We start from the raw sequence: 442,142 nt of genomic DNA on the forward strand, positions 1-442,142 counted from the left end.
CAAAGCTTGATATGTTTTTGTTTTCCATGGGAAAGAGAAAGGTTCCAAAGCGTAATTTTCCCATGTCACTTAAATAAAGCATGTGTTCTCTCTGCTTCTCTGCCTGTGGTTCCTTTTACTGGGAGGTGGAAAAAAGGCAATGGTTCTATACTGACCTTCAGTACCATCTCCCATTTCATTTACACCCATTAGGGTCATGTGGGGACATTTCTGTGGCAAAGGAAGCGGCAATCCCCCAGTGGTGAGCATCTCTTAGTGTCCTTGTCTCCGTTCCCCCACTCTGCCTGCAGTGTAAAGAAACCTTCCTAAGTCTAATGAGATTGGGGAGCCAACCTGACTCTCCAGGGATGGGAGGGGTGCCTGGAGACTCGGCGATTGTGATGCCGAGCAATGACTCAGGAAGACAGGACAGCGGAGAGAAGGAGGTGTCTCTACCAGCTGCTTAAAAAGAGAAGAGCCCCTGTATGCCTGGCCACACACTTCCCTACCAAACTGGCCGAGGCTGCCCTCCTCCCTTGAACACACCCCCTCAGCTAAACTCCTTTGGTTAACTTATGGTGCCCTCTGACTTCCCCAGTTTATTCACGTCTGGGTGTATCTCCAAAAAAAACACCTTTTGAGACTTCAGCCCAGTCTCTAAAAACTCAGGATTAACTCTTAGACCAATAGGACCTTGCTGTCCATGTCTCAGCTCCTTAGAAGCCAGGGGTGGAGGGGGGAAGAAACAAAAGGAAGGGCTAGTCACGAGTGAACTAGTCACACCTAGGCAGTTTAGACCATAAACTTAGGATTTCCAGATTAAGACAGTTTCTGCATGTTGACTGTCATTAGAAGGCTCATAGGAAGAGCCTGCCCTGCCTCGCTCCCTTTCTTCCTTCCCTCAAACCAGTTTCATTTGTCACTCCACCACCATAAAGGCCTCATTATTTGGAATTCTCTTAAAGGCCTTTTGCAGAAAACACTCCTCTCCTATCGCCTTGAATGTGAGATATTTGACCCTGAAATGCAGCAGCTGTTTAGTGACCTGACATTTTTATGGCTGGTGAGTTCTATGGCTAGAGGCACAGCTAGGAGGGCTCAGGCCGGCCCTGTCTTACTGGGTCGCTGCTAAAGGATTAATGCAACGGAGAAGAGAAGCCTGTACCACACGATCTGGAGAAACGATGCTTCGAGGGCACCTGGCGTTGACTTTCCCTCACTAGCATGGGGCGCAGGTGACCCTGATCATTCCTGCGACAGTTAAAATTTCAGCATTAAAGTACTCCCCACAGAAGGCTGCTCCCAAGCTTCCTCGCCCTGATTTCTAAGCGACAGTCTAGAACCTGATCACTCTGAGCTGTCTGTTGCCAGCGTCCATGAGCTAGGAGCCTCGTGAACCTCCTGAATGCCTTCACTTCCCTTTTTGGGAGCTAGGCAGAGCAGTTCTACAACTTCCCATAGTGGGACGCGTGGTCCTGCCTCAGAGATCCTTGTCCCTGCGTGCCGGGGATTCAATGCCACCAACTTACTAACTAGAATTAAACACACTCTCCTGATTGCACTGTCCAGCAGTCACTCAATTGTTTAGAGCAGATTATGTTTCAGTAGCAAAAAGGCTCTTTCCAGGCTTTTCTTTTGTTTTACAGGCAACCATGGTAACGCAGATCCTCAGAGCCCCATCGGGGCTACACCAAAACCACATGCATTGATTTAGTCATGAAGTCAGTGTATACCATTGACGTGGCTTTTCCCTGTACAGGTTTCGGTGACCTAGGAAGAGTGAAGTGGAAGAGGAGGAAGGAACAAATCAAACTCACTGGATGGGCCCACTGCTCTCTTCACAGGAGTGGCCACAGCTGGAGTGCTGTGTTTGCCCAGACACTGCATTTTAAATGCAACAAAAACACATCCCAGTAAGGAGGTTTAAAAACTGTCTCAGAAGCATCCACTGACAAGAACCTTTTAGCTAGCGAAACAAATTATGAAGGGGATACAACAGCTGGCCTCAGATATTTGAAGAGGGAGAAGACATTCTGTATTTCGCCAGAAGACAAGGCTGCAACCAACAGGTGAAAGTCACCCACACACTGATTTCACTTTCCCTAACCTGTAGAGAACCTCAAAGCTCCTTTAACTGACAGCAATTGGACAGGCTGCCTCATTAGATACTGAGTCCAACTATCCTTAGAGGCATTCAAATCTCTAGATGGAATGACCATTCATCCCATGAGGGGTGTTGTCAGAAGTTTAGGATTAAATGGCAGGTTAGAAAAATGATTAAAAATTTTTTTTTATTTGGAAATAATTTCAAACCTAACTGCAAAAATAAAAATACCATGGAGAACACACTTTTCCCTTTTTCCCAGATTTGCTTATCATTAACATTTCACCCCATTTTGCTTCATTTGTTCTCTTGCTCTTTGTATGTGTGGTGTGTACACATGTTTTTCCCTGAACCATTTGAGGGTAAATTGCATGTATCATGGCCCTTCATTCTTAAATACTCAAGTGTGCATTTCCTAAGAATAGGGATATATTCTTACATTACTTCACTACGTTTGTCAACTTTATAAATTTATGCTGATACTTGTATCTAATCAACCATCCATGTTCCAGTTTTGTCAGCTGACATAATAATGAATGTCCTTTATAGCATTACCCCCCTCTGGAAAAGGATCTAGTCCAAGATCCATATATTGCATGTAGTTGTCATATCTCTTTAGCCTATTACACTCTTCAGCCTTTGTCTTTTATAACATTGATGTTTTTGAACAATAGTCCTGTGGATGGCAGAATAATGGCTGCCACAAAGATGGCCATGTTCTAGTCCCCAGAACCTATGAATATGTTACCTTACATGGCAAAGAGGGCTTTGCAGAGCGATTAAGGATCTTGAGATAGGAAGTTTAGCCTGGGTCATCCAGGTGGGACCAATGTAATCACAAGGGTCATAAGAAAGATGCAGGAGGATCAGAGAAGATGTGAGGACAGAAGCAGAGGTTAGAGTTAAGTGACTTCTGTCTTCGAAGATGGAAGGAGGCCACCAGCCAAGGAATACACGTCTCCCCACCTACATTTTTTAACTATAATTTTCCCTTTTTTGTGTTTGACTGATTTTTTTTTTTTAGAATGAAGTTATACATTCTCAGCTGGAGTATATCATAGGTGGTACCAAGAAATCACATCTGGAGGCACACAATGTTTGTCCATCCCTCATAAGTTTCTTCTCTGTGTAATTACAGGGCTTTGTTCTCTCTTGCAATTAATAAGCTGTCTGCTCCTCATCAAAATAGCCCCATAGGTTTAGCATTCTTCAATGATTTTTGGCTGAACCAATCTTTACTACGATAATTGCAAAATGATTATATAGTTCAGCTCCAATACTCTTTCCACATTTACCAGTTGGCCTCAGTATTCTACTGTAAGCAAGATCCCTCCCACCTCCTCCATTGTTAATTTTCTGTGATCGATATGGACTCATAAAGTTCTATTTTGCCTGGTGGTTTATAATTTTTTATGCTCAAATTGTTCTAGATTTGACCAAGGGGAGCCCCCTCAAGCTTGCTCCTGTGTCCTTGTAATATATCCTACTTTAAAAAAAACATTTCCTAATTTTCTAACAAAACCAAAGTTTCCAGGTTTATCTTCTACCTACCCTGCCCCAACCTTGGAGTGAGACATTTCTTCAAGGAACTCTGGTGCCCTTTAGTGGGAATAGTATTAGAGACCAAGATTTATTTTGCTTCTTGACCCTTTCCACAGACAGAGTGAAGAAATGTATACATGTATATATCCATATAACGCACATATACACAAATATACATGTGCACAAAAACAAGTATATACATAAGATGTTTTAGAAATGATACCTCAAGTTCTACTCCATCCCCACAGGGTCCTCCTTGCCTCCTGTTCTGTATTTCTGTGTCCCTCCTTCCACCGTGTGAACCTTAGCTCCCAACCATACCAACACATTTACTCAATCCTATATTGAATACAAAAGAGCTTCAAAATTGCTTCTTACATAACACTACCAAGAACTAACCTACTAAAGAGTACTTCTCTCTTCTATTTCCCCTCCCCACATCCTATTCTGTTCCAGACTGAGAAAGATAATCAAAAACTGTGTTCATAAATAACTTGGACTGGCTTTTTCTCCCCCTTCAGTATAGTTACAGTAATCATTTGAAATACACTTAGATTCATTTGCTTCCATTTTCTTCCAGTTTTAGTTAGGTTTTGTCCCCTTCCCATTCTTCTTGATTTAATTTTATTTTTTGAATATGTAGTCACTCACATACTTTCAAAGTCAAAACTCTACAAAAAGGTACACTTGGAAGTGTCACTCTACCCTGTGTCCCTTTCACCTTATGCTATCTTGTAGGTACCCAACTTTAACATTTTCTTTTATAATGATAAATGTATTTTTCCTTCTTTTTTGCACAAAAGGTAGCAAACTACATATGCTCTTTTGCAGTGAGCCTTTTACACTTAATATGTGCTGGAAATTACTCCATATTGATTCATACAGATTTTCAGCCTCATTGTTTTTTTTACAGCTGCATAGCATTCATTGTGTGTACTGAATAAACATGGTTTATTCAACCAATCTCCAATACCTTCTAGTTACATATAACATTGCAATAAATAACCTTATGTATCTCTATTAATTATTGTTGGAGGTATATTTCCAGTATAAATTCCTATAAGTGGTATCACTGGGTTGAAGAGCAGACACCTAGGTCACTTTGTTAAAGACTGTTGAATTCCCCTCATAGGGGTTGTACCATTTTGCATTCTCTCCATCTGCGTGTAGGTGTGCCTAATGGATTCAATCAGTTCTCACAATCTTCACTGTTACCCACCCCTCTCCCCACCGCCCCCGCAGCAAACACCGTCATCTCTCTCCTGGATTATGGCAGTGGCCTTCTAACTTGTCTCTTTGCTTCAGCATTTTCACCCCATAATCTATTCTCAACCCAACAGCCAAAGTGATGCTTTCAAAATGTATGTAAATTTCTAGCAAGTCTACTGAAGCTCTGACTTCCTATCTCACTTAGGAATAAATGCAACAGTTCTCACAATGGCATCTTTGGCCATAAATGGTCTGGACGCCAGCCCAGCACCATCACCCCTCTGACCTCATCCGTCACCATTACTTTGCTTACTCCTCCCTTTGCTTCCTCTTCTTCCTTGATCATACCAAGCGCTGACCTACATCAGACTCTTTGCACTTCTGTTTCCTTTGCCTAAAACACTCTTTCCTAAGATATCACATCACCTTCTCTGTCATCTTCTTGAGGTCTTTCTTCTAATGTAACCTTCTTGCCACTCAATTTACGATTACAACCTATGACTGTCCCAGCACCCATCCCTATTCTCTGCTCTCCTTCATAACACTTATCATCATATATTTTATATACTATTTGTTTATTATGTCTCCTGATCCGACCCCACCCATTGGAATGAAAGCTCCATGAAGTCAGAGATGTTACTCTGTTTTGCTCACTGAGGATCCCCAGCCTCTGGAACAAGCTCTGACATACTAGAGGATCTCAGTGATGTATTTTAAATTGAATGAATGACTTCAATATATCACTCTCTTTGATAGATTGAATATGCAAAAAATAGAGATGACATGAATAATGCAATTGGTGAGGTTGATTTAATTGATATATTTTAAACAAAGATATATTTGAAAAGATAAACCCTCTTTTCAAACGACTGACAGTGTTTCTCAACAGCAACTATTACATTTTGTGCCGAATAATTCTTCGTCGTAGGGATTGCTGTGTGCATTGTAGTATGTTTAGCAGCATCCCCGGCCTCTACCTATTAGCACACCTTCCCAAGTTGTGACAACCAAAAATGTCTCCAGACATTGCTAAGGGTCCCCTGGGGAGTAAAATCTCTCGCAGTGGAGACCCACTCATCTATGGTTACGTTCCTAAAATTAAGCCATACATACACAAAAAGAGCAGAATTTAATAATAAAAGTTAAAACAAAAAATATCACAATCATTTGGGGAGAAAATCTTCCAAGAAATACTGGGTCAAAAGTTAACCAAAACTACATCTAAGATCTGTTTATAATAGGGCTGCCAGATAAAATACAGGATACCCAGTTAAATTATAATTTCAGATAATAATTTTTTAGTATAAGTATGTCCCATGCAATATTTGAGACACACACCAAAAATGTATCTGTTTATCTGAAATTGAAATTTAACTGGGGATATTAATATTTTACTAGCTAAATGTGGCAACTCTATAAAATAATGAAGATAACATTGCTACATATAAAAATATAGCTACTACACACGGAATACAGCCCAAACTGTACTCAAAGGCAAAGTTATGTCTGTTGATGCCTTCATTTCTTTTTTTTTAAGACTTTTTTTTGATGTAGACTTTTTTTTTTGTCTTTATTGAATTTGTTACAATATTGCTTCTGTTTTACATTTTGGTTTTTTGGCCGTGAGGCATGTGGGATCCTAGTTACCCCACCAGGGATCGAACCCACACCCCCTGCACTGGAAGGCAAAGTTTTAACCACTGGACCGCCAGGGAAGTCCCATGCCTTCATTTCTTAACAACAGAAATGACTAAAAATGAACTAAAAGTTTAACTTAAAAATGAGAAAACAACAAAATAAACCGAAAGAAAACAAAATTAGTAATCTCAAGGGATGCCTCACAGCTAAGTTAATTAAAGGAGGAACCCTTGCCCCCTCTAGTTACAGCCTTGCTGGTGGGACTATAATCAAGACCTTTAATTCCTGGGTAGTACTGGATATACTCTAATGACTCTACATCTACTCACCCCTTTTCTGGGTGCCCTATCTCTGGCTTCCGTTGATGTCTTTTTCCTTTAAATATACTACCACACGTCTTTGTCATGCTGTGTAACGTCCATCAGATTTTGTCTGCAGCCCCCGATGTTCTGACTAGAGGAAGCTCTTCAGTCACAAGTATAGATGTTATTGCATAAGCTGGTGACTTTACAAAGGGCCTACTTCTTGTCCATTTTGTTGATTTAGTTGGATTAACTGAGACCTAGTGATTCTCACTGTCCCTCTTATACATTCTCCATCAACTTTACAGAGGAGTCCAGTATTTTCAAGGCATTTCTCTCCTACATCCTTTTAGATGTGATTAGGGAGATGACAGCGCCTCCCTGAAGGCATCAGCACTCAAAACATGAACCTGCGAGTGACTGGGCACCCTGAAGGAAGCGATTCTATCAACTAACTTTGAGAACCAGAACAAAGAAGTAAGGCCTATTGTGTATGATCGGCTATCACCGTATTGTCATTTCCTGAGCAACGTTCTCCTTATCAGCAGTGTCTCTGTTGCCAAATTTCAATTCGAAAGAGCATTACAAGGGGAAAAAAAATCCCAACTTTTGTGTAGTATTTCCTAGGTAGTAAACACAGGATTTCCTGCATCCGAAATGACTTCAACAAATTGCCCGTTCCTTTGAGCATGGCCTGGTGACAAATTTGGACACTGTTCCGTTAGGCACAGATAAGCTTGCTGATTGAAATCTCCTCCAGCTGAGCAAGGGGTTAGGCCACGCAGGCAGCAAAGTTCACAAAGCTGTCTAGCCCCACCAGGCCTGCAAGTTGCATTTTTATTTCATACTGATTTTTTTAAAAAATAAATTTATTAATTTATTTTTGGCTGTGTTGGGTCTTCATTTCTGTGTGAGGGCTTTCTCTAGTTGCAGCAAGCAGGGGCCACTCTTCATCGCGGTGCGCGGGCCTCTCACTGTCGCGGCCTCTCCCGTTGCGGAGCACAGGCTCCAGACGCGCAGGCTCAGTAGTTGTGGTTCACGGGCCTAGTTGCTCTGTGGCATGTGGGACCTTCCCAGACCAGGGCCCGAACCCGTGTCCCCTGCATTGGCAGGCAGATTCTCAACCACTGCACCACCAGGGAAGCCTCATACTGATTTTTGCTTGGTCTTACCATTTCATGTGTTTCCATGTCTTCCCAAGGAGACTAGAAATGTTGAATCACCCTTTTCTTCTGAGCGCTCAAGTGGGCAGCAAGGTGATACATAAAAAGATAGGTAGGTACATGGCCAACAAATGTTTTTGGTTCATTGGTTTTAGAAATAATAGGATTGGGGAGTTCTGGAGGGTTGATGCTGAGCTTTCGAACACTGGCATTTGTTTCTGGGAGGGAAGGGTAAACTTTCCAACTCACACTCTCCAGAGGAAGGAAGTGTGTTCAGTGGAGGCGCAGGGATCTCTCTCTCAGACATAATTCTGGTCACACCAGGATAATTTGTAAATCTGCATTAGAAACAGTTCCTTTCCCCATTTCCCATTCCTAATAAGGTGCTTGTGATGAACTAAGTGAGTGGAATTCTCTCCCCAGACTTCAGCACCTCTTTGTTTTAAAATCCTTCTTAGAGAGCTGCCTCCGGAAGCTTGTGGTTTCATAACTCCCAGGACACATGGTTGGCTTGAAAAGCATCTGTGCTTTAGTCATCACAGTGACGTACCAAAGAGTCACAGCAACCTCTCCCATTTGCCAAAGGACAGGGGATATACAGGATTTTGATTCTATATCAAAATTCTATAGAAATGTAGTCTCCATGCCATTATGTCAAAGCCCGGAGTGAGGATTTGTAATAGTTATAATATTTATACCATGTTGCCCGAGTTGCTGTCAAATATAAATACCATCTACATACCTGGACACAATCCCTATGACATGTCTGTGTTCATGGAAAACGAATCTGTAGCTTTAGTGAATCAGTGAATTGCTACCATTCATTTCATTAGTCCCCTTGGGCTTGGTTGTTGAGAATCAAGAATATCTGTTTACCATGTCTCTAAGCTTTAATGAATTTATGAAAATGAACTCATTAAAATATGACTGTATAAATTTTCATGATTAACATTTGAGAGGAAATTCATTTTAGAATGATAATAAATACCATTTATTAAGGCTAAGCCCTGTAATAAGCATTTGTCATAAAAACAACCCGATAAAAACCCAATGACATACATTTTACAGAGGAGGAAATCTAGGCTCAGGAAAAGAAATTTACCCAAGGTTACACAAAATTCAACTATAATCTGACCAAAAAGACTGAGACCTTAACAAATATTCCATTAAAAAAAATTGCAAGACACTGCCATTATCCACCTAATTTTTTTTTCCTATGTTGGTGAGGCTATTCTCTGAGATGAGAATTTGAAATTAGAACAGAGCCTGCAGCTAGCTCCCTGGGGCCATTTTGGCTCACTGTTGCAAGTGGAATTTTCTGATAATGGAACAGTAGTCCTAGAATCCTGGGACTGGAGGAGACCTCAAAGGACTATTGTAGTGGACACACATTTTAGTTTCCTACTATCAACTCCCCTTTCTTCTGCTAACCATCCTCTTCCACCAGAAGGTCAATCAGAATGTTCCCATACCCCTAGATCAAGGGATGGTCATGTGACCCAAGCAAGGCAAATCAGAGCTGAGGAACACCAACTCTGGGTCCAGTGACAATCCCTGAAGAGACTGCCGTTAGTCCTTGCTTCCCAGAATTCAGGAGCTTCCCTGGGTCCAGTCCTTTCTGAAGCTTAGCTCTTCAGCTTTCCCAGCAATTCTGAAAACTGGCCAGAGTCAGACTCTGTTGCTTGGAACTGAAGAATCCTGATACAAATGTCTAATTGGGGGTGTTCAAAGGGCTGAGGGGCCAGGACTCTGCTTCTGCTTCAGCAAAGGGTTGTTTGAACCAAGGGTTTTGTGTTTTTAAAGTTTGAAGCATCACAAATCTCATCTAAGCTCCCTTTGTCCTTGGTAGTTCAAACTGTGACCAGCTAGTTCAGCTCTTGGAGCCTATAATTTTGATTTTTATACGCATTTATTCTGCAAATGAATTAAAACGTGAGGAGAGGGTGGCACCTTCGGAGCCTCTTTAATCTCACCACCATTTATTTGCACACAGTCAAGACAGACGCGGGAACAACTGTCGTTCTAACTCACCCCATTGCCAGCACCTTCAAACCTGTTTCCAAGTCACATCTGAACTTTCCTTTAAACGACTTATTATTACCACCAAATTGTACGACAGCACATTCCTTGTGTACACATTCAGCGTTGGCAGTTTTTATTATTTCCTACTCCTGTCTGTCAAGAGAGATTTGTTCAATAATTTATTCTTTAGAGCTATTGAATCTGAAATTTATAAAATTTTAAGGGACGATTCCAAATTCAAGACTAAATCTAACGAAGCTGATCAGAATTTTTAAGCTACATTCCTCCCTATTCCTCATAATATCTCTTTCCAAAAAGTCAAAAATCTAAGGCTCTTTGCAAAAAAGAAAAACAGAGACTCAAATCTAACTTAGTTTTTTGGCTTGAGATTGAATGTAATCTTATATTTAACAGTGAATATCTGGGGGTTTTTTGGTCAAAAATAGATTTATCCTTTTTTCTGTTTTGATAAATGAGCTAAAATCAATGTGAAAAATGGAAGGGCATCTAAAGAGTTACATCGGGGTTGGGAGGCTTATGGCAATGGTGGTTACAACAGATAGTCCTCAGGACAGGAACAAATTGAATTCCAAAAGCTCAGATGGGAGTTAGAAAACTTGAAACACATTTTCCATTAGAAATCATGTTCAAAATGATAACCGCGTCCTCAAGGTTAGCCTACAAAGGGCTTTCAGACTGTTCTAATAGCCCTGGCACTACAGTAAATAGTCCTGGTTTATATGGAACAGAAAGGAACATGTTAAAATCTGACGCCTCTTTCTTTGCCCCTCACCCTAGCTTCCCAGCATGCTTTGCTTCCCTAGACCTCCTCTGGGGTTCTCTCTCTGGCTTATTCGTCCTTCAGGTTCTACTACCCTCAAGTCACCTGCAGCAAAATGACATCAGGGGCTTATTAAAATGAAGATGACTAAGCCCCATCTCTTACACAGAAGTTTCTGTAAGTGGTGGCTTTCTAGAAGGATTATGCATTTTAACCCAGCTCTCCAGGTGATCCTTTTACACAGTGAGGTTTGAGAGCCACTGCACTAACCGTTTTGGTTTCTAATTGCCTACTTCCTCCTCTACTCCAAATCCAAGTTTCTGTTCACCCAAGCTTGCTGATCTCAGCTCAAGTGAAGATGAAGACAATAGATTAATGTGAGTTCACAGAATACTTGGGTGATGCAATCCTCAGAGTTCTGCCCTTTTAACTCCCTGTGGAAGCCCCTGACCTAAAGATAATCATTTTTAACAACTATGTATATTTCTCTTCAGATAGAAACAGAGAAATGTGTGTGTGTGTATGGCAGGGGGAGGGAGAATTGGAATTATTATATATGTAGAGAGATTTTTATCCTACTTTTTTTAACTTAATAAAATGTATTTCCCCACATGTTAGGTATCTTGTGACAACAGAATTTTAAAAGCCTACTTAATATTTTAATTTTTTGACAAGTTTTTTTGACAAGTTTCCCATCTGTTGAACATTTGTCACTATTACAAACAAGGCTCTGATCAATATTTTTGTATACAGTCCTAGAATCAGTTTGCCCTTGGGGTTCATTTCTGGAAATAGAATTCATAGTTTCTCACTACACATGGCTAAAATGCCCTCTGGAAGTGATCGTACCAGTTTACATTCCCAGGAGCTAGCTGGCTGTGATATTTCCCTTCTACTGACTGCACCACCATCAACACTGAGTCATTTCAGGATTAGGAAACTTTCAAGTACTTTTCTTTTTTAAATTAGGGACGATCCAAGCTGTGACTTCAAAGAATAAAGGGATAAGGAGGACAGAGCAATTGGAGATGTGGGCAGAGCCCTGGAGTGTGATTCAAGAGCTACGTCCTTGGTACCTGGTCATTGTGACTGTCAGTCTGTTTGAGTCTCCATGAACCACACCCATGGAAAGGCTGAGTGGGTCATGAGGCCACAGTCCAAGCAGAAACCACTCACCTGGCAGTGCCTCTCCTACATTTCCATGCAGTTAATCAGTGGTTTGCACATGTTTGGGTAAGAATAACACAGGCAAAATTAAAATTCCTTTTCCTATGTTCACCCAGAGATCCCAATTTAGTCATCATGAGGTGCAGAGGAGCTTAGTTAAGAACCCCACATGAGGGCTTCCCTGGTGGTGCAGTGGTTAAGAATCCCCCTGCCAGTGCAGGGGACACGGGTTCAATCCCTGGTCTGGGAAGATACCACATGCTGCGGAGCAACTAAGCCCACGTGCCACAACTACTGAGCCTGTGCTCTAGAGCCCGCAAGCCACAACTACTGAAGCCAGCGAGCCACAACTACTGAAGCCCACGCGCCTAGAGCCCGTGCTATGCCACAAGAGAAGCCACCACAATGAGATGCCCGCGCACAGCAACCAAGACCCAATGCAACCAAAAATAAATAAATTAATTTAAAAAGAAAAAAGGAACCCCATGTGAGTCCACCATCAGTGGCCTAGGACCTCACTTGGGGAAATAGTTAACTAAATCAGAGGAAGAGCATCTCTGGAGTGCCAACCCTATAAGCCCAAGCTTATCTTATCTCAGGAAAGTACTCCAGTATTGCTCTTTCCAAGAGGAATCCACTCTGAGCAGTTTCACTATATTCTAACGATTATTTTGCTCTATTTTGAAAGGGACACCTACACTTGAATGATGTGCTGCTCCGACCTGCCTAGCTTTCGGCCCAGCACCGGGGCTGGATGTCTTTAACTGTTCACAACTGTAGTTCGTTAGGATGGTACAGAGACCTTAGCTGGTCATCTCTCCCCCTCCAGCGTCATGCACGCGCACTAAGCTGGTTTGGTGCCGAGCAGTGCTCACCAGAAAGCAGTGAGAGAACATGCTGGCAGAGACTTGTGATGGCACGTTCTTTTGTGGCATAAAAGCAGCCTGTGAAATAAAGGCTGTAATAGAGTCGGAGACCAGGTACCTCCTGGCATCCCATGAAAGAGACCCAAGGCTAGGTCTCCCCAGCCCAGGCAGCGCTGAGAAGAATGAAAAGAAAATCTACACTAGCATCCAGCCTTCCCATTTGCCAGTTCCAATTACCATCTAAATGTGCGCTTGAAGGGTCTCTGTCAACATCGCTTAGATCTGAATTCAAGTTGAAGGGAGATAAAAAACGAGTTTGCAGTACTGATGTACAAGGCATGCCTTAACCTCAGGCAAAGTGGGTGGTTACCCACTTCTATGGGCTGAATTGCATCCCTTCAAAATTTATATGTGGAAGTCCCCACCCCTAGCACCTCAGAATGTGACTGTATTTGGAGATACGATCTTTAAGAGGTAATTAAAGTTAAATGAGGTCACTAGGGTAGGCCCTAATCCAATATAATTGGTAAGAAGAGGAGATTAGGACACAGATGCACACAGGGGAAAGGCCCTGTGAAGACGGAGAGAGAAGACAGCTGCCTAGAAGAGACCTCAGGATGAAACCGACCCTGTGGATGCTAGGATCTGAGATTCCAAGCCTCCAGAATCAGAAAAAAAACTACAGTTCTGTTGTTTGAATGACTGTAGTCTGTAGTACTTGGTTATGGCAGCCCCAACAAACTAATATGCTCACTGTAACATGATTTGAACAACTCTCTCCGCTTGACGCCTGGAATAGTCCCATGAGAGGCAGTCAGTCCCTTTGGCTTTGGCTCTTCAGTTTAATAATCTCTTAACATCACACACACACACACACACACACACACACACACACACACACTCTCTCTCTCTCTCTCTCTCTCTCACACACACACACTTGTAGCTCCTTCTGAGCCAGGCAGCTGGTTTACTCATCTCTATTCTCAGACTGCATATCAGAATCTCAATCTAGTGGAATTCAACAAACATTTATTAAGTACAAACTATATGCCAGACAAGCTAAGTGATAAAGATTTTAAAACATAGATGTAATCCTTGTATTTGAGACACTGTCTGGGGAGGGAGGATGATGCCTGGTTTAAGGGCTGTGATGGAGAGAGCTTTGGTAGGACAGAGGTGGAGATAACGAATTTTGCTTGAGGGAGCTGAGGAAAAGGTGAGTTTGAAAGGATGAGGAGGAGGTTTCCAGATGAAGAGAAGGGGAATTCTGACTAAAGGGAATGGGATGTGCCCAGATACAGCAGTATCAGACCAAGCGTGTTTGGAAATGATGAGAAACTCAGCGGAGCTGGAGTATAAGTCTCTTGGGAGAAACTCACACAGCCACAGGCACACTGGTCAGGAGCCCTCCAGATCCCCCAAACTCTTTCAGCATCTCTGAAACAAGCGCATGGTCCCTGCCAACGCAATTCTTGTGCACGGGCTCTTAAGAGCACAGGGAGCCCAGCATCAGAGCCAAAGTCCCCGATTTCACTCTCACGCATTTCATCTTCCCAGGCTCAGCTTTCACTTCTGCAGAGCTGGAAAGGAACCAAGTAAGAGATGAGGTCTGAGCCATAGCCCGTAACATCTGCTCAGGAGAACATAATATCTTTATTGCTGTCTGTATGTCCAAGTTTCATTCAGCTTGTCAGAAATCCTGATGCCTTTCCTACTCCTTTCTGTGTGGTCACACCAGAATCTGTGTGTTTTGGCGAATAGCTGATACTCTTCCTATTTATAGACTATTTCCCATGTTATTCACTTATAGGGTTTCTGGAGTCCAATGTTCTGTCAAGTTTCAGCTGGCTGGGAGTATGCAATAGTCATTAACACCACAGCTGCTTTTTTTTTTTTTAATAGTTTCCATGTATAGCTCAGTTGTTAAATGCTCTTAGATAAGTTTTAAACTGTTTGTGTTAAAATACGTATATCTAGCTGGGTAAAAATGCTCATTAGTGTTAAGTGCCTTTTAAAATTAAAATACCAAAGCTAAAAATAAAAGTTCCTCATTATCCAAATGATAAAATATTCATTTTTGCCTTTTCAAGACATAGAAGAGTAGAAAGTAGTTTTAAAAAAGTATTTCCTGACTGATCTAAACCAAAGCATACATAATCTTTGCTCCAAGTAAAATATCCCAGGGCGCTGTGCAAAGAACCAAATACCTTTTCCCTTTCATCTCTTCTGCTTCCTTATAATCTGTTTTGAGAAGAAGAAAGTTTGGTAGAGGCCTACTCAAATGCTGAATGTCTTTTTCATACAGACTTTTTAACAGCTTATGTAACAATTGACTAGCATATCTCTTCATCCCACAATAATCCTTGATATCACGTTGGCAGCTTTTTAAAATAACAGCTTTATTGAAATATAATTCACACAACATAATTCACTCACTTGAAATGTACAATTCAATGGCTTTTAGTATACTCACAAAATTGTGTAACCATCACCACAATCAATTTTAGAATATTTTCATTACTCCAGAAAGAAACTCCACGCCATTTAACAGTCACTCCCTATTTCCCCTCATTCCTCTCTCCTCCAGCCCTAGGCAACCGCTAATCAACTCTCTGTCTACGGATCTGCCTATTCTTGACATTTTCATATAAACGGTATTTTACAATATACGGTCTTTTGTGACTGGCTTCTTTTACCTAGCATGTTTTCAGAGTTCATCCATGTTGTAGTATGCATCAGGATTTCATTCCTTTTTATTCCTGAGTAATAATTGTATAGATAGTTGTATATCTATTTTGTTTATCCATTCATCAATTGATGGACATTGAGTTGTTTCCACGTTTTGGCTGTTATGTATAATGCTGCACAAGGTTTTGTGTGAACATGTGTTTTCGTACATTTTCAATGGAGCCGAATTGCTAGGTGCTATCAGTTTGAGGGCTTTTCAATGTTGAACACCCCCGATTTCATAACTGATGAACAGAGGGGAAGGTATTGGTTAATGTTGCACCCATGGACACAGAAAAGAGTCCATTTTGTTGCCAATATCACTACATAATTCTCTGGCTAAAACAAGAACTGGGTAATCACTCACCTCTGACTTATTAAAAAAAAGAGTCAGTTGATCAGCAAATATGCCCGCTAATTATCTAAGAAAGCATCGATGTTTGTTCATATGTACAAACCAAGTATTGAAGGTCAGAAGCCAACCTTTCAGTAAGGCACCCTTTCCTCCTCTGTGTCATATTTAATTGCTTAGTTGCTAGACAGAACACCATGATTTCCAGGTAAGGCACAGGGACTGTAAAGTAGGGACTTCTTGCCATTATTTTGCCAACACTAGTGTTGCATCTTCTCTGTTTATTTATAGGGCAATTCATTTCAACACTGAGCATCTGGAACACACCAGGATTTGTGTTCAGCACAGGGGTAAAAATACGACCAAGACGTGGCCACTGTCCTCACAAAGCCACCAGCCCCAGTGATGAAGATGAGAGCGGACAAGCTCACCATTCACTAACGCCAGGCATGTATCAATGTGTGGCCGCTCAGATGGAGGGCAAGCACCACTGGTTGGAGATGTCAGGACAGACCCCAAGGAAGAAGTGGCACTTGATATGTGTCTTGAAGGATGAGTAAGATTTCAAGGTAAAAATGTATGGAGAGAAGACATTACACAATTGTACATGGAGGAAATCACATGAATAAAGGCAGATGAGCAAGAAAGCATAGTGTCTATTTGGGGAGTTCAGATTTAAACTTTCTCAATGCCACTTACTAACCATAACACTTTGGGCAATTTACCTGAATTCGCCAAATCTCAATTTCCTCATTTGTAATATGGGCAAAATACTATCATCATATGCTATATGGATTAAATGAGATATTTTAAATGTTTATCATTATGTCTAAAACATAGTAAGTGATCAATAAAAATTTGGTTTCAATCGGTTTGGTTGGAATACAAGTAGATATAAGGGAGCAGAGAGTAAGTTGGACTCATAATGCAGAGAGCCTCCATGTGGGATGAGAAGTTGGATCTTAGATCCCTAAGCAGTAAGGAATTGCAAAGATGCTGGAGTAGGGGGGCATGAGCATTAGAGCTGAGCTTTGGCAAGAGCGTGCAGAGTGGGGTAATGCTGAGCTACTCTTTAGAAGGCTATTGCAATAGTCCTGGGGGGAGGTAATAAGGATCTGTGATGAAGCAGAAAGTATAAAAATTTTATGAGGAGTCCATTCGAAAGGCTTTTAATAAAAGCAGACTATATAGAACACAGAGACTGCTTAAATTTTGGAGGCAAAAGAGAAGCCAGAGCTTTTGAGCCTGTATCCCAGGGAATAGTGACGTCATTAACCAGGAAGAATGAGTTAAGAGGAAAGAGAAGTTCAGCTTTGGCGTGGAGGAGATCGAGGTACCTGGGAGACAAGAGTGTGAAGGTATCCAGCAGACAACTAGAAAAGGGGGCTAAATCATGGAAGTGTCCAGGCTAGAGATCCTGGAGGTACCTGCCAAGAACTATTGGTGGAAGTGAGGGAGTGGGTGACAGATCTTCACAGGAGAGTTGAGACTGCCATAAAAAAAAGAAACAAGAACTGAGGAAAGATCGATGAAACCTGTCTTGCGTGCCTAAGGAGGTTAACAACAGGAAAATCCTTTACAAGCTGTCAAGTTCTGCAAAGGCTCAAATTGATGAGAAACAGAAGAATGAACAGCTGCTGTTGAGAAGGTCAACCAACAGTACAACTGGGATTGATTTTTTGATGGTTCTGATAAACAATCAAATGAAATAATCACACTGCTATTCCTTGGATAGGATGTGATAGCAAAGGAGTCATTAAGCCAAGCTATTTTTGACAAGATATTTTCTCCTCTATGCCTCAAATAACCAGGTTGATCCTTCCAACTTTCTTGATTATTCCAACTGCTTTTCGAGTCTCTATTCTCAGTCATGTTTCCAAATTAAGTAATGATACTTGGGGGCTTCTATGACAAGGCATTGGTGGAGGAATCAATGGTGCCGTCCACTGTCCCTTCTTTGAAGGAGACAACTTCTAGAACAAATTTGTTTTCTTCATCACACATTTTACATTAGGTCTTCAAAGTATAAATAGTTCCACATTTTAAAGTCTGCAGTCAGTCAAAGGATGGTGGTCTGTTGGTGGCATCTGCCCTTAAAGTTCTAGCAAAATCTTACTTGATGTCTCCCCAGATGGTCATTTGGGAGGTCAGAACCTGAGGCTTGAGGAATGTAGGGTCCATAAAGGCAGGAGGCCATGGTGCCCCAAGCTTTCCAGGTGCTAGCACTCAATACGTGTAGTCACAATGGTTTCTCACAAGGACCTTGAGAGGTAATTACTTTATCTTCAATTTTCAGACGAGCAAACGGTGACTAAGAAAAGTTAATGCTGACCAAGGTCAAAAGCTAGTAAGTGGCTGAGCTATAAGTTGAACATATATTTGTCTAACTCCAGTGGTTTTTCTACTAAGTAATTTCTTTTCTGTCAGGTGTATGAAGATCCCTACAATGTTCACCACCATGGTCCCTGATGCAGTAGTACTCAGACTCTTTAGGTGATGGCGTAGCTGCACTTCATGGCATTGGATCCCCATACCACCCCTGCCCCAAACCATTTAGTGTTCCATCATTTTATACTACATTCACCTTTCCGTATATTTTTCTGGATACATTTTATTTTCAAATGCCTCTATAACTGAAATTAAAGAAAAGCACTCCTATTTCAGCTTAACTATTTTTCCTATGCCCTTCTTAGATAAATCTGTGATGAGAGAAGCAAAATAGATTTCATGTCAATGAAAGCAAAATAGATTTTCATGTCAATGAGCCTCATATATAAATTATATAAATGCCTTTTCATAATCAGGATTGCAAAAGTGAAAAAGATACATTTGAAAATATTTAGCAACATTAAAGCTCTATTCTAAAAATGTAAGAATTACTAATAGTTGTATATTTTAGTTGCTTATGGATTATGCACATATAACAGCCACTTTGTACAAAATATGTGACAAATCGGGGTAAACTAAGATTTCAAGTGTAAATTAATTTATGAATTTAATAGCTTTTGTGCTTCCCCCAAATAATACGCTAAAAAGTCTTCCTTGCCCTAGGGAAGTACTTATACAGTAAAACATGCCTAGTGAGGTCTGCAATTTGACTAAAATAAATCACTACTTGCCAACATTAAGGGGAAACAGTAATTTATAGGGCTGCAGTGAATTCAAGTTTTTTAAATTATAGTCTACCCTAGGGGGAAACTATCCCCATACAAATGCATTTACAAGAAAATAATTGGAAAAGTTCGGAAGCCTGGGCATTTAGTATATTTTGCAAGGGCATAGTATTTTATTACCGTCATTATTTGCCTAACTTAAAGTGCTTATCAGACTTGATCTCAGCCATAAGAAAGTTTAAGTAGTAAAAGAAAAAAAAAAAGTATTCATTACAACGACATCCCTACATCCCTGCTTCTTCATATTTGAGGTGTTCTAAAGTTTTCTAAGCTCTTTATTACACTGCTTCTCAAAAACAGTTCCTTTACTAAATAAATAAGGACTTTAAATATACAGATTTATAAGCTGTTTGACTTGCGTAACTTGTAAATTAGGTTGGAACTAAAAATGAACCACCATGTTTTATTAAAACTAGTGTCCCATCTCTGTGGGAGATTTTCTTCTGCCTGGCTAGAGCATACTTGAAACTTCTCCTTTTATGGCTTTAAAGAGAGTTCAACCCTATGCACACCATTGTGAGCTCACATAGAGTCGTGTGGTTTTGTACATCAGCCCCATGAGCTTCACTTCATTTTCTAGCCAAGCTTGGCCCAAGGTCCTTCATGTAATCCCTCTCTTGGTCATACCGGCATCTCTTGAGCACCTGGCAAACTCCTTCCCTTGAGTTAATCCCACTGTCAATGCCCCACAAAATGTTGCTATGTTCTAATAGTAGAAAACAAACACACACACAGACCCAGTAATTTGATTAGAGTCATGTCAATTTCCTGTTCCAGGACTGCCCCTCTGACCCTCAGCGCTGTCCCCTAAGAAACCCCTAGCAAGCCCCCAGCCAGCCCTCTCTTCCATCCTCTTCAGAGGCTATTGCAAACCTACTCTCCACATCCTGCACTCCGTCGATGACCTCCCCATCTACTCCTCACCTACCTCCATTCCTTTCCTTTCTTTTCCAGGAACAAGGCTCCACCTTCTTAGGAACATTGCCCCATTAATAATGATGTCTCTAGTCTGAATACTCTCTCTCTCCTTGGTTGGTTTTTTTCCCCTTAGACACAGAATCCTCTGGATTCTCCATCATCTTCCTGGTCCATGCCTTAAGGACTGACAGTCCTTAAACACAGGCGGCCCCCGGGTCCTTTGCAAAGCTCTCTTCTTCATTACCCTCCACACTTTCCTTGGGTGTCCCCATATTCACCCTACAAAGTCAGGGGCCAGTAAGGAGACAGAACCGCATCAGTTATTTTAACTGAGATAAATTAATATACAGAATTGTCTGTTGACTAGGCATAAAGTTGTTAACCAGGTAACTGAAAGGGTGAAAAGAGAGCTCTAAGGTATGGCAGGTAGCTCCTACTGGAAGCAATTCTACCTCTAGGACTGAAAGTACAAAAGGAAGAGGTTGGGATTATTAAAACTAGCATTTAGAGAAGAGGCCCCATGAGGTGGGACCCAGAACTTGGGGGAGGGGGCAATAGCTGGGGGCTGGAATGCCTCAAATGGGGACAAGAGGAAGCTGGCTCTTCAAGTGTTAGAAAAACTGCACACTGGCCCCAGCAGCTCCTATGAACTACAACCACTGGAGTGACGAAGGGAGCTGGAGGGGACCCGCTCCGCTGTCCCTCCTCCAGCCCTGCAGCTGCCCTCTGGTGGCAAAGCCTGGGGAAGAGGCAACTGGCAAAGCAGAAACATGGTCTGCGGAGTCCCAGCTCCAGCAACTGAAAATGACCAGAGAGTGAATTTGGATCAAGAGAGAAGAAAAACTGGCACAGCCCTATAGTCTTAAATGCCACAGGAGGACTAAAAACCTGTTTCCCTAGCCCAAGCCTCTCTCTTGAGCCGTAGGCTCATTCAGCCAAAAACCCGCCCCCCCAGAATATTTATTTGGATGCCCCATTTTTACTTCAAACTCAATTATGTTGTAAGTTGCTCTCATTACCCTTCCCATCTCCTTGCCAGACCTGCCCCTTTCCCCCCTGCTGAATGAATACCAGCATCGTGTATTACGAAATGCGTAAATGTTATTTCACCGTGAACACTCCCTGTCCTTTGCTCTTCCCACTCATTCAGTCATGAGAGTCCTTCCACTTCCCTCAATAGCTCTCAGATCCATTCCCTCCTCTCCACCTCCCCTGCCACTCTTAGTCTGTACCCTTGTTTCTTTTTTTTTTTTTTTTTTTTTTTTTTTTTGTGCAGTACGCGGGCCTCTCGCTGTTGTGGCCTCTCCCGTTGCGGAGCACAGGCTCCGGACGCGCAGGCTCAGCAGCCATGGCTCACGGGCGCAGCCACTCCGCGGCATGTGGGATCTTTCCGGACCGGGGCACGAACCTGCGTGCCCTGCATCAGCAGGCGAACTCTCAACCACTGCGCCACCAGGGAAGCCCTGTACCCTTGTTTCTTAATGGATGAAGCATTGTCTCCTAACTAGTCTTGCTGTCTCACATTTGACTCTGCTGCCACACCCTGAGCCCTCATTTCCTGCAGAGACTCCCTAAACAGTGATCTTTCTGCAATGCAAAACTTAGCACCCTGATCTCTGCTTAAAATCCTTTACTGGCTACCCTTAACCTTCAAAATTAAACTCTGTTTGGCATGAGTTAGAAACATCTCCAGTTTTAATTCTCACTTCGACTTCTGCTCCCTACCCCACCCCCTTGCTCAGTTCAACCGTAATTCAATGATCCGAGCTCACCGCACCATTTAGCTTTCCTCCCATTGCTATGTTCCCCCTCGCCTTTGAGTGTTTGTACATCCCATTCCCCCTTCTGGGTTAATCTTCACATTTCCCACCTCTTACCCCTTCTTCCCTTTCTAATTCCTTTCCATCCATCAGGACTGAGCAAGGTTCTGAGATCTGGGAGAATTCTCCCAGTCTCAGCCACCGCACTCACCCCCAGTCTGTTGGTGTCTCTCCTGTGAGCCCTCATAACCAACCCTTCATGGCAGGTCTTCTTGGTGGTGTTATTGAATGGTTAAGCATGAGCGCTCTGGAACCCAACTCCATGTTCAATTGCCAGCACTTCATCTTGCTGTCTGTGACTCTGGGAAAGTTATTCAAGCTTACCAGCCCTCGGTTTCCACGTGCGTAAACTGGAACTTGTAATAGTACCTTCCTGACAGGTAGTTATGAAGATTAAATGAGATAATATTTATAAAATCCCAATCCCAAAGTGTCTCACTTCCCTGACTGTTGATACATGTAGATTATTCTGAAGCCAGGACAGAAACTGATAGTGTACTATTTTAGAACAATGCTCTTCTGCTAAAACTCACAACCATATTTACTTTGGAAGGACCAGGACCAGAAGGACACTGTAATTGCCTTGATTCCCTAATTATTTGGAGATGGGCTCAAGTCTCACATTTTCTTAGGCGCTAGGGCCTTTACTTCCTCAAGGAAAAAGAGTGAAGGCTTTGCCAGTCCTGGACCCTCTGGCTGGTGCTAAAGTGAGTTTGGTGGGAACGCCATTAACTTATTCGTGGGAAAGAAGGAATTGGCCAGCGCCCTGTTTCCACCTTCCAGTTTTGCTGGGGTTCTGACTGGGCCCGGGCAGGGAAATCCAATGAAGCACGAGCTGAGGTTGCAGAAATTCTTCCCCAAGGTGTAGTCCGACAGCAGGCCTCTGTTCTACCTTGATGCAAACACTCCTTCTCAACATTTACTTGTGCTAGAGAACCCAAGGTCCAATGGGATCGTAAAACATTATTCCGAAAGAGATTATCCACCCCTCCCCCGCACTAATTCCTTCTACCACACACAGAGAAAAAGAAAACCACGCACAAGCCAACAGCATGGAACTTCTCCAGAGAGCCTTCTGACCACCATGTACGAAGCCCTCAAATATAGCCGTGGGGACCTCAGTATTTGGGGAAGGTACATGTGCAGAAGCAAGACGCACGAATGTGCTTTGTTTCAATTTTCTTTTCACCAGGCCTATCCTTGACTTTTCACAGATTTCCCAGCAGAAGGATCAGGGTGGATGATGACATGGGAGAAAAATGTTCCACTGTGGCCAGTTCCTGTTCCTCCAGAGCACTGTTTGTGTGCACGTGGACGGGAAGCCAAGAGACTCGGTTGCCTCCCGCAGTGGCTGGGGAGGTCATGCTGCTCCCCAGGAACTAGGATGGAGTGGCCTCTGTCTCTCAGTCCTCCGGGAGGATGTGGCTCACACTGGCTCCTGTCCAGCTGCAGCCTGTTGGCTCACATGGCCTCTCTGAGGCCATCTGAGATCCTGCCAAGTTAGCATCAGCCCGGCTACATAATGCCCTCTTGTACCTCCCTCCAAGAATGCCGACTCTGACACTCCCATCACTGGGCTGTGAAATTACTAGGGAAAGTATAGCAGGGATAGCGTTGCTGTTGTTGCATTTTTTGTTTGTTTTAACGTGACAAGTTTTTTGGCCATCCTCAAAAAGATCTCTCCCTGAGGAAGAAGCAAGAGAACCTGAATATGGGAAGAAAGGCTAAAATAAAGTGTCTCCAGAGAAACTCTCCTTACAAGATTTCAGTGAGCGTGACTCACACTCCCTGGGAATGTTTTATTTTCTAAAACCTAATCTATAGAATCACAAAATCAGATGGTATGCAAGCATTTTGCATGTATTTGCCATCAATGTTAGGTGTTATAAGTATATTATATCTAGGATATTACAACCAAATTATGAGAGCCTTCACTTTTTATTCCTCTACATTAGTGCCCTTCCTGCCTGACACATAGAAAGATAATTAATGTGCTGGTCCTGTGGGAAAGGAAACTGTCTTCCAGATTATTAATGAGAGATGTTTTAGCCTTTTTAAAATTAGTGAGACATACAGTTTTCATTTTTAAAAATTAGAGTCAGCTTGCAATCATTCACTGAAAAGTATAAAAAGAGCACATACTGTCTTAAGCAGTTGGCTTTTGAATATATTCTTATATAATATATTTGAATGCATTTATTTCTAATTCTGGATTTAATTTTTGTCAGGATAGTGGGAAATTAAGTCATTTCCTACAAAATAATCAGTAAAATAGATGAAGTAAGTTGATTTCACACTTTTTTTCTTTCTTTTTTTTTTTTTTTTAACATCTTTATTGGGGTATAATTGCTTTACAATGGTGTGTTAGTTTCTGCTTTATAACAAAGTGAATCAGCTATACATATACATATGCTCCCATGTGTCTTCCCTCTTGCGTCCCCCTCCCTCCCACTCTCCCCCTCCCACCCCTCCAGGCTGTCCCAAAGCCCCGAGCTAATATCCCTGTGCCTTGCGGCTGCTTCCCCCTAGCTATCTACCTTACTACGTTTGTTAGTGTGTATATGTCCATGACTCTCTCTCGCCCTGTCAAAACTCACCCTTCCCCCTCCCCATATCCTCAAGTCCGTTCTCCAGTAGGTCTGCGCCTCTATTCCTGTCTTATCCCTAGGTTCTTCATGACATTTTTTTCCTTTAAATTCCATATATATGTGTTAGCATACGGTATTTGTCTTTTTCTTTCTGACTTACTTCACTCTGTATGACAGACTCTAGGTCTATCCATCTCATAACAAATAACTCAATTTCATTTCTTTTTAAGGCTGAGTAATATTCCATTGTGTATATGTGCCACATCTTCTTTATCCATTCGTCCGATGATGGGTGCTTAGGTTCTTTCCATCTCCGGGCTATTGTAAATAGAGCTGCAATGAACATTTTGGTACATGACTCTTTTTGAATTTTGGTTTTCTCAGGGTTTATGCCCAGTAGTGGGATTGCTGGGTCATATGGTAATTCTATTTGTAGTTTTTTAAGGAACCTCCCTTTTTTTTCTTTAGCAAAGGAAACCTCTTTAAATGAAATCTTGGGGCTTCCCTGGTGGCACAATGGTTAGGAATCTGCCTGCCAATGCAGGGGACACGGGTTCGATCCCTGGCCCGGGAAGATGCCACATGCTACAGAGCAACTAAGCCCGTGCACCACAACTACTGAGCCTGCGCTCTAGAGCCCGCGAGCCACACCTACTGAGCCCACGTGCCACAACCACTGAAGCCCATGCGCCTAGAGCCCGCGTTCTGCAACAAGAGAAGCCATGACGATGAAAAGCCCACACACCGAAACGAAGACCCAACACAGCCAAAAATAAAAACAGATAAATAAATTTATTTAAAAAAATAAAAATTTAAAAAATAAAAGAAATCTTGCTTAAAAGCCCAATAAGTAAAACAGGTTTTTCAAAGAAATAGAGCAGCTTTGGCAGAAGCAGAGGGGGGCCCCTGGGCCTAGCTCTCTTGGCTGCCATGTCCACCTCATGGTGACACCAAGCACGCTCTGGAGACAGCAGTTGAAATAAGCAAATGAGCACATGCAAAGATGCTCACCATCACTAGCCATTAAGGAAATTCAAATGAAAACCATGAAGTCTGACTGCACACCTATCAGAACACCAAATACTGGCAAGTATAGGAAGAATCAAGATCACTCATACCCTCCTGGTGGGAATAAAAACTGGTGCAACTACTCTGGAAAATAACTTGCAGTTTCTTAACAAACTAAATACGCACCTACTATACAACCCAACAACTGCACTACTGGGCCCTTACCCCACGAAGTGACAACTTAAATTTACACACAAGCCTGTACACAAGTGTTCACATGAGCTCTATTTGTAATAGCCCCCAAATGGAAACAACCAAGGTGTCAATGAATGGCTAACAAAAGCCAAACTGTGGTACGTTCATACTACAGAATACTCCTCAGCAATCAAAAGGATCCAATTTTTAATATATGGAACAACCTGGATCAATTATGAGAATTACGCTGTGTGAAGAAAGCCAATCCCAAAAGGTTACATTCTGTATGATTCTATTTGTGTAACACTCTTAAAATGACAGACTTACAGAAATGGAGAACATATTAGTGTTTGCCAGGGATTAAGGATGTGGGAGGGAAACAGCTGTGGCAACAAAAGGGCAACAGGAAGGATTCTGAGGGTGATGAAAATGTCTCGTATCTTGTCTGTATCAGCATTAATATGCTGGTTGTAATACTGTTTTGTAAAATGTTACTATTGGGGAAAACTGGGTAAAAGGCACACAGGCTCTCTTATTTCATAGAACTGCATGGGAATCTACAGTTTTCTTAGAATAAAGAGTTTAATATTTTTAAAACTATCAAAAAGTTTGATCTCTCTAAATATTGTTATCTATGATTCTGAGTAACCCCACAGTTTTGACTTGGATGTCACTTGCCAGTGGTTTTACCCAGGTCAGAGCTCATCCACATATCACTCAGGAAGTGGTCATGATGCCTCTCAGGCAAATGCCAGGCACCAGGTTAAGCTCAATTTTCCTCCTTTCCAATTGAGTCAAAAGCACTTTACTTGAGCAGATATCATCAATCAACAGAGGATTCAGTGCTGGAAATGAACCTCCTGTTTTTTAAGTTCACATCTTCTCTTAACTGGATAAGTATTTAGGTGATAAGACAGTGAAAGTAAGCAAGAGATAAATAATATCAACAAGAGATGATTGGTTGCCCGGTTGGTTGGTGTGGCATGTACCTACCTGAGACGATATACTTTGTAAATTTGCCACACAGGTTTACAAACCATAGCATATTAGAGTAGCACCACAGAATCCTTCTACACCATCTGCTTGAACATCCCTAGGGAATGGGGACCTACTGTTTCCCTGTTCAAGCTATTTCATTAGACATTCCATTTACACAGAGCTAAATTCCACTGTTTAACATTACCTCTCTGTACATCTGTAATTAAATAAAATTCTGCCCCTATTCTAAACATTTAAAGACAACTATCAGGCCCTCCTGCCAAAACCTTCCTTTTTCCAAGTTAAACGTCCATTTTGTTCTTCACTAACCTTCACAGGACAGTTATTAGTCACCAGGGAAATGAAAATAAAAACCACACTGAGATACCACTTCATACCTACTAGGGTGGCTAATATTCAAAACAAAACAATAATCCATAAAAAGTGTAGAGGAGAATGTGGAGAAATTGGAACCCTCATACACTGCTGATAAAAATAGAAAATTGTGCAGCCACTTTGGAAAAGTTAAGCAGTTCTTCAAAATGTTAAACAGAGAGTTGCCATATAACCCTACGTTTCACTCCAAGGAATATACCCAAGAGAAACTAAAACATATGTCCATATAAAACTCATAATGTTAATAACAGCATTATTCACAGTAGGTAAAAAGTGGGAACAACCCCCAAAAACAACCCATTCATTAACTGATGAATGCACAAAATGTGGTATACCCATACAATGGAATATTATTCAGCAATAAAAGGGTAAAGCAATAAAAGGAATGAAGTACTGACATGCTACAACATGGATAAAGCTTGAAAATAAGGTTAATATGCTAAGTGAAATACAAGATTTTGTACAGCAAAGGAAACCACAAACAAAATGAAGAGACAACCTATGGACTGGGAAAAAATATTAGCAAATGATGGGACCAACAAGGGCTTAATTTCCAAAATATACAAACAGCTCACACAACTCAACAACAAAAAAACCCAATCAAAAAATGGGCAGCAGACCTAAACAGACATTTCTCCAAAGAAGACAAACAGATGGCCAACAAGCACATGAAAAGATGCTCAACATTGCTAATTATTAGAGAAATGCAAATCAAAACTACAAAGAGCTACCACCTCACACCAGTGAGAATGACCATCATTAAAAAAAATGTCTACAAATAACAAATGCTGGAGAGGGTGTAGAGAAAAGGGAACCCTCCTACACTGCTGTGGGAATGTAAATTGGTGCAGCCACTATGGAAAACAGTATGGAGGTTCCTTAAAAAACTGAAAACAGAGCTAGCTACCATATGATCCAGCAATCCCACTCCTGGGCATATATCTGGAGAAAACCATAATTCAAAAAGACACATGCACCCCAATGTTCACTGCAGCACTGTTTACAATAGTCAGGACATGGAACCAACCTAAATGTCCATCAACAGATGAATGGATAAAGAAGATGTGGTATATATACACAATGGAATATTGCTCAGCCATAAAAAAGAATGAAATAATGCCTTTTGCAGCAACATGGATGGACCTAGAGATTATCAGACTAAGTGAAGTAAGTCAGACAGAGAAAGACAAATACCATATGATACCACTTATATGTGGAATCTAAAATATGATACAAATGAACTTATCTATGAAACAGACTCACAGAGAGAACAGACTTGTGGTTGCCAAAGCAGGGGGTGGTTGGGGAGGGATGGACTGGGAGTTTGGGATTAGCAAATGCAAATTACTATATACAGAATGGATAAACAACAAGGTCCTACTGTATAGCACAGGGAACTAGATTCAATATCCTGTGATAAACCATAATGGAAAAGAATATGAAAAAGAATGTGTATATATGTATAACTGAGCCACTTTGCTATATAGAAATTAACACATTATAAATCAACTGTACTTCAATAAATTTTTAAAAGATATGCTAAGTGAAAAAATCCAGTCACCAAAAACAACAACATAACCCATGTTGTATGATTTCATTAATATGGAATGTTCACAATAGGCCAATCCATAGACAATGTAGGTTAGTGGTTGCCAGAGGCTGGAAGGAGAGAGAAATGAGGACTGACTGCTAATGGGTGTGGGCTTTCTTTTTAAGGTGATGAAAAATTTCTAAAGTCAGATAGTGATAATGGTTGCTCAAGTCTGTGAATATACCATAACCTGCTAAATTGTATATGTTAAAGGGTGAATCAAATGGTATATAAATGATATATCAAGGCTGTTAAAACAAAGGTGCTGGGCTTCCCTGGTGGCGCGGTGGTTGAGAGTCCGCCTGGCGATGCGGGGGGCGCGGGTTCGTGCCCCGGTCCGGGGGGATCCCGCGTGCCGCGGAGCGGCTGGGCCTGTGAGCCCTGGCCGCTGGGCCTGCGCGTGCGGAGCCTGTGCTCCGCGGCGGGAGAGGCCACAGCGGTGAGAGGCCCGTGTACCACAAAAAAAAAAAAAAAAAAAACAAAGGTGCTTAACAGCTTTTACGACGTTGCTTTATTATTTACTATCTCTCAGCCCTCCTTAATTTCATGTGCTTGTGAAATGAACTTTAAGACATCTAACGTAGAATCTCCCATTTAGAGAAATGAAATTTCAACAAAACAATTTTTAAGGAATTTTGAAACTCATCGTATTAGACAAATTAAACCAAACTATTGAAAGCATGAGGTTGAAAAGTAATAAACCTTAGGCCTAAAAACGTGTTTCATGACTATGAAGCTTAGTTAAAATTTTTGATAAATTGACAACATGGAAAAGTGAAAGCATTATCATATTGGTGTTTATTTTATTAGCCTCAAATGTTATGAAAAGAACTAAAGCAGTTTATTTGATTTGGCTAAACATATATTAATTACTTATTAAAACACAGCCTTAAAATAGCATGTTTAGAATGCCTGTCTAGTGATTTAGAACTAAGTACCAAATATTGTTCTTTGCTAAACCTTTACATTTGTTTTACTGAGGTTTGCTAAACTAGTTAACGAACTCAACCATAGCATATATATAGCATATTTTTGATAAAATGTGTCACAAACATACTTTTCCACGTATCTTTAAAATAGTTAATAGAATCATTGCAGCACTATTTACAATAGCCAAGGCATGAAAACAACCTAAATGTCCAGTAACAGATGAATAAAGATGTGGTACATATAGACAATGGAATATTATTCAGACATAAAAAAGAATAAAATGATACCATTTGCAGCAACATGGATGGACCTAGAGATTATCATACTAAGTGAAGTAAGCCAGGCAGAGAAAGACAAATATGATATTGCTTATATGTGGAAGCTAAAAAAATGATACAAATGAACTTATTCATAAAACAGAAATAGACCCACAGACATAGAAACAAACTTATGGTTACCAAAGGGGAAAGGAAGGGTGATAAATTAGGAGTCTGGGATTAACATATACACACTGCTATATATAAAATAGATAACCAACAAGGACCTACTGCATAGCACAGGGAACTATACTAATATTTTGTGGGCTTCCCTGGTGGCGCAGTGGTTGAGAGTTCGCCTGCCGATGCAGGGCACGCAGGTTCGTGCCCCGGTCCGGGAAGATCCCACATGCCGCAGAGCGGCTGGGCCCGTGGGCCATGGCTGCTGAGCCTGCGCGTCCGGAGCCTGTGCTCCGCAATGGGAGAGGCCACAGCAGTGAGAGGCGCGCGTACCGCACAAAAAAAAAAAAAAAAAAGATAAGAGGCCTGGATTTTTGTACCCTGACATTGACCAGTCATTGGATATGGCTACCCCTGGGAGTGGGCATATCCTTGGGTGAAGGAATTCCTTTCATCTTAGGGAGGGATTAGCTATGAGCCATCAACAGGTAATACGTCTGCCAGCTCAGAAAATGAGTGACTTGGTCCAGAAGGGGGTATCTGGACAGGGTATCACAGCATCCACCAGTGTTCACCCCTACCACTGCCTGGGTTCAGTCGCTTTGTATAAAGCATTTGTTCCATAGGGGTACAGCATCCTTGGGATTCTGGTTGGTCTCTTTCCCTTGGGAAACTTACAGGAAAAACGTTAGTGGGATGATCCCACTACAGCAGTTGATCTCAGAGCTGCAATGAAGATTCAGCATCTCCCTTCTCTACTACACATCCCAAATTCCCCTCACCCTTGGCTAGAACTTCTGCTAGTCTAGGTGGCTTACCTGCTCAGATGACCCAGACCCTCATTACTGTGTGATCCAAACTCTTGTTCACTATGCTCTCCTCAAGGCACTTGTTTACTGCCAAGTTAGGCAGGAGAATACTAAATGATACCCAGGAGACCACATGAAACAGTTTCTCTTTCCTTCCCCGTTGTGTAACAGCAGTGCTGCCTCCTGCTGGACCTGTGGTGCCTACAACGTAGTTGAAAAGCATAGCTAGGTTCGCCCATCCGGGAAGCCAGCACTTAAAAAGACTCCACCCTTTGATTCCTTTCTACACGTGTCTCACAGTATGGCTATTGATGTTTCAATGTATACTAAAGAGACATGTGCTTTCAAATTGCATCCTCTATATCTTTGCTACATAGTGTTGACAACCAGAATGCCAACATTATTTTAGAAAGGTTGAGAAGTTCTCTAAAAATGGAGAATATCTTCAGGAGAAACATCTTTTCTTTTCCCATGTCAGTTATGCTATTTGAGGACAAAGCCGGTCATAGTAGCTTTCTTCCAAAGGAGTAGCTTAATTTTTAAATGGACCAAGGAGGGAATTTCATTCCATGTGAACTACCTATCAGTTTCCCCATAATTAGGGTGGATATTCATTCCACCAGGATGCACCCAAAAGTAGATTTTAAGGTGTATAGCCAGTATCTGTGTCCATGCCATACTGGTTGTTAAATATTTGTCTATCTCACCTACAGTTTGATCATTTAAAAGGTAAGCTGTAGATACAAAGTGGATCAGTCTTTTTGGCACCAAAGCAAAGAACCAGTCTGGACGCTATATAGAACTTATAACAGCATTGAGCTCAAGTTTACCTCTGTTATTGACTTAAAGGCTGTGGTACACAAGCGTATTTGATTTCTTTTTTAAATAAATTTATTAATTTATTTTTGGCTGCATTGAGTCCTTGTTGCTGTGCACGGGCTTTCTCTCTAGTTGCTGCAGGTGCGGGCCACTCTTCGTTGCGGTGCACGGGCTTCTCATTGCAGTGGCTTCTCTTGTTGCAGAGCATGGGTTCTAGGCACGTGGGCTTCAGTAGTTGTGGTACGCGGGCTCTAGAGCGCAGGCTCAGTAGTTGTGGCGCACAGGCTTAGTTGCTCCGCGGCATGTGGGATCTTCCCTGACCAGGGATCAAACCCGTGTCCCCTGCATTGGCAGGTGGATTCTTAACCACTGTGCCACCAGGGAAGTCCCTGATTTCTTCTCTTTTTTTTGATAGACTGTTATCTACTTCAAGCTAAATCCAGCACTGTGCTTAATTTCAGATTATTTTTGTCTCACATCTATTCCAATTATTGATTTAAAACAAAATCTACTCTTGACTCTTTTTACCCCTACACATTCCTCAGGAAAATTTTGGCAAATAGGCTGATCAAGTAGACTACATGGGAATGAATATATTTTTATCAGCTCCTTTAAAATATGTAGACATGCAGTAATACAAAAACATTACCCCAATTAGGAAAGCAAAAAGAAAAAGTTAACTTGGAAAAAAATGTTAAGGCAATGCTATATTTTAATAGTCCAGAGTAGTTCATTTCTATTTACTTAGGTTTATGGATAAACTTATGGGGGATGAAAGGAAATAGGGTAAAATAGAATGAACTAAGAACTTATTAGCAACCTAATTTACTTTAATAGATTTTGTGCTTCCTTCAATCTACGTACTCTGTAAGACAAAACAACTGTCTGTTCGCCTGCTTTCAACCAGGGTCTGAGAGCCTGGCACATAGTAGATGCTCAGTAAATATTTCAAACTAATGTTTTTGTTGCTCATCTGACACCCTACAATTGCAGCCAACTTCTCTTTCCCTCTTTCCTTTTTAAAGAACTTGTTATCCCCTTCCCTCCCTCCTCAGCCTCTCTTTCTTCTCTTTATCTCTCTTTTAGGAAGAGATTTCTTCCCCTCCCTACCCTTCTTCTTCCTTCAAAGTATGTCACAGGAAAAAGTTTAGGAGACACTCAATGTTCAGTAACAACAAGAGAACAGAGCCTTTACACATGACCACATTTTCTATTCTTCCTCTCCTGTGCTACATTTTCACCAAATTCAGGAAGGCCTGAACTGACATGATTTTATTTAATGTTTTTTTTTTAATGTTTAAGGGAGGTGTTGTCCTGTTGTGGGTCTCATGTAATTAAGAGAAAGAATCCACAATCGAAAAGCATTCCCACCCAGCCCTTGTCTGATTGTGCATGATCACTAAGAGAATCTGACCGATCCCAGTTCCGAGAGGCAGTTTGTGTGGATAATCTGAGGATAATCTGTTTTAGCCGTAACATAAGACTGTAAGACTCACTTTCCATTTCCCAAGAACTAGGGGAATCTTCTCTTTCCTCTAAAGAGGTGGGTCTGCCTACAAGTTAAAAGCAATAGAAGCAAGCTTTATTGCAGCCTCCTGTCCTTCCTGTGGGGAAGACCAGAGGGTCTCCCCAGCCACAAAGGTTTATACCACTGTAGGCGGCAGGCTGGGTGGCCTGATGGCGGAGGCAAGGGGTGGAGTTAATCACGTAGCCTGAGCATCTCCAAGGAAACCAGGTTCCTCCAGGTACACAGGGGGCACCCATGAGTCTGTTAGCTCCTGAACACTTGGCTCCGGCTGCCCTGAGACATAGCCACTAGGTTCACTGTATTATCAGAGCCAGCCAGGCACAGTCCAGACCTTTAGGAAGAGGGACCTGACGTTCCGCAGTTGGTTGCCTGGGCACCCAGTCATCATTTCAGAAGTTATCACAGAAGTCAATTTTACTCTTACATTTCAAATATAATGTTGATGCTGAAATTCAAATTAAAAAAAAAAATTCAAGCTCCACCTGGCAGCAGAGAGCCGGAGGAGGACAAGGGAGGCATGCTAACCGAGATAAATCACACATTTGAGAGCACGCAGATGATTAGACTCTATGCTCATTTCACATCAACCTGCCTCCTCTGTACTCAGACTCCCAAACTGCATCCCTACCCACCCCAGACCCCTGCTGGGGTTCCAATACCAGTACCTCCAATTCTAGTTGCTGTTTAGCTGCCTATGTGATCCTGACTAAATTGTTTCTTTGAATCTCAGTCTTCTCATCTGTGGAATGGGAATAGTAACAACTGGCCCACAAATATGAAATAAGCGATGTAAGCAAAGGACCTAATGGAGGCACTCAGTAATGCTAGCTAGATCCAACACCTCCCTCTAGAGGGTAAGGTCTTAGAAGACTAAAACTCCCAAGTTATAAGCCTCATTCTATTTTCCATCTAAAGAAATTTGTCTCTCAGTTGCCCTGACATTTTATCAACACATGTTATGAAATAAATGCCTTAACCATTTATTAAATAAATGATTTGAACTTTCATAGCACTAGTCATATTTATTCTAAGTTCTTTTTTCAGAGAATTAGGAGGCAAAAGAAAGTTGCAACACTGTATGATGTTAAATCATACATTTAGTTTTAACATCATGTCGATAAAGGTCTTAATTATATAAATAACTATGTATTTAGTCTGTATTTCCTATTAAATATTTCAACTAAATTTTTGGCCATTTAGAAATGTTATTACCAATATTTTAAGACCTCACATCATCCAATAAGAAGTATTCACTGCTTCCATTTTAAAGAGTGATACTGAAATAACACTATGGACTTCCCAGGCGGCACTCCTGCCATGGATGCCTGAAGTGTGTTCAGTAATTTAGTCACATCAGAGAGGAAAACAAAGTTCAGGGATTCTAGGGCAGCCATATACCACCTCCAAGAGCATCCATGGGAAAATGAGGAGGCCTGGACAGTCCCTGCCCGGCACTCTCAGGACAGAGGCTTGAAGGAAAGCCTTGAAAGCTACAAGGAGCGTGAGATGCAGTCAGACCTGGGTTTGAAGGCTTCTGCCATGTAGCACTGTGATCTGGGTTCTCCCATCAGGCTTCCCACTATTGCCTCATAGCAGACTATGTTCTTCATAGGTGAACTCAAGCTAGAGCTAGGCAGAAACTGCCTTCTCCAATCTAAAAAGACTGGCTACTGAAGAAACTGGCAACCCAAAACGGCCAATGGGTGTAGGTAAAACGAGCCCCAACAAAAGCCTGCTTTCTTTAACCAAAGGTCTGGAAAAGGGCAGCCTAGCTAGACAAAAACATTTTAGAGGGAGGACCTTCAAGATGGCAGAGGAGTAAGATGTGGAGATCACCTTCCTCCCCACAAATACATCAAAAGTACATCTACATGTGGAACAACTCCTACAGAACACCTACCGAACGCTGGCAGAAGACCTCAGACTTCCCAAAAGCCATGTAGCTGACAGGGTCTTGGGGTTCCGGCCGAGTGTCAGGCCTGAGCCTCTGAGGTGGGAGAGCCAAGTTCAGGACATTGGATCACCAGACACCCCCTGGCCCTATGTAATATCAATCAGTGAGAGCTCTCCCAGAGATCTCCATCTCAACACTAAGACCCAGCTCCACTCAATTACCAGCAAGCTCCAGTGCTGGACACCCCATGCCAAACAACTAACAAGACAGGAACACAACTCCACCCATTAGCAGAGAGGCTGCCTAAAATCATAATATGGTCACAGACATCCCAAAACACACCACTGGACGCAGTCCTGCCCACCAGAAAGATCCAGCATCATCCACCAGAACACAGGCACCAGTCCCCTCCACCAGGAAGCCTACACAACCCACCGAACCAACCTTAGCCACTGGGGGCAGACACCAAAAACAATGGGAACCACAGACCTGCAGCCTGTGAAAAGGAGACCCCAAACACAGTAAGTTAAGCAAAATGAGAAGACAGAGAAATACGCAGCAGATGAAGGAGCAAGGTAAAAACCCAGCAGACCAAACAAATGAAGAGGAAATAGGCAGTCTACCTGAAAAAGAATTCAGAGCAATGATAGTAAAGATGATCCAAAATCTTGGAAACAGAATGGAGAAAATACAAGAAACGTTTAACAAGGACCTAGAAGAACAAAAGAGCAAACAGTGATGAACAACACAATAAATGAAATTTAAAATTCTCTAGCAGGAATCAATAGCAGACTAACTGAGGCAGAAGAACAGATAAGTGACCTGGAAGATAAAATAGTGGAAATAATTACTGCAGAGCAGAATAAAGAAAAAAGAATGAAAAGAATTGAGGACAGTCTCAGAAACCTCTGGGACAACATTAAATGCAACAACATTCTAGAATTATAGGGGTCCCAGAAGAAGAATAGAAAAAGAAAGGGACTGAGAAAATATTTGAAGCGATTATAGTTGAAAACTTCCCTAATATGGGAAAGGAAATAGTCAATCAAGTCCAGGAAGCACAGAGTCCCATACAGGATAAATCCAAGGAGAAACATGCCAAGACACATATTAATCAAACTTTCACAAATTAAATACAAAGAAAAAATATTAAAAGCAGCAAGGGAGGGCTTCCTGGTGGTGCAGTGGTTAAGAATCCGCCTGCCAATACAGGGGACACAGGTCCAAGCCCTGGTCCAGGAAGATCCCACATGCCACGGAGCAACTAAGCCCGTGCACCACAACTACTGAGCCCATGTGCCACAACTACTGAAGCCTGCATGCCTAGAGCCCGTGCTCCACAAGAAGAGAAGCCACCACAATGAGAAGCCCGCGCACCACAACGAAGAGCAGCCACCGCTCGCCACAACTAGAGAAAGCCCTCGCACAGTGACAAAGACCCAACATGGCCAAAAATTAATTAATTAATTAATTTAAAAAAAAAGCAGCAAGGGAAAAGCAACAAATAACATGCAAGGGAACCCCCATAAGGTTAACAGCTGATCTTTCAGCAGAAACTCTGCAAGCCAGAAGGGAGTGGCAGGACATATTTAAAGTGATGAAAGGGAAGAAACTACAACCAAGATTACTCTACCCAGCAAGGAACTCATTCAGATTCAACAGAGAAATTCAAACTTTTACAGACAAACAAAAGCTAAGGGAATTCAGCACCATCAAACCAGCTTAACAAGAAATGCTAAAGGAAATTCTCTAGGCAGGAAACACAAGAGAAGGAAAAGACCTACAATTACAAACCCCAAACAATTAAGAAACTGGGAATAGGAACATACATATCGATAACTACCTTAAATTCAACTGGATTAAGTGCTCTAACCAAAAGACATAGACTGGCTGAATGGATACAAAAACAAGACCTGTATATATGCTGTCTACAAGAGACCCTCTTCATACCTAGGGATACATACGGACTGAAAGTGAGGGGATGGAAAAAGATATTCCATGCAAATGGAAATCAGAAGAAAGCTGGAGTAGCAATTCTCCTATCAGACAAAATAGACTTCAAAATAAAGACTCTTACAAGAGACAAAGAAGGACACTACATAATGATCAACAGATCGATCCAAGAAGAAGATATAACAATTGTAAATATTTATGCACCCAACATAGGAGCACTTCAATACATAAGGCAAATGCTAACTGCCATAAAAGGGGAAATTGACAGTAACATAATCATAGTAGGGGACTTTAACACCCCACTTTCACCAATGGACAGATCATCCAAAATGAAAATAAATAAGGAAACACAAGCTTTAAATGATACATTAAACAAGAGGGACTTAATTGATATTTATAGGACATTCCATCCAAAAACAACAGAATACACTTTCTTCTCAAGTGCTCATGGAACATTCTTCAGGATAGATCATACCTTGGTTCACAAATCAAGCCTTGGTAATTTAAGGAAATTGAAATCATATCAAGTATCTTTTCTGACCACAATACTATGAGACTAGATATCAATTACATGAAAAACAGCCTTCATGTGTTTGTAGTTTTTACAGTATTTTTTCTTGCAAAAAATACAAAGACATGAAAGCTAAACAATATGCTACTAACTAACCAAGAGATCACTGAAGAAATCAAAGAGGAAATCAAAAAATACATAGAAACAAATGACAATGAAAACACAATGACCCACAACCTATGGGATGCAGCAAAAGCAGTTCTAAGAGGGAAGATTATAGCAATACAATCCTACCTCAAGAAAAAAGAAACATCTCAAATAAACAACCTAACCTTACATCTAAAGCAAATAGAGAAAGAACAAAAAAAACCCAAATTAGCAGAAGGAAAGAAATCATAAACATCAGATCAGAAATAAATGAAAAAGAAATGAAGGAAACAATAACAAAGATCAATAAAACTAAAAGCTGGTTCTTTGAGAAGATAAACAAAATTGATACACCATTAGCCAGACTCATCAAGAAAAAAAGGGAGAAGGCTCAAATCAACAGAATTAGAAATGCAAAAGGAGAAGTAACAACTGACACTGAAGAAATACAAAGGATCATGAGAGATTACTATAAGCAACTATATGCCAATAATATGGACAGCCTGGAAGAAATGGACAAATTCTTAGAAAAGCACAACCTTTCGAGACTGAACCAGGAAGACAGACAAAATATTAACAGACCAATCACAAGCACTGAAAATGACACTGTGATTAAAAATCTTCTGACAAACAAAAGCCCAGAACAGGATGGATTCACAGGTGAATTCTATCAAACATTTAGAGTAGAGCTAACACCTATCCTTCTCTAACTCTTCCAAAATATAGCAGAGGAAGGAACACTCCCAAACTCATCCTACAAGGCCACCATCACCCTGATACCAAAACCAGACAAAGATGTCACAAAGAAAGAAAACTACAGGCCAATATCACTGATGAACAGAGATGCAAAAATCCTCAACAATACACTAGCAAACAGAATCCAACAGCACATTAAAAGGATCATATACCATGATCAAATGGTGTTTATCCCAGGAATGCAAGGATTCTTCAATATACGTAAATCAATCAATGTGATAAACCAAGTAAACAAATTGAAGGATAAAATCCACGTGATCATCTCAACAGATGCAGAAAAAGCTTTTGATGAAATTCAACAACGGTTTATGATAAAAAACCCTCCAGAAAGTAGGCATAGAGGGAACTTACCTCAACATACTAAAGCCCATATATGACATTGTTCTCAATGGTGAAAAAATGAAACCATTTCCTCTAACATCAGGAGCAAGACAAGGTTGTCCACTCTCACTACTGTTAGTCAACATCGTTTTGGAAATTTCAGCCACAGCAATCAGAGAAGAAAATGAAATAAAAGGAATCCAAATTGGAAAAGGAGAAGTAAAGCTGTCGCTGTTTGCAGATGACATGATCCTACATATAGAGAATCCTAAAGATGTCACCAGAAGACTACTAGAGTTCATCAATGAATTTGGTAGAGTAGCAGGATACAACATTAATGCAAAGAAATCTCTTGCATTCCTATACAATAATGATGAAAAAACTGAAAGAGAAATTAAGGAAACACTTCCATTTACCACTGTAACAAAAAGAATAAAATACCTTGAAATAAAGCTACCTAAGGAGACAAAAGATCTGTATGCAGAAAACTATAAGACACTGATGAAAGAATTAAAGATGACACAAACAGATGGAGAGATATACCATGTTCTTGGATTGGAAGAATCAACATTGTGAAAATGACTATACTACACAAAGCAATCTACAGATTCAGTGTAATCCCTATCAAAATACCAATGGCATTTTTCACAGAATTAGAACAAAAAATTTCACAATTTGTATGGAAACATAAAAGACCCCTAATAGCCAAAGCAATACTGAGAAAGAAAAACAGAGCTGGAGGAATCAGGCTCCCTGACTTCAGACTATGCTACAAAGCTATAGTAATCAACTCAGTATGGTACTGGCACAAAGACAGAAATATAGATCAATGGAACAGGATAGAAAGCCCAGAGATAAACCCACACACATATGGTCACTTTATCTTTGATAAAGGAGTCAAGAATATACAATGGATAAAAGACAGCCTCTTCAATAAGCGGTGCTGGTAAAAATGGAGAGCTACATGTAAAAGAATGAAATTAGAACACTCCCTAACACCATACACAAAAATAAACTCAAAATGGATTAAAGACTTAAATATAAGGCTAGACACTGTAAAACTCTTAGAGGAAAACATAGGCAGAACACTCTATGACATAAATCACAGCAAGATCCTTTTTGATCCACCTCCTAGAGAAATGGAAATAAAAATAAACAAATGCGACCTAATGAAAGTTAAAAACTTTTGCACAGCAAAGGAAACCATAAACAAGACCAAAAGACAACCCTCAGAATGGGAGAAAATACTTGCAAATGAAGCAACTGACAAAGGATTAACCTCCAAAATTTACAAGCAGCTTATGCAGCTCAATATCCAAAAAACAAACAACCCAATCCAAAAATGGGCAGAAGACCTAAAGAGACATTTCTCCAAAGAAGATATACAGATTGCTAACAAACACATGAAAGGATGCTCAATAACACTAATCATTAGAGAAATGCAAATCAAAACTACAATGAGGTATCACCTCACACCAGTGAGAATGGCCATCATCAAAAAATCTACAAACAATAAATGCTGGAGAGGGTGTGGAGAAAAGCAAACCCTCTTGCACTGTTGGTGGGAATGTAAATTGATACAGCCACTATGGAAAACAGTATGGAGGCTCCTTAAAAAACTAAAACTAGAACTACCATATGCCCCAGCAATCCCACTACTGGGCATATACCCTGAGAAAACCAAATTCAAAAAGAGTCATGTACCACAATGTTCATTGCAGCTCTATTTACAATAGCCAGAACATGGAAGCAATCTAAGCGTCCATCGACAGATGAATGGATAAAGAAGATGTGGCACATATATACAATGGAATATTACTCAGCCATAAAAAGAAACGAAATTGAGTTACTTGTAGTGAGGTGGATGGACCTAGAGTCCGTCATACAGAGTGAAGTAAGTCAGAAAGAGAAAAACAAATACAGCATGCTAACTCATAGATGTGGAATCCAAAAAATAAAATGGTTCTGAAGAACCTAGGGGCAGGACAGGAATAAAGATGCAGACGTAGAGAATGGACTTGAGGACACAGTGAGAGGGAAGGGTAAGCTGAGACGAAGTGAGAGTGGCATTGACATATATACACTACCAAATGTAAGATAGATAGCTAGTGGGAAGCAGCTACATAGCACAGGGACATCAGCTCAGTACTTTGTGACCACCTAGAGGGGTGCGATAGGGAGGGTGGGAGGGAGACGCAAGAGGGAGGAGATATGGGGATATATATGTATACATATAGCTGATTCACTTTGTTATACAGCAGGAACTAACACAACCATGTAAAGCAATTATACTCCAATAAAGATGTTAAAAAAACAAAACCTTTTAGAAACAAATAAAAATTAACATCATGGCCCCAGGTGCTACCAAACAGGTAATATAAAGGGAAAGAATTTTAGCCAAAGGTTAATAATCTTTCTTATTTGACTTAGAAAGCGAAAGCTGAACCTTTGTGACAACTGCTGGATGAAATGTAATAACTGAAGCATGAGGAAATTGTTTTTAAATTTTTTATTATTACCACCCTTTAACTTTCTCTGTCCCACAAAAAGACTGTCTTATTCTATGCACTCACCTCAATTTAAATTATGGATCTAACACATGATACATTTGCCTTAAATCTGCATAGCACCAAGATGATACATTATTTTTATGAGAACCAAACCATGATCAACAAGAATGTTAAAGCATTTAAATGCAGTGTGATGTGCCGCTTTTAAAATGGTTGGTATTTTCCTCTTTGAAAGTTGTTGTACTTCATAATGGAGCCCCCTTGTGGTGAGTTAATAGTACTTCAGTCTTTCAAATCACAGGTAAAATGTTATTTTAATTTTTTCCTCACTTGCAGTGGAAGCATATACAGTAGTGCTCCCAAGAAAATATGTATTTGCCTGTGAACCCCTGACATGCAGAGATCTGCAGGCATTGAATGACTACTAGGGAATGGTGAACTCTGCCATCTCGCCTTTGGTTTGTCTATAGTCCTTGTAGCTAAAGGTCAAGCAGGGTTAACAGTATTTTTTTAGTTAAATTGATTGTTAGGTTCTCTGTAGAGAAAACAACAAGGTGACTGACAATTGTTGACTTTTAAAGTAGCCCACACAGTGGGATCCTTGAGAACATATTAGTCAGGTGTGTGTTTTGCCTTAATCTAGTAGAGATATTTCTCTGCTTTTGACTAGACAGCATATTCCTCTGAGAGGAAAGGCAGCCTTATTTAACAAAGCCCAATGCTTTGGGAGAGAGATGCTAGCCATCTAGATCAGCCAGCTAAACTTCCTGAATAAACATGATAACAATTGTTAGATTCTGGTGGCTTGTGCTTTCTTGACCAATGATACAGGGAGATCCAGCTGAAGGAGGAACACCCAGGGACAAGGGTGTAAAGATATATGATTATCCTCTATTCCTTTACTCATGTGGAGAGGATAAAACAGGGTATTGATATAAAAAAATTATCTGAATCCAAGTGAGTACTAACAGTATGATTAAAAGATAAGACTGGGGCTTCCCTGGTGGCACAGTGGTTGAGAGTCCGCCTGCCGATGCAGGGGACACGGGTTCGTGCCCCGGTCCGGGAAGATCCCACATGCCGCGGAGCGGCTGGGCCCGTGAGCCATGCGCGTCCGGAGCCTGCGCTCCGCAACGGGAGAGGCCACAACAGTGAGAGGCCCGCGTACCACAAAAAAAAAAAAGAAAAAGGAAAAAAAAAGATAAGACTGGCTTACAGTTTAAAAAAAAAACTGGGAAAAATTCAGTTAAACTACTCAAACACACAATTTAGAAGTACTCCTATGGTGGTATATTTTCAGGAGCCCAGGCCAGTAACCCAGGCCTCACTCAGAGGCTACTGGGCAGAGAAGACAGTACTTCCAGCCAATAGTCCCAAAAACCCGAGGGTCCACTGCAATGAAAAATAGGTAAATGATTTTACTCCGTCCAAGGCCAAGTGGAGGGACCTGCCCCCTCTCTTCACAGACCACTAACAGTGCTCTTTTGTGTTTTTTTATCATTTATTTAAAAAATACATGATAATAATTTATCCCATTATGTCTTTACCTGAAGACCACTATAATCACAGTTTGGTAAAAAATTTTAGTCGTATTTTTAATAAATATCTTTTCAGCTATCAATGCAAGTTCGTTTTCCAAAAATGAGATCACTTGAAGTATTTTTTAAAATTTATTTAGTTATTGTTTCTGGCTGCATTGGGTCTTTGTTGCTGCACGTGGGTTTTTCTCTGGTTGTGGCTAGTGGGGGCTACTCTTCATTGCGGTTCACGGGCTTCTCATTGTGGTGGCTTCTCTTGTTGCAGAGCACAGGCTCTAGGCGCATGGGCTTCAGTAGTTGTGGCACGTGGGATGCATAGTTGTGGCTCGTAGGCTCAGTAGTTGTGGCTCATGGGCTCTAGAGCACGGGATCAGTAGTTGTAGCGTATGGGCTTAGCTGCTCTGCAGCATGAGGGATCTTCCCAGATCAGGGATTGAACCTGTGGCCCCTGCACTGGCAGGCGGATTCTCAACCACTGAGCCACCAAGGAAGCCCTCGAAATATTTTAATAACAGATTTTTTCTAAAATGAAATTTGTAGCTATATTTTACTAAATATAGATTTCATAATAAAAATAGCATTTATTGACCATTTTCTCTGGGCAGGCATCATGCTTAGTGCCCTATATGCATAGGTATTATATAAAGTATTCAATCTTTCTGCCTAGGGCTATTTTTCAGACTTTAGCACTGGGACATGGAGCCCAGGTAGAGAACGGTGGTCTTCCCAAGCTGAGAATGTAGAGATCAGAGTTCAAGGCAGCTGAACAAACTGGAATTTGCAGGCCAGAGTACTAGAGAAAAAGGAGTTTATGTGATGGAGGGAGACAGAAGTCTGCCTGGGGGTTCTCCCATAGATCTTTGTTACAGAACTGGGGTGTAAATATATAGAAAAAAAATTGCCATGAGCCCTAGGAGAGGGTGACTATGGTAAAACTAGGAGATGAATGAATACAGATACCTGAAATCATACTGGACTGGGTGATGGAGTTATAGTCCAACCAGAGTGGAGAGACTTCATGGAGAACATTGGACATTCATTTAAGACAATAGAGAGACTATAACTTGGCAATGAAAATCATGCCCCCCAAACAAGAGTCATATCCTGGGACTAAGGCCAAAACTAGAGTGGCTCAAAGATTTAAAACCAAGTCTGAAAGGATCTAAAGGACCCACTGGTAATTTAAGTAAAATGTCCTTTAAAGGAAAACACAAAATCCATTGTCTACAATGCACTGTGTCAATGTAAAATATGTAATCTAAGATAACTAGACAAGGAAAAAAAAGGAAATACCAACCATAATCCAGGAGAAGCAGTAATTTGTATAGCCCAGATGTTTGAAATACCAGATAAGAACTTTAAAAACACCTGTTATAAATATGATTCAGGGCTTAAAGGAAAAGGTGGACATAGTGAATGAACATGTGGGAACTCTCAGAACTAGAAATTCTATTTCTTTCTACTATATATTTTTCCTATTTTAGAACTTCATATGGGGTCGTATAGTATGTACCCTTTTGTACCAGATTTTTCTCTTGGCAAATTGTCAAGCATTCATCTATTATTGTGTGGCAAGTAGTTTATTGCAAAGTAAACAGTGAAGTAGTTAGATGCTTAAACCTAAATGTAGAATCAGTGATTACAAGAGCTACAAGTGTAGACAGATACAAGAGTGCTTTCTTCATGACCCATTATCTCAAGAAATGTAGCAAATTGTGATGAAACTTTTTAAAATGGTGAATACTGCTTGATAAAAATCTAAAACGAATACACATTTTTTTATGTATAAAAGAGTTGTATTTAAATAAACTTTTCAGGGTATATAAAACCATGTTTAAAAACTATTTCTATGAAGAATGGATTAACGTTCTAAAATTACATAATGATTCATAGATGTCAGCTATTTCAATGTTTGGTGGGATATTTGATAATTGTATGGGATGTGGGACAACTCTGCCTCAGGCAGTATTCTCATATGTTTTGTAGGACATTTAGCACTCAATAAATGCCAGTGACATTATGACACCAAAAATCCCCCCCCCCACAATTTCTAAAATGTCCCTTAGGAGAGGGTAATATTCCTAATGATAATAGCAACTCTATCTTTTCATCATAGCCTTAAAACTGTTAGATTAATGCGTTTTTAAAATGTTGAAAAGATCAAGAGACGAACCACAACCTAGGAGAAAATATTTGCAAAGACACATCTGATTAAAGGCTGTTATCCAAAATATACAAAGAACTTTTAAAAGTCAATAAGAAAATGAACAACCCACTTCAGAAAATGGGCCAAAGACCTGGACACAAAGGAGATAACCAGATGGCAAATACGTATATGAAAAGATGCTATACATCATTGGTCATCAGGGAAAAGCAAATTAAAACAATGAGACACAAGTACATACCTATTAGAATGGCCAAAACCGCAAACACTGACGACACCAAATGCCGACGGTGATGAAGATGTGGAGCAACTGGAACTCTCATTCATTGCTGGTGGGAATACAAAATGAAACATGGTTTTTGGAAGAGAGTTTGGCAGTTTCTCACTAAACTAAATGTACTCTAAACGTACAATTCAGCAGTCTTGCTCCTTGGTATTTACCCAAATGAGTTGGAAACTTATGTGCACATTAAAAAACTGCTCATGGATGCTTATAGCAGCTTTATTCATTATTTACAAAATATAGAAGCAACCAAGATGTCTTCTAGTAGGTGAATGGAAAAATAAACCATGGTACATCCAGACAATGGAATATTATTCAGTGCAAAAAATAAATGAGCATATAAGGCCATGAAAAGACGTGGAGGAACCCTAAATGCATATTGCTAAGTGAAAGAAGTTAATCTGAAAAAGCTACATACTGTATGATTCCAACTATATGACATTCTTGAAAAGACAAAAGCACAGGGACAGTAAAAAGGCACTGCTTGCCAGAGGTTGGTGGTTGGGGGATGAATAGGTGGAGCACAGGATTTTTAGGGCAGTGAAACTACTCTGTAGGATACTATAATGATGAATACATGTCAAGATATACTTGTCCAAACCCACAGAATGTACAACACCAAGAGTGAACCCTAATATAAACTGTGGACTTTGAATGACTATGAGTTATGAATGTAGGTTCATTGATTGTAACAAATCTGGTGGAGGATACTGATAGATAATGGAGGAGGCTCCAAACATGTGGCGATAAGGGGTATACAGGAAATCTCTCTACCTGTCTCTCAATTTTACTGTGAACATAAAACTGCCTAAAATAGTTAAATCTTTTTTTTTAAGGGTGGTAAGCTTTCAGTTTAAAAAATGATAAGACAAAAAAAAAAAAAATGATAAGACAAAAATATGCCTTAAAATACTTGATACTCAAATTTTTAGATAGTATATTAAACACTTGTATTATCCAGAAGATTGACTACCTACCCCTCTCAATGCCTGACTTCAACTTTCACTGCTATTTTATCTTCATTTTTTAATCCATATATTGGGTTGGCCGCAAAGTACCTTCGGTTTTTAAGTAAAAATAAAAGACATCTTGAACTTTGTTCAATAAAGAATTCATCATTTTGTCCTACTACCTTCTGCCATTTTTTAGGCAACTTCATCATAATTCCATCTTCCCAAAACTTTTTACCTTTTTGAGAAAGGAACTGTTCCAGGTACCTTTTACAGTCTTCCAGGAAATTAAATTTTTTCCATTAAGAGAATTTTGTAAAGACTGAAATAAATGGAAATCTAAAGGTGCAATGTCTGGTGAATACAGTGGATGAATCGGAACTTCCCAGCCAAGCTGTAACAACTTTTGCCTGGTCATCAAAGAAACATGCGGTCTTGCGTTATCCTGATGGAAGATTATGCGTTTTCTGTTGGCTAATTCCAGACGCTTTTCATCAAGTGCTGCTTTCAGCTGGTCTAACTGGGAGCAGTATTTGTTGGAATTAATCGTTTGGTTTTCTGGAAGGAGCTCATAATAGAGGATTCCCTTCCAATCCCACCATATACACAAAAACACTTTCTTTGGATAAAGACTGACCTTTGGTGTGGTTGGTGGTGGTTCATTTCGCTTGCTCCACGATCTCTTCTGTTCCACATTATTGTACAGTATCCACTTTTCATCGCCCATCGCAGTTTGTTTTAAAAACGGAACATTTTCATTACGATTCAGTAGAGAATCGCATGCGGAAATACAGTCAAGGTTTTTTTTTTCACTTAACTTATGTGGAACCCAAACATCAAAGCGATGAACATAACCAAGCTGGTGCAAATGATTTTCAACGCTTGATTTGGATATTTTGAGTATGTCAGCTATCTCCTGCGTGGTATAACGTTGATTGTCCTCAATTAATGTCTCGATTTGATCACTATCAACTTCAACTGCTCTACCCGACCGTGGAGCATCGTCCAGTGAGAAGCCTCCACCACGAAATGTGGCAAACCACTTTTGACACATTCTATCAGTCAGCACCTTCTCCATACACTGCACAAATCTTTTTTTGCATTTCAGTTGCATTTTTAACCTCTCTTGAAATAATAAAGCATAATGTGCCAAAAATGTTGCTTTTCTTCCATCTTCAATATTAAAACAGCTACACAAAAATTCACCAGTGCTGGTAAGCTTTTTTTAAATGCACACTGATATGACAGCTGTCACAACACAATCTAACAAAACTGTTTCGAATGAAGTTAAAGACAACTAAGTGCTACTAGAGCCATCTACGGAAAAAAGACAAACGAACTTTTTGGCCAACCCCAATACTTCCCTTTATTTTTAAATACGTGCTACTTATCCCTAGTAATATAAAACATACTTAATTCCATTGTTTCCTCTAGTTGTCTTCCTCTGCTTTCTATAGCCCAAGTCCATAAGAGACTGGCCTCTATTTGCTACCTTCAATTTCTCAGTTCCTAATCACTAAGGTACCTGGTGTCTGTTACAGCATGGCTCCTAAAACAGCTCATTACAGCCACTAATTACCTTCTAATTGCTTCTTTTCAATCCTCATTCTATTTCTATGTAGCATTAGTCTATTATTTTTCTTTCAGCCACAATAGTAAATATTCACAGTAAGTGCCTGGCTAAGGATCAGGCACAATGTTAAATGCATCATATATCCTATCCTCTAAAGTAGGTATTATTATTCTCCTTCTTTTACACATGGGGAAATGGAAATATTGTGAGGTTAACTTGCTCACTGTCAAACACCTGTTAAGTGGTGGAGGTTCGCTTTACATCAGGTTAGTATGACCCCTAAGCTGGATCCCTTAGCCACTCCTGATAATGAGTATGTAAGTATTGCAGGAGATTTGGAAAATGTAGTACAGTACTGTTGTGGGTTGAACTGTGTCCCCCTAAAAAGATGTGTTGAAGGCCTAACCCTTGGTACCTGTAAACATCACCTTATAGAGTCTTTTCAGATGTAATCATGTTAAGATTAGGTCATTTGGATGGGCGCTAATGCAATACAATTGGTGTTCTTTTAAGAGGGTAGCTTGAGCACATAGATTAACACAGTGGGAAGATGATGTTATATCAGACATACAAGTAGAATGCCATTTGAAAACAGGATTAGACGGATGCAGCTGCAAGCCAGCGAATGCCAGAGTGCCAGCAAACCACCAGAAGCTGGGAAGAGGCAAGGGATTGTTCCCTCTACAGGCATCAGAGGGCACACAGCCCTGCCAACACCTTGGTTTCAGGCTTCTAGCTTCCAGGAACTAGGAGACAATAAGTCTCTGTTGTTTTAAGCCACCTAGCTTGTGGTACTTTGTTTAATGGCATCCCTATGAAACTAGTACAAGTATGACCACAACTATGGAACAATGATATCACCACTGTTAACACTGATATATTTACGTCTAGTCTTTTTCTACGTGTGTGCATTCATTAAAAAAGGAGGTGTTACACTGAACATTCAGTTCACAATTTTACTTAAGTTAAAATTATGAGGATTTTCCCAACTTATTAAAATGTGTACAAAGCAGTTCACAATGACAACATAAAATTTCTTTGTATAAACGTTTCATTTATTTAACCATTTATCATTGGGTGTTGATTATTCTCAATGATAACACAGTGATAATCATCCCTAAATCTCTGCCCATATTTGTGAATATTTCTATAAACTACTTTGGGAGAAGTGAAATCAACAAATGATATATTTTTTACATGTTTTTCCCTGATTCTCTCTGGTAAACTAGCTGACCTACGGTTTAGTTTGTATCTCTCAAGAAGATATCAAGGGCTTCCCTGGTGGTGCAGTGGTTGGGAGTCCGCCTGCCGATGCAGGGGACACGGGTTTGTGCCCCGGTCTGGGAAGATCCTACATGCCGCGGAGCGGCTGGGCCCGTGAGTCATGGCCGCTGAGCCTGCGCGTCCGGAGCCTGTGCTCCGCAACGGGAGAGGCCACGACAGTGAGAGGCCCGAGTACCCAAAAAAAAAAAAAAAAAAAAAAAAGATATCAGGCCCCCAAATTTTGTTTACACAAAAATGTACTGTTTCTAAAAATGCCCTTAGATTTGAAATTCCCCACACTCTGTTTCAAATATAGTTCCTTAGGGAGAACCTTCAGGACTCTCCGTTTAAAGGCCTGTCCACACCACTGATCACTGCTCTGAGGCTGGGGGAAGAGAGTGGTCTTCTTCTTTGGGGTGCCTGCCTCTTTTGGAGTAATACCCCACTTTAGGAGCAAGGCAGTGGTGGGGACAGTAGCCTCTAATCTTCTCAGCTTCTTAGTCTTTCCTAGCTTGGAGGCTGTGCCCTACAACAAGCTGGGTGGGGGCAATCACAGTCCCAGTATTCCCAGCATGCTGCACTGAGGTTAAGCACCCACCCTGTGAATGGGGACCAGGCGGAAGAAGAGAACTCCCAATCTCTATGGCCGCAATCACCTGGGATTTAGTCTCTGCAACATGTAGCTGGAAAGATGAGAAGTTCTCGGTACCTGCTCCTCCCAGGAAGCACCACAGTGCTGGACTGGGAACTGGGGAAGGAGGGATCCCTGGGTTCTTGGCTGTACTCACCTGAAGTGGAGTTTCTGTCACAAAGAGCTGAGAGAAGAAGCTGGTTATAATTCAAATTCTACCCACTCTTGCTGTTCTTACTGAGTTATCGCAGACTTTCTTGCATAACTATTTCTTCATTTGCTGTATGCTCTTGTTACTGAACCAGGTTCATCTTGCCCAACGCACAGCAAGCGGAACGCTGAGACACTGAGCTGTGTAGCAGAGGGTTTATTCTCATGGCCGTCAAGCAAGGACGTGGAAGAACAAATCTCAAACCCACCTCCCCAAAGGCAAGGACACGGGTATTTATGGGATACCAGGGCGGTCTGAGGCGTGGGGAGTGTAGGGAAAGGTGATTGGAAAAAGGTGCCGTATCTGTCCTTCTGCGCAGGTGTAACTAACTACAGGCCTCTGCAGTTCAAACGTGGAGGCGCTTAGCACCATCGGAGGGTGGAGTTTTCAGCCCTCTGACGTCAGAAGGTCACAGAGAGGACATTCATGCCTGCCCAGTTGGAGGGCTGGCAATCCTATCCAGTCTTAACCAGCCCAGCTCAAACTAGATGCAGCTGACTCCAAGTTCTTGGAAAATAACTCAGGCAGACATCTTATTGTTTAGGCCATGTGCTGCTTGGAGTCTTAAAATGACCTTGATTAGTGAAGACAGATGAAATGAATTTGACCAACCATTATGCATGGTTTTACTCTTACAATTTCCAGACGCTTCAAATGGTTGCTTTTTAAGTAATTTTCACCAGCTACACTTGTCTCACTGGGGAGCAGGTCATAGAGCTCCTCATTGCCATTCCATAAGTAGAACCCCCAACATATACTTTTATGTATTATTTTGATTTACTGACCCAACAATACTAAAAATTTTCAAGTAATCCAAAATATTAAAAACTGGGGCTTCCCTGGTGGCGCAGTGGTTGAGAGTCCGCCTGCTGATGCAGGGGACATGGGTTCGTGCCCCGGTCCGGGAAGATCCCACATGCCGTGGAGCGGCTGGGCCCGTGAGCAATGGCCGCTGAGCCTGCGTGTCCGGAGCCTGCGCTCTGCAACGGGAGAGGCCACAGCAGTGAGAGGCCTGCGAACCGCAAAAAAAAAATTAAAAACTAATTTAAAAAACAGCCTGAGGTGCCTAATTTTCTCCAGCTGTGCTCAGCCACCCTGGAGCAGGAATGGAGAAGGCCAATGACTGGGGTCATCCAGGGCTGGGATTTATATGAGAAAATAATGAGACAGCATTATAGGGGTTGCCACAGCCCTCCATTGGTGCTGAGATGGAGTAATAATCTTTCTGTGTCCAAAGAAGGGCTCTAAAGCTGTCTAAGTTAGGCCTGGGTCCTCTCAGACTGAGTGGGGATAACTCATACAGCCCGCTGTGGATGTGACCAGAGACAGATCGATGGGTACCTCAGTACAGACAGATGACCACTGAAGACTGACGCTCACCTGGGCCTTGGAGCTAAATAAGCCCATCTTAAGTTTCTGCCATCTGGCAGAATAGGGGATTGGGGGAAAATTGAGTTGCATAAGTGACTTTCTTGCACCATGAACATTATGGACCAGGATCTAGATCTGATAAAGTGTAGGCAATTCTTTTGACAAGTTTAGTGGAAGGGCGGGAGCTCAGGGAGAGAAAAGGGATGAATAAATCGGAGAGGCTTTGTTTTCTCCTTTTAAGTAAGAATGCTTAAGAGCTCATGGGAAGGACTTGGTTCAGCAGGAAAGGCTAAGGATACCACAGAAAGGAGATAATTGATAGCATGAGGGTCCTGAGGCTGGTGAGGGGACCAGCTTCTTTACTATTAGAAAGACAGAGCTGAGAACTGGTATAAATTCAGTTTAGTTTGTTACATTTGATGGCTAAAATATGAGGGTATATGTATCTGATGGCTTCTATTTTCTTTGTGAAGTAGGAGCAAAAGTGATCTTCCAAAAGGGGAGAATTGGTTGAAAGTTTGAGGGGTCACTAAAATGGGCAGAAAGAGTGAGCTGACAAGAGAAGAGGTTCAGACTGCCGGGCAGGGTGGAAGGGTAGGGCGAGGCTATGGATTCTAGGTGTAGATGGTACTAATTGATCTGACTCTAATTTTCTCCAGCTGTGCTCAGCCACCCTGGAGCAGGAATGGAGAAGGCCAATGATTGGAGTCTTCCAGGGCTGGGATTTATATGAGAAAATAACTGCTCAAAATCTCTTCATATATTTTTAAAACACACATCTTATATAGCTGTTCTCCAAATTAAACAAATCCTTTCTTTTAAGTTTTATGATATCTATTTCCCATCCCTTTGATAGTTGTTTTTATCTTCCCAGGCTCTTTTTCAGGTTTCCCATTAGCTTTCACAAATTAGAGAAGCAGTACCGTGCAGTGGTTAAGATGAGACTTCTGGCACCAGTCTGCTAGGGACAAATCTTACATCTAGAACTTACTTCCTGTGTGATCTTAGACAAATCACGTAGTCCCTATGTGCTTCAGGTTTTTTTTTTTGCGGTACGCGGGCCTCTCACTGTTGTGGCCTCTCCCGTTGCGGAGCGCAGGCTCCGGACGCGCAGGCTTAGTGGCCATGGCTCACGGGCCCAGCCACTCTGCGGCATGTGGGATCTTCCCGGACCAGGGCACGAACCCGTGTCCCCTGCATCGGCAGGCGGACTCTCAACCACTGCGCCACCAGGGAAGCCCTGCTTCAGTTTTTTCATCTGTAAAATGGGTGGTGTGATAGTAATAGCATCCCCTCACCCACCCACTACTTAGAGGGTTGCTTTGAGGATTAAATGAGCTAATGTATGTACTATGCTGAGTATGACTTGTTATTGTAATTTAAATGAAATACTCAAGCTGGGAGCAGAATGAGATATGAAGGATTACATTCTGGCCTTTATGTCTAAACAATATTTGATACATCCCAATATTGCACAGCCTCTCTTTTCCTTTTCCCACAAAGCCATGAGGAAAGGTCTAAGTCATATTTATTTGAGTCATTCTTTCACATCTTTTATTCAAGGCGCTAATTTTTGTCTTTAAGTATTTACAACTGGCCCAGATTGGTTCCCGGCCTTTATCTGCATGTCTTTTGCTTCCAAATCCATCTCTTCTTTGCTAACCGCTTCTGAAAATGCTGCACCTTTTCTTCCTTACAGGTAAACTAAAGAGTCCTGATTATGGCCCATTTTTATAAAACACAAAGTCTTCAATTAGTCTGTATGCCCTCTTAAGGCAGGTAATGTGATTTCTACCCATTAGTAGCCTTAGTGCCCAGGAAGTTGTTCTACATAAAGTACGAAATAAAACCAGTAGATGGTGATGATGTTGATGGTGGTGGTGATGATGATGATGATAGTACCACAACTTCTCATCCTTAGTTTCTCTATCTATTGATCTTTATGGGGGCAACAGAGGGTAGAGAAGGGAATATGGGGTTCTGAGGTTCAAGTCCTAGTTCTATCACTGACCAGTTGTATAGCCTCAAATTTAAAGACAAACACAACACTGTAAATTGTTCAGTAACTTACTAGCTACTTTCTCTCTCTCCCCTCACATTCTTACCCACCATTATTCTTAGAACCACTAACAGAACAATCTCCTTCCCAAGCCACCCCCTTCCTAAAACTTCCTATGCCTGCCTACCAAGAGTTAGGGTGGGGATTCATTTTTCTGCCTACAGTCCTTCATGCCACCACCTTGTCACTCCCAATCTCATGGATTTCCCCCTCACTCACGAAGCAGGTTTATTTCATGTTACGGTTTTTTTAGATGTCTTCCTTCAATTCTTCTTCTCAGACAATACCCTATCTTGCAACATGCTTGCCTCCTTCCTCTAAGATCTCTAACTCTTTTTCTGCCTCTATTCACAGTTGCTGAATTTCTGTGCTATGATACCTTTTGGAATTGGAAGACTTTATCATTTTCCCCTAAATATCAGACATGACTTCCATTTTCTCAAAATGTGAAAAATACACAACTTTTTTGCCTTTAACAGGATATCTGTTCAACGTGAGTTCAGCTGCACTGTCTGTAAATGTTTTATAATAAGTGCTAAAGAGGAGACATGATCTCATCTACTCTGTACTACACTCAGTGTAGGAAGATATATAAAGATAATTCATAAACTTCTGATTGTGTGATGTCTTGAGAAAGGGAAAAAATTAAAACATCTTTAGCTCTGACAAGAATCATATATATACAGATGGCCAAGAAGCACATGAAAAGCTGCTCAACATCACTAATTATTAGAGAAATGCAAATCAAAACTACAATGAGGTATCACCTCACACCAGTTAGAATGGGCATCATCAGAAAATCTACAAACAACAAATGCTGGAGAGGGTGTGGAGAAAAGGGAACCCTCTTGCACTGTTGGTGGGAATGTAAATTGATACAGCCACTATGGAGAACAGTATGGAGGTTCCTTAAAAAACTACAAATAGAACTACCACGTGATCCAGCAATCCCACTACTGGGCATATAGACTGAGAAAACCATAATTCAAGAAGAGTCATGTACCAACATGTTCATTGCAGCTCTATTTACAATAGCCAGGACATGGTAGCAACCTATATGCCCATCGACAGATGAATGGATAAAGAAGATGTGGTACATATATACAATGCAATATTACTCAGCCATAAAAGGGACGAAATTTGGTCATTTGTAGAGACGTGGATGGATCTAGAGACTGTCATACAGAGTGAAATAAGTCAGAAAGAGAAAAACAAATATCGTATATTAACGCATATATATGGAACCTAGAAAAATGGTAGAGATGAACCAGTTTGCAGGGCAGAAATTGAGACACAGATGTAGAGAACAAATGTATGGACACCAAGGGGGGAAAGTGGCAGGGGGTGGGGGTGGGAGTGGGACGAATTGGGAGATTGGGATTGACATGTATACACGGCTGTGGGTAAAATGGATGACTAATAAGAACTTGCTGTATAAAAAAAAATCATATATTTCCATCTTTGATTACAAAATAATGACATACACCCTTCTGTCACACACAAAAAATTAAATACTAATGAAGATCTTTAAATACTTTACAAGAAAAAAAGGTGGCCATTTCACATTAAAATCTTTATATGAGAGCAGAGGTTTCATATCTAGTTTAAAGTACTTATTCAATTAAGGCTGTGAAATACTGAAGAAAAGAGGGGCAAGATGGAAGAAAGGAAAGAGGAAGAAAACACAAAAACATCTTGTAAAATTCTGAGTAAATGATTCTATGTACAGTGGCATTTAATGTGAGAAATTTCACCCACACAAATCCCGAATTGTGCTTTCAAATATTTTTAAACAGCATCTTTGTTTTGCACCTTTCTGAAGATATTTCTGGCTTGATTAAAGTACCTCTCTGACTTTACCCCTAAGTTATGAGCACTCTATTACATATAATAATCACATAGCCATTCTCCTTTCAAATAAAGACCACATTATTTTATATGTCATGTCTATTAAGCAACTATTTTTTTATTTTTTACTTATTTATTTATTTATTTCGGTATGTGGGCCTCTCACTGTTGTGGCTTCTCCCGTTGCGGAGCACAGGCTCCGGACGCGCAGGCTCAGCGGCCATGGCTCACGGGCCCAGCCGCTCGGCGACATGTGGGATCTTCCCGGACCGGGGCACGAACCCGTGTCCCCTGCATCGGCAGGTGGACTCTCAACCACTGCGCCACCAGGGAAGCCCAAGCAACTATTTTTTTTAAACAAATGTACCCAAACTTCCAAATGTAGAGGAACTTTATGGAGAGCTTTATGCTTATTCCAAGAATGCATCCACTTCTCAAAATATTTTTTGAATTTCTCTTTGGAATCATCTTCGGTTAGATGCAAGCTACCTAGGATAGCCAAGCTTATTACTTTTATAGAGCTCTCATATATGTATATATGCATTACTCACAAAATTCAATCAACTTGACTTCAAATTACATTTTTGGCTTCATCCAAAAATCAATTTACCTCAAATGCAAAGATTTTCTACTATGAAAATTATTTTTTAAGAATGTGAAAGCTTTCTGAGAGTGGCACCCCTAAATCATTAGAAACAAAAGTAGCAGGTTAGAGTAAGGTTTAAGTCTCAAAGCTTCCAAGGCAGATAATTTTGGGGATTAGATGGGGGACATTAATTTCTAAGTATAATCTTGAAATACTTTAAAAAATAGCCACATTTCTTTATGTTCATACTTCTCTTTGCCCCTCAAATGGTTGGATTTTATAGTAATAAACCACTTTTAGTAATAAACCATTTTTTCAAAATCCTAAAATAGTTTTAAACGGGATATGAATTTAAAATTTCTCACAAAGATTATGGGGGTGGGGGTGGGGAGGGAATGCACCAATGTGTGTAAGGATAAAAATTTTCGACTCCTAACCTAAGCACCCAAGACATGTGTCAGAGGTGCAAGTTCTAGAAATCTGAAGTTCTGCTGAATGCTGGTGATTTAGAGGGGCCTTCGAACAATTCTTAAGGTCTTCATTCTTTCCTGAAAGTCTATGTATATGAACCAGTTGCGTTCAATGAATTTTTTTGTTTGTTTCCCAGTGTGATTCCTGTAATATGAGCTTTTCAGTAATTGTGAATTTTATTTTTGTCATTTTTGGCACTTACAGTTCACAATGCTTGGTTGTGTGGTTAAACATCGTTTTAAGTTTTGCACTTTACATTCCTTTCAGCGCTTCTGAAGGAAAGGACACTGTTTTGTATGTTGTTTGGGGGAAGTGGTAAGCCTCCCCCTCTGTCTCTTTTGTAAATGTTTGGCTTTATGAAACACACGATTCTCTCCGGGATCCTGTATTGTTCATCGAAGCGGGTGAAAATTTGCCTTCACAAGCTGTGCATTCCAAACCCTTCTTGGAGGCTGCTATCCCTGGCTTCGGATTTAGGCTGTTTAGCTGCTGCTGTCGCAGGATCTGGTGGCCCCTCCGGGCAGAAAAGCACAACTGGATTTTTGCGAGCCCACATGGCCACGTCCCCTCCCACCACGCTGGTCGGGCTGGAAGAGGACATCCTGCTACAGGCCCCCAGGTGGTTGCTATAGCGGTTTCGAAGGGGACTGCGGCTTCTAGCCGGCAGAGCCAGGCCCTGGTTGGGCAGGAAAACGTCCATGTTCCTAGTCCGGTAGCCCTCTTCCCGGTTGCGCCCTAGGAGCATCGAAATGTTTGGGTTGCGAATGGCATAGATGACAGGGTTGATGGCCCCATTGGCCCAGGTCAGCCATACGGCCACCACGTTAAGGAGGGAGGGAGCCTGCGTGGCTTGGGCCTGCCGGGCTGCGGTCAGCAGCACCAGGAAGCAGTAGGGCCCCCAGCAGCAAATGACGAAGACAATCATGAAGAGCACTGTGGTGGCCGTGCGCACGTCGCTGAAGAAGCGCAGCACGCGCGCGTAGGTGGTCAGGGGCCGCACGCGCAAGTCCGACAGGCGCACGGTCCTGCAGACGTGGTAGTGGTAGAAGCACATGAGCAGGAAGGGCAGCAGGTGGCAAGCCACCACCAACCCAACACTGTAGGCCTCGCCCAGTTGCGCGGGGTCCGGGGACGTCCGGTACATACAGCCGTGGAAGCTCTGCGCCGCCGGGGACTCCCAGGTAGCACGGAGCAGCTTCCAGGGCAAGGAGAAGCACAGCGCCGCCAGCCAGGGGCCGGCCAGCAGCTGCAGCGCGCGGCGGCGCCCGATCTTCTCCCGCGTCGGCCGCACGATGGCGCAGTAGCGGTCCAGCGAGATGAGGGCTACGCTGAGCGTGGACACGATGCCGAAGCACGAGCTAAGAAATGGCTGGCGGCGCCAGGGCCCCGCGGCGGCGGCGGCGGGCGCCGGGCCCTCGGGCGGCGTGAAGAGGTCCAGGAAGGCGGCTGGCAGGCAGAGCAGCGCCGTGAGCAGATCCGACAGAGACAGGGACAGGATGAACGCGTCCGTGAGGGTGAGGAGCTACCGGTGCTTCACGATCACCCCTCTCACCGCGCAGTTGCCCAGGCTAGACAGCAGGAAGATGAGGAGGAGGACGAGCGCCTGGGCCGTCCCCGCCGCCCCCTGAGATAGCAGCGGCGCCGCCGCAGGGCCCAGCGGTGGCCTCCCCGCCGCGCCGTGCCCGCCGAAGCCGCCGCCAGCCGAGGCGCCAGTGCTGTCGCCCACGTTCCCGCCGCTCTGGTTCCCTAGCGCCGCGGCCGACGCGGTGCTGATGGAGAGCACGGCCGCCGCCGTCGCCGCAGAGGAAGTCCGGCCAGGCGTGCCGGCCGTGCATGGGGCGCCGGGGTGTGGGCTGCCCTACAAGTTTGTGCTCACTGTTGGGCGCACCGGCGGCAGCGGCTGCTTCTCCATGGGGCCCGCGGCGGCCGCAGGTCTGCTCATCCCGCACCGGGGGAGGCGCCCGTAAGCCCGAGGTGGCTCGGGGCCGGGGGTTAGGGGCCTCTGCCTGGAGTTGCGCTCGGCCGGAGGGTTGACCGTAGCCCGCGACCCGCGGAGCTTTTTACGTGCGTTCCAGGCGTTGCCAAGGGAACCGCGTGTTTAGGCGAGAGCGCGGGGCGGGACGCCGGCCGAGTACCCTCAGAAAAGCCGGTCCAGGATGTCACCTCTACCCGAGGTTATGCGGCCAGGGAGGTGGGCTTCAGAGAGTGCCAGGTCGACCCCCTCAGGGACCACTGCCCAGCCAGATCAGATAAAGCGGGACTGGTCCTCACACAGATGGCCAAATTCAACAAGGGTTCACTCTCAAGCTCTCTTGGATACACATGTCCTACAGAGAGGCGGGGGGCGAGGGGGATTGCTTTGCTTCCTGTGAGTGTTTCTGGCATCTACAGGTAGGAAAGGAATCTAGAACCTGAAGTGGAAAACAATCTAAATTCGGAGATCTTAAACTTGAGGGAGCAGAAAAACTTAAACCAGGTGTTCTCAAACTTGAGCATGCAACAGAATCATCTAGGGCTTGTTAAAACACAGTTCACTGGGCCCAACCCCAGATGTCCAGATTCAGTAGATCTGGGGTTTTGTCCGAGAATTTGCATTTCTAACAAGTTGCTGGGTGGTGATGATATTGCTGGTCCAAGGACCACACTTTGAGAACCACTGATGTAGTAAGCTTATTAAAATGCACAATGGCTGGCTGACTCCCAGGAGTACTGATGGGCCCATGAATCTAAACCCCAAAGGTGATTCTGATACAGGTGCTTTGAGGAGCTAGGATATGGATCCTGGAGGCAGGATGTCACCTTGTTTTCAAGGATCTGGACCCCAGGACCATTACTCTCTCACACGTGTCAGGGAAGAGGGGAGAGTCACTGGTTCCTTGCCCTGCTGGCAGCCTTGATCAGTTCTCTGGAATGTGGTATGTTTTGAGTTTAAGGTGCTGCCAGCCAAGCAGTCGCCACAGATGCAGCTCCAGGTATCTGGTGGGAAGATACAGGAACAGGAAGGGCCTGCCTGCCCAGGGAAGCTGCATCTCAAGTTTCTGGGCATGGCCTCTAATGAGGGAAAGTGTGATAAACCCTTGGGTTCTCTAAAGCAGTGGTCTGCAAAGTGTGGACCCTGGACCAGCAGCATCAGCATGACCTGGGAACTTGTTAGAAATGCAGATTCTCAGGCCACACCCCAAATCTACTGAATCTGAAACTCTGGGGATGGAGCCCAGCCACGAGCCCTGCAAGTGATTCTGATGCTCGTTTGAGAAACACTGATCTCAAGAATGACTAGTATATTTTCAGGTCTTAGAATCAACATTAGTGTTTTGGGCACTTATTTTAGTGAGGAAAAATATCCTACTGGAAACTTACAGTATAAGTAAAGTTCATTTAAGGTGGTAAATAAGACTGGGTTTCTCGGTCTCAGCATTATTGACATTTTGAGCCAGGTAATTCTCTGTTGTGGAGGCTATCCTAGGCACTGTAGGAGGTTTAACAGTAACCCTAGCCTCTACCCACGAGATGGCAGTAGTGACAACTAAAAATGTCTTCAGACATTGCCAAATGTTCAGGGGGACGGGGCGGGGGGGCAACCTCAGCTGAAAACCACTGAACTAAGCCAAAAATATATAACAGATTAGTTTATTTAGGTTTTCAGAAACAACAAATAAGGATCCTAGCCCAAAGACCTTACAGTTTTAGGCAAACACAAATATATTACAATGTCATAAATGTTGTTTAAAAATATAAGGACTGTAGGAAGAGAATCTGGCAACTGGGAGACCAGTTAAGAAAAGGCATTGTGGGACTTCCCTGGCGGCACAGTGGTTGGGAGTCCGCCTGCCATTGCAGGGGACACGGGTTCGAGCCCTGGTCCGGGAGGATCCCACATGCTGTGGAGCAACTAAGCCCGTGCACCACAACTACTGAGCCTGTGCTCTGGAGCCCGCGTGCCACAACTGCTGAGGCCTGCACACCTAGCGCCTGTGCTCTGCAACGAGAAGCCAGCGCAATGAGAAGCCTGCGCACCACAACGAAGAGTGGCCCCCACTCCTCGCAGCTAGAGAAAGCCCGCGTGCAGTGGTGAAGACCCAACACAGCCAAAAATAGATGAATAAAAATAAATGAATAAATAGATTTGGAAAAGAAAAAAGAAAAGGCATTATAATAGCCCAGGGGAGAAATGAAAGAGTCTGAACTAAGGCATTTACAGTGAAGAAGGAGGCAGTATATGGATTAGAGTCTTTGGATCTAAACAATACATTGAGGGCACTGTCTCATTTAAGCAAAAGCAAAATTTACTGGAAGGATAGGGGGAGTTCAAAAGGATAGTCTAACAGCCAACCCCAAGAACAAGAGAAGTCAGGGCAGCTCTACAGGTAGAGATAGCAGAAAGGAACTGAGGGTGATCTCTTTAGGGCTCTATAGGAATAAGTCTGCTTCAACCATTTTTCAGACCTTATGTCATTTCTCTCAAGATCCCAGGTCTTAGAGGAGACAGTCTGATTGGAGTACCCCTTGTCTGGCAGCCCCATCAAGGCTATGTGCAGGGGATGGATGGTTTCCCAAAGGAAAAGGAGAGTGTTGTTGATAAAAGAAGGGGAAAGGAATGATGCCGGCCAAATCCACAGACATCCACCTCAGAGCATCAACAGACAGGACAAAAGAGCATGAAAAAGGAGCCAAGGATAGATCCCAAGTTCCTGGCTCGATGGATGGTGGTACCATTGGTCAAATTAGGGAATATGGGAGGAGGGGCACATTCTAGGGGCAGATGAGTCTGCTTTGTCCACCAAGTAGTGAATCTGCAGTATGGCTCTGGAGCTTAGGATTTAGAGACTTGGGAGATGTCAGCCTCTCTGCAAGAGAGAAAAACGTGGGCATGAATATGACTTAGGAACAGAGTATTGAGTGAAGAGAGAAAGGGACCATAGGTGGAATGCTAGGGAGTAGCAAAAATTAAGAAGCAGGTAAAGGGAGAGAAGCTAAGCAGGTGAGTGATGTATTTGATGAGGCATATTTGGCCAACTGAGAAATCAGCTGTCCTGTGTTTCGGGGTGCTTTGTCTTACTTTTGCTTTTCAGAAAAGAGGAGAATGTAAGTTTCCAGCCTCTTCTCAGAAAAGTTGCTGTGATGATGAGGTCAGCTCTATTCTTTACCTCCAGGTAGGGAGGTAGCAGGCTTCTTATGTAGCTCAGAGCTAAGAGGAGAAGTTTCCAGGTAGGGGAGACTCACCTGTAAAGCCTGGGCCCAAACAGGGAATTAAAATCGATTGGTTAAAACTGCAGTCCTCCTACCAGCAGTACCAGCATCAGCTGGGAACTTGTTAGAAATGCCCCACCCCATGCCTAGGAAATGAGAGTCTGCATTCTAAGATCCCTGGGTAATTCACACCTACACTGAAGTACGAGAGGCACTGTCCTAAGGAGGGATGGTATGGAAATTGTGGAATTTGAGGGACGAAGAGGAGGGTGCCCCAACTCTTACAGAGTCTAGAGGACCTGGAGCAAAGATTTGCAAGTGCATGGTGAAGAGGAGATGGACCTGGGCCCACACAACTGCAGCACCCGATGGGTACTAATGGGGCCTGAGTACTAACCTATGGTCTTGAGAACCTCAGCAGATGGCTCTGTGTCTGAGCTCTGCACCAAGGGAGTAGAGGTTGGTGCTCTAAAATGTACCACACTTGCCTGCAAGAAGCAAGGAGCAGCATCCACCATGGATTGCATAAACCCTTGGGTGACCATTAAATCTGGCCGTTAGATCAAGCATAGTTTCCAATGAGTAATGAGGTCGAAACCAGATTGCAATAGTTGAGTAGCAAATGGAAGATGAGAAAATGTACCCAATGAGAAGAGAGTAAGGAATCTAGGAGCTTGACTGCAAAGGGAAGGAAACAGGGGTGACAGACAGCAGGCTGAAGAGGGAAGGTGGACAAGGGGTGTTTGTTTCATTTTGCTTATGATGATACTCGGTAAGACCTTAGAGGAAGGAACCAATGAGGGGAAGGAGGTTGCTTGAAAGAGGTTAGTGATGAGACAAGATCCTTAGCAAGGATGGGAAGGGATAGATGTGAGCAGTATTCAGAAGGTAGAATCAATAGGACTTAGTGACTGATTAGACACTTGGAGGTGAGAGGAACAGCAGTTGATTTCCCTAGTGGTTTTGACTCCACGGGAGACACGGTGAAATACAGAAGGAATGAATATTATTGCAAGGGTTTGGCTCTGGTTTGGATTAGAATTTGGGAAGATTTAGGCAGTATCTATTTTTCAATGTTCAACAAACATAATATTTTTGTTAAAGTATTATCATAGAACAAGTTCTGGCTGTCCTGTCTTAGAGGCAGAGGAAGTGTAGCAGGAAAATACCGGACTTGGGGTCAGAAGCCCTAGACTGACAGCCTTAAATGCGACCTGAGGGAGTTAGTTGACACTTTTGGCTTGCATTCCTCTCATATTCATGAATGAGACAAAAGCAGTGGCATACCATGGGTGGGCGGAGGGAGTGCCGGCCTGGGTGCAGTTGATCAGGGGGTGCACTGTCTGTAGAGAATTTTGAAACAATAATAAAACTGACTAAATGTCAGTCCACATTTTTGTTATCACCACGTGCTAACAATTCTAAAGAATGTCAGTGATAAAATACTCCCCACCCTTGGTAGCCATAGAATAATAATCAAATTTCACAGTGTACCTCGTTAGATCAGGGGAGATGTGTGTGCACATTACAAAATTCTATGAACTTCTAAACAATCTATGTGTCTTCAAATTAATGTGACTTGTGAAATTTAGAGAGCAAATAGTGGTTCTATTTCTATTAAAATAAAGTACAGCAAATCTCCCTGATCTGTAGAAAATTTCTTGGTCATATTTAGTGTTATTTTTTGGAGGTAAGTGAATTTTTTACCACAGATTTTAAGAGATAATGAATGGAAAACATTAGTTTTTGTGTATTCAATAAGGAAATCAAGAACATTAACTTTATAGCCTTCCTTTTGGTCAGGTAATTCAATCAGAGACCTAATAACTGGGTCTACACAGACTTGCTGGATGATACAGACAGTTGAAATGAATGAATTACTTCACTGTATGCTCTAAAAAAGAAATACTATTACTTACCTCAAAAAAGAGTCTACTGATTCAAGGCTGACAGAGTTCAGAACACAAATTAAGGTCAAAACAATGAATCTAAAATAAACTGAGAAAATACCCCCCACCCACCAGGAAAAAAGTCTACTGAATATTGAGAAAATCACATGGTGAATAATTTTTAATACTTCATTTTATAATGACTGATAATGATCAAATTTTATTTTTTAACAGGTTCACAATTAACTAGCAAGAATGCCAATAGTTAACATGTCCTTCATGTTTTAAATTACCTGGCATGTAGCTGGCAGAGTATGTGACTTGCCCCACTGTAGAGATTTATTGATTGACTCCTACTGTGTACCTATACTTCAGTAATGCAGTATAAGAGCCTTAAAGATATATCAAAAGAGCCTTAAAGATGATATATCAAAAGCCTGATTCTTGATCTTCTCTCACGAGTTTACAGGTATAGGAGCTGGGCTCTGCAGCACAGAGGACATCCCTGCAGCAGCTACAACTCTCACCTAAAGAAGCTGACCACCCCATTCCTTCCCAGTTTATGACTGCTAAGTGTTGAGGACTTTATAATAAGCTGTCTCCCTTGCGTGCTGCTTAGAGAGAGGGCATTATTTTACTCAAAAACTGGAAGACTAAAATAATGAACTTGTAAGACTCATTGCTGTGAGGGCTACAATTGAAGCTATTATTCAAAGAGCATTTAAAACAGAACATTATAGTAATTACCACAGAGGAATATTTAAAAGTAGCAAGAACTAAGGTTTTAATTTTACCTGATATGTTAATTAGAAAAGTATTCTGCATTTTGTATTCTATAAGCAATATACCAATACACATGTATAAATATGAGGAATAATGACCTTATATTTAACCACAGTGTATTATTTTAAGAAGAATGTTAGTTGGCTTACATGTACCATTTGGATACAGTTTTCCTCGTAATTCAGAGAAAATTTACTTATGATAACAATTTAAAGAAAGCCCTTAAAAGTCATATAAGTCATTTGAGAAGAAATCCATCCCTCAGTGGGTCATCATCTTCTACTATAAAGCTTGCTGTACCTGTGTAATGGGCTTGTCCAGATACTTCCACTATAACAGCTTTAAAATCACCATATTTTACTTCCTGAAAAAAGAAGGTGAAAGGAGAATATCAAGATACTGCCCTCATAGTTTATCTAGCCTAAAAGTTGTATTCTCAATTTTTATCATTTTAAAGAGAACCCAAGAGTTAATCATATAGGCAATGGGAGGTTTTTAAGGTAAGTGACTGGATTTGTGTTTTTGATTTAGTTTAGCTGTAAAGTAGGGAACAAATTGGAGAGGAGAGAGACTAGAAACCCAGCAATCTGTTAAGAGGAACCTTAATTCATCAATTAAATCTAGAGACAGGAGGGCAGTTTTTAGAGAATGGAGAACAAAATATAGAGATACTTTGGAGGCAGAATTGATAGACCTGGGGACTGATGTACGTAGGAGGTGAGGAATAGAGATGAGTTAAATATGACCATAGTTTCTAGCTTGGAAGTGAAGCTGGCGCCACCATTAGCTGAGATGGGGAATGAGACAGGAAGAACACATTTAGGAAGGAAGAACTTGTAAACAAGTTGAGTTTGAGATATCTCTGGGACAATCATCTTGAGATGAGTTTAGTGGACAGTGTCAGACTCAGGAGAGAGGCACAGGTAAGCATGGTAGGGATGAAGCTTTGGGAGACATCATTAGTGCGTGGTTGAGAGTTGAGTTCACTCTCATGTGGGTGAAACTGCCCATCTGCATCAAATGTTTGCCTAAGAGCAAGAAAATATGGTGGTTAACAGTACAGGCTCTGCTCAGAGGGACCCACATGCATAGCCTGGCTCTGTTACCTGTCTGTTTGACCTCTGGCAAATTATCTAAACTCTAATTCTCCATTTTATCACTTGTGAAAAAAGGATGATAACATTACTGACCTCAGAGGACTCTTGGGACAATTAAAAGAGACGGTATATGTGAAGTGCTTAGCTTGGAAATTGACACATAGTCAAGCACCCAATAAATGTCGATTATTATTTTGTCTTGAGTCTCAGACTTGAAGATAACGTATTCCAAGTTTTTGCATATAACATAAATGGTTTCATATCCCATAAGATCAGCGTATTATATATGAATCCCTAACTTAAAGCAAATTCCATACACAGAAAAGAACAAACTTTAAAAACAGTTACATTAGGATATAAAACTCTTTATTAGGATAAGTTATCTGCTATATTAAAGGACTCTTTGTGAGTAGATTCATTTATTAGATGCAATTTAATCATACTACAGTAGATTTTACTTACTACTATGAGTAAATTCATTAATTAGCTGTTAGCTCATTTATAATTTGATTCCATTACAAAAATACTTTCCACAACCTTTCAGGACTTTCACATCTTATTATATAAAATGGAACATTCCTATAGAATAAAAACAAAAAAAAAACCAAACCCTAATTTAATGGTTCTCAAACATTTTGGTCTCAGGATCCCTTTATACCCTAAGATTTGAGGACCTCACCCACCATTACCCTGATACCAAAACCAGACAAAGACACTTAAAAAAGAAAATTACAGGCCAATATCTTTGATGAATATAGATGCAAAAATCCTCAACAAAATATTAGCAAACCAAATCCAAGAATGCATAAAAAGGATCATACACCATGATCAAACTGGATTTATACCAGGGTCACAAGGATGGTTCAACATATACAAATCGATCAATGTGATATATACTACATTAACAAAAGGAAAGACAAAAACCACATAATCATCTCAACAGATGCAGAAAAAGCATTCAACAAAATTCAACATCCATTCATGATTAAAAACTCTCATCAAAGTGGGTATAGCAAGAACATATCTTAACATAATAAGGGCCATTTATGACAAACCCACAGCTAGTATAATACTCAATGGTGAAAAGCTGAAAGCCTTCCCACTAAATTTAGGAACTAGACAAGGATGCCCACTTTCACCACTTCTATTTAACCTAGTATTGGAAATCCTAGCCATAGCAATCAGACAAGAAAAAGAAATAAAAGTTATCCATATTGGAAAAGAAGAGGTAAAACTGTCACTATTTGCAGATGGCATGATACTCTATATAGTGAACCCTAAAGTCTCCACTCTAAAACTATTAGAACTAATAAATTCACCAAGGTTGCAGGATACAAGATTAATATACAAAAATCAGTCACATTTCTATACACCAATAATGAAATATCAGAAAGTAAAAAACAATCCCATTTAAAATCAGGTCAAAAAAATAATACCTAGGAATAAACTTAACCAAGGAGGTGAAAGACCTATATGCTGAAAACTATAAAACACTGATGAAGGAAACTGAAGATGATTTAAACAAATGAAAAGATATTCCATGCTCTTGGATTGGAAGAAATAATATTATTAAAATGGCCATACTACCCAAAGCAATCTACAGATTTAATGCAACCTCTATCAAAATAGCCAGGCCATTTTTCACGGAACCAGAACAAAGAATCCTAAAATATATATGGAACCATAAAAGCCCCCAATCCTGAGAAAAAAGAATGAAGCTGGAGGTATAACCCTCCCAGACTTTGGACTATACTACAAAGCTATAGTAATCAAAACAGCATGGTATTGGCACAAAAACAGACAAATCAATGGAACATAATAAAGAGCCCAGAAACAAAGCCACACACCTATAGTCAACACACGACAAAGGAGGCAAGAATATACAATGGAGAAAAGACAGTCTCTTCAATAAGTAGCGCTGGGAAATCTGGAAGAAGAGAACATAGGCACTCTTTGACATAAGTAGTATCAATATTTTCTTGGATCTGTCTCCTAAGGCAAAAGAAATAAAAGCAAAAATAAACAAATGGGGCCTAATTAAACTTAAAGGCTTTTGCACAGCAAAGGAAACCATCAATAAAACAAATAGACAACCTATGGAATGGGAGAAAATACTTGCAAATGATGTGACCAACAAGGGCTTAATTTCCAAAATGTACAAATAGCTCATACAATTCAATATCAAAAAACCCAAACAATCCAATCAAAAAATGGGCAGAAGCGACTTCCCTGGTCATCCAGTGGTTAAGACTTTGCCTTCCAATGCAGGGGGTGTGGGTTTGATCCCTGGTTGGGGAGCTAAGATCCCACATGCCTCAGAGCCAATAAACCAAAACATAAAACAGAAGCAATATTGTAACAAACTCAATAAAGACTTAAAAAATAATCCACATCAAAAAATATTTTTAAAAAAATAGGCAGAAGACTTGAATAGACATTTTTCCAAAGAAGACATACAAATGGCTAACAGGCACATGAAATTGTTAGAGAAATGCAAATCAAAACCACAATGAGGTACCACCTCACACCAATCAACATGGCTGTCATCAAAAAGTCTACGAATTAACAAATGTTGGTGAGGGTGTGGAGAAAAGGGGACCCTCCTATACTGTTGGTAGGGATGTAAGTTGGTGCAGCCACTATGGAAGACAATATGGAGGTTCCTCAAAAAATTAAAAATAGAACTACCATATGATCCAGCAATTCTACTCCTGGGCATATATCTGAAAAAATGAAAACACTAATGCAAAAACATGCACGCACCCCAATGTTCATAGCAGCACTATTTACAAGAGCCAAGACGGGAAAGCAACCCAAGTGTCCATCAACAGATGATTGGATTAAAAAGATGTGGTACACACACACACACACACAATGGAATATTTGCCATAAAAAACAGTGAAATAATGCCATTATTATGGATGCCATTATTTTTTTTTTTTTCATTATTCTTATTAACATGGATGGAGAGAATATTGTGCTTAGTGAAAGTCAGACAGAGAAACACAAATACTATATGATATCACTTATTTGTAGAATCTAAAAAATAATACAAATAAATGTATATGCGAAACAGAAATGTACTCACAGATATAGAAAACAAACTTGTGCTTACCAAAGGGGAAAGGAAAGAGTGTAAGGACAAATTAGGGGTATGGGATTAACAGATACAAACTACTATCCATAAAACAGATAAGCAACAAGGATATACTGTATAGCACAGGGAATTATACCCAACATCTCATAATAACCTACCATGGAATATAATCTGCAAAAATACTGAATCACTATGTTGTATACCTGAAACTAACACAATATTGTAAATCAACTATATTTCAATTTTAAAAGATTTTAGGACCTCAAAGAGTTTTTGTTTATTTCAGTTATATCAATTAATATTTGCTATATTGGGAATTAAAGATATTTGTTAAGAACCTGCTATATAAAAACAGTAAATAAAATTCTAAAATTCAAAAAAAAGATATTTGTTCATTAATGCACTTAAAAATAATAAACCAATTACATTTTGTCATAAACAAATTTTTGTGAAAATAACTATATCTGCCAAAACAAAAAAAAAATGGCATTTTTTACATTTTTGCAAATCTCTTTAATGTCTGGCATAACAAAAGGCAGCTAGATTCTCATATTTGTTTCTGCATTCAATCAGTTGGGATATCACCCATCATGTAGCTCCTGGAGAACTCCACTGTACATTTGTGAGAGAATGAAAGTGAAAAGGAAGCAACGTCTCAGTATTATTATGAATATATCTTTGATTTTGTGGACCCCTGGATAGGACCCCAAGGTCCTTTCCACACTTTGAAAACCAATATCCTAGCTGAACGGAAGTTTTTTCAGGCCTGTCTTAAAATTCTCTTCTAAGAGCTAAGTGAAGAAACTTATCTAACACCCACCTTAGGTCTCCACAGTCTCAAAAGTAACATACTTACAAATGAGAAGCTAAAGGTACTACTCACCCTCACAGCCTTCCCTGTGAATACTGAGCGGGTTGCACTGCTTTTAAAGGCTCTGGTCTGGTTCAGTTCTAGAAGCCCTTTGTGATACTGTAGGGCAATTCGGGCTGTCACTCCTGAGCCGGTAGGACTTCTGTCAACCTGTTGCAGAATAAATGAAGATGAGAGTGTTCACAGTGTTCTAGTTCCATATTACCTGGCTGTGTGCCTAAAAATTCCAGTTTTAATACCTGTTCATCTGCAAACACACAGATGTTGGTGGTTGGTTCCTCACTATAAGCGTCTTTTCCATCTGTTAATATAGTTCCATATAGAAAGGCAAGGTCTTCGCTGTCAGGATGATTAATTTTAAACTGTAAATAAAATAATTATCAACCACACATAAAATAAATATTTTCATTCAAACTTATCTTTTAAATAACATATATGGGGTACTCAGACATAATTTTTTCATCTTTATCATTTAAAAAATATTTTTTGGGTCACAGCACTAAATACTAGAAATTATGTCTTTCTCTAGATGAATAAAGATAGTTTCGTTGGAAGTTATGATTTTTATACTTTGAGCCCTTTCTAAGGAAGTCGGCCTGCACATAGCCTCTACTAAAGGAACAGTCCTATTTTATACACATACCTCCCGAAACACATACTCTTTGAACCGCTGACCCCAGCATTGACCCCAGGATGGTCAATTCACAGGCCAGCCATGGCTGCTCAAGCAGGAGGAGTTAAGGCAATCCTACTCTCACCCTCAGGAACTTGAAGGGGATAATGTAGAAAAATCAAGCAGTGAGTATCTAGAGCTGAAATTAATACCACTGATAGATACAAGAACTGTCAGAGGCCATAAGCAAGCAAAAAGTATAAGGATGCAGAAGCTGTTAGGTAAGAGAAACAATTGGATGGGTCAAAAAAGACTTAGAAAGGATGAAGTCAGTATCATAAAAAGCAGCAGAGGGCTTCCCTGGTGGCGCAGTGGTTGAGAGTCCGCCTGCCGATGCAGGGGACACGGGTTCGTGCCCCGGTCTGGGAGGATCCCACATGCCGCGGAGCGGCTGGGCCCGTGAGCCATGGCCGCTGAGCCTGCGCGTCCGGAGCCTGTCCTCCGCAACGGGAGAGGCCACAACAGTGAGAGGCCCGCGTAACGCATAAAAAAAAAAAAAAAAAAAAAAAAAAAAGCAGCAGGTACACACAGAGAGAAGCAGGCACTGGCAGGGGAGCTAGGTCACGTCAGTGGTAAAGCTTGGTCAGGTCCAAATGTGCGATGCTTCCTGAACTTGGGAGGTCTGGTTGTTTAACTTCTGGATTCCTGTAATGCCTGGTAGCTTGGCTGAGATTACTATAACCTCAGTTCCATTGTATCCTTACAGTTAGTATATTCCACTACCACTTACCTGTCATTTAAAGCAGTTGAAGAGATTTGGATTCTTAAAATCCAAAGAGTCCATCTATAACCCAGTTAAAGAGGCCTGTATATTGGATCTTTGTTCTCTGACCTCTTAAAGCCCCTATGCACCACCTCCACAATAGCACCAGTACATCACACTGCCCATAGGGATGCTTCCCCCACTAGACTGAGCTCCTTGAAAGTTGTGGGGTTTGTTCTTCCTCTGGGTCTCCAGCATCTAGCATGGTGTCCGACATACAATAAGTCCTTGGTAAATGTTTGCTAAAAGGACAAAGATGAATTTATTTTATATTTACTTTAGCTCCCTCCCCCCGGCAAATGGCCTTTGCCTAAATCTGCATTAGCAGTATGAATAATCAGCAACTCACAAAGTAGTCCTACTGCCTGCTTCACCACCGACAGAACTACTCATATTTTTTTCAGAATCCTTCCTCCCTCAAAGTCCACCCCTTGCCACCTTGGTGAGAAGTTCTAGCTTTGAGAACTTCAAAAGTACTCCTTTTATTAAGAAAACAATGCCTTTTTCTCTTGATTTTATTAAAAATAAGGTCAAATTATTTTGTGTCAAACTGTTAAACTATTAGCTGTCTGCTTACTAGAACAGAAAATGGATGTAAATTCAGAGTTTCAGAAGTTACTGTGATAAAATAATTCTACCTGTTGGTATTGACAGTCCTGGAAAAATGATAATTTAGAACAGGGATATGGTATATATTCATTTTGTTATTTAAGTTATTATGTTAAAATAAAGCCTCAGATATGTTAAATAGGCCCATAAATAATTAGTAGAAGTATATTAGATTCTATCGTTCCTAAGTTATTTTTTACTTAGAATGATAAATTCTCATATGCTAAAACATTTAAATATGTATATGAGTTTTATATATAGATCCCAATTAGGTAAAATTGAGTTTTATATATAGGTCCCAATTAGGTAAAAAGGCACACTTGTGCTAGAAAGGAAAGAATATTCTAGAATTATTTATTATCTAAACTGATTTTATAACAATAGTTTTCCCAAGCCAAACTAGAGTTACTTGAGTGGTTATTTAAGTAACTTCTTAGCAATATAGGAAAAATTCACTAACTAGGAATTAATGTTCTCTGTGAAATAAGAGAAACTCTGATCAGATTTAATGAAATCTATTTTATAAGCTATATTTTACATTCATTATTTTCAAGGTTTGCAGAATGACCACATATATCAAAGCATTTCAAATTAGTGGAATATTATATAATACATTTTCTATGCTTAAGTAACCACAAATTATATTATTATTATGTATTATTAAAGTTCATAATAGTTACCATTTATTGAACATTTACTATGACTAGGCACTATTCTAAGTCCTTTATACACATTGACTTATTCTTACAACTCCCTATGAAGCAGGTATTTCATAATTTCCATTTACAGCTAGGAAAACTGAGGCACATGGAAGTTATGTAACTTGTTCAAGGTTATAAAAGCTACAAGTAGCAAAACTACAACTCCCAGGTAGTCGTGCTCTAGAGTCTAAGATTATAACCAGTACCCTATTCTTAGTACTACTGATAATTTGAACTCAGAGATATTTAATTTTCTGTATAGACATGTCATTTATATTCCCTCCATGTCACAGAGGAGGGTATCTGCTACGATAGCAGCATCTGTACTGACCTGAGCTTTCACTGCTTCTGTCACTGCACTTGCTGCATCCATGAGGTCTCTTGTCTTTGTGGAACAAACATCAAGTCCTAACTTTTCAGCACTAACAAACGCATAAAACGCGCCACCATATGCAATGTCCACCACCACCTTTCCATGACCGGGAACATCCACTAGGAGATCTAAAAAAGATGTGTTTGAAAATAAGTTTGTTTTAGTATTTCAGCAATAACATAAAATAAAATTAACAGCATTTTAAATATATGTGTATTTCTGGGGGTTGGGGTGGGGGTACTTCTTCCTATAGTAAAAAGGAATGGAGCAAAAATCCATTTTCAAAATGAGTATGCATCACGTAATTAATAATAGACCTTTAGCTCAGTACATCTTTCTATTTTTAAGTTAATGAGGTTTGTATAAGTTTTAGAACATGAATGCCATGTTTTTCCTATATCATACATACATATTTTGTTAACTATTCTGAAGATCTTTTCTAGAAAACATCATAGAGGCAGAGAGAGAGGAAATTCTGGGACATGAATGTGTGGAAACTATGAAGGAAAATGTAGGTGCCTCTCATGCAGATTATCAAAAAAGGGGCCAGCCTGTGGAAGGATGAAGCTAAGTCAACCAACAGGGCAGAGAGGGGTCTCAAATTCAGAAATTAAGTTGTGAAAAATAAAATAGTTCTTGTATTCCTGAGTTTGCACAGTGAGTCATACAAAGATACCAGGGGGCTACCAGTTAGAGTAGAACCACAGGACCCTTTTAACACATGATGTGTCAAAACAGAGCAAGTTTATAATCAAAGGAGTAAAACACACCTGTGGAACTTAAGAGCAAAAGTGAATCAAAAATGTCTTTATCTTGATGCTGATGCAACATGAAAAGCAGGTTTAATGAAAGGAGACTCAGGAAATAGACGGAAATGTGAGACTGCCAGAATGGGGAAAGCTAAGTGTGGCTTTGAAGTCCTCATGCGTAAAATGGAATTGCTGTTTCCTTCCTAAAGGGATTGTTTTGAGAATTCCATGTGATAATGTGTGGGGAATAGTGGGCACAGTTTAGGAATACAATAAATGTTAATATTAAAGCCAAAAGTTTAACTTCCAACTGGAACAGGGCTCTTAAGAGGACAGATATTTACATTTGCCAATCAGCATATTCTTCTCTGAATTTCATTTATTTACACAACAAATATTCATTGACTGTGTACTGTTCTAGCACTTAAATACAGTGAATAAAACTAAAGAGTCTTCATTTTAGCTGGGTGGAGTGGAGATGAACTCAGCAATCCTGAGGTAGGGACTGTTATCATCCTCATTTTATAGATGACGTTGAGGCATGGAATCCCTTCCACAAGGTCACAGAGATGGGGAGGGGCTGAGCCGTGATCTTGGACACTATCCATCTGCCTTTTATGCAATTTTCAAAGTAGAGAATTTAAGGATTTCATTTTCTTAATGGCTCAAAGTGACCATTAATGCCCACTGATTACAGTATGGTCACACAGTGATGCTTTCAGGAACTACTGTGCTTGTGGGGTTGGCTGCCCCTGCCCTAACCAACCCCAAGCTATGATGTACGTAGTTGGTGATCCTGCTGCCAGCTGTCATTTTCCACAAAATCTAGAGTGCTTCTAATCTGCTGCTGGGGTGGCCTAAGGGGAAATCAGGTAGCCAAGCTAGTTAACTGCTGAGCTTTTTAAAGATGCAATCCTAACATACATTCCTGTCTCCCTCAAGTTCCCTCCCAATCCGGACATGACACCATTCTTTCTGGGAAACTGGCATCAGTTTGCCCAGTGGCATTCTTTATCAACTTGTGTGTTTTGGCTGCCTGAGGTATTCTAAGACTCTCAAACACCTGGGCTATTACTGCATCATTCATAACATTTATAATCAGGCTAAACTTGAACCCAAATCCACGAAGAGGATCAAGATCAAATTAACAGAATGATTTGCACAGCTGGAAGACTTTGAAGAAAAGGAATGATAACCCTATTGCTGGGTTGACTAAATTAGCTCCCAGCTCACTTCCAGTCAGACTACTAAAGCATCTTTTTTTTTTTTTCTACTAAAGCATCTTGATAGAATTCAGCCTTTGTTGATGGAATTTGTAGCAATCTCCCTCTTTGTAAGGATGAATAGTTACAGACACTCTGTTTTACATGACATACAGGCTCTGTACTAGAGAACCCACCAAAGCCTTTTAAAGACTGCACACCTAGAGAACTATAACTAGCAACCCTATATATTCTGCAGTCTTTCTGTCTAGGAAGATGTTTTTTTTTAAATTCTAAGTACCTTGCATACTCATTAAATCCTCAAAAAAACCTCAATGAGATAACAAATGAAGATACAATGGACACGGAGGGCGTTAGTAATTTGACTAAGTTTGCATAGCTTTAAGGGTGTGTCAGGATTTGGACCCAGGCAATGTCTGTACCTGTTCTTAAAGAATTAGACCAGCAACATCTGTATCTTCTCGAAAATATTTAATTCTTCCCCCAATAAGTGGGTAAGGCAATTTTTACAGATGACTTTTAGTAACGTGTTTACTAACTTGTCAGGGTGTAATAATGTGTCTAGCAATCATATTCTAGCCAGCCTGGAGCTCCGGTTCTTTGCACTTTCCTTGACCCTAGTGGACCTTGTCTTACCCAACTGTGAAATCTCTAGGAATGCCTGACGAGTGGAGAATGAGTCGCTGAGTATGGGAAGCACGGAATTCTGTACCCCTCAAGACTCTCCCCAAACCAAAGACGGATAGATCTGCGGGGTAATCAAATTGCATGCACCACACAAATTCGCAAGGGCAAGGTGCTGACACACACTTGCAGTTATTTAGAATTACGTTTTTACTGATTGTAAAGGCTTTGTGGGGTGAGTTAGTTGCGGTGCGTGGGTTCCAGCCTAGAGAGACAGTGTAATTAGTTGGGTCCTGGGCGGCAGGGTCAGAAGGGTCCCACCGGTTACCTGTGGCCAGCGCGAAGGCCGGGACGCTGTGGAAGCGCACCGGGCCGCCACTGCGGCCGCCCTCGCACTCCACGAAGGCGGCTACCAGCCCGCACGGGCAGTGGATGTTGACCAGGGCCTCGCGGGCGCCGGCGGGGGGCGCTGGCACCAGCCCGAAGTCGAGCGCGAACCGGCCCAGAGCCAGCACCGCGTGGCCGCACATGGAACTGTAGCCCTCGTTGTGCAGGAACAGGACGCCCAGGTGCGCGTCAGGCAGCTCGCTCGGCACCAGCACAGCCCCGTACATGTCCCGGTGCCCCCGGGGCTCGAACATGAGCCGTCGCCGCACGTGGTCGAGGTGCTGGCGCATGTAGCGCTGCTTGGCCAGCAGCGTGGGGCCGACCACCTCCGGACACCCAGCCAACACGATGCGCAGAGGCTCGCCGCCCGTGTGCATGTCCACCACCGACAGAGCCGGCGTCCTCGGGTCATGAGGAGGCAGCCGGGGCACAGCACGCGGGCTCGCCATCGTCTGAGTCCAGATGGGGAATCAACCACCGCACGGCCGCTCGCGCTTCCAGCCGCCTGTCCAACCGCCTCCTCCCCGCCAGAGGGCCAGGCCGCAGCGCCACCTGAAAGGCGGGGCCTTCGAGCCGAGACCCGGAAGCCCGAGGCGGGGCGGGGCTTCGGGGCGGTCGCCCGGGTTACCAGGAGGCGGAGCCGTCGAGGCGGCTTTGGCCCGGATGTCCGGGCGCTGCGGCCGGTTCGGCTGATCCAGGAACCTCTCCAAGGAAACCTACAAGCTGCCGATGGGTGAGTGATTGCCGAGGTCCCGGGAAGCATTTATCCTAGTCTCTGCTTCTTCCCTACGCTCCCAGCTCTGGGCTTGGCCACACCGGGTGGCCTCTGGATAGCGGCGAATCCTTGTCCCTTGCTCCCAGCAGCTCTTGGCCGGGCCGAGGTGGGATAGGGGTAGTCTCTGCTCCAGACAAGCTGCAGCGAGGAGACCGACTGCAGAGGGGACGCCGGCTGCGTACTGGGGGAAAAGGACAGGCCTTTGTTGTTTGTTCAGAATGTCACCTCAGTCCCTTTGTTTCGGTCCCTTTGTTTAACATTCCTGAGAGTTGACTTGACAATTTAAAGCGCGGGCGTAAGTGCAGGAAAACAGGAAAGGAAGCAGAAGCTAATTGCTGCTTAACGGTTGTGTCCTGCTTCAGCATCAAACGTTAAGTTTGGGGGGCCTTTCACAAAGGGGCATGACGGTTGCAAAAAAGCAAAAAATCTAGACCTCCTTTACTAAAGGAAATCAAAGGGGAAAGTGAGCGTGCAGTGGGAGCTAGGGTGTTTTTGGTCGACGGTAAGCTGTTGCGTTCAGTTTATCATACCGGTTTTCAGGCCTTGGATTTTGAGAAATTTTAGAATATTTACACTCAAATGTATTTACTATGCATCTGCTAGATGCAAAACCGGTATAGAAGGTTTCCAATTCTTTACCTTCTGCCTTCTCAAAAAATCTGAAACAACTCGTTTCCGTCTATTAGTTTAGAACATTGTGATTACAACTGGTTTAAAAATAAGTGCCAAGTAAGGTAAAGAAGCCCATGGGTTTTTTAAAAAGTCAGAAATTTGATAAAAGTGAAACTATTAAACTTGAGGCATTTTAGTCAGCGCCATTTCTATTTTTCTCTTAAGCACAAGGAGAAAGAAAAAAGTCTACTTGAATTTGAAAGAAGAAAGAGTATTGTGGATCAGGCAGTCTCTAGATTGTGAATTCATGAAGAATTTGGGAAATGATTGTTCAAGAATAGCCATAGAATGCATAATTTCCCAAGTTAATTCACATTTGGCCACAGTTGTTTTGGATTTATTCCACACAAGGCTGTAGGTTCTTTGAGGGTAGGGACTCTGTCATGTTCCTCCGTGAATCTTCAGGGGCCCTTCACCAGTGGAATCAGACACTTAATGCATGTTTACTGAAGGAATGAGTCAATGATTGAAGGGAATCAGATGTCACTGATGAAAAAAACTAGTTCGATAGTTTCTCCCTGTAGATGAGGTCAAAGACAATCTGTAGGCCCTGAGTTTTTTGGTTAAAAAGAGCTGCTTTTTATGTCGTCCAAGCCTTGAGATCAGAGGGTTGATTCTAATGCAGTGGTTCCTAAGTATTGGTCAGAGGCCCAGTGACAGCCTTGATGAAATCTTCACTTGTCCTCTACAAAAATGACCAAAGTTAGGATAATTTACAAGCTTCTTGTAAGGTGAATGTATTTACTTTAAAGACCTTCCCTTTATTCTGAACTTATGTCCTCTCTGCTTTTCTGGTATTAAAGGGTGTTCTGTCATGAAAGAAGGTGATAATAGATTTTGTGTGTATGTTCGCACTTAATGTCCTGACTGGGCAAATCCTCTCTTAGTCCTCTAGTTAAAAAAAAAAAAAAAAGGAAATTCAAAAGGCTAGACCATCTAATCAAGGGGAATGGCTGGTTAGAGCCACTGGAGACGTACCAGGTTAGGCTTTGAGTTGTGGGCTTAAAGTCCGCTCTGCTGGTTGAGGACCTTAATCTTAAGGAACAGTATTAGCAATAAGGTTCCATGTAACCTTCAGTAATGTCACAGTGTAAAAGGAAACCTTTAAATAAATGTATCAAGACTTTTGTCTAATACATATTTTTTAATTGAAAGTGTGTTGAGATATTTCTGCCAAATGTTTCAGCTCTTATTACCTTATTTTTTATAATCACAAAAGATGTTACTATACTGGCATTTGTTTTTAAAAAGCTGTCGATATTCAACCAGCATGCCTTGGACTGTATTGTGGGAAGACCCTGTTATTTAAAAATGGCTCAACTGAAATATATGGAGAATGTGGGGTAAGTCTTAACATTTGTATGTTATTTCATTTGTAAAATCTTTTTGCTTCTGAAATCTTGTCACATGTAGAATAACTTCTTCAATGTATTCAACTTGTAAAAGAATATGGAGGCATTAATAAAATCCTTATTTGTGTTGTCATATTGATTATATATCTATAATACATCTTGACGGTCACAGTTACTAAGTTTTCTAATTTGATAGTTTTATAATAATTTCTAATTACTTTTTATTAATATAGAAAAGTGATTTGGACAATAATTTAGCATTACAACTCCAGAGCATTTCTCTGCAATTTTTATATGGTGTTAATAACTAGGTTTTTCGTGTAATATTAGTCAACTATTTTAGTAACTTAATAGAGTCCTTTAATAACCTTATACAGGTATAGCAAATGCAATGTAGATTGCTTTTTATTTTACTTACGCTTTATCTTTTATTTTTAAAAGATGCACATGTAAACAGATGTTTAAACTGAAATGTGACGTCTTAGTGAATGATTTTTTGGAGGTGTTAATGTTCTAGGATAATAACTGTATATAAAATACTGTTCTTATATATCATAGGTGTGTCCAAGAGGACAGAGAACAAATGCACAGAAGTATTGTCAGCCTTGCACAGAGTCTCCAGAACTTTATGATTGGCTCTATCTTGGATTTATGGCTATGCTTCCTCTTGTTTTACATTGGTTCTTCATTGAATGGTACTCAGGGAAAAAGAGGTTAGCACTTTCTATGAATGTATCTGGGTGGACTGATGTTGGAATAGCTATCATTTAGAAGACCTTATCAAGTAATTATACTTCTGTTTTTGTAAAAGTGACAAACTTGTTTTTCCTTTATCTTCTGATTACTTTTGACTGTGGCAAGGAAACTTAATGCTAGGGCATGCCTCAGTAAATATTAAGGGAAATATCCTTTGTCTGTTTCACTCTGAGTGATGCTGAGGGAGTATTTTAGTTATATTTTTATTTCTTAATTATCTTCATTGGTTTTCTACAAAGACTTGGCTATGATTACAAACTGTTTATTGTTCTAAAACAAATACTTTGCAACTTAATACTAGTAATCTAGTATAATGTAGTTAAAATGCTATAGCTGCAAGCTAATTATGAAAACTCATACTAAAACAAATCCAAAAAATTTACTGAGCATTGTGTTTTATGTTGAAAAGATCAGGGAAGGAGATACAAAAATAACTGATGTGGTTTATAGTCATACTCTTGTAGAGAAGACAAATGTATACATAACTAATTATAATACAAATCAGTCTTAAAAGTATATAACAAAAAGTATATAAAAGCTTTATAAACAAAATGCTCTGGAATCACAAAGAATGGAAGAGATAAATTGTGCCTGGTGGCATCCGAAACACTTCAAAAAAGGAACATTTTAGGCAGAGGCAACAGCATGAACACTGGCGGGGAGGTATGAAACGTCATCTCTTGTGAGTGGGAATGGAAGTAGTTGGGTGTTCAAAGTGTGGATTGCATATGAGAGAAAGGTGATAAAAAGGAAGGTGGGAAAGGGGGTTGAGGCCAGAATGTGAAAGTTTTTGGTGATGTTGTGAACCTCATCCCTCTGGGAATGAGGAACCATATTCTACTGTAGTACATTTCAGCCATCCTGGCTGTTGGTTCCTCTGACATCTCAGCATCTTTCCTGCTTTAAGTCTTGTCCCTTTCCCCAAACTCTTCTCTACCTGAAATACTCTCTTCTCCCTGCAACTTTTTACCTAGCTGCCTTTTCTTCCTTCAGATCTCAGGTTAAATTACACCTACTCGGAGAGGCCTCCCCTGACCCAATCTAATGTAGGTCTGTACCTGTTATTTTTCTTTTTTAATAGCACTCTCATTTTGTTGTTGTTTTTGCTTTGTATTTAGCAGTCAACACAATCTGTAGTTATGTTTGTCTCCTCATTTAATGTTATTTCCCACCCCTGACCATAGGCTCCATGAGGGCAGTGGCCATCGCTGTTGTTCTCTATGAAATCTCCAGAGACCAGCACAGCCGCTGGCACATGGTAGATACTCGCTTAGTATTTGCCGAGTGAATGATTTATTGGTGAAGGTTTGGGTTTAGAGAAACAGCATCTTGGATGTATGTTTTAGGAAGATAACTTCTGTGGAGGGCAGATTAGTGGTGAGACATATTAGAAAGCTGTTGTCCAAGAAATAGTGATGGCCAGTGGTAGGAACGGAAGTGAAGAGAAGGTCAGGTGGAAGTAGAATCAGTACTTTTCTGGATCTACCTAATAAGTCCGCAGTGATTATTTACGTTGGAAGAGCATTCATTACTTTTTCAGAAGACTCTATTAAAAAAATTTTTTAAAGCAGCTTTCATCCTGCTTTTAATTTCTGTTATAGAATGATGAGAGATGAGGGCTAGAAAAGAGATGTGATTAACAGAGCTAAAACAGAATAACTGCCCATTTGGAACTTCTCAGCCCAGAGTGGAGAAGAGGTGGGTTTAATGGATGTACCTCACCAAATGCATTTGAACTAAAACATCAGATATGTTTTGAGAGAGAATTTTAGAGCAGAGGGTAGAGCCTTGGTTTGGGGGTAAAGCAGAGGTGTGATCAGTGCTTAGGCAGGAAAGGAGGTGGGTTTAAAAAGGAGGTTGCATATCTATGCTTTGCCTAGGAAATTGGTAGCAAGGAAGACAAGGACTATCTCTTGCATTTTCCTGAGACATTGCACTTAAAATCAAGGAAGCAGAGGCCTAGCTGAGGCTAGATTCATGTTTCTCGACATTTTTTTCATTCTTTCCTCCTTAAAGAAGCGTTTTAGATACCTTTTCCCCCCAATTCCACCTACCCATAAAATTTTAATATTGCAGATATATTGTTTATTGGTTTATATAGTGTATGTATACATGTGCTTTATATATAAAAAGTGCCCATTGAGAATGCATGGGCTAGACACTAGTCAGAACTTCCCTTTCTGGCCTGCTTGCTTTCCCCAAAGTTTAGTATTAAATTTGTTTTTCTTTGAGGCCAGGGCAGAGATAGGCAGAACTTACATGTTTTTTTGTAATGAAGCCAGAAGCTGCGCTTCTTCTGTAATTTGTTTTTATGTAATTTATAGCTTTCCAGATGTATTCATGCAACAGTCTTTAGGGATGTTTGCAATGTGCCAGGTGCTGTGCTAGGTTGTGGGATTCAGAGATGATGAAGATGTGGGTGCTCACAGTCCAGTGGATGAGGCAGACAAACCATCACAGTGTATGTGAGGGTCTATAGGAGAGGTGTGTACAGAGGTTTAAGGCTAGCTTAAAGAGGGAAGAAGTCAGTTCTGTCCTCTCAAAATAGGGTGGTGTCACAGAAAAAACTGACTTTAAGTTGAACTTTGAAAAATGAGTAGTTTTTGAGAGAGGAATTGAGGAAAGAGTCAGACAGTAGGAAAAAGATGTGCAAAAGTCTAGAGCCAAGAAAGAGCACAGCATAACCAAGAAATGAGAGCTGAGGGTGCTATGAGAAATAGGGACTAAATGAGACCAAGATATAAAGAGGTTTGGGGCTGGGGGAGTCTTAGGAAATACTCCTAAGACCTGGGGGACAACCCCAGAGCTGATCTTGAAGGATACACCATTTGCCAGGTAGGTGACGTGTTTTCAGGTGGAGCATGAAGCATGCTGAGATGAATGGAGCAGTGAGGAAACAAAGTAATTTCGTAAGGGCAGGAGGTGTGGGAGGTAAGGCTGGTAGGAAGTATTTTTCCTGAAAGGCAGATGGGATCCACTGAGGTAGTTTAATAAGAGGAGTTTTAAAAGCAGATTCCATTTTGTAAAGATTACGTAGTTGACTGCAGATGGATTGAAAGGGAGCATGATGAGAAGAGGAAGCCAGTAAAAAGGTTGCTAAAGTCATGGCAAGAAATAATGAGGTTGGGATTTTGCCTCTAAAAATATGAATTCTGTAGGGAAGCAAAAGATTGGATTACATAATATGAAAGTGTACACGTTTACTTACATATTTTGTGTCTTCATCTGTGTAAAATGGCACAGGAGTTCTGCTTCCAACACCATGGGCTAATTAGGAGCTCCAGGTCACCCTCCTGCATGAAATAACTAAAGTCTGGAAGAGACATACTGTTTAAGACATTGCTGGCCTCACAGGAATAAGGGGGGATCTCCGAGAACTCTTTTACAGAAAACAAGCAAACCCACCCTGAGCTGGGGCCAGAGTGACAAACCAGGCAGTAGGGTTGGGAGGGTGGCCAGAGGTTAACTGCCAATAGCAACTGGGTAGTCCTTCCTGTTCCACGTGATGTTGGGTTGGGATGCACCCACCTAGAGGCTGGACTGGGCTGTGGTGTTCAAAATGAGTAACTCATATGCTGGAGTAGGTGCTGGCTGTCAGCTGTGAGCACATGGGGGCTGCTGACCAGCTGCTCTTTTATCTTTGGTATTCTTCAGCTTAATTATAATGTGAATTTCTTTTTATTTATTCTGCTTGGGATGTGTTTTGCTTCCTAGGAAGCAATTCTGTGAATTTGTTTTTCATTCTTTCAGATGAGCCCAGTCAAACCACAGAACAGTGAGAAATAATCACTGGTGGTTGTTTCAAGCCATTGAGTTTTAGGGTAGTTTGCTGTGCAGTGATAGGTAACTGAAACATTGTTCAAATCGAAAACTCAAAAGCATCTATAGAGAAGCAATCATAAATAATGAGAGTTTAGTGAAGAGGCTGGCTGTAAGCTAAGTATATAAAATCAATTACCTCCCTATATTTCATTTACAGAATCACAGTACTGTGAGGTAGCCAAGACCAAGGTAGCTAAGCTACATTGGATTTATACTGTGGAACTTGACAAGCTAATTCTCTAATTTATATGGAAGTTCAAAGGCCCAAGAATGACCAAGACCACTGAAAAAGTAAAAGAATGTATGTAATATCAAGAATTATTGTCATATTCTGTTGTCTCAGGGATAGATAAATGGACCCCAGGAACAAAATAGAGAACCTAGAAACAGGCCGGTTATATAGGAGACTTTATATGGCAGAAGTGGCATGGCAACTTAGTGGGGAGAACAGAGTAACTATTCAAGAAAATGCTGTTGCTGGGACAGTTGGATATCCAAATGGGAAAAGCTAAAGTTATATACTAACTTAGACACAGAAATCTCTTCTGAGTTAAAGATTGAAACATGAAAAGCAAAACCTTAAAACTTTTAGAAGAAAGTATAGGATAATATTTTTCTTAGTGTGAGAATCTGCTAACCAGAAATTTAAAAATTGATAAAGGCAACTATATTAAAATTTAAAACATCTATTCATAAAAAGACATCACAAAGAAAATGAAAATTCAACCCACAAACTGAGAGGAAGACATTTGCAATACATTTTACTAATGAAGCAGAACGGATAAATAATGGAAAGATCACACAATGGAATATTATACAGCAATGAAAACGACTGAACTTCAGCTATAAGCAAAACCATGAATGAATCTTGGAAATGTAATTTTGAGTGGAAAGAAAAATCTCAGAAAGCTTACCTCACTTTATCATGTTGAAAAATAAGCAAAACTAAATAGTGGTTTTGAAGTATAAATACAGTTGGAATAAAAACTGTTTAGAATAACTGATAAAGAACATTTAGTATAATGGTTATTTCTAGGGGAGAGACAGGAATGTGGAATGGGGAGGAACAGGTAGATACGAGTTGTTAATGTTTTAGTTATTGGGTTAGGTGGTGAGCTTACATTGTTTATTATATTTTATAACTAATATGTATTACATATAATCTTTTATGTACTTTTAATGTTTAAGATAATTGAAAATGATGCATAGATAACTTCAAGACATTTTTAATAATTTGGCGAGTTACTGAAGATAAAGGTAGATCTAATTTCTGCTCTTCTACACATTTAGACAATATTGGCACAGTGTTATCTGGGATGAGTATTTATCCCTTTTTAGTAAACAAGGTTAAATCCTTCTCAAGTAGTTTTCATATGTGCTTGGCTTTACTTACCTATTTAGAAGATTTTTTTGTTTCAGGATTTATCAGTTAAAACTTCTTTTTAGAATACATATTTTGAAGCATACACAGGTTTTATTAAAAGCCACTTAACATGCTGAGAATTTTCTGGTGATTGTGCTTCTTTTGTTTTACTAGTTCCAGTGCCCTTTTCCAACACATCACTGCATTATTTGAATGCACTATGGCAGCTATCATCACCTTACTTGTGAGCGATCCAGTCGGTGTGCTTTATATCCATTCATGTCGAGTATTGATGCTTTCTGATTGGTACACCATGCTTTACAACCCAAGTCCAGATTATGTTACCACAGTGCACTGTACTCATGAAGCTGTCTACCCACTGTAAGTATTTATTTAGACGTAGGATCATTTTTTTAAAAATGATGATTATAGATTTCATTCATGTAAGCAGATTGAGCCTTGCGAAATGGCTCCTAGGCACTGGGGGAGATATACAGAAATGATTTTCTTCTTTTACGTGATACATAGTCTGAGAAGAGGAAATAGAAATACATCTTAGTATAATAGAAGTGAAACTATTTTTGTGTTGATGTTGAAGTATGTCTGAGCACTTCTAAAATAAGCTATATCTGTTTCTTAAAAAGGGAATTATAAGGAAAACCTTTTTCTTATACAACAGAGAAGCAATATCTGACATACAGGAAGTAGTATAGGCTTTGGAGCTAAAAACAGGCTTGAGTTTGAATCCCAGGTCTGTCAGCTGTTAACTTGAACATGTTAAAAGCCTCTTAACCTCGGCTTTCCTGTTGGTAAAAATGGGAATAATGATACCTTGTAAGTTGACTTAAATAAATGCCTTACATACAGGAAGCACGTATAAGTAGCTGTCATTATTATTAGAGTGCTGGGCTTCATGTTCTTTTTTTTTTTTTTTTAAATATCAAATTCATAAGATTCTGTATAATATTACCCTGGCCTACGTTTTTAGAATTTCTGTGAATTAGTGTTCATTCTGATGTGTTTTTCTCAGTAAATGTATAATAGAAGAGTCTAGTATTTGTATTCTCATAGTTGTAGCAAGTTACCATTATGTAATATGCTCAACAAAATCATACTTTTTGTGCAATTCTTAATAGTACTAAGTATCAAAAACAAACATGCACGTATGTAAAAAGATACTTTGCAAAAAATGAGATCCAAAAAAAAGTAGAAAAAAAAGCAACAACAAAACAAAAAACGAGATCCAAATATAGAGCTATAAAAATCTTTTCCACTTGCCTACCTTTTAAGTCCTGCAAATTATTTATATACAGAGACAACCAGACATAGTTATATATATAAATTGTATCTAAAAGACTGATACTATCTTCTTTGTTGATTTCATAGAGCTATAACCCTCAGCTTTGATTATTCTCTTGTCACATATTGTCCTGGGGACTTGCAGAACTTAACCTGGTCCTATATAGAGAAGTTAATTACTGAATCAGATATTATATTTAAATAAGATGTATAACCATCTTATTTAAAACAAAATCAGACTGATTTACTGCTCTTCACATCTATAGTGTTTTTTATAATATCTGTAAATCCTGTAGTAGGAGAGTCAAAAAATATGAGAACAGAGATGGCAAATAGGTACTCGCAGCCCTCATTCTGCAGTCATAACAGCCACTTCTAATTTATTACAGCACTTGTCCTGCTGAGTTGGGTGTAGCCTCAGAGCCTTGTCACAGCACTCAGTCAGACTCATCACACAACTTCATTGATTAGGACATTTTCCATCTGTTCACCATCTTTGAATTAAGTAGGTATTTTTTTTTTCTTAGCAGCTTTACCAATAGTCACTGTGGAATGGACTGTCTGCCTTGTTTTACTAATTATACAAAATAGTGTTTTATTAAAAGTATGAGAAGATTTTATAATACTAGCATTTGAATTCATACATGTTACTTTACATAACCATTTAAACTTACATATGTGGCTAGACTGGGGCTAAACATTTCTGAAAGCTGTAGGACTACCAAAGTCAATGATTTTTTTCTTTTGTAAGTCAACAAAAAGTAATGGCGCAATATTAACAGAAACCTTTGGAACACTATTACATTGACTAGTGGAGGATATCTTCTCCATTGGTATATATAAATTCCTTACAAATTGAAAAATATCAGAATACTTTTACTGATAATTATAGTTTCGAGGGGAAATTAATTAGATAAGATATGGAAAAACATGCAAGCTTCTATCATTAGAAACTTACTGCAAAAGGTAATGTTTACTAAAACTCTGAGTTATTGACAATGAGCAGTAATTACTGTTGTAACAAAACTTAGCTTTAGCTTGTCAGATTTATCCTATGTGCATATGAGGGGCATGGATGGGGGCGGGGAGGTAGAGGGTGAGGTCTTCTGGTGGAGAGCAGGGGCAGGAAACAGGTATCTCCTTCCAAAAGCTAGTTTCCTCGTTCTTTAGGACAGGTAGCACATGATGGTTTCCTTCTGATTAAAATAATAGTCTTTTTGGAGCTCTTAAGGAACTACAAGCTGAAGGAATAGACAGATTTTATTTTGTTTTGATATTGGTAAGAGGTAGCCTAAGAAGACAAAACTCATCATCCAAGAAGAGAGGCTTGAAATAATGCAGTACGGTACAGTGCTGGACCTAAAAGCATCATGAGAGCACAGCGACCCGGTATCATTAAGCTGTGTGGAGAAGAGGCATGTGGTCAGTTATTTGAAACAACTCCCGTGCTTCCCTTGACTCCCCCCTGCAAGGGAGAGGGTTTGTGTATAAGATAGTAAAAAAAAATAATTTGAGGGCTTCCCTGGTGGCGCAGTGGTTGAGAGTCCGCCTGCCAATGCAGGTGACACGGGTTTGTGCCCCGGTTCAGGAGGATCCCACATGCGCGGAGCGGCTAGGTCTGTGAGCCATGGCCGCTGAGCCTGCGCGTCCGGAGCCTGTGCTCCGCAACCGGAGAGGCCACAACAGTGAGAGGCCCGCATACCACAAAAAAAAAAAAAAAAAAAAATTTGAAAATCCTCATGGAAAGGAAGTTAGAACTATGTGCATAGAAATATAAATATTCACAATAAGGAGTTAGAAACTATAGTCTGCTGATAGAGATCTTTTTGCAACTTTTTTTCTGGTTGTAAAAATTACATTATAGGATATTTGGAAAACAGAAAAGGCATACCCCAAATAAAATAATCCGTAATTCCATTTCTTAAGATGATCACTGCTAAAAATGTCTTTCCAGCTGCACTTTTTATTTTTATTTTTTTATTCTTTTTTAAAGAATATTAAGGTTATTCTATGCACATGCCGTTTTGTAGCCTGTTCTTGTCACTTAATGTATGAGGCACAGTTGCTTTTGTTGTTAACATTTCTTTCATCACTGGATTTTTAATGTCTGCATAGTATTCCAGCATAAATGTACTCTAAAATTTAACCAACTTCCTATTGTTGAATATTTATTTTCTTCCTGAGTTTTCTTTATTGTGTGATTCAATAAAAATGCTTGTTCATCAGGTTTTTGTGTATACCCGATTGTTTCCCTTTGATAAATTTCTACAAGTACAATTTTTGAATTAAAGGATATAAACATTTTAGGATTTTTGATACACATTTCCAAACTGTCTACCGGAAAGGACTCAGCATACACTTTGCAGTGGTATTATGAGAGTCTTTTTGGTGAACCCTCCACCAATCTGAATATTCGATGGATAGACTTTTTAAACCTTTTTCAGGATCTTTGATTTTAAAATGATCAATGATAAAAATACATTTTAAAACATATTTTTGATGTTATAATTTTTTATTTTATTTTCCAGATACACCATTGTATTTATCTATTATGCATTCTGCTTGGTATTAATGATGCTGCTCCGACCTCTTCTGGTAAAGAAGATTGCCTGTGGGTTAGGGAAATCTGATCGATTTAAAAGTATTTATGCTGCACTTTACTTCTTCCCAATTTTAACCGTGCTTCAGGCAGTTGGTGGAGGCCTTTTATGTAAGTTTGTTGGGTAAAGTCCATGAAATATATTTACTATATGTGATAAACAATATTTTCTCAGAGTATAATTGTGGACCTTTTTCTGTAGTTTGGTTTCTGTTTTTTATTCTTGAAAATAAACCATAGTATATATTTTTGCTAAAACATATCATCATTCTTTATCAAAACTGATTTCTGTTTAGAGAATACTTTGTATTTGAAGCTCACAACGTCAATAGGAAGATTTTTAAAACCTGAGTATAAATTAAAAAACATATAATAGATGGAAATTACTCTTGATATAATAGATGGTTTTTACATGTAATAGATGGAAATTACTCATGATAATATATACTGTTTACCATTAAGTCTTAGTTTTCTAAATTCCTTTATGAAAGACTTTTAGATATAGTAAAAAATCCTCAATATATATTTTTAATATATCCATTCATTTATTCAGCAACCATTTAGACTGATCTGTGACTCGAAAGAAGAATGAGAGAAAGTTGGTGTTAAAGAGCTCATATACTACTAGGAAAGCTATAAGTAGCTGAGAGAACATAGGGACTTTTTGAACGTGTGATGTTGAACATTGCAAGGATGTTGGATACCATCTTTATATGGAGCCTGCCTGGGTGCAGGGGGCAAGCTTCTGGCCTGAAGGAACTGGGCAAGATGGCATCACTGTGCAAGTAATGTAGCTTAGTAATGAATTTGATTCAAAGTTAGGAGGGTAGAGCTGAGGATAAGGCCACGGGAAGAAGAAATTGGAGACTAGTCAGGAGTCTGTTATCCCTCATATTCTGGTTTTACAGATGTATTGTTTCTTTTGGCCTGCAGAGTGTTTGAAAATCTAGTTTTTCCTAGCTCCTACCGTTTCCTATTTTCTTAGACTTGGCCCACTTCAGTCATTCTCCTGGACGACCTCTGTAGGCATTTGAGGTTGCTATTCTTGCTCTAGGGACTAGAGACCTGCTCTTAAAAGGATTTCAGGAGGAAGAGTGACATGACTAGATTTGCATTTTAGAAAGATAACTTGGTAGCAGTGTGGAAGATGGATTGGCAGGGAAGAGAACCTGGGGGATCAGTTAAGAGATGACAGCCATAAGCCGGGCCTGACTGTCTGACCTAAAGCAGAGAAACATTGTGAAAGAAGAACTATTTCAAAGACAGAATTAACTAAGCTAGGTAACTAATTAAATATAGGGGTTGAGGAAATGGGAGGAGAATACGATAAAGGAGCTTTCTGACTTAGTAACTAGTGAATGTATGAATAATGAATGTTAGAATAAGCAAATAGGTTGGTGAGAAGTGAATTCAGTTTTAGGTATTCATGGAATATTCAAAAGAGCACAGGTAGTCATTTATCCTAGACAAGCTTGGGAGAGCTGACTAGGCTTAAAGATTTAAGCATTGCCAGCCCTCAAATCCCTGTGTCCTAGACTGCCACTGGTACTATTGTATAGAACCTCTTGGTTATGAAATGGGGAAAAGGGAAAAGCTGTGGAAAGCAGGGAAAGGTTTGGAAAGTTAACCTAAGGAGACTGCCAGACAGTGTTACTTTCTATGTTGTAGCTGCCTATATGGAAAATGCCTTTTCCCACACTGAAAGTCTTTGGATCATTTTGTTAACAAGCCTCCACTCAAAGCACATTCATAGGAGGATCAAGGAGTTATTGTTTATTTGCACTAAGTATAAACTTGTGCAATCAGCTGAGATTAGTCACAGAGGGTATCATACCAACTCATAATTTTATGGTGTTGAAAAAAGGCACCAGCAGATTTGGAGTCTGGTGAGGACTCATTTCTTGGTTCATTGATGGCTGTCTTCTTTCGGTGTCCTCACATAGCAGAAGAGGGAAGAGGTCTTTGAGGTTTCTTTTATAAGGGCACGAATCCCATTCATGAGGGCTCCACCCTCATGACCTAATCCACCCCAAAGGCCCCTCCACCTACTAACAGCATCACTTTGAGTGTTAGGATTTCAACATAAGAATTTGGGGGGTGGGGTCACAAACATTTAGTCCATGACAAGGGAATATAGCAAGTCTGAGCAAAGTAGAGCACCAAGAGGCTTCTGGTAGCTCAAGATACCAGGGTCTAGGGAGAGAGACACTGGAGTAATTAGGAAGATGTCAGTGACAAGCTTTTACCTGCTTGGAAGTATTATTGAAGCCAGTTTTTAAGTGTGATCTTCCTCTGAACCACCAGCAGAACTAAAATGAAGATTTCCAGGCACTACCCCCAGCCAGACCTAGTTGCTCAAAATATTACATTGTTTTAGACCCTAGAGTAAGAATCACTCTAAATCCTGCTTTGAGCCCAGAACCTCCCTCTACTCCCCACAAGTTTGGGGCTTGTTGGAAATTTCCTCTTTCTCCTTTTTACTACCAGTTCTTTCTCTACCAGTTCTTACTATCATTGGCAACATTGTTTAGCTATTTATAAGTTAATTTTGATTCTTTTGAATGGCTGGTTAGGACCTAATCATTGTCAGTTATTTAGTAATTGGAATCAGACCTGCATAGATAATTCAGAGATTCGGGCTGCCATATCCTTAATTAACATTTGAAAATGTTCCAGATAGGTTCCACTGCATTGTATCGTAGAATGATTAATAGTTTTAGTAACTGAAGTTAATCGTTTTAAAATAATTGTATAAAAATAATTCAAGGTATCTTTCTCAATTTGTCCATTTGTTTTAGTGAGCTATAAATTTAGAACATTTTAAGAGGTGGTATTTTTAAGAAAAAAATTTCACTTAAAGTATTATTTTACTGTACTGTATTTGAAGTAGAACTGTCTAGAAATTTGACATTAAGAGCACTGAATGATCCATTTAGCCTTTGAGGTTTATTGGTATATGACCTTTTAATTAAAGCTGAATTACTCTTATATATAGCCTTTCTCAACTGAAGTTCCCCATCTGGACCACAAAACACAGAAAATTGAGTAATTATTTTGCCAGTTCTCCCAAGTTTGATACATAACTAGTATCATGCGAGACGCATAGGAGAGAAGTTAATTCTCTACAGCAGTGGAAGCCTTCAGGCAGGGGTCTTCAAAGCTGGGCCAATGATAGTTTTACATTTTTTAACTGTTGGGGAAAAAAATCAAAAGAAGAGTAGTATTTCTTGACATGTGACAATTATATGAAATTTGAATTTTATTGTCTGAATAACTTATAAATAAGTTATAGCTTACAAACTTATAAAGTAAGTTTTACTGGAACACAGACACATCCATTTTCTGTATGATCTGGCTGCTTTCCCACTACAACTGCGGACTTAGGTGACCAAGACATAAACTGCGTGGCCCACGAAGCCAAAAGTACTCACTATCTGGCCCTTTACAGAAAAAGTTTGCTGACCCCTGCCTTAGAGCATTAGGGCTTCACTCTCTCCCAAGACTGGTTGAGAAGGTTTTTGTCTATGGAAAGAATTATACTGTTTGAATTTTTTGATGGTTTATTCAGAAAATTTAATTTTCAGCATAATACCAATGTTTGTCTTTCAGACTATGCCTTCCCATACATTATATTAGTATTATCTTTGGTTACTCTGGCTGTGTACATGTCGGCTTCCGAAATAGAGGTAGGACATCTTTTTTCCTTTGTTAAAGACTTTTTTTTTTTATAGATTTGACAACTGAATAGGAGAATAGTGCATATGATATGTTACAGCTGACCTTGGCTAAACGATGCCAGTCAGTGGCTTTTGGCTCATGAGTTCATGAAAAGTTGTATACTAGACAATATTTGCTTGTTAGAGAAAAACTGTTAGAGAAAAAACTCATTTCACATCGTTTATCCACATAGAAAATGTATAATTATTGAAATGTTGAACCTTATTAACACTATTTTGAAGGAAACATAAAAATGCTTTATTTTATATAGAACTAATTCTAGCCTTTTTTTTTTTTTTTGCAGTAAACACTAACAGTCGTCAATAATTACAGTGTACATTCCATACCCTTCTATGTTTTGTCCCTAATTTTATTTTCTTGATTACGGATGTCTACTTTTGCCCTCTAATATCTGTAATACTTTGGTGATTTGGAAATGTTATTAACGCTCACATTAGTTCCGATGCTGTTCCTATCTTGAGATATCCTTTTTGTGCCTCTTACTTTTTAATATTTCAGTGGAAGGCCACTGTTAGAACCCTTAGAGAGTAAACTCTAAAGGAATAAAAGTGTAACATGTCTTAGTACTCTTCCATCCTATGCTTGCTAATCTAGTGCCTATGCACTGTTTTCAACCGCCCACTACAGTTGATATGTGCTCTCTTATAATTCTTAACATAAAAAAGTTCACCCCAGAGAAAGTTGTTAACTATTTTGGAGTGGTTGCTCTTGAAGCTCCTGTTTCTGTTACATGAGTGAAAGAATGAGAAAGAAATCATAGTGACTTAGGCAGACTAGCAGTAGAGGAACTAGACAGTATTTTTACGGTGATTTTTCAGATGCTTCCGTTTGTGTTCTACTCCCATTTCTCCTTGGTAATCTTTAATCAACTTTGCAGTATAATTAAAGATAAGCAAATTAGTTTTGGCACTTTTATCAACTCTAGGGAAATGTGGGGGGGGGAATGATTGGCTATTTGAATAAAATGAAGGTTTTGAATTTTTGTTTATTATCCATAGTTACTATGGAAAGTTCGATTAGCTTGAATCATATTTGTTTCTCTGCTGCTGGGAATCCCCCATATATAAAACATTCATGTACTTCAGTTAGCACTCTGTACATGAATCTGAAATAGGGATTCAAGTCAGGAAAAGACAGTCAAGCTCTAGGTGAGCCGATGAGCATTTAATGAGGGAAGGCTGCTAAGTAACCAGTTGCAAATTACATTTTAGTGTGTGTTCATTAGCACATTTAGATATTACTTTTATAATAATTTGGTCCTTCCAATTTCTGTATATTGTAGAGCAGTATTAAAGATACAAGGGAAATCAGAGTAGTCACATGTCATTTCTGCTCCCTTCTAAGTATCCAGGCAGCAGACTCTAGGAATGCTGGAGTTAAGGAAGTTGGGTGTATGTACCTCCTCCTTCGCACTGGTAGACTCAGCTGCTGTGGATCAGGGCAGGAAGAAGGCACATAAAGTGGCGTTCCCCTTCCAGTTCAGATCTTTCAGAAGAAGCAGTAGTGTTTCCAGGGTCGAATGGTAGTGTAGACCAGAACTTAGAGACGTGGGCTCCCGTCTTGGTGCTGCCGCTGAGTGCTGAATGTAGGAAGCCTCAGTTTCCTCATCTGTGAAGTGTAGTAGCAAGACTGGGTGATTTCTTAGGTCCCTGTGATTCTGAGGTTATGATTTTGTGTGACAATAATATGTTTTACAGTAAAATGTAATAACTTACCTAGCCAATTCAGCCCAATAATCTGTATTTCTCTTTTCTTTCTTTTATAAAATTATGTAGAACTGCTATGATCTTCTGGTCAGAAAGAAAAGACTCATTGTTCTCTTCAGCCACTGGTTACTTCATGCCTATGGAATAATCTCCATTTCCAGAGTGGATAAACTCGAGCAAGATCTACCCCTTTTGGCACTGGTACCCACACCAGCCCTTTTTTACTTGTTCACCGCAAAATTTACCGAACCTTCACGGATACTCTCAGAAGGAGCCAATGGACACTGAATGTAAAATGCCAAAAAACCCTAAGAAGTGTTCTTAATAAAAGGAAGTAAAGAAAGAAAAAAATGTATTAGTACTCTTCTGTCATACATGGGAATATGATTGTCAGTACACCTAATGTTATGGGAGGGGTCGTTGCTTGTTTTCTTTTTTTGACTTAACAGATTTTGTGGTTTGATGGAAAATACAAAATCCCATAATTCTCCATTATGTAGTAGAACACACCATACACTTAGAGCACACGGTTATATTACACTAGAAACCTATTAGGAAGCACTTGCCTCTTGCAACAGTTTAGCTCTTTTGTGCAAAATCATGTTTCTGTGTACCTAGCAATGTGTTGTTCCCACTTTTATTAAGAAAAACTGTAACAAGTATCATCTGGAATCCTTAGCATTGGCATACTTGTGCATGCCTGTTGTGTTTCAGTGTTTCAAGTATACTGAATTATAAAGTCAAACGTATTTGTGGGGTCTGATAGCAAACATGGAAATCAAGTGTGTTGTTTTCTGTTATCTATTTATTTTCACCAATACAGTATTTTGATCTATTACAAAACTAGAGCCTAATTTATATAAGAGGTCTTTTGTTTTAGGTAGTTTGGTTGAAGACATCTTCAGGTTATTCCTGTTCCTGTAAAGAAAAATGATAATAAAATGCTTAACTACAAAAAAAATCTCAAATATCTGGCATTTCATTGTATTTGCCACACTAACTGTGGAAATAATTCAAAATGTTAAGTAGTAAGATTAGTGTCTCTTTCCCAAATGAATAAATATACTTCCTTCCCCCATATCTCATTTTGGAAGGATATATGCACGTGCCATATTTTATGAATCCTGAGACACAATTTTTGTCACATGGTGGTATCTCAATTGCTGGCTTCCTAGACGTAACAAAATACAGAATATATACAGTACACAAAGTTTCCCTGTGGTTGGCTGGTAACACGTGTGCTGTGATTTTTATGCTCTGAAGTCTTCAGGAGGCTCATGATTGGGAGCAACATAAGATTTTTGCACTTAATAATCTGACCATGTTTATCCATTTGTATTTTTAGAAGGTTATTTCCTTTTTCTGCTCCTTGGCGAGGGTTGCGTGAGTTTGTTAAATCTCAAACTTTTAAGACTTCCATTGACAGTTGAAAAATATAAAAGAAAATGCACTCACTTTTTCTGTAGTTTCGTACCTTTGAAATTCACAGCAGTTGTATACTTTAAGTTATTTTGTTAGTTTTTCTTCGTTGATTTTTTTTCATAGTACATTCAACCACTGGGAGACGTATTCTTTTGATAGGACTCTGTTTCTTCTTATTTTCTGTAGGAATAAATAAAATGTAAAAAGTCTGTATGTATCTTATATAGGTTTATGTAGTTACAATTTTAAATTGCCCCAAGAATCCTCAATTGGACGATTGTATAATGGGCGGGGGTGGGGTAGGGGATGGTGCTGAGGGATCATGCATCTGATTACCAGGACTATCTTTTTGTCGCAGTACATTTGGAGTCATTTTAATAATTATTTTCCTCTCCAATGTCCTCTTCTAGCAGAAAAGTGTGTATGCAAAAGGAGAAATTGTGCAATATGATTACAAGTCCTCAAATGCAAAGAATTTCGGAAATAATACATATTTGCATTTTTAATTTGCTTCCTTAAGAACAAGACTAGAACAATTCATAGCAACTGTGGTTCCTAATGTTACTAAATAATTTGTTAAAATGGTCATTAAAAATACACAAAAACAACCCTTTTTCTAGCTCAGCTTTGTTTTGTTTTAGATCCTTGTACTGTATTACTACTCTGGCTGCTACAGTGTATAGTAATTACTTTGCTAACTAGCACTGGATAGGTAATATAAAAGTTAAAATATTTTCTTAATTTGGGTCAACTGATAAATATATAACAATTACATTGTTATATATTTGTCTCAAACCGATAGTTTTCAAGACTTGGCTGCCCAATGGAGCCAGCTGGAGAGAGGTCTAAAAACACACTGGGGTCTCACCCCAGAGATTCAGGGTGAATTGGTCTGGCTGAGCAGAGGGATTTTTAAAACTTCCTCCAGGTGACTCTAATGTTTGAAAACCATGGCCTAAACTCTCTTCCTAGTTCAGATCTTAATTTTTCGAAGAGATCCTTTGAAAATTTCTGAGGGAATGATTTTTTTAAGTATTTCATACTGAAATTTTGATTCTGCTTCAATAATTAGGTTCTTTTCCAGAATTAAATGATCAAAACAGATTATATCAAGTCCTTTTCATCACAATAACAAAAAGATAACTTTAACAGAGAGTTACACGAATTTTTTGATCTTTAAAAATATCTCTTGGCGGGCTTCCCTGGTGGCGCAGTGGTTGAGAGTCCGCCTGCCGATGCAGGGGACACGGGTTCTTGCCCCGGTGCAGGAAGATCCCACATGCCGCGGAGCGGCTGGGCCCGTGAGCCATGGCCGCTGAGCCTGCGCGTCCGGAGCCTGTGCTTCACAACGGGAGAGGCCACAACAGTGAGAGGCCCACGTACCGCAAAAAAAAAAAAAAAAAAAAAAATATCTCTTGGCCTAAAAATGTCTTCTGTAGAGCACATATCAAGTTAAAATATTTGATTAGCACACAAAGTGTTTATCTGTAACCTAAGTTATAGTACATGGTATAATATTCAGGGATTTTTGGAATTTTAAAACAATTATTTTTAATACTTCTTTACAAATAATCTGTACACAGTTACTATTTGGTTTAGGTATACACCAAGAATTAACTTATTTACCTTTAATTTACAAGAAAGAACGTTAAAGCAAAAAGTAACGATTTTAGTTTTCAGGATGAAGTCTGGCATTTCACATTCGGCCAAGCCTATCCCCCACTCTTGCCAACTGGTACCCCCAGCAGATCTCCACTCAGCCACGCTATTACTGTTCCTGGCCAGCTTATGTCAGCTGCTCCTTCAGGAAGACATCCCTGTATATTCCCAACGCCCCCAAAGATTGAGAGGTGCCTCTTTACCCTCCATAGCCACTCACTAGAAGGAATCCACCATATTCTAATCATCTCTTCACTTGTCTGCTTCTCACAGTGTATGACCAGTTTCAGGGACTGGTTTTGTTCGACTCAGTAACTGGGCATGTGCTCTAGTACAGGGCTCAAAGGTATTCAGTATGCTAATACAGATAGTGCAGTGACCCTGAAGGAGAGCACCAGGACCTGCAGGGCCACAGTGACACATTGTGGCCAGAAGAGGGCAGGAGAGGGCTGTTAAGCTGGAAGAGATCAAGGGCTTCTCTAGAAGTCCATCGGTGACAGAATACTTTCAACGCGAAATATCCAAGAGCTGAGAGGTGCCTCAGAGATGTTCAAGTAATTCAAGGAGCCAGGGTGACTTTTATCTCCTCAGGAGGGCAGAAGATTTCAGGGATCTCAGTGCCTAATTTGTGTCTGAGGCATTATTTATTATTCCTGTTAGTTAGCATTCATATTTAACCAGGGCAACTGAAGAGTGGAAGTTAAATAACCTGTAAGAAGCAGAGCTGAGATTTGATCCCAGGTCCACCTTCCTCCAAAGCCCATGTGGTGCCAGTGCTCCAGGAGCAGAAACAAGTGGAGTAAGGGAATCCAGAAATCCTCCTTTACGTCTCAGCTCCATTTCCAGTTCCCCAGAGACCTCTCCCGATTCCTTAACTAGGTCAAGTCTCTCTCCCTCTAAGGTTCTCTCATAGCTCTCATACCCCACCTGTAAAATTCCTATGACAAGAGGTTTTACATACATTTGCATAATACTTGGTTCTCCCACTGTGTCAGGGGTGGGCAAACTACAGGGACAATTCTGCTACAATGGCAGACCTGAGTAGTTGCTACAGAGACCTTATGGGTGACAAAGCCAAAAAATATTATGGCCTTTTAACATTTGCCGGCTTCTGTACTAGACTGTGAATTCCATTTGGGCAGGGATTATACCTGTTTTCATTCACCACTGTAACCCCAGAGCCTAACATGGTACTTGGCACAGAATAGGCATTCAGTAAATACTTGTGGAATTCAGTTTAGTGTTAATAGTGAAACATGGATGAAACCTTAAAAACAGGAGGAATTTCAAGTATCAGTATGCCCAGTTAGGAACATTTCAGTGGCTGCAAACAGTACTGACATTTTAAATTGAAATTCCTCCAATCAGTAATCTATTGACTGAAAATATTTTCAGTAGAAATATGTGTTTTTTCTTATAAAATTAAGTGATATTCTTTTCATTTCCAACAACAAAAAGAATATTTTAATTTTTTCCGGAATTGGTCACTGTGTAACAGAACATGTTCATCATTGCATGGCCTAGGATCCTTAGGGTTTGCCATGTTGCCAAAAAAATCTCACCCACTCCATGAGTGATCAAAGGAGAAGATGCAATACTCTAGCTCAGGGTTTGGCAAATCTTTTCCGTAATAGATAATTTAGGTGTGGCGAGCCACATGGTCCCTGTCAGTGTCTGCCATTGTAGCACAAAAGCAGCCATATGTAATGTGTGACTGTATGAGCATGGCTGGGGTTCAATAAAACTTTATCTACAAATATAGGAATTTGAATTTCATATAATTTTCTGGCACCAGGAAGTATTATCCTTTTGATTTTTTCCCAACTATTTGAAAATATAAAAACCATTCTTAGCTCTGAGCCCTATAAAAACAGGAGGGGGCAGCATTACAGAAAAACCCGAACGAAATTTTTGGCCAAGCCAATACTTTCCATACTTGCGATACTTCATAATAAATATTAACTGGAACTTGTTCCAGTTGTCTAGAATAAGAACGGTTTAATTAAGAGTCGTATATACGGACTGCCTATCAAATGAACTTAAATTTTAATTAAATGATTGTACCATTTGGGTGAAATAAAAATGAATGGCACATGCTGAATTGGCCTATTATTTATATTTTATTTGGGTTGGTTTTCACTCAAAGCGACTATTACTCTTTTCTGAACATGATACTTTAAGTTGAAAATGGAAGTAAAAATTAAGATCCATGCTGAGACTGAATATACAAACCAACAATGGCCACACCATACATGACAATAGACCCATGCAATGACCATGTATGTAATGAGCCCAGAACAGTCATAACTTGATCAATGACCACGAACTTCCCTCTATTATGACCCTTCTTCTAACTTGGGACCAACCAGAGAAAAGCCAAGTATGCTTACTAATCAATCACATAGGCTGTCCTCCTTCTAGTCAGCCTGTTACCAGCCTCCCCATGCAAACAACCTCCAATCGGGACACACCTGAAACCTTCCCTTTTTTCCCCACACTAAACCTCTCTCACTCCCGCACCTGCCTCTGAATCTCTGGCAAAAACAAGCGATGGTGGCTCTGACTCCCTTGTTCTACCAAGCTTTATGCCTCAGCTTGTTCTCGTTTGGGTGCCCTGCAATTTTTTCCATGCTGCAATCCTCCACATTCCATAGGTTATCAATAAGACAGTACTCAAAATAAATGAAAAAGGGAATATGGTATTAGTTATTCCATGGGTTTAGCTTTTCAATATAGTCTATTTTTTTGCTCCAATGCAAAGATTCCATCAGGTTTCAGACAAAAATGGAAGATTTGCTCGTGTGAAAACAGTGCAATTGACACCTAGAGATGACTTGGCTCTTAAAATTCTGCTTGCTCTACAGTTGCTAGGGATGGCCTGACCTAGCAAAGAAAATGCAGAGTTAAGCAAGATTCACCAGGGACCCTTATGCACTAAGACATAATAGGTATCACCAACCTGGAGCAGGACCACCAAGACAGCTTTTAGGTTGATAAGAAGGTTCACCCACAAAATTCCTTATTGGTTGCTAAAACATTATTTCTTTTGTCAAGCAATACCCTCAGAATATTGGTTTTTACCAAATATTGAGATGGTTTTAGTTGTACCACTTTCTCTCATTTTACTTTTATTTCATCTTATTTGTAAATTTTCTACAACCCACCTTTAATATTGCTTTTCTAATGATGATGCTTTTAAACCTTAATAACCTCGAACAGATCTGTACACTTGCCAGATGACACTATTTTCATTTCACCACTCCATCTCTCCCCTACGCTCTATTCTCCTTCCTTCTCACCAGCCCCTTCTACCTCCACCATCCCACCTTCCCAAGGGATTCCGGCCCTGGGACCTCTGGGCTGTACTGTGTGAGGATTCACCTTCACTTCTAACTGCAGCCCTGATCTGGAAGGAGTTCTGTAGCCCTTGTGTCTAACATGACACTAGACTAGGGATTGAGGATGATATTCCTCTGGAGAGCCCGGGTTGCTTGCTCATGAGTCAATCGTGTTGCATAGAATGTGTTATCATCTCAGAAGCCCCAGAAGGCATCACTAGAAAACAGCAACTATTGCTGTCTTTAATGCTGTTGCTGTTTTTAATGCTAAACTCAGGTCGGGAAGAAAAGGGAAAATGATGTTCAATATCTTCTGTTTAAGAAGACAAGGGGGCTTCCCTGGTGGCGCAGTGGTTGAGAGTCCGCCTGCCGATGCAGGGGACGCGGGTTCGTGCCCCGGTCCGCGAGGATCCCACATGCCGCGGAGCGGCTGGGCCCGTGGGCCATGGCCGCTGAGCCTGTGCGCCCGGAGCCTGTGCTCCGCGGCAGGAGAGGCCACAGAAGTGAGAGGCCCGCGTACCACAAAAAAAAAAAAAAAAAAAAAAAAAAAAAAAGAAGACAAGGAAGTATGTAAAAGAGTTTAAAAAGATTTGGGGAGGAAAATGTTTTTAAAAATCAGAAAGAAGTTGAGATTCAGTTATTTAGGAGATTCACTCAGATGGAAGGGAGACTTGCCCAACACTGCTGCATTACCATATTCAACCCCACAAATGAGAATCAACATGCATTGAACATATGTGACATTATTGAGAATGGATTACTGGGGATAACTAAATTATTGATAGGTATTCTTTTTTTTTTTTTTTTTTTTTGCTATTTTAGATGTCACCAGCTACAGTAGAATAGCAGAAAGGTCTTTGTTACCCAAAGCTCTTGAGGTGTTACTTACTGAGAAGGTCCGTCTGCGATTCCTGTTCCATAAGAAAACGCATCTCTTCAATGTCCTCTTGAAGCCAAATACTGATTTGCTCAATTTTTTCTTGTCTTCCATACAGCTTCTCTATCAGATTTTTTATTTCTTGCAAGGTCTCATTACCACTCTCTACCAATTCCTTTAAAAAGTAGCATTTGGGGGTATGTGAATATAAATTGCAACAAAATAAATAAAAACATATTTTGTATAAGTGAGTCATGCACAAGACAAAAATACATAGGTAAAATTGGTACTAGTCATGTAAAATAAGTGTCTGTAGACAGCAAATTCACAAGGTTCTGTAAAGGATCTCAGAAAAGTGGATTAGCAAACGAGAAGATTTAACAGAGTACTCACTGAACTCCAAATTTTAACTGGGTAGGGTAGTGGTGGTGGTATAAAAAAGCCAGCCCATCTTAAGAGCAGCACAGAATTGCAGAGGAGATTCAGCATGGCTTAAAGCTTAAGAGAAAGAACTTTGGAATCAGGCTGGATCTGAGCTTTAAATCCCCATAAGTTCATCAACTGTTTGGTCTTCGGCAAGTCACTTAAACTCTCTGAGCCTCTGTAGCTTCATCTAAAAAAGGCACTACTAACACTTCCCTTAGCCACTGTTTTAAGGGTTAAACAAGGATCACATGTAAACTTCCAATACGTAGAAAGTAGCAGAACCAGGATTTAAACTACAGCCTACCTCCCTCTAAAGGGGGGAGGGTTGGAGATGGTGAATGGCTGGTAAAACATGGAGGAGAGATGGAGTTCAGAATTGACAACTTTGTCCTAAAATGATCTGTGTTCAGTTTGTACTTGAAAAAAAAAATTGTAATTCCCCCATTCCCACTTTAACTGAAGTGGTAGAGTGGGAAGACAGCTTCCCAAAGGATTAAGATTTCATAGTGATGTTTGGTACTCTTAAAAACAAGACAACAGGCCCAAAATGGAGTCACTTACACTAAACCCCATGTCACCAAACTGCGAGACTTAATTACAGTTTCAGCTCTCTCAGAAACGGAATCTTAAACCAGTCAATCAGGAATCTACCTGATCAGTACTAGTCAGGTAATTTGCCTAGTAGACCCCTGCCATCCCTGACAGGAAAGTGACCTTGCAACAGCCAACCTGCCTTTTTTGCCTGGAATAACTTCCTTGTTCCTGATCCCTTCTGACTATAAAAGTCTTTCATTTGTACAGCTCCTCAGGGCTCCTTCCTGTCTGCTAGCTTAAATGATGCCTGATTCATGAAGTGTTGAATAAAGCCAGTAAGATCTTTAAAATTTACTCAGTTGAAATTTGTTTTTTAACAGCACAAAGGATACATTTCAGGATATGATGATCACACCAGCTCTGTCACTCCCTGCAAATCCTGACCTCTTTCCTTACACACACACTTATTAGGTAGGTGAATATCTTAGAAATATGATACTTATGGAGGCAACACAAAAAAGCTCACCTTAAGTGTAGTCCAAAATCCAGTCCACAAATCCGAATATTGTGCTAAATTAAAGATTTTTAAAATGCAAAAGTTAGTGAAATAATTTGAACATTTTTATTCAAGTAACGCTATTTGTTTTTCAAAATTATTTTTATCAAAAATTCCTACTTCCAAAATGTCAGAACAACACTTGCCCTCCCACTTAAAACAAGGAGAAAATGGGACTAAATGTATAACACAAGTATATTTGTTTCAATCTCCAGTTTTCAGATACTGGAGAGTGCGCAGTACAGAACTGTGACACCTGAAAGAAGGGGGAGAAATGTGAGCGCTATGACCACTGGGCTCTCTGCTGGGGGTGTGAGCAGAGCAAGGCAGTCTCACACAGATACAGAAATCTGCTCAAAGATTAGCAAATCAAATCCAGCAATATACGAAAACAATAATAGGTTTTGAACAAGTGGTAACGTTTTATCCCTGGAGTGGAAGATTGGTTTGACATTCCAAAATCAATCAATGCAATTTCCCATACTAACGGCGTAAAGGAGAAATACCACCTGAGCATCTCGGTAGCTGCTTGAGTCACTGAGGTCATTCACACAGGCACTGCATGTCTATGTGACTGACCCCCTCCAATAAACACCCTGGACATCCAAGCCCCTGTGAGCTCCCCTGCCTAGCACCATTTTGCATGTGTCACACGTCATTGCTGGGGGAATTAAGTGCATCTTTGCAACTCCACTGGGAGAGGATGCCTGCAAGCTTGCACCTGGTTTCCTCCAAGCCCTTTTGCCCTTTGCTGATTTTACTCAGTACCCTTCACTGTAATAGAAAATAACTATAAAATATAACAACTTCTGAGTCCTGTGAATCCTTCCAGCTAATCACCAAGAATGGTGACTGTCTTGAGGACCTCTAAAACAATATGAAGAGCTGCAAAATCTTGCTGAGAAAAATTAAAGAAGTTCTAAATAAATGGAGATATATACTGTGTTCTTGGATTGTAAATCTTCATTTTGTTAAGATGTCAATTCTCCCCAAATTGATTTACAGGTTCAACACAAACCCAATTAAGATCCCAGCAGGGGTATGTGTGTGTGGTGTGTATAGATTAATAAGCTGATTCTAAAACTTATATGGAAATCAAAAGATCTAAAATAGCCAAAATAATTCTAACAGAGAAGCACAAATGTGGAGAACTTGCATTACATGATTCCCAGACTGAATATGAAGCTACAGTAACCAGGACAGTGTGACACTGGTGTACAGTTAGATATTTAGAATAAAGGAACAGACTCATAAAACTGTTTTTTTAAAAACATCGTTTGAGTAATACAGTGCTAAAAGGAGAGTTTTTTTCAAAAATTGTGCTGGCACAATTGAATACGCATAAGAGAAAACCATGACATTTCAACCCTTACCTCATACCATATGAAAAAGTTAACTTGAAATGAATCAGGGATCTAGACATAAAAGCTAAACTAAAAACTCAGAGATAACGTAGGGAAAAATCTTTGAGAACTCGGCTTAGGCAAAAATGTATTAGACATGAGCACATGTGATTCATTATTCTATGTGCTACTTTTCAGTAAGTTTTAAATTTTTCTTAATAAAAAGTTGAAAAAAAAATGTATTCGACAGGACACAGAAAATACTAACCCTAAAAGACAAACTAGATAAAGCAGTCTTTGTTCAAAAGAAAATTTTTAACTTCTTTTCTGAGACACCATTAAGAAAATGAAAAGTCAAGCCTCAGACTGAAAAAGGACTCATTTCCAGACTATATAACGATTTTAACTCAATAAGAAACATAAAGAACACAAAGCAATATGCAAAAGATGTGGACAGACACGTGGCAGGTTGTATTTTCCAGGGACGGCTCCACAGTACATTTCATCTCAAATGCTCTTCCCCCAACATTATGCTGACACTCTTCCCATTAGTAGTGATGTCTCTGTCCCCTCCCCTTTTGCCTGGTGACTGCCTCAACCATTAGGACATTGTGGAAGTGGTACTCTGACTCCCAAGGTCAAGTCACAGCAACGCCATGAACTTCCACTTTGTTTTCTTGGGATGCTAACTTTTGGAACACAGCAGGCCAAGCAGCTACATGCATGGAGTGGCCACATGGAGGTGTTCTGGTTAACAGTCTCCCCTGAATTCATCTGAGAGCCAGCATCGACACCGGAAGTGTGAGTGAGTGGATCTTCAGATGATTCCAGTCCCCAGCTGCTGAATTACCCCCCCAGCCATCAAGTTGCCCCAACCGATGTCATGTAGAACAGACAGGAGTTGCCTCCACTAAGTTCTAACCAAACTGACAATCTGTGAGCAAAGTAATTTGTAACGTCATGCTGTAATAGATAATTTGTTCACGACACTTCACAAAAAATGATGTCTAAGTGGCCAAAAAGCATATGAAAAGGTACTTAACAACCTTAGTCAACAGGAAAACTTAATTAAGAGGAAATATCATGGGGCTTCCCTGGTGGCACAGTGGTTGAGGGTCCGCCTGCCGATACAGAGGACCAGGTTCGTGTCCCGGTCCGGGAAGATCCCACGTGCCGCAGAGCGGCTGGGCCCGTGAGCCATGGCCGCTGAGCCTGCGCGTCCGGAGCCTGTGCTCCGCAACGGGAGAGGCCACAGCAGTGAGAGGCCCACGTACCGCCAAAAAAAAAAAAAGAGGAAATATCATTACATGCCTAGTAAATGGCTAAAATGTTAACAATTTTAAGTGTTTTGACAATTTTAATTGTTGGTGAGGATGTGGAGTATCCCATTGATAGTGGGATGATAAATTTGTACAACTACTTTGGCAAACTGGCCATTTCTTATAAAGTTAAACCTGTTACACTAACGGTGTAACCCAGCGATTCCCTCCTTTGTATTTACCCAAGAGAAATGAAAACAAATACCCTCAAAAACACTTATAAACAAATAGCAACCCCAAACTGGAAGCAATCCAAATGTCCTTCATCTAGCGAATGGATAAACAAAACATGGTATATCCATTTAATGGAACACTACTATACAGCTGTAAAAAAGAGCCAATGATGATATATGCAACAACATGGATGGATCTTAAAAAACAGTTTGCTGAGCGAAAGGAGCCAGGTACAAAAGAGTGCATGCTCTATCATTCCATTTATATCTAATCCTTAGGGACAGAAGGCACCTCAATGGTTTCTAGGGATTGGAGGTAGGGTGGGAAATCAACCACAAAGGGACACGGGGGACGTTTTTCAATGATGAAAATGTTCTATATCTTTCTTGTGGTACTAGTCATTCTAGTGGTATGTACATTTGTCAAAACACATTGAACTTAAGATGGGTGCATTTTATTATATGCAAACCAGTAAAACTGATTTAAACAAAACTTTATTTTTTATATGTAAAGGTCATTCATGACACATTACTTACTCTGAAGAGCTGTCAGCTGAGACGACAGGTCACTTGAGGTGCACATGAGGTCTTCTGCTCCCTTTCTGTGTTGCTCTGTGCTGCTCTTTATGTATGCAATATACTGGAAATTAAAGGCATGTGTTTGCTTTAAGCCGTTCAGTTAATTATCCATGCAGTCACTTAGCAAACATTTATTGATTCCTCCTCTGTGCGACCTACCATTCTAGGTACAAGGGTAACAGTGGCGAACATAGCCCTTGTTAAGCTTACATTCTGGTGAGGGAGGTAAAGGACATTACTTCCTGGTAAGCATTTCAACAGCCAAGTAAACATGGTATTCTGAATTTGCCACAAAAACGAATTAAAAGGTATTCTGCCTAAACACACTGTCTTCACAGGAAAAAAAAAATGAGTTTTTTTTTTTGCAAAATGTGTGTTCAGTACATGTTACCAGGCAGCACTGACGCCTCACTGGAGGCGTTCATAAGACCTCACAGAGATCAAGTCAGGAGAGCCTATGGAATTGCTCACTCCAGTTGGATGTTTCATTGCATTGGGTGGCAGTGGTAGCAGTGGTTTGAGTGTTAAAGTCATGGCTTTCTGTTCTGACCACCCAATGCTCAGGACCTCTATAGTCTCTGGGAACTCTGAAAGTATGGGCTTTGGGATATAATGTTGGCACTGGCCCAGTTTCAAGAGAGAAATAGTCAAATACTAGAAACTACTGATAAAAATCTTAGAAATAGTGTCTGGTACCGTTGGAGAAGTAGACATGGAACTGTTCCAGAGGACTGTGTTTATAAGCATGTTTCAGAGGGTCTCTCATGCAGCCTTGATCTTGTGGCAGTCTTTGCATGGCTTGCTGGAAGGTTTTGTAGTAAACCAAAGTGCAAGTCACCTTAAGCCAAGTCCAAGTCATCATTCTCGCTCTCTTTGAACACAGATCACTATTCGTAGACTTGCCTAGTTCAGCAGGCCTCTCGTAACTCTCCAACTTTCCTCTCTCAGTCCCCCTTTTTGGTCTCCTCTTCTGTTGACTCTTTAAAAGCTGTCTTTCTCCAGAACTCTGTTCACACCTCACTGTTCTCATTCACTATCCCTGAGGAATTTCACCATCTCCCAGGTGTAAAGCCTACCTGTATGCTAATGACACCCTGTCAGACTTTTTCCTGGAGCTCCTCCCACGGTGTGATTAGGTGCTCTTGCTCTGGGTGACTCTGTATATGCACCCTGTGTAGACTGTCACACTTAACAACCAAATTGTAATTCCATTTGTATACCCATCTCCCCAGTTAGACTGCGAGCTTTCTAAGGGCTTGGGACCGTGTCTTACTCATATTTGTATTCACTGTGCCTTCCCTAGAGTTTGGGACTCACTGATGCTTAAAATGTTTGTTGAATGAAGGGATGCGATCATTAAAACAAAGAGTGGTAAGTGAATAAGATAAACGAATAGGGTCATCCAGGGGCTAGTAGGTGGACCTTGAATCCACAAACAGAACTTTTAGAATCGGTCTTTAACATAGTCAGCCATCCATTTGCTCACCCATTGCCAAAACAGCAATGCAAATTCCAGTTAGATTAATAAATAATCTACATCATCTTGATAGAAGACAGCCTGGTGGAATATTTCACAGGTGGATGAAATTTCTTACAAGGTTGTTTCAAGGGCTAGAATGAAGATGTGTCAGATGTGTGCAGGTTCTTGCTCATGGTACCTGGGCTCTGCAGAGCACATCTACCTTTTCAAAGTACATTAGTACCTCTTACGCCATTTTAATTCTACCAAAAAAACACATGACATTAGTGGGGAAATTGTTGCCATTTAATCAATGGAAAAAAAAATTGCTCAAAGAGGTAAAGAGATTATCCCCTTAGCGTCTTACCGCTGTAGGACTGTTTTTATTTTTCCGGTTATTAAAAATTCAAAAAAAACCCGAAGAGACTCAGTTCCTAATCTATAAAAGGGATATAATGTAATATCCACATATATTATCCAGGTTATTGTGAGCATCAAATGGAACTGGATTCCTTTTACATGTGATGCATTGTGCAAAACTCTTGAAATACATTGATACAGATCCTGACCTTTGAGGTCAATAAGGTTTACCAGAAAAAAATATTTTTTTAATTGCATTTCTTTTGCACTTTCAGTTTACAAAGAAGTCACCTTCACACTATGAATTTAGGAGTTATTCCCATTTTAAGGGGAGAAAAATGAAGCTCACAAGTTAAGTGATCTGCCCAAAGTCACACAGGGTTACCAGTGAGTGACAGATTCAAATAAGTAACTTATTCAAATAAGTAACTCAAGTATAAATAAGTAAAATTTAATCATTTGAGATTGAGACCTTAATTTTAGGGGTTGGATGAACCCCAATTTGTTGGATGAACAAATTCCGTTGCTTTACAAAAAGCTGCAATCAATATGAAACAGACGACCTAACTTTTTAAATGGGCACAAGACCTGGACAGGTACTTCACAAAGAGGGTATCCAAGTGGCCAACAACGTATGAATAGATGCTTCATTAATCATCAGGAAAATGCAAATTAATACCACCAAGGGACACCTCTATACACCCTCCAGAATGATTAAATTGACAAAGGCCGAGTTTCATAGAGAACGAGGAACAACTGCGCTCTCATACACTACTGCTGGCAGTGGCAGCTGTGAAACGTCTTTGGGAGACTGGCACTGAGCACTAAAGTGGACCATATGCCTCCCTATGGCTCGAGAATTACACTTGAGATGTTTACCCAAAAGAAATATGTAATTTTATTCACTAAAAAACATGTAGTAGAATGTTCATAGCAACACTCTTTGTAATAGTCCAAATTAGAAACTCTCTAAACCCCCATCAACAGTAGGCTGTATAAATAAACTGTAGTATTAGTCATACAATGGAATACAGTACATACATACAATACAGAACTAAGGAATGAATGAATCATACCTTCACTCAGTAATAAGAATGAACCTCAAAAACATAATGTTGGGCAAAAGAGTGCATATTGTATCATTTCATACATAGAATGTTCAAAAACAGGCAAAACTCGCCTATGGTATTAGAAGTCAGTATAGCATTACCCTTGTTAGGAGGTTAGTGACAGGAAGGCACAATGGAAGATATCTGGATTCTGTTGATGCTTTGTTTCTTGATCTAAGTGTTGGTTACCCAGTGTATTCATTAAGCTGTGCACTTATGATCTGGGCGCTTTTCTATGTGTACTTTAAGTTTCACTTAAAAAGTTTTAAGAGTTATTCTCTCCTTTTCTCTTCTAACTAGTGCAGATGTAGACAATCAACCAAGACCATTGTGCAAAGTGAAGTGCACTTGAACTTACCTCTTTTAATCTTTTATTTTCCAAGAGCAAATCATCTGTTTTTAGGTCATGTACGTAGATTTCATTTTCTAAGTGCTTGAGAACTTCAAAATGAGCTTTGATTTTATGGCTTTCGTGATCTCTTAATTGTTTTAATTCTTGCTTCACTTTATTCTGCTCAAACATAAAACCCACAGTTATTGTATAGAGTTCAACTAGCAGGGCCCCAGTGTATTAGTTTGCCTGGACCACATTCAGAGAGGGGTTCTAATTACAACTGACCCTTGAACAACGCAGGGGTGAGGGGCACAAACCCCCTCCACTCAAAAATCTGCGTGTAACTTTACAATTGGTCCTCTGTATCCCCAGTTTCACATCCGCTGATTGAACCAACCACAGACCGCGTAGTACTGTAGTACTCATTCACTGAAAAAAATCTGCATATAAATGGACCCACAGAATTCAAACCTATGTTGTTAAAGGGTCAACTGTAACTCCTTGACCATCAGCAGAGGTTATGGACACCTTCCCTTGAAAAACTTTATATAAACTCCAAAGCGAACGGACTCTGGGAAACGAGTCTATGGATCCCAAGTTAAGAGCCAAAGTTAAGTTGTTGAGACAATTTCACAAAACAGAATATACTTTGACATATGAACAATTACCTGGCAAAAATGGGGAAGCAGGGAGTGGAATTTATTGAGACTCTTTCAGTGAGGACTTAATATTTCTCAAAAGAAGAAGAATATTACTTTATGGATTTTTCAGAGTTCTCTACAGTTTTCTCTACTGAATTCTCTAAGCAGTTTTCTATTATTATACTGCTATAAATCACATAATCTTTGTACATTGTATAATCATCCCTAGCAGCATCCTATAAAGAATATAGAATTATATATATAGTATACTTACTTGTAATTTTCCCCTTCATATGTTTCTATTTCCATAATGCACTGAAAGTTACTTTTGAGATCAGTGACTCTCAAAGAATACATTTTATTTTTAATTAACCAACTCCACATACATATGTTTATCATTAAGTATTGATTATAAAATTTGAAAAGGTAGTAAGCATCTATTCACCTGCTCCCATCTCATTCACCCCCTCCACACCCACAACTTTGGCCCACTTATCCTTGTCTTCATAGGAGTTTACCAGAATAATAGATCTGAAAAGAACCTTAGGAAGCATACTCTAATCTCTACCTTTTAAATAAGGAAACTGAATCCTCCCCAGTGATTTTCCAGTTTTTTGTTTTGTTTTGTTTTTTGAAATTTCGGCCACGCGGCACGGCATTTGGGATCTTATTCCCTGACCAGGGATCGAACCTGTGCCCCTGGCATTGGAAGGTGGATTCTTAACCACTGGACTACTGGGGAAGTCCCAGGTTACATGTTCATTGCTTCTGAAGTTGCTCTCTCTCTACATACAAACACACACACACATATATATATGTGTGTATATGTATATACCTATATACATATGTGTATGTTGTGACTAAAACTTTCAAAACATTGATATTAACAGAGTAAGTTTAAAAAATGTGAATTTCTTGAAAACTCTAATGTGCTAGGTAAGTATCACTGTCTGTATATACCAATATTCTAATAAAAGAAAAAAGAATGAATACATTGACTCTTTACCGTGTTGTCAAGGTATCTTAAAAAGTCTCTTGACAATTGAGAAATGTGATCATTCAGTAAATTCTGCTCCTGCTTTTGTGCTATAAAAAAGAGAGAGAGGAAAAAATAACCACCTACAATGTTCTTTAATTAAAAGACAATAATCAAAACAAGACATATGCCTGGTTTTAGAAGCCATACACTATGATAAGGCTTATAACAAACACTGGAAGTCAGGCACTCCCCAATGCTGCATCCACCCCTGTGTTTGACTCTTCAGAATCAACCATTTTTAACCCATTTTAACTTTTTCCTCTTATATTTTCTTAAAAATTTTTTTCTTAAAATTTTTTCTTTAAGAAACTTTTTTATTTCTTAACTTCTTCTGCTCGCTTCCTAACATAGTAGAGGACACAGCCCACTTACCCCCATCCCTACACCTCCCGCCCACACCCGCAGCTCCATGTTCCCTCCCTCAACCTCCTCGTGAAGTTGTGGATTTTGTTTAAATGAATTTTAACTGTTTGGATCATTATGACAATGTAAATATTATTCACTGATGAGACAAACAGTGTAGTATGATTACACTTCCTTTCTTCTATAGTTTCTTATTTTTCCTGGAGGTAAAAATTACCTCACTTTTTAAAAGAATTGCTTAGTTTTCCATGTACATGTCATTAATTCATATCAAAATCTATAACAGAATTGTAAAATCTTTCTGAACATTACTTCCCACGTGGTCAAACACGTTACATAATCCATCAGTTCCCTTTCTCTACCCTCTCCCACTACCTTCTGTACATTTTTCTTTAGTCCTGCCGCAAAGCTGACCTCCTGGGACTTCCCTCTGCATCTCTCTCATGTTGGACCTCCTGCTTTCTGAATCTCATACCTTTTTTTTTCTCTTGATTTATTTCCTCTGTTTGTTGAAGCAAATTTTATGTAGCTTCCTGAGACAGAGTAAATGAGATCTTGTATATCTAATTATATCTCTATTCTAAATCTATACTTGACTGGTAGTTTGGATGGGTATCTAGCGTTGGAAATTATTTTCTCTCAAAATTTTGAGGGCGATGTCTTCTAAATTCTATTATGATATTGATGTAAAGAAGTCTGAGACCATTCTCAGACTTGTGTGAGATCTGCTTTTTCTCTCTAGAAGCTTTTTAGGATCTTCTCTTTTTTATTTTTCTCCTGAAATCCAACAGTGATGTAGCTTAATGTCTTTTCTTTCATATATTGTACTGGGGATTGACAGGCCCTTTAAGGCCCTTTAAAATAGGAAGTTCATATTCTCCAGTTCTGAGAAATATGTTTGTAATATTTCATTGATAACTTTATACTTCCCATTTTCTGACCTCTTTTTCTGGCCTTCCTGTTAGTCAGATATTTGACACCTCAGAACAGTTTTATAATTTCCTTACCATTTTATCCTGTTATCTCCTTATTTTTTGTTCTATTTTTGGAGAGATTTCCTTAACTTTTCTTATAATCCTATTGAATTCTAAAATTTTAGTTGCTATATTTTTTATTTTTAAGAGCTCTTTTTTGTTCTTTGTTCTTTCTTTTAAGCATCTTGTTCTTTTTCATAAATGCAATATCTTATTTCTCTAAGAATATACTTTAAGATATATTCTCTATACTAGAGAGAACATATATTCTAAGCAATATACAGAGAATATATATGTATTATATATAATAATATACAGAGAATATATACTCCCTGAGAATTTATCTTTAAAAGTATTCTTATGTTATTTGTGTTTATGTTTCCACCAAGTTCTGTTTTTCTATCTGCTTTAGTTTATGTCATTCATGCTGGAGTTTTTCCTGAGATGTCTGGTGATCTTTGACTATCTAATCCTACATAAGGGGGAGGGACTAAAAGGTTTGGTTCCTGGGTGGACTTCACTGTACAGTGATCAGAAGTGATCACCCATTTTGTTGGGGGGCTCTCTAATGTTAGATTCTGTGGAGCTCTTTGAAACTGTTCAGTGTCCTTAGGGAAGAATCCAACCATCTTCAGGGTGGGGAAGGGATCACAGAAGAGTTATAACACAACTGGCTGGCAGCCTTCATCAAGCTGAGCAGTGGAAGGGGGTCTCAGAACAGCACCTGTTTTCTGCGCTCAGCCATATCTGATATCCTGCAGTTTAGAACCCTCTTGCCCAATTTCTCTGCTGGCATTGTGGAGGAATAGTCAGTCAGTGGCACAGAAGAGGATATTTGACCTGGGGGTCTAACTGCTCGCCATAAAGACTTCCAGCAAATCTTCAGCCCCATGACTCATCTCGGGCTTCACAGTATCCCTGTCCTCCAATGTCCAAGACTTCCCTGGTCCTGAGGAGAGAACTTCTTGTCCTCATGCTATGCTCCTCTGTGAGCACTTGCTAGTTAAACTTCTTTTTCTGCTAATACCTCTATCCAATTACACCTTCCAACAATTTGCTGTTATTTATTATCTGTTGATGTCTTCTCTGCCAGTCTCTTTGTACTTGTGGGTTTATATCTTTAAATAAATCTTTTGCACATATTTTATGAAGTTTTATTAGGGAGCAAAGATAGATGCATGTGTTTTATCCATCATATTTAATCACAAGTCACAACATTATTCTTTATGTGTACTGAGCCTTTATATTCTACCCTCTATAAGTCTCACTCCTGGCAGGTGAAGTATACTTTCCTACTCTCTGAAGCACATTGCTCTTATGTCCCCTTTCCTTCTTTTCTCCTGCCTTCCTCTCTTTTCTCTACTTTCTTCAGTATTTTATCCCTCTTCTTTGACTTAAGAGAATCAGTTCTTGCAATATACCGCAATATATTGCCTATTTTTATACTCATTGTGTTTCTTATATCCTCCACCCAGTGCAAGAAGGGATGAAGGAAGGGTGGGGGAGTAGAAAATTGGGAATGGAGTACATATATGTTGCAAGTCTTGGTAAAAGTGGTAAAAAAAACAAGAAAACCTAACTGAGTTGACTAAATGAAAATGTGGCAAAAGTGGAAAATCAACTGAGGAATGGGAACCAGACCCAGGTACTTTTTCTTATAATATTCTTAAAAATCCACCTTCCTTGAAAATTACCACTATTCACTTTGAATATCTGTTTATTTCACACTTGACCATATTGGGTTTCCATATGACTACCCTGTTTTGACACACTGCTTTAATTCGTATCCCCATATTCATCTTTGCCAGCTGGTCAGTCCCACCACAATGCACATTTTTTACTCCCATTCCAGTAAAAAATGTGCACATTTTCTGTAATTTTGGTCCTGGCCTGATTCCAGTGGCACTTCTTCCATCATCTAGAAGATAGAAGTTCTAGAAGTTGTCCTTCTTAATAACCTAAATCCTTGGATAATGATCCTTTACTCCCCAAATTCAAAACAAGACTCACACCTCTAGGGATGGTTCTGGATCTGTGAAATTTGGGGTTCAGGGTTAGCTGACCACATCCAATTTTTGTGGAGAAAATAATTATTTTCTATATTAAACACACACATGGTGTGCCATGTAATAAAATGCAAAATATGCATACTTTCAGACACATTTCATCTTCTCTATGAAGCCCCCAGATCTGAGACAAGCTCTTATCTATCTCTGCCTTAGGGGCAGATTAGTGAAAAAAGTCTAAGGAGTACATACCTTATAAATGATTAAAGTCATAGCTAGAAAATGATTAAAGTCAAGCTGTAAATTCATGTTAAGAAACAAAAAATTTTCCACATGGCAGGAGATAAAGGAGTTGGTTCTACCTTTAGCAAGTACAGAGAGAAACCATATAATACAGTTGCTACTACTTCTTAATTTTAAACAGTTTTAAAAGAGAAAAGGAGGAATTTGACAAGAGTTAACAGTAAGATTGTGGTGCAGAGAAGAGGAAATTAATAGAAGAGGCAAAAACTAGAGAATAGAGAGTTAAAGGTGATGGGAGAAGTTGGGAGAATTTCACCACTGGCTTGTGATCCACTTTGTGTTAGCAGACAACAGTGAAATCCTTACCTGGGCTTGAGTTCAATTACTAAGTGCTTCATATGTACCTGTAAGAATATCAATGAGATTTTCAAACTGTCTGTTTTTGTCCGTGTATTCTTCTTCTGCCACCTGAAGCTGTGGAAGACACTCGACTAGTTCACCTTCCTTGTCTTTGTTAATTTGTGTTTCCTCAGCGAATCTTTGCTTTAAAGACAGTAAAGCTGATCGTGAGGTATGATTTTGGAGAATTCACACAGCATTCTAGAGTAGAAGGTAAGTTCTTTGGTGGGAAAAGTTCTGTCTGTTCTGGACTCCTCTTATCCTAAGGTGCATAGAAAGGTATCTGGCACATACTAGATATTTAATAAATATTTGTTGGCTGACTCACTGACTCTCTGGCAATCTATACTGTTAGGAGATTAAATTCACTGGGCTCTCCAAAGAGCCTGTCAGTTCTATAGCTGTACTGCTATGGTTCTATTACTGCCACCTAATGTGTACCCCAAAAACATATTTGAGAAACTTTCTCTTGATTGATATTTTATGGAAAAAAAAAAAAAACCCAGGCAGAAAAACAAAATATATACCAGCTCTAAGAAATGTGGATGTTAGTAAGAAATGGGAAGGGGGTAGAAGTAAGTGGATATGATACTACAATAAATGGGTTAAGAGTGCCGAAAGTAAAACATGAAAATGCCTGCTTATTTATTCAAACTCAGGTTTTATTTAGTTTCAAGTGGAATATAGTTGAATCTCTCTTAGAAAGTCAGGGTGGATTTAAAATAGTGACTAAGGCAAAGACAGTCAACTGACATTTACTATCCACTCTCCTGTCCTTCGATATCAGGACTCTTTGAGTTTTAGCTGAGCATATGGCTGCCAACTAGAGTGAGTTCTCAGCTTCCCTTGCAGGTGGGTGTGACCAATGAGTTTGTGAGCAGAGGTGGGGTGTGCCCCTCAACTGGAAGGGGTATGTGCCCCTTAGGTCCTTCCTCCTTCTCCTGGCTGGAAGAGGATGAGAATGGAAGCTGCCACTTGGACCCACAGATGTTAGTCTCATGCCGAGGGTGGCAGAGCTACCCTTCCAGCCCTCCACCCCTTCCCTTCAGCCTATACCGGGAAAGAGAAATAAACATCTCTCTTCTGTAATGACCATGTCAGAAGTATCTGAGTATCTGTCTTAAATAGATACTCAGACTCAAAGATTTAAACTGGCCATAACTGACCCAGTTTACTCTTAAAAACTTTTATTTTTATTTTTTATTTTTACCTAAGTTGCATACACACGTAATTTAAAGGAAACCCTGAGGGCCAGCAGAGCAATGCCAGACATGCTCCCCCAGCGGGAGATGCCCTCACAACATAGCCTACCAGAGGCTAGTTTCCATTGACCCCACCAAAGTGGTAAGTTAGTGCCAGAGAAGGAGATCCACAGGGGTAGATGTGAAGGACTCCCTGGTCTAGAAGCCCCATGTTTAAATTGGAACCAACATCTCTTAGGCATACCTTCTAGGTCTATACAAGGGACATGCCCATTTAAAAGAGGCACCAAATCCAGGAAAGCCCAATGCTCTGGTTTCCCGCTAGTTATTCTCCTGGTCAAGATGCAGCATACTAATAAAGGGTTGTTCTATATAAGCAATGTTGCCTGATAATACAACTGATAATCCACCTTTATCAGGCTACGAGGGGAAGAGCCAGAAAGTTAAGCCGAGGTCAATTTCCTAGTAAAGGATAGAGGATTGTTAACCCTTTAGTACACATCTTGCTTATGTTCACTGCATTTTGGCATCTCTTTGATAGAGCACCTTGCTCGCACCCTAATTAATACAGTGATATGCTGTCCCATTCCAAATTACCATTAGAATCCTTATGAATGATACAGAAAGACAAAAACATACATAAAACACCGTAATATAAAAATATTGCTATGCAGAATCAGGAGTAAATTCTCCAGACTGCAGTATTAAGAAACGCATATCTATACTATATTTGGTAAAAAAGAATGGCCTGGGGGGATAAGGAGGCATGTGAATGCATTAATTCATCCCCATTGCCTGCACAAGGCTGAAGCTGCCGGCAGCACCCTGACAAGAAACCACGCTCTTCTTTCATGCTAGGAGTGAGGGTTTGGGTATCAGATGCTGCCACAGCTCAGGCAAGGTGGTGTTTGCTGGCTCAGCTTCTTGGAGCTGGGTGACCTGTCAGGCCCACAGCTTCTTCCGATCATTCAAATCTTCCCTCAGCTTCCCTGAGTTCTGAGCCACGTGCATACATAGCCCAGTGATGAAAGGCTCCGGCTTCTGCTACAATTTTTGGGCGTTGAAGCCTTGGAAAGGAGAGTGGCCAATGCAGGTACCAGTCCAAGCTCATGAGTTCCGCTCATCCTGCGACTTCCAGTTTGACCTTGCTTTCTCCACTTCCGGTCCATCTTTCCTTCCGAACTGCCTGCCCTGCTGCCTTTGGGCCCCGGCTCCAGATGTAAAGCTAAAAGACTCACTAGACTACATAACGAGCTCCCACAATGGCAGAAGGTCAAATCCTCTAATAAACCCCTTTCCTGGTAGCTCTGTTTCTCTGACTGAACCTTGCCAGACACAGGGCTGAAGGACCCAGCAGATCCAACTGTGATCAATGTGTCAGTGCTAGATCAGAGTGACGCAGAAGGATTTGCAAGCTCTGACAGGAACATTGTAGTGGAGGCCCCTGGGTATCGGAGCCAAGTCTACACAAGAATTAGTCACAGCACCGCCTAGAAGAAAACACCTCTCAAGATTTGGAAGTTTACATTCTGAACCAGTGACTAATATACAGGGCTCTTTTCCTTGGGAATGCAGTGGGCCTTCTCACTATTAAACCTAATGATTTTGCTCCCCCTCCCTGTGAATTTGGCTCTGTCAGTCCAGAGATCTTACTACTGGTGAGAAGAATGATTCTATCAAGGGTACAATAATGGTTCCATAAACCAAAATCTGAGGGCGGTTCCTCTCCAATTTGGGCTCCTCATGCCACTGAACTAAAGGCAGAAATGGGATTCCAGTGTGCCCAGGGTTGTTGATGATGATTTTCAAGGGGAAAAGGGATTTATAATAATGGCGCACAGGCTGCCATCTGTCTATGACTTTGTGTAAATGAGGCACAGGTGGACAGAGTCCTGCAGGGAGCACACAGCCTGGCAAGCAGACTGTCTGCAGAAATTTTCTCATCTACAGCCTTATACTTCTAATTTACTTATTTTGCCTAATTTCATTGTATAAGCTTGAATGCAATGTTAAATGGTGTCCTTGTCTTATTCCTGACTCTAAGAGGATTGCTTTCATTTGTTTACCATTAAGTAGGACTGGTAACCTCCATCAGCTCTATTTCAAAAAACGTCTGAGATGCTGACTACTTCCAGCCACCTCCTCAGTTATCATTCTGGTTCAGGCTACTTGAACCACTTGGTGTATTGCTCTAGCTTGCTGATTGGTCTTCCTGCATCCACCAGGGCTTTCCTAAATTCTGCCCAACATAGCAGCTAGAGTGATCCTATTTAAATGAAAATCAGATTATTTCAGAATAAATCATCTTCACTCAGAACCTACTACTGGCTTCCCAGCCCATGCAGAGTGAAAGACAAAGTTCTCACAAGGTGTGGCAAGCCTGGGGATGCCCCTTTTAGATCTACCCTCAAGGAAGAATTCACTGTCCTGTGGCAAGGAGTGTGGTTAGCTGACAGCCTCCAGTGTGGTTGGCTCCTTCAGAGTGGCCTTGGCTATCTAGCCAAGACCATGCTCTTTGAGGGGTGGCTTCCAACTAACTGTGTGAGCGAAGAGATGGTACAAGGGTATAGCCATTTCTGCCCAAGGCAGGCCTCTTCTAATGGACGATCCCTGCTCTGGAGTTCCCCAGAGAGTTTGCAGTTTACATAATGGTCCCTGCCCAGTCCTTTCATTGGCATTACACCCTAATAAACCTTTGCACTCCTAATTCCATGTCAGCATCTGCTTCTGGAAGATGAGTCCCTAGAACCTCCAGCACTCTCCCCCATCTCTGCTGCTGCCACACTGCCTCCTTGTCATTCCGCAAATAGGACAGTCCTGCGTCAGAACCTGCGTGCTTAGCATGTCCTCTGCTTGCAGCCACCTTCGCCAGATATCTGCACATCACACTTCCTCATAGCCTTTGGCGCTGTACCCTTCTCTGATTCCCTGTTTAAAATGGCACACAGACCGCATTACACACACTCACCCTATCCCACTTCCCTGTTTTATTTTCTCTAGAGCATTTATCACCACTGAATATATTACATGTTCTACTGTTTATCTTGTTATTTTCAATCTCCCCCACCCCACTAGAATGTAAGCTTCATAAGGCTTCTGTTTCTTTCCCCCCTTTTAAAAAATTTCTGTTTTTCAGCATCTAGAAAAATACTGGGTACCCACACATGCTACAACCAATGGAGAAATGCTTTCCGCCTTGCTTCTTCCTTCTGTTCCTTCTAATTTTGTATAGGTTTGTGCGATGCTTTCTTTCCCTGGTTTGTTCCCTGAGTTGTGCCAGTTCCCATTTCCCCTCTTCCTATTTCTGGCCATCCCCTTCTGACGTCTCTTCCCTAAGTTCCTGTATTTCCATATTGCTAATCTTCCTTGGCACTTCTATGAAATTATTTTTTTCTGAATTCATGGAGGGATGTTGAGTCACAGTTTTCATCTGTTCCAGCACCATTTTTCTGAGCACTCTTCATTTGATGGAAAGTTTCATTGCCCCTTCACTTGTTTTTCTCATAGTATTTTTGTGTGGAAGACATATCTGCTTCTTTTTTGCTATTTACATTAGAAAGAATTGGCTTTTTCTGGGACTTGTTATCTGCAGAGGGTTTCTGCAGGATGTGGCAGGGTGTGTGTGGTGGGAGGAAGAGTGGGCTTGGACCAGGGTAAGATCTAAACTTTGAAATGTAAGGACTCCCTACTCCCTTGCCTTCAAATAAAGCTTCTCTTTGGGGTAGTCAGGCCTTCTTTTCCCTCTTCAAACTGAATCAAGTTGAGGAAGTCTTCTGCTACCTTCTCTTTTCTCCTCAGCTACTCTTCCAATGGCGGTCTCCAAGAAACATGGCCTTGTCTATCAAGGTAACACCATCACCTTGAAAAGGTTTGTTTTCTGCTGTGTTTCCAGAGACCTAGCCACTCTGGGCCCCTTGGGTCCTTGCAGTGACTTTTCTCTCCACTTCCCCCATCATCCATGCTCTATTCTACCTCAGGTCAGCCCCTGGCAGTTCCCAGGTCAGTGCCATGCCCTGTCTTTAAGGAGGACTTCTGAGATTGGCCTTCTTGGTCTCCCTCACCCTTCATTACTCTCTCCAGCCTCTCCTGTTCCAGCTCTTCATGGTTTTATCCAACACTCTACCTGTCTCCATGGATTTTGCCAGCACTCCCACAAAACTTGGAGTGTGTGATTTTTTTTTTAACTGAAAACATATTTCTTGTTGTTCTACTTCTTTTTTAGAAAAAGAAGAAAGATTCATAATTTAATTGTAGTCTTGTTTATACTAAAAGATTTACTTTACTTCTAACTGATTAAAATAGCATGAAATACACCCTCCCCTGCATATCACCATCTAAAATTATTCTTAGAAGTAAAATAAAATTTACCTCATACTTGCTCAACTCTCGAATTAACTTTTTTTCTTTGGCAACAAATTCCTCTTCCTCTTGTTTTAATTCTAATGTAAGTTGTTCGATCTGTGCCAAAAACTCATTGATCTCATTTTCTCTAAAACTGGTCTAATTAGGGGAAATAAATGAGGATTTATCATTTGTTTTGTAGCAGTCAGCATTAAATTTTCAAACAGCCAGGTAAATTAGTATTTCTGTGCATGAGACTTGGCTCTGATTTCAGGTTATATTATTTCTCAGTAACCACTGAGGAGGATCTTTTTTTCCCTCCAGAGATTAATTTCTTCACCAAACAATAGCTATAAATGACTTGAGGAAATGGGGAATGGGAATAGTAGGGGATGGAGGGTAGGCACAGGATGAATATAGGAGCTAAATAAATGATGTTTAGTCTCCTTATTTTTAGATAGTTTCCCTAAACACTATCTTCAAGTTTCAGTTACATGCTTCAAAAGCATATTCTGGACAGAATTGCTACTTTGCTAAATTCCTATAGTTAATACAGAGCAATTGTCTACATTTCTCAAGAAAGTTACATAATTCACTCTAAACATGAAATCAGCAGAAAGCAAAATACCTTTTAATAAGGTAAGGTTTAATGAAATATTGAAGAATTACTGACATGCAATATAGGGAGTAAATACTAAGTTCCTTGAGTTCCTTTACCTCTTGTAATAATTCACTGCGTCTAAGTTCAGCATCCTGAATTTTATCTATAATTTCTTGTATTTCAGCCCTTATCATGTTGGTCCAACGTGCATGATTTTTTAGCAAACAAGCTATTTTCCACTGAGTTATAATACTAGAGATTAGAACAAAAAGAATTATCATCAAACTGACATCACAGTTTACTGAAAAGATGAAGGAATTCAAAACAAAACAAATCCTACTATGATTATATAAAATTGTTCATGCTATTGATGTTGTAGACTAGACATATTAGCTGAAAAAATAAGACAAAACATTAACTGCCTCAATGCCATCTCTGCAAGTTGCTTCACATTAAGTTGTGTCAGTACATCTAACAGGACAGTGGACAAACCACAATTTACCTAGAGCTTGCCTCCTCTAGGTAAAGGATAGAAATGCGGAAGGCTCAGGGGTGTTGGAAAAAGAAGAGTCCCAGACAGAAATAGTAAAAGAATTACCTAAACTACTCAAAGTGCTAGTAAGAAATTTCAAGCTTCTAGGTTCTCAAATTTTTCTCTCCACTTTAACATAAAAAAGCTATATAACTAGAGAAGAGTAAAAATGTACAATTGGAGTCTTAAAAATACTATTATAATAATGACAACAATAATAAAATATAGCTATGTTTCTGCAAGTGCTTTCTAGGTGTCAGGCACTGAGCTACATACTGTACATCAATCATCTCATTTACCATTCACAACAACCTTACAAGGCGGGTGCTACTATCATTCCTCACTTTATAGGGATGGGAGCAGAGAGGTTATTAAATAACTTAGCCCCGGTCACAGAGCCAATAAGAGGCAGAGCAAACAAAGCAGTCCATCTGTAGAGCCTGTGTAATTAACCACTCTCCTCTGTCCCTGCACATCACCTTCCTTACTGGTGCAAAGAGGCATTGCACATCTTGGCAATTTTACTCTTTGGTGACTTGCCATGATTAGAATGAAAAACTCTGTTTCTGTTCAATGCCAAAAAAATCAAACTAACAAACACATCTAGATCCAAGAAAACTCACAATTTAATTTAGGAAAATAATTTCCTTGGACTCTAGCAAGCACTCTGATATCCTTCCAACTTTGGGGCATTGTTAATTAAGATAACATATACTGAGATTGGTTCAAGATGGCAGAGTAGAAGGACAGGCACTCACTCCCTCTTGTGAGAGCACCGGAATCACAATTAATTGCTGAACAATCATCAACAGGAAGACACTGGAACTCACCAAAAAAGATACCCCACATCAAAGACAAACGAGAAGCCACAATGAGACAGTAGGAGGGGCGCAATCAAATAAAATCAAATCCCATAACCATTGGGTGGGTGACTCACAAACTGGAGAACAATTATACTACAGAAGTCCACCCACTGGAGTGAAGGTTCTGAGCCCCACGTCAGGCTTCCCAACCTGGGGATATGGCAATGGGAGGAGGAATTCCTAGAGAATCCGACTTTGAAGGCGAGTGGGGTTTGATTACAGGACTTCAACAGGACTGGAGGAAGCAGAGACTACACTGTTGAAGGGCACACACAAACAAGTGTGCACATCAGGACTCAGGGGAAAGGAGCAGTGACCCCATAGGAGACTGAACCAGACCCACCTGCTAGTGTTGGAGGGTCTCCTCCAGAGGTGGGTGGGGGGATGTGGCTCACTGCAGGGACAAGGACAATGGCAGCAGAAGTTCTAGGAAGTACTCCTTGGTGTGAGCCCTCCCAGAGTCCACCATTAGCCCAACCAAAGAGCCTGCAGGCTCAGGTGCTGGGTCACCTCAGGCCAAACAACCAACAGGGAGGGAACTCAGCCCCACCCATCAGCAGACAAGGGGATTAAAGTTTTACTGAGCTCTGCCCGTCAGAGTAACAACCAGCTCTCCCCACCACCAGTCCCTCCCATCAGGAAGTTTGCACAAGCCTCTTAGATAGCCTCTCCACCAGATGACAGACAGCAGAAACAAGAAGAACTACAATCCTGAAGCCTGTGGAACGAAAACCACATTCACAGAAAGACAGACAAAATGAAAAGGCAGGGCTTCCCTGGTGGCGCAGTGGTTGAGAGTCCACCTGCCGATGCAGGGGACATGGGTTCGTGCCCCGGTCTGGGAGGATCCCACATGCTGCGGAACGGCTGGGCCCGTGAGCCATGGCCACTGAGCCTGCGCATCCAGAGCCTGTGCTCTGCAATGGGAGAGGCCACAACAGTGAGAGGCCCACATACCGCAAAAAAAAAAAAAAAAAAAAAGAAAAGGCAGAGGACTATGCACCAGATGAAGGAACAAGATAAAACCCCAGAAAAACAACTAAACAAAGTGGAGATAGGCAACCTTCCAAAAAAAGAATTCAGAATAATGATAGTGAAGATGATCCAGAACCTTGGAAAAAGAATGGAGGCAAAGATCAAGAAGATGCAAGAAATGTTTAACAAAGACTTAGAAGAATTAAACAAAAAACACCTAGAAGAATTAAAGAACAAACAAACAGAGATGAACAATACAATAACTGAAATGAAAAATACACTAAAAGGAATCAATAGCAGAATAACTGAGGCAGAAGAACAGACCTGGACGACAGAATGGTGGAATTCACTGCCACGGAACAGAATAGACAAAAAAGAATGAAAAGAAATAAAGACAGCCTAAGAGACCTCTGGGACAACATTAAATGCAACATTCACATTACAGGGGTCCCAGAACGAGAAGAGAGAGAGAAACGACCTGAGAAAATATTTGAAGAGATTATAGTCGAAAACTTCCCTAACATGGGAAAGGAAATAGCCACCCAAGTACAGGAAGCACAGAGTCCCAGGCAGGATAAACCCAAGTGAAACACACTGAGACACATAGTAATCAAACTGACAGAAATTAAAGACAAAGAAAAACTATTAAAAGCAACAAGGGATAAAGGACAAATAACATATAAGAGAAGTCCCATAAGGTTAACAGCTGATTTCTCAGAAGAAACTCTACAAGCCAGAAGGGAGTGGCATGATATACTTAAAGTGATGAAAGGGAAGAACGTACAACCAAGATTAATCTACCTGGCAAGTATCACATTCAGATTCAATAGAGAAATCAAAAGCTTTACAGACAAGCAAAAGCTAAGAGAATTCAGCACCACCAAACCAGCTCTACAACAAATGCTAAAGGAACTTCTCTAAGTGGGAGAAGAAAAAGACCTACAAAAATAAACCCAAAACAATTAAGAAAATGGTAATAGGAACATACATATCAATAATTACTTAAATGTGAATGGACTAAATGCTCCAACCAAAAGACACAGGCTCGCTGAATGGACACAAAAACAAGACCCATATATATGCTGTCTACAAGAGGCCCGCTGCAGACCTAGGGACACATACAGACTGAAAGTGAGGGGATAGAAAAAGATATTCCATGCAAATGGAAATCAAAAGAAAGCTGGAGAAACAATACTCATATCAGATAAAACAGACTTTAAAATAAAGAATGTTACAAGAGACAAGGAAGGACACTACATAATGATCAAGTGATCCATCCAAGAAAACATAATAATTATAAATATATATGCACCAACATAGAAGCACCTCAATACATAAGGCCATGCTAAGAGCTATAAAAGAGGAAATTGACAATAACACAGTAATAGTGGGGGACTTTAACACCTCACTTACACCAATGGACACAACATGGACACATCATCCAGACAGAAAACTAATAAGGAAACAGAAGCTTTAAATGACACAATAGACCAGAGAGATTTCATTGATATTTATAGGACATTCCATCCAAAAACAGCAGATTACACTTTCTTCTCAAGTGCACAAAGGACATTCTCCAGGATAGATCACATCTTGGATCACAAATCAAGCCTCAGTAAATATAAGAAAATTGAAATCATATCAAGCATCTTTTCTGACCACAATGTTATGAGAGTAAAATCAATTACAGGGAAAAAAACATAAAGAACACAAACACATGGAGGCTAAATAATACGTTACTAAATAACCAAGGGATCACTGAAGAAATCAAAGAGGAAATAAAAAATACCTAGAGATAAATGACAACAAAAACACAATGATCCAAAACCTATGGGATGCAGAAAAAGCAGTTCTAAGAGGGAAGTTTATAGCAACACAATCCTACCTCAAGAAACAAGAAACATCTCAAATAAACAAACTAACCTTACACCTAAAGGAACTAAAGAACGCAGAACAAACAAAACCCAAAGTTAGTAGAAGGAAAGAAATTATAAAGATCAGAGCAGAAATAAATGAAATAGAGACAAAGAAAACAATAGCAAAGATCAATAAAACTAAAAGCTGGTTCTTTGAGAAGATAAACAAAATTGATAAACCTTTAGCCAGACTCATCAAGAAAAAGAAGGAGAGGACTCAAATCAATAAAATTCGAAATGAAAAAGGAGAAGTTACAATGGACATCGCAGAAATACAAAGCATCCTAAGAGACTACTACGAGCAACTCTATGCCAATAAAATGGATGACCTGGAAGAAATTCTTATAAAGATATAACCTTCCAAGACTGAACCAGGAAGAGATAGAAAATATGAACAGACCAAGTAATGAAATTGGAACTGTGATTTTAAATCTTACAACAAACAAAAGCCCAGGACCAGATGGCTTCACAGGTGAATTCTATAAAGCATTTAGACAAGAGCTAACACCCACCTGTCTCAAACTCTTCCAAAAAACTGCAGAGGAAGGAACACTCCCAAATTAATTCTACGAGGCCATTATCACCCTGATACCAAAACCAGACAAAGATACTACAAAAAAAGAAAATTACAGACCAATATCACTGATGAATATAGATGTAAAAATCCTCAAGAAAATACTAGCAAACAGAATCCAACAACACATTAAAAGGATCATACACCATGATCAAGTGGGAATTATCCCAGGGATGCAAGGATTCTTCAATATAGGCAAATCAATCAATGTGATACACCATATTAGCAAACTGAAGAAAAACCATATGACCATCTCAAAAGATGCAGAAAAAGCTTTTGACAAAATGCATCACCCATTTGTGATAAGAACTCCCCAGAAAGTGGGCATAGAGGGAACCTACCTCAACATAATAAAGGCCATATACAACAAACCCACAGCAAACATCATTCTCAATGGTGAAAAACTGAAAGCATTTCCTCTATGATCAGGGACAAGACAAGGATGTCCACTCTCATCACTATTATTCAACATAGTTTTGGAAGTCCTAGCCACAGCAATCAGAGAAGAAAAAGAAATAAAAGGAATACAAATTGGAAAAGAAGAAGTAAAATTGTCACTGTTTGCAGATGCCATGGTACTATACATAGAGAATCCTAAAGATGTCACAAGAAAACTACTAGAGCTAATCAATGGATTTGGTAAAGTTGCAGGACACAGAATTAATGCACAGAAATCTCTTGCATTCCTATATGCTAACAACAAGGTATCAGAAAGAGAAAGTAAGGAAACAATACCATTCACCATTGCAACAAAAAGAATAAAATACTTAGGAATGAACCTACCTAAGGAAGTAAAATACCTGTACTCAGAAAACTATAAGATACTGATGAAAGAAATCAAAGATGACACAAACAGATGGAGAGATATACCATGCTCTTGGATTGGAAGAATCAATATTGTGAAAATGACTATACTACCCAAAGCAATCTACAGATTCAATGCAATCCCTAGCAAACTAGCAATGGCATTTTTTTTACAGAACTAGAACAAAAAATCTTAAAATTTGTATGGCGACACAAAAGGCCCTGAATAGCCAAAGCGATCCTGAGGGAAAAAAAACGGAGCTGGAGGAACCAGACTCCTTGTCTTCAGACTATACTACAAAGCTACAGTAATCAAGACAATATTGTACTGGCACAAAAACAGAAATACAGATCAATGGAACAGGATAGAAAACCCAGAGATAAACCCAAATACCTGGTCAGCTAATCTATGACAAAGGAGGCAAGGATATACAATGGAGAAAAGACAGTCTCTTAAATAAGTGGTGCTGGGAAAACTGGACAGCTACATGTGAAAGAATGAAATTATAACACTCCCTAACACCATACACAATAATAAACTCAAAATGGCTTAAAGACCTAAATGGAAGACCGGACACTATAAAACTCTTAGAGGAAAACAGGAAGAACACTCTTTTTTTTTTCACAGTACACGGGCCTCTCACTGTTGCCGCCATTGTAGAGCACGGGCTCCAGGCGCGCAGGCTCAGCGGCCATGGCTCACGGGCCTAGCCGCTCCGCAGCATGTGGGATCTTCCCGGACCAGGGCACGAACCCGTGTCCCCTGCATCGGCAGGCAAACTCTCAACCACTGCGCCACCAGGGAAGCCCCAGGAAGAACACTCTTTGACATAAATCACAGCAAGATCTTTTTTGATCCACCTCCTAGAGTAATGGAAATAAAACCAAAAATAAACAAATGGGACCTAATGAAACTTCAAAGCTTTTGCACAGCAAAGGAAACTATAAACAAGACAAGAAGGCAACTCTCAGAATGGGAGAAAATATTTGCAAATGAATCAATGGACAAAAGATTAATCTCCAAACTATATAAACAGCTCATGCAGCTCAATATTAAAGAAACACACAACCCAATCCAAAAATGGGCAGAAGACCTAAATAGACATTTCTCCAAAGAAGACATACAGATGGCCAAGAAGCACATGAAAAGCTGCTCAACATAACTAATTATTAGAGAAATGCAAATCAAAACTACAATGAGGTATCACCTCACACCAGTTAGAATGGGCATCATCAGAAAATCTACAAACAACAAATGCTGGAGAGGGTGTGGAGAAAAGGGAACCCTCTTGGTCTGTTGGTGGGAATGCAAATTGATACAGCCACTATGGAGAACAGTATGGAGGTTCCTTAAAAAACTGAAAACAGAATTACCATATGACCCAGCAATCCCACTACTGGGCATATACCGACAGAAAACCATAATTCAAAAAGACACATGCACCCCAATGTTCATTGAAGCACTATTTACAATAGCCAGGTCATGGAAGCAACCTAAATGCCCATCAACAGACGAATGGATAAAGAAGATGTGGTACATATGTACAATGGACAGACAAATGGATAAAGAAGATATGGAACATATACACAATGGAATATTACTTAGTCATAATAAGGAAAGAAACTGGGTCATTTGTAGAGATGTGGATGGACCTAGAGACTGTCATACAGAGTGAAGTAAGTCAGAAAGAGAAAAACAAATATTGAATATTAACATATATATGTGAAATCTAGAAAAACGGTACAGATGAACTGGTTTGCAAGGCAGAAGTGAGACACAAACGTAAAGAATAAACGTATGGACACCAAGGGGGGAAAGCTGAGGGGGCGTGCAGGGGGTGGGATGAATTAGGAGATTGGGATTGAAATAAATACAGTAATATGTATAAAATACATAACTAATAAGGACCTGCTGTATAAAAATATAAATAAATAAAATTAAATTTTAAAAAGATAACATATACTACTTATAATATAAATGAATTTTCTTTTTTTACCATCTCTGACTTTTTCTTTCCAGGTTATCGTTCAGGGCTTTTATTTGTTTCCGATATACTTCCTTTGTTGTTCTAAAAACAAGAAAAATATATTGGATTTTGCATTTGTGGGAGCTGTTAAAATGTATAGTAGACTGTATGTATAATTCACATGCACAATAAGGCTACCATCTAATTGGGAGACAAAACAAACCTTGTGAAACAACAGATTTTATTGGCAGACTAATGGAAAGACAATTACAATTTTTGCAAGTGTAAACTGATTTTGCAAGTATTGAAGCCAAGGATAGGGAAGAACGGATTTTGGCGAGGCAGTTGAGGAAAGGTTATTAGAGGATAATGTTTAATAGAGGGAGGAACATGGATTGCCAGAATGGAGGTGCAATCTCACCAAGGAAAGGACATCATCATATGCAAAGAAACAGAGGAAAGGAGCAGCAAGTCAGGACTCTTGTGACTAAGGCAAACTTGCTGCATACAGAGGACATGAAGGGAAATAACACTGTGACATAGGAAGGGTTAAGGTCAACAAATTGGTGAGGAACTCTGGGTTCTAGACTGAGTTCTGATTTGCTGCCATGTATAATTTAGAAAGCCAATAAATATTCTTGAATTAGGGATAAGTGGTAACTAAGGATGGAAGATTTGCTTGTGAATCTGGGATGGAGGGGAATGTGAAGGCTGTAACGGAGGTATTAAACACAGCTTATGTACAACTCAGTGCCTGTCTCTCCTTTCAGTGAAAGATTCGATGGTGATGACTTTTCTGGACTGTAAAAGAGAGAGAGTCAATTATGAACCTCCTTTTCTATAGTATATTAGAAATTGGCATAGATTTGTTGCTACCATTTATTAAAAAGATAAATGTAGAGGAATGAAGATTAAAATTTTCAAAGGCAACAAACATACTGATGAAGCTCATTGAGTCTGATAAGTCCTTCTTCCATATTTTTGATGTCTACTTTTCTTTTTGATAGGACGTTTTCTTTCTGAGATATAAATGCCAGTTGTTTCTGATTTCTACCATGAAAAAACAGAGTAATCATATATTTAAGGTTGAAATAATCATTTTTAACTCCTCAGCATAAGAAAATATGCAACCACAAACAAGAATTTAAAAAGTAGTTTGGAAAGTTTAGTTCATGAACTGTTTATCAAATAAATTAGTAAAAATAGAAACAAAGTCTTTTTGCTAGTGGTGGCTAAATTTATGAAAACCTCTAAGCCATGAAAGGAACATTAACTGCAATAGTAACCATAAAAGTACAAGAACAATTCTATAGTATTTTATCATGCTGAGTGGGTGTGTCTCTTTTAATGAATTTATCAGTTCTGTTATGTTATTTTGTAAAAGGTGAAGGAATCAATCAGACCGACTTTGGATAGTGGTCTACCTCTTCCTAGTAGTGTGACCTTGAAAAGAGACTTCACCTGTGGATGAGCCTCAGTTTCCCCATCCATAAAGTGGGGATCACAATACCTATCTCACTGGTTTTAAGGATTAAACGAGATGTGAAGTGACAACGCCAGTGGGTGGCACTCACGAGGCATTTGGTAAAGAGTGGTTATTTTTCATCTCTAACTTACAGAGAGAATAATGGGAAGTTTATGATTTTGTTCAAATCTCTAGACATTGATAGGAATGTGCCTGTAACAGGAAGTACTTTATCTAAGTGTCTCATCTTCTTCAAAACTGCTACGGACTGAATTGTGTCCCCCCACAAATTCATATGCTGAAGCCCTAAGCCCCAGTGAGATAGTATTTGAAGATGGGGCCTTTGGGAGGTGATTAGATTTATATGAGGTCATGAGGATGGAGTCCTCATGGTGAGATTAGTGCCCTCATAAGCAGAGACACCAGACAGCTCTCTCTCTCTCGCTCTCTCTCTCTCTCTCTCTCTCTTTCCCTTCTGTGAGGACATAGCAAGAAGGTGGTTGGCCATCTGCAAGTCAGGAAGAGAGCTCTCACCAGAACCTGACCATGCTGGCACCCTGATCTCAGATGTCCAGCCTCCAGACCTATGAGAAATCAATTTCTCTTGTTTAAGCCTCCTGGTCTATGGTAATTTGTTATGGTAGCCCAAGCTGAAGAAGACAAAAACCAACAACAGTAGTAAATGTTTTATTGTTACAATTATTTGTCATCAGCACATTTTGTGATTCAAACTGATAACTTAGTATGGATCTGAGGAAAGTTTTTGCCTGAAGAATACTATTAGTAGGCTATTCAACTGGATGATACAAAATGATTGCAATAACTCTCTGCATCCTAAATGCTGCAACAGTGACCATAAATTCAGCTTCACATAAGTGGGCCTGGACACCATAATTACACTTCCATGTGATTTAACTTTGAGCGTAGTAATGTATTACTACTTACATAACTCATACTTGCAAGATGTTATCCTGTAATACTCATTAGGAAAACACTGGTGAAAGCTCACTACCTGCTAAGCAATGGACAAGATCCTGAAGATACAGTGCTGAGTGAGACAGAGCAACTGCTCTGATCTGTTCATAGTTCAGTGGGACAAAGGGATTTGTACCCAGCTGACAACAATGCAGTGACTGATAAAAAGGAATGACCTCAGAGGGACGTTCCAGAAGGATCATTGTGGTGAGAGGGAGGTGGATAAGTTAGGAGTGGTAAAACAGAAAGTGGGAAGAACTTATGAGAGGCAAGCCAAACCAAAGAAGCTAAAAGGGGTGAAAAGAGTGGAGTTGGAGAGGTGGATAGGATATTTTTGAGAAATATTTGGGAGGTGGAATTGACAAGCCTTGGTGCTTGAATGGAGTCCTAGTAAAAGATAGGGGTTTCCTTGAATAATTTCCCAGTCTCTGGGTTAGGGGATTGTGTCAATGACAAAACCTTTTTCTGAGAAAGGAAATGTAGGTGCAAAGCCAGTTGCTGATGAAGGTAGATCTCACAGTTTCTCTAGGCAGTCTCATGGGGTAAAAGCATGATTATTCTTTCAAGAATCTGATTTAGAAGTAAAAATAATAGATTTGGCATTTATGGATTTGACCTGACCCATATGAGGAAAGCATTATTCAGTATATATAGAGGCACATTAGGAGTGTATTTACAATTGGGTAAAGAACACTTCATTGTTATCAATAGATTTTAAACTAGGATAAGCTTAAGTGGAGAAGTAAACTAAACTAAAGCATGTTGAGTCATGTATGGATTATGGATAGAAACATACTCAGAATAAATTATCTGTTTCTGCATACAAACTTTATCCTCCTCATTTAGGACAATCTTATATTGTCTCGAAACAGTATGCAGTTTCTCTTGTAGATCTTTGTTCTCGAAATGACATTTGTGTAGCTTTTCAGCCATCTAGAAAAAAAAGGAATTGAAGTAGAGGATTTGTTTCACGGCTCTTTTGGTGGGCAACTCTCTAGAGCACTGGGTATATTATTTAACATACAATTACTATGCCTTAAATGTTGAGTGATCTAATTCTATATCAAATATGTAACTGTACATTTTGGGGCCTCTTCTATAAATTATGACAAATGTGTAGAAAGGTAGTAAACACTGATGCCATAAAGTAAGGTAATAAACCATAGTAAAGTAGTAAACCATAAAGTAATAATTTATATTAAAATAAGAATTGGGATTAATAAACTGGGATCATTCAACAAGATCTGTATGTCCTTTTCCCAGAAGATAAACTACACCAGGGAAAAGAAAATGTAACATCCATAGGAACTCTTGATCAAAACCTCTTTGACTGGATATCATGTTTAACTTTTGTTAAATATTTCTATTCAAGGACAAAAGATAGTACCCATTAGTGCTCTGAATGAGGTGAGAACTTTGTGCTTGGATGTCTCTACTGAATTGCTTCAAATGAGGTAAGAAAATTAGGTTAGGTAGGAATGGTGGGCTAAGGATCACTAAAATAGACGGATGAAAAGAGTTCTTAAAAGTGTTGCAGGGGGGACCTTGAAGATGGCGGAAGAGTAAGACGCGGAGATCGCCTTCCTCCCCACGGATACACCAGAAATACATCCACACGTGGAACAACTCCTACAGAACTCCTACTGAAGGCTGGCAGAAGACCTCAGACCTCCCAAAAGGCAAGAAACTCCCCACGTAACTGGGTAGGGCAAAAGAAAAAACAGAGACAAAAGAATAAGGACGGCACCTGCACCAGTGGGAGGGAGCTGTGAAGGAGGAAAAGTTTCCACACACTAGGAAGCCCCTCCGCGGGCGGAGACTGCGGGAGGCAGAGGGGGGAGTTTCGGGACCGCGGAGTAGTGCACAGCGACGGGTGCGGAGGGCAAAGCGGGGAGATTCCTGCACAGACGATCGGTGCCGACCGGCACTCACCAACCCGAGAGGCTTGCTGCTCACCCACCGGGGCGGGCGGGGCTGCGAGCTGAGGCTCGGGTTTTGGTTTTGGACGGAGCTCAGGGAGAGGACTGGGGTTGGCGGCTTGAACATAGCCTGAAGGGGTTAGTGCACCACCACTAGCCGGGAGGGAGTTCGGGGAAAAGCCTGCACCTGCCGAAGAGGCAAGAGACTTTTTCTTCCCTCTTTGTTTCCTGGTGCGCGAGGAGAGGGGTTTAAGAGCGCTGCTTAAAGGAACTCCAGAGACGGGCGCGAGCCGCGGCTAAAAGCACGAACCCCAGAGACGGGCGCGAGCCGCGGCTGAGGGCGCGAGCCCCCGAGACGGGCGCGAGCCGCGGCTGAAAGCGCAAAACCCCAGAGACAGGCGCGAGCCGCGGCTAAAACCGCGGACCCAAGAGCCGGGCGGGAGACGCTAAGGCTGCTGCTGCCGCCACCAAGGGGCCTGTGTGCGAGCACAGGTCACTCTCCACACCCCTCTTCCGCGGAGCCTGTGCAGCCCGCCACTGCCAGGTTCCCGGGATCCAGGGACAACTTCCCCGGGAGTACGCACGGCGGGTCTCAGGCTGGTGCAACATCACGCCGGCCTCTGCCGCAACGTCACGCTGCCTCTGCAGCCGCAGGCCCGCCCCGCACGTAGTGCCCCTCCTACCCCCATCCCCCAACCCCCGGCCTGAGTGAGCCGCAGGCCCCAAATCAGCGGCTCCTTTAACCCCGTCCTGTCTGAGCGAAAAAACAGACGCCCTCCAGCGACCTACACGCAGAGGCAGGGCCAAATCCAAAGCTGAGCTCCTGTGAGCTGTGAGAACAAAGAAGAGAAAGGGAAATCTCTCCCAGCAGCCACAGAAGCAGCGGATTAAAGCTCCACAATCAACTTGATATACCCTGCATCTGTGGAATACCTGAATAGACAAGGAATGATCCCAAATTGAAGAGGTGGAATTTAGGAGCGAGATCTATGATTTTTTTCCCTTTTCCTCTTTTTGTGAATGTGTACGTGTATGCTTCTGTGTGAGATCCTGTCTGTATACTCTTGCTTCCACCATTTGTCCTAGGGCTCTATCCGTCCATGACTTTTTTTTAAAAAATTCTTTTTCTTAATAATTAAGTTTAATTGTAATAACTTTATTATACTTTACCTTCGTTCTTTCTTTCTTTCCTTCCTTCCTTCCCTCCTTTAGACAACGAATCACCCCAAATTGAGGTGGTCTCAGGGAGCAGGATTTATGATTTTTCCCCCTTTACCTCTTTTTGTGAAGGTGTATGTGTATGCTTCTGTGTAAGATTTTCTCTGTATAGCTTTGCTTCCAACATTTGTCCTAAGGTTCTATCCGTCCCTTTTTTTTTTTTCTAAATATTTTTTAATTCAATAACTATATTATACTTTATTTTATTTTTACTGTATCATCTTTCTTTCTGTCTTTTTTCCTTCTTTCCCTCCTTCCTTCCTTCCTCCCTCCCTCCCTCCCTCCCTCCTTTCTTTCCTTCTTTGCTTCTTTCTTCCTTCCTTCCTTTCCTCCTTTCCTTCTTTCTTTACTCATACTTCTACTAATTCTCCCTACTTTTTCTCCCTTTTATTCTGAGCTGTGTGGATGAAAGGCTCTTGGTGCTCCAGCCAGGAGTCAGGGCTCTGCCTCTGAGGTAGGAGAGCCAACTTCAGGACACTGGTCAACAAGAGACCTCCCAGCTCCACATAATATTAAACGGTGGAAATATCCCAGAGACCTCCATCTTAACACCAGCACCCAGCTTCACTCAACGACCAGCAAGCCACAGTGCTGGACAACCTATGCCAAACAACTAGCAAAACAGGAACACAACCCCACCCATTAGCAGAGAGGCTGCCTAAAATCATAATAAGGCCACAGACACCCCAAAACACACCACCAGACGTGAACCTGCCCACTAGAGAGACAAGATCCAGCCTCATCCAGCACAACACAGGCACTAGTCCCCTCCACCAGGAAGCCTACACAACCCACTGAAACAACCTTAGCCACTGGAGACAGACATCAAAAACAACGGGAACTACGAACCTGCAGCCTGCAAAAAGGAGACCCCAAACACAGTAAGATAAGCAAAATGAGAAGACAGAAAAACACACAGCAGATGAAGGAGCAAGATAAAAACCCACCAGACCTAACAAATGAAGAGGAAATAGGCAATCTACCTGAAAAAGAATTCAGAATAATGATAGTAAGGATGATCCGAAATCTTGGAAGTAGAATGGACAAAATGCAAGAAACAGTTAACAAGGACCTACAAGAACTAAAGATGAAACAAGCAACGATGAACAATGCAATAAATGAAATTAAAATCACTCTAGATAGGATCAATAGCAGAATAACTGAGGCAGAAGAACGGATAAGTGACCTGGAAGATAAAGTAGTGGAAATAACTACTGCAGAGCAGAATAAAGAAAAAAGAATGAAAAGAACTGAGGACAGTCTCAGAGACCTCTGGGACAACATGAAACGCACCAACATTCGAATTATAGGGGTTCCAGAAGAAGAAGAAAGAAAGAAAGGGACTGAGAAAATATTTGAAGAGATTATAGTTGAAAACTTCCCTAATATGGGAAAGGAAATAGTTAATCAAGTCCAGGAAGCACAGAGGGTCCCATACAGGATAAATACAAGGAGAAACACGCCAAGACACATATTAATCAAACTGTCAAAAATTAAATACAAAGAAAGCATATTAAAAGCAGCAAGGGAAAAACAACAAATAATACACAAGGGAATCCCCATAAGGTTAACAGCTGATCTCTCAGCAGAAACCCTACAAGCCAGAAGGGAGTGGCAGGACATACTGAAAGTGATGAAGGAGAATAGCCTGCAACCAAGACTACTCTACCCAGCAAGGATCTCATTCACATTTGATGGAGAAATTAAAACCTTTACAGACAAGCAAAAGCTGAGAGAGTTCAGCACCACCAAACCAGCTTTACAACAAATGCTAAAGGAACTTCTCTAGACACGAAACACAAGAGAAGGAAATGACCTATAGTAGCGAACCCAAAACAATATATAAAATGGAAATAGGAACATACATATCGATAATTACCTTAAATGTAAATGGACTAAATGCTCCCACCAAAAGACACAGATTGGCTGAATGGATACAAAAACAAGACCCTTATATATGCTGTCTACAAGAGACCCACTTCAGAACTAGAGACACATACAGACTGAAAGTAAGGGGATGGAAAAAGATATTCCATGCAAATGGAAACCAAAAGAAAGCTGGAGTAGAAATTCTCATATCAGACAAAATAGACTTTAAAATAAGGACTATTAAAAGGGACAAAGAAGGACACTACATAATGATCAAGGGATCGATCCAAGAAGAAGATATAACAATTGTAAATATTTATGCACCCAACATAGGAGCACCTCAATACATAAGGCAAATACTAACAACCATAAAAGGGGAGATCAACAGTAACACATTCATAGTAGGGGACTTTAACACCCCACTTTCACCCATGGACAGATCATCCAAAATGAAAATAAATAAGGAAACACAAGCTTTAAATGATACATTAAACAAGATGGACTTAATTGATATTTATAGGACACTCCATCCAAAAACAACAGAATACACATTTTTCTCAAGTGCTCATGGAACATTCTCCAGGATAGATCATATCTTGGGTCACAAATCAAGCCTTGGTAAATTTAAGAAAACTGAAATTGTATCAAGTATCTTTTCCGACCACAACGCCATGAGACTAGATATCAATTACAGGAAAAGATCTGTAAAAAATACAAACACATGGAGGCTAAACAATACACTACTTAATAATGAAGTGATCACTGAAGAAATCAAAGAGGAAATAAAAAAATACCTAGAAACAAATGACAATGGAGACACAACGACCCAAAACCTATGGGATGCAGCAAAAGCAGTTCTAAGGGGGAAGTTTATAGCAATACAAGCCCACCTTAAGAAGCAGGAAACATCTCGAATAAACAACCTAACCTTGCACCTCAAGCAATTAGAGAAAGAAGAACAAAAAAACCCCAAAGCTAGCAGAAGGAAAGAAATCATAAAAATCAGATCAGAAATAAATGAAAAAGAAATGAAGGAAACAATAGCAAAGATCAATAAAACTAAAAGCTGGTTCTTTGAGAAGATAAACAAAATAGATAAACCACTAGCCAGACTCATCAAGAAAAAAAGGGAGAAGACTCAAATCAATAGAATTAGAAATGAAAAAGGAGAAGTAACAACTGACACTGCAGAAATAAAAAAAATCATGAGAGATTACTACAAGCAACTCTATGCCAATAAAATGGACAATCTGGAAGAAATGGACAAATTCTTAGAAATGCACAACCTGCCAAGACTGAATCAGGAAGAAATAGAAAATATGAACAGACCAATCACAAGCACTGAAATTGAAACTGTGATTAAAAACCTTCCAACAAACAAAAGCCCAGGACCAGATGGCTTCACAGGTGAATTCTATCAAACGTTTAGAGAAGAGCTAACACCTATCCTTCTCAAACTCTTCCAAAATATAGCAGAGGGAGGAACACTCCCAAATTCCTTCTACGAAGCCACCATCACCTTGATACCAAAACCAGACAAGGATGTCACAAAGAAAGAAAACTACAGGCCAATATCACTGATGAACATAGATGCAAAAATCCTCAACAAAATACTAGCAAACAGAATCCAACAGCACATTAAAAGGATCATACACCATGATCAAGTGGGGTTTATTCCAGGAATGCAAGGATTCTTCAATATACGCAAATCTATCAATGTGATAAACCATATTAACAAATTGAAGGAGAAAAACCATATGATCATCTCAATAGATGCAGAGAAAGCTTTCGACAAAATTCAACACCCATTTATGATAAAAACCCTCCAGAAAGTAGGCATAGAGGGAACTTTCCTAAACATAATAAAAGCCATATATGACAAGCCCACAGCAAACATCATCCTCAATGGTGAAAAACTGAAAGCATTTCCACCAAGATCAGGAACAAGACAAGGTTGCCCACTCTCACCACTCTTATTCAACATAGTTTTGGAAGTTTTAGCCACAGCAATCAGAGAAGAAAAGGAAATAAAAGGAATCCAAATCGGAAAAGAAGAAGTAAAGCTGTCACTGTTTGCGGATGACATGATACTATACATAGAGAATCCTAAAGATGCTACCAGAAAACTACTAGAGCTAATCAATGAATTTGGTAAAGTAGCAGGATACAAAATTAATGCACAGAAATCTCTGGCATTCCTATATACTAATGATGAAAAATCTGAAAGTGAAATCAAGAAAACACTCCCATTTACCATTGCAACAAAAAGAATAAAATATCTAGGAATAAACCTACCTAAGGATACGAAAGACCTGTATGCAGAAAATTATAAGACACTGATGAAAGAAATTAAAGATGATACAAATAGATGGAGAGATATACCATGTTCTTGGATGGGAAGAATCAACATTGTGAAAATGACTCTACTACCCAAAGCAATCTACAGATTCAATGCAATCCCTATCAAACTACCACTGGCATTTTTCACAGAACTAGAACAAAAAATTTCACAATTTGTACGGAAACACAAAAGACCCCGAATAGCCAAAGCAATCTTGAGAACGAAAAAAGGAGCTGGAGGAATAAGGCTCCCTGACTTCAGACTATATTACAAAGCAACAGTAATCAAGACAGTATGGTACTGGCACAAAAACAGAAAGATAGATCAGTGGAACAGGATAGAAAGCCCAGAGATAAACCCACGCACATATGGACACCTTATCTTTGATAAAGGAGGCAGGAATGTACAGTGGAGAAAGGACAGCCTCTTCAATAAATGGTGCTGGGAAAACTGGACAGGTACATGTAAAAGTATGAGATTAGATCACTCCCTAACACCATACACAAAAATAAGCTCAAAATGGATTAAAGACCTAAATGTAAGTCCAGAAACTATCAAACTCTTAGAAGAAAACATAGGAAGAACACTCTATGACATAAATCACAGCAAGATCCTTTCTGACCCACCTCCTAGAGTAATGGAAATAAAAACAAAAATAAACAAATGGGACCTAATGAAACTTCAAAGCTTTTGCACAGCAAAGGAAACCATAACCAAGACCAAAAGACAACCCTCAGAATGGGAGAAAACATTTGCAAATGAAGCAACTGACAAAGGATTAATCTCCAAAATTTACAAGCAGCTCATGCAGCTCAATAACAAAAAAACAAACAACCCCATACAAAAATGGGCAGAAGACCTAAATAGACATTTCTTCAAAGAAGATATACAGAATGCCAACAAACACATGAAAGAATGCTCAACATCATTAATCATTAGAGAAATGCAAATCAAAACTACAATGAGAAAAAAAAAAAAAAAAAAAAAACTACAATGAGATATCATCTCACACCAGTCAGAATGGCCATCATCAAAAAATCTAGAAACAATAAATGCTGGAGAGGGTGTGGAGAAAAGGGGACACTCTTGCACTGCTGGTGGGAATGTGAATTGGTTCAGCCACTGTGGAGAACAGTATGGAGGTTCCTTAAAAAACTACAAATAGAATTACCATATGACCCAGCAATCCCACTACTGGGCATATACCCTGAGAAAACCAAAATTCAAAAAGAGTCATGTACCAAAATGTTCATTGCAGCTCTATTTACAATAGCCAGGACATGGAAACAACCTAAGCGCCCATCATCGGATGAATGGATAAAGAAGATGTGGCACATATACACAATGGAATATTACTCAGCCTTAAAAAGAAATGAAATTGAGCTATTTGTAATGAGATGGATAGACCTAGAGTCTGTCATACAGAGTGAAGTAAGTCAGAAAGAAAAAGACAAATACCGTATGCTAACACATATATATGGAATTTAAGGGAAAAAAATGTCATGAAGAACCTAGGGGTAAGATAGGAATAAAGACGCAGACCTACTGGAGAACGGACTTGAGGGTATGGGGAGGGGGAGGGGTGAGTTTTGACAGGGCGAGAGAGAGTCATGGACATATACACACTAACAAACGTAGTAAGGTAGATAGCTGCGGGGAAGCAGCCGCAAGGCACAGGGATATTAGCTCGGTGCTTTGTGACAGCCTGGAAGGGTGGGATGGGGAGAGTGGGAGGGAGGGAGACGCAAGAGGGAAGACATATGGGAACATATGTATATGTATAGCTGATTCACTTTGTTATAAAGCAGAAACTAACACACCATTGTAAAGCAATTATACCCCAATAAAGATGTTTAAAAAAAAAAAAAAAAAGTGTTGCAGAGGGGCTTCCCTGGTGGTGCAATGGTTAAGAATCCGCCTGCCAATGCAGGGAACATGGGTTTGAGCCCTGGTCCGGGAAGATCCCACACGCCGCAGAGCAACCAAGCCCTTGCGCCACAACTACTGAGCCTGCACTCTAGAGCCCACGAGCCACAACCACTGAGCCCACCTTCCACAACTACTGAAGCCCGTGTGCCTAAAGCCCGTGCTCCGCAGCAAGAGAAGCCACTGCAATGAGAAGCCTGCACACCACAATGAAGAGTAGCCCTCACTTGCCACAACTAGAGAAAGCCCGCGCATAGCAACAAAGACCCAACGTAGCCAAAAATAAATAAATAAAATAAATAAATTTATTTTTAAAAAAGTGTTGCAGAACTAACAAGATAATGAGGAATTAGTAAGCCTAATTCTACAAGAAAGCAAGAATCCAGACTGGTAAACCTAGCACTGAAAACGCCTTTTACTCTGAGGACATTTACTGATATAGAAGAAGCCACTTGGAATCTGAGATTTGGTTCTCTTACATGACAAGGGGGACAAAAGTCAACACTTAGAGCTTATCCAGCCTTATAAACCTCCTGCCACATTAGTCTGGGATTCCAGAGAGCTTCACCCTCTGAAGTAGAGTGAATTAGAAGCTAACAAGCTATGGTCCAGCCTGACTTAGATCACCAAGGAACCTAAAGGTGGATTAAGGAGGTTTGGGACTGTTAACATCCCAGGTATCTGACAGAAGTGAATGAAATCTGTTCCTGAGAAATACACTGTCATCCTAGACCTCAAATTGTTTCTACAAACACCTTTTTTGAAGTACAATGTCCAGTGTACAGTTTTCCAACAGAAGGAAGCAAGACAGCATGAACAAAAATTGGCAGAAACAATAGATGACAGAACCAGTCCTACAAAAATACCAGGTATTGGAAATAGACACTGAAATATAAAAATACTGTATTTATTATGATCAAAGAATACTAGACATGCTTGAAAAATATGGCAAGGAATTGGAAAAAATAAAGAGCAACAAAGCAGATTTGAAAATTACCAGTTGAAAAATACAACAACCAAAATTAAGAATTGAAATAAGACCATTCTGCCCAGAATGCAGCAGGGGTAGACAAAAAGTAGAAAATAGAGAAGAGCGAGTAAGATACAGACAGGATATTTTATTAGTACACATAAGTGTGTTCATATAACTGGAGTCTCAGAAAAACAGGAAAAAGCATGGGACAAAAGAAATATGTGAACAGATAATGGCTAAGAATTTTGCAGAACTTACAAAATACAGCAACTCACAGATTTAAGATGCCCAATAAATCCCAAGCAGGATAAATAAAAAGAAAAACTTGGACATATCATAGTGAAATTGAATAACTAGGTCAAAGGGAACAAAAAAGACCTAAGATAAATGAAAGACATGCTGTGTTCATGGATTGGAAACTTCAATATTGTTAAAACATAAAATCCTCCCCAAATTGATCTATAGATTTAATTCAACCCCAATCAAAATCCAAACAGGCTTTTGGGCAGGACTTGACAGACTGAAATTCAAAGGGCCAAGAATAATGGAAGCAATCTTGTAGAAGAACAAAGTTAAAGGATTTTTACTACTAACTATAAAGGCTTATTTTAAAGCTACTAATTAAGAGTGCATGGTTTTAATGTGAGAAGAGATTAAGTCCAAATGAATAAAATAGATGCCACAGATTCACACATATATTTATAATATATTTATGATCCACAGTTGATTTATGACAAAAGTGCCACTGAAATATAGTGGAGGAAAGTACTATCTTTTCATTTAACAGTGCTAGTTAATTGGACAACCTTATGTGAAAGTATGACTCTGGACTACCATTTCACAGAACACACACACACACACACACACACACACACACACACACACATTCCAGACGGCTTGCAGTACTTAACGTGAAAAAGCAAACACTAAAGCTTCTACAAGATCACGTAGGAGAATATCCTCAAGACATAGGACATGAAAAGCATAAGCCAAAAAGGAAAAGATTGGTAAACTATACTTCATTAAAATTAATAAACTACATTTATCAAAAGATAGATATGTACATGAAGACTGTACACTTAACAGTAAATATTCTGTTCTGTACATGTGTAATATTTCATAATAAAAGTTAAAGTTAGAATAGAATTTTGTGTCATTGTTGAACTTGCCTCCTATAACTCATGAGAATTAAGACTGGATGTCAGGAAGAGTTCAGTTTTTATCCAACACTTATTTGTGGTATTTTTGATGATAGCCATTCTGACAGGTGTGAGGTGATATCTCATTGTGGATTTGATTTGCATTTCCTTGATGATTGGTGATGCTGAGAATCTTTTCATGTGCTTGTTTGCCATCTGTATGTCTTTGGAAATATGTGTATTCAGATCCTCTGCTCATTGTTTAATCAGGTTGTTTTTTAGATGTTGAGTTGTATGAGTTCTTTGCATATTTTGAATATTAACCCCATGTCAGATATATTGTTTGCCAATATTTTCTCCCATTCAGTAGGCTGTCTTTTCGTTTTGTTAATACTTTTCTTTGCTGTGCAAAAGCCTTTTAGTTTGATGTAGTCCCATTTGTTTATTTTTGCTTTTGTTTCTATTGCCTGAGGAGACATACCCAATAAAAATCACTAAGACTGTTGTCAAAGAGTGTACTGCCTATGTTTTCTTCTATGAGTTTTATGATTTCAGGTTTTACATCTAAGTCTTTAACCCATTTTGAGTTGATTTTTGTATATGATGTGAGGAAGTAGTCCAATCTGATTCTTTTGCATGTAGCTATGCAGTTTTCCCAACATTATTTATTAGAAAGGCTATCTTTTCCCCATTGTATATTCTTGCCTTCTTTGTCATAGATTAATAAACTATATATGCAGATTTAGTTCTGTGCTCTCTATTCTGTTCCATGATCTATGTGTCTGTTTCTGTGCCAGTACCATACCATTTTCATTACTGTAGCTTTGTAGTATAGTTTGAAATCAGAAAGTGTAATACCTCCAGCTTTGTTCTTCTTCCTCAAGATTGTTTTGGCTATTCAGGGTATTTTGTGTTTTGGTAAAAATTTTAGAATTATTTGTTCTAATTTTGTGAAAAATGTCACTGGAATTTTAATAGGGATTGGATTGAATCTGTAGATTGTCTTGGGGAATATGGTTATTTTAACAATTTTAATTCTCCCAATGGTAAAATATATATCTTTCCATTTGTGTCATATTCAATTTTTTCATTACTGTCTTATAGTTTTCCAAGTACAGGTCTTTTACCTCCTTAGATTTATTCTTAGATATTTTATTCTTTTGAATCAATTATAAATGGAATTGTTTCCTTAATTCCTCTTTCTGATAGTTTGTCATTAGTGTATAGAAATGCAACAGATTTCTGTATATTAATTTTGTATCCTGCAACTTTAATGAATTCACTGATGACCTCTAGTGGTTTTTTGTTTTGGTGGTGGCTTTGGGATTTTCTATGTATAGTATCATGTCATCTGTAAACACTGACAGTTTTACTTCTTCCTTTTCCACTTGGATTCTTTTTCTTGTCTGAAAAAGACTGTGGCTAGGATTTCTAATACTATGTTGAATAAAAGGGGTGACAGTGGGCAGCCTTATCTTGTTCTCGATTGTAGAAGAAATACTTTCAACTTTTGACCTTTGAGTATGATTTTAGCTATAAGCTTGTTGTATATGGCCTCTATTATGTTGAGGTATGTTCCCTCTACACCCACTTTATTGAGTTTTTTTTCATAAATGGGTGCTGAATTTTGTCAAAAGCTTTTTCTGATCTATCAAAATAATCATATTTTTAAAAATTTTTATTTATTTATTGTTTATTTATTTATTTTTGGCTGCACTGGGTCTTTGTTGCTGTGTGTGGGCTCTCTCTAGTTGTGGTGAGCGGGAGCTACTCTTCATTGCAGTGCACAGGCTTCTCATTGCACTGGCTTCTCTTGTTGTGGAGCACAGGCTCTAGGCGCTCAGGCTTCAGTAGTTGTGGCACATGGCCTCAGTAGTTGTGGCTCGCAGGCTCTAGAGCGCAGGCTCAGTAATTGTGGCACACTGGCTTAGTTGCTCTGTGGCATGTGGGATTTTCCCAGACCAGGCCTTGCACCCATGTCCCCTGCACTGGCAGGCGGATTCTTAACCACTGCACCACCCGGGAAGTCCCAATCATATGATTTTTATTTTCAATTTATTAAAGTGGTATATCACATTGATTGATTTGCAGATACTGAACTATCCTTGCATCCCTGGGATAAATCTTGCTTGAGCATAGTGTATGATCCTGTTAATGTATTATTGAATTCAGTGTGCTAATATATATATATATATATTTTTGCAGTATGTGGGCCTCTCACTGTGGTGGCCTCTCCCGTTACGAAGCACAGGCTCCAGATGTGCAGGCTCAGTGGCCATGGCGCATGTGCCCAGCTGCTCCGCGGCACGTTGGATCCTCCCGGACCAGGGCACGAACCCCTGCCCCCTGCATCGGCAGGCAGACTCTCAACCACTGTGTCACCAGGGAAGCCCCAGTGTGTTAATATTTGTTGAGGATTTTTGCAACTATGCTCATCAGTAATTTTGGCCTGTAATATTCTCTTGTTTGTGGTGTCTTTGTCCGGTTTTGGTATCAGGGTGATGCTGGACTCATAAAACGGGTTCTTAAATTTTGGGGGAAGAGTTTAAGAAGGATAAGCATTAACTCTTCTTTAAATGTTTGGTAGAATTTACCTGTGAACCTGTCCAATCCTGGACTTTCTTCATTGAAAGTTTTTTTTTTTCTGATTCATTTTCATTACTGGTAATTGGTCTGTTCATATTTTATATTTCTTCCTGATTCAGTCTTGGGAAATTGTACATTTCTAGGAATTTATTCACTTCTAGGTTTTCCATTTTATTGACATATTATTGTTTGTAGTAATCTCTTATGATCCTTTGTATTCCTGTGGTGTAGGTTGGAACTTCACTTGTGATTTTATTGATTTGGGCCCTCTCTCTTTTCTTCTTGATTAGTCTAAATAAAAGTTTATCAATTTTGCTTATCTTTTCAAAGAACAATCTCTTAGTTTCATTGATCTTTTCTATTGTTTTATTTTTAAGTCTCTATTTCATTTATTTCTGCTCTGGTCCTTATTATTTTTTTCCTCTTACTTTGTTTTGTTTGTTCTTATTTTTCTAGTTCCTTTAGATGTAAGGTTAGGTTGTTTGTTTGAGATCTTCCTTCTTTCTGAAGTAGGCCTGTATCACTATAAACTTCCCTCTTAGAACTGTTTTTGCTGTGTCCCATATATTTTGAATCATTGTGTTTCCATTTTCATTTGTCTCCAGGTATTTTTAAATTTCCTCTCTGATTTCTTCAGTGACCCATTGGTTGTTTAGTAGCATATTGTTTAGCTTCCATGTGTTTGTGTTTTTTGCAGGGTTTTGTTTTGGTTTGGTTTCGGTAGTTGATTTCTAGTCTTATACACTGTGGTCAGAAAAGATGCTTGATATGATTTCAATTTCTTAAACTTGTAGACTCTTGTTTGTGTCCTAGCATATGATCTACCTTAGAGAATGTTCCATGTGCACTTGAAAATAATGTGTATTCTGCTGCTTTCGGAAGGAACGTTCTCTCTATATATATCTGTTGATTCCATTGGTCTAATGTGTCACTTAAAGCCATTGTTTCCTTATTGATATTCTGTCTGGATGATCTGTCCATTGATGTGAGGTGTTAAAATCCCCTATTATTATGTTACCATCAATTTCACCCTTTATATTTGTTAATATTTGCTTTATGTATTTAGGTGCTTCTATGTTGGGTGCATATACGTTTAAAATTGTTATTTCTTGTTGGATTGATCCATTTCTCAGTCTATAATATCCTTCTTTGTCTCTCGTTACAGTCTTTGCTCTAAAGTCTATTTGTCTGATATAAGCATTGCTATCCCAGCTTTCTTTTTGTTTCCATTTGCACTGAACACCTGTTTCATGCCCTTTCAGTCTGTGTGTGTCTTAGATCTGAAGCTAGTCCCTTATAGACAGCAAATATAGAGAGTTTTTCTTTTTTTAAATCTGTCAGCCACTCTATGTCTTTTGATTGGAGTATTTAGTCCATTTACATTTAAAGCAATTATTAATAGATATGTACTTATTAACATTTTGTTGGCTGTTTTCTGGTTGTTTTGGTAGTTTTTTTGTTCATTTCTTCTTCTTTTGTTCTCTTCCTTTGTGATTTGATTACTATCTTTACTGTTATGTTTGGATTCATTTCTCTCTTATTTGTGTGCATCTATTATAAATTTTTGGTCTGTAGTTACCATGAAGTATATATATAACAACTTTTATATATATGTGATTAAGTTGGTTATCTTAAGTTTGAACACATTCTAACAACCCTGCATTTTTATGCACCCCCACCACATTTAATGTTTTTGATATCACATTGTCCATCTTTTTGTTTTTTGTATCCCTTAACTACTTATTGTGGATATAGATGATTTTACTACTTTTGTCTTTTGACATTCCCACTAGCTTTTATAAGTGGTTGACCTTTACTCTATGTTTGCCTTTACCAATGAGATTTTTCCTTTCATAATTTTCATATTTCTAGTTGTGGTCTTTTCTTTTCCATTTAGAGAAGTCCCTTTTATGTTTCTTGTAAAGTAGGTTTAGTACTACTGAATTCTTTTAGTTTTTGCTTGTCTGTAAAACTCTTTATCTCTCATTGATATCTGAATGATAGCCTTGCCAGGTAGAGTATTGGTTGTAGGTTTTTTTCTTTTCATCACTTTAAATATATCATGCCACTTTTTTCTGACCTAAAAAGTTTCTGCTAAAAAGTCAGCTGATAGTTTTATTGGAGTTCCCTTGTACACAGCCAGTCACCTTTCCTTTGCTGCTTTTAAGATTCTTTATCTTTAATTTTTTCCATTTTAATTACAATGTGTCTTGGTGTGGTCCTCTTTGGGTTCATCTTGTTTGGGAATCTCTATGCTTCTTGGACTTAGATATCTGTTTTCTTTCTCAGGTTAGGGAAGTTTTCAGCTATTATTTCTTCAATTATGTTCTCTGCCCCTTTCTCTCTCTCTTCTTTCTGGGACCCCTATAATGTGAATATTAATACACTGATGTTGTCCCAGAGGTCTCTTAAACCATCCTCATTTTTTAAAAATTCTTTTTTCTGCTCAGCTTAGGTGATTTTCACTATTCTCTTCCAGTTTTCTGATCAAATCTTTAAATCAATTACTGTGAATGATCATGATTATTATTAGTTAATGAAAATGCTACTTTTGGAAAATTTCACATTTTTCACATATACTTAAAATGTTAACTAAAAATTAATTATAATCTTAAAGCCATCATTTCTGTCTTCCTACCTGTTTTATCTTCAGCAATAATTCATTTTTTTCAAAATTAGATGCATCATCCAGTTTTTCCTTGTTATTCCTAAAGAAAAGCCTATGAACAAAGGAAGCCAAATAAATTCCTATTAGGACATGTTTTCCAGCAAAGCCACATTTACTTATGACATCAGAAACTTCCAGTCTCCATCTCCCTATACAATATATTTATTTACAATTCATTAAAATAAACAAAATTTTTACTCTTTTGGATTGATGGATTAATATTTCATTTATTTATATATTAATGTAAGAAGCAATTTTTGAACACCTACACTCTGGGAGATACAGCACAAAGTCTCTACCCTCATGGAAATTACACTCTAGTGGAGTAGACAGAATATAAGAAAGTTATCAAAAAATATACATATATTTCAGATAGTGTTAAATGCTCCAAAGATCACAAAGTAGGGTAAAGGATAGGGAAATCCTGAGAGTGAGGATGGTACTATAGACAGGTGATTAGGGAACACCTCTTGGGATAACTTGTGAAAGACCTGATGGATGAGAAGGAGCCAGATATTTGAAGATCTTAAGGAACAGCTTTTCATATAGAAGGAACAGTAGGTGATAATATCCTGAGATAGGAACAAGCTTGGTGTATTGAATATTTGATGAAGACAGGAGTGTGAAAAGACTGGAGAGTTAGACACAGCCCAGATCATATAGGGTCTTGAGGACAAGGCAGAAGTTCAGATTTTATTTTGAAGGGAACCAGGGGAGGATTTTTTAAGGAAAGGAGTGACATGAACTGATTCACATCTTGTAAAAATGACTCTGGCTACTTAGTAGAGAAAGACAATAGTATAGGAAGATAGACTATGTAGAAGTCTATGGCAGTGGTCCAGAAGAGATAATGGTGGCTCAGATTAAGGTTGTAGTGGTGAAGCTGGTGAGAAACAGCTGGACTCAGGATATATTTTAAAGATGAAGGCAACAGGGCATGCTTTGGATTTGGCTGGAGTTAGAGTTGGGTTAGGGTTAGGTTAGTTGGTTAGCTGGGTTAGGGTTAGGTAGTAAGGAAAACAGGAATGGTGGATGACTCCTAGTTTTTTGGCTGGAGTAACTAGGTAAATAGTGATATGGAAGACTAAAGAAAGAGCTATTTCAAGGAGATGGGAAATTAAGAATTCTGTTTAGGACATGTATATTTGAGATATCCTCCAAGTGGAAAGGTCAAATAAGCTGTAGACTATATGCAGTTAGAGGTCAGGGCTGGATATATAGATATGGAAGTCACTGGGGTACAGAAAGTATGAGACTGAATGAAATCACATATGGAGAGTATGAGTAGAGAACAGAGAACAGTGAAGGGCTGAGAACTCCAAAATTTAGAGACAAAAAGAAGAACTGGAACAAGTAAAGGGTCCTGAGAAGAAGCAGTGTAGTAAATGAAATAAGAGAATGTGATGTTTGGGAAGCCAATGAAGAAAGTATATCAAGAAGATGGAAGTGAACATCTGTGTCAAATTCTATAAAGAATTTAAAAACTTTGAGGAATAGATCAAATTACTAAAATTTGGCAGGATGAAAATCTTTGGTAACCTTGACAATTTTGAAACCATGTCAGTCCTTTTTAAAAAGCATCTATAATTTTTATAGTCTCTTGCACTATAATGGCAAGTATATACTTTGGGTCACAAATTGGATGTCATTTATATACAATATTTAGCTTCCAATTCCCCACTTCCCACGTGTTGATAACCAGCTGAATGACGAAAAAAGTCATAGCAATTTAGAAAGATAGGCACTGATTTGCCTTTATTATGCAAATACATCATGCTGGATATCAATAATAGCAAAGAAGAAGGATTAAACTAGCAATGCCTCCTGTGGATCTGTGAAGAATTTGAGGTACCCTTAACTGTCCACATATAGAATTTAAACTTGGAGTTGAGTAATTTTTGCTTTCCCTCAATATTTTGACCTCAAAATAGATAATGAGCTTGCAAGTTAACGATTTCATGGTGGGTGGGATGGGGGAAATTAAGACTAATAGATTAATAGGAAGATGAGTTATATAAATTATTTAGTTTCTTGTATAATTTATTCTTAAAGAATCTTATAGAATATTATAAAACAACACTGTTTGATTCTTCAAATCCACCAAACAAGAACTGAGCTGCCTCTCCCTACCTCCAAAGATAGAGAAAAGGAACTAAGTGAGAAAATAAAAATACAGAGAATTTTCTTTTAATTTGCCAAGTTATAAAGAAGAAAAAGTAAAGTTTTATTAATAAAAGGGGGGGGAAACTTATTCCTCAATCACCAAATTAATCAAAAGAACTTTTCCTCAGTGAGATTCCACATGAAAACCCTTGAAAGGCTGGGACTGAAAAAAAAAAAGATGAGCCATTCAAAATGAAAGATCAATGAATCCCCATTTTTATCTTGAACATACATTTAAAACCAGTTAGCTAACATGAAGTCTGCTTATAAATAAAACTTTATCAGTGTTTCAAGGCTTTTAATCATAATTCCTAGAAATAAGAGCTAATCTATATTTTCCACTATGATTCTTTGCCTAGTTTTTAAGAAATAGATATCAACTAAAATTATCGAATCACTTTCAAAGAAAAAGATTTTTTATTCTAATTTTTAATTGTTGTATTACTTGAGCTTTCCAATTTTAAATCTGGTACTGAGTATAAGGATTATTGCATATTTTATGGACTGCTGATGATAGAGCAGAATTGTGCTGTGCAGTTGTTATTTTAGAAGACATAATTTTAATCCCAATACATTCAAATCTATGTAGAAATGAGCAATATTGTAACAGGATCCCACATGTGGAATTACTTGTCTTTGTGGAATCTGCTCAGACCATAATTTGTCTTTTAAACTGTCAGTAAACCCTGGGGGTAAGCCCAGAAGCCATGTTTATATTAAAAGACCCCACCTTCCTACCCAGAGCTGAGCCAAACAGCTTTTGATTGGAAATCTGGGAATTCTCCTGGGAGAGAATCTGTTGATCAATCTCTAAAGATAGATGGATCTGTGACAGGTAAACTCAGAAGGTTTGGAATGGCCATGCTTAGCCACGGACTCACCAGGAAGAGAACACAGCATGTAGATAAAGAGAGAATCGCAGAAGGAAGCAAACACTAGGCCTTGAGACAGATGGAATATTTCCTTATGTTTCTGGTTTCAGTTCCATGGTAAAAGTTTTTGCCTTGAGGCCTCCCTGTATTTTCTCAATAAGTACTGCAAGTCCCCCTTGACTAAGAACAACAACTGTAGCAGCATGGTTAGGTGAGTTGTAGCCCTATGGCAGTGCCTTCCTCCAGGCGCATATTTGTAGGGAGTAAGGAACTGAAATAAGGATAGTACACACCCCAAATTCCCTCCCTTTTCCTAAACTAACCACATCATCCTCAATTTTTTTCTCTTGATCATCTGAAAGACTGTTTAATTTCAAAATGAAGAGGTGATTCTATAAAGCTGACAATCGCACAACTTTTAGTAAAATAAGAGAATAATTTTCATCTACTATTAAATAATTTTTTTTTTAATGAAAGGAACATAACATCTAGAAGTGCTTCTGTAAAGATAAAGTATTATACTTACATTTTATCCTCCAGGATCTTACAGGATTTCTTCATGTCTTCAACCTGTTGTTCCCAATGTCTTATTGATTCTTGTAGTTGTGATATCTCTAAATTGTGATCACTAAGAACCTGTTGAAAATTCAGTAAAATTGGGGCATTCAATCATCATCAAATGATTCATGACAGAAGTCCAATTCACTAAATATTCATGTATCATCCATTCAACTTTTACGCTGGGGGTGTCCTTTAGTTAAAATAAAAAGCAATCAGGGGCTTCACTGGTGGCGCAGTGGTTGAGAATCTGCCTGCCGATGCAAGGGACATGGGTTCGAGCCCTGGTCTGGGAAGATCCCACGTGCCGCGGAGCGGATGGACCCGTGAGCCACAACTACTGAGCCTGCGCGTCTGGAGCCTGTGTTCCGCAACAAGAGGCCGCGATAGTCAGAGGCCCGCGCACCACGATGAAGAGTGGCCCCCGCTCACCGCAACTGGAGAAAGCCCTCGCACAGAAACGAGGACCCAACGCAGCCAAAAGTAAATTAATTAATTAATTTAAAAATATATATATATAAAGCAATCATTAAACTGCTTGTTTCTTTATAAAACAAACTGAGACAGAAATAATCCTGAATTCATCAGAAAAGAAAATTTGGGAGGGAGAGAAACCAATTATAGCAATGTGAAAACTATAAAAACAGTTTTCAAGACATGAATTCATCTTAACTACCATTTAAAAAAATTAAATATAGGGCTTCCCTGGTGGCGCAGTGGTTGAGAGTCCGCCTGCCGATGCAGGGGACACGGGTTCGTGCCCCGGTGTGGGAGGATCCCACATGCCGCGGAGCGGCTGGGTCCGTGAGCCATGGCCACTGAGCCTGCGCGTCCGGAGCCTGTTGCTCCGCAACGGGAGAGGCCACAACAGTGAGAGGCCCGCGTACCGCAAAAAAAAAAAAAAAAAAAAAATTAAATATACATTTTCATAATTCTTTTCAAAATGTTATTCCAGGATACTAGAATGAGTATTATAAAAAGAAAAGTCAAAACAAATTGGGTCTTCTGCCTTAGTTGATAGCTATGTCCATGTTGCAAAGATTTTTTTCTTAATATTTAATCAGTAATTTAGAAATGGAAAAATTGGGTACTATGAAAAAATGTTAGCATGATTAAAAAGGAAATACGGATGGAGAAAATTCATAGTGAACATATTTTTACAACACAGTTTTGGAATAAAGAAAAGGGAAAGCAAACTTATCAGAGCTTGGGTCTGCATTTCAGCTTGTGAGGGAAAGTGGAGCTGAGAGAAAAGCTGATCAAACAAATTCCTTTGCTCTCTGGCATAGAGCTACCATGGACAGATTATTTAGAGCCACCTAACCCTGCACATCAGTGTGGGGTCAGAAAAACACCTGTTGGGGGTACAGAGGTGCTTTCAGTCATGTCAGGTGAGACAGGTGGGTGAAAGCTCCCCAAACTATTTTTTTTCCTCTAAAGCACTCATATGACTGAACTTGTGGGCTATAAGTAGTTCCAGAGTTAACAGGAGTCTGAAATCCTAGATATGCCATAAAAAATTAGCAGAATGTCCAAAGAACTCTGACCAATAATCAGGATTAGTGACTATACACTGAAGGCCCGTCCTGCCTGACATCCATAACCTCTAGCCCTCGATCCTCCCTGCCCTGGACATGTAGGGCACCCTGAGAATCACACATCATTATTCTTTTCTGCCACCATCACACCAGTTTGACCTGACTGCAGAGTTTTCTAAACTAAAAGCACCACATGAAGATGAACCTGAAATTCCCTGTAGTCTCAAGTCCATAGCCAAAATGTTGTTTTCTAATCTCAGGCAATAACAACAACAAACTTTACCAAATACAAAACACTCAGCTAAAAGCCTTATAGGCATGACCTCATTCTATCTCCACAAAAGCCCTTTGAAATAGGCAATATTATTACCACCATATTATAGGTGAGGAAACTTCGGGTTGGTAAAGCCAAGACTTGAACCCAGGTCTCTGTGATACTGAAGTTTGTGCTTTAAACACAATTCTCCACTGGTAGGGTGGGGTGGGGCGCTGGATTGGGGGGAGGTAGAGAATGTCACTGGAGCTGAGTTTACCCCTGCCACCTCAAGCCTTGACTTATTTGTCTTTAGAGATCTTTGAAGAACAGGTTAAGGAACATATACTTCATTTTTCCAAACCAGGTGGTGTGCTTGGCATAATTTATGAGGCCCCAACTGGGAATATGAGCTTAGGCGTGCCGGTAAGATCTGTTTTATACAATCCCTGTGTTCTCCTTTGAGCCTAGCCTGACTCATGCTTCCTTACTATATTGATATATGAAGAAACAGATAATCACCTTTTTAAACGCACATATCTGGGGGAAGTTTTTGATTTTACTAATGTTTTGTAATTGGATGTCATAATAGATATATTGTAACTATAATGGTCAACATCACACTATAAATAGTATTGATATAATGGAATTAACTGAAGACTGATAAGCAATGCGATGTTTTAGTATTACTGTTGCCCCATATAGTTTTACATGTAATTCTCAACACAAATAGAATACGCTAGACTCATTAATTCAACTGTGATAGATTAACAGGTGTTTCTGTTTTAATTAACATAGAAGTAGTATTAACATTAACCTCTTCAATTATAGTCACTGCATAAGCTTCAGTTTTCTTATCTTTAAAATGAGGGTAATCCTCACAAAATATTTATCACAATACTGGCTTTCAATCGATGTTGTTAATTTTTAAAAATAGAAGTACACACATCTACACGTGGAACAACTCCTACAGAACACCTTCTGAACGCTGGCAGAAGACCTCAGACCTCCCCAAAGGCAAGAAACCCCCCACGTACCTGGGTAGGGCAAAAGAAAAAAATAAACAGAGACAAAAGAATAGGGACGGGTCCTGCACCAGCGGGAGGGAGCTGTGAGCGGGGCTGGGAGCTGAGGTTCGGGCTTCATTCGGAGCGCAGGGAGAGGACTGGGGTTGGCGGCGTGAACACAGCCTGCAGGGGGTTAGTGTGCCACAGCTGGCCAGGAGGGAGTCCGGGGAAAAGTCTGGACCTGCCGAAGAGGCAAGAGACTTTTTCTTCCCTCTATTTCCTGGTGCGCGAGGAGAGGGGATTTAAGGGCACTGCTTAAAGGAGCTCCAGAGACGGGCGGGAGCCGCGGCTAAAAGTGCGGACCCCAGAGACGGGCATGAGACGCTAAGGCCGCTACTGCCGCCACCAAGAAGCCTGTGTGCGAACACAGGTCACTATCCACACCCCCCTTCCGGGGAGCCTGTGCAGCCCGCCACTGCCGGGGTCCCGGGATCCAGGGACAGCTCTCCCGGAAGAACGCACGGCGCGCCTCAGGCTGGTGCAACGTCACTCCGGCCTCTACCGCCGCAGGCTCGCCCTGCACTCCGTGACCCTCCCTAACCCCCCCCTCCCCCCAGCCTGAGTGAGCCAGAGCCTCCGAATCAGCGGCTCCTTTAATCCCGTCCTGTCTGAGCAAAGAACAGACGCCCTCCAGCGACCTACATGCACAGGTGGGGCCAAATCCAAAGCTGAGCCCCTGGGAGCTGTGAGAACAAAGAAGAGAAAGGGAAATCTCTCCCAGCAGCCTCAGAAGCAGCAGATTAAAGCTCCACAATCAACGTGATGTACCCTGCATCTGTGGAATACATGAATAGACAACGAATCATCCCAAATTAAGGAGCCGTGTGGATGAAAAGCTCTTGGTGCTGCAGCCAGGAGTTAGTGCTGTGCCTCTGAGGTGGGAGAGCCAACTTCAGGACGCTGGTCCACAAGAGGCCTCCCAGCTGCACATAATAGCAAACGGCAAAAAGCTCCCAGAGATCTCCATCTCAACACCAGAACCCAGCTTCACTCAACGACCAGCAAGCTACAGTGCTGGACATCCTATGCCAAACAACTAGCAAGACAGGAACACAACCCCACGCATTAGCAGGGAGGCTGCCCAAAATCATAATAAGTCTACAGACACCCCAAAACACACCACCAGATGTGGACCTGCCCACCAGAAAGACAAGATCCAGCCTCATCCACCAGAACACAGGCACTAGTACCCTCCACCAGGAAGCCTACACAACCCACTGAAACAACCTTAGCCACTGGGGACAGACACTAAAAACAACAGGACCTACGAAACTTCAGCCTGCAAAAAGGAGACCCCAAACACAGTAAGAGAAGCAAAATGAAAAGACAGAAAAACACACAGCAGATGAAGGAGCAAGATAAAAACCCACCAGACCTAACAAATGAAGAGGAAATAGGCAGTCTACCTGAAAAAGAATTCAGAATAATGATAGGAAAGATGATCCAAAATCTTGGAAATAGAATAGACAAAATGCAAGAAACATTTAACAAGGATCTAGAAGAAATAAAGATGAAACAAACAATGATGAACAACACAATAAATGAAATGAAAAATACTCTAGATGGGATCAATAGCAGAATAACTGAGGCAGAAGAACAGATAAGTGACCTGGAAGATAAAATAAGGGAAATAACTAATGCAGAGCAGAATAAAGAAAAAAGAATGAAAAGAACTGAGGACAGTCTCAGAGACCTCTGGAACAACATTAAACGCACCAACATTCGAATTATAGGGGTCCCAGAAGAAGAGAAAAAGAAAGGGACTGAGAAAATATTTGAAGAGATTATAGTTGAAAACTTCCCTAATATGGGAAAGAAAATAGTTAATCAAGTCCAGGAAGCACAGAGAGTCCCATACAGGATAAATCCAAGGAGAAATACGCCAAGAAACATATTAATCAAACTGTCAAAAACTAAATACAAAGAAAGCATATTAAAAGCAGCAAGGGAAAAACAACAAATAACACACAAGGGAATCCCCATAAGGTTAACAGCTGATCTTTCAGCAGAAACTCTGCAAGCCAGAAGGGACTGGCAGGACATATTGAAAGTGATGAAGGAGAAAAACCTGCAACCAAGATTACTCTACCCAGCAAGGATCTCATTCAGATTTGATGGAGAAATTAAAACCTTTACAGAAAAACAAAAGCTGAGAGAGTTCAGCACCACCAAACCAGCTCTACAACAACTGCTAAAGGAACTTCTCTAGGCAAGAAACACAAGAGAAGGAAAAGACCTACAATAATGAATCCAAAACAATTAAGAAAATGGGAATGGGAACATATATATCAATAATTACCTTAAATGTAAATGGACTAAATGCTCCCACCAAAAGACACAGATTGGCTGAATGGATACAAAAACAAGACCCTTATATATGCTGTCTACAAGAGACCCACTTCAGAACTAGAGACACATACAGACTGAAAGTAAGGGGATGGAGAAAGGTATTTCATGTAAATGGAAACCAAAAGAAAGCTAGAGTAGCAATTCTCATATCAGACAAAATAGACTTTAAAATAAAGACTATTAGAAGAGACAAAGAAGGACACTACATAATGATCAACGGATCGATCCAAGAAGAAGATATAACAATTGTAAATATTTATGCACCCAACATAGGAGCACCTCAATACATAAGGCAATTACTAACAGCCATAAAAGGGAAAATCGACAGTAACACATTCATAGTAGGGGACTTTAACACCCCACTTTCACCAATGGACAGATCATCCAAAATGAAAATAAATAAGGAAACACAAGCTTTAAATGATACATTAAACAAGATGGACTTAATTGATATTTATAGGACATTCCATCCAAAACAACAGAATACACATTTTTCTCAAGTGCTCATAGAACATTCTCCAGGATAAACCATATCTTGGGTCACAAATCAAGCCTTGGTAAACTTAAGAAAATTGAAATTGTATCAAGTATCTTTTCCGACCACAACGCTATGAGACTAGATGTCAATTACAGGAAAAGATCTGTAAAACATACAAACACATGGAGGCTAAACAATACACTACTTAATAATGAAGTGATCACTGAAGAAATCAAAGAGGAAATCAAAAAATACCTAGAGACAAACGACAATGGAGAAACGCCAACTCAAAATCTATGGGATGCAGCAAAAGCAGTTCTAAGAGGGAAGTTTATAGCAATACAATCCTACCTTAAGAAACAGGAAACATCTCGAATAAACAAGCTAACCTTGCACCTAAAGCAATTAGAGAAAGAACAAAAAAAACCCCAAAGTTAGCAGAAGGAAAGAAATCATAAAAATCAGATCAGAAATAAATGAAAGAGAAATGAAGGAAACGATAGCAAAGATCAATAAAACTAAAAGCTGGTTCTTTGAAAGGATAAACAAAATTGATAAATCATTAGCCAGACTCATCAAGAAAAAAAGGGAGAAGACTGAAATCAATAGAATTAGAAATGAAAAAGGAGAAGTAACAACTGACACTGCAGAAATACAAAAGATCATGAGAGATTGCTACAAGCAACTTTATGCCAATAAAATGGACAACCTGGAAGAAATGGACAAATTCTTAGAAAGGCACAAACTGCCAAGACTGAATCAGGAAGAAATAGAAAATATGAACAGAACAATCACAAGCACTGAAACGGAAACTGTGATTAAAAATCTTCCAACAAGCAAAAGCCCAGGACCAGATGGCTTCACAGGTGAATTCTATCAAACATTTAGAGAAGAGCTATCACCTATCCTTCTCAAACTCTTCCAAAATATAGCAGAGGGAGGAACACTCCCCAACTCATTCTGCGAGGCCACCATCACCCTGATACCAAAACCAGACAAGGATGTCACAAAGAAAGAAAACTACAGGCCAATATCACTGATGAACATAGATGCAAAAATCCTCAACAAAATACTAGCAAACAGAATCCAACAGCACATTAAATGGATCATACACCAGGATCAAGTGGGGTTTATTCCAGGAATGGAAGGATTCTTCAATATATGTAAATCAATCAACGTGATACACCATATTAACAAACTGAAGGAGAAAAACCATATGATCATCTCAATAGACGCAGAGAAAGCTTCTGACAAAATTCAACACCCATTTATGATAAAAACCCTGCAGAAAGTAGGCATAGAGGGAACTTTCCTCAACATAATAAAGGCCATATATGACAAACCCACAGCCAACATCATCCTCAGTGGTGAAAAACTGAAACCACTTCCACTAAGATCAGGAACAAGACAAGGTTGCCCACTCTCACCACTCTTATTCAACATAGTTTTGGAAGTTTTAGCCACAGCAATCAGAGAAGAAAAGGAAATAAAAGGAATCCAAATTGGAAAAGAAGAAGTAAAGCTGTCACTATTTGCGGATGACATGATACTATACATAGAGAATCCTAAAGATGCTACCAGAAAACTACTAGAGCTAATCAATGAATTTGGTAAAGTAGCAGGATACAAAATTAATGCACAGAAATCTCTGGCATTCCTATACACTACGGATGAAAAATCTGAAAGTGAAATCAAGAAAACACTCCCATTTACCGTTACAACAAAAAGAACAAAATATCTAGGAATAAACCTACCTAAGGAGACAAAAGACCTGTTTGCAGCAAATTATAAGACACTGATGAAAGAAATTAAAGATGATACAAATAGATGGAGAAATATACCATGTTCTTGGATTGGGAGAATCAGCATTGTGAAAATGACTCTACTACCTAAAGCAATCTACAGATTCAGTGCAATCCCTATCAAACTACCACTGGCATTTTTCACAGAACTAGAACAAAAAATTTCACAATTTTTATGGAAACACAAAAGACCCCGAATAGCCAAAGCAGTCTTGAGAAAGAAAAACGGAGCTGGAGGAATCAGGCTTCCTGACTTCAGACTATACTACAAAGCTACAGTAATGAAGACAGTATGGTACTGTCACAAAAACAGAAAGATAGATCAATGGAACAGGATAGAAAGCCCAGAGATAAACCCACACACATATGGTCACCTTATCTTTGATAAAGGAGGCAGGAATGTACAGTGGAGAAAGGACAGCCTCTTCAATAAGTGGTGCTGGGAAAACTGGACAGCTACATGTAAAAGTATGAGATTAGATCACTCCCTAACACCATACACAAAAATAAGCTCAAAATGGATTAAAGACCTAAATGTAAGGCCAGAAACTATCAAATTCTTAGAGGAAAACATAGGCAGAACACTCTATGACATAAATCACAGCAAGGTCCTTTTTGACCCACCTCCTCGAGAAATGGAAATAAAAACAAACATAAACAAATGGGACCTAATGAAACTTAAAAGCTTTTGCGCAGCAAAGGAAACCATAAATAAGACCAAAAGACAACCCTCAGAATGGGAGAAAATATTTGCAAATGAAGCAACTGACAAAGGATTAATCTCCAAAATTTATAAGCAGCTCATGCAGCTTAATAACAAAAAAACAAACAACCCAATCCAAAAATGGGCAGAAGACCTAAATAGACATTTCTCCAAAGAAGATATACAGACTGCCAACAAACACATGAAAGGATGCTCAACTTCATTAATCATTAGAGAAATGCAAATCAAAACTACATTATGGTATCATCTCACACCAGTCAGAATGGCCATCATCAAAAAATCTAGAAACAATAAATGCTGGAGAGGATGTGGAGAAAAGGGAATCCTCTTACACTGTTGGTGGGAATGTAAATTGATACAGCCACTGTGGAGAACAGTATGGAGGTTCCTTAAAAAACTACAAATAGAACTACCATGTGTCCCAGCAATCCCACTACTTGGCATATACCCTGAGAAAACCATAATTCAGAAAGAGTCATGTACCAAAATGTTCATTGCAGCTCTATTTACAATAGCCCGGAGATGGAAACAACCTAAGTGTCCATCATCGGAGGAATGGATAAAGAAGATGTGGCACATATATACAATGGAATATTACTCAGCCATAAAAAGAAACGAAATTGAGCTATTTGTAATGAGGTGGATAGACCTAGAGTCTGTCATACAGAGTGAAGTAAGTCAGAAAGAGAGAGACAAATACCGTATGCTAACACGTATATATATGGAATTTAAGAAAAAAAAATGTCATGAAAAACCTAGGGGTGAAACAGGAATAAAGACACAGACTTACTAGAGAATGGACTTCAGGATATGGGGAGGGGGAAGGGTAAACTGTGACAAAGCGAGAGAGAGGCATGGACATATATACACTACCAAACGTAAGGTAGATAGCTAGTGGGAAGCAGCCGCATAGCACAGGGAGATCAGCTCGGTGCTTTGTGACCGCCTGGAGGGGTGCGATAGGGAGGGTGGGAGGGAGGGAGAAAAAGAAAAAATATATAAAATTTTTAAAAAATTAGCAACAACAACAACAAAAGAAAAATAGAAGTACAGAGCTCTGAAGTATTTTCTAACTCGAAGAGACAAATAGTCTCCTTTCCATATTAATGTACTCAATATAAATGGAGAGCCTAAATTCTGTTTTATTATCACACATTCAGAATTAAGGAATCTGCCCATGTTTATTCACTTTGTTATGTAAAATAAAGCAATCTCACACAAACATTACATAGGATTCTATATCCATTTGGTCAGTTCTGTATGTATTTTTTAAAAAACATTTTTACAGTATTTTGGCCCATTAAATGCAATGTGTACGTAAGCATTCCAAACTTCCTTTATTCCATCATATTCCTAAAGAAGAAAACACAATTGCCCTGTGACACTTTAAATGTCAGAAAAGATTAACATGCCAAAAACATTCTCCCCCGAATGGCATGAAGATTAATTAATATCAGCTCCTTTTTTAAACCACCTGCTATTAGTTGTATTCAAGGCAGTGTATATTGAGGTGCTTGGGGTCGGGCTTGAAGAAACAGTTTATTCTTTCTTACCACTGTGCTGGTAGTAAGGGTTTCTCTCATTTTTGTCATTTTAAGCCTTAATCTATCCAATTCTTTCTTCTTTTTGTAAGTCTCCTTTCTCTTTAGTTCACAGAGTTTTTTATATTCATCAATCTGTAGTGACAAACATAATAAACAAATCAAGAAGCTTAAGAGGACAACACAGTTTAGGAAATCTTTTTTTAAATTTTGTCAACCTAATTCATATTTAAGTATACCATATTCAATCTAAGTATATTATCAAATTAAAAAAAAACAGGTTTGCTTAGTTTGAAGCATCAGAGGAAAAATAATAAATCACAAGGATCAAACTGTAATTATAAAATGTTGAACTAGTAAATTTAGAGGAACAATGAAACAATGATCATTAACAGCAAATTATAAAAGCAACTGCCATTGTAAAATTTACTAGTAAAACATCATAGCAATTGTTACCAGATTTACTGTGCGCTAAGCACATCAGAAGAGTCAAAGGAAGGAATTAAGAATTGTTTGGAAATCTAAATTCACGTTATTTCATGAGAAGTAAAACAGACCAAAAACAAAATCACTGAAGATAGGGCAGCTCACAATCCTAAACAACTTACCATTTTGTCACCCATACCAGCCCCTGAGAGCTAAAGGATCCTTATCTCCATTTACCTGGGCTTGTTTCAAAAGCGCCCAGTGTTTGGTAGAAATGTTTTGCAGCTGTGTCTTAAGAGATATTCAGTGGTCAAATGCCCTGAACTGACTGTGACTTGACCACAGGAGTGTTCTGCCTGTGCAGATGAGGCCTAGAGGTGTCAGAAAGTTACCTTTGCTTCATTACCATGTTAAGATCTCTGCCCAAAGGGGGCATTTATACTCTGCTAGGCACAATTCATGCCCTGTGCAAGGAATCATGGAAGACTGTGCATGCCCTAGCTGCTCTGGCTGCCTCTGTAAATCTCTGCCCCCTTCCTAGAGCCCTGATGACCACCGCCTCCTAATCCTTAAAATTCCCTTATTCCCCTCCCTTCAGGGAGATGGTGCTTTTAGAGCACAAGCTCTCCCTTCTCCACTCCTTGATCAATGACTCGAGTTTCTGATTTTGAACCCAGTTTCGTTTGATTGGCATTTGCAACACTGGGCAAAGGACCCATTGAGGGGGTCACTGACCTGTTGGGGATTGATAAAAGAAATTTTCACATATTGAGATATAGGAACGTGGAGCGGCTAGGCCCATGAGCCATGGCCGCTGAGCCTGCGTGTCCAGAGCCTGTGCTCCGCAACGGGAGAGGCCACAACAGTGAGAGGCCCGTGTACCGCAAAAAAAAAAAAAAAAACTATACTGAAAACCATGCTTCTCTGGAGCAGCTTCTCAGAGTAATCTGGGAAGATGGCTTCTGAGCTAGTCCTTAGTTTGGCTCAAATAAAAAACTTTTCTATTCTTGTTACAGATTGATTATTGATTATTTTCACTGACAGGATAAATAACAGTTTTCCTATGATTAAACATATTGTGATTACCTGTCAGATCCTATTGAAATGAGTCACCTTATCAAAATCAGACACATCATGGATTTGTCTGGCAAAATGAATTATGAAGAAAAAGGTAACTGAATAGTAAGGCCAGAGAAAGTATATTTAACACTGTATTAAAGAGTTGTGAAAACATGTTTGTGTGGCTTTCCATCAAAGCCACCAGCCAATTCACCCAAAGTGGTTACTCTGAATGAATGTGATCATTATCAGTTATCTCTGCACTAGGGCACAGGTGCATTAAAATGAAACTTGGTGATAATAAATTTTGTTGAAAATTGAAATTCTGTGCTCATACTTTGGCCTAAGCCTTCTCCCAAGGTCTTGGGTCTTGCAATTATAGAAATAATATTAGCAAAAACTCTTTTGTGTTAGAAGGGAACTTACGGTTTGAAGACTCTGACAGCTGTAAACAGCTTTTCCTTTCTCATTGGAAACAAAGGGAATTAACCGGCTGTTACTATGGCATATGATGTGCATTTAGTGAGCATTGGTGGTTGAGTCCTTAATATCCACTCCCAGTTGGTCTAGCCCACTAGTACACATTTTCCCTTAGGATCCACTATTGTTCTGCGGTAGGCACTGTCTTAACCTGGCCGGATCAGACATAGCAAGAAACTTATGTCCTTGGTTGGGAAAGGTTTTCTTCTTTCTACTTGAGAAAGGAAACATAGTCCAGTTGTCACTGGCAGCCATCTTGTGATGAAGAGGGAAACCAGCCTTAAGATGAAAGATGGAGGACGGATGAGCTACTGAATTAGCTAGTCCTGCAGTCTGCCCTACCTTGGGAATTCCTACTGTGTAAGATAATAAATGTCCTTACTATTTAAGTCAGTTTGAGTCAGGGCTTCTGCTATTTGCATCTGAAAGTATCCTAACCCTTTTCCAGGGAGATAGACCAGGGGTAGGCAAACTACTACCTGTAGGCCAAATCCAGCCTGCACCTGTTTTTGTGAAGCCACGTTCATTTATTTAGGTAGTGCTCTTGGCTTCTCTGTGCTAAAACAGCAGAGTTGAGTAGTTGTGACAGGGACTGTATATGGTCCACAAAGCCCTATTACTCTCTGGCCCCTTTCAGAAAAAGTTTGTGGATCCCTGAGAAACACTATTCACAGAAGGAAGGAGAACCTATCATGTTCTCAAATTCTCAATTTGAAGCCCCTCTGGGCTTCCTTCCTTTTAACATTTATATTAAAGAATAGGAAGGGGTTGGGGAGGGTAGAAACTTCCCTTTAGCTTAAAATGAAGTTAGAAACTCAATCATTCAATACAGTAATATTATAGAGTGCCTACAACATGCGAGAGGCACTGATCCTGATGCTAGAATTTAGCAATGAAAAAAGCCAGACAAAATCCCTGCCTGGTGGAGCCTTCCTTTTGGTGGGGAAAGCTCAGATCCCATGCCACTACTGACCATTGTTTCAGCTCCTGGGGAAGTAAAGAAAAGGGACAAGGCTCTCCCCACTCCTAACCTACACTGCCCTGCACATCGTCCCTCCCCTGTGTCCATGCAGACACATCCCACTTTCTGCCCCTATAACTTCAGTGAACCCCTCCAGTGTGGGGCTTCCAGACTGCTCATAGAGAAAGTCCAGCAGAGGGCTGGAAACAGTGGGTGAAATGAAGTCCTCTCATCATTGTTGTGGGTAGAGAATGAAAACAGGAAAACCCCTTTAGGTCCTTGTTGTCCTGTCTCTATTTCATTGCAATAACAAAAAATCCAAGCAAGGTCTAGTCCACCGATAAGAGTCAGGAATTTCAGTTGACTCCACTACTGCAATGCAGGCTAACAGCTGCCTTCATCCCTGGAAAAGGTCCAGGGAACTCAGCTTTTACAAATTCTGTTTAGTGGCTGCAGACTTCCCAAGGGACTCTTTGCCAGCGACTTCACAAAGTGACTGTTCTGAGGATGACTAGGGCTGAACTGTCTATACTTAAGAAAAATAATCCATGGTATTAGTGTAAAACTGTTTCTGAAGACAGGGGCACTTTAAAGGATAGAGACTCTCAGACATGACTGGAACTTATGAATAGTCTTATCATGAAACCAATCATCCCAAGAACCAAATTGAGACGAAGGGAGAGGGCAGGGCAAAACCATTAAAAGAATGAGGAAGGGGACAAAGCCATTGGAGAAAAACAGGATACTCTAAAAACTGGTTAGGGGCTTCCCCTGCCAACGCAGGGGACACCGGTTCGAGCCCTGGTCCGGGAAGATCCCACGTGCCGCGGAGCAACTAAATCCGTGCACCACAACTACTGAGCCCACATGCCACAACTACTGAAACCCGAGCCCTTAGAGCCTGTGCTCCACAACAAGAGAAACCACGGCAATGAGAAGCACACGCACTGCAATGAAGAGTAGCCCCTGCTCACCACAACTAGAGAAAGCCCCGAGCGTAGCAACAAAGACCCAATGCAGCCAAAAAACAAAAACAAAAACAAAAAAAACTTGTTAGAATCAATAGGCCCAGGATGGTGGAAGACTTCCAGTAGACCTTAAGCCTCATTATACACTCATTGTAATACATTAGCATATGCTAAATGACATACCCACAGGCACCGTGACAGTTCCCAGGCTGACCATAAAAGACCAGAAAGAGGGAAGTGGCCCAATTCCTGGAAATCCTCACCCCCTTCCCCAAAATATTGCAATAGAATATTCCTCCCACTTGTTATCGTATAAAATTACGCAGCCCATAAAAACTAACCACCCGCACACCCTGAGGCCACTCTAGCTTTCTGAGACAGGTCGGCATTCTGCCTAAGGAATGTGTATCTCGCTAAATAAACTTGCTTTCCCTTTACTTTGTCTCACTCTTGAATTCTTTTCTTTGTGAAGCCAAGCACCCTCACTTGGCAGTCTGTCCCAGGGGCCTGCACTTCCCAGGGAGTGATATTTCTCTCTCTTGCATCAAAATGTTGATCACTGCCAGATTGTATTCTACTAAATTTTAATTAAGACTCAAGAAGCGCAATTTAATAAATGTTCTTTTCTTTCTTTCTTTCTACATATATATATCTTTATGCATATTTAATATAGCAGGGTTGCAAGCCCAGGTCCAATTTCCTGCATTATAGTTATGCCAGTTCCCATGATGCAGAGGGCAGCACCAGGAGCTCAACAGCAATTTCCATCCTGGGCTAGGCCCTCACTGCATGGAGGAAAAGAAAGCTGCTGCTAGGAACACCTAGCACGGAGATAGCCCTGCTTCCCCTGGGGCAACCGGAAGCAGAACAAAGAGGAATCAATCAGAAGCCATTCTGAGGGTGAATTATTTAGAATTCAGGATGTAGTAGCTATCTCCACTGACCCTCACAAAATTGCTGGTCTCAAAATACCCTTCTCTGTTGGGGCTGTGGACAAAAAAATGTGGCCTGCCATTTCAGTAAACAACGAATGTTACTCACCATCAAGCCATCAGCCACTGTGCAGCCTCAGCCTGATGGTGTGCCCTGAGGGGCTTCAGGATGGAGAAAAACAGGATACTGACCCTAGGTAGTTAAAATGCTATCAAAGGAATGATTTCAATGAGCCCAGACTCTTGCATCTTCCCATACACAGAAAAGCACTAAAATCATTACCTTGAGATGCCTGTCTTTTTGTGATTAGCAATAATCTTTTGATGTTGGACTGTTTTTTCCCCCGGCAAAAACTTCTACATATCCTGGCTCCTCCATTACCTCTTTGGAACACTTCCTCAGAACTATCTGAGAGGCTGCCTTCCCAGGCTACAGTCCTCAGTAAGGTCCTCAAATACAACATAATTCACAACTTCTAGGTTGCACTTTTTTTTTTTTTTTTTTTCAGTCGACAGGGCCCTTGGCTCTGCCTAGACCCTCTGCAGGCCTCTCCTCTTGGATTCATTCAGTAAGAGGCACAAGTTCTGAAACCAAGCAGTACACTCTGGGGCTCCTGGGCACAAAAGTCTTTCCCTGTCCCCTGTTTCTTGTTTGTAGGAAATACGCTTTAGTCAGCCTCCATGACCTTCCCTGAGTTCCAAAGAGCAGGTTTAAACAGTTGCTAATCAGGGAAGGGAGGGGATCCAGAGACAAGGGAGGAGCAGTGAGGAAACGATAGTGTAGCCTTGGGGCAGGGTCCTGGCTCCTCCTCAAGGGACACACATAACAATATCTCTGAGCTCTTCTACAGCATTAAAACCCACACCAAATGGAAGAAGCTAACTACCTGTTGAAGCGCTCTTCATTCCAGAGAGAAGGTCACAGTTCGATAACCTTGACAACTGCAGAAGCCATCACCAGACCACCAGACTTCAGATGATCTCTGGGTTGAAGGGATGCAGGCCCCACACGCGCCCTGATCCTTATCAGCAACCCTTCCCCTCACAACCCACCCACCCACCCACCCAGGCTGGGGACACACAGTTTTGAGGGCATTAACCCGCTGTGGCCCCCCTTTCTCGGCAAAGCTATCCTTTTCTACTTCACCCAAAACTCTCTCTGAGACTCAATGTGGTGACGGTGCACAGAGTTCGGGTTTCGGCATCAGTTCCGGCAGATCTGAACTCACTCATCCTGTCTGCAGAGACAACCAAGTGACACAGAAGCAAATTCCTAGTACCTACAGTGCTGCATAGAAGCAAGGGGCCACCCCAGTGTTACCACTCCTGTCATTCATATTCTTTCCCATGAACTCAGATGCCGCTACACAATCAGACATCTTCCCCACAGGCTCCAGTGTCCTTGAGCCTCTGCTCTATTCCTGCAGAAGATACCACGGGCATGCTTGCTAGCATCAAGGACAAATAAGTTATTTTTCATTTCCTGCCCTCAATTCTGTATTTTTTAAAAAAATAAATCATGCCACTTACCTCTTGACTCAACTTTTGTTTTTTTCCCAAATATTCTGCTTTTTCTTTTTCCATTTGCTCCTCTACTTCTTGAATATATTGTTTTTGCAATTCTAGTTCTTTCTTCTCTGAGTTAATTTTGGTATAAGTCTCATTGATGTAAACAGTAGTAGTGGCTTTTTCTTTCATCACATGGTTGAGTGACAGGACAACATTTTCATAATGCCTCGCTAGTTTCTCTTGCTGTTCACTAGGAGAAAAAGAATCGTTCTTGGCATGAAAAGGATGGCTTTCCAGGAAGAAATTTAAAGTCAGCTTGATGAGATGAACCACCATAAAGAGGGAAATTTAACGAATACTTATTTTAGAGTTGAATTTGTGATTGTCTAAAGTTGGTTGCGATGAAGGACAGAAGGAAACACAAGTGTCAACCTTGCAACTCTTTATCACTGCAAAAGTGTCTTGTGGTCCTGCCTCACCCCACCCACTCTCACACACCAGGTAGTAACTATGGGATATTTTGGGTTAAAACATACAATGATTCAAAACCAGTTTTGAACAGGTGAATGGAATCTGGCTGGACAAATGGTTTGATATGTAGCATTGCCATAGCTACCTTATCATCCTGAGATATGTAGTTTAAGCCAAGGAAAGATAAACATCCCACCACTCTTCCAGCTACCTTCTGATGCCATTGCCCTGCAGAGAAGGCCCAGGAGAAGAAAGCTAATCCTCCTCTGATGGAAAGGAGTTGGGGAGGAGGGATCTGAGTCTGTCTTCACTGCTCAGAGGGCGTTTGAAATCTAATTTGAACCCACTTATCTTCTCACAGCTGTAGCCAAATCTGAGTTCAAGAGGAGACATTAACCTCACATATCCATTGCTGGCCACACCCACCTTAAGACAGTGAGAAACATCTACCCCAGGGCTAACAATAAAAGATTTGGAGGAAGGACAATTGGTGACATTTCTCTATTTTCCTTTTTTCAAAGCTCCTGCAATGTAATGACTTTTTTCTTTTTCTAATCTCCAAGGCTAAACACTCCAGCTCAGGCGGACTGTGTGAAAGGCTCAGGAAGGTGGAAACAGGTTGTTGGTAAGTTTATTTTCCAGAAGTCAACTCTACCACAGAAAAGGCAATTAAGAGAAGCTCAGGCTAGATGGGGCCAGATAATGGGTGCTTTGTAGGTTTAATAGAGGAAGCCTTCTAAGAATGAAGCAAACTAAGGATTGAGTGGCCTTAAGGAAGCAAAGCAAAACAAAACAAGTCAAATCAATACACCTGACTAGGTGTATTGTGCTGGGTTGGGAAAGCACTCAGAAACAGAATGTAGGACCCAAGGAAATCCCCATCCCCAGTTTCTGAGGACTGTGTCCAGTTTTTGAGGAGTGTCCAGGAGAGGATCACTTGTCAGAGAGTGTGGGCACCTTGATATACATCTTTCTTTGAAAAATGGATGCAACAAGTGATTGTAGCTTGATGACGCTAGCTCATCAGGCAACCCACGTTATGTTCATTTGTAATTTGACTTTCCATAAAGATTTCTCTAGAGCAGTGATTCTCAAAGTGTGGTCAGGACCAGCAGCATCAGCAGCAACTAGGAACTTGTTAGAAATTCAAATTCTTACCCCCGTTGCCCAGATCTACTAAATCAGAAATCTGGGGTGGAGGTCCCAGTAATTTAACAAGCGTTCCAGGTGATTCTGATGTACACTCAAGTTTAAGAATCACTGGTCTATAGGGGTGTGATGGTGCTGGTCAGTTGATATGAGTATTCCAGCCTGGATATTATCTTCCCTTGTTATTAGTTTAGAAATTGATAGTCTAGTTTTGATTGTGGCTAGCATGCCCCATGCACAAATCTGCACTGTGAATCCCTAAGAGGAGTTAGAGTATGCAGTCTTTCTCAAACTTACATGGTCATGAACTTTCTTTTTCATGGAGCATCTCCCAGAATAGGTGTTCTGAGGGCCTACTTTGGGAACCTGTCCCTGGGCCTTGAGGTCCCCACCTAATTCCTGATGCTTTGATATCTTGTGCACCAAGCAACCTTCTGATTCTTTTAGCTTCCCAAGAAGATTTTTTCACTATAATGAGGGCTCTTTGAGTATTTCTTACTCCAACAAACTGAAAGTTTGAGAATTACTTTTGAGAATTTACTTGTAGCACTGAGTTATTCTTCAGGGTTTTATTGTTTTTTTTTCTTTCAGAATATCTCTTCTTCAGTGGGCTAAGTCAAGGTTTGTAATCTCCATTTTATAGATGGAGAAAAGCACTTCTTCCACAGAGGGGGAAGTGCTAACAACACAGCTGAGGAATAAAGAAAAGAAACTAACAGGTGTCAGCTCTCATTTAAGTGAAGATAAAAATCTAGAGCCAATCCCATTTTCAACCCTCCAGTAGATTATAACTGAATGTCTTTAAGGAACTAAGCTAGCTACAATATATCAGGTTTGATATTATATTTGCAACACAATACCCAGAAAATTTTCTTGCTTTGGTGGTTGAGGTTTGTAAACTTAATTTTACTAAAGATGAAATGAAAACCACTGTGTGTTTCTACCTTTGGAGGTGGGGAGCGAGGCACTGTGTGATTGACACACAGTAGTTGCTGCTGGGAAGCTGAATTCCCTCTGAAATTTTACAGGTCTCCTGGCTGCGGTGGTAGAAGAGTTTCTGCTCTCTTCCCAGCTCTCTGCAGCCATCACACACCCCTCATCAGCCCAGTCATCTTCTATAAGTGATCTCCACCTCTTAACTTGCCCTGCACCAGTTCGGACCAGAGGACAATCCCTTAGGAAAGATTTCCCACTTTAGCCCCAGCCCCTGACTCCCTCAAATACTAAAAAAAAAAAAAAACAAAACCAACAAAAAAACCCCTGAAAAAACCTACCCCAGATCTTTATTAATTTTTTTCAGATCAAGTATTTTCTTCTTCAGAAACTCTATTTCATCATTTATCCTCGTAATTTTCATGTGTAATTGATTTATCTCAACAAGATTTAATCTTCGGGCATCCCTGACACATTCTTAAAAGTAAGTGGAAGAAACGTTATTCAGTTATTTGAGAACTGCACAATTGTAGATACTGACTTTTCAAATAATAAATTGTCTTTCTTTGAAATATTCTTCTAATTATGTTCCTGGATCAGACACCTCTTAATCACCCCCTTTGGACCCTCTCAATCTTACCTATCAATTATTTCCCTTATTTCAGCCGCTGCTATGGTCGGTGACCAGCTTTCTATGAGCTCTGCACAATTTCAGGCGGTGCAGTCTGATAGCACCTGATTCCCGCCTGTCCTATCCACTTCTCACCTGTCTAGGACTTCCTTGTTACCTCTACCATGGGACTTCTTTAGACACTCACACCCCCCATGCATGTGTAACTGAAAGTTTGGGAGGTGTGGCAAGCATCGGACCAATGGTAGACAGGAGCCACTGCTTAGGTGTTCCTGAGAAGAGGTAACACTGTCTTGAGGGTGTATTCTCACACTCAACTACCTGCCGTCAGCAGCAGTCAACATCATATTGCACGCCATATTAGCTCTCCATTCTCCCTGCTTTGGTTCCTTATCCCACCCTCCTCCTCTTTGGATTGTATGTCCTAATAAAATAATAGTGCAAAAGCCATTGCTTCTGGCTGTGCTTTCAAGGGAACCCAGTGTGTTAAAGAACTAATTACTCATTAATAAATAACAAATCAGTGTAATCACATAAGACTTCAAAGGATTACCTCAGCGCTTGATAGATACATGGTTAAAATGCATGAATTTTTGAACACTGCTGTTTAGAAATGGATACTGGGCCGTCCATTTCTATGCAACAAATTCCCTAGAAACTGGCTGGTAGCTCCCCTGAGAGAGTTGGATTCTTTTTTTGTAGGCTGCAAGTTAAATTGCTCATTGTAGCAGGGCTTTTCAAACTTTGTCTTGAATATGCATATGTATCACCTGGGGATATTGTTGAAATACAGATTTTGATGTAGTAGGTCAGAGGTGGACCTAGAGATTCTGCATTTTGTAACAAGCTCCCAGGTGATGCTGACGCTACTGACCCAAGGACCATACTTCAAGCTGAAAAGCTTTAAAACACAAGGTCAATTAAATTTACTTGGCTAAGTACTCAGTGTGTATCAAGGACCTTACAAGCTAGCATGGTATTTCTTTTTCCTTCTAAAATATTTTTCCTGCTTATAAAAGTAACCCAATCTGGACAGTAAAAAAAAAAAAAAAAAAGGCAACCAAAGAAAATAAAACAAAAACATTCTTAATTCTGCCTTGAGCACAGATTAAGTCTTATTTTTTATCTGCATGTAGGAGTCTGTTGTATTTTCCCTGCCAAACTAGACTGACACTGTGCAAATTCTTTTATAACTAACTATGTCACTCAGGGTCTAGTCGGGAGATAGAAATCTTATATTGAATAGGGAAATTTTAATATAAAGAATTATTAACTGTAGCAGAGAAGTAGAGTAATGAGGGGACGAATACTAAGAAAGTAAAGAGAACTCTGAAGACTTTAGGAATACTAGGTACAAGGAGCAGCCCTACAGGGGCTGTAGGAAGCAGCACCTCCAGACCTGAGATCTAGACCTCATTGAAGAGGTCTGTGGCTCATTGGATGGCAAAGAAGTTCGTGAAATGTTCCGCTGGCAGAACTTACTAGAAATATGGCTTCTGGGGGCACTGGGGGGACTGGTCCACAGGGAACTGCTGTACTTCAGAACTCACTGCAAAACCACCTAAACGGTGCCAGGGTACCTGCCTCACAGGGAGCAATCTACCATGAAGCCACTCAGGGGATACTGGAGGGAGCTTCTGGACACCAAGGACTGTTGCACACTGCTGGCAGAAGCTATCTGCACTGCAAGAGTCGGCCAAGCTGAGCACACTAAAACAGGAACACAACCCCTTTTTCCTCCCGTAACCCTTCAGTGCTCTGTACTGACAAAGCTTAACATTGCACCAGCTGGCAAAAGGGGAAACTTACAGCACCCCAGCACCCTTATGACAGAGCAGACAATGAACGTAGACTTGGAGCTGCAAGGGAACATCTACTTTAAAAATGTTTTGTTTTTTTTTAAATTTAGACAACTGTTTTAGGTTGAGCTCCCTGGGAAACAAATCTTAAAATTTGTGTGTAAAGCTCTGAGGAACATCTCCTCTGAGGACATAAGGGTTGGGCAAGGGTGGAGCATTTAAATAATGATGAGCTGGAGCTGTGATGACACTTCAGAGTTATTCCACATGGAGCGAGGGAGGCAGACCTTTGTACTCTCTTGGTGACCAATCACTGAATGTGGGCAGCAGTTGGGGAGGGAGTCTAACTTCAAGTGAAGCTTTTCTCTTTTGCCTAGGGCAATTCCTGTAGAGGAACTGAGCTGTGAGCCTCAGCCAACACTCCTGGCAGCTGGAAAAATAAAGTTGGAGCCTGACCTTACACCAAATACAAAATTTAACTCAAAATGGATCAAAGACCTAAATGTCAGAGCTAAAACTATAAAACTCTTAGGAGAAACCTTCATAATGTTGGATTTAGCCATAATTTATTGGATATGACACAAAAAGCACAGACAACAAATGAAAATATAGATAAACTGGGCTATGTCAAAATTAAAAACTTCTGTGCAACAAAAGTCATTATTAACAAGAGTGATAAGGTAACCCATGGAATGGGAAAAAATACTTGCAAATCATATATCTGATAAGGGGTTAACATCCAGAATATATAAAGAATTCCCACAATGAAACAAACAACCTGATTAAAAGATGGGCAAAGGGTCTGAACAGACATTCCTCCAAAGAAGATATACCAATGGCCAATAAGCACATGAAAAATGCTTAACTAATTATGCTCAACTAAAAATGCTCATCACTAATTATTAGGGAAGTGCAAACCACAATGAGATACCAATTCTTATCCATTAGGATGGCTGTTATTTAAAACAAAACAAAAACAGAAAATATCAAGTGCTGGCAAGAATGCAGAGAAATTGGAATGCTTGTGCATTGTGCAAGGGGTGGTAAAATGGTGAAGCCACTGTGGAAAACAGTATGGGAGCTTCTCAAAAAATTAAACATAAAATTACTATATTACCATACAATCCAGCAATTCCCTTCTGCATTTATACCCAAAAGAATTGGAAGCAGAGCCTTGAATAGCTATTTCCACACCCATGTTTGTAATAGCATTATTATTTACTATTTCATTGTTATTATTATTATTTTGTAACAGCATTATTTACAACAGCCAAAAGGTGGAAACAATGCAAGGGTCCATTGATGGATGAATGGATAAACAAAACATGGTATATACACACAATGGAATATTGTTCAGCCTTAAAAGGAAAGGAAATTCTGGCACATGCTACAACATGGATTAACCCCAAAGACATGCCAGGTGAAATAAGCCAGTCACAAAAGGACCAATATTGTCTTTAGTCTATTTACAATAATTATATAAATTCAAGTCATATATATTATTTCCACTTAAAAAGTAAGGGAAACTTATTATGGATCTCACTATATTTGTGTTGTATACTCTTTCTGGCTATTTTTTGATATGAAATAACTATTAAACTCATCTTGTTACAAGTACTAGGCTCTATTTTCTTATAAGATAAACTAAATTTCTACAGTTGATAACCTCACAGTACCTTCGAATTCTCTGCTAACACTAGTGGGAAGAGTTTCCAGTAGAAAATATAGTCTGCTGAGTTCCATGCTTTCAATTTCCAGAAGATCAATTGTGGATTTTCTCATTTCTTCCTGAAAATGTAAATTACATAGTTAAAAAGTTAAGACATTAAAATAATAAGATTGATTTCCTAAACAAGGCCCTGTAAATGTTTTCAGAGATCAAAATTTGCTTTTCAGTAAGTACCTTTTGCCATTATTTTTATTTGGAATAGCAAGTGGGAAAAATAATTGTTCTTCAATGAGTTTTTAATGTGTCATTGTTAATTTATCTTTTAATTTCTGCTGATTTTCTTCTACTCAGAAATTATCTTTCGCTATGTGTGCGTGTCCCTTGTATGCAGTTTCAATAAATTTAAAAGGAAAGACTCCAACAAAAGGGTGACATTGAGAAAGGAAGCTTCTTGGGACTTCCCTGGTGATCCAGTGGTTAAGATACTGTGCTTCCACTGCAGGGGTGCGGGTTTGATCCCCGGTCAGGGAACTAAGATCCCACATGCCAAGAGGCAAAAAAAAAAAAAAAAAAAAAGAGAAGGAAAGGAAGCTACTTAATTTAAAAATGGAAAATGCCTATAAAACTATGCTTAGGTATAAAAAGAACAGTGGTTTTCTTATACCTACCTAAAAATATCTCCCTGCCTATTTGTTTGGAGATATATATATATATATGGGGCTAGTTTCAAAAAGGAAAACACATTGAAAAATCTGCTAGTGGAAAGAACAGATAAATCACCTCTAAAATAAACGGTCATAATGGCTATAGTTACTTTATGACCTGAGAAACTGCCATTGTATTTTATGAATAGTAAAAAAGCAGGTTGCATAATTGTATATTTAGTAAGACCACTTTTCTGTAAAAAATAAAATTCAATACAGGAATCATCTATATCCTGAAAGTAGTCAAGACATTCAACAAAGAGTCAATCGTGATTGTTTTAGGGTGGGATCATGTTGGTTTTTACATTCTTCCTTTTGCTTGTCTATTTTTTTCTAAATTTTCCAGAATAAACAAACACGCAATGCTTCTATAATAGTGAAAATCTGTTACTTTAAAAAATGGGAGGATTTATCTCTATTTAAGAGATTTCACAGCTCAGATATTAAATGGAGACATACTAGATACTTTAATAAGCCACAATAATTATTTTGAACACTTCAAATCCTGGAGAAAGACATAACTAAAAGAACGAAACAGAGGAAAGGGTTTCCACAGGACCACAGTGCAGTACAACACACACAAACTCTCAGTGTTTACATATATGTACTTAACTGGGATTATAAACTATAATTCTGTAGTATACCTACAGAACTATATATAATTACATAAAAATATAATTATAAAGTAATAAGATTAACTTTTCTCAGCAGTCTGTAGACTCAAGCTCATTAACTTTATAGCCATATTTCTACATTTTTAGATATTTGATAGGTAGTAGATTCTTATTCAATATTTTTAAATCAAATGAGGAGACATTGCCATTCTGAAACATCACTCAGGACCAGGGCCAAACAGAGACACTTCTGTGACACTTCAAGAGGAAATTATTTAAGTATTTCTTTGATGGGGCCAAGTTAGTATAACTGAAAGAGAACCCATTTCTTTTCACTGAAAAGCACTGTGTGTCAGTGGAGTAGGTGCCAAGTAATCTTTCACCAGTTTTGTGAGGAATTGCTTATGGAGACCTGAGGAAATTGGCACTATGCATGCAGTTTATCCCAGAGGCTGTTTGCTGGTTTTAAGCAATGCTCACATATTGATGTCACAAGCATTTGCCCATGTGGCCCACCCCTTAACTGAGCCCTGTTATCAGCAGGGTCTCTTCTCTTGAGCTGTCTTGCCCTCATCCATAGCACAGGTCCTTAATTCAGTGCTCTGCATGGGAAGTCGGGCACCAATCCACTACTGATCCATACTGGTGCAAATGCTTAGGAAACTGAGAGAAATTTTCATTCAGGGCAAATATTTTCCCTATTCATCTACTGAAGTATGTTGAACAGAGCTGGTGCTAAATTAAAGTTTGATGAAGAAATAAGTGAAAGATTGAAAAAGTAGCTCTTATAGATAATACAATACCAATTTCTTAACAGCAATAGCAATGTCCTTAAGAAAGGTCTTAGCTTCTTCATTGCATTTAAAGTAGTCACTTTGCAGTGATTGTTCTAAAAAAAAAATTAGAAAATTAAGATCTCTTATTTATCTACCCAAATCCTGTTTAACCTTTAACATCCAACTCAAATCTTACTCAGCTGAAAATTACATCTTCTATCTTTGAATTTCTATAGTACATCATATGAATCTCTTTTGTACTTGTTATTTCTTATTTTACAGTGTACTAATTTAGGTATATACTTTATGTTTCTTGAGGACAAACTCCTCTTAAGATTCTATTTTTGTAACACTTATGGTAGAAAGAAGGAATCTGTATAGGACAAGACAAAAAAATTCCATATATATTTATAAAAGGGATAAATATAACACGCCCATAGTGTAGGTTTAAGAATGTCTTCATATAAATTTGTATACGTATATCCTAAACGTAATCTTTTACAAAACAACACTTATTTAATTCTTTAAAAATTCATTATGTCATTTTCACTTCCATGCCAATATTTTAATCATGGGATGAGAGTAAGTATTTGTAAAACTGGTAGGTGTGAGGTAGATAGAGTTTCTAACCCTTTTCATTCATTGACATATGAAAGATAGCGCCTTTTCTCTCACACACTGTAAGTTGAAATCACATGGGAAAAGAGGCTTGGAAAATGTTGGTAGGCAAAGGAAGACAAGATACATGCAGAATGGGAAGAAGGAAGGAAAAATAAAATATAAAAGGAAGAGGAGAGAGAACAGAGGAAGCTCTACTCACCTTGGCTCTGTCACCATTCCATTATACAGATTCTGTCTAAATGGATTCCAGGCCTGTATCCACATGTGTGGGATGAGTTTGATGTGTTTAATGTTTCACATGTATGTATAATCTAAGTTGATTCTTATAACTTCATGATGATTCCCATCTCAGAGGTGAGAAATCTAAGACTTTTGAGGTCATGTCATGTGCGCAAGGTCACAGAGCCCATCACTTATAAGAGGTCTGGATTCAGACGCAAACGGTGTGACTCCAGAGTCCATGCCCTGAGTGGCCATCCTCAACTCTCAGAAGAGTAAATAGCAATTTCTGCCCTCAGTTCCTGAAAACTTGGATTCTCTTAATGAACTAAGCTCTCAAACCAAGTGAAAAATCAGTTACTGAGTTTCCAAGCAAGTGTGTGCTAGGGAGGGACAGGGATTGCCTGCTGTCTCTTTTCCTTTTTTCTATGGAATGAATAAGCACAAGCGTAGTCCCACTTGCAAATGGGCTGGAGAGCTACACACTTTACGACTCACACTCAGGGCAAGAAAGCATAATGAATTTTTTTCCTATGACAAACTTTCTGAGCGTCAAGAAATTATTAGCAGAAAAAGTATTTGTGCCTAATGCACAATTCCTTGCCTAATGCAACAGGTGTTTCTTCCTTTCTTATTTACCTGTTAAATCCTCCAGTTTGCCATGCCAAAGTGTTGGAGGAAATTAACTTGCAAAGAAAAGGCAAGAAGGGACAAGATGAAATTAAATACATACTCTAAATGCAGGTGGGCACTCCAATCACAGGCAAACAGCAGTGGCCTGGGAGTCCAGGGATTTGTCCGCAATTTGTCACCAGCTACTAGTGTGAGTTGGGCCAAGCCACAGAGCTGAGCCCTGGGTCCCACTCTTTCGCCCCCCTCTCCCCCAAGGAGCTGGAGAAGGTTCTGCCCTACCAGGGATGCCCTGAGTTCTGGGAGGAGGGTCCCCACGAAGGTTCCCGCTTAATGCCGCCTAGGCGCCACCTCCGAGATGACGTCCCTCCGGGAGCCCACGGGCCTCTCACCGACAACAAAGAGCTGCTTCAGGGCGACAGCCGCGACCGAGGAGCCCAGGGTGGAGGGGAAGGTGCATAATTCCAGGGAGGGGCCCGTGGAGACAGCGGCAGCCTGCAGCGCCTTCTCGCTGCCGAACCCCAGCTCTGAGGACCAGGAGCTCACAGCCATCTTGCTGCCCCTGCGCAGGGCCTACCGGGCCAGAGCGATGGACTGCCGGTTGCCACGGGCAACGAGGACGCCGAGGCAGAGCGCCAGCGCGCCACCTGGGGTGGGTGCCTCGCCAGTTTCTCTAACTTTATACACAATAATCACGCGATCCTATAAGGATGAGTCCCTCTTTAGACGCCCTTTCCTCCTTCCATTTCCATTTCTTTAGTTCAGGACTTGTGCCTGAACCCTTGTACACTTCTCGTGGACCGTGGGAATCATAATAATGATCACTTTTGAACGCATTTCTGTGCTAGGTACTACAGCTGTATGTACAGCTCCCTTAATGTTCACAATGGCTTAGTGAGGGAAGTTCTTTCATTATCTCCACTTTTACAGACAAGGAAACTGAGGCAGGGATGACTAAGTGAATTGCCCAGCGTCACAAGAGAATAATTTTGGGTTTAAAGTGGAGTCTGTATAAATCTTTCCATTATGCTACAATACCCATCTCTGTACTCTTCTAGACCTTTCCCTGTACACATTCTACCACTGTGCACATTTTAACTTGAATCAGTGATTTTCTTCTGCCTTCTCATCAAACCGTGAGCTCTTTGAAGGCAGGGATATTATTTTTCTCTGCGTCTCCAAACTCCAGCCCTGCATCAGGATCAGATTGAGTGTAACTATTAGTTCCCCTTTCCTCCGGTTGGTTAGAGAGCAGCGAAGATGATTTAACCCCCTCCTTCTTAAGTTTTCTTTACAGATGGCAAAATTGAAATCAGAGTGAAAGTAACATGACAATAGCTATCCTTTATTGAATGGAACTATACTCCAGGCACTGTCCTAAATACTTTACCTACAGTGACCTATTTAACCCTCATAACAATCCTTTGAGGTAGGTGTTATTTCCCACTTTGCATATGAGGACACAAAGTTTATGCCCTGAATCACTATGCTAGACTGCCTTGGAGAGGACACAGTACAACAGCAGCCTCCTTCCTCCAGGGAGAACCATATCCCGGCTTTTAACACTCTCCCGGGTCCCCTCTTTTGCAAGATTTGGCATTCAGATCCGTCCGTGTCCTCCGTGCTTTTCTCTGTGAGGCAGGGGGAGGATGCCTAGAAACCACATTCCTCAAACACGCTTGTCAGCTGGCTGGAGACACTGGTGGGAGATTAGCTGGCAAAGGAGCCATTCTGTTCGTCTCCTGGAATGGCAGTTTCAGGCCACCACAGTTGACTGCGTCCCAGCAGTTTGGGTGGCTCCAGAGGCGACAGGAGTGGGAATTGGTGTCTCCAGCTGTCTCCAATCAGTGAGTGCAGGCATGTGGGCACTGTACAGGCTTGTGGCAGCTTCCTGGTGTCTGGGATCTTCTTTACGTAACTTCCCTCTGGTTTCTATAGCCCTTGTAGCATACTTCCTCTGATAAATTCCTCTCTTCTTGAACTACCTAGACTGGACTGCCCTAAGCCAACCCTTATGCTGCCACCAGAATATTATTCCTACTCATCACCTCATCTGGATCACGTTGCTCTCCACTGTCTATGAGTGAGGCCAGTCCCTGAGGGGACATTGCATGTATACCTTTGTAATTAGAAAAGAAAGTAAAGCTTTTTTTTTTTAATTATAAAAAACTTTAAAAAGATACAGAAGATAAACAAAATAGTTGAGAGTATAAAAAAAGCTTTCTGATCCTTCAGTAGCCATAGATGGTGTTCAGTGAGCCAAAAGTCATGTCCTACTTCTCTCATGTTTCCTTTTTACTCTGGTAACATAAGAGATACTTTTCTCTTCCAGTCAATATTTTTCAGGCAGACTTTTGCTCAGCAACAGAACAGCATATTAGAATACGCCAGTCCCACGCCGACACTGATTTTTAAGTTATGGTAAGCAAGTTTGCTTCTGTTTCCCCTGCTGCTGACAGGGCCAGGAGAACCCAAGTGCTGCATGAGTCTGACCCCTACTTGCAAAGGAACGTATACAACACTGTATTCAGGCGTATCTGCAGTTTCTACAGTATTCGAGGTGTATATGGTACTTGACGATGACATTGCTCTTGTTCCTGCCTCTGCATAAATCTAGTACCTCTAGAGAAAGCCTCAACTTCTTGGTTGTGTTTCTAGACCCTGGGTTAGACCAAGCCAAGGTCCCAGTCTCTGTGATGTGTTAAACATCTCACATATAGGAAGTAGTTGCACGCTTCAGTGCTTTGTGCTCAGCATTTCAGCATCTCTGATGGTTCAGTATTGGACCACGCTCAAATCCTCCTGAGAAGTAAGAATTCAAGAAAATAGAGTCTCTGTCTTCCTCACTCTGATCCTACCAGTACCAAGCATAGGGCCTGATATGGGCACATGGCCCTGCCTCCCCATCATGGCTGGTCAGTAGGATTTTCTTATCTTAATGCCTTGCCATCTTTTGCATGTTGTGTTTCATCTTCAGGCTTGTTGCTCCATGGTCACAAATGGCGACTGTAGCCCCAGACCTCATGCCCTTGTACAAAGTGGAAAGGAGTAGAAAGGGTCCACCTGTGGAAGCCCTTCTTCCCTTTCATCAGGGAAGGAAATCTGTCTACTTCCTTTTATGTCTCAGTGGCTAGTACTAGATCACAAGGTCACCCATGAAAGGGAGGTTAGGCCAAGGGGTATCGGCATTTCCAGGTTCTGTGGAGGTGGCAGGAGAGAAGAGGCTTCAGAACAGTTGGACAGTTAGCCATGGAATGTCAGACACACATTCATTCTCTGAACTAATACTTGTCAGCCCCAACATTAGGTCTAAACCAGCTGGCTGGGTGGGCCTTTCCTAGGTAAAGGAATCAGTGACGCTTTGAGCATTGAATAGAAAGGCATTCTTGATCCTTGCCCACTGGGTACCTTTTAAGCCTTCATATTGGCTTTATGCCTATGTCTGCAAGATGGTTATACATTAGACAAAGATTCCATACCCCTTGGGCTTCTCACAGCTTCTAAAGTACCCGTCCTGTGATTAGTCTGCGATTCTTAGTTCCTGCGACTCCATCACACAGTCATTTGTGGTAAAATGGCAAGAAAAGCATGTCCCCTAGGTAATGCCAGATGGTTAGAGAAGCAAACAGATGGATTAGTGTCCCTGATGGAGCTACGCCAAACAAGGATAGGGCAGTGTCTCCAAGAAAGGGCAGACCATATCATTGTTTGTAACAACACCTGATAAGGAGCCTCCTTTTCAACTTTGTCTCTTGACTAGTTTTTATCTGTAATCAGCAATTGCTCGGGGCTAAACAGATTTGAGTCAAATGCCCGTTGCATCATTTGCTGGTAGTTTTTGATTGGCTCAGGTAGTTAACCTCAATCTCCATTCTTCATCTGTAAAATTGGATTTTACATCCTGGGATTATGAAGCTTATGCAGAATAATGATGTACTTACCACAGAGTACATGCTATTTCCCATCTTTTATTTCTACTAAATGGAAAACAAGAAACGTTTCTTCTGAAATACAGATGTTAACGTCCTTTCTGCATCCCTTGCCTTCCTTAAACCTCTTGGTCATTCAACCCTTAGTGACAATTACTGCAATTAAATCAGTTGCTGTCCCAGAGATGGGAAATTGGTTTTATTTCCATGTTATTTCTGCTGGACAGCAGTGACTGCCTGGAGTGCTCAGTTAGGGAGGTTCTGAGGGCCGAGTCTCTGCAGAGAAAGATGCCTGCCAGGTTACCAGAGAAAGGCACGGCCTCACGTGTGTTGGCATTGGACTCATTGGTTTACGTGTTTGGGTTGTGCCTTCTGTGTGCTGGGCATTGTGCTGGGCACTGAGCTTATAAAAATGAGACCCATAGGTGGCACCAGTGAAGGCCTCTCTGAGGAAGGGGGACATAGTGGTGAGGAGTCAGCCTTCTTTTATTATTCTCTTAGTGGAGGAGAGAAAGAGGTCAGAGAGACAAGGCAAAAAGAGGAAAGAGAAATAAGAGGAGGAAGGGGAGACAGAAGGGGTAAGAATCTGGAGAAGTCAGCTGTCTACTCTCATGAGAGCCTCCTTTCCTCTTGTTTCCCCTAAAAGTTCACTTTCTCTGATGAATCCACTCAGCACGTATTGAGCTTTATTACATACCAGACACTCTTATCAGTGCTTTGACTAAACACATGGACAAGATTTGGCCCCCTGTTTTCAAGAAAGTGGCCTTGAAGGTGAAAAAGAAGGGTCGGTTTTGAAGCACACCTGCAAAGCAGTTTGTGGTTTTAGAAAATGTACGTTTTGTGACTGTTTCCATGCCTTACTTAATCTTTATCATAACTCTCTGGGGTGAATTATGATGATTACCCTATTTTTCAGAAAATCACCCCAAGATGAGAGCTTCAATGACCTTGGGGATAACCTCAGGTCAGGCCCTTAAAGTTGGACAATGGCAGAGCAGTCCTTCTGACTTCAGGACTGGGGCACTGTCTGCTATGCTAGAGCTGCATTGTGGCTTTGTGACCCGGGCAGGGGATTGGGGCTCGGGTAAGGAGTGCTCTGGACTACACAGGACGTCGGCACAGCCATGGAGGTGTGCCAATGGGCATGGGGTGAATGGAGAGGAAAAGCAGGAGCCCAATCAGAAATTTAGGTTGTGATTTCACTACAAAGATCCTTGAATTCCAAGCTCAGGAGTTTGGGTTTTATGCTGCGGGCAATGCTGCTGAGAGCAGAGATTAAGCTGTCCCTGCTGGCAGCTGCATGGTAATTCAGTTTATTTTTGCCTAAGGTAACATTTTATCACAGGACAGAATATCATTATCAATAACGGCATTCTGATTTTTTCAAGTGAGCATCTGCAGAGTAATCAGAAATTAAATTGGGCCTGAAACAACCCATGCCATATTTAGCAAGAATGTCTTATTATTTTACTATTATTAACTTAAGTCACTGAAGTTTCAAAGGGTATCCTCTTTTAGAAAGGTAGCTGGGGATAATTGTTAATGCTGACTTAGCATTTTTAGACTTTTCTAACATTCACGATCTTTCAGGAGCAGTATTCTTATTTTCCTTATTTTTTCTCATTTTAGTTAACTCTTATTATTGAAGAATAGATAAGGTAATTCATATGAAGACGGTTTGGTAAAGATAATTGGAGTAAGTACTCTCCATTTGATTTAAAAATCTCTTTTTTTTTTTCCTTTAACAAATTTAGAAAATGTCAGATTATCACTGGCTGACCATTCCCTGCATATATGATTGCAGTTGAGAATTTCCAGAGCTTATTTGGGAAAGTGAAAATACAAGCCATGGCAATTCTGAATCCCATTCCTTCCCACCTCCTCAAGGACCTTCCTCAATTAGTTCCTCCCTCACCTGTGTCTTCCTCCGACCTCATGCCCAGTCATCGCTTCCTTAATTCATGCCTTTCCTCAACCCTTCGGCCACCCTACCTCTCAATTACCAAACTTCTTGAAAGTGTGGTCTACATCTTGGCTATAATGCATCCCTTCACCCGGAATTCTAAATTACCTCTTCCTCATCTTCTAATGGCCTTTTCTCAAGCCCCGATCCCACACATCCCCTTTCCTGCAGTATCTGACACAATTACCCAGCTCTCACCAACCCTTCTTTAGAAACTCACCTCCTAATTGGTTCTTGCTTTTCCTTCTTCACTTCTTTCGCTGCCTTCCTTGGGCATGCTGCCTGGGCTCCATCCTTGGTCTTCTCTTCAGGCTCTCTCAACCCTTCCCTTGAATAGAGTTGAATCTATACAAATAACTCTTAGGTTGTATCTCCTGCCCGACCTCTCCTCTAAGAATTAATCTTGTAGACGAGACTAAACATTCTCATCAGCTATGCTGCCAGCATGTCAAATTCAACCAGTTCAGAATCAAAATCTGCATCGCAGGTGCTTTTTCTGCCTATTGAAAACATACTTGTATTGTCAGCCCATCTGAAAAGCTGTATCATGCACAAGTTTTTTTCTGGATCCCAATAATTTCAGTGCTTCCAGAGCACTTTATTCAAATTTTTTTATGGTTAGTCATTGTAGGCTGAGTGGTCTAAGAGTTTTCTGTGTGATAGTCTTATTACTAAATAGCTATGTAGCATTTACACCTCAGTTTTCTCATCTGTAAATGAGGCCTTAATTTAGGGTAGTCTTGAGAATTAAATAAATTAATAAACACTTCAAAGTGTTTAAAACAATGCCTGGAACAAAACAAACAACTCCATATATTTATTGTTTTCATCGCTATACTATGAACTCCTTAAAAGTGGGAACTGTGTTTTACTCATTTTTTAATCTCCTGTAGCACTTAGCATAGCAATTTTCACACAATAGATGCTTAAGATATTGTTGAAGTGGATAACAGGAGAGATTCATGTGCTCAGAAGTTTTTTAAAATATGGAGCTCAAAATCTCCTGCAGTTTAGGTTTTAGTAGAAAAAAGAATAATACTGGAGAAAAAGGCAACTTCCTCAGGGTCTAACACCCCTTTTACATGTAGGCTGGTACAGCAAGAACTGACATTCATAAAAGTCTTACTGATCATTACTATTACAAGACCCTGAAGAACATTGTGAACCACCAGATTAAGCTGCACTTAACACTTGCTTCTAAGTGAATTTTATTACATCAGAATTATTCCTTAATAATTAGTTTTATGATAACTCTTATTTAACCATGATTTCAGTTAATGAGAACTTTGGATTCCCAGCTCTGCAAGATCAATGAGCTTCTGGAGTTGAGAAATGAATTGTCACCGTGGCTCCAACATAACAGTTGTTTTTCTTGTTCCATTGTCAATTCATTCTGGTTCAGGATGAATTTGTGTATAAAATTAAGCCATGATATCCTGAAGATTTGTGCACTCTTCTTTACTGCCTCTATTCACGGCGGGGTTGTTAGGTAATACCTGGATTTAAGCACTTTTGTCTTTAACTACAAAGGTCAAAGCAGCAAAATTGTATGTTTGGAAAAAATACTCAACCTCCTGTACTCAAGTCCTTGGACTCCCTTGTGTTATGCCTGTTTATAATTAATATACTTTAGTTGAGTTTTTATTACTAGCAATCAAATAGTCTTGCTGAGGCAGCATTGCTCCTGAGTTAGAGATTGTAGGGAGGGGGCAGAGAAACACAGGAAAGGCGATGTTCTCAGTGGAAAGAGCCCAGGCCTCAAAATCAGACAAATAGTGATCCAAGTCCTTGTTTCACCACTTACTAGTTATGTAAACTTGTGCCAGTTATTTAAACATCTTGACATTCAGTTTCCTCATTTGGACAATAAAAATAAAAATATTAATCATGCAGGATTTTGAAATTCTGAGGATTAGAAGTAATGTTTGTAAAAAGCGCACCAGGCACAGTGTCTGGTTCAATGGTGCTATATTATTGTTAACAAGTTTCATTTTAATAGCTTCAAAGTAACCTTATTGACTAATAAATCATGCAGCTAAATTATAAAATAGTTAATTGGCTAAATACATTTAATATAATAACCAATTTATGAATTAAGGAATAAAATTTTAAATAGGATAAATTTTTATAAAAAAGAAAATAAATAAATGCACTTTACTTGTTAAGAAGAAACTCTATAAAGGCCAGGAAAAAATTGCTCTTGGTTTAGTACTATTCTTCCCAATGGAGATTAAAAATTCTGCCATGAACTGGGCACCCAAATGAGTTAATGTGGATAACCTACAATATAATAGAGTGAAGAAAGTTCCACTTACTCTGTTGGAAATACATTTTTTGGTAGCGAACATCTGGCTTTTCTCTCCCACTTAGAGGAAGCAAAGACATGAGCTAAATTCTACTGTTGAAAATTGGTTGACCAAATATGCATGGATTTACTTCTGGGCTCTCTATTCTGTTCCATTGGTCTATATGTCTGTTTTTATGCCAGTATCATACTGTTTTAATTACCATAGCTTTCTAGTATAGTTTGAAATCAGGGAGCATGATACCTCCAACTCTGTTCTTCTTTCTCAAGATTGCTTAAGCTATTCAGGGTTTGTGATTCCATTGCATTTTCTATTTCTATGAAAAATGCCACTGGAATTTTGATAGGGATTGCACTAAATCTGTATATCACTTTGGGTATTATGTACATTTTAACAATATCAATTCTTCTAATCCATGAACACGAGTATCCATTTATTTGGGTCTTCATCAATTTCTTTCATCAATGTCTTATAGTATTCTGTACACAGACCTTTCAACTCCTTAGTTAAATTTATTCCTAGGTATTTTATTCTTTTTGATGCTGTTGTAAATGGGATTGTTTTCTTGACTTCCTTTTTGGATAGATCAATGTTGATGTAAAGAAATGCAACTAATTTTTGGATGTTGACTTTGTATCCTGCAACTTTACTGTATTTGTTTTTTAGTTCTAACAATGTGTGTGTGTGTGTGTGTGTGTGTGTGTGTAATCTTTAGGGTTTTCTACATACAGGATCATGTCATCTGCAAATAGAGATAATTTTATTTCTTCTATTTTGCTTTGGATGCCTTTTATTTCATTTCCTTGTGTGACTGCTCTTGCTAGTACTTCCAGTACTATGTTAAATAGAAGTGGTGAGAGTGGGCATCAGATCTTAGAGGAAGAGGTTTCAGTTTTTGCCATTGATTATGATGTTAGCAGTGGGCCTTTATTATGTTGAAGAAATCTCCTTTTATACCTATTTTGTTGAGAATTTTTATCATGAATGGATGTTGGTCTTTGTCAAATGCTTTCTCTGCATCTGAGAAGCTCATGTGATTTTTATCTTTTATTCTGTTAATGTGGGGTATCACATTGATTGATTTGAGTATGTTAAACTAAACTCGTATCCCAGGGATAAATCCTACTTGGTCATGGTGTATAATCTTTTTGATGATGCTGTTGAATTCAGTTTGCTAGTATTTTATAGAGGATTTCTACACCTATGTTAATCAGAGATATTAGCTTGTAGTTTTCTTTTTGTGTTTTTGGCTTTTGTATCAGGGCAATGCTGACCTCATAAAATGAGTCTGAAACTATTCTCTCTACCTCTATTTTTTGGAAGAGTTTAACAAGGATTGGTATTCATTCTTTGGATGTTTAGTAGAATTCAGCTATGAAGCCATCTGGTCCTGTGCTTTTTTTATTAGGGGGTTTTTGATTACTACGTCAATCTCCTTATTTGTTATTGGTCTGTTTAGGCATTCTATTTCTTTTTGATAAAGTCTTGGTAGGTTGTGTGTTTCTAGAAATTTATCCATTTCTCCTTTGTTATCCAATTGGTGTGCATATAATTGTTCATAATAGTCTCTTATGATCCTTTTTATTTCTGAAGCTTCTATTGTAATGTCTCTTTCATTTCTGATTTCATGTCTTTTCTCTTTTCTTTTTTATCTAGCTAAGTATTTGTCAGTTTTATTTTTTGAAAAACTTTTAGTTTTGTTGATTTTTTTTAATAACTTTATTCAGTTGCTTATGTGATGCCCTTTATTTTGTTCCCCTACTGATAATGATTTTTTTTTTTTTTTTTTTTTGCGATACACGGGCCTCTCACTGTTGTAGTCTCTCCCGTTGCAGAGCACAGGCTCCGGACGCGCAGGCCCAGCGGCCATGGCTCATGGGCCTAGCCGCTCCGCGGCATGTGGGATCCTCCCGGACTGGGGCACAAACCCGTGTCCCCTGCATCAGCAGGCGGACTCTCAACCACTGTGCCACCAGGGAAGCCCAGTTTTGTTGATTTTTAAAAATTGTTTTTCTATTCTCTATTTGACTTATTTCTGCTCCAATCTTTATTATTTCCTTCCTTCTTCTAACTTTAGATTTAGTTTGTTCTTTTTTAGTTCCTTGGGGTGTAAAGTTACATTGTTTATTTGACATCTTCTTTTTTAATGTAGGTGTTTATCACCATAAACTTTCCTTAGTACTGCCTTTGCTGCATCCCATAAGTTTTGGTAATTTGTGTTTTTGTTTTCATATTTCATGAGAAATTTTTAAAATTCCCTTTTGATCCAGTGGTTGTTCAAGACTGTATTATTTAATTTCCATGTGTTTATGAATTTTCCACATTTTCTTTCTGTTACTGATTTCTAGCTTCATTCCATTGTGGTCCAAAAGGTACATGATATAATTTCTATTTCATTAAATTTTTTAAGAGTTGTTTTGTGACCTAACATGTGATCTATCATGGAGAATATTCTATGTGCACTTGAGAAGAATGTGTATTCCTCTGCTGTTGGGTAAAAGTTGCATATGTCTGTTAGGTCCAGTTGATTTCTAGTGTTGTTCAAGTCCACTGTTTCTTTATCAATCTTTCTGTCTGGATGTCTACCCATTATTGAATGTGAGGTGTTGAAGTCTCCTCCTATTATTGTATTGCTGTAAATTCCTTCATTCAGATTTGTCAATATTTGTTTTATATAGTTAGGTGTTCTAAAGTTGGAAGCGTATATATTTACAATCATTATATCTTCCTGTTGAATTGACCCTTATAACATTATGTAATACCTTCTTTGTCTCCAAACACAGTTTTTTAAAAAAATCAATTTATTTATTTATTTTATTTTTATTTTTGGCTGTGTTCGGTCTTTGTTGCTGCACATGGGCTTTCTCTACTTGTGGCAAGCGGGGGCTACTCTTCATTGTGGTGCGCAGGCTTCTCATTGCAGAGGCTTCTCGTGTTGTGGAGTGCAGGCTCTAGGCATGCGGGCTTCAGTAGTTGTGGCACGCAGGCTCAGCAGTTGTAGCTCATGGGCTCTAGAGTGCAGGCTCAGTAGTTGTGGCACATGGGCTTAGTTGCTCCGTGGCATGTGGGATCTTCCTGGACCAGGGATCAAACCTGTATCCCCTGCATTGGCAGGCGGATTCTTAACCACTGCACCACCAGGGAAGTCCCCCAAACACAGTTTTGACTTAAAGTCTACTTTACCAACAAACTTCATACTTTAAATTCTCATGTTGCCATTTAGTGTCCTTTCACTTCTACTTGCAAAACTCCCTTTAGCCTATTGGGGAGCAACCAGAGAGAACTAATTCCAGCAGGATTCTTTTAAAAGGCAACTGGGACACAGGATACAAAATAATTCATTTCAATTTACTCATCAAAGAAAATGTGGCCAGCTAAATTAATTCTGTAATATTGAAATGTATTGAACTAAAGAAAAAATTTAAAGAAAAATATCATAGTGTGGAGCTTGAGATTGGTGCCAATATAAAGCACTAGAGAAGAAAGTTGGAGTGTGAAGAGAAAATGACCCTTTGCCTAGATCTACAGAGTTTGTTTATTGCTCCTTAGCCACAACCACACTGGCTGATGCCAAACTGCAGTGGGGTCTCCTGTGTGCCCCACCCACTCCCTACACTCAGAAGAGAGTGCTGAAGTTTGGACGCCTGAAGCTGCCCTATACAATGACAAAGTGGCAGTTGCTGAAACCCCATAATAGTGAAGCAAGGCCCAACACTCGGCTACACTCAAGTACACTTCGGTAAAGAAGGAGCTGTCCCACTACTCAGCAGTAATTCCTTACAGTGAGAAACAACTGGGGAAACAGAGCTGGGCTCTGCACGGAAGGAAAAATCTTCACAGTGGTGTAAGGGCCAGCATGAGGCTCAGGGGGTTCTATGAGTTGAACTGTGTCCCCAGTAAGAGATATGTTTAAGTCCCAAACCCCAGAATGTGAGCTTATTTGGAAATAGGATCTTTACAGACTAATCAAGTTAAAATGAGGTCATTGGGGGCCCTAATCCATATGACTGGTGTCCTTACGAAAAGGGAAAATTTGTACACAGAGGGAAGATGATGTGAAGACACACAGTGAGAAGATGGCTTTGTGCCTGGAGTGATGCATCTACAAGCCAAGGAATGCCATGGACTGCTGGCAACCACCAGAAGCTAGAAGAGGCAAGGAAGAATCCTCCCCTAGAACTACCAGAGAGAGCACGGCCCTGCCAACACCTTGGTTTTGGACTTTTAACCACCAGAACTGTGCCAGAATAAATTTCTGTCATTTTTTTAAAACTTTTTTTTAATATATATATTTTCAACATCTTTATTGGAGTATAATTGCTTTACAATGTTGTGTTAGTTTCTGCTGTTTAACAAAGTGAATCAGCTATACGTATACATATATCCCCATATCCCCTCCCTCTTGCGTCTCTCTCCCACCCTCACTATCTGTCATTTTAAGTCATCCAGTTTTTGGTACTTTGTTAGGGCAATACAAGGAAACTGATATAGGTGGGGAAAGAGCAGAGAATATACAACTGTCCTACTCCCTTTTTCCTGAAATCATCCATAAAATATACCACAGCTTCTTCACCTACTCACCCCCTGCTTGCTTAACTCATGTGTAGGCTATAAGAATCTTCTACTGTTCACTAGTTTCAGGATAACCTCACTCACTCTGTGTCCCTGAGGGCTCTATCCTTGGTCTGCTTCTTACCTGGGCATTGGGTCCTCACATTATTTCCATCATCTCAAATATCACTCTGACTGATGCTTCCTGTAAAAGCAGGATCATATGTGCCCTGTGTTCCATCTGTTAAAATTCTGCATCCATACCTATCATTTTGTCAGGCTGGAGTTTCCTCAGGAAACTTCCTTCACCACTGCTAGCAAACAGAATTCCTCATTAGATCCTCTGAATGAGCAGCTGCTTATGAAAGGAATTCTGGGCTCTCCGGAGGGAGGCAAATGCTGCACATGCAGACCTTGTAGAAGGTTAATTTGACACAATAAAGCCATTTAGAAGAAACTTTATCTCAAAGGTCGTACACTGAAACACACACACACACACACACACACACACACACACACACACACACACACACACTTCTCTTCTAACCTAGTAACCATAAAAAATAGCAAGCACCAAACAAAGCTTATTATCTTCCTTCCCCAGACAAGCTCTTCTGGGCTTTCTAACCTGAAAAATGGTATTGCACTCTCCTGATCAGCTAGTCTTCGACAGAGCTGGGGCTAGGGTGAGGTGAGCAAGCTGCCTAGGGTGCAGAATTTAAGGAGGCACTCACTCTCAGGGTCAGCCTTGGTCTTGAACTCCCACATGTAGTCAATCACCAACTCCAGTCCCATCCCCCTCCATGTCATCTCTCTTAGTGGCTCCTCTGTGCACAGTGGGTGCTAGGCATGTTGGGTTGATACAGAGGATCAGGGACAGATGAATATATCCTTTGTATTCTCAGCTGCCTTAGTAGAAGCCTTGTCGTTCATTTGTCACCTGTCTGCTGTTAGTTATGTCACAATTATCTCCTATATTCTTCTAATCTCCAGTAACATACATCCTCATTGTGTCTATGCGTCTCTCTGAGATCTAAAAAATAGAGCACAAAATCCTTAACATTCAAGTTTCTTTTTAGTGTGGTTCAACCCACCCTTTCAGCCTTGCCTGGCACTACATTCCCACCCAAGCACTTTACAGCACAATTCAGCGTATTACTCACTGTTCTCTGCATATGCCATGCGCCTCCATGTCTTAGCACCTTAGTCCATGTTCTTTCTTCATACTGGGATGAACCTTCTCCCTCTGGAAAAAGCCAAATCAGAACCCAGCCCCAAAGTCCACCTCTGAGAATCCTTCTCTGTTGCTCTAGTCTTACACTGCAGCTCTTATTTCATGCTGCCTTTTACTTAGTGAGCATTTCCACATAGCCATCTCCCATCACCCCCAGTCTTGGCTGTTGGCACAGTGTCCAGTTAGTTAGCTATGTTGTCATCACAATACTTTGCACAGAAGGGTAACTCCATGAGTACTTATTGAATCCAAGTCTAAAACTAGTCAAAGGCAGCTTTTTTTAAGTAACTATCCTTCTTTCTCTAATTTTTATTTCTCCTATTGCTATTACTTTCATCCACTTCTACCTCATCATCTTTGACTTTTGACTTTGACAGTGAAATAACATAGGCAATTGGACTTCTGCAAAAAGTAGTGAACAATCCTTAGAAGACTTAGCTTGGTGAGGGCAGGAATGACTATCTCTCTTATTCACAGCCCTGTTCTGAGTGCTTGGCACACAGAAGGTGCTCCATAAATAACTACCAAAACAGTGAGTTCATAGCAATTATAATTGTTGTATGACAATATTGTGTTGCATATTATTATAAGAAGTTTATGAAAGGATTTATATAACTTTCAAGTTTTTAAAAAACTATTTAAATTATCTGCATAAACCCCACAGAGTACAATATTAAGGGTGTTTTCCAGTTTTACCAGTCTCCAGTGATTTCTATTAATAACCCAAAGGAGCCATATACTACTTTGGAGTTGGACTATGTGGTCCTGGACACAGTAGTAAAGTGAGCACTTGGCCTCAGCCTTCTCAGCACGTTCACAGGAGATTTATTTCTTAGAGCTTTTGCATTTTCTGGTGAGATCATGAGAAGAGAGGGAGAAGTTTCTACATTTAGTAACATTTATTTATGCATTCAGTATCAAGTACATAAGTGCAAATATCCAGAGTCCATAATTAAGTCCATTAGGAACTACAGAGAAAGTAATACAAATTGTAATAAAGTTAACATGCTGGTACTTTTTAGTTACCATACATGTAAATCAGCCCGTCAGTCTCACACAACAAAAGTACTGCATGTTTGTTTTGGGTTTATTTGTTTATTTAATTATTTTAATTTATACAAAACTGATTATCCTAAGTACGGTCGACTTGTTTTTATTTTTATGTTGTGTGTGTTGGAAAAACACTTAAACATCGATCTACAAGTCTATATATTGTTATTAAAGATTAATCCAAGCAACAACCCAAGGACATATAAGCGATTTCCACTATTGCATCAGTGCACTGGGCAGGAAAGGCCTAGCCACAGGGAACATGAGAAGCTACAGAAGCATTGCAGAGAGAAGAACACCGACGAAGGAAAGATAAGTTGGGTTCTCACCATCATGCACTTTTTTTTAGCAACACAAAATTAAAAACCACATCTAATACACTTTTCTCTATGCTTTAGTGCTTGACACAAGTGACTCAAATACCCTAAGAGTACAGAAACAGCCTAAAAACAGCTGTTTTAAAGTTTGTCTCTAAGATTATGATACTGGGGGGGAGAAACAATCAATTTATAGTAACATATAAGACAGAGCTGTTACCACTTCAGACATTCCTCTTGGTGTCCAGTCCCTGGTGGGGTACTGATTTACTCAGTGTGCCTTTTAGCGCCTGGGATTTTAGCCTGAATCCTAAAAAAACAATATCAGAAGATGGTAAATCACAAGTGTTATTAATGAAATCATTTAATGACATCATTATGTGTTGTTGCTTTAATTAACTAAGTGACCAAATCGCTTAATATTCCAAAAGATATTATAATTTTTATGTATGAGTGTCTATAAACACATTTCTATGCAGCAATAAGAAGAAAGTATAAATTAGATAATGAATGACCCACGGAAGCCATATTCCTTTATTAAATTATAACTTTTTAGGTAGACAAAGTGGTCAATTTATTTCAGAATTATAGAAACTGTGATATAGTTAGGTGACCATTTATCACTCAATCTGGGACACTTCTGAGAGAGAAAGAGGGTGCTGTTACTAACTACACTAGGACAACAAGCATAAACATGGCTGATTCCAGGTAAAGAAACATATGGTCACCCTCAGCATAAACTGCCCAGAGCTAGAGTTAAGAAATCTGAATCCTAGTGTCAGCTCTCTACTAATTAGCTGTGTGACATAGGCCAGCTAATGAGCTTTCCCGGTCCTAGAGTATTTATTAGGTACAAATTAGACATCTCCAATGCCCCTAAAATTCTGCGATTCTCACAGTATTATTTTAGGGTAGGTTTATACTGGAAGCATTTTGTTTCATTAAATCAAAGCTTTATGAGCTCCCCATGCAGAGTCTGACTGAGACCTTCCTCTGTCCTAGTACCCTTCTACATGCTGGAATTCAGTGAACAGAAGGGAGAAGGTCCTGCTCTCATGGAGCTTTCATTCTCCTAGGGGTTGAGGAGACATAAACAAACAAGTAGACAAACAAGAGAAGTACATATGGTGAAAAATGCTTTAAAAAAAAACCAAACAAGATGGAATGACAGGCAGTGAGGGGGCAGCAGTGATAAGGTGGGAGATGCCTACTTTAAATCCACTTATGTAAGAAACAGATGCCCAAAGGGGCCACCAGGCAAACATCTGGGTGTGAAGTGTTTCAGGAAGAGGAAGCAGGGAGTGCAGAGGCCACAAAGTGAGGACAAGCTTAGGAGGCAAGGTGAGTAGAGAACAGTGTGCTTGGGGAGCGAGCAGGGGAGGCCTGAGAGGCAGGTGGTAACCCAACGGTGTTGGAACTTGTGGGCAGTGGTAAGGAATTTAGATTCTATTCTGTGGATGGGAAGCCATTGATGAATTGTAGGCAGAGGAATGATGTGACCAAAGAAGATCATGATGGTGGTTATGTGAAAAAACTGGGGAAACAGAGGTGAGAGAAATAACGGATGGGGGGAAACTGTAGCAGTCCAGGTGCCAGATGGCAATGGCCTGGGTGTTATAGAACTGGAGCATTGGAAATGGAGTGAAGTGAACACTCTGGGGATCTAGCGTGGAGATGGAGCTGACAGAGCCCACCTGTCATGTTGATGGATTGCATGTGCAGGCAAGGGAAAGACAAGAGAATAATCAAGGAAGATTCTTTGATTTTTGGCCTGAGCAACCAGGTGAATGATAATGCCATTTACCAAGATGGTGACGACTGAAGGAAAAATAAATTCTGGGCTGAAATTGCAAGATCTGTTCGGCCACGTTGAATCTGAAACGTCTTTGGGACATTCAAGAGAAAACATCAGATAAGCAGATGAATAGACCTGGCTCTCAGTAAACCTTTCTTTTTTAGATTTACTTTTATTATTTATTTATTTATTTTTATTTATTTTTGGCTGCATCAGGCCTTAGTTGCAGCACGCGGGATCTTCGTTAAGGCATGCAGGATCTTTTCTTGCACCACGCACGCTTCTCTCTAGTTTTGGCATGTAGGCTCCAGGGCGCGTGGAGCTCTGTAGTTTGTGGCACACAGGCTCTCCAGTTGAGGGGTGTGGACTTAGTTGCCCTGTGGCATGTGGGATCTTAGTTCACTGACCAGGGATCGAACCTGCATCCCCTGCATTGTAAGGCGGATTCTTTACCACTGGACCACCAGGGAAGTCCCTCAGTAAATTTAGACTTTATTAAGACTTTATACATCTATTCATAACATCTAGACTTGCATTGATTTTTTAAAAAATGTCCCAAGCACATCACTGACTCATATTTAGCTATGAACAGTTAACCAATTAAAACCCTCCAGGTATTTCTTTTATACATAGTACTGTTATACCCTATATCATCCTCACCTCCCTCTCCTCCCATTCTATATTTGTAAAGCTGACTTTTTTTTTTTTTCTTTTTTATGCGTTACGCGGGCCTCTCACTGTTGTGGCCTCTCCCGTTGCGGAGGACAGGCTCCGGACGCGCAGGCTCAGCGGCCATGGCCCACGGGCCCAGCCGCTCCGCGGCATGTGGGATCCTCCCAGACCGGGGCACGAACCCGCGTCCCCTGCATCGGCAGGCGGACTCTCAACCACTGCGCCACCAGGGAAGCCCTGTAAAGCTGACTTTTAAGAAACCTAAACTTGTGGAGATACACGTTCTGGAGTCCTTGACATAGAGATAACCTTTGAGGCCACAGGACTGGATGAAAGGTGAACCAGAGAAGGAGGAGCCAAGAGAAGACACTGGGAGAAAGCAGCTGAGGCTCGAGCAGTGTCACTAGTCAAGACTAGTGTTTAACAAAGATAGCAGTAGTGATGAAGAGTATCTGAGAGATTGAGAGGGATGAGGATGGAGTGATGACTGCAAGATATGGCAATATGGAAGTCACTGCGTCCCTAACAAAGAGCAACTTCGGTGCTCAGGGTGAAGGCCTGATAGAAGTGAGGTGGGGAGAGATGAAAGAGATATCAAGGACAGAAGACTGGAGAAATTATGGTTGTGGAAATAAGCACGTACAGGCAGAAACTGATAATGCAGCAGAGAGTGTGAAACATTCCAACAGAGACATCTTAGGTCTGTCTTCTCAAAAGTTTAAGATATAGAGCTCTACCCACCACCAGTGCCTCCCATCAGGAAGCTTGCACAAGCCTCTTAGATAGCCTCATCCACCAGAGGGCGGACAGCAGAAGCAAGAAGAACTACAATTCTGCAGCCTGTGGAAGGAAAACCACATTCACAGAAAGACAGACAAAAATGAAAAGGTAGAGGAGTTTTTACCAGATGAACAAACAAGATAAAACCCCAGAAAAACAACTAAATGAAATGGAGATAGGCAACCTTCCAGAAAAAGAATTCAGAATAATGATAGTGAAGATGATACAGGACCTCAGAAAAAGAATGGAGGCAAAGATCGAGAGGATGCAAGAAATGTTTAATAAAGACCTAGAAGAATTAAAGAACAAACAAACAGAGATGAACAATACAATAACTGAAATGAAAAATACACTAGAAGGAATCAATAGTAGAATAACTGGGGCAGAAGAACGGATAAGTGACCTGGACGACAGAATGGTGAAATTCACTGCCATGCAACAGAATAAAGAAAAAAGAATGAAAAGAAATAAAGACAACCTAAGAGACCTCTGGGACAACATTAAATGCAACAACATTCGCATTATAGGGGTCCCAGAAGAAGAGAGAGAGAAAGGACCAGAGAAAATATTTGAAGAGATTATAGTCAAAAACTTCCCTAACATGGGAAAGGAAATAGCCACCCAAGTCCAGGAAGCACAGAGAGTCCCATACAGGATAAACCCAAGGAGAAACACGGCAAGACACATAGTAATCAAATTGACAAAAATGAAAGACAAAGAAAAATTATTAAAAGCAACAAGGGAAAAATGACAAATAACATACAGGGAAACTCCCATAAGGTTAACAGCTGATTTCTCAGCAGAAACTCTACAAGCCAGAAAGGAGTGGCACAATATATTTAAGGTGATGAAAGGGAAGAACCTATAACCAAGATTACCTGGCAAGGATCACATTCACATTCAGTAGAGAAATCAAAAGCTTTACAGACAAGCAAAAGCTAAGAGAATTCAGCACCACCAAACCAGCTCTACAACAAACACTAAAGGAACTTCTCTAAGTGGTAAACACAAGAGAAGAAAAGGAGCTATAAAAACAAACCCAAGGGGCCTCCCTGGTGGCACAGTGGTTGAGAATCTGCCTGCCAATCTGCCTGCCAATACAGACATGAGTTCGAGCCCTGGTCTGGGAGGATCCCACATGCCGCGGAGCACCTGGGCCCGTAAGCCACAACTACTGAGCCTGCGTGTCTGGAGCCTGTGCTCCCCAACAAGAGAGGCTGCGATGGTGAGAGGCCCGCGCACAGCAATGAAGAGTGGCCCCCGCTTGCCACAACTAGAGAAAGCCCTCACACAGAAACGAAAGACGCAACACAGCAAAAATAAATAAATTAATTAATAAACTCTTACCCCCAACATTAAAAAAAAAAAACCCAAACCCAAAACAATTAAGAAAATGGTCATAGGCACATACATATCGATAATTACCTTAAAGCTGAATGGATTAAATGCTCCAACCAAAAGACACAGACTCACTGAATAGATACAAAAACAAGACCCATATATATGCTGTCTACAAGAGACCTACTTGAGACCTGGGGAAACATACAGACTGAAAGTGAGGGGATAGAAAAAGATATTCCATGCAAATGGAAATCAAAAGAAAGCTGGACAAACACGACTCATATCAGATAAAATAGACTTTAAAATAAAGAATGTTACAAGAGACAAGGAGGACACTACATAATGATCAAGGAATCAATCCAAGAAGAAGATGTAACAATTATAAATATATATGCACCCAACAAAGGAGCACCTCAATACATAAGGGAACTGCTAACAGCTATAAATGAGTAAATCAACAGTAACACAATACTAGTGGGGGACTTTAACACCTCAGTTACACCAATGGAGAGATCATCCAGACAGAAAATTAAAAAGGAAACACAAGCTTTAAATGATACAACAGACCAGAGAGATTTAATTGACATTTATAGGACATTCCATCCGAAAACAGCAGATTACACTTTCTTCTCAAGTGCACAAAGGACATTCTCCAGGATAGATCACATCTTGGGTCACAAATCAAGCCTCGGTAAATTTAAGAAAAATGGAATCATATCAAGCATCTTTTCTGACCACAACGCTATGAGATTAAAAATCAATTACAAGGAAAAAAACGTAAAAAACACAAACACATGGAGGCTAAACAATACATTACTAAATAACCAAGAGATCACTGAAGAAATCAAAGAGGAAATCAAAAAATACCTAGAGACAAATGACAACGAAAACACAATGATCCAAAACCTACGGGATGCAGAAAAAGCAGTTCTAAGAGGGAAGTTTATAGCAATACAATCTTACCTCAAGAAACAAGAAACATCTCAAATAAATAAACAAACCTTACACCTAAAGGAACTAGAGAACGCAGAACAAACAAAACCCAAAGTTAGTAGAAGGAAAGAAATCGTAAAGATCAGAGCAGAAATAAATGAAATAGAAACAAAGAAAACAATAGCAAAGATCAATAGAACTAAAAGCTGGTTCTTTGAGAAGATAAACAAAATTGATAAACCATTAGCCAGATTCACCAAGAAAAAGAGGGAGAGGACTCAAGTCAATAAAATTAGAAACAAAAAGAAGTTACAATGGACACCACAGAAATACAAACCAGCCTAAGAGACTACTACAAGCAACTCTAGGCCAATAAAATGGACAACCTGGAAGAAGTGGACAAATTCTTAGAAAGGTATAACCTTCCAAGACTGAACCAGGAATAAATAAAAAATATGAACAGACCAATCACAAGGAATGAAATTGAAACTATGATTAAAAATCTTACAACAAACAGACATCCAGGACCAGATGGCTTCACAGGTGATTCCATCAAACTTTTAGAGAAGAGCTAACACCCATCCTTCTCAAACTCTCCAAAAAAATTGCAGAGGAAGGAACACTCCCAAATTCATTCTATGAGGCTACCATCACCCTGATACCAAAACCAGACAAAGATACTACAAAAAAAAAGAAAATTACAGAGCAATATTACTGATGAATATAGATGCAAAAATCCTCAACAAAATACTAGCAAACAGAATCCAATACACATTAAAAGGATCACACACCATGATCAAGTGGGATTTATCCCAGGGATGCAAGGATTCTTCAGTATATGCAAATCAATCAATGTGATACACCATATTAACAAATTGAAGAATAAAAACCATATGATCATCTCAACAGATGCAGAAAAAGCTTTTGACAAAATTCAACACCCATTTATGATAAAAACTCTCCAGAAAGTGGGCATAGAGGGAACCTACCTCAACATAATAAAGGCCATATGACAAACCCACAGCAAACATCATTCTCAATGGTGAAAAACTGAAAGCATTTCCTCTAAGATCAGGAACAAGACAAGGATGTGCATTCCTGCCACTATTATTCAACATGGTTTTGGAAGTCCTAGCCACGGCAATCAGAGAGGAAAAAGAAATAAAAGGAATACCAATTGGAAAGAAGAAGTAAAACTGTCACTGTTTGCAGATGACACGATACTATACATAGAGAATCCTAAAGATGCCACGAGAAAACTACTAGAGCTAATCAATGAATTTGGTAACGCTGCAGGATACAAAATTAATGCACAGAAATCTCTTGCATCCCTATACACTACCAACAAAAGATCTGAAAGAGAAATTAAGGAAACAATCCCATTCACCATTGCAACGAAAAGATAAAATACCTAGGGATAAACTTACCAAAGGAGGTAAAAGACCTGTACTCAGAAAACTATAAGACACTGATGAAAGAAATCAAAGATGACACAAACAGATGGAGAGATATACCATGTTCTTGGATTGGAAGAATCAATATTGTGAAAATGACTATACTACCCAAAGCAATCTACAGATTCAGTGCAATCCCTATGAAATTACCAGTGGCATTTTTTTTACAGAACTAGAACAAAAAATCTTAAAATTTATATGGAGACACAAAAGACCCCAAATAGCCAAAGCAGTCTTGAGGGAAAAAAACGGAGCAGGAGGAATCAGACTCCCTGACTTCAGACTGTACTAGAAAGCTACAGTAATTGAGACAATATTGTACTGGCACAAAAACAGAAACATAGATCAATTGAACAGGATAGAAAGCCCAGAGATAAACCCACGCACCTATGGTCAACTAATCTATGACAAAGGAAGCAAGGATATATAATGGAGAAAAGACAGTCTATTCAATAAGTGGTGCTGGGAAAACTGGACAGCTACATGTAAAAGAATGAAATTAGAACACTCCCTAACACCATACACAAAAATAAACTCAAAATGGATTCGAGACCTAAATGTGAGACTGGACACTATAGAACTCTCAGAGGAAAACATAGGAAGAACACTCTTTGACATAAATCACAGCAAGATCTTTTTTTGATCCATCTCCTAGAGTAATGGAAATAAAAACAAAAATAAACAAATGGGACCTAATGAAACTTCAAAGCTTTTGCACAGCAAAGGAAACCATAAACAAGATGAAAAGACAACCCTCAGAATGGGAGAAAATATTTGCAAGTAAATCAACAGACAAATGATTTATCTTCAAAATATATATAAACAGCTCTTGTAGCTCAATATTAAAAAAACAAACAACTGAATCCAAAAATGGGCAGAAGACCTAAACAGACGTTTCTCCAAAGAAGAAATATAGATGGCCAAGAAGCACATGAAAAGCTGCTCAACATCACTAATTATTAGAGAAATGAAAATCAAAACTCAATGAGGTATCACCTCACACCAATTAGAATGGGCATCATCAGAAAATCTGCAAACAACAAATGCTGGAGAGGGTGTGGAGAAATGGGAACCCTCTTGCTCTGTTGGTGAGAATGTAAATTGATACAGCCACTATGGAGAACAGTATGGAGGTTCCCTTAAAACCTAAAAATAGAACTACCATATGACCCAGTAATCCCACTACTGGGCATATACCCAGAGAAAACCATAATTCAAAAAGACACATGCACCCCAATGTTCACTGCAGCACTGTTCACAATGGCCAGGTCATGGAAGCAACCTAAAGCCCATCGACAGACAAATGGATAAAGAAGATGTGGTACATATATACAGTGGAATATTACTCAGCCATAAAAAGGAACGAAATTGGGTCATTTGTAGAGACGTGGATGGATCTAGAGACTGTCATACAAAGTAAGTCAGAAAGAGAAAAACAAATATCGTACACTAATGCATATATGTGGAACCTAGAAAAATGGTTCAGATGAGCCAGTTTACAGGGCAGAAATAGAGACACAGATGTAGAGAACAAATGTATGGACACCAAGGGGGGAAAGTGGCAGGGGTGGTGGTGGTAGTGGGATGAATTGGGAGATTGGGATTGACATGTATACACTAATATGTATAAAATAGATAACTAATAAGAACCTGCTGTATAAAAATAAAATAAAATTCAAAAATTAGAAAAAAATCGTTCAAGATATATGTTTTAGTTTTGAAATGCTTTGGAATACCACAGTAGACTAGGTGTTAACTAATTCTACTCTTCTCCCATTGTGGAAGTCCTTTTTACCACATTTGTAACAATGGTCAACTAACTTTTATGTGAATACCTGAATGAGTGTCAGTGAGCTCACTGTTTCATGGGGCGAATGGTTTCATTGTTGAACAACTCTAATTGGTACGGTTTTCCCTCACGTTTCATTCAAATCTCAGACCTTCTGGACTTTCCATTCACAGTTCGTTAGAGAAAAAAAGGAAGACTACTTCTTTCACAATGTTAGACCTCCAAATATTTGAGGATAGCTATTGTGTTCTTTTAAAGTTATCTCTTGGGTTTCCCTGGTGGCGCAGTGGCTGAGCGTCCACCTGCCTACACAGGGGACATGGGTTCGTGCCCCAGTCCGGGAAGATCCCACATGCCGCGGAGCGGCTAGGCCCGTGAGCCATGGCCGCTGAGCCTGCGCATCCGGGGCCTGTGCTCCGTAACGGGAGAGGCCACAACAGTGAGAGGCCCGCGTACCGCAAAAAAAAAGAGGTTAAAGTTATCTCTTTTCCAGAGTAATCATCCCCTGTGAAGCTGGGCTGTCACTTGCCATTACTGTCAGATTTCCAATAGTTCAATACCCGGTCATCTTTCTGACATTACTCCAGTATATAACTGCAGCTCTTAATATGTCAGACTCTGAAATTTAACACAGATATGGAATGACAATATGGAATATGAAACAACTATGGCCTCTTTTGATTTTGATTTATACTTCTATTAATAACATCTAAACTTGCATAGATTTTTAAAAATATGCCTCAGTACATTATTGACTCATATTTGGCTGTGATCAATTCATCAATTAAACCCCCTCGGGTATTTTTTACACAGCTACTGTTGTACCCTATCTCATCTTCCCTTCTTCCCATTCTATATTTGCAAAGTTGACTTTCCTAAATATAGAACTTTGCTTTCCCTGTCAGTTTCATTTTATTAATTTCAGTTCACAATTCTACATTACTCAAGATCACTTGATTCATTTTGAATATTGAGTTTTGCGGTCTTCTGAATGTGATTTTGCTCTAAGCTATGTGTCACCTAGAACTCTGATGAGTATATTTGATTTGTCTTCACATAGTCATGTGAAATACGGAGATGGAAAGTCGTGGAGTCAAGGGCAGAGCCCTCTGTCACATTACTACACGTTGCCCAGACGGGTATTTGATGGATTAATGAACATCCCTAGGGTCTACTATTTCAACCTTCTAGAACTCTACCAGTTGTGCTATCACCTGGACCGTACATCTCCATTTTCTCCTCAAGGACACCAGGAAGACTTTTCTAGTACTCCTACTGAAATCCAAATTCTTGCTGGCTAGAGCAGGCTGTATGATCCCTCAGTTTAGTGATCACAGAAAGATCTGAGTATTTACCTACATTTTTACTAATTCATTCTGGAACTTTGCTTGAAAGTAGGCATTCGATTCATCAAAAGGTAATTTCTAGAATCTGTTTTTCTCATTTGAAAATCAGGACAGCTCCTGCCCAATTTTAGACTATTCTACCATCCTAGAATATAACTCACCTGGACATGGAGAGTTGTATTCACTTGAGGCAGATTTCTTATTAAGTTTTCAGTTATTTAAAGCTTTAATTTCCTCTAAAATGTTTATTTTACCTTTTAAATTTGTCAGCCTTCAGAGCTGGAAAACTGAGACACAGGAAGGTTAAATGACCTGGACAGGTTCATCATCCACTCAGTATAGAGAAGGGAGGGGCACCAAGGTCTCCTGACCCAGTCTGGGACTGTCCTGCACACCTCTCGGGAACTGATCTCTAAGCGGTAGGAGGAGGAGGATCATGATCATGATCATTGAATATTTATTGAGTGCTTCCTATGTCCAAGTAAGAGTAGTTTATAGATGTTATCTTTTCAATGTATAGATAAGGAAACAAGCTCAGGGAGTCAAATAACATGCATAATGAACTTATATAGCTGAAAAATGCCAGAAATGGACTCAGACTAGTCTGATTCCAGAGATCATGTTCTTAACCGTTTCACTAAAAGGGTGTGAGTTCTTTTGGTGGAGTTATTCTAGCATGGAATCAGAATTTCAGAGGTTGAAGGAGCCTTAGATGTAAGATCCCACCAAGAAATCTCCTTCAAAATTTAGTGTCAGGCAAAATAGATTCTTTTGAAGAACTGCTGTTTCCTCATTTCTGATAACAAGAACTACGTAACTTCCCCAGTTTCTCTTTTTGTTCTTAGCTTCCTTCCACTTCTGCCATGTGAGGACCCAGAGAGAAGTCTGCAGCAGAACCTGACCATGCTGGCAAGGGCCCTCATTTTAGTAGCTCTCCGTTATCCCCTCCAGGTAAGACCAGTAGTTTCCTTATCTCCCTCATTTTAATATTTTATGCAACTCTATTGTCATCCTTATACTGTCTTATAGTTATTTCTTTACAGTTTTGTCTGCACCTAAAGGCTGAGAGCTCTGCTAGGATAGGATCATCTCATTCCTCTTTATACTCTGTGCCTGTTACATGTAGTTCCAATAAAATAATAAGTATGTATTTTTTTGGAAGCAACCAATCAGTCAAATAAAAAATTAAGAGATGTGATTTGTTCAAGATCCTCAAACTAAGTATTGGATGACTGAGCAGTGAAGCTTCTATCTTCCAGTTTCCAAGCTCCTATTCTGGTGTTCTTTGCTGTAGTTCCTAAACACAGTTCTAACTGCCAAAAAGGCACCTACGGAGTTCATTAAAACATAGATTACAGGACCCTTATTCTAGGAGTTCTATTTCCATAAGTCTGTTGTACAGTTTGGGAATTCATATTTTTAACAGGCTCCCCAGGTTTAGTAAACACCAAGTTTCACATTATACCATGCTGCCATTTCTTAGTACAAAGTAACGAATATCCTCAATTTGTTGACTTTCATTAGGTATTAGTTGCATTTGTGTCCAAGTTGATAATTTCAGGCATTTTGAAATGTGCTACAGATCTGATACAGATCCAAATTCACCATGAATTTAAGAGGAAGAATATAAACAATACACAGTAAAAAACAAAAATCTTTATATACTTCAGGAGAGAACTGTAACTGTAACTGATGATATGCAAATCAAATAGCAGAGGAACTTTAAATTGCTTGTTTTTTCTTATTTGTTTTATACAGCTTTTACTATGTAAAATACTTTCCTTGAATTCTGACCATCACCTAGGTCTAGCCACATGATTCTAAGATTACTAGAGAGAAAGTCTAGTTTTTTGAGACATGTATTTGTAGTTGAAGCCTAGGTCAGCTTTTGATTAAAACAAAATCTTGAGTAATAAGGACAACATAAAAACTATCATTTTAGATGAAGACATATCTAAAAACACTAATTTAAGAATTAAGGAAAACTACTAAGTTAATGACCATATTAACTGTAGGTACTTATAACTGGAATCTTTATCTCCTAATATATAAAGTAGCCATAAAGTAGAGTCTATTTAAGATTCAGGTTTGGAAAGCAATGCTGTTAATAAAATAAGCAAACACACACACTTGTTGAGTTGAAATGGTGTAATTTAAAATGTAACAAAAGTTCTAAAGATTAAAAAAAGTTTTGGGCTTCCCTGGTGGCGCAGTGGTTGAGAGTCTGCCTGCCGATGCAGGGGACACGGGTTCGTGCCCTGGTCCAGGAAGATCCCACATGCCGCGGAGCGGGTGGGCCCGTGAGCCATGGTCGCTGAGCCTGTGCGTCCGGAGCCTGTGCTCCGCAGTGGGAGAGGCCGCAGCAGTGAGAGGCCCGCGTACCGCGAAAAAAAAAAAAAAAAAAAAGTTTTAAAAGTAATTTCAATGGTTTAAAAAGTTAGTGATATTTACTGTTTAAAAATTGAAAATGTTAACTTAATTGTTTTTATTTTGATCAAACTGTTATAAATTAATTTCACTTTCCTGAATCAGGCTTCTTTCTTTCCTCCAACCCATCTTATTCCTGGACATGAGCCAGTGCCCAGATAGAGCTTAATATCATTCATTCATTAAAATTCATTTCATTATACCTGAAATAAACCACTGAAAGTTTTCTTTAATTGGAAGTTTTAAAATTCATACTTAATTTACGAAATAATATAATTGGGAAGGGTGTGAATATAAGCCTCAAATAAGTGAATGATCATAAATCAACCTATTATTTTCTTATCCTTTTATTATTCCTATCTAATCCAGTCAAACGCCTGCCTAAGGTGGTCTCTCCTTTTTATAAATTGCACTATGTAACTTACTTTGCCACAACAGCATTTATGTGAGTCCTCACAAGTCCCAGATATTGGTCAATCTGTGCCTACAAAGAGGAAGAAATCATGAGTACATCCAAGGTTCACAAGGTCAAAACTTAACATGAATGTTTGACACTACATAGAACTTACCTGGTGCTTAACATACACTACAGGTAGAGTAAACATTGAAACCACAGCTGGGATGAAAAACAAATATAGTATTAAAATTGAGAGTTGTCAGTAAGAATAAGCTTATAGATACATTTTTATATAGTCATGTGATATTATGACATTATTTGCAGTAGCCAGCATTCTAGCTAAAAGATGGCAGGACTAGTTCATAAGGAAAACAAAAATATGCTGAAGCCTTCACGGATATTAAGTCATTATTCCTGGAATGAGGGAATGACCTCCTAAGAAGAAAATGAACTTCTACACATAAATGCCATTGAAGCAGATATATATTTGAAGCCAAATAAAACCAGTTACAGTTGAAGAAAACTTCAGATTAAGAAATTCATTATTACTATGTAATATATATTATACTCTTTAACTGAACTATGATGGTCGGGGAAATGCTCTGGACTCAGAGAATCTGGCATTTGTTGCTAGGAATCCATCCAAGCAAGCTAACAGCTAACAGCCTAGGAAGCTTTATGCTCACAGAACGTGTGAGGGGAGACATAACACACTTGTCTGTCCTTACCCATGAGCAGCAGGGTCAAGCCATTGAAGAGAGCGCCAACGTAAGTCAGGAGCCACATCAGGACTGCAAACTAAAGAATGAAATGATGATCAGAGCTTCTAAAACCATCGTGACAGATAAGAGTCTCATTTCATTGACTTCTTTAGATTAAAACTTGAGGCAAACTACATCATGGTTTCAACAGAAAATGTAAGAGCATTTAAAGCTCATCACAGAATTACTGAAAGAGGATCCTGTCTTTACTTCTCTCCGAACCCTTTGGATCTCTTTGTTGTAAGATTTGAAGGACTCAATGAAAATAATCTAGGGCAGGGGTCAGCAAACTGGCCATTGCCTGTTTTTGTATGGGCCCACAAGTTAAGAATGGATTTTACATTTTGTAATAGTCAAAGAAAATCAAAACAGGAGTAACATTTTGTGATATGTGAAAATGATATGAAATTCAATTTTCAGTATTCATAAACAATGTTTTATTAGCACACAGCCACAGTCATTCATTTACATATTGTCTTTGGCTGCTTTCCTGCTATAATGGCAAAGTTGAGTAGCTGCAACAAAGACTGTGTAACCTGCAAAGCCTTAAATATTTACTATATGGCCCTCTATAGATAAGGTTTGCTGATCCCCATTCTAGCCCACAATTTTTACATTACAAATGTCAAGAGAAATGTCACCTTAAAAGCCCTACGGTAAGTAATTAAAATCTCCCTGCTATCTCTTTTTTAGTCTTACCTGCCAAGACGTTATTCCAGTAAAGCGCCTTGAGGGTTAAGGCCTCATCACTCACTTTCCTTCTGCTCTTTCTTCCTCAGTTATGGAGCAGCCCATGGGAGACCCCTCCCTGGTGTGTACAAAGTGCTCTGGGGGAATGGGGAACTCAAAACATCCTTGCCTGGGCTCCCACCCCTCTGCTCATGGCCCTGTTGAATCATGATTGATTGACATTGGTTTTACATGTAAGCCACGGGGTGGTCATAGCAGCTTGTTCAAAGAAACCTGATGAGTTCAATGATGGCACCAGGAATAACACCCAAGTGCCCAAGGTCCTCTACCCTCAGGGGTTCAGTCTCACAGCCCACATGTCTTATTATTAGCAGAGTCCAGCATTTCAAAGAAAAAGCATATATATTTTTTACATTCCCTAAACTAGATTTTAATTTTTAAGATAATTTTAGGAAATTGAGGAATTGAAAATGGTAAGGAGAAGCAACCTGGGATATTGTAAAAAGTACAGAACTAGAAGCTGTGTGACCTGGGTTTGATCCCAGCTCTATCAGTGACTCACTTGGCAACCTCAGGCAAGTATCTTAATCTCTCTGAACCATAGTTCCAGCATCTGTAAAATGAGGGGATTAGACTGGATGAGCTCCATGGTACTGTACAGCTGGAGATTTTCTGACTCTAGAATATAATTAGCACTTGTTATTTTATTCTCCATTGTGTCGCAGTTTATAATGTTACACTGTTAGGGAAAATAAAACCAAGACCGTCAAACGGAACGCCTTAAGCAATCGTACTTTTAAGGAATCCACCAGGTCCTGGACAAGGAAGAGCCTCCTCAGTTCTTTAAGCGTGTTGTTCACATAGAATTGCAGGCAGTCTGTGTACTTCTGAATCTGCTCCTGAGACAGCGTGATCTCAAGCTCCAAGTAGGCCCTGTCAACAAAGGACCCCCACAGAGAACTCCATCAAAGGGAATCCTGAAACAGCGAAGTTTTCCTTTTCCAACCCTGAGGATAACAGCCCGGTCATCCTGAAGGATTCATGCCAGCCAGAAGGCTACAGGGCACCACACACACACACAGCCGGTGCATTGGGGAACACAGGAATCACGGCACTTAGTGGGGCACTCTGACTGCTTCTGTCTCCCATAGGCAACATTACAGTGTGAGCTGATAATTCAGAGCAACTGGCTGAGAACAGAGGAAAGTCAATCCAAACCAGCTCATTTGCTGAATTCTCTGTATATCTCTGGCCCACCAGGCAATTGTGAAAGTCTTCCTTTCTTCTTGGCTGCATGAAGATGAATTGTCTTTTTAAATAACTGAGATATCTGAAAATCCTAGCTGCCAATTATTATCTGTCATCAAAACTCTAAGATTTCACATTTAAATTCTGGAAAGTACTTTCAGGTTTTATCTAGAGAACTCTGAAAATGCAAGTGAGCTGCACCATATTAAAATGCTTACTGGTTCTAGTAAGAGTGGTATTTTTAGTAGTTGCATTTTCCGTTTGTTCAAATGGTTAATTTGAACTCTTGGGTAGATAAACTCTTCAAGTATATAAAAATCAATCCATCCTCCTGTTTTGGCCATTTCCCCCCTTCCCCAGGCCCATCCTCTCTCTCTCCTTCCCCCACTCTACGATGTTGTCTATTTTTAGGATATTTCTAGAGTTTTTAAAGTGCTCACCTAACTCTGAGGATTGAGAAGAAAAGAGTAAAACAGAATTTGGCTTGAGTTTTAGAGAATTTATGTTTATATGCTTGGCTTTTTAGAAAAAAATAGAAAAACTGATTTGTCTAGATAATATGTTTTGATTCAAAATGTACTGAGTTATATATTCCTTTTGCTGATAAAAACAATTCAGCCAAAGGGGTGTTTTACATTTTAAATGTCTCCTAATGGAAGATAAAGTAGTTGAGCTAATTACAGTTGGACTCTTGGTCCTACAACTGGGTAGTTACAGAAGAAATAAGAGAAGTGAGAGATGAGTTCTCAGTGTAACTTGACAGGCTTGGATCCAAGAACATGGCAGAAACCAGCCTCTCTCAGATGGCTAAGGATAGGGGCTGGGGCAGGGCAGGACTCTAACAATGTGGATACTGGTCACAGGCTAGGGTCACTGAAGTAGGCATAGTGTTCACCCTGGTAAAATGACACTCCACTTCTCCATTCTTCCCACTTTTGGGATGGGAACATGTGTAACCAAGTTATGGCCCAGAAAACCCATTAACTCTGCATTAGAAGAAGGCCAAATACATCCCAAGGGCGAGAAAGAACAGACTGTAACTGTGTTTGACACTGAGGCCAGGAACCAGAGGCTGGGAAGAGAAGTCTGAAACATGGCATTTTCCCTTTTGTCAACAAGGCCCCATAACACAGGAGTCTTTTCCCTCTTTTAAGAACCTGGTGCCCTGACGCCTTGATTCAGCTGACTGGTGAGGGTGAGCCAGGAAGGATTCAGAGGCATCCCCAGTGAATTACTGGGGCTGGCTCAGAAGCCATCATGCAGCAGTATCTACAGGTCTCATTCAGGATGCAGAAATATCCGTCAGTTCCAGGAGGTGAGGACACCTGTAGTGGGGCCTGCACTCTGGGGCCAGCACCAGGTGAGGGGGTGACTCTGACAGTCAGTGCTAAAATACCTGGGGCTTACAAGCTATACTCACAACTAAATTGGGGTGGAGTTGGGGAGCATGCAGCTGGAAGTGCTAACATCTCCCTCTGCCACATTTCATATATCCTCTTAATACACTGCCTTAAAAAAATCCTCCTCTTCAGTGTTCATTCTAGTTAGACTTCCCCTGTATAAAAATATGGAAGAGGGTGCATAATACTGTTCACGAACCTTGCATCCCTCAGAAGTTTGGCCCTTTGATTTTAAACTTCTGGAAAGAGCAGAGAAATAAAAATCCAAACACTCCAGTCCTGGCCCTGTGCTATTTACTGCCATGTGATTTTGGGTAAGTCACTTTACTTCTTAGAACCTCTGTTTTTCCATCTGTGAATAGGGATTATAATGTTCTGCCTTCTTCAGAGAGTTGGGAGGAATAATTGTTGAAACACTTCAAACTATAAAACATTGTATACATATAATGAATTATGATTATTAGTAGTAATAATATAAAATTAATATTAAATATAATGTTTTCACATTTTACAAATTAACACACAAGAATTTATATTATATAAATTATATAAATTTAAATTAAAGATAAATATTTAATTAGTGGTAATAAAGGGTTACTTTATTACTACTAATAAATCAGTAAGGGTTAGAATAGAGATAAATGAGTTTGTTTTAGAAATTTAACAGAAACATTAGGTATTAAAAGAGAGAGAACATTAAAGGAGACTCTATGAGGCCTGTTAGGTGTCAGAGAAGCACAACCCATAGTGCACAGGAGCTGAAATAGAGGCAGACGAAAGAGCCACATGAGAGGTGGGGCAAGGGCTGGTCTGGTGGGGGCACTCACTTGAAAGGGTGACCCTCGTCGGTTTTCTGCACAGCTTGTAAAACAGACTTGTAGATGCGGAAACTGATGGTGGCTGAGAGCGCAGCAAGGGCCAGGTAGGCCACGACACTCACAACGCTGAACTGGGTCAGGGAGAAGAGTAGCAGCAGGAAGCTCCCAAACACTATCCCCGTCTGCTTGATGTCCCTCCAGTACAGCAGGTCAATAGCTGTAGGGAGGAGACACACATACACACACCAGTTAACACTGGCAGTACCACTGGGGGAGCTGTTGCAGCCCCTTCTGCAAAGCCACAGTTACTACAGGTTCTCACCAGCTTTTGGATTCCTAAACACAGATGAATAGACACAGCACTATTCCCAGGGCACTTACTGTCATCCCATTTTGCTTTGGAAGAATCTTTTCTATCCCTGAGGTCAATCAGTAAATTCACAGATAAGAATAGGCTGTTGAACCTCCAGTGACAATATCTCTCTGAGTGAATCTCAGTGGGCTACATCTGTACAGTGGCCTTAATTATGTGACTTTGAAACAAGATTGAAAATTCAGAGGACTCTGTGAAGTACCTGTTCTCTTCTTTTGGATGGCATTGATTGTACGCATCTTGATGCCCTGCTTACAATTCAATGTCTCAATGGTGGCCCGTAGATGAGCACATCAGTCGTACACATGCCCCTGCTGCTGACAAGGGGCAGCAACAAGGAAAACAGAGGTTCTGGAGAAGTGGAACCTTCAGAAGCATGGCAGCAGGTCTGGGAGACCCCAGCTAATGCCAAAGGCTTCTGAATAGAGATATGGTCTGCCTCTAAAATGAGCAAAACTGAAGGGTTAGTAGCTTTCTCAAGAATACCTGGAATTTGGATTAAACCATTTTGTAATCATATGATTTGTTCACTTACATTTTTGTGACTTAAAAAATCTGGAATACAAGCTTTAAAATCTACATCACACCTATCATTCAGTTATTTGCCTCTTTCAACTCAGAAACAAAAAATTAAATTCAAAAGAATAAAGCCATAGTGCTTCAAATATGATACAAAATGGAAATATTTTAAATATTCCAGTCACTAGATTATGAAAAAAGCATAGAAGACTTGCTGAAGAATGTACGCAAATTTATTCTTCAATTAGGCAAGTAACAAATGGTTTCTTTCTTTTCAGGCAGAGAAGAGTAATCTTTGGGAAGACATGACACAAGAAACCCCTGGGCCCCTGAGGGTAGATGACAGGAGTGGGAGAAGAAGGGATCTCCACAGAAGCCTTGCTTCCCCCTGGGTGTGAGTGGCTCTGGAGACAACAAATTGAGGTAAGCCTAGGCCTAAGTCTAGACCAGCAGGCCTAAAGGCCCCCATGGGCTAGGAGCCTCTTAGTATTTATTCTGTTAAGCGTAGGGGAGTGGGGAAGGAGAATAAAAAGGAGACTAAAACATCACCATTACCCGCAGTGTTACCTCTTCCACATTTGCTCATTTATTCAGTATTTACTGAGCAAGTACTAAGTGCCATGCTTTGTGCTAAGTGCCAGGTATATCAAAATAAATGAATTGTTTAAAAAAGAAAACATATGTAAATAAATAAATTGTAATCTTCTGTTTTATGATGCCCACAGATTCCCATGGCAGACACATTTAGAAATAAACACATTATAAGACAGCATGATCTGTGCTACGGGGGTACACAGTGCTAGGGATGGTAGGCTTACCCACCCCTGAGATGATGTAAAGGGGCACGGAGACACTGCAAGTAGTTTTCAGGCAAAGAGGAGACAGAATTTGCTATTTTCAAGTGAATCCCCACTTAACAAATTGCATAACACCTGTTAAAAATGATGTGGCCTCTAGAAAAAACCTTCTGAATCTTTGGACCCCTGTTCAAACAGCCCAAGAATGGCAGGCACCAGGTAGGGGCTTCACTAGAAGAAGCTGTGGGCATAGAACATAACTGTTAACTAAGTAACGTTAGTTTGGTGTAGGGTAATTACACAACAGGTCTTTCAATCAACTTGATAAAATTGCTGGAGGTTTCTAATTGGGAAGTTAACAAAAGTTGTATCTTAAAACATCAATGGATGTTGATTCTGGGTACTTTGTGACATGATTCTCTATTTACACAGATTCTGAAATGTTCAAAGCACTTTCAGATATTAGTTCATTTAAACCTCACAATAACTCCATTACACAAGTGTGTAACAGGCAAGGAAACTAGAAGTTAAGAAACTCGCATACTGACTATTTAATAGGAGAAACAAGATCAAACCCCAAGTTTGATGCTTTTTTCAGAAAACAGTTGCCGGGCTTCCCTGGTGGCGCAGTGGTTGAGAGTCCGCCTGCTGATGCAGGGGACGCGGGTTTGTGCCCCGGTCCGGGAAGATCCCACATGCCGCGGAGCGGCTGGGCCCGTGAGCCATGGCCACTGAGCCTGCGCATCCGGAGCCTGTGCTCCGCAGCAGAAGAGGCCACAACAGTGAGAGGCCCGCGTACCGCAAAACAAAAACAAAAAAAAAGCCAGTTGCCTCTCTCATGTTATGTGGTTGAATGTTAACTGTCCCCCAAACTATGCAAAATTAATTTGGGGCAACTTGATTATATTTCAATCTGCTTCCAGAGCTAGATATTTATAGTGATTTTTTTTTGTAAGGGCAATCAAGTCATTATCAATAGTAAACAGTTATTGGTCATCTGTTTATTTAGTAAGCACAGGAATGAAGAGGTCATAACATTTTGTTCCTGCTTTTATGTTAACTTAAGATCTAGACGGGAAGACTGAACATTCTTTTTTTTTTTTAAATGCTGCATCAATGCCAATATACCTTGTGTTGTCAGACGTGGCAAAAGTTGAGTTCAAAGAAGGGACAGTACTGGAATTGATGAAAGAGGTTGTGGGATGGTTTGATAATGTGGCTAACAATTTGTTAAGGAGATGGGGTGGATACAGAGAAATATTATGAAGGATTAGTTGACAAGAATGGTGACTAATTAGCTGTGGGAGGAAGGAGGAACAACTAATTAGGGGTGAAAGCAACATTTCAAAGCTGGGTGACAGAGTGATTAGTATCACTGACAAAAATAGGAAATCTGAGGGAGAACTGGTTTGAGAAAAAGCTAACACTCGTTTTTATACCTCCAGGTTCTGCTGTGATGACATCAAGCAGGGCATCTTGACACAGCCTGGGGCAGAGATGGGACAGGGATCACAAATGAGATGTAACTGACAATTACACACAATACTTATTAATTTTTTAGAGGCTTGGAAATAAAATGATTTCTTTTTATAGGCTTTGTCACAGTAGCCCTGAGTTAAAACGGACAGTAATATCCATGTGATATTCAGATGGATATGTACAGTAGAGAATTGGAAGTACAGGACTGGCATTTAGCTAAGAGGGCTGAATATTTACATTTGGGTGTATTCTGAGTAGAAATGATGATTGAAGCCGTGAAAGTAGAGGAAACCCCCAAGAGAGGAGAAACTAACGGATGCAATAAGGGATGAACCATAGTTAAGGATTCAAAGGATTGAGTAAAGCTGTAAAAGGAGTCCCGTCTGGGTATTAGAAAGGGTCCCACAAGAGTGTTGGTTAGGGCAGTCAAGAAGAAGGAAACTTCCAGAAGAAAGGGGTTGGCAGTAAAGAAGAAGGAAACTTTCAGAAGGGGTAGGCTACAGTGTGGAATGCAGTAGATGCAATGAAGGAAATGAGAAATGAGAAAGGACCACTGGTTTTGAAGACTGGGGAGTCACTCAGAACTGGGGGGAGAGTGGTGTTAGGTGCTGGTGAGGATGGAAGCCCTACTGTAAAGGTTTGGGTCAGTGGTGGGAAGTTCAAAGTAATAAAGAAGATGGTAAAGAAAATGGTAGTTTTGGGAGTAGCAACAAGCAAATCTTAAGGCTGAGCAAACCTGGGAATGTTAGTGAAAAGGAAGGAGTGAAGATCCCCGGAAAGAGAAGATATTTGTTTGAGCAAAGTCTCAGAGAAGGTGGGGAAAGGATGGGATCAGTCACAGCTCTTTCTTTTCAAAGAAGGAAGAAGAATGACAGGGTGGGGAAGGATGGAGGAACATTTTGTCAAAGTATTGGTGTGGCTACAGATATATGTTGAGGTGGATAGGGTATAATATCAAGTGGCTTGGGGTAGATTTATTCAAGTTTTCCCTGGAAAATGAGTCATGAGGTCCCCTGAGACTGAGGAGAATAGGGGTAGGGCTTGAAGAGATTAGGAGAGGTCCAGACCTGCGTTGTTCAATATAGTAGTGATGAGTCACAGTAGCTACTGAGCACTTGCAATGTGGCTAGTCTCAATTAAAACATATTGCAAGAGTAAAGTACATGTCAGATTTCAGACTTAGTACAAAAAAGGACATAAAGAAGTATCTCATTAATGCTTTTTATATTGATTTTCTGTTGTTGAAAGGCTAATACTCTAGATATGCTGGATTAAATACAGTGTATTATCAAAAGTAATTCTACCTGTTTCTTTTTACTTATTTTTTTAAATTTATTTATTTATTTATTTTTAGCTGCATTGGGTCTTCGTTGCTGTGCGTGGGCTTTTCTCTAGTTGCGGCAAGCGGGGGTTACTCTTTGTTGTGGTGCTTGGGCTGCTTGTTGCGCTGGCTTCTCTTGTTGTGAAGCACAGGCTCTAGGTACACGCGCTTCAGTAGCTGTGGCACGTGGGCTCAGTAGTTGTGCCTCTTGGGCTCTAGAGCACAGGCTCAGTAGTTGTGGCACACGGGCTTAGTTGCTCCGCGGCATGCGGTATCTTCCCGGACCAGGGCTCGAACCCATGTCTCCTGCATTGGCAGGCGGATTCTTAACCACTGCACCACCAGGGAAGCCCTCTTTTTACTTTTTAATGTGACCACTAGAAAATTTTTACTTACATATGTGGTTCACATTATATTTCTATTGGATAGCGCTGATCTAGAAAAATACAGTAGGACTCAAAAAGAAATTAATAAAAGGGCTTCCAGGAAGTAAAGAGGGTTTGGTTAAAGTCAAGGATCTCTGTGGATCCAGTCAACAGGGTTAAAGGTTGAGTGTTCTGATCTGTGGATTGTGGGGCTGGCCCAGATTTGTGAACTGGCATGGTTAGAGGAGTCAAAGATCCAAAAGGACAGAATTGAAATGAACAACCTTGGGCTCAGGCTGGGAATGACAAGAGTGAAGACCTTTGGGAACTAACGCGCTGGGAGAATGGCAAGGGCTGTGTGTGGCCCGAGTGCCGGCAAACAGCCTGAAGCCCTGATGATTCAGTGGGAAGGGTAGGAAGTGATGAAGTGTGATCACAGAAGAGAGTTTCTGTGTTCCCAAGCTGCTGTATAAATGCTGATTTTTCACATTTTAATTTTGCTTAGAGTGATGTAAACTTGTGTAGGAAGCTTTATGGTATCTGGTCCAGAAAAATGGGTATTTGAATAAAGCTTCCTTAGAATCCAAGTAAAAACATAAGTATCTCTATAACTGCAGTAAATTATCACAAGTAGCCTTTGGATACAGCAGTAGATAGCTTGTCTCTTTCAATATCCTCCTAATACAGGAAGGCTAGGTGAGAGTTCACTAAGTTCACTAAGCATACTCGCTGGGACAGGTAAATTACTGTATTGCTTTGCCAATTATAAAAATTAAATTACTTTGCTAAAAACCAAGGAGCAATGCAATGAAATGGGAGATCCGTATGTTCTATCAATCTAATAAATAGACTGGGCTTGCTGAGCTCATCCTTGTCCCCAAACCACATGTGGGAGCACACTCTGCAGCCTGCCTGGGGCTGACTTAGCAGGGTGGACTGGCAAGATTTGGCAGATTTGAAGAATCCTAATCTCAAATGCTGAAATCAGTGCTACTCTCATTTCCATAATCCAGGCAAGAATAGAATAAAATAGAAGAAGTGATCCAAGGTTTGAATTAATACCTAAATGGAAACAGAATTCAATGTCAAATTTCTAGAAAGAAAGCCCTTTGCTGCAGTCTAAAGTTTTTTGGATTGGGACATTATTTTAAATGTATTGAATTAAATGATCCAATAGTGACTCTAGCATTCAGAAAGTATACCAAAAATGTATGAACTGAAAAGACAGTGGTGCAGCTATTCATATTTTATTTATAAGGCAAAATGTGGGTAATATATAAAATGGCAAAAAATTATGCACAATTATCTACATTACTGCACCATATTCTTAAATGTATTTATTTATATTTCATCTTGGTCCAAAAAAGATTTCAGGCAGCATTGCACCACTTGCTATGTGACAAATTAATGCTACCTTTTCAAAGGCCAGGTCAGAAAAGAAAATGTGTGAAATTCCTGTTCACAAATGATATCAGCATTTCATCAAAAGAAGTGCTGAAAAATGATATGCTTTGACTTTTATGTTTACTTTTCAGCAAGCCTCCAATAATTTACTACCTTGTGAACAGGATTACAAGGCTAGAAAACCCTCAGTTCTTTACAACTCAGTGTCTAAAGCAGTGATAGAAAAGTCCATTACTCTGATTTTTGTTAGGCAAATAAAGTATCAGTACAAAAAGTTAACAATAATAGTAGTAACTTTTTCTACTTTATTCCCTCATTTTGCCATCAAACTAGAGAAACATAATGGAAATAGATGTAATAAAATACTTTAAACATACACAGAGACCTTCAAAGATGACATCTTCTGGTCAACTAATCCATAAGTTTCATTTGCCATGAAACAGTCTCCTACATAAGGTAAAAATTTAAAAGGTAATCCAGGAGCCCTGAGCCCAGAGAGGAAATTGCTAGAAGACACTTTTGTAGATAAGACTCTTGCAGTGATTCCATTTTCTAGGTCCTTCCTTCACATCTTTTAAATGCAGCCCATCTGACTGTCAAGAGAAAAATGCCAACATTATTTTCTAGATGGTTAAGTAATTCTGTGGATGCTCTGAAAGGGAATATATGTTAAGCCTGGTGCTCTGTGTAGAGTAAAAGAGCACAGCATTTAACCCACACAGATGATCTTCTACTCTAATCAGCTTTGGCAGAACAATGAGAAATGAAGGATTTTATTGCGAAAGCCACGGCTAGCAACAATCTCTGGGACTTTTATTCCATGGGAGACAAAAGCAAACATGTTCTTCTAATGACTACCCTTCAGATTAGACTGATGGCATAAACTACGTTTATACTCATGAAGGATTTACCATTTTCCTGGGTTTAACAGCTGAATGGGATTCCTGTTTGCTAGTTCTAACTACTAGGACCATATTCCATGCTGTGAAATTAACACAATGATGCTTAAGCCATTATCACCTTGGTAGAGTAGGCCTGGCCAGGAAATGAACCAATAGGGCCCAGTATTTAAGAATGGGTGGTCAGCCTCTCCTGCTAAACCTCCAGCAAATAGGCTCGTTTAGGATTAAAGGAAGACACGGCCATATGGAGAGAAAGACAGGCTTTGGGCACATGGTAGTTGAGGGAAGCACATAGAAAGATTTTCAAGGTATTGAATAATGAATGTCTTTGTGTGCTTTTTCTTTCTTCAATAAGCTTTCTGACTGGATCAAAATACAAAACTGTTCATTGGTTGGTTTGTATGTCATAATTAGCCACAAAATCTTAAGTCTGGGCCATACCTTCTTAAAATCCATCATTGTATTGGAACAGAAGGTAGACTGCTGTTGGTTCTCTCGTTTTTAAAGAATATATTTTAAAATTTTGACAAAGACCATAATGGCTAAAATATTTCTTGAACTAAAAAGATATATAAGACGAGGAAAAGGAATGATCTCTCACGGTAACTTCGTTCTGTTCAATAAAATATTATGTCCTTCCTGACCCTTATTACCACTAGATTTGATCTGCAGTTTGGTGAAATGATTCTGAAGGCAGGAGATAAAATATGACTACATGTGAAGTATGCCCATTGTGAAATGGGTGTAACTGCAATAAATTCTTATTACATTTGTACTTTTTTTAAATTTTTGTCTGTTTTTTTTTAAACTTCTTTATTGGAGTATAATTGCTTCACAATGTTGTGTTAGTTTCTGCTGTATAACAAAGGGAATGTATCAGCTGTATGTGTACATATATCCCCATTTCCCCTCCTTCTTGCTCTCCCTCCCACCCTCCTTATCCCACCCTCCCTATCCCACCCCTCTAGGTGGTCACAAAGCACCGAGCTGATCTCCCTGTGCTATGCAGCTGCTTACCACTAGCTGTCTATTTTATATTTGGTAGCGTATATATATCAGTGCTACTCTCTCACTTCATCCCAGCTTACCCTTCCCCCTCCCCGTGTCCTCAAGTCCATTCTCTACTTTTCATTTGTTCAACATTAACACCAGTTTGGGCAAAGAACTTGTACGTAATGCTTGAATTATTTCCCCCCTTTGGTAACACAAGAAATAAGGAAGAATTTAAGGATTTTATCTTGTGAAATGGTAAGATAATTGCTCAGATTTAAGTTTATAGCTCAAACATACTTGGGGGAAATAGTATTCTATACTTCTAAGTTCTAAAACTCCTAACAATTTTATTTTCTTATTTGAAATATATGCTATAAATTTAGAATACAATTATAACGATCAAGGTTTTAATGTAGTTAGTATTATCTATCACATAGGCAGAAGACTGCTTTTAAAGAATTATTAATGTCAAATTCTTAGCTTTCAAATTGTGAGCTTAATTATAAGGTAGTCATGTTTCTTTTAATGGCTGTGTGTACTTTCATAAGAACTGAAAAGGTGACAATATGTAAATATTAATACATGGTCAAATATGCACACCACTTAGGACATCAGGTTGAGAAGGATGGGAAATTTGGTGGTGATGTAAATTTAATTAGCTTTCATTAGATTTTAGAATTCTATTTTAAGTGAACTTAAAATAGATCAATTCACAGATTCTGTTCCTGAATTTATTAATTATTCTAAAGAGGAAAAACAATTGAGTAAAGAATATAATTGCAAATACTATAAGAAGAAAGTGGGAGGGAAAGCATCATTTTAAAAATGATGAAGAAGGAAGGGCCTGCAGAAGACAGAAGATTTCATCCACAACCCCTATTGATGTATGGTAATCATAATTAACGCTTTCGTGATGGCGTATCAGGAATATTATTGTTTTTAATGAAAGAAATATTAGTTCATGGAACTATGAAAAAAACCATAGATTTGAAGATGTGGATTTAGCATGGCATTTCTGTCAATCTTTCTCATCCATGGTGGCTCTTCCTTTAAAAAAAAAAAAAAAAAAGGGCTTCCCTGGTGGCGCAGTGGTTGAGAGTCCGCCTGCCGATGCAGGGGACGTGGGTTCGTGCCCCACCACGTGCCGCGGAGCGGCTGGGCCTGAGGGCCGTGGCCGCTGGGCCTGCGCGTCCAGAGCCTGTGCTCCACAGTGGGAGAGGCCACAGTGGTGAGAGGCCCACGCACCGCAAAAAGAAAAAAAAAAAAAAAAAACACTTCAGAGAGTCCATCTGTACAGTCTAAAACCACAACATGTAATAAAAAATGATTCTAACCTATTGATATTTATCATAGTCTTTTTCTTAATTTTAGTAAGGAATAGCTCGTAATGTAAAGATATATATTTGAAGTTCAGCAATTCTTTCATGTCAGTTTCTCCCATTAAATTATTTTAAATACTTTTTGAGATATGTACAATCTTGTTTAATAAAAGCTGTTTTTGTTCCCTACCTAGTTCTACAGATTCATTTTATATGGTATACAGATATTGGAAGATATTCAGCAAATACTAACATTAATTAACTCTAGGTGGTAGGACTTTGGGTGATTTGTGGCTTTCATTTGAAACTCTTTGTAGACATGGAAATTTTCATAATGTGCATGTATTATTTTTAGAAAACCAATAAGGCCATTAGTCTACCCCCAAATTTTGAAATATTCTCTTATAAAGATTTTCTTGGAAATGATAATACATTATGAAAAAGGAGAATTTTATTTTTCAATGGAGTAATACCTATGTACGTTTGGTATATTACCTGTACAATGAGAGTTTTGTTTCATTAAAAAAAAAATCCCTAGATCCTCAGCTAAGCCAGTTTTCCCATCAGACCTCATTACAATCTGCAGAGAGGGAGTTTGTAAATGAAATTATTTATGCTGTAATGTTTGCACAAGTATTCTAATAATACTGAATCCAAGTAAAATGCTGTTTTTGATAAAAGGTGGGATTGGTCTGCCTTTAGTTCTGTGTGATAAACTGTCTTTATTAAGTGCCATTTTCAAAATACAAGCATTTCTTTCAATTCCTGTGGCTAAAACAGACATTTCTTCTGTGTATTTGGGGAGGCTTGGCCATTTTGAACTAGCACCTTTGAGAACAGACTACTCTCAAGAGTGTTTCCACAGAGAACTGTAGGCCAGCATAAAATTTTCAAAATATTTTATTTTCTAACAAAATCAGAAGCATGTAAGATTATATTCCTGGAAAGTGTTTCACCCTTCACTATTTTACAGGCAGGGGAACCTGTAAGTACAAAATGCTGCCACGTGCAGTAAAGTGGGAGCTGACCACTAGCCTCAGCCCCCCCACATTGCCAAGTGTCCTGCCCGTGAACTTGTCATGTACAGCGATACCTGGAAAACAGCAATCTTTGGAGCACAAGTGAAATGATATGCATAAGTGGTTCTAGTCAAATTTTGTTCCCCTGCCTTAGTACCATTTGGATTCAGGTAGTATAGTAAAGTGGTTAAAAGTGTAGGTTTGGGGATCAGACTGCTCTGCGTTTGGGACCCACCTAAGTCTTAGGGCAAATTACTGGCCATCTCAGCCTTAAAATCCTCAGTTTCGTCCTCTATAAAATGAGAGTAACACAATAATCTCAGGAAGATATGAGATTAAGATATGTAACAAGAGTTTAGGACAATGACCAACACATGGATAATACTGATGGAGATTTTTTTTTTTTTTTTGCGGTACGCGGGCCTCTCACTGTTGTGGCCTCTCCCGTTGCGGAGCACAGGCTCCGGACACGCAGGCTCAGCGGCCATGGCTCACGGGCCCAGCCGCTCCGTGGAGTGTGGGATCTTCCCGGACCGGGGCACGAACCCGTGTCCCCTGCATCGGCAGGCGGACTCTCAACCACTGCGCCACCAGGGAAGCCCTGATGGAGAATTTTTAATGATGAGTTGATGATAGGGATGATGACAACAATGGCATAAATTGGTCAAGATCACTGCCTCAACTGCTCAATTTTGCTTTGTCTTTAAAGAGGTAACCTGTGTGAAAATATCTTTGAAGGTGAAAGGAGAGTTCACTTTCTGTAACTCAGCATTAGTGAAAGAAGTAGTGAGCGTTGAGATAGGAAGAGTTCTGGATTCACGGCCAGAGTCACCTTTTCATTACTCAACTTGCCACTTATCGAAAAACTCTGGGCAAGTCACTTAACCTCTTTGAGCCTCGTGTTGTTCAAGAGTAAACTGAAAAGCTCAAATGAGAAGATGTTTGGCAAAATGAAAACTATGTAAATGTGATGGGTTATTAACACCCCCCATTACCTAGATAATTCACATTTTTAGAAAAACCATTGAGGAAGAAGCCATCTACTTCGGAGGCAGATGGTAAAACAGCAAGAATCAAGGGGCTCTGGGGTCAGACAGCCCTAGGCTTGAATCCAGCCTCTGGCATCACCAGCTGTGTGCCTTGGCAGAAGCCTCAGTTCATCACCTGTAAAATGGGATAATAAAACAACTCACACATCATAGGATTCAAGAAGATTAAATGCAATGATGCGAGTAAATCACTCAGTAAAAGTGCCCAATAAATGTTAATATTTAATAATAATAATACTTAGTAATCTGAAGATTGCCATGTTTTATTAGGTTATTGTCTTATTTCATCTTCACTGAGTAGATTGGGCTTTGGTTTATTAACCAATTGGGTATGAGTATCATTTTTTTAAACTGGGAACAGAATGTGTGTAATGTAGTATAATGTGGAATTTAGTCTCTCTTTAAACATTCTTCTCTACAGCTAAAATCATATATATTAGTAAAATAAATATAAGGTTCCTTTTGCATGTATACTACAGTTTTTAGGACGCATTGTATTAGTTTCAGTACAGTCTTCATGACATATCCAATGGGCTGCAAATTTCTCCATGGAACTGTTTAACATGGAGGAAACAGAAACTCACTTTTATTCCCTTTTCCAAGCAAAACTTTCACTTCTTAATACCTTCAGAGGACATTATCAACAATGTTAATACTTACTTCTTTTAACTGCATTCACAGCTGCTCCTTGATCACACCCATTTCATCATTTGTATACTAGACCTTGCTCTGCTGGTCTATGGATTGGGCTAAGAATTATTACACATGAGTGGCTTCAACCCTGATTATGTATTACATTCACTTGAGGAGCTTTTGAAAAATACTGATGCTTGGCTCAACTGAATCAGAACCTCTAGGGGTAGGGCCCAGGCATCCTCCATGGTTTTTAACGCTTCCCACGTGATACTAATATACAGCCAGTGTTAAGAACAACTGATTTTGATAATGAGGGAACTAAAATGAAGATACACTGAAAATGCTAAACAAGAATCTTACTGTAGATTTTAGTTTAGGTGAAAGTTCTCCTAGTAGGGAGAAACAGGAATAATTTACTTATTATTTCTCTTTCATGCCTATAAACCCACCCACCCAGTTATTAGTTAATTTTCAGGATAATGGCTTTGTTCTATTTGACAAAAGGAAATCAATGGTACTGAACACTATCAAAGGTCACAGAGTAGGAAAGACCCTCAATGATCCTGAATCAATCTTCGTAAGCAGCTGTATAGTGGAAATGAAAACGATTGTCTTCAATGGACAAATTATGGCATTTTGTGTTATTTTCTGATTATAAATGTCCACATTTTTTAACCTCCCCCCCAATGAGAATGTCAACTGAGGCAAAACACATAGGACTGTGATGAAATAGTGTCTTACATCTTATACAAATAAGGCAGAAAATCTGCCACTTTTGGTACTTACTTTTGGTAAGAATAGAGGAAATCCATAAGCATAGTCTAAAAACCAAGTTTGTTATGTCCAACTAAACTTGGTATTCTTTCAAGCCATAGATGTATGCTGAGTGTGTATACAGAATAAACTGGCTGAGTCTAAACACATAACAAGAATGAAATGTTACCAAGAATTTTCACAGCTGCCTCCTGTATAAAACATATGCTAGTTCATGTAGTTGACATCATTCTCTAAAATTATGCCCCCTGAATGGCCATACATTTCTTATTTCCTGGCATTTAAATTTATTAGGTTCATTTATTTACTTTTGACAGCTGTATTTCCAATAGGCCCACATAATTTGAACTAGACTATTGTATTTTATGTCTTAGCCGCCCAACCAACAAATAAGAGACAGAGAAAATATGTTCTTAATTCTGAGGTTCATGTTTACTTTTTCTCTGCTTAAAAGATTTACCAAAGAAAAACTCCTTGGGGCATTAAAGATTAGAAGACATCCCATTCTTTCTATGATATAACATTACAAGAGGAAGATGCCAGGTTTAAAAAAAAAAATCAGCTCCTGCTCCAGTGTATTCTTGGCCCCCTGAGGGTTGCTGCAACCCTGCAGGTTAAGTCAAACGCACCTTCTTCAGAACCATATTTGTTAAATATTAAAAGACACTTCATATTACAAACATCCAAGTTTACAACACATAATTCTTTCAAAGTCTCTCTTTCTCCTAGTAATCTCATACTGAGCAAGATGAAGCAGAGAATTTTAATGTAACAAAGGAGAGATGGAGATGTGTGAAGTATGAGGCTGAATAAAAATGGCTGAAAAGCAATCCAAGCAAGGCTGGAGGGTGGCCACACCCAGTGCTAATATGGACTGTTTCAAAATAAATCTGTTATACCAGAGGGCAACTGGCACTGTTTTTTAATTTCCCTCCATTTGTTCCACATATACCCATTATTAATAAACAGTAGTTACAGGTTACCCCAATGAAAGACAAAAAAAACCTGAAATATTTCAAAGTGAATCATCCTAATATGTGTCTACGCCATCATATTTTCAGGATTTCGAGAGCTATTCTGCATTTCCAGTTTCCTTTGTGTGACCACAAATAATAAGCCTAAAATGGGTGTGTCCCTCTTAAAAGGATGCACTACAGCCTTCTCAGCTAATGGTTCTACCAGGAGATTTCAACCTTTAGGCATAAATTAAATGCACTGGGATGCACGGGACAATAAGAAAGCATTTTAACTCCGGGAATAAGAAGAGATTAAACAAGTACTGAACGATTAAAGGATCCCAAAAGAGCTCCAGGAGGAGGCAAAAGATGCCATTATTTAAAATACTAGCGTAACAACAAGAAAACAAAGGGGTGGGGGTGGGGGATATTTTTAAAAAGACAGGACAAGGGGAAAACCCCACAAAAATCAAACACCATCCACTTTGATTTTTGACAGAACAAGTTTACTCCCCCCATCAGAAAGCTCTTGGGTATAAAGCATGCATAGGTCCCACAGGTGAAATGATGCACAATGGCCGAGTCTGGGTCCCGGCGTTCCCGTGCGCCGCAGGCATGCACAACTGAAATAAAGAGAATACCCTGACTTTTCCAGTTGCTCCAAACACAGTCCATCTTCGTGGAATCGGCGGTGGCCTGCATCGTGCGCGCTTTAGGGGCTCGCCGTTGCTGTCTTCGGGGGCGCTGAGCGAGCACTGAGGCGTCGGTGCCCCGGCTGCAGCGCTGCTCGCGGTGGCCGCGGCTGCAGACAGACTGAAGCTGAACCAGCCGGCGTGCGCCGCGAGGGGCGGGCGCGTCGCGGTCACCGCAGTCTCCGAGGCAGCGAATCAGCGCGGCGCGGTGCCGGGTCGGCCTGCGCGCTCGGGGATGCGGGCGCCGCTAGAGGCGAGAGCATAGGCTCGCTGCCCGAGAGATGGTGAAGCCGGTTCTTACCCGGAAGGCACAAAAGCTGACCGGGGGGTGGGAAGTTTGGGAGAAAGAGGAGAAAGGGCCAAGGGTAGGGATGAGAGTACAACACTTGGGCAGTTTCTGGGACTTCCTGCCCGGCATGGCATGGTGCTTTTTCTAGAAATGTCTTAGAAACCCATGAAACTTGTTGGATAAGACATAGTTGATGGCAGTACAAATCTCAGGCTTTCAGCATCATGTCCCCTAATTGCCGCAGCGCTCACTCATCTTCCCCCCTCCACCCGCCCCCAATTCTTTACATTGTGGTCACACTTTAATTGCTTGACATCTTCCAAACAACTGACAGATTCTTTCCCTCTTTTGGAATAGGCCACGGCTATCCAAAACCTTCCTTGGCAAGCCGCAATCACTGCAAAGAAACCCTGAGGGCTTGTGTCCTCTCCTGTTAACCCCTCTTCTCCAGCTCTGTTTGTGGGTTGAATGAATAAATAATATCAGAATGTGGTGCGCCAGCAGGCTCCAGATCAAAGCCTTTAGACTCTGACACACGGAGTTATTAGCCACTGCAGTGACCCTCCAAGAGTGGTCAGTTGTGGGGACATCCAAACAGAACTCAGGGAAGCAAAAGGCATTCTTCCTCAACATCATATTTGAGATTGAGTGCTGGGGGGTGATGGGCATGGGTGGTGTGTATAATTTGCGAGATAAAGTTGGTTTCCAAGCCTTGTGTGTCAAGGGCTTCAGGTGTCCCCAGTTACAATGCAAATGTTAATGGGAGGAGCAGAAAAATAGGTAGTAAGCTACTATTCAAATCTTAGCATGAAATACTTTATCGGATTATATTCCAAGGCAGTTGAGAGAATGGACAGGGGATAGGTATGTTTTGATGAGGAAAAGGTAGAAATAGCACAGAGAAAGGACTGGAATATAGGCATTTTCTAGGGAAAGAAAGTCCTGGTGGAGGGGACCCTTGAGGAGACAAGACATAGCATGAGGACAAAGGATGCAAAGGGGTATATAGAAGGAAGAGTTCCCACTTCATTTGTTGTAGCATGGCCTTATCTGTTACACAGAATTTCTCTCTCCCTCATGGAGAAGTGGAGCCTCCACAATTCCTCTGCAGTTTACAGAGCCATTCCTTCCCATACCCAAATCTACATCTGTACATCCTGTGCCAGCAAGAGCCTAATGACAGTAATCTCAAGGTTATGCTTGTGGACATAATTTATCTTTCATTTTATGAACGATATACACTTTAAAATATGATCTTTATGATCATGCGTGTTCTTTCTAGAATAAAAGCCTCCAGAGAAACCAGCTAAGCCTCTGCATATCTTTGTAAAACATGTGAAATTATTCTTAAGGAAGCTTAATAAAGAATGATTTCAGAAGGATGATTTGGCACTTTTGAGCATTTGAAGTCTCCTAAAAGAGTGGGCTTGTCGGAGCTCCCATGGGGCTGATGGGAAGGAAGAACAGTGACCACATTATTACACAGCACTTTTCAAACTGACCTGCTCTAGAAGTGCTAGTGACTTTTGTTATATTTATATTCCCTCCCCCCTCCTCCCTCTCCCTCCCCCCGCCTCCCAATTTTTTCATCATCATGGTCATGTTTGGGAATTAAATCAGCAAAATGATGAAATGACTGGTATGTGATGATGAATTCTCACTGCATGATGTAGGGCTGGGACAAACTGCAAATAGGTGGGGGACAAGACTCAGGAGAGAGAAAGAGCTGCCAGGTGGGCTGTTCCTGACCTGGCCACTTTTCAGTTGGAATCCTTTGGAACCTTGGCCACTAGGAGGCACTGACAGTCCAATGATAGCCACAGACATCAGCCTCAGTACAGAAGGTGTCCCAGGTATTTTCTTTTTTTTTTTTTTAACATCTTTATTGGAGTATATCTGCTTTACAATGTTGTGTCAGTTTCTGCTTTATAATAAAGTGAATCATCTATACATATATCCCCATATATCCTCCCTCTTGCATCTCCCTCCCACCCTCCCTATCCCACCCCTCTAGGTGGTCACAAAGCACGGAGCTGATCTACCTGTGCTATGAGGCTGCTTCCCACTAGCTATCTATTTTAAATTTGGTAGTGTATATATATCCATGCCACTCTCGCACTTCGTTCCAGCTTACCCTTCCTCCTCCCCATGTCCTCAAGTCCATTCTCTACGTCTGTGTCTTTATTCTTGTCCTGCCCCTAGGTTCTTCAGAACCACTTTTTTATTTTAGATTCCATATATATGTTAGCATATGGTATTTTTTTTCTCTTTCTGACTTACTTCACTCTGTATGACAGACTCTAGGTCCATTCACCTCACTACAAATAACTCAATTTCATTTATTTTTATGGCTGAGTAATATTCCATTGTATATATGTGCCACATATTCTTTATCTATTCATCTGTCGATGGACACTTAAGTTGCTTCCATGTCCTGGCTATTGTAAATAGAGCTGCAATGAACACTGTGGTACGTGACTCTTTTTGAATTATGGTTTTCTCAGGGTATATTCCCAATAGTGGGATTGCTGGGTCGTATGGTAGTTCTTTTTAGTTTTTTAAGGAACCTCCATACTGTTCTCCATAGTGGCTGTGTCAATTTACATTCCCACCAACAGTGCAAGAGGGTTCCCTTTTCTCCACACCCTCTCCAGCATTTATTGTTTGTAGACTTTTTGATGATGGCCATTCCGACTGCTGTGAGGTGATACCTCATTGTAGTCATGATTTGCATTTCTCTAATGATTAGTGATGTTGAGCATTCTTTCATGTGTTTGTTGGCAATCTTGGTATATCTTCTTTGGAGAAATGTCTATCTAGGTCTTCTGCCCATTTTTGGATTGGGCTGTTTGTTTTTTATATACTGAGTTGCATGAGCTGCTTGTAAATTTTGGAGGTTAATCCTTTGTCAGTTGCTTCATTTGCAAACGACCAAAGCAATCTTGAGAATGAAAAACAGAGCTGGAGGAATCAGGCTCCCAGACTTCAGACTATACTACAAAGCTACAGTAATCTAGACAGTATGGTACTGGCACAAAAACAGAGATATAGGTCAATGGAACAGGATAGAAAGCCCAGAGATAAACCCATGCACATATGGTCACCTTATTTTTGATAAAGGAGGCAAGAATGTAGAATGGAGAAAAGACAGCCTCTTCAATAAGTGGTGCTGGGAAAACTGGACAGCTACATGTAAAAGAATGAAATTAGAACACTCCCTAACACCATACACAAAAATAAACTCAAAATGGATTAGAGACCTAAATGTCAACTATAAAACTCTTAGAGGAAAACATAGGAAGAACATTCTTTGACATAAATCACAGCAAGATCTTTTTTGATCCACCTCCTAGAGTAATGGAAATAAAACCAAAAATAAACAAATGGGACCTAATGAAACTTAAAAGCTTTTGCAAAGCAAAGGAAACTACAAACAAGATGAAAAGACAACCCTCAGAATGGGAGAAAATATTTGCAAGTAAATCAACAGACAAATGATTTATCTTCAAAATATATATAAACAGCTCTTGCAGCTCAATATTAAAAAAACAAACAACTGAATCCAAAAATGGGCAGAAGACCTAAACAGACGTTTCTCCAAAGAAGAAATATAGATGGCCAGGAAGCACATGAAAAGCTGCTCAACATCACTAATTATTAGAGAAATGAAAATCAAAACTCAGTGAGGTATCACCTCACACCAGTTAGAATGGGCATCATCAGAAAATCTGCAAACAACAAATGCTGGAGAGGGTGTGGAGAAACGGGAACCCTCTTGCTCTGTTGGTGAGAATGTAAATTGATACAGCCACTATGGAGAACAGTATGGAGGTTCCTTAAAAAACTAAAAACAGAATTACCATATGACTCAGCAATCCCACTACTGGGCATATACCAACAGAAAACCATAATTCAAAAAGACACATGCACCCCAATGTTCACTGCAGCACTATTCACAATAGCCTGGTCATGGAAGCAGCCTAAATGCCCATCGACAGATGAATGGATAAAGAAGATGTGGTACATATATACAATGGAGTATTACACGGCCATAAAAAGGAACGAAATTGGGTCATTTGTAGAGACGTGGATGGATCTAGAGACTGTCATACAGAATGAAGTCAGTCAGAAAGAGAAAAACAAATATCATATATTAACGCATATATGTAGAACCTAGAAAAATGGTACAGATGAACCAGTTTGCAGGGCAGAAATTGAGACACAGATGTAGAGAACAAACGTATGGACACCAAGGAGGGAAAGTGGCGGGGCGGGGGGTGGTGGGATGAATTGGGAGATAGGGATTGACATGTATACACTGATGTGTATAAAATGGATGACTAATATGAACCTGCTGTATAAAAAAAAAAAACAACTGAAAGTCCCCAATTATAGAAAGATGGAAAATAAATATTTCAAATGCCTAAAAAACAAACAAACAAAAAACCCAAAAATAAACACATGGGACCTAGTGAAACTTAAAAGCTTCTGCACAGCAAAGGAAACCACAAACAAGACGAAAACCCAGGTATTTTCAGTGGTTGAGTATTCAGTGTTACTGGAGCCAGTGTGTGGCTCTGACAGTCAGTACTGGGCAGCAAGCTGGGAGCAGCACGTCCCTAGCAAGGAAGAGTAGGCACAGAGGCAAACTCTCCCTCAGGTGGAGGGCAGCTCTGTCAGAATTTTCGGGCCATGAGTTTTCACTGGCCACAAAGTTGACCTTGGAATGTCAGCTTAGCTGAAAGACCACATGCTTTTCAGTCATGCTAAATCTGGAAAGAGAAGCTTGATGGCACCCGAAAAATCAATATAGCAGTTGGACAGTTGAAGACTGAGGAGGTAAGATGTCTGATGCCAGAAAGACACACACTAGTAAAATAAGAATTGGGGGCTTTCGATTAATGCACAGGTAATTAAGAGAAACAAAAATGACCTTATTAAAGGAAAATCAGGCAAAAGAGTATGAAGAACGACTGGGGATGTGGGTGTTAGACACACTCGTGTTACAAACTTTAGTTATATGGCTTTCAGCAAATAAGTATCTCTGGACCTCTCCCTCATAATATACAAATGAGTTATAGCTTTAGATGTTTGTTTCTATGAAATAATAAGAATTTATTTCCCATAGACATTGTGAATGGGTGCTTTCCTTGCACAAGTGCCCACAAAATATTAATTGAAAGCTCTTGGCAAGATCAAAATGATAGAATGGGTAGAAAAGATATGTAAATTGTCCTTAAGCAGTGAAAGAAAACAGAAAGTAAAATAAAGCTTACTAAAAGCAGGCAGGAACTGCCGCTGTCTTTAAACCAGGAGAGAACAGACGGGCTTTGTATGCAGCCAGCTTAGAACTTGGTTTAGGTACTGCCAGGAAAGGAAGTGATTTCTTTAGTTTTCAGGATGAAATCGTGCATTAGTCTGTACTAAGGAAAAGCAAAATAGCCAAGTTTTATAATCTCATCCCAGATCAAGATGAATGTTGAAGGCTGCTATGCCCAGAGTGGCTGTATTGTTTTTGCCTACTAAGCATCAGGATTTTTACTGATGAGACTCAATGGCACCTATATTGACACATTTATTTAAGAAATACTTACGGAACACCTACTGTATTCTAAACACTGCTCTAAGCATAAAGCAAAGTTCCTACTTTTAAGAAGTTTACATGCTAGTGTGTATGGGAGGAGTAGATAATAATAAAAGAGGTAAATATATATTTCACTTGTGGAGAAGTGTACTGGGGAAAATAAAGCAGGTAAAAGAGGACAGAGAAGGGGCTGGGGTGGAAATTTGTTGTTTTATAATGAGAGTCAGTGAAGGGCTAATTCATAAGGTAAAATTAGAGCAGACACCTAATGGAATAAAGGAGAAAGCCACTAAGATCTATGGAGGAAGAGCATTCACAGATGCACTGAGTTTTCAGGACAGAATGTATTATAATAGCCAGTAAACTATATCAAGCATCTTATAGAACTCCTTGGATTTTTTTAGGCTCTGAGAAGTATAGCAATTGGCAGAAAAGGCACAGAACCCAAAAAAAAAAAAAACTTCATTATGATCAAAGAACACTAAGAACTCTGCTCTATGCCATATGGAATAAGAAATTTAAAGAAACAACCAGTTTGTTACATAACCCACTGTACCAAAACAATGCATAAGTTGTCTTCAATTCAAATAAAAGATTAGCACTTTTTATTTTCACATGGTGTGTATTTGGTTGTTACAATATCCCTATGAGGTAGATAGTGTTTACCTTCATCTTCTTGATTGATTCATTCATTCAATCTACAAAGGTTTATAGAGCCCATACTAAGTGCCTGTCTCTGTAAATACAAAGGGAACTGCCCACTGGGAATTTGAGTCTACTGGGGGGAAGATTTACACATAAATAGATAAATGCAATCAGTGGATTGTATGAACAGGAAAGAGTGGATACACAAAACAGAGTGTTTAGTGGCAGAGGTTTCAGGAAAGGCTTCAGAGAATAGGTGATAATTAAACTGAGTTATGAACAAGAAATGTATCACCAGTTTGAGTGATGGGCTTTCCTGGCTGACAGACGTGGAAACTTAATTACAGAAATGTATAGAGGTCAAACTGTGACAGGCCTGAGTAGTAATACTGTCAATAGATGAGGGAGACATTGCAGGGTTTCAAGGAGAGGAGTAACATGGGAAGTTGAATAATTTATCCAAATTTGGCTGAGAATTTTTCCAGAATTGATAAAAGACATAAATTCTAGCCCTGAGCAAGACAAGTAAGAAATCAATACCCTGACCCACATCATAGTGAAACTGCAGGGCATCAAAAATAAGGAGAAATCTTCAAAGCAGACATAAATAAAAGATTACCTCAGAGAAACTGTAAGATGAACAGCAATCTTTTCATTAATAGAAGCCAGAAGACAATGAAATAATGTCCTCAAAGTAGTGAGGGAGAATAACCGTCATCTAGAATTCTACACCCAGAAAGACTAATACAGGGATTTTCAAATATGAAAGAAATGAGAGAATTTACTAATGGCAGACTCTGCAGAAAAATCTATCAAAGATAGTACTCCAGAAAGAAGAAAACTGAACCTAAATTCAGTTAAAAGGAAGAAGTGACATGCATGAAAGAATGCTGAGCATAAACATCAGTAATGGCTCATTTGAGGGGAGGGTTATAAAAGAAAGGTAAAAGTAAAACAGTAGACAAAATAGAACACAGGTAGGAAGGAGTGACAAGAGTAAAAGCATTCTAAGATCCTAGTATTTGTTCAGGAGGAAGATAGAGATATTTAGACTACGAAAGAGTCAGATTTATGTGTCAAACATTTAATGGTCACCACTAAAAGAAAATAATGAGAACATGTAACTTCCGAATGAATAAAATGTATAAGCAAGGTCATTTATTCAATCAAATAGAAAAAATTAGGAAAAATTAGAAGCAAAGAAAATAACTAGTAAATTGAAAGCATAAAATAAAATATTAAAAATACTTCTAAATATATCTAAAGAATGTCAACTAAAAATGATGAAAGCTCTCATATTGGATGAAAAAGATGTAGTCAAAGGATGTTTTCAAAAGAAAGTCCTAAAACATACTGATACAGAAATGTTCTAAGTAGAAATGGAAAAAGTTATACCAGGTTAATAAATTTTTGTAATAGTGACCTTGCTAGATTAACTTATTAATTTTATTTGTAGATTCTTTTGAATTTTATATGTACATAAGCATATCTTCTCTGAATAAAGATGGTTTTATTTCTTCCCTTCCAATTTTTAAACTTGCATTTCTTTACCTTGACTTACTGCTTTGGCTAGGACTTCTAGTATACTGTTCAGCAGAGGTGGTAACAGGGACTATCCTTTGTGTTTTTCTTGAATTAAAGGGGAAAGTGTGTTCAAAATTTCACCATTAAATATGGTGCAAGCTGTGAATTTTTTAGCTATCCTTTATCAGAATAAGGCAAATTCCCTCTGGCACCAGTTTTCTGAGATTTTTCATCATGAATAGGTACTAAATTCTATCAAATGCTTTTACTGAAGCTAGTGAGATGATCACATAGGTTTTCTCCTTAATTTTGTTAATACATAAATTACATGGATTGAATTCTGAATGTTAAAGCAAACCTGCATTCCTAGAATAAACTTTATATGGCCCTGATGTGACATCCTTTTTATATATTGCTGTTCAATTTGGATTCAATTTGTTAATGTTTTGTGTAGAATTTTTATATCTATATTCATGAGAGATATGGTCTCTTCCTTTCCTTTCTTATAATATTTTTCTTAAGTTTCTGCATCAGGGTTATACTGGCCACACAAAATGAGTTGAAAAGTGTTAATCCCATCAATATTTTCTGAAGGAGTTTATATAAGATGATATTATTTCTTTTTGGAATGTTTGTAAGAATTCACCAGGGAACCCATTTGGACCTGGAGTTTTATTTGTGAGATGATATTTAATTACAGATTTCTTTAATAGTGTAGGATTATTCTGATTTTCAATTTCTGCTTATGATAATTTTGGTCAGTTTTTTTCAAATGAATTTGTCCATTTAAAATATATTGCCAAATTTATTGGCATAAATTATTCATATCATCTTTTAAGTTTTTAATAATCTGGAGGAGTCATAGTCATGTTTCCTTTCTCATTTATGATATTTTAAGTTTTGTTTTCTCTCCTCTTTCTTGATCATTTTGTTGGAAGTTTATCAATATAATGAATTAAAGAATAAAATTTTACTTTGTTGTTTTTTCTCTTTTGTATATATGCTCTCTATTTCCATCTATTTATTTTTTACTTTCATTTGTTATTCTTTTACTAGCTCCTTAAAATGGAAGCTTAGATTATATTCAACATTTTTTATTTTCTAATATTTCATTTAAAAGTATAAAATGCCCTCTTGGGGGAACTTCCCTGCTGGTCCAGTGGCTAAGACTCCGTGATCTCAATGGAGGGGTTCTGGGTTTGATCCCTGGTCCAAGAACTAGATCCCACATGCTGCAACTAAAGATTCTGCATGCTGCAACTAAAAAGATCCTGCATGCCACAACAAAGATCCTGCATGCAGCAATAAACAAATATTATAAAAAATAAAAGTATAAAGTGCTCTCTAAACACTGTAGCTACATCCTACAATTCTGATACATTATATTGATATATCAATTTGATACATTATATCAATATTATTGTTCAAAATATTTTCCAATAGGCATTGGAAAGTGAGTTTTTTCTTTGATCTATTGATTATATAGAACTGTAAAATTCTGAGGATTGTTCTAACTATCCTTATTGTTTATTTTTAGATTAATTATTGTGTAGTCAGAGAACAAATTCTGTATTACTTTAATCCATTTAAATTTATTGAGACTTGCTTGAGAGCCTGGAACATGATGTACTTTGATATATATGTCTAGTGGACTTGAACATATATGGTGAAGTTTCAAGGGGAAGTGTCAATTAGATCATATTAGTTAATAATATTATTCAAATAATCTAGTTCCCCACTAATTTTTTGTCTATGTGTCTGTCAAATATGAAAAGAAATACTACTTCCAACTTTGAAGTTGATTTGTGTATTTCCCTTCAATTTTGTCTGCTTTTACTTTATATATTCTGAAGCTATGTTATTGGGCACTTATAAATTTAATGTCTTACACTGGAATTGATTCTTATATCACTATGAAATATTCCCCTTTATCTCTAATAATACTCCTTGATTTAAAGTCTAGTTTAGCTAATATGGAAGCTATCTTTAACAGCTTTCTTTTGATTAGTGTTTGCATAATATAGCTTTTTCCATCCTTTACTTTCAAACTATTGTATCTTTATATGTTCTTATACAGCATACTTTTTAATACTCTGTTCTGTTATTTTCATATTTTATTCCCTTTATTCACCATTTTGAATATTTCCTATTGAGTTCTCTGAGTTCACTAACTGTCTTTTTCTGTGTCCAAAGACTTATTAAATGTAGCCAATTAAGTTTTAATTTCAGAATTTTAATTTTCAGTTCTAGGAAATTCACTTGATTTTGTTTTTATAAATTCCACTTCTCTGTTTAAATTCTCCATCTTGTTTCATATATTTATAATAGTTACTTAAAAACTTTATCTAATGCCAATCTCCAGATCATCTGTGGATCTGCTTCTACTGCCTTTTTTGTTTGATTATCAGTTACATATTCTTGCCTCTTACATGTCTAGCAAATTTTTTTATAGTATAATGGATATTGTGTGCACAAGAACCATAAAGACTGACAGCTGATTTTATTTTCCCATAAAAAGGGTTCACCCTCGCTTTGCTAAGAAGCTGGGTTGATCACATCATTTCAACCAGGAACTGAGCTAAGTCATGGTGTATTGCTGGACACAAGTTCAATATACAAAAATAGTGTTCCTATAAAATAGCAAAGTCACTTGGAAAATATTATGTTTAGGTTACCTATCATAAGAGTAACAAATATATAAGGTTACTAGGAGTACATATAATTCTGTAGAAACTTAAAGAGAAAAGTATAAAACTTTTTTTAAGTGACATAAAGAAATCTTTTTTTTTTTTTTTTTGGCGGTATGCGGGCCTCTCACTGTTGTGGCCTCTCCCGTTGTGGAGCACAGGCTCCGGACGCACAGGCTCAGCGGCCATGGCTCACGGGCCCAGCTGATCCCGCATGTGGGATCTTCCCAGACTGGGGCACGAACCCGAGTCCCCTACATCGGCAGGAAGACTCTCAACCACTGCGCCGCCAGGGAAGCCCAAGAAATCTTAAATAAAAAGATATTCCATGCTAGGAAGACCCACTGTTGCAGAGACAGAACTTCTCCCTATAATCATTTTGTAAATTCAAAGCAATTTCTATCAAAACTCCAAAAAGCTTTTTCATAGTACTGGACAAACTATCCTAAAATTCATGTGGAAGAGGAAAACGCCAAAAACAGCACAATTTTGAAAGAGAAAATGATAAAGAAAGAAGGGGAAGAGAAAGAAGACAAAAAGGAAAAAGAAGATTTTCATCTTCTAGGTATCAATACTTATATAAGTATTATAATTTAAAAAACAGCATAATATTGGTAAGCAATAGTTACACAGACCCATGGAACCAACTAGAAAACCTAGAAATGGACCCATGTATATGTAAAATTTTGATGCAGTAGTAGAAGTATCACTACTATTGTTACCACTACTTATAAAATAGTTTGGCAATGTTTTCAGTACTTTACAGATATTAATTCATTTGATATGGTGACATAATTCAGTGGTAAAGGAAGGGTTATTCAATAAAGGGTTCTGGAATAATTGGCTAGCTATCTGGAAAAAGACAAAATTAAATTTCTAACTTACACTATATATAAAAATAAATAACAAATGGTTTAAAGACTTAGTTTAAAAATAAAATTTTTAGAAAAAGTAAAAGAATATAGCTTTACAATATCCGAGTAAGGTAGAAACATTACAAATTTAAAAGAGAAATTGTGATCACTTTGATTATATTAAAAACCCTCAAGTTTGACAATTGAAAATATAAACAAAGTAGAAAGAAAAGCCACAAACTAGAAGAAGGCATCAGGGAAAGAACTTCAAATCAATACGGAAAGAAATTCAACAGGAAAATAGGAAAAAAATACAATAGGCAATTCCTATAACTGGAAATACTTTGAGTCAATAAACACAATAAAGGTGTGGTTTTCGACTAATCAGGGAAATAAAAATAAAGACCACTGTGAAATATTTACATTGCTGAAACTTTAAAAAATTAAATGTTTGATACTACTAAATGTTTTTGGTAAAGATACAGAAACAGCAACACATATAATGCTACATCTGTAGAACAATTTGGCAATTTCTAGTAAAGCTGATATCCATACCTTGAGACCCAGTAATTCCACTTCTAGGTATCTACTCTGGAAAAAACCTCAAACTTGTGCACAAGAAGATATGAAAAAAGTTGTTCCCTATAGCCATGTCTATAATACTTTCAGCAGGGAAACTGATAAACTGTGCTTTATTCATACAATGGAAGCCTACATAGTGGTTAAAAGGAATAAACTAGGATTTCATGAAATCCTAGTTAGCATACCTAACTCTGAAAACAGAATGTTGAGTAAAAAAATTCAACTTGAAAAAGGATATATACAACATAACTTCTGGCAATAGTGGAGTAAAGATGCTGGCAAATTATCTTTCCCAAAACCAACTATGAAATTGGACAAACTTGCCAAAGACAACCATTTCACAGCTCTGGAAATCAGCCAAACACAGAAACAAACTGAGAAGCATTTATACATGAAAAACTGCTAATATTTGGGTAAGAACAGTGGGAATTTGTTGTGTGTTCGACTGGGACTTCTATCCCCATCCCACCCTATTGTTACCAAGGTGGGACTCTGTGAAAATGAACAGCTTCTTTTGACTTGATTTAGACTGGATGGTGAAAAATCCACACTCAGAGGTGTTCTCGGTAAAAGAGGTGAAAGCCATCTGAACTTTTAATGTATTTCTCAGCCGGTACACAGATCCATTGGTTGCAGGTCAAAGCTTTACTGATGACTTGAGATGTGAGAGCACAGACTCTGACCAATCATTAGCTGTCTGCTGAACTCTGCAGACACAAAGGGGATACTTAGGAATCCAGGATTTTTAAAAAATTAAAATACTGAGCAGAAACATCAGTGGCCACATACAATGGGGGAGAGAGAAAACTCAGATTAAGTCCATGAAAATTACTAAAAACAACCAAAAGAAAAATCCAAACAATGGCACAAACTCTCAATTAAAAAGTCAGACTCAGAATGACTAGTTTTCAATAAAAAATTATTAGCCATGTAAGAAACAGGAAACTGTGATCCATAATCAAGAAAAAAGCAATCAATAAAAATTGACTCTGAGTGAGAACAAATACTGATTTAGCAGACAAAAATTTCAAAGCAGCTGCTATGAATATAATTAAATAAAATAAATTATACTTTAAAGAATTTGCAAAAAATAGAATGACAATGATTCAACTAAAAGGAAAAATTGATGAAGATACAGAAACTCTAAAATGAAACCAATTGGAAATTCTAGAGATGAAAACTACAATAACTAAAAATTAAAATTCACTAGATGAACTCAACAGCAGATGTAAAATAGTAGAAGAGAGCATTGAACATGAGACAGACGAATAGAAGTGATCTAACCTGAAGAATGGAGGAAAAATCTAAAAGAAAATGAACAAAGCCACAGAGACTTACGGTACAACATCAAGTGTACCAACATATCTATAATAGGAGTTTGGAGAGAGAGCGAGGGGAGAGAGACAGAAAAATATTTAAGGTGTAATTCTTGAAAAATCCCCAAATTTGATTTTAAAACTTGATTAATCAACAGATTTAAGATCAACAAACTTCAAATAGTTTAAATATAAAGTGATCTATACCTAGACATACCTTTATCAAACAGTTAAAGACAGAAGGAGAAAACCTTGAAACAGCAAGTAAAAAATGACACATCACATACAGGAGAGTATCAATACTAATAATAACTGACTTCTTATCAAAAACAATGGAGATGAGAAAGAAGCTGAATGACATTCAAGTCCTAAAACACATACTGTCATCCAAGGATTTTATATCCAGCAAAATTATCCTTTGAAAATGAAGGTGACATATAGTCCTAGATGAAGAAAGAGAGAATTCATTGGTAGCAGATTTGCCTTAGAAAAAATACTAAAGAAAGTCTTTCAGGTAGAAAGGAAATTACTCCAGGCAGCAACTAAAATCCACAGAAAGAAAGAGTTCTAGAAAGAGTAAATATATGGGTGAACAAAACAAACTATATAAATTTATCTTTTCTTCTTTTTCTATTCATTTATTTAAAAGACATAAGATTGTAAACCAATAATCAGTGTATTGTTGAGTTTATAACCTTTATGGATGGCAATCTATCAAGAAGACAAAAATTATAAATATATATGCATCTAACAACAGAACTCCAAAGTAAATAAAACAAAAACTAAAAGAACTGAAGAGAGAAATAAACAATAATAGTTGTTGGACAACTATTATTCAATACCCTACTTTTAACAATGGATAGAACTAGATAGAATATCAACAAGGAAAGAAGAATTGAACAACACCATAAACTAACTAGAGCTAACTGACATCTGTAGAACATACCATACAACAACAGCAAAATACATATTCTTGATAAGTGCACATGGAACATTCCCTAAGACAGAACATACATTAGGCCATAAGACAGACTCAATACATTTTAAGAGGATGAAAATCATACAATATATGTTGTCCAATGATGATGCAATGAAATTAGAAATCAATAACATGAGGAAACTTGAAAATTCACAAATACGTAGAATTTAACCAATGCACTTCTAAATAAGCAATGGGTCAAAGAAGAAATCACAAGGGAAATTAGGAAATAATTTGAAATGAATGAAAATAAAACCAAAAGTTAGAGGTATAGCTAAAGATAATTAGAGGGAAAGGCTTTTTATTTTTATTTTTGGAAAGGCTTTTTATATTTAAAAAGAACATATCAATAACCTAATCTTCTGCCTTAAGAAACTAGAAAAGAAGAACAAACTAAACCCAAAGCAAGCAGATGAAGGAAGTAATAGAGATTAGACTGAAAATTAATGAAATAGAGAAAAACAACACAGAAAATCAATGAAACTAAAAGTTAGTTCTCTGAAAGAATCAACAAAATTAGCAAACCTTTAGCTAGAAAAAGGAAAAAAAAAAAAGAGAGGTCTCAAATTACTAAAATCAGGAATGAAAGAGGGGACATTACGACCAACCTTACAGAATTAAAAAGGTTATACAGAAATACTATGAACAATTGCAGATGAAGAAATTAGATAACCCAGATAATGTGGACAACTTTTTAGAAAGACACAAGCTACCAAAACTGACTCTAAGAGAAATATAAAATGTTAATAGATTGAGATGAAAATGCATTGAATTAGTAATTTTAAAACTTCTCACTAAGAAAAGCCCAGGTTCAGATGGTTTCACTGCTGATCTACCAAACGTTTAAAGAAGGCTTATCACCAATCCTTCATAACTTTTCCAAAAAGTAGAAGGTATAGGAAAATTTTCCATCTCACTCTGTGAGGTCAATATCACCTTGATGCCAAACCAGACAAAGCATCATGAGGAAAGAGAACTACATAACATATCCCTTATGATTATAGATGCAAAAATCCTCAACAAAATACTGATAAACTGGACTTCCCGGGTGGCGCAGTGGTTAAGAATCCGTTTGCCATTGCAGGGGACACGGGTTCCAGCCCTGGTCCAGGAAGATTCCACATGCTGCAGAGCAAGTAAGCCCATGCGCCACAACTACTGAGCCTACACTCTAGAGCCTGCGAGCCACAACTACCGAGTCTGCGTGCCACAACTACTGACGCCCACGCACCTAGAGCCCGTGCTCCGCAACAAGAGAAGCCTCCGCAGTGAGAAGCTGGCACACTGCAAGGAAGAGTAGCCCCCATTTGCTGCAACTAGAGAAAGCCCATGCGCAGCAACGAAGACCCGATGCAGCAAAAAATAAATATATAAATAAATTAATTTAAAGAAACAATTGTTAAAAAAAATACTGACAAACTGAATTAGCAATATATAAAAAAGAAACATCATGATTAAACAGGATTTATCCCAGGGTTAAAACAAGCAATAGAATACACCAATGAACATAATATACCATATTAACAGAATAAGGGCCAAAAACCATACTATCATCTCAATTAATGCAGAAAAAAGCATTTGAGAAATCCAACACCTTTTCGTGATAAAAAACACTCAACAAACTAAAAATAGAAGGAAACATCTTTAACCTGATAAAAAGGAGTCACCAAAAAACTCACAGCTGATATGATACATAGCGGCAAAAACTGAAAGCTTTCCCCTTAAGATCTGGAACAAGACAAATATGTTTGCTCTGGCAACGTCTATTCAATATTGTACTGGAGATTCTAACCAGGACAATGCAGCAAGAAAAAGAAGTAAAAGTAATATAGACTGGAAATAAAGAAGTAAAACTATCTCTGTTTGCAGACAAAATGATCTTGAATATATAAATTTTAAGGGGTAAATATTTAGAGGTAACAGACAAGTCTAGCAGTTTGCAGGATATGAGATCAGTATAAAAAATCAATTGTACTTCTACACACTAGCAGTGAACAATCCAAAAATGAACTCAAAGCAATTCCATTTACAGTAACATAAAAAGAATAAAATACTTAGGAAGAAATTTGACAAATGAAATGCAAAACTTATACTCTAAAAACAACAAAACATTGTTAAAAGAAATTAAACAATTTAATCGTTGGATTAAATCAGAAAAGGTTAAATGGAAAGACATTTTTGTTTATAAATTGGATGGCTTAATATTGTTAATATGGCAATACTCCCTAAATTAATCTACAGATTCAACACAATTCCTGTCAAAATCCCAGGTAGGTTGTGTGTGTGTGTGTGTGTGTGTGTGTGTGTGTGTGTGTGTGTGTGTTTTTCCAGAAATTGACAACTTGATCCTAAAATTCATATGGAAATGCAAGGGATCCAGAATAGATAAGACAACCTTGAAAAAGAAAAAGGTGATAAAAAACACACTTCATGATTTCAAAACTTACTACAAAGCTACAGTAATCAAGACAGTGTGGTACTGTAAGACCAGACATATAGATCAACAGAACAGAATTAAGAGTCCAGAAATAAACCCTTACCTTAATGGTCAACCTAGTCTTTGACAAGGGTGCCAAGACTATTCAATGGGGAAAAGAGTAGTATTTTCAACAATGGTGCTGGGACAACTGGATATGCAAAATAATAAAGTTAGACCCCTACGTTACTCCATATACAAAATTTAACTCAAAGTAGACCAAAGAGATAAAACTAGAAACCTTTTAGAAGAAAACAGAGGCATAAATCTTCATGGCCTTGGATTAGGCAGAGGTTTCTTAGATATGACACCAAAAGCACAAGGAACAAAAGATAAAATAGGTAAAATTGGACTTCATCAAGTTTGATGAAGCTTTTTTTTACTTCAAAAAAGAAAAAAATGTTTGTGCATCAAAGGATACTATCAAGAAAGTAAAAAAGACAATCCACAGAATGGGACAGAATATTTGTAAATCTTGTATCTGACAAGGGATATGTATCCAAAATATAAAAAGGATTCTTACAACTCAACAACTAAAAGACAACTCAATTTAAAAATGGGCAATGGAGTTGAATAGACATTTCTCCAAAGAAAGTATGACCAACCACCATGTGAAAAAAATCATATGAGAAAAATGACCAATCATCACATGAAAAGATGTGATCGTCATTAGGTCAAGGCAAATCAAACTAAAATGAGATGTCACTTCATACCCACTACAATGTATTTAATCAAAAAGATGGAAAATACCAAGTGTTGGTGAGGATTCTGAGAAAATGGAACCATTGTACATCGCTGTTGGGAATGTAAAGTGGTGGAGCCACTTTGGAAAACAGTATGGCAGTTCCTCAAAAAGTTAAACATAGAGTTATAATATGACCCAGCAATCCCACTCCTTAAGTATATAGCTGAGGTAACTGAAAACATATGTCCACACAAAAACTTGTACATAAATATTCATAGCAGCACCATTCATAACAGCTCAAAAATGGAAACCATAAACCACATATCAATAATGAATGGAAAAACAAGATGTTGCATATCCATTCTATGGAATATTATTCAGCTATAAAAAGGAATGAAGTGTGATATCCACTACAACATGGATGAACCTTGAGAACCTTATTCTAAGGGAAAGAAGATGGATATAGAGGCCCATGTTTTATGATTCCGTTTATACGAAATGTCCAGATTAGGCAAGTCTATAGAGATAGGAAGTCAATTAGGAGCTGAAGGAAGGAGGGAATGGGAAGTGACTACTAATGGGTACAGGGCTTCGTTTGGGGTGATGAAAATGTTTTGAAATTAGTGGTGATAGTTGCACAACTTTGTGAATATGCTGAAAGCTAATGAATTGTACATTTTAGGAGGGTGTTTTATATGTAAATTATACCTTGATTTAAAAACAGAAATACAGAAGAACAGAATTACAATAAGATTATTCTTCCAGTTGGCTGTAATGTTGCACCTTGGCATGGGGCTTAGTGAACAGAGCATGAGCTGGAGTCAGGCCTCATTTGCCACTGTGGCCTGGCACTCCTGGCAAAGGGCACAGCCTGACAACTTTACACGGTAGCTTGGACTGATTTTTAGCCCACCCTCCAGGTCAGCCTTTTTCTCTGTCTCAGTCTACTCACAGTATAATTCCTTGGCTCAGGCCAAAATTGCTCCCTGGAGCTCCTTGACAACCTGAGTCTATTGCTGTCCCTCTCCTCGTCCTCCCTTCCCATCACATCTCTCAGAATTTCCCCTGCTGGACTTTTTAAGCACGTAACTTGAATTGGTTTCTGCAGTCTACACATTTCCACCAAACCCAGGCATGATTCTATTTGAGGGTTTTTTCTTTACTAGGGATTAGTTCCTCAGCCTTGCTTTCCACATGTTCCTATCTTCTAATCTGACTCTTGATTTTGTTTCTTGTCTTGCTACCCATCAGTCAGTGGCTGACTTACAAGAATTAGCATGACCCTCACTTCTATTTTTTCCTCAAGAACACATAAAACATTTTATGTTTACAGCAAAAAAAGGACACCTAGTCCACATGTAGTTGAAAAGAGGGAAGTTTGTGAATAATAAACAACACAAGAAAAGTCACAAAATCAACCACAGAACAATAAAGTTAAATGCATCTGAAGCTGACATTAATTTTATGTTGATTGTACCTTGAGAAATAATAACCTGATTAAGAAACCAGTAACATAGAATATTAAAATTTTATGCCATCATATACCTAATAGAATGGCCAAAATCCAGAACACTGACAACACCAGATGCTGGGAAGGGATGTGAAACAATGGAACTCTTGTTCACTGCTGGTGGGAATGCAAAATGCTACAGCTACTTTGGAAGACAGTTTGGCAGTTTCTTACAAAATGAAACACGTTCTTATCATATGATCCAGCAATTGCGCTTCTTGGTATTTACCCAAAGGAATTAAAAACTTATCCCCACACAAAAACCAGCACACAGGCATTTATAGCAGCTTTACTCGTAACTGCCAGAACTTGAAAGTAACCAAGTAACTTCAGTAGGTGAATGGATAAATAAACTGTAGTACATTCAGAAAACAAAATGTTATTCAGTGCTAAAAAGCTATCAAGCCATGAAAAGACAAAGTGGAAACAAATGCACACTACTAAGTGAAAGAAGGTGATCTGAAAAGGGTACATGCTATATGAGTCCAAGTATATGACATTCTAGAAAAGGCAAAACCGTGGAGACAACAAAATAAGCAGTGGTTGCCAGGGGTGGGGTACGGGAGATCAATAGGCAGAGCACAGAGAATTTGGGGGGTCTTCTCCTTCATCTGGAATGTCTTTATCTCTCCTTTATTCTTGAAGGATAGTTTCACTGCATACAGAACTTATAGTCGACAGCTTTCTTTCGGCACTTTAAAATATTGTGCTACTTCCTTATGGTCTCCATGATTTTAGGTGAGAAATTTGCTGTCATTTGAATTCCTGTTCCCATATAGATGTGTCATTTCTCTCTAATTGTTTTTAAGATTTTGTCTTCAGTTTTCAAGAGTTTAATTATGATGTGTGTTGACACAGATTTGGAGGGTTTATCCTTTTTGGGGCTTGCTCACCTTCTTGAATCTCGAGGCTTGTCTTTTGTCAAGTATGGTTAGTTTTCAGCCATTATTTCTTCAAATGTCCCTTCAGCCCCACTCTCTTGCTTCTCCTTTTGGGACTCTGATAATACAAACCATAGATCTTTCGTTATTTCTCAACTGGTCCCTGAGGCTCTGTTCATATAGTTTATTCCAGTATATTTTTTGTTTTCAGACTAGGTGAACTCTATTGTTCTGTCTTCACGTTCACTGAGTCTATTCTAGGTCATTTCCACTCTAGTATTGAGCTATCCAGCAATTCTGAAAAATGTGCTATTATATTTTTAGTTCTATCACTTCCATTTGGTTATTTTTTTATGAATTCTATTTCTTTGCTAAGATTTTCTATTTTTTCCTTTGTTTGAAGAGAATTTGTAATTGATTGTTGAAGCCTTTTTGTGATAGCTGCTTTAAAATCCTTTCCAGACAGTTCCAACATACGATTCATATTGTTGTTGGCATCGGTTGCTCGTTTTTTCTTTCAAATTGTGATTTTCTTGGTTCTTGGTATGATGTATGGTATGATGTATCCTAAACATTTGGTGTATTATGTCAGGAGACTTTGTTTCCTATTTAAGCTTTTATTTTAGTAGGCAGGCACTCTTGTTTAGGTTTAGCATGTGAGTCTTAACCAAGTTTTGTTAACGATAGTTCTAAAGGCAGTTCTTTAATTTTTAGAACCTTTGAAAAATATTTTGGTCTTTGTCCTACTGCTGCCACTGCGGCTCCCACTGGTCTCCGCTGGTGCTGCCACAGGCAGCAGAGGAGGTTTCACCAGACTGGGCCAACTAGTGTCTCTCAGTAGGGCAGTGGTATGATGGGATCTCCCCACTGGTACTTCCCAGCTGCCCCGGTATCTGCTGGCAGGGGAGGAAAATCTCAAGCCCACAGAGCAATGAGGCTTCCAAAACTGGGCCACTTGCTGCAGCTGGATTCTTCTTGCCGGTTCTGCCTACCTGCCTCAGTATCTCTTCGCAGAAAGGGAGAATCTCAGGCCTGGAAGGGAAGGAGAGTATTTCCCCTAGATGCTTATTATTGGCAGGGTTCCTGATTGACCTTACTTTGCCACCTTTGCCAGGCTAGCTTGGTGTTGCTAGAAAGATTCCCATTGGATATGAGGGAGAAATGAACCTACCTGTTGCTTCCTTCTGTTGCTAGGTTGAAGATCAGACAACACCAGGTATGGATGGTCTTCTGTTGAGTGGGGGGATGTAAGACATCCTGCTTCTATATTGTTCCTCCAGTCCTAGGGTTCAAACTAGTTTACCTTCTACCACCCTTCAGAATTCTCCTTTGGTTGTATTCTCCTTTGGTTGTCTCTTGCATTATTTCCAGGTTTTATAATTGTGCTTAGTGGAAGTGAATGGAAAGAAACAGGTCTATGCCAGAAGTTCCATTAATTGCTTTTTAAATTAAAACTGCTGATCACTGAAATTAGGGTCTTCCACAACCTCCTTCATCTCACTACCATCATTATCAGGAATGTTCTAACTTATTCTCTTTGTTTCTGCTGATTAATTCAATACAGGCTGGTGATGAGGTTTAATTTTGGCATGCTGAATTTGAATCTGTGCTGGGACATGAACTGGTAATCTTGCATATAGGGGGAAAGAAAGGGCTGGGGTGAAAGATCTAACAACATAACAACACCTTTGCTTTATTTTGATTTTGTAAAGGAATGTTCTGATATTTCCAGGAAAATAATGATGGTGAAATTTACTCTAAGGAAACTGACAAGGCCTGAAAGGGAAATCTGGGGCATGCTAGATGAGGTTGTGACAGAGAAGGCTGCATGTACCGAACACGCTAAAATGTGGCCCACTGTGGTAGATGCCACAGTCATTTTAAAACCTCTTCTCTCATGTTCTCCTTCTACTATGGAGCCTATAAAAAACATATAGTAACATATAGCTATATGCATGCACATGTAACTTTTCCAGAATGCCTTGCACATAGGGGTGGCAATGGAGTCAGGTTTAGCCAATGAGATATAAAGAAAAGTCTGCTGGAGAGCCACTGTGAAAGATTTTTTTCTTGATGAAAAGCAGGGTGAGCTCTTTTGTCACTCTGGTTGGCCCCAGTTTTCTATGAGGACATGATGCTTGGAACTACTGCAGTCATCTGGAGGTCATGAGGAGAAGGCAATGATAACTGTAAAAAGTCTAGTGCCCTGACGTTGTAGGTCTGTTGAACCACCTGGGTCTCTGGAATCTCCCACCTCTAAACTTTTTATTAAGTAAACAGTCAATGTCCTTATGGTTCACACTGATGCTAGTTGGATTTTCTGTCATTGCAGCCAAAAGCGTTCCTATGGATAAACTCACTGACAGGGTGAGCACTGTTGTACTTTTTCCTGGTTCCCTTCTTCATTTTACAAATTCCTTGTACCAGTAAAGAGCAACACCACGTTGTGTTTCCATTTTCTGCTTATTCCTCTCACCATTAATTAGTTAGACATTTTCTTTGAAGGTCATCATTGACTACTTTTACGGAAAGCCACAGCAAATAGAATAACTAAATCAATGGGTTTCTACTGCAAAAATGTGCCTTATACATTCAAGGTAAAGGAAACATTTCTCAATAAATCATCATAGAAGGGACATATTGATAATTTTGCAGTAGTACCTCATCAGTATAAAGTCCCCGCCCCCCCCAAAAGTTTCCTCTGCTGAACATGCATTAGTGAAAAAGGACCAGAAACTGGATTTAAAATAATGATCTCATTAAACATTTACAGCACAGCAGTAAATTTCTGCAAACAGTTGCAATTCTGTAAACCACTCCTAACATACCTAGAAGGAAATGAAAAAGAAACCAAAACAAAACTAATCTGGAAGTCCAGGAAGCTGCTGAAGCAGCACTGAATATTTTTTCTCCGCAAGAGGCAAACTGAATCCACAAAACCAGTCTCACTATTTAGATCTGGAATTTCAGAGGAGGCCCTTGTGTTAGGAAAAAAGTAAGCAGACAAAGGACAAGAATAGTCCGTTATTGTGGAGAAATGTGTTAGGACAAACCACAGCAAAATTCTAAAGCACACAACCATAGGAGCTCAAATGAATAAAAACACTAAGACTGAAAGAATATGCTTCCTAGAATATGAACACCTCTCCACTCTTAGCTAAACTAATACTGGGTTGGCCAAAAAGTGCCTTCAGTTTTTACGTAAAAATAAAAGATACATTTTTCATTTTCACCAAGAACTTTATTGAACAACATATTAACCGTTTTGTTCCACTACCTTCTGCCATTTTTCAGGCAACTTCATAATTCCATCTTCCCAAAACTTTTTATCTTTCTGAGCAAAGAACTGTTCCAGGTGCCTTTTACAGTCTTCCAGAGAATTGAATTTTTTTCTATTAAAAGAATTTTGTAGGGCTTCCCTGGTGGCGCAGTGGTTGAGAGTCCGCCTGCCGATGCAGGGGACACGGGTTCGTGCCCCGGTCCGGGAAGATCCCACATGCCACGGAGCGGCTGGGCCCGTGAGCCATGGCCACTGAGCCTGAGCATCCGGAGCCTGTGCTCTGCAATGGGAGAGGCCACAACAGTGAGAGGCCCGTGTACCAAAAAAAATAAAATAAAAATTAAAAAAAAAAAAAAAAGAATTTTGTAAAGACTGAAATAAATGGAAATCCGAAGGTGCAATGTCCGGTGAATATGACGGATGAATCAGAACTTCCCAGCCAAGCTATAACAGTTTTTGCCTGGTCATCAAACATGCACTCTTGCATTATCCTGATGGAAGATTATGCATTTTCTGTTGACTAAGTCTGGATGCTTTTCGTTGAGTGCTGCTTTCAGTTGGTCTAATTGGGAGCAGTACTTGTTGGAATTAATCGTTTGGTTTTCCACAAGGAGCTTCATAATAGAGGGCTCCCATCCAATCCCACCATATACACAACATCACCTTCTTTGGATGAAGACTGGCCTTTGGTGTGGTTGGCAGTGGTTCATTCCACTTGCCCCACGATCTTTTCCATGCCACATTATTGTGCAGTATCCACTTTTCATCGCCCATCACAATTTGTTTTAAAAACAGAACGTTTTCCTTACGTTTAAGTAGAGAATCACACGTGGAAATACGGTCAAGAAGGTTTTTTGGCTTAACTTATGTGGAACCTAAACATCAAAGTGATGAACATAACCAAGCTGGTGCAAATGATTTTCAGTGCTTGATTTGGATATTTTGAGTATGTCGGCTATCTCCCGAGTGACACAACATTGACTGTTCTCAATTAATGTCTCAATTTGATCACTATCAACTTCAACTAGTCTACCCAACCGCGGAGCATCGTCCAGCAAGAAACCTCCAGCCCAAAACTTCGCAAACCACTTTTGACATGTTCGATCAGTCACAGCACCTTCTCCATACACTGCACAAATCTTTTTTTGTGTTTCAGTTGCATTTTTACGTTTCTTGAAATAATAAAGCATAATATGTCGAAAATGTTGCTTTTTTTTCCATCTTCAATATTAAAATGGCTACACAAAAATTCACCAATTTTTATAAGTCTTTTTTTAAATGCATGCTGATATGACAGCTGTCACTTACAAATTAACAAAATTGTTTCGAATGAAGTTAAAGACAACTAAGTGCTACTAGAGCCATCTTACGGAAAAAAATAAATGAACCTTTTGGCCAACCCAATAATTGTTTAACGTCTTTTAAAAAAATGTGTAAGAGGGCTTCCCTGGTGGCGCAGTGGTTTAGAGTCCGCCTGCCGATGCAAGGGACACGGGTTCGTGCCCCAGTCCGGGAAGATCCCACATGCTGCGGAGCGGCTGGGCCCGTGAGCCATGGCCGCTGAGCCTGCGCGTCCGGAGCCTGTGCCCCGCAATGGGAGAGGCCACAACAGTGAGAGGCCCGCATACCGCAAAAAAAAAAAAAAAAAAAAAGTGTAAGGTATTATCTGCATTACAGCAAGTCTAGAAGTCTCAGGGACCAGAAAGGCATTCATTCTTTTGTAATAATGGCTATAGCAAGTCCCAGGCTAAAAACTCATGTGAGGTGAGTATTAAAAGATGCTTAGAATGACTCAGTTGTTGTCGAGTGACCCTGTAGGAATGGTTTTACGTTGGTTAACTTGAGATCCAGACAGATGTGTGTGCTCCCAGGTCTGCTGGTCTCAACCACAGAGTTAGGACCACTTCTTGATTCAGCTTCAGTGTTCCTAGCATAGACTTACTCTTTGGGTATAAAATAATGATACAGCTGCACTCAAATTATATTCTTATTTTTCCTTTAATCTAATATTCCAGGTGTTGATGGTTTTTAAGATTCCTGAAGGTTAGAGACAGTTGCTTAAAGATAATTCAGCAAAACTGACATCTAATGTTAAACTTGAAGTGAAAAGAACTCTGGCATGTTTTGCCCAATCTCCTTCAGCTATGTGTTTCAATACCTCCATAGGAGTACAGCCATCTTTCAGCCTATTCATTTGCTTGAAGATTAAAAAATGTGCTGGTATATGCTAAATAAGTGTTCACACACTAAGCTATTATGCATAAAAAAGGTAAATGACATTCAATTATAAATAATGTCTAGCATATTTTTGCATGTGTATTTTAAGTCATTTCAGAACATGTTTGCTATAATCAAGTAATGGTTTCCTTACAGTGTCCTATAATATCAATGTAATTATTAACCAAGTCTTCTTAAGCAATTCCCATGAAAATAAAGGCAAACTGGGCAAGTTATGCTTGCACAATATTCCTTGAGGACTTTCTAACCGAGGCCACCATACAGAGCGAATAGCAGCACCTTCACTGCTATGACAATAAGCACATACCACTCCATCCTGTCACTTCCTAAGTGGTGGACTCTACAGAAGTACACACTGGCTAAGTCTTTGTTTGGGTGTTGATGGACGTGTACGTACATGGGGAGGAGAGAAGGCTGCTATTTAAGTTTTTAAGATGTTTGTCTTGCAAAGATACATGTCAAAGAGTCAAACTTGTGAAAAGGAAAGGAGAAAATGTCATGTCAAAGTCTTCCCTATTTAAACATCTTTCTTTATATAGTTTTACCAGATTTGTGGAGGATGTTTCTTACTTCCCATTTTTAATCTCCATTAGTTAAAGATAAAAGATCAGGAGTTTGTGCAAAAAGTCCTCCTTATTCCTCGTTTTGCAATTGTCAGATAACATGGAATGACTCATACATAAATCAAAGAGCAGAGAAAAACATTCTACACTTAAAAGAATAAGAGCAATACCAATAAAATCACACATTTATTAACATATACCAAGTGGCAGACACGGGGCTAAGTGTTTCACATGGATTCTCTCATTTAATCCTCACCACAGACTTATAAAGAAGGGCTGCTAATACATCCATTCTACCCAGAGGGGAAGTAAGTCTCAGATTAGGGAACCTGACTCCAGCCCCAGAACCCATAAGCAGCAGAGTCAGGTTCAGACCCAGGTTACCCCGGCTTCAGAACTCCAGCTGTGATTCAGGAGACTGTACTGCCTACTGACATTTCCTAACAACCACCCACAGTCTGCACCAGAGAAGCCAGGTGCTGGGCAAACAAAAGATCTGAAGAATCTGAACCTGAAAAGGCCAATCCCGAGGGTAAGGAACAGTTCTGAGTCTCCCCAGTGTGTCTGCTCTATGGAGCTGGACTTGGGCTCAGAATTCAATGAAGGGAGAAGATAGTACGTGTTTAATGTTTCATTCTGCCCCCAGAATGAAAACAAGAAAGCTCAGATGCTCTATTTCTGACATCTAGCTCCTGCCTTTCTCCTTGAAGTGGATACCATACAACCTGATGCTGCAGGGATTAGAAGTGATTAGTTGGAAGCATGAATTTTGGGAGTCTCTAAAGTCATCCTCACTTTCTCTCTGGGCCTCGGCATACGAATCTAGTCTGGTTAAAGTGCAGCAATGGCAGTGGAAAGAGTTCTGTCTCTGCCACTTACTGGTCTTACTACTTCAGATTCTTTGACTTCCCTGAGCTCAGCTTCATCAGCAGGAAAAGGATACTACTCCTCCCCACACATATGTAAATAGGACAGCACTTATGGTGGTCAGTAGCCAGCAGCTAGGGGTCAATTTGGAAGAGGGTGAAATTGGACAGACCACCTCAACATAAAAAGCCATTCCATAGTTGAAAGTGAAGTACTATCAAGTTGCCTCGGCTTGAACAAAGCCAGTGCAGGACCTTAAAGGATGTTACTTTATTTATTTACTTATTTATTTATTAGATTTTTTTGATGTGGACGATTTTTAAAGTCTTTATTGAATTTGTAACAATATTTCTTCTGTTTTATGTTTTTCGGCCATGAGGCATGTGGGATCTTAGCTCCCTGACCAGGGATGGAACCCACATCCCCTGTATTGGAAGGCAAAATCTTAACCACTGGACTGCCAGGGAAGTCCCTAAAGGATGCTGCTTTAAAATGTTGCTATATTCCAAGGAGAATTATTTTCTTTCTGCTATGGTGCTTTGAGTTTCATATAATCCACATAAAGGACACGCCTTGTGACAAATTATTATCCAAATTAATATCAAGGTGTGTTACATTTCTCAAATAAATTATATTTTATTACATAATGAAGTTATTTAACAGATAATTATTTGTTGAATGAATGAATACAAAGCATATCTTTTTTTGCCTTGACTTTTGTGCCCAACCAGGAAGCTCAAAGCCAAATTTAATATAAAATCAGAGAAAAAAATACTAATATTTATCATGGCACATTTACTTCACCTAATTTTCTTTATGGCTTTGATTTCCTTATTTTTAACTTGCATTTAAATTTATTTATTTATTTTACTTTTTTACTTTTAGCTTTTTTCCCTTCCAGTTTTATTGAAATATAATTGGCATACTGCACTGTATAGGTTTAAGGCGTACAGCATAATGATTTGACTTACAATACATCATGAAATGATTACCACAATAAGTTTAGTGAACTTTCAATCACAATTTCTTTCAAATATTTGGTTTCTAGTTACAGACTAAGGAACAGAGTTGGAGAGATGAAGAGATACTTTAATGACAGTTAAAAATTGCCAATCCCTAAAAACGCTCTGAATAGGGGGATTACTACCAAATGATTTAACAAATAGCATTCAAACAAAACCCAAACATAAAAGGTACGAGTATGTGTGTGTGTATGTGTAGTATTCAAAACAGTGAAAGATTTTCATCTTTTATACTGAAAAAAGTTCTTTTTACTCTGAAGGGAGTCTATAGTTTCATATTTTTTTAACATCTTTATTGGCGCAGAATTGCTTTACAATGGTGTGTTAGTTTCTGCTTTATAACAAAGTGAATCAGCTTTACATATACATATATCCCCATATCTCCTCCCTCTTGAGTCTCCCTCCCACCCTCCCTATCCCACCCCTGTAGGTGGTCACAAAGCACCGAGCTGATCTCCCTGTGCTATGTAGCTGCTCCCCACTAGCTATCTGTTTTACATTTGGTAGTATATATAAGTCCGTGCCACTCTTTCACTTCGTCCCAGCTTACCCTTCCCACTCCCCGTGTCCTCAAGTCCATTCTCTACGTCTGCATCTTTATTCCTATAGTTTCATATTAAACGTGAATAATTCTAAATTGAAAGATACAAACAACTGAGGATACTTGGGCAAAAAAAGGTGAAAAGTGACAAAAGAGGTAAATCAGCACTTCAAAAACTGCAAATAGCAAAAAGTAAAAAGATAAGTGATCTGTAAAAAATTATAATGTGGAGCTCAGTAAGGCTAGAGTATATGCACTAAATATATTCTTCATCTAAAATTGGGGGGAAGTTATCATCTATCTATCCACCTATTCATTCATTTATTCATTCAAAAATGCATATTGAAAACCTATCATGGGCCAGGCTTTCTTCTAGGCGCTGGACATAGAAAGGTAAACAAGTCACACATGAGGCCATGTAGGCTGGTAGGGTATGCAGATGAGTATACACACAATTATCAAAAGGTGTGAAAGGCACAATTATGGGGAAAAATAGTGAGTTACAGTGTCCATGAGAGGGGTAGCTAAATGAGATATGGACAAGAGGGTCAGGGCAGGTTTCTTGGAATAAGTGGTGTGTAAGCTGAGTCTTGAAGGATCAGTACACTGAGTCATGTAGAGGGTGTGTGCATATGGGCATGGAGGGTGGGGAAGAAAGGAAAGGGAAAATGGGAATCTCACATGCAAAGTCCTAGAGGCCAGGGAGTTTGGATGCAAAAGTCAGAGGGCTCAGCAGGAGGCCAGAATGCTAATTTGGGAGCCAAGAGGCTAATTAAAGTAAACAATTTAATTATTTGAGACCTACAACAATTAGAGGACAACACTAAAATTTATTGAGCATTTACTGTGTTCCAGACACTGCTCTAGCTGCTTTTCACATGTCACCTCATTTAATTTTCACAACAACCCTGTGATTTAGGGACGATTAATTCTGCTTTACGCATTAGGACCTAAGATTCGGAGAGGTTAAGTAACTTGTCCAGAGTCACACCACGTATAAGTGGTGGAGCTCAGATCTAAACTCAGAGGGGTCCAATTTCAACACCCTGGGTTATTTTTATTACTTATTTTCTATTGCAATTTTATAATTAAGACTAAAAAATCAAAAGAAAATAAATTCTGGAATTTTGTTTTAAATGAAACCAACCATCAAGGACATGATCTAGGGTCAACATATTTAGTTCAACTTAACTTTTAGCCTTCCAAGATGGCTCCTTGATATCCCTGCTCCTCCCATTCAGTACTGGATTAGGTGCCACCATGTGTGTGCTCATGAGTCCCTTTGTCTTCTTGTCTGCTTCCCAATTAGATCGTAAGATTCATGAGGGCAGGATCATCACTGTATCATGAGCACCTAGCATAGTGCTTGATATATGGTAGTCTATAAACATCCACTAAATGCAATTTCTAAATCAAGATTAATAGAAAAAAAAACTGACATTGGAAAGTGCACTTATGACCAGTTGCCTTTAACTGAAAAGTGGAAGGAGTAATTCTATCTAGTTTTTGCACATGGACTGTACAGATTAATGAGTCAATGTCTTCTGTATATACCAGGTCCTCAGAAGGTTCTGTGTATATAGCAAATGCTGTTTATTTTCTGTGGTACATAAATGACCTTGAGAATATCATCATCATTTACAACTGCAGTGGCAGCAATTAGGGAACAGGTTCAATTAATTACCAGTAGTTTTATGGCCTAAGAGAGAAGTCACAGTTTGAGGCAAAGAAACAATAATGAAATTCTGTGAGAAGTGGGTACCTAGCTAACTGATGATTGGAAAAGAGATTTGAGGGCAAAGGACACATGCACAAATATGGTGTGTGTTGGAAGAATGCCAAAAAGGAGGCAGGACTATGAAAGATGATGGTAAAAAGAAGCAAATGGTAGGACAGTGTAGCTCTGTTGACTTAACTATCAGTTTTAAAATCAATTGGTGTATTCACTAAAACTGAAAATTTCTGGATCCATCCCTGATTAACCAAATCAGAATTGATGGGGATGAAACCCAAGAATCTGCATTTTAACAGGTTTCTCAGGTCATTTTTAAGCACTGAAAAAATAGTGAACCACTAGTCCTTAAATCCATGAAACATGATAACCGCAGCATAGAAAAGTATGAGGTTCAGACATGCTTATTCTCTAAGAGGTAAGATGAGCACTGGAAAGGCATTATGAATTTAGATGATAGCAACAGATTCATCATATTCATCGTATCCTATTTAGGCAGGCAGATCTCACCACATCTACACATGTTCCCCACTCCACTGCTCTCATCCATGTTTCCCTGAGGGTGGCGGGCTGGCTGCCACCTCCCGGTTGTCTTTAGGTCTTGCTCTTTCTTTCTTCTTTTGTGCTTTCTAGCCCCTTTCCCTGGAGCCCCAGTCTTTTGAGTCCTTCTATAAAGAACATACCCATAGATGCCAATATTTAAGTTATGTTGATGTGATGTATTCATAGTTGTTACATCTCTGAATTTAAAAAACAATATCAGGTTGATTTTTCTCAGACTTTGAACGTCTAAAAAGGCAAAGGCTCTCTTCATTTGATTTTCCTCAAAGGTTATTCAGGACATCTTTTTTCCAGGGTTGATGGTACCTCATCACTCTGGTCAATGAGGAAACAGTGGTTATAGTCTGGAGATAAAAGCAGGAAATAAAGAAACCAAAAAAAGTCCACTTTTTTTAAGGAGGCATGAGGAGAGATTTACAGTTTGAAATGTAGCTCAAGGGATCAAATACTGCAGTTAAGTGGCTAGAATATGATGTAAAAGGAAATGAAACAAAAGACTGACATTAATACTGGAGTTTTTAATCACTAAAATGAAACTATCAAGCAATCTGGCCCTGTGGATGGAGATAATGCAGATGGTCAATAATTACTCAGCCAAAGGAAGTTATGGACCTGGCTTCCACAGGTATATGGAAACAAATGAGGCCTGTGTTGGCTTTCTCTTGAGTTAATTCAAAGCACTTGGCCAGGCTCATGCATCCTTCTAGCTTTGAGAGGCGGCCATAACTCAGGAATCATGACCTGGTTTAAGAGAAAGTGGGAAAGTGGCTAACTACCCCACTCACATAGGCAGTAACATGGATTTTAGCTTTGCAAGTACATTTCTTAACAAACCATATGGCCCATTTCTGTCTTTTAATGTTAGAACAATCTCCTAAAATAGTATTTCTTATAAAAATAACATTCTTTTCCCACTCCAAGTATCTTGGCATCTAAATGCTATTCTAAGCATTTCTGAAAGATAAACTGGTCCAAGCTGTTTACAACAACTACCACTGCTGTGGCCAGAGATAGAGAGCTTTGCTTGAATTGCCAAGAAGGGAACAAGGGCGTCATATAAGCCCTGGAAAACAAGCCAAGGGGACAAGTCCTGCTGTGGGCTCCGAGAGGATGTAAAAGGCTGCCAAAGCTTAGGGGCTGCAGTGGGAGTGTGTGGGTGATGAGAGAAGGGGTCTTTTCTCCAAATTTTTATTCAAGGACTGCATGTTAATGCTCAAGTGGCCCAGTTCCATTATTTCAGCTACTCTGAACAGGTCTTCCTAACAACAAGAAAGAAGCCATCAATAAGTTACAAAACTTTTCATTTCTCTACAAGGCTGGGGCCTGGTCTTTGTTTAATGCATGTTCTGGTGTCCAATATTTGGGAGAAGAAAACTGATTTCAACACTTAGGTAATTATAGTTGACTCTTACTGACTCAGGGACCAATTACTCAGACTGCAGATTGCCGTGTGGCATCCGTTTTTCTTCCCCATGCTTTTTCCCCTGTGAAGAACCAAGGTTTGTTGCTTTTTTCACACATAGATGGATCCAGTCTGGGCCACAGCATATACTGAGAACTCAAGGGCAGAAGGCTCCCAGGCCCAGAGGCCCAGAGGCCCAGGCCTCCCTTTTCACTAGTGCCACCTCCATAATCTCCCCATTGCTACCATGGGTATGGATGAGGCTCTAACCAATTGACAAGCTACTTCTTGGTGTCTCAAAGTGCAATATGCAGACCACCTGCTTCAGAAGCATCAGAAGAGCTTGCTAAAATATGGCCTCCTGAGTCAGAATGAGCCGCTGGGAATCTGTACTTTTAACATGCTCCCCAGGTTATTCTTCTGAATGTGTAGGTTCAACAAGCATAACCATAGGTGCAAAGTTTTAATATCTAAATCAATTTTGTTCTTGAGTCTGAGAGTGAATTCAGAAAGCAAATAACAGCATCTGGATCTTGTTGTTTCCTAGGATTTGGAAGGTGAGAGATTGGATTGTGAGGGATAATGGTATTTGGGAAGGACTGGGAACAGGTAGGAACCTAGTAGAAAAAGGCCAACAGAATCCCTCACTTGACTGTATCGAGTAACATGTGCTAGTGTGATTTTAAGGGTGGCCTGGGATGAACTGGGAAGTATCCCGGACTTCCCTCCTCAGTGTCAGGGTTGTGTAGGTGCTCCAAAATTAAACAGCAGTACAGTGCTTGCCGCGAGACCACGTTATCTGTTAAACAGCCACAATGATAACCCATACACCGTTTGACTTAGGTTTTGTCTGCCATCGTGGAGATGTTTGTAAATAAGGTTGGTGGTTGGGGCTCTAACTTTTCTCAATTCAAACTCCACCCCTGTCAGTTGAGACCAGGAGGTCTTTATTTCTTCTCTATGCCTTAATTTCCCCTATTAGGGAATGCACATGCTTATGGTACCAGTCATTTCTACCTTTAGGGTGGGTTGTTAAAGAGGGCTGAGCAGTGAAAAAAGCAGGGCACAAAATAGACATTAATATTAGTAATCACTGTTAATAATTTCACATTGTCCTTATAAAAATTAACACTGCACTGACCAATGAGGAGAAGATGAACCGCTTAGCTAAAGTCTGAGGATTATTTATGGATTTAAATTAGTCACGTGCTACCCATCATCTACTGCCACAGACACCTCAAAGTTCACAGCTCTTAGAATATCATATACTTTTCTGGAGCTTCCACACAAACCTGCTTATTCTCATAAAAGATGGCTGTGAGCCTTGTAAATTGCTCTCATTTCATTTTAGGTCTAATAGGTTGGTGATGTTTTTGTTCATTTTTTAAAAAATCAGAACGTTTTGTTTTAACCTGGGTCATACCTATCAACAGAATGTATGTTGTACAATCTCCACAGTTTAACAATAAAATGTTCGCTGCAACTGCTGCCCTCATACCCCAAAGCATTTACAATACATCTGACAAAGTGTGTCTATTTCCATGGTACCTATCACCATGGTAGCTGAGCAGCACTCCTCTTGGAACAATCAAGTTAGTAATATAGCCTTTGGCTACTGCTTCCTAAAAGCTTTGCTCTTGAATAGATAAATGGGACACTTTGTTTTTTTTTTTTTTAAGTAGCTATAAAACCCCTCCAAAATAAACAACTGTTGTTAAATACTTCTTAATTTCACTAAAAAATAATAAACCTTCTTCCCCTCCATACCAGTTAGAGAAACATTTCTTATTTCTTTCATTTAGAGAAGTATTTCCAAGCTTCAAGACCATGCAAAATGTACAGACTGTATTGTGCTTTGAACTACATTTTAAGATTCTTTTGCATAAAGGTTAAGAAAAGGGATAGTAAAGGATAAATTAGGAGCTTGGGATTAACAGATACACACTACTATACATGAAATGGAAAAACAGCAAGGAACTACTATATAGCACAGGGAACTGTATTCACTATCTTGTAATAACCTATAATGGAAAAGAATATGAAAAAGAACACACACACACACTCCTATATATATATATGAATCACTTTTCTGTACACCTGCAACTAATACAACATTGTAAATCAACTATACTTCAATAAAAATAATTTAAAAAGAGATAGTAGTGATATAGTGATTGTTTACAATAAGGTCAATTTTATAATAATTTGAACCGATCAGAATATTTATTGAATCAATAAAGTGCAAGGGTAGTGCCTATTCCCAATGACCCCAAATACAGGCTTTATAATATGCTTCGTGGCACTGCCATATAAAGCTGACAGCAGTGTAAACTGATGTTACTTTTCTCAAGAGCACTTTGGCAATGGCAGCCTGAAAATGTTCGTACCTTTTATCTTAGTCCATTTGGGCAGCTTTAACAAAATACCACAAATTGGGTAGCTTATAAACAACAGAAATTTATTGCTCACAGTCTGGAGGCTAGAAGTCCAAGGTCAAGGTGCCAGCATGGTCATGTACTGCTGAGGGCCCTCTTCCTGGTTCATAGCCAGTGCATTTTTGCTGTGTCCTCACATGGTAAAAGTGGTGAGGGATCTCTGTGGGGTCTCTTATAAGAACATTAATCCCACTTCTGAGAGCCTCACCCTCATGACCTAAGCACCTCCCAAGTGCCCCCCCACCACATAATACCATCATATCCGACATTAAGATTTCAATATATGAATTTGGAGGGGACACATTCAGACCATAGCACCTTTTAATATGGTAATTACATTTCCAGGAATCTATCCCAAGAAAATTATTTTAAACAGATACAAAGCCTTATAACAAAGATGCTCACTGGAGTGGTATTTAAAATAGAAAAAACCAAAAACCTAAATGTTAAACAAGAAAGAATATGTAAGCAAATAATTGGAAAGTGATGGGCATCTTTGTGCTGACATTAAAAATCATGTTTATGGGGCTTCCCTGGTGGCGCGGTGGTTGGGAGTCCGCCTGCCGATGCAGGTGACGTGGGTTCGTGCCCCGGTCCGGGAAGATCCCACATGCTGCGGAGCGGCTGGGCCCATGAGCCATGGCCGCTGAGCCTGCGCGTCTGGAGCCTGTGCTCTGCAATGGGAGAGGCCACAGCAGTGAGAGGCCCACGTACCGCAAAAAAAAAAAAATCATGTTTATGCAGCATGGTATTGGCACAAAAACAAACATATAGATCAATGGAACAGAATAAAGAGCCCAGAAATAAACCCACACATCTGTGGTAAGTTAATCTATGACAAAGGAGGCAAGAATATACAATAGAGAAAAGACAGTCTCTTCAGCAAGTGGTGTTGGGAAAGCTGGACAGCTACATATAAATCAATGAAATTAGAAAACTCCCTCACACCAGGTACAAAAATGGCTTAAAGACCTAAATATAAGACGTGACAACATAAAACTCCTAGACGAGAACATAGGTGAAACATTCTGGACATAAATTGTAGTAATATTTTCTTAGATCAGTCTCCCAAGGCAAAAGAAATAAAAGCAAAAATAAACAAATGGAACCGAATCAAACTTAAAGGCTTCTGCACAGCAAAGGAAACATCAACAAAACGAAAAGACAACCTACGGAATGGGAGAAAATATTTGCAAACAATGCGACCGACAAGGGGTCAATAGAAAAAATATACAAAGCGCTCATACGACTCAATATCAAAAACCTAAACAACCCAATCAAAAAATGGGCAGAAGACCTACACAGACATTTCTCCAAAGAAGACATACAGATGGCCAATAGGTGCATGAAAAGATGCTCAACATTGTTAATCATCAGAGAAACGCAAATCAAAACTACAATGAGGTAACACCTCATACTGGTCAGAATGGCTATCATCAAAAAGTCTACAAATGATAAATGCTGGAGAGGGAGTGGAGAAACGGGAACCCTCATACACTGTTGGTGGGAATGTAAATTGGTGCAGCCACTATGGAGAACAGTATGGAGGTTCCTTAAAAACTAAAAATAGAGCTACTGCGTGATCCAGCAATCCCACTCCTAGGCATATATCCAGAAAAGATAAAAACTCTAATTCAAAAAGATATATACAACCCAATGTTCATAGCAGCACTGTTTACAATAGCTAAGACATGGAAACAACCCAAGTGCCCACGAACAGACAACTGGTTTAAGATGTGGTATATACAATGGAATATTATTCAGTCATAATAAACAATGAAATTTTGCCATTTGTAGCAACATGGATGGACCTAGAGATTATGATACTAAGTGAAGGAAGTCAGATAGAGAAAGACAAATATTATATGATATCATGTATATGTGGAATCTAAAAAATAATACAAATGAATCGATATACAAAACAGAAACAGTCTCACAGACACAGAAAACAAAATTACAGTTACCAAAGGGGAAAGGGAAGAGGGGAGGGATAAATTAGGAGTATGAGATTAACAGATACAAACTACTATACATAAAATAGATAAGCAATAAGAATTTACTGTATAACACAGGGAACTATATTCAATATCTTGTAATAACCTATAATGGAAAATAATCTGAATATATATATATATATATATAAACTGAATCACTTTGCTGCAAAAAAAATTATTTTAGAGTGATGTGTTTAATACTTTTTTTATTTAGCACAGCAAATACATGATTTAAAGGATAAAAAAATCATGTTTATGAAGAGTTTTTAATAACTGAGGAAAATGTTTATCATATGATGTTAAGTAAAAAAGCAACAAACCAAATTATATATACAGCATAATATGTATAACGTATGTAAAAATATGTACATAAAAATATTGGAAAATATGTTGAAATTGGCAGTGGTTAACCCTAGGTGGTTGCATTGTGGATGATAGTTATTTTTGTCCTTTATACATTTCTTAATTAATAGTATCAGTATTTAATAGACATAATAATAGATTGTGTATCACTATCTTTCTCATTCTTTTCTCTGCCTCTCTTTCCCTTCATTCTAAGTGTCCATAAAATTAAACTAAACTTTACATTATTAACTCCATATTTACTGAATACAATTTAGAATTCTACATGCACCCACCCATAAAATACTAACTGAGCTTTATGTGCAAGGAACAACTCTTAATTTGTATATATGAACAGACATTTTCTCTAACAAAAATTTAGTTACTTTGCTTTTAAATTATTTGGTTCTTGATAGATTGTTTTCCTCTATGAGTTACTATCCCTCAGTAGAAAAAAACTTTAAACCTGAAAAATGATAATTTGATAATACTAAATTTTTACATCCCCAAATGTTGACCATATACTGCAATAGGCACTGGGAAATAATGAATCTGGGATATTCATTCTATAGTCTCCCCCTGGACTATATCACCCACGTTCATGGTTACCACTAGACGTGTGCACTACCAACTCTATCTCTAGCCTGGATCTTGCTCGGAGTTCCAGACTCAGTCACTAACTGCTTACTAAATGTATCTTCCTGAATGTCTCATAGGCATCTATGAACTCATCCTTCCTGCACCACTTTCTCCTCAGACTGTGTTCTGGTAACTAGCACTTCTGTTCACACAGTCAATAAAATCAGAACACAAGGATCACCACAGATTCTTTGTTCTCTTCCACTGTCCCCTGTGTGCCCACCCACACCCCTTGATTTCTACTTCCCAAATCTCTCAAGTTCATCTGCTCATCTTAAACCCTCATCACCTCTCAGCAGATTTTTGTTATGAGCTTCTAACTACCCTCTTGGTTGCCAATCTATCCTTCGCATGGAGAAATCTTTCTAAAATGTAAATTGGATCATGGCACTCCCCTTTAAGAAGCTAGAAGTCTGCTTAGCATGCCCTACCTGATCAGGCTCCCTCCCATCTGCCAGACTTCATCTCCCATGGCTTCACCACTGACATCCAGCAATCCAGGAAAACAGAGCTAATCTGGTTCTCTGAACCCACATGTTATTTCCTCCCTTTGGGACTTACCACATAACGCTTCTCTTCAACTGGGATCCTTTCATCTATTCCATCTCTCTGCAAGCTACACATTTTCCAAACCTTAGCTTAAGGTTCAGCACCTCTTGTTTCCCTTCCTCTGTGGCATCACAATGTCTTGTATATATCCTCATGATATTTTATTTATTCAACCAAAAGCTACTAAGCATCGAACATTATGCCATTCACTGTGCTTGCTGCTGGGTGTATAGACTTTTCTGCCCCTGCAGAGGGACCCCCATCACTATTACTGCCCTGGCTTATTTACACCTCTGTCTCCCCTGAACTGCTAGAGGGCAGGGACTGGATCATAATCATCTTTGTATTCTCAGAACTTGGCAAAAGGAGGTACTTAATAAGTGTGTGTTGAACCAACTGAAACTGCAGTGTTTTGAATGATGAAATTTTGTAACTGTAAAAGTAACTCATAATTTCCAATAAGTAGTGCTTGATACTTCATAAGAGAAAAACACAACTCTACATTTCCATGGAGCCAGATCAACTGTATTCAGAGAGCACATGGTTCTGGAGTCTTTAAGGATGCTTTGAGATACGAATGGATAATTTCTGAGTTCATAATCCATAATTAAAGTGACCAATAGTAGAGAATATTTAGTCCCATTGTAGTCCACTTCTAGAAACTGTGATTTCTAATCCACGCTGCACTAATCTGCCTGATAGAAATCTTACTTGTGGTTTTATTCAGCGTTTAGGGATACAGGCAAGAGAAAGGAGTAGAAATTTGACTTATAGCTAGAGAAGTAACGTTCTGGTTCTTGATTAATATTTAAAAAATCAAACACAAAATATTTGTTGACATTCACTCTGTGGGTGATGTATGAATCTGTCAACCCCATTCTCTCTTACTAAGGCATTGTCTGGGTTTTGTACTGAGGCTTAATCCAAACTCAATCTCTGTTTCTATTCTAAATTGCTAATTGGCATCACCTTTTGCTTTTTTTTCCACTGAATCAGTTTAAAAATGTACAAAGACGGTATTGATTTTCATGAGTTAACACTATGACTTTTTTTAATCTAAATGTTTCCAAATCATCCTTGGGTAGGGGAAGTGAAAACTGAGATAGAAAATATATCTTGCATATTTGAAATGATGTAGATTCAATATGAATCTTTGTCAATTTATTAAGCATTTAAGAATAGGACCTCTCCCTTCCTCCTTCCCTCCCTTTCTTTCTTTCTTTCCTTCTTTTTTTAACTTTCTTTTAGAAAATTGAAAGAAGCTTGGTTAGAGTATCTCTCTGGCCAGTCCCAGAACACTTTATGATATACTGATATACTTTCCTAAGGTCCATTCACTGTAGGATTGAATGTTGCAAATGATGGATTTTATCACAACATTTGAAAACTTTCTTTGTTCCTCAAACCAGGTGAGCCAAGTTACAAATCTGTTTATTCATTTCTATTTCCTGAAAGATTAGATACTCTGGCTCAATAGTGGGTTCCTTGAAGAGCTCCCTTCTCTTGCTTTAGAATTACTCTTTATTTCCTTAATCTTTCTGGTTTCAGGTAGTTGACCTTATTAGTCAGAGAAGTGTTCTTGACTTCTGTCTGCCATGAAAGAAAACTGATGACCCATCTAATTTGCTCTTCTTTGGTTTTCCATTCTTGTCAAAGCCAACTCCTTTACTATGAATAGTACCCTAGTGCTTTGATAGTCTTTGTGTCATTCTTATTATCAAGTATTGTGCTTTGAATTAGTTTCCTGAAAGTAATAATTTTAGTGATTGACTTTCACAGGCTCAGAAAGCTTCTGCATTTAGAGTTCTGTAATGAGTCAAGTAAAATATATATAGGGTATATTTAGTTTGCAATTATATAATCATACAACCAAGACTGTTTTTTACTTAGAACAAGGCTTTTTTAAAAATGTAAAGTCTTCCTCGCTCCAACCCATTCTTCTTACTTAGCTTCTGATATTTTTACTTATGGTGGTTACTATGATTTATTTAAATTATCTTTTTGCAACCATTTCTTGATTTATTAATTTCAGGTAGTACCTGTTACATAAAATTTTTAAATTTAGTGCACTTTCACTACTACTCATTTCCTTTCCAGTTACAGATTTTTCACTTTACTTTTAGAGCCAAGGTTTATAAAATTTACATTCTTTTAAACATCTATAATTAAAGACTTCTCTGCCTTTTCTATGGGGGTGATAAAATTTATGGTGTATATACAGAGCTATTACTTTACAACTATTTAAATATTATTTATACAGAAATAAATGATGTGTTTAGATTAAAAGAAAGGGCATGTGATCTATATCACTAAACGCCCCACTGGTCAACAGGAAAAAGGTTCAATCATTAGGAATACATTTTCTACTAATTTCTTTTCAACTTTCTTTGCTTTTATAGGTCATATTCAGCTACCACTCTTTCCTATATTTTGCTCCATCCTCTTCCTTGAGTTTACTTTTGTTTTGTTGAGGTTTTGTCCTTGAGAATTTTTTTTCATATGGGGTACTTGAGTGGAAAAACTTTCAAAGTCTGCAAGACAGAAAATATCTTGATTTTGCTCTTTTACGTGAAAAATAGTTTGGGTGAGTATAGAAATCTAGGCTTAAAATCATTTCTCCACACAAATCTGAAATCGTTGTTCCTCTGTCTTCTTGTGTATAGTGCTGTTGATAAGAAATATAATATCGGACAGATTTTCATTCCTTCATTCTTTATTCTTCATTCTCTATTCTTCCTTCAATCTCCCCACTCTGGAATATTAAAAAGTATCTTTATCCTTACAGTTCTAAAATTTCAACAGATCATGTCTAGCTATGCGTCTCCTTCCATTCACTCCATACTTGGTAGTTATTTTCAGCTTGAAGATTCATGTCTTTCTAAACCTCAAGGAAATTTTCTTTTTCTGTTATTATTAGTATTTTGGCTATTATTACTTCCTCCTTTCCATTGTTCTGAAACTCTGATTAGATGATGGGCCTTCTAGTGTAGCCTCCAGGCCTTTTACATTTTTGGTGATTTTCACCTTTTAAGTCTTTTGTTTTACCCTTCAGGGAGAGTTCCTTGATACCAAATTCAGATCACCAGCTTGGTCTTTAGTCTTATCTATCATTCTACAATTCATGCTACCACTGGATTTTTAAACATCATATTTATAATTCTGAGGAACTCATTCTCCTTTGTCCCTCATTCACAGCACCTTGTTTTCATTTTGTGGTTGAAATACCTTTCTCTAATCACTGTAAGGATACTAACTATAGCTTTTAAAATATTCTTCCACCCCTTCCACCCATTTTCTTTGATTTATCTCTATTTCCTTTTGGCCAATTATCCATTTGTCCTTTTAAAATAGTTGTTTCACATCTCAGTTTCCTTTCATGTTGTTAGTTTTCCTCAAAATCTGGTGTAGGGGAGGTAAAAGATTTCCTCAACCCCTTTTGAGTCTCTGGCTGGGTCTGCAAATTAAGCTGACAAAGACAGGAGAAAAGCATACAAACTTATTTAATATAAGTTTTATGTTACAGGAAGTCTTCGTAAGGAAATGAAGACTCAAAGAAATGGTTAAACCTGGTTTAACCAGGTTTGATGAAGACTACATAGTCATGGAAAGATATGATAGGGCAAAGAGTATGAGGTAAGTGTACACTGGGGGAAACTTAGCAAGGCCTATTCGTTCAGACTCCTCTCTGTGTCCCTTTGTCTTTGGAGATAAGGATGCTCCTTACCTCCAGGTATGCACAGGGTACCACTCACTTGAGAGTCTTATGACCTGCTTCAGGGGAAAGTCAGAAAGTCCTTCCTACACATGCCATTTCTCAAATCCTTTCAGCTTGAAATATTCAATATGCCAAGGTGCCATATTTTAGGGTAGTGTGTCCTGAACACTGTCACCAGTGATTTCTTTTCCTTTTTACCTTCTTAAAAACAGCTTTATTGAGGTGTAACTTACATGAAATTATACTTACCAAAATGTGGTGATCTTGATTGTGATTCTTACTGATGAATGAAGAACACAATTGAGAAGGCAGTCTGTATGCTAATGATACACATGTTTTTCTAACAGGCAGGCCTCCCCAGACAGGAAGTGATTCTCAAACTTAAGTACATCTGAGAGGAGGGACCTGTTGCGCCTGTGCAACTGGCATCCTACTGAGGGTCTGGAGCGCATGTGCACATGGAGTGGAGGAAAACGGGGAGGAGTCTAACTAGAGCTGTCATGGGACGCTCCAGCTCACGGTATGTGGAGAGATTTGCTGCATTTCTAAAGAATCTCAGAAAATAAGCTTCATTTCAGAACCTAAACCAGTCTTTGCTTTTCTTCACTTTGAGGGAGCACACAGGTATTGAATTCTCTGACAATGGGCACACCAAGCTGTGTGGCTGACAGGGTCTTGGTGCTCTGGCCGGGTGTCAGGCCTGTGCCTCTGAGGTGGGAGAGCCGAGTTCAGGACATTGGTCCACCAGAGACCTCCCAGCTCCACGTAGTATCAAATGGCGAAAGCTCTCCCAGATATCTCCATCTCAATGCTAAGACCCAGCTCCACTCAACAACCAGAAAGCCAAAGTGCTGGACCCCTATGCCAAACAACTAACAAGACAGGAACACAGCCCCACCCATTAGCAGAGAGGCTGTCTAAGGTCACAGACACCCCAAAACACACTACTGGATGTGGTCCTGCCCACCAGAAAGACAAGATCCAGCTTCATCCACCAGAACACAGGCACCAGTCCCCTCCACCAGGAAGCCGACACAACCCACTGAAAAAACCGTAGCCACTAGGGGCAGACACCAAAAACAACAAGAACTATGAACTTGCAGCCTATGAAAAGGAGACCCCAAACACAGTAAGTTAAGCAAAATGAGAAGACAGAGAAACACACAGCAGATGAAGGAGCAAGATAAAAACCCAACAGACCAAATAAATGAAGAGGAAATAGGCAGTCTACCTGAAAAAGAATTCAGTGTAATGATAGTGAAGATGATCCAAAATCTTAGAACTAGAATGGAGAAAATACAAGAGACGTTTAACAAGGACCTAGAAGAACTAAAGAGCAAACAAACAAGGATGAAGAACACAATAAATGAAATTAAAAATTCTCTAGAAGGAATCAATAGTAGAATAACTGAGGCAGAAGAACGGATAAGTGATCTGGAAGACAAAACAGTGGAAATAACAACTGCAGAGCAGAATAAAGAAAAAAGAATGAGGACAGTTTTAGAGATCTCTGGGACAACATTAAACGCACCAACATTCGAATTATAGGGGTCCCAGAAGAAGATGAGAAAAAGAAAGGGACTGAGAAAATATTTGAAGAGTTTATAGTCGAAAACTTCCCTAACATGGGAAAGGGAATAGTCAAATCAAGTCCAGGAAGCACAGAGAGTCCCATACAGGATAAATCCAAGGAGAAATATGCCAAGACACATACTAATCAAACTATCAAAATTAAATACAAAGAAAAAAATATTAAAAGCAGCAAGGGAAAAGCAACAAATAACATACAAGGGAAGCTGCAAGAGGTTAAGAGCTGATCTTTCAGAGAAACTCTTCAAGCCAGAAGGGAGTGGCAAGACATACGTAAAATGAAGACAGGGAAAAACCTACAACCAAGATTACTCTACCCAGCAAGGATCTCATTCAGATTCGACAGAGAAATTAAAACCTTTACAGACAATCAAAAGCTAACAGAATTCAGCACCACCAAACCAGATGTACAATAAATGCTAAAGGAACTTCTCTAGGCAGGAAACACAAGAGAAGGAAAAGACCTACAATAACAAACCCAATTAAGAAAATGGTAATAGGAACATACATTTTGATAATTACCTTAAACGTAAATGGATTAAATGCTCCCACCAAAAGACATAGACTGGCTGAATGGATACAAAAACAAGACCCATATATATGCTGTCTACAAGAGACCCACTTCAGACCTAGGGACACATACAGACTGAAAGTGAGGGGATGGAGAAAGGTATTTCATGCAAATGGAAACCAAAAGAAAGCTGCAGTAGCAATTCTCATATCAGACAAAACAGACTTTGAAATAAAGACTATTACAAGAGACAAAGAAGGACACTACATAATGATCAAGGGATCAATCCAAGAAGAAGATATAACAATTGTAAAGACTTATGCACTCAGCATAGGGGCACCTCAATAATTAAGGCAAATGCTAACAGCCATAAAAGGGAAAAGTGACAGTAACACAATCATAGTAGGGGACTTTAACACCTCACTTGCACCAATGGACAGATCATCCAAAATGAAAATAAATAAGGAAACACAACTTTAAGTGACACATTAAAAAAGATGACTTAATTGGTATTTACAGGATATTCCATCCAAAAACAACAGAATACACTTTCTTCTCAAGTGCTCATGGAACATTCTCCAGGATAGATCATATCTTGAGTCACAAATCAAGCCTTGGTAAATTTAAGAAGACTGAAATCATATCAAGTATCTTTTCCAACCACAACGCTATGAGACTAGATATCAATTACAGGAAAAAATCTGTAAAAAATACAAACACATGGGGGCTAAACAATACATGACTTAATAACCAAGAGATCACTGCAGAAATCGAAAAGGAAATCAAAAAATACTTAGAAACAAATGACAATGAAAACACGACGACCCAAAACCTATGGGATGCAGCAAAAGCAGTTCTAAGGGGGAAGTTTATAGCAATACAATCCTATCTCATGAAACAAGAAACACCTCAAATAAACAACCTACCCTTACATCTAAAGCAATTAGAGAAAGAAGAACAAAAAACTCCCAAGGTTAGCAGAAGGAAAGAAATCATAAAGATCAGATCAGAAATAAATGAAAAAGAAATAAAGGAAATGATAGCAAAGATCAATAAAACTAAAAGCTGGTTCTTTGAGAAGATAAACAAAATTGAGAAACCATTAGCCAGACTCATCAAGAAAAAACAGGAGAAATTCAAATCAGTAGAATTAGAAATGAAAAAGGAGAAGTAACAACTGACATGGCAGAAATACAAAGGATCATGAGAGATTACTACAAGCAACACTATGCCAATAAAATGGACCACCTGGAAGAAATGGACAAATTCTTAGAAAAGCACAATGTTCCAAGACTCAATCAGGAAGAAATAGAAAATATAAAGAGACCAATCACAAGCACTGAAATTGAGACTGTGATTAAAAATCTTCCAACAGGGGCTTCCCTGGTGGTGCAGTGGTTGAGAGTCTGCCTGCCGATGCAGGGGACACGGGTTCATGCCCCAGTCCGGGAAGATCCCACATGCCATGGAGCGGCTGGGCCCGTGAGCCATGGCCACTGAGCCTGTGCGTCCGGAGCCTGTGCTCCGCAACTGGAGAGGCCACAACAGCGAGAGGCCCGCGTACCACAAAAGAAAAAAAAATCTTCCAACAAACAAAAGCCCAGGACCAGATGGCTTCACAGGCAAAATCTATTAAACATTTAGAGAACAGCTAACACCTATCCTTCTCAAACTCTTCCAATATATAGCAGAGGGAGGAACACTCCCAAACTCATTCTACAAGGTCACCATCACCCTGATACCAAAACCAGACAAAGATGTCACAAAGAAAGAAAACTACAGGCCAATGTCACTGATGAACATAGATGCAAAAATCCTCAACGAAATACTAGCAAACAGAATCCAACAGCACATTAAAAGGATCACACACCATGATCAAGTGGGGTGTAACCCAGGAATGGAAGGATTCTTCAATATATGTAAATCAATCAATGTGATAAACCATATTAACAAATTGAAGAAGAAAAACCATATGATCATCTCAACAGATGCAGAAAAAGCTTTCAACAAAATTCAACATCCATTTATGATAAAAACCCTCTAGAAAGTAGGCATAGAGGGAACTTACCTCAACAAAATAAAGGTCATATATGACAAACCCAAGCCAACATCGTTCTCAGTGGTGAAAAACTGAAACCGTTTCCTCTAAGATCAGGAACAAGACAAGGCTGTCCACTCTCACCACTATTATTCAACAGTTTTGGAAATTTTAGCCACAGCAATCACAGAAGAAAAAGAAATAAAAGGAATACAAATTGGAAAAGAAGTAGTAAAACTGTCACTGTTTGCAGATGACATGATACTATACATAGAGAATCCTAAAGACAGCACCAGAAAACTTCTAGAGCTAATCAATGAATTTGGTAAAGTAGCAGGATACAAAATTAATGCACAGAAATCTCGTGCATTCCTATACACTAATTATGAAAAATCTGAAAGTGAAATCAAGAAAACACTCCCATTTACCACTGCAACAAAAAGAATAAAACACCTAGAATAAACCTACCTAAGGAGACAAAAGACCTATATGCAGAAAACTATAAGACACTGATGAAAGAAATTAAAGATAATATAAACAGATGGAGAGATATACCATGTTCTTGGATTGGACGAATCAACATTGTGAAAATGACTATACTACCCAAAGCAATCTACAGATTCAGTGTAATCCCTATCAAACTACCAATGGCATTTTTCACAGAACGAGAACAAAAAATTTCTCAATTTGTATGGAAACACAAAAGACCCTGAATAGCCAAAGCAATCTTGAGAAAGAAAAACGGAGCTGGAGGAATCAGGCTCCTGGACTTCAGACTATACTACGAAGCTATAGTAATGAAGACTGTATGGTTCTGGTAGAAAAACAGAAATATCGATCAATGGACCAGGATAGAAAGCCCAGTGATAAACTCACGCACATATGGTCACCTTATTTTCGATAAAGGAGGCAAGAATATAGAATGGAGAAAAGACAGCCTCTTCAATAAGTGGTGCTGGGAAAACTGGACAGCTACATGTAAAAGAATGAAATTAGAACACTTCCTAACACCATACACAAAAATAAACTCAAAATGGATTAAAGACCTAAATGTAAGGCCAGACACTCTAAAACTCTTAGAGGAAAACATAGGCAGAACACTCTATGACATAAATCACTGCAAGATCCTTTTTGACCCACCTCCTAGAGAAATGGATATAAAAGCAAAAATAAACAAATGGGACCTAATGAAACTTAAAAGCTTTTGCACAGCAAAGGAAGCCATAAACAAGACGAAAAGACAACCCTCAGAATGGGAGAAAATATTTTCAAGTGAAGCAACTGACAAAGATTAATCTCCAAAATTTACAAGCAGCTCATGCAGCCCAATATCAAAAAAACAAACAACCCAATCCCAAAATGGGCAGAAGACCTTAAGAGACATTTTTGCAAAGAAGATACACAGATTGCCAACAAACACATGAAAGGATGCTCAACATCACTAATCATTAGAGAAATGCAAATCAAAACTACAATGAGTTATCACCTCACACAGGTCAGAATAGCCATCATCAAAAAATCTACAAACAATAAACACTGGAGGGGGTGTGGAGAAAAGGGAACCCTCTTGCACTGTGGGAGGAAATATAAATTGACACAGTCACTATGGAGAACAGTATGGAGGTTGTTCCTTTAAGAACTTAAAAATAGAACTACCATATGACCCAGCAATCCCACTACTGGGCCTATACCCTGAGAAAACCATAATTCAAAAAGAGTCATGTACCACAATGTTCATTGCAGCTCTATTTACAATAGCCAGGACATGGAAGCATCCTAAGTGTCCAACGACAGATGAATGGATAAAGAATATGTGGCACCTATATACAATGGAATATTACTCAGCCATAAAAAGAAATGAAATTGAGTTATCTGTAGTGAGGTGGATGGACCTAGGGACTGTCATACGGAGTGAAGTAAGTCAGAAAGAGAAAAATAAATACTGTATGGTAAGACATATATATGGAATCTAAAGAAAATAAAAAAAATATGTTCTGAAGGACCTAGGGGCAGAACAGGAATAAAGACGCAGACCTGAGGACACGGGAAGGGGGAAGGGTAAGCTGGGACGAAGTGAGAGAGTGGCATGGACTTATATATACTATAAGTAAATGTAAAATAGATAGCTAGTGGGAAGCAGGCAAATAGCACAGGGAGATCAGCTCAGTGCTCTGTGACCACCTAGAGGGGTGGGATAGGGAGGGTGGGAGGGAGACCGAAGAGGGAGGAGATATGGGGATATAGGTATATGTATAGCTGATTCACTTTGTTATAAAGCAGAAACTAACACACCATTGTAAAGCAATTATTCTCCAATAAAGATGTTAAAAAAAACCCCAAACTTATGTACATCTTAGCATCTTCAGGATATTTTTAACAATGCAGTTGCCCAGGTCCTGACCTAGGCCAATTAAATCAGGAGTGGGGCTTAGGCATCAGTAGTTTTTTGAGCTCCTCAGGTATTTTAATGTACAGTTCAGTTAAGAAGCACTGCTATTAGGTATGTGTGCAGGCAACAGGCTCATAGACCCAGGGCTCCCAATTACCAAAGCAAGAGGGCTATAGTTTGGGATTGGAAGTGTTTAGTGTTTCTGGAAGAAAATGCCTATCCTCTCTTTTCTTCTCCCTCTGTATCTGTTGTGGAGGTCTGGAGTTTCTTTCTCTTTGTTATGTCTCCCTGAAACCAGAGTTCTCTTTCAAGATGCCCTCCCCAGCAGGAAGGAGTGCTTTCCTTAGAAAGTGTTCTCTAGCTTTAGTCAAAGGTCTCAAGTTCCATCACCAGCTCTACTTAGGGATGGGAGTGAGTCCTGTTGTCTCACACCGATGCACACAGGAAGGTCCCCTATCCCACCTTGCCTGTGGTATTTGTTAAACTGGGAGCCTTTCTAGGTTTTCTTGGGATGAACTGCACCAAGAGCTGATGTCTGGATTTCCTCTGCAATTCCATTGCCAATTCAATTCAATCTGCTTTCTGTTTTTCAGAAATTCTTCAAAACTTCTTTGTCCACTGATTTCACTAGTTCTTATTTTCCAGTGATTATATAAATGAATTATTTAAAAAATATTTTCTGTCATCTCAATGGGAAAATGGGAGGGAGCAGAGGTGGGCACAACTGCTTGCTTTGTCATCATAAACTGATAGCCCCTCAAACAGTTCTGGATATCTTCTAAAGCCTGGTACAATTTAACCCTGTTGTCAATCTTTCCTCTGAAGATGTAACCATTGTTTTATTAATACATATCCATTCCTGGCTTTGCTATAACTCAATTATAATTATTTGGAAACTCACTTAACATCTTTGTGTTGGTTTTCCTCTTTTTTTTTTTTGCGGTACGCGGACCTCTCACTGTTGTGGCCTCTCCCGTTACGGCGCACAGGCTCCGGACGCGAAGGCTCAGCAGCCATGGTCCACGGGCCCAGCTGCTCCGTGGCATGTGGGATCCTCCCAGACCAGGGCACGAACCCGTGTAGCCTGCATCGGCAGGTGGACTCTCAACCACTGCACCACCAGGGAAGCCCGGTTTTCCTCATTTTTAAAGTGAAGAGGGCTAATAGGGATTTTCTAAATTTCTTCCCAGCATTAATATTTAAGTATTCTAAAATTATCTTTAGTATCACAGGATTGTACCACTATCTGAAAATCGGGGTGTCCCGCATAAAATACCTTTTTAACATAGAGAGGGAGGACTTATGTGTATTATATAACTAGAACCCTACTGGATTTCCCAGAGTTTAGTAAATCTATTTTAGAGAAAGAACTAAAATAGGATAATGTACAAGCAACCAGCCCAGTGGCTACTTTAGATTTAGTGGTCACAGAAGGCCTCTCTGCGGTGTCATGTAGGCTGAGAACAGAATAAAAAGATAGAAAGAGCCATAGAGAAATCAGGAACGGAGAAAATGCTGGGCAAAGAGAACAATGTTAGTACAATGCCTTGAGATAGGAACAAACTTGGTACGCTAGAGAAACATGAAGGTCAGTGTGGCTGGAAAATGGTGCATGAGAAGGAAAGTGGTATGAAGTAAGGTCAGAGAGTGAGACAGAAATCAGATCTTCTAGGATCTTTTAAGTCACAGCAAGGAGCTCAGATTTTACTGAGAGCACTGGGAAGACGATGAATGATCGCAGCCTCTGAATCATGCTTCTGTACCTGCCAGAACAGCCTGTGGGGGGCAAGAGCCAAGCAAAGGACCAGAAAGAAACAAATGAGCAACCTTGATCAGTTTTTGCACAATTCACCTTCTGCAGCATTTTCTAGACTATTAATGCACATTTCTATGTCCATTTAATTGAATATGGCTCCTGTTTTGACTCTTTTGCACAAAGTATGCTTTAACTCTAGTAGCCCAATTCAATACGGATGCTGCCCAAAATTGTTCTTCTACCTGTGCCTTACTTTTGCCTATAATTCATTCAGACAATGCTACTACAGAAAAATGCATGCAATAAATCCAAACAAAGGCTAGTCAATACTACCACAGGTAAGTGAGTTCAGCCAAAAAAGGAAGTCAGTCTGCTTCATGCTGACACATCCAAAGATGATTTCTGATGAACACAGGATATGCTCAGAACCAGAATGACACTTCAGTTCCCTTCACCTTTGTACACACCTCAATCTGGTTTAAAAGAGATGCATCCCAAAGCAAATGGTCCCTTTGGTTCTGAAACCTTACTTTAATTCTAAACACCATCTTTCAGTATAGGGCCTTCCTTGCATTTGCCTTCTTCAGTTAGGTGTTTTGTTACTCAGCTCTTATTCCTCAGTTCCCCAGTTTTTTAAATCAGAATTTTTTTTTTTACTTCAATAAAATATCGATCATAGTCAACTCTCAACAAAGGTAATACTAGCATGACATTTAAATGCAGTAGATTACCTATCTGGAAACAAGGAGAGCCATAGCTCAGGACAGGTGGGAAGGAGAGGAAAATCACTCTCAGTGGGCATAAAAGATTGGCAAACACCACAAGAATGGAGGGAAGAAATAACATATATGAGTGTGTGTGTACAAACTTATACACAGTATATACTTCTCTTGAGAATCAGAATTGGATCACAAGATATTTTATATGACAAAGGATAATTAAATATCTTTTTCAAGAAGCATTAATTGCAAGCTTCTGAAAATAATTCTGAAGATTTGCACAGTGCAAAAACATTACAGTACATCAATTACAAAACTGAGAAAATGCCATATGGTGACTTAGAACCTCAAAGCTTCAGGTTGAAAAGAAAATTTGTTATATTCTTATACCCTCTACAATATTCAATATTGACAGCCAAGCCCCAACATTAAGAGTCAATTTATAGTTAGATATGCAAATTACTGGTTACACAACACAAAGTAGCCTAATGAGATTCTGAACTTAATACTAGCTACTTGTTCCATCTTTCAAACCCAACCCTGGAGATGCCATAGAAAAAAAAGGAGGTTGATGCACCTTGGAAACTCATATACAGACTGAGAAATCCTTCAAAGGAGAGTAGTGTCTGGGTTCCAGTATGCACAGCACACAGGAGTCCAGAGCGAGAGGATAGGAAACCACAAGTGAAAGACTGGAATGGAGCTTCCCAGTTTTCTTCTCCCCTTATTGCCCTGGGATAGGTCACCAGAGGCAGAAAAACAGCAATTTCACCTCTCAGGGTGGCACCAGAGCATTCCCCCATCCTCTAGGGTGAAGAAGCAGAGAGGTTCCCAGAAAGCTAAAGTCACTTGGTGGTGCTATGGTTGAGTGACAGGGTACAGGCGGTTGGTAGTGAGGTGGTGGGGCAAGAGGGACCATCAAGTCCAGACCATAAGAGCAGAGCCTTCTACTTTGAAGAACATTCTCTTTGCCATTCCTTAGGCTTACTATGAGAGGCCCAAGCTAGGATCTCAAAATATATAAAACATAATTGATCAAACTATGGGGTGAAATAGATTAAGCAAAAATTGAAACTGGAAAGTTTAATAAACCCTGCACAGCACACAAAAATTAACAAAGTTATATAAGATTTAAATATCATAATTTAGTTCAAACTAATAGAGAACTTTACATCCAACAGAGAATATATATATTGTTTTCTTTAAGAATACATGAAACATTCACAAAAATAAACTGCTTGCCAGGACACAATGAAAACCTTAATAAATCCCACAGAATCAACGTTATAGACATTCAAGACTAACCAAAATGTAATAAAATTAAAAGTCATAAGGGAAAACTTACATCTGAATGACAGTGAAAAACACATGTCAAAATTTGTGAGAATTTTAAAATTATTAGTCAGAATATAAGAAGGTAAAAATAAATGAGCTGTATTTTCAACTCAAGTGTTAGAAGAGCAACAGAAAAAAATCCAAAGAAATAAGAGAGAAGGAAGTAATATCAGTATGAAAATAAATCAATAAAATACAGAAGAAAATAACAAAAAGGGGGAAAATGAAAAACCAAAAGCTGCTTTTTTGAAAAGATAAATAAGACAGACTGATCAAGAAAAGGAGAAAGAAGAAACAAATAAAATGCAACATGACAAGAAATAGCTACAAACACAACAGAGATTACAAAATAATATTATGGGCAACTATACGTCAATTATATGAAAACTAGAATAAAATGGATACATTTGGGGGAAATATAGTACAAATTAGTACCAAAAAAAGAGTCGAAATCTTAATGCTAAACAGTAGTCTTCAAAGAAATTGAAAAGGCAATCAAAGACTTCCTCTATAAAAGAAACCCATAGATTCCAGGTGGTTTTACATTTTAGTTCTACCATACGTTTTTTTTTTAGTAATTTTCTTTTTTATTGGAGTATAGTTGCTTTACAATGTTGTGTTAGTTTCTACTGCACAGCAAAGTGAATCAGCTATACATATACATATATCCCCTCTTTTTTGGATTTCCTTCCCATTTAGGTCACCACTGTGCTGTACAGTAGGTTCTCATGCGTTATCTATTTTATACATAGTATCACTAGTGTTTATATGTCAATCCCAATCTCCCAATTCATCCCACCTCCCCACTCCCCATTGGTATCCATATGTTTGTTCTCTACGTCTGTGTCTCTATTTCTGCTTTGTAAATAAGATCTTCTATACCATTTTTTTCAGATTCCACATATATGCATTAATATATGATGTTTGTTTTTCTCTGACTTACTTCACTCTGTATGACAGACTCTAGGTCCATCCACATCTCTACAAATGACCCAATTTCATTCCTTTTTATGGCTGAGTAATATTCCATTGTATATATGTACCATATCTTCTTTATCCATTCCTCTGTTGATGGACATTTAGGTTGTTTCCATGTCCTGGCTATTGTAAATAGTGCTGCACTGAACATTGGGGTGCATTTGTCTTTCTGAATTATGGTTTTCTCTGGGTATATGCCCAGTAGTGGGATTGCTGGGTCACGTGGTAGTTCTATTTTTCGTTTTTTAAGGAACCTCCATACAGTTCTCCATAGTGGCTATATCAATTTACATTCCTACCAACAGTGCAAGAGGGTTCCCTTTTCTCCACACCCTCTCCAGCATTTACTGTTTGTAGATTTTGTGATGATGGCCATTCTGACCGGTGTGAGGTGATATCTCATTGCAGTTTTGATTTGCATTTCTCTAATAATTAGAGATGCTGAGCATTCTTTCACGTGTTTTTTGGCCATCTGTATGTCTTCTCTGAAGAAATGTCTATTTAGGTCTTCTGCCCACTTTTTGACCGGGCTGTTTTCAAAGACTAGATGATGCCTATTTTATTCAAGTTGTTCCAGAAACAGACAAAGAGGGAAAACTATCCACATCATTTTATGCTGCAAGTATAATCTTGATTCCAAAATGAGATGAGGGCATTATAAGACAAAATGATTACAGGCTCCAGTTATTTATGAGAGACAGTAAAGCACAGTATGTAGGAACACAGATTCCAGGGCTGGGCTTTCTGAGTTTCAAATGCAGCTTCACCACTGACTAGCCATGTGACCTTGGGAATGTTACTTAACTTCCTTGTGCCTTAGTCTCCTCATCAGTCAAATGAGAATGACAAATATTAGTATATATGTCACAAGTTGTGAGGATAAAATGAGTCAATATATGTAAAGTCCTTGGCCAGTGTCTGTTATGGAGTAAATGTTCTGAAAGTGTCAGTAATTGTTAATATTGACATGAATATCAAAGTTATAAATAAATAGTAACTAACCAACATATATTAAAATGCTATATAAAACAGTAGTTAATCAAACCAGAGGTTATTTCAGGAATGTAAGATTGTTTAACTTTTGAAAACCTATCAGTTTAATTTACTACATTAATTGGCCAAAAGAGAAAAATCACAATTATCTTACTAGACACAGATAAAGCATTTGAAGTTAAATTCCTATTTATTTATTTATTTATTTATGGTTGTGTTGGGTCTTCGTTGCAGTGCACAGGCTTCTCATTGCGGTGGCCTCTCTTGCTGCAGAGCACGGGCTCTAGGCATGCGGGCTTCAGTAGTTGTGGTACATGGGCTCGATAGTTGTGGCTCACGGGCTCTAGAGCACAGGCTCAGTAGTTGTGGTGCACAGGCTTAGTTGCTCCGCGGCATGTGGGATCTTCCTGGACCAGGGCTCGAACCTGTGTCCCCTGCACTGGCAGGTGGATTCTTTTTTTTTCTCCTTTGTTCCCATTTAATTGCTAGGAAAACCAGGGTACCCAGGAGAGCAGACAGGGCATAGAGGGTAAAGGATGATGGACTGGGAACCCTGACCCAGCCCAAAGCCAGGAAGTAGGTGTGCAAGAAGCAAGAAAAGGAACAAGGTCTACCTTGCCTGTCCTAAGCTGTGCAGGAAAGCTCAGTTTGGCAGAGATGAGGGTGGGCCCTGTCCCAGCACAACTCAAAAGCCTCGCTCCTGTCCCCACTCACGCATTCTTGATCTGGGCATCTTCTGAATTGCGAGTGATCTGGAGCACAGAGTAATAATCCTGGCCCATGGTTGGTTGGTTGTCTGTTGGTGGATAGTCCTGACTCCAGTGAATCTGTTAGTCTGCATTCCGTGGTTGCTCCTGACAACCGCACAGGGGCATGCCGGGAGTTGTAATCCTTCCTTGCAGGCAGATTCTTAACCACTGTGCCACTGGGGAAGCCCTAAATTCCTACTGATGACTGAAAAATATTGGAGAAGTAGGAATACAAGGAAATTTCCTTCCTTACGGCTGTATGTAAAAATCAAATTATAGAAATCATACTTAATGGAGAAAGTTTAAATGTATTCCCCTTTATGATTAGGCATAAGACAAGTATGATCATCTATACAGAAATCCCAAAAGATTCAACAGACATGATATGGAACTAATACATGAGTTTGGCAAATATGTCAGATATAAAATATATATGTATATATGTGTACACATACACACACACACACAGAGCATTCCTCTATACCAATAATAGCCAACAAAAAATAGACTGCTGAATTTATAACAGTAATGGAAACCACTGGAATTAATGTAAAAGGGTACAAGATCTTTATTTAGGAAAACTTTAAACTCCACTGAATAATCCAATAAACAAAGGACTCAAGTAAGTGGCGATATAAAAATAAAAATTCCAGTATGATTTTTTTAGAACTTAAAAAATGTATTATAAAACTTAAATGTAAGAATAAAGAACCATGCAAAACGGAGTCAATTTGGGGGGAGAAAAGAGGGTAGACTCACCCTAGCAAATAGTAAGGCAAACAACTAAACTATAATAGCAATAAAAATAAATGTTTTGACATAAGAACGGAAAATTAAACCAATGGAAGAGAATCGAGAGTTCATGAACAGAACCATAGATTGAAACTTGATATATGATAAAGGTGGTATCACAGTTCTGTGGGAGAAGGATAAATTGTCCAATAAATTCTGCTGAGAAAATCGACTCATTACATATGAAGAATGCTAGATTCTTAACTCATAGTATATTCAAAGGTAAACTACAAATGGATTAAGTAATTAAATGTAAAGGTAAATCTAGATAGTAAAAGATAATGCAAGAAAATAACTTTGTGTCTTGAAAATGTGTTTAACCAAAAAGGAGAAACCACAAAGTGAAAAATTTGTATAGTTGACTACGTCAAAATAAGGATTTCTGTTCAACAAACTGCACAACAGAGTTAACAAATGGGTGACAAACTAGAGGAAGGTCTAAACCAATAAGAGAATAAACAAGAAAAAGATGGAAAACCAAATATGACTAGCTAATTCACATATAAGGAAGCCTGAACAGCTAACAAGTATATAAAGAGATGCTCAACCACACTTGTAATTAAGAAAAAGAGAGAGAGAGCTTTTTATTCCTGTCAGATCGATCAGAATTAGAAATTCAAATAATACCAAATGTTAGCAAGCACAGAAGGGGAAAGGAAGAGGAAATAAAACCTTTCCATGCCTGGCTGGTAGGAATGTAAACTGATTCAAGCAATCTGGAGAAAAACCTAGCAGTATTTAGTTAAATTAGGTATGCAAATAACTAATGAGGTAGCAATCCTGTCAAACGATGTATAGACTATAGAAATTCTGCCATAGGTTTATAACAAGACACATGTGGGAGGCTTATGACAGTGTTGTATATGAATAGCAGTGCGAGATTGGAAGCCGCCTAGAAGTCCATCATCAGGGAATGCATAAGTGAAATCTGATGGATGCACACAATGAAATACTATGCGGTAGTTGGAAGCAATGAACTAGTTGCACACGTATCACTGTCTTAATAACACGGCTGAAGTAGAAAATGTAAGAAACAGAATGAGAATTGTAGCACAGTATCGCTTTTTAAAATTAAAAACACTTATACCAAACATCTAGTTTATATACATAAACCCAAGGAATGTATATCACTCCCATTACAGTGAGTGATGCGAAGGACAGGAGAATGGGACTGAGTAAGCAGAAAGAAGGGGTAAAATCAAATAACATAAAATAAGAGAGGGGCCTTTCACTGACTGATGAGTATACATATCATCATAATAAAGAACGCGATTAATTTGTATCTCTGTATTTGAGTGTGCTCCCTCCACTTATCATGAGTAAAAAACTACTGTCGTATACTAACAGCCAATCATTTTATTTATGTCCCTGCAGAAACTGAGGTTTTCAGATTAAAAGAAGATTTAGCTTATTCACTCTCACAGACATAATTAAATCCATTTGTATGCTCTTTGTAAGTCCTTAGGCTCCGGCAACATTTATCACTGTTGACTGGAAAGTGTCTCATGTCTCAAGACCTGACTGGATTAATCTGGTCAACCTGACATAGCAATGGCATATTAAAAATGTCTTAAATAATATGGAATAGTCTGATTGGCAATATATTTTCTCAAACCTTGAACTAAATTCTGCATTTGGAATGACTATATTATTGATGCATTTGTTGAAATGACCTACAGCTGACTTCTCTGCAATCAATGTTTAGTCTGAAATGGGACATTTCTGCATTTTCTAGATAATATTCATCATGGTCAGAAAGATACTTTGATTAATGCTGACAAACTTATTAAATTCCTTAATTATACATGTCAAGAAAGTATTTTACTCTAATGTCAACAATAGTCACTGACATGAAGATTATTCAAATAATGCTCAGAATACAAATGGTTTCTCAAATCATTTCCATTTTTACTCATTTTGGGCAACACTGACATTATCCAGCTTAGGTGCCCACTTAAATTGCATATTACATCTTGGGATGGTTCTTTGGTGGTCATCCTAGTTTTTCCCTAAAGGCCTATCAGAAGGGTTCTGCTCTGTTACAAAATTATCAATCCCAGTAATTGTGGAAGAACTTAAACAACCCAAAAGTTTTGCTATGTGGATCAAAGGACCTGATTACAGTAATGCTGTTTCTTTAAGGTTTCATGTATAGCACTATATATAAGTTAAAGCCTCACAAATCTCCGCAAGTGTACACTGAACTAAAAGGTTTTTATTTGCAGTTGTTTTCAAAACAGAACATTATTTTTTTATAGCAATGTAGCTGAATGCCAGAAAGTCCAAGGAGCATGACTACAATTGTAATGCTGACTGGTAGGCTATGTAATTATTTGTTTACATTATTTGCTCCTCCTTTCATCCCGCTTACCCATCCATTAACTTCAGGCTTGGCTATGTGTGGCATACTTCAGCTAATGGTACGTGAGGGAACATTCATTTTCCACATCTGAGCAGAAACTTCATGTGACTGTGTGGCTTGGCTGGGGCTACCTTGCTTCATCCTTGTACCAGGAGAACAGCATGTCCTAGAAAGGGACTGCTCCTTTAGCCTGGGTTCCAAAATGAAAGAACACATAGAGCCGAGCCTAACAAAGTATAGCAGAGCCAAACCTTGATGTAATGTGCAGAAGAAAAACTATTTCTCGTTGTAAACTACTAAGATCTGGGATTTATTTTTTATAAACTAGAAAAAGCTGGAGAATTCACTGATTTAGTGGGTGACAAAAGAATTTAGCATCTGTTTTATCCATATAAATTAAGAATAATTCTTTTCTCTGACTTTAATTATTGATTCCTAAATCTACCTTTCATTATTTAAGCAGTTTCAATTTAACTGTATAGAATCTATCTATCCATCTGTCTACTTACCTATCAATATCAGAAAAATTCTAGCACTTTACAGATTGAGTCCATAAAAATATTCAAATGATATGCTGACTTGGCCCCAAATCTTATATATATTGACCACACATTAGATGATGAGGTGTGTGGGGGGGTAATTTTAAGCAGTCCTTACGTGGAAGAGACAAAGGGTGGCAGACTAGTGGTGAAACAGAACCCAGAGGTAGTCTCAGCTGCCATCATGTATACCTCTTTCAAGCAGGTAAATCCTCCCAGTCACCCTGGTCAACCTTCCAGTTTGATATCCACCAATACACCATCCCCCAGCCTTGGAGGGAACCACCCCGAAAGGAAATGCTTATGTTTGTCATATTTTTATTTACTTGTTATTTCCATGTGGTACCTAGTACAGGGCTTGCAAATAATAGGAATTTAATAATGTTTATTGAATAAGTGAAAGAGTAAATGTATGCATAATGGAATTTTTTATTGATTGTTTAAATGACAGGCAAAGAGAGGTTGAGAGAAAATATATGTGAGTTAGATCCACTATTTCTCATCCCAGACACATTGTCTATAAATGCTGCTTCCACTTTTGCCTTTGAATAGGAGTTGACAAGAAAGAAAAGTATCACCAAGGAAGATTCTTCTCTGGCGCTCACCTTGTCTTAAGAAACTTCACTAGGGGTACTACTCTCCAGGAACATTCAGCTCTAGGTTGATACGTGCAAAACCAACAAGGATGCCAGACTATGGGCTCAAGAGGCAAAGGTAGAAGGAGTAACTAGTAACTGTCACTTTTCCTCTACTGGATCCTGAGTTCCTTCAGGTCAAGGAAGATACTGTGCTAGGTGGTGAGCATATAAACAATGACAAACAAAACATGGTCCATGCCCTCCTAGAACTTATACTCTATCAGGGATATACTCATTAATGAATGAACACAGGGATAAATCTGTAATTTAAAACCATGATAAAAGCGACAAAGAATAGCAAGCTACCAGAAATGTAATGTAGTTTTAAAAATTTTACTTCTTAGGGCTCTCATTTTATTCTTGGCTTCCCTGGAGATTTAGAAAGATTTAGCTTGTGAAGTTGAAGTCAGAGCAACTATTCAGCTAACTTTCCAACAATTTAGCTAACTTTTAAACTTCTCAACTTCTCCACTGTCAACAGCAATTTAATACCTGCATTTACCTGCCTGGCAGAGGACAAGGTCATGTGCCTTTATGCTGAGGCCACAGGTAGAATGACTTTGCTTTTAAAGCTGCAGGATCATTGCTAAATGCATGGTCAATTCCAACTAAATGAATGACTTGGCCCACAGCAGAATTACCTTGGTGTCTTCAGATGGCTTTCTGCCCAAGTCACTCATCATTCCCAGGGCCAAGACACCACTTAAAAGGTCAGTAGCATAACTTAATAAAAGGACAAGTTCTTTTGTATTCTTAGGCCTTATTGTGAAAGAAGGGAGGCTGTTGTACTGGGTTGGCCCAAAAGTTCATTTGGGTTTTTCCGTAACATCTTATGGAAAAACTGGAACGAACTTTTGGGCCAACCCAATAATTTTGTTTCAGTTTTTTTTTTTTTTTTTTTGCGGTACGCGGGCCTCTCACTGTTGTGGCCTCTCCCGTTGCGGAGCACAGGCTCCGGACGCACAGGCTCAGCGGCCATGGCTCATGGGCCCAGCTGCCCCGCAGCATGTGGGATCTTCCCAGACCGGGGCACGAACCCGTGTCCCCTGCATCGGCAGAGACGGCAAATGCATTCAGTGAAAGAATCCTCCCAAATCTTGACAGACTAGAAAAATGGGGTTAACCTAACAAGATGAAGTTTAGTAGCAATAAAATGCAAGGTCTAGTATCTCCCTCCAAAGTGCCAACCATGATAAATATCATCAACATATGAGATAAATTTAAGAATGGACCAAGGATGGAAAGTAAGCCTGGAAGCAGTGAGTTCCCTGTCACTCAAAATGTGCATGAAGTTTTTAGTCCCTTCCAACCCAGAAACTCTCTGATCCTGAGCTCTTTGATCAGTCAAGTTAAAAAAAAATGGAGGTTCCCTGATTTCTAGAAAAAGATAACATCATCTCAACAGTGATCATTTCTAATATTACGTCCCACTGAAAGAATGAGTAGTTATAATGGCCTGTCATTTTATTAACAGATTACAAGACCTAATTTTTTATAAAGCATTACGAATCAAACTAAAAAAAATATTGACCGAGAAAGTCCTCTATGTAAGCACTAGATTTAAGGTTTGTTTCTCAGATAATTACTGTTTCCAGATAACCACGCTTCTGAAGCACTTTGAAAATTTCAGTTGTGAGTGGAAGTCTGTATTTTACCTGTACAACCAGAGTCGCTGAGTAATATTTTGATCCATTTTGGTATAGTCAACATTCTTCTAGATTCAAATAATGGAGCAAGAGGAAAGCCATTTGAATCTGTCCCAGCTGGAAGCCTGTCGTCATCTATACCAACAAAATAGATAATGCAGGAGAAATGCTTTTGGTGGCTGAAACAGCTATGCTTTCCATCTCATTGCGGCTAATATAAATGTGTCCTACATGTTTCTGAACCAAGCTAGAATGCCATTACTAAGAAATGGAGGTAACATATTTTTCTTTAGGGAAAAACAAAACTTTTCCCAATATCACCTAATACTGAGTAACCAACATATTTTTTTGCACTTAACTTTTTATGAGAAAGAAGAAAATGGTTTAAATAATAAAGGCACATCTAACAAGCTGATATTAAAAATTTAGTGAGGGAAGTAGGGAAAAAGCAACTTTTGGCTTATATCTCCTGGTCAGGATTTAACTTCTAAGCAGTGGAAATGAAAATGGACAAAAACGTAGAACTTCAGAGTTCTTGACATATGCTATAACATATGACATTAGCAAGTCACTTCCTGCCCTCTTAAGAAAAGGAAACGAAAATTTCAACGAGAAGAAACAATTTCAGAGAGATCAAACCGGAAGTGATGACCCAGGATAGGACCTAGCTCTCACGAACTCCACAACTCATCCTATCTAATATAATTTGTATTTCTCAACATTAAATAAAATAACTCTGATTCCTCTTCCACCTTACCACACAGCATCTCTGAGGGAGAAAAAGAAAAGAATTGGCATTTTCCAAAAATAAATTATATTCGAAGACAAAGATAAGCAAACTTCTTCTGTAAAGGGCCAGAGAGTAAATACTTTCGGCTTTGTGGGCCACATGGTCTCAGTGGCAACTACTCCACTCTGCCCTTGTAGCAAAAAAGCCAAAGACAATATGTAAGTGAAAAAGCATGGCTATGTTCTAATAAAATTATATTAAAAAATAACAGGTGGGAACCAAGATGGCAGAGTAGAAGGACGTGTTCTCACTCCCTCTTGCAAGAACACCAGAATCACAACTAGCTGCTGGACAATCATCGACAGGAAGACACTGGAACTCACCGAAAAAGATACCCCACATCCAAAGACAAAGGAGAAGCCACAATGACACGGTAAGAGGGGTGCAATTACAATAAAATCAAATCCCATAACTGCTGGGTGGCTGACTCACAGACTGGAGAACACTTATACCACAGAAGTCCACCCACTGGAGTGAAGGTTCTGAGCCCCACGTCAGGCTTTCCAACCTGTGGGTCCAGCAACAGGAGGAGGAATTCCTAGGGAATCAGACTTTGAAGGCTAGTGGGATTTGACTGCAGGACTTCGACAGGACTGGGGGAAAAAGCGACTCCACTCGTGGAGGGCACACACAAAGTAGTGTGTGCATCGGGACCCAGGGGAAGGAGCAGTGACCCCAGGGGAGACTGAACCAGACCTACCTGCTAGTGTTGGAGGGTCTCCTGCAGAGGCAGAGGGTGGCTGTGGTTCACCTCAGGCCAAACAACCAACAGGGAGGGAACCCAGTCCCACCCATCAGCAGTCAAGCAGATTAAAGTTTTACTGAGCTCTGCCCACCAGAGCAACAGTCAGCTCTACCCACCACCAGTCCCTCCCATCAGGAAACTTGCACAAGCCTCTTAGATAGCCTCATCCACCAGAGGGCAGACAGCAGAAGCAAGAAGAACTACAATCCTGCAGCCTGTGGAACAAAAACCACATTCACAGAAAGACAGACAAGATGAAAAGGCAGAGGGCTATGTACCAGATGAAGGAACAAGATAAAACTCCAGATAAACAACTAAATGAAGTGGAGATAGGCAACCTTCCAGAAAAAGAATTCAGAATAATGATAGTGAAGATGATCCAGGTCCTCGGAAACAGAATGGAGGCAAAGATCGAGAAGATGCAAGAAATGTTTAACAGAGACTTAGAAGAATTGAACAAACAAACAAACAGAGATGAACAATACAATAACTGAAATGAAAACTACACTAGAAGGAATCAATAGCAGAATAACTGAGGCAGAAGGATGGATAAGTGACCTGGAAGACAGAATGGTGGAATTCACTGCTGTGGAACAGAATAAAGATAAAAGAATGAAAAGAAATGAAGACAGCCTAAGAGACCTCTGGGACAACATTAAACGCAACAACATTCGCATTATTGGGGTCCCAGAAGGAGAAGAGGGAGAGAGAGGACCATAGAAAATATTTGAAGAGATTATAGTCAAAAACGTCCCTAACGTGGGAAAGGAAATAGTCACCCAAGTCCAAGAAGCGCAGAGAGTCCCATACAGGATAAACCCAAGGAGAAACCCACTGAGACACATAGTAATCAAACTGGCAAAAATTAAAGACAAAGAAAAATTATTGAAAGCAGCAAGGGAAAAGCGACAACATACAAGGGAACTCCCATAAGGTTAACAGCTGACTTCTCACCAGAAACTCTACAAGCCAGAAGGGAGTGGCATGATATACTTAAAGTGATGAAAGGGAAGAACCTATGACCAAGATTACTCTACCCGGCAAGGATCTCATTCAGATTCAATGGAGAAATCAAAAACTTTAAAGACAAGCAAAAGCTAAGAGAATTCAGCACCACCAAACCAACTCTACAACAAATGCTACAGGAACTTCTCTAAGTGGGAAACACAAGAGAAGAAAAGGAGCTACAAAAACAAACCCAAAACAATTAAGGAAATGGTCATAGGAACATACATATTGATAATTACCTTAAAGCTGAATGGATTAAATGCTCCAACCAAAAGACACAGGCTTGCTGAATGGATACAAAAACAAGACCCATCTATACTGTCTACAAGAGACCCACTTCAGACCTAGGGACTCACACAGACTGAAAGTAAGGGGATGGAAAAAGATATTCCATGCAAATGGAAATCAAAAGAAAGCTGGAGTAGCAATACTCATATCAGATAAAATAGACTGTAAAATAAAGAATGTTACAAGAGACAAGGAAGGACACTACATAATGATCAAGGGATCAAGCCAAGAAGAAGATATAACAATTATAAATATATATGCACCCAACATAGGAACACCACAATACATAAGGCAACTGCTAAGAGCTATAAAAGGTGAAATCGACAGTAACACAATACTACTGGCAGACTTTAACACCTCACTTACACCAATGGACAGATCATCCAAAATGAAAATAAATAAGGAAAGAGAAGCTTTAAATGACACAACACACCAGATAGATTTAATTGATATTTACAGGACATTCCATCCAAAAACAGCAGATTGCACTTTCTTCTCAAATGCGCATGGAACATTCTCCGGGATAGATCACATCTTGGGTCACAAATCAAGCCTCAGTAAATTTAAGAAAACTGAAATCATATCAAGCATCTTTTCTGCCACAACACTACAAGATTAGAAATGATTTACAGGGAAAATACCGTAAAAAACACAAACACATGGAGGCTAAACAATACGTTACTAAATAACCAAGAGATCACTGAAGAAATCAAAGAGGAAATCAAAAAATAACTAGAGACAAAAGGCAATGAAAACAAGGTGATCCAAAACCTATGGGATGCAGCAAAAGCAGTTCTAAGAGGGAAGTTCATAGCTATACAAGCCTACCTCAAGAAACAAGGAAAATCTCAAATCAACAATCTAACCTTACACCTAAACGAACTAGAGAAAGAAGAACAAACAAAACCCAAAGATAGCAGAAGGAAAGAAATCATAAAGATCAGATCAGACATAAATGAAATAGAAAACAACAGCAAAGATCAATAAAACTAAAAACTGGTTCCTTGAGAAGATAAACAAAACTGATAAACCCTTAGCCAGACTCATCAAGAGGGAGAGGACTCAAATCAATAAAATTAGAAATGAAAAAGAGGAAGTTACAACAGACACCACAGAAATACAAACCATCCTAAGAGACTACTACAAGCAACTCTATGCCAATGAAATGGACAACCTGGAAGAAATGGACAAATTCTTAGAAAGGTATAACCTTCCAAGACTGAACCAGGAATAAATAGAAAATATGAACAGACCAATCACAAGGAATGGAATTGAAACTGTGATTAAAAATCTTCCAACAAACAGACATCCAGGACCAGATGGCTTCACAGGTGAATTCTATCAAACATTCAGAAAAGAGCTAACACCCATCCTTCTCAAACTCTTCAAAAAAATTGCAGAGGAAGGAACACTCCCAAACTCATTCTACGAGGCCACCATCACCCTGATACCAAAACCAGACAAAGATACTACAAAAAAAGAAAATTACAGACCAATATCACTGATGAACATACATGCAAAAATTCTCAACAAAATACTAACAAACAGAATCCAACATCACATAAAAGGATCATACACCATGATCAAGTGGAATTTATCCCAGGGATGCAAGGATTCTTCAATATACATAAATCAATCAATGTGATACACCATATTAACAAACTGAAGAAGAAAAACCATACGATCATCTCAATAGATGCAGAAAAAGCTGTTGACAAAAGTCAACACCCATTTATGATAAAAACTCTCCAGAAAGTGGGCATAGAGGGAACCTACCTCAACATAATAAAGGCCATATATGACAAATCCACAGCAAACATCATTCTCAATGGTGAAAAACTGAAAGCATTACCTACAGGATCAGGAACAAGACAAGGATGTCTCACCACTATTATTCAACATAGCTTTGGAAAAGCTTTTTCAAAGTTCTGGAAAAGCTTTTCCAATTTGTATTCCTTTTATTTCTTTTTCTTCTGATAGCCACGGCAATCAGAAGAAAAAGAAATAAAAGGAATACAAATTGGAAAAGAAGTAGTAAAACTGTCACTGTTTGCAGATGACATGATACTATACATAGAGAATCCTAAAGACAGCACCAGAAAACTTCTAGAGCTAATCAATGAATTTCATAAAGTCACAGGATACAAAATTAATGCACAGAAATCTCTTGCATTCCTATACACTAATGATGAAAAATCTGAAAGAGATATTAAGGAAACACTCCCATTTACCACTGCAACAAAAAGAATAAAATACCTAGGAATAAACCTACCTAGGGTGACCAAAGACCTGTATGCAGAAAACTATAAGACACTGATGAAAGAAATTAAAGATGATACCAACAGATGGAGACATATACCATGTTCTTGGATTGGAAGAATCAGTATTGTGAAAATGACTATACTACCTAAAGCAATCTACAGATTCAATACAATCCCTATCAAATTACCAATGGCATTTTTTTACAGAACTAGAACACAAAGTCTTAAAATTTGTATGGAGACATAAAAGACCCTGAATAGCCAAAGGAGTCTTGAGGGATAGAAACAGAGCTGGAGAAATCGGACTCCCTGACTTCAGACTATACTACAAAGCTACAGTAATCAAGACAATATTGTACTGGCACAAAAACAGAAACACAGATCAATGGAACAAGACAGAAAGCCCAGAGATAAACCCTCGCACCTATGGTCAGCTAATCTATGACAAAGGAGGCAAGGATATACAATGGAGAAAAGACAGTCTCTTCAATAAGTGGTGCTGGGAAAACTGGACAGCTACATGTAAAAGAATGATATTAGAACACTCCCTAACACCATACACAAAAATAAACTCAAAATGGATTCGAGACCTAAATGTAAGACCGGACACTATAAAACTCTTAGAGGAAAACATAGGAAGAACACTCTGTGACATAAATCACAGCAAGATCGTTTTTGATCCACCGCCTAGAGTAATGGAAATAAAAAAAATAATAAACAATTGGGACCTAATGAAACTTCAAAGCTTTTGCACAGCAAAGGAAACCATAAACAAGATGAAAAGACAACCCTGAGAATGGGAGAAAATATCTGCAAACGAATCAATGGACAAAGGATTAATCTCCAAAATATATAAGCAGCTCATGCAGCTCAATATTAAAAAAACACACAACCCAATCCAAAAATGGGCAGAAGACCTAAATAGACATTTCTCCAAAGAAGACATACAGATGGCCAAGAAGCACATGAAAAGCTGCTCAACATAACTAATTATTAGAGAAATGCAAATCAAAACTACAATGAGGTATCACCTCACACCAGTTAGAATGGGCATCATCAGAAAATCTACAAACAACAAATGCTGGAGAAGGTGTGGAGAAAAGGGAACCCTCTTGCACTGTTGGTGGGATATGGAAATTGATGCAGCCACTATGGAGAACAGTATGGAGGTTCCTTAAAAAACTAAAAATAGAATTACCGTATGATCCAGCAATCCCACTACTGGGCATATACCCAGAGAAAATCATAATTCAAAGACACATGCACCCCAATGTTCATTGCAGCACTATTTACAATAGCCAGGTCATGGAAGCAACCTAAATGCCCATCGACAGACAAATGGATAAAGAAGATGTGGTATATATATACAATGGAATATTACTCAGCCATAAAAAGGAACGAAATTGGGTCATTTGTTGAGACATGGATAGATCTAGGGACAGTCATACAGAGTGAAGTAAGTCAGAAAGAGAAAAACAAATATCGTATATTAACACATATATGTGGAACCTAGAAAAATGATACAGATGAACTGGTTTGCAGGGCAGAACTTGAGACACAGATGTACAGAACAAACATATGGACACCAAGGGGGGAAAGCAGCAGCAGGGCGTGGGGTGTGTGTGTGATGAATTGGGCGATTGGGATTGACATGTATACACTGATGTGTATAAAACTGATGACTAATAAGAATCTGCTGTATAAAAAAATAAGCAAAATTAAATTTTTAAAAAATGTGCCCCAAAGAGGTTCTCTGTGACTGTTTACTAAATAACTGATTCTTCAGTGCCCTTTCAATCTCTTAAATGAACAGTATATCTTGTCAAACCTTTTAAATATTTTAAACCTAACTAGCAACATGTGATTTTCTCAACATTTTGTAAATGTTATTTTTCAAAATAAAGGGAATACAACAACCTGAAAAAGAAAACCGGTGGTGGTATGATAAGAATCAAAAAGAATAAAGTAATTAGGGATAAATTTAATAAAATAAGTGCAAGACTTATGCAAAGATAATTACAAAACAGTGTTGAAATTAAATAATTAAATGGAAAGATAGCCCATGTTCATGAATTAAAAGTCTTAATAATGTTAACATGGCAATATTCCCCAAACTACACAATCCCTGTCAAGGGATGCCTATCAAGGTCCAAGCAATCTTTATCCGTTTCTGTTTTTCAGTTGATTCTAAAATTCATATGGAATGCAAAGGACCCAGAAGAGATAAAACAATATTGAAAAAGAAGAAAAGGTCTGGAGGACTTACACTTCCAGATTTCACTTACAACAGAGCTACATTAATCAAAACTGTATGGTACTAGCATAAGGCTAGAAATGTAGATCAATGGGATAGAACTGATAATCTAGAAATAAACCCCCCACATTTATGGTCAACTGTTTTTTTGGCAAGGATAACAAGATACTTCAATGGAAAGCAGTCTTTTTAACAAACGATTCCAGAACAACTGGATAGCCACACACAAAAGAATGAAGTTGGACTCCTACCTCATACTAAATAAAAAAATTAACTCAAAATGAATCAAAGACCTAAATGTAAGAGCTAAAACTACAAAACCCTTAGAAGAAAACACAGGAGTAAATCTTTGTGACTTTGGATAGGCAATGGTTTCTTAAGCACTTCTCAAAGGCCTCACCTCCTAATACCAAAATCTTTGGGAATTAGTATTTCAATATATGAATTTTGGGGGGAGGTGAAAACAAATATTCAGACCATATCATGGTCCCATCATAAAAATTCATTAATTCTAATCCTTTTATGAACAACACTCAAATAGTCAAATCTCTGCGAGATTCAAAGATGGACTGAGAAAATTATGCAACATTGCTCAGAAATCCCATCCAATATTTAATGATGGGAATAAGGGGAAACTACTCCTTATGCCTTTGTGAAGATGGAATGAAAGAGCAGTGGGTACAATATGGTCTGCCATCAGGAGAAGGAGAAACAGAAATAGTTCGAGCTTTGAAAACCTTCTGGCACCTAAGAGTCAGCTTTTAGAACTCCAAAGGTCTAGAGTCAGTAGAATCTACACACTAGTCCTTGTTTCCATTGACAGGGATGTCCCTACAACAGAAGGAAGTGATGGTCAGGTTTTTCTTTTTGATTCAGCATTGTCCTGTGCAGGACAGTACAGAAGTAAAGGACAGTACAAGAAGTAAAGTGAAATTGTAGAAATACTCAAAGTGCCAGATAGTGAGAGAAGATATGGAAATACAGTGAAAGCATCTGAGAAGAGCCAGTGTTGGTCCTGGAGTTTGACTTTCTGCTTGCTGGCTACTACTACTGATTTTCCCTGACACAATCATGCAGGAGGAAAATCCACCTCTCACAAAGGCTGCACCAGAGACCATAAAAAATCATTTTGACTGTCAACTGAGCATATTATATTGGGGGAAGGGAGGAGAAGTGGGTAAGAAGAGAGAGCTGGACCATCAATATAAACACTCAGCAAAAAGCAGCATTTATAGCTTTTTGTTAGCCCAACAAATACTTTTCTGGCTTTGAAGAAGTGGTACGCCTACTGGGTGGAAATTTTATATACAGTAAGGGTAATATTGAGGGGACTAAATCCTCCTTTATACCTAGAAAAACTTTATTAAAAGCACCCAGAGAGTAGAGGATACATAAGACATTCAACAGCCTTCCCCTATTCCCAAACTCAGTTTTACTTTTGCTTCCATGCAAGCTACCACAAGCTCCCAGGCACAGGGCAGCGGAGCTGTGCATACTTAGGAGTGAATACAGCACCCACCCACCTCACAGCTACACTGTGATCAAGCCTCTACTGAGGTGAGCATTTATATCTAATTATACAGGGGGCTAATGAGTCTCTAAAGTTATCCAGTGACTCCAAGTACATTGTATAAACAGGAAACAGGGAGAACATACCTTTTTACCATTTGCTTATCTCCCACTGGTGTATATTACTATAGCAGTCTGATGATGGTACTCAAGCTATTCAAGCAATGATTCTAATTTATGTGGCTCATTTCACAGCAATCCAAAACAATACTGTTATCACTTCAGGACAATTCCAATCTTTCTCCTCAAGGATAGGAATCATTATTCCTCAAATACTTCTCCCTGCCCCAGATTTGTTAAGATATGGGAAAATCAGCCCAGAAAGGTCAGAATACTCATACAATGGCTCAATCACTGCAATGTAAATCGGTAACGTAGGCAGACCTAGGAAAGGTATGGCTTTTACTGCTCCTACAACACTTTATTGCATTAATTTGTTTTTATGTCTGTCCTTACAAATGCCTTGTGGGCAAGGACTATATCTTATCTTTGCTTCCTCAGACACAGCCCTATCACGCACCTGTAGTCGGTGCCAGAGACTTGATTCTTGAATAATGAATGAGCACTTGCACATGTAAGTGCGTGAGCACATGTGAGCAAACACACACACTGGAATCCACATGGGTTGTTCATAGTTCAAATTACACAATTCAGAAAATCCTTTGTTTCTAATGAAAGGAATATTAGTAATCTCCATAAGCTTCAATGTTCAGCTCAAACTGATCTTTAAAGAGGGTAGGTAAAGAGAAATGCACTGGGCATCTTAACACTTTTCCCTCCTCTGACACCCAGTATGATTGCATTTAAGATTGACAGCGTTTGTAGTGAGCGTTAATCATAATGGTACCTGCTGTTATTATTTAAATTTCCATTTGTATTTACTCTATCCCCCGGAGGAGTTGAGGGTTGGTGGAGTAGTCACTTAAAAGCAACTTCTGGAGAGCAGGCTCTGACTTAAAATCCTCTGGTGTCCCCATGGAACCTAGCAAAGAACTGGACACACATAGGAGCTCTAATCACGTGCTGAAGTACAGAACTGCTCACCTAAATCAAATGCAAGGTCCACCCAGTTCCACAGCAATAGCAGAAACCGTCTGACAGCTCTCAAAGGACAGATTTTTCATCTGTATAATGTTTCTGCTTCAGTTGAAAGATAACTGATTAACAATAAGATGACTCTATCTTTAACAAGAGCCTCAAGGCACAGGGTTGGAGGGCACATTTGTTGTCCTTGTTAGTGACCTTAATGTTAGACGTGTTCACTGCAATATTTTAATTCTATTATCTATCTTTGACCATCTTATTTAAAATAGTTCCCCTTAGCCTGCTTTATTTTTTTAATTCACAGCACTTACCACTGCGTGATACTGTAATATGTGCTTCCTTGTATATTGTTAAACTCCTCTACTACACTGTAACTCCACGAGAGCAGGGCATCTGCTTTGTTCTCCACTCTCCCCCTGACCCCCACTGTGCCTAGAAAAGAGCCTGGCATATTAATAGACTTTCAATAATTATTTATTTAGTGATGTTTCTGAATTTACAAATGTTCACTCACCAAGAGTCAGGCTGTCATTTGAGATAAAGCAGAGAGGTCTAGGAATGTGTTAACTGCTTGACTGTCATACACACACGCACACATCACACTAAGCCGAAACTGAAGTCTTCAGGAAATGAGTAATACCTAGAGCCAAAGGAACATATTCCTCTGACAAAAGCCTCAGCCAGTGATCAGTAGGAAGAAACAGGGCCAATCATTATAAACGATTTGGAAAGAGATTTGCTGCATTCTATTAAGGCTAAAAAAAAAGGGGGAGGAATAGTTGCAAATAGACCAGATGGGGTAGAATGCCATGAAACTTACAGCAGATGGCACTAAAATATTAAACTAACATTTCCTTATGCTCCAAGCTGAGCTCTCTGTTAATGCTGATTAGGGGAGTCAGCCTATTTAAAAACATGCATATGAAAAATGAATCTGGTATTGTTACACCATTCTGCTAAAAACAACTCCAAGCATTAGCATCTAATGTGCTTTCACACAAACGATATGTTAATATTATTCAGGCAAGGTTATATCTAACAAAACCACCTAGAATAGGAGAAAAAAAAAGCTCAGTCTCATGAATCTGTTCAAAAACAAGCTCCGTGTGGTAAAGACGTGAAAATCTGCTTCTCTGATCTCCATAGCGACAGCAGCAACCTCAGACAGACATTTAAAAACCAGATTTGTTTTTTCTCTTTCCAAGTACCTTTGCATGATATTTTGGATAATGTTGAAATACAACTGACATTGCATAAGGTGTAAACACACTGCCTGTTCCAATTGCTTCATTATTAGACGGGTGGCTTGTCATTTCTCGCTTAACCCACAATGGTGATATTGCTGTCAACAGTGCAGCACCTGCTCTCTGGGGATGCCCCAGAGACATACTGACAATTGAAAGTCAGGCTTAATAGTATTTGTAGGCTGGCATGGGCTACCTAGTTGGAGAAGATACTTTCAAGATTTATAAACCATGCAAAGTAATCAGTATCTTATCCATCTGCTTTGCAAATATTATTTAAGGCTTCCACCTAAAAAGAAGCCATAAAATACTCACTTTCTCACTGAGCCTGAGGTATAAAAACTATCAAGTCCCAGTCACCCCCAAAAAGGAAGGGAAATAATTTAAAATAGAACCATGTAAACAGATGTGCAGTGAAGAATTCTTTCAACTATTCTGTATGCTTGAAGATTTTCATAATAAAATATTGGGAAAAAAGCAAACACAACTGATCATCATATAATACACAAACCAAGGGAACTTTCCACTGTTCCATGTTCTCATTACAGTTAATATAGTTGAAAAATAGAAGAGAGATATCTGCTCGTTGGCTAATTAAAAGTGACCAACCAAAAAATTTAGAGGATTCTTAAAGAAATTTGAATATGAACTGGGCATTAGGTGTAACAGTAGTCCTGTGGTTACATAAGAGATGTTCCTATTTTTAGAGATGTACAATGAAGCATTTAGGAGAGGAGATATATTGATGGCTATGACTTAATTTTCAAATGCTCCCCCGAAATTAGATGAAACAAATGTGAAAAAATGGTAATGACTGTTAAGTTTTGTAGATCTACATTTGGAAGTTCATTATACTATTCCCTCCAATGTATGTATGAAACTTTCTATAATATCTATTTTAAATATTTTGAAAAAGACAGAAGCATGAGTACTCATTCAAATCACAGGTAACAGTTAAATATTTGAAGGGTCAACCCTAATCTTGCCTTCCTTAAAGGATGATTAAAATACATACTATTTTAAGGATGACAAGTCTTTGTCAGTGCTTCTGAAATACCTTGTGTGGATTTTTGGAGTGAGCTGATGAACAATTATTTTTGAAAGCATGAAAATGGTGGACAAAGAAGATGAAGCAAAATGCACCAAATAAGCAAAGATGTTGCACAAAACCTCCCTAGATGGAGACAGAAATACTGCATAAATCCTGCTCCCTGCCTGCTGCCAGTCTGCCTGCCCGTAGGAGACCAGGCAGACAAGAGACTGCCCTGAACTGGAAGCATGCCAAAGATGCCTTCCCGCTTCGGATAACTGAAAGCATGTAACAAAAATGGAAGAGCTTTTTGAGAGAAACAGCAGTCATCTGAAGCATTTCATATAAGAAACAAATAAACCCTCAAGGGTTCGTCTATCTACTGTAAAGGGGTAATTCCATGTTTATCATTGTGAGAATGTGGTTAAATCTTGCCCCCAAATGTTATTTCAAATAGTCCTAAAGAATCTGACCGTTCAGAAGGTAGTTTTCCATAAAAATAACTCAGAGGGGTGAATCTTCTTTCTTGTGTACAGTCATGCTTTGGGAAAGGAGAAAGCGGCATCTGCAACATTACACGTTTGCCGTGAATTCAGTCCCTTTTAAAGGAAAGTAGCCCTAACGGTTATTTCTGCTTAAGCTGCTACCGCACTGGTCATTCTGCGTTGAGAGAAATCTCATCAAACCAGAGTTGGGGGCTTGACCTAAATATTGATGAGGTGAGGTGTGACAGGAGAGCATCAGGTGGTGATGAAGCAGCCCACTCAGATCCTCCCCATTTTGGAGAACAGGAGTCCTCAGTGCACAGAAGGAGGGCAAGCCGCAGATGGAGCTCAGGTGCATGACCAGGCTGCTGTGGCTGTGGTCTGTAGGCCTGCCATACAGCCAGCCTTGGAAGGCCAAGGGGCTGATCCACCAAGGAAAGCCCATCCCTGCTGCCTCACATTCTCCTATATCCTTGGTAACCACCATTACTGACAGTAGCCTGCGTGTATAGACTTACCTAGTACAGAAAACATGATCCAGTCATGGAACGTGATAACAATTGCTGCCATTTACAATGTGCCAGGTCTTCTACTAACCTAAGCTCCTTAAAAACAGCATTCAATGTATTCAATTTAAATTTCATTACAATTCAAGGGAGTAGGAATTACTAGCCATATTTTGCAGATGAAGCCTGGGAAGTTTTAGGCCAGCAAGTGGTAGACTAGGGTTCAAACCCAAATCTGTCTGATTTCAGAGCTCATGCCTTAATCACTATGTAATACAACCTTAATGACAAACCTTGTTTTTAACTGGGTTCTGCTATATTCAAAACAAGAAGCATTTACTGCAGAAAGTGTCCCCATTTTATAGGGGTTATAAAGTTTCAAGAGACTGGTCTTGTACACATTCCATAGGCTCAGCAAAGAAAAGCTGAACACTGGCCTACAGTGATGTCACCTTCTGCTTTGTCAACTCACATCTATTATTGGCTTTGTCAGCTGAACCTCAGAAAGCATCTTTCTCTGCTGACTCTATATGCCCTTTCCTGGGCTGATGATCACTCTAGAAGAACACAGCCAAGAAGGTGATGCTGTTCATGAGTAACAGTAGGGGATACACACACAATGTTCTCTTCCTAACTGGCCTATTATTCTTTAACCTTTCATTGGATTCAATAACGTTTAAATGAGCTCTTGGAAAAGAGCACAATCTATAAAACACACTGACATATAATAAAATCCCATAATATACTTCTGTGGCTTCATCTGTGTGTCTGGAGTCACCATTCATTCAGTCACCAAATGTTTATTGAGTCTCTACAAACTTACCAGGCACTATTGTAGGCACTGGAGACACAGCACTGAAAGCAAGTGTGTGATCTCAAAGAGCTTAAAGTCTAAGTGGTAAAGAAAAGCCATAAACAAATAAAAATGCATATTTAATACACTGGGTAATGATAAATGCTATGAAGATCTATAATAAGAGATAATTTGTGCAAGAGGTCTGTGATAAAGACTTGATGCTCATCGAATTTCTCCTATGCCCCATGCATCAAGGGAGAGTCATGTTACTCATTCTGGCCAATGGACCATAAGCAAAAGTTACATGTGTCATCTCTAGGAGGAGGCTTTGAAGAGCTAACGTGCCCCTCCAGCTCTCTCTTCCCCTGACGTGGCAACCTGAGAAACCATATGTGGATATTCAGTGGCACAGGCGGGAGGGAGCTTGGATCCCTTTGTAATTGGATGAAAAAGAGCCCCCCATCAACTAGCACCTGATTTTGTGTGAGCTAGAAATAAACATTTGTTGAGCTAAGCCATTGAGATTTGGGGGTTTCTCACTGCAGTATGGCCTAATTCAAACTAAGTCAAAAAAGTATGAAATGCTAGAGTCTGGGGGGAGAGAACAAATGGGAGCCCATACACCATGGATGGGGTTAACTCAGTGGCTGTACACCCTGGATGGACATTTTAAATCACCCAAGGGATAATAAAAGTACTAATCTACAGATGACGTTATACCCAAAGAGTATGCTCTGGGATATTTAGAGTACGGCCTAAGCATATATATTTTGAGAAAAAAAACTACTCACAGAAGATGATAAATCGGGTCCGTTGGCTTTAAGAAACCTCCCCAGAGACAACCTGTCCAACAATATGCTTGGGAAAGAGCAAATTAGTGAGATCAAGTCAACTTTGTATAAATCTTTGGAAAGCAGCCAATCAAACTGTAGCATATGAAGACAACCCGTAAGATGACTGAAATATTATGAAAGAATTCTTGTACTAAATGAGTAACTGGACTAGATTCTTCCAAAGCTCCATCTCGTTGTAAAATTATTAACATAAATATTTAAGTAGTAATAAAATGAGAGGATAATTACTTAAATCATCAAAATTAATCATCACAAGAATCCTGTGATACAGGTACTATTCTCCCCTTTGAACAAATGAAAAAATTGAAGAGTAGACAGGGTAACTGCCCCAAATCACACAGCTAGTAATAAATGGTAGAACTAGGATGCAAACCCAGCTGGCTCACGATTCCTTGTCCCAGTGAAGAGGGGGATATGCAGTCAAAACAATACAGAGTTTGGAGAAAGTTACTCTAGACAAGGGGCCATGAGAGGGGAAGCACCTTAGGCATGGGCTCAGGGAGTAGCTGTTCTGATTCTAGTTGAGGACCCAAGTCCTTAGAGAACAGAACAGTTCACATGCCACCAAAGTGTCATGGAAATTTCCAATGAAACAATCTACTCTTCTTGCCCCAATTCTATGTTCAGGCAGCAATGAGCTGATCTCCACACTGGGGTGGAGTTCTCCTGATACATCTCCAGGTAAATTGTAAAGAGGCATTCTGGTTTATACCAGATTCAGATACATTTGTGTTTCAGTACACTTACTACTGAGAACGGAGTCTTGGACTAAGGAAACTACTCCCTAGAGTGGACCAGCTCTAACCTAGGGTGGCTCATTCCTTCAGAGCCTTCTGGAGATCTTCTGTTACATAGAAGGGATCACACACTAGCTCGCTAACACATGAAAAAGAATTGCTTTGTTAAATTGAACCTCTACAGCACACTCTATAAATGGAGAGCATGAAGAACCCCAACGAAACAGGATACAGGAAATGCATTTTTGAAAGGGAAGCAGGGGGAGCTCAGGAGCACTGGGTTCCAAAGTGGGGATCTTGAGTAGCTGAGGGGCAGGAACACACCAGTTGTGGGAGGCAGAGAACCCCAAGATACTGTACTTATTTCCCAATTTCGCCTGGGGTTAGCCCAATCAATGGGACTTCTCCAGTTCTCCCAGTGGTCTATGTCACAGAAACTTTTTGTGCTTCTCTTCTGGTGGACCTGATGACCACCACCAGGGCTGTTTCTTACTTTGCAGAACTCCAGAAGGCATCAACTACTCACCTTGTGGTTATTAAAGATTTGTTCAGTTTTTATGACAATATTTAGGTAAACAACAATAGAACATCTTGAGGACAAGATTGTCATTTTCTAATTTACTCAGAATTACCTTACCAGTATTTCTAACAGTAGGACCAATTAGCATCAGCAAAGGAGAAAGATATAGAGAAGGAGAGGCAAAACATAAAATTGTGCAACTATGCGACATATGGTCCAACATACATTCTAACTGTAGGTCTTCTTTCTCAACCTCACCCTTACATCATGAGTTATCATATTAGGATGAGGCTGGCTATGGTAACATATAACCCCCAAATTTCAGTGGCTTAACATGGGAGAAATTTGTTTTGGGGCTAACTTAATAGATCAATGTGAGTGTTCATTAGTGGGCAGCTTTCCTCCAAACAGTCATTCAGAGGCCCAGGTTCCTTCCCTTTTGTCATCCCTTACAGCCTAGAAGGAAGAAAAGGCATAACTGCATCTTAACCACCTTGTCCCAGATGTAACTCACATCACTTCCACTTACATTCCATTGATAACAATCAGGGTTTAACTTCATCTACATGCAAGGGGGGCTAGAAAATGCAGTCTCTGACTGAGCAGTCACACCCAGCAATGACTCTACACTATGGAAGAGGAAGTATCAATTTGGTAGAAAGTGACCCATCTTTACTTGTTACAAAATGGGCATTATATAAATCACAAGAACAAATATAATATACAATGGGAGAGATAAAAACTTACAGTTCAAATGAATGATCTTATGCGTCATGTTAGAGGCAAATCAGTTCGGATTTGACAGATGAACAGTAAGGCTGAAATCTGAAAGGTGTCTCCTTCAAAGAGGACTTTGCCATCAGTCCCTAGGAATTTCCCTATCAACATGGTCTCTGGTGTTTTTGGCTATACTAACAGGATCTGAGGGAAAGATGTGGTCAACAGGAACCAGGTGCTTTAGAAATCAAAGTCAAAGTCAAGATCTTTGGCTTTGGAATTAGACCATAGATTTGTGGATTATATAAAATCTACCCAAAATTGCAAGATTCTGTTTTCAGAGGAATAAGAAAGGGGCTTTAAAATGTGGACCCCCAACAAAGGGAAGAAAGAGAAAATAAAAGGGACAAATTGGCAATGAGGCCATTTTACTTATATCAAAAGTATCTAGAACCAAGTTATTTATGATTTTATTTATGTCTAACATTTGAGAAAACTATGACTCTGTGTAAAATGATTCAACCATCACTTGGCTAACTTAAAATGTAAACAAAATTAAATCCTCTCCAGGTGACTGGACTGAATTTCCACCTCATTAACCATACTTTCACTTAAACTAGCTGCACCTTATTGCACCATTATAAAACTATTTACAGCAATATATGTTTAAGATATGAAATCTTAAATCTCCAAATTCTAAAGCAACTTCACACGGAAGAGCATTTAGGTTTGCTTATAAAGAAGTCAACTATCCGGAAAGCAATTTAGTTGGAAAAGGGCACTGGATGAGAGTCAGATCTTATCTCAAATCCTGGTTCTATCCCTGCAAGATCACCTAGAACAACTGACTGTACCTCAAACCCTGAGTTCAATTTAAAAGAAGGATGTTGATCCAAAAACTCCAGTTAGTATGAAACTTTGGCTCATGAATCCTATATACTATGTTTTTTGGCACAGGCCAAATGGCCTAGCTTAAAATTAACTCTGGTAAAAACTAACAGGTTATTTGGACCTCTGTCCTTGTGCTTATTCCAAGGAAAATATGAATGAATGATAATGTAAATCATCAATCACCATATAAATGGTCCAGCCATGTGGACATTGTAAAATCATTCAAAGATATGACAATATTTAGCTAAGTAGCAATAGAACATCTTGAGGGCAAGATCGTCATTTTCTAATTTGCTCAGAATTACGTCACCAGTATTTCTAACAGTAAGACCAATTAGCATCAGCAAAGGAGAGTACAAAGGAGAAAGGTACAGAGAAGGAGAGGCAAAACATAAAATTATGCAACTAGGGGACATATGAGACATAACCCAGGAGATCTGTAAGTTTCAAATACTGGTGGTTTGAGATGGGGTTAAAAAGTAGAGGTTGGATATTTTCATCACAACCACTGGATGGCAACAGACATTAACAGTGAGTGGGGAAAATCAATATGAAAGCCATTCTTCTGCTTTACTTGATTTCCTCTGTGCTTTTAGACATAGCATCAAATTTCCTAGAGTTGCTAGGGGAGGTAAACAAAAGTGAGTTTGGAAGTTAAAAAAAAAAAAATAGTTTTGGAAAACATATTCTGCTTTTGCAAGTGCTCTGTGTGTAGGTAAATCCCCCAAGATTTCAGTGTTCAGCCAAGAGTTATAAGAAAATGAGGTCCAGCCAGAAGAGAAGAGATAAACCAGAATACTGTTATTTACCAGAGTATGCAGCTTTGAACTGAATTATTTATTAGTGGTAGTGAAATTTTTGATCTTGTGTAAGAAGATTAAGCTTGCTATTCCCCATTTGTGACTGCAAGTGTAGAGCTCAACCCCACCCTCAGGACTTCTCCCTCTCCCATGATTCTCCAAGCTATGGACAGAGGCAACCTGGAGGACTCCTCTAACCCAGGAGGCCCCAAACTACTGGGAACATGAATGGTTATCTCTCTGTGTCCTTGCCAACCCTATTAAGTTCTCTGTTCCAGAGGCTTTGTGGGTTGGGGAGATAGTAGGAGCACCCTCCAGAGTGAGCTGGTAAGGCCAGGGTATGCTCACGTTATCTTCCCTCTACTTCTCCTACGAGGAGGTGGAAGTTTCAGAGTTAACAGTATAAATTTCATTCTAAACCCCACACATAAGCCATTTTAACTAACGTTTAAACTCAATCAGAAAACCCACCTTGCAGGATTCTGGCTCAGGCCCTGGAAAAAGATGGGACACTAGAGGAAAAACCTGCCAAAGATAACTCTGAGGGCTTTGAGATATCAGCCTCAACACAGTCCCTACAACAATAATTCTCAAATTCTGGTGTGCCAAGTATTCACTGGGGAGCCACTTAATGAAGCAGATTCCTCAGCCCCTTCCTAGGAGATCCTGGGGTGAGCCTAGGAATCTGTATTTTAACAAATGGCTTATGATATAAATAGTTCACCAACCACACTTTGAGAAACACTGTCTAGAAAAACAAATGGTTCCACTGAGCCCCCAATTCATTCTCCCTGTCATATGCCCCCAGTTTCCACAAGAAGAGAGAAGAGTCCTGGATCAATGCTTTACCTGGCAGAAGAGGACCACTTTCTCAGGCCTAGGTCATTTAAAACCCAGAAGGACCATTACAGAGATAGGGTTAACTCAGGAAGCACTGAGTAATCACAGATAAAGACAATGGTCAACTGTAGGCTTGAGCTGAAGTTAACTAGACCCAGTGATATGCTTGTCCTCACTTCAGACCCTAGTTTGAGTGCCTGCCTTAAACTGCCTTTTCTCTGACTTTAACCTCTGCTCTCTGGCAGGCTACTGTCTTTCTTTTGTCTGTTAGTGTAATTTTGATCCATATTTGGATCTGCACTTTAGACTCCTGAAGCTTTTGTGAGTTCCTGGCCCTAGCCAAACTTACACTTAATTCTTTTAGAAAAAACCAACTTGCTGTCCACCATCCCTGCCTACCTCACTATATGTCCTATTTAACCTCCACAGGTACCATATTTGACCCTCCTCTAAGCTCCAATCTCAGCCACTCAAATATCACTACCACCAAAACACATTAATGACCATTATACCCCCAGATGTTTGGCCATGAAAATATACTAGATATACAGCTCAACCTGTGAGAGAATACTTCAGTGCCAGCACAACCCAAATGGATGATTTTCCAATAGCAGACATAAAAAACTGGGCTCAATGACTAAAGAAACAGCATCTAAGTTTGGGGTATTTTTCCTATTGTAAGTATTTTTGCATCTACTTATAACGATTCTGGTGACAAAAACTGAAATATAATTTGAGAGATGTTGGGAATAAAGTCACCCCCACCACCGATCCAACGTATCAGTAAGTCCTATTAAGTCAATCTCCAAAATATACTTTAAACCCATCCATTCCTCTCCACCTTCATTGCTACCTCCCTCTCCCAGACACAACCATCTCATGCCTTAACTACTATAATGGCATCTTATGATAAGTAGGATAAAGACTAAACTCTGCACCATGGTCTGGGCATGAAAGGGCACTGCCAACCTTCCAACCCCATTTTTCCCTTTGCCTACCACACTCTAACTATAAAGACTTTTTTTTTTTAGTTTCTAGAATGCTCCCAGAACTTTCCTGCCTGTGGCTTTTGCATTTTCTATTGTCCAGAAGTTTTAAAAGTTATCTCTTGCCACAGCTGATTCCTCAGTTTCCTCCTTCTCTGACCTTCTGATCTAAGTTCCACTATCACCATGTACTTGCTCAAGAGAACACGTCACTCTGTTGATTTCCTATTTAATGTCAGCCCCGCACCCACCCAAATGTAAGCCCTGCAAGGGACGGATTCATGTCTGCTTTGGTCATTACTATATTGCTAGTGTCAGGCAGGCAGTATACCATATTGGTTGAATCAAAGGAAGGATGAATGAATGAATGGGTAAGGTCTTGCTTGGGTGGGGCTGGCATAACCTTGGGTAAAATTTATGTTATCTGTGTTTGTGGGGTTACAAAGATAGAATCCAGAAGTGCAGAGACCATAACTGTGAGTATCCCACGCAGACTTTAGAGGAAAATGAGGTTAGCATTTGAAAGGAGGGGAGAATCCCCTGGAGCCAGTATTGGTGCTGAGAATTAGAGGTATGTGAATTATACCCTCCAAGCCTCATGACTGCATTGGTAAGCAAGGATGATTTATGTGAAGGAAAAAGGGACTAGACAGAGAATCAGGATCACCATCTAAATAGGGCCATTATTTCTTAGAGGCACCAAAATGTCTGCCATCTGTGAACTCTACCTCTACAGGCAATTTTGACTTGGATCCATCTTAGGAGCTAATCTATGCCCCACTCTGTGCCCAGGCAAAATTTACTAGGGAGTTGGGGTTCGTTGTATCCCCAAGGAATTGGCATCAAAATATCACAACAACCAGGCTTCCCTGGTGGCGCAGTGGTTGAGAGTCCGCCTGCCGATGCAGGGGACACAGGTTCGTGCCCCGGTCCGGGAAGATCCCACATGCCGCGGAGCGGCTGGGCCCGTGAGCCATGGCCGCTAAGCCCGCGCGTCAGGAGCCTGTGCTCCACAACGGGAGAGCCCACAACAGTGAGAGGCCCGCGTACCGCAAAAAGTAAAAAAATAAATAAATAAATAAAATATTACAACAACCATTTTGGATCTATATATACATCCAATAGGTGAAGTGTCAAAAATATCTGTCCCTTGAAATAGTAAGTGCTGGGTCATCAAGATTTGGAGCAATTCTCTTCAAGACTGAGAAGGAAACCTTCCCAGCGTCCTGAAGCCGCCATTTAAAAAACAGACCAATATGCAATCTGGGACAATGCTAACCTTGTGACTGTTTCGGAGTAAAAGCCAATGAGGTGAACTGGCTACTGGCAGCCTCATTCTGTGATGCTTAAACCAGGAGAGTACCTTCTATCACTGGGCAGAGTCTCATAAAAGTAGCTTAACTGCTTTGAATAATATAAGATGGAAGGTTCAGTGCCCCCATCTAAATATTTACACTGCATACAACCTGACAGAAGCCAGACTTTATCCAGTAGTTACTGGTCCATCTTGTTGAAAGCTGGCATGGGGGAAGCAGCTACAATTGAAGGGGCATAAGTCCTTATGCCGATTCTGAAACCTGCATTGTGAAAGAAAGATACTGTCCAAAGATCTTTATGGCTTGATTCACTAATTCAGTCTCATGGAAGCACATAAATATGGGACTAGAGCATAACTTTTAAAAAAATTACAGGTAGAAAAGTAAATGGGTCACACTTATTTTGGTTCTCTCCAAAATATTTTAGGACAGAAGCAGTATCTGATATAATAATGAAAAGTAATAATAAATATCAAAAATGCTAGGTCTATCTGAGAAGACCTCCATCTGGGAGTCTTCTTACAAATCACTTCCCTATAAGGAGATAAGCTTCTCCCTGCCACAGGGGGCTAAGCCCTGCAAGCTCTGGCTGCTGTAGCTGGTGCCCACAGAGAAAAGGTGCAGGGGCCCACCTCCCAGGGCACAGGAAGGGATGGAAACAGCTGAGTGCCCCCTCAGTCCCTCTCACTAAAAAACACCATATGCCCAGAGCATGCTCACCAATGTGTTTTACACTATAGGTCTGGGTTGCTTAGCTCATCGGCTTACAACAAAAATTCTCTTTAGCATGCTTATTGAAAGTGCAAGTTTACGCCCATCCTGATTTTGTAGCTCTGGGGCAGGGGCAGAGCAGGAACCTGCATTTTTAGTCAGCACTTCAGGAGATTGTGAGGCACCCGGTGCCCAGGCAATGCTTTGGGAACCACTGGCTTAAACCAGTATTTTTCAAACTGGGGTCACTGGATGCCTTGTTGAAAGTTTCAAATAGATAACTTATGCATTTTGTACTTTGTTTTCGATAATTTTTCAAATATTAAGAACATCCTGGATTAACTGGATGATAATTTTATAACCAAACACTACCGCAAGACTTCCACTAAAGTTTTACAATCAGGTTGTCCCTCTAACTTTGTCTCAAGCCAATGAGTCTTTACTCAGATCCAGACCTGATCTGAATATCCACACCACAGTAAAGGCTGAATGGTATCGCTTCATTCACTCAGGAAGGGAATAGAAGAAGGAAAGGAGCAGATTTTGACAAATAACATCAGTGTACTGAATTGGAGGTGTGGGGGGTGGTCTATAGAATGTCCAACAAAGAGTGAGGAAACGGGCTTGGAGCCCAGAACAAAGATTCTCCAAAGCCAGAGATCTGGGAGGTGGTATACATGAGGCAGTGGCTGAAAACCTGTGTGGATGAGAGCAAGGAAACGAGGGACAAAGGAAGACAGGGAAAGAACTCGGGGCTAGACAGAGGAATTGGAAGGAAGGTAGCAAAAGAGATTGGGAAAGAGGTCAGAGACTGAGGGGATAACCAGGTAGGAGAAACGTCAGGGAGATAAGGGAGGAAAGTTTTGAGACGAAGAGAACTGTCTCCATGTGAGCCGGTATTATCCCTGATTTTACTGCTAAAAGAAATAAGTTGCAAAAGTCTGTCCAACATGATATCACTTGTGCAATAAAAAATTGTGATACATAAAGAAAATTTCTGAAAGGAACAAGAAGAAGAAGAACCACCACAAAACATAAGCCTGTGGTTATCTCTGAGACTTAGGAATGTGAGGCTGGAGTATGGGAACTTTAACTTTTTATTTTGTACCATTTCGCACAATTTAAATTATTATTTTGAACATACATTATTTTCTCGCTGTTTTAAGGACTGTTCAGCAGTATGACATTGAAGTACCAGGAAGAACAAGAAAGATGAGACTGAAAAGAGGTCTTTTGTGGGGTAGGAAGGTTGTCGTTGGTGACCTTCATCAGAACAGTTTCAGGTTGGAATGTGAAAGCTGACTGCCATGGTCTAAAACATTGCTTCTCAAGCTTCAATGTGAATAGGAATCACTAGGGGACCTTGGTAAAATGCAGATTCCAATTCGGTAGGTAGGTCTGGGAAGGACCCTGACATTTCTAACAGGCTCCCATATGATATCCACATGGCTGGTCTAACACTATGCTTTTGAATTGCAAGGAAAAGTAATCAGAATGCAGGGAATGGAGGTGAGTACCCAGAGACCACTATTTCCCAAAGAATGTGCCCTAGAAGATGAACCCTACAGCACCCTCTAATAAAAGATTCTGCAATAAAATAGGTCTGGAAATACCACACACCCATCCTGATGAGTCACACTGCGTATTAGTGTTTTATTGAGAATTTTTTATTGGCTTTCACTTAGATGTTCCTAACAAGGGTTAACCTTGCAACAATGAAAACTTATCTATCCTATCATGTTCATGATAAGCCATCCTAGAGGCTATGAGGAAGCAGAATGATAGGGTAGCAGGAGCTCAGGGGGTACACAGAGAAGGAAAACTGGAATATGATGAACCAAATCTTGTCTTCAGTGAAACAGCAGCAGAGGTCTCCAAAAGGTAAGAAAGGTCCAAAAATAGACCTTGTTAGGGCATGTGCACACCAGTAAAGCCTGATGTTCCTTGACAGTATGTGCTTTGATGCCGTCAGATATTTGCCAAACCTTATTCTAAATATTTCGGGACCTTTCTAAAACTTGGCCCAGCACCAGCAGAATAACTCCAAAGTCAGGGAGATGAGCATACTTGTGAATGCATGAACCTGAATGCATTTATACTGCCAGAGCCTTCAGGAAACCACAGAAGCTGACCTGACCTCACTGCTGAGGGGAGTCACACTTGACCTGAGCACAATCCTACTGTCCACAGCCAGTGATTAAGAACAGCCTGGCGATGGCTGGTCAACACTGATCCTCCCACCTGCTGAGATGGAGCAGGGAGACCAGAAGAACTCAGGGCTCCAATAACCTGCTGGCAGCACTGAGTCATCTGCCCAGAACCTTCAGTGCTTGGCTGCCCCAGGGCCTTTTAGACTCTCTTCATAGATAATGAGGCTGAGCGCTAAGTTTCGGTGGGAGACTGGATTTCAAAGGATCCCTCAGTGCAGAGGAGAGCAGAGGCTATTCACCCTGCCATGCCTTAATTGTTTGAAAAGACTGCCACTTTCTCCTTTCTAACGTCTAACGTGGCAGCAGAGGGTCCAAGCCTTATGAGGCAACTTGCACAGAGATTAGAATGACACCAGAATCAGCCATTAAATATGCTCTGAAGTCTTTGCATTAACAGCTGTAGTATTCCATCACCTTAGCTCTTCATCGGATGTCTGGTCACTTGGTCAGTTCCAGCTGTCAAACTTGTCTCTCAAATATACTAACGAGGGAAATGGGCCTGCACAATACCATTTTCTCTTTATTAGCCTTCAGATTTACTTACTTTTGAGGATAAATATATTTGAGCAGCACTGTGCACACGGTGACTATTTCACTATGGGGACACCAGTTAGGGGATAAAATGGAAACACACGCGTGTTACAGTACAGTGATATGAAACTATATTCCGAATGACTCAAGCTCTCCTGCTTCGGGACCATAGGGAACTGCAGGTTGTTCAGGCTAATGCTGTTTCCCAAAGCTCCCTGAAAGCTGCAGGGCCCTTTCCCACCACAGTCAAGAGTGGTAGCAAAAGAATCCAAATTAGTTCTAATATTCACCCAACAAATACACATTCCTACTGCTAAGTTTGTCACAGAATAGCCTCCCTACTGCACACACTAAATACCCTTTAAACTCTCAGGGATACGTTATTTGGGAAATCGGGAGTCACTTATATCAGCCCCAACATGATGCCACACGTCTAGGCCTCCGGCAACCATGCAGCAGGGTTATCTTCTTATTACATTCCTCCAGTTTCCCCCTTTCCAATGTGCTAATTTTAAAGAATTTAGAAGCCAGCTTCCAATCTATAATGAGAAAGTTTTTGTCCTCTATTTTTAGATGAGGCACTTTAATTGCTACTAACATCATTGAAGTTAGCATATAAACAGGAAGGAGAGGGTGTACTCTCAGAATCATTTATCCCCAAAAGGCAAAATACTTCTAAAAAAACAGAAAGCAGAGGAGATGGGTGAGAGGGGACCTTGAACAGAGTTGTGCTTTTAGGGTTTGTTTTCAAGTTCCACCTGGATGTTCTTCTACCCAGCATCTGGGAAGAGATTGTCTACCTTCAATGTAGCCCATTAACTAGACTGTGCAGGGCCTAATTTATTCACCTGACTCTTTCATTCCTTTCCTGAATTCCATTATACAACTGCAATCCGGTGTGGGGGATGACTTGGGGGGAAGAGTGCTGGGAAGACAAAATAATGACTACCATTTTTTCTGCATTTGAAGACTTCATTCAACTCAAGATTTCTCACAGGAAAACTATAACGGCCAGATTAAAATCATTCTAAGTTAAAAGTGACTTTAAAATTAATTAGTCACCTTAGGCCTTGCTTAGGCACAGCAGAAACCCTGGGACTAACTTCGGTCCCTGTCTTTCCTGGCTAGCTGGGACACAAAAACCTTATCAAGGCCCAAATTCCTTGCTGGTTTTGTCATCGTTGTTGTTGTTGTTTTGTTTGTTTTTTGGTAAGAGAAAGGATGGCGCTGAGATGCTCTTGGCCCATTTAAGAAAGAAGTTTGGCAAAATGGAAGTGCTAATGGTGGGTTCCAGCACCTAGAGGGACTGTAGCCACACCCCATCACCGAGAGGGTGGGAAACTGGAAATGAGACTGGACAATAACAAAACCCCATCCCTTCCCAAGTGAGGAAACCCAGTCCTGGAACGAAAGGAGGGACACATTCACTCCATTCAGGAGATCTTGGAATGTACACAAAACCGCTCATTATGGGAGATGCTCTGGTTCAGCCAGCCCAGCGCAGCTCGGACCACGTGTTTCTTCCATGGAAGCCCCAGCTGCGAATCTGAATCCTCTCATCTATTCCCCACCCCCCTCGGAATTGTTCTCCGGTCGATTGTTTGACCAGCTAGGACATGACTACAGGGCTAAGGCAGAACCACCTCCCTCTGCTGAATATCTCAGAGCACCCAGGCGAGAACAGTAAGCAAGACAACCTACTTCGATCAAGAAAGCTGTCACTTTACCTTGTTGCTTATTGAGAAACAGCAGAGGGGGCACGACGCCTGGACCCTGAGGCCCAGGGCCCTTTGTGGCCTGGGAGCTCTGGTCGTAACTCGCTGCTTCCACAGGTGTCCGTGGCACTGCGGGCCCCTCGGGCGCAGGGGCTCCGTCTCCAGAGGGCAGCTCGGAGCAGACTTGTGGGGCGGCCGAAGGGAATTTGAGGAAGGGCTCCGGCTCCGCCAGGCCCTGCCGGCTGTGGGCGCGCTCCTCGGCCCGGGTGCCCGGCTCCTCCCGGATGGCATCCAGGGCACCCGGCTTCATGGGCGGCGAGTCCTGCTCCCGTTTGGGACTCTCCTCCGAGGCGGAGGAGGCGTCACACGACTCGATGATGAGCTCGCTGTCCAGCTCAGCCTCACGCTCCTCCCTCAGGATGCTGTACTGGATGGACGGAGAGGCCGGCGACGGCGGCGGGCCACCCACATGACCAAAGGTCACGTAGCCCGAGGGCAGAGCGTCCTCGGCGGCCAGCGGGTCCTCGGACACCAACTCGATCTCCGAGTCCCCTGACTCCGCGCTGCTGGCCTCGTGGTCCAGGGGGCTAGGGATGGTGGGCAGCCCGGACCTGGCCTTGGCCTCCGGCCTGTCGGCCACCTGGCCCGCTGGCCGTGGACTCTCCGTTGTTTCGAAGGACAACCCCTTTGCTTCCTTAATGGCAGTGATCAGCTCATCCTCGGAGATGCTGCATTTCCCCTGGGATTCTGCAGCAGATGGTTCTGTCGTCCCACAGAGCGAAGAAGAGCCAAAGAGGCACACACAAGGACAAGACAGATGGACAGAAAAAGAAGAAATAAAACAAAATTCCATTAGGGGAGGTATTTTCTCGTTGCTTAAAAAATACATATCTCATTAGCACAAAAATAGTCTGTTTCCAGGGCTATGCTGGAAAGACAGGCCACCTGAACTAAAAGGCTAATTACTGTTATGGCCCAGTTAATCAGTGTTTGATATACTTATCTATCTTAATCTAGCTATTTTTAAAAATGACCCAGCAATTTCTTAGCGTTCGCACCTCGTTGGTTTTTCTGTTCCAATGTGGGAAAGATTCTAGAAGTCATGGTTTTGATTTCTAATCCATTCTATGAGGAGAGTTTTCCAGTTTCACACATTTCATTAGATAATGCAATGTATATAACTCTCTAATTTGGCCCACCAATGTCAAAAAATCTGAAATCATCCATTATTCCTTGTCTGTTTCTGTTCATATTCCCTACTTCAATAAGACAAAGAAAGCTAATTTGGATCCTTGTATACAACTTGACTTCTCAGCTTTACATTTCCCATAAGAATCAATACTTTTACTCCCTTTTTAGTGAAAAGTGTAACAAAGTGGAGCAATATAATAGATAGTTTTTGCCAATTCCACCAAGCAGGCTGTGCAGATTACCATACTGCACAATCCCACAGGGCTTCTAGTGGTGGAGCCTACTGTCATTCTTTTTCATCTCTTCACCTCCTCTTGAGAAGAACAATACCCAAGAGTCAACCCCTGTCTACTGGGTGAGTGCCTGCCTTCTGTCTGACGTTTATCCAGATGGCCCCCAAACCTCACCAGCAATCTTACTGATATTTCTATCTTAATTGAAATTACCTGGGATCGCCATGACAACAATTTTCAGGAGCTTAGTTCTCCCCTTGCCCATGCAGCAGGGCCGTATTTCAGAATATTCTAGACAGTGATTTCTGGCCCTTTTGTAAGCAAGAACCACTTGTCATTTCTCCAAAGCTCTGAGGTCACTGGGAGGGATATAGGAGGGGTAAGAGGTAGACTATCTATGGCTAAGTAATCTGTCAATTTAGGACTGTGGGAGAACCCCAATGGATAAAACATTTTAGATTTGTCTAGTTCTCTATAAAGCTGAATTGATTTTATCCTTTATCCATGTATCATTCATTCATCTGTTATTTACTGAGAACCTACTATGTGTCGTCACTCTTATAGGCACTTGGGATGTATCAGTGAATGAAACAGGAAACAAAATCTCTGCTTATATTCTAGTGGGAGGAGAACACAATACACAAACAATACATGTAATAAAGTATATAGTATGTTAGAAGATGTTAAGTGCTATGGAAATAAAAAAGTAGAGTAGGGTAATGGGATCAGGAGGGCTGTGACAGGGTGGGGATGAGTTTGCAATTTTAAATAGGGTAGTCAAGGTAGGCCTTACTGAGAAGGAAACCGATATTCAACACTTGAGAAGGTGAGTGAGTGATTCATGAAGATATCCAGAGGAAAAGCATGCCAAGCAGAGGGAACAGATAGTACAAAGGCCTGGAGGTGGGAGCCGCAATGATTTATAGATATCACAAGGAGGCAGTTATGTCTGGGGCAAAGTGAATAAGGTGGAGAATAATAGGAAAAGAGGTCAAATGCACTCAGGGAAGGGGGATCACCATGTAGGATCTCATCAGGCTCTTATTTTGAGAGAAATGAGAAACCATTGGAGGGTTTTGAGCAAAGAAGTGATATGATCTATGCTGTTGTTTTTCTTAATAACTTAAAACAACAACATCCTCATTATCTTGCACACAATTTATGTGTAAAAAGATTTACTGCATGATCCCAAACTCTATTTTTATAGAAGTTAGTTCCGTAATAAGTCATGCACATAGTTCTTTGATATGATTACAAGCAGCATAAAAGTATAAAAGCTACATTAATTCTCACTGGTAGGCCAGACGGAGGAGGAAGAAGACAGGGAGTAGAGGCTAGTGTGAATGGAGGAACAGCCTGTACTTCCAGAGCACTATCAGTAGCTACATCATCACAGCTCTACTTGTCGAGCATCTGCTGGGATAGAGGCACTTCACATATGGGGCTTTGAGTCTAGTGGCAGTAGGTTAAGTGACTTGTCCAAGGTCACTGTACTGGTTTTTCTATCTTTGCCCCCTTGGACTTATTCCCATCTTTCTCTGCCCTGTTCTCTGTTCTGAGAGGCTGACCTACATAGAAGGCATTACCTGGAATTGCTTCCCCTCTAGTTTCTGGTTGTTTTCAGCCAATAGGAATCATAGGAGGAGGGGGTGGAGAGAAATGTTAGGGTATTTATACCTGTTGCTGCTTCTGAAGCCCCAGGTTTTGGCAGGCTTTGGGAACGCTGTTCCCTCCCCTTCCTCCTTCGGGTCCAGGGGTGCTAATAGATCCCTAATATTGCCAGTCCTTGAGTGCTTTACCATCTTTTGTTTGTTCTCTTAACTGTCTTTACACATTTGTAAATAGCTACCTCTTTAAACCCTCTTCAGTTACAACCTTTGAGTGTGTCACTTTGTTTCCTCACAGGACCCTGAATGATATAGCCATGTGGCTAGAAATGACTCGGCTTAAATTTGAACTCAAGTCTTTATGTTCCATGTGTTTCTCACTATATCATGCTACATCTGTTCAAAAAGGGGGTGGGGTCTCAGAGAGGGCAAATTATATTTTGGAGAATGAGACGAAGAGGAAAAGTGAGCTGCATAACCACATACAAAAGAATGAAGCTGGACCCCGACCTCATGTCATATGTAAAAATTAACTCCAGGGCTTCCCTGGTGGCGCAGTGGTTGGGAGTCCGCCTGCCGATGCGGGGGGCGCGGGTTCGTGCCCCGGTCCGGGAGGATCCCACGTGCCGCGGAGCGGCCGGGCCCGTGAGCCATGGCTGCTGAGTCTGTGCGTCCGGAGCCTGTGCTCCGCAGCGGGAGAGGCCACAGCGGTGAGAGGCCCGCGTACCAAAAAAAAAAAAAAAAAAAAAAAATTAACTCCATGTGGATCCAACCTAAATATACGAGCTAAAACCAGAAACTCCAGAAGAAAACACAGAAATGAATCTTCATGACCCTGGATTATACAGTGGTTTCTTAGACATGACACCAAAAACATAAACGACAAAATAAAAATACACAACTTGGAATGCATCCAAATTAAACACTTTTGTGCGTTAGAGGACAACATCAAGAACGTAGAAGGACAATCCACAGAATGGGAGAAAATTTTACAAACCATATATCTTATAAGAGACGTGTATCTAGAATATGTTAAAAATTATTACAACTCAGTTATAAAAAGACAAATAACCCAGTTAAAAAATAGGCAAAGGGCTTGAATAGACATTTCTCCGAGGAATATTTACACGTGACAAAAAAGCATATGAAAATATGCTCAACATCATAATTCACCAGAGAAGTGCAAATAAAAACCAGTGTTACCACTTCACACTCACTAGGCTTGCTAGAATAACAAAGTCAGAGAGTAACAAGTGGTGGAAAGGATGTGGAGAAATAGAAACTCTCATCCACTGTTGGTGGGAATAAGAAATGGTATAGTTGCTTTGGAAAACAGTCTGGCAGTTCAACTATTTAGTTACCACATGATACAGAAATTCCACTCGTAAGTAGAGAATTGAAAACCTATGTCCATACAAAAACTTGTACACAGTGTTCATAACAGCATTATCCATAGCTGTCAAAAAAGTGAAACAACCCAATGTCCATTAATTAATGAATGGATAAGTAAAATGTGGTATATCCATACACTGGAATATTATTTGGCCATAAAAAGGAATGAAATACTGATACATGCTACAACATGGCTAAACCCTGAAAACAGTATGCTAAGTGAAATAAGCCAGTCACAAAAGACCACGTATGACTGGAAAGTTAAGCAGACCCCGATCATAGAAAGGCCTGGAAGCTAGTTTAAAAGTCAATATTTTATCAGGAAGGCACTGGTGGGTCCTAGAAGGGTCAGGATGAACTTAGGAAAGAAAGAATAAAAGAAGGATGACCCATTAGGAGGATACTGCAATAGTCAAGGGGAGGAATTATGACAACCTAATGAGTTGTAGTGGTCATAGGGATGGAAAAGAAAGGATAATTCAAGAGACACTGAAGAGAGTGAAAGCACAGACTTGGGGTCTGCTTCATGTGGTAAGTGAGAAAGAAATGGGGGGGGTGTCAAAGATCACTCAGAAACAGTGAGCCTGGGTGAGTATAATGAATAGGAATTCCATACTCAGAAACATGGAAGTCAGAACAGTGAGCTGTTTTGATGGGCCAGGGGAAGAAAGTTCTCATCCTGGATATTTCATCCCTTTCCGCAGCACACATCCTTCCAATTTCTCATGCTGGCAGCCTCTGTCTAACCATACAAACTGCCAGGACTGACCACACTCCTACTTGTACAACATTCCTAGGAGACCACGAAGCAGGCAGGCAGGCTCTTGGGCTAAGAGGACCACAGGCGACCCTGCAGGGTAGCCTGCCTCGTGTGCAAACCAGCCTGATGCTGCATCATTCAGGAGACAGAGTGGTGCCCACTCATTCTGCACAACCGGGTGCCCCTGGGTGGCTCTGTATGTGTATGTGATGATTTCATTAACATCTGTCTCTTCACCCTCCCCCACTCTCCCTGACCCCAGACTGAAAGCATCATGAGGGCAAAGGGCAGCCAAGGTGTTTGTTCACTATCATATCCCCAGCACCCAGTGCAATGCCTGGCACATAGGAGGTATGCAACAAACAGAGCTCATGTGAGGACTACCTCAGATCTTAGAACAGTGGTTCTTCATCAGGTGTATGGCTCAAAACTGCCCTCAGAAATTCTGACTTAGTAGAAGTCAGTCTGAATGGGGCCCAGGCATCTGCATTTTGTAACTCTAAGGGTGATTCTAAAGCTCACCTCCAGTTAGGGATGGCAGATTTAACAAATAAAAATACAGGATACCCAGTTAAATAGGAATCTCTGATAAACAATGAATTTTTTTAGTATAAGTATGTCCCATGAAATATTGGTGTTTTTTTTTTTTTTTTTTTTTTTTTTTTTTTTTTTTTTCTGTACGCGGGCCTCTCACTGTTGTGGCCTCTCCCATTGCGGAGCACAGGCTCCGGACGCGCAGGCTCAGCGGACATGGCTCACGGGCCCAGCCGCTCCGCGGCATGTGGGATCCTCCCGGACCGGGGCACGAACCCGTGTCCCCTGCATCGGCAGGCGGACTCTCAACCACTGCGCCACCAGGGAAGCCCAGAAATATTGGTATTTTTATCTGGTAACCCTACCTCTAGCTGAAAACCACTGTGTTAGAGCATTCAGAAAAGAAGGCTCAAGGATATTGCTTTATTTACTCAAGAGTAAGGATGGTATCAGACAGCTGTGGGGTGGGAGGAAAGGGCCTGATACGTTTCATCTTGGGTAAGTAAAAGTACTACTTTAAAAAAAAATCATCTTTATTATGAGTGAAAGGGGACTCAGTATATTGTGTAGACATTGCCCTCCATTCTTAAAGTGAAATAAAAGTTTAACAAAGTGCTAGGAGGAATCAGGAGAAAATTTAGAACAAAACAGAGGTTTTCCTACCCTTGTTAAAAACTTACGGGCCTCTAGCTAAGACACTAGTTATGTGTCAGGTCTGACACAGCAAAGCTAGAAACAGTCGTTGAAAATAATTAAATAGAATATAGAAACTGAGGAGGTTAGGACCACCCCACGTGGGGAGATGTGTTTGCTGCTGCTGCTAATTTTGAATGATGTAATTCAGATTGATAAAATGGAAGGTGAACATGGGCCAGTCTACCAAGTCGCAGATGCCAGTGAACAACCATGGACAATGCTGCCATTCAGGCCTCCCCTTTGCTCCCAGCTCATTCTCCACTCATCTTCCAGAAGAATCTTTTGAAAACACACATCTGATGCTGCAGCTCTTCCCTTCCTTCTCCCCACTGCAGCCACACTGACCTTCTAGCTGCTCCTGGAACACACAGGACATTCCCAGCTCCGGGCCTCTGCACTGGCTGTCTCCTCAGCCTGGCATTTCTTCCTCAGGTGTCTATATGGCTTGCTCTCTCACTCCATTCAGGTCTCTGCTGAAAACCATCAGCAGGGAAACGCATTTCCTCATGGCCACCCCATCACCCTCTTACATTCTATCTTGCTTTACTTTTCTTTGTAACCATTATAACGACCTGATATTACATTATTATTTATTTGTATGTAAGTCTTCTCAATTAGAACGCAAACTCCATGCATGCAGGAAACTTGTTATGTTTCACCACTGTATCCCCAGCAGTGATGGAGCAATACCTGGTATGGAGTAAATGGTCAATACATATTTGTTAAGTGAAAGGATGAATGAATGAATGGCATCACTTCCCAGATTAAAACCCTCCAATGCTTTCCCACTGCATTTGGAACAAAATTCAAATTCTTTATCCTCGCATGTGAAGCCCTGAATGATCGGGGCCCTGTCTACCTCTCCAATTCTGTTCTATGCCATACTCTTCCCTTGCTCCTTTCGACCATCTTTCAGTTCCCAAATAATACAGCCTTGGGGCCTGTGTATTAGTTGTTCTCTGCACCTGGGGCCCCTCTTAACCCCTCTCTGAATTGTGGGCTTCTTCTCATTCAAATCTCAGATCACATGTCACCTCAGAGAGGCCATCCTTGACCCTCTCACACCCAACATTCTATCACTCTTCACAGAATTCATACCCCATGAAATTACACTATTTATTTATGTGCTTCCTTTTATTGACTTCTCCCACTAGCAAGTAAGCTCCATGAGGGCAGGGACTTTACACATCTTGTTCACTGTTCTCTGGTGCCCAGCACATGTCTGACACATTGAAGTCACTCAATAAGTATTTTTGAACAAAAGAATAAATCTTCAAAATGGGTAGGAGAATCACAGACCTCATGAATGCAAGGAAATAGCAACAGTTTTCAGAGTTTAAACTGATTTACTTTTTATTGCTTATTTCTTTTTAAGGGACACTGTTGTGGTTTTATGGTGGCCTCTTGATTATTGTCCTTTCTGAGGATAACACCTCAAATAACATCCATGACCACCATAATATCCTTCTAGGTGTTTGTGTCAGAAACAACATGCTGCTGATGGGCCAGTGGTCTGGTGCATCAGGGCACTTACTATAGTTTCCTAAAATACTTCACTTGTATTCATGACTGATCTTTGCTTAGAAGAAACTTTCAATATTTAAGCTGTAAGAATTTTTACCTCCGTACCTCATGGTACATTATTTAATATGATGAAAATAATTAAGTATGTTGGAGAAAGTTACAAAATGTAATAATAATCTATTGGAACTGAAGAAAGTATATTAGACTCCTTGCTTAAGCTTTAGGGTCTTTGGCTAAAACTGTCCTAAATTAGATCTTCTTCTGATTCATAATTCACATAATTAGGATTATTCCCCAAAGTCAGTTGATAATTCCTTATTTATTAAACAGTGAAAAACTGAATTCCTTTTCTTTAGGATGCTTTCCTTTTCCTCAGTTTCTATGTAGGATTATATGTAATTCTTTTGTTTGTCTTACCTGTCAGCACAGGAAATGGCAAAGTGAATCAAGACCCAACAGATGTAATAAAGCCCAAATCCTCCAGTGTCTATGGGCACAGTGTCACATGGTACCAGGGGCTCACAAGATGGGGAGGGGGTTAGGGTAACCTCTTGGGATAAAAAAGACAAGGAGAAAAGCCTCAATGACAAACCGAGTCCTCCTATCTCTCCTATTAATTTTATTCTTACGTGTTCTCATATAACTCAGGTGTTATGGTGTGGGATGTGTGTGGAGAGAGGAGCTGAACATGGGAGATAATTGTGTAATGGGACAGGGGACTTTCTCTTTCTGGAATAAACCTTACTTAGAATGTTTATTTGAAACAATTGCAGAGAAAACCACTGCCCTAATCCCTTGCTGTCAAATGGCCACCAAGAGATCATAAAACTCCAAGATCATGAGAGCCAAATCCGACTTTGTCTTCTCTTGAAGATGCTCCCGAACCCCAGTGAGTCGTGACTACTGAAGAAAAAAAAATTCCCTCCTAATTAACGAATCCTATATCAAGTCTTTACCATCAGCTTTGTAAACTGTAATTTTCTCATGAGGCATGCGTCATATAATAAATGGACCAAAACGTAGGGTCATTTCACTCTTCCTGAAGACTGGCCTAAGTTCTTCTGTAATGACTACCAGACAACCGCAGAGCTCTGTAAACACAGCTTATAACGTAGTTTATATCTTCAGGGTGTCAGTATCTTTATGTCATGGGATAATCGAAGGGTTTTACATGCATTGCCAGAAAAACCACAAGAAGGCTTTGAGACTCAGATATGTCCCTACCTCCTGCTGTCAGTTGGGATAAGTCATGCTGGAGTGTGACTATTTCCCTGGTCATCTGTCTCACTGGAAGGGCAGGGACTGCTTTTGGTTTGCTTTTCAACTCCAGCATCACCAGTGCCTATTCGAGTGCCTGACCAAAAGAAAAGTGTGTTGAGTGAATGAATGAATTTGAAAATCAGGAACTTGGTGCGGTGAGTTTACAGCTGAATGAGTCTGAGGTAAGGCTGGGGAGGGGAGGAATTGATGCTAAAATCTTTAGGGAAATAAGATAGGACGGACTTCCATTAAATCCCCTCTGTTCTAACACTTGGACTTACTGCATCATCGGGATTTACAGCAGTCACTCCTAATTGTAAGGGTTTAGATCTGTTTTAAGAGTTCAGTGGAAGCTCTTTTACCTGAGGTGCTGAAAATTGCTTTTTTTTTTAACTTTTTATTTTATATTGGAGTGTAGTTAGCAGTGTTGTGTTAGTTTCAGGTGTACAGCAAAGTGATTCAGTTATACATATACCTATATCTATTCTTTGGAAAATTGCTTTTTGTAAATCAAGAAGGTTTGTAAATTTCTTTTGGGTGGGGTCAGAATTCCAGCCACTGGAGGCAGGGGATGATTCAAGGATCTCTCATTATCCTCTTCATCCTGATGCCTCATGAGCGTTTGAGAGCGATGGAGATACAAAGGCTCCACTTCTACTACCCAGGATGGTGGCACAGGGTGGGATGGGGAAGCTCTAGCTACCAGTGGTAGCTGGCCTTTCATTAGGGTATGGGAGCTCCCCTTTGTGTTTGAGAGGGGTTTCGATGTGGTTTAACAACACCCTGCCTTGAGTCAGAGTAGAAGGCTCAGGTTGAAAAACATCATAGGCTAGTGAATTCTGAACTTTTTTTATTCTAACCAAATAGGATCTTTAGTTTAAAAAATAAAATTGTATGCAGAACTTCAATAAACTAAAAAGATGAAAATGATGTGCTGAGATTGAAGGGGGAAGGGAGGAGTACCCTTTGTTTAGGTTTCCTGTCACTGCCCATTCCCCCCCACAAAAAAAAGACTCTAACCCCTACCCTACCCCCCTTCATTGTTCAGACTTGGGAGTTGGGGCCAGAAATGTTAAATGCTCTGTCCAAGGTGGCCCACCTGGTCTGGGAAGAACAGTCAAGGTACTCTCCACGATGCCCAGAGGTCAGGGAGGAGAGCTAACCTAGAAGCTGGCAGCATCTCCTTCTCTGCTCTGAAGAGTAAAGCCACAGGAGGATTTTAACATCCCCAGCGTGTCATCTTTACCTCTCCCCTCAAATGAAGAAAGAAATATTTTACAAAGCAAATCTGACAGGACTCTGAAAAATCCCAGATGTCAACCTTTGCATAATGGGCACAAGACTGAAAAAGTTATATGTTAATTAAATCAGTTAAATTGAGATTTAAGTATTTTGAATGCAAATCTTCACTCCTTAATGTTCAGTTTTCCATATGCTGGGCTTTCCCAAGGCAGGGAACACCCGTTGCCTTACCTGTTCCAGAAGACGGAGGAGTGACGGATCCTGGGCTGTCGTCTTCAGGCTCTGAGACGGTGACTGTGGGGACTGTGTCAGGACTTGGTTTCAGGCAGATATCTTGCTTCTCGGGGGTCTCCTCTGGGGTAGCAGTTTCAACAGAAGGCTCGATCTCAGTCAGCGTGATTCTGACAGGAGCCGTGATCAGAGGAGCACCGTGCTGTGCTTCAGAGATGTCGTCTACATATGGTTCAAACGTTGATTCTTCAAATAAATGGTCCTTGAGGATTTTTCCCTCCACAGGAGATGGTTTCTCTGCTTCACGGGCCTCTCCGGATTTTGCTGAGATGTCAGTGTCCTCATTCTTAAAGTCCAAGTCTTTCTCTTCCAACTTGGGGTGACGTTGCTCCTGATATTTCACCTCCTCTGGCCTAGTTATGTCAATGTATTTATAGGCTTCTGCTTTCATCTGGTCCAGGGGGTCTGCTAAGATCTTGTTCACTTCAGTGGACTCTGCAGGAGTCATTTCTATTCCAGAATCAGAACTAAATAAGCCACGAGGCTCCGTCCCAGGCACATCCGGTAAGGAGGGACCGGGGGTACGCAACTCCTCAGGGCTCTCTGAAGTGGTGATGTGGCTGTTTTCCTTCTGAAGAATTCCAGTGAAATATGTAGAATCCTCCCGAGGTGGGTAACAGATGTCAGAAATCAGAGATGTGTAACACACTCCTTCCCCATCTTTTGCTGCTGTTGAAAAGGTACGATCCATGGCCCTGGAAACATCTGCTGCACCTGTGAATCAAAACGGCCGCAGACAGTGAGGGGGCGCCTGGCACCAGTTCTCGCTCCAGCCTAACCCACCACCCACCCTGGCCCATGCAGACACAGCATCCTTTCTCCTCAAGACCTCAGAGCTCCTTCGGACCGCTCTCATGTTGCTTTGCCTTGTCTCCCTGATAGCCCCAAGCACTGGTATTTTTCTGGCAGCAGACCACATAAGCTGCCACATCCAGAGATGTTGGGGACACACCCCAGACGACTAGAAAGTTGATTCTCAACATCTGATACTTCAATATACAGTGACTGATTCTTACTTGGTATTATTCAACAGAAGCCTTCTTTGTATCTAAAGTATTAAGGACTCTTTAAACAGAGGTGGAAATATAGGCAAATTCAGGTGTGTAAATACAACAATAGGCTAGTCCACTAGGGAGAATGGTTGCTCTTGGAGACTCAACAAGCTGGGAGAAGGCTCTCTGGTCCAGCCCTTTCATTCAGGGACTCCTGCCCTACCTGGATTGATGCCATCCCTTCTCTTGTAAAGGTTCTCAGAGAAAGGAACTCCCAGTTTTCTGGTGGCCTCATCCCAAAGTGGTATCACCTTAATGGAGTGCTTCCCTCTTTCTTCAGTTTTCCCCTCATTTTGTTTTTCTTTTCAATTCCCCACCACTACCCACCCTTTGCCTTCCAATGATATTCAAAATGACCCACTGGGAATTTCTTGGTGGGTTTCTAAGAGCAAAGTTAAGTTTCCAAGTTTGCGTCTATACAATGCTTTCACCAGGCCTTCCTTTTATTCATAAACGAGCCAAAAAATTCATTAATAGCGAGCAGAAGAAGAAAACCCTTTATTATTTTTCTGTGCTGTAAAATACTGCCAGAGGGGAAGAAAACTAACATTCATTGAGGCCGTATCATGTGCTAAGCAGCAGGATTTTACCTAATTCTTTAAAACCAATTATTTAAATTAAGCCCCACACTCTCAAGAGATCACACATACACACAAACTCAGCCCTTAAGACACACTCAAAGAACATTCCAGATTAGGGCACCAACTCATAAAAGTAACAAAGGTAGTAACAGTAACATAATAATATTAATAGCTAATATTTGAATCTTGCTATGTATCAGAGTACCAAGCTTTTTATTTATTCTAGCAATCCTAGAAGATAGGTACTATAATTAGCCTCACTTGACAGATGAGGAAGCTGAGGAACAGAAGGGCTGAATGACACACCAAAGATCGCACAGGCAGGAAGTGGCAGAGTCAGGATTCAGACCCAAGCAGTCTAGAAGTCAGAAAACCTCGCCTAGTGTCCTTTGTACCTCCTTATATCAGTCTGTGAAGTGTTCTTTTTTTTTTTAAGTAATTTTGAATCAGTTTTATTACAAATAAACTTAGCTATTTTCTTTTCCTAGCTTTCTCCTTGGTTACATGAGCCACTGTTAGTCTAAGGGGAATGGAAAAGCACAGAGCCTCCACTTCTAGCACTCTTCTGGCTTAGCACCATTGCAGGAGCTTCTTTCTTTCCTAGGAATTCTCTTCATCCAGATACCTGCATTTTACCTTCATACCTAATCCACTCACCACCAAGTCTTCCTCAAATGTCACCTTTTAAGGAAGGCAACCCTGACCACTCTATCTCAAACTACAACTCACCCTACACTCCCAAGCAACTCTGTCCCTTCCTACTTTTCTCTACTTTTTCTTTTTCCTGTAGCACTTATCTCCTTCTAGTATACCATATAATTAACTTATTTATTCATTACTTATTTAATGATTGCCTCCCCCCCACTTGCTAGGTATGTTCCACGAGGGCAGGAATCTTTGACTATTTTGTTCATTAATGTAGCCCAAAACCTAAAACAGGGCCAGGCACATGGTAGGTACTCAATAAATATTTGCAAAATTAAAGAAGGTAATTTTGAAGTTTAGAATAAAGCATAAATAACACAATGTGTGAGAAGACAGGTTGGAACATACCCCTAAATTGCTAGTGACATTCACTTTATTCAGCAAGTAGCCTAATTTTGTGAGCAACAGGCCAGTTTAAATCTGGACATTTCAGCTAGTCTTCTAGTTATACTTCCTTTGTATATGGCAGCCCCTCTTTTCAAGTTAGACAAAAACAAAAACAAACTCAATAACAAAAGGAATAGTAGTAATGATGGGTCTTACTGTCTACCATACATAGACCACCAAAGAAAAACTATTCAATTTAAATCCATGTGTGCACACACACCATTATCCTAAAGGATATTTAAAGCTTCTTTCGTTATATGGGCTTAGCCTACATGTAGACCTCACTGGAGGCAGGGAAATCAATGCAGAGATATTTCACTACAGACATTTGGATCCTGGGATTCTCTACCACAATTACCTGGAACCACTTCCACATGTTAATAAGTAATGGTTCACCAGAAAGTAAGGAGGGGTTTGCCACTGGATATAAATAGTCTGGGGAGTGGGGGAGGGGATGCTCTCCTGGGGAAGACACAGTAGATAGTTTCCAGGGCTGTGTCACAGTCATTATCATTCAACTTTCAGTCAATGTTTCTATTGCAGGGGCCACCACAGGACTCCTGACCCTTATAGCCCTGCAGCCCACTGTCTCCTGCCACCAGTTATCACACTAAACACAACTGTCACCTATTCAGCAACTGGTCCCAGGGCCCTGCCTTGCCTCACTGGATAATCCTTAAACTCTGCAGCCTAGCATTTGAGAGACATGAATGATGTGAATGCCAGCTGGCCACAGCCCTGTCTCCACTATTCCTCTCACTTACCCTCTACTCCAGGCACAGAAAGCCCTTCACAATGTCACACTCACTCTACCAGCCTTTCTAGCCCTTTCACTCTCCAATTCAAACTCTCAGCTCTGGTTAATAAAAACTACCCATCACTTCTCCAACACTTATTCCTTACAATCTCCACATCCAAATCTCCACCTTTAACCCCATTAAAGAAAAACAGCTTTAAATGCTACCCACTCCAAGATGAATTTGCTGACCACCCTGTCAAGACCTGCCCCCTTCCTATTTTTCTCCCTCCCCTATCCTGTAGCACTTAATTATATTGCTTGTGTCACATGCATGACACACGACTTCTATATTCTACGTCATCTCCTGCCAACCTGTCAGTTCCTGGAGTCTGAGGTTCATGTCTTGCACACTATATTGTACATAGTAGGCACCCAATACAAAATGAATGAATGGACCAATCAATCAATGAGTAGGCATTCTATGCAGAACAAACTAATTGATGCAAGTTACAAAGAGGATGTTTTTAATCTATTATGTGAAAAAACTATCCAGAATTCAAGTTATCCAACAATGGGATAGAGGTGAATCTCAGTAACAAGACTGTTATGATCCCAGTGGGCAGGCAGAGAGAGAGGCCCAGAATCTGTCTAGGCAGGAACCAGCATTTGGCAGAAAGTTGGATGGGACAACAGCAGAAGTCTCTTCCAACTCTCTGTGATCTTTATACCAATTGGCTGCCACCATAGTGGGACACAGCTTCCTTTACTTCTTCTTTGCCTGTACAATGGAATCAATATAATTTTCCCTGAGGTGATGCCACAGAGCTTGCCAAATATATGGCAATAAGTGAGGGAATAGACTCTAGATTACATCTGTATTACTTGAGAGACTATAAATAGAATCAGTTATTGGGAAGAACTCCCACTCCTGAAATCCTCATCTTACTAGCTTCGTCTTGCTCAGAAAACCCAGCATAAAATTGGAAGGACTCCTTTGTCACATTCTACAAATACTACCAAGTAGAGGAAGAGGAACAAAGCCATTAGTGTAAATCACACATTTTAAATGGCACCATGTAAGAACCCTCATAAAAGCAACAAATAATCTAAATACTCTAAATGTGGTCATGTCCCATTTCTTAAATTGAGTTAAATATCCTGAAAGATTCTCAAGGTTCGAAGTTATTGAATTTGAAAATGTGTATACATTACATAGGGCCTGTTAGATACAACTCTTGAAAACAGGAAGTCCTTGCAGACAGTAAATTATATGAGAGCAGAGTCCTGTGGGATCACTGGAAATGGGAAGCAGAAGAACTGAGCCTCAAGGCTCAGGAAAGCCAATTAATCCTTGTCAGCGCTTCCCGCAGAGCTGGCAGCTGTGGGGACTGAGGCAGACAGCATAAGCCAGATGCCCCAGGCAGGAACCAATATTGTTACATTGTTAGATACAAATCCACTAAATAAAAGGGCTTTCCTTGTCTAGACTAGAAATTACTACTTTCTTTATATAAGCAAGGATTCCTGGGAACATCTGATTTCCTCATTCTCTCTGGCTATTGCCTTGGCCATCTAGAAACCTGATTCATGTGGAGGCAGATGTACATTGAGAGTCAATGTGCGGACTCACATGTGCCCTCTCGGGAGGTGGCTGGACAGGAGGGCACAGCAAATTTAAAATGGGATTGATTTTCAAATTTTCATTTTACAAGTAACTTTTTAGGAAAGTACTTATAATAAAAGCTGAAGGAGCCATAGGTCACTATTTCTAGTCAAAAGCTAAGTGGAAGAAGAATGAAAATAAGCTAAAACTATTGCCATGAAATCATATGTGCTGATAAAATCAGGCTTTTGTATTCACCGATGTCCTAGATCAGAAATGCTAATCATGAGCTAGGCAAATTCAGTAGTCTCCTAAATGGTGGGTATTTTATTTTTTTAATTTCTTTGGCAATACTAAGGAATGATGACTAGCTGAAGACAGTTTGACTTTTCTCAAGGAAAGTTTCAATCCTACAATCCTCATTCTTGACTCTGATTTATGCTTACCGAATCAAGCTAACTGGATTGCTAGCCTACAGCTTAGGTTTGTATTCTGGCTCTATTATCAGTTGTGAGACTCTGGGCAAGGTAGCCTCTCTGAGACTCGTTTATTCAGTTTTAAAATGGGGGCAATAATAGTTCCCATCTTATCTGGCTGTTATAGGGATTAAATGAGATTATGCACTTAGCTCTACTCCTGGCACATAGTATACACACTCAGGAAATGAGAGCTGTGGATTTTATGATTATCTCTATTTTGCAGGGAGGACACCAGCATTTACAATATATACCATCTGTCCATCTGGTACTTTATCCTATCTAGTGACATGTGATCAGGGTCGTTTGAGCCAGAGGAGTTAAATATAGCCAGTCCACACTCACACTGCCCTCTGGGGTCTGCTGTAGATGCTGAAGTCCCAAGAGTGCAAGGCCAGGGTTCTCTGCACAGCTCCATGAGCAGGTGGTTGGGTGTTAAGTACTTTCTAGTGATACAACTGATGGATCCTGTCATGAACGTGGTGATGACTGACTTGGGTATGATATGTTGAAATTTACCAAGACAACAGAAAAGGAAGGCGAGTGTTTGGTGCCCACAGATGAGGTTTCTCCCTTGTGGTTGGAGTTCATTCTGACTCCTCAGGGTGGAGATAAGGGGTCTATGGTTTAAGATGATACTTCTGTAACTCAGTAAAGACCCTCTCACTGCACTGAAATGGAAACATTGAGAATGCCAGAAAGAAAGAATGATTATATGAAAAGGTTTTCTGAGCACAGAGGTAGATGTGCTCCATTAGATAAACATCTGGATTAAAAATAAAAACAAAACACCAATTATTGCTTGAATAGAGTCAACACTAACAGGTATAGGGGACAATAGTTCCATTAATTTGAGAAATATTTTTTAAAGGGGCGGAGCATATAAAAAACTGGAATGACAGTAGGAGTAGGGTGAGAGATGCATGTTAAAATTCAAGAATTAAAGGCCAGAAACACTGACCCGAAGTGAATCTGCATTCACTTTTCCCAGAATCATTTGCCCTTAGACTGCCTATGTGATGGATGGTAGTAGCCTGCACAGAGGTTAGGCAGTGAGGCTTTTCCCCTGAAACTCCCACTCATCTTTTCTAAATGCTAAGAAATCAGCAGGCCCACGGTATGGAGGCTGTGACACATTTGACAATAGAGCCATCTATGAGGGATGGATATGCCAGGGAGGCTCCAGGAGCCTCTGTGTCACTTAGAAAACATTCTCTTCTAAAATTAAGTACCTGTTATTTAACATGACAAACGGGCACTGAGAAATTAAGGTACATCCATTTTTAAAAAATTTATCTATGTGATTAGTTAATTGAGTAAAAAGGAAAAGGTGAGCCTGCATTCCCTAGCAAAAGACTTGAAGCCAATGCTGATGACATGCTCGGGGTTTAAGAATATGAGTAAGTACTCTTTCTTTCCCCAACTCACTGCCTTATTTAAAGCTCGCCTGCCAGAATAACAGATTTAGCTGTCGGAATTGTAAAATTAATGTTTAATAAAAAATGATTCAGCAAGTTTTGGGTTTTTCCCCCACTATGAAGAGCCAGGGCTTGCATTGCCTGTGGAGTTTTCACTTTAGCAGAAAATTCTGTTAGAGGGAAAAACCTGGCCCAGCAGCAAACCACTGTCTAAGTTTCTCTGACAGTTCTCAGCAGGGTCTTGGAAAGCATAAAGCTGCCAAGTGCTGCGATGCAAAGTAAGCCCAAGCTCTGGTGAGCGTCGAAGTGTGGGGACTTCTTTTGCCTGTGTTCAAAGATGGAAATGTGATTCTGCAGCCTTCTTGGGTGGGGAAAATTGGGGGGGAGGAGGGGGTAAATATTTATTTATAATTTACTTAGAGCTTAAGAAAAGTTCCTTACAACCCTACCTAGACTTCCCATTGCTTTTTTTTAAATAAAAGCTTTACTGATTTATAATTCACAAACCATAAAATTCACTCCTAAAGCATGCAACTCAGCCGTTTTTGTTTATTCACAGAGTTATGCAACCAACTAATCCACCCACTTAAGTTTAGATATATTCCACTCTTTATGTTTTCAATACAGAAAAAGCTCTAAGTTACCTTCACCATGCAAAGAATTACCTTTGGAACAACAAAAAAAATTATCCCAATCTTTTTATTATTTGTTGAAGAATTTTGCTCTCTAATTTCCAAAGAGAAAAATAATTGTTCTTGGTCGTTTCATTAATGCTATGTATATACTGATAGTAGCAAAAGAAATACGTACTATGTTTCTGTTTACACTTTAATGGTTCTTTCACTCCCTCCCCCGACAGAGAATCATCTAGCTGATCCTCAGAAACCTTCTTACATGACCTTTCTTCCTTACTTCCCATCCATGGCTACTTCCCCAGCTGGACCCTTATCACCTTCTACTTGAATTAATGTGATAGTTTCCTCAGTGTTCTAAGGGTTCCAGCTTTGCCTCTTCTTTGTGCCACCTTGCACACAGCTGACACATTCATCTCCCTAAAACACCACTTTCACCGCTTCACTTCTCTGTTCCAAAGCTTTTGGTGAGCATCTTTGCCCATCCTTTGGCTTAGAATTCAGGATAATCATTAATGAGACCCCAGTCTGCCTTTATGGTTTTATTTCTGAGCCTGCTCAAGAAACAAACCTGTTCACCCACAAACATGAGATTTTCAACTTCTACACCTCTGTGTAGGTCCTTTTCCTCAACTGAAAGGCCCCTTCACTCCTCCCTAAGTCCAAATAAAGCCTCTGGTGATGCCACACCTCCTCTAAGCAGCCTCCTCCTAACACCCCACTCCTCACTGCTTTCTCCCTCATCTCCACTCTGAGGCATGACCATTTGTTTGGGATCCACCAGCTTCTCTGCCTTTGTCACCAGTTATCTTTTTTCCTATACTGGTTGAGAACCATGTCTTATACTTCTTCATATATTTGAGTTCCTAGCACTGTGCTTTGCACATAGTATGTACTCAGTAATCACTGAATGGATGATTATCTCCATATTACCATATGACTGAGTTACATCCAAGAACTTTTATTATAAGCTTTACCATTAATCACGTATTAATTCAATCAAAAAGATTTGTTGAACACTCACCATATGCAAAGTGGAGGACATTCCCATATATATGTAGGCTTAAAAATCTGGTGTCACAAAAATCCACTGTGAAGTCATTGTTTGTAACTGGAAGTTTGGGTGTCCCTGGCTGCTTGTGGCAGTGAATGCTGGGGGGTGGCAGTGATGTTGGAGGATCATAATAAGAGGAGGAAGGTCCTCTTATTATGATCCTCTTATTAACCTGTGTCCTCTCTTAGGTTCTCATGGCTCAGGCTAGAGCCTTCTTCATTCTCTCTTTCACATGATTTGTTTTCCTCACACTGGGAGCTCCTAAGACACATGAACTGTACCTTGTACCTCACTGTTTCCCTCATACTAAGCACGTTTGCTGGCATATAGGTTTTACTTGGTAATATTAGCTCATGTTGCATTTATGTCCAACTAAAACATGTGGGTATATAAATTTTTTTAAAAACTGTATAATTTCAAATTGCACTTTTAGCCACAGCACTGGGTATATCTCATAAGTTTGAAAGACATTAAAGTCAGATGCAAAGATTTTTTGTAACTGCCTATGACCTGCATCTCTCATTTAGAACAGATTGAAGAAGACCCTAGAAAAGGAATTTACCTCACTCTGGAATAATCCACAAGATCAAGATAAAGCTAGAGTTGGTGTGTCTCATTAGAATGTGTTTTATAAAGGGAAATCTATGTCCACACAGCATAAGGCAACCCTCGCAGGGCTGCCATCAGCCCATACTGTGTCTTGACCAAAAAAAAAAAAAAAAGATGTCCTTCATCTGGCAGATGCAGACCAGTGCCTGAGACATGCATCCTCTGCTGAAAATCTTGGAGTTTGTGCCTGCATTGGGAATTGAACACAGATCCCTGGAATCTAAAACAATGTTATGTAAAGTGATACGACTTGGGAGGCACATAAGGAAGGACAAAGGAGGATGACTGAGGGATAATTCTGTTAGAAAGATGACATGTCACGTGGCATGACATGGTATAAAGTATGTTACAGCATGCTGTGGTGTGGTGTGACATGGTGTGTGCTGTGTTGTATTGTGGCCTGACATGACAGGGCACGAAGTATGGAGTGCTAGGACATGCTGTGGTTTCTTGTGTGAGGGTGCTTTGAGTGTGGCATTCTGTGACAGAAAAGTCCCAAGCTTTAGAGGACTTGGCCTTCCATCTCCATCAAGTTACTCACCTTTAATAAGTCATTAAATTCTCAGGAAATCTGTTTCCTCACTTGCAAAAGGAAGATAACAACAACTAAAATGGATTATCTCATTTCAAGCTTAAACAATCTGAGGGCTTTTTTTTAAAACTACACCCATACTTATTGATAAAGAAATGGAAGCTTAGAGAGGTTAAGGAACTGACTGAGGAACACAGCCAGAAAAGACAGACTCAGATCTCGGATTTAGGGCAATCTGGCTCCAAAACAGATGCTATTAGCACTATTCTCAGAACTGCTGTGAGGATTAAAGGAGACTGAATGGTTTTGTCACCAGCAAGCCCATTAACAATTCCCAGGAAATAAAAATAGAATCTGGGTAATAAAGTCTAACCTTTTTTTTTTTTTTCTTTTCTTTTCCTTTGTGCTTAGTCTAGTTTCGTTTGCTCATAGGTTGCCTCAGGCAGAGGCCTAGCACCTGGCCCTTCAGATCAGAGGTCCTAGCAAGACAGGGCTGTGCTGACACCTCAGGTAGGTGGGTCCCGTGCAGAAGAAGTGCTGCCCATGACACTCAATTAAAGATGGCCACAGCAGCAGGCTGTGAGCAGAGACACTGCGACCCGCCCCAGGGGAAAACTCCGCCCACTCCCCCTCCCCTCTGAGGAGATCCCTATAAAGCAGCCCCGCCCACAGGCTGCTGCCGAGAGCATGTTCTCTGACATGGGAGCTCCCACCTCTCCATTCTTTATTAAAGAATAAAGCTTTCCTTTCCTTCCTAAACGAAGAACTCAGTCTTGTTCTATTGGCGTGAGCCACACTGGGCAGGAGGACCCTTTCTGTGGTTGGACCTGAAAGGATCAATAGCATGATTAACATTAGCTACCATTCTGCATTTATACAGTACACCTTCTTCCTCAAGTTTTCAAAATCTAGCTCCTATGTTCTAGAGTATCTGAAATTTAATTTGGGATTTTGAGCATTCCTAATTTTAAACATAAGCTCATGTGGAATGCAGGTTGTAAGAGTAGAAACAGGTGAATGACATGTGGGGACAAATTAACATAAAACTGGAATTCAGGATGCATCACTTGGTAGGCTCAAAGGCAAACCACTTGACTTTAACACACACACACACACAATCACATGCAGTCACAATCCAAATATATGTAGAAAATTTATTCTATTAAGGTGTACAGAAAATGGAGCCCAGAAGTAGCTATACTAATCAAGGAGAAAGAAAAGAAAGATTAATGCCCTTTATCAACAACAGCATTCATTTTGCTTCTCTGAGCTATCTGATCTATGGGCCCAGGTAGTGTTTAAAGCAAAACAATAACTCAGCCATTGATGTGCCAGAGTTTGGGAGTACTGATCCAAGTGGCTTGAGTGCTCAGTCAGGAAACTACATCAAGATTCCTTTTCTTCCCATTTTCCTTCCTTTTATCTCCAAGAAGAAAAAGAACAATAAATAATAAGCAATAAATTCAAAACACATAATTTCTGCCATCAATGCAAAATTTCAATCAACTGCATATTTGAAGGGGATAACTGAAATATCGCACTGTTCTAGTATAAGCTACCTGAATGATGATCAATAAAAATGCACTGTGCTTTGGGGAATTTGGAGAAAGATTGCTACTGTGAGGAAAATGAGACTTGCACTGGGGATCTGAAAATACATATGCTTTAGAGAGGCAGAGGGAAGCAGTACAAAGTTATTTTGGGAGCAGAAAATAATAGCAAAGGTAAAGATGAAGTAATGAGTAGGAAAGAATCCCAACTCCAACAGGAGACCTTGGGAAGCAGTGGGAAGTCAGGCTAGAAGGGGTGGCTGGGATTATGAAGCCAGTGTGAGGGTTTCAATAGAGATGGTGGGAAACAAGGATCCAGTGACTGTTTTAGAGCAATTAGTCCAATAATAGCTCCCACAATGGCAGCATACAGGTTTGGGAGTCATGTCAAATTAATTTATGATCTTTTTTTAATTATAAAAGCAATATTACATGATCACTATAACTTTTTTTTTTAATACGTAAGTACACAGAGGCTAAGAAAAAGAGTGGTTTCAGCAGATGCCATGAAAAAATAGTGAACATTCACCAGAACTTGCTTTTAAATATAGCCTGGAGACTTTCCTGGTGGCTCACTGGTTAAGAATCCACCTGCCAATGCAGGGGACATGGGTTCAATCCCTAGTCCGGGAAGATCCCACATGCCACGGAGCAACTAAGCCCGTGCGCCACAACTACTGAGCCTGCTTTCTAGAGCCTGCGAGCCACAACTACTGAAGCCCACATGCCTAGAGCCCGTGCTCTGCAACAAGAGAAGCCACAGCAATGAGCTTGTGTGTGTGCACGCACCACAACAAAGAGTGGCCTCTGCTCGCTGCAACTAGAGAAAGCCTGCACACAGCAACGAAGACCCAACGCAAAAATAAATAAATGTATTTTTAAAAATTATATATATATATATATATCTCCTGGAGTTCTAGGCTCCAGAGAGCACAGCTCTCAAAGAGACCAGAGAAGGTGGGTTCAGCTCTTTAATACAGAAGTGCCTGGCTCAGGAAGTTTCACAGAAGTGAAGGTCTGTCAGGAAGAGCTCAATCTTGAAGGATGTGGAGGATTTGTATAGGCCAAAGTATAGGTAATAAATTTCCAAGGACAGAAGCTTTGATGCTCTGATGTTCAGTCAAATGTATTCAGAGAGTTATATGAATTTCTACAAATCTCATCTAAATTTTGGACACCATCTCACAGGCATCTTTTTTAAGTAGTCTGAAATGAATCTGTCATGTCTGAGGGCAAAAAAATAGACTCCCTAAACAAGCTAGTATATGAACAGTTTAAATAGTCTGGATAAAACCATAAATAAATAAAAGCTTGCAGAGGATACTGCATTTCTTCATTCTATAAGATTTCATAAAATGAGAGCAGAAGCCAAAACCAAATGTGTCCTGGAAGAGGAACCAGCAACCAATTACTACGTAAATAATTCAATATAAGCATTAAATTTTCATGGTTTTTTTTATAAACTCCTAAAACTAATCTGCAGGACATTATCTCCCACATCTGTTGTTTAAAGCCCTCTAGTCATGACTCCTAAGAATTGTACTTGTTCTATTTAAGGACTGAATTAACAGATTGGGCCACAAACAAAAGTCAATCACATTTAAGTATTATTTTTTTAGAAAATTTGGGTAACAATTAGCTGAAATTTTTATCTGTCCCTTAACACAAAGTGGTTTTCAAAATAAATGTTTCTTGAAAAAAGCAATTGGAAAGAAAATACAGGATCAAGCTTTCCCTTTCCTAACTGTGTAGGAACAGGCCAGAGTCAATATATATCTGCTCTTCTACCTTTGTTTTTATTATTTTTGCTCCAAACTCATGTACATTATTCAACGTATTTTTTATTTATCTGGAAGTTGTTAAGTCAGACGCTAATAAGATGCACTTATATTCTGAGAAGAAACCAACAGTTAAAACAGAGCTATCCAATTGCTTGTTGGCTGTTGGTCATTGTTTGTCAGATGACCCCCGAGAGAACTGATTTTTGAAAATGCTATCCTTTAAGGTAAATTCTTTGATTCTTTAATGTTTCATATTTCTTCTCTGAATGTCAAGATTGTTTCAATATTATTTCTTAACATATATTTATATCCTATATATGAATCTTTTCTTCCTAACTAAAAGAAATGGAAGGAAACAGCATTTGTTGAATACTTGTTATGTGCCTGCCAGTCACCATGTTAGATGATGCCAATCAATAACTACATGAACATTCTAAAGTAACTGTTTAGTAGTACCATGAGAATTATGAAGACAAGCCAAACCCAATTATGATATAGCAAATTATATTTTTCAGTGTTTAGTTGTTTAACTTCATTCATCCAAATATAGTGAGTGCCTACTATATGCTAGGCACTTATTCCAGTTTCTGAGGAAATAACAGTGAATAAGACAGATATATAGTCCCTGGCCCCATAGAGGACAGAACTAAACAACAAACAACAAGCAACAAACAAACAAAAACACAACTATGCAGGCATAGCAAGAACTGCTCATTGTTGCCCAATGTTTAACTTGTCCCTCTTCCCTTTAGCAACAGACCCCCCTCAAGGAATTTTAGCATATGGCCACCCAGCTAAAGACTATACACTTCCCAACTTCCCTCTAGGTGTGGACGCATTACCAGGATGTGAACAGACGTGAGGTATGTGCCTCTAGATCACATCCTTCAAAACAAAGCTGGTTGCCCTCCACTTTCTTTGCCTTTCCCATGACTTAGTCTATAAACAAGGTCTCTTTGAGCCAGCTTTAACAATGCAGATGAAGGCAGTACTCACAGAAAATGGGCAAGAAGACAGAAGGAAGCGGGAGCCCTGGGGCAGACCCTCACCTGACCGTTCACCTGCCTCTGGACTGTCAAATAAGAGAAATAAACTTCTAACTTGTTTGAGCCACTCTATTTTTGTATCTTTTTGTTACAGAAGCTTAGCCTACACCCTAATTAATACAGCAAACAAGTAAAATAACTAACAGTTAAAATAAGTGCTCTGAAGGAAACCAACAACTGGATAAGAAAAAAAAATAAAAGTTTATCAGTGGAGAGAGATGGGTTATTTTAGAAAAGATGCTCAGGACACTCTTAGGGGGTGACATTCAAGTTAAGACCTAAAGGATGAGACGAGGCAATATGCAATTTTTTGTTTTCTTTTGGTGAAACATAATGGAATCCTTGAATTTTTCCTCTCTCTGTTTCAACTGCTTTGTTCTTACTCCTGCCCATGGGCCAGAGTGCAAATATTATACACCAGTATAAAAGCCCTGGGATAGGGCTTCCCTGGTGGCACAGTGGTTGAGAGTCCACCTGCCAATGCAGGGGACAGGGATTCGTGCCCTGGTCTGGGAAGATCCCACATGCCGCGGAGCGGCTGGGCCTGTGAGCCATGGCCACTGAGCCTGCGCGTCCGGAGCCTGTGCTCCGCAACGGTAGAGGCCATAACAGTGAGAGACCCGCGTACAGCTAAAAAAAAAAAAAAAAAAAACGCCCTGGGATAGGTCCATTACTGGGGTACCTGATCTCTCTGAATGTGCCACAGTTGTCACTTTTACGTGAAAAGCCACATACATCAGTTAACCAGCCAGTTATAAACCTTATTGCATGGCTGTCTACCTTAACTTATAGTCACATTAGACTGGGAGATACTTGAAGGCAAGAATGGTCCTACTGTCTCTGTATCTCTAGCACAGTACTTAGCACTTAATAAGAGTTCGATAACTCTTACTGAATGACAAAGTTTACAAAGGACTCACCAAATGTTTGAAAAATTCCCTTTTCTTTGGCAACACAAAAATAGGACCTCAAAGCAACTGTATCTTTTAAGACAGCTCTTCCCAAAATGTGGTCATGGTCCAATGACTAAAATCAGGATTTAGATCATCTGTCTTGTCCTCACAAGGGCTGGACCACTAGAGGTTAACTGAAGTGTGGCTCTACCTCAGAATGGTGGATGCATCATGGCTATTGACCTGGTCTATTTTTGTCATCCTTGCCCATAGGCTACAGGGCCCTGGACTGTGTTTAGAGGGCTACACATAGACTCACCCCCATCCCCCACCCCAGCTTCTATTCTATCAATGGCTCAGAGATGACGGCAGGGGAGTCTTATCCATGAAATGACTGTTTCAGGGCCTTGAGCTTTGTCACTAACATATTAACATGGTTCTCTTCCCCTCCTTTTATTTAATTCTGTGTGACTCATTGTTTAAAAAAATTATACTAGCTAGGATGACAATAGCTGGATTTATTTAACTTTCCTATGTGCTAAGCACTGTGCTAATAGCTATACATACATTAACTCTTTTAAGCTCTTTGACAATCCTGTGAGGAAGGCACTATTGTTATCCCCATTTTATAGACGGGAAAACTGAGAATTAGAGAAAGTACATGACGTGAACAAGGCATCAAATTTCTACAGTCATAATCATCTTAGCTTGCCCAAGGCATTATCCAGGATGTAGGACTTTCAGCGGTAAAACTGGGAGTGTCTTGGACAAACCAAGACAAATTGGTTACCCTATAAATAACTGAAGAAGAATTTGAACGTAGATAGTTGGACTCTAAAGCCACTGCTCTTGATCATGATGTTATCCTGCTTATTTTTTAAGTATTCATTACTGTTACAGACAGTAATATGTTAAAATCCTACCGCTCAATGTGATGGTATGAGGAAGCAGAGCTTTTGGGGAGATAATTGGATTAAATGAGGTCATGAGAGTGGAGCTCTCAGGAATGGTATCAGTGCCCTTATAAGAGTCACGAGAGAGTTTGCTGCTCTCTGCTCTCCACCATGTGAGGACACAGCAAGAAGCCTGCAACCCAGAAGAGGGCCCTCACCAGACGGGTCATCCTGGTCTTAGACTTCCAGGCTCCAGAATGGTGAGGAATAAATTTCTGTTGTTTATAAGCCTCCCATTTTATGGTATTTTGTTATAGCCACCTGAGCTGATGCAGACAATTACTAAAAAGAATGGAAGTTCTCTGTAGGGTATTTAGCAAATGTTAAATGGAAACAGTAATAGCCGGAAGGTCTTTTACATGAAGTCATGTCATTCTGCACTGCAATCTCCACTAGGATGTTTTTCAAGACACTACTAACATATGTACTTTAGGAAAGATGCTTTTTGATTTGGCACCTGAATAAAGTCAGTATCAATACATAGCATTTCTGAGGCTCTACAATATGAATATGAATATGAAAAGATTCACCACTAAACCTCATGATAAATGAAAAAATTTTTCATGGATACTTTCCCCAGCAATGAGTGTTTTTGCTGCTAGAATTCCAGAATAATTGATGAGAACTCTCTGCTGGAATCCTGAAGGAGCAAGCCCTGCTCCTTGCAGAAACCTGTCACATTGTGCAAGAAACTGAGAAAGGAGAACTCTGAAAAGCAGTCTTATAAGATAGGCCATGCAGAATTTGTTTGCATTAAGATTAAACATAAACAGAATTAAAATAAAAAGGATTATTTCTCTTTGGCTTTATCACACAACAGTCTAAACAATCCCCGACAACATCAAAGGTGTAGGCACCTCTTAGCTGGTTTGAGGGGAAAAAGATCCATTTGACTCAATCATGTGGTCACTGGAATCCCATCTGCAAAGGACAGAGTCAATAAGCAGGTCTCATGATACCAAGGTAAGACATAGTCTGCTGCCCTCCAGGACTTTACAGTACATTGGCTACAGCTGTGATGAAAGGTAATGACCTGAAGATACAGGAAGGACAATGTGTGTGGGAAGGCAGAGAACAAAGCAGTCCTTTCTGACTTGTGGGACACCAAGGAGCGTCCCAGAGGAGTTGATGTTTAGGTGGACGGATAGGATGGCAACAGAAGGAGACAGAAGTCCCACCCTCCTCAGGCAGAGAACACAGATTAAGCAAAGCCACGGGAAAGTCTGAGTCTTAAGAAAAAGATCATCTGGTGTAGTGCATGCCACATATGGGGAACACAATAGAACAAATAAACAAACCAAAAGCCAAAAACGACACAGAACTTGGGATTTCAACGATTAATGCATGATTTCCTTTTATTTAGATGGTTGGGATCTAGAAATGTATCAAGTTTGCATTAAGGCCAGTTCAATGGTTTCAGAGCTCTACTCATTTCTATGGTTCTCTCCCAGAATTTATCATCTAAAACCTTAATGCTATGGTCAAGCTTTATGTATGTATGTATGTACATACATATCTATTTTCATAAGCTAGAAATTCATGGAAATTAATAGTGATTAGCTCAACCACAGGTATTCAGAAATGAAAATAGACACTTTAAAATTTCAAATCAGATTTACTTCCCGAAAGGCTTGCAGTCTTAAATATTTTACTTAAGAATTGTGCAGTGGGCTTCCCTGGTGGCGCAGTGGTTGAGAGTCCGCCTGCCGATGCAGGGGACACGGGTTCGTGCCTCGGTCCGGGAAGATCCCACATGCCGCGGAGCGGCTGGGTCCGTGAGCCATGGCCACTGGGCCTGTGCGTCCAGAGCCTGTGCTCCGCAGCGGGAGAGGCCACAGCAGTGAGAGGCCCATGTACCGCAAAAAAAAAAAAAAAAAAAAAAAGAATTGTGTAGTGACATGAATTCCTTCCTATATCTAAGTCCTCCATCAGCAACAGAATCTGTATTTTGAATTATTTCTCTAATAGCCTGATGCAAGACAACCCATTTACATTCTCATTCTCCAACTGATATTTTGGTCCATTATTTGTAAAATGGTTGGGTTGGAGCAGGCAGGTTCTTAACCACTGCGTCACCAGGGAAGCCCTGTGCTTTTTTTTAAAAGTATGAGACAACAAGAAACACAGTAAGAAGAAATGTCTACATTTAAATTGCTGAAGAACCATTTTATTTTAGACTGGAGTATGCTACTCATTATTTATTGCTATTGCCTTTTGTAATTACTTCTGAGAATACATAGACTAAAAAAAATTCATAAAATCTGAACAAATAGAACATTTGAAGACAACAGCACCAAAATTACTTTTTATATATGGAGGCTGAGGACACACAAATTCTGGAAAAATAAAATTTTTAGTCAATCAACTAATGTTTTGTCTACAGAACATTTAAAAAATATGTTGGCTTTTGTATCATGTAATTGACTTTTAAAAAACCAAACTGTGTGAATCAACCTGCTGTTTCCACATCTTTTAGAATGATCCTGAGATGATTTTAAATCTGCATGAGTTGTTATCCCTCATAGATTTTTTTTGACTCTTTAGTCACTTTCATTTACAAATGTGCTTATTATATGCCAATCCCATTGTTCAACTTACCAACAAGTACATTTAACTGCCTTCAATGTGCTCAGCACTTTATTAGGTAATTTGAGCGCTACCAAAGAAGCAAAAGAAGGTGAACATAACAATTTACACCCTTCCAAATTAAGTTCCATGGCAGTCTAATTCCTTCCTCTCCTTCTCCAAGATAAAGAAAAAAAAAAGTACACTAACAGGAAATCTTTGCTGCTGGCTGATTCCTTAGCTAACATGATGCTAAATCATGCAACTGTGACTGTGCATCTTTTAGGTTACTGTTTTTCTCCTCTAGGGACCTCATAGACTGTGAAAAATACTCATCCCCCAAGATGAACGAGACTGAGACACAGTCCTCTGTCCTTCATTATTTAACATCTCAAGTTCTCAAAGAACGTGGACAACCTTCTAACAATATCCCTATTTGTTCATAAGGGAGTCTTGGCATTTTAGAGATGGAAAATCTAGGGCTTAGAAAAAAATGGAAAGATGTATTATTTATGAAACGCCGTGGTTATGCCTCTGGGATCCCTGAATGAACTCCAGGTAAATGGAGCTCTTTGGTGAATAAGTCATTGCACTCCCTTGGATGATGCTCAAGTTATGGCCAACTTATACTTCATTCTGTCTCTAATGAACACTGTCTCTAATGAAAATTTCAAACCAATGCATTTCAGATGGTTTGCTATAAATTAATATAGATTTGTTAATTAAGAATATAATTCCTTACCTTAAAGGAGTTCATAAATTAGGCTTTAACTGCATTATCCTTTCCTTATGTGTTTTAAGTTGCTTCTTAGATAAAAACCCCCCAAAGAGCAAAGTGTAAATCTATGAGACATATGGGTATTCTATCTCATTAGTTATAAACTGTTAAAATACCTGGTTAGTTATATTAGAAAAAGTATTCTCGTGATTGATTTCTTTTTATAGTAAAAACAATCTTATTAAATCTAATTAAGAAAAAACTAAATATAGTACTATATTGTGTAATTTACTGTAGTTGTTCCAATAAATGAGGAATTATTATATATCTATTATGCATCTTCTGATGCTAAAAGCTAATTTCTGACAAATAAACCAGCATACGAGAACTCACTTTAAACCAATAATAATATTCATTTACAGATATAAATATTCCCATTTTGGATTAAGACTTTAAATATCTCATGAAAGATATTTTTTCCATAATTGAGTATCAGAAGTAGTTTTTCCATCAAGTGAAGAATCTCCTGAAGACACTGCAGTGTACCCACCTGAGTTGCCAACTCCTACTGCTATGTCTAAGATATAACGGGACAAGCCCATGAAGTTAAAAATAGGTGGGAGCACTGTTATTTCTCAGGTATTCAGGGGCTGATTTGTCTTGGCTTTTCATTAAATGTCTTTCTTCTTCCTCCTGCCCTGCTTATGACCATCTCATTATCTTACCCAAGAGAAGACGAAAGAAAAGGACAAGAGACAGGAAAAGAAATAAATATTCAGTCCATCTTCCGGTACTTCTTTTTTGGCACTTTCAGAAAAAAAAAGAAAAACAAAAACATAATAGGATGACGGAATATGGTGACTGAAAAAAGGATTTTAGATTATCTGACGGTTTTATCCACCCAGGCCTTTCTTTCTTTTGTGTTAATAAGGGAGAGTTACTCTTATTTCTCTGTTATTAAACAATTGGGATTAACCTGCATACATGTTTGCTAACTAGAATACCAGATTTACAAATCTTGGACTAGTATCCACACTAGGGGTAAAAGAGTATCTGTAGTGAACTGCCAGTTAAACTTAAATGAAAGGGAAGCTTTAAATGCTTTAAGTCAGGGGTCCCCAACCCCTGGTACTGGTCCTCACCCTGTTAGGAACCGGGCCTCACAGCAGGAGGTGAACAGCAGCCAAGCGAGCAAAGCTTCCTCTGACGCTCCCTGTCATCGCCTGCATTACCACCTGAGCCATCCACACACCCCCACCCACAGTCTGGAAAAATTGTCTTCCATGAAACCGGTCCCCAGTGCCAAAATGGTTGGGGACTGCTGCCTTAAGTAGCAGAATTAAAACATAATGCAACTGCTGAGTTAATGACAGCACAGCTCTTTATTGTTCTATGACAAACAATGTGAGTTTCCTACTAAATTGACTTGAAAAATTGCTGAATTTCCCCCCAAAGCATTCTTCATCCCACTTGGTAGAATGTGGAATCAACTCAATAAAAAGTGTATGAAAGTGCTTTATAATCTACAAAACACTGTACAGATAATTCTAATTTGGCTCTGAAGGGTTGGTTTCTTTCAACCTCTGCAGTTTTAGTTAAGTCACCTACTGTTTTAGCTGTGTCAACATGGGCAAAATTGAGAGCTAAAGTAATTAGGCCTATAATTCAAGCCAAAAAAATGACTGAGAAAAAAGCTATTTGGCAGTCCCTCTCTAACATTGATGAAAATCAGTTCCTAATAGTCCAATTCTTTACTTTGTTTTTTTCCCCCAAAGATCTCAAATGAAGACACGTGAAGTCAATGAAATTCAAGTAATTTTCATTTGGAATCTAATATTCATATATGTATTCTTAATGTTCCCTTCTGAATAAACTGCAGTCAATGTGCATAAATCTGTTTACCACCACCATAGGTGAGTCTGGGGAGTGATACAGTAGTCAGCCAAGAGCCAACTCACAAAGCTCACAAATATCCCTACAGGGAGACCACATGATCTGAAGTCACTCCTCCAAAAAGTATTCCTGATAATTAAAGTACTATCTTTTTCTCATTACTCCAAGAGGCAAAGACGGCCAAGTAACTACTTCCATGTTACTTTACTGAATGAGCATTTCAGGTGGAAATGTTGCAATAATAAACAGAAACCTCCTTCAAAGCTATGGCAACAATGGCTGCCAGTCCACCTACTCATGCTACCCTTGTACATTGTACAGGTGTTGCTGGGATGTAGTTGCCCAGCCAGAGATTACATTTCCCAGCTCCCTTCCTAGGTGGGACCATATTCTACTTTTTTTTTTTTTTTTTTTGGTGTGGGACCATGTTCTAAATTCTCTGCAGCTATTAACTCACTCAATCCTTGTAATGGCCCCACAAGGTAGGTATTATTCATTATTCCTATTTTACAGATGAGAACATTGAAGTACAGTGAGGCTAAGAACACACAGCAACAGAAACTGAACTGAAATACCAGATGATGCATCTCCAGACCAATAATAACACACCCTGTGCTCTATATTTACATGACAAATATCAAGGTCCTCTACGTCAATGTATATTTTAATACATTCCACAAACACGCAAGACCATTCATTCATGGAACAGCAAGTTGTCTCTAATAACTGAAATAAAAAAGAGAAGCTATTTGAAGTCTGAACTGTTCTTCTCACAACCAGGGACAAGAAGTTTTAAATTGGGGGTTGCAGAGATCAATCAGTATAAATAATATCCAATAATTTAAAAATTAAATAAAATTTCCTTCAATAAGATACCATATTATAATCAACTTGAGCTCATTTCTGTCACTTTCCTTTTTATTTTACAGTCAAAAGCCTATTGCATTTTGGAGAATAAATAAATAAAATAAATACTTTGCGCCAACACTTGAAAAACATTAAGTCATTGTTCTTTCTCTTCATTTCTGAACATGTCCATACAATAGGAACTTCCTTCATCTTGGAAGTGTGGGGTTTGGGGGAGGGAGACACAACCCCTTAAGCCCTTCTCTCTGCCTCATTTGCCCTGCCCAAGACAAGAAGCTGAGCCAAGGATCTTCAATCTAGAGCCGACCCTGGGCCTGCCTCTTACCCTCTCTGATACTCCTTTGGAGCTGCACATGGCTCCTCTCCTTCATCCAGTAGGAGGCTCTGCTGGGGACCGGATGGAAAATTCATTTCAGGAGGATGAAGGAGTAAGAAGCCCGATTTATAATCACAGGTCCAGGCTGTGCCCTCCAACCCAGGTTTTCCAGAAATAAGGCAGCTATGTAGGCTCCAATCTGACTGGATTGGTTCAGAACTCAGGGGAAGGAATGAGACTAATCGGCACTCAAACTCCCACAGATATCCTAAATTATTTGAGTTATAGCTTCCAAACTAAAAATAACCCACCTGCCATGGCTGACAGTGTTCATCTCAGGGCAACATGCCCCTCATCTAAGAAGACTGAAGGTGGCAGCAAACATGGTCCCTGGGCAAGGGAACCTCAGCATCGGAATTCTGACCATGTCACAGAGAAGCATGTGGACTCTCCAACTTGTGCCCTCCTTTGTTTGGTGCCAGGTTATTGGAGGAGAGCACATGCTACACATCATCATCATGAGCATGATGGGTCATCCGTCTTCGCTCGGTTTAGAGGCACACCCTAAAATCCTGGGGAATCAGCTTGCTTTTTCTGTTTGTTTTTCATCAGGGCCCACAGACTTTTCACCCCTCAATGTTTCTCCTTCTCCCAATAGTAGTTACAGTACTCATTAGCTGGAAATAGAGCACATTAAACTTGTTAAAGCTGCAAGAATGAGACCACTTCCCATCTCAGTCCCTTTTAAGTTTGTGCCAACCCAGTGGCTTTGTCATCTAAATGTCCTTCTATTGTAATTGGTACCTACCACTGGCTCTTTCTTCCCTTTGGCCATTAACTTGGTGGCATTTCTTGCAAACTATCACTTTCCAGAATAAAATGAAAGTCATTGATGGTGTTTTTTGCTCAGCTGAAGGATGTTTTAATTCTGGACTCTGAATCCCAGAACTTTTGCCCTTTTTCAGGAGTACTCTTAGGACCAAAAGGATGTTCTCCCTTTCATGGGGAATGCGTGGGTATCTAATGAGATTGACACTACATTTCCAGCAAAAGAGAATGATCTTTTTCTTTCAGCTTTTTTCTAAGTCTTTAGAAATCAAACATGAGGGAAAGTCAAGACTAGGAAAATTAACATTTATTTTGTGTCTTTTCCTGTGCCAAATCAGGGCTTCACAATGCAGCCTCCACTTGCCTCTGTTCCCTGCTCCACGTTTACCCTTGCTCTCTGCATCCCAGGCACACTGACTTCCTTTCAGTTCCTTGGACATGCTATACTCTGACGTCCTCTGCCTGGAAAATTTTCCTCCCTCTTCACCTAACAGCTCCTCCTCAGCCTTCAGATTTCTGCTCACTCATCACTTCCTCCAGGAAGGCTTCCCTGCCTTCTCTGACCAGGTGAGTCCTTCTATCACAGACTCTCCAGCCACATGTGGCTCTGTTTTGAAGTACTGATCACAGTTGTAATTTTACATTCATTTTTGTGATTATTTTCTCTCTCTCTAACTAGATCATATGCTCCAGGACAGCAGGGATTATGTACGTTTTTGCTCATGGTAGTTTAAGCCATGTTTTGAATTAATGAATGAGTGGCTTTTTTTAATTCTCAGAAAATCCTGTGCTACAGATATTTTAAACTCAAATTTTTAAAGACAAAGAAGCACTGTTTGCTGGAGTAAATGATTTGTCCAAGTTACAGTAAATTAGGAGAGCCCGAGACCATACTTATTCATGCGTTCATCCAGTAGTTATGGAGTGCCCACTGCATGCCTTGCCCTGTGCCAGACAGTGGATAAAGTAACAAATAAGTCACAATTCTTTCAGGAACTCTCAGTCTATTTGAGCAAGAGAAGTTTGTAAACAAATAGGTCAAATAAAATACTACACAGGCTAAGATGTGTGTCTAGCATCCAGCAGGCATATACAGGAGAGGGTGGTCAGGTCTACCAGAAGAGTAGTGAATCTTGAAATACTAGCAAGTGCTTACCAAAAAGGGCATTAGGGTGGAGGGAGCCCTGGAAGCAAAGGCACAGAAGACCATGAGAGCGAGGCCCCCTGAGACACAGCGAACAGACTGGAGATACAGGAACACAGGTTATGAGGCTGGAGTGAACGGGCAAGGGCAAGTCATGTAGGGCCTCATATGCCTTATAAGGACCTTGGAGATTATGCTGTAGCTATAGGGAGTCACTGAAGGGTCTTAAGCAAGAGAGATCTGACCAGATTTCAAAAAAGTCACTCTGGAAGTGGAGAGAGGTAGACAGATTAGGAGCAGGTGAGCCTGGAAACTGAAGGAACAGAATAAAGGATACAGCAGTGGCCCAGGACAATGGTAATAAAGACCAGAATTAGGGCAGTAGCAGTGGGAATGGAGGGTAGTAGACATAAGAGATATTAAAGGAAGAGGAGTCAACAGGATCTAATACCCACTGGGTGTGCAAGCTAAGAGGAGACTGGGGTGATCCTTGGGTTTTGGGTGTGGCTGATTGGGTGGACCATAATACAACTTTCCCACATACAAAGGGCAGAAAGAGGCTTGGAAGACAGAGAATAAATTCTCTCTGAGGCCCACTGAGTTTAAACTGCCTGAAAAACATGAGTGTAGCTGCCCACCGGGCTAGAGAAATGAATATGGGAAATCTCATCTTAATGTTGGTAAGTGGAGCCATGGTTGTGAATGAGGCCATGAGGAAGGCTGCAGAGAGGGAAGACAGAATCTCAAGGAACCAAACCCACATTTTTGGTGTAGACTGAAGAACAGGAGCCAAAAAAAGAGACATGATTCCCCACAATTTTATTCTAAACAATAGAGAACGGAAAAGGTTCCAAGCACATAAGGAAAATCATACTCTCCTCCTGATATATTATGTTCCTTTGCGGGCATTTTCATGGTGTTTTGGCACATTCTTACCAGTCTGCTTAGTGATTCTGAGAATCTGCCTGACCTCTTTCAGAGAACTCAGTCTAGCTGTGTGCATACACATTTAAGTTGTCCATATATTGCTAACTTCTCTAATGATTGCTCACAACCTCATTGTTTTTCTTCTTCCCCCTACATCCACCCTGCAATCTCAGAGAAGAACATTAAGGCAAAGATGTTAAATGATTCAGCAAGGATTACATCACTAGTCAAGAGCAGGGCAGGACTTGAAAGAAGAATTTGTGGATAACCCTGCACTATTGGTACTTCTTGTACATTCTGGCCTTGTTCCTTCATTCACCACTCTTTTGCCATGCACTGCTTAGGTACTAGGGATAAAAGGTAAAAACACATGATCCTTGTTCTCAAGGAGCTTCCAGGTTGCTGGAGGCTGAACCGGTTGACAGAAGCACTGTGATTTGTGCTATGAAAGAGGTCTTTGTATGTGCCATCAGTGGTGGAGAGAGTTTGCCGAATTCTATCCTCAGGTCTGGAGAGGAGATGTGATGCTTGTACTGAAACCTAACTTTCTTAGCATGTACACAATCATAAAAGTAAAGAAATTCAATAAATTAGAGAGTCTACTAATGAAAAAAAATGCCACCTTGGATTTACATCCAATTGTCATGAAACCAAAAGGAAGTTTGGGGGAAGAAAAACCATAACAGAAGCAAGTGTTACCTAATGGTGCCAACCACACAGGAGGTAATCAAAGCTGGTGGTTATCAAACTCAAGAGAAAATTTGGACCAGAACCATTTTAACTGAATGAAGAAGCTATGGAAAGTAGAAAACCAAGGTCTACTGCAGATACACTTTACCAGTTTTTCTAACAATTAAAGGACGGAGAAGACTGTGAATTACCACAACATAAACTCGTTTCTGTAGCAATGAATCCAATTATATCATAGACAGCAAGGTAAATACAGGAAGGTACTGCAAAACCATTAGTTCCACAAATATTTTTTCATTTTACTTGCAACTTGTAACAGCAATAGATATGATGTTAGAGGTGGAGGCATGTGCCTTAGAAGTAGAGTGAAAGCCTTGCAAATTCTGATTTCACATACCCTTTTCCTTATAGCACCATTATTGGATGCTACTCCAGGGCATGGCACCTGCATGTAAGGCAGAATTAATATAATAATATATAATAAGTACAAAGTACATCATAATAATGAGCAGAACATGCAAACCATCTTTTACTTCTATCATCTCATTTAGTCTCCCAACAACCCTGTGGAACTGGTGTCTTAGCCTCCCTATGCAGATAAGAGAATAGAAATATTTGGACCAAGGTCACATGGACAGTATGGGGCGGGGGTGGCTGGGATCTGAATCCAGTTCTCACTGATACCAGAGCCCAGGCTCTCCATCACTTAGCCATCTCCTTTCTACTTTTTCAGAGCAGATCATAACAAAAATCAGAATAGACCACTTGGACTATTTTATTTCTTCTTAAAATAACTCTGTTGTACACTTTAATATCTTTATAGAAACAAAAATCTCCAGAATTTCAGTTATCAACCATTTATGTTCTTGTTACTGTTCTGCTCCAATTATTGTTACTATATATGCTGGTTTTACTTAGTTGTAATCAGGATATAATTTTGAGTCTCTGCTTTTCCTATTCAATGTTATTTCAAAATCCAGCCCCATCTTCTGACATGATTCACACCACTAGTCATTCTAATGGCAATAAAATATTCCATTCTGGTCACTATTTGGTTTGCTTCCAAATAACCATGGATACTTTTCATGTACCCTTTCCCCCCTATTCCTGTTATTATTAGTTGACATTTAGGTGTTTACAAAGTATAAGAATTTATAATGTGCCTATCATTTAAAATTTACTTTTCTTCACTGAGTTCTTTGGATACCTGACTTGATTAAAACTGCAAAAATGTTGAAGTGAGTAAGGTAGATAAGAATTACTTTAAAAATGAAATAACAGATAGCTTTTGAAACATCTATGTAAAGATAGACATTTCATGAAGATATGATAAAAGAGTATATAGATTCGCAGTACAGCAAGGTGGGTTATGCAGATATTGTTTTTGGAAGATAGCTACCTGGCAACACTATCCAATAAAATCCATGTAGGGGAAGGAGAAAGTATATTTGCATTATAATCCCCTGGTTTTGGACTCTTCTTTTACAATGAAAAGTAGCCAGGAGCAAAAATTAAAGCTGAAGAGATAAAATAACTCTGTCAGTTTAGAGAGTACAATTTTCCCCTGGGTTAGCAGAGCTAGAACCATCTCAAAGCACCAATAAAACTTCACTGCACGCAGTTGCAGAAATGGAAAGGAGTTAAGTCAGCCTTTTATCCCAAATTTCTCACCTAAATTAATCATTAAGAGCCGATAAAGAGGCAAAATGCAACCAAATGATGAGGTAGAATAATATGCGATCCTGATTTCCTAAGAGGCTATAACGGTTTGTTTTTCAGGTTGAGACCTTCATTTTTAGCTGCCCTTGTACTGCAAGAAGAGGCATGAACTTCACCAATACCTTTTTCAAATGGCTGTTATGTAATGTTGTCGAACTGCAACAGATATTTGTCGGTGTGATTTTTCTCTTTCCTGACTCAGCTGTGAGCTTCCCTTTTTTACTGAGGAGAATGAGTGTTTGATCATCATCCACAAAGGGGAAGTGGAAATGGTTAGAGTTAAGTCTACCCTGTGGGCTATGTTGAGCGACGGTTCAGTGATGGCTGCAGTGGACCAGATTACCATCACCCGCTGTGCTGTGCTAGACACTGGGCAACTTTGCATATATCACTGCATTTATGCTCCTCAACAACCTCGTAAAGAAAGCTGTCAACCTGATTGTGCAGATGAAGAAAGCAAGACAGAGAGAGATAAATAAAGAACATTGTTCAAGGGCTTCCCTGGTGGCGCAGTGGTTGAGAGTCCGCCTGCCAATGCAGGGGACACGGGTTCGTGCCCCGGTTCAGGAAGATCCCACATGCCGTGGAGCGGCTAGGCCCGTGAGCCATGGCCGCTGAGTCTGCGCGTCCGGAGCCTGTGCTCCACAACGGGAGAGGCCACAACAGTGAGAGGCCCGCATACCACACACACACACACACACACACACACACACACACACACAAAAAGAACTCACAGTGCCTGAGTTTCTAATCAAGACCTACCTCTTGATCCCTATGCTGTGTGATCACCCTACATGCCTATGTATAAGTGTTTTTTGGTCAATCACAAATATGTCCAAATTTCTACTCTGTGTGCAATAAGATGGAGACAAATATATTCACTGAAAATCTGGATGAAGTGGGGTGCAGAGAGAGAACCAGGCAAGAAAATGACCCTGTGGGGTCACATCCCATGGAAGGAGCAGTTAGAGTGGTGCCTGGATTACATTCCCCAGGAGGCTGGGTGTACTGATGAATGTTAACACCTGAAATTTGGAAGGGGTGGAGGGTGGGATGACTGGGGATGTGAAAAGGAGGAGACAGGAGCAGTAGGTGAGGTGGTCAAAGCTGTGTGATGTGGAATATGCTTCTTCCCCCACAGCCTTCTGATTTTCAGCAAAGAAACTAAACTGAGAAAGTGCTTTGGGTATTGAGATTTCTTCTTGAGAACAGTGAAGGAACAGTCACCAGAATCAAAATCACAGATGCAATATAAACAGTAAGATGAAACCTTCTGTTTTCCCTGTAGCAAAAGGGGAAGGGAGTGGGGCCAGTGACACCTGATAACACAGGGGTATCACTGAGGGCCATCACCAAGGATGTTGTTCCTTCCTTTGAGGAACACACAAGGGAAGAGATAATCAAGGGGCATTTTCCCCATCAGCTAGCAAAATGCATTATAAACCTCTAATAATAAAAACAAAAAGAATGTATCATATAAATATGTGATGGAAGAAGTCCACTCCTACAGAGAGGGTCCCTATACGCTAGAAGAATAAATACTAGCGTGTTGAATAAAAAATAAATAAAAATAAAAACAGCATGGTATAGACAAATAAATGGAAAAAAAAGGAGGCAATAAAATCTTATAATATTAAAATTTTCCAATCTGGTGGGCAGAAGAAAGATATTTCACAGTTTGAATTTGCATTTTCCTGGTTTCCAGAAAGGGTATGAATCTTTACAAATGCTTATTGGCTATTTGTCATTTCTTTCTCTGTGCAATGACTCTTCATATCCTTTGTACATTTATTGGGTCATTTATCTTTTTTATATTACTTTGTTGAAACTCTTAATATGTTTTGATTGTTGATCTCATCTTTGTATATGTTTCAAAAATTTCCATTCTCACTATTTTCAACTTGAATTATGGTATCTTTGGCTATACAGCAGTTTTAGCTTATATATGGTTAAATCTGTGAATATTTGTCATTATGTCTTTTGGGGTTTTGTATATTGTGGGAAAAATATTACTGAGGTATACTTTGGGAGTACACTTTGTTTGAGCCCTTTGGAAAGGAAATTTAGCAGTGTTTCTTTTTCATACTGAAAATTCCTTTTTGTGAAACATGTTATTCCCTCTTTCTTCATTTGAATATTTTGCTAGAAAGAAACTGTATACAAAATGCAAATTCATATTTCTGGGATATTTAAGTGACTCTTAGTGGCTGAAGAGTAAGTAATTAGTGATACTTTTAATCCTATAACTGCTGGGGCATATAATGCAAGAAAAATAGGACAGAAATTGGACTGGGAACTGGTAAGCTTCTTGGACTTACAGTTCCATTTTTAACTGATACATTTTAATAACAGAAAGTCTTCCTGAATCTCCTGATAAATATATTTCCGACTGTCACTTTTTGTTTCCCATTTTACTTATTTTCATTGATCCAACAAACCCTGCAAACCTTGATCCAGAGTTTACCTTACTGGATGAATCCTGCAGTAACTCCTTCAAACAGAGAGGTTTCTGTGTCTTACAACTGTAAATATGTTAGCTCATGTTCTAGATGTCTGAGTGTTTACCAACCTTAATGCAGCAGGTATTGCCTTGGACACCTTTTCCATTTACAAAATAATGTGCTTTCCAAACATTATGTTAACCTAATCAATAAAACTGATCAGTGCTCAAGTTGTTATACTTAATTCTTCCTGCAACACTAATTTCATTTTTCTTCTTAATCTTGCATTATAGGAGTTAATTTTAGTGCCTAATGACACAAGTACATTGCTAAAACCCATATGAAAAATTATAACAAAAGTTAAACACATAAGATCTAAGTGCCAAGATAAATTTTGTCATCTGGTGCTTTGTCTCTACCTAAGTACATTTGTTTCTTTCCCATCTGTTTGGAAACTTATTTAAGTAAATTAACATTTCTCTCAGAATTAATCTGGCTTCCATATCAAATGACAAGTATGTTTATTTGAAGAAACTTTGCATACTTTTTTAGTCCCCATCATACACTCTATGCTATAACTATTATTACTCCCAGTATACAGATAAAGAAACTAAGTCTGAAGAAGTTAAGTAACTTGCTTAAAGTCATACATTTCTCAAGTGGTATAACTGGAATTTGAACTAGTCTTGTCTTTGCACTCCCTATTTTTTCCAGTACATGACACTTCCACCCTTCCATTCATCCATGAAGGTCAGTCTGATGTTGTTTGACTGGGACTCCAGGGTTGGAGCTGTTAATGGTATCTTTTAGGAAAGCATGTATGAGAGAGAGTTCTTAAGGTCCAGCAGCTATGGACCAACACTGGGTCACCCATGGAAGCAGTCCTTTCCTCTCTCTTCCAAAAGTCTTCCCTGTACTTGCTCTTGTTGGCCAAAATTTCCTCTCCATTCTGCAAAAAGGAGGGTAGAGAAAGAAGCTCTTTGCCTCACCATCTAGAAGGTGCAAGATCCCATCAATAATCCACAGAAGTCAATGGCCCAATGGGGAGGACTACAGGCAACAGAGAAAGGGACCAGCATCTTGCTAGATATTACTAAAACTACCTGTGTGTCTAAGATGAAACCCTATCCTGAACAGAAGTTCATGGAAGGAACAAAGCATTTGTAGTCAGGGAGGCCTACGTTTGAATTCCAGTGACACTACTTACTATTGTGACTTTGGGTACAACTTTTTAGAGCCTTTACTTATCTATAAAATGGAATGAATAGACCCATCTCACAGCACTCAGTAAATAGCAGTTACAATTAGGATTATAGTAGCAGAAGTGTAGGCCTATCTTTCTTCTATGCAGAAGTAAATGATGCTGAATATAAAGTACCTGCAACAATGCATGGCCCATAATGGGCACCCAATAGGTATCATCATCACTATTCCTATTAACAGGGAAGATTATAACTGGCCTTGTCAAGGTCCCCTTCAGCTTCTAGATTTTAGGGAACGGCAGAAAGAGTTATGAGAAACGGTAAGAGTATAAGATAAAGAAGAGAGAAGAACACAAAATGACAAAAATTTATAACCTGTGAAAAATTCCCCATTAATTTCTGTTCAAAGAGTCTGATGAATATGTAGGCTAAAACTCTATCATCAGCATAAACTTCTAGCCAATTATTTCACCTTTGCTGTCTGAGAGCAACATAGCCATTGTGAGAGAAAATTAGCGACCTGCCTGGAACAATGGTTAGCTGTAAGAGTTACTGTGTCAGAACTTAGTAACTGAACTGGAGCAAAATGAGTAATTCCAAAAATATACCTTTGAAGAGCCAAAAATAGTCCTGACAGCTATAAAACTGAGCAATCAGAAATTATTTGGGGAAAGCAATCAAGGGGCAGAGAAGTACTTAAGGAACTCCCGCTGTAGTGTATTATTAAAAAGAACATTGAAAAAAAAATGAACATTGAGTGCAGATGGTCCACGCTTATAAAGGAGTTGCATTTCCCCAAGTCCATCTGGGTCAGTATTTGGAACATGAAAAACATCCCCATCAAGAAAAAAAAGGCATAAATGGTGGGTCCAGGGAACTGTTTGACTCACCGTGGAGCTGAGCCGTCCTCTGAAGAGTGCAACAGAGGTAGCGTAATCATGTTGAAAGCTCTAGCTGGGGATAAGTACATCAGGGTTTGAACCCTTGACCTGCCTCTTATTAGGTAGGTGGAGGCCTGGGCAAGTAACTGCATGTCTATCATCTTCAGAGTACTGGGGGTTTTTTCCCTCCAGCTTTACTGATATATAATTGGTAGAGAAAAATTGCACATAATTAATGTATACAATTTGGTGAATTTGGACATATGTATACACTTGTATTATCATCACCACAATTCAGGTAATAAATATACCCATCACATCCATAAGTTTCCTGTGCTCTTTTTTCGTTTGCTTTTGTTTTTGTGGTAAGAACACTCAATATGAAATCTACCCTCCTAACAAATTTTTAAGTCCACAATAGCATATTATTAACTATTTTATACAGCAGTCTCTGCCACCTACTCCTCTTATATAATTGTAACTTTATACCCATTGAACAACAACTCCCCGTGTCTCCCTTCCCCCATCCCCTTGTAACCATCATTCTATTGTCTACTTCTACATCTTTGACTATTTCAGATGTCTCATATAAGAGGAATCATGCAGTATTTGTCCTTCTGTGACTGAGTTATTTCACTTAGCATAATGTCTTCCAGGTCCATCCACGTGGTCCCAAATGGTAGAATTCTTTGGTCAAATGGACAGGGAAATAGTACCAGCCACATGGGTCCATATGAGCAGGAACTGAGACTATGTCTGGGAAGTGCTCGGAGTAAATGTCAGTGACCACTAGCATTAATATTAGTAACAGAAGTGAAGCCTGATCTCTCTATCTTTCTTCTACGCAGCTCTCACCTGCCACTGAAGTCCGAACTAAAGAAAAAGCCATGAATGTGGTAGACACGTACTCCCTTAATGGGGAGAAAGAGGAGAGGGCCTGGTGGCAGGACTGGTGTGGCTGGGGTCGCATGTAGGCTCGGTAATTGGTATAACCCTTATTTGAGCCCAGCCCATGGTTAAAAATGCAAACAGGACAAAGGCGTAAGATGGAAAGAAAATGCTTCCTCCCCTTCTGATACCCCATCATTGCATATTCTTGTGTGCTCCTCAGGAAATTCTTATACACCTCTATTAGCCTAAAGCAATCTCTACTCCTTTTTTTATCCCTATACCTGTGTCAAAACCTCTTACTCTTTATTTACACAGGGTTATTTTACATGTGATCTTTCTCACTGCTTTCCTTTTTCATTAAATAATTCATCTCAGAGCTCTTTCCATATGTGCAATTATAGATCTGCCTCATTCTCTGTAATGATGTAGAGGTATTCCATTGAATGAACGTACTCTAATTTTTTTAACCTGACCCCTATCAGTGGATATTTAATTTTTTTTCTCAGCACTTTATAATAATAATCCTTCAATAAACATCCTTGTACACATAAATTTACATATTTTTGCAAATTTATCCAGAAGGTAAATTTCCAGCAATGGGGCTGCTAAAGTAATAGCTATGTGCATTTTTTTTCTGTTGGGAAATACTGCCAAATATTTCCTTTAAAAATAATGCACTAATCTGCACACCTACCCACAGCATGAGAGTTCCTGCTTCCACTCACCCTGGCCAACACTGAGGGCTAGCAAATGCCACAAGCATGCCATTAGACACATGAAAAGTAAAATCTCATTTTATTTGACTTTTCTTTGATTATGAAGGATGTAATCACAGTACTTGTTTGTTTTTCATGTTTCTTTGCCATTTGTATTTATTTTTCTTTTTGGGGGGGGGAATGAGGAAAATGTTTATTTAGACATTTTTTTCTCTAGGTAGTGAACATATTACAAATAAAGTTTGCTTTTAAATAATGTGCATTTCTAACACTCAAATTATAGCACGTGTTAACTCTATATAATAATCTTACCATTAACAGTACATATTGATGTGGAATCTAGAAGAATGGCACAGATGACTAGCACGCAAGGCAGAAATAGAGACACAGATGCAGAGAACAAATGCATGGACACCAAGGGGAGAAACTGACAGGGGGCGGGATGAACTGGGACCGACATATACACACCAATACATACAAAAACAGACAACTAGGGCTTCCCTGGTGGCGCAGTGGTTGGGAGTCCGCCTGCCAATGCAGGGGACACGGGTTCATGCCCCGGTCCGGGAAGATCCCACGTGCCGCAGAGCGGCTGGGCCCGTGAGCCATGGCCGCTGAGCCTGTGCGTCCAGAGCCTGTGCTCCGCGACGGGAGAGGCCACAACAGTGAGAGGCCCGCGTACTGCAAAAAAAAAAAAAAAAAAAAAAAACAGACAACTAATGAGAACCTGCTGTACAGCACAGGGAACTCCACCCAACCTCGCTGCACAGCAGAAACCAACACAACACTGCAGAACAACTACACCCCAACCAAAAAAAAAAAAAAAAGTACATATTGATTTGGAAATAAAATTGCTGGCACAGATATCATTTAAATAACCTTGAATAGTTATCTGATGCCCGAGGTCGAATAGTAATCTGTGAAAGAGAAGATATTCAATCTGCAAAGCACTAAACAATAAGCTGAGGATCACAAGATTTATATTTTCATTCAGTCCTAATGTGCGTTTGTCTTGATCATGATAAGTAATTCGAACACTTCAGTGTCTATAACAATTCTGTTTGTATCTCAGAGGTCACTATTTAAACCCTTGATTCTGGATTGAGTAGTATTCAGAGGATTTTAATGAGTTGGCTTATGGTCTTATAAGAACTCCCTTGAATTAAAATTACATACCACCAATAATTACTTTAACAAAATACATAAGCACAAATTGACAGCCTCATGATGTGTACATGTTTAAATGGTATGATCCTCAACTCTGAGTCATAAAAAAATTTAAACTATCTGCTTCTGTATGATAGTAATCTTATATATTCTATATGTGAAACACAGTATAGTGTAAAGTATATGGAGTCAGACGTTCTGTACTGAAATCCTGTGGTTCTAGTCATCAGCTGTGCGAACTTGGGAAAATTACTTAACTTTTTGGTGCCTCCCACCTGTAACAGAGGGATAGTAATACATACTTTAAAGGGTTAGTATGAGGATTAAATAAATTTAATGTATGTAAAATATTATAATACTGGTTAACATACAATAAGCATTCAAACAAGTATCAGCTATTACTATTTCAATCAATTCAGGGGGTCTGTATGCTGTAAAAATATTCATTTTTATCAATTTTGGCAGAGCTCATACTGGTATTTGACAAAACATATGGTAAACACTTTCCCTTTTTCAACCACTTCTTTGCGGACTAGATACATAGTGTATGTGCATATTCTCTACAAATATTGTTATTCATAACGACAGTAAGAAATATAAAATCAATCAATGGCACATTTTTGTCTAGCAAAATACTAAACATACGGGAATTTGAAAATATTCACTTTGACTATAGATGTCAAGTTCACTCATGTTGTATTTATTTTTCTATGAAATTGCTGTTTATATTCTTTGTCCAGTTCTCTGTTTTTTAAAGATTTTCTTCTTTCTCTTTGTCATCTAATTGGCCATTTATAATATCTTTTATTATATTAATTTCAAATGCTTCATTTTTTAATACCAAATGTTTATATGAATTTGAGTTTACTTCTAGAATCTATATTCATTTCCACTTATCTATTTCTTTTTCAGCTCTAAACAGTTTTGGTTATTAGAGCTCCATCATTTATTTTCATATTTTAATTGGTTATCATTCTTCTCTCCCTGTAATCTTCTGGCTGTTCTTACAGACTTATTTTTCCAGATGGACTTGATTACAATTTTGTCAAATTCCAAAATGGATATCTTGATTTCTAGTTGGTATTTATTTAGAAATTAACTTAGGGGGAAGATAGCATCTTTTAGAGTTTTCCTGTTCAAGAACAAGGTACAAATTTACATAAGTCTTCTTGTATGTCCTTTGGTAGCTTTTTAATGTTAATTTTACAGCAGCCTTTTGCATATTATGTAATATTGTTAATTTTTTCCTATATATTTTTATCATTTGGTTATTATAAATAGCATCTCTTCTTCCTTCAAATTTTCTATTACTTATGTCTTTAACAGTTATGTAATGAGTGACCTTACCATATTCTAGTAATATTTGCAGTTTTTTAGTTTGATTCTCTCTGGTTTTCTTAATATACAGTATTTTGCCTCCTCCTTTCTAGCACTGTCTATTCCTTTCCTTGGTCTAAATGCATTTTCCAAAACAGGAAAATGCTAAGTAATAAGGATAAATGGCACTTGTTCATAATTTTAATGGGAAAATTTTTAATGTTGTATGATTTACCTTTTTTTTAAGCTAATGTTAAGAAAATAGTCATTCATTCCTATTTCGCTAAAAGTCACTTGTTCCTTTCTAAGAATTGAATTTTATCAAGTACATTTTGGCATCTGTTAAAATGATCATATGGTTTTTATCCTTCAAGAAAATTTAACGAAGAAAGCAAAATGAATTATAAGAATACTTTGCAAACTTTTATGCAAATAAGTTTGAAAGCCTGGTTGAAATGGATGTTTCTCTAGGAATTATATGCTGGAGATCTTGCATGTTTGAAAATACTCTGTTGGCCTTAGACTTCAACAACAATTTGGCTGGGTATAACATTCTTGGGACCAACTAAAAAATACACCAACCCTGCCAAATCAGAAATTCTAATATTTACCCTAGAGAAAAGGTCACATTTGTGCACAAGGAGACACCTAAGGATGTCTAATGCCACTTTATTTGTAAAACTAACAAAATTAAAACCAATCTAAATATCTACAATAAAATACATAAGTTAAAAAGAATAAGGAACATTAATAACGTTAATGAGGATGGATCTAAAATTTTTTGTTAAAAAATAAAGCAAGTTGGAAAATAATGCATACAGAGTGATACTATTTGTATACATTAAAGAAAAAACACAAAATGTATGGTTTTTATAGGTACATACATAAAAGTGTAAAAATGAAGACTTGAATGATACACATACTGAAGAGTCTAGATGTGTGTCTTGGAACATTTAACTTATCTGTAATCGTGTAACTTTTTAAATGGTAAAAATGCAGTCATTCATTATGTCTGATATACATATACACACACACACACACACTTAGGAAAAAGTAATAAGAATGTGAAAAAACATTAATAGTAGTTATTTCTGAGTGGTAGCAATAGGGGATTGAGTTCTTTTTTGTTTGTTTATAATTAAATTTTAAACTAATAATTATATTAAATTCTCGAATCACTCTTTCTTCAGAACTTTGCACACTTTGCTCCACTGTCCTTCGGCTTTGATTGTTACCTTGGAGAATTCTGAGACGAGTCAGATTTTTCCTACTTGAAGGTGATTTGTTTTTATGTGTGAGGAAGATGCTTGCAGAATTCATTCTCTAGCTTCAAAGTTTAATCAGAGAATGTGTGTCTTGGCATTGAGGCTTCTGTATCAATTTTTCCTGGAACATAGTACCTTCTTTTGATCTAGAGAATCAGTTATTTCAGAATTGGGGGGGGGGTAATTTCTTTTAGTATTTTTTCTGTCCCATTTGTTCTATTTCTAACTCAGATATACCAATTTTCCTTTTGCTATATCACCTTTGAATTCCATAACTATTATTGTCTAATGTTTAAATCTCTCCTTTTCCCTTTTACACCTACTGATTATTTCAAGCCTTTCTTCTATGTCATTATTGCAGGTTTTATCCATTACTATCCTCTTCCTCCTATTTCCAAGTTATTTGTCACTGGGGTGACAACATTGTTTCCGCCCTCAATTTCCTTGACTCTGGCATTTCCCTTTTTATCTCATTCTGTAGCTGTATCATCTTGTCTTTGTTTCCCTTTTCATTGAATTCATGCTCTTTAAAGTTCTTTATACAGAAAGCAACATTTAGATCATATGTTTCCATTTCATAGCTAGTTTTCTCCCAGAACAAATTCTTTCCCTCTTATTGGTATTCTATCCTCCTCTCCTTTGTTTTCCTTTTTGCTCCTTTACTCTTGCCTAGTTTCCTTGTGTTTGCTTTCACCTTGCTCGTGTTGAACCTGAACAGTCCTCCGTCAAGACAGTATAATTGCTTCTTAGCTCTCCTCCATATTATCGGACCCCTCTTCATCTTCTCCTTTTATCTTCAGTCTGAGAGTTAGGAAGTTCAGGTTATATCCGGGGGTGAGTTCAGCTGGGACCGTGAGAACCTATGGCTAGTCAACCTGCCTGCTGCTTTCACATTTCTGCTCTGGATAAATAAAGAGCTGGCATCTGGGTGCACACTTTCTAATTCACCCTGTATCAAGGGACATTACACTCATTTTCCCAGTTTCCCAAAAAGGCAGAGCCACGGAAGCTTCATTTAGACAGGCCCAGTGTCTACTTTCTCTGTGTCACCCTCCTCTTCCCAACAGTGGATCCCACTTTCTTCCCATCCAACAGAGGCCAAAGAAAAGCATTTTGGCCACATTAACATCTCCTGTGGTCTAACAACTGGACTCTCTGGGCTCCTGCTTACCCCATTTACTTTACCCTTCATCCTCCAGCTGGCTAAATCACTATCAATGCTGGAGATAATTTGCTCAGGGTAGTTACAGTCACTCTCCATTCTGTCTCAGCCTTCTTTCCACCTGGTCATTTTCAAAAAGGTTAGTCTTGATGTTTTTTTTCTCTCTTTGGTGAGACATTGAGGGCATACAAAGGGATTTTCAAATTCTCCCCAAGGGCTTCTAACTAAACTGAGGAGTACTAAAGAGACTTCTTAGGACTTTGTCCATTCACATTCTATTCCCTCAAAGGGAATAGGGAGCAAAGTAATGAAATTAGGAGCCATGAAGTTTCCTGGAGTCTTGTGCTTCTTTCTTTCCCCAGCTGTTAACACTGCAGGAAGCTGTACCTCTGCCTTTATTTGATGGCAGCCAGCATACTTTTTGCTGGTTTTTAATGTACTCAATCTTTGCGTATGCTGTTGGCTTTCGGGAGAGGGAGATTCTGCGATTGGCTTCACTCCACCATCTTCCCCTGGAAGTAGAGTTACGGCTATATATATCAGGGACTTTCCTCCCCAAAGTAACTGAAAGTAAGTTTTACTCTTCAACAGTGAAAATATAAAAGGCTATCAATTCAACCTGAGGGGAAAAAAAGGCTCTGAGGTAACAGATCTATTGACAGAACATGCATGTATGTGTGTGCAAGTATAAGTAAACATGAAAGCCAAATAGAGAACTGGACATATTTAACTGGGTAAGCTTCAGGCATTTACAAAAGACAAGATAACAACTGCCTTAGTATCACCAAGAAATTTAAACCAGGATCAACAACACTCTTTATGGCTCAGTTCTGAAAACAGGAATCAAAATCCCCCATTTCACGCTTTCTCTGTATTTACTGTCATTCCCATTTCATCAAAAATACCAATGTGAGCAGAAACTAACACACCATTGTAAAGCAATTATACCCCAATAAAGATGTTAAAAAAAAAAAAAAAAAAAAAACCAATGTGTTCTCAACATATTTCTAACACAATCACACTTAAGGGTGAATATTATGACCTCAAAAATTGAATTTGAAGGCAGAATCCTTCAGAAAGTACTAATAAGAAGCAAGAAATGGCCAATAATACTTCGGTTTCCTGAGAGTTCCAGTAAATGTATTTCTATGAGTAAAGAGAACTGTTAAAAGATTTTCTTTTGTGGCCCCCAGGATGAACAATAAAGTTTCTTTTTCATTCTGTGTCATGCTGGATTGAAATGAACTATATTACTTCATGTGCCAACAACAAAGTAATAAGGCAATGAAAACCTCCTTGAAATCATGTGACAATTTTAGCCTGATATTTTTTAAAAGGCTCTAAAAATACTGTTTTAAGCAATTGATCCACTCTGGCCCCAAGGTCAGACCATGACAATGCTAGGGAGAAATTACTGAAACTGGCAAAATCTGAAGAACACACATCATAGTAATTCTACTGAGAAACAAACTTAGCATTAGCATAGCTATTAAGTACTAATTAACATAGAACACACATTTTTAAAACAAATATGTAGTATTTTCCTTTGTTCTAGACAAAACTAAGATTTTTTTTTTTTTCTACAGAAACTTGATTTCTCAGTTTTATTCACCCTGCCAAGTGACAGCAGAGCTCTATGCTGGGCACAGTCTGATGGTTCAGGACATGTAAACTATGTCTCCACCTTTACGTTCAGCTGCCCTTAGAATCAAAGGTGGAGTTAAACCATAAATGCAACACTTTTTTTCTTAGGTACAGAAGCACCAGGCTCCATTCCAGGTCTGTTCAGCCAAGGCAAAGCAGATGATTGTGTCAACTGTCTGGATAATTTAGGCAAAATCAAAACAAGAGCAACAACAACAAAGACAACAATTCCTAACCTTAGAAATCTAGTAAGAAACAGACTACTATATGTAAGTAATCGGGTATGTTTTCAATCACATGTTTCATTCCCTTTGCCCAGGACCTTTGAGCAGGGAATTCAAAAAAATATCATTACCTTCTCAGGATTATACAGACACACACATAGAGTAACAAGATCAAAAATCTACCCAGACATATATTCCCTTTGACTTTCTTAAGGGCCATTATACTGATTTATACTTGCTGTTGTGCTACTGTCAGAAATCACCTTCTTTGAGTCCTGCTTTAGACTCAGCCCAAATGCCCAAGTTATTGTATATACAAAATCCTGATCATAACTTGCAAACACTTTCAGTAGCAGCCCCACCCAACTCTATACACAGTGCCCTACACCACAGCGTGTACTCCACTCCAAGCCACATAAGCCTCGCACTCTTCCCTTAGGTGTGCCCACCTTTAGTAGTGGGTACTGTCTAGGTACCTCCCCAGAGCAGCACTGACTAGCAACCAGAATCTTGAGTCAGACTGACGCTTCGTCCAGTCCCACGGATGCTCACTGACTGAAGCTATCCAGGATGGTATATCCTCTTTACCTCAGTTACTGATAACCCAAAGATAAGTCAGTGAGACTATAGCATTATCTTGGCCATAGTGACTTATTCAAGCGTAGACATGTGACCTAAAATTGTTCCAGTCAAAACGAAACTCAATTTCTCTGTTCAATGGTGGAGGCACAAGAGCCCTCCCCATCCCACTGCACCCCACCCCATCCCCTGGATGTTAACATCAAATACATGTAGCCCCAGGAGCTGCTAGCAATATCTTGTTGACTTACAGAGGAAGACAGATGGAAAGAATTATGGACAAAAAGCATCAGAGCCCTGAAGGGAGTGTAAGCCACTGTATTAAATCACCCCTGAAGCCTGTCTACCTCAAGTTTCCAATTTCATCAGCTGATGGACTTCCTTATTGTTATGACAGTCTCAACTGAATTTGTTATTTGCAACACAAAGGTGCTTGGCTGATACATATTCCTCCTGCTTCCCAACTGTATTAAAGTTTTCATTGTTATAACAAATTTTCAAAATAAAAATGACTTGGTCCAGGACCAATATGGCGGCTCCAGGGTGTTGGGACCCAGGTTCTTTTGACCTTGTTGCACTGTCATACCTCGAATGTGGTGTCATCTGTGTGGTGAAGGTGACTCACTACCAAGCCTATGTTCCTAGATGAAGGATGAAGAAGGGAAAAAAGAGGAAGGAAAGGGCATACTTTTTTTTTTTAAGGGCACAATTCAGAGGTAGTGTCACCGGCAAAGTCCATTAACAAGTCCTGGGCAATAAAAATAGAACCTGGGTAATAAAAAAGACTGACCTTTTTTTTTTTTTTTTTGCGGTAGGCGGGCCTCTCACTGCTGTGGTCCCTCTCATTGCGGAGCACAGGCTCCGGACGCGCAGGCTCAGCGGCCATGGCTCACGGGCCCAGCCGCTCCGAAGCATGTGGGATCCTCCCAGACCGGGGCACGCACCCGCGTACCCTGCATCGGCAGGCGGACTCTCAACCACCGCGCCACCAGGGAAGCCCAAGACTGACCTTTTTAATTTACTTTTCCTTTGTGCTTCATCTAGTTTCCCCGGCACACAGGAGGCCATGGGCAGAGGCCTTGCCCTCGGCACTTCTGAGTGTCTGGTGCTACAGCACCTCTGCTTCAGGACTCTCTGGAAAAGCGCGGCGCGGGACACTCAATTCAAGATGGCGGCGGTGGCGAGCCGTGTGCAAAGACGCTGCGCCCGGCACCTGGATCTGGAGCCTGAGCTGCACAGCTGCACCAGCCCAGTAAGAACCCCGCCCCCTCCCTCCTGCGGACAAGACCCCTATAAAGCAGCCCCTTCCATGGCCTGTTGGGAGAGCGTGGACTCTGGAGCAGAAGCTCCCACCTCTCCATTCTCTGATCAAAGAATGAAGCTTTCCTTTGCCTCTGAACCCACCTGGGCCTTCTTTTATTGTTGCGAGTGACATGGGCAGAAGGTCTCTTGCTGGGAACTGACTAGGGGAGGGTCGGTAACAGTACCAAATACTACTCGCAGTCATATTCTATTGACCAGAAGATGGTCATATAGCCACATTTAGCTATAACAAAGATTGATATATGTAGTCTTTGTCTGGACAGCCATATGTCCAGCTAACATGTCTTCCACTATGGGGGAAGAAAAGGATGAATACTGGAAGAAAAGCAGCAGTTCGGCACCCTGACCTTTACCACAGTTTGTACCTTATGGGTACGATAATCTGTCTTCTACGATCTACAAAATCATTTCATTTTGTTCTTTTTTTTTTTTTTTTTTTTGCGGTACGCGGGCCTCTCTCACTGTTGTGGCCTCTCCCGTTGCGGAGCACAGGCTCCAGACGCGCAGGCTCAGCGGCCATGGCTCACGGACCCAGTCGCTCCGCGGCATGTGGGATCTTCCCGGACCGGGGCACGAACCCGCGTCCCCTGCATCAGCAGGCGGACTCTCAACCACTGCGCCACCAGGGAAGCCCCTATTTTGTTCTTTTAAACCTATTTAATATCTACCCCAATCTAGCAGTCTCAATTCCATCTGCTGAGTTCTACATGAAAATAATTCCATATTGTGTGTATGTTTGTGTGCATAGCAACTAAAGTTCAAACTCTGGCTAATTTCAATATTCTGTGACTAATTTTAATTTTTGATAGAACAAACTGGAATTAGACTAAATTGTTTTCACTTGATGACATTTAAGTGTTTCTTTTTTAAGTAGTAGCATAACAAATGTGGGGTTTACTCTCTAAGGCCAGTTAATGAGAGAATAGTTTGTTTTTTGAACCATTTAGAAATAACTAGGTTCATGTTAAATCTTACAGACAATGGTAACCTTAGCCAGAATTCTGAACTTGTTCCAGTACATAAAATCCATCTGTTTGTATTATCTGTTAGTGTTCATCTACATCGTTTACTGTAAATAACTTCCCAGTGCCTAGGAAGCTGCATTCACTTGTAGAGTTTTAAAACAAACATCTCATTAGGGTGTTCCCTGAAAGATAAAGGGCCAAACCATGACACTGATACTTGGTATATATGTAGCAAATAGTTTACCTGGACTGAACGATTTAGTTGTAATTGTTGCTGATTAATGTCAGAGAAGATGTGTTTGTTTCGGCCATCCCAATGGCCCAGTATGAGCTCTACTCAGGAATGTAATATGTACTTGGGAAACAGAACAGACCAGAAAGGGGCTTTATAATAAATATAATTGTTAAAGTAATCTACATCAATCCAAAAATCATGTATTAATTGCCAACTATGTCCCAATTACTATGTGAGGGGCTGGGGCAGTCAAAGAAGAATGAGAGGGCTTCCCTGGTGGCGCAGTGGTTGAGAGTCCACCTGCCGATGCAGGGGACGCGGGTTTGTGCCCCGGTCCGGGAGGATCCCGCATGCCATGGAGCGGCTGGGCCTGTGAGCCATGCCGTTGAGCCTGCGCATCCGGAGCCTGTGCTCCACGATGCGAGAGGCCACAACAGGGAGAGGCCCACATACCGCCAAAAAAAAAAAAAAAAAAAAAAGAATGAGACAAGACATCCACGTCCCTGTGATGTGTTCAGTCTGGTAATATAGGCAATGCTGTGGATCAATAAAGCACTGATCATATCATTTTTTGTTCTTTAAAACCTTCAGGGGCTTCCCTGGTGGCGCAGTGGTTGAGAGTCCGCCTGCTGATGCAGGGGACATGGGTTCGTGACCCGGTCCGGGAAGATCCCACATGCCGCGGAGCGGCTGGGCCCGTGAGCCATGGCTGCTGAGCCTGCGCATCCGGAGCCTGTGCTCTGCAACGGGAGAGGCCACAACAGTGAGAGGCCCGCATACCGCAAAAAAAAAAAAAAAAAAAAAAAAAACCTTCAGTGTCCCCGGTGCTTACAGGAAAATACCCCTACTTCTTGGCAAGATACACGGGGCTTTAATAATGTCCTGTCTTTTGTTTACTTGGCGCAGCCCTGTAACACAATACACCCTAACTTTACAACAGTTCTTGTAGCTGCAGGAACATTCTATGCTGTTTCACATCTCTGTGCCTTTACATAAACTCCCACCTCAGCCCGGTCTCACTGTTTAACTGCTCATTCTTCAAGATGCAGCTCAGGCTTCACCTCCCTTACAAAGAAAGTTTTCCCCAACCTCTTCAAACAGTATTAGTTACTCCTTCTAATTCCCTCCAAAGAAATCATCCTCTCTGGTTGCATCCATCACATTATTTCTCACTGTTAATTTACTGACCTCTTTCACTCACTAGAATATGGGCTCCGGGGCGGGCAGTGATTTTATCCTGTCCATCTTCATATCTTCTGTGCCTAGAATAGTGGCTTGTCCAAGATAAAAATTCAATACAAATTTGTTGAGTGAATGAGTAAAGGATCAGATGTGTTAAGGTTGTAAATGAACTCCGTGCAAATTATTGTCATCCATGAGTAACTCCTTCACATTACAAGGGAGTCACCTGAATTCTCTGAACATTTCCCCCCATGACTGTTTGAAATAACACAAGCTTTTGGCTTCCACAGAGGATCATTTGGAAGATTTACTGTGCACGAAACAATCTGAAATTCTTATGTAACAAACTCTTTGAAATTTGAAATTCCTCCATGTAACAAACTATTGCTAAACATGAAATAAATCTTCATCACCACTACTCTGCACCATTTTCTGAGCAACTTCTACAAGCACAGAGAATATATGACAGTAATATACTACTATGGGGAAAATCCCCTTGCCTAACAACCACCTTGGGTTCCCTAATTGAAGTGGACTATTTGTACTGGTAACACAAACTGCTGTGCCATTTAAATATCAACATTGGAAAACATTAAAGTGGGAACCTGTGGATTCTGATTCAGAAAAGTTTGTGCAACATCCAGCAGTCTTCCCTCCTGTGAAGCTGTAGAGAGACCTTTCTTTTCAGCTATTCAAAAGTCCATTGTGCAACGAGTAACCAGAACCTACTATTTAGTAAGAAGAGTAACCCAGGGATGCTTCTCAGCATAGCCAAAATGGTGGCTACCTGCATGGTGTGAAAATAGAGATACACCAACATGTCTGAATGCTGCCAACTATCCGCCCATTATTAGAGCCATTTCTTTGCTTTAAGACATTAGGTCTGCCTCTTCCTTATACAGGAGAGGAGGCACTGGAATCATATTAAAGGTAAAATTCTGCCTTTTCATTACGTTTGCCTAGTGCCATCCCTGTTAGCACTATCGAGGAGCAGTGTTTTATAGCGATGAGGATTGTGAGACTTGGAAGCACATGTCTCTTAATTCAAATCTAGTTCCTCCGCTGATTAGCTGTATGACATTGGACAAGTTACATCAGGTTCCTGAGCTTCAATTACCTGTAAAGTATGGATACGGATACTTACTTCTAAAGTTATACAGATTTTATGAGATAAATGTTAAGTGCCTAACGTAGTATATGGCTCATAATAAATGGACATTTATGATTACTGTTGTTGCTGCTGCTGTTGTTATTGTTGCTACTACAAATAATAATGGCCCAGCTCTGAGGGGGCATTAACCCATCATGGCCATCACATCCAAAGTGAAGAGACAATGTATTAAATATTAAGCCAGAAAAAAACAAGATATATTCCCCGTTATAAAGATAGGGTGTCATCTATTATTATCCATGATAAAACAGGGCATCACAGTAAACCTCTGGAATAAAGCATTTAGTATCCACTTTCCCAGGAAGAGAGGCCACTAAAAGGCATGACTCTTAAAATGACTCTTCTCCTTCTGTTAAAATGGATCATTTATCATTAATTTATCATAGGACAAAATTCATTACAGTTCATATGATGTTATAAAGGACCCATTTCAAGATTACTAACTAATCTTGCTCACTTGACTGAATGTTCTTTAAAATGGTCACATCCACTGGGTAATTCCTTTTCTTATGCAGTGAAGGCAAATTGGATGTTAGCTTTTCAAAATTTATGATTAGTTTCCTATTACTGCTGTAACAAATTACCACTTAGTGGCTTAAACGACATGAATTTATTACCTTACAATTTTGAAGGTCAGAGTCCCAAAATCAAGATATTGGCAGGGAAAGGTTCTTTCTGGAGGCCCTAGGAGAGAATCAGCTTCCTTGCCCTTTCTGCCTTCAGGAGGTGGCTGCCTATTTTCCTCAGCCCATACTGCATCTTCATAGTTGGTAGTGTGGCATCTTCCGATCTCTCTCTCTCTCTCTGATTATGACCCTGCTTCCATCATCTCCTTCCCTGACTCTGATCCCCTCGCCTCTCTCTTATCAGGACCATTGTGATTACATTGGGCCCACCTAGATAACCTCTCCATTTTAATACCCTTAACTTAATCACACCTGAAAGTCCCTTTTGCTATATAAGGTAACATATATACAGGTTTCAGTAAACCTGTAAATATGAACTAGATTTTTGTTAAAATTTTAACATATTTACATGGACATCTTTGAAGGAAGGGGGCATTATTCTGTCTTCAATGGTGGTGAAATTAATAAACTTACAGATAAAGCATTTCAAATACTGAGGACTTGAGATGCAAAATGATAACAGCAAAGGATTCTTAGCACCCCAATAACAGCCAGTGATTTGCTGAGGTCACTTGAAAAACAATTCCCAGACTTTAAAGGCAATTGGTGTGTCTGAATTTTCTAAAAATGTAATAATTCTTTCCAATGAGGTCAAGTGAATTATGACTTGAGTGCATAAGCAAATGTACTATTGTTCTAAACATATAATCTGCTTTATACAACTTGAGGTATGACCTCATGATCTGAGATGATACAGAAGAATTAAAAATTCTCTCCCAGTGGCACTCACAGACGAGGCCAAGGAGGACACTCACTCTGAACAAAAACAAAATGCCTATGGAATGAGAATAAGTTGGTGAGCCACACTCATCAAATTTCACTCATGACATAACCATGAAGAAGAAAGTTCTGCTTCCTCTTAAGAAGAAAGCTTCAAGAGAACATCACTTCCATTCTAACACTGAGAAAAATTTGGATAATCTACAAAATCAATTTTCTCAAGGCCATCAAAGAGCATACATAGGTTGTAAGTCAATGAACTGAGCTGAATTTCCACAGGGACAAGTCCTCCCCAAGGAGATACAGGACACACAAACTCTTTTACCTTTGACAGAGCATGAGAAGAAGAGATGGACGCTATAAAAGAATAAATAAGCTAGAGTTTTAGCAAATTTGTGGAGGCTGAATATAGGCTAGTGCGTAAGTTTACAGTAACTAGGAGTCCCAGACACGTAGGGAGTTGACATTCTTCTCCATGGGTCCCCACTGAGTGCTCGTAAGAAAGACTTGAAAAGGGCAGACCATGAAAGAGCACTTGGTGGCACAGATTCGCAGGTGGTGACTGGCTGCCAGGGTGGGGCAGACATGAAATACCAACCACTTCAAGAGAATCTTCTCTCCTACAAAGCAAATGCCTTACACCACTGGGGAAGAGGATAGGAAACCTTCCCACTGCCAGGACTCAAGCAAAACTCTATTGCCTCAGGGAGAAAGGTGGAAATAAGAGCCCTCTGCTGCTGGGAGAAGGGCAGGAAAACCTTTGGGGACCAGAATCCTGCACCAAGACAACGCAGAGGTCTTCTGTCATGGGCAGGGGTTGGGGGTGGCTGAGGGAGAGGATTCTGTACTTCCCAGGAGCTGCCAGCGATATGAGGCAGAGTGTGATGGCCTAAGGGGGACAGAGACAAGAACACTGAGGAAGCCTTACTTTATCTCTAAGCACAGAGGACCTGCTTAAAACTAAAGCTGCACCAGGAGAATTCCTACCTCCACCACCAAAAGCTTTGCTCCAAGTAATATGCAAATGAAGTCTATTGGTGGTGGGGAGAAGCAAAAGCAAGGAGAGAGACGGAGAGACTCCCTCCATGGAGTAGATGGGAGGGGCCTGCTGCAAGCTGAGGGAAGCAGCAAAACTGAGGAAAACCATTTGGCACTATATGACCACAAGTAAGCACAAGGTAACAGCATCCCACAGTGAGAGGAATTTGAAGCCTGTAAGACAAGTTTTCTGTGAACCCAAAACTACCCTAAAATAACGTTTAAATAAATAAGTCATCATACATAAATAAATACACAAAACCCTCAGTGTAAAAATGGAGTCTCTATCCCATACAGACAACAAAGCATAGAATACTGGGGCCTCAGATTTCTGAATCTCCAGGTCGACAGCCCCAAAACACCCACCTGCTTACTACCTCATGTGCTATTTACTATTGTTTCTCTCTCAGGTCACAGGTAGTGCAGCTCAGGAAAGTGCTGTTTAGAATGGAAAGCAAAGTATAATGTATCCAGGCAGAAAGAACCAGAAGACAGAAATAAGTGGGTCACATTAATACTCTTACTTCTCGCTTGTGTGGGCCAGTAAATGATGCCGATTTCCCAGGGCAGAAAACGCTATGGGCTCTCGACCCCTCTGAATTATATGGGGGACCAGATGCTGCAAAGAAGGTTGCTTTTTAACTTGAATGATTCAGGCCAGAGTAGATTTGGGTGGCCTGAATTATCTGGATAGTTGCCCTAATTCTTTGCTTTGACTGTGGAGACCTGGCCTTTGAGGGAAATAGGCCATTCATTCCCTGAGATACACATTCCCTTCCTGGAGGATGAAAGGAAAGGTCTGGAAACTTCCCATCTGTATTGAACTCTGAGCTTGTAAAGGGATTCATTCCATGGTACAGTCCTTGAGGGTAGAGGCAAGTCATACACAGCACAGGGACTCAAACGGAACTGACTCCCCCTCTCCCTTCAACGGGCAGCAGGCGAGCTGCCAGAATCACAGCTCCAGGGGACTCTGATTACAGGTGTCCTCTCTCCAGCTGTTTTTAGCCAAATGAGAACAGGAGGCATCCTGTCCTCGTGATTTCACTTAGATAGACCGCTATTTTCTGCTTGGCCTGGGTGTTTATCCCAGAGTAAATGACATGTTATCTTTATCAGTTTCACCAAGGGGATGGTGGATTGCTGTGTAGATTCTTTTTTTTCAGAGTGAAAGCTGAGAGAATTAAATGTCACCTGTAAATTCCCAGCTCCATTTCTCCTCTTTGTAAAAGTGATCTATCTTAGCAAGATGGCGACATCATTCTGGATAAAGAAAAAAGATTTGTTAATATAACTGAAATTAGTTGCCATTTTAGCAAGTGAGATTTTGGTTTAGGTTACGGTCAGATGCTGGGAGGGCAAAACCTGTGAAGCTTCCCCAGTGATGAAATTTTTGGACAAATCTAGAAGCCTCTTTCTTTGCTATGTCTGCTTGGATACTGGAAATGGTAACTAAAGGAAACCTTAAATGCTAAATGTATAAATTCTAAATGTATTACTGAGCTCTAAATGCTTATTTCATCTGAATTTACATATAAACATTATATGTAAAGAGTATGTATTAACAACCAGAATTTGGATTGAGTTTTGTAACAGTCATTGAAGTAAATGCAAACTCAGATGCTCTTACAGCTCAGACTCAGATTTAAATTCAAATGGATTTAAATCGCATCCCCTGATGTAAAATAACATGTAGAAAGTCATATTCCATTCTACTGTAGCCTAGTGCCATGCCTTTTTCTAGCACCGTACAGATAGGGATTCAGGAGGTCTTTGGCTTGGCCCAAAATTGTGTATTTCAAACAAGCTCCCGAGTGACGCTGATGCTACTAGACCATGGTCCACATTTTAGAGGCCCCTCCCTCTGAAAAAGTCACAATTCTGTTTTAAAAGGTTTCAATTAATCAATCCTCTAATTTTTCATGACTTTATTTTTACTAGTAAATAAATGGAACCAAAAAGAAAAAATAGCTCATTTTCTTTTGCAGATTTCATTCAACATTAGTAACTTTACCAGTCGCTTCAAAAACTTCAGTTGTCCATGACGTGCTATATCCAGACACCATTTCCCAGATCGATTTCTTTAGAACGCAAGTGAGTTGTGAGATGTTTCCATACTCAAATACACCTGGGAAATGCTGCATAAGATGGAAGAGCACATTAATGGGCCTCAGAAGTTTGCTAAGCACTGTCTAACTCCAAGCGTATTCGATTATGGGATACATTTTTTCATGTGTTACTCATGAATTTTACTTGGAACAGCATGGGAAGAACTGAAAATAGTGGGGTTTTCTCTAATATCTAAGTATAGATATTAGATATATTTATACATCTGTATTTTAGATATATATCACAATCTATCTTCAAATAATGTTATATCTCTTCACGTATAGTGTCATCTATTCAAAGATCCCTTCCACAGGGATACCTTCCTTAATCACCACATCTGAAACAGCATCCCCAAGTCCTAGTCTCTATCTCCTTATTCTGGTCATTTTTCTTTCTGATACTTACATACTCTGACACTGTTTGTTTACTGTACTATCCCATCCCCACTAGAACGTAAACTCAATACTAGCAAAGACTTTTCTTTCTTCACTGCTCTATCCCCAAATTCCAAAATAGTTTCCAGCACACAGGCTCACAGACTTAAGCAAGGTAGGGGAAGAGAGGGAGGTCCCCAGCATGGAGCACCTAAGAACCTAACTGTGTGTGGCCAGGTCTCTCCCTGGACATTCTGACTGGGATTGAACCATGGCTGCCCACCTGCCCCACCACAAGGCTCTAATTTATAACAAAGGATAAACCTTAGGACCATAAAACAGCTTAGAACTAAACACTGATGCTCAGATTAATCACATCCATAAATGAGTCTTTTCCTAGAAGGCCTATACAGTGTCATAAACCCTGATTATGATAAAACAAAAGTTTGACCTTAAAAATTGTCCAAAAAGTTTCTTCCATGAAAGCCTTTGTTTTTCATCAGTTAGGTTCCCAGGATGATACATCCAAATTTTTAAAATGAAAGGGGACATTATGAATTCTACCTTATCAGGTACTTCCCAAATGACATCTTTGATGTCATTGGGAATGAGCACAGAACAAAGACAAAGAATGCATAATGTATTTCATTTTGTTGATGAATTCAATCCTACAAGAGGGTTTCATAAAACTGACATCAGAGGATGTCTGCTATGGATGATATGAATGACAAACAACTATATATGTTTGATTTAATAAAATTATGAATCATAGCCCATAAAATTATATTTCTTTCTCCTCTCATTATCATATATCTTTTTCCTCAAAGCTGATCTGCAGAGATACCATTTTTATTTTTGAAAAGTCTGACTATAATCCAGTAGATTAAAATTGAACTAACGTAAATTGTAGTATATTTTTATATTTTACCTTTCAAAGCTAAATTTTTAAAATGGGATTCTTTATCTCAGATTTGGCTGAGGCTCCAAAAGGCTGAGAACGAAATAGGTAGCTAGTACTCCGATATTCCAAAGGAAATGGGAAAACCAGCTTTGTAACTCTGCCCGTAACTCATTCAACATGTTAAAAGTGATAAAGTCGGAGAGGCTGAGACAGTTAGCAACTGAAAGGAATATTTCAATGAGGTGTGATTTCAAGTCAAATGAGAGGGTCTTTCTGGAGAACATATCCAAGCTTGGTACATGTTATAGTGCCTGAAGCACTGTGGGCTGGTGGCCAGTGAGGAGGTACGTGGCTGCAAAGTGCAGCCCTAAGTTTGGGAAGTAGATGCAGTCTCCTTCTATGGCCAAAGGAAAGGTGACATGAGGTTGTCTTGGATCCAGCCCCAGAGGTCAGCCTAGAACTACTAGGAGACTTTGGGAACATGAGGCCTGAGTTGATCCTCAGGATGTGAAAATCCACTAGAGATCCAAAGGAACTGCAGATGAGAGACCTTTAGGGATGGGGGTGGGTGATCTACAAAGAATCCACAATACTCCATTGAAAGCTTTAAACACTTGCCACACTCAGAGGAAGTCAACAGGCTTTTACATCATTGTCATTCAAGTGAAATCTTTCCTGACCCTTCCTCTCTCCAGCCCCACTTTTACCCTGGAAGGTCACAAGCTGTGCTAGGACCTGGCCGAATTAATAGAAAAACTGACTGGTCCCCTCTTTTCCACTGCATCCTCCCACACGGAATAGCTCTGATTTGTGACAGGGAAAAGCTTTAACTTTAAAAGAAACTGGGATGAAGTTTACAAGGATGTGACGTTTTGATTGCAATATGTGACTATGTTTTTGCCCCTTGAGGTTGCTGAGGACCTTTTGTTTTCCCGGAGTGACCAGAAAAGTTATGGAATCACTCCAGAGTGCATCCAAAAAAGCAAGGAAGAACCAGTCCCACAAAGCAGATTGGAAAGGGGTAAGGAGGGAATAAAGGTTTTGTTTGAAGCCTATGAGCCCTGCTCCTTCAATATACCCTAAGGCACATTATTAATTGTTCTTACTTACAATGACTAAAAGTGTGTTTTCACCTCTATAAGCATGTTGGAATGTCCCAACATTTTACAGCAGGGAGTCAGGTTTGGCAAATACTTTTCTTATTCCGATATCACTGAGCCAAAGCAAAAGGCCGTAATTATACAAATTAATGGCTTAGTGGGATATAAGGGTAAACGGGAGCCTAATTAATAAATCTGCTAATTGTCTTTCCTTATTGTGAGCATCAGTATTCGGTACTTAGCTTTAACGTATCCAATGGACAAGAAAGAACAGAGTTTCACAGGCTGCCTGGCAGTTGGCCAGAGGTTTTCCTATGAAGGTCTCCCTACTTTGGGCCCACCCTACAGAGCAGCCGAAACTAAGGCTGAGGACTGACTCAGTGAAGAGCGCACAGCAGAGGCCCCAGCTGCTCCTGATAAAGTAGTAAGAGAGTTTCAGGTTGATTGTCATGGTTTTAAAAAAAATACTAGGGGCTTGCCTGGTGGCGCAGTGGTTGCCAATGCTAGGGGACACAGGTTCGAGCCCTGGTCCGGGAAGATCCCACATGCCACGGAGCAACTAAGCCCGTGCGCCACAACTACTGAGCCTGCCCTCTAGAGCTCACGAGCCACAACTACGGAGGCCATGTGCCACAATTACTGAAGCCCATGCGCCTAGAGCCCGTACTCCGCAACAAGAGAAGCCACTACAGTGAGAAGCCTGCGCACTACAACGAAGAGTAGCCCCCGCTCACCGTAACTAAAGAAAGCCCGCGTGCAGAAACGAAGACCCAACACAGCCAAAAATAAATTAATTAATTAATTTTTTAAAAATTAAAAGAAATTGGTCTCTGTCCAATGATTTTAAAAGGAAACCTTCTCAAATAGGGACTTTTTCACTTCCTCCCAAAGATTTTAAAAAAAATTTCCAGCTGCTTTCACTCATTCTTCAACAAATATTTACTGAGTACCCACTAGTTCCCAACCCTGTGCTCGCTGCCAGAGAAAAGAAGATTATTATTGGGATATAAATCTCCATGGGTCTCTTTGTAATGCCGCATGTCTTATGATGAGGTATTGACAGCTTGTTGACTACCCTTTCAAAAATGTTTGTGTAGCAAACAGCCTTGGAAGATAGGAAGAGTCTCCCTCCCAAGCAGGGGCAGATTTGTTTCCCATACAGAACGTGAAGTCTCCCTTGGGGGGCAAAAGTGGGACAGGTTTGCTGGCAGTCCCGTAAAAGACTGGAGGATTTCCTAAGCTCAGAGTTCCTGGGCTGTGACACAAGCCCACCCTGTGTGCAGCATCCACCCGGGCTGCTCTGCATCGCCCCCATGGGGTTTGGGATTTGGGGACAGGGAACTGACGCAAACATGAAGCACATGCTGCCTGCTGTGCTGTGAGTAAATATGTCCTCTGTCTCTGACCCAGGAGTCCCCAGTCCTCTGTCAGCTTCCACGAGACTATGGCAGGCTAGCTTGTTAGCTTGCAAGCAGCACAGAATCTCCAACCCCTCACAGTTCTTCACATTCAATTCCTCATATCAAGGAGCTCTAGGTCTCTGGGGGAAGTAAAAACAACAAAAATATTCTAAAATAACGTGTACATGGAGTGTTAGACATATGGCTATGGGTACACTGCAAAATCAGCAGGAAGGGACAGTCAGGAAAGGTTTCTGTGGCAGCAGAACATGGTGTGTGCAGAGAAGTAAACGATTCACTGATGCTGAAGCATCAACTGTGAACCTGGGATTGACTCAGACTACAGCTGGAATGGTTGGTACAGGCCAAAAGATAGAGACCCTTGTATCTCTCCACAGGAGCCTAAATTTTGGTTGTACTCAGTGGTCTCCACAGAGAGGCACACAAGGCAATCCACTGTGGCACTAGAAAAATATATTGGAATATACAAACAAACATGTAGGCTTTATTGCAGGCCATGACCGCACCCTGAATTTGTGAGCCCCCCTTCATACCCACCTCTCCCATGACCCTTGCAATAATCCCTTTGAGGTGGGCAGAGCCTGGCACTATCTCCACCTTACACAAGGAGAAACTGAGGTCAGGTTCCCAAGGGCACACTCGGACTGAACACAAAATAGCACTTGGCACCATTCCTCCCATGTCACATGGCGTGCTGTGCCCTGAGTCTCACATTTTCACCTGGAATACCCTGGGTGGGGGCCAGGCAGGATTCTGTGCCAAGGGCTGGTCCAAGTCTTCCCAAAGTGCCCACCTCTTAGTCAGCCCTGGTGAGGGACCTGGGCAGAGGGGCAGGCCGGTAGGAAGAGAATTTGGGGGATTGCAGGTGGGGGACCAGCCTCTCTTCAGGGACCTGCCTGTTGCCCACACAATCAGTTGACCACAAATGTGGGAATGGAATCCGTTTAGAATTGCTTGAGGGAAATTTGCTGCTTAAAGGGTCTGTGGAGGAATCCTGCAGGTCTGAGAGCACTCAGGGGATGAGCGTAGAATGGACCATCTTCCTGGAGCATCTCTGCTCAGTGTTAGGGTCTAGCCACAGATGCCGGCGGAGGGGGCTGCGTCTTCCTTTCCAATAGGAGCCGGCGCTTAGCCTGGCACTGTGAGTGGATCCTGGGTGTGGGGAGTGACAGGTGGCTGAGACTGGTCTCCAGGTCTGTGGTCCTTCTGTTAAGTGATTCTCTTGTGACACCCTTATTCCTGGGCCACCCACCACGTTTATCTGTTGTACCTGTGGCATTCCTTGTTATGTCAGGTAAGTTATTATGGTCTATTCAACTCTAACAGGACAAATGAACAAAAGAACCATAAATAGGAGACCATTAAAGGTCTTCTGTGACAGGAAAAAATCATAATTTAACTTTATTAACATCTAATATATGGATTGACACTGCCTCCCTCACTTGATCTGTATTTCTGATGATCCTGTATCACACAGAATATGGGCATTCCCAAGGGAACAGTGCTAAGCTCCTCAATCACTGGTGGGCTATTAGCATGCTGTAACATTACAATCTATGAGTACTCAGTTAAGAATATGTACAGATTATACTACCTTGTTTTATTAAGCTAACTCTTACAATACGGACAATTGGCTTAAAAAGATTCCAGAAAACCACAGGCTGACAGTAGCAGTAATGATGCAAATACAAACAAATGACCCGAAAATGGGCTGACATATTTAGTCCGTCTCTTCAATCAGCCACATTATAAGCTAAAATCAATGACAATTTAATCAGATCTAGCCACAAGAATTCATTTCCTTGTTAATTGAAATATGGATCTATATCCACCATTGGTAAAGATGAACCTCACTGTAAGTGTCTGCTAATTCTTGAGATATTAGCTAATGTTGGTGTCAAGTCACCACAATTCGCCAGACATTTAAAAACTGAGCATCCTAAACATGGAGGTAAACATTACAGTTTTTTCAGTGCTACTTAATATAATATATGCTTCAACCCAGAAAATGCTGTTGGAAGATGCATTAAAAATATTGCTGTGGGAATTCCCTGGCAGTCGAGTGGTTAGGATTCCAGGCTTTCACTGCTGGTGTCCCAGGTTCTATCCCTGGTTGGGGAGATAAGATCCTGCAACCCATGCAGTGCAGCCAAAACAAAAATTTTTTAAACATTGCTGCATATTTGAAGAGATGTGTATTAGTACAAATTATACAATATGGGAGGTTTGCTACACAGCTGGGTGAAAATACTGGGGTTTCAACATGTCTCGGCTTATGATATTTGCTAGTTTGAAGTAAAAAATACACAAAGAGTTACTTCTGGTGATATATGAAGCAGTGATTCTCAACCCAAAGGTCTCATTAGAATTAACTGGGTGTATTTTTAAAAAATGCCCATGGCCAGGTCCCTTCCCAGACCAATTAAATCGGAATTACTATAAATACTTCTTTTGTCAGGAAAGAGAAAAGGAAGGAAGGTTGCAGTGATAGCATCTCAATGTGAAACCCATCGCTGAATCATTCACAAGCAAACCATTGCTACAAAGAAGTTAAAGCCAGGATTGCACAAACTGCTACTAGAGGTCATCAGTGTACAGTCAGTTCTGCTATAACATGAAATGCATTCTTAAAAATCACAGCACCACACTACGCAAAATCGCAATAAAAATCACAGGGCTTATGAAGAAAATGAGCACAACGCTCAAAAACTCTGTCAGTGTCAGATTGTTTTAAAAAGGCAAAATTTTAATAAAACCAGAAGCACAGTTTTTTTTTTTGTTTTTTTTTTTTTTTGCGGTACGCGGGCCTCTCAGTGTTGTGGCCTCTCCCGTTGCAGAGCACAGGCTCCAGACGTGCAGGCTCAGCGGCCATGGCTCACGGGCCCAGCCGCTCCGCGGCATGTGGGATCTTCCCGGATCGGGGCACAAACCCATGTGCCCTGCATCGGCAGGCAGACTCTCAACCACTGCGCCGCCAGGGAAGCCCAAGAAGCACAGTTTTACATGCGTTAAATGGCTAAGACATACATGAATATATAATAGATACGGCAGTGTCCCTTGAAAAAGGCCTGAAGGTTTGTGTTGCAGCTTGTGGATTATTGTGCAGTGGTGAAGGAGGGTTATCTGAAACTGGATGGAAAGTTACAACACCAGATGTGAATGAGTATGACTCATAACACACAACGTGGTAAACTGAGGCAGCTAATAAATGTTTGCGGGTGTGTGTGTGTATGTGCATGTGTCCTGATTCAGCTATTTTCTGCATTCACCCAGATTCACACAGTGTTTCTCGTGAATGAAACCATGCATAAGCAAACACAAAATTTGCGTTATGCTCAAAGTATTCCCTAAAATATCAATTGCATTGGAACAAACTCACATTTTCAAATAAGCTTTATAGCAGAACTGCCTACTTAAAATTACAAAAACAACAAAATGAAATACAGCATAATCTTTCAGTAATTTGCAGTAAGGTGGAAAGTGACCAAGAAAATCTTTCACATCAAATCAAGATTTGCAGGTTATCTCATTGTAAAGAAAATAAAAGATTTATTGAACTTTAAGTTGAGTTATCCATCTTTATTTCACAAAAAAAGACAAGTAAGCTAAATTTGGACCTCTCCTGATATGACAAATGCTTTCTGTAATATGGTACTAAGTAGACACAAAAACTCTCCCTTTAACCACAAGAGAGGAAATAATGGCTTTTCAAAAGAGAATAGCTCTAAAGGGAGCATTCTGAAAATGAATAACTGGAAATGATTCCATTATTGGGTAATTTTTTGCTGAAAATGATATGTGTCATATATAAAAACTCTCAAACCTGCACACATTAAATTGGAAACTGAATTTTCCAATCCATCTAAAAATCTTCGACATGAGGAGTTTCTGTCAGTAGGTTTTGAAACCAATTATTAAATGTATAAAGAGCATCACTTCCAGTTAGTTTGCAGGGAAAGTCATCAGGGAAGATGGAGGTTTACTGGCCAAATTCAATTAAAAAAAAAAACCTTTGCATTGTTGAGGGATGGAATTGAAAAATGAGTACCTAGATATAATAAGTTCAACCAATGATTTACTTACTCCTTTTGGAAATACGTGTCTTTGTCAGGTATATTTTTCAGACTTGACAGCCAATAAAACCAAGTGTAGAGCTAAACTAACCTTGAAGACAGACCTTGAGATCATTCAATCAAAAGGTGTTAGGCTTAGATTTTCAAAAAATTCAAAAGCATATTAAATTGCAATCATGTTGCTCAATATCAAAAGTTAAAAAAAATTTTTTGTATTGTTAATAAAAATAAAATACTATTTTAAAATGTTTTTTGTCTTTAACTTATTCCTTTTTCTCTATGTCTAACGTATCAGTACATGTAGATAGTTTATAAATAATTAAAAATACAAATTAATATATATAAATACTTCAAAATTTTTATTGATAGACATCATGATCAAAAAGGTTTGACGACCACTGCTAAAGCTGATGGGGAGATTAAGCAGTTGAGACTGCATTTAACTACAAGTTATCAGAAATCCTACTTCTGGCTTTAATTTCCTTAAGTAAAAGAAGCCTAGGTGTAGAACAGTCCCAGGCTGGGACTCATGAAAGGCCCAGACTCCTTCTGTCTTTCCACAAAGTCTTGTTTAAAATATGGACTCTCCCTCGTGCCCCTGGGGGCATGTTGCACCCTGGGATGTGGACACATCATATCCACATCTCAGGCAGGAAGCTGAGGGAAAGGTGAAGGGGAAAAGAACATGCACGTTAGCTGAAGCCCTCAACAGATAACCCAGGGCTAGGCACCCAAGGGAAAAAAATCTAGGGAGGTCAACTAAGGCTTTTCCTGTATTATATATACATCAGGGAAGGCAACAGGGTCAGAGGCTAAAAGTTGGGCATCAACGAAAGCTACTGTAGAAAAGTGAGCCGAAAGCCTGATTTCTAGCTGACTGCATATTGGATTGGCAGTGAGGGGCCCCACTTGTCCTAGAGTGCGGCCAGGGCAGGTGTGCATGGGGTCCTCACTGAGCAGCAGCCCAGTACCTGCTCTACATCTGAAAGCACAAGCTCTGAAGACGTAAAGTCAGCACGTCTCTGGAAAGAGTCATCAGCTCAATGTAGAGAAAGACTACAGAAAGGACTAGCTAAATGAACTTCTCACAAGCCCCACTCCATCTCATTTTTTTTAACCCATTAACTCATTTTTGCAAACAATAGTACATCAGTGCATCTATGGCTTTAGCAAGCCAGATTGGGGGCTACTTCAAAGTAGTCTCTGGGAAAACCCTGATTGGAAATGCTAAAAATTATTCTATGAATGGTGTCATTCGTTTACCACGTAAAGCAAATTTCATGATTTTAGGCTAATGACAGGCAACCCAAACAAAGAAAGAAATATAGAAAGTCCATGGTTTAGAATGGCAGCCAAGTTCTCTCTGGGATAATTTTATACTGAAAAGGAACAAATTATCCTGATTTGTCTTCTGTATGATTTTCTCATATACAGTATTTTTGAAATTTTTGCTCTGTAATAGTTAGAATCAGCTACTTTGTTAAAACAGCAGAAATAGTAACATTTAAAGCCAAGATTATACATCTCTCACAACAGTGTGTCTGGGCTATTTTATATTGCTCAAGGCTCAAAAGTCTTGTGCATTACTCACTTGCTCCAAACAGGGCATGCAATAAATTACTCCTGAGATGCAACCACTTACAGCAAGACAGTTCATATTTACTCTGAAAAATGATTTCTTTTCAGAGAGCTTTCTTCTTTAAGGTCACTGTCACAGGCACTGACGCCCCTCCTAATGTTTATTCTTTACCCTGCAGCACACTGCACTGTGTAAAGCTCCATTCTACAATTTTAAACAGAATTTTCTCTCTTGGATTTTACCTTCTGAGGGTGATAGTTCTGGAACAACTAAAGAAGAGTCTTTGGGGGTCCCCCAATACAGACTGCAAATCTCCCTCCAGCCCACAGGAGCCCTCCCTGCTGCTTCCTTGGAGACGGCACTGCATTGCTCATCGCCTCTCCCTCTCAAACTTAAGTCTCTCTCCTAACTTCAAAATTCCCCTCCTGAACCCTTACATACCGCTGCAGTTGCCAGGGTCTCTCTACTTCATACTCTTCAGACCAAGATTCTTAGAAGGTAATCTACACTGTCTTCACCTCTTGACTCCCACTCTCTCCACCAGCTCCTGGTCCGTCAACCAATACCTACTGAGCCGGCAATTCTGCAGAAGGTATCTATGGACACCTAGAATCTCTGTGCCCTCCTGGGAACACAAAGGTGCCCTTAGCTCTCCTTCCACCTCAAGCTTTCCACCGCTCAGCCTTTCTCCCATCTCATGCTGATTTCCCATTCCTCCCTTCCCAGCCCCGATCTTGTGGTCAGCCTGTTCAGTACCCTACCTCCCTTCTTAGTTTCCCTTTCTTCTTTATTTCCTTAATGCTGATTCCCAGGCCTGGGAGACGACCCCCCCCCCCCAGAGGCCCTTTGTCTATCTGCATCCTTCTCCAGCTGCTCAGGTAATCTGCTCTCCATTTTCTGTGTTGTTTACCAACTCCCACCTTCGTGCCTTTCCTCAGGGTACTACTTCTGCTAGCAGTGCCCCTTGTCCCTGCCACTGTGCAGTCACTTGTGCCACCTGTCCTTCCTTAGACAGAAATATGAAGTACCTCCATGTACTTCCCTGATTAATCCCCACCTCACTTATTTTACCCAACCTCTGCTAATACACAGAAGCACAATTTCTCCCTGATGCTTGATGTAGGATCCTTGTTTCCAATTTCTTTTATGATTATCTTTAATGCTACATGTATAATCTTAAGAGACTAAGGGAGGTGCAAATACACACACACATAAACACGCATGCGAATACAATAGGTACTCAAATGATTAATTAATGCTGATTCAGACTTTTTGTAAAGAACAAAATAGCCATTCCCCGGGAAGCTGCTGTCTATCCTCACGCATCTCCAATAGCATACTGTCCACTTCTCTATTGCTACAGAGCTGACCACATGGTAATGTAGCTCATTGTCTGCCTTCTCCAATCCCTGAGGTACATCTAAGAAATCAGAATGAAATCAGATTTAGCTCTGTATCTCCAGCATCTCACGTAGTGCCTGAGACAAAGTAGGGGCTTAATAAATATTTGTTGCACATAGAAATGAGTTTTGAGATGGAATACTCAAACCAAGTTGTGACTATTATCCAGAAGATCTGGAGGAGGGGGAAGGGAAGTTGTACAATAATAATACTGTGAAGGATTAAATTATAAAATACTCAGTACTAGTAAGGCTTATTTTGTGTATGTTTTAAAAGCAGATCTCAGCATGATGAACAGTATGTGGTGAACTTACTAGAAAACAGGAGGGGGCATCATAAGAAATATTTCTGCTTTGAAGGCAATAGTCAAACATAGAGTTCAAGTCCTAATATATATGTGCCCACTTATTCAGGAAATTGTTACTAAGTGCCTGTGTGTGACAAGCACTCAACCAAGATTGGGGGTTACAAGAGTGATAGTCCTTGTCCTCACGGGACCTCTAGCTAATGTCTAGTTAAACAGACATTAACAAACTAGTAGCGGGCTTCCCTGGTGGCACAGTGGCTGAGAGTCCGCCTGCCGATGCGGGGGACGCGGGTTCGTGTCCCGGTCCGGGAAGATCCCACATGCCGTGGAGCGGCTGGGCCCGTGAGCCATGGCCGCTGAGCCTGCGCGTCCGGAGCCTGTGCTCCGCAACGGGAGAGGCCACAACAGTGAGAGGCCCGCGTACCGCAAAAAAACAAACAAACAATAAACGAGTAGCGGTTCCTTTTTAAGATTGTGAATCTTCAGGTTGATACTTCTGCCATTTTCATTTCCGTTTCCTGAAAGTCAGAGTCAGCTTGTGCAAAGTTGTTAAACAACATGCTAAATGTTAAATGTCAACCCTCACTCTAAACTTTCCCTGTTCAGAGCATCACATGAAGACTTCATTAGGTTTTATAGTGGCTTTTTGATTTTGGTTGTCCATTGAAAAAGGGCATTTGAAAGTTGTTGTATTCTGTTAATGTTTGTCTGCCCATGTCCTGCCTGAAATACCATGATTGTTTATGAAAAGTATCTTTAATAAAGTTGGGCACAGTTTGGCATGGAAAAAAAAATTGTCATAATGTATAAAATTCCTGATTTCATTAATGAGACTTGTTCAATAAAAGGTAACAAAATTCTCCCAAATTCCTATGTGCTAAAATCTGAGCACAAACCACACAATCTTTCCAGGAGCACTTTCTTCCCGTCTTCCAGCTTTGATAGGGAAGGGCTCTGGAGAACTACCTACAGCTTAACTCTATGCTTGATAACTGTGTACTTCCCCTGCTCCAGCCACGTGATTCGACTTTGACCCCACCCCCATCCCCACCCCGCCCAACTCTCCTCAAACAAGTGCCAGGCTTGAAGTCTGAAGACTCTGTCACTTACTTACTGGTAATATGTGGCAATCACTTAACCCATCTCAGCTTCAGAGGGCCCAGCAGTAAAATGGAGATAATAATAATAATACTGACCATGCCTATCCCAAATAGCTGTAGTAAGGAGCAGATGCTAGAATTTTGCCTATTTCTTGATGCCAGATTTGACCCCAAGCAAGCCAGCATCAGGAAGCCCCTTAAAAAAATTAAAAGAGGCTTCTGTTTCAGAAAGCCGATGGCACATCAGAAGTTTCTTTCTGCGGGTGGCCTGTGCCTACTTCCAGATGTCTGGCCTAAATCCTAATCCTTAGCTGGGTTCCCGAAGCTCTGTAGCTCAAACCTCCTACCTTGGGCTGCCTGCCCTGCTGGTTGCTCAGTTTGCCTGCCTGGTTCCTGATCTCTGATCTCAGATTTTGTAGATGTGACACTTTTTCTGCTCTCCCGTCTTAGTTTAGGATTTCTTAATCTCAGCATTATTGACATTCTGGGCTGGATAATTGTCTGCTATGGAGGACCATCCTGTGTATTATAGAATGTTTAGCAACATTCCTGGTCTCTACCCACTAGATGCCAAAGTTCTCCCGAGTCATGTCAATCAAAAATGTCTCCAGACACTGCCAAATATTCCCCGGGGAGAGAACTCTTCCCCCATCTCCTGCTGAGAATGTTAGCTAATCCTCATAAACTTGACCTCTGGCTATCTGATTTACGACCCTTGCTTCCAGCCCTAAAACGTTTTAGGCAAACACTGTTCTTGTTCTCCTCCTAGCTTTCCCTGTTTTCAAAAGCCTGAAGTATCCAGAAAGATGCTCTAACTCAGAGAAAGTTACTGTAAACTAATAATAAAATAGTTAAAATGCATTTTCTGATTTTTCAAAGTTTTATCAGCCTGAGGGGAAGCTGTCTACTATACAGCCCACAGTGTGAGAAGAATACAGACGTGTCACATCTGGGCCTTCTGGTCTCCAGTAGCACCACTGCTCTCAGGCCAGCCAGGGCAGCATTCATCAAACCACGAGAGCACACAAAGCACCATGGAACAAAGTTATCATGTGCTCTTAGAGTTACAAAGAATTTTAGAGTTTTCCTGCCTCAGTGCCCCATCTTACCCTCAGTTCTAGAGAAGATAAAACAGGTCTGCAGTGGCTAAATGACAAACCCAACGTCACAAAGCTGTTTAGCAACTGAATTCAGACCAAAAGCCTATAACATCATCGCATACCACTCTTTCCAGGCATGGTGGAATTGAGCCCCCAACAGTTTGTGGTACCCATCCCCAGTGTCCTAGTTCATACATTTCATTATTTAGCACTGGCTTTTCTATTTGTACCTGCATGTTTTACGCTACTAAACATACCATAGTATACTTACGTATCTCCACCAGACAGATAAAAAAAGAGAAGTTGATGAAAAAGCATTAAAATACAATATCAGGAGATCAGAAAAATACTAACAAGAAGAGAGGAGAGAGGGGAAGAGGGGAGGAGATAACACACATTTATGAGTACAAACTGAATACTTTTAACTAATTATCTCAATTGGTTCTCAACATGATCCTATGATGTACATTTGAATATTGGCTCCACCACTAAACAATCAGGTGACCTTTGGTAAGTTCCTTAAACTCTCTGTGCCTCAGCTTCCTCACCTGTAAAATGGGTATAATAATAGAACCTACCTCTCTATATAGTTGTGGGATTAAAGACACAGTGTATATAAAATGTTCAGCACAGTGCCTGGCACATAGTAAGCATTTCATAACTGTTAGTAATTCTTGTCCTGTTTTCTAGCAAGCTGTGTCTTTTTCACCTCCATATTCAGTCTGCCATGTTTCCAATCCCAGTTTGGCCACATAACCATAATTCTGAGCTGCTCATTGGAAGCCCCTGAGTTCCTTCCAGACTTTGCATTGGCTAATGGCTCCTGGGAACAAGTGACAAGGAAGACAAAGGTCACAGGGATAATCTCCCTGCTTTATCATGGCCCACACTTGTTCAATAAATGTTTCTAAGCCAGAAATTCAAAATACAGAGATGAATAAAATATAAGGTTCCCCCACAAGCAGTACACAGTTCTTCATGTAGCAAATGTTTATTGAGCTCCTACTCTGTGCTGGGGTCTATGTCAGGCTCTGAGCATACCATGGAAGAAGGAAAGGCCCCTGCTTTCACAGTTATTAGATTCTAATGACAATAAACAAATAAGCAAAAACATAGAATCAGCTAGTGATGAGTGCAAAAAAGAAAATAAAACAGATTTCACTGATAGGGATTAATGGGAGGTGGGGTGTGGTATTTAGAGTGGGTGGTCAGGGAGGGCCCCTCTGAGGAATGTTGCAGCTGGTACCTGCTGGATAAGAAGCATCCAGCCAAGTGAAGGTTAGGGGGCACTAAATGGGCCTACAGCCAATGAGGACATGCACATATGTGGCTCTTATTGCATTTTTTTTCTTTGCCTCACTTGAGTTCATTTTCTCACTGGACTTGCCCTCCTGTTGGCTGCCATAGCAACCTGGGCAGACCATTTTATTTTGCCCACCCAGTCGCTCATCAGCCCACACTCAGCACACACTCAATCCTAGCAACTAGTCATGGAAACATTATTGAGAAAACAATAGACTCCATAACTCTTTACATCAGCTCCAAGTACTATTCAGCCGTAACTGAAAATAAATCAGGCAGCCTTGTCCCAAGAGAAATCTTCAGTCATTGCCTATCCTTCACTGACTTCTTAAACCAGTTTCTACCTTGCTTTCAACAAAAGGCTGCAGTCAGCCAACCCAAGTGACCCAGAATAGCCCTGTCTGATGCCACATGATGTTCTTCTCTACCCCTGTGTACTCCAACTTCCCTGTACTTTCCCTCTGCATATATTTGCATTTGAGACAAGTCCTTTGATTTCAAATACGACATACTCCCAGAAGTTGCAGCAAATGTACAGTTTATTTCCACTCATCTGTGGTATTTAAGTTCTCCCATACAAGCAAATGAACAGGATACTTCCATGTTTAATGAGCCATGCAGGACCAAAATAAGTTACCACGCTATTTCTCTCCCAGGAAATGAGTTCAGGGGAAGCTTGTTTACTTTTGTTCGCCTCGCACTGGAATGTAACTTGGCAAATGCAATCTTACATCTTTAACAAAAATTCAGAATCATTTCTCCTGACGCAGACATTCTTTCTGTGCATCTTTGCCATCACTTCCTGAAGATCTTCAAATATTTGTCCTTGGTTTTTATTCTAAAAGGAAAGCTAAAGAATTAAACATGCATGAGCAAGTCTATCCGACGATCTAATCATTCTCTCAATATTGAAGTATTGGGTTAAGTATATCATTAGAAGAGAGAGAGAGAGCCTGGCTGTAATACCTAAACAGAAGGCAAGGACTATGTTCTGACTAGTCTGACTCTCCGTGGAGTGCTGTGCTGATTTCTGGGCTGGACAAAGCCCACCTTCAGAGGATTGTGGAGGTCACTGGATACGAGCACAGAGGGACGATGACGAGGCCTGAAAGAAGAGATTGGCGAGGATGAGCAGGTATTACGTGGCCTGGAGGGAAGGCCGCAGAACATCCATTTATATACCAGCAGCAGAGTAACTGCAAACTGCCTTAAAACCAGATGCCAGTGGTCTAATTATCTCCCAGTTTTGGTCTCAGGCAATGGCTTACTACAGATGCAGCTACAGAAGGCTCCCGATCATAAAACACCTGGCCAGCTGCCTGCTGCTACACCACAGGGGTAAATGCACTGCCGACTGCAACCAACAGGTGATTTTTCACCCCCATGGCCCAAAGGTAGATGGTTATGAAAATCTAATTGTGAGGGAGGGTGAAGTATTATGATTTCAGTATGAAACTCTTGGCTCTAAAGAGACATATAGTCACAAATAAATTTTCTGAAGCACTGAACATCTGTAAGCAATAAGGAAGCAAGGTAGCCTATAAAAGGTACAAGGCAGAATCTTATTCCTAATGAAGTAAAGCTGGATAGTAAATGCCTTATCTCTGCCTGCCCCACTTCTGCCAAATATTATATATATATATTTTTTTTATTTATTTATTTTTGGCTGCGCTGGGTCTTCATTGCTGTGCGTGGTCTTTCTCTAGTTGCAGCAAGTGGGTGCTACTCTTTGTTGCAGTGCGCGGGCTTCTCATTGCGGTGGCTTCTCTTGTTGCAGAGCACGGGCTCTAGGCACGCAGGCTTCGGTAGTTGCAGCACGCGGACTCAGTAGTTGCGGCTTGTGGGCTGTACAGTACAGGCTCTGTAGCTGTGGCGCACAGGCTTAGTTGCTCTGCAGCATGTGGGATCTTCCTGGACCAGGGCTCAAACCCGTGTCCTCTGCATTGGCAGGCAGATTCTTAACCACTGCGCCACCAGGGAAGTTCCCAAATATTATATTTTTCAGCCTCTCAGGCTTTCACCATTTCTCTGTTTGATCTCATAGCTCCATACTGAAGCAGCTGGATAATGATGAACTCTAGGATATTTGGTCTTTTTTAGGTCCCCAGATGAGCTTCTTATTTCCCATCCTTTCTACTCAAGAGGCTAGCAACTACACAGCAATCCATCATTCATTCACTAATAAACATTTTAGAGTGCCTTCTACACACACAGAACTGTTTGGGAGGGATTCAAAAATAAATCAGACGTGTTCTCTTAGGGAGCTTGTGATCTGGCAGAAGGAGAATAAAAATATATATGAGTGACTATAATACAAGGAAAAACGTTCCATTTGGTAAAAGAGAGGCAATCAGAATGTGATGTGAGTTTGGAAGAGTTTTATGTCTTTGCAATTAAGGTATGCATTGTTTTTAAAAAAGAAATATCTCTATCAGTGAGATTAGATAAGGCTGAGGTAACCCGAAAATCTCAGTGACTTAAAGATGCACTTTATAGTTATGTAAGATAGAACCATTGGGGAAAACTGGGTGAATGGTACAAGGAACCTCTTGGTACTATTTTTGTAACTTCCTATAAATTTAAAGCTACTGCAATATGAACAAAAATAAATGGGCAGGTGGGTGAGGGGGTACAGAACACCATTTCATTCCTTGGTCACGCTGCTTGTTCAGGCAGGTTGGCTTGCCCTGCAGCCCTCACCCACCAACAGGCTGAAGGAGGCTCTACCTCTGTGCCTCCAGAAAGGAGGACAAATAACAGGCGGTGAAACACACCCTGGCTCTTAAAACTTCCACCCTGAAGAGGTACATGGCACTTTTGTTTCATTGGCCAAAGCAAATCACACAGCCATATCTAGCTTCCAGGGGACAAGGATGTTCCCAGAAGAAAACCAAAACTATTTGGCAAATAGCACTAATGACTACTGTCCCCAAGAACACAAACTGTGTCATCAGGCATTGGTTTTTGAAGAGTTTTCTATGTAAGATAACCACAGGTATTTGGGGCATGTGTCTTAAGTATGATTTTCTTATAACAACACAGTAAATTCTGAAAGGAATTTAACTGGAACACAGTCACCCAAGCTGGTCAGCCACAGAACGAGCAAGTGTGAGGCCTCTCTGCTGCTTCAGCCATGTGCCTGCCAGTAGCACGCTACTGTTACAATGCCTTCCCGAAGGCATAAGAGAGAATCTGGATCCATGTGGGTGACGCCGGCTGGAAAGCAATTCTGGCTACACCGGATCTGAGTCTGAATTTTAAAGTGGTCCAACATCTTCAGTGCCAACATTAAAGATGATTTGTGCTGACTCTTCAGGCGCACACTGTAAGCAAAGGATCAAACAGCAAGCGGTAACGAGACCAACCCCATTCCCTTACCCACGGAGTCTGCTCATAAAGTAAAGGGAACTCAGGAAGTTCTCTGGCCCAGGCAGCAATAAGGCAAACTGCTGAGTGAGGACTGTGAAGCCCAGGGGACAGTGACTGTAGTCGGGTGACAGAGGGTAGCAAGGGCAGCTTCATGGGAAAGAACCCAGGACAGGGTGACAGGTGCCTGAGGACAAACCTCAGCTCTGCCTCCTACAGATTGTGTGCCTCTGAGCAAATCATTTACCCTCTTCCGGTTCTCCTTTTCTTTGTCTTTAAAATCAGAGGATTGCACCAGATCATCTCTGAGCACCTTCCTAATTCAGAGCCAGATCACTTGTGTCTGAACAGTAGCTCTGTCCCTAATTAGCAGTATAACCTCAGCAAGTGCTTAACCTCTCTGTGCCTCAATTTTCTGTAAAATGAGGATAGTAATGGACCTAGCTCGCAGCATGGTTGTAATGAATAAATGAATTAACATATGTAAGGCCCTTAGAACAGGGCCTGCTATGTAGTAAGGGCTAAATAATTATTATCTGTTATTATTATTATTATTTCTATTACTAATCAAAACGGAAGACACAGAAACAACCCTGAGAACTCTCAGCTCTGTGTCCTGGACCAATTCACAAAAAAAGATACAAGTATGTTTTAGATCAATTTCCCAATGAGTTTCGGTTTAAAGATAAAAGTTAAATGTGTGGGTTTTAAATCAAAAGAAAAAATGTCAAATTATTACTTTGCTAGCCTCTTGACACCAGAAGAAATCCAATTCTCTTCCCCTCCACTTGAAAGAAGGGCCACACCACCTCAACCTAACCAACACTCTGCCTTATTCACCCCTGACCCCCTGGGGCACAGAAGATGCCTCCCTAAGTGGAGGCCTTTTGAGGCAACATTTCCCCGGTGTTACCACTGATGAACTCTGTACACCCTGGTAAATCTGACTTAGACTCAAGACCACAGGTTTCTGAGAGTCACAGTACCTGAAGAGCAGAGATGGGAAAATTATAATCTGAAATTAGGGTTGTAAGGACCTGAAAAGGGTCATTATATTTATCTACAAATATAAATAATTAAATTATATTTTTATAAAGATAAAAAGATTGATAGCTTTTATAAAGATATATTAGCTCTTTGATTTATTTATGAATAATTTATAATTATTTATAATTATCTGTAATACAGCATAGACAGTTTATTTATCTTACTTTTTCTTATTTATCCATGAATTCCGAGAGCCCATAAATGGTCATTGAATCCACTTCCTCACTTTTCCCCTCACTCCTCTTAGAGCACAGGGAGTCAAGAAAGGAACTATGCAGAACAAATGAGGACTGTACTCTAAAAAGATTACACACCAGGAAGTGTCTTTATAATTGAGGTACACAGAGCATGTCTGGAAGAGAATATGACAAAGGGCCTCAGGAGAAGAATTAATGATAAGATGCATCTGGGTAGCTGCCAAACTGAAGCTTGAACAAATATTTTCCAAGTAGCAGAATCCACAATCCTAGAGAAATGGCTCATAACTCAGAGATTTATCTGAAAATGAGACATTTATATCCACATGGATTCATATGGGAGATGTAAGTCTAAGAGAGACAGAAAGAATGAAAAAGAATAATAAATATTGATTGTCTCATGGTGATTAACATATATTCAAATTAGTAATATAAAAAATTTACTTATAGGAATGCATCAAATAATAGTGAAAAGGTTAATGACGTGATTTATACATTAGTTTTAGAGAACACGTATAGTGGTAAATAATATGGTAACTTCCATTTATCCAGAGCACAGGCGAAAAGAAAGGTCATGTAGACATGTTTATCCCCAAAGCAAATGCTAACTCTGAAACACTGCAAGATTCTTCTAAACAATGTTTCAGAATTTTCCTTTGGTTTAAAAATCATTTCATTAAGAAGAACCACGTTGGAGGACAAACACCACCAAATTTCAAGACATTATAAAACTACAGGGCTTCCCTGGTGGCGCAGTGGTTGGGAGTCCGCCTGCCGATGCAGGGGACATGGGTTCGTGTCCCGGTCCGGGAGGATCCCACATGCCGCGGCAGCGGCTGGGCCCGTGAGCCATGGCCGCTGAGCCTGCGCGTCCGGAGCCTGTGCTCCACAACGGGAGAGGCCACAGCAGTGAGAGGCCCGCGTATCGCAAAAAAAAAAAAAAAAAAAAAAAAAAAAAACTACAATAATCAAGAGAGTGTAGTATTGGCTTAAAGATAGACAGATAGATCAGTGGAATAGAGTCCAGAAGTAGGTTCCACACACATATGAACAGCTTATTTTCCATAAAGGCAATTCAGTGGAGAAAGGAGAGTCTTTCAACAAATGGTGCCAGGAAAGTTGGATATCCACATGCAAAAAAGAGGGAGGACTTCCATCCATACTTTACACCATATACAAAAACTAACTCAAAATCGATCACAAACCTGAAATTATAAAACTCCAGAAGAAAACGTAGTTCCGAGAAAACTTTGGCACCTGGGGTTAAGCAGAGATTTCTAGATACAACATCAAAATCCATAAAAGACAGTAATCCATGAAAGAGCAAATTGATAGAGTTGATAAAAAAAAATATTTCTGCTCTTCAAAAAGACTGTTAAGAGAATGAAAAGAAAGCCACAGCTTAGAGAACCAAATCATATCTTATAAAGGAACTGTGTGCAGAATATACAAAGTACATTCAAAACTCAATAATAAGGAAAAAATCTAATAATAACTTGAGCAAAGATTTGAATATTTCACCAAAGAAGATGTAAGGGTGGCAAATCAGCACAGAAAAGATGCTCAACATCATGAGTCATTTGGAAAATTCAATTTAAAAGCACAATGAAATACCACTATATACCTGTTAGTATATGGGTGGTGGGAATGCAAAATAGTAGTCACATTGGAAAAACAGTTCGTCAGTTGATCACAAACTTAAAACTGTACCTACCTTATGATTCAGCCAGTCTACTCTCAGGTATTTACCCAAGAGAAATGAAAGCTTACATCCATACAAAGCCTTGTTCATAATGTTCACAGCAGCTTTGTTTGTAGAAGCCAAAAACTAGAAACAATCCAAATGGCTATCAAAAAGTAAATGGATAAACAAATTGTGCATCCACACATGGACTCAGCAATAGAAAGGAGTGAAATATTTATACACACAGTATGAATGAATTTTATAATTACCCTGAGTGAAAGAAGCTAGACCAAAAAAAAGTACATTCTGTAAAACTGCATTTAAATAAAGTTCTAGGAAATACAAAATAGTATAGTAACAGAAAAAGCAGGTGTGGGAGTGGAAGGGATAGATTACAAAGGGGCCCCAGGAAACTTTTTGGGTGTGGGAATGTTCATTACTTTGATTGTGGTGATGGTTATAAAGGTTTATGCATATGTCAAACTCATTATACCTTTAAATATGTAGAGTTTATTATATTTCAATTATACCTCAACCAAACTTTTTAAAAAAGAAAAAAAAATGTTATTCTTTTATTTAACATTTGTTGAGCATCTACTCTGTACCAGGCACCATTATAGGTATAGGATACAACAGTGAATAAACCACAGTTGACCCTTGAGCAACACACGTTTGAACTGCCCGAGTCTACTTCTAGGTGGATTTTTTTCAATAGTAAATACTACAGTACTACATGGATCTGAGATTGGTTGAATCCACTGCTAAGGAACCATGGATATGGAGTAATCTGGGATTCAGAGGAACCCATATAAATTATACATGGCTATTCAACTGCCCAGAGGGTTGGCTTCCCCTAACACCCCACGTTATTCAATGGTCAACTGTAGACAAAAATCCCTACTGTGGTCCCCTCTAAAAATATTATCTCTGTTTTTATAAATAAAATGATTTGTTTAAGGCCAGGAAAAAGTTTAGAAACTGGTAGAGTGAGGAGCAGATCCTCCCCTAACATTTGCAGAGCCTGGGACAAGACTGCAAATAGAGGCTCACAGTACAGATTTAACATACAAAAACAAGAAATCAAGCTGTGCTCCTTCCTAGCCCACATTCTCTCTCAGGCCCAAGAGCTAGAGGCTAAGGAGCTACCCTTCCTGGGCCCCAGGCAAGCCTGAAGGAGGCCATTAAAATGCAGCAGCTAGGTAGAAGCCAGGCCCCTCTCAACCTGATCAGACTCACAGGATCAAGCTCCTCCCTGAGGCTTCACTTTCCAGACCCAGGATTTCCAGGTGCCTCCCAAAGCTAAACTGTCTGAGCAAAGCACAGCACAGGAATGAAGTTACCTGGAACCTGGTGGGCCTGAGGCAGGAGATAGCTGGGCCCCAAGCTGAGCAGCTGCAGACAGTCTCCTGCTAATGACAGGAGCAGAGCTCTGCTTGAACAAAAGATAAGACAACCACATTTTTCTCATTCTTGTGGTCAAGGAGACCTCCCAGACCACACGTGCACAAAAAAGATCCTCAGGGGTCAGAGAAGGGAGAGGGTGCCAGCCTGTAATATGTCCTGCCAACCTCCCGGAAATGCTCGCACTGGAATCCATCTTGGCTAAAAGATGTGCACCCATATCGGGAAGGGCCCTGAGTCAGACCAAATATGGGCACAGGAAAGATGACTGGCCAGAGGGAACCCGGAAAACTGCCCCCATATAAGTGATTTAAGCCACTCCTTTGGGGCACAACTCACTCTGAGTCTGTCCCTGTGTTCCTCCACATGTACTTTGCTTCTAATAAATGCTTTACTGCTTCACAAACTGTCTCTTTGCTGAGAGACAAACCAGGTCCTGCTTCCAGCCCCTGCAGACTGTGGCCCCCCGAGATCAGGCCTAGGCACCCTCTGGTGTCCAGGACAGAGGTTATAATTTTCTCCTTCCCCCTCTTGGACTCCTGCTTTCTCACCTCTGCAACCTTGCCTGAGCACAAGGCTCAAGCAGTCATCTCATTCGCTCAGCTGGTTTCTGAACTCGGAAAAAAAAATTTAGAAAATGGAAAAAAGAATGTTTTAAGATTTTAAATCTTTGTGTCTCAGTATTTGTAATACACAGCCCTCTAAAGAGAAAGATCCAGATAAGGGTTCCCTCGGGCCTGGGTTTAAGGGTGGCAGTGATCAGAGATAGAATCCAGGTTTCCAGGAGACCACATGGATTTCAAAAGTCCTGTATGCAAATCATATAAAAGATAAATGGGAAGCATTCAGTAACAGGGAACTCAAAAACTTAGGGCTTTAAAACAATACAAATGATTATGCAGTTTCTAAGTACAAGGTGAAGCAGAGAAATAGGCGTTCCTTTAAACAACTATTGCCCACATATCCTGGATTTCATAACTTCATCAAAATTAAAATCTGAATCAACATCGAAATAATTGCAGAAATAGTCTCTAATCCCTTGAACCAACTCAGAGGAAGACAAATGATAATTTGAATATTTTCTACACTTGAACGGTAATAAATTTAATCCTTCCTCCAACATATTTTTGGTGAGTTCAAGAAACCATAAACAAGCTCTGTGTGAATTACTAAGTGTGCAAGACACTGCCCTGGTCCTCAAGAGTCCAGGAAGCAAGATATAAGGTCACATGTGACGAATATCATAGAAGTGGGACAGCCAAGAGTAATGGGAATAAAGTAGATAGACTGTGCATGAGAGATTACTTTTGCTAGCATGATAATGGAAAACACACTGAAAGGGAAGGCATGAAATCTAAGTTCAAAGGCTGAAATTTGCAGGATGCATATACAACTAAACAATAGATGTCTTCCAGTGGCTGCTTGAACTACTCCTACATGTCAGTAATTTACTCTTATTGTATCTCAGGAAGTTTTCTTTTTATAACTGGCTCAAAATGTCCTTGTAACTCCCAACCATTGACCTTGCTTCTGTCCCCTGGACCACCTAGAATCACTCTTCCATATGAAAATCCTTTAATTGTGTTAAGACTGGATCATTTCCTAATGCTTTCTTCCAGGCTTAATAATTGCTATAATGATGATGATAAAAATAATTATAGAACTGTATTAGTTCTATAAATTAGCACATGCTTAAAACAAATTAGCACATGCTTAAAACAATACAAATTTATTATGACATGGGTCTCACTGGGCTAAAATCAAGATGTCCTCAGGGTTGTGCTCCTTCTGGAGGCTCTAAGGGAGAATCAATTCCTTGCCTCAATTCCTTCATCCCATCACTCTAACCTGTGCTTCTGTAATCACATCTTCTTGGCCTCTGACTCTTCCACCTACCTCTTATAAAGACCCTTTTGATTATACTAGGCCACTTGAATAATACAGGATAATCTCCCCCTCTCAAAGTCCTTATTATATATATATATATATTTTTTTTGTTTTGTTTTGTTTTTTGTTTTTTGCGGTACGCGGGCCTCTTACTGTTGTGGCCTCTCCCGTTACGGAGCACAGGCTCCGGACGCGCAGGCTCAGCGGCCACGGCTCACGGGCCCAGCCGCTCTGCGGCATGTGGGATCTTCCCGCACCGGGGCACAAACCCGTGTCCCCTGCATTGGCAGGCAGACTCTCAACCACTACGCCACCAGGGAAGCCCTCAAAGTCCTTATTAATCACATCTGCAAAGTCCCTTTTGCCATGTAAGGTAACATTCACAGTTTGCTTGGATTAGGACATGGACATCTTTGGGGGATGGGTGGAATTATTCTGCCTACCACATCAGTTAACATTTTTTTTAGCGTTCACTGCATTCACTATGCACCAAGCACGCTGCCAAGTACCTTACATGCATCATCCCATTTAATCATGCCAACAGTCCTATAAGGTGAGTCCTCTTGTTGTCCCCATTGTACAGATGAGGACTCTGAAGCTTAGAGACATTCTAAGAAACTTTCCAGGAAGAAACACGCCTAAGTTTGTCAGTTCTTAGAACACTTCTTCATAAACCATGGTTTCTAGAGGTTTTGCTCTCTTGTTCTCGTCTATGGATGTGCTACAATCTGTTGCTATTAGGAAAAACTGATGAAAACAGAAGAAATGACAACCCAGACTGAGAAAATTGTATGAATAAAGGGGTGGAAGTAGGAAAGTTAAATTCTTCATTGAGGAAAGGCAAGGAGTCCAGGATATCCAGAGCAAAAGGGGTGATAAAATTGGAAAGGGGGGTGGAAGCAGGATTGGAAGAGGACAGGATTTGGACTCAGGTAAAAGTGGGCCACAGAGACAAGAAACCAGGGATGACACAATCATAGGAGAAGTTTAGGCAAATTAATCCAAAAGGTGCTAAATGGGAAAGAGGGAAGCAAAGAGTGAAGAAGTATAGAAAGGTACAGAATGTACAGAAGGAGGAAAGCTGTCGAATTCTTCTGAAAAACCATAAGAAATACTTGAATAAATAGAGACATACCCATTTCAATCAAAAATTTTCACTGACTTTTTTTTTGTATAGGTGGTCCCTGATTTAGGACAGTTCAACTTACGATTTTTCAACCTTACAATGATGCAAAAGCGATACACATTCAGTAGAAACCATACTCCAAATTTTGAATTTTGATCTTTTCCTTTGTCTAGTGATGTGCAGTTCAATCCTCTCTCATGATGTTGGGCAGGGCAGTGAGCCGCAGCTCCCAGTGAGCGAGGTGATCACAACGGGAAACAACTGATACTCTTACAACCATTCTGAATCCATACACAGAAAAAATTACATGTAGTATTTTGGCCATTACAGACATGTATGATTGAGGATTTTGAGATCACTGAAATACAGCTGTGCTTCTGACCTAGAAAGTCTTCTATTAATTTGTCTCTGCTTGTCTCAAATGTTGCCATTTCCCTCTACAATGGTCCAGTTTTGTTTATTTAGCCCTTTCCACTGACTCTGTAGTGTAGTATATATTACTAAAGTTGAATAAGGAAAGAGCATCCAACAAAAATAAAAAGAAGCGCGCTCTCTCTCTCCCTCTCTCTTTTTTTTTTACTAGCAAAATCTTCCAGATTTCTCATCGAAATCCCTCATTATGAATCAAAAAGAAAGATTGAGAATGATCAATTAGAATTAGATTATCAAGGGAATTCACTTGAACAGATAATATTCAGGGGTGTTTTTGTTTTTCTTTTTTTGCTTTCTACCTTTTTTTTCACTTTCCTAACAAATATATGCAGATGTAACTCGTTTTACACTAGAAATCAACATTCTATGTATCTATTACTACAAAAATACTTTCATTACAGGCACCATATTCTTCCACTAAGAATGTTTAAGACACACATTAGTTTGTCTTTAGCTCCAGCTCATAAAATACATTATGATTTCCTTTTATTCTTACTATAATTATTGTTCTTTCAAAGTAATGCCTGCTTACTTTTTGCAACCTGTCAAACGACCCAGAGAACTATAGAGTTAATAATCTTCCTCCCTCCACCCAAATCCAACTCTCCTAAGGAACACATATTAACTGGCCATTATCCTTTGGCACCTTCTAAAACATTTGTTTTACTTTGGTCTTACGGGCTTAAAAAAAGCACAAGTTCAGACCATTAGCAAAATGTATTATGGTTTTGCAAAGTATCAATCTACACACTTATAAGAAAATCAGTGGAAATATATCCAAAGTGACTCAACCTTTACTAATTCCAATTCTGACACTGGAAATTTTTTCCATAAATTAAGGCTAAAAATTCAACAAATTCAGTTTGACTCACAGGGAAAACTCAGCTTTGTTTTCTCTCTAATACATACAATTCATTTTAGGCAATGAATTTCCTTTGTAGAATTCTCATTCATGCAAAGAATAACTGAGAATCTGTTTTTGGTGTTAAACATACAAAAAAATTTTTTTAATTGTTTTTTTTTTTCCTGTCTTGTAAGCTTAACCTGTCCTCTCTGTTCTAAAATTATCTGAATTCTTAGTATTCTATACTTAATCTTTCTTTCCATCTTTTTTTTTTTACCCTCTCAAACTGTTCAAAGTAGTTATCCAGAATCATTTCCAAACTCTTCCAATTTTAGCGTTTGGAACCCACTGCCTGCTTTGTACTTCATTTGATATGGTTCTGTTTCTTCTGACTCTACTCCACTCCAGGACGGATCCATCCTCATCACTGGGAGGAGACTTGGACTCGGCAGACCTTTATTGACAGCAATCTTGGATGCTGCTGAGCTCACCTGACCACTGTCTCCACTTCCCCATCATTAAAATAATAACTGCATTTATTGACTTCAGTAAGTTGTTGTGAGGCTTACATAAAATAGAGTCCAGAAGATCTGTAAAATGAAAACCATTCTCACCTCTCCACCTAATTTTACTTAGTGGTTAAGAACTCAGACTTCCTCAGCCTAACTAGCTCTATCTTTTTCCAGCTGTGTGATCTTGGGCATACCTTATCCTCTCTGTGCCTCAATTTCCTCATCTGCAAACTGAAGATCAAAAAGCACCACGTACAGTTGTAAGGGCTAAATGTGAGAATACTTGGATCCAGCAATACCACTTCTGGGTTCATATGCAAAGAAAATAAAATTACTATCTCAAAGAAATATCTGCGCTCCCATGTTCACTGCAGCATTATTCACAGCAGCCAAGATATGGAAACAACCTAAGGGTCCTCTGAGATAAATGGGTATAGAAAGTGTAGCAGATAAATACAATGGAATATCACTCAGTCTTAAAAAAAAGAAGGAAATATACAATGGAATATCACTCAGCCTTAAAAAAAGAAGGAAATCCTGCCATTTGTGACAACATGAATGAACTCAGGGAACATTATGTTAAGTGAAATAAACCAGACACAGAAAGACAAATACTGCATGATCTCGCTTATATGTAGAATCTAAAAAAGTCAAACTCACAGAAATAGTAGAAAAGTGGTTACCAGGGGCTAGGGGGTGTGGGAAATAGGAAGAGGTTCAAAGTAAAGGGTACAAAGTAATAAAAAAGAAAAAAGAAAAGAAAAACTGTGATAATATTTGTACAATTAAATATTAGTACAATTAATTTTTGTAATATTAGTACAGTTAAATTTATATCATTTCAGCCTTTCACTCTTATAATACATCCAAAACTGAAATATTCTTCATGTCCAACCTTCAAAACACTCCTCATTTTCCCTCTGTAAGTCCTCTTCCATGGACTTGTTCTCTAGGGTAAAATTAATATTTCCTCATGATTAAAAAATTTTTTCAGGGAGTAAGTAGCCAATCTTGCAGCCACTAGATGCTAACCTCTTTTATTAGACGCATCTGATGATAAACTACATGGAACCTTCACTAAGTCCTTAGCACAAACATTTGTTTCATGCCATTCATAAATATAATTTGCACAAGCAATGACTATATGGAAAGATCCATTGAACTATCATTGAGGCCATTTAAGTACCATACTGAGCATTCTCTAGATGGTGTCTTTGATCCACCTCTTCCCATATGTGACCTTAAGCAAGTTAGTAATTACCCTTTTGGGGGGCTTGTTTCCTCATCTATCAAAAAAGTCTGGATAATAATACATACTTCATAGAGCAAATGAGAAGATTAAATGGTTGAAATGCTAAATTTCAATTCTGTGTAGAATTTAATAAGTTAAGGATATGAGCTATATCATTAAAAATAATAGCTAAAAATAATAATAATAATAATAGCTAAAAATACAACAGAAGAATAGCCAAAGCAATCTTGAGAAAGAAAAATGGAGCTGGAAGAATCAGGCTCCTTCACTTCAGACTATACTACAAAGCTACAGTCATCAAAAAAGTATGGTACTGGAACAAAAACAGAAATATAGATCAATGGAACAGGATAGAAAGCCCAGAGATAAACCCATGCACATATGGTCACCTTATCTTTGATGAAGGAGGCAAGAATATACAATGGAGTAAAGACAGCCTCTTCAATAAGTGATGCTGGGAAAACTGGACAGCTATAAGTAAAAGAATGAAATTAGAACACTCCCTAACACCATACACAAAAATAAACTCAAAATGGATTAGAAACCTAAACGTAAGGCTAGACACTATAAAACTCTTTGAGGAAAACATAGGAAGAACACTCTTTGACATAAATCACAGCAAGATCTTTTTTGATCCACCTCCTAGGGTAATGGAAATAAAAACAAAAATAAACAAATGGGACCTAATGAAATTTAAAAACTTTTGCACAGCAAAGGAAACCATAAACAAGACAAAAAGACAACCCTGAGAATGGGAGACAATATTTGCAAATGAAGCAACTGACAAAGGATTAATCTCCAAAATATACAAACAGCTCATGCAGCTCAATATCAAAAAAAAAAAAAAAAGCCCAATCAAAAAATGGGCAGAAAACGTAAATAGACATTTCTCCAAAGATGTACAAATGGCCAACAAGCACATGAAAAGATGCTCAACATCACTAATTATTAGGGAAATGCAAATTAAAACTACAATGAGGTATCACCCCACACCGGTCAGAATAGGCATCATCAAAAAATCTACAAACAACAAATGCTGAAGAGGGTATAGAGAAAAGGGAACCCTCCTACACTGTCGGTGGGAATGCAAACTGGTACAGCCACTATGGAAAAGAATATGGAGGTTCCTAAAAAAACTGAAAATAGAGCTACCATATGATTCAGCAATCCCACTCCTGGGCATATATCCGGAGAAAACCATAATTGGAAAAGATACACGCACCTCAATGTTCATTGCAGCACTATTCACAATAGCCAGGACATGGAAGCAATCTAAATGTCCATCAACAGAGGAATGGATGAAGAAGATATTGTACATATATACAATGGAAAATTACTCAGCCATAAAAAAGAACAAAATAATGCCATTTGTAGCAACATGGATGGAACTAGAGATTCTCATACTCCGTGAAATAGGTCAGACAGAGAAAGACAAATATCATATGACACCGCTTATATGTGCAATCCAAAAAAAGGTTACAAATGAACTTATCTACAAACAAAATAGGGTTACAGAAGTAGAAAATAAACTTATGGTTACTGGGGGGTAAAGGGAGGGGAGGGATAAATTGGAAGATTGGGATTGACACATACACACTACTATATATAAAACAGATAACTAATAAGGACCTACTCTACAGCACAGGGAACTCTACTCAATATTCTGTAATGGCCTATATGGAAGAGAATCTACAAAAAGAGTGGATATATGTATTTGTATAACAGACTCACTTTGCTGTACACGTGAAACTAACACAACATTGTAAATCAATTATACCCCAATAAAACAATTTTTTTAAAAGTCATATAACTCCTCCGGTGGGAAAAAAGACAATAGAAGAAATGAAATTGATAGTAATAAAATTTTCATTAACTTGATAAAGGGCAGAAACAAAATAACAAAGGAACAAAAACCGGATAAGGGCAATAAAAAACAAACCAAAAATATGGTAAATTTAAGTCCAACATTATCAATAATAATATAAATGTAAAAAGTGTCTAAACACTCCAGTTAGAAATAAGAGATTGTCAGACTGGATAAAACAGTAAGATTCAACGGTATGCTGTATATAAGACACATGCTTTATAAAGATGTAGATAGATTGAAAGTTGAACAGCAAAGATATACATGCAAACAATAAGCATAAGAAAACAAGTAGACGAGGTACACTTCAAAATAAGGAGTATCAGCATAGTTTTATAATTCTGCAAGGGTCAGTTTATCAGAAAGACATAACATTCATATATGTGTATGCATCTAATAACAGAGCTTCAATTATATGAAGCAAAATCTGATAAAACTGAAGGGATAAATAGAAAAATCTATAATCATAACTGAAGACTTTAATATCCCTCTTTCAGGAATGGTTAAAATAAGTAGACAAAAAACAATAAGGATGTAGAACAGCCTGTTTAGGAGTTTCTAATAAACTAGAGTTGTGCAAGAAATTTAAGCACTTAAAAATGGTTTGAATGACAATATATTTTTTTCAATTTTCCCAAAGATGGTATATAACCAGCACCATTCTAAATCCAAACAATGAATACCTTAAGGCATTAGGGCTTAGTTATCTGCAGAATCTCCAGTTATCAAAGGGAGTTGACAGAGATGATATGAAACACATTATTTATTTTTTTGCTGTTCTGACTATATTTTCTTTTTTTGCAATTAATTTTTATTGAAGTATAATTGATTTACAGTGTTAGTTTCTGCTGTACAGCAAAGTGAATCAGTTATACATATACATATATATCCACTCTTTTTTAGATTCTCTTCCCTTATAGGTCATTACAGAGTATTGAGTAGAGTTCCCTGTGCTATAAGGTAGGTCCTTATTAGTTACCTATTTTATATACAGTAGTGTGTATGTGTCAATCCCAATCTCCCAATTCATCCCTCGCCCCCCTTCCACCTTGGTAACCATAAGTTTATTTTCCACATCTGTGACTCTATTTCTGAAACAGATTATTTATTAACTTGACCTAAATGGCAATCACAGACCATTTATACCTAAAAACGGATTGAGATGGTGGTCACATGGTTTTAAACTTTTTTTAATACTCATCAAACTATACACTTAAAGTGAGTGCATTTTATTATATGTAAATTATATCTTGATACATTTCAGCTGGAAAAAAACCCACAATGAGATTCCACTACACATTCACTAGAATGCCTGAAATTAAAGGATCTGACAATAACAAGTGCTGGTGAGGATGTGGAACAACTGATAAATTGCGAATAGGAGTACAAAATAATACAACTACCTTGGAAAACTGTTTAGGAGTTTCTAATAAAAGTAAATATAGGCATATAGGCCTACCCTATGCCTGGAAGGAAGTACTGCTAAGTACATACAAACATTCAAGAGAAATGTTTCCACAGATCCACAAAATGGTATGTTTCAAGAATATTCATAGCAGCTTTATTCCTAACAGCCAAAAAATAAGGGGAGAACCCAAAAGCCCATGAACAAGCAAATGAACAAATTGTGATATATTCATATTGTAGGCTACTACACAGTGATACAATAAAATAACTCTCCGTAAAGAAAATAACATGGATGAACTCAAAAGCATCTTATTAAGCAAAAAAAGCCAGATACTGAATTATTCCTTTCATAAATATTCAAAAACAGGCAAAACTATTCTGTGGCAATAGAAGCCAGAATAATGGTTGCCTCTGGGAATGGGGGATTGACTGAGAGAAGTGGCATGAAAGAGTCTTCCTGGATGATGGAAATATTCCTTCTTGATCTGGGTGACGGTTACATGGACATGTATACACCAAACTGTACAAATAACATTTGCTTACTTTTCTGTATGTAAATTACATCCAGTATTTTTGAAAGATTAAATGGTATAATTAAGTTATATCACAGAATCAGCCTGATTCATGGATGATGTTTCATAAACTATAGCTATTATTGCTATTCTAACTTAAATACCTGTTAATAATATCTGTTAAGAAAGTATAACTGCACACCCTTTGAAGGATAAGCTAAAACAAACTGAAAAAGGAAGGCATGCGTGATTTGAGAAGGGAAATTTTGAGTGCAACTTCACTAAAGAAAGACATCGGAAGAAATACAAAGCTTGTAGAACCTATGTCCTATAAATAGTAAATTTCATAAAATGTTTATAAATTACATAGCCAGCACAGCTTCACTAAAGAAAGACATAGGAAGAAATACAAAACTTGTAGAACCAATATCCTATAAATGGTTAGATAAACTTCATAAAATGTTTATAAATTACATAGCCAGCGCAAATTCACTAAAGTAAGACATCGGAAGAAATATAAAACTTGTAGAACCTATGTCCTATAAATGGTCAGATAAACTTCATAAAATGTTTATAAATTACATAGCTATTGGAGTTTTGCCACTAGTGTCATTTATTCTCAAAGTCTTCAATCTGGAAAACAACAATTAGAGAATAGTGCTTTTTTTACAAACATTGTAAAGACACTAGGAAAAAAGATTTATTTTAAGAAAATAAATGGGTTAAGATTTAGGTCGAAATCCCAAAATGATTTGTGTTTGTCCTTAATTTGTTCCATGAAAAAAACTGCTTTGAGAATCTCAGCATCCTCCTGGGACACCATTACTCCCTGCCTCTGCAAGAATACAGGCTGGTTCAGCAAGGGAGGAGTGAGTCCTGTCTGGGCAAAAGAACAAGAAAAGCTTGTGGGTGTTCTCGCAGACACAATTACCCAGATCTAATAAACACAACTTCAGGGATGGAAAGGGAATAACAATGAGATTGTAGTAGTGGTCTTTCTATTCATATGAGAAGAAAATGAAGAGTTCGTGATGATTATGTGGAAAATATGTTTTAAAATGGAAAAATACAAAAGTAAAATGGGCAAGGTGCAGTGAAGAAGCACATGATACTTTCTGAACAGGGAAGAACTAAATGGGAGTACCTGGAAATTTTAGGGCTTAGACCTTTTTGCTTCTAGATGTCTCCCTGTAATCTCCCCAGGACTTCACCAAAGAAATCTAGCCATTCATTCATTCAATCATTCTTTCATTCAATATACATGTTTTGAACACTCTTATATGCCAAGCGTTGTTCTAGGCCGTGGAGATATAACAGTGAGACTTCAGGGAACATAAAGTTTCCAAACATGAAAAATGAACCAGGTATTCACAAGTGAGTTGTTATCCCCAGGTTTCTGAATACAGAGTTGCTGATACAACCCTTGCTTGTCTCACCATGTCAGTCAGACAATACTGGCAGTAAGTAGAGGTCAAAACCTTTGTTCTTGGAGAAAGAACAACCCTATTTTAGTCTGTGAATGTGGAATGGGAAAGAAATTGTAACAGGGTGCAGTGCGGGTAGGAGGAACTCTTGATTTTTCAACTAGAGCAATCAATTTCTTCCACTTAAACCCTGGCGGAAGAGGAAGGAAGTTTCAGCTAACGTAAAGGGGAAAAATCCTTACACGGGGCCACACTCTATCTCCTGACCAGTTTCTGTTATGATATGGAGGATCCCGAGCAATCCTTCTAGTATGTGATGCTTTGATTTACAATTTTTTGAATAGTGCACAGTATATTCAGTGTTGTGAGTCACCATATTAAGGCCACAAGAATGTTCACACTTCATATTTCCATTATCAAAACTGGAGAAACACACTGGGACCAAAGTAGAACCCCAGAAATTTTACCAACCATGACTATATTTGACATCCCAGTTCTGGCTGATTTTAAAAACACTGTGGCAAGGTCTTAAAATATCCCATGATCATGGTCCAATCATGTCCCTGGTCAGCTCAGACTGACAATACAAGGTACTTAGATTAAGAGCTCACCTGAGAAATGATAGTAGTTAATATTGATTAAATGCTTATGATGCGCCAGGCTCTGTTCTAAATGCTTTTATATATAACAACTCAGTGAAGCCTCCCAACAATACTGTAAGGCATGTTCTACTGATTTCCAGAAGAGGGAACTGAGACTCTCAGAGTTCAATCAACTTGCCCAACATCGCATGATTAGAAAATGGTAGGCCAGGATTCAAACCAGGCAAAGCTACTCCAGATACTATGCTCTCAGACGACTGCCTGTCAGGAGACTGCTGATTCTGACTGGGACTGGGCAGCATCTGAAGGACTTGTCCAAAGATCACCAATGTGCTACTTTCTTACCAAGCCCAAAGCACTGTGACGCTTTAAAACCTCTTGAAGGTTATTCTGATCATGAGTCAGTTACATGTGAGCCATCCCAGAGAACCAATAACAGGTTATAGAAAAACTATATTACTTTCTTTTGCTCAAAAAGTAATAAGCCCTCCTAGAATAGTCAAATTTATAGAGACAGAAAGTAGAATGGTGGTTGCCAGGGACTGGAGGAGGAGGGAATAGGGAGTTTGTGTTTTATGGGTAGAGGGAGTTCTGGAGAGAGATGGAGTACTGGTTACACAGTAATGTGAATGTACTTAACACCACAGAACTGCACTTTAAAATGGTCAAGATGGTAAACATTATGTGCATTTTATCACAATTAGAAATATTTTTATTTATTTTTGGCTGTGTTGGGTCTTCGTTTCTGTGCAGGGGCTTTCTATAGTTGCGGCAAGTGGGGGCCCCTCTTCATCGCAGTGCGCGGGCCTCTCACTATCGCGGCCTCTCTTGTTGCAGAGCACAGGCTCCAGATGCGCAGGCTCAGTAGTTGTGGCTCACGGGCCTAGTTGCTCCGCGGCATGTGGGATCTTCCCAGACCAGGGCTCGAACCCCTGCATTAGCAGGCAGATTCTCAACCACTGTGCCACCAGGGAAGCCCAGAAATAATATTTTTTAAAAAAGATAATCACAGGAGGAAATTAAATAAATGAAATAATGAATTCTCCTGACGTTTTATTTAATAAATTATCAAATGGGTTAAGATATAATCAAGGATCTTTCTTTTGCAACTTATCAGAACTTGTCAAACTTTAATTTGTTGTCTAATTAAGACTCAACAACTTCAGTTACTTTTTATGGATGCTAGATAATGAGATTATAAGAAAGCAATTGCAAATCCAGTTATATTCAATCAGTAGAACTAGTCAATGTTTCTCCACATCAAAAAGCATTAATAAAGTAAAATCTATAACCAAAGTAAAATGTAATCACCTTGTACACAAACTTGACATTGTAGATTCCCTGCATCAGTTAGAAATTAAAAATTCAAAGCGTTCAGTTTGCATTTTTAGAGTGTTTATAAAAGCACTTGCTTTGTGACTCCTAATGGTTTCTCTACATCTGTATAATCAATCATGTGGATGACCATTACCTTAAACATAAGTTCAGTGATATATTATTTCAATATTAATACATTACATTTGCAATGGAGTGCTATTATCTTTGAAAGCGTTTTACATTGATTCTCTCTTCTCTCTTCCTGTATCCATATTTCACTTAAGAGCATCACCGTGCACCCACATGTCCAAGCCAGAAACGGAAATAACTCTCCAAGTTCTATCTGTACTTCACACAAAATCTCTCCATCCCAACGCCTCTTGCTCTCCACTGCCACAGCTTCTGCCCTACCATGTCTCACGGGACTGCTGTGGAAGCCTCTCAACTCACCTCCCACCCCTTGCCTGCTCCCACTCCAACCTTCCATGTCGCCAAAGCGCTTTCTCAACACCAATCTGAGAGAGTTCCTATCTCACTGATAAAACCTCAAATGACTCTCTATTGTCAAAAGAAAATAAAATCTACAGTTCTTACTATGCCATCCAACAGCTTTAAGCTTCTCACAGACTAGTCCTATCCACCATTCCATTCTCCGTTCCCTTCCCCAGGAGGGTCTAGGCACACCTGGAACCACTTGTCATTATCCCATCATGTCAGCTTTACAACTCTATTCATTTGTACTCCCCGGACCCTCTCCCTAGGAAGTCTTCCCTGCACAATTTTCCAGCACATGACATCCTTCAAGACCCAGAAAAAGAAGCTAGTTCAGGCAGCTGCCATGGACAAGTCTAAAGAGGACATGGGGGAGGAGAAAAAAACCTCCTAAATTCCAGCATCATATATAACTCCACTATAGTAGATTAGGAACAGCAGTTGGAACTATAAACGTACCATTGACGAAGGGTATATATTTAAAAATCTGAACTTGGAACAATGCAAAAAAAAAAAAAACCCAAGAACTCTCTGTAGTAACAGCCCTGATTTCAGTAAGTAACCAATCAGGGGTGGGTCACTATGGGCCGTGAACCAGATTGGGACATAACAGAAGGTCAGCGATAATGCATAACAAGGATGATGGAAGGAAAGAATCAGGACCAGAACGATGATGTCTCCCCTAACCTCCCTGGTTCACTAGTGCTTTTGTGAGGAAGGAGAAATAGAATGATCTAAAGCATAAATCCTGGCCCAGCTTTGCTTCTATTCCTTCCCATTTTTCACCCATAGCAGACAACACTCACCAAACCCAGCAGTCTTTTTCACAGCATTCTTCTCATCTCAGCACCCATATCGATGAGTCAGTGCACGCACATACACATGTACAACACACACGCATGCACACCCACTCGTATAACATTCATCTGCTACCTTGATCCTGAGGTGCTCAGTACTCACCCCAGAGCACCTACCCAGACACCTTTCTGCCTAGTAGTTCTCAAATATTTCCAACTAAGTAAGCACAATAGAAAAAGAAAATCAAGTGTGTATCCCAAGGGCCTGTGGGTGAAATCTAGTATATGATGCAGGAAGTTTATTTAAAGTCTCAGTTTTGAAAACTGCATGTGAATTTACTCTTCAATGCATCCATCTATTTTGTAATAAAAAATAGTGTTTTAAAAGGCTTGCTACTGGAAAAAATTGACTTTGTCTAGTCTGGCTCTGAGTGCCCTTGATCCTTAGCCAAGTGTCTGCATACCTGTTTGAGATGCACAGTCTGTCCAATTCTGAAAGCCATATGCACTCTCAGAACAAAGGATTCCTCTTTGAAAAAGCAAGAAGGGAGAAACGTGACTTTAAGCAGGGCTGTTCTCTCTGAACAGTCTTCTCCGGGCCTTATCTTGCTAATTTCTCATCCTTTAACTCTCAGTTCCAGAACCACTTCCAGTAAAAATCTTCTTCTAACCTTCCCTTTCTATTAAGATGCTTGACATAGCATCACGTACATCATTCTATCATATTTCACAATAAAATATAATTGATGCTCTATTTAACTGTTTCATTAGACTATAAGTTTCTTGAGGAAAGAGGTTTTTTAATGCTCTATCCACAGCACTTAGCATAATACCTGGCATGTAAGTGTATAATAATGAATAATTAGTTCCCATCTCTTTGCTGTTGTCCCCGGTGAACACTACATTATAAATATTTTTGTCTACCAATAGTATTTTACAGAATGTAATGATTAATCAATGTTTCCATTTTATTAATCAATAACATTTTACCTGAGCATGCCATAAAAATAATAAGCTGAAAGTATTTTTTGTTAAAATTACTTGCAAATTTAGATTGTTGGTGTTTTGGTTTGCTCATATGCGTTCATACAAGTTTTTAGCTAAAGTTTTAGCTAAAGGTCTAAAGTATTAGCTAAAGGTTTTAGCTAAAGGTCTAAATCCCCAACATGCAAAATAGAGGTGTCTTACAAAGTCATTCATAGGACTTAGTATATAACAATTATATACTTAGCATATAACAATAGTATATAACAATTCCCTGATTTTATTGTAAAATCGTAGAATCCTGAGACAAAAGGAATATAAAAGATATTTGAAGTAGTGTAGTTCAACTTCTCACTTAATTGAAAATAACCCTATTTTAAACATCCCCGATAAGTGATCATGCAGTCTTGTACTTGAACCCTTCCAGGGATGGGGAACACGCTACTTCATGCTATATTCCCTTTTGAGCAGCTCTAACTCTCGAACCATAGACTTTTCCTGCCATATGAAGAGACAGCAACATACATATAGGCAGGGCCAAGTAGAGATGAAGGAAGCTGGCACAGATTACCCAGCCCAGCAGTCAGAAGTGGGCTCAGTGCCTGAATTCACTTACAAATCCCGTATGAAGACTTTTGGCCAGGCCATCTACCCCGGGAACTCCTGAAATAAAATTTTCACCAGGCCCAAATCTGCTTTTAAGTTCCACTTCATTGGAGCCACTTTCACCTCAAGTAACTGCTCACACTTTAAGAGACTAGAATCGAATTGGAAAGACTGTAATGCCTTGCTCTCCACAAACTAATGAAAAATGAATGCACCATTATTATTCCTATTACTAAAAGAAAACGGAGATTTAACTTGTAATGGTCTGCATCTCAGTGCAGCATCCCCTTCTTGGGGGCAGAGCTGCCAGGTGAGCTGCCAGGTGCTAAGAAGGAGGAGCTGTTGGGCTTCCCTGGTGGCGCAGTGGTTGAGAGTCCGCCTGCTGATGCAGGGGACACGGGCTCGTGCCCCGGTCCGGGAAGATCCCACGTGCCGCAGAGCGGCTAGGCCCGTGAGCCATGACTGCTGAGCCTGCGCGTCCGGAGCCTGTGCTCCGCAACGGGAGAGGCCACAACAGTGAGAGGCCCGCGTACCGGTAAAAAAAAAAAAAAGGAGGAGCCGTTAATGGCAATTGTGTCAAACTAATCTCAAGGCAAACGACTGCACTTTATCATGTAAATTCTCAGGATAATTGAACACCTTATCAAGGACATCCATCCAATTAATTTTTTAAAATGTCAACAGAATTCATTTATCATCAGATAGTTTTAATCATAACTGTCAATAATTGTTTTTATTTTTTAAGTTAGCACTCTCGAGTTTTTAAAAGAAATTCAAAGTGGTATGACATATGAAAATTTTTTGCTGATTATTCTTATAACACAGAAACAGGAGCAAGAATTTACACTGTAATTGATTGAATATTGGTCACATGAGTCATACACAAAATATACAAATCCTACTTCTAATGTCTATGAGTAGTCATTGATTCTGTAAACTTTGAAAGCTTATGAAAATGTGCTATGATCCCAATATAGTACTAAGAGAATTTTATGTAATCAAGGGAAAAAATAAAATAGATCATCAAACAATGAAATTCTGACACTGATATACTTGACCCTCTGCTAGGGATTATGGAGACTATTGGAGACATAAAACCTGCCTCAAGGGACTTGCAGACTAGACAAGAAGAAACATTCATGCACTTGATAGAACACAAACAAGTACATGTATGCAAATCATCATTGACGCAAGGATAGGAAGGACCCCAAATGCTTAGCTTACTATTTCAACAGGCCCCAGGAAGAGTGTGGTTTAAATAAACATTCCTGAAAATGCACACGTGTTACCAACTAGGACATGAACCCCAACATCTGGTCCCCCATCCTGGGATCTCACTAGAAGACTTACCTGTGTCTAGTTTTTGGTCTTGGCTGGAAGCAAATAAAGAGAATTATGCAAATTATCTGTCATCACTGCTCAGATTAGCTAAATGACAATACAGTTCTCTGCTACCTATTAATAGGCCACTGGATCCTAAACTAATCTAAGAAAGTATACAAAGTGTTTGTCACAGTGCCTGTCTGCCTAGCACTAGGTGCTAAATAAATGTTAACTTCCTTCACTTTTATCTGTTTTCTCTCTTTTCCTTAACTAGCCTTGTTCCTCAGTCAAGGTATGAGTACATTTTTATACTTGAGCATGGTAAAAGAAAAACCAATTAACTTCTTGATATCGATATCCAGACCACTGCATTTGCAAACCTCAGTGCTCATTGTACATAGGGGAAGAGTTTACAAAAAATCTCTTACATCTAAGGGAAAACCCTGAGCTAAATTCTTCTCCATTTAGACAAAGTTAATGTGAGTCCTTTGGAAAATCCCCAGACAGAGGAAGGAACATTTGGCCCACAGGCCTGACTCAGCCCACGGCCTGATTTCATCCAGCCTGGGGGTGAGATAGCTCTGGGCAGCCCTGTACAGAACACCTTGAGAACAACTCCTACCCTTGAGCCACAGGGGCCTGCTGGGGTCACCCCATTTAGAAAAGTCACTGGAGGTTTAAGGATCTAAGCAACTGTAAGAATGCAAATTACCATTTCAAAGGGAAGGAAAGCCAAGAACCCGGTCTCACTCCAGATTCTAGAATTTAGGAAAGCTTTCTTACCTACTTCTCTTTTCCTTTTTTTCACAAATCCATTCCTTTATATAAAGATAGAAATACAGATATATTTTTGGCTTCCTCGAAGGGCCTCCCTCCCTCTGTGTATTTCTCTGTTCCCTAACTCTCTCCCTTTCCATGTCTTAACTCCCCTCCCCTTTGTTTATTTGTGTCCATTCCAGGGGTCAAGCTTCCTCCCTCCATCACCACCCCTCTCCAACCCCATTGCCCCCTCTCTTCTCCACCTTCATCTCTCCTCCTGTCTCTCTTCTCCAGTCTCTCCAGCTAAGACTCCCATTATTGTCTTCTCTCCCTGAAAGATAAAGCTGAATTCCAGGTCCTGGCTTTGTTGTCTTGTAAGACAGTGTTATTTTTCCTTATACTATATTTCAAAGGCAGAAAGGCACTGTGGTACAATAGAGAGAGCATGAGACTCGGGAGCCAGAGATGTGGCTCACATTTGTAAAATGAGGATCACTCCATAAAGGACATCAGTGTTTCATCCATTCTAAAGTTCTTAAGGGAGGCTGGTGATTATTATGCAAATAAATAAAGTTGATAGGGAATTAATAACAACAATAAGAATAGCAAACATTTATACAGTCATTACTATGTGTCAAGAACTACAAATATTAGCTCACTGAATCCTCAAACCACCATATGAAGCTGGCATTAAGAGTTGTGAAGACAGGGTGAGGTTTTAAAAAAAGAGAAAGTGAGATCATGAATAAATGTTTTCTCTTGCAAACATTTCTTTTACTATTGTTTTTACAATTTTAAAACAAGGCTGTAAAGTTGACCATTTCCATTTCACTAAGAAAATCAACTAAATTAAGTCCCATTTTACTTATCCACAGTCATCTGCTGATATTTTTTTTCCTTGAAGGACAGGGACCTTCACAGAAAAAAAAAGAAGTTCTAGGTTCTTGTGATCAACTGATGTACCGACCCTTCCTTTTATGAACTGAAAATTATGTTTTACAAGATTCATAATAATGTGATTATACAGTGGAGCATGTCAACATCAATTCAATATCAAAAAGACATCTTCACAAGAGCCATCAACAGTGCAAACATAGTCATTATGTGTTAACTGATACAGTTAAAGGTTGACCTTGATGTCCTCCGTCTGGCAGCATGGCGGAGCTTTTTTTGCTTTTAACAGATTGATAAAGATTCCTTTCAGGAACCAATGTTCCTGGGAGTTATTATAATAGTTAAATAACTACTGAGCACAGAGGAGATTACTACACTTAAAAAAAAAAAAAAAAAAAAAAAAAAGTAACACAGACGGCCTTGACAGGCCACTGCAAATTGTCCCTACTCCTAACACATGTTTACCTTCAAGACAGGATACTTCTGGGACTCATTTCTCTAGAAAGTACATTACCTCTCTTTAAAAATGTATTTTTTTTTTCACAGAAATGAAACCAATTCTTCTGAGACTTCTGATATGCAAACATACAAATTATAAACAGGAACTGCTTGGCCTTTAAAAGGTTATACAATTTCTAGGTGTTTATTCTTTCTCATGCTTATGGTAAAATAAAATAGGAACAGTTCTCTAATGCCATAGATTCAATTTAAAAAATAAGCTCACACAAGTTCAATTCTGGTAATGCAAACATGCTGGGTTGCGATTTAATTTACCTTGTATTATCTAAAATAAAAGGTTTGCTAAATAAATTAATAGTATGATCAGTAGTAGTAACTCCAAAATTTCTATATATGACGGTGCTTAGGGGCTACAGTCTGGCTGGAGTAGAAGCCAGTTGACTTAGTATTTTAAAGCTGGATTTGCACAGGGAGCACCTTTTTCCTTTGATGATGTGCTCATATGTAAATAATAAAAGTAGTACAAATTTTTAAAAATATCACATGTATATTTTACATAAAATTGAGAAAACATTAATTGTTCAATCAAAGGATATCTATTTATTTGTTTGTTTATTTATTGTGACTTTAGATGGCTGATGGGGATATTATTAGAGGGAGAATTAATATCTTCCCCTACTCCAACCCCAAGCATATCCTGATAATCAGTAAAGGAATGTTGCCTAAAGTAACCACTGGTTCTAAATACTTTAGTAATGACTAAACTGTACACAGAAGTGTACAGTGTACATAGAAACAGTGAATAGACAAATGATACATCGTTATCTAGACACTACAGATTCATATAGACCCACCATTTAGCCCTGGCCACTGGAAGAGCTGAGATGGGAAACCAGCATGGTGTCTCCAAGTTCACACTCTTTCTCCCACTTCACCAGGGCCAGTTTGGAAAGAGGATGGCTCAGTAATCCTTTAAGAACTACAAATTCAGTTACCACATATTCTTGAAACTAACAAAATAGAATTTATGGAATGCAGACTTTTCCTTAATTTAGACTCTTCATAATAGACTATGTTGTTATTTTACTGCATTTATTTTTATATTCTGGTTACATATTTAAGTATCACCTACTCAGCTACATACCTTGTGTGTGTGTGTGTATGCAAACGCACACACACATAGTTCGTGCTTAATAAATATTTGTTGAATAAATAAATGGATGATTCAATGAGATTTTATTAAACCATGAAACTATTGCTGCTGTATAAACAGTGATTTATGTGATAGTATCTGAAATTATTGATCTCTAAGAATTAGGAAGTTATTTAATTCCTCCATCCATAAAAGGCCTCCGAAAAAATGCCAGAATTTGTGCCCAAAACGGTGTTTGTAAGTACACTTTCCTGAGCAGAGATTCCTTAAGTACACTTTCCTGAGCAGAGATTCTCCAGTGGGGATCTGTGATCCTGAAAAGATAAAGAATTACTAACCTAATGTATCCTCTTTATTATATCTCCTCTGTCATATAAGCGGCCAACCCAGCTATGCTTACATACCTGCAGTAACAAGAAACTCACCACCATATGAGGTAGTCCAAGCTATTTTCATATTTCACGGCTTAACTCATGATCAACTACAGTTCCATCCTCCAGAGTCACGTAGAACATACCCAGTCCCTATGCCACTAGGCAGCTCTTTATGTATTTTTAGGTGGCTGTCATAACCCACCCTATCTTCTCTTGTGCAGGCTGTAAATCTTCAGTTCTTTCAACCAGAGTCCAGGTTTCTGCTACCATCTCTGTTCCGGTGCTCTCAGTACCCTCAGGACTTGGCCCAGCCCTGCATGTGGTCAACCCTCCCGGAGCCAAGCACAACTCTCAGCTCCTGGTTCTGGGCAACCTGAGTTAATAAGACTAAGAGTTCCTCACCTGGCGGGAAGCTGGCTTGCCCCATTGACTGAGAGTTAACTATGGTTAAATAAAGTGCCTCTATTTTTTTCTTTATAAGTGTTGCAGTTTTACTGTGACCCTCCTATTCTGTTCATAGAGTTAGTTTGAGGATCCTACTGCAAGAAAAATCTCTGGATTCTCAAGTTCTGTCATTCCAAGTTTTAGCTACTGTCTCCCTCACCCAGCTTTTCTCTCTCACTCTAGCTCAGATAGGTTTTCATCTAGGTTAATGCCTTACAAGTATGCTACTTTCACTGCACAGTCTTTTATGCTTATCTTGTATATAATGTCCAGAATTTTTAGCTGTACTTAGCAAGAGGGATAAGCAAAAGCTGTCTACTCCATCTTTCCAGAAGTATTAATCTATTTATGGAAGACTTTTAAATCTATAGAGCTGTAAGAGTAGCATGCAAGTACCTACAAGCCCACAGGGCCAATTAATTTAAGCTTGGGGGGAGAGGTGGGGGTGAGGTACAGGGGCTGGCTTTCACTGTGATAGCCTCTCTGGGAGACAGCCTCTTCCAGACTACCATGCACACATGGGGCAGCTTTCTACATTTACTGCCCTTCCACTGAGCAGGAGATTAAGAATAGACCTCACCTGGCCTCTATGGGCACGCCTCAGCCCTGCTCCAGCCACAGTTCACTCTTTAGGACATGAAGAATGGGGTGGGTCGCCACTCCAACTGCACTCTTCGTAGCCAAAATGTCTCCCAGCGTGGATTGCCAGAACCAACTTCTCCCCAGCCCCACTCTTCCTCGCTCTCCTGCTCTCCCCACTAGCATTTGGCTGAGGTTCAGCTAAGTACAGCAAGCCTTTTCTATTAAAACACCTAGGGCCGAGGTGACATGGTTTTTTCTCAGTCTTTATTCTCTTAGACCTCTCTTCTGCATCTGACAGTGCTACCAGGCTTCCTATCAGTAGTTCCTTACAGATGCAGAGTAATTTGCAATTTGCATGTACCTCCTCTTGTTATCTCATTTTAAACCTCAAAACAGCCCTGTAAGGTAGCCAGGACAATGGTATCATGCCCATTTTACATATGAAGAAACTGAGACATAAAGCAAATTTGCCCACATTGACATGATATTAGGTGCCAAAGCCAAGACTGGACAAATCTGTCTTCTCGGTCAAGACTATTTCTATACCATGCCATCTTGATTTCCATGATACTATGATAATGAGGGGAGTTACCACCTAATTGTCAGGCACTCCACAAGACCTAGTGCCACATACACAGAATCTAAGGCTGAGGGAGGTTCAATAAGTGGCCTAATGCCACTCAGCTAGTAAGACACAAGGAGCACTTGCTCTGTTCTTGGCCCTTTGTTCCTCCCATACTACATAATCTCTTCCAAAAAGCTAATTTATTCTATGGCTTCTTTTCTAATTTTCTTTTAATTTTTAAAAATTTTTTTATTTATTTTTGGCTGCTTTGGGTCTTCACTGCTGCGTACGGACTTTCTCTAGTTGCAGCAAGCAGGGGCTACTCTTCGTTGCAGTGCGCGGGCTTCTCATTGCAGTGGCTTCTCTTGTTGCAGAGCACAGGCTCTAGGCATGCGGGCTTCAGCAGTTGTGGCACGCAGGCTCAGTAGTTGTGGTTCGCGGGCTCTAGAGCACAGGCTCAGTAGTTGTGGCACGCAGGCTCAGTAGTTGTGGTTCGCGGGCTCTAGAGCACAGGCTCAGTAGTTGTGGCACGCAGGCTCAGTAGTTGTGGTTCGCGGGCTCTAGAGCACAGGCTCAGTAGTTGTGGCACGCAGGCTCAGTAGTTGTGGTTCGCGGGCTCTAGAGCACAGGCTCAGTAGTTGTGGCACGCAGGCGCAGTAGTTGTGGCTCGCAGGCTCTAGAGCACAGGCTCAGTAGTTGTGGTGCACAGGATTAGCTGTTCCGTGGCATGCGTGATCTTCCCAGACCAGGGCTCGAACCTATGTCCCCTACATTGACAGGTGGATTCTTAACCACTGCACCACCAGGGAAGTCCCCTTTTCTAATTTTCTAAACCTTTATCTACAATTCTGTTTTCATCTCCAAATTCCGTTCCTTAATATACAGAGCCAAGTGGAGATTTCCCCTCTTTTCTTCATTTTGAGCCCCATATGACAAAAATGAATGCATTATCCTCATCTGTCTGACCAGTGCCCCCTCCCACCTCTCTATAGCACCATCATTCTCCAAGCCATAGGAACAGAACCTAAGAGTTGATTCATCCCTCCCTTCATCCCCCGTGTCCTGTCAGTCACAAAGTCCTGTTGAATGTTCCCATGAAGTGCTCATCTTTCCTCCTCTTTCTTCCCAGGTACCTTCCTCTTCATTCCCATGTTTATTTAATCAAGCCTCTGAAACTGACGTTATTGAGTCAGCCTTCTTTCAGCTAACGTGCAGGTTTCAGGATCATCCCCATTGAGTTCCTCATCTATGCCACTGTTGGACTAATCTTCCTTAACACAGCTTTATACAGTCATTCCTCAGTATTCATTGGGAATTGGTTCCAGGACCCCGTATAAATGCCAATATCCATGGATGCTCAAGTCCCTTATATAAAATGGTATAGTACAGTGGGCCCTTCATATCAGTGAAGGCGGATGTGGAACCCGAGGATACAGAGGGCTGACTGTATTACTTCTGTCACGTATAAACCTTCAAAGGTCCTAGAATCCATATAAAAGGAGTCTACAGTCCCATGAATAGCTTTCAAACCCCCCAGAATCTGTCTCCCTGAACCCGAATGGGCAGGTTAAAACACGCTGGTCATTGCTTATCTCTATGTCATCACCCATGTCTCTCCCCTCACCTAAAACTGCCTTTCTGCCACTTCTGCTTATTTCTAATCTACCTATCCTTTAGGTGTAAGTCACACTCCACCTCTTTCAAGACACCAGGTACCCTGGAACCCATAAAATTATGAAATTTGTACAGTGCTTATAGCTTGTAGCATCCGTCCAAGCACCAGGCTAGACAAACTACCTTTGTTTTGTGTGGGTTAGTCACATCTCCCATCTACACAGTAAGCTTGGAGGAACGGAGAAAGAGGACCTGGCTCATGTTCCATCATCCCCCACAGCTCCTAGCTGAGCATAAGGACGAGAGTCGATAAATCAGTGCTTCTTAAAGTCTTAACATGCATCTGGCAGGCTTGTTTCCCTGAGTTGAGGTCCGTGAATCGCTTCACGGGATCTTGAAGGAGGTCATCTACAGACCACATTTTGAGAGGCCTGATATTTTGGGATCCGTTGAAAAATTCATGCCAAAGGGAGATGTGACACTGCTTTTTATTCTTATGCTCACCAACTGGATCAGCAGTAACTTGAATACACACAATTTTCTGTTGTCCAAGACTTGTTTTTTAAAAAATGAAGACTTGCTATGCATAAAACAAAATTCTAGGTACTTTTAAGGATGAGAGATAGTCAACAAATTCCCCACATTCAGGAAGCAAGAATTTGGTCTATAACTGGTTTTATAACAATCTCATGCAGTAGATGAATTGAAAAATCCATTTGGGATTGGACATGGAAGTCAGGAATGCCAGAACAGTTCCAGCCAAGAATGTAAATCATTAGGCAACTCGGCAAACATGATTTTACAATAAATAATCTGGCATAAACATGTAGATAGTGAGGCAGAGGACTAAGGACAGAATCATACGATGCTTTTAGCAATACGGAATTAGTTAATGAATTCCCCAAACATTTTAGAATATATCAAATATTTATGGAATTAGAGTCTGTAGTAAAAAAAATGAAGAAGATAGTTCAGGAAAAAGAATAAATAAAGAGGTGCTTGCAGATAGCATGTTTCACATTTAGGTTAATAACCCCAAATTGTATAAAACTGTGTAGTTCTCAAGAGGCAAGTATGTTACATTAAAGAGTTTTTCTCAACAATGGAGAACTAGAGAAGAATTTAAAGATGGCCACAATTCTGTGGAGAGTGCATTTTTTAGAGAGCCAATTTGAAGTTAACTGTGGTTTTTGTGATGAGTACTGTTTCTGGTTTCGTTTGTGAGCTGTTCACTCTTGAGAAACATGCCTTCTCTAACAACCACAGGTAAGGTTAGGTGTATTCTCTTATGAAGGAATAAAGATCTTGGTATAACTTAACACTTTCCTTTCTGTTTCCCCCAGTGAACAGCAACCTCACTTGTGCTTAAGTATCAGTAACTGAGAGGTAATCTATCTCTTTTCTGGGCAATTCTAATTATTAGAACTTTCTCCTTCATTAAGTTGAAATTGTGTTCTCTGACTTACCCACCAGTCACAATTTTGCCTTGTGAAATCACCTCGGTCAAGTCTTCATTTGGTTAATAAGATTTCTTCTAGTATTTGAATTTTACTTTCAGATCTCCTTTCATTCTCTTATTCTGGCTAAAAAGTCTTAATTTTTTCAACCATTTCTCAAACAGCATTTTGTTTTTCTAGAAGCCACACCAATCTAGTCACCTTTCACTGTACTACAGTGTCTCTAAACCATGGCACCCATCATTTATTATAAGATTCCAAATTTTGTCTGCCTAGAACAGAATCTAGGGGAACTATTACCTCATATAATGTGTACCCAAGACTTTCTATTAATACTACCTAAAATTACATAAGATATTTTAGTAATTTCACCATACCACTAGCTCATATTTAGTTAATTACAACCCTCAAAGCTCCCATCCCCCACAATGAACTATTTTAAGTTGTGTCTCCTACATTCTGAACATATTAAATAGAATTTATAGAACCTACAGTCAGAAATTCATAATTTTACAGGCTACTATTCTTCCCTCCCCTCTAAAATCCCCTAGCTTTGAAGCCCAGGCCACTGTGTCCTTTATCTTTAGGAAATACAGCTCACTGTATTCTCCAAGTGCTACAATCTTGGCAATTTCAGAAATCATGTAGGTAATAATCTCACTCCCAGCCTTACCATTCTTCTGGATGCCACTCCTCTGATGACCTTGTCGTCCTCCACTACATCTGTCTCCCAATCCCCTCAATAACTGTACCCCCTCCATAATCTCCATATCAAACACTCCACCTTGAATCTTATCCTTTCAGCCCCCTTACTCTAGCACCCCGGCTCCTGCTCTTCTTCAACCCTGCCGGTACGCACAACCCACTGTTCACATCATCTTTTCACTGTGCTTCATCCCCCTCTGTCCTCCTTCCTCATCCCCAGATTCCACAACCTTCCAGTACTCTCACTGCCTTGCACACATCCTTAACTCCACTGCCCATCTCATGTTGTCATACTTACCAGAAAAAAACAAAAACCAATCCAACTGTCCACCTACTTGAAATCAACACTGATGGGAAAAAAAGACAACATGTATGGTAATTGGTCTTGCTTTAAGCTCATGACCTTCAACTCCAGGTGGGCACTGGGGATAATTAGAATTCCTACCATCTCCCCTAGATGTTTCACTCTCCCAGTCTCCTACACAAAACTTGTACACCTTCTCCCCTCCTCTCAAACTTCCAACTCCACTCTTGCCTTCACTCTGCTGCTGACCTTTTCTTCCTATTTCATTGAACTTCTACCTATCCTCAGCCCCACCCCTGCACCTGTGCCCCCATCCTCCAGTTATATCCGTGAACTGTCCTTACGTCTATCTAACATCATCCCTCCACTGTCCTGATCCATTTCCCCTCACCTGCTCAGGGACATAGTACAGGAAACGCCCCCTCACTCTCCTGTACCATCCATCTTTCCACCCCTATTAAATCATTTGTATCGTCTTACAAATACACTTTAATATCCCCCATAGTAAAAAATAATTAAATAAAACTTTCCCTTCTCTTGATCCCAACCCTCCAGGTAGTTATGTTCCTGTTTTTCTAGTTTCCTCCTTCAAAAGAGTTATGTGTATAATATTGTCTCTCATTTTCTCCTTTCTCATTTTCCCTAAAACTCATTCCAACCAAAGTTTTCCCCCAACACTTCACAATAAAACAGCTTCATCAAATTCATGGCTTCCTCATTGTCAAATCCAATGGCTGATTCTCAGTCCTCATCTTACCCAACCTACAAGCAGCATCTGACAGAATCACTCATTCCATCCCTCTTAACATACATTTCCCTGCCTTCTGGAATCCCACTTTTTCAGTTCTCCCTCTACATCATTAAGCCATTTTTACTCAGTTTCCTTTGCTTGAAACTCTGAGAATTTGGGCATCCCAGGACTCCTTGACCTCTTCACTGTCAAAACTCACTCCCTCTTGGTGATCTCAACTCTATGCCAACAACTCCAAAATTTACATACCCAGACCAGACCATTCCCCACCCCTGACCTCTACACTACCTGCTTGACATCACTGCTTGGCTATCTAATGAGCATTTCAGAGTTAGCATTTGCAAAACCAAACTCCTGGCTTTTCCCCAAAACCTGCCCCTCCCAAAGTCTTCCCAATCCCAGCTAATAGCAACTCCATTCTTGCATTTGCTCAGGCCATAAAATGGTGTCATCCTTAACTCTTTTCTCTCACACCCGTACAAAACCCATTAGGGATACACTGTTAGCTTTACACTTAGAATATATCTAAAGCACTTTTCACCTCCTCCAATGTATCACCCCAGTGCAAGCCACTAGCATCTCTTACTTGCATTATTACAATAGCTTCCTAGTTGGTCATTCTTGCTCCATATTCCTCCCCTCCTCCCCTATTTTAGATTCTCAATACAGTACAGAGTGATCCATTAAACTTAATTTAAAACTCAACTCTAAACATGTTCCTCCCCTACTGTAAACCCTCCAGTGGCTCCCATCAAACTCAGAGTAATATCCAGAACTCTTAAAATGGCCTATAGGACCTAATCTGCCCATCACCCCTCACCCTACACTCTGAGCCCATCTCCTACCATTTTCACCTTGTTCACCCCACTTCAGTGACCTCCCCGCCATTCCAGGGAGTACTTTCACCCAGGGCCTTTGCACAGACTATTCCTTCTGCCTAAAATGATCTTCTGCAACTGCATGACTTATTCTGTCACTTTCTTCAAGTCTTTGCTTTAATGCCACCTTATCAAAGAGGACATTTTTGACTATCTCTCTCACTCTACTGCTCTATTTTAACTTTCTCCTTAGGACGTATCATACCTTGACATATATTTTTTGTTCTTTGTCTCCTCTCTGTCTTCTCTCCTTCCCTGCCTACACACACACACACACACACACACAGTAGGATATATAATTTATAGGAGATAAACTTTTATCTGTCCTTTTCTGTACCGTACCCTTAGTGCTTAGAACAATGCCTGGCATAGAGCAGGGGTTCAATAAATAATAGTATAATCATGAATTAATTAAATAATGCTCTATTGCTGAATTCGATAACAATGGTTGCTGCTGAACAGGGATAACAGCTGGCTGGTTGAGAGACTGAGTGTGAATACTTCCTTTTCTCTGTATACCCTTTTGTAGCTTTTAAATTTTAATGTCACGTGCATGTGCTTCTTACCCCAACAAGGAATTTTTTAAACTAGAGTAAAAAATTATTTTAATAAAAAGAATTTGCTTTTGAGTTAACATTAAAATCAAAAATTTTAAATAGGAGTGCTACCCTCTACCATATCAATCATCTTTTGAAACTTTGTGCCATTTGCAAAATTAAAGAGCGTGCTTTCTAATGTAAGTTGAGTACTTTCTAGAGTTCCTGTGCATAGTAAGTGCTGTGCATATGTTGGTGATTCAGAATATGAAAAAGAGAAAATTATGTTTTATGGGCATTATTTTTTTAGTGAACCAATGGGAACTGCCGGTGATCAACATGTTTATTATTTTCTAAGGGTTTATAAATATTCAGCATAATAATGCATTCTTAGATTCTACCAGCACTCAGCAACAAATATATTGGCTTGTAAGTTTTAAATATCCATTGTTTTCCCTTTCCTGAAAATCATTCCCCATTTCAACTTTTCTAACATTAGTCTTATTCTCAGGAGATACTAGGAATGACATCAAAACTGCTCACCACACTCATTCTATACCATGATATAAAGTAGTTGGCTCCGAAGAGCCAATCTTATCAGAGCAGTGATACAGTATTCTACTTGCTGTTCACTTATCCTGGGCTTCCAGTCTTTCTTTCTGTATGTTTTAGGTTGCCCAGCTTAAGAATCACTGTCCATTTTAATTATTTATTTTTAAATGATCAACTTTCGTGAACTTCCATTATCTCATATAGATGTAAGACTAAAAAAATAGAAAAAAATGTTTTCCTTGTGATGAGAACTCAAACTCTCTTAACAACTTTCATATATAACATACAGCACTGTTAATTATATTAATTATGTTGTACATTACATCCTGAGTACTTATTTATCTTATCTGGAAGTTTGTACCTTTTGACTGCCTTCATCCAATTCCCCCTCCACCCACTCCCCCACCTCTGGTAACCACAAATCTGATCTCTTTTTCTATGAGTTTGTTTGTTTGTTTTGGAAGTATAACTGACCTACAATACTGTGTTAGTTCCTGTTACACAACATAGTGGTTCAATATTCCTATACATTTCAAAATGATCACTGTCCCTTTTAAATAATACGGGTTAAATGTGAACTGAGAAACTCTTCCCTCTCTTTTTCATTACTCTCACTAGAGCACCTTCCACAAGCAGTGAGTCTCTCTAGCTCATGTTCTTCTTGTTGTTCTTTTTGCCCTCAAATATTATTTTAACAAATAAAACTGGTTGTCTTTCATCTTTTGACCATATTCTTTCATGGAAAGCATTCCTGTGTGGATCTATTAGTCTCTTGAAATATGTCTTTTATTTTCACTGCCGTCTATATTTTACAGTGCCTTTTTTCAAATCTCCCTTAGTCACCACTGAGATCATTTCCTTTAACTTTAAAATAAAAGCACTACTAACTAATACAAGGACCTCTGAGTACAGTTACTTCTATGAGGAAGATAGAATTAGCTAGATAGTTAGGTAGATAGATTTTGTTTTCCCCCAGCTATGCCCTTTGAGCAAGCTATGCTAGTATTTATTTATCCTATGTCAACCTCAGAAAACTAATTCATGCCTGTGTGCCCATGTGGTTAGATTATTACAATACCCTTCTAAACAATCTTCCAGCAACGACTTGGGAATGAGGAAAATGAAAAATGACATAAAAGAACTGTTTAACTAAATACTAATGTGAAACAGAAAGGTGCACATGTTCTAGGAAACCAAAACCTGTGTTTAGCACAGATCCTTACACAAAGGGGGCATTCAATAAATGTTTACTAAATTGAATTGAATCTCAATGGTCTCTCACTTTACAGATAATAAAAACTTTCCATAAACTTTTTGGAAATTTTGTCTATCTTCCAGACTATGCAAGATAGACAGTACAATGAACAAAATAATCCACAACTCTTCTCCAAACCCTCAGAGTCAGTAGATGAACAGCCTAGAGAAGAGATGGGAGCAGGTAGGTCTATGGTGTATCTGAGGGACAATGAGTAGGATGGGTTTCCTGGAACAGTGAGTTCATGAAAAGGAAGTTATGCTGAAAGCTCTGATAAAATTTATTTATCAATGTATTTTTAGGGTATGTAAGTGTTTCTAAATTTTAATTTAACCTAATTTGAATTCCCAATATGAAAGGATAAGTATTGTAGTTACTGCCAGAAGTGTCATTGATTATATTCAGAGCCTATGTCCAGAGAAATAAATTGCATTAAAAACTCTTATTTTTCTTATAGGTTCTGTAAAGTATTGTAAAAGCTAGTGTAGTGTTCCTTCCCATTTCAATAGAACTGTAGCTTTCTTAAAAGATGAAAGAAAACAGAAGACTGAAATTTACACCTTCTGAAGAGGATTGCTGGGAATGACTGAAAAATTTTTTAAAATGTACACATCTCTCAAGCACATCCACAAGAAAAGACAGCTAATCCAGTCTCTACATGGATTTTAAAAGATGATTGGTAATGTGTATGGTACAATTTATTATATTATACAGAATAAATGCAGGACATATAAACATTTCTGAAAGGTATTTAAATAATGATAGATTAAGAATAGTTTTTTCCAATAGAGTATCACATTCAGCATTTGAAAAATATAAATTTATGAGCACTGTAGTCCAAGTAAATTGGAAAAATACCTCTCTCTCCCTCTCTCACTTCCCTCCCCCTTGGCAATCATCTAGAAATTTAAGTCAAATTATCTATAAGTCAATATCACTAAAGCAAATCATCACACTGGGCTGCTTTCTCCAGACCATTCTCCATTCTCTTATTCATTTTGTCTTCTATGCATGAATCAGTCAATGAGTTAATTTCCAAAGTGGCCAATGAGTTAATTCTTACCATTGCATTTTGTTCAAATATTCTATTTTAAATTCTTCCTTTAAGCAAAGGATGATTCTTCTATCCTTCTGTTATTGTATGCTCCTTTTGAATAGTTTCCAGGAATAAAATAACTGATCGTGAAAAAACAAAAATGTTGCTCTTCACGTTCTTTGTATAAAGTTATTCGATGATGGCACTGTTTCATGATTAACAATCTAACATGTTGTAGCCTACATATAGTGTATTAAATGTTCCCTTGGCAACAGACATCATATCACATGCCCATTATCAGTTTTAGACATGAAAAACTGTAGCTTTAGAAAAAAGTGTTACTTTTTGTTAAGGACATTTCCATCCCACAAAAGGGACAGAAGCAATGAGAATATCTGTACTGATGGAGTACTGGTAAAGAACACAGTACTGACAGAGTTTTATAGTGCAACTTTAATGATGTTTAAACATATATTCATTCCAGGACATCACTGAGAAATATTTTTGGAAATATTTCTTTAGGAACTTTAATTACCATCAATGTATAAAAATAAATAACAGAATTTCTGTCCAGATAGCATGATTAGTCGTGTTTTTCAGAAAAAAAGTTTTTAAAACATCAATATCTGCCTTAAATGTTAGAATTCCATTTGAGAAAGATACAAAAGCTATTTACAGTGCATCACACTCAAAGTCTATCACACTCAAAGTCTAAGCTACTTCTTAGTTTGATTTGAGTCCCAAAGAGCACCATTCTTTTAAAAAAAAGGAAAGCCATGTGCTTAATAGGCTTCCTCTGGATTTTGTCCCTGATTAAGTTGAGGACACACCTGCTGACTCTGCTTACTGCAACAGAACTGCCAAAACAACAGATAAGGAAGCTGGCCCAGATTTTATTTGAATTTTTCAAGATCTAGTTATTTATTTAGGTGTCATTTCTGGCATCTGGGACTCTTATAACAGCCCATACAGTCTACTAAAAAAGAAACATACAAACTTAAAACATTAAATAACCAACAACTATATGAGAAATTCCTTCAAGCAGCAATAATAAACTTAAAAATTTCTATATAATTATGCAAACTATGTGCTCCTTCTGCCTCCCTTCATTCTCCTCCCATCCAAAGTTAGCATCGTGTTCGATTTTATTAGTGTATTTGTTGCCTAGGACAGGAAACCCCTAATATATTCAACAAAGTAAAATATTTCTATAATAATATTAAAAATTGCAAATGCCTACTTTGTCACAGTTGTTCTAGGCATTTTGTGCATAGCAACCATTTTAGTGGATAGTATGTTACTGAACAGGGGGCGCTTAGCTTCCTCTCCCTAGTTCACCTAACCTTGGGGACACCAATGGGAGGTGGGCAATGTTTATAAATGATTTACTTTGATGACAGTGGATAAAGGTTCTGTACTATGAGCTACTCTCAACGAAGAATGGTAATGGTAAACCAATGAAATGTGTACCTTCCTTTGTCTATTAGCTTCTGCCATCTTCTTTTGCAATTATAAAAAGTTTTGTTTTCTCTCCATTTAGATGAAGAAGTTGAGATCTCTCTTAGTCTTAAATCCTCCCCTCCTCCATGTAATAACTAATATATGACAAATGGGGTTTTCTGCTTTTGAGTCTTTCTTTCCTTTTCCTTTCTCTCTTTTTTCTTTCTTTACTCTTTTTCTTCCCTTCATAATGTTTTATTTGACACGTTCCCTAAACCTCCTTTCCTCAGCTCAAATCGTTTGTACTAGAGAAGAATTAAGACTACCTAAGGACTACCTAAGACACTCCACACGACCCTTAAGAGAGGCAATGGCGTAAGAAAGGGGTTCCCCTAAATCAGCTGCCATGAACAAGCATGCCAGTCCCGCCCCCCTTCCCCTCCTGCAGAATCACCCAGCACCCGGCCTTCTAGAGCTACATTTACAAAACTACACAACTCTCATTCCACCACAGCAAAGCTTTCTCCGGGAACAACACAACACAGCACCCTCTACCCCACTCCCTGGAAACACAGAGCTACCCAAGCCAGCAGCCCCTCCCCAAAGCTCGCCTCAGGCATCCTTCAGACAGAATGCTTCAGGATCCCTGGTCCCCGCTGAGAACCAACGTGCTCCAGTTCGGAAGGGGAAGTCAGGCGAAAGGAGGGCGAATCCAGGACAATTTCCAAAGGACCAGGCAGGTTCAGACTGATGGTAAACTGTGCCTGAACACTCACCGCCACTCAAGCCCTCTAACACCTCAGCCAACGGCCGCTCTAAAGGGTTGCAAGTTTCACTGCTCCCTTCGAGATGGGAGCATCCGGGCAGCTGGGAAAGAAGGGTTCTGGGCGGGAGCCGCCACAACTCCCAACCTTCTGGCAACGCTGTCCCTCTGGAATTAGACACACCTTGGCGTATCGGTTTAGTGTGCGGGGGGAGGGGGAGATAGAGGAGGTGAAGGGAAAGGGGCTAGGAGTATGGTGTGGAAATTCTTGGAGGGAAGGGAGAGTTAAAGTCACATCTCTGCCCTGGATCGAGCAGAGTCTAGGGGCAGCAGGCCCTCCCGTCGCTTTGTTGTCAGCGTCCCCTGTCGCTGGCGCGCGCCGGGCGCACAAACACGCCTCAGAATATCATCCCAACTGGCCAAACGGGCCCTACGGCCCCCAGCCCCTTCCAAGAAGGAAAAAACTTGTATACAGGCGCGGCGGCAGCCAGGATGCTGCGGTTTGCCTCTGAGAACAACTTTGAAAGCCGGAAAAATGATAATGAAATAAAAGGATCAATAATATTTTGTTTTCTTCCGATCCTTTGGAAAAATTAATTTTCTGCCCCTACCAGTCCGCTAATATTTACAGTCGCCTGTGGCGAAGGGGAGTTAAGGTTGGTGCTCAAGATAGAGAGCGCGAGGTAGGTGCACAGGCGAGCTGCAGAAAAGGGGACCGGCTGGGGGACCCGAGTCCCCGACGCCATTTGCGGGACAGCGGCACCCGCCCGCCTTACCTGTGGATGCAGTTTCCATGGCAACGGGCGGCGGCCGGGCGGGGCCCGAGCCCAGTTCCCGCGGCGCAGCTTCTCGGGCCCCGGAGCCCAGCCCAGGGCCGGGCTCCCCCACCTGCGGCTCGGGCTTGGCCCCTTTCGGCGTCACCGCTTCTTCCTCCCCCTCGCTCCGGTCCCCGAACCACTGGGACCCGGGACTGGCCAGCGGCAGCAGCTCTTCTTTGGGATCGGGCGGCGCGGCCATAGCTGGCAGTTCCCCGGACGCAGCGACTGCTGCTTGGCGGGGCCGAGGTGCAGTGACTGGGCGGGCGGGCGGGCAGGCGCTCCCTGCTGCTGCCCCCGCCGGGACTCAGGGCTTGGGGAGGTTGCGGTGTCAGCGCCGCCACCGCCGCAGCTGCTGCAACTCCGGCCGAGCTGCCGCCTGCCGCTTTCCGCGTTTCAGCTCCTCCTCCTCCCCCTCCACTTCCTCCCGGCCCCGCCCCGGCCGCTGCCTGCGCTCCTCCTCCTATTGCCGGCGCCGCCGCCGCTGCTGCCTTGCTACTCCCAAGCCTGTCATTACGCAGGTGGAAAAGGCCTGTTTGGTCCGAGTCTTCCTTTGCACACGTCAGCCACCGGTCTGCAGGCCTAGATTAGGGGATGTGCCACATCCACTTGAATCTTCCTCTCATTTGGGGGAGAATCAGAGAGGATGAGCAGGTAGAAACAGCCCCCAGCTGAAGAGTGACTGATTAGGCAAGCTGCCCTCCCAATTCATAAAGTTAAACCTGGACTGGTGTCCTGGGACCCGAGGCAAAGAAAGGAAGCTGGAGCCCTCAAGGCCACAGTTCTGAGGGTGACCAGTATCATCTGCGGAGGGGACTTGTCTTCGCGGGGAGGGGTGAAGATGGTTGTTGACAGATGGAGACGAGGGAATCTGCAACCCCGAGGTTAAATGCTGCATCCATAAACTGTTTCCAAAACAGAACCTAAAATAGTGGAGTACAGGAAAGAGCTATCAGGAGATCCTCCGAATAAAGCTTGCCAGACTTCATTCCTACCAGCACTGAGGGTGAATAAGACAGCAATAGGCAGGACAAAAACAACTTATGTTTCCTTTCAGAAACCCTGAGCCAAAGCCATACAAATTATAAGCTGTCTGTGCAGTCTATTTTATTTGAGAAGTTGGACATTCCAGAAAGCTTGCTGCTGCTTCCCCACCCACCCATTTTCCTTTACAGCTCTCTCTGATAAGATGGAAGATATTTGACAGATAAACAGCAACTCAGAGGAGGGAAATGACTTGGCTTATAATGTATTATTCCTATATTTAGATACATCTTCTCAAACAAGACTTATGCTTTATTGGTTCCTAAATTGTCTATGAAATGATGTGGTTGGAAAAAAAAATAACACACAGGGTGGAGGAATAAGCCCATCCACTGCTCCTTCTCTAGAGAAGGTGGGGCATCAGGCAAGCTACTGTGAGGCTTTGTGGGATTGCTAAGCCACCATAGACATGCTGAGGATTTCATACCTGTCAATTTATATATTCAAAGGCCAACTTCAGTACCATGCAGATGCTCCTCAAAAATGCTGAAAGTTAAAAGCCTGAATTCTGCCCAACCTTTTGTTCTGTTCAGTGACAATAAATTAGAGAAAATGTGTTCACTCAATAGACAAGAAATATGGCCTACTAGGGCCAGATACCCCTGGGGATATGATGATCACCAAAATTTTACATTATTGATATCTTCAAAAATTATGATGGACATTTTCATTGGCTTGATTGTGGTGATAGCTTCACAGGGGTATACATATGTCAAAATTCATCAGATCACTTACTGTAAATATGTGCAACTTCGTGTATGCCAATTATACCTGAATAAAGCTTTTTTTTTTTTTTTTTGCAGTACGCGGGCCTCTCACTGTTGTGGCCTCTCCCGTTGCGGAGCACAGGCTCTGGACGCGCAGGCTCAGCGGCCGTGGCTCACGAGCCCAGCCGCTCTGCAGCATGTGGGATCTTCCCGGGCCGGGGCACAAACCCATGTCCCCTGCATCGGCAGGCAGACTCTCAACCACTGCACCACAGGGAAACCCTAAAGCTATTTTTAAGTTACCCCCTTTGACATTAACAATTATTGGTTACCCTGAACCATCATGGTTTTCAAAATCTTTCCATGGGAAAAATGAGCCTGTTTAAGAAATCTTTAAGGTGAAAAGCTATTACACTGCTCTCTTTCCATTAAGCTTAATCCTTTCATATAATCAGGGGCATTTCTGAGTTTTTTATAACCCATTGTTTAGAATATCAGAAATACCAGATGGAAATTTCTCACAGTTTCATTATTGACAACATGCCAAGAATATAGAAAACTAATGATATAAAACTGAGTGCTTATCGATGGGTACTGAATATTTGAGAATTGTTATGGTAAGGGAATTACATACAGAAATATATGGAGAATGTTATTTTGTTTCTCTGAGAAACACTGATGAAAGTCATCATTTAAAAAAACTGGAGTAACTATGCAAGCCTCACGACTTCCTTACACCTAAAATGATAAGGAGTTTTGGGATATGGTTCCAGTTCTTTTTCATGGTTCATCAGATACTGATCGATACTCTAATTGAGAATGTGTGAAAGAAATAGCCAGTTAAAGTATATTTAGATTTTACTTGTTAGAGAAAATTGAAATTTTCCATTTTGATTGAAAATTTTCATTTCCATTTCCCATTTAACTGAAATTCCACTTTGATAAATTATTCTATTTTGCTCTGCTTTAAAGAGGTGTTCACACTGTTTAGTTTTAGCAATTTTCACAACTATCTTTATTAGGCTCTACTACTGGATGTGGACAAATAATTATCTATTTGGTTGAAGGAATTTTCAACTTTATGCTATGGTTTGAAATTACCAATGTCTATCACTATCATTTATTTTACATTTGCACCCCTGTGAACTGACAAAGCTTGACTAATAGGAAGATGTATGGGCATAACACACAGTTAACAATGGGATTCCAGGGCTTGCAGAGTTGCTCTAAGTTATGAGTTGTTCTAAAATGCTTTTGTGACAAAGAAAAATGGGGTTGGCACTTTTAAAGGAGTCATAGCAAGGATAGTTGAGACAAAAGAACTGTCAGGTTTTGTCTTAAGCTATTGTTTTTTAGAAGAAAAGTTTTGTTCACTTTTTCAAAAGAAGGAATCTGGTGCGGAGCATTTATTTAACACTAGCTTCTTAACTTAGATCAAAGCTTATATCATGGGGGAAGAAGTGTGGGGACATGGAGAAAAAGTACCACAAGTAACACTTTAACCAAGATGAAGTCCTTTCCAGCCTCAATATGAAAGTTATTTAATCGTTCTGTGCCTAAATTTCCTCATTTGTAATCTGGATATTTTAATAGCACCTTCTTTAAAGGATTTGGGGGAGCACTAAATGAGCTGACGTAGGTAACGCATGTTATTAAGATTTAATTGCACATGTCAAATTACTTCCAGAAAGTGGCTTATAATGGTTAGCACTCTGCCTGCGTATTTCTATTTGTAAAGAACAGAGAGTCAACAGTGACCATTTCAGGCATTCAAAGCAAATTAGATAAGGAATGATATTGAGTGGCTATTGATCTGTTTCTACTAGTAGTTTCTATATTCTGAAAGGCAAACCTTACATAAAGATAAATATACTTCAAAGGTTCTTCTAAGTAGTTTTGTAAAACACACATAGGCATGTATACATATTTCAACTTGCCATTCCTATAACAGGAATGGCAAATAGAGCTCATTGATAGATTAATAATGAATGCTTGGGGCACTGTGTTGAGAAAGAGTCTTAGATCACATCCAGAGTCAGTAAAAAAGAGCGTCTAGAAAGGTAAGAAATAGCTACATTCAGGCAAGTGAAGGGGGTGTGGCAGCACATGCCAAGTATTTGCCTTCTCTGGCTTATTTAAAAACTTTTAGCATCCAAGCCAAGGCTCTACTTTTGAACCTTTTTAAGAGAGACTGCAACTGTGGAAACACTCCCATCGACTTAGTAAGATAAGTGTTTGACTCAAGATGAGATTCACGCTGGAGCCTCAGATTTCTCTGAAATCATTATGTGTGGAGTTGGTTCAGGACTTAATTTGTCTATGGAGCATCCAGCTCATTTTGCAACATGGTTTTCACCCTTCCACAATATGTAGAAGCTCTTGAATTTGATCAGGAAGAGTTCTCCAATTCCTATTGCAGTGAAAGAATGTTTAGATTGAAACTAATTTATAGAGGCTACAGGCTGGTGCCCGAGACAGCTGTGTTTTCTCCAGGAGACCACTACATCATTCACAAATGTCACACAGCACATTTGGAACACACCAGGCTCCTTCTGTCCATAGGGAGTGGCTGCTGTTACTTAATCTGCCATCCAAGGGGATAAAACATAGATGCTTCTAATGCATAAAACATAGATGCTTCCCACTCCAGTAGGGGTGGAAAGAAGAGAGTTGATCACTTTTCATTGAACCCAGTTTCGTTTTTCTTATCTAATTTGCACATCTGAGTAAAACTACAAAGACTTTTTTATTTGGGCAAAAACATGAATTAGGAGATCTGAAACTTGAATTCTCCATGCTTTGGACTCACAAAGCCTCTTTTAAAAATTCTGAGCTTGACAAGAAAACTGAAATATACACATGATAAAGGTAAATTTTCTTTCAATAAGTTCTTTGAAGTTTACAAACAGATCTCATTTAATACATGCACATACACATGATTTTAATTTCCAAAATTTGATAAGAAAAATGGTAACACTGTAATTGTTAATTTTTTATTTATTTGATGACCAATGAATCTGGAGTTTTTTCATGTGCTTCTTGATAATTTGTATTTCCTTTTTAAAATAACAGCTTTATTGAGATATAATTTGCATACAGTACAATTTAAAGTATATAATTCAATGATTTAAACTGTCTTCACATGGTTGTGCAATCATCACCACAATCAATTTTAAAACATTTTCATCACTCCAGAAAGAAACCTCATACACATTAGCAGTCACTCTCCATCCCTACCACCTCATATCCAGTCCTCGGCAATCACTAATCTATTTTCTGACTCCATAAATTTGCCTGTTGTGGATACTTCATATGAATGGAAGCATACCGTATGTGCACTTTTGTGACTGGCTCCTTTCCCTTAGCATAAGATTTTCAATGTCCATCTGCATTATAGCATGTATCAGTACTCCATTTCTTTTTATTGATGAATAATACTCCATTGTATAGATATAACAAAATTTGTTCATCCATTCATCAGTTGATAGACATTTAGGTTGTTTCCACCTTTTGATTATTATAAATGATGCTGCTATAAATGTTTGTGTATAAGTTTTTTGGGGTAATTTTTCTTTTATCTTGGGTATATACCTAGCATTAAAACTGATGGGTCATATGGGAACTCTGTGTTTAATTACTTGAGGAACTGTCATACTGTTTTCTAAATCAACTGGCCCATTTAAAAATCTCATCAGCAGTTTATGAGGACTTCAACTTCTCCACATCCTTGCCAATACTCGTTATTATCTGTCTTTTCATTACAGCCATCCTAGAGGGTGTGAAGTAGAATCACATTGTGGTTTTGATTTGCATTTCCCTGATAGCTAATGGTGTTCAGCATCTTTTTCATGTGCTTATTGGCCATTTGTATATCTTCCTTGGAGAAATGTCTATTCAGATCCTATGCCCATTTTTAAACTGGGTTATTTTTCTTTTAATATTGAGTTGTAAAATTTCTTTAAATATTCTGGATACAAGTCCTTTATCAGATATATGATTTGCAAATATTTTTTTTTCATTCTGTGGATTGTCTTTTTACTTTCTTGATGGTGTCCTTTGCAGGACAAAATTGTTTAATTTTTATGAAGTTCAATTCATCTATTTTATCTTTTGTCACTTGTGATTTTGGTGTCATATCTAAGAAACAATTGCCTGGTCCAAGGTCAAAAGATTTACAGCTATGTTTTTTTCTAAGAGTTTTATAGTTCCAGGTCTTAAAATTTGGTGTTTGATCCATTTTGAGTTAATTTTTACATATCTTGTGGGCAATTTTTCTTTCTTATTTTGTAAATTGCCTTTTGTGTCCCATGTTTACTTTTCCAAGTTTTTTTTCTCATATATTTTTAAACGCTCTTTGTATTATATTTTTGTCATTTATGTTACAGAGATTTTTCACATTTTATTTTCAAGGATGATGAGAAAACCAAGGTTCTGAAAAATCTTCAGAGACTTCTTCAAAATCACATGGCTAATGCAGCTGTTATTAAAGTCTAAGTCTTCTGATTCTATACCTCATGTTCTCCAACTTAAAAGTCCTGGGCTTCCCTGGTGGCGCAGTGGTTGAGAGTCAGCCTACCGATGCAGGGGACGCGGGTTCGTGCCCCGGTCCGGGAAGATCCCACATGCCGCAGAGCGGCTGGGCCCGTGAGCCATGGCCGCTGAGCCTGCGCATCCGGAGCCTGTGCTCTGCAACGGGAGAGGCCACAACAGTGAAGCTCGCGTACCGCAAAAAAAAAAAAAAAAAAGTCCTGACACAGTATAATCAATTTTACAGTTTGTACACAGTATGTCATTAACAATAGCCTAGCTCAATAGAGCTCAAGGTAAACTACAGAGGTAGTCAAGATTAGTGATCACAAACTACATCCAAAGTACTCAGAATTTAAAGCAAAATCACCAGCATCAAGCCCAAGGATTGGAATGTCCCATGCCAAAGTCAGAACCCTGGACAGCTCAGTATGAGCATTAGCCAAAAACCAGTTTTCTTCTAACTTTAGACTGTAATCACTGCAACCCCAGATTAGTGGTTGACTCATACATTACGGGGATAGTTCCAATTTAAGGGGTTCTGGCCTTATTAATATGATCTCAACCTCTCTTGGTGAAGAGGGTCATACCATCTTCCGAGAGTCTGTAGTCTTGTCAGATGACATACCTTCATCTTTGGGCCTGAAAAATATGTTAGAAAATCCTAGGTCCCAGGGGCTTCTTTGGGGTTAGCCTGGTCTGAGGAGAAAATGTTTTCTTTCTTTTCTTTCTTGCAGCTCTTTATCCATCAAGATGCCTTTTCATCAAATTTAGGCACTAAGCAGGAAATCCACTATAAGTGGGGACCTAAAACAGAACTTGGCAGAAGCTTAAGTTTATATGAGAGTGCCAAGGGAATTAAGGGGAATACTGAGGTAAAAGGGCTCAGAGCCAGGCTGTATTTTTAATTCCATGTACACCATAATATAAGTTTGACCACTGGTGTCACAGAGCAGATAGGACTACACAAACTCTGTGGCTTGTATGCCTTATGAACTGTCCCGTTGTTGGTCATTTATCTCACTGATCCCTATTTGGTTACAGGTGTAAAGCAGTGATAAATCAAGATAAGCCTATCATAACCGGAAACATAACCTACGTGAAGGTCCTGATGATAGTAGAAGGTTCCAAACAGAAGTCCTTAACATGAAGATGGTGCAGGATATCTACACATAGTCAGTAAAGAGAAATACTTGTTTCACTTGATTAAATAAGCAAAATAGAGAACATAAACAATTGTTCTGCAGAAACATCTAGAAGATACTCTGGAATAATGTTATTCTTCAACAGAATCATGGCTTCCTGTGCAACTTTACTTTGGAGACTTTAGAAAGATCTTACTACCAAATGTTGCTCCTACTCTAGCTTGTCAATGGTGTTGGAAATTCAACATTTTGACTTTTTAATATTGGAAGGTCAGTACTGCTGTAAATGGTAGCATCCCCGCATAAGGTAACTCAGTATTAATATCTTATAGTGGATTATTAGATAACTTTACTAAGCTGAGCTTAGATTTTGGTAAGAAAAAGAGAAGAGCCAGCACTTCACACTGCCCAAGTAGGACAGCATGCGGGATTGCAACTGCAGGCCTTAGGAGTCAGAGGAAGATGCTAAACTTCCCCAGGGATGAATATATTTCAGCAAATTATAGACATGTTCAACAATCCTTGCAGATTGTAATAGTATAGCAGAAATTATCTCTACAATTGTGAAAATGTTTATAATGGTCCATCAACTTGCCATTAGACCATTTGGGACACACAGCCTTGTAGATAATCATAGAAGGGGAAAAGGGAAGAAAGAGTGTAGAATTCTCATCTGTTCCAAAATACCTCATACTGAAAGTTTCACATATCACTTCTTATAGAATATTGGTCAAAACGGGTCATAAGCCCCAAGTCTAATGCAAAGGATACTGGGAAATGTAAGGAAGTACATCGAATATTTGGTGAGTCTTATAAACTTTGTTCAAACATTTGTACCAGACACTTTGGGAATACAAAGATGAATCAGCTTTTCAAGATGTTTATAATCAAACCATGGAGATAATAAAATGTGCCTGTGAATAATCAAAATCCAAAGTAGAAGTTGATAAGCACTAGGAAAAAGGCTCGGATAAAGTGTTATGGCAAATTACTGCCATCTGGAGATATCAAGAAAAGCTTTATGGAAAGAGAGCTATTTGAGTGAGGCTTTGGAAGTTGTAGGATCTGTATATGAGGAGCTGATGAATAGAGATCATTCTGATCTAAGGAACAGCAAGGGCATGGAAGAGAGCAATTATAGGGCACTTACAGAGAAGAGTGACTAAGTACATTTTTCTAGAGCAAAAGGTAGGTAAAGTGGGAAATAAAAATAGAAAAATTGGTTGGGATCAGGTTGTGAAGGACCTAGAAAGCCAGGTTAGGGTGTTTGGATTTGTTTTTAAAATAAGAGTTTTAAAGAGACATAAATAGATGTCATTCAGGAAAAGACAGCAGTAATTAAAATGGATTTTAGGGGAAGAAAACTAATGATAAGGAGGCTGGCTAGCAGGCTATTAAAGTTGTTTTGATGAAGGGCACTAAGAAAGAGGAAATAATATAAATGGGGGGACAAATATTAGAAATATTTCAGTCAACTGAATTTGGTAACTGACTGAATGTAGGAAGAGTAAAAATTGATCCAAAAAATTTGGGGGACAGATAATTTATAAATGTCATTAATGGAAACTTAAAAACACAGGAAGAGGAGCTGGTTGTAGAATAACTCATTAATGTTTGGCCATGCAGAATTTAACGTGCAGATAAAACACTTAGGTGAAGGTATCTAGCTGGCTCCTAGAATATGAAAAGGAGGTCAAGGTCAAAGCTGGTGATTGAGATTAGGAGTCACCTAGGTAGAGAGAATAATCCAAGTCATAAGGTTGGATGAGTCTGCCAGGGGAGACAGTATATTGAGATCTGAGAAGACAGCCAAGAGCACATCCTTAAGAAATATATATTTATTTGAATTCAAAGAAGAAGAAAGAATATCCACAGAGTTAGGGGAGCACACCCAAGGGAGGAGTTTCAAGTGTGAACACCTTCAACAATGTTTAATCCCACAGACAAACTGATGATGATGATGACTGAATTGGCCACTGAATTTGGCCACTAGGAGGGACAGGGAAGAAAGGTGATACTTGCTTAAAGAAGTAAAGGGATTAAAGGAAAGTGTGGACTTTTAGAAAAGGACAGGAAAACATATAAGCTAAGGGGGAGGATACAGTGGAGAGGGGAAAACTGTAGATTCAAGGACAGGAAATAATTGATGAAGTCAGTGGATTAAGATGGAATCAGCACCTGCTTCTCCTCACCTGCCATACCTATCGCCCCAAAAGAAGCAAGTACCCATCCCTTCTTGTTGTCTTTGCCTATGTATTAAACCATTTCATATGGAGCCACCACAATGTCGCTTTCTGGTCTGCTCCTGCTTTCCTTGGATCCTGACCGCTTCCCTGGAGCCTTGAAGGTTCTCCTTGCAGCAGATGCTTGATACTTACCTCTGATACATTGACCTCCCTCTCGGTCCATAGCTCACAATCACTTCTAGACTTTTGTCAGCTCCCATTTAGCCTAGAAAAAAACCCTACCCAATCTAGTCTCTCCATAGGACCCCACACCTGGTACAAGCCCTTGAGGGCAAGGATTAAATTTAGAATGTAGGAAACTTAATTCTTTTTCAGAGATAGAAGAAAGAGAACACAAGGCAGATGAACACTGAGAAAAAGTTCAAGCTGGTGATGAGGGAGATTCACATCAGATGGTTACATGTAAGGCAGAGTCATCTGCAAAGCATGAAGGTGGCAACAGCAGGGTTTCAGCAGAAGAAAAATTGCATGTAAGCCTAGTATTTGTCATTTGTATTGCTTTTTCCAATTGATTTTCATTATAATTTTACAGTACATTTTTTCTCAGATCTGCTAGACTCTAATTCTTCAAATGGAGAATACCAAAATTATCAAAGGGCTTTCTGACTACTCTTTATCAAAGGCTTTCTAATATGATCTTTCTCTGGAAGGTAATATTGTCAAATGAATAATAGACTTGAACTTTCATCAAAGCATTTTAAGGTATGCTTAAGGTATTTTATTTCTAAAATTTCTTCAGTAACTCCAATAGTTATCCCACTTAGTACAAATCATTATCCAAAACAAACAGAAAAACAAACAAAGAAAACCATCTGAGACTGACTTTCCAGATGGACAGTATTGGACTGATTAGGGATTCTGAAGTCAGGCAGGATTTGAATATCTATTGCATCACTTCCTAGCAGTATAGTATAGCAAGAAAGAACAAAAGGGCATTGTGGTATCAGACTTCCTGGGTCCAAATTGTGACTATCCAACCTACTCAACTCAGGGAAATAACTTAACTCCCCCAAAGCCTCAGCTTCTAATATCTGTAATAATAATAAAAGTACAGTCATAATGTAGACCTCATAAGACTACTGTGAAATTTGCATAAGGTGGGTCATACATTTAGGGTTAAGAGCATGAGCTCTGTGTCATGTGGCTTGAATTTGGATACCAGCTCTGCCATGGTCTAGCTGTGAGACCTTATGTAAGCTTCCTCATCTGGAAAATCAGAATAATAGTATGTCCTCCACAGGACTGTTGTGAAGATTGAATGACATGATAATATAAAAGACTTAGCATAGTGTCTGATGTATAGTGAGTTCTTTTTTTTTTTTTTGCGGTATGCAGGCCTCTCACTGTTGTGGTCTCTCCCATCACGGAGCACAGGCTCCGGACGCGCAGGCTCAGCGGCCATGG

The 442,142-nt window shown here is 39.8% G+C and overlaps 5 protein-coding genes across 9 annotated transcripts; 1 reads left to right on the plus strand and 4 right to left on the minus strand.

Annotated features, from left to right (window-relative positions):
- Nucleotides 1-56,072: 56,072 nt before the first annotated feature.
- On the minus strand, nucleotides 56,073-58,065 carry GPR135 (G protein-coupled receptor 135). Its single transcript, XM_032624363.1, is given in 1 exon segment — nucleotides 56,073-58,065. A coding segment is annotated over 1 exon segment (1,524 nt). The 5' UTR covers nucleotides 58,025-58,065; the 3' UTR covers nucleotides 56,073-56,500.
- Nucleotides 58,066-59,696: 1,631 nt separating this feature from the next.
- On the minus strand, nucleotides 59,697-75,672 carry L3HYPDH (trans-L-3-hydroxyproline dehydratase). Its single transcript, XM_032624850.1, has 5 exons — nucleotides 75,053-75,672; nucleotides 72,087-72,256; nucleotides 69,249-69,371; nucleotides 69,022-69,159; nucleotides 59,697-64,308 (listed from the first exon to the last, which is right to left on the minus strand). Exons 1-5 carry the CDS (start codon nucleotides 75,558-75,560, stop codon nucleotides 64,183-64,185), a joined length of 1,065 nt encoding a protein of 354 aa, XP_032480741.1. The 5' UTR covers nucleotides 75,561-75,672; the 3' UTR covers nucleotides 59,697-64,182.
- Nucleotides 75,673-75,728: 56 nt separating this feature from the next.
- JKAMP (JNK1/MAPK8 associated membrane protein) lies at nucleotides 75,729-94,257 on the plus strand. 4 transcript variants are annotated; one of them, XM_032623531.1, is made up of 7 exons: nucleotides 75,729-75,844; nucleotides 77,810-77,901; nucleotides 78,469-78,623; nucleotides 84,026-84,232; nucleotides 87,679-87,860; nucleotides 91,359-91,435; nucleotides 93,263-94,257. In XM_032623531.1, exons 1-7 carry the CDS (start codon nucleotides 75,841-75,843, stop codon nucleotides 93,479-93,481), a joined length of 936 nt encoding a protein of 311 aa, XP_032479422.1. In that variant the 5' UTR covers nucleotides 75,729-75,840; the 3' UTR covers nucleotides 93,482-94,257. The 4 variants fall into 4 exon arrangements, with proteins under 4 accessions (XP_032479422.1, XP_032479423.1, XP_032479426.1 ...); XM_032623532.1 differs by having other exon boundaries at nucleotides 75,738-75,844; nucleotides 77,828-77,901; nucleotides 93,263-94,154; XM_032623533.1 differs by having other exon boundaries at nucleotides 75,776-75,844; nucleotides 77,778-77,901; nucleotides 93,263-93,490.
- Nucleotides 94,258-94,402: 145 nt separating this feature from the next.
- Nucleotides 94,403-177,660, minus strand: CCDC175 (coiled-coil domain containing 175). Its single transcript, XM_032623530.1, has 20 exons — nucleotides 177,489-177,660; nucleotides 175,654-175,739; nucleotides 173,540-173,651; nucleotides 169,775-169,910; nucleotides 166,902-167,130; nucleotides 160,558-160,680; nucleotides 150,762-150,871; nucleotides 147,171-147,252; nucleotides 131,358-131,494; nucleotides 129,061-129,171; nucleotides 128,152-128,223; nucleotides 120,607-120,742; nucleotides 119,917-120,048; nucleotides 114,352-114,490; nucleotides 110,329-110,408; nucleotides 108,706-108,858; nucleotides 105,378-105,480; nucleotides 101,976-102,019; nucleotides 100,502-100,664; nucleotides 94,403-94,795 (listed from the first exon to the last, which is right to left on the minus strand). Exons 1-20 carry the CDS (start codon nucleotides 177,646-177,648, stop codon nucleotides 94,695-94,697), a joined length of 2,409 nt encoding a protein of 802 aa, XP_032479421.1. The 5' UTR covers nucleotides 177,649-177,660; the 3' UTR covers nucleotides 94,403-94,694.
- A 14,303-nt stretch (nucleotides 177,661-191,963) lies between these two features.
- On the minus strand, nucleotides 191,964-431,476 carry RTN1 (reticulon 1). 2 transcript variants are annotated; one of them, XM_032624720.1, is made up of 10 exons: nucleotides 431,031-431,474; nucleotides 323,344-324,117; nucleotides 312,686-313,435; nucleotides 210,310-210,517; nucleotides 207,629-207,767; nucleotides 206,112-206,181; nucleotides 205,556-205,602; nucleotides 205,412-205,470; nucleotides 194,254-194,333; nucleotides 192,621-192,759 (listed from the first exon to the last, which is right to left on the minus strand). In XM_032624720.1, exons 1-10 carry the CDS (start codon nucleotides 431,269-431,271, stop codon nucleotides 192,674-192,676), a joined length of 2,454 nt encoding a protein of 817 aa, XP_032480611.1. In that variant the 5' UTR covers nucleotides 431,272-431,474; the 3' UTR covers nucleotides 192,621-192,673. The 2 variants fall into 2 exon arrangements, with proteins under 2 accessions (XP_032480612.1, XP_032480611.1); XM_032624721.1 differs by lacking the exon at nucleotides 194,254-194,333 and having other exon boundaries at nucleotides 191,964-192,759; nucleotides 431,031-431,476.
- Between the last annotated feature and the right edge of the window lie 10,666 nt (nucleotides 431,477-442,142).

Source organism: Phocoena sinus, chromosome 2, assembly GCF_008692025.1.
Source record: "Phocoena sinus isolate mPhoSin1 chromosome 2, mPhoSin1.pri, whole genome shotgun sequence".
Taxonomy (NCBI): Eukaryota; Metazoa; Chordata; class Mammalia; order Artiodactyla; family Phocoenidae; genus Phocoena; species Phocoena sinus.

Bases quoted from the DNA above. Each gene is read 5' to 3' on its own strand.
- L3HYPDH (XM_032624850.1), bottom strand. From the start codon at position 75,560: ATGGCGAGCCCGCGTGCTGTGCCCCGGCTGCCTCCTCATGACCCGAGG. The intron at 69,160-69,248 runs GTATTAAAACTG...ATTCTGCAACAG, and splicing joins GTGTGTTTGCAGATGAACAG to GTTGACAGAAGTCCTACCGG. The intron at 64,309-69,021 runs GTGAGTAGTACC...TTCTTTTTTCAG, and splicing joins TCACAGGGAAGGCTGTGAGG to GAAGTAAAATATGGTGATTT.
- JKAMP (XM_032623531.1), top strand. The intron at 77,902-78,468 runs GTAAGTCTTAAC...TATATATCATAG, and splicing joins AAATATATGGAGAATGTGGG to GTGTGTCCAAGAGGACAGAG. The intron at 91,436-93,262 runs GTAGGACATCTT...AAAATTATGTAG, and splicing joins TGTCGGCTTCCGAAATAGAG to AACTGCTATGATCTTCTGGT.
- CCDC175 (XM_032623530.1), bottom strand. From the start codon at position 177,648: ATGGCTGTGAGCTCCTGGTCCTCAGAGCTGGGGTTCGGCAGCGAGAAG. The intron at 102,020-105,377 runs GTAAGTAATGTG...TCTTTAATTTAG, and splicing joins TCAGCTGACAGCTCTTCAGA to CACAATATTCGGATTTGTGG. The intron at 100,665-101,975 runs GTGAGCTTTTTT...TACTTTTTAAAG, and splicing joins GATTTTGGACTACACTTAAG to GAATTGGTAGAGAGTGGTAA.
- RTN1 (XM_032624720.1), bottom strand. From the start codon at position 431,271: ATGGCCGCGCCGCCCGATCCCAAAGAAGAGCTGCTGCCGCTGGCCAGT. The intron at 324,118-431,030 runs GTAAGGCGGGCG...TTTGATTCACAG, and splicing joins CATGGAAACTGCATCCACAG to GTGCAGCAGATGTTTCCAGG. The intron at 207,768-210,309 runs GTGAGTGCCCCC...CTTTGTTGACAG, and splicing joins GACGAGGGTCACCCTTTCAA to GGCCTACTTGGAGCTTGAGA.